The 576,716-nt window shown below is 39.7% G+C and overlaps 1 protein-coding gene, 1 long non-coding RNA gene and 2 other non-coding genes across 15 annotated transcripts; 2 read left to right on the plus strand and 2 right to left on the minus strand.

The window, feature by feature from the left end:
- The first annotated feature begins 9,356 nt into the window (after nucleotides 1–9,356).
- Nucleotides 9,357–9,445, plus strand: LOC139187019 (small nucleolar SNORD12/SNORD106). The gene has a single exon (XR_011570725.1). It is a non-coding gene; the product is annotated as a small nucleolar SNORD12/SNORD106 (small nucleolar RNA).
- Nucleotides 9,446–86,153: 76,708 nt separating this feature from the next.
- EYA1 (EYA transcriptional coactivator and phosphatase 1) lies at nucleotides 86,154–458,890 on the minus strand. Of its 12 annotated transcripts, none has more exons than XM_070802666.1 (19): nucleotides 458,640–458,890; nucleotides 445,529–445,636; nucleotides 274,545–274,594; nucleotides 272,847–272,965; nucleotides 246,139–246,216; nucleotides 234,776–234,845; nucleotides 234,305–234,450; nucleotides 230,453–230,590; nucleotides 208,542–208,624; nucleotides 207,954–208,140; nucleotides 172,944–173,083; nucleotides 171,417–171,500; nucleotides 133,879–133,968; nucleotides 104,612–104,670; nucleotides 104,355–104,515; nucleotides 103,127–103,241; nucleotides 102,895–103,016; nucleotides 98,973–99,073; nucleotides 86,154–88,196 (listed from the first exon to the last, which is right to left on the minus strand). In XM_070802666.1, the coding sequence occupies exons 2-19, from the start codon at nucleotides 445,559–445,561 to the stop codon at nucleotides 88,116–88,118; spliced, it is 1,857 nt and encodes a 618-aa protein (XP_070658767.1). In that variant the 5' UTR covers nucleotides 445,562–445,636; nucleotides 458,640–458,890; the 3' UTR covers nucleotides 86,154–88,115. The 12 variants fall into 12 exon arrangements, with proteins under 12 accessions (XP_070658767.1, XP_070658770.1, XP_070658768.1 ...); XM_070802669.1 differs by lacking the exon at nucleotides 458,640–458,890 and adding an exon at nucleotides 458,094–458,195 and having other exon boundaries at nucleotides 230,453–230,575; nucleotides 234,305–234,447; XM_070802667.1 differs by lacking the exon at nucleotides 458,640–458,890 and adding an exon at nucleotides 458,094–458,194 and having other exon boundaries at nucleotides 234,305–234,447.
- A 5,553-nt stretch (nucleotides 458,891–464,443) lies between these two features.
- On the minus strand, nucleotides 464,444–466,584 carry LOC139186912 (uncharacterized). Its single transcript, XR_011570596.1, has 2 exons — nucleotides 466,446–466,584; nucleotides 464,444–465,941 (listed from the first exon to the last, which is right to left on the minus strand). It is a non-coding gene; the product is annotated as an uncharacterized lncRNA (long non-coding RNA).
- A 71,113-nt stretch (nucleotides 466,585–537,697) lies between these two features.
- TRNAC-ACA (transfer RNA cysteine (anticodon ACA)) lies at nucleotides 537,698–537,769 on the plus strand. The gene has a single exon. It is a non-coding gene; the product is annotated as a tRNA-Cys (tRNA).
- The last annotated feature ends 38,947 nt before the right edge of the window (nucleotides 537,770–576,716 follow it).

Below are 576,716 nucleotides of genomic sequence, written 5' to 3' on the forward strand. Positions count from 1 at the left end.
AAGGTCCTTTCTTATAGCTGGCAAGTCATGGAACCAGTATTTTAATCCAAATCTGCTAGACTCCATAGTCCATTAGACTACTGGATTAGAATGACCAGGAGCTCTCATAACCAGGGGAATCCTAGACTCTACTGTAGACCTGTGTGAGCATGTCTGGGGATGGGGCCCAGGATCGTGCATTTGAACTCACCTCTTAAGTGAGTTCTTAAGCTCCCCATGAAAGTACCTGCAACTCAGGGTGTGGTCTGTGTTCCAGCACCAGCAGAATTAGCATCACCTGGGAGCTTGCTTGGCTGCTGTTTAGTCACTAAGTCCTGTCCAACTCTCTGTGACCCCTTGGACTGCTGCACACCTGGAGCCTCTGTCCTCTGGTATCTTCTAGAGTTTGCTCAAATTCATGTCCGTTGAGTCAGTGATGTTTTCTAACCATCTCATCCTCTACCACCCTTCTCTTTTGCCTTCAATATTTCTCAGCGTCAGGGTCTTCAATGAGTTGGCTCTTCACATCAGGTGGCCAAAATATTGGAGCATCAGCAATAGACCTTCCAATGAATATTCAGGATTGGTTTCCTTCAGGGTAGACTGGTTTGTTCTCTCTGCAGTCCAAGGGACTCTCAAGAGTCTTTTACAGTATGACAATTCAAAAGCATCAGTTCTTTGGCACTCAGACTTCTTTATGGTCCAACTCTCACATACATATATGACTACTAGAAAAACCATAGTTTTGACTATGTGGACATTTGTGTGTATAGTGTAAATTTTCAGCCCCTATCCCAGCCCTGCTGGGTAGAATATGCTTTAGATCTAATAAGATCCCCAGGTGATTCATAAGGTTCACGGGAACCTGTTCTACAGAGTTGTTGTGAGGATTAGAATACTAGTGGTTGGGTGGTAGTTTAGTTGCTAAGTCATGTCTGACTCTTGCAACATTATGGACTGTAGCCTGCCAGGCTCTTCTGTCCATGGGATTTCCCAGGCAGAATACTGGAGTCGGTTGCCATTTCCTTCTCCAAACTATAAAGTGTCTACCATATTAAAAGTACCCTTCATCACCATTCCCTTTTTGATCAAATGGAAGGTGTTCTGGGAGGACCTACAGTATAGGGTTGAGGAAACATCTGCTTTGCTCTCTCCTTCCTTTGGGATCTATGCACAGTGCTGTTATGTTCTTTCTTACATCTTCTACCCATCCTTCCTTTCTTTTTTTTAAATATAAATTTATTTATTTTAATTGGCAGCTAATTACTTTACAATATTGTACTGGTTTTGCCATACATCAACAGGAACCTGCCACGGGTGTACACATGTTCCCCATCCTGAACCCCCCTCCCACCTCCCCATCCTTCCTTTTCCCAAAGCATATCATACTGTTATTCCTCTATCAATATGGGGTTTCACTCTTGGCTTGGCTAAATACTGTCTGCAACCTTGGAAAAAATTAAGTTTTGACCCTCAGTTTATCAATTGAAAAAAGAGGAAGATGATGAAAATAATACATTTGATGACACTAAAGAGTCAGTCCTATTTGACCCTATTGTTAGGGTATCATTTGGCGGAGAAAGCAAGAAACATAGGAAGAGAATAAAAGTATTAGAGTCTGTATTTTCTTCTAAACAAACCAGTCAGTCTGGTCACTGGATGTTTTATTTTAATTGGTATAATTGTTTTGCAAAATTCTGTTTAATGTTATGATTCTAAGGAAAAATATCTCTCCAGTGAGGTGGAATAACTCCCTATGGTATAATTTATATATTAATTCTTTAGTTCCAACATTTAACTGGGTCACAGTTAACAACTCTCCACTAAATTCAGTCAGTTACTAGTGCAGTTTGGGATTGTTTTCTCTTAGAAGGGGCTTCCCTGATAGCTCAAGTGGTAAAAAATTGCCTACAGTGTAAGAGATACTAGAGATGTGGGTTCGATCCCTGGGTCAGGAAGATTCCTTGGAGGAGGAAATGGCAACCCATTCCAGTATCCTTGCCTAGGAAATCCCCTGGACAGAGGAGTCTGGCAGTACATGGAGACACGTACATCAGACACAACTGAACATGTGGATGCACGGTCTCTTAGGAAGGACAACAGAGGTTCCATTACTCTCAAGGGTGTGATTGGCTGATTTTTGTTTGTTTGTTTAAATGGTCTTTTCGGTGCCTTTTACATGCTACTCTTGGCATTGGCTGGAGTATGTGTAGAGTTGTTTCTAATGGTATTTTGAGGAAGAGCTTGGCTTTGTCCATATACATACCCCAGTTCACTTCTCTGGAGTAACCTTGTTTAGACACCTGTCTTTTGGAGCTTTTAAACTTAACCTTCTCAAGGAGGCCTTCATTGGATATGGGACTGGGTTAGTTCCTCTTCTTTACATCCTCTCAGCACCCCTGCTTCCTCTCTCTGAACTGATTCATTATTGTTTCTCAGGGTCAGTGCTCTCTAGACCAGCAGTTCTGCAGGGGATGTTTGGCAACATCTGGAGATAGTTTTGCCTGCCACAACTGGGGGCATGGCTCCTGGGATATAGGAGGTGGAAGCCAGGGATGTAGCCAAACCTCCTACCCTGCCCAGGACAGGTCCCCTCCCCCAACAAATAGCTATCCAACCCCAAACATCATGGCGCTGATGTAACTCTAGACTGATTTGTTATTTCTGTGAGGACCCCACCATGGCCAAGCCTGCTTTAGTCACCTCTGTCATCCTACCATGCAAACATACCTCTAGGAAGTAAGTATTCAAGAAGTGTTTGTTGAATTACACTTAATTAATTGAATTAATGAATGAAAAAGGATACAACTTTGCATTTAGTACACTAACTGTTAAAACACACAGATCTGCTTTTAACTGTAAGTAGGAGTATGAGGGAAGGATATATCAAGTTCACTGCAGCACTCTGCATTTCAAAGTTGGGTTGACAGAATTAACAATGGAGCACTGAAAAAGCTACGTCATACCTGCATTTGTGGAAATGAAAGCACATATCCTAAGATGAAGCATCACTGAGCCAGGAACCTGGACCGTTGTGTTAACTTTTCCATCCTCTGAGTTGCTGATATAAACTGAATTGTGTGGCACTGTCTGACTATTCTGTGGACCCTTGTGAGAAACATCTCCATAAGGCAGGCATGTACTGTAGGGGGTGGTGTTGAGAATTTAGCATTATTACATCCCATAGTGCTGCTTACTGGGCTTCCCTGGTGGCTCAGTGGTAAAGAATCTGCCTGCCAATGCAGGAAGCCTGGGTTCGATCTCTGGGTGGGGAAGATAACTGTGGGAAAGAAAATGGCAACCCACTCCAGTATTCTTGCCTGGAAAATCTCATGGACAGAGGAGCCTGAAGGGTTACAGTCCATGGTGTTGCAAAAGAGTCAGACACTACTTAGCCACTAAACAGCAACAACAAAAGTGTTTCTTATTAAGGGATCATGGGAGAAATCCCCTCTTGTTTCTGCTTTTATCTTAAACATACTATGAATTACAAAATTGTTTCATCTGTGGCATTGGCTACTATGAAGCTTAGATATGAATTTGTGGCTCATTTTCTCCAAGTGTATGGGATGTTATGGTATGCTAATTTCATCTCTAGTTATCTTATTTTTTAAAATTTTATTTCCTTTTTACCTTTCTTTTCTTTAAGGTCTTTATTCCTCCCCCATCCCTTCTCCCTTCTTTCCCTTTTTTCTGTCATGCTAAATGTGCCTTGTAAAAGTTTTTTTCTCCAAAAGGAACATTTTAAGATGTAATTTATTCCATATTTGTGTGCTTATTTTATTACAATTGTAGCTGTTTGACAAAGAAATTTATAATATGCCTTGGACACACAAAACTTATCAAAATGATCATCACAAATAAAGACAAACAGTATTTCTGTTAGGTTAAGAACATGATACATTCACGGCACTCTTCACTCGCTGTTTCTGGACCCAAGTCCCAGGGAGTGATTCAAGGGGATGCCTTGGGGATCTAAGAGAAGAGCGAGAGAAGCGCTGGGCCTGCAGTAATCATGTTGCCTCACAAGTAACGCAGCCAGTTTCCTTTCAACTTAGTGCATATCATGGCTTGGCACACATTTTAACTCATTTCTAAGCTTTTGAGGTTAGCTTTTGGGTTCAGCTGCTTTGGCTGTCCTGTACTTATGATCTACGTGAGTGGGCCTTTTGCTAGTGGGGCCTCTCTAGCTCTCTCAGTCTTGGTTATAAAAGTAATTACTATTGAAAAATAACTTTTTTAAAAAATTCATGCCGTTCTCTGTAAAATTTGGGTGTGGGGATGAGGTCTGGGACTGACTAAGACAAACGCTTCTACTCTAACCATTGAGAAGCAGTGACTCTGACTTTGATCCTATGCAAGTGTAAGGATCTATGTATTTTTTTAATGGAAATGGGATATTGTATATATTCCTTTGCAATTGTTAGTGTTCTCTCATTTGTGGTGCTGGTGATCCTTTCATGTCTTTTAACATTGTTCTACATTTTTAAAATTTAATACAAGATTTTTATGTTTAGAATTTATTTATTGGCCACATAGAATGTAGGATCTTAGTTCCCCTATGAGGGATCGAACCTGTGCTCCCTGCAGTGGAAGCATGGAGTCCTAACCACTGGATCACCAGGGATGTCCCCTGTTCTACATTTTTATGTTTGGTGGCTCGATGGTATTCTGTTGTGTGGACATACCATAGTTTATTAACCAATCTGAAATAGACATTTAAGTTGTTTCCATTGTAAATACTACTATGGTATGTTGTGTGTGTGTATATGTATATATGTGCTTTTTAAACAGCTTGATTCTGTGATCCAAAGTCTAAACATTTCATAACTTCAACCTAAAGTTTACTTGAGACACAAATACATTGGTCCCAATGCAAACTGATAGAGCAGGGTGATTTTATAATCCATATTTGCATTAACACCAGTTGAATGTCATTTTTATATTTAGTCAGAGAAATAATTACAAGTTGTTTAAGAAAATTAAATAATGTAGGTAGTCAGCTGTGTATATAGCATACACCTGTCTAGGCTAGGTTCAAAAAGTTAGTGCTAAATCCTAATTTAAAACAACATCAGTGTTGATTCTCATAGACCAGGAATTTCAGGTGGCATTTTTTCTTTTCAAGCAAGAGGTAGGGTAAATATCTCCGAGATTGAGTTTCAGGGAGCAAATTGTTGATCAAAATTGATGTGCCTCTTTCAGGGCAGAACAACCAAAACTTCTTTCACATAAAAGAATTATGAAGACTATATTATCTTCACAAATTACCAAAAAAAAGGGGGGTAGAGATAAAAGAGATGGAGAGGGAAAAGACAGACAAATCCCCATAGACATCTGTGATTTACAGGTGGGATTCAAAAGTCCTGCTGTGTGAAAAAGGCACCTTTATGAGGAAACTCTCCTCAGGTTACTTGGTCAGAAACAACCCAAAAGGCCCCTGACCGAGCACACCCTCTCAGTATTGTTGCACTGCCACAGCGAATTCAATTCACGCAGGCTGACTTCACGCTATGCGTCACTTACAAAGTGTTTGCCTGTCTATGCCTCCCCTGCCCACTCTGCTTCTGGGTGAACCAACCAAATGAACTGGTTGTGCTGGAAACAAGGGAAGAAAAAGCGTGCAGTGTTAGTAAACAGCGTATCTAAAATATAATAGAGGGACATTCTAGGAGACTGCAGCTATCTTGGTTGGGGGTCGGTTTTCCGCTCAGTAGCATAAATATAAATATCTTGCTTCTTATATTCCGGCTGTTATATAACACAGGGGGCTCAGCTGAGTGCTCTGTGATGACCTAGAGGGGTGGGATGGAGGGGATGGTGGGAGGGAGGCTCAAGAGAGAGGGGATATATGTATAGATACAGTTGATTTGTGTTGTTTTATATCAGAAACTAACAACATGGTGAAGCAATTATCCTCTAAAGAATTTTACCATACAGAATTACAAATCATAAAATAAAGGAACAATAAAATAAAGCAATATGGTGACCTCCCTCTTTAATGATAAAAATGTTGGAATCAAGATGCATTTTTTTGATGCTAAATAAAGATTGGATTTTTTTTAATCTTAAGTTTAGTTCATTTAAAATGTGTTAGTTTCTGCTCTACAGTAAAGTGAATCAGTTCTACATATGCACATATCTATACTTTTTTAGATTATTTTCCCATATTGGTCATTACTGGAGTAGGAAATGGCAACCCACTCCAGTATTCTTGCCTGGAAAATTCCATGGACAGAGGAGCCTGGCAGGCTACAGTCGGACACGACTGAGCGACAGAGCACACACAGTCATTACAGAGTATTGAGAAGAGACCAGATAGAAAGATTGGATTTTGACTGACACATGGATTAGTTTGAATGGGTTTTAAGACCAGGTGTTAAAAAAATTTCCTTGAAGCATCCAGGAGATCAGGAAAGACCATTTCCCCCCATGCTGAGGTTTGTAAGCAGAGGCTCTGGGAGGCCTCTCTTGGTGGGGACTTCACCACTGTTGATTTGCAGCGGGAGAGCGAGGTCAACACATGTGCCTCCTTGATGAAGCACTGAGTCATTCTGTGTGCCCTCTGCCGCACCTTTTCCACGTTAGTAGCATTTTTCCTGCAGGAGTATGCTTAGAACTGTGTATCTTTACCCAAGAGAGGGTGCAGTGGCGGCTGTCTGGCACCCAGACAGCTCTCTGTCCTACCGTCTCTGACCCTGTCCTCACTGCTGGAGAAATATGTGGGCCTTGTGTAGCATATACTACTAATCAGAGCATCAAGCAGACGTCAGCTTTCTGAGATGACACTAAGGTGCAGTGTGTAAACTTGGAAAGCCGTGAAGCGACTTTGCTGTCACTCATTAAAAATACTTTTTAAACTGAAGTATAGTTGATTTACATCGTTGTGTTATTTTCAGGCAGACAGCAAAGTGCTTCGGTGATTTACAAATGTATTTTTTCAGATTCTTTTCCATTCTAGGTTATTACAAGATATTGAATATAGTTCCTTATCTGCACAGTAGGTCCTTGTTTATCTAGTCTGTATATAGTAGTGTGTATCTGTTAATCCCAAACTCCTAATTTATCCCTACCTCCCCCTCCTTTGGTAACCATAAGTTTGTTTTCTTTATCTGTGAGTCTCTTATGTTTTGTAAATAAGTTTGCTTTTATCATATTTTAGATTTCACATATAAGTGATATCATAAGATATCAGTCTTTGACTCCATTTATAATAATCTCTAGGCCCGTTGTCAGACTGTTTGTAAATTGCCTTTCTATACACTCTTTTCTTTAGTATGAGGGTGGCTTTTGGCAATGCCATCAAGCCATTCCGACTTGACTGAACAGGCACATCTATGTTCAGTACAAAACCAAATAAAAAAGTCTCTCTGTCACATCCTCTGACCTGAGGTTGACTCAGGCTTTTCTTCAGTGAGTCTAAAGTAGAGGGAAACAGCCTGAAGGAAAGTGCGTGAAGACCTTGCTGTGTGTCTTTGTCTGTCTCAGGCCCAAGGGCAGGTCCGGCCTTCCCCTGCTGGGAGCTCAGGCTTCTGTTGGAAAGCAGGTACGCAAAACCTTCTTTAACTTTGCCTGCCATGAGTGGTAAGGTAAAAAACACCCGCTGATCATTAACAGATCTATCTCCTAAGACACCGCTCCTCAGAACATGGCATTTGTTGACTCTGGGCAAACTTTAGTATTTTCCATGTGTAAGAAGGTTTGGCCAGTTGCGCTTCTGGAGATGGTCATATTCCCAAGCCAGAAATGTCAGTTACCAGTTTTCTTTCTTCATCTGTTCATTAAACCTTTTAAATATTGTCTCTTTGCTTCCCAGGAACTAGCGATGACATGTGTCATTTTCCTATCCATAAACTTCTTTAAAAGAAAAAGCCTATGATCGTTAGCAATTCTGCGCTGTGTAGGGTTTCAAATATTTGAGGATTTTATTATTTCTTGTTCACTGAGAGCAAGCAAAATAGCTAAATGTGTAGTATTGTTGAGCTCACTTAACTCCTATTTAGTATCGAAGTAAGAATCAGGGTGGTTATTTATATGCGAAGTCGGGTCACAAGCTTATTTCCAAGAAATTTATTCAAGGCAATAATTTTATCCTTAACAACTTGTCAGAACAAATGAAAATTTGCTATGTGGGTTTTCTGATCCATTTGAGATATGATGGCTCTGTGGGGAAGCTGCTGCTTTCTGTGAAGATAATGAGAAAAAAAAAGTTGTCAGGAGGCAGAAAGCAAAGAGTTCAGAAGTCGGCTGGGTGGTCAGCAGAGCAATCACACTATATATACTTATTTGTGATAAATAAGTCACAGTGTGGAAGACGCACTGGAACCCTGGTTCTGCTAGCTGATGCTTGTCTGATTGTTTCCCCAGATGCTCCCACCAGCTGTAAATCTCAGCCACTAGTCCCCAGAGGATCTTTCCATACCTGGTCCGTTTTTGTGCCCCAGTTGAATTACCTGTTCTGTGGCTCCCCAGAGGCTCATATTCCCCATAGAGTATAATCTTCACACAGAGCTCTCAACAGCTCTATTCTCTCTAGATGGTAGCTCGGAGTTTCATGAGCATCTTCCTGTGTGGTTTGGAGCCATAGAGTGACTTGCAGTGGGCTTGTTTGGGAACCTGACATGGTGTGTTTTAGAGAAGTTGCAGATTTGTGACTCATCTTCAAAAAGAGATCTACACATATCAAAATTGAATAAGGATCTGATTGATGAAAATTGGCCACTTTCACTGTCATTGGCTGAGTTCTCTGTGCGAGGATCTTTAGTTCACACACTATATACATTTTCTTGTTCAGTCTTATAACCTATTTTCACTTTATGGATGAGGGAGTTGAAGCTTAGAAAGGTTGTCACTTGCCTAGGTTTCCTTAGCTGGGATGGGAAGTCCGTCCTGCCCACCTGTGCAACTCTGTGCATTCTTTCTGCTGGCTATACTGTCTGTATTCCCCAAGAGACCATCCAAACCACTTTCCCATCTATGATTTCCTGCAGTTCTGTCCTTCTACAGTGTTCATCTCTCAAGACTGCAACCCTGGATTTGTCATCCTGCTTCCAAACAGGCACAACTGATCATCTGAGGGTGAGGGGAACCAAACTATAAACTATACAATTCCTTGTAAATACCTCAGCTGAGTCCTCTGCATTACCATCAGTCCTCTCAGAGATCCCTGGTTAGTTTTCACTGCCAATCCTCACGGAAGGATTCTAGACCATCACCACTCTCTTCCAACCCACCTTTTCACCTCCAAACTCAGCAAACCTTAAACTTTTGGGAAAAGCTGAATCCATCAGAAAATTTCACATACTTTACTTACAAAGTAGCAAATCTTTACCTTGGTATTGCTGGTTTCAGGATATCAATTTCAGGTTAGGGTCAAACCCATTAGCTGATGATATAACTTTATACCCCTGTTGATGGATCCTGTTGATCTAACTGGACTATTACCAGTTTTATCTGATGCATTGGGGGAAAAACCCTGTTAACTGGATCAAATCTGTTACCTGGATCCTACAAAACCCCTTACCTCCTCCTGTTTCCTCTGGGACCTTATTCCATTAATCCAACTGGTTCCCTGGTGGCTCAATGGCAAAGATTCTGCCTGCAATGCAGGAGCCACACAGGAGGCACAGGTTTGATCCCTGAGTTGGGAAGATCCCCTGGAGAAATGGCAACCACTCCAGTTTTGTTGCCTAGAGAATTCCATGGACAGAGGAGCCTGGTGGGCTATAGTCCATAGGGTCGCAAAGAGTCGGACACAACTGAAGTGACTCAACACACACACAGCTCAATTCCTCTACCTTTTATTCTCTCACTCTCTTCAGACACCTTCCCCTCAGCCTTAAAACAAGCACATATCTTGCCAAACAAGTTTAAAAGACCCATCCCTCCAGCTACCATCAAGTCTCTCTTTCCTTTTCATGAAGCTACTTAAAGAATGTTCTATACAATTGGTTGTCAACATCTTTTCCCATTCTTTTGCCTATCAGATTTGGCTTTTGTGTTCTTACCTCTTCTTATTAATCAGGATCTGACCAGACCAAAAAATGAACAACTTCAGTGATTTGTTACCAAATATATATATAATGTGGGGAAATTGATTAGATGGGTAGTGGAGTAACTGAGAAACCAGACAGGATGGTGAGATATCTTAGATGCCCACAGCTGGAAGCTACTTCCACACATGGAATGGAGGGATGAAGTAAAAATGGTACTATCAGACCTTGGCCTGGAGATGACACTAGAGGCAAGACTCTTGGGTTGACTGGCTTGTCCAGAGGGAGCTGAAGCCACGGAGGGGATTCAGCCCATGTACTGTCAGACATCCATCCGCAGCAGAGAAGAGAAGCAGAAACACCCAACCTCTCTGTTCCCTTTGTCTTTTAATCTCTCACCCGTATCAACCATTGGCTAAACTCAGCCCAGCTGGAGACCAGCTGACACTGGAGCCTGGCAAGTGCAGCTTGCAGGTTCAGATGTCTGGAACACAGATGAGGGGAAGGTTGAGGAGGGGATCTCCCAGCCCATAGATCCAGGACCAGCACATTACATGAGAACAACAGTTACTTTCTAGGTGCTAAGTCTAGTGGGATTTTGGTTTTTCTGGTTTTGGATCTTTCCTCATTCCACTGGTGATTACTCCCTGCTTGGAATTCTCTGCTTTTGGCATCTGAGAGATGCAGTATCCTCATTCCATTCTGTCTATTCCTATAGACCACACCCCCATAACTACCACTTAAATAATGGTATTCTCCAGGATATGGTTCTTCATTCTCAAGATGTTGACTCACATGTGGATTTGAATAATTCAAAAATATGTTTCTTGGGAGGAATTGGGAGATTGGGATTGACACATAAGCATTACTGATATTTTGTCAGTTCAGTTCCATTCAGTCACTCAGTCATGTCTGACTCTTTGTGACCCCATGGACTGCAGTACGCCAGGCTTACCTGTCCATCACCAACTCCTAGAGCTTCCTCAAACTCACGTTCATCGAGTCAGTGATGCCATCCAATCATCTCATTCTCTGTCATTCCCTTCTCCTCCTGCCTTCAATCTTTCCCAGCATAACGGTCTTTTCGGATGAGTCACTTCTTTGCATCAGGTGGTCAAATTATTGGAGCTTCAGATTCAGTGACAGTCCTTCCAATGAATATTCAGGACTGATTTCCTTTAGGATGGACTGGTTGGATCTCCTTACAGTCCAAGGGACTCTCAAGAGTCTTCTCCAACACCACAGTTCAAAAGCATCAATTCTTCAGTGCTCAGCTTTCTTTATGGTCCAACACTCACATCCATACATGACTACTGACAAAAGCCATAGCTTTGACTAAACGGACCTTTGTTGGCAAAGTAATGTCTCTGCTTTTTAATATGCTGTCTAGGTTGGTCATAGCTTTTTTTCCAAGGAGCAAGCATCTTTTAATTTCATGGCTGCAGTCACCATCTGCAGTGATTTTGGAGCCCCCCAAAATAATCTGTCACTGTTTTTATTATTTCCCCATCTATTTGCCATGAAATGATGGAACTGGATGCCATGATCTTAGTTTTTTGAATGTTGAGTTTTCATCCAGCTTTTTCACTCTCCTTTTTCACTTTTATCAAGAGGCTCTACAGTTCCTCTTTGCTTTCTGCCGTTAAGGGTGGTGTCATCGGCATATCTGAGGTTATTGATATTTCTCCCGGCAATCTTGATTCCAGCTTGTGCTTCTTCTAGCCCAGCGTTTCTCATGATGTACTCTGCATGTAAGTTAAATAAGCAGGGTGACAATATACAGCCTTGACGTACTCCTTTTCCTATTTGGAACCAGTCTGTTGTTGCATGTCCAGTTCTAACTGTTGCTTCCTGACCTGCATACAGGTTTCTCAAGAGGCAGGTCAGGTGGTCTGGTACTCCCATCTCTTTCAGAATTTTCCACAGTTTCTTGTGATCCACACAGTCAAAGGCTTTGGCATAGTCAATAAAGCAGAAATAGATGTTTTTCTGGAACTCTCTTGCTTTTTCCATGATCCAGTGGATGTTGGCAATTTGATCTCTGGTTCCTCTGCCTTTTCTAAAACCAGCTTGAACATCTGGAAGTTCACGGTTCATGTATTGCTGAAGCCTGGCTTGGAGAATTTTGAGCATTACTTTACTAGCATGTGAGATGAGTGCAATTGTGTGGTAGTTTGAGCATTCTTTGGCATTGCCTTTCTTTGGGATTGGAATGAAAACTGACCTTTTCCAGTCCTGTGGCCACGGATGAGTTTTCCAAATTTGCTGGCATATTGAGTGTAGCACTTTCACAACATCATCTTTCAGGATTTGAAATAGCTCAATTGGAATTCCATCACCTCCACTAGCTTTGTTTGTAGTGATGCTTTCTAAGGCCCACTTGATTTCACATTCCAGGATGTCTGGCTTGAGTGATCATACCATGGTGATTGTCTGGGTCGTGAAGATCTTTTTTGTACAGTTCTTCTGTGTATTCTTGCCACCTCTTCTTCATATCTTCTGCTTCTGTTAGGTCCATACCATTTCTGTCCTTTATCGAGCCCATCTTTGCATGAAATGTTCCCTTGGTATCTCTAATTTTCTTGAAGAGATCTCTAGTCTTTCCCATTCTGTTTTCCTCTATTTCTTTGCAGTAATCACTGAGGAAGGCTTTCTTATCTCTCCTTGATATTCTTTGGAACTCTGCATTCAGATGTTTATATCTTTCTTTTTCTCCTTTGCTTTTCACTTCTCTTCTTTTCTCAGCTATTTGTAAGGCTTCCCAGACAGCCATTTTGCTTTTTTCCATTTCTTTTCCATGGGGATGGTCTTGATCCCTGTCTCCTGTACAATGTCATGAACCTCCATCCATAGTTCATCAGGCATTCTATCTATCAGATCTAGTCCCTTAAATCTATTTCTCACTTCCACTGTATAATCATAAGGGGTTTGGTTTAGGTCATACCTGAATGGTCTAGTGTTTTTCCCTACTTTCTTCAATTTAAGTCTGAATTTGGCAATAAGGAGTTCATGATCTGAGCCACAGTCAACTCCTGGTCTTGTTTTTGCTGACTGTATAGAGCTTCTCCATCTTTGGCTGCAAAGAATATAATCAATCTGATTTCGGTGTTGACCATCTGGTGATGTCCATGTGTAGAGTTCTCTTGTGTTCTTGGAAAAGGGTGTTTGCTATGACCAGTGCATTCTCATGGCAAAACTCTAACAGCCTTTGCCCTGCCTCATTCCGTATTCTCAGAGAAGGCAATGGCACCCCACTCCAGTACTTTTGCCTGGAAAATCCCATGGACCGAGGAGCCTGGTTGGCTGTAGTCCATGGGGTCGCTAAGAGTCAGACACGACTGAACTTCACTTTCACTTTTCACTTTCATGCACTGGAGAAGGAAATGGCAACCCACTCCAGTGTTCTCGCCTGGAGAATCCCAGGGATGGCAGAGCCTGATGGGTTGCCGTCTATGGGGTCGCACAGAGTCGGACACGACTGAAGCGACTTAGCAGCAGCAACAGTAGCAGCAGCAGCAGCATTCGGTATTCTAAGGCCAAATTTGCTGTTATCCCAGGTGTTTCTTGACTTCCTACTTTTGCATTCCAGTCCCCTATAATGAAAAGGACATCTTTTTTTGGTCTTAGTTCTAAAAGGTCTTGTAGGTCTTCATAGAACCATTCAACTTCAGCTTCTTCAGTGTTACTGGTTGGGGCATAGACTTGGATTATTGTGATATTGAATGGTTTGCCTTGGAAAGGAACAGAGATCATTCTGTTGTTTTTGAGATTGCATCCAAGTACTGCATTTCAGACTCTTTTATTGACCATGATGGCTACTCCATTTCTTCTAAGGGATTCCTGCCCACAGTAGTAGATATAATGGTCATCTGAGTTAAATTCACCCATTCCAGTCCATTTTAGTTTGCTGATTCCTAGAATGTTGACGTTCACTCTTGCCATCTCCTGTTTGACTACTTCCAATTTGCCTTGATTCATGGACTAACATTCCAGGTTCCTATGCAATATTGCTCTTTACAGCATCAGACCTTGCTTCTATCAGCAGTCATATCCAAAGTTTTTGCTTTGGCTCCATCCCTTAATTCTTTCTGGAGTTATTTCTCCACTGATGTCCAGTAGCATATTGGGTACCTACTAACCCAGGGAGTTCCCCTTTCAGTATCCTATCCTATTTTGCCTTTTCATACTGTTCATGGGGTTCTCAAGGCAAGAATACTGAAGTGGTTTGCCATTCCCTTCTCCAGTGGACCACATTCTGTCAGACCTCTCCACCATGACCCGCCCGTCTTGGGTGGCCCCACGGGCATGGCTTAGTTTCATTGAGTTAGACAAAGGCTGTGGTCCTAGTGTGATTAGATTGACTAGTTTTCTGTGATTATGCTTTCAGTGTGTCTGCCCTCTAATGCCCTCTTGCAACACCTACTGTCTTACTTGGGTTTCTCTTACCATCTAGGTCATCATAGAACTGTTCAATTTCATCTTCTTCAGTGTTACTGGTTGGAGCATAAACTTGGAGTACTGTGATATTGAATGGTTTGTCTTGGAAATGAACAGAGATCATTCTGTCATCTTTGAGATCACACTCAACTACTGCATTTCGGACTCTTGTTGACTCTGATGGCTACTCCATTTCTTCTAAGGGCTTCTTGCCCACTGTAGTAGATATAATGGTCATATTAGTTAAATTCACCCATTCCAGTCCATTACAGTTCACTGATTCCTAAAATGTCGACTGCTCACTCTACACTCCATGGGGTTGCAAAGACTCAGACACGACTTAGCAACTAGACAACAAAATAAAACAGACAACTAATGAGAACATATTGTACAGTACAGGAAACTGTACTTAATGCACTGTGGTGACCTGAATGAGAGGAAAATCCTAAAGGGAGGATATAATATATATATATGTCTGTGTGTGTGTGTGTGTGTGTGTGTGTGTGTGTGTGTGTCTGTGTCTGTGTCTATGTGGCTGACTCATTTTGCTCTGCAGTAGAAGCTAGCACAACATTTTAAAGCAACTATACTCCAATAAAAATTAATTTAAAAATATGTATCTCTAGCCCAGACCTCTCATAAAATACAAATCTGTGTTGGCAGCTCCCGGACTCCACAACCATTTCAAGTTGAACAGCAACAAAACCAAATTCATCTTTCTCTTCAGTTTCTTCTTTCATTCTCCTCTGCTTGCTCTCTCATCAATGGATTGATTCACTACCTGTCTATTAGAGACTGTGTGTGGTTGGAGATTTTACCTTCCTTATAAGTGATCAACTCGTCTGCCAGAGTTTCGTGGATGCTGGCAGAAGACACAAGTCTCCTAGATCAGAGACAAAGGGATTGCTTACCCAGGGCATGGCATGCAGCATGAGCTTCACGGGAGTGTAAGTTTCCTTTGCCCTGCAAGACGCACAGGGATGACATGGAGTGATTCAGGTGAATGCTGTGCATGGGCTAGGTCTGCGTCACTGCCATGGAACAGGATGCTTAGGGACCCCTGGCCTTTCACCACGGGCTGCAAGCAAACCCGCACAACCTGCACTCCAGAAGGAAACGTTTGCACTGTTCAGGAGACTGAACAGTGCACATCTGCTCTTGGCTCTGGAGGGAGGCTGAAAGGCCAAGGAGGGGCTCTCTCTTCTGTGAGGAGACTGACACTTCTCTTTCTGTGCCTTGCTTCCGTGGTGACCTGTGTTTCCCCTGTCCTCTGGTTTCCAGCTCGTCTGATCCTTCAAGGCTCTGTCACCCGACCTGCCACCCTTCTACCTGTGTGACAGCTTTTCCTTTCTCAGTGACCCTAAGAAATCCCATATATTTATTTTTGTGTTTCCCCTGTGACCCGTTGGCCCTCTTACCCAGCTGCGAGTGCCTGGAGGGCTCATGCACTGTCTGATACCTCTGTAGCCCTATGCTGTAGTAGGGTGTCTGGTGGAGCTCAGTGCCGTCTAAGGATCTTCTAGACCAGGGATCCCCAACCCCTGGGCCACAGACCAGTGCCATTAGGAACTGGGCTGCACAGCAGGATTCAGTGGGGAGCAGCAGGTGAAGCTTCATCTGCTGTTCCCCTGTCACTCCCCATCGCTCGCATTACCACTTGAACCATCCCCCCACCCCCTATTGGTGGAAAAATTGTCTTCCATGAAACAGGTTCCTGGTGCTAAAAGGTTGGGGTCCACTGGTCTAGACAGTTCACTGTGCTTCTTCCACAACAATTCCTCTTTTGAACTATCAAAACATTAGTGCTTGTTCCTTCTGAGATGATCTAGGACACTGAGATGACCACATCTGTATTTCTGAGATGACGCTAACATTACAGAAGTACTAAATTGTGAGACAGGTAAGAAAATATGGTAAAGTAGCCATTATTTTGTTTTTTGGGAGTACATATTATGTGCCCCTGTGATAACACTAGGCAGAACATCTACTATACTTCTTTAAGGAGAGAAATTACCCAGCTGTTCACCTGGTTTTGGTTATTTTACTTTCCTGTCAATAATGTTGAAAAATATACCCATTTTTATTATAAGGATGAGAAAGAATGAGTTTGGAGTAACCTGTCTTTAATCAAATTTGGATGACATTTCGGGAGATTTTGCAGCTGGCAAGAAGAGAACCTGGCAAGCACATATGCACCCACATTTCAAAATGGTGTCCAATCCCATTTCTTATTCCTTGAACAGAGTTCAAAGTTGGTCAGGCTTCTTTCCATTTCTGCAAATTCTGGAAATTCCAAAATCATTTTGTTCTAACCTCATTGGAAAAACCATGTAACTGTTTTCCTAATGGATTGATAACCAGTCAAATATTTTGTCATGCAGTTCACATAAAAAGATAAACCCCATGCACTGGTGGATTAATGGAGGAAAAGCATAAAACCACGCTAAGTCCCAACAATGTTGACTGTTACAAAATTGCTTTCAGTTTTATAAGAATCTGATATCTGTTATTCATAAGGCACATTACCTGTTTTTTTTTTTTTTTTTTTTACCGATACAATCATTTGGATGATATACATTGGGCAGGGTGTTTGAGTCAGGTTCGTGGAAAACTGTTTGATTACTATTAAAGCTGATTAAATCTAAAGTTTTCTTTTTCACCAAGAAAGTAAAATAAGAAATATTTTTTTATGCTTTGTAGTCCAGAGACATGAGCTATTAAAACTATACTTTTTTAAAAGATGGTGAAGAAACCTACTTGCAGTAGAATCGTATTTGTTAAGAATATGGATATTGTTAAGCCTTTAATGAAAGGTCATGCAAAGTTTTAGAGAAGGCAATGGCACCCCACTCCAGTACTCTTGCCTGGAAACTCCCATGGATGGAGGAGCCTGGTGGGCTGCAGTCCATGGGGTCGCTAAGAGTTGGACACAACTGAGCGACTTCACTTTCACTTTTCACTTTCATGCATTGTAGGAGGAAATGGCAACCCACTCCAGTGTTCTTGCCTGGAGAATCCCAGGGACGGTGGGGCCTGGTGGGCTGCTGTCTATGTGGTCACACAGAGTTGGACATGACTGAAGCGACTTAGCAGCAGCAGCAGCAGCATGCAAAGTTTAAGCCAAATTGTGAACTCTGTCTCAAGCTGGGTCTGTATTTTATAGGTGCCAATTAATGTTGGCAACTATAGGATAGGTTGCTTAGGTGTTTTGGGGTATCCAGTGCAACACAATTTATGTCCATCTCTTTTTCCTGACACTAGTGAATAGATTGTATTGAGGTTTTTGCTTCATTTCCTTGTGCACAGATCAATAAGCTGTAGACGGTTTACAACATTCTATATATATAAGCTATTTGCTTTAACTATTTGCTGCAACCAGTGTTTCTCACCCTAAGTCATCCTGTGAACTGAGTTTTAAGTTCTTTAAGGCAGTTCTGTGAATGAATGAGAGGAAGAGGACCCAAGAGAGAGCAGAATGAAGGAGAGGGTGGTACATGCCATAGCCAACTGAGGGAGAGGGGTCAGACAGGACTGTTTTGCTTTACTGAGTAGTGTTTGGAGATAATGGATGCATATTGTTTTTGAACTTTCATTTGGGCATGAAAAATAATTCTTACGGTTTTTATCTTTACTTTAAAAAGCTGGATGTCCTTTTTATAGAAAATTTCGTTTGTATAAGACAAAACTGAAAAAAAAAATTGTAAATCTTTGTTTCCTTTAAAATAGTCCTTTTTGGGGGGCTCTGCTGTGTGTTAGTTAGGGCAGGCAGGATCTAGTTCTCTGAGCAGGGGTTGAACCAGGCCCCCTGAATTGGGAGCACAGATTCTTAGCCAGTGGACCACCAGGAAAGTCCCCCCTCATTCAAAATAATCTTTTAAGGAAAAGTATTTTTTGTAACCTCAAGATATGTTCCAAGGCCCTGGTTATCTCAGTTGATCACGTCCTTAGAAATAGGTGCTCATAGCTTCACTTTCCTTTTTGGGATGGTTTGTTTTCAGGCCATGCTAAGAAGCTATTTTGAAAATGCATGGTATTATTCATGAGGGAGACTTAACTTAGAGAATCTGTAATGCTTAAAACCTAATCATTACCATTTCTTAAAGAAACAATTCAAAGATCCCTTTGATAGTGGATAAATAGTTTAATCCCAAGCTATAAAAAATGATAGTATATTATCTTCTGAGATTTACATAGTGGACTAAGACTTTATTCCTTCTTTTATATGTCTGTCTGCAAAATTTGCTGTCACATAAAGCCGGCTCAGTGGAAGACTCTTAAATACCCCTAGACATTTCCCCTGCAATTAAGGTAGTTACCTCTATACGTAGAGTGCCCTGGGTTAGACCACATAGGCAAAAGTGCTAGGATTTCCCAGGTGTGGCCAGATGAGGGACTGATATGAAATATTTTACAATTTATTATAATTAGAAACTCAGATACTATATAGATACAGACCAAGAATTAAAGAACCACAAATATCAAGGTACAAAACTTTTTTTGTACCTTTTTTTCTTTCTTTTTTTTCTTTTATAGCTGTGTAATTAGAGTCAGCCGTGGGTTATAGTCAGTGTCTTGCAAGGTATTTGAAGTGCTCGTGCTAATTACTATTTTGTAGTTTTGCTGATGGTTGGGCTTTTTTTTTTAATTCTTCTTGTTGACATCAGCTCACCAGTCTCTATGGATCTAAGAGGACAGTTATCTATAGTAAGTGGCTTCTCCTTCTGCTTTTTTCCCCTCCGTAAAGCTAAAAATACAGATTCTGTGTATTTCATCCAATAATTATGTTTATTAAGGGTATGAAGAAAGTGAAAGTGATAGTCGATTAGTTGTATCCGACTCTTTTTGACTCTATGGACTATAGCCCACCAGGTTCCTCTGTCCATAGGATTTCCAAGGCAAGAATACTAGAGTGGGTTGCCATTTCCTCTCCAGGGGATCTTCCTGACCAAGGGATTGAACCCGGGTCTCTTGCATTGCAGGCAGATTCTTTACTGCCTCAGCCACCAGGGGAGCCCATATTTAGAATATACTTATAACTTACTCTTTCTTCTTCATCAATATTCAATTAATGTTGAATAACTGATTCACTTAGCTCCTGAGGTTTTTTGTTTTTGAATATCCTTTCTGTTTACTAAATCTGCTTTATTTTTTAAAGTATCTATCATCCATCCACCCACCTACATACATCCCACTTTATTTCAAAAAAAATTTAAGGTGGACTCTTAAAAGGAGTACAATATTTTTAACCTTAAAATTATGAAATACATGCTGAATTTAAGTCAAATAGTAGCTTACTTCTGACAAATTAACTCCTGCCTCCAAAGTATGACATGAAATGTTTAATGATGCAAAACAAGAAAGTAGCATTCTTATAAATGATCTTCTAATAACAAATATGATGCTTTTTGATTCAGTAAGAAATCCAAAAGGATCCAAAGGTAAAATTAGCACTTTTGTTACATAAATGACAGATTCAAACATTGTTCTTTGGTTTGAAGGAAGTAGAAATTAGGGATTTTTTAAAAAGGGTTTGAGATCAGTATGTTAAGAATGATTTAGTAGGAAAAATGGCAGCAAAATGGTAATTATTGCAAAGACAAGTGACATGTACAAAAGGAAAATTCTAGTTGTTGGAAGAAAATGAATTCAGCCTAGAGTTCTAGGAAAATCAAAAACAAGGATGCGTCAGACAATTATACCTGGCATAGAGCAAGATCATAATGTTTGATCACTTGCCATGAAAGCAAGCAAATATATCTCTCCTTGAAAAGAATATTGATTGAGTGAAGGTACATAGAACTACACGTTGAGCTGAATTGCTGTTTTCTTCTCTAATCATAAGCATTGCTTAAAAGTACTCCAAGAAAGGGATGAATGTAGATTTGACAGGTTAGAATCTGTTGCTGTGCTGGGAATTATTAGAGCTATGCCTAATCAGTATGAACCAGTACATACTCATTACAACACAGTATACATAATTGTTTATCACAACCCATAATTATCTCTAGAAAAATGCGTAATTTATTAATATGCATACTGTATACAATATAAATATAAAGTACACATGCATTCACATGCATGATATAAAAATATATATGGACTAGAGTACTTAGGATCTGTCAGTATTTTTATCTTCCAAAGGTAAAAATCCTTCAGGAAACTGCATTTCAGTTGTACAGTTGTTCAGTCATGTCTGACTCTTTGTGATCCCATGGACTGCAGCATGCCTGGCTTCCCTGTCCTTACTATTTCTTGGAATTTGCTCAAAATCATGTCCATTGATTTGGTGATGCCATCCAACCATCTCATCCTCTGTCATCCCCTTCTCCTGCCTTCAATCTTTTCCAATGAGTCGGTTCTTCACATCAGGTGGCCAAAGTATTGGAACTTCAGCTTCAGCATCAGTCCTTCCAATGAATATTCAGGGTTGATTTCCTTTAGGATTGACTGGTTTGATCTCCTTGCTGTCCAAGGGACTCTCAAGAGTCTCCTCCAGAACCACAGTTTGAAGGCATCAATTCTTTTTTATCATCCAGCTCTCACATTTCACATACATGACAGTAATTATGTTTAAAACAAAAAAATGTTTGCTTTTAGATATTACATTTTTATGGTTATGATCTGACACAAAGCCTTTGTCCCATCTGACCTGGCTCCATAGAGTGATTTAATCTACAGTCACAGCTTCTTTTCTTCTCACATCCAGAGGTGTGCCTTGGCTCTGTGTTTGGGAGAGGAACCCGGAGGGGAAACTGAGGTAGCCCCAGACAATGGCTTTTCCTGTTGCCAGCTGATCCCAGATTATTTGTAGATCCAAAAGACAGCGATTGGAAGAATGGAATCCTTCCAGCTACTGAGGCTGGTGTCATTCATCATTTCCTAAAACAATTTAATACTTAGCACCCAGAAAATTGTCCATTAGATTATGACAAAAAAGTAATCCCATGCCTTCTCTTCCCAGCCCTGGATTTAGTCATTGGTACAGTTGATCAAATTGCCAACATCCGCTGGATCATCGAAAAAGAAGAGAGTTCCAGAAAAACATCTATTTCTGCTTTATTGACTATGCCAAAGCCTTTGACTGTGTGGATCACAATAAACTGTGGACAATTCTGAAAGAGATGGGAATACCAGACCACCTGACCTGCCTCTTGAGAAACCTATATGCAGGTCAGGAAGCAACAGTTAGAACTGGACATGCAACAACAGACTGGTTCCAAATAGGAAAAGGAGTACGTCAAGGCTGTATATTGTCACCCTGCTTATTTAACTTACACGCAGAGTACATCATGAGAAACGCTGGGCTAGAAGAAGCACAAGCTGGAATCAAGATTGCCGGGAGAAATATCAATAACCTCAGATATGCAGATGACACCACCCTTATGGCAGAAAGTGAAGAGGAACTAAAGAGCCTCTTGATGAAAGTGAAAGAGGAGAGTGAAAAAGTTGGCTTAAAGCTCAACGTTCAGAAAACGAAGATCATGGCATCTGATCCCATTACTTCATGGGAAATAGATGGGGAAACTGGAAACAGTGTTAGACTTTATTTTTGGGGGCTCCAAAATCACTGCAGATAGTGATTGCAGCCATGAAATTAAAAGATGCTTACTCCTTGGAAGGAAAGTTATGACCAACCTAGATAGCATATTCAAAAGCAGAGATATTACTTTGCCAACAAAGGTCCGTCTAGTCAAGGCTATGGTTTTTCCTGTTTGTCATGTATGGATGTGAGAGTTGGACTGTGAAGAAAGCTGAGCACCGAAGAATTGATGCTTTTGAACTGTGAGTCCCTTGAGAGTCCCTTGGACTGCAAGGAGGTCCAACCAGTCCATTCTAAAGTAGCTTAGTCCTGGGTGTTCATTGGAAGGACTGATGCTGAAGCTGAAACTCCAATACTTTGGCCACCTCATGCAAAGAGTTGACTCATTGGAAAAGACTCTAATGCTGGGAGGGATTGGGGGCAGGAGGAGAAGGGGATGACAGAGGATGAGATGGTTGGATGGCATCACCAACTCGATGGACGTGAGTCTGAGTGAACTCCGGGAGTTGGTGATGGACAGGGAGGCCTGGCATGCTGCGATTCATGGGGTTGCAAAGAGTCGGACACAACTGAGCAACTGAACTGACTGACAGTTGAACATAAAATCAGATAGTCTGGGGCACAAGAAAAACAACAATACATCTGTGAAGATGACGCTCCTCGTCACTTCTCGAAATGGTTGTTTCTAAAGATGATAAGGAAACCTGGATGGCAGGCCGCTCAAGGAAATGTTAAGTGACAACAATATCAGTTCCCTTTTTTCCACCTTCATTTAATGCTGGTCCAACATTATGTGAGAATTAGTGGATTTAACATCAAAATATCTATAGATACAAGCTCTTCTTTGAAAGCCAGTGACTCCTGACTCTCCCTCAGATTCCATTTTCATTTCTGAGTCTTGGAGAAAGGAGGGATTCCTAACCCTTCCAAAGTTCTAGACTCATTTTATTAGTGTGTTAATGCCAGATCATCTTCCTGTTGGCTGTTATGTCCATCATTCTTAATGTGCTTCTGTTTACTTTTGTGCATGGATTGAAGGAAAATTTAGGATAAATTTCTGAAAGTTATCTGATCCGAACATGTCTCCTGAGAACATGCTTGTATCAGTGAAGAAGAGAACTCCTGGCTTTAGTTTTTCATGCTGCTGCTGCTGCTAAATCACTTCAGTCGTGTCTGACTCTGTGCGACCCTGAAGACGGCAGCCCACCAGGCTCCGCCATCCCTGGGATTCTCCAGGCAAGGACACTGGAGTGGGTTGCCATTTCCTTCTCCAATGCAGGAAAGTGAAAAGTGAGAGTGAAGTCGCTCAGTCATGTCTGACTCTTCGTGATCCCATGGACTGCAGCCTACCAGGCTCCTCTGTCCATAGGATTTTCCAGGCAAGAGTACTGGAGTGGGGTGACATTTTCATGCTAAAGGAAAGCTAATAGGCCTGAAAAGATCATTTCCTTCACCCACTACCTGTAAGAGGAAACCGGTTGATTTGATTTAATAATTGGTAAGTGGGCTTTCCTGGTGGCTCAGATGGTAAAGAATCTGCCAGCAATGCAGGAGACTCGGGTTCCATCCCCGAGTTGGGAAGATCAGCTGGAGGAATGGCAACCCACTCCAGTACTCTTGCCTGGAGAATTCCATGGACAGAGGAGTCAGGTAGGCCACAGTCTATGGGGTCATAAAGAGTCAGACTGAGCAACTAATACAATAGCAATAGGTAAATGCATCACACATGAGTAAAACCTACAGAGATATCTAGAGCAGCATTAAAAACAATAGGTTTGTGTTTCTCTCTAAGTTTCTCCTATTCACATTATAAGGAAGTGTGAAGCACATGTGTGGGATGGGGAATAAGAAAAAATTATCCTTGATTATACATTGAAGATTTTTCAAAAAACAATGAATAGGAAAAAAACAGGAGTTGAGATTTACTTGGATTTCACAATGGTGAGCTTCAGATATTTGCTGGATATTCTACCCTCCTGGCTACAGCATTTTATTAAAGTACAAATAGCTGGGTCAGCTGGGACTGCTGCTTGTACAGTAGAACCAGGGGAGTTGCCCAAGATGCTACGCCAGTTCACGGATGTTAAAACAAGTTTGCATTTAAAATAAGAAACCATAACTAATTAACACCAGGCAGGTGGTCTTGATGGAAATTTAAAATCCAACTCGGGTCAGCAGGCAACAGGGAATACAGACTTGGCAGATGAAACTGTAACTGAAATGATCCCCCCACCACAAGACCCGCCAAGTGAGGCTTGAGCCAATAGCCTTTCAAAAAAGCTTCCTGTGCCAGTCATTTCTGGGAAGATGGAGCCAAGGACAAATGACTGTAGATCTTAAAATGAGCATGATTACATTAAGATCTCAGGGCTTCCACCCCCGCATCCGTCCCCAGCCTCCCTGTACTCACTCACACAGAGTTTTCTTAAATGCCAGCATCATTTTGTGAGAGCAGAAATGGAGGCTGCTCCCCATGCATTTATATTAATAGCTGGGAGAATGATGCAGGGAGGGCTAGAGAAGCTTTCAACAGAGGAGAGGGTGTGAAGTTTTGCTGAAATAAGCTGGAATGGAGAGGAGGAAATATTTAGACCCCCGTTGAGCACCAGAGCAAAATCAGATACCAATGAGGACCGAACTCTCAGAGTAACAGCCAGAAGAGCTGAAGTGTTGGGAGTGAAATCTAAGTTTTACTGCCACATGATTGGCAAGAGAAAGAAGGCTGAGAAGGTGAAGATGAAATGGAGAAATAGAGAGAAGGGGGCTGTCTGAGGTGTGATTTCTATCACAGTGCCACGAAAAGATGACTCAGTGATGGATTCCTGCTTTGCTTGCTTTTCCTCCCCGAGGGGCACATAAAGTGGTGGGATGTCAGTGTCGGATGGGCCCTTAGAGATGATCCGGTTCACGGCCTGCGGTTTATAGCTGAAGAAGCTGTGGCCTGGAGGGGAAGTCTCGCGCAAGGCAATGGTGAATTCTTTAGCAGAGCTGTCTTGGAAACCTGAGTCTTGAGTCTTTCCGTTCTTGCTCTTTTATTCAAGAAGAGCGGATGCTTTCACTGTTGTTGGTTCATTTGCTTTATTGATTAATTTCAAAGGCAAGAACAGATTCTGAAGAAAACTGGAACTTGGGTAGCAATAAAAACAAGATGGATCATTCTTTTTTTTTAATTTTTAAAAATTTTAATATGTCATTTTTTAAAATTTAAATTTATTTATTTTGATTGGAGGCTAAGTACTTTACAGTATTGTATTGGTTTTGCCATACATCAACATGAATCTGCCTTTGAAGCGATAATAATTTGAAATTGATAAGTTTTAAGTGGTCAGCATTGTTCTGAAATGAGCACAGACTCAGTGGAAAATGGTTCTCTTTCAGGAAGATTTTACTTTTTCTAATTCTGAAAAAAATTGGTACACTTATTTGAGGAACTGAAAATATAACACTGCTTCATATCAGCATCACTGAGAAATAACCACTGCTAATATTTTGCTATTTCCTTTCATTTTATAACATTATAAAATGTTACATTTTATAAAAATTAAGATCATAGAATTTTTTAAAAATCAACTTCATTGGATTATTTATCTTATTACTCTGTTGTGTCTAACTCTGTGCAACTCCATTCCAGGCTTCCCTGCCCTTCACTTATCTCCCGGAGCTTGCTCAAGCTCATGTCCATTGAGTTCGTGATGCAATCCAACCATCTCATCCTCTGTTGCCCGCTTCTCCTCATGCCCTCAATCTTTCCCAACATCAGGGTCTTTTCCAATGAGTTGGCTCTTCACATCAGGTGGCCAAAGTATTGGAGCTTCAGCTTCAGCTTCAGCATCAGTCCTTCCAAAGGAAATTCAGGGTTGATTTCCTTTAGGATTGACTGGTTTGATCTCCTTGCTGTCCAAGAGACTCTCAAGAGTCTTCTCCAGCACCACAGTTCAAAGGCATCAATTCTTTGGTCCTCAGCCTTCTTTATGGTCCAACTCTCACATCTGTACTTGACTACTGGAAAAACCACATCTTTGACCATACAGACCTTTGTTGGTAAAGTGATATTTCTGTTTTTTAATATGCTGTCTAGCTTTGTCATAACTTTGCAATGAACAAGCGTCCTTTAATTTCATGGCTGCAGTCACTGTCCCCAGTGATTTTGGAGCCCAAGAAATTAAAGTCTGTCACTATTCCAGTTTCTCCCCATCTATTTGAAGTGATGGGACCAGATGCCATGATCTTCATTTTTTTACTGTTGAGGTTTAAGCCAGCTTGTTCACTCTCCTCTTTCACCTTCATCAAGAGGCTCTTTAGTTCCTCTTTGCTTTCTGCCATTGAAGTGCTATCATCTGCATATCTGAGGTTATTGATATTTCACCTCACAATCTTGACTTCAGCTTGAGATTCATCTAGCCTGGTATTTCATATGATGTACTCTGCATATAAGTTAAATAAGCAGGGTGACAATATACAGCCTTGACGTACTCCTTTCTCGATTTGGAACCAGTCCATTGTTCCATGTCTGATTCTAACTGTTGCTTATTGACCTGCATACAGGTTTCTCAGGAGGCAGGTCAGGTGGTCTGGTATTCCTATCTCTTTCAGAATTTTCCACAGTTTGTTGTGATCCACACAGTCAAAGACTTTAGTGTAGCATGAAGTGAAGTGAAGTCGCTCAGTTGTGTCCGACTCTTTGCAACCCCTTGGATTGTAGCCCACCAGGCTCCTCCATCCATGGGATTTTCCAAGCAAGAATACTGGAGTGGGTTGCCATTTCCTTCTCCAGGAGATCTTCCCGACCAAGGGATTAAACCCGGGTCTCCTGCATTGTAGGAAGATGCTTTACTGTCTGAGACACCAGGGAAGTCATAGTGTAGCATACTGAATTATACTTTCCATAAAATAAACTAATTTTTAGAGAAAGTTTTGAGGATCTTATAAGTACAGTGAAAGCCCCATAACACCTCTTGGCCTGTCTTCTTATGCACAGCTGTACCAACCCCAGGAGCCTGCATTTCTTTCCTGGCTTCTGTCTCCCTCCATCAGAGGCTCTGTATCTCTGTCTCTGTCTGTCTCTTTCTCTATCTTTGGTCCTCCAGATTCTTGAAGTCTTCATAGGGGAATCATAGGCATTCCCTTCTCTCCTTGATTGTAATCCAGAGGTCCCTCTGTGTGGGCTAGTTCAGGGGAATGATGGGAGAGGAAGAAAAAGCTGCACTGTTTCCAGCTAAAGATGTTATTTAGGTATTTTGCTTATCAAAAGACAGTTTTGCTCCCTAAGAGAAAGTTTGTTTCTCTGCCTGCACTATGAAAATAATTTAGATATTTTCAGTGTTTAGTTTTTTCATCCAACAAATTGGTATGTTTCACTATGATTTTATTTCTGTTGGTTTTTTGGCTTTTTTTTTTTTTTGCCCCAGAAACAGCCATTTCTTAATTTCCTTTCAGTCCTACATTAGACTTACTGTTGTGTTCTTCTGAGTCACAGTTTTCACCCTAAAACCATTATAGGTGCCTGTCTAGTGGTAATACGGATGATGATGATATTTAGAATACAGTGCTTATAACATATCACATCACTGAATTCCTTGAGCAGCTTTGTGAAATAGGCCTGGCATCCTCATTTTGAAGTTGAGAATATTATTAGCTGTATTTGTCTTTTGTTGCTCAGATATTTATATACATATTAAATATTTTTGTTTTTTTCTCTTATCCCCTTACCATTTAATGTAAAAGTTATTAATAATGATGAACTTTATAGTATTTCAGTAACAGGACATCAAAGGTGAAATAGAAACATTCCCCAAGAACCTGGCCTTCTCTTGTGGGGAAGAGGTTGGTATGTTTTCAGTTGTATGAAGGATAGCTGCATTGTGGTATGTAGAGTTATGACTTTGTTATTCCTTTTATTTGGAAACTGTGATTTTTAAGAGATGGGTGTTGGGTGCAAAGTTGACAAGGGGTGGACTTTTGTGGGCTTTTGAAGGACTCAACTTAGTTAGGCTGTCACACCATTAGTCAGTCAAATACTGATCTGGGTGTTACTGTGAAAGTGTTTTGTTCAGTTCAGTTCAGTCGCTCAGTCGTGTCCGACTCTTTGTGACCCCATGAATTGCAGCACGCCAGGCCTCTCTGTCCATCACCAACTCCCGGAGTTCACTCAGACTCACGTCCATCGAGTCAGTGATGCCATCCAGCCATCTCATCCTCTATCGTCCCCTTCTCCTCCTGCCCCCAATCCCTCCCAGCATCAGAGTCTTTTCCAAAGGTGTTTTGTAGATGTGACTAAAGTCTGTAATCAGTTGACTTTCTTGAGGGAGATTGTCCTAGACAGTCCAGGTGGGCCTGATTCAGTCAGTTGAATCTTATGAGCACAGATGAGGCCTCTGTGAAGAAGAATTTTGCCTATGGACAGTGGCATAGCCCGTGCCCAGCACTTTCAGGTAGCCTTCCTGATGTTTTTCCCTATGGATTTCAGATTTTCCTAGCCAGGTCCCATAATCATGTAAACTAATGTCTTGCAATAAATCTCTTGATACATACTTCCTACTGGTTCTGCTTCTCTGGTTGAACTGTGACTGGAACAGAGGAAAAGAAACTCATCCACAGCCAGACAAGCCAGTTAAGTGGCATTGGTGGGCCTAGCAGTCCACACCCTTGGTTCTCTGTATGGGATGGCTTAGATGCCTTCCCTATCAGCTTCTGCTCTCCTCCCTAATCTGGCTGTCCTGGATCCTGTTTCATGTCCTCCATGACATTTACTCTCTGTAGAGTCATGACATCAAGGAGAAGATTGTTGTTTATCATGTGTTTGTATTAGATACATGTATCTTCCCAAACAGCTTAGGAGTTAGCTTGTGCCCTTTAACCAATGACTAGTCAGTGATGACTATATATATTTTTGTGAATAATTCATTGAATTAAGGAATGTGAGATTTTCAGAATCTTAACATTAAAGTTACTAGTTGTATGGAATTAATTTTTTTCCCATTAATTTCACTATAAATAACCACATGGGCTTTTCTGCCCTATGTGTCAAGATTTTCACTGGATCTAGTTCCTTGAAAAGGTATTCCTCAAATTCATTAGACTGAAGGGGACTCTCGAGTTTTGAAAAAGGGGAATACGAGCGAGTTCTTGCTCTCAAAAGGCTTTCTAGAAAATTGTTGAGGAAGAGGCTCTTCACTGGAAACTGTGGGGCTGAATACTTCAATGGTTAAGGAACTGATTTTCAACTTATTAGATGCAGTGCCCCCCCTCTGTAAAAGGCACAGATTTTTACATCACATTTGACATCTTGAAATGAGATTCATTGATAATATAACCAACAACACACATATTAAAAAACAATAATATATTAATAATACCCCAACTATAATGTAACTGAAACTAAAGGAAAGCAATATACAATAAAATAACACCTATTTCTGAATGTTTGGGTATAAAGTACAGTGAAAAAGTAAAAGTGTTGGTCACTCGTTCATATCTGACTCTTTGTGACCCTATGGTCTATAGCCCTCCATGGTTCTCTGTCCATGGAATTCTCCAGGCAGGAATACTGGAGTGGGTTGCCATTTCCTTCTCCGGGGGATCTTTCTGACCCAGGGATTGAACCTGGGTCTCTTGCATTGCAGGCGGATTCTTCACCATCTGAGCCACCAGGGAAGTATGTGCTACTTCCCTGGTATGGGTATGGTTTTATGCTAAATGTTCCTTAAGGAGTCAGCTGTTTGCCTAGTCAGGGACCCTGTCATTGATATAGCTGTAAGTGTGAACTAGAAAGACAAATTATACCGGTGGTTTGGTTGTCCTGAAGAGTGATGCAGTTGGTGATGTGGTTTTCTGATACAGTGAACAATTCTTGGTAGACTTCAGAACAAAATTAATTACAATTTTCCCTCGATTTGCATGGCGGTTGCATTTCAGGAAACATAATGAGATCTTAAGACAGTGCAAAAGTATTTTCTGTTTTATGTAACATTGGGTTAAGTTCCAGGCTCAGAAAATTAAAACAGGTTTTTACAAGCTCCAGAGAGCCGAGAATTTCATCCACCCAGATCCACTGAATGAGGGGCAAGCACATGGCATGCATTTAGCTAATATTTGCATGAATGTCTGAAAGTTTTTCATCTCCATGAAGTTGAGGGTGGGGGCATTTGAAAATCACACCGGATGAGGGATGGTTTTTCTCTGTGCAGGACCACCCCATACCCACTGGATGGCCAGCATCCATTACCCTTGCTCACTAAAGATGGTGCTTCTAATTATTGTGAGAACTCAAAAAGTTGCCAATTGCCCCTTTGGGTGGTGCTGCTGAGAACCACAGAATTAAGTAATGATGTGGGTACAGCATCTGTCCATCAGAAGCCGAGGTAAATCCACTCACAGAGGTGATGCCTGAGCCAGAGGTGATGGGGCAGCCCCGCTACAGGGACCTTCTGCTTAAAGTATGTGAGCAACAGTGTGAATGTGACCCTGAGAGAAAAGTCAGGCTTTGGAAAGGGGTGTATGACTCAGGACACGGCCACCTCCAGCTCACAAGGACCTTTGTGCAAATTATAGAAAAATCCCTGCTCTGGGCCGACCAGCTTGGATAAGGGCTCAGTCTGGCCACTGATGTGAGTACATGCAATTCACATGGCCTGACAAGTGGAACCCTTATCAGAAATCGGGTGTCTCTTCCAACCACTTGGCCTGCACAGCCTTTTTATAGGACGCAACTTGCACATACCTTGCTGAGTTTCCACATGAGACAGAAATTAAGTGTCAAGAGCAAAAGATAAATTCATCATGATGTTGAGAAGAGAACTAAAGGGATTGAGCAATGAGCTAAAATGCATAAGTGAAAAGAAGATAGGTTTAATGGAATCTACCAACAAGTTGAGGGCATCATCCTCTCATACTTTGGGTCATAAAGCTGGGTTATACCAATGACTCAGTCTACATGGAGTTCATGGAAGTTTGGAGCATGGATCATTGGTACCCATTGGTGCAATAAAGTCTTGAGGTGTTTGTCAGAATTCTGCTAGCTTAATACACTTAATTGAAATGTACTGGGGAATCTATTTACAGTGTTGCTTGCTTGCTTAGTCAGTTGTGTCCGACTCTTTGCGACTGGACTGTAGCCTGCCAGGCTCCTCTGTCCATGGGATTTCCAAGGCAAAAATTTTGGAGTGGGTTGCCATTTCCTTGTTCTTATTTCGTCCCTGGTGGCTCAGATGGTAAAGCGCCATTTCCTTCTCTGGATTTACAGTGTTAGATGATGCTGTATATTTTTGTGGGAACGATTATTCTTGTTGACCAGGAAATCAAACTTCAAGAATCAAAGCGCCTTCCTGGTGAGAAGGAAACCAGAGAAAGTGTTTATTTTTAAACTAATTTTTATTGGAGTAGTTTAGTTTACTGAACTAGTTTATGTTGTACAGCAAAGTGAATCAGTCATACATCTATCACCTCTCTTTTGTATTTCCTTCCCATTTAGGTCACCACAGAGCACTGAGTAGGGTTTCTTCTGCTATAGAGTGGGTTCTCATTGAGCTCTCATCCCCTGGAGAAGGAAATGGCAACCCACTCCAGTGTTCTTGCCTGGAGAATGCTGTGGACAGAGGAGCCTGGTGGGCTACAGTCCATGGGGTCTCAAAGAGTTGGACATGACAGACCGACTAACACTCATTATCTGTTTTACACATGGCATCGATAGTGGATATATGTCAATCCCAAGCTCCTAGTTCATCCCACCTCCCTCTTCCCCCCATTGGTGTCCATATGTTTGTTCTCTGTGTCTGTGTCTCTCTTTCTGTTTGTTAATAAGATCATCTATACCATTGCTTTAGATTCCACATATATGTGTTAATATACTTTGAAGGACATTTCCTTAAGGCCACTATAGAACCCATAAGCCTGCTCTGACTTATGCCAAAATAGCCCACACACACCCCTTTTTTTGGCCCTTGACTGCTCACGCCCTCAGAATTCTCACCCAACTTGACTAGACAAGTGTAGAGAAACTTTGACAGATTCTTAACCTTTGTCTCTGATGTGTTGAGGCTCCACATGGATCACCCCCTTTGTTTGAACTCTTCATTGTCAGTTTCTTTCCTCATGACTTTGTTAGAGGGAAGACATCTCGTTTCACAGGTGGCCCATGAGGAGACACCCCAGTACCACCAGGAAACATTCTCCCAAACATATGTAGGGTGGGTATATCAGTAAAAATAGGCTGAATCATGCTGTGTGAAAAATAACATTAAAAATTTCAGTGGCATAACAGAACAAACTTATTTCTCTTTCACACAAAGTCCTCTGCAGATCCAGTTCTCCAGGGAAGTAGTGGTTTGGGATTCTGGGCTACTTCCTTTTCCTGGTACCTCCATCTCCTTATGTTCTTTGATCGCTGTGGCATGGAAGAGAGTTAATAGAACATCCTGACCCAGCAATGTAATGCTTTGGCCCAGAAATGTGATGTCACTTCTGCTTCCAAGTAATTGGTTAGACTTGGGGAAATTGTTCTCCTGTGCCCAGGAGAATCTGGTGTGAGTGAGCCTTAGTGGTGAAGTAATACCAGCCATGTGTATCATAGTAACGAAAGACCATGGACCAGACTCATTGGAAAAGACTCTAATTGCTGGGCAAGATTGAGGGCATGAGGTGAAGGGGGTGACAGAGGATGAGATTGTTGGATGGCATCACTAACTCGATGAATATGAGTTTGAGCAAACTCCAGGAGATAGTAAAGGACAGGGAATCCTGGTGTGCTGCAGTTCATGGGGTCACAAAAAGTCAGACATGACTTAGCGACTGAAGAACAACAGTGTGGCTTAAACAACAGAAATCAACTTTTCCCACAGTTCTTGAAGACAGAAGCCCAAGATCAAGGTGTCATCAGGTTTGTTTTCTCCTGAGGTCTTCTTATGTTTTCCTAAACTGCAGAGCACAGCTGACCTTTAGGTTTGACCTCATTCCTACAAGTGGGATCCCTTCATTATGTTATTTGTTGATGGCTGGTTGGACCAAGCTATACCAAAGAAGAACCTGGATGTAGGCTCTAGCTACATCCTTAGAGACTGTGGGTGGATTTTGGCAAAGACTGAAGATAGGGGAATATTGTTTCTTCTGTCTTCCTATTTCTCCCATCAGCAACCTTTTCCAATTTTCTTGTGCCTCTCTTAGTGTTTAAAAACTGGATTCATTCTTGTTCCTCTCCCACAAAGAGGTGTATTTTTTTTCCCTCATTGCTCCCCCCTCCATCATGGAATTTTATCAGGATGGATATATTACATATCTGTTTATTTATTTTATGTATATCTGTGCTTTATTTAAAAAGATAGTAAGGTTTTATTTCACCCTCCAAGAACCAGTTTTGCCCCCTTTATTGTCCCTGTTGAAAATCCATGTTGTTAGGCCAACTGGATGAAAGAATGCTTGTCCAGGAGTTGGTCTAAGTTAGTGAAATGGTCAGTCCAATGCTGTCTTTTGTGGACTTGAGATGCCTGCCAGGCACTACTGGCCCTACACTGACACACAGGTTACCCTGTAGAAGAAGGTCCACTTTTCACATATATAATGAAACAGAGCAGGGGTTCATCATGGTCCAGGCTCTGGCGACCGTAAGAAGGGTTTGCAAAGTTCCTTCTTCTGAGATTGATTAGCTTCATGCCCCAGAGTATGGTTGCCTCCCTTCCTTCAGGAATGGTGATTTATGTGAGAGTGATACTGATGAATGGTCACAGCCATGCTGGGCTGTGTTTATGTGGGCCCATTTTTCTCATGGTTTTCATTAGGAAGGGCCCTCATTATGTTTAACTAGCTTAAGCAGCAATTTCAACATTAACTCCTCAGCATCAAGGGGCTCCAGAGCCCCAACTGTGGCTAGGTGAGCCTAAAGCAATATGGGATTCTAAGACATGGTCATCAATGTGTTTATATTTGTTTTCCTGAAGGAACTCATCCAGGAGCAAGGCTGCTTCCCTTGATCCTTTGGCCTCAGCTTGTATCTGCCTCCTCACACACTGTGAGCTTGCTCTCTGAGGTCCTCACAAGGCCCTTGACCTGTACTCTGAGGTTCCATCCACCTGGGTCATTTCACTCAGTCATCTTGTCTGCTTAGTGTCCTCTCATGTCAGTATTCTCATTCCACCCCTTCTAATGGCATCTGGATCTCCTAAAGGAGGCAGCCCCTTTAGTGTGATGACTGGGGGTCAGGGACAGGAACCTTTTCTGAGGCCTGGCTGGACTGGCGTCCTTACCGGTGTGGGGACAGCACAGCATTGAGACTGTCACTGTCTGTCACAACGTATAGAATACTTCGGCTCTGGTTCGAATCCCTGTTCCATCACTTCCTGTGAGACCTTAGAAATTAACTTTTCTCAGACTCAGTTTTCTCATCTAAAAATGGGGAAAGAATAGAAGCCACCTCACATGGGTTGTTATGAGGATTCAATGGGTTAACCCACAGGAAGCATTTGAACTATTGTCTGGTACCTCCTGAAGTACTTGGTAAATGCTGGCTGCTATTCCTACCACCTACTATGATGATGCTTCTGCTACCCCTGTTGTTCTCCCCAAGCCTTGTGAGTGCTCCTTCATCTGTGCACAAGGGATGGGAGGTGTGTTTTAAGTGTTTTTTCTCTCCTTTAACTCTGACTGTAGCATTATAGACCCTGGACCTCACTCATCTAAGTTCTTCAAAACAATAACTCGGAAGTATATAGGTATTTGCCCATTAAATTCTTGCTGCAATTTCATTGTGTAGAGCTTTGGGACCAGTTATAACCTAATGGGTTTTGAAATTAGATTGGAAACTCCATCAGATTTGTCATTCATTGTCAAATATTATCATGTGCCACTAATCACAGTGGGGATAGAAGACTGAGTACGGTAGTTCCCCCTCCTCAAGAAACTTATGCTCAGAAGACAGAATAATGTGTGGATACAAATCACTGTAATAATAATTATAGACATTTGCTCCTTGTCAGACTGTGCTGAGCACTTTTCCATTTGTTTTATAACTAACTCCTGAAAACAATCCTATGGCACAGGGAGGCAGAGGTCCTAGAGTTTAAGTGGTAAGTGAAAAAGTGAAGAATTAAACCTTGGGCCTTCTGACTTCTGAGCTTGTGGTATGACCATTCACAACACAAGTCATGAGAGAGTCTCACAAGTCTGCTGGTGGGATCCGAGGAAGGAGAAGTCTCTTCTAGCTGGTGTGTTTGTGCTGCAGGTATGCTTACAAGGAAAGGTGTGGTGGCAGAGACAGCTTTTTAACAGTTCATTCCTGGGACTGGTGGGTAGAATTTAAATGGGAAGGAACCATCCTGAGAAGCAGGACCAGAATAGAAGTCCCAGGCAGTATTGTGAAGCTGGGCATTTCTAGGGCCCTGGGTGTAATTTGTTTGGACCAAAATAAAGAATATGGGCAGAGAAAGTTCAACTGGAGCCATCTTAGGTTCAGACTCTGTAAGGCCTTGAATGCCAGGTAGAGAGTTTGCATTTTTCCCCACTAGGGTAGTCTAGGAGAGTAGAGAGAACCCCAGCCTTCCTACTGGATACACCTGCATGTGAATTGTAAGGTAAGTTCTTACAAGGCACTTGGGGAGGATGCCTCAAGCTCTCTGATCTTCAGTTTCCTCACTGATGACTTGAGTGAGGATTTTGTTCCTGCTTCCTTGTGGAACAGATGGAGGGATTACCTCCTGCCTAATATTATCACTGTGAGAATGACAATAACCGAGGCAATGCACAAGCCCAGCAGTCCATAAATAGCAGCTACCATTATTATATAATTAGAGATGCATTGTTGAGGCTGTTGGGCAAGAGGATGGTGTGAGTGTGGTTTTGAGGAGCTTTCTCTAGCGCATATGTCTGTGAAGAAGAGGAAATCCTGCAAGTGGGGAGATCAGCAGGAAGCCACTGAGATGCAGCAGACAGAGACTGAGTGCCTGAAGGGAGGGGCCTGGTGTGGAGCCCTGGATGTGTCAGGGGTGGGGCCAGTGCTGTGGGCTGCCTGTGGGTGACCAAGAATCTGCCCAGGAAGCTTCTGTGTCATCATGTATCAAGGTACACTCAGATATTTTCTCAGTCCTTTTAAACCCATGAGATGTTTACAGTAAAGCAGGGTAAAGCTTCAAGGCAGAGCCTGGTTCGAGATGATTCTGACTTCCATGCATCCTGTGCTTCCACCTTAGCACCCTGCCTTGCTTTCTGCTAATGAAGCTTCAGCTGTGCGCTTCTCTGGCTATGTGTTCTCTAAGTCAACGGAAGCTGTATCACTGTCCTGATTCGGTGTTTAGAGCCAGAGAAAGATCCTGTGAATATGTCAGATCCACTAATAACCAGTAACCATGACCAAATTGATCCTCTCAAAAAGTTTACCTTAGTACTTTGTTGACTTCTATACGCAGCCTGCCCCCTCCCCCTTTCTGAGTACTGCTCATTGGGGTTGCATATTTTTGGTGACTAATTGTTTAGATTACTGTATAAAGGCACCTTTATTGTTCATGTGCCTTGACCACTGCATTTCTCTTTGAGTCTGGAACTGGCTTCTAACACTTGAACTGTGTTTTGTGGGTTTTTTTTTCATTTCTCAGTCACACGAACCTCTTTTGACAAAAACAAGAAGGGGGTTTGTGGGACAGGCTTTGTGAGCCCACCAGACAACAGGGACCCCTTTGCCAGTGAGAGGTCAGCCCTGTTTCATGATGAGGCATGAAATATCAACAGCTGGAATTTTTGTTCTTAAGCCAAGTAGGAAGGAGGTGAGGCATGTTAAGACAGAGTGTGCGTTTTTTTTTTCTTCTTTTTTTTTTTTTAAGACTGAGGATACAGAAAAGCAGCAGCTTGGACAAATAAGAAGGAAGAATCATAAACATGTCCCACTAAGTCGGGGTCCTGACTTGTCCGCTGCAGCTCTGCTCTAACAGCACTGGCATTCCTGTAGCGGAAACCACTCACATGTTATCCCAGAATTTGCAAACAGCAAAGGGAGCTAAAAGATCTCCTGAGTCCACAACTGTATATTCAGTATCCCAAGCCTTTTGTTAGGTCCGTTTCTAACCATTATTTCTATTTGTGGTTTTACCATTGTATTGTCAATACTGACGTCTGCCTTCAATATCCAACACACAGTAGGTGTTGCGTCAATTTTTATTTTAAAGTTTTTATTGGACCGTGGTTGATTTGGAATGTTGTGTTAGTTTCAGGTGTACAGCAAAGTGAGTCAGTTATATATATATATCAACTCTTTTAGATTCTTTTCCCATATGGATCATTACCGAGTATCGAGTTCTCCATGCTATACGGTGTGTGGGTGTGTGTTCAGTCACTTCAGTCATGTCTGATTCTTTGTGACTCCGTGGACTGTAGCCCACCAGGCTCCTCTGTCCATGGGAGTCTCCAGGCAGAGATACTGGAGTGGATTGCCATACCCTCCTCCAGGGGATCTTCCTGACCCAGGGATTGAACCTGTGTCTCTTACATCTCGTTCATTGACGGGCGAGTTCTTTACCACTAGTGCCACCTGGGAAACCACCGTTTTTAAAGTAAAAGTCCTGATGCTTGGACTCCTCTCATATCTTATGACCAAACCTTGACCTTATATTCTGGTTAGTCCAACACTGAGTTCTCTGGCTTCTTGCTCTGGTTTTGCTTTGGATTACTTGTTGCTTCCTTATATTTACCTCTTCCTCTGGGACTCCAATCCTGCTCTCCTGATGATCTCCCTAGAGCTTGAAGTTCCTCTGCCTCTGAAACACCTCTCCTCTGACTTACGGATTGTTTTGACACCAACTCTGCCTGCTCCCCAGAACCCTCCACACACACCCACCTGCCATGTGTAGGCCCTCCCCACCTCTTCTCCACCCCTGGGATCCGCTTCTTAGCCGCCCTAAGGTGTAAGGCTGCCTAACCTCTGACTCTGGTTTTTCCCATGCAGTGCATTCCTTCCACTATGACTTGATTCATGTCAGTGTATGGTGAAAACCACCACAATATTGTAAAATAATTACCTCCCATTAAAATAACTTAATTAATTTAAAAAAATCTGTGGAAGGCAGCTGGACCTGGGGACGTGGGTGTCCAACAAATGTCAGATTTTTTAATGAAAAAGGTTTATCTGTGACTTCCAAATGAAAGAAAATTCTAAATCCTTCCTACATGACCTTTTCAGAGCATGTGCTCTGGGTCTCTGTTCTGTGCCGTGCTTTGTCGCTCAGTCATATCTGACTCTTTGCGACCCCATGGATTGTAGCCCAGCAGGCTCCTCTGTCCCTGGGGATTCTCCAGGCAAGAGTACTGGGGTGGGTTGCCATACCCTTCTCTAGGGAATCTTCCTGACCTAGGAATCAAACCGGGGTCTCCTGCATTGCAGGTAGACTCTTTACCATCTGAGCTACCTGGGAAGCCCACTCTGAGTCCCTAGTAGTGAATATATTTTGATGATCCCTAATCTCTCTTCAATAAGCTGAACAGGGGCCTAACCACGATTAGTACTGAGGGATGGAGAGAGGGAATTAAAGGAGGTCCCTATCTCTCTTTCCTCATTACTCACCCTATGCAACAGGGCAATATCTGAGGATAACTTTCCATCTCTTAGTTGAGGAAATAAATCAAAGCCTTTGGTGGAAGCATCAGAGTTTGACTTTTTCTCCCTGGTACCATCTCTAAAACTGACAAAGGATAAAGCACCATCCAGTACTTCTCACTGAGCCCTGGGATGCCAAAGGAGCTGAGGAACATGGCCCTAAAGGTCTGGAGAGCTAACCCAGAGTGGCAGGGAATAGACTGTGTTTCATGCTTTGGCCCAGCAGTTGCACCCCTAATTGGGCACGCAGTTGCACTTGCATGCCATTTAAACACTTTAAAGAGCCCGTACTCAAGACAGAAGGCTGCTGTGTGGTTTCCTGAGGGTGCAGTGAGGGAGTAAAGAATGCAGGGGCTCTCTGAGCATAATTAGGCATTTAATTGCACATCTAGACTTCACCAATGGTTTTGCACGCACATTTGATTATGATTCACTTGAAAGCACCCCGCTGATGCTAGTCTGTCTTCCATTTCTCTACAAAGAAAATTAGGGAGGAAAATATTCAAAGCATTTAATTCTTAAGTCTTATTTCTTTTATTTCTTTTTAGTTCTAACTTCCCTTCAAGTTTCTAGAGAGTTAAAACAACCACTACCAACAGGGAATTCCACATCTGACTCTTATAAAGCACATAAAACAGAATGTACATAACTGTGGGTAGTTTGCAATTAGAGCATAAGTATAGTACAAATGTGGTGTCTCTCATCTACTAGGAGCCCCCTTCTTGCTCTCTATCCATATTTTCAGATTGAGAAATCAAGGCATTAGGGTCAAATCTTTGACCTAAGGCACTGAGTAGCATATATATGTCAGGAATATAAATTGCCCTTGGCATCATGTTCTTTTCTGTCATCAAGCCAAAAGACCAGTGTTACGTGTTTAACTCTGTTCTCCTATTGCAGATGTAAACAATGGCTAACCTCAGAGACTTGGGTTATACAGAAATATAGACTTGGATATTTTGATCCAATTTCTTTTTCATACCCATCTCCTTGGTTGCAGCACCAAAAAATTTCAAATGAGTACTTTGGAAATGAACCGATCTCTTTTCTTCATCCTTTCTGCCTTCCTAATTTGAGTACTTTGCAGAGATCAGTGTTTGGGAATTTTTGTTTTCAGTCCAAGTGTACGTTCCATACTTTTTAAATTGGCGTATTCCATTGACCAAAAGTCACTCCAGTTGTGTTGGCTCTGCTACACGTATACCATTGGCTGCTGTGTCTCCTAGTTTTTCATAACTTGGCCATCCTCAGAGCAGTCTGTAAGGAGCCATCTTTAACCTAGTTTTGGCTTAATCTGACTTTGGCTTACTGCAGTAGTTAAGAATATCACCCACAGGAGTGTCACAGCTGAGGCTAGTGGTAAAGAATGGCATCCAGAGTAGACATTAATTGAATGTGAGATACTGAGGGGCAGTTAGACTATGTTTGAACCATCATGAATCTAGGGCTTCCCAGGTGGCTCAGTGGTAAAGAATCCGCCTGCCGATGCAGGAGACACAGATTAGATCCCCAGGTCAGGAAGATCCCCTTGAGAAGGAAATGGCAACTCACTCCAGTATTGGGAAATCCTATGGACCAGAGGAGCCTGGCAGGCTACAGTCCTCAGGGCATCAAAGAGCTGAACGCGACTTAGTGACTAAACACAACACATAAGCCATTACTTAACTACATGTTTATCAGAGGTAGATTTGTACTGCACAGATAATAAATGTTTAATAGTAACATTAAATATTGATTTCTAATCCCTTCTTGTTAAGAAATTAGCAAAAATTTAGCCAGATACAGCTGGCTTGTCAAGAAGTCCCTAACAGGAGGTATGTATGAGAATCACCAGTTTGGGGTGGTATGCCTCAAAATATGGAGACACAGGCTCTCTGAATCAGAAATTTCAGGGCAGGACCCAAGCCTATATTTTCAAAATGTTCCTTAGTGATTCTGATGCTTTTGCTATGGAGAACCAGAAGGTGGGGAGACCAGTTTCTGTTCTGGTCCTTCCTGAAATATATTTGCTCTTGCTATGGTGTTAGGTTGGGAGTCATGGAATTTGAAGACCTGAATTCAGTTGAAGACTGCACAGTTTATTAGGAGTTGTGTGAGGGACTTCCCTGGTCATCCAGTGGTTGAGTTCCTCTTAAAATGCAGGGGGTGGGGGTTTGATCCCTGCTTGGGGAGCTAAGGTTCCCCATGCCTTGAAGCCAAAACACCAAAACATAAAATAGAAACAATATTGTAACAAATTCAATGAAGACCTTAAACATGGTCCACATTAAAAAAAAAAAATCTTAAAGTTGTATGAACCTGTGCCCCAATGTCCTTCCCTGTAAAAGGTGAGATAACAGGATCTGTTAGGATTAAGAGAGGTTGTATGCTTAGCCATGTGTCTGGCATCACATGGCAGCTTCAAGTCAAGCTCATCAAGTGGACTATTCCTATCATGAACTTGATACATTCATGTCCTCCACATCCTATCCATTTTCCTCTACTGGAGCAATGTCTTATGTTGGGGTCCTTATATTTTGCAGAGCAGTGCCATACCTTATTCCTAACAAGCCATGTGAAAGTAATAAAGAAGTGTGTCTGTGTGTCTGTGTGTGTGTTAGTGACTCAGTCATGTCCAACTTTTTGTGACTCCATGGATGGTAGCCTGCCAGGCTCCTCTGTCCATGGAATTTCCCAAGCAAGAATACTGGAGAGGGTTGCCACTTCCTCCTCCAGGGCATCTTCTGGACCCAGGAATTGAACCTGCCTCTCTTGAGTGTCCTACATTGGCAGGCGGATTCTTTACTACTGTGCCACCTGGGAAGCCCAATAAAGAGGCGGAACTTCCTTCAAATATGCCCTTTGCCCTAACTCTCTGCTTACTCTAATCCCAACATTGTTTTGCCAGTCTAGTACAGGGAGTAATTTCCTAATAGGTCTGGGCAGAAAGTAGATTCTCCCACTGGGAAGAGGCATGGTTATCCAAAAACTGCCAGTGTGAGATCATTCTGCCATCATCTGTAGGATGAAGGGTCAGTGAGGATGACCATGTGATGTGAATGAACATGCTGTGCGGTGTGGGTGTGTTTGGGTCTCAGCATTTTTTTCCCCAGCTTTATTGTCAGTTCCCCAGGGACAACCCCCCCTCCGCTCCATCCAGGGCTTCACGGAGCTCTGGGAACAGGGAATGTGTGTGCCAGGCAGCCCTTTGGCAGAGGCATGGCTTGTTTATCATTCTGGTTTAAATTGCCTCTCTTATGTACTAGTATTTATATGTATAACAAATGGGGACTGGCTAATTATGTGGTTCTTAGTAGGAATTGAGTCTCTGCTGGAACCAGCCCAATCTCTGCCCACTATTTATAGCCTTCATATGTCCCAAATTTTCCAGTTCTGATTTCAAATATTCTATCCCACTGTCTCCAGAAGTACACTTTATGCTTGTCAGACCACATGTCAATTTATGGTTTGAGAAATATAGTCACAGTATTATAACTGCCACCCCAAACACCACATTTTCTGACTGTGAGATTGGAATCCTGCCTTTTCAAAACAAATTGGACATACTTCGGAAGTGTAAAAAAAGATCTTTTCTTCTCCAGATTTTCTTGGTAAGCAGTTGACTCAAGACTTCACCTAAAAACCATGCAGATCTGGGATTAAATGGCTATAATAATAAAGAGCTTGATGACAATTGTTCCTGAGACGGTACCTTTCACAGAGAATGTGACCAATCGATAGAGTAAACAAATAGTTTGAATGGGTATATGGAGATTTTCTTTCTGTAAGCTACAGAACTCTGATCTGAATAGGTTGTGTTTCTTCCCCATCATATATGAAGGCAGAACTTTTGCTGCATGAAGTGATAAAGGGGCAGATTTCTAATACTGTTTGGCCCCTTTTTTGTATTGGACAAGATGCTGGACCATTTATCTTAATCCTCTGAAGAGCACCAGGGCACGGGCAGTATAATCTTCATGCCCCAGATGGAGGAATAAAGTCTGGGAGATTAAGAAGCATTCTTGGCTCACTCAGGTGGCAAGCAGTATAGTTAGAACCAGAACTCGGGGCATTCTGACTACCAAAAAAGACCCAACTGTTAAGTCGCTCAGTCTTGTCTGACTCTTTGCGGCCACGTGGACTGTAGTGCACCAGGCTCCTCTGTCTATGGAATTCTCCAGGCAATGGGAAAAATCCCTTCTCTAGGGGATCTTCCCTACCCAGGGATCAAACTCAGGCCTCCCGCCTTCTAGGCAGATTCTTTGCCATCTGAGCCAATCGGGAAGCCCATGTCTCTATGAATCAGGGCTTCTCACATTACTCTTCATTTTCCCCAGGATGATAATAGATGAAATTTAACTGAAATCACATCCCATCAGCCCCAAGTTCCCCATTATTTGTTGAGATATTTGCAAATGTAACCAGCATATAAATGCACTATTGCCTTTGTCACCGCTTCCTGCCAGGTGTCACAATGCTGGTGTAGATGTCTGCATTTTGGGGGGCAGGTTGTGAGTAGGAGTGTTTGAAGGCCATATAGAGAGAGTGTCTTATCCAAACTAATGCCTTATCCATGGTGAAGCCCTCCAGTGGCTCTGCACGGCTGGACCAAATCTGGTATTTGCAACAAACAGTACATGAGTGTACTTCCACGTGTCTCAGAAACCAAGGGACAGCTTCCTTCCGCATGTCTCCCTTCGTCACAAATCCCAACAGATATCACTACTAGAATTAGTACAAGATGGTGACTGCTGGCTCTAGAAAACCCAAAGTCTTTTCACATATGGCAACCTTTATTCAGTCTATGGAAGATGATCTCAATAAAATGCATAGAAATTTAAAGATGTGGGGTATAACTTCTGTAAGAGGAATGGTTCTAGGATCTAGAACAGTGCCTCATCCAAAAGTGAGTGCATTGTTGAGTAAATGAATGAGTTAAGAACTCAATGACTCTTTCCAGTTACATTCCAGAGAAGTCCACAGACTATTGTAGTATCTCATAAACTGGCAGTCATGATGCCCCAGGCAGAGAAGAGTCTTGATTAATCCTTTGTTGAGTGTGGTTAGAGGTGGTTCTATTTTCAGAGGGGCTTCCCTGGTGGCTCAAGCTGTAAAGAATCCACCTGTAATATGGAGACCCAGGTTCAATCCCTGGGTCAGATAGATCCCCTGGAGAAGGGATTGGCAACCCACTCCAGTATTCTTGCCTGGAGAATCCCATAGACAGAGGAGCCTGGTGGGCTACAATCCTTGGGATCACAGAGGTCCCTAGATGCCACAGGAAGCATGCCATCTGTGGAACTGAGATATCCCAGCACCTTGTGGGGTCCTGGCATTTAATAGTCAGGTCATAGCACAATATCTGAGCCATAGCTTAGCAATGACTAAGAGAATCACAACTCTGTTCTTGATTATGGAATATCCATAAATAGAAAAACTACCTATTAAAAAATATTGCTTTAGACTTAGTTGTTGAGAGAGCCAAGACAAATAACATGTGATCTTCCTGGTTACAATGATCACTTTATTGATGTTGCTGGAAGCTTTGCTCTATGAATAATTTTCTCCCACCTCCCCGTGAGGGTGCACTGAAGTGGCTTCTTGGGAAAACACTGGTAGAATTGAATGCTTATGACTTTTAAGCTGCTGGAACACTCTAAACAAAGTAAGTTACCGTTAGATAATCCAAAAGATTCTTAGAGAAACTGGGGCTGTATCCTGACTAAGCTGTTATATCTTTTCATTTTAAAACTAAAATTATGCCTGCCTCTGGGAAAGAAAAAGAAGAATTTGAGCATAAAATCAATAAAATGACTTCCAATTAGTCAGATACACTTGAAGTACTGTGCTGTTTATTTTAGAAGGGGGAAGAAAGCAAACAAATAGAGGGTTGTGGCCAGTTTTCTTTGCTGAACTGTAAGAGAGATTATTCAAAGAAAAAAAAAAAAAGGATCATAAGTTCTTGCCTTTTGAATATGGCTGGAAATCCATCATCATTTTGAAACCCTTTCCACCACATGGCATCATGCTGGTAAACTTTGGAGTGAATTCCTGTCCAGAAGAGTAAGACTCCAGCCTCCACCAGTTATGGCAAAGACTGGAATTACCAAAAAAAAAAAAAAAAATGGAGGCAGCATTCTGTTTTTATTTGCTCTGTATTTAGTAAGACAGGATATATTTTAAAAAGTGAGGATTTGTGGATTAAATCCCTTTTTTTAATTGTGGTAAAAGTCACATAATATAAAACATACTATTTTAATCATATTTAACTGCACAGTGAAATGGCGCTAAGGACATTCACATTGTTGTGCAATTCTCCCTGACATCCATCTCAACGAATTTTTTACCTCCCTAAACTGGAATTCTGCCCCAGTTAAACACTTTAGGCCTCAGTCCCCTTTCCAACCCCCCACTCCCCATCCTCCAGCTCCTGGCATCTACCAGTGTACTTTCTGACTCTATGAATTCGACTATTCTAGGTACCTCATATAAGTGGAATCAAACAGTATTTGTCTGCACCTAATGTATATTGGCGGAGAAGGCGATGGCACCCCACTCCAGTACTCTTGCCTAGAAAATCCCATGGACGGAGGAGCCTGGTAGGCTGCAGTCCATGGGTTCTCGAAGAGCTGGACATGACTGAGCGACTTCACTTTCACTTTTCACGTTCATGCATTGGAGAAGGAAATGGCAACCCACTCCAGTGTTCTTGCCTGGAGAATCCCAGGGACGGGGAAGCCTGGTGGGCTGTCATCTATGGGGTCGCACAGAGTTGGACACGACTGAAGCGACTTAGCAGCAGCAGCAATGTATACTGGAATGCATTTTTAAAAAATTTGGAATATTATTGCTTTACAATGTTGTGCTAGTTTCTGCTGTACAGTAAAGATGGATTAACTCTTAATAGAAGTGAATTAAGCTTTTCCCTTTACCTCCCAGAGGGTGGCCCCCACCACAAGATGAAGAAGTGATCAGTTACCCAGGGATGGGCTTGACAACTGCTATACAGGTAGAGACTGGTTCTACACCCAGGGGTCTTTTATAGAGGTGGTCTCGGGAGGGATTCTCTCCTGCTGGTAAACTACTATTCCATCTGGCAAGGAAGTTAGAAAGAAAGGGAAGTAGAAGATGGGCACCAAGGAAGTGGGGTGATATGTGCCAGGCCACACTGCACACTAGTCAACATCCCTTCTAAATGGGACTGTCAGGCTCCCTGGTTTGCACCCATCATTTCCATCATCTCCAATCCACCACAAACCCAGATTTCGAGAGTAAGAAAGACAGATGATCAAGGAATGAAAAAAGTGAATGTTTAAAGGGAAATTTGTAGCAAAATTGGTCTGGTTCTGTAAAAGAGACTGAAAAAATGATTGAATGATTTGACTGAATTTCCTGGAAACTGATGGAGAAGGAAATGGCAGCCCACTCTGGTATTCTTGCCTGGGAAATCCCATGGACAGAAGAGCCTGGTGGGCTCCATCAGGTCACAAAGAGTTGGACATGACTTAGAAACTGAGTATACACACCTGAAAATTGAATTTCCTATCGTCTAATTTTTTCCCTCACCTTGTAAAATAGTTTAAAGCTGTTGTATAGATTCACAACTTGCCTAATATTGTAGTTCTTTTTCTAAGTTTCATTCAACGATGCAACTATTAAATGTTGTTGTTCAGTCACTTGGTCGTGTCTGACACTTTGCAACCCCACAGACTGCAGCACGCCAGGCTTTGCTATCCTCCACTATCTCTGGAGGTTGCTCAAGTTCATGTCCATTGAGTCAGTGATGCTATCTAACCCTCTCATCCTCTGCCACCCTCCTCCTGCCCTCAATCTTTCCCAGCATCAGGGTCTTTTCCAATGAGTCGGCTCTTTGCATCAGGTGGCTAAAGTATTAGAGCTTCAGCATTAGTCCTTCCAATGAATATTCAGTCAGGTTGACTGAATATTCATTGGAAGGATTATTCCTTTATAATTGACTGGTTTGATCTCCTAAGTGTAGTTATAAGACATGGACCTTGCTTGATGCTGCTGAACTTGAAATGTGGGCTTTTTGAGGAGGAAGGATGTTGATGATCGGATGGATTCCATTTTAAACTTTTAAACAGTTTTGTTTTCACATGTGGAAACATCAGCTGCAGATTTAGTACTCCATATGATGTTTGTAAAATCCAAAAGGAATTTGTTGGAAGATCATGAAGTTAGGTGACAACTCAGCAGAGTGCCTAGGATGCAGATGGCGCTCAGTCAGTGTTCGTGGGATGAGTGAGTGAGTGGCCAGGAAAAGCATTCATTGAGGGGATGAACACAACAGTGCTCTTGACACAGCTATGGAACTCAGTCAACGGGTGGCCTGAGGGAACATTTTACCGTTACAATTTGTTATTGATACAACTCACGGGACAGCTGCTCATTAGAAGACAGGGAATTAATGAGGCCAAGGATCTCCATTGAATGCCTCTAGGGGCCAGTTATCTTTGTTCTGTCCCAAGGCTGCATCCACCACCCATAACCTTTGCCAGATGTCACACACCAGGGCATGCTCTTTGTCACACAGAGGCCCAGGAAGGAGACAGTGAGCAGATTAGCTCAGGCCCACTACCACTCAGGAGGAATAAAGCTACGGGCAAGCACTCTTTAGAGAGGACCATTGCAACAACGGAGTAAATGGAGAACAGTCTGTTTGGGGCCAACTGTGGCTGTCACCACATGCTGCGGTTGTGTGTGTGCAGTGCCCAGCACAGTTGACTGGAGACACCCTAGCCATGTTTGCTGAATGTGGAGTCATTCCAAAGCCCTGACTCTAGCAAAACGCTCTGTACACAGAATTCAAAATGGACTTGGGCATATTACAACCACTTACCCCTTCCAGAAACCTCCTTTTGCTAAACCCATATATTTCAGAGGACTCCAGCATTACCTACTAACATTCCTGGAATAATGGACTAGTATATTTTCTTCCTGGCAAGCCTCACCTTGATCTGCATTATCATTTAGCCCCCATCTGAAAACACCATTCATTTAAATAAGCAATAGAGACTGAAATAAAATTCCATTCATGCTTAACTCTCCAATGTGGTTTGGAAATGCTTTCTTCTTCAGCCAGTCTTATGTTACATGCTGGATGGTCTTTTCTTTGACCACCTCATAAAAAAGGGCTCATAAATACTTTTCATGTGTTATTTAAACTAGCAGTACTCCCCGAGGCACTGCACTCCTATTTTTTTTTTTAATCCTTTGTGTATTTCTAAAGCATTTCTAAACCAGTAGCAGAGGTAAAAGCATATTCTAACTTTGAGAGGGCCATGTTCTATCACTATCAGGCCACAAATTTCCTTTACTGATAAAAGAATTTACTTCTCAGCGAAATGTTGCCTGACTTATACGTTTTCTTTCTAAAAATAATCTGGTGTGAGCAGTAAGTGCCAGAGATAGAATGTAAGTGTCTTTTCTTAATGCTCAGAAATTGTGACTTTTCAGTACAAGGATGTTCTAGGATATTTTGCTGAACAAGAGCTTATTCTCTCACAACAGTCTTATTAACTTCTGAATAATAAGGTAGAGAAGATAGAGGGGTTGATGTTGCTCTGTATACAGCCTCATCAGGCTGTGTGTAGCATGGACTTGACTCAAACATGAAACGGTCCATCTCCCCTTTCTAACATGGCTGGCACTTCACCATGCCCTGACTCACACGTTTCTTTTTCCCTCCAGTATCTTAGCTCTTGTACTTTCATTATGCTTGTCCTTCCCACTCTGAGATAAATTTTCATTGGCTGTACCACTGCATCCAGCTACTACGTTCTTCATCTCAAGTTGACACGAATCCATCATTGCTCCCTACTCAGGTCATAGAATCATAATATCTATTAGAGTTAGAAGGGGGTTGACAGACAATCTAGTCTTTCCCTCTAAGTATGGAAATTCTTCCTTTGATAGTCCTCGTGGATACCCCTTTAGTATTTGTTTCCATTATTTTAGGAACAAGTAGTTTTCAGCTTTGCAGGTTGTACTCCTATGGCTCAAACTGAAAGAGAGCCTAAACATGGATTGCATCTTCAACCTTCTGTTGGCACTTACCTTCAAAGTTTATGAACTCAGTGGAACTTTGTACCTAATTTTGCAAGACTAAGGATTTGAAAAATGTCAACTCTGGTGGTCTAACTGCCTTATTTGCAATCATCTTTCAATCTATATGGGCTTCCCTGGTGGCTCAACAGTGAAGAATCTGCCTGCAATGGAGGAGACCTGGATATGATCCCTGGCTCAGGAAGATCCCTTCGAGAAAGGAATGGCCATCTATATATTCCAATCCATATGAACAGATGTGACTTCTGGACAAAATTCATGGACCCATATTTCAAGTTGCTTTCTGGTCTTTACCTGGATTGGTTTTTCTTTAATTCATTTAGCAAATCTTTCTTGTTCTCCTCCAGACATTATGCTAGGCACTGGTGGTACAGGCATGAACCAGACAACACTCCTGGTCTCTTAGAGCTTACCTCTGATGGGGTATTTAGACAACAAACATATAACATGTCCCATAGGTTCCTCAAACAAACTGAGCTTGGAAATTAACCTGACAGCTGCCTTCCTCTTTAACTCTTCACGCCCTGAAATCCTACATCCATGCTTCTCAAATTGTGTTCCCCAGAGTAGTGGCAGATCTGAGACCTTGTTACTGGGTTGAAACATTGAGAACTGGAGTCTAGAAATCTATGTTTTCATAAGCCCTCTAGGTGATTCTGATGCATGCTCAAGTTTGACAGCCTCTATCTATGTGTAATCACTATATGGCAGTCCCTTGATATCTGCAGGGTATTGGTTCCAGGACCCTTGTGGACACCAAAATCTGTGGATGCTCAAGTCCCATATATAAAGTGATTCAGTGCAGTGGGTTCTCTGCATCCACAGGTTCCACAGTTGGTTGAATCCATGGATGCAGAGCCTATGGATGTGGAGAGCAAAGTCTACTGCTGCTGCTAAGTAGTTTCAGTCGTGTCCGACTCTGTGCGACCCCACAGACGGCAGCCCGTCAGGTTCCCCTGTCCCTGGGATTCTCCAGGCAAGAACACTGGAGTGGGTTGCCATTTCCTTCTCCAACGCATGAAAGTGAAAAGTGAAAGGGAAGTCGCTCAGTCATGTCTGACTCTTCTCGACCACATGGACTGCAGCCTACCAGGTTCCTCCGTCCATGGGATTTTCCAGGCAAGAGTACTGGAGTGGGGTGCCATTGCCTTCTCCGAGCAAAGTCTAGAGCCTCTCATATTAGAGCTGTCACAGCCTCTTGATTTCTCTTTCTCTTCTCTAGTCACAAAGTCTTGTTAATCCTCCTTAGAATCCTCTTCCAGGCTTTAAATTCAGCCATTGGAATCTGCTAGGTTTTAAGTTCAGACCCTTATATTTTGCCTGGTGTAACTTCCTAATTGGCTTCTTCCCCATCATTTACTTTCTTTTCTAGTGCATCCTGCATACAGTCAACAGAGTTATCTTCCTAGGTTAAAAAAACTTTTCTTGTCCTGAAAAGCAATAGTGATCAAACAAAAATTCCTGTTGTTTTCTGGTTACCTTCTGGATAAAATCTAAAATTAGTGAGACACACGGAGGTCCTGAATTTCGAACGGAGCTGATGTCGCAGCCTTGCCTGTGCACCCCTGTGCTTATTCCCTGCTTTTCCCTGACCCCTGAATACACCAGCTCTCTATTCCCTTTTGTGATTTTCTCTGCAAATAGCTCTTGGTTGTGACTACGCAATCACCACATCTCCTCCTATCCCAGAGTCCTGTCCCTGTCTTTTTCAGCTGGCAAAACTTTCCTCCTTCCAAAACTAGATTGAATGTCATCTCATCTCTGAAGCCCTCTTTGACTTCTCCTGGGGGATTTACTTGCTCCCCTGACTCCCCATAGTGCTTTGTTCATACATAAGGGAAGCACAGCTGTGTTCAGTGTCCATTTTAATCAATGAAAATGTGAGACACAGAGACTGTATGCTTTGTCCAAGGTCACACAGCCGGACAACAGCAGGGTCAAGAATGAACCAAGGTTTTCTGGCTACTAATCCAGGATAGTATCTTCTGTGTTTACAAATCCTGTTTGTTGTGTTGAGTGGTGGGAGTAGTGAGAAATTTTTCTTTTCTTTAGACACTATCAGTGAAATCCAGGAGATTGTTTCTAATCCCACTTAAAGTGGGAGCCTTTGTTTTTGCTAAATTGAGAGCTGGAGAAACTTGAGGATCATTTTATGCTGCTGGAGTCTCCTGCTGAATTCCCATACTATCAAGGTTCTCTTACAACATCTGGCCACTTTACAGGGCATTTCATGGAGCAAATCAATTAACATTAAAAAAAAAAAAAAGTCAGGGCTGAGAGAAAGAAAATATTTGAATGGTAGCATAGCACTCTCCAAATTCCTGAATTGGGATGGCTGAATTGCGCAAAACCTTATAACTAATCACTTCTACATGACACAACTTATTCTTAAACAAAATATAAACATTTTATTTTCTAATTTAGAATGGGATCATCAGATTCTTTGAACCATAAACAAAATATAGATATTATTTAGTACCAGTATCCTTAGCAATATTACTAGTTTATCCTTTCTCCGACAATGGGGTCTGAGACCAAGACTGTGGGTTGAGAAATTATGTTTAGCAGTTAAGAACCCAGGGGGGGCTCTTTTGAGGTGTAGTCACTGGATTCTGTCTAAATAGTGTGGAAGAATCTTGGCAATGGCTACTGAGTCACTTAAACAATGCTTGCTGAAAACACAGAAGCTATTTCCTGTTGTGACGTTGCTGCTGCTGCTGCTAAGTTACTTCAGTTGTGTCTGACTCTTTGCGACCCCATAGACAGCAGCCCACCAGCCTCCCCTGTCCCTGGGATTCTCCAGGCAAAAACACTGGAGTGGGTTGCCATTTCCTTCTCCAGTGCATGAAAGTGAGAAGTGAAAGTGAAGTCGCTCAGTCGTGTCCGACTCCTAGTGACCCCATGGACTGCAGCCCACCAGGCTCCTCCATCCATGGGATTTTCCAGGCAAGAGTGCTGGAGTGGGGTGCCATCGCCTTCTCCGAGTTGTGATGTTAAGTCCTGGTAAATTCACTTCAAATCAGTTGTTCCCACAGAGACTCAGTAAGTGTGTGCACATGCACAGAATTGTAAAGTCACTCATTTATCTCTGTTTTGAGCATGTAAACATCACAATGCTGATATATCTGAAGTACCCAGAATACTGTTTGATGCATAGTAGGTGGTCTTATACATAGGTTGTCAAATTAATAAAGGAGTATGATTAAAGAGGGGCTTCCCTGGTGGCTCAGACAGTAAGGAATCTGCCTGCAGTGTGAGAGACCTGGGTTCGATCCCTGGGTCAGGAAGATTGCGCTGGAGAAGGGAATGGCAACCCACTCCAGTATTCTTGCCTGGAGAATTCCATGGACAGAAGGAGCCTGGTGGGCTACAGTCCATGGGGTCACAAAGAGTCAGACATGACTGACCAAGTGACCCTTCACTGTGATTAAATAATAGTGTTGGTGCTCTAATGGCTGATTAATCTAGTGTCACTATTTGATAAATTCTGTGATATTTTGGAAAGAACCTAATTACTTCTATTTGAAGAAATCCTCACCCGTAATGAAAGAGAAGAGCCCTTCTCTTATGGGGCTGGTGTAAGAATGAAATGACATTTATGAAGGGGCTCAATCACTAATTAGCAGTTTTATAGAAATAAATATATTTAACTTGAGTCCATTTCTTTATCTGTTAAACTGGGCTTCAAACGTCTGGCTTCTGACTCTCCTAGGGTCCAAAACGTCATAAATGTGACCATACTGTGAAATAGATGACCAGTCCAAGTTCGATGCATGAAACAGGGCACTCAAAGCTGGTGCACTGGGACAACCCAGAGGGATGGGATGGGGAGGGAGGTGGGAGGGGCGTTTGGGACCGGGGGACACATGTACACCTGTGGCTGATTCATATCAATGTATGGCAAAAACTACCACAATATTGTAAATTAATTAGCCTCCAATTAAAGCGGATAAATTAATTTTTTTCTAAATGTGACCATACTTCCTAAGCTGCCAGTGCCATAGAATGTAAGATGCTGTTGTCACACACCTCTGTTAAGAGTTGACAAGCCAGTGCCCTTCCCAGGCACCTATCTTGACCAAAGTGAGGAGCATTAATGAACATGACTTTGAGATCACAAGGTTTGTTTTGTTTTTATTCACCTCTAAAACTCAACTGAAATTACTATTAAGTACCTTTTAAAAAATTAAAGGGTCTTCACTATCACTTAATTGATATTAACAGTGCTGAGAATAGAGGAGAATTTTCCCAGTTTTCCAGTTAATGGGAAAGGGTTTCCCTTCTTTTATCCAGTCATGGAACCTCTTGGAAGGAGACTTTTTATCTTTGCTCCAGACACACACACACAGATATTGAAGTGATGCAGGCTTCATACTTTGTTTCTCTCTCTCCATTCCCTAAGTCTTTTTTCATGCTGTGGATGGTAACGGACTATATATACTCTGTTGGAAATGAGAACATAGCAGTAATTCCAACAGAGAACTTCACTAGTTTGAAAAATTGAGCCAAGCTGCTTGACTTTCTAAACATTCCATCACATTAATACCTTGTAGGTCCATGGGGACCTTCCTCTAAATCTCTCCGAACACTTGCTCAAGTTTGGTTAATCCTCAGTGTAGCCATAGTGAGACATTCCCACATGTTGAAGGGGCTGTGAATGAAGCCCCCATCCAGGCCAGGAAGCTGCTCAGGAACCTGGGTGGGAAAAGGAAGCTTCTACCCCGAGCTCTGTTGTCCCTCAGCCCATGTGGGCACAGCCAGTGAAGCCGTGCAGCCAGACATGGGGAGAAGACAAGGAAGTTTGTTTCAAATCAAAATAAACTTTCAGATGAAACAAGAAACGTATTGCTTTATTTTCCATAGCTGAAAGATTCTGTATTTGCCAAATGATAGAATCAAAAGGCTCTGTCTGTAGTCAGCTGCTCTCTGTGGCCCCTGCCTGGAATTTCCCCTATGACCAAATTCATTATTAATAATGTTATTCAACAAACATTTACTGAGCACATTCCAGGCATTTGTCCTAGGTATTAGAAAAAATAAATGTGGACCAAACAGTATCTCTTGCCCTCAAGGAACTTGCTGTGTAAGAACTGAGAGAGACAAACAAATGATTAAAATAACATGGGAGAAATTTACATGCACCACACACATGCTTGTGAATTCGTTGTTCAGTCTTAAAAAAAAAAACAAAAACCTTCTTTCAGGAAGCCTTTCCTGAGTGTTCTCCACCTAAAATTAGTCCTCTGACTTTCCCTAGGTATCTATCTGTGCTTCCCTTGTGGTTCTTTCGTCTTCTTAATTATGATACCTTGCATTATCATTATGTACATACATTATTTTCCTTAGTAATCTAAGTCTCTTGAGTATTCTGAGCACCTAGCACAGTAACTTGTACACAATAGCCACTTAATTAATGTGAGTTGAATGAATAAAGAATAAGTCAAAACTTGGCCAATAATGTAAGAGATGTTATACTTTAAAACATAACAATATAAATCTTTGCTCACCACTTTCTCTCTTGGTAGGAATGTAAATTGATGCAGTCACTATGGAAAACAGTATGGAGGTTCCTTAAAAAAACTAAAGATAGAACTGCCATATGATCCAGTTATCCCACTCCTGGGCGTATATCCAGAAAAGATGAAAACTCTAATTTGAAAAGATACATACACCCCTATGTTCATAGCAATACTATTCACAATAAACAAGATATGGAAACAAAATGTTCATTAACAAAAAATGGATAAAGAAGATGTGGTACATACATACAATGGAATACTACTTAGCCATAAAGAGAATGAAATAATGGCATTTGTAGCAACATGGATGGATCTGGAGGTTATCATACTAAGTGAAGTAAGTCAGAAAGAGAAAGACAAATACCATATGATATCATTTATATGTAGAATCTAAAATATGATACAATGAACTTATTTGCGAAACAGAAACAGACCCACAGACATAGAAAACAAAATTAAGGTTACCAAAAAGGAAGGGGGGTGGGGAAGGGGTAAATTATAAGTTTAGGACTAGCAGATACACACTACTATATATGAAATAGATAAACAAGGATCTGCTGTACAGCACAAGGAAATATAATCAATGTCCTATAATAAACTATAATGCAAAAAAATAAAAAGTCTCTATGTGTATACACACACACATATATATACATGCACACATACATATATATAATGTGTGTATAGCTGAATCACTCTGCTGTATACCTGAAACTAATACAACATTGTAAATCAACTATACTTTAATTAAAAAAAACTTTGTTCAATAAATATTTCTAGTAGCTGGTCAGGTGTAGAAAGGGAAGGAAGGAGGAAGAACAGAAGGAAGGAAGTCTACATGTGTATGAGCTGAACATCTATAGGGAGTTTTCAGCTATATGAGTGATAATTTTAAGGCAGTACCACTGATTTAAATGGATTTTTGTTCTTATAATTCACCTCCGTAGATAAACTGAACAACACATGATGGGATTCCCAAATCATTCAAAGCTCAAATATCAACCCATATCCTGTGTGTGTAATTCATGTTATTCTTTTTTTTTGATATGACAAACTTAGGAAAGCTTATGCCCTATACTCTTTCCTGTTCAAAATTGGTATCTGGTGAATAAATTAGGACTATCTTTAATTTTCTAAGGGTAAATCTTTGGTGCTATACCAGTCAATCTGGTCTATGTAAATGTGAGAAGAACTTGTAAATAACAAATGAAAATGTATGAGGGACAGTAGAAATCACAAAACTCTATAATATGAAGCAGAAAAGCCAAGGTGTGCATTAAAAAAAAATAGGCATAAGGAAAGATGTTAATTCTGGGAAATAACCAGCAGGATCCAGGTGTACAAATAAATGCCAGAGCCTAAGTGTATGGGTGATGACATAATATTAGCCATAATAGAATAAGCATGTGAGAAAAAGTGTCAATTCATTTTTTGGAGCGCCTTAACCATCTGGAAGCATGCTTACATAGAGCTTAGTAACCAAATGTTTAATTTTCCTTAGACGGTTGCAGGACACATTTGGAACTTAGAACTGTGGCCGCCTACTCTGCTGGGTCCTTCTCGTCTTACCAGGCTGGGGAGGTGGCTTTGCAGTGGGGTTTTGGCATGGTGGATGCATGGACCAGACTGAGGAGAAGAGGGGCTACGTTTTCCACCATGAGGAAGGTTGGAGGTACTTCGAATCCTACTGGGATTCCCTTTCAAGGAATACCTTGGACTCAACTGTCTTTTTCCTGATGGATCATGTTTTGGATCATCCCTTTCCAAGGATATAATCATGGCCTGTTAACATTTTTTTGGACTTTGATTTGGCTGGCAAAGACGCTGTTTTTGGAAACCTGTTTTCGCTTAATTTCATTTCCTCTTCCCTGTTAAGCACATCATTGGACCAGAAGAGCAGAACCTCTGATTTTTGAAAGTCTGTGTTCATTGCTGCTGCTCCATTCATTTTGGGGAGAAAACTGAAACACACTTCTGACTTGTGTGGTTCTCTCCACGGGTAAGCCAGAACCCACACCCTGACCTGCCTGAGGTAGTTAACATAAGCATGGAAACAATAGTCATTTAATACTATCATAACATTACATAAGTCATTTCCTTCCCTTCTAGAATGTGAAGGGATATATGAGAAGCAAAGAAAAACTCATATTTTCCACAGGCCTCCAATTACCCTTTCATCTGTCCCAGAATATGGAGGGTGATGTTAAAACCTTGTGTGAGAATCTGGCAGGGTTTTGTATGTGTGTGTTGTCTCTGGTCTGGTTTCTAAAACCAGTCTAGTGATCTGGAAGATTTGCCAGTAAGGGCCGATTGTTCCACAGGACTTGTCAGTTTAATTCTTAGACAGTGGCTTTCCGTGCTTTTAAAGAATACAGAACATGGCATGGCAGGATTCCTGCTTACTCCCTTTTGGCAAGTGTGTTTGGCATCCATGCGACAAACAAATTAGTGGCACCTTTGGAAAATGCAGGAATTTTATGATCCGAGAGAAACATGATGAAAAGGAATGAAGAAAAGTCTGAGGGACTGAACTTTATTCTCAGACGTGCAACTTCGTGAACCTAATGGGAGACAGCTTTTCCATTGCTATCAAAGAGGTAAAATGGATTGATTTCACGTATCCATTCACCTAACAGACATCTTTTGAGCTCCCACTGTGTGACAGCACTTCTTCAGTTGTCAAGTCCAGTCTGACTCTGCGACCCCATGGATTACAGCACACCAGGCTCCTCTGTCCTCCACTATTTCCCCAAGTTTGCTCAAATTTGTGTCCATTGAGTCAGTGATGCTATCTTACCATCTCATCCTCTGCAGGCCTCTTCTCCTGTTGCCTTTGATCTTTCCTAGCATCAGGGGCTTTTCCATTGGGTTGGCTTTTCACATTAGGCGGCTAAAGTATTGGACTTTTCAGCATCAGTACTTCCAATGAATATTCAGGGTTTATTTGCTTTAGGATTGACTGGTTTGATCTCTTTGCAGGCCAAGGGACTCTCAAAAGTCTTCTCCAGCACTATAATTCGAAAACATCAATTCTTCGGTGTTCAGCCGTCTATAGTCCAACTCTCACGTCCATACATGACTACTGGAAAAACCGTAGTTTTGCTACATAGACTTTTATTGGTACTATGTGACAGTGCTGTTCTTACACTAATGATACACAGACAGACCTGGAGATCATGCGGGTTTGGCTCCAGACCATTGCATTAAAGCAAATATCACAGTGAAGCAAATCACACGAATTTATCAGTTTCCCAATGCATGTGAAACTGTTGTATACACTTTAGTGCAGTCTGTTAAGTATGAAATAGCACTATGTCTAAAAAGTGCATAGGTTTTCATTAAAAATGCTCTACTGCTAAAAAGGCTAACCATTATCTGAGCCTTCAGCCAGCCATAATCTTTTTGCAATAGTAACATCAAAGGTCACTGGTCACAGATCACCCTCATAAATATTATAACCATAATGAAAAGGTTTGAAATGTTACAGGAATTACCAAAATGTGACACGGAGACACAAAGTGAGCAGATGACATTGGAAAAATAGTGCCAACAGAGCTGCTTGATGCAGGGTTGCACAAACCCTCAATTTGTAAACAACACAAACAAAAATGCAGTCCTTGTGAAGTTGAAGTAAAGCAAAGCACAGTATAGCGAGGTGTTCTTGTAAGAGTTAATAGAACTGTGTGTGAGTGCTCAGTTGCATCTGACTCTTTGCAACCCCATAGACTGTAGCCCACGAGGCTCCTCTGTCCATGGGATTCTCTAGGCCAGAATACTGGAGTGGGTTGCCATTTTCTTCTCCAGGGTATTTTCCTGACCCAGGGATCAAACCCGTTTCTCTTGTGTCTCCTTCATTGTCAGGTGGGTTCTTTACCAGCTGAGCCACCAGGGAAACTAGGGCTCTCTTGAAACTTTAAGTCATGAGATCATACAGTAGTGAAGCAGTGTTTGATTTGAATAGAAAAAATGTTACTAGCACTCAACTTCCCTTTCAAAGTGAAAGTGTTAGTTGCTCAGTCGTGTCTGACTCTTTGCCAACTCCACGGACTGTAGCCGGCCAGGCTTCTCTGTCCATGGGATTTCCCAGACAAGAATACTGGAATGGGTTGCCATTGCCTTCTCCAAAAGTCACCATGAAAGGAATTAGAGATTGACATGGTTCTTTGAAAAAAAATGACAGTGATGTGATGACTGATATGCTTTTCGACTTTATAGCTGTTATCTTCCAGTGTAGCTTCTGGAAGAGGTGTAATGGATTATGATGGCACACAGAGTAAAAGAGATAAGACATAAGCACAGGCTGTGCATGTGGCAGCATTACTTCTGGGGAAGGATTTACTGGTCCAGCAAGGTGTTGGCTTCTATCCCTCAATGTGCCAACTGGAACCCTGGTACCACATCTCAGTCCCAAGCCTCTGATTCCCATCAGTGAGCTTTGCTGTTCTGACACATGTAAAAGCTTATCATTGGCCAAAAGTGGCAGGAAATGGCCAAGCTCACCACCTCCCCCCACCTGCCTTCACCCAGTGTTCTCGCTCACCATCATGCCCCCCATAAACCCAGCATCAAGCAAATAAGAATATGCATAATCCTCAGACTCCGGGTATCTGTAAAACAGTAACAAAATACTAAAAACATCTGGTGCTCACTGACAACAGGAGTGGCAGGTCTTGCCTAGAGCAGTCAAGGATCAGATCAGAGAGTAACTGGGCTTTGTAAATCGCTTCTCTCAGCATCCCCAATTCCCCACCCAATATAAGAAAAATAAAATTAATAAACGCACACATGCGCACAGAGATTTTTCCCTCTTTTTTCACCATCTGTTAGATATTGGGATAGATTTTGTATCCCAGGTACTTGCCAACCAGCGGTTTTAGTGCTGATGTATTTGAGAAAGATGGCTATTATAGAATGGATTTCACTTAAATACCAATAAACAATAAGCCTCCTTCCATAACATTATTCAGCAGACATGAAAGTTAATGCCATCTTCTCCCAGCCCGATGCCCAAGTCAAATATGATTACTAATTGGAATTTTTCACTGGATCGAAACAGTCAACATCAAGCAGTAGTCCTACCATTTCTCCGCCCCCTCCCGCCCCCCGCAAAAAGTGTTCTCATAAAAGGAAAGGGGAGAAATAATTAAAAGGATAAAAAACAGCCCTTAAAATAGCATGTGCTCCCTTCTTTCCTATTGAGAAGAAATCGGATTCTCAGCTTGTTAATTAGCTTATAAATACAGGAGTTTCCTGGTTATTCTCTCTTTGGTGGCAGAGTGTGACTTTGAAGTCAGCTTCACTGTTGAGTGGTTGGACGTTGAGCTAATGAGATTTTACTGTTTTGAACAGCTGGTCAGATTTGGAGGTCCCTCGAGCCTAAAGGCAACTGCTGATTTACAAGGATCCTGTAATATACGCAGTCGTGGCTGATGCTTTTGTTGTTGATTTAGGCTGGAGCAAAGGTGTAGATTTTGTGATGCCATAAAAACGTCAAGTGATTGATTTGAGAATATGTAATACCTATAGGTAGCCCCCACTAGGAGCCAAGCATCTTGTGTGGCTCATATTCAAGACTGTTTTAGGAAGGTTTGGGTGTTCAATGTGCCTGTGTTTTAGAGGAGGCCACTTTGGATGAATTGGCTGTTTACAGCTGGGTGGAGCTGCAAAGAAGCCTTTGAAAATTCAGACTCCCTCCTTCTCTCCCTTCCTTGTTGTTAAGGATGTTAAAAGCAGATTCCAGAACTCATATCTTGTTACCTCTACATCTGTGTTCTCTGAAAAAACCGACATGTTCTTCAAAAGATAAACATCATAATTCTTTGCTATCATCTAATACCTAGTCCATTTTCTTCTTGTTTTTTTGAATTGTCTTGGAAGTATCTTTTAAAACTGTTTTGTTCATCCCAGGATCCACACAAAGTTACTCATTATCATTTGGTTGTTAAATCTCTTCATCCAGAATAGTGTCGTCTGAGGTAGATACTTTTATTCCCATTTACAGGTAGGAAAACTGAGGCCCAAAAGAACCCACGGGGAATGAGAGGAGACAATGGTCTCTCAGAACCCAAATCCCTTCCTATACTGCCTCCTTCTTTTTCCTGGCACATTCATTCTTCCTGTTGAGGTTGGGTTGATTTACTCTCTTCCTTTCCACCTTACTTTTTATTATTATTATTTATTTATTTTTGGCTGTGCTGGGTCTTTGTTGCTAGTGAGTTTTTCTCTAGTTGTGATGAACAGGGACTCCTCTCCAGTTGCAGTGAATGGCTTTCTCGTTGCAGTGGCTTCTCTTGTTGCGGAGCATTGGCTCTAGCCTGTGGCCTCCTGGGCTCTAGAGCACAGGCTCAGTAGTTGTGGCGCACGGGCTCAGTTACTGTGTGGCATGTGGGATCCTCACGGATTGAACCTGTGTCTCATGCTCTGGCAGGCAGATTCCTTACCACTGAGCCACTAGGGAAGCCCTCCACCTTACTCTTTGATCCTCATTGCACCTTAGTAGAATTTCAGATCAGAGTTCAGCTTGTATTGCATTCCTGTTCCATGTGATTGGAGCTTTTTCCTGAATTATTTCAGAATAAAGAGAGGCTGAATCAAAAAAAAAGTCATGCAGTTTGTCCTAGAGCTTGGAGGTACGGTGCTGCTGTTTCCCTTGGTCACTTCCAGAGTCTTGCTGGGTGCTTCAGTCAGCTCCCTGGTTCTTTATGGAAAAAGTGGAAGCTGCTGCTGAGGAGATGAATAATTCCCTTGTGGCTCAGATCGTTAAGAATCCTCCTGCAACATGGGAGACCTAGGTTCAATCCCTGTGGGTAGATTCCCCTGGAAGAGGGCATGGCAGCCTACTCCAGTAATCTTGCCTGGAGAATCCCCATGGACAGAGGAGTTTGGTGGGCTACAGTCCATGGGGTCACAAAGAGTCAGACATGACTGAGTGACTATGTACACAGCACACACAAGACAAGTTTATTTCTCTATTCTTTTACAGAATTAGAGACAGGGCCTCTGTATTAAAGCCACCAACTAGTCTAGGTGTGTATTAGAGACAGAATTTATGAATCATGTGTTCACTAATACTGGCTCAGAAAATAGAAGTTCCTTTCAGGTACCAGTGAGAGCACAGAGAGAGCCCCCCTGCTGCTCCCCTCGCCTTGGTGGGGTGGTGGGATCAAAGGAAAACACAGGAAATATTTCCCACATCCATAAAAACCTAGGCTTTACCTCTCTTCATCTGGTCCAGCATTCCATCTCTCCCAGAGGCAACCCTACCCCAGTCCCACCCTCAGCCATGCCCTCGCATCCTGTCGAGGAACTGTGGTGTGTTTGAAACCCTGGTGCTGAGGTCTGCCTTGGCTGATGTGGGTCTCCTCCACTGATGTGCTCATTTCCCCTCTCAGCCCCCAACCCCTCGCCCTTCCCGATGCTGAGCCCTGCCTGAGGTTGTCCCCGCGCTGTGGCATGGTGCACTTTGGACTTGCTGTGTGCTTTTACACCGAATGGGCCTGAGTTTAAACCACAGGTCAGCCGTATGCCCCATAGGATCTTGTGCCAGCCCCCTACTCCCATCATTCCAGTCATGCTGTGCCTGCTTTCTGATGGCAGACCCAGGATGGGAAGATCTAGCCCGCTGGGTTAGGGCAGCTAGCTCTTTTTAAAAAATATGTTTATTTGGCTGCACTGGTCTTTGTTGCAGCACATGACCTTCACTGTGGCATGGAATCTTTCAGCTGAAGCATGAGAACTCTTAGTAGCAGTATGTGGGATCTAGTTCCCTGACCTAGGATCAAACCCTGGCCCCACAGCCTTCACTGGCAGCATGAAATCTTAGTCACTGGACCACCATGGAAGTCCCAGCCCTATTTTTAGTCTCCATTATCTTACAGCAACTGGTGTAATTTTTTTTCTCGTTATCTTTCCCGAGTACTAATCCTCAGACTTTAGTTAGTGATATGTCTTTGTAATAATCATGATTTTATTTAGGTAACATAAAATACCTATTCTTCCATGTAAAACCTGGCACTTCTTCTGTTCATTCCTAAATATCCCTCTCTTGAATTTCTAGTAAGTTTTCATTTATTTGCCCAATAATAGACGGTCTAGAAATCCTCTAACAACTTATAGCTAACCTGGGGGAGCTGATGGCCAAGGGCTTGGGTGCTGCTGAACTCTGCTTGAAAGTGGCTACACAGAGAGCCAAATTGTGAGGTTAGGGCATAGTCCTTCAGACTGCCAAGTCTGCTGAAGATTCATGGAAGTCACTGAAAGCTATTATACTTGCAGCTGTGGCTTATGACAGGCAAAGGATACAGACTAGAATTAGTCAAAGGAAGAGATGCGTAGGGCAGAGTCTGAGAAGGTCCAAACACAAAGCCTCCATCATCCTCAAGAATGTGTCACTCCTGGGCGTCAACATGTGACAGTCTGCATGGAACACTGCCACCCAGCGAGGTTCGCCTGAACTTCAGTGTTCGGGGTTTCTATCAGGGCTTCATTACATAGGTATGATTGAGTGATTGCCCACACGGTTGATCTCAACCTCCTGGTCAACTGCATGATCTAAAGCCTTCACTCAAAAGCACATGTTTGGTCTCTTTTAGAAAGCTGTTCACGCCAGATGTTAGGGTGTGTCAGAAATACACAGTAATCTGAGGTGTGAGCTGGCCACCTTTCATCTGGTGTGGCCAGCTTTCTCCCTGAACAAAGACCCGCCTATCACAGATGACATCAATTCCCTACCAGGAACTGAGGGCAAAGGCCACACCTCTTATTGGGAAAGTCCACATTCTTTACCAGACAGTGACTTAGCAAGTCTCTTTTCTGTGCTCACTCTTCAATTTCTGGGGCTGTTTTCCTGGCAAGTCAATTAAAATAAACCAGCAAAGCTGTTATTCTCTAACACTTCCCTTTAATCCTTGGACCCAAACATCATCACTTGCCAGATTAATGTATATGGCATTGTATTAATTCACCTAGCACAGTAGGTAGGACAAAGTTGGCATTCAGTAGACCAGAAGTTCTAGTCTGTGAGCCCCCTGAAATCATATGTAAAACTTTGCAAGTATGTTTACATTTGGGTTTGGGTGGGGGAATCAGGGTTCATATATTTCATCAGATTTCAAAGAGGTCTATGTTCCATAAAAGGTGGAGCCCTCCTGGCCTAGATAAAAGTGAGTTCTCTCCCCACACATCACCACTGTTGGGCTGTTTCTTCATGAGCTCTAGGAATTTGGTTTGCTAAGAGAAGGAAGCACGGAGGAGACAGTGCCTGGGCTGGCAGTGTAAGGGCAGTTTTGCTGTCTTGGTTTACAAGGCCTCTTGGGTTAATTCTAGAAGCATCAAAGCACCCGTTTCTTCTGTCTTTCCTGTGCTCTGCAGGCCAAGAGTTTCTGGTGCTAAAATCAACAACTGGCAGTTTCATCAGACTCCGCAGAAGGAAGGAAGTAGTTTAGGTTCCATACTTTTACATTATATAACAGCATTACTATGCGACCTTCAATTCCTCAATCTGTTTACTTAAACTTAAAAAACAGTACTAATGCTATAAATGGAATAAACTCTGTCCAAACCTGAGCATTTGTAATAAGCATGCAGCCAGTAATATAGCCCCTGAAATAATAAACCACTTACCCTTGATGGTCAAGAGATGTATATAGAGAATAGATAAAGATCTCCATCTATATATCACCTTTAGATTTCATTAACACAGCTAGCTGGGGGAGGGGAGGAAAGAGGTTCTACTGATTTTAAACTATAGAAAAAAATTCCACACACTTGATTTTGCATCCCTCAAAGCTTTGATATAATCATGAAAATTACAATGTGTTTGTCCCAGTCAGGACTCAACTTTGTTTTATTTTATGGAGAAGAAGAAATCTGGCTAATTTTCAGTTTGCTCTGTGTAGTTATTAAAACATCTTGGCTCTTATCAGACAAGGAAATAAGTATTTGATGCTCAGTAATCCTGAGTCATTCAGAGGCATTAATTGAGTTCCACCCAGCACATGATTCAGTAATATATTCTGAGGGGATACGTATGAAATAATTACCCTTGAAATGCATACAGTTTAGTGGAAAAGATTAGTGGTTCTCAACACTCACAGCATTTTACTATAGTTATTGATTTACATGTCTTTATTGTGGACTGTTTTAAAATCCCTATGAATTATTTTTGCATAAATAGAAAAATCTATTCTAAAATTCATATGGAATCTCAAGGGGCCTCTAAGTGAAGTATTGTGAAGTGAAGTCACTCAGTCGTGTCTGACTCTTTGCGACCCCATGGACTATAGCCTACCAGGCTCCTCCATCCATGGGGTTTTCCAGGCAAGAGTACTGAAGTGGGTTGCCATTTCCTTCTCCAGGGGAACTTCCCGACCCAGGGATCGAACCCAGGTCTCCTACATTGTAGGCAGATGCTTTACTGTCTGAGCCACCAGGGAAGCCCCAAGGGGCCCCTAATAGCCCCCCAAAATCCTGAAAAAAAGTCGGTCTTATATTTCCAGATTTTAAAACTTAATACAAAGATAAACTAATCAAAACAGCATGGTACTGGCAAAAAGACACAAGTATAGACCAGTGGAATAGAATAGAGAGCCCAGAAATAAACTCTCACATATACCGTCAAGTGATTTTCAATAAGAGTGCCAAGACCATTGGAGAAAGATCAGTCTTTTTAAGAAATGGGGCTGTAGAAACTGAATATCCACATGCAAGATAGTGAAGTTAGACACTTACCTCACATGACATGCAAAAATTAACTCAAAGTAGATCAGAACATTAAAGCTCAAACTATAAAACTGTTAGAAAAAAAACAAAAGAGAAGCTTCATGACAGTGAACGTGGCAGTGAGATTGTGTTTTAAGCTCTAGTAGAGAAGAGCAGTCAAGTACAGGGCTAGAGTCAGAGACCTGGGCTCCGACCCAAGACCACCACTTTCTACCTGTGTGATCTTAAGCACAGTACCTACTCTCTCTAGGTTTCAGCTTTCTCCTCTGTAAAAAGATGACAATCATGAAGCAGTAGTGGCAATTAGATAAATTAATGCAGGTAATTAATCAGTGCTAGTATCTGGCATAGAGCATATGATCAACCATTCCTGTCCATTTGGGGTAAGTGGGAGGTGGCATAATATAGTAGTTAAGTAGGTAGGCTTTGGAGTCAGATTTTCTAAGTTCATATTCTTGTTCTACTCTTTACCAGCTCTGTGACCTTTGGCAAATACTGTACATTTCTACAACTAGGAATTTTTTTTAAATTCTGAATACTAGAATTAACAACAGTACTCATTAAATTGTAATGATCAAATGAAAGAACCCCCTTGTCTAGCTCTTAGAAAAATAGCCCTCTCCAGTATTCTTACAGCTGCTACAGTGCTCAGCACAGCATTGGACAAAGAGGACATGCTCATAAAATGAGCCATCATGCTGCCCTAAACAATGGTTTTTAGGAAGTGCTTAATGACAAGGGTAAATAGTAATCATAAGCTGTTAGGAAAAAAGCATGTGCATACCCTAATTCAAAAATAACTTTACTACTAAAAACATTAACCATCATCTGAGTCTTCAGCAAGTTGTAATCCTTTATGCTAGAGAAGGGTCTTGCCTCTATATTGGTGGTGTTGACTGATCAAGGTAGTGGTTGCTGAAGGTTGAGGTGGCTGTGGCAGTAACTTAAAATAACAGTGAAGTTTGCCACATAGATGGACTCATCCTTTGAGGAAAGATTTCTCTGTAGCATTCAGTGATGTTTCATAGCATTTTACCCACATGAGAACTTCTTTCAAAACTGGAGTCGATTCCCTCAAGCCCTGCAGCTGTCTTATCTACTAAGTTTATGTCATATTCTACATCCCTTGTTGTCATTTCAATAGTCTTCACAGCATCTTCAGCAGGAGTAGATTTCATCTTAAGAAACTACTTGCTTTGCTTAGCCATAAGAAGCCACCCCTCATTTGTTAAAGTTTGATCATGATAATGCAGCAATTCAGTCATGGCTTCAGGCTCCACTTCTAGTTCTCTTGCTATTTCTACTACTTCTGCAGTTAATTCATCCATTAAAGTCTTGAACCCCTCAAAGTCATCCATGAGAGTGGAAATAAACTCCTGTTGATATTTTGACCTCTTCTCATGAATCCCTGCTGGTTCAGATGGTAAAGAATCGGCCTGCAATGCAGGTGACCTGGGTTTGATCCCCAGGTCTGGAAGCTCCCCTGGAGGAGGAAATGGCAAACCATTCTAGTATTCTTGCCTGAAAGATCCCATGGAGAGAGGAGTCTGGTGGACTACAGCCCACTGGGTCATAAAGAGTTAGACAAAACTGAATGACTCACACACACACACATGAATCACAAATGTTCTTTATGGCATCTAGAATACAAATTCTTTCCAGGAGGTTTTCAGTTTATTTTGCACAGATCCATCATGGGAATTACTGTCTATAGAATCTGTGTAGGTGTGTTAGTTGCTCAGTCGTGTCTAATTCTTTAAGATCCCATGGACTGTAGCCCGCTTGGCTTCTCTGTCTATGGGATTCTCCAGGCAAGAATACTGGAGCAGGTTGCCATGCTCTTCTCCAGGGGAGTCTCCCTGATGGAGAGATTGAACCTGGGTCTCTTATGTCTCCTGTTGGCAGGCAGGTTCTTTACCGCTAGCGCCACCTGGGAAGCTATAACCTTACAAAATATATTTCTAGTAAGACTTGGAAGTCAAAATTACTCCTTAATCCTTGGGCTCTAAAATGGATGTTGTGTTATCAGGCATGAAAACAACACGAATCTTGTAATTTCTATTAGAGCTCTTGAGTGACCAGGTGCATTGTCAATGAGCAGTAATATTTTGAAAGGAATCTTTTCTTCTGAGCAGTAAGTCTTAATAGTGGACTTAAAATACTCAGTAACCCTGTTGTAAACAGATATGCTGTCATCCAGGCTTTGTTGTTGCATTTATAGAGCACAGGCAGAGTAGATTGAGCATAATTCTTAAGGGCCATAGGATTTTTGGAATGGTAAATGAGCATTCCCAGGTGGCTCAGTGGTAAAGAATCTGCCTGCAATGCAGGAGCCATGAGTTTCCCCCTGCAGCAGGAAGAACCCCTGGAGAAGGAAATGGTAACCCACTCCAGTAGTCTTGCCTGGGAAATCCATGGACAGAGGAGACTGGCAGGCTTCAGTCCGTGGGGTTGTACAGAGTTGGGACACACCTTAGTGACTGAGCACACACCCAGGCAAGTGAGCATTGGCTTCAGTTTCAAATCCCTGACTGCATTAGCCCCTAATAAGAGAGTCAGCCTGTCCTTGGAAGCTTTGAATTCTCCTCTGTAGCTATGAAAGTCTAGATTGCATTTTCTTCCATAATAAGGCTATTCTATGTACATCAAAAACCTGTTGCTGCCACCTTCATGAATTATCCTAGCTAGATCATCTGGTTAACTCACTGCAGCTTCTATGTCAGCACTTGCTGTTTTGCTCTGTACTTTTATGTTATGGACAATGGCTTCTTTCGTTAAACCTCATGAACCAACCTCTGTTATCTTTAAACTTTTCTTTTGCAGCTTCCTCACCTCTCTCAGCTTTTCACAGAATTGGACAGAATTAGGGCCTTGCTCTGGATTAGGCCTAGGCTTGAGGGAATGTTGTGGCTGGTTTGATCTTCTATCCAGACCACTGAAACTTTCTCCGTATCAACAATAGGGCTGTTTCACTTCCTTATCATTCCTGTGTTTATTGGAGTAGCACTTTTAATTTCCTTCAAGAATTTTTCCTTTTCATTCACAACTTGGCTGTCTGGCACAAGAGGCCTCACTTTCAGCCTATCTTGGCTTTCGATATGCCTTCCTCACTAAAATTAATCATGTCTAGCTTTTGATTTAAAGTGAGAGATATACAATTTTTCCTTTCACTTGAACACTTGGAGGCTGTTGCACTGTTATGAATTGGCCTAATTTCAATATTGTTGTGTCTCAGGGAATAGGGAGGCTTGAGAAGACGGGGAGAGACATGGGAACAGCCAGTTGGTTGAACAGTCAGAACACACAATATTTATTAGGTTCGCTGTCTTATATGGTTGTGATTTGTGGCACCCCAAAACAATTACAATAGGAACATTGGAGATCACTGATCACAGATCACCATAATAAATATAGTAATAGCCAAAAAACTTGAAATACTGTGAGAATTACCAAAGTGTTGTACAGAAACATGAGGTGAAAAAATGCTATTGGGAAAATGGTCTGATGCAAAGTGAAAGTCGATCAGTTGTGTTTGACTCTTTACAACCCCATCCAACTATACAGTCCATAGAATTCTGTAGGCCAGAATACTGGAGTGGGTAGCCTTTCCCTTCTCCAGGGGATCTTTCCAACCCAGAAATCGAACTGGGGTCTCCTGCATTGCAGGCAGATTCTTTACCAACTGAGCTATCAGAATGCAGGGTAGCCACAAAACTTCATTTGTAAAAAATGCAATTATCTGCAAGGTATAATAAAGTACAGTAAAATGAGGTATGTCTGTATATTAGTTCCAGGTGTAAAACATAATAATTTGATATTTGTATGTATTGCAAAGTGATCACAGCAGTAAGTCCAGTTAACATCCAACACTGCATATAGTTACAAATTTATTTTTCTTGAGAACTCTTAAGAAGCACTCACTCAGCAACTGTCAGAGTACAATATAAGTAAATATAGTCACCACCTTGGACATAGTATCCCCGTGACTTGTTTATAACTGGAAATTTGTACCTTTTGATTCCTTCACCTATTTCACTCACTCCCAACCCCTCCTCTGGCAGCCAGCAGTTTGTTCTGTGTATCTATGAGTTTGGTTGTATTTTCAGGGGTTTTTTCTTTTTGGTAGGAGGGATTCAACATATAGGTGAGATCATAGTGTATTTGTCTTTTTCTTTCTGACTTATTTTACACAGCACAATGCCTTCAAGGTACATTCGTACTGTTGCAAATGGCAAGATTTTATTATTTTTTTTTAATATTCCATTGTGTGTATTTATACCATATTTTCTTTACCCACTTACCCATCTATGGACATTTAGCTGTTGTTTTGGCTATTGAAAATAATGCTTAATGAACATAATTTTGAATTAGTGATTTTTATTTTTCAAATAAATACCCAGAAGTTGAATGCTGGACCATGTGGTAGTTCTGTTTTTAATTTTTGAGGAACCTCTGTACTATTTTCCATAGTGGCTGTACCACTTTACATCCCTACAAACACTGTACAACCTTTCTTTTTTCTCTACACTCTCTACAAAATTTGTTATTTTCTTTTTGGTAATAGCCATTCTGACTTAAGGCATCAGAATGTGTAAGGTGATAAGGTATAAGGTGATATGTCATGGTAGTTTTCATTGGCATATCCCTGATATTAGTGATGCTGAGAACCTTTTCATGTACTTATTGACCAACTGTGTCTTCTTTGGAAAAATGTCTATTCATATTCTCTGCTCATTTTAAAAATCAGAACTCAAACTCAGTTGAGTTGAGTTCTTTGTATACTTTGGATATTAACCTTTTATTACATGTAAGGTTTATAATTATTATCTCCCACTAGTATGTTGCCTTTTCATTTTGTTGATGGTTTCCTTTTCTGTGCAGAAGCCTTTTAGTTTGTCTTGTTTACTTTTATAATTAGTCCTACTTGTTCATTTTTTATTTTACTGTCTCTGCTCTTGATGTCAAATCCAAAAATTCATTGCCAGGACTGATGTCAAACAGTTTACCATCGATGTTTTCTTTTAGAAGTTTTATAGTTTCAGGTCCTTCATTCAAGTCTTTAATCCATTTTGATGTAATTTTGGTGTATGGTGTAAAGTAGTAGTCCAACTTCATTGTTTCCCATTGGCTGTCCAGTTTTCCCAAAACCACTTGTTGAAGAAGCTATCTTTTCCTGTTGTATATTTTTGCCTCCTTTGTCATAGATTAATTGCCCAGATAAGTGTGGATTCATTTCTGGCTTCTCTATTCTGTTTCATTTATCTATGGTGTTTTTATTGCCAGTACAATACTATTTTGATTATTATAGCTTTGTGGTACAGTTTGAAATTGGGGCACATGATGCCTTTATCTTTGTTCTTCTCTCTCAAGATTGCTCTGGCTATTCAGGGTCTTTTGTGTTTCCATACAAATGTTTTAAAATTACTTGTTCTATTTCTGTGAAAAATCTCATTGGAATTTTGATGGGGATTGCACTGAACCTGTAGATTGCTTCAGGTTGTATGGACATTTTAATAATAATAATTCTTCCAATCAATGAGCATGGAATATCTTTCCATTTCTTTGTATCATCTCCATTTTCTTTCATTAATATCTTGGTTTTTAGTGTATAGGACTTTCATCTCCTTGATTAAATTTATTCTTAAATATTTTATTCTTTTTGTTGCAGTTGTAAATAGGATTGATTTTCTAGTGTTGATCTGCTAGTGAGTGGGGCCAGTTCCTGACACAGCTGGCTGTGGGGTGTCCCAAAGCTGTGCTGTCCTGCTCGTGAGAGTTGGGTCCCAGGGTGGCTGGCTGAGGAGTCCAGGGTATCTTGGGGTTGGTGTTGGTCTGATAACGGGCTGAGGACTAGATGGTCCTGGGTCTGGTACTGGCCTGCTGTCATGTTGGTGGGGTCCTGTGTTGGCCTGAGGCATCCCCATACTGGTGCAGACAGACTGGGGGGTGGGGTGGGGTCCCCCAGCTCGCAAGACAGAAGGAGGGTTCAAAACAGCACCTGCCAGCACCGGTGTCTTTGTGGTAGTTTTCTTGGGGCTTATCTTTCTAGTGCAGGGCCACTGGGCTGGGGTGCCTAACGTGGGGCTTGGCCCCTCATTCCTTGATAAGAGCCTCTGCTATTGTAATTTTTCGCCTATTTGTGGGTCTCCCACCCAGGGGTACGGATCTTGACTCTACTATATCTCCTCCCTCCTACCTGTGTTGTTTTGGTTTCTTCACTATATATTTAGTTGTAGCAGGTCTTTTCTGGTAGATTTTGGTATGTTTCATTAATTGCTACATATATATTTGTGATTTTTGGTGTGCTCATGAGAGAAAGTGAGCTTAGGGTCTTCTTACTCTGCTTTCTTCATCAGTTTCATAACTTTTCCTCTTTAATTTCTGATTTTATTTGAGTACCCTCCCTTTGATGAGTCTACCTAAAGATTTGTAAATTTTGTTTATCTTTTCAAAGAGCAAATGTTGTTTTTATTTTTGCTCTGAGTTTTGTTACTACCTTCCTTCTACTAGCTTTGGCTGTCATTTTCCCCCTGGTGCTTTGAGTTGCAAAATTAGGTTATTTACTTGAGATTTTTCTTGCTGCTTGATGTAGGCATTTATCCCTATGACAGTTCCTCTCAGAGCAGCTTTTACTGCATCTGATATGTTTTGATATATTTTCACTTTCCTCTGTCTCTTTTTTAATTTATCTTTTGATTTCCTCTTTGACCCATTGGTTGTTCAGTAGCATGTCTCTTCTCCACATATTTATGAATTTTCCAGGTTTCTTCTTGTAATTGATTTTCTAGTCTCATACCATTGTTGTTGAAGATATTTGATATAATTTCAATTGTCTTAAATTTGTTAAGATTTGTTTTGTACCTAATATATGAACCCTCCTGGAAAACGGAATGTTCCATGTATACTCGAGGAGAATGTGCATTCTTTTGCTTTTGAATGGAATGTTCTGTGTATAATATATATGTTAACTCCATCTGGTGTAATATGTTGTTTCAGGTCAATGTTTCCTTATTGATTTTCTGTCTGGGTGACCTATCCATTGATGTAAGTGGGGTGTTAAAATCCCCTATTATTGTTTTGCCATCTTTTTCTCTCTTTAGGTCTGTAAATGTTTGCTTTATATATTTAGCTCCTCTTGTGTTGGGTGCATAAATATATACAAATGGATGTCTGTTTTCTTCCCAAGATTAGTTTTCAGCCATTATGTATTCAAATAGATGTCTGCTTCTTTCTCTCCTTCTCTCTCCTTTCTCTGGGCTCCCTATTATGTGAATGTTAGCCTGCTTGATGCCGTCCTTTAAGTCCCTTAAATGATCTTCACTTTTTTCATTCTGTTTTCTTCCTGCTGTTTTATGCTGCTCCTCTTGGGTGATTTCCACTGTCCTGTCTTTGAATCCACTGGTAGTTTCTTTTGATTTATTTGGACTGCTGTTGAACCCCTCTCGTGTGTTTTTCAGTATAATCTTCTTTGGGTCTTTGATGTCTATCACTAGTACTTTCTTATATTTTCTATCTCTTTTTTAAAGTTCTCACTGTGTTCATGCATTCTTCTTTCAATGTTTATGAACATTACTTTGAACTCTTTATCAGGTAAATTATTGTGCTTCATTAAAGTTTTTTTCCCCCTAAAGTTTTATCTTGTGGAACATATTCCTCTATTCCTTCACCTTGTTTGATTCTGTATTGGTTTCTATGCCTTAGAAGAAAGAGCCACTTCTCCCAGCCTTGAAGGGTTAGCCTTGTGTAGGAGATACATCTTATCATTCAATCCTTAGCTGTCTTAGCTGGTTCTTAGCTGTCTGTCAAACCTTTGTAACCGTCTAAGAGGCCTATTTTATTTTTAGTGGCTCCCAGCAGTTAAGGGTGTTGTAAGAACTACAAGTGATCTTAAAGGAAAGATCTTAGCACTGAGATTCAGACTGACAGGAAGCCTGAACTTCAGGCAACACCTTTTAAAGAATACAAGTATATTTAATCCTATGGGACCACAAGTGTAAGCTCCATTGGTCACCAGAGCCAAGCATTCTAGAAATGTCCCTTGGGTGACAGTTGCAAAAATTGGGGCTTCAGATGAGTGTATAAGCGCCTTTCTGGGAGATCCTGGCAAGGTATACTGAGGCAGAGGAAGAGAGAAAAGAGTGTGTCCACTGGCCTGTGTTTCCTGAGAGCATCTCCATCAGGCCCTAGATGTGTACCAAACCAGAAGTCTGCCCCTCAGATTGAAGCTCTAAGACAAGCAAATAGACTTCTTTTGCAGAAAGACTGGGTGTGTGTTTCTGTCTGCTTTCTGTGCTATGCCCTGTGGGTAGTAGCCAAGAACTGGGTTTCCAGTCCTGTGGTATCCAGGAACACAAGCCCGCCTGGCCGTCAGAGCCCGGTGATCAAGGAGTATCCTCTGGGTGGAAACTGCAAAAAGCAGGGTACCAGATGTGTATAAAAGCTCCCCTCTAGGAGATACTGGTGCCCTCAAGCATAGCAGAGGGATAGCACAAAGATAGCATCCATCCTCCAAGATCTCTGGAAGGGATTTAGTCAGCCCTTAGATATAGGTTTAATTAGAAGCTTGTCCCTCAGGCTACAGCTATAAGATAATAGGCTTCTTTCTTAGAAAGACTGAGTCCTGGGTCTGTTGCTTATTACTGTGCTCTGGAAGGTGGGAGACGGTAGCCATTTAAAAACTCTTTCTCCATTGGCTCCAGTCCTGTGGGACCCATGGCCCCACTGGTCTCCTCCAACATAGAGGTTCCTCTGATGGCAGCCACAGAAATCAGGGCACCAGACAAGGATGTAAGCTCCTTTCTGGATATACTAGTGAGCTGGACCGAGGTGAGCTGGAGAGTGCAGAAAGAATGTGTCCACTGGCCTCTGTTTACCAAGGGCACCTCCATAGGCCTCAAGATACATATGCCAAACCAGAAGGCTTCTCTTCAAGCCAAAACTTGTGAACATGCAGAAAGGTCTCTTTCACAGAGGTGTGTTTCAGTCTTCTGCCTGTACAGTACCCTGGAGATGGTAGTCTGCCAAGAGCTGTCTTGTCGATTGTTACTGTCCTATGGGATCCAGGATCCAGAGCCAGGTGATTAAGTGGCATTCTCTGGGCAGCAGATCCCAAATTTGGGCACCAGGCCTAAAACTCAGGATACCAGATGCATATTTTCTCCCTTCCAGAAGATATTTGCAGTCAGGAGCATAGCAGAGAGAGAGCACCACAATGGTGCTTACCAGCCAGCAGGCCCCTAGATGTGCATTAAATGAGATGGCTCAGGCTAAAGGCTTAAGATTCATGAATGAGCCTCTTTAACCTAGAGTCTGACTTCTAACATACAGAAGGGCTGCTATTGCACTGAGCCCTGGGGTGGATGAGTCTGTATGTGAGTCCTATAACAACTCTTTCTCAGATGGCTGTAGCCTATTAGTCTCATGGACACAGGCCCCATTGGTTTTTTAGTCTTTTTTTTTTTTTTTAATATTTATTTGGCTGTCCTGGGTCTTAGTTGTGGCACACAGGATCTTTGGTCTTTGTTGAGGCATGCAGGATCTTCAGTTGCAGCATGTGGGATCTAGTCCCCTGACCAAGGATGGGACCTGGGCCCCTTGCATCGGGAGCGTGGACTCTTAGCCACTGGACAACCAGGGAAGTCCCCTCCCCCATTGGCTTTCAAAGGTAGATTCGGGTCTTAGAAGCTGGGGTGTCCACCGTGGGGTTCAAATCCTTTACTCCTCAGGGAGATACTTTAGGTTTTGAACTCCCACAGTTGTGTGTTGCTGTGCCAGGAATGGGATTTATGGAGAGACTGTGTCCCAGCCTCTCCTGCCTGCTTTGATGGGGAACTTCTCTCATTCACCCAATGTGTAGGAGTTGCTCGGCTAGGTTTTAGCTTCTTTTTCAGAGGGAGTTATTCCATATGTACTGCAGATCCAGGGTGAGATGAGTTCAGGCTCCCCTGTGTTGCCATCTTGAACCAGAACCCAAGCATTCATTTTTATGCCCTGGTCATGATTAGTCCAGCCAGGTAATTATTTTTGGTTCCCATTGCATCTCAGCTGCATTATGCCTAATACAACTTCTGGTGAATAAATAAATCAATAAATAATATTCCTCTGAATATATTCCCAGAAATTGAGTTGTATAGAGATTATTTATTTAAAATCTAAGATACTAGTATATTTGATATGGAGAAGATATCAAAGAAAATGAAATAATGGATTAGCATTTTTGGGGTAACATTAAAACATGCTTGTTGAGCTACACTACAAATTAACAGTATTTTCCACTGATATTCCTGAATATTTACCCTGTGATGGCCTGGATACTCTATTGGGATAGGAGATGAGGAATTGTTTTCACTCTAAGAGGTTTGAAATGTTGGGTAGGGGGTTAAGAAATGTCAAGGCAACAGATAATACAGAATAAATGGCATAAAGAGTATGTTCCCAGTAATGCAGAGGAGTGCAGCTTGATCAAATTTAGCAGATATTGCCAGTTTTACAAAGAGACTATGCTAATGTATACTCCCACTTGTATTATCTCTTCTTCATTTCAGCCATTCTGGTATAATGGAAAGGTATCACATTACCATTTTGCATTTCTTTGACAAAAAATGAAGTTGAGCAACTTTTTATGTATTTATCAACCAGTTGGATATCCTCTTTTTTATTTTATTTTATTTTTTTTTATTTTGTAATAACTTTATTTTTTTTTTCTTTAATAGAAAATTATTTAATTAGTATACATGTGTTCCCCATCCTGAACCCTCCTCCCTCCTCCCTCCCCACACCATCCCTCTGGGTCGTCCCAGTGCACCAGCCCCAAGCATCCAGCATCGTGCATTGAACCTGGACTGGCATCTCGTTTCATACATGACGTTTCACATGTTTCAATGCCATTCTCCCAAATCTTCCCACCCTCTTCCTCTCCCACAGAGTCCATAAGACTGTTCTATACATCAGTGTCTCTTTTGCTGTCTCGTATACAGGGTTATCGTTACCATCTTTCTAAATTCCATATATATGCGTTAGTATACTGTATTGGTGTTTTTCCTTCTGGCTTACTTCACTCTGTATAATAGGCTCTTTTTTAAAATTTATTTTTAATTGGCGAGTAATGGCTTTACAATATTGTGCTGGTCTCTGCTTTACATCAGCATGAGTCAGCCTTAGGTGTATATATGTCCTCCTCTTCCTGAGCCTCCCTCCCACCTCCCACACCATCCCGCCCTTCCCAGGTTGTCACAGGGCACCTGATTTGAGCTCCCTGCGTCACACAGCAAATTCCCAATGCCAGTCAGTTGGATCTCCTCTTATAAGGAATGTTCATTCAAATCTTTTACCCTTTTTTTATCTTGAGATTTATTATTTGTTTATATTGATTTATAAGAGCTCTTTATATATTCACTTTATGAGTACTTTATCAGACATATGTATTGTAAGAATCTTTTCTCACTATAGCTTGCCCTTTCATTCTTTCAATACTGTGCTTTGAGCAGAATATCTTAAATTTAATTTAGTCCAATTTATAATTTTTGAACCAGTTAATGATTTTTTGTATCTTATTAATAAATCTGTCTGGAATTCATAAATATATTTTATATGTATTTTTCTAATATCTGTATAAATTTAAACTTGGACATACATCTCAAGATTTTATTTTTGTGTATGGTGAGAGTTAGGGTTGTTTCATTTTTTCCCCTAAGGGAGATAAAATTTTTTGATCAACACCATTTATTTAATCATCTTTACTGTACTTTAGTCTCCTAGTCATCAGTGACAGAATATATAGAGTTTTATTTTTTTATTCTTTTCCATTTTTCCTTGTCTATTCTAGTGCCAATACCACACTAATTGATATAGCTTTATGACTGCTTTTGACAACTGCTAGTATAGGTCTTCTTGCTCTTATTTATTTTAGCAGTCAGCCTGTGTTCTCTCTCTCTCTCTCTCTAATATTCAGTATTCTAATTTATGAACATTGTACATCCTTCCATTTATTTAGGGCTTCAACTTTTGTCAACAATATCCTTAGTTTTTAGATTTTTGTTGCAATTAGATAATACACAATTTGATGTCTACTTGTACTTTTTGAGTACAAAAGCTGGTAAATGTTAGAAATACCTGCAGAATTTTTAAATAATGTGGATTTTAGATACTACCTCAGAACTATGGCAGCAGTATCTCTGGGAGCAGGGCTCTGAGAGTCTACAGGACCTTTCAGATTTCACAATACTTTGGGTGAAAATGTAAAAAGTAGTGCAATTTTTTTGCATAATAATTTGGCAAATTTTATTGCATTAAATAGTCATACCTGTTAACCTTGCACTTATATATCTAGGAAGTTACTTTCTATGAATTATTTGTGCACATTTATAAATACCCATGGGGTTTCCCCAGTGACTCACAGGTAAAGAATCCACCTGCAATGCAAGAGCCGCAGGAGACATGGCTTCAATCCCTGGGTCAGGAAGATCCCCTGGAGGAGGGCATGGCAACCCACTCCAGTATTCTTGCCTGGAGAATCCCATGGACAGAGGAGCCTGGCGGGCTACAGTCCATAGGGTTTCGAAGAGTTGGATATGACTGAGTGACTTGGCATGCACAAGGTCCTCCCGTGTTTGCGTGCACATCTTTAGCCAAGATGGATTCTAGAGAAGAGATCTATGGGTAGTTGTATCACTTACTATGAGGTGGCGCCCCCCGCCTCTCCAACTCTCTTTTGACCTCCAAGGAGCACATGTATAGTCAGGGTGGTTTCCTTAACTTTGAGAATGAGGAATATATGGTCTTTTATCTGTCAATTCCAGCCTTCTCTATCATCCTGCTATTATGGAGGTTTTGTTCAGCCTGAGGCCCTTCTATCTCCTGCCTCAATCCAATTCCTTACTGTTCAAGTCAAAATCACCCAACAGCACCTTTATCTCAGCAGCCCCCCAACCCCACCCTGGGAATTATGACCTTCTCAGAGCCAAGACTCTGTCAGCACCTTGCTCCAGGCTGGGCACACAGTGGGTCTTCAGTACATGTGGAAAGATTACATGCCAAAGGGAACTATTTTTTCAGCATCTCATTTTCTTTAAAGTCTGTTGATGTTAGGCTGTTTGGAGCAGTCTGTTGTTTTTCCTGGTTCCTGCATTTCCCTTTGTTTTTCATGGAACGCATAGCACTGATTTCCTGTAAGGCTTTGCAAATAAATATCAAGGTCGGGCTGGGAGCGTTGCTGGAGTGATCCTGTCACCTTTTGATTGCACCGGGCCAAGAAATGCTTTCAACCCCAGAGGGCAGAAGTTTTTCAAAACAAGACTGTTCCAATAAGGGCGTGGGCTTCCTCCATCAGCGCAGGCACCCGCCTGCTTGCATTTTAACTACTTGGAGAAGAATGGAAATTCTGCAAAATCCTTGGTATTTTTGAACCACTGAGTTGGTTAGGTGATGGGGCCTGTGGTGATTTCTCAGTGAGAGGTTGGTACAGACAGGAGCATGGTGGGAAGTGGTGAAAGAGGCCTCTTCTACTCAAACCTCCTCTCCCCTTCTTCCTTCACCCCAGGGGCTGTCCAGGGCTCACAGAGCCTTTGATCCCTGTGACTTGTGGGGGGTGGGGTGGGAGAGCTGTCCAGACCTGCACAGCAAAGCGAGGGCAAGTGCAGGGGGGTACTGTTCAATGGTTTAGTTCTTTTGAATGTCCTAGTTGACACAACAAACCCTCCCCTTCTCCTCCTTCACACTCTGTCTTGGTTTTTCTTCTCTTGTCTTTTCCTCTTCTTTAGTACTTTGCCATCTGTCTGAGGTGAGCTCTATGCTTGTAAACAGGGAAATGCAAGGGACACTGTCAGAGGGGTTTTGCATTTAAGGACCTTGGAGCACCCTCTGGGTACCTGGTTCATCCCTGAGGATGCAGTGTTCCTTAAGGAGAGGTGCAAGGAGTGAGAATTTGTGGGGACCCTTGTCCTCCTGGAGATGTTACCTGAAAACTGGGTTTGCCTCTTCTTGGGTGTTGAGCCAATAGACACAATCAAACCAAAGAAGGGAAAAAGGAGGGATTTATTATTACTTGCAGCCAATAAGAAGAAGCCTGGGGATATTTCCCAAAGCAGGGCCTCCCTGAACAGCAAAACAGGGGAGTATTTTACGCTAAGGGTCCATGCATGTTCATGAATGGGTTTGGGCAGTATATGCATATTCATGAAGGGAGTTGAGCAGAGCAGAATTCAGCATAAAACTGGAGCAGACATCTACAGAGTTCAGACTTTAGTTGCCTCAGGTCAGGAGGGTCAACATCATCATTCTGTCCTTTCCCCATGGATGAGGGCATTAGTACCTTCAAGAATTCAGATATATTCTTCTGTATATCCCTTGAGGAGACGTAGGACTCTGCTTTGTCACTGCACTTTGTTTGGCTGCCTTTTCTCTGTTCCTTCATTCCCTTAAGATCATTGATCATTGAGACCTGTTCAGGGTCAAGCATGTGGCCGGGCTTACGTCACAAAATGCTGAGACCAACATGGCCCTCTTTTGTCAAGAAAGCCATTCCTAGTTCTCTGTCTCTGGGGACCCAGTGATCCATCTGCTTACAGTATTACAAAGGTCCTGTCCCCTGTCTCCCACCCAGGTTATGTTTTTAGAGGATGATAGTAAGGGCCTCCACAGAAGGGTTTAGCTTCCTTAAAAACTCCTTCAGCCAATACCTCACCCCCCATTTTGAAATGGAAAACTGCCATTTTCTCAATTACACGTAAAGGGCTTCAGCCTGATTGATGCATTTCTTGGAACCATCAGGGAAACCTGGTTGCAATTCTGGCTCCTTTAAACAAGTCAGTGCAAAACACACATGCACACACTCTCACAAACAGCAAGTCTTCCAGGTTTGGATTAGAAAATTTAGAAAGAACCAACACCTTCCACACACACACACACACACACACACACACACACAGAACCAACACCTTAAACACACACACACACACACACACACACACACACACACACGAGAGAAAATTTAGAAAGAACCAACACTTTCCCCTTAGCTATAATCCTGACTAGATTTTACACAACTTTATACCTGGCTGGATCCAACAATATCCTTTCCAGTGTTGACTGGAGGTGGGGGAGGGCGTCAGCAAGAGAACCTTGGAAGCTGGCCCTACATACCCAGACTTGCCCCGCCTCTGGGACACCTGCTGTGTGGGTTCTGAGTTTCTATCCCCAGGGGTGTCCTAGGACAGACCCTCCTTCCATCTTGCTTGGGTGATTGCAACCACCTCTTGCATGTGTCCCAGCAACAGTTATTATACATCTCTCTCTCGTTAATCTGGGGAGGACTGGAGTCTAGGTTTAGCAGCCTGAATGCTATGTGCTAAGTAGCTTCAGTTACGTCTGACTCTTTCTGACCCTGTGGACTATAGCCTGCCAGGCTCCCCTGTCCATGGGGATTCTCCAGGCAAGAATACTGGAATGGGTTGCCATTTCCTCCTCCAGGGGATCTTCCAGACCCAAGGATTGAACCCACAGTTCTTCCGTCTCTGCATTGGTAGGTGGGTTCTTTACCACTAATGCCACCTGGGAAGCCCTATCAGCTTCTTATTCTCTTATTTCATTCAGGCCAGTGAAAATGTCATCCCTTTAATGACACCTGTTTCCCCAGCCAACACTCACCACTCTCGCCTCTGGGCTTCCATCATAAATTAAAATTCTTTGCCACAGTTGCCCCCCTAGATTTCCAGTATTCTTGCAGTCCAGTGAGGCCCTCATCATAGTCTGCATTTTCTCACATTATCTGTTTTCTCACTAGATGGCCAGCCCCCCAGGGACACCCCTGACACCAGGCAGAACTCTTCATTCGCAGAAGGAATTCCCTAGATTCTGGGATGGAAATGAGTTGGGGGTCATAAGGATTTCGGGGGCACAGGCATGGCCAACCAGGAATCAGAATGGCTTGGAGAGGAGGAGCCAGGAGCTGGGAACACACACTCCACACACAGCCCAGCCTTGCGGGGAGCTGCCCTAGGTGGGGGTCTTTCCCTCACACCTGGTCCACAGCAGTGGCTCTCTGCCTTGGCTGCCGCTCAAGCCCCAACCTAGACAAGTTCAATGAGACTCTCTAGGGAGGAAAGGGTGGGGCGGGGGCGGGGGATGAACTGGGAGATTGGGATTGACACACATATACTATGATACTATACTCAGCCCTCTGAGAACCACTGCGGCTGCTGTTGCTGCTGCTAAGTCACTTCAGTCGTGTCTGACTCTGTGCGACCCCATACACGGCAGCCCACCAGGCTCCCCCGTCCCTGGGATTCTCCAGGCAAGAACACTGGAGTGGGTTGCCGTTTCCTTCTCCAATGCATGAAAGTGTTGAGAACCACTAGCAGAAGGAAATTAGAGCTTGTGGTTGGGTGGGGTGAGGGTGAGGCTCCAATTTTAGGGAGTTCCCAGAGGTCCCTGCAGAGTCCTGCTGAAGGGGTAGCAGACAGAGGAACAAGGTAGGTGTGAGTTGGTGGACAGCACCAGGAAAACACCCAGACAGCTGATCTCCTTTCACACCTGGTGGGCATGCTGTCATCTGTGGATCCTGGGGCTTTGTATCAAGCCATGAAAGAAGGTGGGATAGGCCATGGAGTGCTGGGAGCAGAAGAGGGAAGTGGGGGGATCCATCATCAGGATGGTCAGTCTAGCTATGGTCCCAGGCAGCAAACTCACCCAGACAAGCCCACAAACCCAGAACGAAACCACGGTGTAGTGTGTAGCCGCTAATGCACTAGCTCTGGGCACACTCCATCCCTCTACCAGAAAGTTCAGTCCTAAGGGCTTTCCTCTGGAAGAGGATCCAGTTTTCTTCTGTTGCCAATAAAAATCCCCAGCGCTGTTCTTTCTCCTTCGCTTCCTTCTATTGCTTCTGACAGAGTTTGCCAGTTAGCTGAGGTCAGGATTTCCTTTTTACAAACAACCTGCTTTCAGTCAGTGGGGCCAAAAGGTTTCCTAAATTACAAACTCTTTCATTTCTTCTGCCACAAGTTCGCCTGTCAGTTTGGATAATTGCACAGAGCGGAGAGAAATGGAAACCTTTCTGAGAGACACTGAAAGAAGGAAGTGCTGTTGTTCTCTCCTTTCGGATTGTCAAAAATCCATCCTGAGCAGGATGGACAGGGTGACGTGAGTCAGCTGAAGGTTTTGCGCCTGTGGGGACTGTTGCCGCGGGGGGGGGGGGGGGGGGGGGGGGTCCCAGGATCTGGGAGGGAATTTCTTAGAGGTCTTAAATGAACACCCAGTGTTCATGGGCCCATCTCCACATTCTGTTAAGCAAATGCGTGTGTGCTAATTTGCTTCAGTCGTGTCCGACTCTTTGCGACCCTGTGGACTGTAGCCCGCCAGGCTCCTTTGTCCATGGGATTCTCCAGGCAAGAATACTGGAGTGGGTTACCATTCCCTTCTCCAGGGGATCTTTGCAACCCAACGATGGAACCCTGGTCCTCCTGCATTGCAGGCAGATTCTTTATCATCTGAGCCACCAGGGAAGCTCCTTCAGCAAATGGCCTCCTTTATATTCAGTTGAATTGGGGAACATGCAAGCCCTATTCCAGTTTTGAAAAGCAAATTTTAAAAGTTATTACAAAATGTACGTGCTTGGGACATGTGTATATGCTGATTAGGAGTCAAATCTTAAACCAATCTCTTGAAGGATAGCATAGAATTGAGGTGCTATGAGCATTCAGACCTCACTGAACAATTGTATTAACTGGACAGGATGTGAGATACCCCCTGAAAATGGAAAGGGCTGCCTAAGCCCTGGTGTGGTGTGATGGAGTCAGAGGAAAAGTCAGCTTGTACTGACCTGAGAGCCCGTGATCTTTTCATGAGTCTGTGTTGTATCCAAGAGTTGCTCAGAGCCGTGACTGCCTGATTAGGCTGTGACCTCTTAGGCAGACCATTTAACCTGAGTTTTGTAATCTGTAAAATAAAAGGGGCTCTGCTGGACACTACTTAGGGCTCTCATCTAAGTCTAGTTTAATGTTGAATCAGGGGCCCCAGTAAAGGCTGTGTGTGCTAATGCAGGAGGCTGAGAACCTCTGGTCCTGTCTTCTTGCTTTTCTGTCTTCCATAGAGGGGGAACAGCCAAGCTTGTGGGTAATAAAAGCAGTAAGTCTGAAGTTGTCCTTGGAGGTGAAGGACAGTTCCCATCCTCACCTTTCCCTCTCCTGGCTACTCAGACCCACACTCCCTGTGCTCCTGTAGTCCTGTGGCCTCTCTCCTGTGCTCTCCTTCTCCCCACTCTGCTCAGGCCAGCTTCAGCCTGCAGGGCTCAGCTTCGGGGCAGGGTTTCCTGCCTGCCCTGCTTGCCCCACCTCGCATGTCCACAGGACTGCTCACACAAGTGTCCTTTATCATTGTGATTCTTTTTTCCCAAAATGTATTCATTTATTAAGGGCTGCACTGGGTCTTCACTTCCACTCAGGGGCTCTTTGTTGTTTTGAGGGGACTTTCTCTAGTTGCGGTGCATGGGGTTTTCTGCCCTGGCTTCTCCTGTTGTGGAGCAGGGCTGTAGGGCACAAGGGCTTAGTAGTTGTGGCATGAGGGATTAGTGTCCCGCAGGATGTGGGATCTTAGTTTCCCCAGACCAGGGATTGAACTCGTGTCCCTGCATTGGCAGATGGATTCTTAAACACTGGACCACCAGAGAAGTCCTTTTTTTTTTTTTTTTTCTAATTAATTTTCATTGGAGTACAATTGCTTTACAATGTTGTTAGTCTCTACTGTACAGCAAAATGAATCAGCCACACATAGACATATATCCCCTTCCTTCTGGATTTCCTTTCCATTTAGGAAACAGGATGAAAAACTCGTTAATTCCTGACCTCAAGCACTGGGATGGTGGCTATTAAAAAAGAATTGCTACTCAATGGTTTTCTTTTTCATCCTGTTTCCTAGACTTAGGCCTACCTGGTGGCTCAGACTGTAAAGACTCTGCCTATAGTGTAGGAGACCCAGGTTTGATCCCTGGGTTGGAACGATTCCCTGGTGAAGGAAGTATCAACCCACTGCAGTATTCTTGCCCAGAGAATCCCATGAACAGAGGAGACTGCTGAGCTACAGTTTGAGCTATGACTAAGTGACTAACACTGTAACTTTCACTTTCCTTGACTAGTCCAGAAAAATGTAATCCCCTTGTAAATGGTCTGTGCCATCAAAGAGCTGATTCTTTAGTTAGAAAAAAAAATGTCTATGAATACTTAGCAAGCATATGAATGAACAGCATTGAATAATTTGCCAAGTGGTGTCCCAAGCACTTTATTCATATGAATTTACTTGGTCTTCATTGTAATGGTCTGAAGTGATAGTCACTCAGTTGTGTCCAACTCTTTGCAACCCCATGAACTATAGCTTGCCAGGCTCCTTTGTCCATGGAATTCTCCAGGCAAGAATACTGAAGTGGGTTGCCATTTCCTTCTCCAATGGTCTAAAGTAGGTATTATTATTATCCCCATTTTACAGATGAGGAAACTAAGGCACAGTGAAGTTAACTTGGCAAGATAAAATGGGGAAGCCAGGATCTGAACCCAGGCAACCTGCCTGCAGAGGCCAGTACACCACTGGGTATACTATCTGACAGTGGGTGGGGAGATGCCTTACTCTGGGGGTGTCCACTGTCCTCGTGTCCCACTGCTCACCTCTTTCAACTCCTCAGCCAGTGCTGTTGTTGCTATTGCTAAAAATAAATCCAAGTGTTCTTTTTCCCATCCTAATCTGAATCTGGCTGCTGCTGGCCTGGACCTTGCTATTGGCCTAATGACTTGTTTCCCCAGTTCTTCTCTTGCCCTTCTATAGTCCACTCTCCACCCAGCAGCCAGAGTGGTCATTTCAAAGAATGTATCAGATTGGGTCACAGCCCTGTGTAGACCTCTAGGTGGCTAGCCTTTGCAAAACCATCTCTTCTTGGACCCATGAGTGTGATTCTCACTCCGAGAACACAATAAATAGAAGTCTTCTCCTCCAAGGACGTTTGTGCCTCTCTTTTCTACCCCTCATCTTCACATGCGGCCTGCTTCTTAGTAGTTGGTCTCAGTTCATCTGTCTCAGCTCTGTCCATCCTTTACAGGGAAGCCCTGTCACTTACATATATTCCCTGTTTTAATTTTCCATAAAGAACCTTTCCAACTGAATATATCTCATTCATTCCCTCATTCACTCATATGTCTGTTCACGCCTACTCTGATGTAAACTCCATCCACATTGAGGAGGGTATTATGAACAGTCAGTAAGACTATGGACATTGGAGGTGGGAGCAGTTCAAGAGAAAGAGCTAGCACTGTGTGCCAGGATGGGAAAGAAGGTTCTGCAAGGAAGGCTCTGGAGCTGAACATGGCTTGGGTGGATGGAGGGTGGAGGAAGTCACTGATGGCAGTGGGCAAGCCCTGAGTAGAGGTGAGGCAAGGATTCTTAGGGGCTGTTGGGTCTATTAAAGAGATCAGTTAACATGGACAGAAAGTTTGTTCATAATAAGAATAACGAGAGACAATGTTGGAAAGAAAGTAGACTGTATCTGAAAAGTCTAGAATGGCAGGGAGAGAAATGTGGCCTCTCATCTATGGACCAAAGGGTATCATGTTAGAAGCAGCACTTTAGAAAATCCATCTTTTGAGGGTATGCTCTCCATTTGACTCTTTTTCATACTTTCTTCACCTGAGACCTAAAAGTCCCTCCACTCCCCACCCCTGCCTACAGACATTCTCCAAATGTCTCACTCTCGGGCAACCGAGCATGCACAGACACTTCATTATTCAAGCCACTTGGCCAAACGTGTGCATGTGAAAAATGAATGTCCTCGGCCTGATGAATGAGTCAGACCACTGCATGTTGGATGTTCATGTGTTCTGTATGTGTGAATGTTGGGTTTCTAAGATGAAATCCCAGGAGGAAGCAAGTTGTGCTGTTATATGGCTCTTTGTCAGTGATGAAGCTGGCCAAATCTTAGAGATGTATGTTGTGGGCGTTCTTTACAGATGAAATGGAATGGAAACTAGTTTCCATTGCTGTCCCTTGGGTATTAAAGTGGCTAAATCTATGCTCTGACATCCAAGATACTTGATGCTGAATTCGGTTCCATAGCAGATAAATCTGAGTGAAAGTCTTGTTTATATAGTTTCAGAGGAAGTAAAAGGCTTTTCCATTCATCTGTTCTTAATGGTGATCAAAGAGACAGCTGTTATTCTTCTAGCTTAGTTCCATGCAAGGGCTGATAAAGCCATTACTACAGTTGCTCCATACAGCTTTCTTTTGTTGGACTATGAGTGTTCTAACACCACCAAGATCCTGCTATTTTACAGAACCAAAAGATGAAGAAAACACTGACAGGGAGCTTACAGTACTTCACAAATCAGTTTTATTAATTTAAACACAAATTGAAGAAAAAGTCTGTACACAGTTGTGGACACAACACACCTTTATACAGTAAGGCCAAGATGATAAACTTTTGTCTTTTCAGTTTGCAGAGTACAAAAACATAAAATGGAAAGGCTAAAAAACTGTTGACTTCTGTTTGCTTCAAGCAAGAGAGGAAAAAACAACTGAATTCAATGATTCAACAATTTGGAGATATTCACAACTGACTAATTCTAGCAGCAACATGAAACCTTAGGAAAGGATAGGGCAGCTCTGTAGCTACTTTGGGTCAAAGCTGGTGGGTTTTTTTCCCTCCAATATACTATTAAAGAAAATTCATCCAAAAAGTAATCTCATGACAATGGAAGGCCTTTAGATGAGAGAAACTAGTGTCTAGATAAACTGATGGATTACTTCTGGCTGAACTTTTTTGAGGGTATTACAAAGGTGACAAGCTTCATTTCTCAGATTTACGCTTGTCATATAGTTAGGATGGGGTGAAAAGAGTAGCATTATTTTCTTGGTGATGATGACTGGATCATGTCCCACTGCTGGCAATGAACTTTTCTGGTGGGCGGTGATGGTGGGACGTGGAGGGAAAGAGAAAGAACATGAATGTAAGGAAGTAATACAAAGTTGTGCTGATTTGCAGATATGTGGTCATGGCCTTCCTTAAACAAGAAAATATCATCTGGACACATGATAGTGTCCCTTTGCTAGTGTCCAATTCATGAGCCATTTATAAAATCTATCCATCATCTACCTTCTTTCTATGGGAAGAAGCATTTGAATAACTCTCCTTTGCCAAATAGTTACACTGCATTAATGCTAAAAATGAAAAAGTGAGGTTGTAAGAGGACTTGTCTCCCCACCCCGACCCCAGTTGTTTAAGACACTGATGTGTTATTTACCAAGGCCCTCCTAACAGCATTAAAAAAAAAAAAAAAGTACAGATTGGGGAAAAAAATTATTAGAAAACAAAATCCTATTGACACTTGACATCCATGCTTTTGGTCTTGACAACATGATCTAAAAAAAAAAAAAAAATCCATTATCTACATATTTATACCCAGTACTTGGAGAAGGCCCTGCGTGTCTGTGCCGGTCCTCCTCATACTTCACTATCAAGGCATTGCTACCTTTCAATATCATTTTTCTAAACAATATGTAAAAGAAATCATCCATTATTACAAATTTACACCAAAAATTCTTTCTGTACATGATTGTCTCAGTGATGTACATATTATACGTTTAAATTAGACATATTTTAAACTACTTTGCAATGTGCTAAAATTCAAAGTACTTGCTGTGTCATGAGGCCAGGGCCTTCGATCGCTTCTGTCATGCTACTGTCTCTTCAGTTATCTGATGTCAAAAGTCTGTTTGCGTGAACTGTATGGTTCTTCAATTATACCTCGATAAAGCTGTTTTTTTTTTTTTAAAGTCTGTTCATAAATAAGTAGAGATGTACAGAAGACCCTGGGTATGAGACACCAGAAAAAGTAAACCTTTACAAGAAAAATCCCCCCACTGGTACTCAGGAAACCCATTTCAGTCTTTGTTGTGCAATCAAGTTTGCTGTATTGGAGAAGCTGTTTTATGTCACATTGAAGATGCTAGAAACATAAAGCGTCTGCAGGTCCTTTCTTCACAGGTTCGAACCATGGTTAGTTAATGTGGCCAAGACACACTACACTGTGCTAGAACATTCTCATGGCTTATTTGCAATGGATTCACAGTACTAGGAGTCAACAGCCGTTCTGAAGAAAGGGGTGTGGTGTCCTTCATTTCCCACAGAGGTGGAGGCGAGGACCCACAGCAGCTGGGTGTCAAAATGCTGAAATGTTAATTTGGAGTCTGGCGCCCAGTTGGGACTCAGCTTGGTGGATGTGTCCCCCGGTCACAGGGCGGCTGTGCAGCTTCAAAGTGCTAGGTGACTGTTACAGGTACTCCAGTTCCAAGGCATGATGTAGGGCCATGAGGTCCGAGTGACTGGAGACCCTCCAGAAGGGCATGGCGTGCTGCGGAGGGGCAGACAACGTGGTGAGGATGGGGAACGCGCCCAGCACCAGCCCTGCTCTGTCAGTCCACTTCACTGCCCACCCCCCCCTTTATTCCGAGCTGTGAAAACTGCCCATTAAGATCTCAACATCACATCTGTTTAAAACAAAATCCAAACTTACTCCTCCCCTAAGAATGCCAGAGTGCATTTTAAAATGCAATTCGGGAGTCTGTTTTTTTTTTTTAAGAAGGTGATGGGTATTTCTTAAGCAGACCTACACTGCCGCTTGAATGCTTATTCCAAACTTCAAATAAAACCCAGTAGCTGTGAACAAAAATGTGTCAAATATTTGCCTTTCAAAATCTGGATCCACTGGAGCTTTCATGCTGCAAGTTTAAGCGGTTTTCCTTAGTTGGTAGTATTTTACATTTGGCAAAATTTGATTTTAGTTCTAAAATCAAAATTTGATTGAAACAACTATTTTTTTCATTTATTTCCATCAGGCATTGTTCACACTGACCTTGAAACAACATTACCATATGAGAACATTTTAAATGAACATCTAACGTAGTTTTTTCAGCTTTTTTTTTTGTAGTTGTTTAAAACATCAATCTAAAAAATCTTCCTTAAATGATGGAGCTATCTTTGTAAAACATCTGAATTAACCAGAGACAAGAAAAACAGCCCCCTTCCCCGGCAAGAGCTTCATCATCCATGAAAGATAAAAACATGATTGATTATCAACTTTACGGCTCAAAAACATTATAATATGTATGAGCAAAATCTTACATAAGAGACAGATAATCATCACCTTTCAGAGAATAAAATTCTATTAAGCCCACAGAAAACTTTTTTTTTACACAAAAAGTGAAGGTCTGAGTATAATTTGCGATGATAGTTCTATGGGGTTTTTAAACAATTCAGACTATTAGGAGAATATGGCATGAAAACAAATAGAATTTGGAACTGAGGAGTTTTGGGGGGACTATCTAAGTGACAGTAGAAGCTACTGTTTTGGTATAGACCACATACCTGTTGTTATTCTGGGGATGCAAAATATTGTTACTTATTGTCAATGTCTTTGTCTCAAGTGATCTGCTAAAAACATATACCATAGTCCAATATCACATGTAGGCCTTTCTGGATTCTATACTATTTTAGGGTATCTCTATTTTTGTTATCCTTCAATAACAGTTCAGCACCAAATACTAGAGATCTCTTTTCAAATATTTATCATGTTCCACTGGGCAACTTTAGATCATAAACATATACTGTACTATTTTGCATTCATTCATTAGAGATTTTTGTGTTTGCAAGCATGGCATACAAGACATCCCTGACCCACCCTTTCATAGTCTGTGGTTGAGTAGCAGACATGAATGGCAATCACGCAAGTTCACCTCAAAGGAGTAGGAGGAGGTGACTCCCTGTGCCTGGGGAACTGAGGGAGACACTTGGTAAGAGGAGAGGTAATAACTGAGCTAGTTATGAAAGGATGATCATTCAGAAGAGCACTGTAATGGCTGTGTGTGTGAAGGGGCGGAGGATAAAGGACAAGCTCATTGTTCGAATACTAGCTGTATGAGAGAAAGACATGGCTCTGACATTTTGGCTGTAGGAGTCAAATGGTGCAAGACCTGGTTAGTCCTGTTAAAGAGGACTATCCTATTGATAGTTATTAAGAACATTTAATATTGAGTAATTATAAGACGACTGAGTCTAGGGAAGAGAACAGGGGATTCAAACATGTGTTAACAAATAATTATATTGCAAAATAACATTTTCTCTAAGTAGGCGCATACCAATGTGAAGCTTTTATGGATCAACAAGAGCTTCCCAGGCCCAGTAAGTGCAAAGTAAATAATTTTTTTCCTGAATCAGTGTTTAGCTTGGAACAAATATTTCTTATATCAAATCAGAGAGTGATGGTAGCAAGAGAGGAAAAGAAAAGCAGGTTCTAGAATGAGGAGACCTGGGTTATACTCTCAACTCTGACTTTAGTAACATGACTTTGAATCATGACATCTCCTTGGAGCCCTAGTTTGTTTATTTGTAAAGTAACGGTTTAGGGGAAATGACTCAGGGTTGCTCCTAGGTTTAATAAAGTCAATAACTTTTTCATTAAAGTATTACTTGCTCAGCACTATAGCTAGAGCAGATTTATAAAATAATATACATACATAACATATCCTCCCACTGCCAAGAACCAGCAGGCAAGACATATCTGCTGAAACTTTTTTATTACAATGTAAGGCAGTATGGGATTAAGAATCAAAAATGACCTAGCCAGCACATCAAGTAAGAAAAATAAAAGCATCAGAATTGGAAAGGAAGAAGTAAAACTATTTGCAGATGACATAATTTTATGTATAGAAAATCCTAAAGACACCAACAAAAAACTGTTAGACCTAATTAATGAATTCAACAAAGTTGCAGGATACAAAATTAGCCTACAAAAATCAGCATTTCTATACACTAAGACCAAATTATCCAATAATAAAGTGATTCCGTTTACAACATCAAAAACAGTAAAAGTGAAGGATTTCTACACGGAAAACTATAAGACACAGATGAAAGAAACTGACACAAATAATAAATGGAAAGGTATGTCACGCTCATGATTAGAAGAACAAATGTTGTGAAAATGTTCATACTGTGTGTGCGTCCTTAGTTGCTCAGTTGTGTCTGACTGTGACTCCATGACTGCAGCCCACCAGGCTCCTCTGTCCATGGGATTTTCCAGGCAAGAATACTGGAGCGGGCTGCCATGCCCTCCTCCAGGGGATATTCCCAACCCAGGGACAGAACCCAGGTCTCCTGCATTGCAGGCAGTCTCTGTACTCTTCCGAGCCACCATCTACAGATTCAGTGCAATCTCTGTCAAAGTTCCAATAGCGATTTTTACAGAAGTAGAAAAAACAATCCTAAAATGTATATGGAGCTAAAAGACCTCAAATTGCTAAACCAATCCTGAGAAAGCACAAAGTGGGAGGCATCACACTTCCTGATTTCAGGCTGTATGATAAAGCTGCGGTAATCAAAACAGTATATAATAGAATAAAACAGATACATAGAAAATGGGACATAATCAACAGCCCAGAACAAAGCCATGTATATATGCTTAATACTCAACGGAGAAAAGATGGTCTCTTCAATAAATGTTGCTGGGAATACTGGCTATTCACATATAAAAGAATGAAACAAACTATAAAAGAAGGAAACAACCTAAAAGGGACTAAAGACTTCAATAAGACCAAGAACCGTAAAACTCCTATAAGAAAACACTGGGGAAAAACTCCTTGACATCAGCCTTGGTAATGATCTTTTGGATATGACACCTAAAGCACAAGCAAACAAAATAAACAGGAAGACATATCAAACTAAAAAGTTTCTGCACAGCAAAAGAAATGATTGACAAAATGAAAAGATAACCTATGGAATGAGGAAAACAAAATTTGTAAACTATATATCTGATAAGAGGTTAATATCATAAAACTCAATAGCAAAACAATCTAAAAATTGGGCAGAATAGACATTTTTGTCAAGAAACTATACAGATGGCCAACAAGTATGTGAAGCAGTGCTCCCCATTACTAATTAGGGAAATACAAATCAAAATCACAATGAGATAATCACCTCACACCTGTTAGAACAGCCTTCATCAAAAAGATAAGGGGTAACAAATGCTGATGAGGAGGTAGGGAAAAGGGAACCCTTATGCACTGCTGGTCAGAATGTAAATTGGTATAATCAGTATGGAAACGAGTCTGGCGGTTCCTTAAAAAATTAAAAACGTAACTACCACAGGACTAAACAATCCCACTTCTGGGTATATACATGCCCAAAGGAAATGCAAATAATATGTTGAACAGATACCTGCATCTTCATAGCAGAACTATTACCATACTCTTGATATGGAAACAACCTAAGTGTCCATCAACAGATGAATGGATAAAGAGATGGTGAGATTACACCACATACATATGCAGATATTCAGATGGATGAAATGGGACTTAATGGACATGAATTTGAGCAAACTCTGGGAGACAGTGGAAGACAGAGGAGCCTGGTGTGCTACAATCAATGGGGTGGCAAAGAGTCATACAGGACTTAGCGAATGAACAACAACATGGAGATACTCCATCCCATAACTAGAGCCCTGAAACCAGAACAGTTAACAATAATAGCCTAAACTGATGTGTGTGTGACTAGTTTATTGAGATTAGGCATAAATTGAGAAAAATGGGCACCAAGACTTAAATTTTGGGAAGTAGCACATGTTTTGGGGTCATTGGAACCAAAATATTCCCTAATGGGAAGATGATAACACATCCTTTCCGTTCCTCTTGCCCACATGTGCGGTTTTCCAAATTTCCTTCTGCCACCTTTCCTGTCTGTTTATCCCTTCTGGTTATACATAAGATCAGTAATACAAAAAGCTGGGCGTGTGAACATTCACGTGTAATTTGAATTTTGCTGAATTATTAAAAAATATTTCAAAACCATAAAAGCACATAGCCTTTGCCCTAGGCATTACACTTCTAGGAATTTATCCCACAAATGTATTGATACTTGCCCACGCGAACCACATAAGAACTGTCTATAATAGTAAATTCTGGAAACCACCAAAATGTTGAGCCCCAGGGGACTTGTTAAATTATAGCACATTGATGTAATGAAATTCTGATGTGGTCATTTATAAGCATTAGAGATACAGAGCTCCATGTGCTTCCTGATATGAAATAACTACCAGGATATATATTAAGTGGGAAAAAAAAAGGTATAGAAAAAAAGTATATAATTATAATTTGTATAAAAAATAAAATCTGTGCTTTCCTATGCATGTATGTAAAAAAATCGCATATGGAGATACAAATACTTCACAAATTGTAAACAGATTATTCTGAGAATTTATGAAACTTTCGGCACAGTTTTGCTCTATGATTATTTGTATATCTGCATCCTCTCTGGACAAAGTCTACACTTTAAAGATGAAATCCAATTTAAGATCTGGCATATAGTTTGTGCTCATTAAGTTAAATAAGTGTAATGGCTTTAGAACAAAATTTTGTACTCAGTAATCCCTTTATTTCACTTAAAACTAAAAGCAAAAACTTGCATCAAAAATACTTTTTTTTTTTTTTTAAAGTCCTTATTTTTCTCCCAAATAAACTCAGAATCAAGCATTATGAAGCAGATTCTCAGGTTCATCTTGGTTTTGGGCAAGGTTTGGGATGCACAATGAAAATGGACATTTTTGATGAAGCTGTTGTTATTATGCAGAATAATGGATGCTTGTCATACCCCCTTCCCTCCATGTTATTTACAAGAGATTCATTTTAGGTGGTTCTCTGAAAAGTAAATAAAGTGAAAGTTATAAAACAAGGCCATTTTGCTCCATAAACCAAAACTGCTGTCAGTGTGCAGAAGACTATTACTTACATTTTGATTTTTAAATCATGCTTTAACTATTTTCACTGGAGGAATGTTAGGAAAACAAGAAATTTTATGGTTAAAAAAAAGCATGGCAAATTTTGACAACAAAAGACATAATATACATCAAAGGAAGATATTGACAGGGAGATAGTTTCTCTGAACAGTCTTTCTAGGAACAAAGAGGTGCTTGAAGAAAACTCTTACAAGAGATCTTTTTTAGAATTTGCTTATTTCTTCTAGGGTGAAAAACTGAAAGCATTTCTTCTAAGATCAGAAATAAGAAAAGGATGTCCATTCTTACCACTATGATTCAACATAGTTTTAGAAATCCTAGCCACATCAATCAGAGAAGAAAAAGAAAAGGGATACAAATTGGACCAGAACACTACTAGAGCTCATCAATGAATTTGGTAAAGTTACAGAATACAAAGTACACAGAAATCTCTTGCATTCCTATATATTAGCAATGAGAAATCAGAAAAAGAAAACTAATTCAAAAAGATACACGCACCCCAGTGTTCACTGCAGCAATATTTACAATAGCCAGGACATGGAAGCGATCTAAATGTCCATCAACAGAGGAATGGATAAAGAAAATGTGGTACACATATACAATGGAATATTAGTCATAAAAAGAATTAAATAATGCTATTTGCAGCAACATGAATGCACCTTAGTGAAGGAAGTCGGACACAGAAAGACAAATACCATATCACTTAAATGTGGAATTTAAAAGAACAGTACAAATGAACTTATTTATAAAACAAAGTGTTACAGATGTAGAAAGCAAACTTATGGTTACCAAGGGATAAGGCAGGGGGAGAGATAAATTGGAATTGACATAAACACACTGCTGCTGCTAAGTCGCTTCAGTCGTGTCCAACTCTGTGCAACCCCATAGATGGCAGCCCACCAGGCTCCTCCATCCATGGGATTTTCCAGGCAAGAGTACTGGAGTGGGGTGCCACTGCCTTCTCCGATAAACACACTAATTATATATATATATATATATAAAGACCTACTGTTGCAAAGAGTTGGACACGACTGAAGCAACTGAGCATGCACATACAGCCCAGGGAACTCTACTCAACACTCTTAATGACCTACATGGGGATAGAATCTAACAAAGAGTGGATATATGTATAATTGATTTACTTTGCCGTACATGTGAAACTAATACAACATTGTAAATCAACTGTACTCCAATAAAAAAATTTTTTTAAGATCTTTTTAGAATAATGTTTTTTCAAAAACAAAGGTATCTCTAACCTTTTCTCTTTGAAGGAATGTTTTTTAATGATACAATTACAGAATTAGATCAAATTACTGATGAAACTCCTGGAATTGTATGGAAAAGAGAGCAATGGTGACAGAGCAGATTTTGAGCATAACAAAACAGGTAACTGGCAGAATACTTACTAGTTTTCAGTCCTGGGCTAAAAAAAAACCACTACATCTAGCAAAAGAACATTATTTAGGGAGATGAAAGACCTCTCTACAGGTAGGAGGCAAGAGTGTTGTACTAGATTTTTAAAAGGACACAGGAAACTAAGACACAAGCTAAATGGTTAAAACTGATTTAGAAGAAAAGCAAAATGTTTTGATCTTGCAAATCATTTTAGTACCCACTCTTGCGGCACTTCACTGTTTCACTGTCAGTTTTATTTAGTGATCTGAAATGCTTGTGAACCAAATTATAAACTAGAATTAATGACTTATTTAAAAAATTTTAATCATGAGTATAAAATGGGGAGAACACTTAACACGGTTCTATATACCTCCCCAAAGGAATAAACATTGCACACTATAACAATTTTTTAAAAGCATTAAAATTATTTTTTGTAAATCAAATCATATTTAAGATATCTAAGTGAAGTTTATAATTTGAAGGAACTTTGTGCTGAATCTCGAAGATATAATTGGCTTCATATCTTAGTTTGGTAGCTTTCAAGCAGTGTGATCTTGGCCAAAGTATTCACCTTCCTGTGACATCTGAATCACAGGTGCAATTTTTAGGAATCTGAATATTTCTGAAAAATCTGTACAATTTACAAACACACATAAAGATCTTACAACTCCAGGCTACAGTTGCATTAGAGTTTCCAAGCTGGTAGGTCTCAAAGTGCAGAGTTCCTTTGTAGCAGAGTACTGCACTGATCACAAACACTTATCCCAAGAAGCTAAAACAAAGTTGAAGCTACAACTTCTTATTCACGGTCAAACAATTTAAAGAGGATGTTCTTTGTAAGCAGTTGTCTATTTTTTTTTTTTTTGGTACAGGTGTGTGTGTTTGTCCTGAATAAAAAGAATAGTTATGTCCAAGGGATAAACACTGGAAACAATTTTAACTGCTCTTCAGAGGGAACAAATACTCTCAGTACTGTTTCTACTTTCAATTCTAACATCAAACCAGTAATTCCTTTTCTTTTTCCATGTTGTGTTCACCTACAGAAATATCTAAGAAAAAAAACTTCTCATAAAGGCTTAGGAAGAAACTGGTCTACAGAATCCTTGATTGGGGACCAAAGACTTGACTTGTGTCTTTTCTTTTCTTTTTTTTTTTTCATATTAAGTCATCACTTACATAAACATTCTTCTGTCTACCACAAGCCAGAAAGCCACATTTTGGCTTCTCTTTAAAATATTTTGCTGAATACCAGATGGAGAAGGACCAGCCTGGAGGGCACATTCACACCTTGGCCCTGGGCCATCCTGGCATGCAATTCTGCTCTTCAATTCTATGATGCTCAGAGGTGCAAAACTATTCCATGTTCCCATTGCCACTAGGAGGTCCAGTCTAGAAATGGCAGGGGATTACAGAGGCTTCCTTAAGAAAAAGACTTGAGTCTGGATTTGCACCAAATATTCTCTTTAACTCTCCAGGGTTGAGTTTTGGGCACTTTATTTAGTCTGGGAAAGATTTCTTTTTATGAAGACAGCCCAAAGGGCTAACAGATGTAGCTAATGACAATGGCCATTGGTGAAGCTGGAATGCAGAGTGAGTGCTTAGATGGCAAAAACTGCTTAGAATCAAGTTTTTTAAAAGTGTGGGTGGGTTTCCACCAGTGCTGATCACACTTGGGAAACTGTAATCCTGGGAATATGGTGTATCTATGAATATAAGAGAAATAATCTATTATTTATAGAATTAGGGTCAGTTTCTATGCTTTGATGGGCTTTCCTGGTGGCTCAGATGGTAAAGAATCAGCCTGCAATGCAGGAGACGTGGGTTCAATCCTTGGGTTAGGAAGATCCCCTGGAGAAGGTCATAGCAACCCACTCCAATATTTTTGCTTGGAGAATTCCACAGAAGAGCCTGGCAGACTACAGTCCATGGGGTCACAAGGAGTCAGACATAACTAAGCGACTTACACTTTCTATGCTTTTACTGGAATTCAGGGTTACTGAAGGTGAATTTACCATTCTTGGACTCTATAAAGAGGCTGGCCATGTGCCATACTGCATCTATGGTGTGGTGCCATTTCTGGGATATACTGGAATATGCCAGAAGAGCTTTCCTCCTTTATGGAAATATACTGTGTCATTTCTATGAATGAGGGTGTGGGCAAGAGATGAAAAAATTATCCTATTGGTTAATCTCAAAATATTTAATGCTCTTCAATTTAAGAAATATTAGAGCACGACTGTGCCAAGATTTAGGGAGTTGTGAAAAAGAAATGAAGACTGAGGGCCAAACAAAAATCAATCAAAATATAAGATTCCTACCTCTCAGGAGCTCATACTTAACTGCTGAGTCAGGCACATACACAAATAGTTAATAATAATGGCTGCCACTTGTTGCATACTTCATAGTTATCAGACCCTGTCTTATATCTTAACAACTTATTTACCAGAGACATATCAATATATCTCTTGTTACTTGAATGTTATTGACCAGAGTGTTTCAAAATATTCACTGATGTAACAAACTGCCACAGCTGCTAGTTTCTGCAAAAGTCCCACAGTCCATAATGCGTTAACTAAATCTAAACCTTGAAATAGCCCAACGAGCTAGGTGCTGCTACTGTCCCTATGTATAGATAAAGAGAGAGAAGGGTAAAGTAACCTGTTCAGAGCTGGTAAATGACAGAGCTGCAATTCAAAAGCAGGGCTGTCTGGCTCAAGAATCCAAGTTATTTCCCATAGCTTCTCCAATTAAGGACTTTCCTGGTGGCTCAGATGGTATAGAGTCTTCCTGCAATGCTGGAGACTTGGATTTGATCCCTGGGTCAGGAAGATCCCCTGGAGAAGGGAATGGCTACCCACTCCAGTATTCTTGCCTGGAGAACTCCACAGACAGAGGAGCCTGGTGGGCCTACAGTCCATGGGGTTGCAAAGAGTCGGACATGACTGAGTGACTAATACTTTCACTTTTTTCGCTTTCTCCAATTATAGAATAAGTGGTGCTACTTATAACTGAGTTCTTACAAACAAGAGAAACAGAAAAGGTGGTATATAAACTGGATTTTGAAAAATGAGGAAGACAGTGACATTTGGGCCCTGGGGAAAGCAGGGAGGAGGTCCTGGGCGTGGCCAGAGAAAGGTAAGCAGACCAATATGCCTACAGCTTAAGATGCAAGAATGGAGGAGACTGAAAAGTAGGTTGTTACTAGATGGTGTAGACCCTGAATGCCTGGCTAAGGAATGTGGTCCCCTCTCCTTCCCCCTTTTTAAAATGTGATGAAGGACATTCATGAGAAAGCTTTTGCTAAAGGAAATGACAGGATTATCCTTGCAGGGATGCAGAAAAATAGAAATGTGATGGGTAAACTGGATCAAGAGAGCTAACAGGTGGGTCTGCTTCCTTCCTCCTCTCTGCATATCCCCAAAGGGGTGATTCACTGACCCTGTGATCAAAAGAAGGTGCTCTACTCTAGGGAAGAAGAGTTCTGCATCCTAGCTCTGATCAGCTGGTAGCGTCTTTCTGAACTGATGTTTAGAAGGTTCTCTGAATTGATGTTTAGAAGGTTCGTGGGCTGCATCCAGGCTTAGGTAACAAAGGTTTAATCACCAGGTGATGTCTGCCGTGGGTGCAGAGAGGGGCATGCTGGCGTTAGCAGGCATGTATGCTGTCTCTATTCCAGGTGACAGATGCAGAGCTAAGCCTCCTTTTCTGTTCCCCAAGTCCACATTCTGTGAAGATGAACCATCCATGACCCCTGAGCTTGTGAATATCCCTCTTCAAAAAGATTATTTCAATAATGATTTAATTCTACTCTGCCCTTGATCAGTGCTTACAGTTCTGAACGCATTCACAATCTGTTTCAGAGGAATGTAATGTGTTTAAATGATCCAGCTCAGGATTTTGAGGACTAAGAAAAATTAAAGGGCACAAGAAACACCAATGAGGAACACTCACCTTTTTTGCCCCTTGTTCCTCTTCCACACCATCTCCTATGACAACATACACCACTTTTCTTCCAAACCTCTGAATTATTCTCTCAAAACAGCTTTCCTTTCCTAATGAACGAAAGTAAATTACAAAAAAATGTAAACTTTGGGTAAGTCAGCACTCTAGGACTTAAACTTTTTATATAAAATGCTGTCTTTATGCTTCTGACCCAACTCTATCATACTTGTGTGAACTAGGAAAAGCATGCTTTTACATGCCATTTGGGGAGGATGCAGAACAGCACAATACAGCAAAAACCATAAATGAATAATTACCCATGTGGTATCCTGTCCCTGGGAAATTGACAGTTTTAGTACTTTTTCCTCCAAGACACATTTATTAAAAAGTAGGATCTAGTCATTTAAAGTATAAATTTGGTAGAAAAAGTATTGTTTTGTAGTAGTACTTTGCCCCCTCTGAGCTGAGACTAAAAATCATGCCATTCTGCCAATATATTTTAACTTGATTTAAAAAACATTTCATGATCTATCAAACACTGAATCTAATATCTGATTGAAAGGCTATTGAGAAGGATGAACAAAACTGAAGGATTGGTTTTGTTACGGCAAGAGAAATCAAACACCGGACTTAGTTTATCCCTTCATTTTCAGGTTGGAATACTTCTTTGAATGAAAGACACTTCCAAGGCCAAATGTGTTGACTGGAAATATTCTTGGAAAACTGTTTCTAAAATGAATGTCATGTAATTTGGGGCCTTACCAGAGCATGCTTGCCTGACCCAGGCATCTAATGTTCAGTAAAGTACTTTCCTAGAGGAAAAGCAGGATAAAGGTAACAGGATACCTTTATCTGTCTATTATCTTTCCCACGTCAAGACTTAGTTTGGGCTCCAGTGGCAGCTACGCTGTCAGCACATCCCTGTGGTTAATGCAGTCATTGTTGCTTTGCAGAACAGGAACTGGGGTTCCAAGTCCAGGGCTGCCAATAAGGTCATTTTAATGGACAATGGGACAGTTTATAGTTTTCAGATGTGAATGGCTGAGCGGGACCTGTACCTCTTTCAAATAAGGATCAGATATACACACGAACAAATTGCTTGTTTGCTTAAACAAATGTCTGCTTTATATTTGTATTTTGCACTAAAATCTCTAGTTTGCATCTGACAGAATGAAATGGAGCCAGCCTTATTCAAAGATGTCATTTCAATGCTTCTGTAGTTGCTCACTAACCTGTGAAATATTAAATCACTTTGAGAAACAAATACAAAGGCTGGTTTTCACTGCAAAAAAATATACAACCGAACACTTGGATGTCATGAAACTTTCTTTTCCCCCTTAGAGCGAAATGTTTGCATGTTTTTGTAAAGTTTCCTCTTCACGGGAAAAGGAAGGTAAACTTAATGTGACTTTAAAATAAAGCTGTGATGGACAAATTCTCACCCAAATACTATCTTCCTAATAAGGTTCATTGTGAATACACAATAAGAATTAATAAACTGAAGCTCACATTTAGAGATTAATTTGAGGTCTTACATGGAATTTTGATTTTGATGAATCCATTTTGTCTGAAAGAACATCACAGCTCTCTGCTGAATGACAGACCAGTCCCTTTCCTTTTCTGATTTTGCCATTTTGCCTACAGGAAAACATCCCTGGTTTTTCTGCACTGATCCCCATGTTACAATCTCATTTGATGGCAAGATGAGCAGTAATTAATAGGAGTTTCAATCTCTATTTTTATTACTAAAAAAAAAAAAAAAAATCACAGGAACATGATTCTACCACTGGTTTTGAGATCATTTCTACCACTGTACAGTATTTAAATTGAATTTTTATTCTATATTGAAAAAAATTCCAATATTGCAAACAATATGTCCATTAAAAATACTTTCTTGTTATTATAATTTCCTATTATCCTCACATTTTCAGATTATTTGAGATTAAACTTCAACTTGCAGAACATGTAATATACTACTATTCCTTTCCTTCCAGGAAGTTAAGTACTATCTCTTGTATATTATATGCTTATTTGGAATATGTTCTTTCTTTCATGTGCCAATAAAACCTTATCTTGGATCCCTGTTCACAAAACATGATTTCTCTTAACTGATACAGATAAAGACCTGAGTTAATGGAAATTGATTACTAATTTATCTGAGAACATGTAAAAATTCTGGATTATATCAGGCTACTAGGAATTCTTTGTTTTATAAGGGTCTTCTAGTTTTCTGTTCTTGGCCTTTCTCAGGAGGCAGCAGTCATTCTCAAACTCCAACTATTTCCAACTTTATAGGGTTATTTGAATATCCTACAGGTTCTTCAAACTCACATAAGCAGGATCAAACTCTTATTTTTGTCATCAAATCTGATTTCCCCATCAGCTAATAGTGTCATTACTTATCCAGTTGCCTAAGAGAAACCTCTATTGTCAGCCTTCTTCTGAATAAACAACCATATATTCATCCATTTCATTCAACATTGAGTACCTACTATGTGCTAGGCCCTATGGCTACAATGATGAATGACCCAGACAGACTCAGTTATCAAGGAGACTATGAACAAATAACTAAACACGTAATTTTTTAGTGATAGTTTAGTAAATTCTTTGAAGAGAAGAACAAATCAGAGATAGTCTGTTTTGCCCCTTTTTCTTCAGCCAGAAACAACCTTCTTCCCACTTACCAGGACACTCATCCTCCGTCCCTAGGACTCAATTATATAACATTCACCTCATCATAGCAACATATAAGGCCACTTAAAACCCAAATCTACCTTGCCAGCTACCCATGAATACTGCATATTAATCACCCAGGAAAACTCACAACTCCCTCAGCAGGGAATACATTTTCATTTCTCTGTTGCTTTGTTCTCACTAGCCATCTGCCTATAAAAACTGCCTATAAATAAACTCTTATATACCCTTCTATACCCAGCTCAAATGTCAGACCTTCCCTTTAACTTTCACTGACACTTGCCCTTCTGCCTCCTTCTGAGTGGGACTGAATGCTCCCCCAATGAAGTGCACACTGGGCACTTACTGGTAGGATCCCTCAGCGTGTGGAATGGTCTGCTGGACCTTAGACTCAGAGATCTACTCTAATCCTCAACTTTACTAGCTATTAACTTAAACTGACTTACTTATATCTCTGAGATTTAGCTTCCTCAGTTGTAAAATGAAAAGGTTGCAAAGATGGACTTTAATATGTAAAATGTTTAGTACGATTCTGGGCACCTAGTAAATACTTGATAAATGTTCATTTATATACCACTGAATACTTTGTCATACTATAGTTATTTTGTTGTCTGTTTCCTCTGTTAGTGAATTCCCTAAGAACAAGAGCCATGTCTTCTTTTAATTCCTACTTTTGTTTTGTCTTGCTTGATATTTTAAGTAAATTTCACAGTAATCTTTCCTAACTACATTTTCTTTTTGCAAGAATCTAATTTTTTGATCCCCATAACAAAAATGAGAACTTAATCATTTACACATGTTAAAGCAAAAAAAAAAAAAAAGTTCCAGTAATAATAATATATTGGAGTTGCCCAATTAAAGCTGCTATTAGTTATTTCTGCTTTGTATGTTTCTATATAACTACTTGTTTTAGCTTATAAAATAATTTTTGTTGATGCTACCTAAGAGAATAAAAATCAGATAATAATCTAAAAATGATGCTAAGTTGACGGTAGTAAAATGCATAAGTTTTAATGTCAGCCAGTGAAGTAAAAATTTCTGAGTTCAGCTACATGGATTATGCTTTATATTTCTCTTCACATCTAAAGGCAATTTTGACAATAAACTTGGTTTAAACATTATTCTAGTTTTCTGACATTTAGAATCCTGTAAATAAAATCCTATTTATTGCCTTTTGTTTTTACTAGCCTGAAAGCAAAAGGTTGACTGTTATATAAATGATTAAAAAGTAGCTTACCTATTTTAGTTGCACTGTAAATATTTTCTATTGGAAATACAATTCCTAAACCATATAGCAAGACTTTCGCCAACGCTGGGATAAGCTGAGTAGTTGTTACTAAAATATTCACACAGTTCGTTCTATGAGAACAGAAAGAAAAAAAAGACAGTTGAAAAATAAGTCTCCACAACGAACAAGCAAAGCCTGTCTTCAGGCAGAGGCCCTACGAAGTGACTTGGGGACAACTTACCGGGAGTGAATGAGCGTGAGGGCTTTCAGAGCCAGTGTCAACCAGGAGTCTGTCAGGGCTTCAATTTCAGCCCTTAGCTGCAACCAGGCTTCCCTCTTGGCTGGACCAAGCAGACCTGTGGATTTAAAAGCAAAGGAACTACTTCCTTACCAACGAGTTTTGCCAACTTTATAAACAATAAACATTTAAAACTACTCTAATACCTCCCTCAAGCTTTACGTGTACTAAGCAATTTTTTCACATACCATTCAACAAATATTTAGTACTGTAGGGGACATCTATTGTTTCTGCATCCCCGACATCCCTTTTTCTAGTTATAGAAGTCCTCTCTTCTATTGAGGGAGCCTACTCACCCCTATTCCTCCAACTGAATAATTTGGGCAGAGACACAACACTATCGTCTGGCTCCCAGAACAGGCATATGACCTTGTCTTGGCCGCTGAAAGTGTCTGGAACGTTTTTGTTGAATCTATTGGGAAAGATGTTTCTCCACCCCATGGAGGTGCTGGACTGGTTGAATAGAAGCCTGGGTCTACTGGTGATCACTTTTGCCACCTTTCAGGAAGGACTGACCCCAAAGGAAATCACAGGCCAAGGATTACTGATTGCATCACCAGGGCATCTGAATTTAGCCATGCTAGAAACCAACACCCACCCTTAAACTTTTCATTGTGTGTTAGTTGCTCAGTCGTGTCTGACTCTCTGCAACCCCATGGACTATAGCAGCCCACCAGGCTCCTCGGTCCATGGAACTCTCCAGGCCAGAATACTGGAGTGGGTTGCCATTCCCGTCTCCAGGGGATGTTCCCAACCCAGGGATTGAACCCAGGTCTCCTGCATTGCAGGTAGATTCTTTATCATCTGAGCCACCAGGGAGGTCAATATATTCCTTTTCGTACCAAAGTCCTTTTGAAACACAATCAAAAGATGAACTAATACAAACATCTACCTGCGAAGGATGCTTTATGATTCATCTTAAGTCCTCTAGGCAAGAAGTCAAGAAACGTACTCTAGTAAGTTTACTAACTCACACCACTGGCCAGGGCAGCTGGCTCTAAGTCTATTACTTCTCTCACTCAATCACAGCAGAATAATCACTGGTTAGATGAAACTACTCTCAGCAAAAGCTGTTCTACCCCCAAAAATGTTATGTAAATGTGTGATGCTCTGAGTATTTTATTGAGACTGTCTTAAGCAACCCAGCAAGCTACTGGTGATAGTCACTTGCCTCCAACATTATTTTTGTAGGTATTGTAGATCTCTTTTACTCGTCTGTAGCGGAAGGCCAACTTTCTCATCCAGTCTACACCGCCCCGCACACCGGTTGCCAAGCATAAATTAGCACTGGTTGCTGCAGCAGGAAAGCCATCTGTTCCAAAGTTATATGTGCTATTTAGATGCAAGAAAAGCCCAAAGTTAACCAAAGAGAAAGTTCATCTTAATGAGCTGAGCAATTAAACCATAACATCCCGATCACGGGCTCACCTTAGGTCTTGTCCATTGTCATCGGAAGAGACATCGTCTATATGAACTTGGTCACATTCCTAAAACACAATTAAAATTGATACATGTTAATTTTGAAAAAGCATCTACATTTTTTGGGGGAAAAACCATACACAGCTATTTAAAAAAAACAACCACCACCAAACACTGAAATTGGTAGTGTTTGCCAACCACGTCAATCAGTAGGTGGCAGTCTTGTTAAATTGACATTTTTACCTACTTTGGGTCCTTTTTCAATGTAAGAAAGGAGCAATGTCAATACGGACTACTGTTACTCAGGTTCAGAAAACACATTTTTGTGTTTAGAAAGGAAAGTGATCGAAAACAATTAGCATATGTGTTCCATAAACCTCAGGTACCTGAAGACATCACACTGCTCTGAGCTGATTCAGTCAATGCCGAAGTGTAACTGAAACCAGACATTTCGGTAAATCTAACATGCTAGAAAAATTAAACCTGATGCTAACTGCCAATGAAATTATGACCTTTGATTGCTGTTGAGCCACACACCAACACAGCCTGAGGCCAGCGTGGAGCCCAGACCAGAAAATCTGTTACTAGTTTGCCATTGATTTGAGAGATGTGAGTTTTATTTTGCTCGCGCACACACACGTGTGTGTGTGTGTGTGTGTGTAGGAAAAAAGCATGGGAGACTTCCCAATCTAAAAAAAATTAACCATGATGTTTTTCTTTTACTTTTTTCAAAAAACTTTTTTTTAACTGTTTTTCTGTTATTACATTTTCATTTTAAATAGTGGATTTATGAGTTGATTATAAAATGATTGGAACAGACCTGATTTTAAAATGCCACACCATGCATAAACTGTTTAGAATAGGGGGTGTAATTGTGGGTTAAAGCCCAGTCAGACGGGTTCACACTGATACACCTGTTCACATGTAAGCACTCCTACATCTCACTGCTGTGCCCCGGCCTCCAGCATCTTTGTGGGAAGAGCAACACTCAATAAACATTTGCTGAACAAATGAAGGCAAACTATAATTTGGAGACATGGTCTCTAGTTCAGAAACAAGTAATACACACTTGGCATGTTTTAATATTTTAGCCATGATTCTTCTCTTGGCAGTCAGCCTCCAAATACCACAGTGGCCTTTCTGACACTTATTTCCATTAAAAGTTTTAGTGAAAAAAATCTTATAAGAAATCGGCAGGCGTGCATCTTGTATTTTATAAGGTTCTTTGGACTAAAGCTCTAGCCATCCTTCCCATAGAGTTCACCTCATCAAATCTATCCTATCCCTCTAGTGCTTGACATTCAATGTGTAACAAAGATGCCAGAGATAAAGCACCCTAGGAACAGAAGGTGGATTTTTATGTTGCCGGTTCCTTCTGCACAAATTCTTTCTCTCCACGGATTTGTGAGGAAGGGAGCAGGAGATAGAAGTGGAAAGAAACTCAAACCAGCTGTTGCTTAACAGAATTAAAATCCTGACCCCAACCTCTTCCTTCTAAAGCATCTATTTTCCAGGCAACCCTCTCCCAGCAAGCCGCAAGTTCCAAGGAGGAAAAAGGCTTTGACCTTGTAACCCTTCCCTGCTCTCCTGAGGTCCATAACCCCAGATAGGAAAAAAAAAAAAAAAGGAATAAAAGTCTAGGAGGCCTCGCAGGCAGGACTGTGAATTTAACATTTTAAAAACAGGTCATTCCTGCAAAACATGATGGGAAATTTCTTTTGAGTTATTATACATAATTTGGAGGGTGAAAGATGAATGATAGTTGTGTTTTTCAACAACATACTTATTCTGGGTTTAAAGAATTACTGAATCGTGACTTTCTACCATCTAGCCATTCATCTAGACAGAAATACAAAAATGCTGTTGGTACACGACTCTGTTAGGGTGTGTGGTTAGTTAAAACACAAACAAATTCGAAAAAGGGTACTCCCGCAAACAAACAGAACCCCCCAAAGCCTCAGTGCTGTTAATGCAGGATTTTTCTTTCTGGGGAGAAAGAACAGAGAGAGGGAGGAAGTTGAGGAATTAGAAGAGGAAAAGATGTGTGTAAAAGAATTGAATTTAAGGAATCAAAGCTGACCCAAAGTTACCCGGTTAATTCTAGGGGTGGGAAGAATGCTTTGGAAAAACAGGGTGTTAAGAGGCTTTTCTTAAGCTAATGCAGCTGTAAATCTCCATTACTAACAGAGCAGCCTTATCTTCTAATGACTGTTGATGACTCTACCACGGCTATTGTCTGCCCGAATCCTGTATTTGTTTTCTCCTGCCAGCTTTCCTTAAGGCTTTTTGTTCCCAGGCTGGGCCCTCATTTGAAGTACTGTTCACTATCTTGGTTTACTCTAATTAAGGGTCAACTGCTCCCAGCCCAAACTCACTTCACAATGATCTGATTAAAGCAAAGTTTGGTGTGACAGCAACCACAAAACCCTGCTGTTTAGCAGGAGAATTTCTTTTTAAACTTATTCTCTATTGGAGTATAATCAATTAACAATGTTTTGATAGTCTCAGGTGGACAGCAAGAGGAATCAGCCATACATATACCTTAGCCAGAGAATTTCTGTAGAATGATTTTAATCAAATGAGATAACTAATGAGAATGTACTCAGGGAACTCTACTCAGTGCTCTGTGGTGACCTAAATAGGAAGGAAATCCAAAAGCAGAGGAGATATACATATTCCTGATTTACTTTGCTGTACAGCAGAAACTAATACAACACTGTAAAGCAACTATACTCCAACAAAAATTAATTAAAAAATAGATTAAAAAATCAAGAGCATTTTTAAAGGGCCTAGTTGGCGCTTAGAAATTAAAACATCATTAAAGTGTCTATGTAAAATATGTTTTTGGAATGAGCTCTCAGTTTACTTAACAATAGACAAGTAGTCTTGCACAAACTTGCAATTGATAACATGACTTGGCGACTGAACAACAATACGAAAGATGATAAGTCACTATTATGAGTTTACAAATAATGGCATAAATGTCTTGGAAAATAAGCTGTGTATTTAAAAAAGTTTTTTTTTTTTTAATGAGAAACTATAATATTACTATTTTGATGCTTACCCATACAAAACTAATTCCTCAAAGAATGGAGACCATTAAGATACTGAAATATCATTTCATTTCTCAGCTGAGCCCTGTAATGTGTGAACTTGTACTTAGTGTTAAATTAGAAAACTGCAGTTCCCTGCATTCTGATATCCTGAAATTGTCTCCTCCATGGTGATGAGGCTTCCCTTCTTTCACCTTTCAGAAGCCATCCAGCTTTTTGCCTGTTTTCCTAAGAGCCTAATTTGAGGTTTCCATTTTTGCTTTCTGAATTTGGTTGCTTTTCATTCGCAAATCTATTCTGAACCCAGACAATTAGGTAATGAACAGAGGGACAGGAGAAGAAATGAAACCAATGAAACAGCAGCAGCAGCCAAGTTTAAAGCCCCATTGCAAGAGTCTATAGACACAGAAGACGGTAATGGAAGCCTTCTATATTTTCAGGTGCCAAAGTCTATGCCTACAAACCCTAATTAGATGCTTAATACACAGAGTGCAGAATATACATAATTCCATGAGAAAATACATTTTTATTCCCAAAAGACTGAATGTGCTGAAAATGTAATTGAAATAAATTTCCAAAAAGTATGCAATAAGATTTTAAGGAATTCAAGCCATTACCGAATCCAAGTCTTGGGGCAGCATCCACATAGGGGCCTCCCATGGCCAGTTCAACCAATTTAGTGTTAATTAATTAATTGGTCATGCATTATTCTGGCCTGGTCAGGCTTGAGATACCTAAGGGACCCCAAACACACATGGGTGTCAGGCTTGGGGTCTCATGTAGGTGTGTGAAGTAGTCATTTCCTTGTCTCCTGATAGACTTTGCATTCAACATGGATCCAAACTGGCTAATGGGTGCTTTGGGTTAGAAAGGTGATCATTTATTTATTATTGTGTCTGATTATTTATCAAGGAATACCTGTTCTGGGTATTGCTGTAGATGCTAATGACACACCACTTAACACAAAAAATCCTTACCATCTTGGAACTAACATTCCAGTTGGGAGAGACATCCAAACAAGAAAACATGCAACATGTACAATCTGTACAAGTGCTAAGGAGAAGCAATACGGCAGGCAAGGGGAATATGCAACGCTGTGGGAGTGTCTAGGGAAACAGCTTTGCAGGGCAAGGAGAGAGCAAGTGTAAAGGCCCTGAGGCCGAAGGCGAAGAGTTGCATGGACCAGCAGGTGACAGGGACTGACAATGCTGGTCCTCTACTTCTGAATGGCTGTAGTATGAGGGTGGGGAAGGTGACCTTTTGGAGGCCAGCCATCCTTCTCTCTAGAAAACACCCCACAGATGCAAAGGGACTCTGTGCAGTTAATCAACAGGTCTCAGAGGTAGGAAGGAAAGATCTTAAACAGTTTCTTTCAACCCCCAAACTACAGATACGAGAACTGATGTGGGGCTGGAAAGGGATCAAGAGATAAGCAGAGAACTATTTGTTGTTCATGGCTTTCCAAAGGGATGTCAAAATCAATGTTTTTGTATAAAGGTTTACATCATGTCATGTCAATACTACAGGAGTATATAATTAACATTTTTATTTAACCAGTTTTAACATATACCCACATCCCTCAAAGAGCTTCTAAGAGTCAAGCCAGTGCTAGGCAAAGTTGTGGTTTATCCTTACTAGGTAAATTTCATAATTATTACTGAATTAGACATTGCTAACATATTGGGCCCACTGTTCCCACGGTGAGCTCAGTCCCTCCCTTTCCATAAGTCCTAAAGCACCAGGAATACACCGCCCACTGACACTGGATTACAAAGGTATCCTGTCTTGACAGTCTATATCCCGTGAAGAATGGATTTTTCCTTCCCTTGAAGGGATGGCTAACAACTCCAAAAGAGCTGTTTTCTATATTTGTGTGGTGGTAAAGAACTCCACGGGTTTTGGAGGAGACATGAGAGAGGCGATTTTGTTCCCTGGGTTGGGAAGATTCCCTGGAGAAGGGCATGGCAACCCACTCCAGTATTCTTGCCTGGAGGATCCCATGGACAGAAGAGCCTGGCGGGCTAGGCCATAGGGTCACAGAGAGTCAGACATGACTGAAGTGACTTAGCACACCTGCAGAGGCAGGCCCATGGTTGCTTCTACTCACACAGACTCCTATTTCTTGTTGAGCTGAATTACTGATACTTACTTATGTTGAACACAAAATAGTATTTAATGTTACAGCCTATTTTACGGCTGCAAATAAGTGAAGACTCAGAAAAACTAAGTAACCTCAGTGCTGAGACACTATACAGGCCTTTGATCCCCAAGCACTATTTCTCCCGAGGATCCCTGGATTTTGCACAATTTAGACAACGGCCCACTCCACAACCTAGGCCCCTGCTGGCTTGTCAGTTGTTTAATGTTTATGGAATTCCTGCTCTAGGATGTATCCTCACCTCTGTCTGCCCCATGCCCACCTGGGGGTCCAGCATTTGTCACCACTTCTGGCCCAGAGCTCGGAGGTTCAAGTTCCATCCTGCAGTTCAAGCCCCACCCCTTCATCTCTCCACCTGGCCTCCAAATGATTGGCACTTCAGAGAGAAATTATCCCAGGAGGAAAGCCATCATGGAAACTCGGTCTTTACAAGGGTGGAGGGGACAGAGCGCAAGGGTAGATGAGAGCATAGGTATTAGCATGACTTTGTCACGTGTCCTACTAGAAGGCTCGAAGCCTAGGAACAAGGACTCGGTCACAGTCACAGTCGAGTTGAATGAGGGCAGGTGGCAACGACCAGGGAAGCATGATGCTGAGTCCACAGGCACTGGCCTGCAGGCTCTGTTGTACCTGAAACGGCTCCTGTGAGCAAGCATCCTTCAGATAAACACCACAAACCCAACACCCAAAGTTCAGCCTTGTCTGGCTTCCCTTTATGTTCCATGGCTTGTGCTTCTCACAGAGCAGTAAAATCAATAAAATCGGCAAGCTTCAGTGACTCTGGGCCCTCAGCTTACAGACATCTCAGCACTTGTGGGGCTGGATTATAAAATGCTGACATGCATGGCTGGGGAAAACTGCCAACCCATGAAGCAGCTGAATACCAGGTCCAGGGCTGGGAGCAGGAAGAAAGCCACAGGGGGTCCTATCTCACGGCCACGCAGCAAAGGCATGGTCTCCCTCAGAACTCTGGGTGCACTGTTATTCTGCCTTTTTGGTTCTTTCTGTCATTATTCTTGGCACTGCAACTCAAGCTGACCTTTTTCCGATCCATCATCATCTCTGGCCTTCCAGGGCTGGGCCACAGACATGTTCTTTTGGACTGAGCTCCGGGAATAACTCAGATTTTGTACAGGGGCTCATATGCAAAATATTAAGTTATGGCAGAATTTTTCTGCAAATATTTATTCTGCTTTGATACCGTAGTGGTTGGACTTTTCCCTCAAGCCTCTCACTTGTGCCATAATTATGTAAAAACACACCATGCCATTCACGTTCATTTAGGAAAATTAATGAAAAGAATTAAGACAGTTACAATGGGTCTTATTCTGTGTGCCAAACACAGTGACATCACAGTCAGGATGCTGAGGCGTTTACACCCCTGAACCTGACACTAGAAACATAAACTCCAAGTAAACCTGCAGGCTTTGCATAAACAGACTTGAAGACTTGGAGGCAGTCTGCACGTTATGAAAGGGAACAATATAAAAATGTTACAAACATGTCTTGGGAGAAGTTGAGTTATATAAGCCCAGATTCTGCTGACTGAAGCGATATTTGCTCCATTTTCCAAATTTACCATGAGAAAACGAACACCATACTGCCGACTAATTGTTTCAATACCTTCCTTTATGAAGTAAAAATGGAAAGAAAAAGCATCCCCAGAGAAGGAGCAATTTTCATTGGGTCTGTGCATCAGTGAGCCTACTGAGACTTGCTGGAGTTGGCCAGGGACACGGTGGCTGGGTTCTCTGTCCCCTTCTGTCATCAAGCAGTTACATCCACTGCTCTGACCTCTCCACCAAACAATAAGATAACTAGCTTGACACCTTAGACATCTGCAAGTTACCAGAACGTTTTCCTTTTATTCCTAAATATGAAAACTATAATATATGGAGTACAGGAGTATTTCTAGTGCTTTTAGAGACAACGCACTCAAATGGGTTTCCCAGGTGGCGCTAGTGGTGAAGAACCTGCCTGCTAATGCAGGAGACATAAGAGATGTGGGTTCAATCCCTGGGTCGGGAAGATCCCCCAGAGGAGGAAATGGCAACCCACTCCAGCATTCTTGCCTGGAGAGTTCCATGGACAGAGGAGCCTGGTGGGCTCCATGGGGTCACAGTCCAGGGGGTCACACAGAGTCGGACACGACTGAAGCGACTACCACACACGGCACACACTCACATCAGCTGTCTGGAAGGCAAGTGATCAACAGTGCTTTGAAAAATTAAAAGAAAAAACAAAAGATTCTCCCTGTGGCTCTGCTCACACTACCCTCTTTCTAATCAAAAATCCAAATTGTACAGATGGCATTACAGGGTGACCAGTATTTGAGTGACAGGTTTTTAAGGGAGTGATTTCCATGCGGCTTTTGGAAATAACTCCCGACTGCCTAGATAGCTGCATAATTTTGTTGGAAAAATAAGGTAAGATGGGTCAACCCTAGAGATTTTCTGTGACTTGGAAGTTCTATGGAGGGGGGAGGGGTGGTCCAGAAGCAAACTAATTGATGGCAAAGATGTGAAGAGTCCTGCTCCTAATTCACTGACAATTAGATTCAGCTCCTTGAGCTCTGTGGTAAAGAAATTCTGTCTGTATGGCATAGCACAGGGAACTGTATTCAATATCTTGCAACAACCTATAATGGAAGAGAATCTGAAAAAAATATATGTATAACTGAATCACTTTGATGTACACCTGAAACTAACACAACACTATAAATCAATGATATACTTTGCTTAAAACAGGAAAGAAAGAAATTCTGTCCGCTAGTAAATTTGCAGAAACCTGGATTTTACTGGGATATTTTGCTCTGCATAAAAGAGGCTGTTCAATTAGCGCGCTGTGTATTTAGACTCACTAATCTAAACAGTAAGTCTAAGTCATGTGCTTGTAGCGTGCTTCCTAAAGCTGTGTCCAGACCCGCACTACACTTTCAAATGGATGCAACGAAAAGTCACAGCACTGCTGTGCCCCTGTGCCTGTCACTGTGGACTGGTGGCATGCCTGTGGCACGGGCCACCTGGAAAGGAGGATGTGGGGGCCGCAGCTCTGTTACTCTGGCTCTCAGCAGCAGGACCTGTCATGTCTGTCTGGGGTGCACCTCGTGACCTGTGGATCGCCCTTGCTTTCCCACACAATGCTTCCTTGCAGAAGAAAAGGTTGCAGATTACCCATGGCTACAGCACAGGAGATGAAGAAAAAAGGGAGTTTTTGAAATCTGCCTCATTCTGTTAGACAGTTTGGGGAACACAAGTTAAGGAATTAAAATACAGCTGGACAAATTTATCTTTACATTCCCACTTTAAAACTATCTACTCAGCACAGCATCAGTGCCAACACGTGTTAATAAGTCAATATTCTGTTCTGTTTTGATAGGAACAGGATGACACAAATATAGAAGCCGATAGGGAAAAAAAAATAAAAACAATTTCAAATCTCAAACTAGGTAAGAGGAATTTTAACATCAATTTTTGAGATCTGGTAATAAGATGCAACTTGTAGAGACCTATGCTGTTTTTAATTATTGTTTCTTACTTACAGAAACAATATTTTAATGCATTTAAAGTTACAATATCCTGTAGGGATTATCTAAACAAAAGAGATATTTTTCTAGAATATCTCTAATACCTGTATTTGAAACCCAAGACTTGAATTACAGCAGTTTCAGCAAAGGCAAGACATTAGCTATTTCAATCTCATTCTGTTTAGCTGAATATTCATAAAACATTTAGAGGATAAAATCTTTACTGAAAAGTATGTGAAGATGGCATGTTAAAGCAGAAGATAAAGTGCTTATGCTATGTTTTCATATATGTACAAGGTTATACTAAATATTTAAGATCACTAAATAAAAATTATAGGGCTATCAAGCTTATTAAAGAATTAAAGAGAAGATGAGAACATGTTTTCAAATTTGTAATATTTTCTTATAGTATTAATTCCTTTAAAAATGTGCTCATTAAAAGTGAGATGGCATGATAATACCACCACAGCACACTTCTCCAAGAATCCCAAAGGAATTGCATGAAGCTGGTTTCTTCTTAGCAAGTGGTACCGTGTTAATAAATATGTCAGTTTCACTCTGCTTGGAGTTCCTTCTTTCTAACCATGAATACCTTCTTTACCACATGGTCATATTAAATATATTTGTCTTTATTCACACCCTCCACCTTACGGTGAGGAAAAGAAGGCTTACTAATCAAAGCCAGACAGAACTGAAAATAAGTTTTTAAAATGAAAAGGGCTTATCTGAAATTGTTCAACATTGTGTCTCTAAAAGTAATGGATTCATTTAATTGATAATTATGGCATGTTATTACATTTGATCAAATGATATCAACACATAATTTTCCTTTCTTTAAAAAAATACAGTAAATTTCAAAAATACAGTGAATAAAAAGCACCAAGTGAAAAGGTATATGGTGAATGCCTAATAATTTAATGCTATAAGATCCATCTTTTACTGATTATGTTTTGTGCAATAGCACAAAATACATTTCAGTGCATTCTGTACCCTTACCGCATGATACTATACACAGAAAGCTTTGGCCCAAATGTAATAGCTTCATTTATAGTTCAGCTAACATAAGAAGATATGGCATTTTACAAATCTGCAGAGAAATCAGTGAAAATGTTCAGTTCAGTTCAGTCGCTCAGTCGTGTCCGACTCTTTGCGACCCCATGAATCGCAGCACGCCAGGCCTCCCTGTCCATCACCATTTCCGGAGTTTGCCCACATGTTATGTTATATACCTTCAAATACAAAATAGGGTAGTGCATCAGTGTTTCATAATATGTCAAATTGTATTACATAGTTTTTTGTTAAAATATCATATTTTTAATTGTATCATGTAATTTAAAGTCAAGTAGTAAGATAAAACAGTAAAGGCTGACAATGTACAAAATAATAATTCAGAGCCTTGAAAAAAAGAAAACTCAGCACATGTCTAATATAAATGTCATTCTTTTGACTGTCAGGACTACTCTTAAGAATAAGCCTTTGATTTACTGCTGAACTGATTTCTCAGTTTTCAATGGGTTTGCCCATCATTTTGCAAACATAATTTGTCATTGGCCACAGTGTTCTTTGTAATTCCTGTTGCCTTTCTTTTAGATCTATTATTCCTGCTGAGAGTATCTACCAAAGAAGAATTTTTCATAGTGACACCAACTCTAGTCTTGCTGTGAATAATCACATTCTCATAAAAATCATTCTTTTTATTGCAAACTTGCTGCCAGAAGCACGGAAACATACTCAAACCAGGAAACCTTTTATCCTTTCCTGCAATCACTTTCTTTTAACTGTCACTGCCATTTGAAGAAAATCAATCACATACTAATTCATTCACCAAGCATTTAACTAGAAGTTTCTTTACATGGACTATTTCTGTTTTGATCATACATAAACCAATGAACTAAAGCTATAATATTAAGCTGGTCATATTTTAAGAGAGCTCTTTTTTTTTTTTAATCTCTGAAACAATATTTCACTCTAAAATTCAGTGTTTGCAACAAACAGAAGTTCTGGTTTATTATCATTCCATGTCTATTGATTCATTTTCATTGACCTTCAAGCCATTTGTCTATAATCTTTAAAGGCGTATTTCAATGCAACTGGTTTTTTAAGTGACTCTTTTTTTGCAGGGGTGGGAAGTAAAATTTGAAAGTTTAAAAGAGACCAATTTGTCAACTTTAGTTAACATATACAGCGAGATGACTTTATACTGGTAAAAGAGACTCAATTTTGTATCAAAGAATGTGTAGCTCAGAATAACACCCTCAGTTCATAAGTGAATAAAAATCTTCCACGCTGATTTCCTCTGCCATATATTTATTGCTGACTCCCGAGAGACAAGTTGGCAGAACCGGACACAGGCACTTAAAAAAATAGGTTCCCCATGAGCTGAAGGAAGATTCCATCATCACCTTCCCTCACTGTCAGCCCCTCATGTGGGGAGTGAGGACCTCTCAGGAGGCACTGTCTTACTCAAAAAGCTCTCTCTTCTAAGTATCAGGGGGTCTGAAATTCCACCCCTTGAAATCTTCCCTTTTCAATCTTCCTTTATAAGACAAAGACTTCCGGTAAGGGTAAATGACAAGCTCCATTACTTTTGTGTGAACTGTCTTATCTGGTAAATTTCCTCCAGCATGGGGGTGCAGGGGGATCTAGTGTGCCCCAAACCAATGCGTGTCAATAGCAGAGGGAAAAGGAGTTGGGGGCTAAAAACTAAGGAAAAATTTTGTTCATACTCACAGTCTCACTTCCTATAAAACCACCCCCTTTTCCTATGATTAAACATTTCAAGCCACAAAGAATATCTTTTGGTTGTTTGTATATTATTCAGAAAAGTATTATATAGCATTAATATAGTCTATGTTATATATTACAGGACACACATTCTGTATTCTTTCATTTTGTTATGTACTCAACTAATAATGACTGATCACCTATACCAGGCACTAAGCACACAAAAATAAATGAAATGCAGATATAGCCAGAATGGCTTCATAAACATGGGGAGGGCTGGAGAGAGAGGGTACAAAAGTGAGTGCCACTAGAATTTTCTCTCAGGGAAGGAACTAGAATTCTAACAAAGCTATGAGAATGGAACATGGGATTCACCATGCTTCTAGCCCTTTTCCTTTCAATCCAGCCTGTGCATCAAATCACCGTCAGATACAGTTCTCTCAGAGTAGGTTTTGTCCACCCTCCCACCCTGAAATACAGTTTCCACTGTGGAGGGTTAGCTTCTTGGCGGCAGGTAATACACTTCACTTCTGTTTCTGTATCTGACTTTTAACCAGAAGGTGATCAATAGATGCTTGCATGTGTGCTGAGTGGCTGCAGTTGTGTCCGACTCTTTGTGACCCTATGGACTATAGCTCACCAGGCTCCTCTGTTCATGGTATCCTCCAGGCAACAATACTGGAGTAAGTTGCCATGTCCTCCTCCAGGAGATCTTCCCAACCCAGGGATTAAACTTGTGTCTCTGAAGTCTCCTGCATTGGCAGGTGGGTTCTTTACCACCAGCGCCGCCTGGGAAGCCCTAATAGATGCTTAGGAAAAATTAAATTAGAAACACTAAATATATGCCAATGCAAATGGGCATTCAAGGGCTTTTCTACTGAGCCTTAACCTTGCCCATCCAATGCCATGTCTGTCTCTCCTTCACAGCCCATCCGGAGGGGTCACATGCTCCTGGCAGGCCAGTCTCAGCCTGGTCTCCACGTCCCTCTTTCACTAGATAACGCTTGTGTCTATTGCTTGCTGGAATGCCTTGTCTCGCCTCTCTCACCTGTCAAGGCAAGGTTCCTTTTCTTTGTCAGCGCTGACGTATGCTCTGGAGCTCACTGAATAACAGAAGCAACAATCATTAAGAGCTACTATGTGTCTGGCCCCTATACTGCAAGCCTATCCCTTCTCCTGGGGATTGTCCCAACTCAGGAATTGAACCAGGGTCTCTTGCACTGCAGGCAGATTCTTTACCAGCTGAGCTACCAGGGAAGCCCATGTTATTTCCAACCCTCCCTTAAACTCTACATTTGATGGATAAGGAAATGAAGGCTTACAGAGATCACTTCTGTGTATCCCAGCAGGTAGTAAATTCTTGGAAGGAAGAGAGAACTTTTTATGGGTCTTTTTCTCTCTTTTTTCTAAGTTGGACCTTATTTCTGCCTATTCCTTTTCTACGTGTACCAAGCACATGGGTGATACTTAAGGAAACCTTCCAGATTATCTGAGAGAATTTAATATGAAAGAATGGGTCAACCCAACTGAAAATTAATTGCTAACATTTTTACGTTTTGTCATTGCAGTGTTAAAGAGTTAGTAGTTTTAGGAAAATATATTTATTATCTTGTTTGATTGCAAAATGATACATACTCATGTACAGCATTCATGAAAAACAGAAAAATATATAAAGGAAATAAACTTCAATTCCATCCCTCAGAAGTAAGCACTGATAAATTCTTCCATCATTCTTCCTGGTCCTACTCACTCACTCACTCACTCACTCAGCCTTCCTCATGTTTTTCATAGAGCTTAAATTTTGATAGGTGATATATAACCTCCCCCCCGCCCCCCGCCCCCGGCAAAAAAAAGTGCTTCCCAGGTGGTGCTAGGGGTAAAAAATCCACCTGCCAATGCAGATCCAACAGGCAGACGTTTGATCCCTGGGTCAGGAAGATCCCCTGGAGTACAAAATGGTAACTGCTCCACTATTCTTCTCTGGAAAATTCCATGGACAGAGGAGCCTGGCGGGCTACAGTCCATAGAGTCACAAAGAGTTGGACAAGACTAAAAGACTGGAGCACAGAGCACATACCAAAAAAGCAGGTAAAACCAGGTACCTGTTTTGTAGCTACTTTCTCTTCCACTCAGCAATATGGAATATATATCATTTTCTATCAATTAATCATCTATATTATCGGACGTGAGTCTCAGTGAACTCCAGGAGTTGGTGATGGACAGGGAGGCCTGGCGTGCTGCAATTCATGGGGTCGCAAAGAGTCAGACACGACTGAGCGACTGATCTGATCTGATTCCACAATTATACATGTCTCATATTTCTCTTAACCAAGCAATGGCTGAGAGTTCTTCAAACTGTTTTAAAATGCTGATAGCATTTTTTTAAACTGTTAATAAGTAGGGCAATGGCTGTCAATCTTCCTTACAATTCTATTTTAAGCATCTAAAAGAATAATTTATTATTAAAGATAATTAATATTTAAGCATCTTTGTGCACAAAACAGTAATCACTTGATAAATGTTTAAGTGAATGACCAGGTTGATGAACAAACTTAGATTCGTGACATTCAGTTATCTCCTTAGACTATATTATACTTTCCTTACTTGACATTTTTCTTCACTCACATCTCTGATCCTTGTTCTATATCCCTTCTGCTTAGAACATTCTTCTCTAAAGTTTACTCCATGCAGCTCTGTCGATTCCTGTTAATCCTGTGCGGCAGTTTCAATGTCACTCTCATCTTTCTGAGTCCTTACTCTGAGCTTACGTGATTTTAAACACTTTGAGAACACAGACGGATATCTGCATCTTGTTTACTATCACCCCTAAAAAGCTTTACAAAATTCAGTTGTTTCTTAACTCTAATATAAAGTTTTACATTTTCTCTTGGATTTTGGGAAAGCTTTTGTCAATTTCCTTAAGGCCTTGACCAGTTATGGGATATGACTTCTGCTTACAACAATTTGAATAGGTATGTGATTGAAAGCAGAGTGAATCTTTCATTTTTGGCATTTAGAATGCAAGTCATTTCCCCTATATTTTGAAGAAAGCAAAGATTATAATTTCTACTTTGCAAAGAGAAAGTATTATTTCACCACACTTCTACATGTTCTTATTACAAACATGCTAAATACTACCTTTCAACTATGAATGTTCCAAGCTACTTATTTTTTGTTTAGTAGAAATTTTTTATCTGCAAATCCAGGAGGACTACATGAATGTGTGTTTAAAACAACAGTTTCCACCAATTAAAAGGGATGATATCTTGGACCTAAGATGTCCCTTTAACTTCTTGACAAAACACAATACCAGAAGATACTTCTTAGTTGATTGTTTTTCCAAGAGGCAAACAAAATCACCAGATAATGTTGATCAAAAAACAGCATCCTCTCTGTCTGCCCTGGTCCTCTACCTGCCTTACAAAGGAGTAGCACACAATTAGTAGCAAGAAGAATCTGGGACTGAAAAGCCTTTCCTTAGAAATGCTGTTAGCATACTGGACTGGCTGAGCCCAGAAAGAGGCTCTATTGTAACTGCCCCGAAATGGGAGAAGACTCCAGGGACCACAACTTAAGCACATTTGGGGGAAGTTGAAGTTACAGGCTTTCTCTTGCACTCGTCAATTTAAAAAAAAAAAAGAAAAAGAAAAGAAGACTTCTTTTTTCTCTACTAAGAAAACTTCCTATGAAGGTAAGTGAGTAAAATCTCCCAGACTGAAGATTACTGGGCACCTGTCAAAATGAAGAATCTAAACAAAAAGTCTGTCATAGGTGACACCAACAGGTCAATTTCTCAGGATTTTTAAATAAACTGACAGCCCTCAGCCAATTACGTGAATTACCAGCCGAAGTGGCATGTCTGTTCGGCAAGCAGGAAAAGGCGCTTTACATGCTGAGGCCCACCAGGTGCCAGGCACTGACTGGGGCTCCAGATATTCTCTCCTAACGGTACTGCACCTCGGAACCATCTCTGATGCTCACCAGGGTGGATGGGTGAAGCTCATGCATTCATTGTTCAGGTGAGGCCTGAACTGGGGCCTGAATTTCAAAGAAGTGTTCACCGTTTCCTCAGACCACGCTGCCTAGTAGTTGCTTCATCCACAGAATGAAGCCAGTGTTTTATTTTATTCTATTTTCCAGGAAATAAAACCAGTATTTTAAATAACGATAAATGGAATATAACCTTTAAAAGTGTGAATCAGTATGTTATACACCTGAAACTTACATATTCTTATACATCAATTATACCACAATAAAAAATAATAAAAAAGAGACTTTGGTAAAACTAGGAAGATAGCTTCACAGGCAGGTCAATTACCAGTTTGTTAGAACATCCACTTTTGTTTTACATATGTTATCAATGTATGTTGAGATTCTGTGTTGCCAAATAGAAATCTCACAAAGAGACCCCTGCTCTGAGATGTTTCTTTTTCACTCAATATGTTCTTCTTGGAATCCTAACCAATTTCACGAGTGATGACTTCAAACTTGCTTCTCTCTGTTGAGCTTCAGACCTGCATTTACTACATTTGCTGGAGTCTGTCTGATGTCCAGAACACACTTCAAATTCAACAACTCAAAAAAACTGTACTTAGCATCTTCCTTTTAGAGCCAGCTCACTGTCCTGGGTTTTCCATCTCTACCTTACTGTTCAAGCCTGAACTAAGATTCTGGTCTCCCAACCCAGTACATCAAATCCACTCCCACATCCTCTCCAGACTGTTTTCTTAAGAGCTTCTCCATTTGCCCCCATACTCTGTTCCCACAAACAAGCCCTGGTGATTTCTCCTCTAGATTATTGATACCCCTGACTTCACGATGCAATTCATCTCCATAGCAAAGATAAACATTCGTTCATGATTACCCTAGGCATTCATATGATATGGCACTTCCTTAGCAGAGTTAACAAAGCCTCTCGTAATCTGGCTCCTCTCTGCCCGCTTACCTCCCAACTGCTTGGCATGCAGTGTCAGTGTCAGTGTCAGTGTCAGTGTGTGTGTGTGTGTGTGTGTGTGTGTGTGTTCGCTGCTCAGTTGTGTGAGACTGTTTGCACCCCCATGGACTGTAGCCCACCACGCACCTCTGTCCATGGAATTCTTCAGGCAAGAAGACTGGAGCAGGTTGCCATTTCCTTCTCCAGGGGATCTTCCCAACCCAGGGATTGAACCCCGGGCTCCTGAATTCCAGGCAGGATTCTTTACCACCTGAGCCAACACTTTAGATCTACTCAAACTGTTCCTAAATGCCGTGCTCTCTCACACCAAAGGTCACATACATCATGTGGAAGTCATATCTCCTGCCTTTTAGTCTCGTCACTCCTCCCACAGGCTGGGTTGCTGATCTTGGTTTTGGACTCTGCTGACATCATTACATGTTTCCATCACTGTGGAGATTTACTGTGATATAACCGTTCCCTTACTTTTCTGTCTCCACCTCCCATCCTGACTCCTGAGGGCAGTGAATATATTTCATCTCTTCTCCTCAATGCCTAGCACAGTGTCCAGGATGGAGTAAGCATGAGTAAATGTACAGCACTTTTTCTCTGTCACATGTGGATGTGTGTTAGTTGCTCAGTTGTCTCCAACTCTTTGTGATCCCAAGGACTGTAGCCCGCCAGGCTTCTCTGTCCACAGGATTCTCCAGGCAAGAATACTGGAGTGGGTTGCCATTCCCTTCTCCAGGGGCTCTTCCCAACCCAGGGGTCAAACCTGGGTCTCCTGCATTGCAGGCAGATTCCTTACCCATCTGAGTCACCAGGGAAGCTGCAATGTAGATAGAGGCAGGTAAAATAATATTTTTGTCTATTCAACAATAGGAATTTACCAATACATCCGTCTGTCTGTCATCTAACAATCAAGCAATCTATTTACCCACCTACCTCCAAACCTTTTCAAAACAGATTTTAGGTTGCTTGAGCAACTACTAATAGTAGAGTACAACATATAAACAAAGCAAACAAATAATACATTAGAGAAAACATGTTCTGTTAATGGGATCTGCTATATGACAATGGCGTGTGACAGCATCATCATGCCACTATTTCCTTTACGTTGCTGCAGAGAAATTTCCACGTTATGGGACATGGCTAGAGAGGTTTGTGCAATGATACTGAGGTAGGAAATTCCTTTTCCCATCTTAGCTTTACTATTATCTAATCAAGATGTGAAGAGCCGATTCATTGGAAAAGACTCTGATGCTGGAAAAGATTGAGGGCAGGAGGAGAAGGGGGCAACAGAGGATGAGAGGGTTGGATGGCATTATCGACTCAATGGACATGAGTTTGAGCAAGCGCCGGGAGATAGTGAAGGACAGGTAAGGCTGGTGTGCTGCAGTGCATGGGGTCGCAGAGTCAGACACGACTGAGTGAGTGAACCACCACCACCACCACCACCAAGTGGCTTTGGGCAAAAATCACTTCATTTCAATCGCCTACATGTGTACCCTGGAGATAAGACTGAGTTTCCAGTGTTGATAGAGGTCAAGGTCAATGCTCTGTACTGATGTGAGGAGAGTTTCCCTTTAGCCAGCTTCTCCCTCTACGTCACTCTGCACACGGCAAGGCTCTGCTCTATGACAAAGATACCACTGGCAAGGTCCACAAGTCAGCCTTCAAAACATGAGGCAAGAAGAGAACAAGAAAAGGCAATCAGCACAACCCAAGAAACACACTTCTTTTGGACAAGAAGCCAGCACCCTTGTTTTCTATGAAGGGCCAGCACAGGGTGAGGGGAGCCAGACACAAGAGCTCTTTAACTGCCCCAAAGAAACCTTCCCTCTTGGAACTGGGGGTGGGGGAACAACGTAAAGGAGGAAAGAAGAAAAGGAGTGCACTGTGATGCGCCTGGAACCATCTGCATTTGCAAACTGAACACCAGCAGAATTTCTGTTGTTTTTCCAGTGTGATTTCTGTTGGAATTCTACATGGGAATTTTGGCAGCAAACCACTTATTATTTCAAAATTTTCATTCCCTAACTATTCCCTCAGTCACCCCCTCTTCTTTCTCCATGGCCCTACTCTCCAATTTTTGCATCAAAGATACTCAGGAAAGAACAGCAGATTGGACTTCCTTAGTGCCTCCTGTGTGTCAGAGCTAGTTCTATGCACCTAACAGGTGTTTGAAGGGGACCTCCCTAGTGGTCGAGTGGTTAAGACTCTGCACTTCCATTCCACTGCAGGGGGCATGTGTTCGATCCGTGGATGGGGAACTGAGACACCACATGTTGCATGGTCTGGTCAAGAAAAAAAAATTTAAATAGGTATTTATGTACTGAATCTTCATACTGACCCTAGGATACTATCATTATCCAATTTTAAAGACAAGAAATTGAGGCACAAAAGGGTCCCTCAAAAATGAATGAATACTTGAGTTCAACCTCCAGTACCCTAGAATCGTAAGATGTGCTGTGCGCTACACTTAGTTGCTCAGTCATGTCCAACTCTCTGCGACCCCATGGACTGCAACCTGCCAGGCTCCTCTCCTCCAGGCAAGAATACTGGAGTGGGTTGCCATGCCCTTCTTCAGGGGATCTTCCTGACCCAAGGATCAAACCCAGATGTCCAGCACTGCAGGCGATTCTTTACCATCTGAGCCATCAGGGAAGCCCAGAGTTGTAAGATAACACACTACATAAATGTAGGAATATTTTTTTGAGTCAAGTTGGAATAGTTGATTATAATTATTCAACAATTTTCTAATTACAAGAAATAGTAACTACAGAAAAGAAAAATATGAAGAGAATTTATAGCTTAGTTTATGGTAGTGTTATGCCCACTGGTGGTGGCTTAGTTGCTAAGTTGTGCCTGACTCTTGCGAGCTCATAGACGGTAGCCTGTCAGGTTCCTCTGTACATGCAATTCTCCAGGTGAGCATACTGGAGTGGGTTGCCATTTCCTTCTCCAGGGGATCTTCCTGATCCAGGGATCAAACCCAGGTCTTCTGCATTGCAGGCAGATTCTTTACTGACTTGAGCCATCAAGGAAGCCCACTATCCAGAGATAAATCCTTTATTGTAGAAATTATTTACTTTTGGTAACATTTTTAATGTGAAAAATATTTTATCTTCTTTTGCATGTATATACATTTAAAAAAAACTTAAACTGGAACCACACTGAATATCATTTTATATCATACCTCCTGCACCTCCATTGTGTTCTGCCACATTTTGAAAATATGACTTACAAAAAGAATAATATCAAAATTTAATCTCTTGGACAATTTCAATTATTTTTAGGATTTGTGATTAGACATTTACTTTTAAAAAGTTAATGTCTGCAAATTATTAAAAGTAGTGCTCACTGTAGACTATTACTTTCAAAATTTTGGAAAAAAATTAAAAAGACGTAGGAGAGCCTTCTATCTACCAAATCTGGTGCTTAAGCTTCCAGTGGACGAGTCATAGTCCCTGCCATCAAGGGACTTATGGGGGAGGATAGAAAGGGATAGACAGAAAATCACGAGATACAAGGGAGGTATTTTCACAATGAGAACAGCCTCGTCTTCCAGTATCTGTACCTGGCGACTCTTCCTTCCTTCTTACTGAAATCCAGCTCTGTCACTGGTGTTCTGAATCCTATCCCCCTTGCTACCCAAGGACTTGACTCTTTCCGCTGCTTCCTCTCCTTTCCACATAATTTATTATTTCTATTGGATCATTCCAACTGGCACTCAAACACGTCTAAAATATCTTCTGTTTTAACTAACCTCCCCACACCATGATCCTATGATCCTCTACCTACAGCCCAACTTTTTGCATCTTGTCATTGTGGAAACTCCAATCAATCTTTCCTGTTTTCACTTCCTCAACTCTTTTATTTTCAACCCACTTCCATTAGGCTTACGTGTTCTGCTTAATGAAATGGTGCTTATCACAATCATTACCAACCAACATTCTGGGCAGATCCAACAGTCACTTGACACAGTAGTGAATACCCCTCATTCCTGAAATTCTACTCTCCAGGTCTCTGTGATGCCTCGTACTTTTCCACCTACCTCACTGAACACTCCTTACCACTTTCTCTTGCAAGTTCTTCTTTCTTGGTCCTATTTCTAATTGTCTGAGTGTCTAATGCCCAATCCTACACTCTCTTACTCTTTCCCCTTTGAGATGATATATCATCTTATGCCTTTATGACTCCCATAACTACACCTTCACATTTGGTTTTCTCCTCTGAGATCCAAACCTAAATGTTTATAACCTCTTGATCTGGATGTTGAATAGGTATTTCAAACTTAATCTGCTCATTTCAGAAGAGCTGAGGACAGCTCTTTCCCCTGTCTTACTACTCCAAACCCACTCTTCCTCATCTCAGGTAAGGTGACCATCCATCTAGATACTCAGGTCAACAGCTAGTGCCCATCCTTAACTCTACTTGCTCTCTCCTCCCACATCTTGTCTATTAGCAGATCCTGCCAGGGCTTTCCCCAAATTATATGTCAGTCTTACAACTTTTCATCATGTCTGGAGTGGCTACAGTCTCAGCCCAAAGCAACTGTCTCTTAACTGGTCTCAATGATTCTAGTTCCTTATATGATAAGCAGACCAGTCATTTAAAAGTGTAAACACTAGTCTATCATATTCATGCTAAAAACTCTCCAATGGCTTCCCAATGCAATTAGAAATAAATCCAACTTTCTTTACTACAATCTACAAAGCCCTTTATGATCTGGATCCTGTAACTTTCCCCCATTCACTCTGCTCCAACCACATGGATGACCTTGTTTATTTCTTGAAGAAGCAAAATGCATTCCCACCTCAGGGCCTTTGTACAGGTCATTCCCCTTCCAGAATGCCTTCCTGCTGCTCCAGGTGCTTCTTCCCACCTTCCTGGTTTCTTTACAAATGTCCTCTCTTTAAAGACACCTCTTCCCAAACATCTCAGCTAAAGATATCCCAATCTGCAACATCCCTTATCCAATTACTCTTCTGATTTTCTTCCTATACATATCTCTACCTGAATCTATTTTATTTACAATAAATGTGTTATTTTCTACTTGCCCTCCGGAGTGCACAATCCATGAGGACAGTAACCTTGATTTAATCATTGCTGCATCCTCAGCGTCTACAACTGTGTTTGATACCTAACAATTAATAAATATATATTAGCTAGTAAATGAAGTGTCTCAGTTTTGGAGCATCACAGAGAAACAGCATTTATAACCTCCCAAAAAACATCCACACTGGCAACATTTTAATGTATTTAACTCTGGTTATTATAATAATAAGTCATAAGTGCTAAAATCATAATCATACAGTATAGTCTGATTTATTTTGCTGTTTATTTTTAAACTTAAAGTCACATGCTGCTGCTCACTTTGTGACCCCATAGACTACAGCTCACCAGGCTCCTCTGTCCACAGGATTTCCCAGGCAAGAATACTGGCATGGCTTGCCACTCCCTTCTCCGGCGGATCTTCCCAACCCAGGGATCAAGCCTGTGTCTCTTGTGTTTCATAACAGTAGTTTTAAAAATTTCCCTCCAATTTCTTCAACATTCCATACTTCAAGAAAAATTAATAAACTTAGTTTTTAAAAACATATTAGGTTTACAGCAAAACTGACCAGAAAATGACAGTGTCCATATACTGCTTGCTCCCACACATGCATAAGGTCTCCTACTGTTGACATCTCACACCAGAGTGGTACATTTGTTACAATCAATGAACCTATACTGACACATCGTCACCACCTGAAGTCCACAGTCTACACTAGTGTTCACTTTTGGTGTAGCAGTCTATGGGTTTATACCCACCACTGCAGAATCATACTGAATACTTTCACTGCCCTGAATATCTTCTGTGCTCCGCCTAATTCATCTCTCTTTACTCCCACTCCCTGGCAACTAGCTGATCCACAGTTTTGCCTTTTCCAGAATGTCAAATAGTTGGACTCATTCAGTATGCAGCCTTTCCAGATAATTTGCCATATATTTTAAAATCAAGGCTACACTGTACTGTACAGTCTATTTTTAAAACTTGGAATTGACCATGAATATTTTCCCTATATTTAATAAGCAGTTTTAAAACAATTTCCAATGAGGATGTATCATTAATCACTATTCATCTATTTTAGAATTTTAAAATATATTTCTATATTTTATTGGTTAAAAAAAAAAACTAATATGTGAGAGATACAGCGTGGGGTTGAGTGGATTTCTAGACAGCACTGAACCTGAGTTAGAATCTGTCACTCAGTAGCTGTGTGGCCTTAGACAAGTTTTGTTTTAGCTACTCTAAGCTTCTCTTGGATACTCTACAAAAAGGAGATAATACCAGTGCTCCTATCCTAGAAATATAAGGGTATTAAGTGGAATAATGTATGTAAATCATATAGGACAAGTGTTCAGTAAGTGTTTATTATTCTATCAATTCTCTGCCTATAACTGTTTTCTTAGAAGTTAAAAGCAAAACTACTGAGTAAAAGGATCAGTACATTAAGGTTCTGACGTGTTATCATCAAGCCGCCTTTCTGAAAACTGTACTAATTTATATCCTTATCAGTAACATAAGTGTTCATCTCACTGCACTCTAGACCATATTACTGATTTTAAATCTTTGCTAATTTGGTGGGCAATAGGCTGAACACTCACTCTTGATTACTTAAAGGTGAAATACAACATTTTTCTTTTCTTTATGCGTACTGAAAATTCAAATGCTTTTCTCTTTTATCTGCTTACATCCTTTGCTAATTTCTTTAGGTTTTCCTTAGTGCACTGCAATAATACTTTTTATTAGTTAAAAATAATTTTGTCTTTTAATATTATCTATGGTTTTCAAAAATAGTGTGTTTTCTTCCCTAACGACAAAAGAAATAAATATGCATTATAGAGAATTTGAAATACACATAAAAGTATAAGAAAATAATCAAACATCAAACTGCAGATAAAAATAATGTTAAAATTCTATAGAATATCTTTTAATCTATTTTTGTTCCTCCATTAATTCTAGGTGAATTATACTTTTCTATTAAAAAAAATCAACTTCTAAGATAGCTTACAGCTCTTCCACTTTTAGAAGCACAAACATTAGGACAGAACACTTCACTTGAGATCAAAAGTAATTAGCAGTGGCATTCCTTCCTTTGAAAGAGGATTCTTTTCCTAGCTAAAAATCAATTTCTTAACAAGGTATCAAAATAATTAACACACAATAACCTAAATTTTAAAGTTATCCAAGTTTATACTAGTTACTCTAATTTATCCTAAGGTTAAATTATAATGAAGCCAAGGGGCAAATTAATTTCTTTCCTTTATAAGAAAATGTATTGCAGCTTACTTCAAGTGTGGCATTACTTAGAGGCTGTCCATGGTACCCTTCCTTGGTCTTTGAGTTATCAAACCCAGGTCTATTCAGATCAGAACCTTAGTCCCAGGCCTTTTCTTAATAAAAATTATGAAAACGAGGAGCTATAAGAGTAAGTGCTTTAAACATCAGACCTGGGACAGGAGTCCACACGTCAAAGGCCCAAGAAAGGACTGTGGCATTCACATCGCAGAGCTCAACACCAAAGAGTCCTCTGGCCCATCTCAACTACAACATACTAGGAGTGTGAGGGAGAAAGCTGCAGCCCAGCTCCACCCTTGACTAGGAGAACCTGGTGTGCACAGCCCCGAAGACAAGAAGTGGAGTCCTTCTGAAATGGAACAAGACCCTACGGTCCTCGCCCCCAATGTCCTCTGCCTGCCTTTTTGCCTGGGGAAAAACTAGCTAAAGAATAAACTTAATCAGAGAAGTGAGAAGGCACAAAAATGAAGGCAAATAGTCAAAGGAGACTAAATAATAATAACGTACTCATTCAGCATAGTCAAGGACCTTTAGTTCCTTCTCAAAGGCTATAGATATCCTATAAGTTGTCTTATGTGAGAGTTGGACTGTGAAGAAAGCTGAGCGCCGAAGAACTGATGCTTTTGAACTGTGGTGTTGGAGAAGACTCTTGAGAGTCCCTTGGACTGTAAGGACAGCCAACCAGTCCATTCTAAAGATCAGTCCTGGGTGTTCTTTGGAAGGAATGATGCCTAAGCTGAAACTCTAGTACTTTGGCCACCTCATGCAAAGAGTTGACTCATCGGAAAAGACTCTGATGCTGGGAGGGATTGGGGGCAGGAGGAGAAGGGGACGACAGAGGATGAGATGGCTGGATGGCATCACTGACTAGATGGACGTGAGTTTGGGTGAACTCCGGGAGTTGGTGATGGACAGGGAGGCCTGGCGTGCTGCGATTCATGGGGTCGCAAAGAGTCGGACATGACTGAGCGACTGAACTGAACTGAACTGAAGCTGTCTTAGAGATACTGACACTCCCACCAGGTGGAAGAAGTTAACCACTTGATGAGCAGACTGTAGCCATGACATAAGCTGCCACAATTCTGAGAACCGGTCTCAAAGAAATGGAAACAAACTGACCCTGGAACTGAAGATTAACTGTATCTAAAACAATCAAGATGAAGCGCATCAGTCAACCGATGACCAGTTTCAAGAAGACTGTCAAAAGTGACTGTTTCTACATGTAGCCGCCTCCCTCAGCCTATAAAAGTTCTTGCCCCCGATTGTCAGTGGAGAGAAGTCGGCCTATGGACACGTGTCCACCCTTCCCTTGGCTATCAGCACTGAAATTAAAGCAAACTTTCCTTTTGACCAACCTGGCCTCTTTATTGGCTTCTGAGCAGCAAGCGGCCAGACCCCACTTTCTGTTACACTTCTGCTTCCCCACCTTGATCTCTGTAGTCTGAGAGAAAGAGTCTCAGAGGCTACCATGTTTTTACAAAATCAGTTAGGATGGCAACCGTAATGTCAGTGAGATGATACTACTTAACACCAGACAGAAAGAGAAGATTTTACATAAACTTGTGCCTTATTTTTCTTTAGACTTATATCCATCTTGATCAAATACCTTCCTGTAACTGTGGAGAAATCCAGTAGGAGAACCAATAAAACACAGGTTAAACTGAAATGTTATCATATTCGGAAGGCCCATCACCTTTCAACAAATAACCAACAGAAAGAGCTCTTTCTCCATTCAGTCAGAAAGAGACAGGCTTTACTCAAGAAGCTGGAAAAAAAAAAATCCTCCATTTTTATACTGTCATTCATAAAAAATGACTTTCCATAATAAGCATCATAGGATTGCACATGGAGACCTTTGGTAAAATGCTACAGAGGGCATTAGACATGGACATAGGAAAGCCAGGAGTGCACGCAAGTCTAAACCCTTCTCTGGCAGGGTGGGGGGCTGGAAGAGTATTTTCTTTGATAATTGTGTCTCTCTGTCACTCAAGTTCTTTCACATGTCAAGTATTTTTAATGGCTCAAAAACCCAAGATTTCTCTTTTTTTTTTTTTCCTTAAGTGTCAACAGAATAAATTTAAATTGTGATTGCTTTTATTAAAAATTGTCAGTAAGCGAGATGACAAGATTTTTAAAACTAAAAACAGGTAACTTTTTAATGCCTTAAAGTACAATGAAGATATTTGTAAATTACTTTAAAATCATATCTAAAATTTCCCAATATTCTAATAAACATTTTAAGCAACTATTTTGATAACATTAAGAATTGTCACTGGAAGCTCCTCACAGTGTATTTCTTTATTCAGCATCTTTTATAAGTCACAGCTGCAAACTAGCCAAATTATACAGACAGGCTGGCACAAAGTTAAAATTTTAACAGAAAATGAAGCCACAGTTAACAATCAGAGTTCAGAAATCACACGTCAAGCTAACCAACAGACTATTAATTTCCTTAACATTACTTGTACTCTAGATCTTCAAAAGCTAAAAACATGTAATTAAAATATATTAAAATATTAATGCCCCTTACCACAGTGCACTGCTAACTGGAGTGTGAAATCAGGCATTACCACATCATTTTTGCCTGATGAGATAATTTTGGTTTTCTAAAGAGTATTAAACTAATACATTTATTTTTGCCAGGAAATAATTTCACTCTTTAGTTTGAAAGAAACTAATATTTGCAGTGACCATTCTCAGCTTTGTTGAATTACAAAAATATAAAATGCAAGATTGAAATAAGTTTAAGAACCAATTTATTTTTTAAACATTGTACAAATCTAGAGCAATGGCTAAGTGAATCCTTCATTTATACTTTTGCTGACACCTTTATATTATTCTCAGGTAAAATAATGTAAAGTCAACTTTGGTAAAGTTAACAAGCTTAAATAATTTTTCACTATTGATTTTTACATGTGGTTGAATTAGTCCTTTATCCTGTTTCCTACTTATAAGAAAGAGTCCTCAAGAGTAAAATCTGGTATTTCAGTATCTTTATGGATCTTTAGTTCTCCTTTTTTAAAATTTAGGCTTATGAAAAAACTACACCCATCACAAACCTAAACTAGGACTTTTAATATTTACTTTTATTTCAGACCTTCTCTGTATAGTTCAGTGTGAATAATGTTAGTAAACAAATAAAAATCTGACTATTACAGCCAAACTGAGTTTGGAAGCTTCTCTGTCTTATATTACACCAAGTTATTACTTTGCCTAACTTCTCACTTTTCACCACATAGTTCTGGCATTGCACAGACTAGCTTTGGCATTTTTAAGAAGGTAGAGTTTAAGAACAATAGAAAATTACTGCTAATTTCTTCTTTTTTTTTAACTTTTATTTTATTTTTAAACTTTACAATATTGTATTAGTTTTGCCAAATATTGAAATGAATCCGCCACAGGTATACCCGCATTCCTGTGTTCCCCATCCTGAACCCTCCTCCCTCCCCTACCCTCCCTCTGGGTCGTCCCAGTGCACCAGCCCCAAGCATCCAGTACCGTGCATCGAACCTGGACTGGCGACTCTTTTCACACATGATATTATACATGTTTCAATGCTATTCTCCCAAATCTCCCCACCCTCTCCCTCTCCAACAGAGTCCATAGGACTGATCTATACATCGGTGTTTCTTTTGCTGTCTTGTACACAGGGTTATTGTTACCATCTTTCTAAATTCCATATATATGTGTTAGTATACTGTATTGGTGTTTTTCTTTCTGGCTTACTTCACTCTGTATAATAGGTTCCAGTTTTATCCATCTCATTAGAACTGATTCAAATGTATTCTTTTTAATGGCTGAGTAATACTCCATTGTGTATATGTACCACAAATTTCTTATCCATTCATTTGCTGATGGGCATCTAGGTTGCTTCCATGTCCTGGCTATTATAAACAGTGCTGCGATGAACACTGGGGTACACGTGTCTCTTTCCCTTCTGGTTTCCTCAGTGTGTATGCCCAACAGTGGGATTGCTGGATCATAAGGCAGTTCTATTTCCAGTTTTTTAAGGAATCTCCACACTGTTCTCCATAGTGGCTGTACTAGTTTGCATTCCCACCAACAGTGTAAGAGAGTTCCCTTTTCTCGATGGATGCTATTAATACCTATTAACATCAGTAAGAGTAACAAGGCTGAATCCAAGACAAAATATCAATCTAGTCTGTATCATTGGAAACAAAAGGAAACTCAAGAAAGGAATTTTAATGTATTAATAAAATACAGAAATTTTTGGTGTTCTCTTATGAAGGGAATCACAACCAAAAATCAGAAACAGCTTTTGAAAATAAGTATGATTGTTAAGCTTTTCTAAAGCAATTAGGAAATTGTCACTCCCCTTGGAATATTTCTACTTTAAAAATAGTAAGGCCTTACATATAATTTCCTTAAGGAAAGCAAGCACATTAAATGCCAAAAAAAAAAAAAAAAAATCTGCATTTTACTCTATGTGTAAAAATAAATATTTCACTAAAGGAATGGGGGGAAAAATGAAGCACATTTAAATAATTTCATTGCACTGGAAGTTGCCAATTCGTCTGTGAGTAGTTTCATTGCAGATGAAAAGAAATCAAAATACAGGGCAGATGTTGAACAAACCGCATTTAAATTCTGTCACACACTAGCATTTTAAAAATGATTTGGCTCATCTATGAAATAAGGTGCATTTTCCTTGATTTTGAAAAAGGGAAACATCAGGAAATATTTAAAGGCCAATTGCTGCCAATTAACTTTGATCAGTAAAAGTTCTATTTGAATCTTTCAGATTCTTCTCCTGTCTGAAATAACATACATTTATAAAATCTAGCAAAACAACAACCTAATGATTAATGCCTCTTGGCAGCCCTACCACAAGCTTGGTTAATAGCAGGATTTAAATAAACAACTATCTCTATCAAGGAGAGAGTGAAAATAGGCATATTTTCTCATAGTGTAGACATGAAAACCAATATTCTTTATTCTGAAAAATGCTTCCAACCAAGATCGGCATGTTTGTCACTGCCCACAACACATTTTACTAGCCACTGTACAAAAATCTCCTCCCGAACTATAAAGGACAAATAAAACCATCAGCAGTTTGACATAAGGAATCTTGGCAACCCCAAGAGTAGAGGCTTGACTAAACTGTTATACAACCAGCTGGACTAGCCGGACAGAAAAGCACCTGACTCAATACGATAGGAGTCTGACATGGATAACATATAACACAGGCAGGGATCACTAAAGGCAACTCATCTCAACAGTGATTGTTAACTGAGACATCTGTATTTCTGATAATCAACACAGTTTAACATTAAAGATTCTTGCCATCAACTGTTAATCCATATCAATGGTTCCACAGAATCAAACTGAAACACAGCAACCAAAGTAAAGCAAAACAAATTCCACGAAGGCAAAACACATTACCATATACTCAATAATTACGGTACCTCATCACTCCAATTATATGTTCAAAAAATAATATTCCACTGTTATTTCAGGACCAATCACCCATTGCCAAACATGCAACATGAGTATATAAAAGAATCATAACTTACTTCTAAATCATTAAAAAATAGATGTGTGTCGGCCAAGTTGAAAATCATTTCTTCCATTCGCAGTCCAAGGGAAACTGAAGTAGGTGGATCCTGAAAGAAGAATTTTACAGGTCAAGACCATATCTACATTAGGGTACAGGAAATAAAGTGTCTCATCAAGAGGGACTTTACATCAGAATAGGCCACAGACCTGCGCTCCAGTCTTTGTCAGATTATGTGGCTTATTCTGTATTTGGACTTCAGTGACTCATTTCATTTGAAAAGTGCCTCTAATGTTGTTGGTACTTTGCCTAACAAAGAAAATAACTTGCTGTTTATATTAATACAAAAAATATAAACTCCAGGGTTACTCAGACATATAGAGTGGAGGAAATTCACCTTCACACATCTGTTTCAGAAGCAAGGAAATCAGTGACTCAGGAAGACATGATTTTTATGTTCCACTATAACTCATATTTACTACTGTGGGCAAGAATCCCTTAGAAGAAATGGAGTAGCGCTCACAATCAACAAAAGAGTCTGAAATGCAGTACTTGGATGCAGTCTCAAAAATGACAGAATGATCTCTGTTCTCTTCCAAGGCAAACCATTCAATACCACAGTAATCCAAGTCTATGCCTCAACCAGTACTGCTGAAGAAGCTGAAGTTGAACGGTTCTATGAAGACCTACAAGACCTTCTAGAACTAACATTCAAAAAAGATGTCCTCTTCATTATAGGGGACTGGAATGCAAAAGTGGGACATCAAGAGATACCTGGAGTAACAGGAAAATTTGTCCTTGGAGTACAAAATGAAGCAGGGCAAAGGCTGACAGAGTTTTGCCAAGAGAACACACTGGTCATAGCAAACAGCCTCTTCCAACAACAGAGGAGAAGACTCTACACATGGACATCACCAGATGATCAATACCAAAATCAGACTGATTATATTCTTTGCAGCCTAAGATGGAGAAGCTCTATACAGTCAGCAAAAACAAGACCAGGAGCTGATGGTGGCTCAGATCATGAACTCCTTATTGCCAAATTCACGCTTAAATTGAAGAAAGTAGGGAAAACCACTCCACCATTCAGGTATGACCTAAATCAAATCCCTTACAATTTTACAGTAGAAGTGACAAATAGATTCAAGGGATTAGATCTGAAGACAGAGTGCCTGGAGAACTATGGACAGAGGTTCATGACACTGTACAGGAGGCAGGGATCAAGACCATCCCCAAGAAAAAGAAATGCAAAAAGGCAAAATGGTTGTCTGCAGAGGCCTTACAAATACCTGAGAAAAGAAGAGAAGTGAAAGGCAAAGGAGAAAGGGAAAGATATACCTATATGAATGCAGAGTTTCAAAGAATAGCAAGGAGAGATAAGAAAGCCTTCTTCAGTGATCAATGCAAAGAAATAGAGGGAAACAATAGAATAGGAAAGACTAGAAATCTCTTCAATAAAATTAGAGATACCAAGGGAACATTTCATGCAAAGATGGGCTCAATAAAGGACAGAAATGGTATGGACCTCACAGAAGCAGAAGATATTAAGAAGAGGTGGCAAGAATACACAGAAGAACTATACAAAAAAGATCTTCATGACCCAGATGACCATGATGGTATGATCGCTCACCTAGAGCCAGACATCCTGGAATGTGAAGTCAAGTGGGCCTTAGGAAGCATCACTATGAACAAAGCTAGTGGAGGTGCTGGAATTCTGGTTGAGCTATTTCAGATCCTAAAAGATGATACTGTAAAAGTGCTGTGCTCAATATGCCAGCAAATTTGGAAAACTCAGCTGTGGCCAGAGGACTGGGAAAGGGCAGTGTTCATTCCAATCCCAAAGAAACGCAGTGTCAAAGAATGTTCAAACTACCGCACAATTGCACTCATCTCACACACAACCAAAGTAATGCTCAAAATTCTCCAAGCCAGGCTTCAACAGTACATGAACCATGAACTTCCAGATGTACAAGCTAAATTTAGAAAAGGTAGAGGAACCAGAGATCAAATTGCCAACATAGGTTGGATCATCAAGAAAGCAAGAGAGTTCTGGAAAAACATCTACTTCTGCTTTATTGACTATGCCAAAGCCTTTGAATGTGTGGCTCATAATAAACTGTGGAAAATTCTTCAAGAGATGGGAATATCAGACCACCTGACCTGCCTCCTGAGAAATCTGTATGCAGGTCAGGAAGCAACAGTTAGAACTGGACATGGAACAACAGACTGGTTCCAAAAGGGGAAATGAGTACATCAAGGCTATATATTGTCACCCTGCTTATTTAACTTATATGCAGAGTACATCATGAGAAATGACAGGCTGGATGAAGCACAAGCTGGAATCAAGATTGCTGGGAGAAGTATCAATAACCTCAGATACGCAGATGACACCTTATGGCAGAAAGTGAAGAACTAAAGAGCCTCTTGATGAAAGTGAAAGAGGAGAGTGAAAAAGTTGGTTTAAAGCTCAGCATTCAGAAAGCTAAGATCATGGCATCTGGTCCCATCACTTCATGGCAAATAGGTGGGGAAACAGTGGAAACAGTAAGAGACTTTATTTTGGGAGGGTTCCAAAATCACTGAAGATGGTGACTAAAATTAAAAGATGCTTGCTCCTTGGAAGAAAAGCTATGACCAACCTAGACAGCATATTAAAAAGCAGACATTACTTTGCCAACAAAGGTCCATCTAGTCAAAGCTTTGGTTTTTCCAGTAGTCGTGTATGGATGTGAGAGTTGGACTATAAAGAAAGCTGAGCACTTAAGAATTGATGATTTTGAACTGTGGTGTTGGAGAAGATTCTTGAGAGTCCCTTGGACTACAAGGAGATCCAGCCAGTGCATCCTAAAGGAAATCAGTCCTGAATATTTATTGGAAGGACCAATGCTGAAGCTGAAACTGCAATACTTTGGCCTCCTGATAAGAAGAAATGACTCCCTGAGAAAGACCCTGATGCTGTGAAAGATTGAAGGCAGAAGGAGAAGGGGACGACAGAGGATGAGATGGTTGGATGGCATCACCGACTCAACGGACATGAGTTTGAGCAAGTTCCGGGAATTGGTGATGGACAGGGAAGCCTGCTGTGCTGCAGTCCATGAGGTCGCAAAGGGTCGGACACAACTGAGGGACTGGACTGAACTGCTAACCCATAATCCTGGGCTTCTCAGGTGGCGCAGTTGGTAAAGAATCCACCTGTCAATGCAGGAGATGCAAGGGACACGGGTTTGATCCCTGGGTCAGGAAGATCCCGTGCAATAGGAAATGGCAACCCACTCCAGTATTCTTGCCTGGAGAATTCCATGCACAGAGGAAGCTGGTGGGCTACAGTCCATGGGGATGCAAACAGTCGGACATGACTAAGCACCCACAATCAACAACATAATCCATAAAGTGTCTAAAACCACTGTCACAACTACCAGAAAACAGATACACTATAGATAAGTTTCAGAAGGACAGTAAATAACAGTTTTACTCCAGATGATAACTACCGTTATTTTTTATTTATTCAGCCTGCCTCCCAATTTTGAGTACACTCAAAATAGGAAGTGATGGCCACTCTGACCAGCTGGCACCATACCAACTCAGAAGGCTGATCTTGACATTCTTGTAACACTAGTCATCAAACAGCCAGTACCACCCACAGAGGGGAGCACCAGCATTCTCAACGGTGGCTTCTACTCAACACTTCAAGCCTTTGACACTAGTGACAGACGGTTTGTGCCACACAACCTATATCCAGATGACATCTGCCGGCATTGAGATGGGGAGTGTGGAGGTATTTAATGGTGTTACTATGTTCAAAATGCATTTCACCCACAAAGCAACAATGTTCACGGTGAATATCCTGACTGTCTGTGTGTAAGTCACTTAGTCATGTCAGACTCTTTGCAACCGCATGGGGTGTAGCCCGCCAGGCTCCTCTGTCCATGTGATTTTCCAGGCAAGAATACTGGAGTGGGTTACCATTTCCTTCTCTAGGGGATCTTCCTGACCCAGGGATCAAACATGGGTCTCTTGCACTACAGGCAGACTCTTTACCATTTGAACTACCAGGGAAGCCTGCATAGTTAGTGATAAACAAACAAAAAATTCTGTCGAGAAAGTATTCAAGGATATAATGTGAGTTTTTCAAGTTTTTATTGGCATTCTAACAGCAATACCAACTTTCACCTTTATAGCATTTAAAATTTTTCCAAAGAACAATAATTTCTGATCTACTACTTTATAATCGCAGCAAACCTTTGGATGTACAGGTATCATTTAGTGATAGAAACTATGACTAGAGAAATTACACCTTCATGTCACCCATCCATCTGGCTGGGGTGTAATATGTGTTATCAACCAACTCTGAGTCTTAGAGTAGAGAACAAAAAACCCAGGCAAAGTAATAATCTTGCTTCCTAATACTGTCCAACATAAACCTTGCCCATTTTCTCTATTTGTGTCTTCTAAACACACTGTCTTCATTTTAAAGCTCAAGACTTGCCTGTGTTTTACCCCCTACCCTGCAAGTATCTGAAGTGTATCAACAACCTAAAGCCCCATCTTCTCATGGGCTTTGATACATAGCAATAAGTGGTGGAAGAAGAACCTAGACCCAGGGGCCAAGCCCTACCCTTGTTTTTCTACTTTAGTGTCTTTAGCTCACTAAGCCTCAGTTTTCTCATCTAATAAATCAGATGGCTAGATAGCAAATACGGGATAGAATATTTTATCCCATAGAATTAAAAAAACCTCCATCTTTTAATTTGTCACAATCATAGGGGCTTCCCAAGCAGCTCAGTGGTAAGAGAGTCCACCTGCAATTCAGGAGCTACAGGAGATGTAGGTTGATCCCTGAGTCGGGAAGATCTGCTGGAGGAGGGCATAGCAACTGACTCCAGTATTCTTGCCTGGAGAATCCCATGGACAGAGGAGTCTGGTGGGTTACAGTCCACAGGGTTGCAAAAAGTTGGACACGACTGAAACAACTTAGGATGCATATGTGTTTATACACATGGGAGAAAGGAGGGGCCTGGGCCTCACTGGGTACAGCCATGGGCCAGTCAACTGTGGCCAGGGAGGCAGAGTTAACCCCATCCCTGCAGGACCCCTCCCACTAGCTCCCGTCTACCCCACCTGCATGAGTACCTGCATGCTCTACCTTTGCAAGAGTTCCAGAGAAGGACAAGATGAGGTCTGAGGAAATACAGCAGGATGGTACTGCTAGCCTCAATTCCCCTCCCCTCTAGGCCTTCTCTGCCAGCTGACTGGCACTGGAAAGGAGGCAGAAAACACATCATTGCCAAAAATCTGAGGTGAGATTGGCAAAAGGGCAAAGCAAATACCCCAGGGTTTTTGTAAGAGGGCATACAGGAAAAGAAAAATACATAGGCCAGCAGAGTGTCCAAGAGCTGTGTGTGGAGGGACAAATAAAAACACTTCCCTCAAATTTCCTGTGCAATCAGATGAACCTATTTGTGAGGCAGGAATAGGGACACAGATATAGAGAATAGATATGTGTACATGGGGGAAGGGAGGGTGGGATGAATTAAGAGAGTAAGATTAACATATATACACCATCATGTGTAAAACAGATAGCCAGTGGGAAGCTGCTATATGGTGCAGGGAGCTCAGCTCAGGGCTCTGTGATGATCTAGAGGGGTGGCATGGGCGTGGGAAGGAGGCTCAAGAGGGAGGGGATATATGGATACAGTTAGCTGATTCACTTTATTGCATAGTAGAAACTAACACAGCATTGTAAAGCACTTATCCTCCAGTTAAAAAAAAAAAAGGAAACACATTTCCTGTGCAATGATTTAGCCTTGATCAATCTTCCCCTTGAGCTACCACCTAAAATCGATGAAATTTCATAGGTTGTAGAAGAATTAAAAACAGTTTACAAGTGAGTAAAGAAAAACTCTTATTGAATCTTGGTTTTATAGGAAAATTGCTCACTCACAAGAATTCCAAGTAGCAATAAGCGTGCTAGAAAAACCAAATGCTCAAATACAGCCCAGAGCAGAATGGACCAGCAGGGAAAGTTCAAACAGTTGTTTCTGAAACAAAATGACTCAGGTGTGTCCTCCTTCTCATTGAGGCCAATAAAAATACACTGACTTATCTCATAATCACGTCAATGAATCTTTTTATGGGGCCAGGCGGAAGAGACACATGGCAATTATTTAATTGGCAATTCTAGAATTTATGTGCCACGGTAGCATTACTTCTAAAAAACGATTATTTCTCCTTGATATGGTTGCTTATTTATACCACCATCAAAAGAATTACTCTATTGTTTGTGAATATATAGCATACTCTAACTTTTCTTCATAAATTACAGTAATGACCGGCGAGTCAGAATACTAATAAATTTTAAAGGCTCATTCAGTCTTGTGGTCAAATACAACACAGATGTTGGCCTTATTTACCTCTTAATGCGTTTCTCTTCTGTTATTAGCTGTCATTCCTTAACAGTTTTCATACTGCCACTCCACCATACTACCAGGAAACATTACTACACCTAAAGAACAGTCTGATGATGAACTGGAATGGAGGAATTTTAGAATAGGAAGGGGATCGAGTCAAAAGCAGTATTCCTCAAATATTTTAAAATAATCCACAGCAAAAAAAAAAAAAAAATCATAATATACTATGATCTAGTACCATCTCTCTCTTCTCACACACACACACACACACACAGAGCTGAAATGTGTGCTTGGCAAAATGAGACTTTCCATACTGTGTGGAGCGTATTCTGCTATTTTCCATTTCATCGCCCGTTAACAGGTTAAAGTCTATAGTTTGAAAAGCAGAGTTCTAGAGAACATGTACTTTTGATTTCAGAGACAGGAAAACTAATTTGCAACTGTGTTACGATTTGCTTGTGATGCTGGGAAAGACTGAGGGCAGGAGGAGAAGAGGGTGACAGAGGATGAGATGGTTGGATGGCATCAGCGACTCAATGGACGTGAGTTTGAGCAGACTCCACAAGACAGTGAAGGACAGGGGAGCCTGGAGCACTGGAGTTCATGGGGTCACAGGGTTGAACATGACTGAACAACAACAATAGAGCTGTGAGGGTGCAAAGTTGTCTCCCCCTAAGTGTTCCACCTGAAAGGCAACGAGCTGGAAGAACAGATAGGTAATCATGGTCGCAGATTTATCCCACATTCTAGCAACTGGAGTTCTCATATCAAGGTTAGATTCGATCTTCCTATTATAATAATCTTTTACTATTTTCACATTTTCCAAACATGCCTGATACAAGTCAAATGTCACAAAAGCTAACATTGAACAGTTAATAAATGAGTCGCAGCTTGATGGCTTATTTTGGCATATTTAGAGGAAGAAAGGGGAAAAAACACATTTTTTAAGACCCAAACTGAGACATTAAAATCACCATGTCTTTGGCTAAATCTTACTTTTCTTGTGCTTTGCAGTAACAAATTCCAGAGCTGCAGTTATGAAAGAGTGGTTTTTAAAACACCATTTTTGCTCTATCACTTTTGAAAAATTATTTAAAACCTTGATTCCACTTCAAAGAAATATTTCATTTTAAGTAAAACTTGTTGCCAAATGTTTCCATTCTTCTCTGAATTTGACTCCTCAGTGGTATTTGCCACTCCTGTCAAATTTCTCTTAACATTTCTCCTTCTCTGATGTCTGTAATATCATGAATTGTTTTTCTGAGCATCTTCCTACAATCAGATTATCCATTCCCTATCCCTTAAGTCATGTCAGTTCCTAGGACTGTTTTCATCTGTTCCTCACTCTATTTACACTGCCTACAGAACCACACGCTCACACCTTCAACCACCACCCCCATTCCCCTATAGTAAATCTTAGATCTCATTTGTAGGCCCATGTATCAATCACCTATTGGTCACTGATACTCTATGTACCATGCTGTTGTTGTTGTTCAATCACTAAATTGTTTCCAACTCTTGGCGACCCCATGAACAGCAACACACCAGGCTTCTCTGTCCATCACTATCTCCCTGAGTTTGCTGCCCACTGAGTCAGTGATACCATCCAACCGTCTAGTCCTGTTGTCCCCGTTGTTCTCTTGCCCTCAATTTTTCCCAGCAAAAGGGTCTTTTCCAATGAATCGGCTCTTCACATCAGGGGGCCAAAGTATTAGAGCTTCAGCATCTGTCCTTCCAATGTACCACACAGTACTTGAAACTCAATGGGCTGCAATCTGGACCCATCATATTCCCCACATTAAATGAATCACAACCTTCTGCTGCTTGGACCTAGAATTCATACCTTCCTTATATTCACCACCATTTTCTTTTTCCCCAGGCCCATGTCTCTTTATAACTATCTGCAGTAGCCTCTCTCACTGGACTGGTCTACTCGGGTTATCAGTATGAAGACATCAAGGTCTCTGTTCAACCCCCATGCCCACATCCTGCATCCTTGCACAGGGCTTCTCCCCCTGACCCTTCCTCAGTCCACGGTTTTCCTCCCTGACTTCTCTCAGACAGGCTTGTCAGCTTCTGGGAACCACAGCTGTGTGTGCTCTTGTATGTGGCAGAGTCATACCTCTGTATCTTTCTCCTCCATCCTTGGGACCATGCATAGTGCCTGGCCTAGGGCTTCCCCAAAGTTCGGTGCAGAAGTAAATGAATGACAACAATAAACAGCAAGTATTTCAAATACTTCTAATTAAGAAAAAAAAATTAAATTCTATCTTTAGTTAGTATCCAGTATCAGTTAAAAACAAACAAACAAACTAAAAAACCCTAGGTACTTGGCTTAGGAGGAAAAATGGGTGTTTGACTCCCAAAATCATTCTATCTATCTAAATACTATTAAACACATTCATTCATAATTTGTACCTGATTAAAGAGCAGCTCATTTTTAGAAACAGCTGCTTACAAAGCCTATCTTATCTACGTGATGCACTAAATAAGACTAGCCTAAGAACAGCATACAATTATTTATTTTTTAAACTCATCAGGGGTTATGTGTTAATACATCTTGTGAAATATATTCTCATGTGCTCTGCAACTTAGTTCCCTAGTAAAAACTGAACAGTCCAGTGAAGAAGCTCAAATAGAGAAAATATCATCAAATGTTTTATTATTTTCCTGGTTTAACAAAGAAACATCGTAAACTTACTGCCGTTCTTATGCCCAGGAAATTCTACTAGCTGTTCCTTGCCAAAACGTACAGACAGTATTCAGAAATAAAGCTATTTGCAGCATCATGGATGAACCCAGAGACTGTCATACTAAGTGAAGTAAGACAGAGAAAGAAAAATACCATGTGATATCACTTACATGTGGATTCTAAAAAGTGATACAAATTAATTTATTTACAAAACAGAAATACAGACTCAGAGACATAGGAAATGTATGGTTACCAAAGGGGAAAGGAGGGTGGGAGGGAGGGATAAATCAGGACTTTGGGATTAAGAATACACACCAGTACATATAAAACAGATGAATAGCAAGGACCTACTGTATAGCACAGGGAGCTATAGTCTATATCTTGTAATAACCTATAATGGAAAATAATCTGAAAAAGAATATATATGAATATTTATATATACATATATATATGAATCACTTTGCTGTACACCAGAAACTAATATAACATTGCAAATGAACTATACTTCAATTTTTTTTAAATGGCAAATGTCTGCTTAAAGTCATGAAAATAAGGTGAAGGAACTCGTTGCAATGCTAGGCTACTCAAGGTTGCTCTGTGTAAGTCAAAGATGGTTATGTCTACTGAAGAGAAAGCAATGTTATACAGAAAAGTTAGGTCCAAGTCTAAAGCAATTCTTTTGCTCTCATCCTCTATCCAGCGAACCCCACAGCCTCAAGATCTTTTTCTCCTGTTTCTAGAACACAGAACTGCCCACACAGACAAAAGTTATTATCATTCTGTATTCAAATCATCAGCATCATCCCTGGCCACTGTCATTCTTTTATTGTCTGTTCCTTGATTTTTTTCAGCCTGATCACTGCCATTTACACTAGGTCTTCATGTGATGAAAATGCTTTGAAGAGAAGAAACTCTAGACAAAATCAGGGCATAGAAATGCTGAAATACCACTAAATTCATCTTTTAGGGAGATTCATGTGTCAGTCTTGAATTAACATGTTGACAGTATATACACTATTGATACTATGCATAAAATAGATAGCTAATAAGAACTAATGTATATGTCTCAGAGAACTCAGTGCTCTGTGGTGGCCTAAATGGGAAGGAAATCCAAAAAAGGGGGTATATGTATAGATGATCTACTTTTCTGCACAGCAGAAACACAACATTATAAAGCAACTATCCTCCAATAGAAATTGATTTTTAAAAGATTATATATAATGTGAATTAAATGAAAGAAAAGGATGTTTAGAAGTATATGTGAATATTAGAACATTGGAAGCCTAGGATATGGGCTCAACTTGTTTTGTCTTACAGATGAGCTAGGGCATTTGATAAGAGCTTCCCTGGCGGCTCAGGGATAAAGGATCCACGGGTCAATGCAGGATACTTAAAAGATGCGGGTTTGATTCCTGGGTGGAGAAGATCCCCTGGAGAAGGTAATGACAACCCACTCCAGTATTCTTGCCTGGAGAGAAGCCTGGAAGGCTATAGTCCATGGGGTTGCAAAGAGTCAGACACAACTTAGCCACCAGACAACAATGTATGACTTAAGAGACTGAACAGCAACGAAGGGCATTTGATAAGCTTCAAGCATCATTAAAAATGCACTTTTCAGGAAGCACAACCCACAGTAACTCAGAAATTTGATTTTGCCAAGACTCAACCACCAGACAGAGACACTGTTGTAGCTGCAGGGCTGTGTCATTGTTTCTAAATTTCCATCTAGGAGTTCTCTTAGGATGACAAGGATTCAAACTCCTTTCATCAGAGCTTATGAGGATGCCATCCAGTTCATCTCTTGACTGAACTAGGTCTAACACTAGCCCACACGAGGCACTGGCAGGACTACATTTTTGCTACATGTCAAATAAATGGAAGGAGTTTTCTAAGATAACCGAGCTCCCAACCTGCAGGCATAAAGGACACCAGAAGTGTACATTCTCATGGTGGTCATACGGTGCGCTTTGCAGTCATAGCATCTAGACTGAAATTCTCACTTTACCATTTACTAGCTCTGTGGTAGGCAGTTCAGTTACTTAACCCCTGGATTTCAGGTCCCACATCAGCAAAATAGGAATACAACAGGTTTGCTTGAGGTTTTTAATTGATGATATATTTAAAGTTCTGAACACAGTGCCTAGCAAGTATTAAGCTGCTGCTGCTACTACTCTGGGTGGTGGTGGTGGTATTTCTATCTCTATACTATAATAATAACTGCAGATCAGTCCAAACATGGGACACCATGTCCCTACTACAGAAAGGTACATGAACATTCTGTGTTCAGATTGGATGCGAAGTTCATGCTTTTTAAAAATAAGGTCACCCCTAAATTCCTCATGCCAATATTTTTGAGGTGATTGTGTTTTTAAGAGCCCCATATCAGTAGAGCTGATTTGTGTGGATGTTAAACTGGGAACATGCAGTGTGACCACTCCCAGAAGCAATGCCACTGGTTCTCCCAAAAGATGCTAACCAAGCTTCTTATCACTAAGAGCAATGACCCAATTCTAGAAAACCAGCAGAGGTGTTGTCCCATACTCTGAAGATCTAGGAATGGAGCGGAGGGCACTGTCATTCAGATAGTATCCGAGCACTACACCAACTCCATAGAAATCCAAAAATGCTCTTTAAGGAAAAAGCAATTACCCGCACAGCCAAGCAGTGTGATCTCTGTGGGTGGGTCACTTATACCTATTAGCTTATACCCTTTAATCATTAAAGGGTTAGGTTTTTGGACAGGAACTTAAGCAAAGCCCAAATCCATTGTTTATGGTCCAAATGACTTGGCAGAACAGGTCATGGCAAAATCTTGACAGGCCCAAGCTTATCAACAAATAGCTGGTAGTGACAAAGGGCAATAAACCATAATTACTGAGGTACATTCCAAATGTAGTACCTTCAATGTATAGTCCCTGAAAATGTTCAGGGTTCACAAAATGACTTTAGCATTTGAGGAATACATAATTCAGAGAGGCTTGTTTGTGGTAGAGTCAAAGAATAAATCTGTGGGAGTACTTTAAGAATATCAACATCATATAAAATTATCCACTACTGTAACAGGAAAGAAAAGTAGGGTCTTCTAGTATTAGTTGTTCAAAAAATAGCAACTCTGATTGGAGTCATGTGACTGATGACCAGGGAAAGGTATTCCATCCCTCAGCTCCCATGTGAGCATAGCATCCTTTCCCTAATGTAAATAGTTGATTACTCCCAAGTTAAGATTACCATGTATATGCATTATACATGAAAGTGAAAGTCCCTCAGTCCTGTCCGACTCTTTGTGACCTCACGGACTATTCAGTCCATGGAATTCTCCAGGCCAGAATACTGGAGTGGGTAGCCATTCCCTTCTCCAGGGCATCTTTTGAACCCAGAGATTGAACCCCGCTCTCTTGTACTGCAGGCAGATTCTTTACCATCTGAGCCACAAGGGAAGCCCATGGTGGCCACCATATATATTGTACATAAACGTCTGCTAGATATTACACAGAAAATGCCTAAGGCTAGATTTAAGCTTCAAGGAGCAGAATTGGATTTACCTTTAAAGCTGGCCACCAAGCATCAAGCACACCTACAGATTAATCATATTAGTTCACTGACTCATGAGCTGTGGCTGGTAAACTGAAATTCACTATGCTGTTGAAAAGATAATAAAGGAATGGGGCACCTACATGAGCCACTAAGGATACCTATCTGTCTCCAAGAGGTGACCAGGAAGCCTTAGCAAGGATCTGCACTAATACTGGAGAGATATTCAAGGAGAGAAGATATTTGAGAAAATCTCCAGATTTAGAAAGCAGTTTAGGCTCATCTCAAAACTGCCTCAAATCAACCCTGAATATTCATTGGAAGGACTGAAGCTGAAGCTTCAATACTTTGGCCACTTGAGCCGAAGAGCCATCCCTGGAAAAGGCCATGATGCTAGGAAAAGTTGAGGGCAAAAGGAGAAGGGGGCAGCAGAGGATAAGATGGTTAAATAGCATCAATAACACAGTAGACATGAATTTGAGCAAACTCTGGAAGATAGTGAAGGACAGGGAAGCCTGGCAGGCTGCAGGCTTCATGGAGTCACAGACAGTTGGACAATGCTTAGCGACTGAACAACAACAACACTGCCTCACCAAAAGTAGCTATGGGCTAGTCATTTATAAAAAACACTGTCATTCCCTTTATTTCTTACATGGGTCCACATATACTTGGTTCTGCTGAGTTAATGAATTTGTGGTTTAAAACCCCTCAAACTGGAGTTTTCTCCTTCTTAATCAACTCTGAGTCAAGGGTTTACAGGATAATTGAGAACACTCTACAATGGCTTGTTAAATGAGAATTCAATCAGAATGTTGACATTAAAAAAAAAAAAAAAAAAAAGATAGCAACCAGACATTGTGAAGTCACTCAGTTGTGTCTGACTCTTTGTGACCCCATGGACTGTAGCCCACCAGGCTCCTCCATCCATGGAATTTTCTATGCAAGAGTACTGGAGTGGGTTTCCATTTCCTTCTCCAGGGGATCTTCCCAAGCCAAGGATCAAACCTGGGTCTCCCACATTGCGGGCAGACGCTTTACCTTCTGAGCCACCAAAGAATCGCAACCAGACATTCAGTTCAGTTCAGTCCAGTCACTCAGTCGTGTCTGACTCTTTGCGACCCCATGCATCACAGCACACCAGGCCTCCCTGTCCATCACCAACTCCCGGAGTTCACTGAGACTCACGTCCATCGAGTCAGTGATGCCTTCCAGCCATCTCGTCCTCTGTCGTCCCCTTCTCCTCTTGGCCCCAATCCCTCCCAGCATCAGAGTCTTTTCCAATGAGTCAACTCTTTGCATGAGGTGGCCAAAGTACTAGAGTTTCAGCTTTAGCATCAGTCCTTCCAAAGAAATCCCAGGGCTGATCTCCTGCAGAATGGACTGGTTGGATCTCCTTGCAGTCCAAGGCACTCTCAAGAGTCTTCTCCAACACCACAGTTCAAAAGCATCAATTCTTCGGTGCTCAGCCTTCTTCACAGTCCAACTCTCACATCCATACACGACCACAGGAAAAACCATAGCCTTCACTAGACGGACCTTTGTTGGCAAAATAATCTCTCTGCTTTTGAATATGCTATCTAGGTTGGTCATAACTTTCCTTCCAAGGAGTAAGCGTCTTTTAATTTCATGGCTGCAATCACCATTTGCAGTGATTTTGGAGCCCCCAAAAATAAAGTCTGACACTGTTTCCACTGTTTCCCCATCTATTTCCCATGAAGTGATGGGACCAGATGCCATGATCTTAGTTTTCTAAACGTTGAGCTTTAAGCCAACTTTTTCACTCTCCTCTTTCACTTTCATCAAGAGGCTTTTTAGTTCCTCTTCACTTTCTGCCATAAGGGTGGTGTCATCTGCATATCTGAGGTTATTGATATTTCTCCCGGCAATCTTGATTCCAGCTTGAGCTTCTTCTAGCCCAGCGTTTCTCATGATTTACTCTGCATATAAGTTAAATAAGCAGGTGACAACATACAGCCTTGACATACTGCTTTTCCTATTTGGAACCAGTCTGTTGTTCCATGTCCAGTTCTAACTGTTGCTTCCTGACCTGCATATGGGTTTCTCAAGAGGCAGGTCAGGTGGTCTGGTACTCCCATCTCTTCCAGAATTTTCCACAGCTTATTGTGATCCACACAGTCAAAGGCTTTGGCATAGTCAATATAGAAGAAATAGATGTTTTTCTGGAACTCTCTTGCTTTTTTGATGATCCAGCGGATGTTGGTAATTTGATCTCTGGTTCCTCTGCCTTTTCTAAAACCAGCTAGAACATCTGGAAGTTCACGGTTCACGTAGTGCTGAAGCCTGGCTTGGAGAATTTTGAGCATTACTTTACTAGCATGTGAGATGAGTGCAATTGTGTGGTAGTTTGAGCATTCTTTGGCATTGCCTGTCTTTGTGATTGGAATGAAAACTGACCTTTTCCAGTCCTGTGGCCACTGCTGAGTTTTCCAAATTTGCTGGCATATTAAGTGCAGCACTTTCACAGCATCATCTTCCAGGATTTGAAATATCTCCACTGGAATTCCATCACCTCCACTAGCTTTGTTCGTAGTGATGCTTTCTAAGGCCCACCTGACTTCACGTTTCAGGATGTCTGGTTCTAGGTGAGTGATCACACCATGGTGATTATCTGGTCATGAAGATCTTTTTTTGTACAGTTCTTCTGTGTATTCCTGCCACCTCTTAATATCTTCTGCTTCTGTTAGGTCCATACCGTTTCTGTCCTTTATCAAGCCCATCTTTGCATGAAATGTTCCCTTGGTATCTCTAATTTTCTTGAAGAGATCCCTAGTCTTTCCCATTCTGTTTTCCTCATTTCTTTGCATTGATTGCTGAGGAAGGCTTTCTTATCTCTCCTTGCTATTCTTTGGAACTCTGCATTCAGATGTTTGTATCTTTCTTTTCCTCCTTTGCTTTTTGCTTCTCTTCTTTTCACAGCTATTTGTAAGGCTTCCCCAGACAGCCATTTTGCTTTTTTCCATTTCTTTTCCATGGGGATGGTCTTGATTCCTATCTCCTGAAAATGTCACAAACCTCCATCCATAGTTCATCAGGCACTCTATCTATCAGATCTAGTCCCTTAGGTCATACCTGAATGGTCGAGTGGTTTTCCCTACTTTCTTCAATTTAAGTCTGAATTTGGCAATAAGGAGTTCATGATCTGAGACACAGTCAGCTCCTGGTCTTGTTTCTGCTGACTGTATAGAGCTTCTCCATCTTTGGCTGCAAAGAATATAATCAATCAGATTTCAGTATTGACCATCTAGTGATGTCCATGTGTAGAGTGTTCTCTTGTGTTGTTGGAAGAGGGTGTTTGCTATGACCAGTGCGTTCTCTTGGCAAAACTCTATTAGCCTTTGCCCTGCTTCATTCTGTATTCTAAGCCCAAATTTGCCTGTTACTCCAGGTGTTTCTTGACTTCCTACTTTGCATTCCAGTCCCTTATAATGAAAAGGACATCTTTTTTGGGTGTTAGGTCTAAAAGGTCTTGTAGGTCTTCATAGAACCGTTCAATGTCAGCTTCTTCAGCGTTATTGGTTGGGGCATAGACTTGGATTACTTGATATTGAATGGTTTGCCTTGGAAACGAACAGAGATCATTCTGTCGTTTTTGAGATTGCATCCAAGTACTGCATTTTGGACTCTTTTGTTGACCATGATGGCCACTCCATTTCTTCTGAGGGATTCCTGCCCACAGTAGTAGATATAATGGTCATGTGAGTTAAATTCACCCATTCCAGTCCATTTTAGTTCACTGACTCCTAGAATGTTGACGTTCACTCTTGCCATCTCTTGTTTGACCACTTCCAATTTGCCTTGATTCATGGACCTAATATTCCAGGTTCCTATGCAATATTGCTCTTTAAAGCATTGGAACTTGCTTCTATCACCAGTCACATCCACAACCGGGTATTGTTTTTCCTTTGGCTCCATCCCTTCATTCTTTCTGGAGTTATTTCTCCACTGATCTCCAGTAGCATGTTGGGCACCTACTGATCTGGGGAGTTCCTCTTTCAGTATCCTATCATTTTGCCTTTTCATACTGTTCATGGAGTTCTCAAGGCAAGAATACTGAAGTGGTTTGCCATTCCCTTCTCCAGTGGACCACATTCTGTCAGACCTCTCCACCATGACCCACCCGTCTTGAGTGGCCCCACATGGCATGGCTTAGTTTCATTGAGTTAGACATGGCTGTGGTCCGTGTGATTAGACTGGCTAGTTTAACATTACATTGATGTCTAGTGTAACGATACACTGAAGTGAAGTGAAGTGAAGTGAAGTCGCTCAGTCATGTCTGAATCTTTGCAACCCCGTGGATTGTACCCTACCAGGCTCCTCTGTCCATGGGATTTTCCAGGCAATAGTCCTGGAGTGGATTGCCATTTCCTTCTCCAGGGGATCTTCCCAACCCAGGGATCGAAACTGGGTCTCCCACATTGTAGACAGAGGCTTTACATTCTGAGTCACCAGGGAAGTCCCAACTGGAGACATTATACACCTCTTATTGAAAGATTTACCCCACCCATGAAATCTTGTCCAAAACAAACAAATCAACCATCAAATCTAAATCTAACTCAGCTTCTGGATCTAGCTACTGATGTGTAGGAAATACAGAGAACAAAAGACTATGTGATAAAGGAATACAATGGAGATGCAATCAAGAAAACCCACTCTCAGGAATGCTACAAGAGAAATGGTCTGATTATTTCAAAAGATATACTAGAGGTTAAATAAAAAAGATTAGGTAAGAATGTACTATTAAAATACATATCAAGAGACATACAATAAACAATCAATACATACAATAAAAAAATCAAAAAAATAAAACCATTGGGAAAACCCCTTTATAAACTAGGAACAGAAGATAGAAGGAAACTATCTCAATACTAAAAAGGCCATATATGAAAAGCCCACAACAACCTCATACTCAATGTTTAAAGTCAAAATGCTTTTCCTCTATGAGCAGGAACAAGTCAAGGATGTCATTTCTATTTCACATTTTACTGGAAGTCCTAGCCAGTAAAACTAGGTAAGAAATAAAAAACATCCAAATAGGAAAAGAAGAAGTAAAATTATCTTTATTCACAGATGACATGATCTTATATGCAGAAAATGCCGAAGAGTTTCTAAAAACTGTTAGAACTAATAAATGAATTCAGAACAGTTACAGGATAAAAAAAATCAGCACACAAAAATCAGCTGCATTTTTATATACTAACAATGAACAATCCATAAAGGAAATTAAGAACATTTCACTTAAAATACCATTAAAAGGAATAAAATACTTAGAAATAAATGTAACAAAAAGTAGTCAAAACACTTGTATACTGAAAACTATTAAATGTTGCTGAAAGAAATCAAAGATACAATTAAAAGGAAAAACATTCTATCCTCACAGATGGAAGGTTTAATATTAAGATATCAATACTACTCAATGTGACTTATAGATTTAATGCAATTTCTATCAAATTTTTGTGTGTGTTAGTCATTCAGCCATGTCCAACTCTTCGTGACCCCATGGACTATAGCCCACCAGGCTCCTCTGACCATGGAATTCTCCAGGCAAGAATACTGGAGTGAGTTGCCAATCCATCCTCCAGGGGATCGTCGCAACCCAGGGATGGAACCCGGGTCTCCCACATTTCAGGCAGATTCTTTACCATCTGAGAGAAGAATATTTTTGGTAGATCAAATTTTTAAGGGGATTTTTAATGGTATTTTTTTGTAAAACCAGAAAAATCCATTCTAAAATTCATATGCAATCTCGGAGGATCCAAATAGCCAAAACAATCTTGAAAAATAAAAACAAAGTTGGATTTCATACTTCTTAATTTTAAAACTTAATCATAAAGCTTCAGCAGTCAAAACAGTATGGTATATAGAGACATGGATGGACTGAGAGACTGTCATATAGCGTGAAATGAGTCAGAAAAAGAAAAATGTCATATATTAATACATATATGTGCAATCTAGAAAAATGGCATAGGTGATCTTATTTGCAAAACAGAAAGAGAGACACAGATGTAGAGAACAAACATGGATACCAAGGGAGAAAGGAGAAGGATGGGAACAATTGGGAGATTGGGATTAGCATACATATATAAATATATACCGGAGAAGGCAATGGCATCACGCTCTAGTACTCTTGCCTGGAAAATCCCATGGATGGAGGAGCCCGGTAGGCTGCAGTCCATGGGGTCGCTGAGAGTCGGACACGACTGAGCGACTTCACTTTCATGCATTGGAGAAGGAAATGGCAACCCACTCCAGTGTTCTTGCCTGGAGAATCCCAGGGACGGGGGAGCCTGGTGGGCTGCTGTCTATGGGGTCACACAGAGTCGGATACGACTGAAGTGACTTAGCATAGCATAGCATAAATATATACACACACATAATCACATATACAGATATATATACACTACTGACACTGTGTATGAAATAGACGACTAATGAGAACATACTATATATAGCACAGGGAACTCTACTCAACACTCTGTGGTAACCTAAATGGGAAGGAATTCAAAAGAGAGGGGATACATGTATATGTGTAGCGAATTCACTTTGCTCAACAGCAGAAACTAACAAACACTGCCAAGCAACTATCCTCCATTGTAAATTAATTAAAAAATAGTCATTTATAAAGACTGGAATAATGACAAGACATATGGACTACTGGAATGCAACAGAGCTCAGAAGCAAATTCCCACACATATGGTCAAATGACTTTTAAACAGAGTGCCAAGATTATTCAATGAGGAAAACATAGCCTTTTCAACAAACAGTGTTGTGAAAACTGGATATCCACAAGCAAAAGAATAAAGTTGGATCCTTACCTTATACCATACACAAAAATGAACTCAACATGGATCAAATACCTAAACGTAAGAGTGAAACTGTAAAACTCTGGGTAAAACACTTCAGACAATGAATCTGGCAAGTGACTTCTTGGCTATGACACAAATGCACAGGCAACAGAAGGAAAAATAGATAAATTTGACTATATCTAAGAACTTCTATGCATCAAAGGATTCAATTAACAGAATGAAAAGGTAAACTATGGAATAGTAGAAAATATCTAAACCCGTATCTGATAGGAGGTACAAAGAACACCTACAACACAGCCATTAAAAAAAAAAAAAAAAACACAGTTAAAAAATGGGCAGAGAACTTAATAGCGATCCCAGTGGTTCAGCTGGTAAAGAATCAACCTGCAATGAGGGAGGCCTGGGTTCATTCCCTGGGTTGGGAAGATTGCCTGGAGAAGGGAACACCTACCCGCTCCAGTATTCTTGCCTGGACAATTCCATGGACAGAGGAGCCTGGCAGGCCCCAGTCCACGGGATCGCAGAGAGTCGGACATGACTGAGTGACTTTCACTTTCAAAGATACACAAGTGATCAGCAAGCACATGAAAAGATGCTCAACATCACTAATCATTAGGGAAATGCAAATCAAAATCACAGTGAGATACCACCTCACACTCACTAGGATGGCTACTATAAAAGAATTGGACAATAACAAGTGTTGATAAAAATGTAGAGAAATTGGAACCCTTGTGTCCTGTTGGCACAGCTGCTATGGAAAACAATATGGCAATTCCTCAAAAAACTAAGCATGGGATCACTATATGATCCAGCAATTCTACTTCTGAAAGTCAAAGTGAAAGTTGCTCAGTTGTGTCTGACTCTTTGCGACCCCCTGGACTGTAAAGTCCATGGAATTCCCCAGGCCAGAATCCTGGAGTGGGTAGCCTTTCCCTTCTCCAGGGGATCTTCCCAACCCTAGGACTAAACCCAGGTCTCCTGCATTGCAGGTGGATTCTTTACCAGCTGAGCCACAAGGGAAGTCTAATTGTACTTCTGGCACCCAAAATAACTGACAGCAGGGTCTCCAAGAGATATCTATACAGCCACTTTCATAGCAGCCTTATTCACAACTGCTAAAAGGTAGAAACAATTCAAGTGTCCATTGACAAATGAATAGATGAAATGAGGCATTCCCATTCAATGGAGTATTATTCAGTTCAGTTGCTCAGTAGTGTCCAACTCTGCAATCGCATGGACTACAGAATGCCAGGCTTCCCCGTCCTTCACTATCTCTCAGAGCTTGCTCAAACTCATGTCCATTGAGTTGGTGATGCCATCCAACCATCTCGTCCTCTGTTGTCCCATTCTCCTCCTGCCTTCTATCTTTCCCAGCATCAGGGTCTTTTCCAATGAGTCGGCTCTTCATGTCAGGTAGCCAAAGTATTGGAGCTTCAGCTTCAGCAGCAGTCCTTCCAGTGAATATTCAGGATTGATTTCCTTTAGGATTGACTGGCTGTATCTCCCTGCAGTCCAAGGGACTCTCAAGAGTCTTCTCTAGCACCACAGTTCGAAAGCATCAATTTTTAGGCGTTCAGCATTCTTTATGGTCCAACTCTCACATCCCTACATGACTACTGGAAAAACCATAGCTTTGATTATACAGACCTTTGTCAGCAAAGTAATGTCTCTGCTTTTTAATACGCTGTCTAGGTCATAGCTTTTCTTCCAACGAGCAAGTGTCTTTTAATTTCACGGCTGTAGTCACCATCTGCAGTGAATTTGAAGCCTACGAAAATAAAATCTGTCCCTGTTTCCATTGTTTCCCCATCTATATGCCATGAAGTGATGAGACCGGATGCCATGATCTTCGTTTTTTGAATGCTGAGTTTTAAGCCAGCTTTTTCACTCTATTTCAACCTTCATCAAGAGGCTCTTTAGTTCCTCTTCAGTTTCAAAAAGGAAAGGAATTCTGACACATGCATAAGGCATGAATAAACCTCGAAGACATTACGCTAAGTGAAGTAAGCCACTTACAAAAAGACTAATACTGTGTGATTTTACTCATATGAGGTATTCAGGAGTCAAAATCAGATAACCATACTAAGTGCAGTAAGGGAGACAAAGACAAATGTATGATATTGCTTACATGTAGAACCTAAAAAAATGAAACAAATCAACTTATTTACAACACAGAAATAAACAGACTCACACACATAGGAAACAAACTTACAGTTACCAAAGGGGAAGGGGAGGATAAAATTAGGAGTATGGGATTAACAGATACATACCATTACATATAAAATAAATACTAAGGATTTACTGTTTAGCACAGGGAATTACATTCAGTATCTTATAATAATCTACAATAGAAAAGAATCTGAAAAAAATCTATGTACACACACATATATAACTACATCTGAAGCTAACACAATATTGTAAATCAACTATAGTTCAATAAAAATAAAGAGTAATAAAAATTATAGAGACATAAAGCAAAATGGTGGTTGCCAGGTGCTGGAGAGAGGGGAAAATGGGGAGTTATTTAACCATATAGACTTTCAGTTTTACAAGATCCAAAGAATTCTGGAGATCGGTTGTATAATAATGTGGATGTATTTAATACTACTGAACTGTATGCTTATGAACTGTTAAGAAGGTAGTTTATCTTAGGTGTTTATTTTACTACAATTTAAAATCAAAATAGAATTGGAGAACTGTAACTGTTGATTAGACATTTAATATTAAGAAATTACTAATTTTGCTAGACAGCTAAAGTCCTGAGTACTAGCTACCATTTCTATTCTAAAGATTCTTTTAATGGAGTCTTAAATACACATTGAAATACATACAAACTAAATAATACAATTATTTGAAAAATAATTCTCCAACAGAGCCAGGCAGGGAGGGATGTGGTAAGGACACAGATGCAACAAGATTAACTAGGATTTGGTAATTGTTAAAGTTGGCAGAGGTTACAGTGGGTTTCATTATATCAATACCATTTCCTCTACTTTTGTAGATATTTAGAATTGTCTATACTAAATTTTTTTTTAAAATAGGCAAAAATATTCACTGAGACAAGATTGGTTGTCTTCTGGTGGTAAAACTATAGATTAAAAAAATTTTTGAAAATGTAAAGCACATTCAAACCATACTTTTAAAATGACAAGTTTTTGTTTTTTTTAAGTCAAAGTTCCAAAAGCCTTGCAAAGTTCCTCAGCATATCCTCTTTTATTGAAAAGAAGATGCTTGGACATGCTTGTTCATCTGTACTCAGACTTAGAGAGATTTGGAATATACACAGGATGTGTGTCTGACACCGCTTTGTATTAAGGCTACTAATTTTTATCAAAGGGAATGGCCTTTTCCAGGAAGCCAGAGAAACTTCTATTTAATACATCTATAATTGAAGCCATAGGAGCAGCATGGTCACACTGCAACACTGATAAGCTGCAGAGGAGAATTCCCAGTGTAATTTAAGACTCGCAGTAACCCTAGAAGCATCTCCTTTAGGACCTATGGCATTTAGTTTTTGGTTGTGTAGCTCCTGATCCTTTTTTTCCGGCTCATGATACTAGTGTTATCATTTAACATCCTATTATTGGCCTTTTCTTACTAGTTAAGTGATTGTAGTTACCAGAGAACACTGTCATGAGTAATACAGAATACTTGTTTCCTTCCTAAGATTGTTACTCCTTTGGATATATCCTATTGTTATATCCTTTGGATAGTCTGTGGTTTCCCTCTTTGCAGGTTTAGTGATGTTGGTTTAGATCAGCCCATGAAGGACTGCTACTGAAGGTTCATTCATTTCCTACTGACTATCTGCTTTATTCAGAGAAGGCGATGGCACCCCACTCCAGTACTCTTGCCTGGTAAATCCCATGGATGGAGGAGCCTGGTAGGCTGCAGTCCATGGGGTCGCGAAGAGTCGGACACCACTGTCGGACACGACTGAGCTACTTCACTTTTACTTTTCACTTTCATGCGTTGGAGAAGGAAATGGCAACCCACTCCACTGTTCTTGCCTGGAGAATCCCAGGGACTGGGGAGGCTGGTGGGCTGCTGTCTATGGAGTCACATAGAGTCGGACACGACTGAAGTGACTCAGCAGCATCTGCTTTATTAATCTAAAAGCTCCCTGAAGCCAGGAATTCTGGCTAGGCACCTCCTACACTACTATGTTGTATTCAAGAAATTATTAAGGACAGACTGTACTTTTTGAACTTTTTATTTTATACTGGGGTATAGCCGATTAACAATGCTGTGATAGTTTCAGCTGAACAGTGAAGGGACTCAGCCATACATGTACATGTGTACATTCTCCCCCAAACCCCCATCTCGTCCAGGCCGCCACATAACACTGAGCAGAGTTCCCTGTGCTATACAGTAGATCCTTGTTGGTTATCCATTTTAAATACAGCAGTGTGTACCTGTCCACCCTAAACTCCCTAACTATCCGCTCCCCCTGGCAATCATAAGTTTGTTTTCTAAGAAGGAGGGATATTTTAAATGACTCATTGGTATCAAGCCAGGAGACAAATGGTGACTCAGACAGAAGAGGGGTGCATGGCCAAGTGCATATCTTGGGTACTACAGCTCATATAATATGAATGGTTTTGAATGTGCAACTAGGGAATGGTGACATTTGGTGGTACAATTTTCTGAAATACTTAATGGACGTTTTCAGTGATCATTACCCACAACAAAACTACTATAGGCCAGAAGGTTAAGGTACTGGGTATCATCTACTACTTCTGTTTTGATAACTTCTTCGGATGGGCTCTTAAATTTTGGTTAGTCCTAACATGGAGACCACATGGCATTAGCATGGAATCCAGACCTGGGGGGGAAGAGCAGGAGAGGGTACTTTATGACATGACTTTTGTTTTATTTTGGTGATCAAGCTGAAGTTCAATGCTGCTCAGATTATTTTGTTGGCCATTTATGTTGAGAAATACCATAGCTATATCTGCATTGCTAATTCCAGTATTTGAACATATTTGATCTTACCTATCTGTGAAACTGCTTTGAAGGGTGGTATGCATTCATATGCACTCATAATTCTCATTTCATGGCTTTAATGGCAATTTAATCTATTTTTAATGGCAAAGATGACTGCCCCCTGTACCTACCCACCCTCCCTGCCACCCCTCTCCCCGAACTGAGACTGATTCAAAAATGCTTTTTTTAATTCATTTTCACTTACTTTCTTAAAATTCTGTTTTAGGCTCAGAGTATTCATGGTCCTTTGAGCCTCAAAATAGTTTAAGGAACACTTATTTATCTTTTCTTCGGTTTTTAGTATAGGATTCAGAATGTTTTTGAGTGTAAAGATAAAATACTTTGTCCTTCCTCTAGAAAACTTAAAGCTAATCATTCATCTAGCCATAAAAATATAGCTTCCTTTTATGTAACTATTTTGAAAGATATATCCCAAGGTTTTTAGTTTTGGTTTAATGCTCTAATTTCTCACTTCAACTGTATAATCATAAGGGATTTGATTTAGGTCATACCTGAATGGTATAGTGGTTTTCCCTACTTTCTTCAATTTAAGTCTGAATTTGGCACTAAGGAGTTCATGATCTGAGCCACAGTCAGCTCCCGGTCTTGTTTTTGCTGACTGTATAGAACTTCTCTATTTTTGGCTGCAAATAATAGAATCAATCTGGTTTTGGTGTTGACCATCTGGTGATGTCCATGTGTAGAGTGTTCTCTTATGTTGTTGGAAGAGGCTGTTTGCTATGACCAGTGAGTGCATTTTCTTGGCAAAACTCTATTAGCCTTTGCCCTACTTCATTTTGTACTCCAAGGCCAAATTTGCCTGTTACTCCAGGTATTTCTTGACTACCTACTTTTGTATTCCAGTCCCCTATAATGAAAAGGACATCTTTTTTGGGTGTTAATTCTAGAAGGTCTTGTCTGAAGAATCAATGCTTTTGAACTGTGGTGTTGGAGGAGACTCTTGAGAGTCCCTTGGACTGCAAGGAGATCCAACCAGTCCATCCTAAAGGAAATCAGTCCTGAATATTCGTTGGAAGGACTGATGCTAAAGCTGAAACTCCAATACTTTGGTCACCTGATGTGAAGAACTGACAGAAAAACCCTGATGCTGGGAAAGAATGAAGGCAGGAGGAGTAGGGGACGACGGAGGATGAGACAGTTGATGGCATCACCAACTCAATGGACATCAGTTTGGGTAAGCTCCGGGAGTTGGTGATGGACAGGAAGGCCTAGTGTGCTGCAGTCCATGGGGTCATAGAGTCAGACAGGACTGAGTGACTGAACTGAAGTCACCTAAGTTTTACCGCAAAAACAATTAAAAATGGCACCAAATGTTAATAAGAGTTTCTCTTTACTGCTTATATAGACCATATATAATTATGTCATTCTGAATATATATTATTGTGTGCTCAGTCACTTAGTTGTTCTGATTCTTTGCGACCCCATGGACTGTAGCCCACCAGGCTCCTCTGTCCATGGGATTTTCAGGCAAAAACACCAGAGTGGGTTGCCATTTCCTCCACCAGGGATCTTCCTGACTCAGGGATCGAACCTGTGTCTCCGAACTGGCTGGCAGATTCTTTACCGCTTGAGCTACCATTAGGGGAAGCACAGTGAAACTGCCGACCCTGGCCAGGCACCATAGTAACCATTTGTATGAGTTGTTTTAGGACAGGAGGTCCTGTTAAGGAACACGGAACTAATAAGCCTCCACCAAACTGAAGAATTTGGGAAAGGTCAAAATGAGACACCACACATCTGACCATCTCCCAGAATCCTTCTCTCTGGCATTCATCTTAGCTGAACAAGGAGCCACCAGGAAGGACTCTTGAGTCAGAATGATTGGCTAAAGACAACTGGGAAACTAATCCCATCACCATAAAACCTGAGACTGTGAGCCAGAGCAGTTCTCCTGGGTTCCCTTACCCTACAGCTCTCCACCCGGGTGCCCTTTCCCAATAAAATCTCTTGCTTTGTCAGCACATGTGTCTCCTCGGACAATTCATTTCCAAGTGTTAGACAAGAGCCCAGTTTCAGGCCCTGGAAGGGGTCCCCCTTCCTGCAACACTACCACCACTAGACTAGATATCTGGGCAACGTATTAAAAGAAATAACTGTTTGTATTGTTAATATAACTCCAGTTCTTATATCCACACCTTGGCACATTTTGCCCTTTCATTCTTTTTCTTTAACCATATTTTTCTAAACTTAAAAGCAAAAAAAAAAAAAGAAAAGAAAAAACCACAGTGAAATAAATCAGGCAAAAGTATAGGCAATATACACTTATCCAATTTAAATTCTTTAAGTTGAGACTTTTAAGAAATATTTTAATACCTAAGTTGTTGTTCTACTTTTAAGCATTCCAAGCTAGGAATTGGGTTCTACAAAGCACCAATGATGCCAGGGGTTTATTTCACTGAAAGCCAAAAAATTAGTTTTGCTTTCTAATTTTTACCTATTACTATTTCCTATTTCCAAGTACATTTTAAATACATGATAAATTTCTTTTGCATCTCTCCTGTTGAATAGGTACCCCATGACATCTATGTGATCAGATCTATACAGACTCCTGGCAATTGCTATTCTATTTTGGATCAAAAAGTAGAATCTGTCATGTTTTTACAATGCTATTTAAAGAATTTATCTTAGGCTAAAAGACGGTTCAACTATTTCAGAAAGTCTGACTAGTACCTTGGGATATGGTACTTATATTTTAAATCTGTAGACTAAAAGGTAAGGTTCCTAAAAATTCTATTTGCCCTGACCCTGTGTGGGCAGTTAAGCCTCCGGCGGTGAATAATTACCGGGACTGATGTGGCCCAGTGAGGTGTGATGGGAAGGTTGTGAGCAGGTTTATGAGGATTTGCTGGTCAGTGTGAAAATCTTGTCAAGTCTACCTGAAGCAACAACAATATTGGCCAGTCTCGATCCAAGGAAAGGAAAAGAAAGCCATTCTGGACCCGTTAAGCAACTCCTTATTTTGAATGCTAGTATTACAGCCAGGGAACAGGGCCTGCATGCCATTGAAAATACATTCTCTTCATTCAGGATCCTTTGTTTTGGAGAAAAAGAAGCTGAAAAACAGGAATAGGCAGGCACTTTGAGTCCAGGGGTGGCTTATTTTCAAGGCCCCATGCTGGTTGCTCACAAGGGAAGGATTAAAGATAAGATGAGAAAATTAACTCCCTTACTGGAGAGAAGAAAAAAAAATGCTAAAATGTTATTTCTTTAAAAAATACTTCTAAAAGTGTTATGTAAATAATCTGTACAGACTATGAGACCCAAAGATTCCATTTTTTTCTCTAATCTGTCTCAAGTTATCAATACCATCAAAGGAATATTTACTTTTGCAATTTTATACAGCCCTCTCATGTCAAGTTTTAGGAGCTGGGTGTAGTTCTGATGCCAATTAAGAAATAATCTGGATTACCAGGAGAGAAAGTACACACATGAGAAATAAATCATAGCTGTATTATTGGATGAATGACTTAAAAAAGTGAAAAAAACAAAACAAAACCACAACTTATGGTGGGGCTAATCAGGTTATTTTTATTGATTAGATATGTGACACTGAACTGCTCTAATTTTCTCCTTATTTAAGAACAACACCATGAAAATAATACCCAAGTAGAGAATAAGAGTAAGAACTTCACCATTCCAAAGATTAATTGTGATTGTGGAAAAAACCCAATGAATCCCAAACATGAGAGAGTTGCCAAGATGTGGTACAAAGAGGGAAGAATGAGAACAAAGCCAGGACAGATCTGGCCAAGTCAGGCCCACGCAGTGCTGGCAAAAAGCCTACACAGCTAAATCCAATCAAAAGACCTATCTAGCTTTCATTTGTAACCTCTCCTATCTCTCTCTCCTTCCTAGTGTTACAGCCATTCTCTCAGACCTTGATTATTTCCTACCAGGAGGACTGCAATAATCTTCTCTGCTATCAGATCAATCTTCTAAATAGTACATGTCCATCATGGCTCAGATGGTAAAGCGTCTGTCTGCAATGCAGGAGACCCGGGTTCAATCCCTGGGTTGGGAAGATCCCCTGGAGAAGGAAATGGCAGCCCACTCCAGTATTCTTGCCTGGAAAATCCCCTGGACCCAGAGCCTTGTAGGCTACTGTCCATGGGGTCGCAAAGAGTCGGACGCGGCTGAGCAACTTCACTTCACTTCTTCACTTCATGACGTCACTCTACTGTTTCAATACTCTTCATGGCATCCCCTTGCCTACAGCACAAAACCTAAATGTTTAAAGGTTTCTGTTTCCAAGTTTTTTCTAAGTATGTAGGCATGAGGGATTTTATCAGCCAAATGCGCTGTTGGCCACAAGATCATGGACACATTCTTAAGCATCAGTTTTAATGTCTTAACCTTGAAGGGGCAGATGCAGAGAAGTGAGATTACTTTTCCAAACTTTTTACTGGGTGCATCCCCTTTTTGCAGGCAATGAGACCATCAGAAGATAGATGAAATTCCTGTTGTTGTCAGTTAACAGATGAGCTTCGTTGGGGCAATCATTTAATTTTCTGAGACACAGGTTCTTCATTAGAAAAAAAGAAGGAACTAACTGGATGTTTAATGACTGTGAGATGGCAGTGTAGGTTGTAAAAGCTGAACAAAGGGGCAGTGCTTTTATTACCATTTCAGAACATTTTCTGCTACTCATCTTCTGCAAATACGATCCTCTATATATCCTTAATAGATATCCAGCCACTTTGTCGCTCATTTCCCTAAACGGTTATGCTCAGCTACCACCGCTTCCTGTATGCTACCTGGAACAATAAAGTATTCACTATTTCCCACTCCCTCTTCTGAACTCCTCAAGGTAAGCAATAATAGCTCGTATTTAGAAAGTGCCTATGAGTGTTTTTCTAGGTGCTTTATACTGTTTTCCCAAAAGCCCTGTGATTGTTCCCATTTTACAGATGGGAAGATTAAGACAGAACAAGTGAGACTGAATTATCTTCAATGGGCTATTCCAAAGGCCTTAAAGCAAGGGAGGTCCAAAGCTGGTGATGGCAGACCAGTGTGGTGGTTGGAAAACTGTGATGATTCATGTTTGTCCGCTGCATTTCCTTTTACATGTATGGGCATGAAAAATAGAGCTTTATTCAAAAGGTAGCAGGAACATACATTTCAGTATGTTACTGCCAATAAGGAGGAAGAGGCTGACAGTTAAAGGGAAAGAGAACCACTGTCAGAATAAGGGCAAAGGAAAGGGATAAAGGAGGCTCTTTTTGCTGGAAATCCCCTTAAGAGCCAAAAATACTGTGCTAGTTCATTTTGAGAGTTTAGATTCCAGGTCATTTCACAGAATTCCGAAATTATATTGACAACCCTAATTTATTTCATTATTTTGATCTAACATGGCACTGATACACAAAGTAGAGAATAAATTCAGGGAATGATCCTTTGGAACTAAGTGGCCACGTGGCACATCTGGCACACAGCCCTAGGGCACTGCTCTGCTGGGATGGCCAGAGCCACCACAAGGGTTTGAAAGTGTGCTCTGGGTTTTACTCATTTGTCAAATATTTCTCAGCTGAGAACTGTGGCTGTCACTGCCACCCATCCACCGAAACCCACTTTCTGTGTTTTCCTGGCCACACAACTAGGTGACATCTCCTGGTCTCCCTTGCACTAGGCCAAGGAAGCAGCGGTGTGTGCCCTTCCTTCCAAGGCTGGTACTTAGAGTATGCCATTCACGCTCCCCCTGCTTTTTCCCCCTGTGGGCTAGAAAGCTGATGACGAGGCCCCAGAAGCCTCAGAAGCTATCCAGTGAGATGGCACAATCATTCCTGCACTGCCAAAGGCTGCCTAGACCATACAACCTAGATAATCCACTCAAGCCCAATCAATAGGACAGAGATGTTTCTGCTGTGTTTGAGCATGAGATTTGGGGCCTATTTGTCACTGCCAATTTGCTACCCTGACAAATTCATGTGCTGGCTTGTGCTTCATTGGGGCCCCAGATGCAGGCACACGATGCCTGCACTGACTTTACTGTCTAGTCAGTCACACTGTGACCGTCATTGACTTTGCCCTGGTGTCCTGAAGGCAGGAGTAAAATTAATCAACACAAAATTCAGAACATGATCTAGAACAAGGGCAGTCAAACATTTTCTCTAAAAGGACAGACAAAAAATACTTTAGACTTTGCTGGCCATATCTAGTCTCTGAGAAGATTCTTTTATTTTAAAATAAACAAATATATATAAACCCTTTATAGGGCTTCCCTGGTGGCTCATACAGTAAAGAATCTGCCTGCAATGCAAGAGACTCAGGTTTGATCCCTGGGTCAGGAAGATCCCTCAGAGACGGGAATGGCAACCCACTCCACTATACTTGCCTGGAGAATTCCATGGACAGAGGAGCCTGGCGGGCTACAGTCTATGAGGTTGCAAAGAGTCGGACATGACTGAGCAACTAACACTAACTAACTAATAAGCCTTCAAAAATTCAAGCAGCATTCTCAGCTTGGAAGCGCTACAGAAACAGGTAATGAATCAGATTTGGCTTTGAGATACGATTTGTCAATCCCTGGTCTAAATTTTTAAAATCCAAAGGAAGGCACATATTTCATGATATGGAAAAACTGCATGAAATTCAAACTTGAGAACTATTAATATAACATTTGGTGACATGTATTCATTTACATATGTCTGTGGCTCACTACCAGGGCAGAGCTGAGTAGTCATGACAGCATATGGCCCAAGACATTTTTATTATCTTACCCTTTACCAGAAAAGTTTGTGAACCCCTGGTCCGGAGGTTCCAAAAGAGAGATCATTCTGTTTAAGTATAACTAAATCCTCTATAGTCCGAGGAGGACGCTAGATGTCTAGCTGCTTTGATACTATGCTGAGAATCCAGCATCTACAGCCATCATGGAAGGTGGTCATCTCTCATTAGAGTCTGGAGTTTACTGTCATGCCCTGAAACAGACACAGTACTCTTAAAAAGCAGCAGTCTTTATTGGCTACCTGGAATGTTCTGATGAAATGGGGTAAACTGCCGTCAAGTTTTTCTTCCCTCAATGTGCTGAACGATCACAGTAATACACTCCCTAGGGAGGTTTAGTTGATCTAAACTTATTGTGACAACTGGGACCATCCTATAAGCCTGGCACAGTACAAAACAAAAGCTTAGAGAGCAGGTACAAGATCAATCAGTGATACATGCTGTATTTATTATTAGGTTATTGCTATTAGTAAGACATAGCGCTGGACCCTTCAAATTCATGACACAACTTAAATCTTTTTTTTTTTAATATACCTTCTAGCTTTACTGAGATATCATTGATGCAAGTGAATTTTTAAAGTGATTACAAGCAGTCAGATTTATGAATACAGAAACCAGGCTCAGCATGGATAAACAGTTTGGCCAAGGTCAGTGAACTGAAAATCAGAGCTTGAATCTGAGTATAGCTCTATTTGAATTCAAATCTGATGCTCCTTCTATTACATCATAAGGCCGATCACATATTGGTACTTCAAAAATTTAAAGACAGTATCATATATTACCTACTGGCCACTATGTCAGATTCAAGGGTTTTTTGTTGCTGTTTTTTTTTTTTTTTTTGACAGTCAAGGTTCAGCTACACTAAAATGCAGTTAATATGTATCTTATGCCACACATGGTACTGTTTTTCACATTTGATCTCTAACCTCTTAAATTTCTGTTTCCTCATCTGTAAATGGGTTTGGCAACAGCAGTTTCAGAGCACTAGAGTTGAGTTAAATGAGTCCTGGGCACAGGGGAGATTCTTAATAAGTAGGGCCTACAATTGATGCTTTCAAGCTGTGGTGATGGAGAAGACTCTTGAGAGTCCCTTGGACAGCAAGGAGAGCAAACCAGTCAATCCTAAAGGAAATCAGTCTTGAATATTCATTGGAAGGACTGGTGCTGAAGCTGAGCCACCTGATGCGAAGAGCTGACTCACTGGAAAAGACCCTGATGCTGGGAAAGACTGACGGCAGGAGGAGAAGGGGACGACAGAGGATGAGATGGTTGGATGGCATCACTGACTCAATGGACATTAGTTTGAGCAAATTCTGGGAGGTGGTGAAGGACATGGAAGCCTGACATGCTACAGTCCATGGAGTCACAGAGAATCAAAAATGACATAACAGCAGAACAACAACAATTAAAATGCTAAGCTTCATGCTGTGTTAAGTATTCACATTTAGGTTTTTGTGTAAAATGAGGAGCGAGGCTCAAGATTCTGAAGACCTATTCTAGCCCAAAACTGTATAAGACACAGGTGTTAAAGTAACAATAAAAAGAAAGTATTAAAATAATCAAGATACTGGGTATCACGAGAAGTCCTCCCCCAAGAAGGACATGCTTGGACATCAGCACAAAGCTTATTTTAAATATAAATCTGGGGTCTGTGTTTTGATGTCAACAACTATATTATTACCTTGTCTACGTTAAAGAGACCATTCAACGAAAAAAAGCAAGACTCTTTTACTTCAGTAAAATTGGGGAATTTGGATTTGGTTTGAAAGCAACTTTAAAAGATGCAAGGACATATTAGGAACAACCTAATTTACATTAACATCCATAGACTTCATTTTCCTTTTAATATGCTGTTTCTTTTCTCTTCCTTAAAACTTGAACTGTATGTAGTACTTTCTTTTTGTTCCCATCACCTTTGTTATAAAATAGCACTTCCTTATAACACCCAGCAGGCCTGCTTCCCACAGCTAGGATTACATGGAAGGTGAGACATTCTCAAACTTTTTTTGGTACATATTGCTGTAACATGCCCTAATTTTGCATTATATCAACCAGATCCTGTATCCCTTTACTGAATGGCCTACTCATCGAGTAGCCTAAGCTACTGTGACTAAGCTACTTCTCAAGTATCTGGTTCCCATAGAGACGGAACAGCAATCACATTGTCAGGCATTCACTGCTTTATATGCTTGCAGGGTAAGGCCCAACCACATACCCCCTTGACAAAGCCCAGTAATATCCCTGAACCTGTGCTCTAAGAGAGGTGGCTCACCCCTGAACTGTCCTGAGACTTCTCTCCTGCATCCCGGGTAGAAAAGAGGGATCCAAGTAATGATCAAAAGCATCAATTCTTTGGCGCTCAGCTTTCTTTTATAGTCCAACTCTCACATCTATACATGACTACTGGAAAAACCATAGCTTTGACTAGATGGACCTTTGTTGGCAAAGTAATGTCTCTGCTTTTTAATATGCTATCCAGGTTGGTCATAGCTTTTCTTGCAAGGAGCAAGAATCTTAATTTCAAGGCTACAGTCACCATATGCAGTGATTTTTGGAGCCCCCAAAAATGTGGTGTTCAAGAAGACTCTTGAGAGTCCCTTGGACTGCACGGAGATCCAACCAGTCAATCCGAAAGGAAATCAATCCTGAATATTCACTGGAAGGACTGATGCCGAAGCTGGAACTCCAATACTTGAGCACTTGATGCGAAGAACTGACTCATTGGAAAAGACCCTGGTGCTGGGAAAGATTGAAGACAAGAGGAGAATGGGACGACAGAGGATGAGATGGTTGGATGGCATCACTGACTCAATGGATATGAGTCTGAGTAAGCTCCCGGAGTTGGTGATGGACAGGGAAGCCTGGCATGCTGCAGCCCACGGGGTCGCAAAGAGTTGGTTATTATTACTGTTTGGAAGCGTCCTTGCTGAACCACATGTTCTTATAAGACACAAGTATCAGATCTTAGAGCAATTCTGCCAGATTCTAAAGTTCTCCAATAAAGAGATGATACAGCAAGCTTTCTTGCATGATTTAGGCTACAAGTCAACATCCTCAGCAAGGAGTCTTCAAAAGTCAGGAAAGGGCCATGTCCCACCAATGAGAGGACAGGGTGACTGACAGTGCCAAGCTCAAAGAAAGTGTTTGGGAAGAAATTGAGCTAAATGTGTCTGAGGACCTTCTCATCCTGAGCTGTGCACTGTTAATTCTAAATCTGACATCCTTCCCGACCACTCTCCACCATCTCCTATGGTCCCCTTCCAGGTGTCACCTTGCCTGGTCTGAGCAGATGTCTCATGGGCATTTCAAACTTGAGCAACGCTGAATTTTCCATTTTCCCTCCAAATTAGTTCTTCCCCATCTCAACAGATTTATGAAAATTCTTCCAGTTGCTCAGGACAAAACCCTGTGAATGATCTGATCTCCTATTGCCTATTGCCCACTATCAGAGTCCATTAAATCCTAATTCTTTATCTGCAATAGAACCCATAATCCAATCATTTCTCCATCTTCACTGCCAGTGCATCTGATCACCCTGAAACCTCCTCTCTGTTCCTCATCCTCTCTCTCCCTACCACTAATTCTCCACATACAGCCAAAGGAATTTAAAACACTATATCAGATCTCATATCTCCCCTTGAAGACTTTCAGTGATTTGTTACAGCGCATGAAATGAGATCAATTCTGTTGACTATGGCTGGGAGGTGCTTCATACCTGCCCTCATCCTGGCACCTATCTCTCTTGACTCTGTGTCTCTTTCATTAAGCTCAGCAACACTGTCCCCTTTGCCTCTCAAACATTAAACCCTTTCCTGTCTCTGTGCTTGCTATTTCCTCTGCTTATAACACTCTTTCTCCTGATGGGCACATTATCCACTGGACTCTCTAGGTCATTCTGATCTCAGGCTCAAGGGATCATGCTCAGGTAGATGTTCCCCAACCCAACTTTCTGAAGTTACTCTCTCTTCAACACCCATCAACTCATAAAGGATAACCTTACAATTAAATATCTCAAATCATCTATATTTGAAAGAATACATACATTTGGCTTTGGGAAACTATAGAAGATAAAAATTTTTATCACATACCCTAGTATGAAAAAACTAAATACTATGGGTTGAAGTCTTAAAATAGCAATAGTTGACACTGGTAAAAATAAAATTCATAATATTTATAACATTTGGCTTAGATATCATCAAGAATCCAAGTGAAAAATTCTAAGTTGCCATTGGTTTCCATGTTAGGTATGAATTCCATGCGAAAATCTGTAATTTATGGTCAGAGAATGACACAAGGCCAGGAAGTCAGGGGATATTCACCACCTCTAAGCAGGCCCCTTTCAATGGCTTAGAGCACACAGATCAAGACAACTCTCCTTAATCAATCTGGCCTCTAGTGACAGAGCTTTTAAAGACTTGAGACCTTCTGGATGGTTTTCAAATGTTGATTTCCTAAGTGTTTCCTTTTCAACACTTTTCTGTGAGTTCCAGGGGCCAGCTCTCTTCCTCCAGGAGTTAGTTGTAGGGCCGTTAAAATGGTTCAGTAAAGATGATCTTCAAGACTCTTCCTACTTACTATACTTTGACATTTTAGGCTTTTAAAGGAGCAGTTTTTGTAGAAATAGGGATAGTAATAATATCGATCAAAGAAATAATAAAAATAATGCAACTAGTATTTACAGAATCCTTAATATGTGCTAGCCACAAGTAAAGACTTATTTTGAATGATTGACTCTACGACTTCCGCACAGCAAAGTAAACCATAAACAAAATAAAAAGACAGCCCTCAAAATGGGAGAAAATACTTGCAAATGAAGTAACTGAAAAAGAATTAATCTCCAAAATATACAAACATTTCATGCAACTAAATATCAAAACAACAAACAATCCAGTCAAAAAATGAGGAGATCTAAATGAGAAAATCTAAATCTAAAAAATGAGAAGATCTTCTTCTCCAAAGAAGGCAAACAGATAGCCAAGAGGCACCTGAAAAGATGGTCAACATCACTAATTATTAAATAAATACACATATAAATGCTGGAGAGGGTGTGGAGAGAAGGGAAAATCTCTTCCACTGCTGGAAATGTAGATTGATACAACCTCTATGGAGAACACTATGGAGGTTCCTTAGAAAACAAAAAATAGCCTTATTTTTAAAATAATCTGTGTTTTTATTCATTATCTTCTCATAGAAAATCTGTTTAACAATAAATTGGGGGATATTGTGTTTTACAGATATTTCTGACAGACATTCAAATGGTGGAATATTCTAGCTCTTACCAATGTGCATTTCTCTAGCCCTCCCCTTTTTTTGTATTAGGTATATATTTAGGGTTAAGGAGAGGAAGGCTGCACTGTGACAATGAGCATCTCTCCACTTTCACCTCCAGATGCCTACATATCAAGCACTAAATATGTATTTATTGAAATATGATTTATTGAAAGGATGAATTCCTGCAAAGTCTGTAATGAGAGCATGACTATTTTATGAATTATCAATTTTAACAGTTAATGCTGAGAAACGTCTGGAGTCACCAACACATAAGAATTAGTTCCTAAGACTTCCAACCAATACCTCCAAGGATCTAAGACTTGTAATGTGATTTCTTTAGTGATTAAAAAAATGAAAAATATCATATTCACAGGATAATTTCACTTAAGACACTTTTAAATAACATGACTTTTGCATGAGAAAAAGCTATGGAACCAGCAAGGAAACAAAAAGAATTTCCAAGGTTTTGGGGAACCCAAACACAGAACACTGAATTTAAAATTATATTCATGGAAGGTGATCTGTAAAATTATTCTGTACCTACACCACCAAGATAAGTTGTTGTAACAACTAAGAATTGGATATATTTGTCCTTTGTCATTCAGAGGCCAAATTTTTACAAACTATTCACATAAATTTAGCTGCACAGCAAAGGGACTAATAAAGACATTCATAATAAGTGTTTTGAAAATAAAATACTAACACTGCTAATCACGGAAGACAATATAAAGTGAACTATCTGCTCCCCTGAATATGCTGGGAATAAAGAGAATAAAAACATGTGGCAAATAAAAAAACACAATACAAAAGATCTTTCTATATCATCTATATATTCTACTATTTCACCCTAGAATAGCATCTGATCACCTTTATTCATTGGGGTCTGAAGTAAGAATGTATTTAATTGCATAAAGTTTATCTTTATGAGATATTTATCTTCTTAAGAGCCTAAAAAGAACTCCTTCTGTTAATTTATGGCTTTGTCTTATATATATATTTATTTCAATAAATTAAGTACTTTAAGCCACATTCCCATTTGGATAAAAAATGCAATTCTAGGCAGATTTAAAGAAATGAGCAAATGATGCCTCTTGGTACTCACCCTCCCATATCTGTTGGCATAGGACCCAGTGAGCAAGGAATGGAAAACAATGATTGTCTCGTCCAAGTCCCAGATGAACACCCTCTACAAAGGAAGCACCAAATCAGTGTGTCTTGCCCTTGGCTGAGAAACCTGCTACTCATAACTTCAACAAGGAAACGTAGTCTTGAAATGGGAGACAAATGAAAAATCTGAATTTACTATTTTTTAAACACAAATGTTCCAAAGTATATGTCCCAGATTTTCTCAGATAAAACCTCAGATAAGATATGAGAATAAACATATCAGCAACACTGTCAAAAATACAGGAAAGAAATAAGACTATATGTTCTTTCTACTTCTGTAGTCACTTCTCAGTCTTAGTTCTAAAGACATGGAAAATAAGCTAAAACAAGTTTGTTTATAATTTCTAAGATAGAGGGGCAATCAATGAAAAATCATTCAGTTGATCTTTTCTTTGCCTTTGATCACTGTTCATTAAGAAGCGTTAAAATAACTAATCTTATGGCTTATTCTTAATAAACCGAGTATCTAAAAATTGTATATAAAAACTAAAACTTTACATCATCTATTCACCTTGTATTACCTACTGGGATGTTATCAAATGGATGGTATATTGTTCCTGCCTGATTTTATTGAGATTTCAGAGTTAATAACTTAAGTAGACATAACCTGCATGCTCTTGGCATACTCTTGGGGTTTTTAGAATTGAATTATTGAAGGAACTCATTTCAAAAAGATCTTTGAGATATCACCAAAGGCTTCCATATTCTGCTTTTTTCTTCCCAACCCCACTCACACCAGCACATATTCATACACGCAAGTTCTGCTGGAAATCTGTCATCTTTTCAGCCAAAACAATCATGTTTTCTACCATCAGTTTCACTTGGGCAATGAAAAGAAAGTTAATATCAGTGGATTCAACATTTTGAAATCTATCATCCTGTAAAGTTTTAATTAATCTCTCCTGCTTTGAACTCCACCAAAGCATGTTTCAAAAGGTGATGACTACTTCTGTTTAGAACATTCTGGGTTTTCTTCCCCCCAATACACACAGGGTGCCTTTAATTTCCAAGTGAGTTTTATGAAGCAGATTTAGTACAACACTTAATTTAACAGCAATGACACAGAGCAGTACAAGAGAATTTTGTCAAAGCAGAATGATATAATTTACGATGTTTCACTAAAGAAGAAAAATAAATGCTTTACCACATGAAGTAGAAGAGAAAACAGAAATAAACAGCTGCTTTACCTTTAATATGAAAAAAAGAAAAAAACTGGCTTATTTATGTTGATATGGAACGTAAAGCAGTAACAAAGGCATTCGGACACCTTACTCGTAGCAGGTATACAGAATCCGCATTTTTTTTTTTTTAATTTTATTTTTTAACTTTACAGTATTGTATTGGTTTTGCCAGTGGGATGATTTGGGAGAAAGGCATTGAAACATGTATAAATATCATATATAGAATCTGCATTTAGCTTCTAAATCACTTGATATTTACTTAGGCTTTGGCAACAACATACCTCAAGATCAGAATCCGGAGGAGGAGAAGGGTTATTGTTTCTTCGGCCCCGTCCACGTGACTTCCCATCTGAACCTCGACGCAATCGATCAGAATCTGAATCTTTAATAGGCGTTGAGGGGCTGTGGATTGTACCGTACTCTGTGGAAATACAGGAAGGATTCTCATCTCTTGTTGTATCACCATGGTGTCAAGATTAACCTTGTTCTAATTCACAGGGAAGTCGGAAGAGTAAAGCACGTTTCATTCTGCTCAAATTCTCCATTATCTTTTACTGGCATTGGTAAATAATTTAAGAGGAAGTTGATGCCAGCCTTGCTTAGAAAAAATGTGTGATTAGAAATACTTAAAATTTAATGGAAGATGGGAGACAACAGGTTGTATGAAGTTGGAGAGACTTCCTTTGTGGCTCTCTGCGATGAAACAATGCTCCCCCATCTCCAGGTCCACCTGCTCTCTCATCCCACAAATGGCCCCTGGCCACATTGAGAGGTCCACACAACTGCCTTACAGGGGCTCTTCCAATGACAGAAAGCCTTCTGGTTCACGGAAAGAAATGAAAGAAAAAGCCCTGGGCCAGGGAAAACAGAATCAGATGGATTTATCTTTGAAAATTTAAATTCTCCATTTTCTCCCTCATTTTATGTGAGAACAAGGGGGTGGGCAAGATGAGGAGAGCTGACGTACGAGCAACGCCACACTCTGCATGCTATTTGTCACAGGCTCTTTCTGTGTCTTAGTCTCTTTGAACCAAATATCCCAAACCAGGCAGCACATTAAAGTCACTCATCCAGGAAACTCAGATAAACCATGGAAACAATTGCACAGAAGCCACAAAACAACCCCCAGCATGCTCAGAGGAAGAGCTGGACAGTGGTTGTGGAGCTGGGAGGAGACTCTTACCCTGTTTCCAGAAAACAGACATCTACTCTTACCCCAGGTACGTTCTTTTCATAGTCCATCCAGTTCACCCATCAGACATCTCTACCCACACTAACTCCAGGTGTGCTGACTCCCCACAAACCTCTTTGCCAGATCACTCTACTAGATATGGGTTGAAATCTCTCAATCTAATATGAGAAATATTATTTTCATAGAGACAATGACACTACATCTCACCAAACAGAAAACTGTAGAGAACAGCTAGAGACCTGGTAGCCATTGTTAACTGGTACTAAGTTACTGTACCAGTTACTCTATCAACTGAACAACAGTACAGCTGTACCACACTGACTCTACCAGGACCTTCCATGAGTCAAACTGCACGGTCTCAGTATAACCTCCAAGTTGAAGTGCTTCTGCAAAGCCTTAAGAGTCAGGGTAGATAGGAATGGACTTTGACAGATTAAATTTCATTTCTAAATCACAAGAGACAGCTCGATGTCTCTTGTTTCACCTTAAAACCTAAGTGGTCTCTATCGCTTTTAGATGTAGTTTCTCCATGTCCTCTGGCACAGCAAACCAGAATGCAAACTTCCTCATATAAACTAGTCATGTGATTCTTGCACCCAGAAATCACCATGAGGACTTAACAAAGCTACTAGTTAATTACAGCCAGAAAATCTAAAACAATGCCAGTCAACGCTCAATTTATGTTAATCAAGATGCATTTCTGAGCTAACTCGTCTGGTAGAACTGTTAGAATACAGTGCTGCCTGATAAGCATTCTCTAAAATCTGTATTAGATTCTTTTCCTGCAGAGGTCGATGTTTGTGGTAAATTCTCAAGATGTTCCAAACCAAGCTTCTCTCTTCCATGTGGCACCCCACTCCAGTACTCTTGTCTGGAAAATCCCATGGACGGAGGAGCCTGGTAGGCTGCAGTCCATGAGGTCGCTAAGAGTCGGACACGAAATGAGCGACTTCACTTTGACTTTTCACTTCATGCACTGGAGAAGGAAATGGCAACCTACTCCAGTATTCTTGCCTGGAGAATCCCAGGGACGGGGGAGCCTGGTGGGCTGCCATCTATGGGGTCGCACAGAGTCGGACACGACTGAAGCAACTTAGCAGCAGCAGCAGCAGGTACTATGCACAAATTTATTTTTTATGGAGCTCATTAGATACAAAGTTGTGTTTTAAGGAAAACATCTTGATCTCTTTTTTCTTTAAATATTGTTCAACCTACATCTCCATACAGAATCTGAATAGTCACTACCCTATACAGAACACACACCAATCTCTTAATAGTTTCAAAATGGCATATTTACTTTGTCTCTGGCATAGCTGACATCTAATTTGCCCGGGATGTCAAGCAATTGTTGTAAAGTCTATCTTGAATGGTGATGAGCTCTCTAGCTATGGAAGTTCATCTCTGTGAAGAAGCTGAAGACACCAAGTAATGTGTCTTAGTTAGTTAGTTCAGCCGCTCAGTCATGTCCGACTCTTTGTGACCCCATGAATTGCAGCACGCCAGGCCTCCCTGTCCATCATAAAATCCTGGAGTTCACTCAAACTCACGTCCATCGAGTCGGTGATGCCATCCAGCCATCTCATCCTCTGTCGTCCCCTTCTCCTCCTGCCCCCAATCCCTCCCAGCATCAGAGTCTTTTCCAATGAGTCAACTCTTCGCATGAGGTGGCCAAAGTACCGGAGTTTCAGCTTTAGCATCATTCCTTCCAAAGAAATCCCAGGGCTGATCTCCTTCAGAATGGACTGGTTGGATCTCCTTACCACGTGTTTTACACATCGACTTCCAGAAAGAGATCATTTTGTCCAAAAAGTAATTTATCTTACCTAGGTTTTCTGAACCCAGATTTCCTCCAACTGACTGCCTGTTCCTTTACTTCTTGGTGTTTACTTCTTTATCCTTTTTTAAAAACTCAGTTAAATCTTTAAAAATACATGTTGTCTCAATTTGAGAATAGAAAAGCTAGAATGAAATCAATTACTTACTTCTGTAAACCTCCCTCCAAAGAAAACAAACTGAAAGATCAAAGTTTACAAAAACATTTTTACATCATGTTATGTAGTTTTTCCAGGTGAAGAAAATAAACCCTAAGAGATGGACAATCTGACAGTTTAAAATATTAAAACACACACACATACCCCTCCTTATAGGTCTCAACTTATTAGAAGGAATATGAAATCTGAATAATGCAAGCTTTTTTTTTTTTTTTTTAATTCTTCCTCTTTGTTTTACAGGGTAGTATGAAATGCTTCTACTCTCCTAACCAGCTTTCCTGTCTCTTAGTTCTCCTTCCTCCTACTGGGGCAAAACAACTCAACAAATAATTTAATCTTCTAATCCATCATCTTATGTTTCACTAAAATCCTCTCTGAATTGTTCCACTTTACCCCCACTGAGATAACGGATGTGAAAACATTCAGAAGAGCATTCATTCCATTTAACCAACATTGACTGAATGTTCACACTCTTCAAGCACTATACTAGGAGCCTGAGGTATAATGATGTACCAACCAGGTATGGTTCCTGCTTTCTTGGAGCTTAACATTCAGAGGAGGGCATTGATTCATGAATAAAAATGAGAGATTACCAAACAATATGGAAAAGGTAATGAAATGGGAAAAGTAGACTGCTGGGTGACCACAGAGGAACTCCATGTAATTCAGATATGCAGGGTTAAAGAAGTTTTCTGCTGATGGAAGTCAAATTTGCCAATGAAGAGGGCATATAACAGCTCCGAACAGTCACAGACCATGTGTGAAGCTGCAGAAAGAGAGAGCATGTTGGGACTTCCCTAGTGGTCCAGTGGTTGAGAATCTGCTTGCCAATGCAGGAGACATGGGTTCCATCCCTGGGAAGATCCCACATGCTGTGGGGCAACTAAGTTCACGCACCACAACTGCTGAATCTGTGCTCTAGAGCCCAGGAGTCACGACTGCTAAGTTCATGTGCTAAAACTACTGAGCCCATGCACTCTAGAGCCCATGCTCTGCAAGAAGAGAAGCCCCCATAATGAGAGGCACACACGCTGCAACTAGAGAGCAGCCCCCACTCTCCACAACTAGAGAAAAACCTGCACAGCAACGAAGATCCAGCAGAATCAAAAATAAAATTATTTAAAACAGAGAGAAAGAGAACATATTGAAGAACTGAAAACAATCCATGTGACCTGACTCTATAGAACACAGAGATAAGACTGGAGTGGCAGGCAAAGAATTCAACAAGGAGGTGATGTCATCAAACTTTGATTTTTTTAGATGGATGACTCTAGCTCTAGTGTAGTGAGTGTCCTGGAGACAAAAGAAGACTGAGAAAGGGAGAGATATCCTCACAAGAGGATAACTCAGTCATCAAGATGATGGATGCTGGTGGCCCAGATGCAGGTAGCAGGGATAAAGGAGAGTTAGAGATTCAAAGAGGTATTTGGTAGTGAGATCAATTACTAGAGGGATAAAAAGGGGGGGAGGATGATGCTGACACTAGTGGTTGGCAGCTTGGCAGATTCCAGTATGAGTATGGGGCTTAGGAAGAAGGGATGGAGAGAAAAATGGGTCCAGCTTTGGACATACTGAAGAGTCTGTGGCATTTGAGTAAGATGTCTGACAGGCTGATAGCTCCAAAGCTCAGAAAAGAAAGGTGGGTTGAGTTTAGATTTGGAAATTGATACCACATGTAGTGGTGCAGAGGTAAAGAATCCTCCTGCCAATGCGGAAGATGTAAGATACATAAGAGATGCTAGTTCAATCCCCAGGTCACGAAGATCCCCTCGAGGAGGGCATGGCAATCCACTCCAGTATTGTTGCCTGGAAAATCCCATGAACAGAGGAGCCTGGAGGGCTATGGTCAATATGGTCTCAAAGAGGTGGATATGACTGAAGAAACTTAGCATGCACACACGGAGTGGAACAAATAGATGTCATTAAAAACATGCAGTGTGTAGAAGAAATAGGCACAGAATGGTGGGTGGGGTGTGAAAAGGAATACCAAGGTCAGTGCATTATAGATGAAAGAATATGATAGCAAGGAAAGAGGGATCAGTAACTTCAGATCACCCAAGAGATAAGGAAAAAGGAAGACTGAATTCAAAAGTACTTTAGAGCCAAAGAGGTCTTTGGTATACATGGTGAACGTATAGGTTTGACAAGCATTTAGAAGGTAGATTGGTGGATAAAGATGAGAGAGTAGAAAGTAAAAGAGCAAGCAGGGGGCAAAGCTCCTAAAACATTACCGATGACCCTAAAATGGCCAAATCCAATAACTTTTAGTCTTCAATCCTATCTGACCTCTCTGTGGCTGTGCTGGCCACCTGCTCATTTAAACCATGAACCCATTAGAATAACTGGACTTCCCATTCTTTTGTTCATTCTACCACTCACACTGTACCTTCTGTCTCTTTGGCTACTATTTCCCTCTGCTTAAAGTTTAAATGTTCTTGATGTCAATGATACTAAATGTGATCTGCAACAAAAAAAAAGAAAAAGGAGTTTGCAAAATCAGGATGTTAAGCAATGCAAGGCAATGGAATGTCTTGCTAAGATTTTTTAAAGTCAGTTCAAGTAAATAGCAAGCTTATTTACATGCACCAATTACATGCTGAAGCAAATCCCATCTCTCACCATGGACCAGTGATAAAAACTGGTGCACAGCCAGCCCCTGGGTAGACTATATTCTGAGAAGCAGTGCACTAGAGTTTCCCTCCCTAGTCCTCTTATCTCACTATAGGCTCTAAGTGGTTTGTAGCATCTGTAAGAAGGATTTCAATGATAACCCAGGCTGATGATGCTAAAGCTTTACCTCATCTCTTGATCTGACTATCCCACTGTTTGCCAGAGCTCTTGATCTGAATATTCCATGAATACCACAGCTAAAGTTGTTCTAAACTGAATCCTCCATCTCTGTTCTTCAGTCTGATGAGTGGTACATCTATCCAGTTTTCCAAGCCAGAAATTCTTTAGTAGCTCCATCAAATCAAGACTAAGTTCTGTGACTTTTCTGTCCTAAATACTTTTGCTCCAAGATTAGGCCTTCATTATCCTTTGTCTTAATTCTTGCAAATGGCTGTTTCCAAGCTTGCTACCTGCAACCTTTTACCTATCTTCTGCACCACCATGACAGCAAGCTTGAAAACCATTCAATGCTCCAAACCCTCTGGGAGGAAGGGGACAGGAAGATCAGTCTAGATTCTAAGACTCTGACCTGTGGACTCAACTGCCACATTTCAAATCAAGACCTCACTACTTATTAGACTTTGTTCAAGTTATTTTCCTTTTCTTGGACTCAGTTTCACCATCTGTAAAATGGAAATCAATGGCATAAAGTAAAACTACTGTGTCAACGTATTTAGAACCATTCAAGACACTAGCAGAAGGAAGTCCCACTGAGTCACTTTCTGACACCTTATCTCTAACCGATCTGACTTCTGACACATCTAATTATCTCAGCTCTCCACAAGCGCCATGCTGTTTCCTGATTCTGCACACAATTTCCTTTTCTTAGAATGCCTTTTCTCCATACTTACTCCCCTCATCAGTCTGAAAAATTCCTAGTAACCTCTAAAGATCAAGCTCAAGAATCTTTTTTGTGATTTTCCATCTAAATCTTGGTTCTTACTTTGAATTTACATTTATCTCTATTATAGGGTTATATAATTTTTGTAATCACTTATGTTCATTATGTGCTTATGAACTGTGGTGCTGGAGAAGATTCTAGAGAGTCCCTTGGACTGTAAGGAGATCAAACAAGTCAATCCTAAAGGAAATCAACCCTGAATATTCATTAGAAGGACTGGGGCTGAAGCTGAAGCTCCAATACTTTGGCCACCTGACGTGAAGAGTTGACTCACTGGAAAAAAACCCAGATACTAGGAAATACTGAGGGCAGGAGGAGAAAGAGGTGACAGAGGATGAGATCACTGGATGGCATCACTGACTCAAAGAACATGAATTGGAGCAAATTCCAGGAGCTGGTGAAGGACAGGGAAGCCTGGTGTGCTACAGTCAATGGGGTTGCAAAGAGTCAGACATGACTTAGCAACAGAACAATAAATGTTCGTTATAGAAAAACTTGTTTGATTTACTTTAAGCAAATGTCCATCACTCCTGCTCCTAAAGAGCAGCCCTGGAGGTATTTGTTTTATATTCTGAAAGCACAGTAAGAATGAAGAGTACAAAGTAGACAGTTAAAAAAAAAAATCAATGATCAAAAGAATGAGTGTTTCTCTAGTTTTTACTCTATTAAATCTATGAAGATTATCTAATTATTTCTATTGGCAAGTCAAAATATTTACAAGTGGGAAAGAGCTGGAATTCTTTTTAAAGCTTACTTAAAAGTTAATGTTTACATATTCAATCATAAAATATTAAAATCTACACAAGATTATTAAAATTCTACATTTGTAAATACTACCAAAGAGTTCCATAAACCGTTTAAGAGTAAAAAGAAAAACAGAAAACTGGAACTCAGAAGAGTCCATCTAGTTCATCTGAGCTCATAACTCCTACCTGAACCTTGGGGAAGGGATTTCCATATTTTTTAGTCTTCAGTCTCCTGGTTTGTCAAGTTGAGGACGCAACCTAGATTGCGTAAAGTCTGATTATCTACAAATGTACAATATTTACCAAACTGGCTCAGATGGTAAAGAATCTGCCTGCAATGCAAGACATCTGTGTTTGATCCCTGGGTCAGTAAGATACCCTTGGAGAAGGGCATGGCTACCCACTCCAGTATTCTTGCCTGGAGAATCCCATGGAGAGAGGAGCCTGGCAGGCTACAGTCCATGGGGTCACAAAGAGTTGGACATGACTAAGCAATTAACACACATACACACACATACCCCAGCTGTTAGTCTTATTTCTCCCTCCACACACACACACGCACACAGGCTACAGTCCATGGGTTCACAAAGAGCTGGACATGACTGAGCAACTAACACATGGACACCCCAGCTGATTTTGTTTCTCCCTGCACACACACCCACCCAACTTAGTTTTTGTTTCTCCCTCTCACTCTCTCTCAGAATAATGGGTCTAAAACACTTCAAGCAACTCCAGCTCTCAGAACCAGCAGGGTTTACTGCATACAGAATCGAGTCCAAACTCCTTACCCAGTTTTATTTCTCATGCCTCCCTTGACATGTTACCTACTTTCTCACATATAGTGCCAAACAGTTTTTAAAAGGATTTTGTCTGTTTAAACTGTGCCAGTTTTGACTACAGCCTTATAAGCACTGGCTGTTGCTGTTTTAAAGATGTCCTTACTGACAGCTCTGCCTGAGAAAGGAAGCCCTCTCGGCTTTCTGAACTTAGAACCAGTTCTGCTCTTCTCCCATCTTAAATATTACAGAAAGGAGAAGTTCTCTTACAGAACAGAGAAGGAGAAGAAGTGAGCAAATAAAGTAAAAAGGCCATAAATCTTCCAAAATGTCTCCTGGCTTGGCCAACATCGGGGAGGAGATGTGTCGATTTCTGCTTTTCTGCAGACTTTAACAGAGAGAAGAAATACAGCTCCACTCATCAGAACACCGACACAAGCTTCCCTAACCAAGAAACCTTGACAAGCCACCTGTACAAACCCACACAGAGCGAGGAAACGCCACAATAAATAGAACTCCACAAACTGCCAGAATACAGAAAGGACACCCCAAACTCAGCAATTTAAACAAGATGAAGAGACAGAGGAATACCCAGCAGATAAAGGAACAGGACAAATGCCCACCAAACCAAACCAAAGAGGAAGAGATAGGGAATCTACCTGATAAAGAATTCCGAATAATGATAGTGAAATTGATCCAAAATCTTGAAATCAAAATGGAAACACAGATAAATAGCTTGGAGACAAAGATTGAGAAGATGCAAGAAAGGTTTAACAAGGACCTAGAAGAAATAAAAGAGAGTCAATATAAAATGAATAATGCAATAAATGAAATTAAACACACTCTGGAGGCAACAAATAGTAGAATAACAGAGGCAGAAGATAGGATTAGTGAATTAGAAGATAGAATGGTAGAAATAAATGAATCAGAGAGGATAAAAGAAAAACGAATTAAAAGAAATGAGGACAATCTCAGAGACCTCCAGGACAACATTAAATGCTACAACATTCGAATCATAGGGGTCCCAGAAGAAGAAGACAAAAAGAAAGACCATGAGAAAATACTTGAGGAGAAAACAGTTGAAAACTTCCCTAAAATGGGGAAGGAAATAATCACCCAAGTCCAAGAAACCCAGAGAGTCCCAAACAGGATAAACCCAAGGCGAAACACCCCAAGACACATATTAATCAAATTAACAAAGATCAAACACAAAGAACAAATATTAAAAGCAGCAAGGGAAAAACAACAAATAACACACAAGGGAATTCCCATAAGGATAACAGCTGATCTTTCAATAGAAACTCTTCAAGCCAGGAGGGAATGGCAAGACATACTTAAAATGATGAAAGAAAATAACCTACAGCCCAGATTATTGTGCCCAGCAAGGATCTCATTCAAATATGAAGGAGAAATCAAAAGCTTCTCAGACAAGCAAAAGCTGAGAGAATTCAGCACCACCAAACCAGCTCTCCAACAAATACTAAAGGATTTTCTCTAGATAGAAAACACAAAAACAGTGTATAAACTCGAACCCAAAACAATAAATGGCAACGGGATCATACTTACCAGTAATTACCTTAAATGTAAATGGGTTGAATGCCCCAACCAAAAGACAAAGACTGGCTGAATGGATACAAAAACAAGACCCCTACATATGTTGTCTACAAGAGACCCACCTCAAAACAGGGGACACATACAGACTGAAAGTGAAGGGCTGGAAAAAGATTTTTCATGCAAATAGGGACCAAAAGAAAGCAGGAGTAGCAATACTCATATCAGATAAAATAGACTTTATAACAAAGGCTGTGAAAAGAGACAAAGATGGTCACTACATAATGATCAAAGGATCAATCCAAGAAGAAGATATAACAATTATAAATATATATGCACCCAACACGGGAGCGCCACAATATGTAAGACAAATGCTAACAAGTATGAAAGGAGAAATTAACAATAACACAATAATAGTGGGAGACTTTAATACCCCACTCTCATCTATGGATAGATCAACTAAACAGAAAATTAACAAGGAAACACAAACATTAAACGATACAATAGACCAGTTAGACCTAAGTGATATCTATAGGACATTTCATCCCAAAACAGTGAATTTCACCTTTTTCTCAAGCGCACATGGAACCTTCTCCAGGATAGATCACATCCTGGGCCATAAATCTAGCCTTGGTAAATTCAAAAAAATAGAAATGATTCCAAGCATCTTTTCTGACCACAATGCAGTAAGATTAGACCTCAATTACAGGAGAAAAACTATTAAAAATTCCAACATATGGAGGATGAACAACACCCTGCTGAATAACCAACAAATCACAGAAGAAATCAAAAAAGAAATCAAAATTTACATAGAAACTAATGAAAATGAAAACACAACAACTCAAAACCTGTGGGACACTTTAAAAGCAGTCCTAAGGGGAAAGTTCATAGCAATACAGGCATACCTAAAGAAACAAGAAAAAACTCAAATAAATAACCCAACCCTACACCTAAAGCAACTAGAAAAGGAAGAAATGAAGAACCCCAGGGTTAGTAGAAGGAAAGAAATCTTAAAAATTAGGGCAGAAATAAATGCAAAAGAAACAAAAGAGACCATAGCAAAAATCAACAAAGCCAAAAGCTGGTTCTTTGAAAGGATAAATAAAATTGACAAACCATTAGCCAGACTCATCAAGAAACAAAGGGAGAAAAATCAAATCAATAAAATTAGAAATGAAAATGGAGAGATCACAACAGACAACACAGAAATACAAAGGATCATAAGAGACTACTATCAACAATTATATGCCAATAAAATGGACAACGTGGAAGAAATGGACAAATTCTTAGAAAAGTACAACTTTCCAAAACTGGATCAGGAAGAAATAGAAAATCTTAACAGACCCATCACAAGCAAGGAAATTGAAACGGTAATCAAAAATCTTCCAGCAAACAAAAGCCCAGGTCCAGACGGCTTCACAGCTGAATTCTACCAAAAATTTAGAGAAGAGCTAACACCTATCCTGCTCAAACTCTTCCAGAAAATTGCAGAGGAAGGTAAACTTCCAAACTCATTCTATGAGGCCACCATCACCCTAATACCAAAACCTGACAAAGATCCCACAAAAAAAGAAAACTACAGGCTAATATCACTGATGAACACAGATGCAAAAATTCTTAACAAAATTCTAGCAATCAGAATCCAACAACACATTAAAAAGATCATACACCATGACCAAGTGGGCTTTATCCCAGGGATGCAAGGATTCTTCAATATCCGCAAATCAATCAATGTTATACACCACATTAACAAATTGAAAAACAAAAACCATATGATTATCTCAATAGATGCAGAGAAAGCCTTTGACAAAATTCAACATCCATTTATGATAAGAACTCTCCAGAAAGCAGGAATAGAAGGAACATACCTCAACATAATAAAAGCTATATATGACAAACCCACAGCAAACATTATCCTCAATGGTGAAATAAAAAAAAAAAAAAAAAAAAAGATGTCCTTACTGTTTTATTAGGTGCAGAAAATAGTGCTTTAATTGGGAAATATTGGAGATGCTTATATGGATGTGCTTGAAAAGTAATTTCCCTCCATGAACTGTCCAAATTCTCCGTCAATTTTAAAATATTCATTTACTGATTTATATAAAGTTTTAACACCTTTTTTCATATTTGCAGACATTCTTCCAAGCATGAGAACTCCTCCAATTATGTTGATATTTCAAATTATGTTTTTCTTCAGAGAAGCTTTTGATTTTTATGGAGTCCTGCTCCACAGCCTAAAAGCTTGATTGGCTCCTTGAAGATTTAGGGATAAGAGTTAATACTTAACCTAAGGTTGCTGGGAAGTTCTGATCTAACATTATACTCCTAGAATATACATGCCAGTGGAATTGTAAGGAAAGTAGGGTACAGGGCTCCTCCAGTTCCCTTCTCTGTGCTTTGGGACGATGGAGGCCCTCCTTTCTCAGTCCTAAGTCTAATCAATGGGAAAGACTACTCCCCCGAAAAAGAAGTAACCAAGCTCCTTGCCAAGAGGAAGCTCTTGCCACATGCATATGACACTGCATTCAGGCCAGGAGAGTCACCATCTCTGGACCCTGAATCTACGTTAAAATGACACAGAAGTGCAGAGCTTTGGGGGAAATGCTTTTTAAGGTTATTTGAATTTAGTAAACATGAGACCTAGTGATCAATTTTTATATAGTTGACCCTTGAACAACTTGAGATTAATCTGCCTATAATGGATAGTCAGCCCTCTGTATCCATGCTTCCTCCATTCACAGCATCAATCAATCTCAGATCACAGTCCTGTATGTGGTATTTACTAGTGAAAAGTATCCCTGCATCAGTGCACCTGCACAGTTCAAACTAATGTTGTTCAAGGGTCAACTGTATTCTATTTGCTGCTAGGGAGGACTCAGATAAAAGGAAAAGAGGATATTACTTCCTTAAAAGCAGACATCGCCACACTCAAGACTCAAGTATTCAAGGCTATGGGGTGAGTAGGAAGAAGATGCCAGTCAACACTAAGGCACCCTAAACTTTGAGGGTCTCAAGGTCAACCTATATACACATACAAATTATCTTAAAAGGTGGTCTATCAAGACAAAAATTCATGAAGACCGAAAGGAAGAATGAATGAAGAATGAGAGAGGTTGATTCTGATTCAGTGAGGACAGGTTATCATGGCTCTCTGGAGGCAGATGCATCAAGTTTGATGCTACTGGCCACAGGAACCATATACCTCCACTGGGTATGTTTCTGGTAATAATTTTTATAATTGGTTTTCCTAGGTAGGGGAAAGCTGCTGGGTAAGGTTGAGTCCCATTACAGTAACCAAGGGGGATTGTATCTAACTCTAGATACAGGTTCTGCAATCAACACAAGGTGAAAACCACCTATAATCAAAATTACCCCCAAATTCTCTCAACCAGATACACTGAGTAGCAAAGGGTGGGACAGTGGAGTACAGATCACACAGACCCTGGTGAGGCATGGAATCGACCTGCCCACACTATTTTACTTCAATTCTCCATTTTTAGAGTGGCAGGTGTCAGTACATTCTAATACAGAGGTCAGTAAGTTTTTTTTTTCTTTTTTTTTTTTGGTAAAGAGTCAGCAAATAGTTTCATGGACCATATGGTCTCTGTGGCAATGACTCAATTCTGCTGACACAGGCCAAAGGTAACCCCAGACAGGATGTTGGTGAAGGAGTACAGGGGTGTTTCAATAAAACTTTATTTACAAAACAGATAACCCTGCGTGATTATGAGATTCAGGCAAGTGACTGTCACCTGACTTTTCTGGGTATCATCACTTCTTCAAAAGTGTTAACCAATGGTGAATGGTAAAACTGTGTGGTAAAGACAGTAAGTGAAACATGTTGTTGAAATCATTGGAAAACAAGGTCCAAAACAAGGTGCTAATTTGGGGGGAGTTGATAACAAACAGAAAAGGAATTTAATATATACTTTTTAAAAGGCACTATCCCAGGTGTTCAGAGAGCTTAGCCATCATGTCAAGCCATCACCCCTACCTTGAATATGCAAACAAGGTAGAGGAGGACAGGATTTTGTTTTTCTCATGAACACAGTAACTTCACATGCAAAACAGATTACAGATTCTCCTTGGGTTGATATGGGTACCAGACACCTCCATCCTGGGAGGGATTCTGGGTTCTCATCTCCAACAGAACAGGTCTCCATGCAGGTACCATGCCTGATGAAGCTGCTTTAAGGTGGGCACAGCTCCAGCTGTGCAACCTTGGGGACACTTGTTTCCTGGGCTCTCTGTAGCTGACTAAATTCTGTCACAAATGACTGGAGCAGGCAAGCTCCAGTGACACTGGATGATAAGCTAAGCTTGTTTTTTAGGAAAGAAAAATTCAAAGGCCCTGCCTGCCATGGTCAAGTCATACTGTTCACAACACAGTCAGCCCTCTGTATCCTCAAGTTTAGCATCCATAGATGAAAAATATTTTTTAAAAAATCCAGAAAGCTCCAAAAAACAAAATTTGGATTTGATGCTTTTGAACTGTGGTGCTGGAGAAGAATCTTGAGAGTCCCTTGGACTGCAAGGAGATCAAACCAGTCAATCCTAAAGGAAATCAGTCCTGAATATTTAGTGGAAGGACTGATGCTGAAGCTGAAGCTCCAACACTTTGGCCACCTTATGCAAAGGACCAACTCTTTGGAAAAGACCCTGATGCTGGGAAAGATTGAGGGCAGGAGGAAAAGGGGACGACAAAAGTTGAGACAGTTGGATGGCATCACCAATTCAATGGACATAAGTTTGAGCAAACTCTGGGAGATGATGAAGGACAGGGAAGCCTGGTGTGCTGCAGTCCATGAGGTCACAAAGAGTTGGACACGACTTAGTGACTGAACAACAAGGAACAATTCACATAGCATTTCCATCATATTAGGTATTCTAAGTAATCTAGAGATGATTTAAAGTATACAGGAGGATGTGCATAGGTTATATGCAAACATTATGACATTTTATAAGGGACTTGACTATCTGTGAATTTTGTATGGGGTGGAGGGCCCACAGAAACCAAACCCCCAGGATACTGAGGGATGATGGGACAGGAAAATTAGGAAGTTTAGGTGAAAGGGCAAATGGAAAGGGGGCATGGATATGTCCATGTTGTTTTCAAATGTTCTTTTCACAATGAACATTCAGATTTTCTTTGACTTTCAGTGACCTCTGACAACTGTATCTGACAACCATTCCTTCCCAGGCCTACCCCCTCAACCCCAGTCCCCCGACAACACTGTAGAATGGATTCTCCTCTCCTATAAGTCATCCTGGAACCAACCTCTCTACTCAGATATCCTCAGACTTAAAAAGTGCAATTTCTAATATTCTCAGAACTCTACAGAAGTTCCCTTGGTGGCCTAACCTTCATGCTTGCATTATCTGGTGACGGAGTCATTACCATGGAAGACAACTGCTCACAGCAAAGCACAGGTGTATATATACATCTCATTCAGTTAATTTGATTTTTTCCCCCCAGGAAAAGGGGAACAATGCTGGAAAATGTCTTCAAAAAGGTATTTTAGATACTGTTTTTGGAAAGCAACCTTTGAAACAAGTCAATTTTAAAGCAGCTACAAAATCAGTCACCTTATGGGTGTGTGATATTAGTCACTCAGCTGAGTCAGACTTTTTGTGACCCCATGGACTGTAGCCCACCAGGCTCCTCTGTCCATGGGATTTCCCAGGCAAGAATACTGGAATGGGTTGCCATTTCCTTCGCCAGGAGATCTTCCTGACCCAGGGATTGAACCCGGGTCTCCTGCATTGCAAGCAGATTCTTTACCATCTGAGCCACCAGGGAAGCCCCCACCTTACTCATGCCTTGGATCTAAACTTCCATTCACACTGTCCTTTTCTGCTGGAGTTTGAGAAATGAATGGGGAGGATTTTCTTATGTCTTTTCTTTTTTAATCAGTCATCAATGCCACATCTATAATGACAATGAACTGTAACCTCTGATATTAACTAGTTTCACTTTTCCCACCTTCCCTTTCCCACTATTGTGATTTGGGGAATTCTGATTAGGGAGACACCCCTAGGGCATGTTTTCAGTGATGAAAGTTTCTAAATAGCACTGATGCATCTGCTCACTTTCTTAGAACACTGCTATATCCTCATCTCTGTCCATCTGTGATGATGGCAGCTTCACTTTCAGATTTGACCTTTCTTTCTTAAACTTTTAAAAGAAATGTAAGCATGTAATGCTATCTTCTCCTGAAGTCCTAGCTCCGGCCAGTGCCCCTGGGTCTATAGCCCACAGGTGTGTTTGATCAGATTCAGCCGGTAGCCGTGTACCAGGCCACCTCCACAGCCATGTGGCTTGTGTACTCACATGGTATCCCAGGCTCAGAAAGGCCCTGCACGTGGTTGAATGCCCTGCTATGCTGTTTCTTTCTTTTTTAGAGTCTAGTGTTTATTTTACGTTATGGCAGGTACACTTGAATTTCAAAAATTTAAGACATATAAAAAGTGGTTAGGGACTAACATTTGTATCAATGATCAATAAAGGTCTATGCTATGCTATGCTAAGTCACTTCAGTCGTGTCCAACTCTGTGTGACCCCATAGACAGCAGCCATCAGGCTCCCCGGTCCCTGGGATTCTCCAGGTAAGAACATTGGAGTGGGCTGCCATTTCCTTCTCCAATGCATGAAAGTGAAAAGTGAAAGCGAAGTCCCTCAGTCGTGTCTGACTCTTAGCGACCCCATAGACTGCAGCCTACCAGGCTCCTCCATCCATGGGATTCTCCAGGCAAGAGTACTGGAGTGGGGTGCCACTGCCTTCTCTGTGATAAAGGTCTAAGATTGTTTATTATACAGCAGTGTATAATGGTAGTGTTAATGCTAACAGGGCACCATGGAAATGAGTCTAAAAATTATCATTAAGGTTTTATACAAACAAAGCATTTGCTGCTGTTTTAGAATTTGGGGACATAGTCTGCTGTGCTGTTTTGAAAGTCCTAATCTATGAACAAAGGGCATGTATCTTGTGCCCTTTAGTCCACAAACCCTTTAGCCTTCCTGCCTGTGGCTGTCACAAACAAATCCCTGAGCCAGTGGAGCAGCTCCACCTTGGGATTATGTGCTTAGAGCACCTGCTTTGTGCCAGGCAAGATGCTAAGTGCAACAAGACAATGGTTCCCGCCCTGACAGAACCTCAGAGCTGCTGTGTTCACTGCATATCAAGGCATCACATGGGACAGCTTGCCACTTAGGACCAAGTCTCCTTCTAGCCTCAAGCAAGAAACCTGTCTCCCCGACCACTGAAAAAATAATAGCATCCACTCTCCATACTTCCCACGCCTGGGTAAACCCCCTGCCAGTACTTTTCAGGCACTGTCTCCTCCCCTCTTGTTAGGATGGACAAATTTCTGTGCTCCTAAAACCAACCTCTCATTTGGGCATGAGATCCCAGCCCCTGTTAACTACTTCAGCCAGTGTTCCTCTGGATCACTTACATATGCATACAGACTGGATCTATTTCCTGTTTCTGCACCGTTTTTCTATTACCTTGTAATGGACAGCAGAAGTAAGTGAAAGAATTGGGTTTGCTGCATAAATTTCTTATCCTCCCATTCTCTTTTACATCCATTCCAATCATGCTGCTTTCTCCAGCGTGTCGCCAACACTCCCCTGTCAGTATCCCCAGTGATGGCTTTCCCTGGTGGTCCAGAGATTAAGAATCCACCTGCGAATGCAGGGGACATGGGTTCAATTCCTGGTCCGGGAAGATGCCACATGACTCGGGCAACTAAGCCCGTGTGCCACAACTGCTGAGGCCTGCACACCCTAGAGTCCATGCTTCACAACAAGAGAAGCCACCACAGTGAGAAGCCTGTGCGCTGCAACTGGGGAGTAGCCCCCTCGCTCACTGCAGCTAGAGAAAGCCTGTGAGCAGCAACAAAGACCCGGCACAGCCAGAAAGAAAGAAAGAGAAAGAAATAGAAGCAATGCTTAGAGAAAGAAGAAAAGATCCCCAGGGATTCCTACTCTGTCAACTCCAATGGTAAGGTCTCAGGTTCCATGTTTTCAAGCCTCCACTGGCATTACACCTGGCGGATCACACCTCACTCCCGTGAAAACTTACTTCCCACAGCCTCGTGCTTCCTCTGGCTCTCTCCCCTGCTGTATTCACACTCAGTGTCCTGCTCAACTCATCCAGATACATCAGCTCTAAATGGCCTCTCTGTTGACAAGTTTAGACTCTAAATGTTCCTGTGAACATCAGACTTACTTATCCAACAACTTCCTTGCCATCCCCTCTCTGGATTTCTCAGAGGCATCTCAAACTCACATGAGCCAAACTGGAAACCCTGATGTCCCCAATGCCACCTTCTCTCCCTGCCATTTTCCCATATTAGTCAATGGCAAATGTGCTTTTCTAGCTGTTTGTACCCCAACCCACGATGTCACCCATGATTCCTCTCTTACTCTTCACATTCAATTCACAGACAAATCCCGGTAGCTACACTCTTTAACTTCTCTCCGGTCTGACAGCCATCAGTGCCTCCAGCCCAAGCCTGCCCCCACTACATCTCACCTGGACCACTGGAAGCATCTCCTACATGATAGCCCCCAATCCCCATCTTGCCTTGCCCCAGCTCACTCTCTGCTCAACAACCAGACAGATTCCTTTTAAATGTCAAGACATCTCGCTACTTCTCTGCTTAAACACTTCTCATCGTGCTCAAAACAAAACCCAAAGTCCACCCCATGCCCACACACGTGCTGTGATGTGGGCTCTGTACCTCCCACCCTCACCCCCACATTCTCCTCTGCCAATGCACTCCAATCACACTGGCCTTCCTACCGCTCCCCAAATCCACCAAGCACAGCCCAAGCCTTGGTAATTCTGTTTCCTCTCCCAGAACAGTCTTCCCCTAAATACACAAGGTCTCTCCTCATCCCCTTTTGGGTGTCTGCTAAAATGTCCCCTTGCCGGACCACAGTTCAGAAATAGTTCACCTGCTCTAACTCTTCTTTTTATGCACCACGTCATCCTTCCAGGTACTTCTGACTACTAAATGCATTTCAATATTTACTTATTGTCTGTGTTTCCTGGTAAAATGTAAACTCCCAGAGTGCAGAGACTTTATTCTGTTCACTGCTAAGTCCCCCGTGTCTAGAACAGAGCCTGGAACATTCCAGGGGCTCAATAAAGTTTGTTGTTGGATGAACTAACAATCTGGTACATGGAGCATCCCTGGTTCACAAAATGCATATGATCACATGATTGATATTCCCTGACGTAAAATTTAAAAATTCTCTTATAGGATCTCCCTGGCAGTCCAGTGTTGGAGAACACCATCAAATCTTCATTCACAAGTGGCAGAAAAAACCATGCTTCCTGCCTTTCTTTCACCTAGAGAACAGTGTAACAAAATTTAATGGCAAGATGGAGCAATACCTCTCAAGAGAACTGTACTTCCTCTATAACCTTTATCAACATCACAGCTGAGTCAAGGGAGGTAATTAGATGAACAAATGTACTGAAACAGACACATTAGGGAAAAAACTAAATGGGAAACTGGAAAGGAAAGAGATCCCTCAGAAAGTGCTTAGAATGCTCAGAACATTTAAAATGTCCTCAGGGATGGAAAAGAAAAGAAACTGCAGAAGTCAAAAATGATGTCAGTGGTAGAGAAAATGAATTCTTACATTTGGGAAGCATATTACAATTGGCAACATGCTTTTTATATAAATTACCTGAATTGAATACAAGCCTATGAACTAGACAAGAAGGAATGAGGCTCTGAACAGAGAAAAGAAAAGATGGAGACATGCTGTTGGGAGGCTATTATTAGGAGAATCTTGAAGGGGTTTTAGCCAAAATGGTGGCACTTAAAAGATGGTTGTAATGTAATTTGCAATACAGGCGTTTTCTCAGCATGAGTAGTTGTGGTAAATCTTTTCTCTGGCCTTTATTCTTATCAAATAAAACATTTAAATTCTTCACCTTATTTTCTGAGTAATTCATATCCTACATTCACCAAAAAGGGTTTAAGATACCCAACAAATAACTATGCAGCAATCTTTTGAAACAATGAATGAGTATATTAGAAGAAACACTGAGTTGGGGAATGTAAATAAAATGAAGCTGGGGGAGAGTGGTCAGTGTAGGTCTGCAGTCAACAAAAATATCAGGTTGGCCATAAAGTTCATTCAGCTGTTTCCATAAGATGGTATGGAAAACTCAAAAGAACTTTTTCGGTAACCTAATGACTCATGGCTGGAGAAGGCAATGGCAACCCACTCCAGTACTCTTGCCTGGAAAATCCCATGGACGGAGGAGCCTGGTAGGCTGCAGTCCATGGGGTTGCGAAGAGCCAGACACAACTGAGCGACTTCCCTTTCACTTTTCACTTTCATGCATTGGAGAAGGAAATGGCAACCCACTCCAGTGTTCTTGCCTGGAGAATCCCAGGGATGGCAGAGCCTGGTGGGCTGCTGTCTATGGGGTCCCACAGAGTCAGACACGACTGAAGTGACTTAGCAGCAATGACTCATGGGGATATAAAGTGAGACAAAACAATTTCTCTACAGTTTTTGTAAAGAAACGAGACAGAAATACCTCACAGGATTGCTCATTGAGAGGGTGTATGTGATACCAGGAACACGCCTTCCTAGTAAATAAAACAGCACGTTTCATGAGACTCTTAACTCCTAAGGCTGACTGCACTGGATTCTATATGGCTGACTTGGTGGTACAGAACACTGACTTTGGGCATTTTCCTTATTTTAAGGATGAAACTGAAGATATCTAGAAGAACAGGGCCATTATTTACCTTTCTGACAGCTGCCAGAAGCAAGTTTCCACTTGAGTTTTAGATGGCAACAAGGGAGGAGGTTACACTGATGGGTAAGTTGGAGGAGAGCAACACTTGGCTGCTGAGTTGAGAGAAGACTCACAAGCTTCGTTACTAAGTTAGCTACACTGAGAAAAGAAATAACATTCTCTTATGAAAATTAGGAGGCCTTACCAGGAGAGATTCCCAGGTGGAAGGCCACAGACCTGAGGGAAGGCCAATGATATTCCTCAAAAAGCTACTGAGGACTCATAGAGAGACCTACGAAATAACAGGCCAACAAGCCTCCAAAGTGACCTGCCAATTTTATACTGGAAGATTTTTTAAGTGGGAGTTATCTCTCTTGGCAACAAATAAACAAACAACCTCATAAAATCCTTGAATAAATTACATTACACTATATAAGACTCTCAGTGACTATTACCTCACCAAAGGAAGTGCTCAGTCGTGTCAGACTTTTTGACCCCATGGACTGTAGCCTGCCAGGCTCCTCTGTCCATGGGATTTCCCAGGCAAGAATACTAGAGTGGGTTGCCATTTCCTACTCCAGAAGACTTCACAACCCAGGGGGATCAAACCCACATCTCCTGCATTGCAGGCAGGTTTTTTTTGTTTTTTTTGTTTTGTTTTTTTAACCGCTGGGCCCCTGGGGAAGCCCCTATCAAACGATAAGACAAGACTTAAAGAAACTGATAACCTTAAGTTACCAGTCACAGAAAAACATGTGTAAAACAAGCCAAGGTAAGTACGCTTGATGACTAGTCTTATAGAAGTAATCAGAAGTCAGAGACCAACAGGTATTAACGAACTTTCAGTTCAGTTCAGTTGCTCAGTCATGTCCAACTCTTTGCGACCCTATGGTCTGCAATAAGCCAGGCATCCCTGTCCATCACCAACTCCTAGAGCTTGCTCCAACTCAAGTCCATCAAGTTTGTAATGCCATCCAACAACTTCACCCTCTGCCCGCCCCCTTTTCCTCCCGCCTTCAATCTTTCCCAACATCAGGGTCTTTTCTAAGGAGTCAGTTCTTTGCATCAGGTGGCCAAAGTATTAGGGCTTCAGCTTCAGCATCAGTCATTCCAATGAATATTCAGGACTGAGTTCCTTTAGGATTGACTGGTCTGATCTCCTTGCAGTCTTATAGAAGTAATATATAAGAAGTCTTATAGAAGTAATCACAAGTCTGAGACCAATAGGTATTATTTAACTTTAGGGGAACTGTTTTGATTTCTGTCTTGCATGACCATTGGTTCTCTTTCACGAATCACTAATTGAGGTCTCCCAGGTAAATCAGATCCTCAGTCAAGGTCTATTAACTAAGTTAAGAGAATTTTATCATCCCTGGAGTCAGGTCACCATCCACTCTCCAGTGCTTTATGGATGACCTCAGAGAAACGTCTGTCATCCTTTTCACTTGCTTCAACCTCTGACTTAAACCCTCATTCTATGGGAAAGACATAGACGCTCACACTTTGGAGGCTTTACCTCTGAAACAACCACAACACACAACTCACCCCAGTTATCCTCTTCAAGAGGGGAGAACTCATTGGCTCCTGAGGCCAGGGACCTTGCCCTTCTTGCCACCTCTATGTCCCCAGCACACAGTAGGGTGGTTACACCTATCTGTTGAATGCATAACTGAAAAAACAAATATCTGAAGGCCTAGATCTGCAGTCACTTTGTTAACCACCACATAATTTTATTCTCTCATTCATCTCACACACAAGAGTGGTAGTATCCTCATTTCATAGAAAACTGATACACTACAGAACTAAGTGACGTGCCCAGAGTAAACAACAGAACCAGTATTCCGAGCCAGGTTAACCGCATTCGGAATCCCAAGTCACCACTCCAGTTTCTCTCAATTATATTCCAAGAAGTGTGATGCCCAAGAGAAGTTCACAGATATGCCTTGTGGGGGGTGAGGGTTGGGGGAGAGTGGTACCCAGGCAGGTGTAATTAGGGACCACTGTGCATGATATTCAATTCTCAGTGAATATCACTGTATCAAAGGATCACAAAAGACTTAAAGGAACCCCGATAGCTTTAAACCTGAAGACTCATGACCCTGACTGATCCCACCTTGGGAACTCATTAAAGGACATCCTTCCCAACCTTCTGGAGACAGCAGTGCTTCCCGGGGCACTGTGGGAAGTCTGTACCATGTCACGACATCTATCAAGGCTGCCACTGCAACTTGCATTCAAGAGATGCCGCTGATAGCAGGCCACGCCACTCTGGAAAAACTTAAACTTTCTGGACTCCTTATTCATAATCAGTAGAGTGAATGTCTTAGGCAAAAGAATCTATAAGGTCACTCCTAACTTTAAAATTCAAAATTGTCCCTAGGGTTTAACTGCTCCAGGCTAAAGTTCCTTAAGTGGATTTGTACTTTGAAGAGAGTGTCAGTTTTCAAATCAGCTATGTTCTAAATATTTTTGCATCAGTTGTTTGAAACTCAGAATCTATTTTCTCACAGACACATAGTAGCCATGAGTGCCAAACCAAACCATGACCATCAAGTCTAATTAACAGTCCCGGTGAAAACCGCGCACACACAACATAAAACATCAGAAAACTGTACTCAGATATCGGCAGTTACGTTAAAGTGAAAAGTACAAAAATTTGTTTTAAATAATGGCTCTAAAGAAAATGCAATTTTAATTTTATAGAGTTTCTGAAGGGGCAAAAGAAATATTTTCAAATGTGCTGGAAGGTGATTGTACTGGATTAAGATTGCCTGCTCTTCTTTTTTCCATTCACTTTAAAATGCAGAGCTTCCCTTGAGACAAGAGTATTACCATCCCTATACTTAGTGCTCATCAACCATGACCTGTGAGTGGACCAAAAAAAACAAAAAGAGTTGGTAAGGTAGAGAGTGAAGTCATTTACAGGGAAAGGGTTAAGGGATGTTGTGAAAACTGTTTCCTAAGCAGGTCCATGGCGGTAATTATTAAACAGGATAAACAGGGAGTAGGAGAGAGAGCAGATTTAGGGAAGTGGAAGGTAAGAGAGAAAGTGTACATCTGGTTGTGGATCATTTAAGAGCCTACAAACTGATATTATAATTCAGGAAACATAGTACAACATCACCTTTGATATATTGTATACCACTGTCCCTATAATTTCAGACAGACCTGTGTTATTTTACCAGCAAATAGAGTTCATTCAAATGGTGAACATATACTTAAACTGAATACCTTCTAATAGATGCTTTTGTTGAGTGATTATGCTCATACAGGCTATGACTGATTAAAGAAAATGAACGCCATATAGCTACTACCTTTTATGATTCTGTTTACATTTGCATTTTTCTGCTTGCTTGAAATCTCAGACTCAGTGGTTTCAAGAAGCAGCATGCTTTCCTGATTAAGGACACAAGTTTGAAGCCAAACTTCTAGAAGTTAAATTCAGTGCTTCAGTTGACCTCTCCTTAGCTTCCCTGTCAGTAAAATGTGGGTGATGATGACACTGCCTATTCCCCTGGGCCTGATGGAAATGAACTAAATTCATACACGAACAGTGCCTGGAATGACGCTTGGTACATGCTAAGTGCTCAAAATGCACGTGCCATCATTATGGGTGTGTTTTAAGTCACTTCAGTCATGTCCGACTCCCTTCGACCCTATGGACTGTAGTGCACCAGACTCCTCTGTCCATGGGATTCTCCAGGCAAGAATACTGGAGTGGGTTGCCATGCCCTCCTCCAGGGGATCTTCCTGACCCAGGGATCGAACCTGTGTCTCTTGTGTCTCCGGCATTGGCAGGTGGGTTCTTTACCACTAGCGCCACCTGGGGCCATCATTATACTGGCATATGAAATATAAAAATCAACAAAGCTATATATTAAATGTTTCTCTGCATATTACTAAGAGAAAAATGTAAGGTACAGAATATCTTTAAGGAAAAAGAAAACTAATGAAAAGTATACATACTTGAATATGAAAAAACAAGTGCTCAGGGTACGTGCTATGTCTACGTTTATAGAAACAAGAAGCTCTGCTGGAAGAAACTAAGGCTAGGGAAGATGAAGGCGGTTTTATTCTTTTCTGTAAACCCTTGTGGACCTTTGTAACTTTGTCCATGCTCATTTATTATTATTCAATACATTTTAAACATATTCATTAAACTTAAATTTATTTTGACTATGAAGCTAGAAATAAAATTGATAGCCATTAATCATCAATATCACCTCTGCTGCTACTGCTAAGTCGCTTCAGTCATGTCTGACTTTGTGCGACCCCAGAGACAGCAGCCCACCAGGCTCCCCCGTCCCTGGGATTCTCCAGGCAAGAACACTGGAGTGGGTTGCCATTTCCTTCTCCCATGCATGAAAGTGAAAAGTGAAAGTGAAGTCGCTCAGTCGTGTCCGACTCCTAGCGACCCCATGGACTGGAGCCTACCAGGCTCCTCCGTCCATGGGATTTTCCAGGCAAGAGTACTGGAGTGGGGTGCCATTGCCTTCTCTAATATCACCTCTATTCAAAAGTTAATCCCAAACTCATCCATTAAGCCATACAATCCCAATTAAATGAAGTGGAGAGAAGGGAAACACATACAACTTTCTATGTCCTTTCCTCAACCATCTCCAATTTAAAAATTTAATCTATATGAAAGGATAAAGAAGTTGTGTACATATATACAGTGGAATATTAGCCATAAAAAAGAATGAATTTGAGTCAGTTCTAAGTGAGGTGGATGAACCTAGAGCTTGTTATACAGAGTGAAGTAAGTAAAAAAGAGAAACACTAATATAGCATATTAACACATATATGGAATCTAGAAAAATGGTACTGATGAACCTGTTGGCAGGGTAGTAATAGAGAAAAGCAGAGATAGAGAACAGAGTTGTACACACAGCAGGGGGAATGAGAAGGTGAAAAGGATTCAGAGTAGCATTGAAACAGGTATGTTACCGTATGTAAAATAGCTAGCTAGTGGGAATTTGGTGTATGATGCAGGGAGCTCAACCCAGTGCTCTGTGACAACCTGGAGGGGTGGGATGGGCTGGGAGGTGGGAGGGAGGTTCAAGAAGGAGGGGACATATGTATACCTATGGCTGATTCATGGTGATGTATGGCAGAAACCAACACAACATTGCAAGGCAATTATCCTCCAATTAAAAAGAAAACTAGAAATAAAATTAAAATTTTTAATCTGTAAATGCTGATGTCCTTCAACTTAAACAAAGGAACTTATTATATTGATCTGTGTTAGTCACAAAGGATACTTAAGACTTTACAGAAATAATGACTCACTTAGCTACAAAAGAAGATGACATGATAAATGCCTGGGAGATATGTAAACTAATTAGCTCAATAATATATGCTTTCTGATCTTTATTATTTTTATACCAATTATCCATTATGTATATATATAAGAAAGAATGACATATTGGAATCCAAGTGTACTAAAACTGACTCTAAGGCATCCTGATTTCATGCCAGCTAACTGAAAAAATTAGTCAAACTAGTCATGAGGCACATGGGTGAATGTGAAAACAATGGATTTTTCACTTCCTAGAAACAAGTCTAAAATTCAAAGGTATGGCCACTGACAACATTCCTGGCAAGATTTTTTTTTTTAAGTGAATTTTATAATCTCAATAAGGTTAACACCACACATTCCTGGGGTCGGGGGCAGGGGGGTAGTGGATGACAAATAAATGCCATCAAGACAACCAAGCACAGGAACCCCAAACATCTGTTTTGTTTTCTCACATCTTAATAGCCTGGCTATTTTAGATACAAATATTTGTTTTGCTGACAATGTTTCCAAAATGCTAGTTCAAATTTTGTTGAAATAGTTGCTTTTTGAGCTGAACAAACTGCAAACACTTATGAAGTCCAGGAGGCATCTGTGGAAAGGAGCAAATATGGCCTCAAGTTTTGCAAAACAGTTCATGCAGCAAAATATAGGTAATATAGATGTGGCATTCATAGTGTTCCCTGCATTCACTGGGAAGATGGCCGGCAGTTTAGTTTTTCATCCCATCTCACCAAACTCCTGTTAGAGTTCAGAGCTTTCCTGCCACTTAGCACAAGAATGTCCCCCTGTTTTTCATGAGCTTTGCTCTACTTTCTAGGTCTTGGCAAGGATCAAAGCAGCAGAGGGAACAAATCGTTTCCCATGCATATTGAATTCCCTCTTATACTGATTTTTCCTCTGTCACTTGAAATTCAATATTGGCAAGATTCCTGTACATCACCTTAACCAGTAAATTGTCTGCATGCAGTCAAAGCATGAAAAGGTAGATTTCAACATTAAGGTTTTTGTAAGAAATTCAAATGAACAAATCCTTTGAAAAAGGAACTTTTCTATGTGATCCATGCTAAAATTCATAAATACATAATTAGCTTTTATTTCCATTTGATCTAAAATGATTATCATTTGGTTTTATCTCTCTCTGATTGCTTTGTACTACCCTAAAAATACAATGTTACAGGTGAATAGCCCTTTCATAAGAACGTGGCTTCAAAATTCCTGATCAACTTCAGTATTCAAGAGTTACATGCCCATTTTCCTCACCTGTAAAATGGAAACAGATAGTACTGACTTCATGGGTATGTTTATAAGATTACAAGTAATACGTTGTAAAGCTCTAAACACAGTAATTATACTTTTACTATGTATTATTATTATACTCACTGTCATAATAATTGTGAGATGTTCTAAGACTTTATGGACAAGAATAACGTTTTCAAGCCAATTTAATTAACTAATAGCACAGTAATTAGATTACAAATGAGTACTCATATTTTATTTATACATATATGAGTCATATAATAAAAACATTTTTTAAAGAATGGCTTTTCTTTTTAGAAAAGTCAATTTCAAAAGTCTCTTCGTGAATGACTCTCAAAGTGGTTAAATTATCTTTATCTCATTTTTTAAAAAAATGTATTCAGTTATGTTGGTAACAATATGACTTAAGATTTCAGGGTTCAGTTCAAGGAAAGAAAATATTCTTTTCATTTCAGTGGCTAAGAGATGATAGTATGAGAGCTTAGATGTTAGTATGAAAGGAAAACATCCTAAAATGTCCTTTTCTTTTTTCTTACTCTATATGTTTTTAAACACAGAAGAAAAATCATTAACTCTGCAAAGAAAAATTGTTTTAAAAATAAAAACATGTTCTTTTAACATTTTAAAAGTTATTTAAAATGAAAGCCATGATTTAAAAAATAAAGTAATATTGGATTTAATTTTGATGTTATTTTACAGTATTATATTTGAGCAGAGTTCACTCTGACCAAAATTTTCTTATAGTAGATAATAGAATGTCAATGTATTATGTAATACCCTTCTCTCAGAAACAAAACACATTCTCTATCTAATTGGGAAAATGTGAATAACTGGATGGCTGTAATAAATGATATATACTGTGCACTATCAAATTTCTAAGATTTTTCTCCAGTAAAGTGTATATAAAATATATGTCTCTTCAGAAGGTAAGGTTTCAATGATAGTGAAAATAAAAATATTCTGAATGAAATGAAAATAGAAAAAACCTATCGAATATTGTGGGATGCAACAAAAGCAGTATTTAAAGGGAACTTCACAGTATTAAATGTGTATGTTAGGAAAGAAGAAAGATTTAGAATCAATTATCTAAACTTCAAGCCTTAGAAAAGTAGAAAAAGAGGGGCAAATTAAATCAAAAGCTGAAGAAATCCTAAAAATCCTAGAAGTCAGTAAAACTGAAAATAGGAAAACAATAGAGAAAAATCAATAAAACTAAAAGCTGGTGAGAGGAGGAGAAGGGGATGACAGAGGATGAGATGGTTGGACGGCATCACCAATTTGATGGACATGAGTTGAGCAAGCTCCAGGAATTGGTGATGGACAGGGAAGCCTGGCATGCTGCAGTCCATGGGGTTGCAAAGAATCTGACACACCTGAGCAACTGAACTGAACTGAAAAGTTGGCTCTTTGAAAAAAACAAAAAATTAATAAATTTCTAGTTGGGTCAACCAAGACAAAAAAGAGAGAAGACACAAATTTCTAATACCAGAAATAAAAGAGGGGTCCATCACTAGCAATTCTATGGACATTAAAATGATAATAAAAGAATATTCTGAACAACTCCATGCCCACAAACTTTATAGATCATAACATAAGAGAAAACCTAGAGTTTGGCAATGAGTCTTCAGGTACTAAACCAAATGATGTTCCATGAAAGGAAAAAAACAAAAGTTCATTCAAATTAAAAACCTCTGCTCTGCAAAAGATAATGCTAAGAATAAAAAGACAATATATAGACCAGGAGAAAGTATTTGCAAAAGTACATGTGATAAAGGACATATCTGAAATATACAAATAACTTTTAAAACTCAACAACAAAACGACCTGATTAAAAAGTGGGCAAAAGATCTGAACAGATACCTCATCAAAGAAGATACACAGAAGGCAAATGATTATACGAAAAGATATACTCAACATCATATTTCACTAGGAAAGTGCAAATTAAAACAATTAGACAGCAGAACACACCTATCAGAATGGCCCAAAGCTGAAGGCTGACAAACCAAATGTTAGTAAAGATGTGGAGCGAAAAGAACTCTCATTCGTGCTGGTAGAAATGCAAAATGGTACAGCCACTTTGAAAGACCTTTTGGCAGCTTCTTATAAAACTAAACATACTCTTACCATACAATCTAGCCATCAGACTCAGGAATTTTCCGAGACGAGTTGAAAACTTATGTCCATATAAAAACCTACATGAATGCTTACAGTAGTTTTATTTATAATTGCCAAAACTGAAAGCAACCAAGATATCCTTCAGTTGGGAGTGGGGAGGCTGGCATTGCTAGTTGAAGAGTAGGCACAATTTTTATGAATTCAGTAAGTTAATTAAAATTGTGTTGAATGATCAATTTCACTATACTTCTCAAGGTATATGGATTCTTACCTATCTCCAAATGATATACAATTTTTTAAGAGTGTCAACGCATGACTAACAAATTCCTCTTTTTAAAATGAATGCAAAGGCACTGGTTTTAGTTTTTAAAACTTGAAATTATGCTTTCACATTCAAATTATGTTATTTTTAATGTATGACACATGTCTACTTAAAGGAGGATACAGCTTTCAATATTTAACTACAAACATATTAAAATAACATGAGCTTAAGATTCATAAGGAAGTACATATTTGTAACAAATACTGCATAATATCATAGACTTGAAAGATGACTATCGTGCATATAAATTTTAAAATGTAGAATTAAAAATAAATGAGTCCTGCGAATTCCCTGGCTGTCCAGCGGTTAGGACTCCATGCTTCCATTTACAGTTTCAATCCACGATCAGGGAACTAAGATCCCAAAAGTCGTGAGGCATAGCCAAAAAAACAATAAAAATATAAACTCCTCAATTGAAAAAATGAGTCCTTACCTATTCATATTGAAAAAAGCCCTTACAAGGTCATCTTATTTGTCCATTATGATACAACAATTCTATGAACAATAAAGAACGGATATCATGGAAGAACTCATGGATTGTGGATTCATCTGTTCTGTGTAATTCCATGAAACTGAAAGGCAGAAACTTAGTTACACATGAGATAATGACTAAAATTTAACTTTCCAGTATTGCAAAATACTGACTTTAAACCAAATAGACTATTAATAGGAAAAAAAACACCTGAAATAATTTCAACAAAAATAAACATGTTATTTTAACTACTGTTTCAATCTCAAAACAAAAATGTTACGGTATATGTAATAAATCATTCTTATAATTCTTTAGCTTAATGATTTTTACAGACTTTATCATCAATACTCTCTTGTCATCCATAATGTTCTATATGACTAGTAAGAAAGTAAAGTGAATGCCAAACAACTTAGGCTGAATCCACAGTCTTACTACAAATGTTTAAAAAAAAGATGAAAATTTCCTTGAATTTTTAAAGTAATCCACATTTCTTTTTCAATGTGTGAACTCACTGAACTCATTATGCAACACAAAAGGTTGATCCACTACACACACATTTTTAGTGGGAACTGCTGAATATTAAAAAAATCTGAAAAATATTATTTTTTCTCCACTTCAATTCATTCCTATTCTATAGCAATAAAGATATTGAAATTGAAATAAGTACCTAGAACACTAAGCATACATTCAAATAAAACCTAAAATAAATCATTTAATCTTAAAATAAAATTATATATACTTTTCAAAAATTATAATTTCACACTTTTTCCCATCTGGTGTGGCTTGGTGCCCACTAATCCCCTCTCTTTCACATGGCATCCCTTTTATAAACAAAATTCACTTAGAACAATGTCAAGTTTCAGACATAAAGTTTTATGATATGTCCAAATGGCCTTTTTATAAAGCTCTAATCAAACTTAAGAAACATGATTAAGTCTTCAGTTTGTTTTATACTGTGCTCTTCACAACCAAAATGTCATTAATTAAGTAAAATTATTCAGCTGTCTCCTTTTCTCAGTATCGTATTCCACAGACCCTAAAGAGTTTTTCTGTTTCACATTCACATATCTGTCCTCATTTCAAAGTTCCTTTTGGTCCTCAAGAACCTTTCATGACCCAGAAGATACATGTAAAAACACAAGTTATCTCTAAATTTCAACAAACCATTCTCTCTCCTCTTGATACCTACATGAAGTCAATGTGACAAGGAGAGACAGCGAAGTTCTACAGTAACTTCTACCAGACATTCAATTCCTTTTATAACAAAGTTTACTCAAGTGTGGTTATATAGATGTGAAGTCTAATTAAAATGCAGAAAAATACATATATGAGGTTCTATGAATACTGTTTTTATATATGTGAACTGAGTGAATATTATATCAAGCTACTTTTTAAAACTGAAGTATAGTCCATTGACAATATAATGTTAGTTGCAGGTGTACAGCACAGTGATTCAGTAGTAATATATATACACACACACATATATCTATATATTTAGCACAGTGATTCCATCTTATTTATATATGTCTTTTATATATTCTTCTTCAGATTTTCTTCCCTTATAAGTTATTACAAAATATTGAGTATAGTTTTCTGTGCTTTGCAATAAATAGGTCCTTATTGCTTATCTACTATATATACAGTAGTGTTAATCCCAGCCTCCTAATTTCTTACTTCTCCAACCTCCACTTCACCCTCTGGTAACCATAAGTTTCTTTTCTATGTCTGTGAGTCTCTTTCTGATCTGGAAATAAGTTCATCTGGATTTTTTTCTTAAGTTTCCACATATAAGCCATGTCATAAGATAAAAGCTCATTTTTTTCTTAAATAAAGGTAACTGGAATATGATAATCAAGATAAACATGTCTAGAGTTGAGATATGCAGCAGAAACTGTATTTATAGTTAGCTGGAATACAAGATTAAGAATGATTTAACTTCCAGAATGATTTAACTGATTTCTTGAACAAAACAGTGTCTACACCCATTTAAGAGAAAAAGTAGAATGATTAAACACTTAAAGGAGTTTTAAGGAGGATCATTTGCTAAGATTTACAAGGTAAACCTACAGTCAAAATTTAAATCAGCATCTATCACATAAAAGTTTTTTCGCCCCATGATTTGGGATAACCACTGAGAATTAACACTCTGATCACGTCATAGAAGTGAGTTACAATGAAAGACCATTTTAATATGACTGACTGGGCTCTGGCTTTAGGAGTAAAAGGCAAAGGGAAAAAACTCACGGCTTCTTTAAGGATAATAGTTCACTTCTAATCTATGAAGGGAAAGATTATATTTGTAAAAAGTTAAGGATGCAGGACTTCAGTGGTGGTAGAGTGGTTAAGACGCTGCACTCCCAATGCAGGGAGCCTGGGTTCGATTCCTGGTCAGGGAACTGGATCTCACGTGCACAACTAAAAGATCCGGTGTGCTGCAACTAAGATCTGGCACAGACAGACAGACATTTTAAAAAGTTAAGAATGCAAGAAGTACAAGAGGATATGTAAGAAACCCAGGTGGAGGCCAATTCAGAAAATTAAGCATACACTATTAAGAGTTCCAGAAAAAATTAATGGAGGGGAAGAAGTATTAAAGACACAGTAGGCAGACTTCTGGAGATAGAGTTTCATTTAAAAGGGCCCATCAAATGAACACTTGCTCCTTAAGAAAAGCTATGACAAGCTTAGATAGCATAATAAAAAACAGAAACATCACTTTGCTTTCAAAGGTCCCTCAAGTCAAAGTTATGGTTTTTATAGTAGTCATGTACAGATGTGAGAGGTGGACCATAAAGAAGGTAGAGTGCCAAAGAAATTGATGCTTTTAAACTGTGGTGCTAAAATAGAGAGCCCAGAGACATATCCACGCACCTATGGACACCTTATCTTTGACAAAGGAGGCAAGAATATACAATGCAAAAAAGACAATCTCTTTAACAAGTGGTGCTGGGGAAACTGGTCAACCACTTGTAAAAGAATGAAACTAGAACACTTTCTAACACCATACAGAAACATAAACTCAAAATGGATTAAAGATCTAAACGTTAAGACCAGAAACTATAAAACTCCTAGAGGAAAACAGGCAAAACCCTCTGATATAAATCACAACAGGATCCTCTATGACTCACCTCCCAGAGTAATGGAAGTAAAAGCAAAAATAAACAAATAGGATCTAATTAAACTTAGAAGCTTTTGCACAACGAAGGAAACTATAAGCAAGGTGAAAAGACAGCCTTCAGAATGGGAGAAAATAATAGCAAACGAAACAACTGATACAGAATTAATCTCAAAAATATACAAGCAGCTCCTATAGCTCAATTCCAGAAAAATAAATGACCTAATCAAAAAATGGGCCAAAGAACTAAACAGACATTTCTCCAAAGAAGACATACAGATGGCTAACAAACACATGAAATGATGCTCAACATCACTCATTATCAGAGAAATGCAAAGCAAAACCACAATGAGGTACCATCTCACACCAGTCAGAATGGCTGTGATCCAAAAGTCTACAAACAATAAATGCTGGAGAGGGTGTGGAGAAAAGGGAACCCTCTTACACTGTTGGTGGGAATGCAAACTAGTATAGCCACTATGGAGAACGGTGTGGGTATTCCTTAAAAAACTGGAAATACAACTGCCATATGACCCAGCAATCTCACTGCTGGGCATACACACCGAGGAAACCAGAATTGAAAGAGACCCGTGTACCCTAGTGTTCATCGCAGCACTGTTTATAATAGCCAGGACATGGAAGCAACCTAGATGTCCACTGGCAGACAAATGGATAAGAAATCTGTGGTACATATACACAGTGGAATATTACTTAGCCATTAAAAAGAATACATCTGAATCATTTCTAATGAGGTGGATGAAACTGGAGCCTATTATACAGAGTGAAGTAATGAAAAATACCAATACAGTATACTAAAGCATATATATGGAATTTAGAAAGATGGTAATGATGACCCTATATGCGAGACAACAAAAGAGACACAGATGTATAGAACCGTCTTTTGGACTCTGTGGGAGAAGGCAAGGGTGGGATGATTTGAGAGAATAGCATTGAAACATGTATATTATCATATGTGAAACAGATCACCAGTCCAGGTTTGATGTATGAGACAAGGTGCTCAGGGCTGGTGCACTGGGATGACCCTAAGGGATGGGATGGGCAGGGACGTGGGAGGGGGTTCAGGATGGGGAACACATGTACACCCATGGCTGATTCATGTCAATGTATGGCAAAACCCACTACAATACTGTAAAGTTATTAGCCTCCAATTAAAATAAATTAAAAAAAATAAACTGTGGTACTGGAGAAGACTCTTGAGACTCCCTTGGACTGCAAGGAGATCAAACCAGTCAATCCTAAAGGAAATCAAGCCTGAATGTTGATTGGAAGGACTGATGCTGAAGTTCCAGTATTTTGGGCACCTGAAGCAAAGAGCCAACTCATTGGAAAAAGACTTTGATGCTGGGAAAGATTGGGGGCAGGAGAAGGGGATAACACAGGATGAGATGGTTGAATGGCATCACTGACTCAATGGACATGAGTTTGAGCAAACTCTGGGAGATAGTGAAGGACAGGGAAGCCTGGCATGCGGCAGTCCATGGGGTTGCAAAGAGTGGGACATGACTTAGTGGTTGAACAACAACAACCAAATATTGTGAAGTACAAAAAATGCCCACTCTCAGAAACATTGTTATAAAATCCACAGTAGGTCATGAGTGGGAAAGGGTAGGCCAAAAGAATCACTATCTTCCATGATTGATCCTTAGAGGCTATTTGATTTTTTGAAAAACATTAACTAGTTCATGATGATGAACATTAAATTCAAGATGATGTCATTTATATTCATGTGTCAACACTTTAGTTAAAGTTACAGTTAAGCATCCTAGCTAAATGTTTATAATTATACATCCAAAAAGCTACATATATACCCTGAAAATGGAGTACATGTACAACTAAATAAAATCTCATGTATTTTTACATGAGATCATATCTCATCTTATTTCATGTAAGTTTCAAGTTTATAACTTCATATGAAAGCTTTTAAGTAAATAAGTAAAAATAAAATTAATGTCACAATCATGCTGCTTGACTAAAGGCCTTGCTAAAACTTGCCAAAAGTGTGCAACCATTGTCATGAATATATGATTGTAGAAAAATGCATTTAAACCATCAGAAATACAGCCTGCAGGACTAATCAAGGCAAATCATTACCTGCTGCGGGATCTGTAACTGCTTGGCTGGTAATGCCGGATGGTGGCTCCTGAAGCTGGTAAGTGGCATTTGTGGACGGCGTTGTTGGGCTGCTGTTGCTACTCGTCATGTAATGTGCTGGATACGGTGAGCTGTTATAATACTGTGCATACTGACCCTGGCCGAAACTGGGATAAGATGGATAGTCCTACCAAATTAAACCACACAAGAACAACCAGTCAGAACACAGCTGCTGCCTTCTTACATTTCAGAGTATAACCGTAAATACGTTTGCATCTCTGTCTTCTCTGAATTCACAAAGGAACACACAAGCACACACTGACTGAAATGCGCAGACATGCAAACCAATTTTAGGTAAGATTGGATTCCCTCTTCATATTTCTTCTATTTCAGGTTGCATTATTAGGTAAAGTTTAACCAATCTGAAAACCAAATGACTCACCATATAGGACTGCTAAAGACATTTTTTCAAGAGCAAAAAAATCTATCAGAAAGCTTAAGAAAGCTCTTGATTTTCTTCGTATAAGAAAATCAGCTACTGCACTTTTTTTTTTTAATTTCAGAAGTCAACCTGGCTTTTAAAATTACCTGCTGTGAGCTGTTAAATCCAGAGGAATTTGTGAGTGAATTATTTCCTGTATATAATCCTGATGATGTTGTAAAACTGCTACCTAAAACAAAATGAAAAGAAACATGGGTGACTAAGCCATGTTGAGTAATGTGTCTACAGGAAATTATTATTTAGATAAAGCAGAGCTGGGGTTCATAGAAATGCATTTGGTTTATCTTGAAACCAGAATAAATTGCCATAGCTAAAATTCTGGTTTCATAAAACGGCTGACACTTTTAGTATCACTATACAACTGAGAGTTCATAAGTAAAGAGGTTTAAATTTCTAAGGACATGAGGAACTCAAACTATGGATGAAATTATGTATTTGTGTAAAAATATTAGATACTTAGCTTTCCATTTCAATTTGTAAAATGCACAGAATTTTCACATCTTTACATTAAATATGATTATTGTAAAGTAGTGGGATCAGATTAGATGATCTTTAAAATTCCTGCTAGCTCAAAAACTATGATGCTACTTCCAAAAGTTCAAGATGCTTTCCAACTGGTACTTGTTATCTGAATGGCCCATGGAAAAAGCTGATTATTTTATTTCACAGAAGAGTAAATGGAAACACTTAAGAGTATCTGATAAAACAAAGATCAGAGAGGAACATGTGCTGTGTAGGTAATACTCTATTTGTCGAATGTCTCTGTGCTAAAAAACAAACAGCAGAGTTGTGCAGGATTCAAACCAAAAAGCAAATCTTAGTTTTCTCCTTCAACAGATTTACCATCTTTTTGTTTAATCATGTAAAGCAACAATATACTGTTTTTTTTCTTTTATTGAAGTATAATTGATTTACAATGTTGGGTTAATTTTTGCTGCACAGCAAAGTGACTCAGTTTTATATATATACATACCTTCTTCTTTATATTCTTTTCTATTATGGTTTATCTCAGGATATTGAATATAGTTCCCTGTGCTATACAGTCGGACCTTATTCACTCATTCTATATAAACAGTTTCCATGTGCTAATCCCAAACTCTCAATTGATAGCTCGCTCACCCTACATTCCCCTTGGCAACCGCAAGTCTGCTCCACGTCTGTGAGTCTGTTCCTGTTTCGCAAGTAGGTTCATTTGCATCATATTTTAGATTCCACATATAAATCATATGATTGTCTTTCTCTTTCTTACATCCCTTAGTATAATCTCTAGGTCTGTCCATGTTGCTGCAAATGGCATTATTTCACTCTATTTTATGGTTAAGTAGTATTCCATTATGTATGTGTGTATATGTGTGTGTGTGTATATTCAGTTCAGTTGCTCAGTTGTATCCAACTCTTTGTGACTGCATGGACTGTAGCATGCCAGGTTTCCCTGTCCATCACCATCTCTCTATATATACATATATATGTATGTATGTATGTATACACACACACACACACAGCCCATCTTCTTTATCCATTCATGTCAATGGACACTTAGGTTGTTTCCATGTCTTGAATATTGTGAATACTGCTGCTATGAACATAGGGGTGGCATGTATCTTTAATAATATACTATTTTTGACTATCATTTTAGTGAAGATTTTTAAAAGGCCAGGGATTAGCAAATGTATAAAAAAATGGCATTTGAACACAAAACAAATTAAATAAGACAAGCTACTGGGCTACTTGGTCATAGTCAAGAATTTTATATACCGTTTTAACCCAGTAATTATATTGCTAGGCTTTTACTCTAAAAAAAAAAAAAATATCATCTATACTACGAGGTAGTTAGCAAAGATGTTCTTCAGTGTTGTTTCTAATAACCAAACACAGAAAGTAACCCCGAGTCCTTAATAGACATTATTCAGAAAATGGAATATCATGAAGCTGTTGAAATAGTATCATAATGACATTTAACAACATGGGAAATAGTTGCATACTAATTTTTTAAAACAAAAACTTAAGCAATGAAGATGTTCTTTGTGATCTCATTTGCAACATTTGAACAGCATAGAGTATTTCTGAAAAGCACAAAAGTCTATGGAGGGGTGCAATCTATGGTCACAGAATATTTGTGGAGCCAATGATCATTTTAAAATTTTCTACTCAGAACCTGTGTTACTTTTGTAAATAAAAAAACCATTTTTAAAAATAAAACTTGCAGCAAATGAGCAGTCTAGGCAGTAAATGTGTTGGTGGTTTAAGGAGGATGTCTTCAGTGTGAACCACCTATTCACAGATGCCTTCAGGTATGACGTGCTAGTTAATATACATTAATTATGTACTTGCTTACTGAACATTTAAGTATTGGCCAAAGAGTCAGAAAACCGTAGAGTTTCCAGCTCATTACTTATGAGCTGTTTGGACTCTGGACAAATCACCTAACTGCTCTAAGATATAATTTCCCTAGCTGCAAAAACTCTATTTCATAGGCTTCTTAAACAGATCAAATGAAGTTTTGGAAAATATAACGAACAAGCCATAGTAACACACAAATGTTCAGAACCATTACTGTTTATTCCAGTAAAACTTTCTAAAATTCTCTACTGTATTTATGTATCTTCTCCCTCTTTTGACTTTCCCAAACTAGAGAAGTATGGCAATATCTTGCATATCTAAAATTATTTTATCAAGTATCTACACACTTTGAAAAACCAGTCAAGGACTCGCTATTTTTATTAAGAAAAGAAAATATTTCCTAAGGTACTTTTAAATGTTATCACAGAATCATGTTTGAGGTTTCGTTTGTAAATTTTAGGAAGACCAGTTGTTCAAAGTTCCCAGAACACCCATTATAGAAAAGCAGAAAGTTCTCACACAACTAATACGTATTCCACCATTCAAAAGTAGGAGTATCACTAGGTAGGTTTTTCATATTGTTCATCTGCATGTGGCAACCACACAGTCATTAAAAAAGTATTGAATACTGGGCTCATGGTGATAAATACATGAGGAAAGAAGAATGATTAAGATACAGGCATGGACCTCTAGGGCTTATCAGGTTAACATTAGCTTTTTTTTTTCTTTTTAAACAATGGACTTCCTGGGCATATGTATTCCTTCTATATATCTATATATCAGGGAAAATTAATATTAAATCTATATATCTATATAAATATATGACAAACTTATAACGAACATTTAAAAAATTCCTTGTAAAAAACTCAAATTTATTGTGGATAAGAGTGTGACTATCAATACTTTTCAAACTTTATTACACACATTTGATAGAAAAAATTACTCTGGGTTATGACTTGTGACTTTCATTTCGACTACACATTTTTGGGTTTGACTTGCTACTTTTATTTATACTACAAATTTTTGAACAGTAAATACTGACCTCAATAATCCCCATCCACTGAGAAAATGAATAGGATATAGAAAATATATTTTTAAAATGGATGTTTTTGTTCCATAACTTATTCCCTGGAACAAAGTAGAAAAGACCATGGAAGCTCTACTGGCACATATAGGCCACTGGGGTCTGACCATGTAAATCACAGCTCAGTACTCTTAATGGTACCCAAGTGACTTCCCAGACTTCATGCTACTTCAGTGACTGTACATTAGCTGGAATTCACCATAAGTTACACTCATTTACTGGCTGACTGCAGGCTGAGATTCCATTCCGTTTCATATGCAGGAGCAGGAGTTTAACGGCACTCCAGTGGCCTACGAGACTTAATGCAACTTCCACAAGGATCTATGTCAGGCAAAGGCAGACAAGCTGGGGAGAATCAGGCTCAGGCAATATTAATTTTTAACCCCCAGAATCAGACCAGTAGGGCCTCCCCACCCACCTCCATGTGTGACAGAGAGCTGCTCAACTTTTAGTCCAGGCCACCAGCACTGGATGTCTTCAAGAACCTCCTTTCCTAGCTTCCTGCCCAGCTTCTGGCTCCCTCGAGCTCATTCTCCACACCAGCAGTAGAATACTTTCTCTAAGGTACACATTTCATCTTCTTACTCCCCTGTTCAAAAAGTAACGCCCCCCAATACCCTCAGGATCAAATTCAAACTTATCAGGGCTTATTTATTAGGCCCTACCTGAGCTTCCCTGGTGGCTCAGATGGTAAAGAATCTGCTTGCAATGCGGGAGACCTGGGTTCAATCTCTGGGTTGGAAGATCTGAAGGCGGGCATGGCAACCCACTCTAGTATTTTTGCCTGGAGAATCCCCACGGACAGAGGAGCCTGGTGACTACAGTCTATGGGGTCGCAAAGAGTCGGACATGACCGACGACTTAAGCACAGAACAGCACGTGGTGTGAATTCAGTCTCTTAGATTTCTCCTGTCTCTTCCTAGGAATGCTGACCACTCACCCACACAGATACACACTGCAGCCTCACACATAATTTCTTATACTAAGAAAGGAATCACACTCATCAGGCATTTACAGAATGGAAGTTTCTCAGAGACTGTTGTGGGTATTGTGGCCCTTGAGCTGGGCTAAACAAAGCACACAGGGAACAAACAAAGTGAAATAAAAGTCCCTCAGTCATGTCTAACTCTTTAGGATCCCATGGACCATAGTTCACCAGGCTCCTCTGTCCATGGAATTCTCCAGGCAAGAATACTGGAGTGGGTTGCCATTCCCTTCTCCAGGGGATCTTCCTGACCCAGGGATCAAACCTGGGTCTCCAGCATTGCAGGCTGTTTCTTTACCATCTGAGCCACCAGAGAAGCCCCAGGGAACAAAGTGTCCCACTCTAATAGCTGATCTGATTCAGACTGGGTACCAGTACGACCAGATGAATTTCACCAAAGCTTAGAACACCAAAAAGCAAAGGCAAAGCAGCAAGGACAATACTCCCAAAAAAGCTTCTGTGTGTATAGCTACTAAACCCACTTCCTACTCTACACAGGCCTGGGAGACAAGACACAATTGTGCAGAAGGCTGCCATGTACCAGACTTAGGTATGGATGGTGCAGGGGAGAAAGGGCGAGACACGACCAGGAAAAACAGACTCCCTTCTTCCATTAGGATCCATCCTCTAAGACAGCAGACCCGAACCATTTTGGCACCAGGGACTGGTTCCATGGAAGATAATTTTTCCACAGACCTGGGGTGGGGGGTGGATTATTTCAGGATGATTCAAGTGCATTACATGTATCTTGCACTTTATTTCTATTATTATTATATCAGCCCCACTTCAGATCATCAGATGTTAGATCCCGGAGGTTGGGGACCCCTGCTTTAAGATAGTTTCTGTCCGATTCATAAGTCTTCATTTACAATGTTAGATCACAGAATTAGGCTTAGAATTGAGAATTCATTTATCAAAATAAAATACAGAAGTATTTTCCTTTCTAGACACAAATGATTTTACATGAAAAGTCATCTCCAGATAAAAAGAGAACAGAAATATTCTATGATAAATTGTTTGACATTTTATGTAACATTATATCATTAAAATTCCCCAAAGTAGAAAGAGCTCCCATTTAGAACCCATTATTTCTCACTCAAGGAGTTTGACAGAGTTTGGTTCAAATGGAGCTCCAATAATGCTCAATATTATTCTTGGTAGAGTTGGGAATTAAGTTACCTTCCGAGCAGGGTGGCAGTGGGACACTTTCTTTCCCATTAGTGAAAAGGAAAATCTTACCTGTTTAAATAGTTTATTATTGTTAAAAAAAAAAAAAATCATAGCCATTATTCTTTTCTGGCAGGGAGAGGAGAAATTCCTTTCCTGACTAGAACACTGGAAAAATCTTTCCTTTCAGAACATCTCTAAGACAAAATTAATATTCATTCCATTGTTGTTGTTTTTTTTTCCCTATTTTTTGGCTGAACTGCACAGCATGTGGGATCTTAGTTCCCAAACCAGGGATTGAACCCATGCCTCCATTCATTGAGAGTGTACAGTCTTAACCACTGGAGCACCAGGGAAGTCCCTCCATTGCCTTCTTTTTAGAGTTAAGAACTTTTATATTCTGAATGGAAAGATTATATATGTTATGGAAATAAAAACTTTTCAAATTAGTTCAGTCCACAGCATGTATGGGCACATCTAATTACAGGCACAGTTACTATCCTAGAGGGTACTGTGGACCCAAAGAAGCCAATGTCATGAGTCTATCCCTTGAGGAAAGTTTAAAAACACACAATCTCATGAAAACACCACCATGAAATATCAGCTTGTGTTACCTATGTAGGCACTGTTAAGTTCTGACAGGGAGCTGCTCAGTCAATGAAATGAAAACATCTAGTTTGACTCGGAAGGACAATACACAGAAAATACACAAAGAATGTCAAGAAGGGTACTCTTGGCTGGGGGTGAGGATAAACTATCCAGAGGAGAAGATCCAAGAGTGAGAGGTTTATAGCCCAGGAGAAAGAGAGACTCAAGAAGGGTGACAGAAGTTTCCTGATCATTTAAGAAAAGAATAACAGTTTAGGAAAAGAAATGACATTCTTTATCAGAAAAACCCAGGGATCTGAATGTTGATCATACTATATTAGGACATAGGAAATGTTATGATTTCTGATTCTCCTTTTAAGGATTGCAGGAGGTGGGGGAAGCTGTTATAAATGCAAAGATACAACTGGAGCTGGAAAAGGGGAGTTGGGGTTGGAGGTGCCCAGGGGAGGAATATGCTGATCAAGCTACTTCCTAAGGCTTGCCCGTCCACAGCTCACTACATGAATTCAGGATGTTATCCTGAAAACTCATTCACTGTTGCTCCTCTTACTTAATGCTTCCCTCTATCAGTCCCCATTTCCCATCTTTACGATCTGGCTAAAGTCCTGTCTTCCCAATCAGCTTTCCCAGACAGTTCTTCTCTGCATTGACTTGACCTCTGGGAACGTAAGCTCAAAAATAATCGATACCATTGTTCTTGTACTAAACAAGCCTTCATTGGTCTTGTTTTCATAATGACAAGTTCCTTAAGAACATGTGTTATATTTATTCACCTGGCTCACATGAAGAGGGCTTCCCAGGTGGTATAGAATTTGTCTACCAGGCAGGAGACGTGGGTTCGATCCCTGGGTCAGGAAGATTCCCTAGAGAAGGAAATGGCAACCCACTGCAGTATTTTTGCCTGGAAAATTTCAGCGGACAGAGGAGCCGGCAGGCTACAGTCCAGGGTATTGCAAAAGAGTTGGCACAACTTAGTGACTAAACAACAATAACATGTGGAGAAGAAGAAACTGTGTTCATTTCAGGCCTTTGAAGAGCTTCATGGAGGCTCCAGCAGGAGACAGAACTAGTTATTTGAGAGTTCCAATTCAAGATGGTAATGACAACAGCATCCAGAGACGACACAACTCTCATAATTAGGTATAGGAAGAATGGAAACCTTGCCACAATTTTTTTTTTTAATATGGTGAAGGTAGAAGGCCATTTAGAAGGGGGATCTGAAGGCCCAACAGACAAGAGGAAAGAAAACACCTCTCAAGTTCCTTATTTATTCAGCAACAGAAACAACAGTGGGGAAAGGAAAAAATAACCATATAGCAATTGTTTATTTCTCAGGCTTTTATCAAGAGGACACACACTTTGCTTATTTCTTTTAAACTAGATGGTGGTGTGTAAAGGCTTATCTTTAAAAAGTAGATTATAATTACTACTTCAGATACAAATTATATGAAGAATATTAAATGCAGGGCCTATAAGCACCTTCTGGAAGGATTTAAAATGTCTGAGTTTCCAGAAAGAAAATCCCACAGAGTTTAAAATCCAATAAAATCTTAAACTGACTAAAGCATCATGAATTTTGAACAGCTCATAAAATCTCACTGATCTAGCTCAGTCAGATATCGATGTATCACCAGTGCATACGTGCTAAGTCACTTGAATCGTGTCCGACTCTTTGAGACCCTATGGACTGGTATCATGGGTATATGAATGAAAAGAAGGGACTCGGTTGCAAATGAAAAATTTCAAATTCAGAATGCAGTAACATTCTGTGTGTTTACCACCCATTTATACTTCAGGATTTCCATATCCATTGTCTCAGGTTATTTCCCACATCAGTATGTGAGATAATAATTATTATTATGGGCCACCTGTCGCTTTCTAAAAAGCAGAGATAATGGTGATTTCCTGGCCCAAGAACCCTGAGTTAGGGAGTGGCCAGTAACTCCACTTTCAGGCCAGTGTTCACCATTCTACCACACCAAATCCATCCTTTACGTGCTCTGACTCAGTAATGCTGAAGTGAGTTATAATATTGTGAAAAGTGGTATTTTTATTTTAGTTTTTAGTACTGAAGTAGAGTTGACTTACCATGTTGTATTAGTTTCTGATGTACAGCAAAGTGAGTCACCTATATGTATATTAATACATATTCTTATTCATATTTTTTCCATTATGTTATTGTAAGATATTAGTTTCCTGTGCTATCCAGTAGGTCCTTGTTTATCTGTTTTGTATATAGTAGCTTGTATCTGCTAATCACTTATATGTGGAAGCTAAAATATGATACAAATGAACTTGCTTACAAAACAGAAACAGACTCACAGAGGTAAGAAAACAAAATTAGGGTTACCAAAAGGAAAAGGAATAAGGGGGGGGTTGAAAAGTGGTATTAATTTTTGGCTACACAAACATCACTGACACACAAAGCGAGAGACAAGGGCATCTGAGAAATTTTTCATAAATGAATCTGGAAACAAACGATCTCATTTCTAAAAGACTTCTTCATTATAACTCTTTTGAAGCTGGTAAATAATTTTAAAAGTAAATTATACAGTCACCCAAAAGATAGTGTATCAGAAAGACTGGCTTTCTTCTTGTCACCATGAGGGGTTCCTACAGGGAAAGGGTGGTGGTCTTGTCAACCGTAACAAACAAGAAACAGTCCTGCTAGGAGACCCTGTGTGGCCACCCGGTTCTATAGGTGCTAAGCAATTATAGTTTAAAACTAAACTGATCCTTCCAAATCTTTATTAATAAATCCTAAGTACTTTTCATAGTTAAGAACCCAGTCTATGTTGATTTATAACATGATTTAAAATGATAAATCAACATTTTGTGTGTGATTTAACCTAGAGAACACTGCCCAGCTATAACTTCAAAAAAGTTCCAAAAAAAAAAAAAGGTAACATATAGGTCAAAGGTCTACTTCACAGAGAACAAGGACTCGCATTAAAAACCAGAATCCCAGCCAACATAAGAATGCTGGAACCTGCAGGGGCCTGTCTGTACTTACCATGTTTTAGAGCATTTTCTAGCACTTACTCAGCAAGCAGGATGCTATTTGTCCCCCGTGTATTTTCACAAAAGTCCATTTGCTTTTCTTCCCTGGCCTCTTTGCCATGGGCTATGTCCATCATCAGGCGCGATCTATGTGGCAGAAGTCAGCGCAGCTCCCTGGGGAAAGGCCTCTGAAGGCCAGATGGGCTACTTCTTAAAACCAAAGTTTTCTTCTTTTCTTATAAGAAGGATTTTAAAGGACCAAGCCAAGGACTATTCTTTTATATCTCAGTAATAATTTTTCTACGTCAAAGATAATTTTTAACTAATGTCATAAAGATGGCAAAGCCTTAATATTTACTTTTATTGATCTATTTCTCTATATTTTAATAAAAACCAGTTCACACAGACAAGAATGTGGATACTGATAACTAATTACTGCTATTACTGACTTCAAAAGATTTCCCTACAATTTCCAACATTTGTCACTTGAAATAACATAAGATGCCAAAATACGTAAAACCAAATATTACTGCTAAAAAATCAACTTAAGCAAGAAAAAAAAATCTGCAATGCAAAAATTTCCACAAACTCAAATATAAATGTGAGCAGACTGGCAAAGCAATTAAGAGAAATTGTGAACAATCAGGGCGAGCTGAAATGGCAATTCTCCAATTATAACTTTCTTCTGTCACTTTATGCCAGAAAGTGCAAACTTCAAATGCTTTATCAGAGCAGATTATTAAAAAGGTTTAGTAAATACTTCCTTAAAACTGTATATTTGCAAGCTAGGAAAAATATCATTTCTATAGGTAATGGAAAAACTTTAATAGTATATTTTGCTAAGCCATTTTGAAGTTCTAAAAGCCTAATAAACTGAAAGACTTCAGCTATATATTCGAAAAACTACAGACAGGCAGACCAAAGAAAATCAGGGGGGTTGCCCTTATTAGATTATTATTGGATGGTTCCCACTTGATAACAAGCCCTAGAGCAAGTAAGCTTCAGAGAACTATGGAACTGTCACCCTTCCACGTCCCATTAACAAACCTCTGTCCTTATTTATGGCCCTTCCTCACTGGGTGGGCCTCCAATCTCTTTAACAGAACAAACAACATTATACACTGAATACAAAGAGGGAGTTAGAATTTGCCGTTATTTTCTCCTCTAAGAGAGAGCAATAAAGCCTAAAAGAAAATAAACAAAGTAGGGTTTCGTGCATGTACATCTGTGTAGTCCCTCTCATCTACCTAGGCAAATCCTGACACCTTCTTGCTACAGAATGACAGAATGTCCCCCACCTCATTGCTATTCTGGGGCAATAAAGCACTCAGAAAGGCGTTCTACACAACCACCGCAATTCTCCAACACCTCCATCCACTCCACCTACGACCGTGAACACAAGGCAGGATTGCTTTGAACACACCACGATAATAAACTAATCAAGGATTTTACGATGGGTAAATTCCAAATTCATTTCCCCAAACGAACAGAATTAGAGTCGTTATGAATCTTAACTTCTAACTGCCATTGTGATAGAGGCCTTTCCATGCCCAGCAAAACATTCATGTATTTCAGACATCAGTTCAGTTCAGTTTAGTCGCTCAGTCATGTCTGACTCTTTGCGACCCCATGAATTGCAGCACACCAGGCCTCCCTGTCCATCACCAACTCCCGGAGTTTACTCAGACTCACGTCCATCAAGTCAGTGATGCCATCCAGCCATCTCATCCTCTGCCGTCCCCTTCTCCTCCTGCACCCAATCCCTCCCAGCATCAGAGTCTTTTCCAATGAGTCAACTCTTCGCATGAGGTGGCCAAAGTACTGGAGTTTCAGCTTCAGTATCATTCCCTCCAAACAAATCCCAGGGCTGATCTCCTTCAGAATGGACTGTTTGGATCTCCTTGCATTCCAAGAGACTCTCAAGAGTCTTATCCAACAACAGTTTCAGACATACTACCAGATAAAACAAAACCACAAGCTGGTCAACCTGCAAATGGCGATCAATAGAACTAAGTTATCATGGCAAGCTGGGTTTGCCTCAAAGCTGAAGCTTAACCAGTTAAGAGGCCAGACTTAGTTTGAATTGCTTTTAGTGTGAAAATTGTTTGCATTTTCCTTATTTCAAACAGATTTCTAAACAAAATGTCATTTTCTTCCTATGACTCAGCCTCAAAATTATTATTTTTGGCTGTGTCATGTGGTATGTGGGATCTTAGATCCCTGACCAGGGATTGAACCCATGCCCCTTGCAGTGGAAGCACAGAATCAACCACTGGACCACCAGGGAAGTCCCTTGGCCTCAAAATTATGAACACTCTCTTGTCTTCGGTGGCTGATGGTACTCTTTAAGTCTATAGTGTATAGGATGTGGGGGGAAAATGAACAGGAATGACAGCAATAGGTCCAGAACTTGTGGTTTTTAAAATACTATAACTAAAAGATTGATTTCAAATCAGATGCCTCTTTTATACAAAAGGAGAATAAAGTTTGCTTTTGACAAACTGGGCAGATATTCTGTGAAACAGGTCGGTGAATCAAAGGCTAAAGTTGTTTCTCCTAAATGGTTTCTCTGCTCTTAGTACATGTGAGCATGTGTGCGTGTACACACCGCCCCCCAGACATAAACACAAACTTGCACCCTCTTCATTCTTGCTGTCAGTGTCCTCTGATTGGCAGCATTGAAAACACTGTGTACAGGATCTGCGCAGTTGACCCAGGGGTCTCCAGGCACCCTGTGTCAGTCTACACTCCCTCATTCAGTTCGCTCATTTGCATGTTTGTCAATGGCATGTGAAGAAAAATCTCATACCATCCAAATCTTCTCCCAGAAACAGAGACTGACCCTGGGGAGCAGGAAGATATCAAAAAGTAACAGTAAGGATTTCACCTCCTGGAGCTAACTCTGCAGTCCTTGATGAACAAAAACACTTTGTCCTTCTCTGTTAAACTGAAATTTCTAATCTTTAACTGGATGCGCAAAAGAGATCCAATGAAAGCAGAGATAGAATTTTCCAGAATCTTGCAGCAAAGGTAAAAGCAATCAGATTTTCCAGTCCCTGAGGTTTTACTCCATGGGCTTTTACTGTTAGTGCATATAAAGCAAAAATCCAAGCCATTTTGGCTTAAAACAGCATGTACTGGATTCATAAGAGCCTGCCACAGACAGAAGTGTTGAGTATTGGAGCTGGAAGGATTCAGAAAGTTTACCTGGACTAAATGAGGGCACCAAGGCTAGCCTAGTTCACAGGGCCAGGCAGTGCCAAAATGCCCACAAATTCCCAAATAAATCTTTTCCTTAAGTTCCATTAAAAAAAAAAAAAGAGTGCTCAGAAATGAACTGTCTAAAAATTTTTTTTCTAGAGCTTCGTGAGCTGGTATTTTTGACTAATTACATACTGGGCTATGTGACGCAGTGTGTCTCAGCTATAAAAAGAGCAAATCTACTCTTCAGAAAATAAATACTACCAGCAACTACATTTCTTTTTCTTTTTTTGGTAGTTTTCTATCAGTGCCTCCCCTATAGGTGCTGTCATGCAATTGAATAGAAACATGGCAGGGTCTGACAATTCTAAGCCATTCTCCATTTTGATGTATTCATCAGCATTTTCAGGTTCTTATGCTTTACCACTGGAGAAGGGAATGGCAAACCACTTCAGTATTCTTGCCTTGAGAACCCCATGAACAGTATGAAAAGGCAAAATGATTGGATACTGAAGAGGAACTCCCCAGGTCAGTAGGTGCCCAATATGCTACCGGAGATCAGTGGAGAAATAACTCCAGAAAGAATGAATGGATGGAGCCAAAGCAAAAAAAATACCCAGCTGTGGATGTGACTGGTGATAGAAGCAAGGTCTGATGCTTTAAAGAGCAATATTGCATACGAACCTGGAATGTCAGGTCCATGCATCAAGGCAAACTGGAAGTGGTCAAACAAGAGATAGCAAGAGTGAATGTCGACATTCTAGGAATCAGTGAACTAAAATGGACTGGAATGGGTGAATTTAACTCAGATGACCATTATATCTACTATTGTGGGCAGGAATCCTTCAGAAGAAATGGAGTAGCCATCACGGTCAACAAAAGAGTTCAAAATGCAGTATTTGGATGCAATCTCGAAAACGAAAGAATGATCTCTGTTCATTTCCAAGGCAAACCATTCACTATCAAATAATCTAAGTCTATGCCCCAACCAGTAACGCTGAAGAAGCTGACGTTGAACGGTTCTATGAAGACCTACAAGACCTTTTAGAACTAACACCCAAAAAAGATGTCCTTTTCATTATAAGGGACTGGAATGCAAAAGTAGGAAGTCAAGAAACACCTGGAGTAACAGGCAAATTTGGCCTTGGAATATGGAATGAAGCAGGGCAAAGGCTAATAGAGTTTTGCCAAGAAAATGCACTGGTCATAGCAAACACCCTCTTCCAACAACAACAAGAGAAGACTCTACACATGGACATCACCAGATGGTCAACACTGAAATCAGACTGATTATATTCTTTACAGCCAAAGATGGAGAAGCTCTATACAACAAACAAAAATAAGACCAGGAGCTGACTGTGGCTCAGATCATGAACTCCTTATTACCAAATTCAGACTTAAATTGAAGAAAGTAGGGAAAACCACTAGACCATTCAGGTATGACCTAAATCAAATCCCTTATGATTATATAGTGGAAGTGAGAAACAGATTTAAGGGACTAGACCTGATAGATTGAGTGCCTGATGAACTATGGACTGAGGTTCGTGACATTGTATAGGAGACAGGGATCAAGACCATCCCCATGGAAAAGAAATGCAAAAAAGCAAAATGGCTGTCTGGGGAGGCCTTACAAATAGCTGTGAAAAGAAGAGAAATGAAAAGCAAAGAAGAAAAGGAAAGATATAAGCATCTGAATGCAGAGTTCCAAAGAATAGCAAGAAGAGATAAAAAGCCTTCTTAAGCAATCAATGCAAAGAAACAGAAGAAAACAACAGAATGGGAAAGAGTAGAGATCTCTTTAAGAAAATTAGAGATACCAAGGGAACATTTCATGCAAAGATGGGCTCGATAAAGGACAGAAATCGTATGGTCCTCACAGAATCAGAGGATATTAAGAAGAGGTGGCAAGAATACATAGAACTGTACAAAAAAGATCTTCATGACCCAGATAATCACCATGCTGTGATCACTCATCTAGAGCCAGACATCCTGGAATGTGAAGTCAAGTGGGCCTTAGAAAGTATCACTACAAACAAAGCTAGTGGAGGTGATGGAATTCCCGTTGAGATATTTCAAATCCTGGAAGATGATGGTGTGAAAGTGCTACACTCAATATGCCAGCAAATTTGGAAAACTCAGCAGTGGCCACAGGCCTGGAAAAGGTCAGTTTTCATTCCAATTGCAAAGAAAGGCAATGCCAAAGAATGCTCAAACTACCGCACAATTGCACTCATCTCACACGCTAGTAAAGTAATGCTCAAAATTCTCCAAGCCAGGCTTCAGCAATATGTGAACCATGAAATTCCAGATGTTCACACTGGTTTTAGAAAAGGCAGAGGAACCAGAGATCAAATTGCCAACATCCGCTGATCATGGAAAAAGCAAGAGAGTTCCAGAAAAACATCTATTTCTGCTTTATTGACTATGCCAAAGCCTTTGACTGTGTGGATCACAATAAGCTGTGGAAAATTCTGGAAGAGATGAGAGTACCAGACCACCTGACCTGCCTCTTGAGAAACCTATATGCAGGTCAGGAAGCAACAGTTAGAACTGGACATGGAACAACACACTGGTTCCCAATAGGAAAAGGAGTACGTCAAGGCTGTATATTGTCACCCTGTTTATTTAACTTATATGCAGAGTACATCATGAGAAACGCTGGACTGGAAGAAACACAAGCTGGAATCAAGATTGCCGGGAGAAATATCAATAACCTCAGATATGCAGATGACACTACCCTTATGGCAGAAAGTGAAGAGGAACTAAAGAGCCTCTTGATGAAAGTTAAAGAGGAGAGTGAAAAAGTTGGCTTAAAGCTCAACATTTAGAAAACTAAGATCATGGCATCTGGTCCCATCACTTCATGGGAAATAGATGGGGAAACAGTGGAAACAGTGTCAGACTTTATTTTTCTGGTCTCCAAAATCACTGCAGATGGTGACTGCAGCCATGAAATTAAAAGACGCTTACTCCTTGGAAGGAAAGTTATGACCAACCTAGATAGCATATTGAAAAGCAGAGACATTACTTTGCCAACATAGGTCCGTCTAGTCAAGGCTATGGTTTTTCCTGTGGTCATGTATGGATGTGAGAGTTGGACTGTGAAGAAGGCTGAGCGCCGAAGAATTGATGCTTTTGAACTGTGGTGTTGGAGAACACTCTTGAGAGTCCCTTGGACTGCAAGGAGATCCAACCAGTCCATTCTGAAGGAGATCAGCCCTAGGATTTCTTTGGAGGGAATGATGCTGAAGCTGAAACTCCAGTACTTTGGCCACCTCATGCGAAGAGCTGACCATTGGAGAAGACTCTGATGCTGGGAGGGATTGGGGGCAGGAGGAGAAGGGGACGACAGAGGATGAGATGGCTGGATGGCATCACTGACTCGATGGACGTGAGTCTGAGTGAACTCCGGGAGTCTGTGATGGACAGGGAGGCCTGGCATGCTGCAGTTCATGGGGTCGCAAAGAGTCGGACACGACTAAGGGACTGAACTGAACTGAACTGTTGCTTTAAAGCCACTGTTCAAGGTTATTGTAAGGATTAAATGAGACAATATATGTAAAATAATTAGAAAAGTCTTGGGCCTATGATAGGTGCACAATCAATGGTAGCTGTTATTTTGTGTTACGGACAAGAGTTTTCTACCTTGATAGAGCATAGCTTGTCACGTTCCCATTGTCCTCTCTAATTGTGGCTTCCGAACTAAATTTTGTGTTTAAAATGGCTTTCACCTCCATTTTCCCCATCAGATCCTCTCAAAGTTGCACTGTGACTGCAGGGATTTCTGGGGCATAAGGACTCAGTTTCTACTTCTTTCCTTCCCATCCCTGTGTGCTAAGTCACTCATCGTATCCGACTCTGCAATCCTATGGACTGTAGCCGTCCAGGCTCCTCTGTCATGGGATTTCCCAAGCAAAAACACTGGAGTGGGTTGTTATTTCTTTCTCCAGGGGATCCTCCCGACCCAGGGATCAAACCTGGGTCTCTTACATCCCCTGCATTGGCAGGCAAGTTCTTTACTACTGGCACCACCTAGGAAGCTCAGTTCATTTCTTTGTCCAGGACCCTTCTGTGTTACCCATGGCTCCTGCTTTCCAGCACCCACCACCACTGTGGCCAACAGAGCCTTTCCTCTCTCCTGATTTTCTTGATGTTCTTGGCTGCTTTCTCTTGTTTCTTCTACATTTTTGTATGATGTACACAAAGCCTGACCTTTGCTGGCAGTGATTTTCCTTCCTTGCCAGCATATTAGTTAGATCTGGCTCTTTTCTAGCCATGATTATTTGATTACTGGGTTCTTGGAACAATCTATGCTGGTTATATATATAATGTATATATCAAATTTTTATATTTATTTCATATATATATATATATTTTTTTCTTCCTCCTGGGAAATGCAAGAGAAGGAGAATTTGGCAGTGCTTCCTAATCTGGAACTATTACATGATGATGATGATAATGATAATAATAATAATCACCACCACCACATCACTATCAAAATGAACACAGTTAAATGAAACTAAGCATTTAAATGCTTACCAGTGCTAGATGTCGGTCAGAGTGATAAGTCATGTCTGACTCTCGCAATCCCATAGCCCATTAGGCTCCTCTGTCCTTGGTATTTCCCAGGCAAGAATACTGGAGTGGGTTGCCATTTCCTTCTTCAGGGAATCTCCCCAATCCAAGGATCAAACCAGCATCCCCTGGATTGCAGGTGGGTCCTTTACCACTGAGCCACCGTAGAAGCCCATACACAGATAATCTCAATGAATTCTAATCACACTACAGTGGGTATGTGTATGCACTCAGTTGCTCAGTCGTGTCCAACTCTGCAACCCTGCCAGGTTCCTCCATGGGATTCTCCAGGCAAGAATACTGCAGTGAGTTTCCATTTCCTCTTCCAGGGTATTTTCCTGACCCAAGGACTGAACCTGCATCTCCTGAATCGGCAGGCAGATTCTTTACCACTGAACCACCTGGGAAGCCCACTGCTGTGGGAACAGACAATATTCAAGACAAAGAAATGGAGTCATGAAGGTGAACCCATGCTGAAGTCCCACAATAGCAAGGGCAGGGTGTTCAACAGGCAGCTTGACTGCAGTACCTACACTGTTTGCCAGAAAGCAAGATTATATCTTTAGTCCAACCTTCTAAATCTGACAAACCAAAGAGGTGATCATCATAAATCCTCCTGAAGTTAATCAGCACAACACCTAAAGCATATATGCCACCACTGAGTTAGTTCGAGTCATCCTGGTTACTAAAGTACTTCTTCTAATATTGTGAAATCCTAATGTGAAATCTTAGCAACTAAATCTCTGAATAACTCATCATATTTTATATTTTAAAGGTCAAAAGATCTTGGAGAAAAAGCTAAGTAAAATATCAATACTCCCAAATCACTAAAATATGTATACTGTCATCCAGGATTCTAAGAATTTTTAACAGCTCTAAGAGTGATATGAACAAAAATCACTGTTATCCATTAAGGATAATAGAATTTGGAGAATTTTAAAAATAATTTTATACATTATAGAAAGTTTTATATTGAAAAACAGTATTGAACGACAAAGGTCAACAGATTCCCACAACTGGACATATAATATCATTTCATCCATTTCATTTTTTTTAATTTTATTTTATTTTATTGTTAAACTTTACATAATTGTATTAGTTTTGCCAATTTTTTTTTTACAATGCACTTGATGTTTAAGAAATTCATATTAATCAGTTTAGTTATTTATCCATATGTGACTGTAAGTAGTCTACAGAATATCATGTATCATTATCCATCATCATTTTGGCAAGTTTCAAGTTAACAGCATGGTATTCTCTGGCTTGATGTGTGAAAATCATATTTTCAGATTACTCTAAAAATGAGCAAAGTGCCATTATACAAACATTCATATGAAACAAAATTTTAGTGAAAATGGGTTCTAAAATCCCACTGGAAAGACCATTCAACCAGAGTATGCCTAAAAACACAAAAAGTTTTAATGCAATATCCCAGATGCAATGAAATCTATGACTAGACAGCAATGCTACATTTAGTTCTACAAATGTCCTTATTTCTGCTTTAAAATGAAGACTCTTTTCCTCCTCCAAGTTAACTTTTTCTTCTTCATTTCCATTCTTCTTTATACTCTTAAGCTATACTTACATCTGATAGCTAGCTAGTTCTCTTAGGAATTTTCTGCCACATAAGCTTTTGATCTGAGAGGAAAGGAGGGAGGGGACATATATATATATATATACACATACCTATGCTAATTCATGTTGATGTATGGCAGAAATCATCACAATATTGTAAAATAACTATCCTCTAATTTTAAAAGATCTTTAATTTCTTCAATATGGCCAGTTGATAATACAGTTATTAAAGTAAACTTGAATAAATGAAAAATTATGAACTGAATCTCCAATATTAGGACATATGCCAAAACTAGAAAGCAAAAGATTACAACTGCCTTAAAAAAGAACTCTCAAGTGCCGCCCTTCTTGAATTCCCCAAGATACAACCCTGTTTTTACTTCTAATCCTTCTCAGACTGACAGCAAAATATAATACTTACATATGACTAAAAGAATGAGGTGAAAAAAGAAAAGACACAGAGTCCATGTCTGATTTCTTAATATTAGTGTTTCATTTCACCAACATAATAAGTTTACTATGACATACCATAAACATTTCTAAACACTTACTTGCAATTTCTATACTCAACGCATTGTGGATGGTAGCCAAGGGGCTGGCTGCACGTGGGCTCAAGCCCAGGAATCACACATGTAGGTAATCCCTCTTCTCTGGAGGGCACTTCATCTATTTCATTTGGACTCTTAGGATCCACTTCTCCTTTAAGAGACCTGTATGCCCAGGGTAGAATGGAACCCACCACAGCACCCAACTTTTCCCCCTAACTTTCCCAAGACTCCGCAATTGCATAGTTCATTTATCTGTTTGTCTACTTTCTCTCTACTTCACACAAATGAACTTTACAGACTTTACTCACCTTATGAACCATTTCACTATTAAAGCCTAAGATGGTTCAATTCTTCAATGAAGTCTCATCACTTTCTGTTCTTTTTATCCCTTTACTCAACTGACATCTAGCATGTACATAACCATAGTTCTTTTCCCAAGGCAGCTTTCAAATTTTGGAATCGGGCACAAAAGTAATATCCTTCTAACAATAAACATCATCCATTGTAAGACAGTTTTAACTTTGTAGCCATCAAGTATTTCAAAACTTTATAATTCAGCCCTTTTTATACCAAAGGCAAAACAAATATGAAAGGATTAATGGATCTGGTCCCATAAAATTTTACCTTCCCCATGCAGGGAAAAAAGCTCTTTAAAATGATAAACTGGAAATGTATCTATAAAACATTATACATAATGTTTTATAGAAAACATTATAGAATATAGAAATTTATAATGTTTTATAGAAAACACTATAAAATATAAAAAATATTTTATAGAAAAATATCTATAAAACATTACCAAAGTTTAAGAAGTGTAGTATAAGAAATAATAAGAAAAGATGAACATCACCATGTTAGAAAAGAAAAAATGGTTTATCAGCTCAATTTTTGAAAAATGCACATGAAAATAACAATAAAATCTCAGACCTTCCAAAATGACAAATTTTTAAAAGTTAAATATTTAATGTGTTCACTCTAATTCACAGCCCTTCTTTGTGTAAAAACATTACAAATCCTTAAATGAGTTTAAAACAGTTTACCTAGCCACACTTAAATTTACTCAAAGGGAATTATTAAGGATGCACATAAGACATTCGTAAAATTGCTCTAGATGTCTGAGAATGGATTAAATAAGATATATCTATGAAACCATGCAGCCATTAAAATGATGCTACAGAATTTATTGATATGAAAAGATGTTTATATGTTACAAAAAATAGCAGGTTACTAACTGTCTTCAAACAGATGAATGGATAAAGATGTGGTGTGTATGTACATGTACACACACACACAGTGGAATACTACTCAGCCATAAAAAACATTGAGATTTTGCCACTTGTAGCAACATGAATGGACTTGAAGGGCATTATGACAAGTGAAATAAGTCAGACAGAGGAGGACAAATACTGTATGATATCAATTATGTGCTAAGTCACCTCAATATCAATTGTATGTGGACTCTAATAAATACAACTAGTGAATATAACAAAAAAGAAACAGACTCACAGACATAGAGAACAAACTAGTGTTTTCCAGTGGGGAGAGGACAGCGGGCCTACCCTATCTTGTCCGTTCCCCTTTTTCTCTCCCCACTGGTAACCACGAGTTTGTTCTCTTTATCTGTGACAGAGGAGCCTGGCAGGCTACAGTCCATAGGGTCACACAGAGTCAGACTCAACTGAAGCAACTTAGCGCACACACACGCACACGTATGTACACAGAGTACATGTACAACATGGGGAACACAGCCAGCATTTTGTAGCAACTATAAATGAAATATAACCTTTAAAAAGGTTAATCACTATGTTGCACACCTATAATGTATGTAATATTATATATCAACTACACTTCAATAAAGAAAAGCAAATAAAATTTTAAAACAGATATTTAATTCTACTATAGTGTGAATTATAGTAGAATTCGCTCAATCGCTCAGTCATGTCTGGCTCTTTGCAACCCCATGGACTGTAGCCCACTAGTCTCCTCTGTTCAAGGGACTTCCCAGGCAAGAATCCTGGAGTAAGTTGCTATTTTCTCCTCCAGGGAATCTTCCTGATCCAGGGATTGAACTTGTATCTCCAGCACTGGCAGACAGATTCTTCACCACTGTGCCACCTGGGAAGCAATTTGACTATAGTTTGGCACTATTGAAAGGATATGATTTATTGAACTAATTAGTAGTAAATATATATATATATTAGAAGAATGCTTAAATTATGCAAGAACAGATTTCAAGTACTTTACAGACACATTTGCATGACAATAATCTGCCAATTACAGTAATGCCTACTCTTGAAAGAGTTTGACAATACAAACTTTCAGCTGTCATCCTTATGATATGACATGTACTTAACATTATGTTTTGTCTACAGTTTCAAAATCAGAACCCAGGAATGGGTCCTTGGAAGCAATATCTTGAAGATGCATTGAGTGGCTGTCAATTTGATCTCCTGGTCTTTGACAGATTATTTAGCCAACACTTATCACGGTTCCATTTCCAGAAATGTGATAATGAAGAAAACACAGCCCCTTGAAAAAAGCTGAATGGCCACAAGTGTCAGTTTTTAGGACAGTCCACATTAGGATATTACATCATTGACTCCTACTTTTTTCCATTCCTTTTTTCACTGATAGAAGCAAAGGCAGAAAACTTCAACATCACAAAAAATTTTAGAGCTTTTTGAAAAAGAATGTTAGTGATCATCCTGTCTAAGCCCTGGATGTTAATAACAAATAAGGAAATTTAGGCTCGGCGAATAGGTGTGTAAAGAGCCCAATGAGAACCAGGCATCTTGCCTCCAAGCCCAGTCCACTTACCATCATCCACAACTTATACAGAATAGCAGGGTCCACTTTAGAATCTAATTATCCTGTAGGGTTAATGAAAGGAGCGATGTCAGAATGTATACAGACCTTGCATCTGGTAGCTGTATGGTGCCTGTCCAGGTTGAGGGGTCCCAAAGCTTGTGCCATAGCTGAGAAATCCTGTCTGCCCAGGTGACTGAGATTGTGACAATCCACCTTCAGTCTTGATGCCTGCCCACAATGCACCTAAATCAGTTAGTGATAGCTTATCTATCTGTTCATTTTCAACAGCTGGTGAGTATACAAAAACACCCCCACAGCTATCCAGTCACAAACTTTTCCCAGTATTATCTCAATAGCCAAGGCCAAACATGCTTAGAGTGAAATACCCTTAACTCTACCTTCAATTAAAAAAAACTAAAAACAGGATTATGAAAGATTTGAATGCCTGTCTCCACTGTTCCTTTTTTTGTTTTCCTGAATTCTATTTTTTATAAAATTTAACTCCAGTGATTAGTTGTTACAAAATTTAGCTTCTGTAATTAATTGTGCTGTTTTACAAGAGTTTAAGATCACCTTTATAGTCCAGAAATAGTCATAATTAAAATGAACTATATTGTTCTAAACAGTTACATTAATGTCAAAATCAAAATATTTTTTCCTAAAAAGTGATTAAAAGTCTCTAACCTCATAGCATTTAAAAAGTTTTTTCTTTACCACAATGCTGATTTTAGTACATAATTTATTTTGAGGTCAGAGGTCGCAATCCTGGACATAGAATTAAGCAACACAGGAGGAAATCTTTTCCCAGGTATCCACAAAGTAAACACAAGGAAGGCAGAAGAGTAAAAAATTCAGTCCTACAGAACAGCATGAAGGAAACCAATGGTTCCCTTTTTGCCCCTTGTAGTTTCAAGTATGTATTCAAATATAATTTTTTAAGTGTAACCTAAAGTACACCTTTTTATGTATTTTTAAAAGTATGCTTTTTTAAAATCACATAATATAAAAATAAAGTATTTGTGCCCCCAAATACATCCCAAAGTACCAGGCTGACATCCTAATTTCAGGACTTGGGTTTGGCAGTATCGTTGCACAAGGCTCAGCCTTGGATCATAATTAAAGACAGTCATGAAAGTTAACAACTGTCTTTAATTCCCACAGAGGGAGGAGAGGAAAATGTCTGCCAAGGGAATTCACATTTTGGAATAATTTTACTTTGCACTTAAGATAAATAATATCTTTGGGATCTAGAATACACAGTAGTCTCACTGTTTATTTCCATTTTAGGGGAATTTCATCAGTAGAATGAATTTAGGTAACTTTCCTAAGGCAGTGGAAGAATCTGACTCTTGGCTGAGAGAGCTTACTCTAATTTCTGAAGTATCTCTAAACAACCTCATAATGGCCTTGCATCACAGTCTTAACACAACCTTGGCATTTAAAAAAATGTCACTTTCCCTGCAAAGGCAATCCCAAACCAATGAATAAGCCACACTTATAAATGGTCCCTGGAAAAACAGCTGCCCGATACAGGTGGTTTGATGGCTCCAGAAACTCACTGCCTTCTCATAGGGTCACAATAGGGATTTTCTCCTTCTCTCTCTCTCTCTCTGATGCTATACTGTTGTACATTCAGTCTTCACCTGTGCCAGCTCTGTTTTCAGCCTGGAGGCTCAGAATGGGAATCTTTGTGGTAAGAACAGGTAAAGAAAAGCAGGAAGAGGTAGAAAATGCCCATAGCGATGCCCATCTCCATGGCTTCTAGCTAGGAGCTGGCAAACTCATCCCACTGGTTGACTCCATGCAGATCCAGTGAAGAATGGCATGACCCCTTCTTCCCACGGACCCACTGCCCTTACTGGGAAAACATTTGCCTATCTTTTCTCACTGGGTCTAATTAAAAAGTCAGGGGACACACGTCCTCAGAGACAGTCAGAATTCTAAGACCATCAGAATCTTAACTATCAGTTTAGGGTTAAAACCCATAAATTTAAATTATGTGCTTTTCTTCCAGGAGCAAACAATGAAAAGAAAGCTGCCATATTTTTCCATGCACTGGCCCAAGAAAAACAGAATGGCAGGCCAGAAGCTCTAGGGCATCTCCTTGCCTTCAAGGCACAAAAAGAGAAGAAGGAGGGTGGATCAGGAAAGTGCTCAGGACTGAGAATTATTTATTCCCAGATTTATAAGCACAGAAGGCTCTGGGATCAAGTCCTTCACACAAAGCCTTACTCTCACCACTTCCCCAATCCCCACCTACCATATGAAAATCCCCATTCTCACTTTACTAGTTGGGAGTATAACCTTAGAATGTCTGCTCATCTCACCCTACTGGACCAACTATTTCAAACAACAGAGACATCTGTTGATGGTTTAAAACTAGAGGGGTCCTTACCCAGAAATTGGCAAAGGGCCCAACCATGACTGAATGGGGAGGAGCAAAACAAAAAACCAAGCGAGTTATGTGAGTAGCAGCCAAAGCAGTACCAGGAAAGGTACCTCCTGGCAGCATTGATACATCTATAGTACTTGAATATTGTTTGCCCTAGAATATACATTTATATTTCAAATCATCAGCTTGTAAATAAATTTTGAGAATATAAATTGGGGGACTGCCTTAATTCACATTACAGAATTTGAAGTCACACAATTCAAATCATGGAACCTTTTTCCTCTTTCAGCACAAGAACAGTTTAAAAGTAAATTACAGATAATTTGATCTGTATTTAACATCATTTTAAGAAACTCAGCAAAGTCATGGAAATGAAAGATAATTCTAGGAAGTCCATTTGATGCCTGTTTTTAAGTCTAGTTGAAAAACACTTCACTGGATCACATTCAGTTGTGATCTTTTTAAAATAAAACTATAAAAGCTGAAGTAATACATAATTTAGATTTTCATTTCTGTAAAATGTATATATGGGAAATTTGCCTGGAGTAAAGACAGGACAAAAAAAACAAAGATAATTTACCTTCTAACGATCAATGAAATACCTGAAGAAGAACATTATTTGTTTCAACATACTGAGAAGATTATGAAACAACAATAGCAGAAGGAAAATTAGAATATTGATCACAAAATAATCCACTAGTTTTTTCTTTCAGTCATTGCTTCCAAAATTTCATGTATTTTTTTTCTGGATCACCAGGTTTTATTTATTTTGTAATAAAATGCCAATAATTCATATTTTTATATTCCAACAAGTTGCAATTTGTTTAAGATTATAGCTACCATTCCATGGAAAAGAAGGTATTTTTGGAATCCTAAGATTTTTAATAATTAAACTCTGAAGTTTGGCTGGCTTTATTTTTAATTTATAGGTATTGACCCTGTTAACAATTGAGTTAAATTACACCAAGATAAAAATAATCTCCAGGTGAGAGGGAACAAATAAGGATGTGAGCTTTCAGTGTTTCCTGATTGGGCTCTTTCAAGTGCAGCCCAAGCCATGATATAGATCACTTTTCCTAGTGGTTGATAACACTGACATATGAAACGACTGCTCCCATCAAGTTTAGAGCCAGGGTTTGTTGAATGTGGCTTGTACTTCTCTGATCATAGCTCAGCACCTGATAAATAGGAAATGAATATTCACCCCCAAAAGACTTCATTCACAGAAGTTTTATCAGAAATATGCACCAGAATACTTTGGATTCCCAAACCAAGTGTTCAAATGGCAAATTAAGAACCGAGATATAAATGGGGGAAAAAAAGCAAAGAGCAAGAAAGCATATGAACCATGTTATCCATCTGCCACTTCTGACCTCAAGATAAGCAGCCACCCCTTCTTACAATGTTCATCAGAAACAATCATATTAAGAATTCAGACACAAAAGGTGACAGCCCTTTCTCAAGTGACCAAGAGCCCCATCTCTATATACCACTCCTGTGACACTTTCACACGCACAGGTGTGCCCACTAGGCAACACCACTGCTAAAGCAATCGGATTACTCACCATAGGAGGAGATTCCATAGGGCTGTCCCGGCTGTGGGTACGTGGCGTAGGCTGTAGCTTGTTGCATTCCTGTAGTAAACTGTGTTTGCCCATATGCAGCCATAGTTTGTGAGGAAGGGGTAGGAAGAATATGTGGGTATGGTCTGCTATTTGTCAGAAATGACAGAAAATAGAAAGCCCATGCATTAGATGGAAACATGCAAGGTAACTGATAAACAACCAAATCATAAATTCTAGTTAAAGATTGTTTCTTCATGTATAACCTTCAACTATCATAGACAAAGTACTGAAATATTTCAGTGTCCCTCCTAGGTGATGCTCCAAATAAGTTTACATAAGTACACTTAAGTCTCTATGAAACACACTTTAGTTTAACTTAAGATGTAACATGTGGGCACCAGACCTGACTTGAAATAAGGTAAAAGACTACTCGGAAAAGTTATTTATTGATTAAGAGAAAATACATCTTACTTGGAAGGATAAATCTGTGGTGGGGAGAACTGATGAGTTGGTCTTGGGCTGAAGCTGCTGCTCCCAATGGCTGGAAAAGAAAAATAATGCACAATCATGAAAGAAAAACACAAAATATGTGTTTGATAACACTGATATAGTTTCAGCTCTGGGTAGACCACATGACATCATAGACCTTTCTGATCTGCAGAAATAGCAATTTCCTAAGTCAACATAATAGAAAGTTAGACTATACTAAGGAACCTACAGACACTGATTAAGTGATTCTGATTTGACATCAACTCTTAGAAAATACACTCACAATCTTCTTAAATACCAGTCAGTGATGACTTTTACAGTGGCAATACTTTAAGAGCACAGGGAGTCCTGGCTACTGTTTGGAACAATGCACTCAAAGGTGGGGGATGAACAGGGCTAGGCAGGACCGGAAAGTCCTCTGGTCTATTGTTTGGACTCAAGGGGAAACACACCCCTGAGACCATAGTACCAAGAAACACAGTCTAGTCTCTCAAGGGAGTAGAAATAGGACAGATTCTCATTTTCCTGCACTGATTCAGCAATTTTTAAAAATAAAAATGTATTCCTATATGAAATTTCTCAAGTTGCAAACTCAGCCTGTTATTTTCTTGCTTGGAGGTGGATGTTCCTGTGCCTTTCAGAGATATGTGCTCCACTTGAGTGTCCAAGTCACAAAGTTGTGTTTTTGTTTTTAAAGAGTATTTAAGCATTCAAGCAGAATTTCATTTCTTTTTAATCACACAGATTTGACTCAGTAAGTCTCAGAAATGCACTAAACTCTCTTAGCAAATATTCTACACTCATTCTGAACTAAAGAAGCAAAAAGACATACTTTTTGCTAACACCTTAAAATGTTAATTCTTGGTTTCTATTTATGTACATAACTATCCTCATGCATTTACCTATACACTCATTTACATACACATATTTACATATATGTACACATTTATATACATATTGCCCCCTTTACCCTCAAATTCTTCCTGTTCTTTTCCTGGCTAAGGTGCATATATGCTTTGGGTACAATTATTATACGATGTAATATGTTTGTTTTCTTTTTCTACTAATAATCACTGCAGAGGCTCTTATTTATTATATTCTACATTAAGACTCTTTGTAAACTTTCACACACCCCAAGTTTTATATGTTTTCACAACATCACATCAATACAGTTATGTTTTTCAAAAATGTAATTTTCTAGCTTGTGTCCGGGAGAATAGTGGTAGATTTGCATTTGAATCTCAAAATCTATGAGTAATCCTTTCCTGGTAAAAGACTGGCCTAATTCAGAGACAAGAGAATAGCCGGAGGTCAGTCTTACTCTTCCGAGTTGCTAGATTTCAACCCTCTGGCTGTTGGCAAGAGACGGAGGCCATATGAACAAGAGAGGGCCGGCTAGCCCGGCTGGCGTCCCCTCCCTTGTCTCTTGGCACATGTTGGGTTACCACTCTGTTCCAGGCATTGAGCTCCATGCTGCAGACACAAACATGCAAAGACAAGTCCTGGGTGTCACACGTGGGGAGGCCAACACAAATAGCCGTGGGAGGACAAGTTAAATACTGCAATTTATAGAAGGGAGAGGTTAGTGGAAGAACGCTTGGACCACAAGTGCTGCCACTGCCTGGGTCACCTGCGACTACAGTCTTTCTACTCCCCTCTTCTAGGCCTGGAAACAGACCAAGGGCAAAGGAGATTTACCCAGGGAGTTGCTGGATAATTAGATGGAAAGGGAGTTTTTAAAAAATGAAACCACAGCACAAGTATCTACTATAACACACAATGAACCCCAAAGCCATCTGATGATAGAAGCCACAGAAATCCCTTTTATTCTTTTCAAGCTCTATCCCTGTATTTTTCAAATTGTGGGTCATGACCCATGAAAAGACCCATGAATTCAACTTAACAGGCTCTTAAATTCATCTTAATAGGCTCCACCCAGTAATTTTGTTTTTACATACAAATAGAATAATAGAAGCTATCAGCATTATTATACAGGGTAAGGTAGGTTTGGAGAGGCTTTGATTTAGATTATATGCATCCTCTGTGTGTGTACAAATGAGGAGAGATTTAGGAGGCTATGGAGTGTGGTAACACAAGCACAGGTTCTGGAATCAGAATTTAATTTCAGCTCAGATTCAAGATCCAACTCTTCTGTGTGGTCTTAGTCAAGTTGTTTTTTCCCTCTAAGTCTCTACAGGACTTCACAGGTGACTCAGTGGTAAGGAATCTGTCTCCCAAAGCAGGAGACTTGGGTTCGATTCCTGGGTTGGGAAGATCCCCTAGAAGAGGGCATGGCAACCCACTCCAGTATTCTTGCCTGGAGAATCCCATGCATGAGGAGCCTGGCGGGCCACAGTCCATGGGGTCGAGAAAGAGTCAGATACAACTTAGCAACTAAACAACAACAAAGCCTTGACATGTTCTCATGTAAAATGATGGCAATACTACCCACACCAATAGGCTGGCTATGAGGACTAAATGAAATAATGACAAAAAGTGAATAATACAAAGCTTGTGTAAGAAATGCTTACCATCTCAGATTCCTAAATTCCCACTCTCTTTGCCCTATATCTGCCCCTCCTTTTGTATTTTTAAGTCCACTCAAAGGACAGCATCACTATCTATAATATTCAGTAAAATGCTTAAAAATATGACTCTTTGTCCCCATTTTATATATGGGGCTAGAAATTAAATAACACATCCAAACAAATAAGAAGGTTGGTATTTGAACTCATATATGCCCATTCTTTCCACCCAAACATGCAATCTCCTCAACCCCTTCTTAGAAATCAGAAACCTCAGAATCATCCTAGCTCCCTCCCCACATTATATAACTCTCAAGTCAACCACCCCAATCTAGAAGAGACTGCTGAGCTGTTCTGCATTCTCCATTCCTACCCTCCAGTCCTGGGGTGGGTTCTCAGTAAGTCTCCCCTTGGCCTGGATCAATAGCCATTGAGCTGCACTCCCTGTATTCTACCCCCGCCCTTTGACTCTCACTACTGCCACCATACTGATCTTCCCTACATGGCAACTTCATGTCCATTCTCCAGCTTACAATGTCTCAACTCCACTTACATTATCCATAGAAAAGAAAAAAAAGATCCTTGGCGGAATGTATCAAGATACTGACGCATCCACCCACCCGTGGGTTTAGGGTGACACAGCATCCCTGGACTTGAGAACTGCCCACGCATGCCATGTATTTTCCCATCTGCCTCGGTTGTTCTTCGTGTCAGACCCTACTGCCTCTTCTTTCCTCTGCCTGTCACTCACTCACTCCTCCACTGGGACTAAAACATCATTTTCTCTTTAGGATAATGTCTTCCTCCCCTGTACTTTTTAGAATGTTGTCAACACTGGCAATGTGACCCTTACCACACTAACAAACACTGGCATGCTGGTTAGTGTATGTAATGTATAGGTGTTAGTTCCCTCTGCTAACCACGAGCTTCTGGGGTCCAGGACCTCCTATTCTCCTTTGTTTCCTGGCACCTGATAGGGCCCAGCACGTGGTAGTAGTAGTAGTAGGGGTGTGTGCAGCATGTGGTAATAGTGTGTGTGTGTGTGTGTCTGTGTGTGTATGTGTGTTAGTCGCTCAGTCGTTCAGACTCTTTGTGACCCCATGGGACTGTACCCCACCAGGCTCCTCTGTCCTGGTTTCTCCAGGCAAGATTACTGGAGTGGGTAACCATTCCCTTCTCCAGGAGTTCTTCCCAACCCAGGGATCAAACCTGGGTCTATTGCATGCAGGTAGATTCTTTACCATCTGAGCCACCAGGGAAACCCTCAGCATGTGGTAAGTTATCAATAAACAATGTGTGTTTAATGAGACTGTGAAGTTTAGGTCAAAGGCAAAGTAGAATTTTTAAAGTCATAATGACATGAAAGTTGTTATTTTAAGTTACTTATAGACATAACATATAAATGAGAATCAGTTTTTCTTATTAAATAGATGCAAATAAGAACCTATAATGCTGCCCAAGTGTCCTGCTATTTCTCTGTGTACACTTAAAACTATTGACCATGTAATGCCATATAAACAGCCACATCCTTGGGGCTTTCTCATTCAAACCCCTATGATCTCTATGTAGCCTAAGGTCAAGAATCTTCTGCCTTCTACCTACAGTACTTTTTCTTTTAGTTGCCTAAAACACTTTTAACTTTTTTAAAAATAATAGTCAAAGAATTCAGGTTAATTGCAATTTCATGAGACCAGAATAGCCTAAGGCAAAAAGAATGCTCCCAGGCCATTTATCAAGATAAGTAAAATGGCCCTCACACCATAGGTAAACTCCACAGGATGCGGGCCAGAGCCCTGGGACAGAGGGACAATGGCTCCTTCTCTGTTTTAGCACACTAGTTTCCTATCACTTCACACTTTCTCCTACCTCTCATGTGTAAATTAAAGAAGCTCTCCAAATACTACTGCAGGAAGGGAGAGGAGAAAGACCTGAGGCAAGCAAAATCCACAAACTGGAGAATCCTTTGACAAGGTTGATAGAAATCTCAAAATTAGCAAGTCCTCAGTTCACCTCCCCTGGGCTCCCTCTGGTTCATTCAAAATCATTCAGCTGGACAATCAGCTCAAAAGCCTAAAAGCAAGTTCTGATTCTCCTCTTTCCCTCATATCCTTTTATCTTAAGTCCAGCCAGCTCTCCCTCCCAAATATAAGCTAAAAGTGACAACTTATTTTCTCTCATCTGCCACTTTATTCTAATCACCAATCTTGGCTGTGACCAGCAGAGAGGACAGCCAGGAACCTCCCCTTCCTTCATTTTCCCTCCACTCCTCTCCCCTAATAGGACCATGGCACAATATATTCTGCCTTGGTGACTCCTCCAGGAGGCGTGTGAGCTAACATGGTCTTCCAACATCATCTCCTGAACTAGGAAACACCAGTCTCCCTGTTTCTCCTTACCTTCTCCTCACTCTTCTCCTAAAGAGAATGTTCTATATGACACACAGTGACCTCTTAAAAACATTAATTAGCTTATCATGTCACAACCCCACTTGCCCTCAACTCCAAGCCCTGTTATCCTCCTATTTCACTTTGATTAACTCAAACTTATTCCCTCACTTCCCTAAGAGCTCTGCTCTGACACCCTCTCCTCAGAGGAAGCCTCCCTCTAGAAGAGACCCCTACGTCCACTCTTCACTATAGACTTTGATCTGCTTTTGTTTTCTTCAGAGTACTTTTTGCTGCCTATTTATTTACACTGCTACTTATCTACTGATCATCTTTCTCTCCCACAAGAATGAAAGCTCCATGAAAACAGAGACCAGCTTGCTTTTTCACCACTATGTTGGCCCACAGCCTAGCACACTGCCTGGCACATAGTAGGTGCTCAATACATAATTGTTGAATGAATGAATCAAATCCCCAAAGGTAGACCTTTCTGTGAACAATTACAAAGAAATCATACTTTGTCACACAAGATGTGTTTTCTCCTCCAGAAATTTCCAATTTTCAAATACGTCAGACATCAACTTTATATGATCAATATCAACTGGCATGATAAAAACAAATGAATAACAAATTTGGGCTTTGTGGAAGTGGAAGCAGCAGCAGGTAAAGATATTTTGCAATCCCTTCAAGCACATTATTTTCAACCGCAATTGTTCTCAACATTTAAATCATTAAAGTATTGCTTTTCATTGGTCATTTTCATGACTATATTTTAAAAACTTAATAAACATTTAAATCATCGAAGTATTGCTTTTCATTGGTTATTCTCATCACTGTATTTTAAAAACATAATAAACAACCTTGCATTTTTCAATTCAGCCACACGCATTGGAAAATCAACCTCTCTCCTCTCAGTCTCCCCACACCAGGATACCTGGCGATTTCCCTGGAAAAGAATGACCCTCGCTGCCTCCTTAGAGATTTAAGATGCTAGAGCTCACTGAAGGACACAGGTGGAAATAGCTATTACCAATGTCAGGGTGACTCTATTTCTTCATTATTTTTGACATCCATTTCCTTAGGATACCCTGAATATTTGAGAAGTGAATTTTTAAGCTATCATGGAGAAGGAAGGAGGCATAGTGACCACAGAGATAAAGACCATCTTGGAGTTAATGCCTGGAGATTCCTTTCTCCAGCCTCCTCTTCCCTTAGAAACCCTAAGTCCTATTAATAGTTACTCTAGCATGCCATGGTTTTTGCATGTTTACTCATGAAAGAGAGGGAGGGAGAGAGTAGGGGAAGGATAGGAGGAGGAGGAAGAGGAAGAGAGAAGGGAAGAGAAAAACTAAAAGACAATAGAAAATGAAGGTCCATCCCCATGTTGTTCTGTATCTGCTATGCTTTGACCCAATTCCCCAGCTCACGTGATCCTTTCCTCTGTGTCCAACAATCAATCTATGGCAAACAAGATCCTCCATAGCTTCAGTCTCTTCACCAATCTCTCCACCTTCCACTAAGCCCACCTTCAAGGCTCTAACTTTTTTTGCATATCTTTTCCCAGTAGAGAAAAAATATCCTTTTTTGCATATCCTTCTCCCAGATTCCAGAATCATAAAGACCTGAAAATAATCCTCCTTGTTTCTCGCAAACCACTGTTTTTCTGCTGTCCCAGGCAATCCTCCCTTCTCTGAAGTTCATGACAACTCTTTAACACTTCCATGAATGACCCATCACCTAAGAACTGCCTCAAGTTGATCAAAAACTAGCATTTGACTGCATCCTGACATATCCCAACATTATCTTGGGTCATGCATCCAGTGCTTTCTCATTCAGTCTTGGCCTCAACTCTGGTCAACCATCAGGCTCAAGACCACATCATGGACTTCCTTCTCCATTCCAGTCTTAAACCACACCAGCACCAACTGATTCGTTTGTTTATTTACAAACATGTACTGACCACTGCCCATGGACTCCAATCCATGATGGCCACTGGGACGGTAAGTGTGAACAAGACAAAAGAATCTCTACTCTCACAGGGCCATGGTTTAGTGGAGGAAGTGAAGTGAGTGAGAGTTGATCAGTCATGTCCAACTCTTTGTGACCCCATGGGCTGTATAATTCATGGAATTCTCCAGCCCAGAACACTGGAGTGGGTAGCCATTCCCTTCTCCAGGGGATCTTCCCAACCAACCCAGGGACTGAACCCAGCTCTCCCACATTGCAGGCAGCTTCTTTGCCATCTGAGCCACCAGGGAAGCCTGGTGGAGGAAAGATAATGCAAAATAATTTTTAAAGGGCTGATAAAGGCTGAGGAAGGGAAGTACAAAGAACCAACTCCAGAAGCATGAGGTGGGGACCTGAGTTTTGAGATTAAAGAAGAAACATCCTCTTTTCACAGAATTTTCATTCCTTATTCCCATCTTATCTGTTCTCCAAGCCATCAAGAGAGGCAGGACCCCTGAACATGTTATATTCTCTCAATTTATTATCCCCTTCCTTCACTCTTTTCTACCTATTCTAGGTAGGCAAACAGTTATTTGAAACTAGTCTTTCACTGATGCCCTCAGTTCTCTTCTCATATTGAGTCACTTCAGAAAAAAAAGTAGAAGCCATCATTCATTCATGTATTCAAAATTTATCTAGTAATATCTGAGTGCCTGTGTTGTTAAAGTGTTAATCTCTCAGTCATGTTGACACTTTTGTGACCCTATGATCTGTAGACCACTAGGGAAATCCATGGGATTTCCCAGGCAAGAATACTGGAGTCGATTGCCATTCCCTTCCGCAGGGCATCTTCCTGACCCAGGGATCGAATTCAGGTCTCCTTCACTGCAAGCAGATTCTTTACTGTCTGACTACCTAACAAATGCCAGGTACTTTTCAGGTGTCAGGGATACAAATGAATAAAAGAAGACCGAATCCCTGCCATCTCAAGCTTACATTCTGACGGGATTGAGAGACCAACAATAAACCTAATACACAACTGAATGCCATCGTTTGTCAACGGTTCTGTGTGTCATTTGGTGGACAGGAGATTCAGCATTTAGCGAGATCAAAAGTCTAGAGTGAGAGTTCTGTAACACTGAGTAGGGGGGTCAGAGTGGATATCATCAAAAAGGTGGGATGTGAAGGTCAGGCAGGGATGGAGTCAGGCAGGTACCTAAGGAGGTACTTGGCAGCGGACTGCCCTTGCAGAGACCCTGATTAGAGCAAGAGCAGGAGGCAAGGGAGGCAGGCAATAGGATCTGCTGGGCTTGCAAGCTCATTGTAAGGATTCATCTTTCATTCAAAGATGAATGGGAGCTGCTGGAGGGTTTGAACAGAGGAATCAGGCAGGAATTCCCTCACTATCTTGCCGCCTCCTCTTCCTCTTCAAACTCATCTGCATTATTTCCCATTCATCTTTCCTGAGGTTTCTGTGGAAAAGCTATTCTTTTTCTAGGCTGACTCACTCCTGTTTTGAATGTAAGCCATTGCTATCTCATCAGGATTGCCTCTACCTTTCACCCCTGCCTCTATAAAGTTCATAGTGGCATCCCAGACCACCCCGACCTTCTAAATGTCATCATCAACCCTTCAACCCTCTTTCTAATGGACCATCATCTCTTCTTCTTTTGCTACCTATGGACGTGAAAGACATTTTTCTCTTCCCTGTCTCCACTTTCTCATTCATTAAGTCATTCATTCATTCAGTAAACTTCATGAGAACAAACTACCTGCAAGGAACTATGCTGAAGACACAGAGGCAGGGCACATGGGCCAGTGGGCACAAGGGGAAATGGAGCTCGCATGTCCACTTTGTCCACTAAAACTGCTAAATCCATCCATTCTTCTCATTCTTTAACTTTCCTATTTTGAAATAATTTGACAATTGCAGAAAAGTTGCAAGAATAGTAGAAAAACTTCCCAGATATCTTTCACCCAAACTTCCCAAATGGTAACATTTTCTGAGATTACCTTTTATTCTCTCTCTCTCTCTCTATGTGTGTGTGTGTGCATGTATGCACTTGTATAGCTCACATTTTTTGGAGCTGTGGATATGATACCTCTTTACACATAAATATTTAGTGCATATTTCTTAAAAACAAATTTCTTCACCATACGACTGTGATAAAAATCAGGAAAAACACTGATGCAATGCAATACCATTATTCATAGATACTTTGGGATTCATAAATACTTTGGGATTATTCATATATAAACTTTGAGAAAATGTGGTAATCATGTATTTGAGTATGTGATTAACTTGTACTTTAAAATGATGCCTTTTTAAAAGTTTGACTTTTATACATATGCTGTGCAAAAAAAATCATGAAAAAGGCAGAATGAATAAAATTTCTTGTTCATCACCAACTCCCAGAACTTGCTCAAACTTGTGTCCATCGAGTCGGTGATGCTATCTAACCATCTCATCCTCTGTCGTCTCTTCCTCCTCCTGCCTTCAATCTTTCCCAGCATCAGGGTCTTTTCTAATGAGTCAGTTCTTTGCATCAGATGGCCAAAGTATTGGAGCTTCAGCATCAGTCCTTCCAATGAATACTGCCAGCACCCTATTTCATGTCTTCACTATTTCTTGTCCAGATGAAAGAAAACAAAACCCTAACTGTTCTCTACCCTTCTGTTCCCCAGCCTTCCTTTCATCCTGCCTAAGTCATTCCATAAGGGAATATGATCATGCAATGCTCTTCCTCTGGGGCCACCCATGGCACTCAGGATAAAACACACACACCATATGGAACACACCTGCCTGTTTCGATTCTGGCCCCCGTCTCCCCATGCAGCACCCCCTCCCACCACCACTCACACCAGACACACCAAGCATGTTGATCCATCAGTGGCTCCTCCAAGTTCCACGCCTCTTTGCCTTGGTCTCCTCCCATGGAATGTGCCATCCATCCAGCTTCCTCATCCTCAATTCTATGTGTGCTTTATTACTACTCATTCTTAAAGGCTGAGCATAGGCATCTCCTCCAGAAAACCTTCCCTGACCAGCCCACTCCAACTCAGTTTCTTCCTGGGTGTTCTCAGGGGTTCCCAGGCTTCTCTCTGGCATTATCGAGCTGAACTGTGATGGCCCGGTGATTAGGTTGCCCTATTAAGCCACAAGCCAGGACCGTTCTCATACATCTTTGAATCCATAATAGCACTAAGCACACTGCTTGACATAAGTCAAATTCCAGGAAATGCTTTATTAAAGAACTATAGGTATAACATTTTATTTCCTATTGCCTCTAGCTGGTACCATTAGCATAAAAGTTGTGCATCTGCATTTTGTTTTATATCTACATATAACTCTTTAGTTGTGTTATATGTGAAATGATCCTGAGAGCTGGATGAACTCAATCACAAATTTACAAAAGTAGAGCATTTCCAATGGAGAGCTTTTATAAACACAGCAGACAACCTGAAGAGGGTTAAAAATTGAAGAATTATGCCTGATAAAAATGATTTTTTAATGGAAAGAGTCCAAGCTGGGTAATTTGACAAAGATAAACTCAAATCTTCACAGTGAATTTATTATCAGTCACTTTTTTTATCAGGAATTTCAATATAATGGAGGTGAAACACAGATATTTTGTTTGTTGGAGGCAGACTTTATCGATGTGAAAGAGATGAAAAACCAACTTAAAAATCTAAAGCTACTTTACAAAGTCTAATCTCTAGTAGATATGACAGTTACTTAGGAGGATGACTTGGCAAGTCAGTTTAGTGGGTATCAGAAGCCAGTATTTTGCTTGATTAGAAAAATCACACAGGGACTTCCCTGGTGATCTAATGGCAAATATCCACGCTCCCAGCGCGGGCAGCCCAGGTTTGACCCCTGGCCAGGTTCCCTTGTGGCTCAGCTGGTAAAGAATCCACCTGCAATGCGGGAGACCTGGGTTCAATCCCTGTGTTGGGAAGAGCCCCTGGAGAAGGGAAAGGCTACCCACTCCAGTATTCTGACCTAGAGAATTCCACGGACTGTATAGTCTATGGGGTCACAAAGAGTCAGACACGACTGAGCGACTTTCACCTTCAGGGAACTAGAGTCCACGTGCTGCAACGAAGAGTTTGCATGCTTCAACTAAAGATCCCACACGCCACGCAACAAAGACCAGAGAGCCTGCATGCCGCAGCCAAGACCCAGCACAGACAAATAAATTAATAGTTTTTAAAAGAAAAGTCACACAGATGAGAAACAAAAGGAGTCATTAACATAATAAAGATAATTCAGAGATGAGAACAGCAACTTTTGATGTTTTTTCTCCAAAACTTTCAGCATCACAATAAAAACATCACAACTGCAAACATGTGACTCTGAGAAAAACTATACAGTATTACACAGACAATCTACACATACATATGAGTCTATATACATATATTTGTACATATATAAACGACAAAAAATAATGTTTCATATTAATGTGAAAATCTAATATTTATTCCTTACCTGAACCTGAGAAATTGTCTAAAGACCCGTCTGCTGTTGTTGAAACTATTTCACTGCTGCTCATTGGCTCTGTTTTAACTACAAAAATAAACAACATATGTCATGTATCCAATTAATAGTTATTTGTAAAGGCACAGTAGAGAAGATATAACATTCAAAAAGTTTTAAGAAAATAATCTAAAAATCAACTCTTCCATATTAGTATATAAATCAGATTGATATTCCTAATAGAGTCTTTTTTAAAGAAATTCACCTTAAGTTTTTCTAAGGAACCTACTGCGACAAGTAACATTTAAAAGAAACACTTTAAACTAAAATTTGCTTTCTCAGTTATCCAGCATGGCTGAAACAGAGTGCTCACTTTAATGATTACTATTACCATCCTGCCACACCAAGCCACCAATTCATCAATGTCTAATGTACACTTAGTACCAAAAGCACACTAAATATAAATGCAGCATAAATAAAATTTTCCATTTAAAAATAATGATGATAGCAGACAGTTTGTGGAAAGCATAACCTTTGGTAAAGTCCCTTGGGTCTATAAACTAAAGACATTTAGATTTATGCTATTGGTTTTCCAAAGCAAATCCACTCTACTGTTATAGTGATGGGATTATTACAGATAAGCCAGACCACCTCTGGACCCTTTTTCTCTTAGTTTTATATTTTTTAAAATAAAAAGGTAGAACCATTATTTTCCCTAGAAATTACTCGCAAAGTGCTATCATTGGAATTTGCCCAGCCTACTTTGTGGAAGTTATACATCCCTATTAACAGGTTTTCAAAAAGAGTATAATAATATTTTAAAGGTTACCTAAAAATCAGTAACATGTATCCCCAAATGAAGGCCACAACAAGAGAATATTTGGGGAGGCTTCTCTCACCATGTAAATACATTCTGGAATGGGGAAAGATAATGGAGAAAATGCAGCTTTTCCTTCTTTTAACATTGCCAATGTCATATACACATAAGGCAAAGGACAAATTTACCCTCTTGGGCCTTCACATCTTTCACTCGTGCATAATGAGTAGTTTAAAATACACATTATGAATAGTTGCAGCAGATAGTTACTTTCAAAACATTAATTATGTCGACTGTCTCTAAACCAAGTTGAGTCCAAAGGAAATCACTTCAACTGACTGTTCTAATGTAGAACAAACAGTGTGATTGAAGTTTGCACTTTCCCACTTCTTTTAGATTAGAAGTCTTAGTTGATGCTAATAAATTCTGACATAAGCCTGTATTTCCCTCTTCTCTTCACGCCTCCGCGAAACTTAACAGTATTGCTCTTCATACTCATTACAGTGCCACAGATTCAAGAAGCCAGGGAAACCTGTGCTGGTGCACTTTCCTGCTCACTTACCCACATCCTTATCTTACTGCTTTAAAAAGAACTCATGCAATGTCCTGTACACACAAAGCAATAGTTCTAGATCAACTCTGTACTTGACAGATTACCACTGGGATCTGAACTTAGTATCAAATATCACATGACCAGAAAAAGTCCAGAGCTATGCCCAAGAGGAATAGGTCCTACAAAGCACCTACGACGTGTGAGAGTCTTTACAGACATTCTAATTAATCCCTTTAAATAATTCTACAGGTAGATCTCAGAAGACAATGCGCAAACTCTCTAGTTTCACATGCAAAAACTGAAAGCAGAGATATAAGGAAATTGCCCAAGTGGCTGAAATGGGATTTCATGTTAGCTATTTTTTATTCCAAGGCTGAAAACACTGGCAGTTAAGTGGCACATCCGAATAATAAGAGCTACCTGACAACACAGTACAGCAATGGAGGCACTGCCACACTCTGTAGACTAACGGGAAGCAAAACCCCTACAGTCCTTGGATTCCTAGAGTGTTGATGTTTCCAGGCTAGAGAGCTCACTGGCAGATCTCAAGTGGAAGGTCCACACTCCCCTGGCTGCCCAGCAAGGATGGTGAGGAAGAAATTTACAGTGTGAGATGTTAGCCCAGGCGACTCCTAAGTCTTTGCCAAATCTGAGATCCTTGATTCTGTAGATTGGGCTGCAAAATTCATGAAAGCTTGACTCTGCCTAACTACTGCTACCTTTGTACACCTACGACCCACCCCAGCTACTCTCCATATTTGGCTTAATCAAATAGTTTTCACTCCCAAGAGGCATATTCAATTGTCCTTGAGATGCCATTAAAAATATGCAAAAAGAATAGGAAGGAAAAGAAGGGGATACTTAACCTTTTAGGCCTCAAGCCCATTGCTTTTTGCCATTGTTCAAATACACTCATCCATAGACTAAAGACTCCCTTTTCCTGGTGAATCCATTTTTTTTTTTTTTAAGGTTCACTCACTGTTAAAGAGAAGAGCCAGTACATAAAGTAACTACCAGAATATTCGTGATCTTATCAGGTACTGTAGGTCAACCTGCCATCACCAGCCACCTGATGCTACAGAGACTCGTGACTTACTGTGATAGAAAATAGTTTCTGAATGAGAGCTAAATAAACAGAGACCACTGCTGGCTTTGGGCACGCCAAGCATACACCCACCAGAAGATTAAAAAAGACAAGATAATAATCCTGTGGCCACCAAAGCTTTACATATCCTTACTAGTGCCATGACATTTATAAATATGTCATAAGCGACATAATAATGCACCTTACCAAAGCTCTGAATTTAAAAACACAACATACTGGGTTTTTTAAAGTTTGATCATTTAAGGTGCAGTTATGTCCAACAATAAGGATCCCCTCTACACTACCTATCTGAAAAGAAAAAAAATCTATGAATAACCTGTTTTCCTTTAAATAATAGTAGGATTCTTCTCTCTCCACCACACTTTTTCCTTTGCTATATGATTTCATTCTGTCAGAAAGCAGAAACTTTTATTCTCTTTTGCCCCCACTCAAGAATCTGTCTTTTCTCTACCACTCTGAATTTTCAATCTCCTATCTGATATTTAAGGACTCATCCTTTAAAACATACTCAGAAAAAAAAAAAAAAAAAAAACACTCAGAAATTCTTTTTCCCCACTTTAATCTCCCTGATCCTTTCAACAGCTTCTCCTAACCACGCACTTTAGGCTTGAGCTATACTGGGCAACCTGCTATATCCTCCAGAGGTGCCACACACTTCCATCTGTCAGTGCCTCTGAGCTTTTGTTTTGAAGGCAAATAATTCAAATACCCACCATAAGACTTTGTGAAGTTATTCCATCTCTTCAACACTGGTTATCTCATCTACAAAATTTAAGAAGTGATATCTACAGTGGCATTTATATACAGAATACACTTAACCATAAAAAAAAAGAATAAAATCTTTCCATCTGTGATAGCATGAGTGGATCTTGAGAGTATTAGTGAAACGCGTCAAAAGAGAAAGAAACACTGTATGATTTCACTTCTTTGTGGAATCTACAAAGCAAAACTCACAAAGAGAACAGATGCTCACAGATACAAAGTGGTTGCCAAAGGGGGTTTAGGGGGTGGGTGAAATGGACGCAGGGGGTCAAGAGATACAAACTTCCAGCTGTAAGATAAATAAGCCATGGAGAGGGTGACTATAGTCAATAATATTATACTGCATATTTGAAAGTTGCTAGGTTCCTGTCACAAGAAAAAAAAATGTTATCTACATCCTAGGAATGTAGTACAGATCCATAAAATGTATGTAAAGTACCTAACATACAGAAGGAACTAAAACTATGTTTATCATCATCATTAGTAGCAGTATTATATAACTACTAGACTGAATGCCTTCCTCCTAGGGAACAGTACAGGGAGCAACAGGGAATAGAGTTAAAACATGTAATAAATAAGTGAATGAATGAATAAAGGAAAGAATAGAGTTAAAAGCACCAGCTTTGAAATTATCAATTGAAGTTCAATCTAGATTTGCTATTAACAGTATGAACCTGGAAAAGCGACTCAATTTCTGTGTGCTTCTGCTTCCTCATCAGTAACTGGAGACAATACACTCATGAGAATATTTTAAAAAGATAAATGCTTATAAATCATTGAACACTGAGCTAGGTCCAGATGCCATGCTTTTATAGTTACTCTGTCATTAGAGTGTCTTATTAAAATGATGATGAGAAATCAAAGTGGTTTCTTCTGGGACAGAATCTGTTACAAACTTCACATTAAAGTGAAGCTTACCCTTTGAAAAGTAAATGAGAAGAATCTGAAGCTAAATGGCTTGTCTATGATCAACCATGAAGCCACTGCCTCAGGACAGCCAAAATCAAATCAAGGTAATTTGGATATAACAAGAAGGCAGGACTAAATCGTGATTATATTAATAAAACATACACCTCTGTCATTACAATCAGTGTATACTCTTTCTGAAGAAACAGACTAGAGGAAGAATGCTGACCACGGCAATCATGATAGAAGATTCCAGGAGAAAATGTGGGCATCTGTCTCCAGCACTATTCAGGGTGAATATACTATTATGTTAGAGCTTCCCAGGTGATGTTAGTGGTAAAGAACCCGGCTACCATGCAGGAAACATAAGAGACCACAGGTTCAATCTCTGAGTCGGGAAGATCCCCTGGAAGTGGAAATGGCAACCCATTCCAGTATTCTTGCTGGGGAAATTCCAAGGACAGAGGAGCCTGGTGGGCTACAGTCCATGAGGTCACAAAGAGTCAGACACGACTGAAACGACGGAGCACGCACAATACTGTATATGGCCCATGAAAAAGAGAACCCTCTTTTGATTCACCATAAATTTAAGCGGAGATAGATCTATCAGATCACTCTCAAGATCAACCAACTAACCCATCATACCATGATTCCATGCTCATCAAGCACCTTTATTACTGATGCAACATCCATATCTTCTTTGCAACAATACCCCACTATTTGGTTATTTGGTCTCAACAAATTCAATCACTTCATCCCAAGGGACTATTTCCCTTCTGCCTCACCTAATTTTACAGACAGACAGCAGAACTATTTACAATAGCCAGGACATGGAAGCAACCTAAATATCCATTGATACAGGAATGGATAAAGAAGATGTGGTATGTATATACAATGGAATATTCAGTTTAGTTCAGTCATTCAGTCGTGTCCGACTCTTTGAGACTCCCTGAACCGCAGCATGCCAGGCCTCCCTGTCCATCACCAACTCCTGGAGTTTACCCAAACTCATGTCCATTGAGTTGGTGATGCCATCCAACCATCTCATCCTCTGTCGTCCCCTTCTCCTCCCGCCTTCAAACTTCCCAGAATCAAGGTCCTTTCAAATGAGTCAGTTCTTCACATCAGGTGGCCAAAGTATTGGAGTTTCAGCTTCAGCATCAGTCCTTCCAATGAATATTCCAATAGAATATTACTCAGCCATATAAAAGGATGAACTAATGCCACTTGAAGCAACATTGTTACATTGAGTGAAGTCAGTCAAGATAAAGACAAATATTGTATGATACTAATTATATGTACAATCTTAAAAAATGGTACAAATGAACTTATTTATAAAACAGATATAGAGTCACAGATGTACAAAAACTTATGGTTACAGGAGGTAAAGTGGAAGAAGAGATAAATTGAGAGACTGAGATAGATAAACACACACTATAGATAAAGTAAATAATAAGGTTAATTAAACCAATATAGGGACTTCCCAGGTGCTGCCAGTGGTAAAGAATCCACCTGCCAATGCAGGAGATGCAAGAGATGTGGGTTCAATCCCTGGGCCAGGAAGACCCCCTGGAGAAGGAAGTGGCAAACCACCACAGTATTCTAGCTTGGAAAATTCCATAGATAGAGGAGCCTGGTGGGTTACAGTTCATGGGGTTGCAAAGAGTCAGACGTGACTGAGCACATATAAACACATCATCACATATGCATATGACTGTTAGGGTTATTGATGAGAAATTCTAGTTTGCTCCCCAGGTGGCACTAGTGGGTAAGAACCCACATGCCAATGCAGGAGGCATAAGAGACAACGGGTTCAATCCCTGGGTTGGGAAGATCCCCTGGAAAAGGGCATGGCAATCCACTCCAGTATTCTTGCCTGGAGAATCCCATGGACAGAGGAGCCTGGCGGGCTACAGTCCATAGGGTCTCAGAGAGTTGCACACTACAGAAGCAACTTAGCAAGCACTCACAAACCAATATAAAATAGATAACTAATACTGTACAGAACAGGGAACTCTACTTAATACTCTTAAGGGCCTATATTGAAAAACAATCTACAAACAAGTGGATGAAAGTATCTATATAACTGATTCACCTTGCTATACACCTGAAACTAACAAAATTTGTAAATTAACTATACTCTAATAAAATGTTTTAATAAAAGAAAAACCAAAATCTAAATAAATAAGCAAATAGGCAGGTCTCGCCTAACTAAAAAAAAATCTTTTCTCAACCATTATCTATTTCTCTCCCTTCTTTCATCACTAAGTTTTCTAAAAATCTGCCTTCGAACTTAGGATCTACTCTCTCTTTGCTGCTACTGCTGCTGCTAAGTCACTTCAGTCATGTCCGACTCTGTGCGACCCCATAGACGGCAGCCCACCAGGCCTCCCCATCCCTGGGATTCTCCAGGCGAGAACACTGGAATGGGTTGCCATTTCCTTCTCCATCTTTAGTCCTCTGAAATATCCCTTTATAGCTACTATTTTACTAAAAGGATTTTAATTGCCTAATTCAAACTCTTCTCCATCCTGATTTTCCTTAATTTTTCTGTAGAATGGGCCTTCCCCTGACATTTTTCTCATCATTGATCAATACAACACAACGTTTCCCTGTTCTCCTTGTATTTTTTCTTCTGGACTGTTCTCCTCTGCTTACTCTACGGTTCGATAATTGTACTTCCTCCTTATCCAACTAAATTTTCCTTCACAATCATGTCTTTCCTTGCAACTGTTTAAAAAAATCTTCTCCATGTAGTCAACTCTCAAATCTTTATCCACACGCACAACTTTCTCATGGGGACCAATCCTCATATTCCAATTGTGCAATGCCCTTGTCTGGATCAAGGGTAAATCAAACGCTCAAATGTAATCTCCTCATCCTATCCTTTTCTAGTGGTCACACCATCTAGATTGAGCATTTCACGCTGATTCCTCCCAGCAACTCTCTCCTCACACTCCACTGTCAATCTATCATCTCTGTTGGTCTAATCTTTCGCAACCACTTTTCCCCTAATTTCACAGTCACAAGCCTAATTACTGTATACCTCTTCTCTCTGAAAAGCCAATCAATTGGCCTTTCAGTCTCTCTTTATTTTGAACAGAGATATTTATCTTTCTATAGACTAGACTGGAGCAAGTCACTCTGCTGCTGAGGTCTTCAACAGGCTTTTCATTTTCTTCTGAATTAAGTTATTATAACTTTATCACTGGAAAAGACTCTGATGCTGGGAAAGACTGAAGGCAAAAGGAGAAGGGGGAAGCAGAGGATAAGACGGTTAGATAGCATCACCAACTCAAAAGTCAGGAATTTGAGCAAACTCTGGGAGATAGTAAAGGACAGGGGAGCCTGAAGTGCTGCAAGCCATGGGGTCACAAAGAGTCAGACATGAATTAGCAAGTGAATACCACCACCAACAACTTTATCATATTCTTAAGGCCCTGTATGAGACCAAGCTTTTTTCTTTTTTTGCTTTCCATGCCACTTCCTTTATATACACTTTGTATTTGTATAACAACTAGTAACTTACAAGAATACAAGAGCACTACAAAATAGTCACATTTAATTGTCCTAACTTTGCTATCTGACACTTATCTCCATTTTATAGACAAAGAATCACACGCCCAAACAAACCAACCAACACTGGCCTACCAAACTGGCCCATCAAATGTTAAATACTTCCTCAATTCCACAGTATGGCTAGTGCTTTTCCTTCTGACGTTAAATGTTCTACAGTTTCCACTGATCTGAATCCTTCATGGTTCAATCGAAGTCCCATTTGCTTTGTGAAGATTTGCCTGATCTACTACTCAGGGGTTATGCTTCTTTTCCTTGAACCACTAAATCTGAGTTTGTACCTCATTTAGAACACATATCTTATTCAACCTTGCTTTACATTTCATAGTCTTATCCAAATATGTTATAGATTTCTTCATAGTTGGAACTCCAACTTTTTATGTCCCTACAGAACATAGCCCAGTGCTTCACACATAATTGGAACTCAATATTCACTGAAGAAATGGATGAAGGTAAAAATGTACAACTGACTTTGAAAAGCAGATTATAACTGACTTCATACCACTGGGCACATTGTATAGGGCAATTAAACACACTGTATATGATTAAACTGAAAATTACATTTTATTCCTCCGAAATTATCACTCTGTCAACTTCTATGCAGGTTCTTATAAAACCTCTCACTCACAAGACACATTTCCCTCATATTATTTTGAGCAAAGTACTCTTTGGAGAAGATATACTCACATAAAGGAATATCAATCATTGGATTTTTTGGTATATTTAGAGAGAATCCTTCCTGATCTTTAAAAAGAGAGATAAGTCACATATATTTAATAATAATTTGTGGGCATGATCAGTCCAAGGCAAAATATTAGATATTACTGTAAGCAAACCTTTACACAGAACTTTAAAGAGCTACACCACACATGATTATGCTGTACAGATAATAAATAACCTATAAGACAAAAGCATAACCATTGTAATGTTAAGTTATAGTTTGGATTCAATGATATTATCACTCACAGATTTAATGAGTGCCCTATCTAAAGTCATGAGGCAGAAGTAGAAACGTACATTTTAAAAAAATGTGTCAAATGACTCAGAAAGTGGCATCAAGGGATACCAAAGGCATATAGAAAAATGGATAAAAAGTAGAAGATAGCAATATTCCTACATTTGTATATTTTATTTTAGACATAAGTAAATAAGTAAAAGATTATAAGCAGCCATTCAACTATTTCTCCTTTATTGAAAAGAATATATATCCATGAATCAAATGATTTTTCTTTGGTTAATACCCATTTGGAAAACAAGGTATCCCTTTATGTTCAGATTGGTTTTACAGTCTGGAATATGATTATGAGTACTGTAAAATTTAAATTCATCTTCTTTTTCTTTTTTTTTAATTTTATTTTTAAACTTTACAAAATTGTATTAGTTTTGCCAAATATCGAAATGAATCCACCACAGGTATACATGTGTTCCGCATCCTGAACCCTCCTCCCTCCTCCCTCCCCATACCATCCCTCTGGGTCGTCCCAGTGCACCAGCCCCAAGCGTCCAGTATCGTGCATCGAACCTGGACTGGCAACTCGTTTCATACATGATATTATACATGTAATTTATAATTACATGTATAATGTTTCAATGCCATTCTCCCAAATCTTCCCACCCTCTCCCTCTCCAACAGAGTCCATAGGACTGTTCTATATCAGTGTCTCTTTTGCTGTCTCGTACACCGGGTTATTGTTACCATCTTTCTAAATTCCATATATATGTGTTAGTATACTGTATTGGTGTCTTTCCTTCTGGCTTACTTCACTCTGTATAATAGGCTCCAGTTTCATCCACCTCATTAGAACTGATTCAAATGTATTCTTTTTAATGGCTGAGTAATACTCCATTGTGTATATGTACCACCGCTTTCTTATCCATTCATCTGCTGATGGACATCTAGGTTGCTTCCATGTCCTGGCTATTATAAACAGTGCTGCGATGAACACTGGGGTACACGTGTCTCTTTCCCTTCTGGTTTCCTCAGTGTGTATGCCCAGCAGTGGGATTGCTGGATCATAAGGCAGTTCTATTTCCAGTTTTTTAAGGAATCTCCACACTGTTCTCCATAGTGGCTGTACTAGTTTGCATTCCCACCAACAGTGTAAGAGGATTCCCTTTTCTCCACACCCTCTCCAGCATTTATTGCTTGTAGACTTTTGGATTGCAGCCATTCTGACTGGTGTGAAATGGTACCTCATAGTGGTTTTGATTTGCATTTCTCTGATAATGAGTGATGTTGAGCATCTCTTCATGTGTTTGTTAGCCATCTGTATGTCTTCTTTGGAGAAATGTCTATTTAGTTCTTTGGCCCATTTTTTGATTGGGTCATTTATTTTTCTGGAGTTGAGCTGTAGGAGTTGCTTGTATATTTTTGAGATAGTTGTTTGTCAGTTGCTTCATTTGCTATTATTTTCTCTCATTCTTAAGGCTTTGACAAAATTCAACATCCATTTATGATAAAAACTCTCCAGAAAGCAGGAATAGAAGGAACATACCTCAACATAATAAAAGCTATATATGACAAACCCACAGCAAACATGATCCTCAATGGTGAAAAATTGAAAGCATTTCCTCTAAAGTCAGGAACAAGACAAGGGTGCCCACTTTCACCATTACTATTCAACATAGTTTTGGAAGTTTTGGCCACAGCAATCAGAGCAGAAAAAGAAATAAAAGGAATCCAAATTGGAAAAGAAGAAGTAGAACTCTCACTATTTGCAGATGACATGATCCTCTACATAGAAAACCCTAAAGACTCCACCAGAAAATTACTAGAAATAATCAATGACTATAGTAAAGTTGTAGGATATAAAATCAACACACAGAAATCCCTTGCATTCCTATACACTAATAATGAGAAAACTAGAAAGGGAAATTAAGCAAACAATTCCATTCACCATTGCAACGGAAAGAATAAAATACTTAGGAATATATCTACCTAAAGAAGCTAAAGACCTATATATAGAAAACTATAAAACACTGGTGAAAGAAATCAAAGAGGACAATAATAGATGGAGAAATATACCATGTTCATGGATTGAAAGAATCAATATAGTGAAAATGAGTATACTACCCAAAGCAATTTATAGATTCAATGCAATCCCTATCAAGCTACCAACGGTATTCTTCACAGAGCTAGAACAAATAATTTCACAACTTGTATGGAAATACAAAAAACCTCGAATAGCCAAAGCGATCTTGAGAAAGAAGAATGGAACTGGAGGAATCAACCTACCTGACTTCAGGCTCTACTACAAAGCCACAGTTATCAACACAGTATGGTACTGGCACAAAGACAGAAATATAGATCAATGGAACAAAACAGAAAGCCCAGAGATAAATCCACACACATATGGACACCTTATCTTTGACAAAGGAGGCAAGAATATACAATGGATTAAAGACAATCTCTTTAACAAGGGGTGCTGGGAAATCTGGTTAACCACTTGTAAAAGAATGAAACTAGAACATTTTCTAACACCATACACAAAAATAAACTCAAAATGGATTAAAGATCTAAACGTAAGACCAGAAACTATAAAACTCCTAGAGGAGAACATAGGCAAAACATTCTCCGACATACATCACAGCAGGATCCTCTATGACCCACCTCCCAGAATATTGGAAATAAAAGCAAAAATAAATAAATGGGACCTAATTAAACTTAAAAGCATCTTCTTTTTCTTAAAAGGGGCTTCCCTGGTGACTCACATGGTAAAGAATAATCTGCCTGCAATGAGGGAGACCTGGGTTCAATTCCTGGGTCTGGAAGATCCCCTGGAGAAGGGAAAGGCTACCCACTCCAGTATTCTTGCCTGGAGAATTCCAGGGAGAGAGGAGCCTGGTGGGCTACAGTCCATGGGGTTGCAAAGAGTAAGAGTAACTCTTCAAAATAGCAATACTATCTTTTGAAAACCAAATCAACACACTTAGACTAAACTTGAACTTAAGGGTGTACACAGCCAACAAGGAATGTTGGTCAATCGAAACTCGTTATTCACAGGAAGTATAGCATATTGGAAGGGCACTGCACAATGACTTATGTAGAGGTCTAGACTAATTGACTTGTTGGTGAAAGAAATGATACTTGGTAAATGATGACTGTTCCTTTGAGATATCCCTTTGAATGTTTGACTCAGTGGCTTCTAACCTTCTTGAGAATGAAGCCCTGTTTCTAACATCAAAATATTTCAGAATCCAGATGATAGCCTATTTTTAATCTGTTGATTGAGAAAGTGCCCGATGACAAAAACCCACTGTGAATTTTCAAACATGAAAATCTGTTGTGTTTTCATGAACATACAAGAATTAAACATGGATGCGGCCTGGACAGGATTCCAGTTTTGTTGTTGTTCAGCTTCCTAACACACAGAATTCAGGCAGATCTCATGAGCCTCCATTTTGCTGTACCTGTCTCCCTCAATCCAATCTACCCTTGAAATTGCTGCCAGATTCATACCTAAAACACTTGCACCATATCAACCCTCATTCAAAATATTCAATGGCTTCTCTACTGGCTCCAGGATAAAGTCCAAATTCCTTAGCCTAGTATTCAGGGTCCTCCAGTTTGGCTTCAGATGATCCTTCTAACCTTATCAACTATCGACTCCTTTTTCAGCTCCACCAGTCTCCTCCCTGTCTCCCACACCATCCTACCCTTGTTCATATTGGTCCCTCATTTAGAATGCATTCCATCTCTTCTCTATCTATTCAGGTTCTACCCATTTCCCAAACACTCAGCTCAGATTCCATCTCCTCCTTGAAGCCTGGCCAGACCTCAGCAAGCTGAAGAGCTCTTTTCTCTAAACTCTGAGAGCACTTCTGTTTGACTCAGTGGCTTCTAACCTTCTGGAGAATGAAGCCCTCTTTCTAACATCAAAATATTTCAGAACCCAGATGATAGCCTATTTTTAATCTGTTGATTGAGAAAGTGCCTGATGTCAAAAACCCACTGTGAATTTTCAGACAAGAAAATCTGTTGTGATTGCATAAACATAACAGAACATCCATATATGAAAAAGAATTAAGCATGTATGTGGCCTGTTAATCTTAAATGTGCCATTTGATGACTTTTAACAAATACCTACATTTAGATGCTAGTGTGTTACAAGAACGCAAGCACAGCAAACGGCCTGAAAAGACTGCTCCAATTTTAAGAATTAAGGTAGCAATAGAACAGTCCCAATTTATTGCACAGGCAATATTTATGTATAATTTTCACCTGGAAGAGTAATCATTTTAAAAATAGCTTGTTTCTTGAGCATTTACTACATGTCAGGCATTGTGCTAAGCACCTTACAAGTAATAGCTTATTTGCTTCTTGTGGCAATTTCATGAGATATTTACTATAATTGTCACATTTCAAAGATGAGAAAACCACAGCCTAAAGATGTTTAAAAACTAGCCTAAGGTCACACAATTAGGTTTCAAATATCTTCGATTACCATACCTTTTATGAAACCACTGAAAAGTCAAATGTTGTTCAGTGAGGGTTTTATCATCCTTAATCATGTCTCTGATGGAGAGCCTAACAATCATTGAAGGGCACAGCAACAGAAACATCCCAGAAGAGCAGGGCATTAAACAAAAGTGTATCAGTGCATGCTGCAATTCGGTGAATGGTAAAACAAACGAGTGTATGAAGACCGGAAGCAGATGGGCTGGCTCAGGTTCACAACCTCAATCATATCAATCTGGAAAAATGGTGTAGTTGCCTAAATGTAATCAACCTACCAAATTTACATCTCAGATCATACCCCTTTCCCATGCTTCACCAAACCACAGGAGCACCCAGACCTAAATTCTACCCACATTGGGTATTAACTGAGCAAGCACTTATGGAGTACTCCAGGTACTGAGAGGACCTGCAAAGGCTATCAGGAGAAGTGAGGATCTCCAGGGGAAGTAAATCTCTCTTTCCATGGAAACACTGCAGTAGCCATTCCCAGTAGATATGTTTGCTTTAAAAAAAAAAAGTCACCTGTATTATTCTTTACTAATAGTTGCTCTTCTTTGAGTAGGTTTGAACCTTTGAGTAGATGACAGGGACTGGAGTTAGTATTTTAAGTCTATAGCCGAAGAGAAGGTATAATCTGTTGTAGGACATGTATTAAGTGAACCTTAAACATGCATTCCTATATATATTAGGTGGAGACAAATACTATTTTATTCTACTTACACAAGTCGCCCAGAATAGTCAAACACCTACAGTCAGAAAGTACACTGGTAGATGCCAGGGGCCAGGGGATGGAGGCGTGCAGTGGGGGGATGGGGACTTAGTGTTTAATGGGGACAAAGTTTCAGTTTAGGAAGGTGAAAAACTTGGTAGATGGATGATGGTGAGAGTGCCCAACAATGTGAATGTACTTAGTGCCAATGAACTGTACAGTTGAATATGGTTAAAATAGTATATTTTATGTGACTTTTACCACAATAAAAAAAATTTTAAAAAAGAACCTCGAGCCTCCACTAGGTGAAATAGACCCAGTGATAAAGATGCAACCCCCATTTTACAGTGGGGAGGGCAGAGGCTCAGAGATCTTAGTCGCTCAGTCATGTCCAACTTACGACCCCATGGACTGTAGCCCATCAGGCTCCTCTGTCTATGGAGTTCTCCAGGCAAGAATACTGGAGTGGGCTGCCATTTCCTTCTCTAGGGGATCTTCCCAACCCAGGGATTGAACCCACATCTCTTATGTCTCCTGCATTGCCAGGTGAGTTCTTTACCACTAGCGCCACCTGGGAAGCCCAAAACTAGGAGATAACTCGGGGTTGTCTGGGATCAGAGATCTTACATGATAACAACACAAAACAGCCAATGGATATTAAATATTTCTTAGAAGTCAGTGTGTTCTAAGTGCTTTAGCAACTCATTTAACTATCCTCACACCCCGAGAGGTAGACACTTTCATTTTACGACAAGGAAGCAGAGATAGAAACAGTTCAGTAATTATTCAGCATCACACTCAGTCTCCAGCAAGTGGCAGGGCTGGTATCCTCGTTTCAGAGCCTTCCCCCAGTCCTCTGCTCTCTTTCAAAACCTGTATGTCAGTTACAGAATTATGACACTGAGATTTTAAGCCCAGGTTAGTCTGATTGCAAAATCCATCCTTACTATCATGCAATACTGCTTTGCTACATATATACATATATATTTTATATTATCCATTCTCTGCTTTCCTTAGGGCAAGTATCAGCAATTTGTGCTGAAATGGTAATATATAAATAAGTACACGATTTCAGATAAAAATGCCCCTCATAACTCCTTACCTGCAGTCTTTTCTCCCTACCTATCACCCACTGGAAAAGACCCTGATGCAGAGAAAGGCTGAAGATAGGAGAAGGGGATGACAGAGGATGAGATGATTGGATGGCATCACTGACTCAATGGAAATGAATCTGAGCAAACTCCAAGAGATGGTGAATGACAGGGAGGCCTGGTGTGCAGCAGCCCATGGGGTTTCAGAGTCACATATGACTGAGAAACTGAATAACAACAAAGCATCTGTTGAATCAAAGTTTCAAAATACTACCTAAGTGTATTTCTCAGACACAGACTCAATCACAGTACTCTCCTGTTTGCAAGCCTTCGGGTCATCCAACTCTTTCAGGATTGAATTCAAACTCCTGAACTTGGTACATAAGGTTGTAGGTTGTTCATCATCTGCTTGGGTGACTGTCTTAGTCCCATCTCTGTGCACTCTACCCATATGTCTCACCTCCCCTGCCACACACAGTCCCCGGGATTAGGAATGGCTTTGCTCCTTCCTGGCACAGCATCCAGTGTTTCTCTACCTCTCCTTCAAGATTCAGTTTAAGCATTACTAGTGTGCAGACACTATCCTCAATCACCACAGTCATGGCTGGGTATCCCTTATCCTCTGGAGAATACAGTCCTGATCATCAAGTATGGTGGTCATCTGACTGCTGCTGCTGCTGCTGCTGCTAAGTCGCTTCAGTCGTGTCTGACTCTGTGTGACCCCATAGACGGCAGCCCAACAGGCTCCCCCATCCCTGGGATTCTCCAGGCAAGAACACTGGAGTGGGTTGCCATTTCCTTCTCCAGTGCATGAAAGTGAAAAGTGAAAGTGAAGTTCTTCAGTCGTGTCCGACTCTTAGCGACCACATGGACTGCAGCCTACCAGGCTCCTCCGTCCATGGGATTTCCCAGGCAAGAGTACTGGAGTGGGTTGCTATTGCCTTCTCTGACTACAGGACTGCAAATCACAGGAGATTATGAACTGCTCCTTGCTAGAGTGCTATGTGGTAAATTTCTAGACATAATCAGTTAATAACTATTTCTTGAATTAACAAGGAAATGGTGGATATACAGTAGGAGATATATTCTTATATAATATGCATATTCTTTTCACTGCAGTATGTATATATCTTTGCCCCTCTAATTTTTTCACCTTAAAAATGACCTCTAATCATAACTCCTTACCATGTATGTAAAGATATTAAACCTAAGTGTACAAACTGCTTGATCTTTTTATCATTCAGCTGTTTCTTAGACTATGTGAAAGTTGATTCATCATTGATAAATACTACTAAGTCCAGGTTGAAGTTTCCATTTATGAAACAATTAGTACATATCAAATGCAAGTCAGTTGAGTTCAGCCACTCAGTCATGTATGACTCTTTGAGACCCCATGGACTGCGGCACACCAGGCTTCCCTACCCATCACCAACTCCTGGAGCTTGCTCAAACTCATGTCCATCGAGTCGGTGAGGCCATCCAACCATCTCATCCTCTGTCATCCTCTTCCTCCTCCTGTCTTCAATCTTTCCCAGCATCAGGGTCTTTTCCAAGGAGTCAATTCTTCGCATCAGGTGGCAGCGAAGTATTGGAGTTTCAGCTTCAGCATCAGTCCTTCCTATGAATATTCAGGACTGATTTCCTTTAGCATTGACTGGTTTGATCTCCTTGTAGTCCAAGGGGCTCAAGTCAGTTATGATGGCACAAATTCAAACTCAGCAACAATGTTGACTGAGGATGTTCTCTGTATAAACAGCCTATGGCTACTGTAGGAATTGGTCTGTGAAATGATCACTTTCAAAAATCTGAAAATTGGGCTTGAGCTAATTATGGAACCTGTTAATGCTTTGTAAATAAAATTAGTAGGTCTACTAAAGAGCCTCTTGATGAGAGTAAAAGAGGAGAGTGAAAAAGCTGGCTTAAAATTCAACATTCAAAAAACTATGATCAAGGCATCCAGGCCCATCACTTCATGGCAAATAGATAGGGAAATAATGGAAACAGTGACAGATTTTATTTTCTTGGGCTCCAAAAACACTGCAGACGGTGACTACAGCCATGAAATTAAAAAAGACGCTTGCTCCTTGGAAGAAAAGCTATGACAAACCTAGATGGAGTAAAAAGCAGAGACACTGCCGACAAAGGTCCACACAGTCAAAGCTATGGTTTCTCCAGTAGTCATGTATGGATGTGAGAGTTGGACCATGATGATTGGATGGCATCAGCGACTCAATGGAAATTAATTTGGGCAAACTCTGGGAGATGGTGAAGGACAGGGAAGCCTGGTGTGCTACAGTTCCATGGGGTCACAACAAGTCAGACACGATTTAGCAACTGAACAACAAATGATTATAATCATTCACTTGCATTAGTATGCAATTACAAATATATGTTGACTGTTCATTCACTACTAAGCTTTCTGCCAGCTGCAGAGAACACAATAGTAAACAGGCCTATCCCTACCTTTGAGGACCCATGAGCCTCTAATAGGTGAACTACATATAATAAATGGAAGCTGTAGTTTCTTTATTGGGTAATAATCTTAGATAAGGTAACAAAAAATCTTAAGGCAAATTTAAGTATTTCAGTAAGCACTAAGCTTTTAGGCTACTGGGGAGTCTGTGTTTTTTGAGTATAAAGGATGTAGGCTTTAAAATCAGCCTGACATGCTGTTCAATCTCTTTTCCAACACAGATACTATGCTGTATAGACTAATCCACAAACTCTTTAAGATGAGGTGCAAAGAAGTTCTCCTAATCTTTTTGAGGGTAAAACAAAAAAGGTAGGCAGAAGGAATGAAAGATGTGCTCAGTTTGTGCTCAAATAGCTAGTAAGAACTTAGTCTCTTCAGCCCATCAGTCCAGTTCAGTCACTCAGTTGTGTCCAACTCTTTGCGACCCCATGAATCGCAGCATGCCAGGCCTCCCTGTCCATCACCAACTCCCGGAGTTCACTCAGACTCACGTCCATTGAGTCAGTGATGCCATCCAGCCATCTCATCCTCTGTCGTCCCCTTCTCCTCCTGCCCCCAATCCCTCCCAGCATCAGAGTCTTTTCCAATGAGTCAGCTCTTCGCATGAGGTGGCCAAAGTACTGGAGTTTCAGCTTCAGCATCATTCCTTCCAAAGAAATCCCAGGGCTGATCTTCAGAATGGACTGGTTGGATCTCCTTGCAGTCCAAGGGACTCTCAAGAGTCTTCTCCAACACCACAGTTCAAAAGCATCAATTCTTTGGCACTCAGCCTTCTTCACAGTCCAACTCTCACATCTATACATGACCACAGGAAAAACCATAGCCTTGACTAGAAGGACCTTTGTTGGCAAAGTAATGTCCTTATTTTGCTAAAATAGTATTCTTCCCACACAAAAGTCCCCTTAGAGTAACAGACACAGTGATAATATAGGGAAGTATTTTAGATTTTGATTTAGATTAATTTTATGGGAAAAAAATCTCTGATTTGTATTATAGGGAATACTTTAAATACCTCCTTGAAATGTGTATGATAGAGTTTGCCCACCTTTTTTCAGAGTAACAGGATACCAGAAGCATGAAATAGGACTGAAAAATCTGCAAGACCAGCAAACTACTTTGTATTAGGTTGGCCAACATGTTTCAAACACACTTTTTGGCCATCCAAATACATAATCATAGTAAGAGTTTAGTTATAAACTACTTGGGGTTCTCAAACTTAACATAAACCCTTGATTAGCTTCTCAAAATTTATGCCCTCTTTTAATAAAGGCAATATTTAGCAGTCTTTGAGGATAGCTATGTAACAGATGACTTTTTCCTACCCAAAGTGAAAAAGGGAAAATAGAAAATCTGCAATTATCTGCATAATTTTCTATTATATTACATGTTCAGAGGCAAAAGGAGGAAAATAAATTACTCTTAGACCTTACCCTAAGTAAGCAAGATGAGAATAACCATGTGTGTGTATGTGTGTTCTAAGTCACTTCAGTCACGTCCAACTCTGCAATCTTATGGACGTTAGCCCATCAGATTTCCCTGTCCATGGGATTCTCTAGGCAAGAATACAGGAGTGGGCTGCCATGCCCTCCTCCAGGAGATCTTCCTGACCCAGGGATCGAACCTGTGTCTCTTATGTCTCCTACCATTAGATCCACCTGGGAAGCCCAAGAATAAGCACACACATACACAAAACCACACCACTTTTATCTATATACTGCTCATCCCACAACGTCTTCAGGCACCCTCAGAAATTAGTAATTACTTAAAGTAGAGAATCCATGATCAAAGGGATAAGAATTAGGCTAAATAACTAGCATTCACTAAAGATTTTCGTATCTCTCTGGGGGAAACCATAAGTTTCTCCCAGAGACAGGATGGCCTTAGGGAGATACATCTTTCTGGTCCTACGAGTTTCAGCCCAGCTAGTGAAGAGGTGAGCCAGAACTATTAGGTATTGGGAATAGATGAAAACTGTATATATTCAGGTCATTAGTTTGTCAAGAAGCCTGGCCTCCTAGAAACTCTGAGCCTTTTCCAGGCAGTATTGGAGTCCCCATATATTAAAGATACAATTAGTGATATACAATCAACCAGGGTACGTTTGCTAACCTGTAAGCCCCACACACAACACCCCCCCTTTATTCCTCCCACTTGATCTCCTCTACTCCCTGTCATTCTCTCTCCTGTTCTTAGAACGTGGCATGCACGTCCCATCTCCTGGCGTTGGTCACTGCCCTTCCTATGGAGCCCCCAACAAATGCCCTTTAAGCTGCTTCTTTGAGTTTTGCTTGGTTACCATAAGCTGGTTCTCAAAATCAAGAGACATATGACCAGTGTATTATCCACTTCCAAATATCTGCTGCTGCTAAGTCACTTCAGTCGTGTCCGACTTTTTATGATCCCATGGACAGCAGCCCGCTAGGCTCTTCTGTCCATGTGATTCTCCAGGCAAGAATACTGGAGTGGGCTGCCATTTCCTTCTCCAGGTCCAAATATCTTCTGAGGCACAAAAGACTTCTGAGCAGTAGTAAAACTGCAACCACTTTTTAAATTTCACAGTAATACTGTTTCAATCCAAATGTGCATATAATGACTATGATAATGAAAAGCAGAGATGACTTCCCATCTCTGTTTGATCCCAGGGAGGCTTAACAGAGACAGACGGCTGGTGGAATTATAATTAAGTCTAAAGCTTTGAAAACTAGTAAGAGACAATCCCTAGAAGTGAACCTATTGATGCAATATGCTATATGCACCCAACAGAAGGAAGGAGTCTCACACACTCTTGCACAAAAGAACTTAAAAACCAGAGTAGGACTCCCTGGGGAGTTGTCCTTAAAATGAAGTCCTTTCGTCATCACAGCCTTTGCCATTGGCCCTTTTATAGGTCTGTTGTTTGCTAGAGAATGTCTCCAGTCATGAAGACAGTGGGGGTACCGATGTTTGGTATGAAGGTATTAGAATAGGTACTGGCAGATGGTGGGAACTGTGGTGCTGGAGAAGACTCTTGAGAGTCCCTTGGACTGCAAGACCAAAGCAGGCAATCCTAAAGAAAATCAATCCTGAATATTCATTGGAAGGACTGATGTTGAAGCTAAAGCTCCAATACTCTGGTTACCTGAGGCAAAGAGCTGACACATTGAAAAATACCCTGATGCTGGGAAAGATTGAAGGCAGGAGGAAAAGAGGGCAACAGATGATGAGATGACTGGATACCATCACCAACTCGACAGACATGAGCTTGAGCAAATGCCAGGAGATAGCGAAGGACAGGGAAGCGACGTGCTGCGGTCCATGGGGTTGCAAAGAGTCAGACACAACATAGCAACTGAACAACAATTGGCAGATGGTGGGAATAACATACTCTCTCCCATAAGTGATATACTGATTTGAAAACCTAGAGTCTGGACTCAAACAGAACTTGATTCAAATACCAGTTGTACCAATTAAAAACCATGTGTCTTTCAACTTGGCATCTAACTTTTAAGACTCAGTTTTCTTACATTGGGTTGGCCAAAAAGTTCATTTGACTTTAAGTAAAAAATGAAAGACATCTTGTCATTTTCACCAATTACTTTATTGAACAACATATTCACTAACCAAGCAAACGTTCTGGTGAACTGTATCCAACTCTTTTGCAACCCCATGGACTGTAGCCCTCCAGGCTTCTCTGTCCGTGGGATTTCCCAGGCAAGAATACTGAAGTACGTTGCCATTTCCTTCTCCAGGGGATCTTCCTGACCCAGGGATCAAACTCATGTCTTCTAGAAGGGGTTATTATTTACATGTGGTCTAGAAATTCGAAGAGCATTAGTAAGTCACTGCTGCTGCTAAGTCACTTCAGTCATGTCTGACTCTGTGCAACCCCATAGACCACAGCCCACCAGGCTCCCCCATCCCTGGGATTCTCCAGGCAAGAACACTGGAGTGGGTTGCCATTTCCTTCTCCAATGCATGAAAGTGAAAAGTGAAAGTGAAGTCGCTCAGTCATGTCTGACTCTTAGCGACCCCATGGACTGCAGCCTACTAGGTTCCTCCGTCCAGGGGATTTTCCATGCAAGAGTACTGGAGTGGGTTGTTATTGCCTTCTCTGAGTAAGTCACTAGTGTGTTACAAGTTTTACTTATCATCCTCACAGCAAGTAAGACCTGCTATTATCCCCATTATACAGATGAGGAGACTGAAACACACAGAAGCAAACACACCTGAGCTCACACAGCCAGCAAATGGAGCTGGGATTCAAACCCAGTGTCCTACCCACCATGTTGGTGATCAAAGGATCCTCTGAAGATAAATGAAATGAATCACAGAATGGTCAGCTTAGTGACTAATAATGTTATTTATAAAAATTACCCATTATTTTTATTAAGTATCAATCAGTATGTGAGAATTATTCCCATAACTATATATGCAAATATTAAATCTTAAATTATTTTTTTCATCCTTTCATGGCTTTTGCTAAAGAACAATTTAAAAGAGGCCAATTTTGTGACTACAAACTCTAAAAATGTCACTTAGAAGCTCCTTTACTCACAGCGTCCCTTCATCTTCCAGAAACTAAATCATGTGCAGAATGTAAACAATAATAAAATTAGATTACCATTTTTCTATTGACAACAGAATATTTGACCACAAATATACAAATATAGTTTTTTTAATGTAGCCTCAAACCATAATTTTATACACATTCATTCTAGTTTCCTTATTTTTCATAAATAAGATTTCTTAAAAATACTCTGGTAGGATATAACTGTACTTTACGAAACTAAAATTACAGTGAGGAAAACAAATTCAAGATAATTTGCATTCTAAGCTTTGTAGGAATGATAAATCAACTTTAAACTCCTGATAATACAAATTTGTAAAACTGAATTAACCTATCATCCTAAAATATGCAATACACAATTAAATCAATCTTAAAATGCAGAAAATTTAGCCACCTAATTTGAGATCGTATCTCTTATCATCTTGGAAATCTGATATACCAATTCAAAATTACTATTCAAATTACCATCAGAATTCCTGAAACCCTATTTGCAGTAAAGATTCCAACTGCATCTGATTTTATGTCACTTCAAGGCAAATTCCTCTGCTTTAAGACAAGTTTAGCCTCTTCTTGAGTTTGTATCTAAATTTACAATTGAGAAAACTCAGATTGAGAGCTTTTAGTTCCGCCTGCTCACACCTCCTTTTTGCCCTTCCCCACTCCTCACCCCCAGACAACCAAAAATAAACACTCACACTAGCAATACATGAACTGACCAATCTTAGGCTCCCATGGTCTTAAGACAGCCAGAAAAAACAAAGATGGAAGAATCACTGCTTTGCAAACAAGGCCTTAATTAGGTATGTAAATAAAAATCCCTTTACTTCTAGATCCCCAAGTCCTTCTGAAGAACCATTTCCCAACTACTTCTCACATTTACACAACACAAACATCAACATGCAGCTTCTACCAAAGAGAGACCTGAACATATACCTGTACGTTAGAAATCCTCTCAGATCAGATGTTCGTATTTAACTGACGGAAGCATCATCGCCCAAGAGCCCAGGTCTTAAAAATTATTCTTTAATAATCTAATAACAAATATCTTTCCCATTCTGTCCCGGAAGACCAAAAGACTAGGAAAAAATCAGTTAAAAGAAAAGCCACCATAACCATTCCATCAGTCTAAGTCAAGATTTAATTGTACAACAGTAATCTAAAATATTGACTAATTCCTTTGGAAACAAATTATCCCAACAGTGCTTTTCTGAATGCAAGTCAAGCATCCATTTATGCTATGTTATATTTTTGCCTCTTTATGCTTTCTATTTCAAAGACTTATAAACTGGGTGAAACCCACAGTTCACTGCACAAAAACGATTCACAGAGAGGTTGGAATTTACAAACATGCAGGCTTGAAACTTTTGAAACCTGAAATACTCAAGCAAGAAATCTCACTAAAGAACATTTCAAGTAGGAAGTAAAAAAGCACAATGTTTGAGGCTGTAGCTCAGTGTCTTTATCCCTTAGATGAACCATGAAAATAGGCACTAGCCTGCGAGGACAGAACCTACAAACACTGAGTCTTATGATAATTTGGCAGCAGACTTAAGAAGAAACTTAATATTCTCTGCCTTGCCACTCCATTCCCTTCTTATTTGTTCTTCAGATGAAGTTATGGTTTTTGAGACAGGAGATTTTCATGTTTTCTTAGCCTCATAATAGGAACAAGTGGTTGCAGGAAATTAAAAAAAAAAAAGGCTCTGGAGAAAGGAGACAACCTATCCAAGTGGAGCTAGGGTCAACAACTATGTAAAGTCAATGGAAGTTTTGTCAGCCTAACTAAGGAGATGCATTGCAACTGGACTACCATAAAATCACTTTAGAGAGCCTGAAATACCTATTCTGGACTTACGGGAGGTGACTGATATTTTAAACACTCTTTGAAAAGCTAAGGAATTTCTTGTGGGTTTTTTTTTTTTTCCATTCCACTAATTCATTGGTGAATATTGCTAGTTTCGAAATAAATAAGATTTCAACAAACGGATAGGAAAATCTATAAAGATTCTATTCCAGGAAAGCTTGCAGACACTGAATTCACTGATTTTAAGCTTAACTCCTCTAGTGGTGACTGAAGGGAAAGACACACATGCCTTATGGAATATGTAAGTGGCATGATAAATTGATTCACAAACTTAATAATAACCCAGAACTTTCTGATGCTGTTTGTATCCAAACAGGCCTGTCACACAGATGGTGGGGAAAGTTTGGGTCCATGTTTTCAAACTGTGCACTAAAAGCGAATACCCCAGCCAATGGACTAAAACTTCATGTATTCTCTGGATAATTTATACCGATACCTCTCACCTCACTTTCTAACTACCATAACCCTTGCAAAGTACCCCAGTGAAGAATGCCTGAAAATGAGAGGTAAATATACAGGTATGATAAAAACAGCAACAAGAAAAGAATGCCAGAAAAAGAATGCCCAGTCAGATGAGTAACTGGGTACTTGTTTGAAATATGACTTAGAAATGGTTTTTTTTTAGGCCTAAGATAAATTAAGAGTTTCTTTCTGGATAAGAAATAATTTCTAAGTATCTCTCAGGCTGATGGTTTGGCAGGTTACATGGCTATCTAAGATATTTTCTCATTTTTGATTTATTATAGCTATGTAAAACTTTGATGAACTACATATTGCTGAATATGAACATGATATCAAGCTATTAAATGTAAATATTCAGAAATATGATCATTTCACATGCCCTTAAAAAACCAACCACACATCATTCACACAAAGCCATCCAAGAGGCAGTTTCCAACACATACTCTGTTTTAATATTGTCTGATTCTTCTTCTGTAGATGATTTGCCAGTAAAATGATGACAAAATGAAAACATTTTACCCCTAATTCTTCATATATGAGAAAATTAACTCTCATCATTTCACAATTATTCCTACCAATATGTATTGGTCTATTCCCTTAAGCAAAACAACTTAACATACTTAAAGCTTTGTTCTTTAAGTTACTTTAGACGATTGTCTTAATGGCAACCCACTCCAGTGTTCTTGCCTGGAGAATCCCAGGGACGGGGGAGCCTCGTGGGCTGCCGTCTGTGGGGTTGCAGAGAGTCAGACATGACTGAAGCGACTTAGCAGCAGCAGCAGCAGCAGTGATGAGAATGACTGGTAAAGCTTTCCATCCCTGGTCCCCGATACTGCGCTTAGTGGTCGCCCTGCCCGCCGACACTGGTCTGGGATAGGCCAGTCCAGGGCCCTGCAGTGGTCTGGACTGCAGTCCATACTGCAACAGCTGCCATGCTCACACGTGAAGCCAAATTCCAGGAGAGAAAGGAAGGACTGCTGGCTTTTTATCTTATTTGCTCTATAACATCTACTTAAACACTAGAATGACTTTCCTATACATAACTGAGATTTCTTTTTGATTGCCTATTGATATGGACAGAGAAGAGTTTCACATACAAATGAATCTTTTTCAGAGATTTTTTTCTTTTTGGCTAGGTCAGCAAAGTTTCTTCTTTTAACAGAGACCATTTTCCATAATGTGAAGGTATTTACTCAAAAAGGAAAATACAGACTACTTGCATGTAAAAACAATCACTGTCGCTATGAAAGTTACCAGTTAACTCCTATCAGAAACAACTGATTTTGGTATTGTATCTCTTACCAGAAATTTCATATTATTATCAGTTTTAAAAGGCTTTCCTCACACATACTGGAATACAGAATCAAACAAACAATTTTATGACATGGGGTTTTTTGTTTGTTTTTTAAGAACTATGGTTAAAGATCATCATGGTGATTGAGAAATGATGATTAGGGTTTGGTTCATGCATGGAATTCTACGATCGATAATCTATCGAACTTCTAATGAAACTTATGCTCTAAGGTCCTAAAGCTTGATAAGGAATAAATACGCAAAAATATCACCTTCAAAGAAGAAAATTTTCAATAGAATAAAATAAAAATAAATACAAAACATGCCCTTCTATGAAGCTTTAAAAATATAGTACTTAAATAAACATGCACACCAGCTAATGATACACACGAATAGCTTTACCTATATGTTTAGACTTAGGTATACATGCATTTAAGTAGGTATTTCTACTTACATAAAATTTACATACATATTCATATGTATTATACAGAAATCATTGAACAGTACTATGTTTGAAATATATACTTAATCTTTACAAAGTAAATGAATTTCATATTATCTTCCAAATAAGGTTGTATATTTGTAAACAGTAAGTATCTTTTACTTCTTTATATTTTAATAGTGAAAGTCACACGAATATTAGGCACACAAATTATTTTATTGATATTTAGCGACACTCCAGGCCAATGCTGCATTGAAGCAAATTTGGTTATATTTAGTAACAAAGGGAAAGTAAAATAAAGGAAATAATTTCAAATGTTCATGGCTCATAGAGCAAAATAATTACAATTGCTCCTGTGCTGTGAAGAAAAATCAAAAAGGAAAAATACACTCAAAGCATAAATGTCCTGCACACATACACGTCTACTGTGCATATGCATATGCATCTCCCTGAAATAACACCAGTCTATGAATGGTATAATAACCCAGCAACATCAGCCCCTCAGTGGGGGTGAATGCTGATTCGTAAGTCACATGAACCTAAACAAGAACTAGAAGAGTAGTTTCACGGATTTGACAACCGAAATCATAACCACCTAGAAACACTGGGTACAGTGATGAAGAAACAAGGTGCAAAGTAAACAGTGAGAAGGCAGCCACTCACCTTCGGTGCCATTGGGAGTCATGGAATTACTATTTATATGAGAGTTATCGAGTTTGGGGGATTCACTACTACCACTCAGACAGCTATGCGGGCTGGTTAGATCCTGCATTTCCATAGACCTAAAGACAAGAAGCCTTCCGTTTGACAGATGTACCAAATTCATAACCCCACTATTTAATGCGCTAACGACTTGACACCTCCTTTGAAACACATTCGCACAAAAGTCCTATTGTATCTATTTTCTTCAACTCCAAATAGGTCCCTCTTATATTTTCACTTCAGCCATCCTTTCAAAATGTGGACTATTAAAAGCTGTCACTGACCATACCTATCCAGCCAAATATTGTATGGAGTTTTTTGGTTTTTTTAAAAAAATTTCTTTTTCTCTCCTTCAATAGTTCATCAAGTGCCAAGATCTAATGAGATGTTTCCATCTGTTTTTATTATCAAAGAAAACAGACTGTCCTACGTTTCTTTTTAGACGGGGGGAAAAAACACCCTAAGGTGTTATTTTTCTAAAACACGAAAGTGTAAAATCGAAAAAAAAAAACTTCACTTTTGTATGGAATCTCTTTCATCTAATAAATTAGCACTAGGAACTCCCTTATAATTTACCGCCCAATTGTAATTTAATGGGTCTCCAAACCAAATAAAACACTTGAAGCCTATAGTCCAATGACAGGGAGTGAGATAGCCCTGATCCATGTGTTTACTCTGGCAAACTGCTTAATTGTTCCTCTGTTTCCCTTGAAACAAATGCAGCATTAAAACATTCTGATGTCGGCTCACTTGTTTGCTTTGTGGATTACATACAGCCAGCCCAAGTGAGGAGGGATCAGGCCGGCACACAGTGAGTGCCCAGGAACACGAGCACTCAGGATACCTCAGCTGTCACCTACTTGGGGAAATCAGAACAATGCCACTGCCCTGCTCAAATTGGGCATTTTTACAACACAAAACAGCGAAATCCTCCCGGAAAGTTCTTTGGCTCAGCAGTTACTCTATAGGGGATAGAAGCCCCTATTCATGTTCACAATTGCAGAACCATCCATTTCTATTTCACCTTTTCTTAATGGAGAGAGGAGACCATTTCTTTAAAGTGACTAAAAACACATCTAGATACCATTCTGTTCTCTGCCAGCCAAGTGTTTGGAAGTCTAAGGCCTATTCACTTTATGTTAAACTTTATGTTTTTCTTTAAAAAAAAAAAAAAAAGAGGGGGATTAATATTACATGTATGAAGCTAAGACTGTTTGCTCCTCACCCCCACCGGGTCAACAAAAGCTAGTCAATTTGGAAGTTGCACTTAAGACTGCAAATGTCAGCTTTTATAACGAAGAACATGAACTGTTTTACTTCTAAAGTGAGTTTTGACTTCCCCAAGTCTTTGGGATTCAAATGAGAAATGGCTTAAAATCCAACTTTTCTCCCCTAATTCTCAATACACATTCAGAGTTTTCCTAACCCCAGAAAGTACAGCCCCTAATCATTTTCAAATCCAGGCTCCTCTTCCCTTTCTACATATTTAACTTTTTTTTCCCCTTTTACAAACAAACACACACACACACACACACACACAGTTAAGTAATTTCCAACCAAGGCTATTAATAGAAATAATTAAGAAATACTAGACAAAAATAGATAGGGGGTCACAGAGAGGTAATCTCCCCAAATGTCAAATATCAACAGTATCCTTACCTGCAACTTGAGGAAACAGCAACATCTGAACTGGTTTGAGATGTTTGCACCTGTGATCAGGGGTAAAAAATTAGAAGCTGTTGTTACTCTGCTTCAGTGTCAGCTCTTAATTATACAGAGCACATGGCTCAGGACGACAATGCTCTCTTTTAACCAAAAGAGAAAAAGGAGGATTCTGCAGCGGTGAAAGGCATATTGTCTTTAAGTTGAGGTCTCCACTGTTGTTTCCTCCTCCAGGTCTACCCTCCTCCTCCCCTTGTAAGGGGGGGTGGGAGGGGGGAGGCAGCCAAATGACGGGATAGTGATTCATCACTGGCCTATGACAGCTGCAAACGGGATTACCCCTCCCCCAATCAACATGCAAAGCAGCCTTACCCAGGCAGCTTGGAAAGGTACTTGAAAAAAGATAGCTATTAGCAAAATGAGCATGTTTCACAGCAGCAGTTCAAGCATTAACCCTCCAGCATCCTCAGATCTTTCATCTTCTGCTATCACCAGCTGAAATAGAGTTCCCGCCCATGAGTTTGACTCCAGACAGTGTTTCTCCTCATGGTGATGGTTTTGTCCTGTATTTACTATTTGTCATTGAACAGTTTACTCCAAACGGCTTCTGGGCAACTTGCAGGCAATGCCAGACTCAAATGGCCCAAGGCAAGTTCTTAATCATCATGGAGCCCTGCACTCATTCACCCAAGCAAACCGAAAATTCAGCGAATGTTTAAGTTCAAGGGAAATCCATGCCTGCCTGGTGAAATAGCCAGAGCAGTTCGCTTTCTGTTTAATTTTCCATCTTTTAAATCAGGAGAGAGAACGGAGGAATAATCAGTTCAGTATCTCAGTTGGCCAGAGTTCTGGTCTCTTTTGCCTCCAGAGGAATCTGTATTTGGGTTTTCACTGAGCAACTAACTTAGCCTGCAGGCTTTGCTAGTCACTGTTCTTCCTCCAGAGGCAGCAAGGTGATAAACTCAGGTGAGGGTGGGCTGCTGGCTCACCAGCTCAGGCAAATGCCTGACTCTGAGGTAAAAAACATTCTGCATAACGTCTTTTAAACTCAGAAATCTAGATCTTTGATGTGCATTTTCATTCAACCGGAACAGACATCAATTAGGGTTACAGAGCAAAGATGAAAAAACTGAAGCATCTCAAATGGCATAAAAGTTATCCAACCAAGTATCTTCTATTGAGTCCTGTTATTTTTTAATTATGATTTATGACATTAAGTAGTACTACCTTTTGTCAGGAATAAAAGCATCATTAAAGTCTAAATATCTTGGTCTAATATTACATGAAATTCCTAGGTCTACTTTTCGAGAATATGTGCAGGATGCAAAATAATTTGAAAGAGATGCCTGCGTATTCAATGAAAAGTATTTGAATGCCTGTAAGGTAGGTCATTTGATGCTAACAGCCTTCTGCAATTTTTTGTTAAATTTTCTCACACAAGAGTAAATGTTTCCATTTAGAAACTACAGTGATATACCTCAAGGATAAATTTCCTTTCCCCCCATTTCCATTTTTATACACCTGGAATAAATTATAGGTGAGAACTAACTTAGTTTTAAGAACTCTCTTGGCTTAATTATGTGAAAGAGTATGTAAAACATCCTTTCTGTTACACGTTAAAATACATTCCTATTTTAACACTGGCTAGATACTATAATTTTAGAAACATAATGTTAGTTTCCTTGTATACTTTCAAAGTTTGATATTTTTATTTGAGGTTTAACCTATTCTATTTAAATTTCAAAGTCAAACCTGTTAATAAAAAATGAGCTTCAAAATAGGAATTACTCTAACACGTTTTCTCACTGAAAACAAATGCATTTTCACAACATACTTTTTTTGTGTGCTGGCTAGACTTTACTGTACTTTGTACAACTTCTGATTCCACATCCATGATCTTCATTTCATTAAGTATACTTCAGATATTCTTTTGTGTCTCAAGGATTATTTAAACCATGTGTTGTATGTTACTGTTTTTAAAAATGACTCTTTAATCAAAATAACTTTAAAACAACTAATCCTCACTTAGGTTGGTCAGCTGAATCCACATCGTGGTCCAGGAAAAATAAATCTACTCTCAAGAATGCGAATGCAGACAACAATTAGACACAGATGTGAGCAAAATTAGTTACAGTTTACAAAATGCTACACTTCACATGCTTTTAGTTTTTTATGTGTAGTACAAGATTACAGCACAGTAAGGAAACATGGTCTTGTAATGACTTATCTAAAAAGAACACCTATTTCTGATTGGCGCTGATTTTCTCTTATGTTTGCCAAAATCTCTGGAAGGTTCTGGGTTTTCAAGGTCTCAAAACATAATGTGCTGCAAAAATAATTAATTAGGCACCTTTCCATTCAAAAGAGAAAAAAAATATTTCATGGTTTTTAGAAAAATGCTGTTAGGCATTGAGTAAGCTCATGTTCTCTGCTTTATATCCATAAACCTAATATGTTCCTTGTCTCCTCCTAATCTGGTATTTTTTAATTCAAATGCTCCTAGGAGTGTAAAAATATTTCCCATAACATTATAAATGGTCATCTTAGATTACAATGAAGTCATTTCACTTTAATGCTTTTTAAAACTCTTTGTAGAGAATACCCAAGTAGCGTACTGACAGAGTTGTGAAAATACAGAGAGGAAAAAAAAAGAGAACTTTTTAGAATTTCAATTCAAGAATCCTCAACTAGTAACTTTGACTTCTGATTAGTTAATGAGGTCTTTTAAGTTTGCCTTTTTTCTAATTAAATTTCTAATTCTTCACAGATGTAACTTTTGTTGATGTTCAATTTGTCTCTCTCATTTTGTTAAACCTCACATAGTACTTCGCCAATCCATTGAATAGCCACATTAAATCTGTTAATACCATGCTCTTCAACCCCAGAAATTATTTCCAGAAGGCAAACTTGCTTTGAGAGATCATCAAACAAGACTTAAGGTACACATTTTATCACATTTTTCCCTACCACAGAGCTCAGGATGCAGAGCAAAATTCATGACTTTTGCACTGTTTATTATACTTTGCTAAATTACAAATCAAAAGCATCTGACAGAAGATCATGTATGAAGCCAAAAAGTTAATAATGTTCTGTGAAAAGTAAACTGTAAATGGAAAGGGATTCTAAATCTCAACAGCAGAGAGCAAATAAAATGTAGGTACTTGTCTAAATTATGGGTTTTCCATTGGCTCTTTTGCTTGCTAGAAGCAATTTTTATAAGATGACTATAATTTTAAACTTTTTTAACTCAAAAGAAATTTTCAAAGTGAAAGTACTGAACTTATCTAAATAAATAGAGTTGGCAGGCAAACTAGTTTTGCCCAACCACAGATCAATGTGAGTACTCCCAAATTTGAAAGACAATGGCAATTTTCTAATCAGAATGTATTTTATAGAGGGGAAAAAAAGGTGCCTTAGGCAGAAACCTGCTTTTAAATCAGAATATATTCTTGGTACAATGTTCCTCAATCAATATTTCCTACCATGGTGTCAATGATGTAATAAAAGTCTAAACCTAAAATTGAAATGAACTTTCAGAAAAGGCAGATAGATGTCTTTTCAGTGTTAATACTTATCTCCTTCTTTATCAAAGACTCCATAAAATGAATGCTTTAAAACTCCTGATTTCTAGTGATACATACTGTATCACTTTTTAAAGTATCTTGTTTAAAGAAAAGGACAAAACAGAGTTCCTAGGAAAACAAAACAAGTACATATTTAAAAGACTGATTCTACCTATAGTCTTCAAGGACTGTTTTTAAAATTAGCATTTAAGATGTTGAATGTATCTATAATACTTTGATGACTGATTAAATGGAAGAAGGGGTTTATTCCCATGGCAAGTGAGTTTTTTTTGGAAGATATTCTTTACAAAATAAATTTCCAAATACAAGAGGAAACTTTGAAAATCATTTATTATATCAAACACCCAGAGCAGTTGACTTCCCTTTACCATTCTAAAACTGAACAGTTGTTCTAAAACTGAACACTGGCTCAATCAGGCTGCTCTGTCACCGCAAAGAATTTTCAGGATTGAAAATCCATGGCTGTTTGCTCACTTACTGAACACTTTGGGCCTTAGGAGAACTCAAGCTGCGAGAAAGTCAAATATCAAATATTTGATAATGCAGAAAAACATGACTTTTCTTGTGTGCGTATCTTCAAATCCCAAACAGTGGGCAAAAAAACTCACACACGCCTAAAATAAAACCTACTCTGAAAAGACACATTAAAAAAACAATCCCCAGACTATAAAACTACACTGTGTCCTTAACTAGAGACTTTTTGTACCCTTGTCATTTTAAGAAATGAAACTTAAAAACGCTTGCCTACATTCAGTGACAGCTCTGAATTTATGGAATTCCTGCAAAAGCTGTGCTTAAATGTTTCAAAAACTCCTCCCAAGAAATATAAGCCCATGAGTCATTAGCAATTCATACACTCATTTTGAATGACAAATATTTTAAGTGGTAATTCAAAAGTTGAAGAACCTTGTTTTTAATTTCCAGGTCCATTCAAGTCCTATTAAGTGTCAATAAGTGAGAAATATCTTAATTTGGCAAATGTTTATTATTTCACCTTTTGAAGATGAGCCCGTTTAATATAATGTTTGGGAAATTTGTGTATTGAAACAAAAGGATTTCCTTCCTTAAAAGGGGGTGTCAATTTATTTTTGTTATTTGTTGTCCTTTGAAAACGTTAATTCCTTCCTTCTTTTCTCCAATCCAACCAAAATGTGTAGGAAAAGCTATCTCTGTGTTAAAATGGATATAGACAGATACCGCTTTCATCTCTACCACATAGTAATAGTTGAGGTTTGTGCAGAAGAGCGATATGAAGTGATCCCTTTACAAGAGTAAAGTCCTGCAAGAAACTTTTTTTTACATATAAGGCAACAAGTCATTGTTAACAATTAATTTCTAATTACCTCTTAATGATTCTAATCGCTCAGTTAAATTGGGGGTTAAGAACTTATACTTTTATGATGGAGCCCAGTGGCCCATAAAGCACTGGGCACAAAGTGTCATAATCTTCCCCACGCCCTAATGTTTTTCTTTTAAAACAAATCAAAACAATAACTCAAAGCGCTCTTGTTATCTTGGGCTTTGCCCACAGGACAGCTGGTGTCACGCAGTACAATTTTTCAAACAGTCAGCTTGTACTTACAGCGCTTTACATCTGCTGCATCCACCAGTTTCCTGGGCTCCTTCGAATTTTCTGGTTTAGCAAACCTCCATTCCAGACATAGTTTTTGCTCCTGGAGGAGGACGCGAGAGGGTCTTAAGGGCTCCCGGCGGAGCCCGGCGCTGTTGGAAGCGGAGCGCGTCCGCTGGGGGAAGCCGGGCCGCGGGGACCGCCGCCTGGGCGCTGCTGCAGGCTCGGGCTGCCGAGCGACTGAGCGCACACGCTGGCCCCGGCGAGAAAACCGCCACACCGGACGGCAACAGGAAGGCTCCGAGTCGGAAGTGGCACTGGAGAGTTTCTACCTCGCCCCAAACTCGGAGCCATCAGCTCCCACCGGTCTGTTTAGCCAGCGCCTTGAGCCCCGCGTTCTTTCGTTCTCTAAACGGCAGCAGCTGATAGCATCTGAGAAGCCCAGACAAAGAAACAGCACCATCTCATCTCTCGGTTTGTTTGCGCAGCCTTGTAGGTCTGCCCGTGGAGCCTCGGGGCTTTTTTTTTGTTTTTGCAACGCAAACCACAGCTATTCTCTTGTCCTAACCTTATTGGTTTAAATGCAACAATTGAGAGGAGCCCTGCTCTCTCTGACTCAACCTTGCTGCTCCCAAAAAATTTATTATGTAAATGAACGCGCCCCCATGCTATCTGAATAAACAGCTGTGTGAGAATCAGGGGACACTGTCAACACACGTCTCTTGCTACAGCAGCTACCAATTACGAGCTTTGGGGAGTCGTTTCGCGTTATCTTTCATAGTTTCCCAAAACTTGTTTTCAAGCCCTGAAACTTAGGGAATCGATACTTTAAAAAAACTTTTTTTTCCCTGAATGTAACAACCAACAGGTCTGGGGGGAAATGAAAACTAGCATGGCTATTTCCATTTTAAATAAGTAAAGGGAGAGAAAAAGCAAACGTGTAAGCCATCAATACCAGCTTAACAATGAAAGCCTGGATGTTAGCTCTCCAGTGATTTCTATAATGGCAAGTTTTACGGGAGCAATTTTTTTTTTTTTTTTGGATATGAACCAGATACTATTTCAGTGTTGATATTTTAAAATGATTTGGGGGAAAAAGATTTATTTTATCTAGAACTCTTACAGTCTGTTCTTTTTAAGAAGAATTCTAACTAAATTCAATCTATGCATGCTAGTCTATAATGCTCACCTGGGTAGCTGAGCTATTCAGATTACAACTAAATTAAAGATTAAAATATTTACTTACTATCATGTTTTAGGCAAATAAATGACTTCAGTTATTAGATCAATGACTTAACCATTACATTGATTTCAAATATTTAAAGAAGGCATCACTTACATGGCTAATTATTATATTTGCCAGCCCTGTATCATAATTAAAATATAAATGTTTATTTTTGATACTAGTCACTCACCATAACCAATTTGGTACTTTAAAATGGAATCTTTATACCCTTTGGATTTTCCTTCAAAGTATCTGACAGTAATACTATTCTATGGGGCTAGTCTTTTTATTATTAATAATAAGCATCTTCTTCATTAAGGCTCCTGCCTTGGTATGAAAATCACAGTAACTTCTTAAATGATAATACGTTTCAGATCATCAACCCGTAAAACAAATAGACACAATTTTACCTTACCTTTACTTTGCTAATTTGTAAATGAAAGCACCATTCAGATGCAAACAAAACAAAAAGCTTCTAATGACCAAAATTCAATATAGACTTTCCCCCCATCTCCCCCGCAAAAGGGTGCCAATGTAAATTCCTCAGAAGAGAACATTCTGTTAAACCTAACAGACAGCTTAAACTGCAAATTCACCTAGGATTTCCTTGCTGGTATGGTACCAGCAAGGAAACCTGGGCTAACCATCTTCCATATTTGGGAAACCAGGTCAAAAATCAGTTGATTGCTATTGGATCTGTTCATGCAGCTAAATAGAATTATGTTACCACCTACAGAACTTTCTTAGAACAGAAGTATTGGTTATTCAATATACTAAAGTATGTGTGCAGAAAAGAAAATACAGCCTGTAATGGAGGTCTCTAGTGCCGTGAGATAAAATACAATGATACGTCAATTCAATCTATGGGAGCGAACACCCGCACAGTAACTGCTTTTGCTATCATATTTATTTCTAAGCTCCATAAAATACAAAATTTGAGGTGCTGGTTGGAGAATTTAACTGTGTTTGAAACTTTACATTAAGCTATTGTGCCCATGCTTCCCATGGTTTAAAAATTATTTTAGCTATAAAAAGATAAAATATTATTTTTCCGATCATGAAAGATTATACTGGCAAATCCAGAAGACCAACTATGAAGTCATCAGGAATATCATGTAAAGTATCTGACTTTTATACACAATTGCCTACATAGTAATCAAATTTATCATATCACATTAGTTTTTATATTGAAATTCAATTATTTTTATTTGTATAACCAAATGAATCATTTTAAAATGATACATGTCATTATGAAGGAGACGATGAAAAGCATGATGACTGTAATGTGAGCACTAATTGATATGATATTGGTCATGCTGCATAGTTATATAACAAAGAACTTAGTAATTGGCTACAAAAAATATGGATGTATACGATTTATTTTTTTTTTACTTTCAAAAGTGTATGCCACTTTTAAATGCTTTCCTTTTCCTAAAGCAAAATCAGATGGCCTAAAAACAATTACATGCTTATCCATAAATTTTGTCTGGTTACTACTTCTGAATATCAAATATATAATAAATACCATATAACTCACACCAAAATAAGTTATCCTCTGATAAATAGCCAAAATGTTAGTCATTACTAAGAAGATCTAGTTGGTAATATACTGTTAACTTCCTATTTCTAAATTTTCACAACTATAATTTCACGACTTAACCATATACTTTAAGGACCAATGTGTTCCCTAAACAAAGTCATACCCCTTACAACAGAACTTAGGAAAATTTGCTGAAAACCCACTATTAGTAGAGACAGATAGATAACAGTAGAAAACCTACTATCTGACATTTCCTAGAAAAATGTCAACACATAAACATTATGAATAGGAGTAAAAAAATTTCTAATATGACTTTACCCCACTAAAAAATAAATTTCATCTGGAAAAGGAAAACATTTGGAAAAGCCAGTTGTAACAAAATGTTTGAATATCCTCATAAGGATGATACCTTTCATAAATCTCCAAACAAGCTTTATCATATTCATATAAAGCAAACTGTTTTCTGGTTATATAGATATTTGCTTGGTTATATAGAAGTCTGAAATGTTGACAGAAGTTGTTAGCTCTGTTCAATGAACAGAGAATATTAAATAAAAGCATGATTACAAGAATAAGCAAATATGCCTAATTTAAAAAGAAAAAATACAAGGGTCCATTAGAACAATTGAAAAGGTAAGTTGGAACTTTTCTAAAACTACATGAATATAACAGTTGATTAATCCAATTAAATATAACAAACAGTGAGAAAGCAAAAAAGCTAAAAACATCTTCCCTTTCCTTTTTCCATTCCAGTCATGGCAATAAAGTTCTTCAGTAGTTCTGCAGTTTTCAGCACAAGATAAACTCAGAAATTTTTTCTTCTATTTGTGTTTACTTTTAAATCAGTTTAGAATTAACCATGCATGTGATTACCAAGTTTGATGCCAAGCATCTTTTACCTCTCTGTTTCTACCATTCTTTTACTTTATGAAGATTCTTATTCAACAATAATGGTACAGAAAGTTACATAATAGAATTAGCACTTAAAGATCAACGCTTTTTCTTCAAGAGTGTTGTCCTAGTTATTATTTCTTCCACATTCTTAAAATCAATAATACCTGGAAACAGTCAACATTTTGTGATTGAAACTGTTCAAAGTAGAACAGCAAATATTCCAAAATATTTGGTACTTCCAGAGCTTCTGCTTCCAGATAACTCTTTTTCTCATGGTCCATGCCATGGCTCCACATTTCTGGCTTTTAACAGAACCTTTGGAACACTGTCTGGATGGCTGACATTACCATCCTTGCTGGCATGCGGAGTGGTCACTTCCATGACCTACTCTTTCCCTGCTGGCACGAGACCTGCAATGAGGGCCCTGCTCCCAGTAGCCTTCTGCTGAAACACAACCAAGTAAAACATCCTCTATTTATTTTAAGAATGATATTAAATCTGCCAAACTGAATGTCTACCAGTATTTTGCTAAATGTTTCCCATTCAAACTCCAATATGAATAGCTTTTAACAGTGAATTTAAGGAGGCAATTACTAACTAATCACTGCACCATGGAAAATTATCGTAATAAAAATGAGAGTCTTTATACCAACACAATATGGAAATATAACCTATTTCCTGGCCCCCTAATAAGTACATTGGTTATTACATAAGAATAATAACCATTTATTTATGTAGGGTGAGAAACTTGCTATCTTATGTAGTAATGACTGCCTAGAGGATGTTTTTTTAAAAAATTATTATTCTTAATTCGAAAGTTTGAGCAGTACTTCTTGAAACTAATAATGATAACAGGGCAGCATTAGGTTTTTAAGATGAGAGAACAGGATGCTAGAGGTACTTCATCTAAAAGGAAAAAAAGACATACTGGGTTTTCTATTTTAAAATCAACTGATTTCCCAAAATGGCAGAGTCACTTTTTCTTCCTTCTGCCAAAAATATGTAAATAATTGGTCTTGGAAGCATATGCTTAATCTGAGCAATAACTCTTTTGCTTTCTCACATTATAAAATGGATTTCTGTTGACATGAAGCAACCTGGAAAACCCAGGTTGTCTCTTCCACTTTTTTTTTTCTCTAAGCCATGGGCAAAACCAATCTTGTCAGCACCTCCCAATACCTTTAAGAGGATCTGGAAATTTGCTCTGTGTTTTCCAGGTTTCATGACAGCTGAGTTCACAGTTTTTAAATTCTTTGGAAATGATGACTGTCTCACAGAGGAAGGAAGGGAATTGGTGCTTATTGAGTGCTTACTACATGCCAGGCAGCAAGCTAGGCATTTTATGTACATTCTTCATTCATTTTAACACATAGCATAACAGCTGATATGTATGAATCCTGTTTTGTTTTTTTTTTAATATGTTCCCCACCCCCCACCCTGGCCTGGTCTCCCACTATTTGTTTTGGAATCTGCCTCCTTTCTCCAGCACCATCAAAGTTACCACTAAACAGCAGATGGAGCACTGGAACATCATTGTGTCCTAGCTGTATCATCAATTTTGGAGCAAGGTGACATCTAGTAAAGGTAATAAATCTAGAAAGGTGTGTGATATATTGGAATGGTATATTCAGTATAGAATAGACATCATCACTATACAATATCTGATAATTTACAAACACATACTGCAAGTTAGTGTGCTGGTTCAAAAATAAAGTATATACATTAAATGGGCTTCCCAGGTGGGGCTAGGGATAAAGAACCAACCTGCCAATGCAGGAGATATAAAAGATGCAGGTTCAATCCCTGGGTGAGGAAGATCCCTAGAGAAGGGCATGGCAACCCACTCCAGTATTCTTGTCTGGAGAATCCCATGGACAGAGGAGCCTGGTGGGCTACAGTTCTTGGGGTTGCAGAGACGGACAGGATGGAAACAACTCAGCACACACGCACACACATACATTAAATAGTCAATAGAGGCAAAAATGTGATGAATCCTTAAACGTGAAATTGCCAAATCCGGAGAGAGATTTTTTTCTCATTATTTATCAAAAAATGTGAATTATCTTCCTAAAGCAGGATTATAAATATTCCCAACTTTTTCTTTATAATAAAAAGAGCAGCTAAGGGTCTGATCTTCGTATGGGCCATTCTATCAATTTCTTCCTTTTTGTATTCCTTAATTTCATTTATCCAATGTTACAGTGCTTTGATCTTAATAACTATCATAAACATTTGATTTATTCATCAGGGAAATAATTACATTCAAAATGCACTCCAATTCTCCTTATGTATTTTGAGGTGTGGTTTAAGCACTCAGAATCAAGAGACTCTCTTATTGTTACAAAGGATTTGCCAGAAAGGGACAAATAAAAAACCCCAAATCTAATAACTTATAGAAAAATTTTTCTTCCTTCAAACAGCATTAACTTTCCCCCCTCTCTAGTCTCCCAAATCGGAAAAGAAAAAAAAAAGAATAACCTCTAAAGCTGTTTTAGACAGAAGGTCAGAATTCAAAGGATCGGTAACTCAATCCACAGGGTGCTGCAATCACATTGCTATTGGAAACACAACCAGAAGCAGCGTTCTTCTACATGTTTTTATTAAGCCATGTCAATAGGTATACAATCTGGAGCTTTCTCTCTACTGTAAAGATTCATGCTTGCAGCCGATCAAGTTGCCCTGGCTTTTTTAATCTTACTTGAGAATGCTATAGATTAAGGAAAAACTAGTCTCTGCCTTACATGCTAAGGAAAACAATGGCTTTGGTTTGTTTGAATAGTGACAGTACCTTGCTGTGGCCAAAAGGTATAATAAAGCTTCAAGTATTTTAGTCTTTAGATGCTCATAATGAATAAGAATTCTTATTTCAGATGGCCTAATGTTGGGACTATTAGAGTGATTCTTTACATGTGTAGTTCATATTCTTTTAAAAAACAGAAGTCTGGAAACCTCGGCCGCTCCTCTCAGGGCTTCGTTTTAATATCACCAATGATTTGGTTTACCTGAATTACAAAGTAAAACCAAATCCAGAGTCAGGGTTTTTTCCTAAAATCATATATTTTAAATGTGTATGATTCGTAAAAAACAATGCCCCAATTGATAGGGAGTTACAGGCTAGTGTCTTGTTTTTTTAATCAATACAAGGAAAAACAAATAGTTAACCAAGAGGTCAGAGAGCCAGTAGAGGAGCTCTCAACCGCGTGGTTAGCATCGACAGCCCCTGCTGAAAGATCCGCAAAACCCCCATTAGCTCTGGCCTCCTGGGAGAACTGTTCACTTTTCTTCCTGTCCTTGCCTGAGAGGACTGCTCATCCCCACCAACGCCACATGGCTGGAGAGGGCTACGGAGGAGGTGCAGGAGGACCAGGACACAAAGCGGAAAACAAGAAAGAAGTTATTCGAGACAATAATTAGAAAGTCAGCTCTACCTTAGGCCTTTTGAAAAGAATGAGGGTCCATGACTTTGATATTCTAAAGAAGAAAAAAGGATACCATTTTTAGATGTGCAAATTTCATATGTTTTAAATTTACAGTACAGTTACTTGTATGCTCATCTCTTTTGGGAGGCATGGCATTTGATCAACTTAAAAATTAAAAAAAAGAATGACTTATCTCTCCACAAATACATTCGGTTTGGTTCAGTGCAGTCACTCAGTCGTGTCCCACTCTTTGTGACCCCATGAACCACAGCATGCCAGGCCCCCCTGTCCATCACCAACTCCCGGAGTCCATCCAAACCCATGTCCATCGAGTTGGTGATGCTATCCAACCATCTCATCCTCTGTCATCCCCTTCTCCTCCTGCTTTCAATCTTTCCCAGCATCAGGATCTTTTCAAATGAGTCAGCTCTTCGCATTAGGTGGCCAAAGTATTGGAGTTTCAGCTTCAACATCAGTCCTTCCAATGAACACCCAGGGCTGATCTCCTTTAGGATGGACTGGTTGGATCTCCTTGCAGTCCAAGGGACTCTCAAGGGTCTTCTCCAGCACCACAGTTCAAAATCATCAATTCTTTGGCGCTCAGCTTTCTTCATAGTCCAACTCTCACATCCATACATAACCATTGGAAAAACTATAGCCTTGACTAGACGGACCTTTGTTGACAAAGTAATGTCTCTGCTTTTTAATATGCTGTCTAGGTTGGTCATAACTTTCCTTCCAAGGAGTAAGCGTCTTTTAATTTCATAGCTGCAATCACCATCTGCAGTGATTTTGGAGCCCAGAAAAATACAGAAAAACAAATACATTAATTCATGATTAATTGTACTCCAATGCCGAATTTGCCTGTTATTCCAGGTATCTCTTGACTTCCTACTTTTGTATTCCAGTCCACTATAATGAAAAGGATATCTTTTTTGGGTGTTAGTTCTAGAAGGCTTTGTAGGTCTTCATAGAACCCTTCAACCTCAGCTTCTTCAGCATTACTGGTTGGGGCATAGACTTGGATTACATTCAGAAAACTAAGATCATGACATCTGGTCCCATCACTTCATGGCAAATAGATGGGGAAATAATGGAAACAGTGAGAGACTTTACTTTGGCGGGCTGCAAAATCACTGTAGATGGTGACTGCAGCCATGAAATTAAAAGATGCTCCTTGGAAGAAAAGCTATAGCCAACCTAGATAGCATATTAAAAAGCAGAGACATTACTTGGCCAACAAAGGTCTGTCTAGTCAAAGCTATGGTTTTTCTAGTAGTCACGTATGGATGTGAGAGTTGGACTATAAAGGAAGCTGAGCACTGAAGAATTGATGTTTTTGAACTGTGGTGTTGGAGAAGACTCTTGAGAGTCCCTTGGACTGAAAGGAGATCCAACCAGTCAATCCTAAAGGAAATCAGTCCTGAATGTTCATTGGAAGGACTAATGCTGAAGCTGAAACTCCAATTCTTTGGTCACCTAATGTGAAGAACTGACTCATTGGAAAAGACCCTGATGCTGGGAAAGACTGAAGGCAGGAGAAGAAGGGGACGACAGAGGATGAAATGGATGGCATCATGGACTCAATGAACATGAGTTTGAGTAAGCTCTGGGAGTTGGTTATGGACAGGGAGGCCTGGTGTGCTGTAATCCATGGGGTCGAAAAGAGTCGGACATGACTAAACCGACTGATGATTAATTGCTGAAGACTCTGTAAAAGAAGGAATCTACATCTCTAAGCTTTCTATTTACAGTTTGCCAAAATCATACCTATTACTAACCAATGAATGATCTGGATTTGAAAATAGATGTTTTAAATGAGATATTTCACTTGAAGACCTTTGGGAAGGAACATATGATAACCTTGATTTCCTTCCCCTATCTTTCTTTTTGGATTTTATGTCTATTACTGCTCAAGGTTTAAATGCTTTTTTCCTTAAATGTGTAGAATTATTAAAATCTGTCTACAGTCAAGAGGGTACCACTCATTGCTGCTGCTGCTAAATCGCTTCAGTCGTGTCCGACTCTGTGCGACCCCACAGACGGCAGCCCACCAGGCTCCCCCATCCCTGGGATTCTCCAGGCAAGAACACTGGAGTGGGTTGCCATTTCCTAGACTGAAACAAATACACAACAGATTCAAGTTTTAATTCTAGCTGTAGCACAGGTTTTTTTTTTTTTTTTTTTTTCCTGTGCCCTTTGTATTATGCATACTCTCCATTTATAATCTGTAAATAGGCTAAACAAAAAAAATGATGCAGAAAGGTTTCACACCTTTCCAAAATGGCATGGGGATAAAAGTGTTTATAGCTATGGAAAAACTCTCATGGATAGTAAAATAGCAATAGAAGACTAAATTTTAGGGACTTCCCTTGTTGTCCAGTGGTTAAGACTTCTTGCTTCCAATGCAGAGGACATGGGTTTGATCCCTGGTCAAGGAACTAAAAACTTTCCAGGTTACTCACTGGTAAAGAATCTGCCTGCCAAGGCAGGAAACACAGGAGATGTGGGTTTGATCCCTGAGTTGAGAAGATCCCCTGGAGAAGGAAATGGCAACCCCCTCCGGTATTCTTGCCTGAAAATTCCATGGACAGAGGAAGCTGGCAGCTACAGTCCACAAGGTCTCAAAGAGTCAGACACAACTGAGCCCACACACACACACACACACACACACACACACACTCCCCACAGCCAAAAAATAAATAAAATTTCAAAATAATTAAATTACTTTTAAAAACTGAATTTCAAATCAGTTTAATTAAACAAGTATAGAAGGACAGGGCATGGTTGTTTCCAGTTTTAGCACAGCTTGGTACACATAATCTGTACTCAGAAACTGTTACTCTAATTAATACAGGCATACTTGACTACTTGAGAGATTATGGCTGGGGGTTTGTGAGAGAAAAATAATTTCCCTAGCTTCTATGTTTTCCTCTATTTTCCTTGTTATTGTTCTTTAGTCACTAAGTTGTGTCCAACTCTTTGCGAGCCCATGGACTGTAGCCCACCAGGCTTCTCTATCCATGCATGGATTTCCCAGGCAAGAATATTGGAGTGGGTTATCATTTCCTTCTCCAGGGGATCTTCCTAATCCAAGGATTGGACCCACGTCTCCTGCATTGGCAACCAGATTCTTTGCCACCCAGTCACCAGTTGCTGCTAAGTCGTGTCTGACTTGGTGCGACCCCATAGACGGCAGCCCACCAGATTCCCCCGTCCCTGGTATTCTCCAGACAAGAACACTGGAGTGGGTTGCCATTCCCTTCTCCAATGTATGAAAGTGAAAGTGAAGTTGCTCAGTCGTGTCTGACTCTTAGCAACCCCATGGACTGCAGCCTACCAGGCTCCTCCATCCATGGGATTTTCCAGGCAAGAGTACCAGAGTGGGGTGCCATTGCCTTCTCCGGAGAGCCCCTTTATTTTCCTTACATGTTGTTATATTTGCCCTCACTGGCAACTTTAAAGTTGGACTGGGTGGGGATTATCATCTTAAGGGAGTTAATTTCATTCTCCTGTTTAAAACATACTTAAAATATTTTGTGGAACAAAATTCAGTCATGGAAAATGTGCTAGAAATTTGCCATCCTAATATTGTGGAATAACCAAACTGTATGAGTCTGAGTGAACTCCGGGAGTTGGTGATAGACAGGGAGACCTGGTGTGCTGAGATTCATGGGGTCGCAAAGAGTCAGACATGACTGAGCGACTGAACTGAACTGAAAGAAACTAGAAAATTAGAAGAGACCTGAAATCACTGTATTCACCTGGTGTATATGTTTATGTGGGACAGGAAAATGGCATAAAAAGTTCAGGTTCAGTTTTTCAAAAGCTATCATACATTGATTTAAGTTACACCCATTATATTCCTCCTGAAATGCTCTGTTACTCTAACATCAGTTTATATTTCCCTTTTAATTTCTTTACCAGACTTCCCTACAGCCCAGTGGTTACAACTCTGAGCTTCCACTGCAAGGGGGCACGAGTTTGGTGCCTGGTTGGGGGAACTAATATCCCAAATACCTCAAGACATGGCCAGAAAATGAAGAAAAACATTTTTTTTCCCAAAAGATATCTTAACCAAGAAAGACATAAAAATAATTTTTAAAAAGTTTAAAGATACACATCTTTAAGCCTGTATCTTCTGCTTTTCAGAGATACCTCATTGTAGATGTATCCATAATGCTGTCATTTAAAAGATTTTCAGCTTTTAGGTTATTTAGAAGTCTAATTAATGAAGCTAGTTAGTAAGCCAGTCAGCCATTCAGCAAATATTTTTCATGCATTTAGTATATGCCAGGAACTGTGGGCACTGGGAAATGAAGCAAGTAAACAAGACAGACAGAATTCCCACTTATCATGGATGCCTAAAAGAGACTAAATAAATTAAAAGGTGACCAAATGAACATAAGCATTTATTTTTTTGCCTTTCTCTATGAACCCCACTAGAGCAACAGCAAATAGATTTTTTTTTAAAGCATAAATCCCAAAGAACAAAGAGAGCAGGTAGTAAGAAGACAGTAACAAATGTCATGAGCGAAAAAACAGGCAGAACACTATTGACTGCTAACTGACGTAGCAGATCTGAGAAAGCTGAATCCGTGCTGGCCGTGCCTAAACACTTAAGTGGAAGTGCAAGTCTCTCGGTTGTGTCCAAGTCTTTGCGACCCCACGGACTACACAGTCCATGGAATTCTCCAGGCCAGAATACTGGAGTGGGTAGCCTTTTCCTTCTTCAGGGGATCTTCCCAACCCAGGGATCGAACCCAGGTCTCCCGCACAGCGGGCAGATTCCTTACCAGCTGAGCCACAAGGGAAGCCCAAGAACACTGGAGTGGGTAGCCTATCCCTTCTCAGCTATCAGGGAAGCCCAGTGAAGAGCAACCCAACTTACACTATCACTTTGGATTATCTGTGTCTGATGAAAGCCTCTACCAAGAAATGTAGAAACCAAATGAACAGGAAAGCACGAGAGTGATGAGGCAAAAGCAAGCAAAACAAAAACAAACTCTCACTAAACTGAAATTCCTCTGAGAAATAAGATACTGCTACCATAAAACAAAATATGAAAATAATAATAATGATTTTTTTTTAAAAAAGGAACATCCAACAATGAAAAGAGCCTTTAGAAATAAAACGTAGGATAACAGAAGTGTGTAATTCAATGATGTTTGAAAATAAAATTAAGAAAGTTTCCCAGAGAATACAGTACAAGACAGAAAATAGGAGAGAACAGAAAACATAATAAAATGTGGAGCTGTAAGAAGACCTAGTGGTCCAACATCCAAGGGTAAAATTTAAATAAATAATTCTAAAATATTCCCAGGGACATCAATTTTCAGAGTTCAATGTATACCAAACAAAACAACTGGGAAAAACACACACCAACAGAAATTATTGAAAACTTTCAAAACACTAGGAAAGAGCGTATCCCCTAAAATCTTCTAGAGAGAAAAAACAGATCAAATGCAAAGCATGGGTCATGAATTCACATTTCTTAATTGGAACATGTATTTCTAGAAGGTAATAGAGAAATATTTCAAATCCCTTAAGGAAAAGTAACTCTGAACCTAGACTTTTATATCCTAACAAATTTTATATCATAGGAAAATTGAAAACATTTAAGTTAAGAATATTTGCTGATATGTCAAGTCTCAAAACTTTCTTTTCCAAATATTCTTTCTCAGGAAGCTAATAGAGGATATGTTGCACTGAAATTTGGGAGCAAAGTTCTTTATGAAATAAGTAAGTGAAATAGGAGCGAGAAGTCTCTGGTCCCTGGTATTGATGATAAAGAGAATTTCTAGGAGGATAGCTAGGAAACGTGAGTTTGATCCTCATGGATTGGTAAGATCCGCTAGAGAAGGCAATGGCAATGCACTCCAGTATTCTTGCCTGGGAAATCCCATGGACAGAGGAGCCTGGTGGGCTACAGTCCATGGGATTGCGAAGAGTTGGATATGACTTAGCAACTGAACATGCACACACATATAATTTTGATTAAAATAAAAAATGTTGCAAAACATAGATATTTTCCTGCCCCTGTGTGTGTGTGTGTGTGTGTGTGTGTGTGTGTGTGCGTGCATGCATGTGTGCATGAGTGCATATTGGTTATTGACAAGCAGAAAAAAGTTCAGGTAAAATTTAGTAAAGAAGGACATGGGGGAAGTGGTGGGTGCTATGTTAGCCAGTCAAGAAAAGCCTCTTTGAGAAGGAGTCACTTGAGTTAAGACACAAATGATGAAAATGTGATAGATATGTACAGTCTGGGGGTAGGTGGGGAGGGGAGAGAAATATGGCCCACACAGAAGAAACAGCAAGTTCAAAGCAAACAGCTTGGCATACAAAAAGAGAAAAATAACTGGAGGGCAGAGAAAATGAAGGAAAGAACAGGAGGAGAGCTGCTATGGAACACGGGGCATTGTAAGGTAGGTAAGGAGTTGGGATTTTATTCTAGGTATGATAGAAAGCTACTAGAGGAGTTTTTTGTTTTTGTTTTTTTTTGGTTTGCTTGCATCTATTTTGTTTTTGAGCAGAAAAGTGGCATGATCTGATTTTTATGTAAGAAAGGCCACGCTGGACAAGAGAGAGAGACAGAGGCAGGGAGGCATATGAGGGTGCTGTTGCCATAGTCCAGGTGAGAAGTGGTGGTAATCTAGACCAGGGTTTTATCAGAAGGTGAGATATAGGCAGATTCAGGGCATATTTTGGAACTAGAGCCAACAGAACTTGTAGAATGGATGTGGGTTTGAGAAATTAAGGATGACTCCAGTCTCCCCGCACAAACAGTAAACACCACTGATTTGACTTTCATCTCCATTCATTTCTTCTTTCTGCTTTCTTGCTCACACAATAACATGATCTAAACACAAAGAGCATGAATAATTAGAATCTAAATAGTTGAAAGTTAACTGAAAGTTTTTTCATGACTATCTAGTTGAGCTAGCCTACAAATCTTCTCCCCCTCCCCACTCCTCAGCAGCCTCTTTTCCGGCATCCATACCCTAGGCTCACTCCTGTGTGTGTGTGTATTTATGTGTCCCCATACTCACCAGCCTGATACTAGTGTCTTTATCCCTCTTTTCTACTTAGTCTATCTCTTATCCACTGCTGGCTTCTGTCATCATGGTAGCCTATTAATTTTATACCCCTATTCAATGTGCATGCTAAGTCGCTTCAGTCATGACCAACTCTTTGGAAACTTATGGACTGCAGCCCGCCAGGGTCTTCTGTCCATGGGATTCTCTAGGCAAGAGTACTGGAGTGGGTTGCCATGCCTTCCTCCAGGGGGTCTTCCCAACCCAGGGATCGAACCCGCATCTCCTGCATCTCCTGCATTGGCAGGCGGGTTCTTTACCACCAATGCCAGCTGAGAAGCACCCCCTAATTCAACACATATCTCCAAAAAAAACTAATTCTGGGCTTGGCAAATGGGGCACTAACAAGGACAATGCAAGCAGAGTCTTGAATTCAGCTTGCACCTTGGAGCTTATCCTCTGAGAATGGTTACTCTTTGAATCTAGTCATCATGTAAAAATCCCAAGCCAGCCATGTGGTAGAAGAGGAATCTTGGTCTACCAACCATCTCACCAAGGTTCTGGACATGAGGTTTGAATCCCTTTAGAACGTGGAACGAGGTCGTTCCCTTAACCAAAATCATTAAATGGTCTTAGTCATAAAAAGAATGAAATAATGCCATTTGCAATAACATAGATGGACCTAGAGGTGATCACACTAAGTGCAATAGGTTACACAGAGAAAGACAATTATATGCTGTCTCTTATATGTGAAATCTAAAAAAATGACACAAATTAACCTGTTAGAAAACAAAAACAGACATAGAAAACAAACGTGGTTCCCAAAGGGGAAGATGGAAGGAAGGGATAAATCAGGAGTTCAGGATTAACAGACACAAATTATATATAAAATGGACAAACAATAAGGATCTACTGAATAGTGCTCAGTCCCTCAGTCGTGTCCAACTCTTTGTGGCCCTATGGACTGTAGCCCGCCAGGCTCCTCTGTCCATGGAATTTTCCAGGCAAAAATACTGGAGGGGGGTTGTATAGTACAGGGAACTGTGTTTAATCTCTTATAATAATTTATAATGGAAAAGAATATGAAAAAATATATATGTAAAAAAGAATATATATATATATATATATGTATGTATATATAAATCGTTGAATGGTCAATAATCAAGAACTAGTAACCTTACCTGGTATTCTCTTGGGATTTGGTAAGATCATATAACTCCAGGAATATACAGAAATATATTTAGTAAGGAAATATATATGGGTTTTATTTTATAATAAAAATGTAAAATGTGAAGATGTGAATGAAGAAATCAGAGACTTTTACTGTTAACATTTAAAGTTTGAGGACCAATGAAGTAATGTATTTTATAATCATTGGGTTGTTCTGCATATGCTTCATCAATTTTTTAGAGATATTGAAAACCTTTACTATATCTTGAAATCACAGACTTATAATTTAAAATGACTAAAGGAATTTCATTAACTGAATGGAGTTAATGTTTAAATAAGATTCAATTGATTAAACAAATAAGTGAAAGTAATTTTTTTTATTTGGGAAAAATAACCAGATTTAAAGGTAAAAGAAGTTCTATAAATTGATTTTTTAAGCTTTGGCCTAAACAACTACTTAAGAAAACAGAAGTGAATATGTGAATTCCTTTCTATATATAAAAGTCTTCTTCAAGCATGAAAACTCATCCCAGTATGGAAGAGAGAAGGCAGCCAAGAATTCCTGGGTCTTCAGTGGGGACACAAAAGTGTCAAGAAACTTGATCAACTAGGTAAGGGCCTTTTGTGAAAATGAAGAAGACACAAGTGGGTCGCTTGAGCCTGGAGAGCACTGTAGAGACCAAGGACTTGAAGAATAAGGACAAGCATGGTACTGGACTGGATCAGACAGGACCAGCCAAACATGTGCCAGCTACCAGGCCGGGTGCACAGCAACCCAAGAAGGTGAGGACACATCCATGTGAGCCATAGACAACGCCCGGCACAGCATGTATACCAGAGGTGAAACAGCTACACCTACCCCCAGGCCATCCCCAAGGTCAGGATGGTACATGAATGAGTCCCTCAGGGCACTTAGATCACCCAGGAAGAAGGGTGAGCAAAGGAGTTCCAGGGCATCCAGAAATATCAGGGATTACATCCTGAAAGGACCACCTGTTTACCTAAGAGATTATTACTTTGAAATACAAATAGAGATGTTTAAAGACTTCCGTCGTTGTTATCATTATTGCCATTAGTTTTCGTTTTGTTACTGTGTCCTGGAAGGAGGATACCATCAGCAGTGGAAAATATAATTAATTTTCACTTCGCGTCCTGCATAAACTGTCACAGTGCAGCCCTAACAAATGACATCTTTTAAGAGCCAAATACCTTCCAAGCGCCAAACACCATTCTACCCACAACATAGGACCTGCATTGCCACACTCTATAAAATATAAATCTCATCCCCTCTCTGATCGAAATTATCCTTCATAGATTTGAAGGTGAAGTTCAAATTCATCAGTCTATCACAGGGGCCCTGGGCAATCTGGAAGGAAGCCTCCTTTCTCAAGCTGAAGTCCTATCCTGCTGCTTATCCTTGTTTCTTTGTGGTCATTCTGAGACACGAATAGTTCCCAAACCTGACCCACGGGTTCCTGCCTTTCTGTTGTTGCCTGTACCTGAAATATTCAGTCCCTATCGTCTTATCAGGGCTTCCCAGGTGGTGCTACTGGTAAAGAACCCACCCACCAATGCAGGTAGACAGGGGTTATATCACTGGGTCGGGAAGGTCTCCTGGAGGAGGGCATGGCAACCCACTCCAGTCTTCTTGCCTGGAGAATCCCACGGACAGAGGAGCCTGGTGGGCTACCGACCCATGAGGATCTGTGCGTCACAGAGTCAGACATGACTGAAGCAATTTATCACACACACACCACCTATCAGAGTTCAGTGCGGCATCTCCCTGGCCATACTTCCCTCATAATCTTACCTCCCGCCCCACACTGTCACTAGCTAGCTTTCCCATAAACATTCGGATTACAATCTGTACCAAAGGAAACTAACATTCTTAGCCCCAAACCTGCTTCTCTATTTCTCTCTTCCACTTGGGCACACAACCAGTAACCCAAGCTGGACATGTTAAGGTTTTCTTAGACTCTTCCTTCTCCATATCCAAATCCAATGCCAAGACCAGCCGATGCCACCTCTCCGTATCCTGTCCTCAGTCTCCTTGACTCCCATCCTGTTTCTACTGCCCGGATTAGGCAGCGTCCCAGCTAGTCCCAGTGCTCCAGCATTCTCTTCCATCCACACTGCATCTGGCATCAACTTCAGACACTGGGATTCTGATGATTTCACTGAAGCACTTAAGATCCTTTAACAGCTGACATTACTCCATTATCAGAGATTAAAACTGAACCCATAGAACAGCTTGCAAGGCTCTGCATAATCTAGACACTGCCCACCTTTCCAATGTGGTGCCAGGATGACTCGCTTGCCTTTTCTGCTCTAGCCCTAGCCTGTCATACACACTTCTCCTCAAGGTGCACGCCTTTACTGATATTGTTCCCATCATTTGAAATGTCCATGGAATCTCGTTAGATACTAATTAAAAACAAGCAAATTAGGTCCATAATAGCCACAAAGAGTCGGACATGACTGAGTGACTGAACAACAGACTTCCAAGTAAGTTTCAATGAGATCAAAAACAGGAGAGAGCCTTTAGCACTTCCTGTCTCTGCATTTCTTAGCACTTTCCTAATTTCACTTTGTACCTAGTCTAACAGGCAAGCAAGCTCAAGTCTTCTCCATGCCAACAATGACGTAAAACTGCCCTTAACTTCTTTCCACTCATCTGGAAACTGGGTCCATGAGAAGGTTGGGAAACTGGAAGAAAGAGCAAAGAATGGACTATAATCAGGGGCTAGGTTGAAACCTGGGACAAGGCACACACAAGCACTTTGTATACAACAATACGGGCAATGACTTAGAAACAAGTGGTTTGGTAAAGTTTTGGGGTTTTTTAAGACAGTGAAAAGTTAGAATTTACTTTTACCGAGGCTAAGGTAACCATCTTTTTAAAAATATATCCTATGGTATTATCTTTAAAGCCAGAGTTCTATAGATGCGAGTGCCAATCCTGTAAACATGCCTTAGTGCTTTGCTTCTAAAATTGCTTTGAAGATTTCCTCCCTTCCGTTTCTCTTAGAGGAGTCTAACGATACTTCAACATACTCTCCGCCTCAAACACTTCCTCCCATGTACAAGCTCACGCATACCTAAACACACACATGTACTGCCCCCTTTCCCCCCACTCCCCCCTGCCATCACATGCACTCTGGTGAGCAGACACCGTTTATAATTGTCCTCCCTCTGTGTGTCATTTGGGATTTACTGGTATTTTCGTTAACAGGTTGATTCTAGGCTCTTGTAATATAAAAAGCACTTTGTATACACAACATGGGCACAGATCCAGAGTAATGTCTTTAAAGCCTGGGGCACTTTAAAATTTGTTTTACATCAAGCTAATCATGTTATGAATCTGCATTTTCATTATACATCATAACCATCCTTATTTTTCCTAATGACATACAAGATGAGAAGAAACAGAACGCATATGTTAAGGCTACCGTCTGATCTCCCATTTGTTAGAGTAAAACTAGACATTTTAGTAGAACCGCAGATGAATTACATAATATTTATGAAGGGATCTTATAATAAAAGTGAAGAAATCAAAACCAGATGAAAGCAGATAAAAGCTTTATTTTCGTAATTAAAATTATATTATACTGAATTGAACAAGTACTTACACAGTGGTAACGAATTACTGTGTAGAATATCATGTTACTTTGCATGACAAGTTGCTAAAATATACACAAATTTGTGACATAAAAAATATCTCAAGGTTTCCTACCTTCACAGACAGAAATTAAATTAAAATGATCAAGTATCCCAACTGTTGGCCAAATGGTTAAAGTTATATTAGAGGTAAAGTATCCACCTTAAATAGTTAAGTATATTAAATTTAATTTTATATTCACTGCACATGTATTTCAGCACACAATATTATTTTATACTACAAAGATTTCCTTCTAATTTTTTTAAAGTTGCAATTTGTCTCCTTAAAAGGTATGCTTTAATAGGAAACAGATAAGCCATGTTTACGTTTTAAAGGGCCTGGCATTTTCTCATTGACTAATAAAGGATATATACGCTTGTTTCTTAAATTACTACCCAAAATAAAGCAGAGATGGTGATAAACTAAGGAATCTACATAGCACAGACAGTCAAACTAGATATAGACAAGACAATGTAGCCACAAGTTCACCTCAGAGGATTCTATGACTGAGTGGCTCACACTATCTAATTCAGCAATTCTGTGCTTCAATCTCTGTGCTAGGTCACAGTGTAGAATAAACCAACAGCTCATAGAAAGCATGTACATTTCTAGGCTCTTAAGAAAATTCTATAATGAAGGAATAACTTAAGTTTTAGGATCATAGCAGTATAAAATTTGCATCAGTCCACATTTTACAAGAATGGCAGAACAAAATGGATGTGGCATGTCAGACCAATATGAATAAGAAATCATAATTTTAAAAAATTTGAGGGGCTTTCCTGGCAGTCCAGTGGTTAAAAACCTGCCTGCCAATGCAGGGGACATGGTATTGATCCTGGTTTGGGAGGATCCCACGTGCTGTGGAGCAACAAAGCCTGCGCACCACAGCCACTGAAGCCCATGCTTAGAGCCTGTGCTTCACGAGAAGCCCCCTCAGCAAGAAGCCCACACGCCACAACCAGAGAAAGCCCAAGCACAGCAACAAAGACTCAGCGCAGTCAAAAAAATAAATGAAAAAAAGAATTTCTAATGTCCTAATTTTGCGGGGAGGTGCACCTTGGCTTAAGGAACTTTTTTCCCCATTGGTCAGTTAAATGAATATATGATATCCGTGTGCGTGTTAGTCACTTAGTCGTGTCCAACTCTTTGTGACCCCATGGACTGTAGCCTGCCAGGCTCCTCTCTCCATCGGATTCTCCAGGCAAGAATACTGGAGTGGAAGATCCAGGGGATCTTCCTGACCCAGGGATTGAACCCGGGACTCCTGCATTATAGGAAGATTCTTTACCATCTGAGCTATAGGGAAGTCCATATGATATTCATGCTGCTGCTGCTAAGTCGCTTCAGTCGTGTCCGACTCTGTGCAACCCCACAGACAGCAGCCTACCAGGTTCCCCTGTCCCTGGGATTCTCCAGGCAAGAACACTGGAGTGGGTTGCCATTTCCTTCTCCAGTGCATGAAAGTGAAAAGTGAAAGTGAAGTCGCTCATTCGTGTCCGACTCTTAGCGACCCCATGGACTGCAGCCCACCAGGCTCCTCCGTCCATGGGATTTTCCAGGCAAGAGTACTGGAGTGGGGTGCCATTGCGTTCTCCGTATGATATTCATAGTTACACTGTTTTCTAAGATTACCATTAAAAAATATATATATAATTGGAGAATAATTGCTTTATAATGTGTTGGTTTCTGCCATACAACAATGTGAAGCAGCCATAAGTACTCTTACATCCGCTCCCTCTTGAACCTCCCACCCACCCGCCACCTCATCCCATCCCCCCCCCCATTCCATCCTTCTAGGTTGTTACAGAGCACCAAGCTGAGCTCCCACTGTTTAAGATTACCTTTTTTAATACCAATTTTAAAATATTATATCATTTAAGAAAATGCAAATTAAAATGACATAACATTTTATTCTCAGCTCAACTATAATTAAAAATTTTGACAACTCTAAATGTTGGTGACGTTGAAGCAATAGGAATTCTTATCCACTACTTTTAGGAGTTCAGTTCAGTTCGGTCACTCAGTTGTGTCCGACTCTTTGCAACCCCATGGACTGCAGCATGCCAGGCTTCCCTGTCCATCACCAACTCCCAAACCTTGCTCAAATTCATGTTCATAGAGTCAGTGATGCCATCCAACCATCACATCCTCTGTCATCCCCTTTTCCTCCCACCTTCAATCTTTCCCACCATCAGGGTCTTTTCCAATGAGTCAGTTCTTCGCATCAGGCAGCCAAAGTATTGGAGCTTCAGCTTCAACATCAGTCCTTTCAATGAACCTTCATTCAGGACTGATCTCCTTTAGGATGGACTGGTTACATCTCCTTGCAGTCCAAGGGACTCTCAACAGTCTTCTCCAATACCACAGTTCAAAAGCATCAATTCTTCGGTGCTCAGCTTTCTTTATGGTCCAGCTCTCACATCCATACATGATTACTGAAAAAACCATAGCTTTGACTAGACAGACCTTTGTTGGTAAAGTAATGTCTCTGCTTCTTAATATGCTGTCTAGGTTGGTCACAGCTTTTCTTCCAAGGAGCAGCGTCTTTTAATTTCATGGCTGCAGTCACCATCTGCAGTGATTTTGAAGCCCCCCAAAATAAAGTCTGTCACTGTTCCCCATTGTTTCCCCCTCTATTTGCCATGAAGTGATGGGACTTGATGCCATGATCTTAGTTTTCTGAATGCTGAGTTTTAAGCCAACTTTTTTTCATCAAGAGGTTCTTTAGTTCTTCTTCGCTTTCTGCCATAAGGGTGGGGTCATCTACATATCTGAGGTTATTGATATTTCTCTTGGCAATCTTGATTCCAGCTTGTGCTTTATCCAGCCTGGCATTTCTCATGATACTCGGCATATAAGTTAAATACTCAGGCATATAAGTTAAATAAGCATATAAGTTAAATACTCGGCATATCAGTTAAATAAGCAGGGTGACTATACAGCTTTGATGTACTCCTTTCCCTATTTGGAACCAGTCTGTTGTTCCACGTCCAGATCTAACTGTTGCTTCTTGACCTGCATACAGATTTCTCAGGAGGCAGGTCAGGTGGTCTGGTATTCCCATCTCTTGAAGAATTTTCCACAGTTTGTTGTGATCCACACAGTCAAAGGCTTTGGCATAGTCAATAAAGCAGTAGAAGATGTTTTTCTGGAACTCTTGCTTTTTTGATGATCCAATGGATGTTGGCAATTTGATCTCTGGAAAAGTATATCAATTTTGCAAAAGAAAAAAAATATCCTCACAACTAGCAATTTCATTTCTAGGTATATTTCCTAGAGAAACTCCTATACATGAATGAGCACTAAGAAAAATACACCAAAATATCTATTACAACATTGTTTCATATAGTGAAATTCTTAAAAAATATGTGTTCCTGCTTACCTGGTGGCTCAGATGATACAGACTCTGCCTGCAGTGTGGGAGACCTGGGTTTGATCCATGGGTTGGGAAGATCCCTTGGAGTATGGAATGGCTACCCATTCTAGTATACTTGCCCAGAGAATCCCTTGGACAGAGAAGCCTAGTGGGGCTACAGTCTATGGGGTCACAAAGAATCAGACACAACTGAATGACTAACACACACATACACTTAAAACAGTAAATCAAGTTTAAGGATGATAATAGACTACTTTTTTTTTTAAGTTTTAAAACTGGCAATAACAAAAATTGCCTATAGATACACATTTGCAGTAAAACTGTAAGGACATGAGTGGGAATGATGAACACCAAATTCAGAATAGTAATCACCTCTGGGAAGAAAGGAAGGAGATAGAAAATGAAGAAAATGAACCACAGCATTCATTGCCTTCTTTAATGTGTCGTATCTTAAAAAAGAGTAATGACATTTGAACAAGACAAGACAAAAATATTTCATTTTAGCCATCTGGGTAGATGTACACAGGTATTAATTATATTATTATTTCTAATTTTCTGTATTTATAAATATTTCCAAGTTAAGAACAAAACCATGACCTCTCCATCCTAAAAACATTACTAGACCATTTGTTGGGCTTTCCAGGTGCTCAGATGGTAAAGAATTTGCCTGTAATGCAGAAGACTGGGGTTTGATCTCTGGGTCAGGCAGATCCCCTGGAGAAGGAAGTGGCGACCCAGTCCAGCATTCTTGCCTGGAGCATCCCATGGACAGAGGAGACTGACAGGCTACAGCCACAGGGTCACAAAGAATCAGACACGACTGAAGTGACTTAGTGCACAGACCATTTGTTACCATGCGTATTCACTTTATAAAAGTCCCTGTATCTCAGAGATAGTAACTACAATTTAAGTATTTTCCACTTCATAATCTCCTCTAGATCTTTAGGAGGGCATCGAACTTCCCAACCTCACTAAGAGACAAGTTTAGACCTCTGATGATACACTATCTAGTAAGGTAATTGGTTGTTTTCAAGTTTGCATTATCAGCCTGCATATATTTTAAGTTGGTGTGTCTGTTCCATATTGAACATTTTTAGGAAAGTGTATTTGAAGAGCTTAACTTTTCCATACAGATTTCTTCTTTTCTATGCACTGTAAGATTCAGTGGGGCTAACTTATCCCTTAGCAGGTCCCACTGTTCATTCACAGTGGGATTTTTCATCCTTAGGACCTGCCTCAGGCGGGGTCTACCCTGGGTTGCCTTCTCTGACTAACTGAGGCCAGGTAGGGCTTCCTTCCTGGAATTTCCTTTGTTCCCACAATTATCTGGATTGGGAGATTTTTCACCCTGCTGTCTGGTAGATAATTCTACCTCCTCTCCTGAAAAACAGGCTTCCACAAAAGCAGCAAAATAAATTCTGCTTTTACCTTTTCAAGATCTTCTTGCAGTCCTATATTTACATGATAAGTATCTCCTGAAAGAATAAATGAACAAAAGAAGCTGTGAAAACTCCAGTATCTATCTGTCTCTACTAGTATTATTCTTTAGCCAGTACTTTTGTGTCTTAAAAAGGTGAAAGGCAAAATCAACTTTGAATCCATCTCTTAGGAAATGTCAGTGCTCCCTGGAGGGAAAAATAACAACTTATTCTTGAATCCAAGTTTTGAGTCTGAGGGCATATAGTTTGCAGTGTTTTGACCTGATAATGAATAGTTCTCAGAACAGCACCATTTTTAAGTGACATAGCAAGTTTTAAGTAAATCTTAACTACTCCTGTACCAAACTGGGATGAGTAGATTCTCACAGATATAGAATATTAAAATACGATCTGAAAGATGTTTCTAACTTACTGTTAATAATTGAAGAATGAAGCTAATGGCTTTCTGGGCATAATGTTAGCCTGTATTTTCTAATAAAGACATATATTTTGAATTACTATTTAATTAAAATGAATAACTAGAAACATATTCTGGAGGAGTCAGACCAGTCATCAAGCAGATGAGCCCAGGATTCAATATAACAGAACACCCTCTAACCCTAAGAGAATGAAGGTCAATCTCAAAAGGTTAGGCATCATAGAAGACAGGAATTGGTAGAAATGTAGGTACAGAGGGAGAAAAGTTAAGAAAAGATCCTCAAAAATATCTTATGGGGGGTTGGGGAGAGAAGGGATAAATTGGGAGATTGGGATTTACATATACACACTGCTATACATAAAACAGATAACTAATAAGGACCTACTGTATAGCACAGGGAACTCTTCTCAATATTCTTTAATGATCTATATGAAAAAAGACTCTAAAAAGAGTATATATATACATACATGCGTGCATGCTCAGTCACTTCAGTAATGTCAAACTCTTTGTAACCCCATGGACTATATCCCGCCAGGCTCCTCTGTGACGGGATTTCCAGGCAAGAAAACTGGAGCGGGTTGCCATTTCTTTCTCCTTGCCAACTGAGGGATCAAACTGCATTGCAGGCAGATTCTTTACCACTAAGCCACCAGGGAGGCCCATATTCATATATGCATATACATTGATATAAAACTCATTCACTTTGCTGTACAGCAGAAACTAACATAATATTATAAATCAACTATACTTCAGTACAAATTTTTAAAAAGTTACCTGTTACAGTAGCTACTAATTATACAGCAAGACCTTAACTTTATATATGCTTTATTTAATTCAAAGAGTAATCTTATAAGAGGCCACAGCAATCCTGAGATTAGAAGGATGAAATAACATGCCTGTTCTACAGATGAGGAAACGGAGGCTCAGGGAGGCTAAAGATAAAGAAGGAGAGTCAGAACTGACCCTTAAACCCAATATTTTTTACATTTAATCCAGTCTCTTTTCAAAATGTGGTAGACATTCTTCCTCAGCTAATTTTCTTCCACTTACAAAATAGTGCTTCTAAGCATTCTAATAAATAGTTGAGGTAGAATTTAGAAAAATTTGAAACTCTTCTATAACTGGATAATATCAGTTAGGGTTACACTTAGTTGTACAGTTTATTTCTGATTGCATAAATATTTATAGGGAAACACCTAAGAGGCATATTAAAAGCACTGAGCAATGCAGTTCTTATTACATTAACAAAGATCAGATGGATAAATTCCCATTTGATGCTTTGAAGATCTGTCTCGGACGTTTTACCGCTTAGATAGCTGTAAAGCATACTCCTGATTGTTTTGGGTTTGTAGTAAAAAATATGCTTAACTGTACTAATCACTCTGATACCACTTAGAAAGATGTTTCTGTCTTCCAGTAATGCTAATTCTCTCCATTAAGTCAAATTATTCCATCACACTTCTTCAGTTTCTTTAATTTCACCATTTCCTGAATCTGAGTCTCAAAAATCTTAAACTCCCATTCATCTAAGATCAACAGTGTCTCCAAGACCAGGGTCAACAGTAATGATGTAGGTGACAAGCTGCAATGCCTTCAGGAATCAGTATGCGTGAAAGAAAAATGGGGAGGGGGCAGGGCTCAGTGCAGTGCAAGCTCTCATGAATGGATCATTTGTCATTCAAACCAAATGGATTGGTGTCATGCAGGAGTATGGATTTACGGTTACTGGATTTTCTGAGTGTTTGAGAGAAGCCAGAGAGCCATATCTTTTTCATAAGAAAGTTTCTAGTCTTTAAATGTTACTATTAAAAATCACTTTTTAAACAGTGTATGGACCAACTTAATCTAAAGCAATCAGCATTTGTAAGCCTTGAGTTTACAATTGCTGGACTCAGAACATGCAGAATGGTGGACCCAAAATCAGATTACAGTAGGAAAGACTGTCTTCTTTCAGCGGTTACAGTCCAATTCCTAGGCAAATTTAGGGAAAAAAAGTAGGGTGATGTAAAGATAACTAGAATGTTAGAGAGCTACAGAATGAACATGGAGAAAGAAATTGTTTGCTCATGTCAACATAAGTGAATATTGATGAGAAGCCAAGAATAAGGAACTTTATAAAGGAAGAGCTATAACCTTCTATTTTATGACAATCTGATATAAAGACTCAAAAAATAACTGGAAACAATTTTTCATTCTGAATCAAACTACTTATATCATCCTATTGAGTAAAGGCTTTGGGAAATGGTTCTAGACATAGATTTTATTATGTAGATAGGGATTAGTTCAATTCACATCAATAAACATCTTACGGTCCCTCATGTGGGCTAAACTGTACCCAGTGGTGAGAATACAGATGAATGAGATACTTTCCTGCCCTCACAAAGCTCATCATCCAATAGGCAACCATAGCACATGATGTGACAGATTTATGTGAAGGCTTCTAGCGGGGTATAGGAAAAGATTAGGGAGCACTGAATAGGTAGATTGTGAAAATCAGTAGTGACTTACTTCAAGTGATCATGGAACCACATACTGAAGAACAAATGGAAGTCATTCAGGTAAATTGGCAACGGCAAACAAAACAGCATTTGCAAAGGGATGGACACAGAAGTATATGGTGTCCTCGTCAGTGTGCAAGCAGAAAGCCATTGACAACATTAAAGAAGTGAACTTTACCATCTATTTTAGATAGAGAATATGGTGGACTTTGTAAAGGACAGAACGAAGAGAGACAAATACAGGGTAGAAACACTACTAAAGAGATCAAAGTTGTAGTCCAGTTGAGGGATAAGGACCTAGACTAGAGAAAAGAAGATATAAAGGCTTTTGAGAGAAAAGGGAGAGATCTGAAAAATACTGGGAGGATATGTTATTGGAACGGAATAATTTATATGAGGGAAGTAATGCCAGTGATTCATGAACTTCTGCTTTCAGATCATAATGTAGATAGTGGTCGTGGAATCAAGAGGAACAGTTGTCAGGGAAGATAACAGTAATACTTTCAGTTTGGATGCTCTTAAGTTAGAGGCGCCTATGGGATATTCAGGTGGAGATTTTCAGTTCTAAATCTTGGGGCTAGGACATGAGCTGGAAATATACTTTTGAGAATTCTTAAAGACAAGTTGTGGTTAAAGCACGAGAATATTAGAGAATGTTTAGGTAGGGTAAGTGTGCAATGAGAAGAACATAGAAGCCTAGGACAGCAGTGTAACTTAACAGACAAAGAATTATCAGAAAAGCACAGATAGAATATGTGAAAAGGCTTCAAGAAGTGAAGAAATAGTATTGTACAACTAGTACATGCCAGGAACAGTGCTAAACCTCTACAAAGTGTCCATATTCCCAGAAGTTATGATTAAACTGTACTTATCAAGAAAACTGAACTATCCCAAAAGGTAAAATATCTTGCTCAAGTTCACTCTGGAATTAAGACACCTGTGATTCAAACCTAGTCCTGCCCCATTTCAAAGACTGAACAATTTCTACTTCATCAAGTTGCCAGGGATCTTCAAGATCAAACAACAAAATGGTCAAGGATGAAAAGTGCCCAGAATTGGCAATATGAAGGCTGGTGGTAATCATAGCTGGAATCCCTTAGCATTTGGAAGGACTGGCAAGTCAAAAAATGGATTTAGGAAATATATACAACTCTTATAAAAAAGCTTGGCTGTATTGATAGGAAAAAGAAAACAGAGGGGGACATGAGTTAGTGAGGGTAACTATAGTTATTCAGTTGTCTGTTAAGACAATTGTTTACAAGATATTCACTATTATAATGGCTAATGTATCATTTAATACAGAGAGAGATGGTGAAAGGACCTTTCTGGAAGGGTGACTGTACCGATCATCTCTACCTAGCTTCAATTCCAGCTGCATAGGGATAAGAACCAGAGATATTGATGATACTGTCCAATCTTCTAATTAATGCCACATGAAACAAACAAAAATACAGAGCTCCTATGACACTCTGATGCTGAAGCCCTATCAGACATGTTTGAGAAGAGAAAAATGAGCAGGTCTTTCTTGGCACTGTAGTTTAGATCAGAGGAAGTACATTTTAATAAGTCCGAGAATTGTAGTCAGAATCATCTTGGAAATGAACTGAATTATGTAAATCCAGTCTTATGTAGACTGGCCCTGGTTATCAAACATCATGCTGGCAACTTCACAGCATCCAGCTAGTTCCTGGGGATCTGGGAAGGCAGCCAGTTCCTATACACAAGCCCCTCTGTAGACGAAAAGATGTTGAGTATTCCTTTTCTGGGTTCCCCTCACCCTCAGTACCAGGATGCCTGCCAATCTGGTTCACCTCAAGACTTTACCAAAACAATTAAGAAACAAAAACAGCAACCAAAAAACAATTTTTTTTAAAGGAAGAGAGGAAAAACAACAAAGTTTCTCCTACCTCCCCTCCCCAGAAATACATTTCTGCCAGGAAACTCTCATGATCTTTTCATTCTAATGGCTTCCCCAATGGCTCGGGGGTAAAGAATCCGCCTGCAATGCAGGAAACACAGGAGACTTCCGTCTGATGCTGGGAAAGATTGAAGGCAAAAGGAGAAGAGGGTGGCAGAGGATGAGATGGTTAGATAGCATCATTGACTCAATGGACATGAATCTGAGCAAACTCCAGGATACAGTGAAGGACAGGGAAGCCTGGCATGCTGCAGTCCATGATGTCGCAAAGAGTCAGACATGACTTCGCAACCGAACAACAACAACAAGGTGGGAATAGGGTGGGGGGGAGTAATTTCCAGTTGAAATAAACAATTTCATCCAAAATAGCAACAAAAATAACATAACAGAGAGCAAATTTAACACAAAAGATATGGAGCTTTATAATGAAAACAATATATTATTATTAAATGTTATAGACCAAACACAAGAGTTAAACATAACATGCTCAAAGATGGGAAGACCTAATTTTCTAAATTAAAAACAAAATTTAATGCTAACATATACAATAATATATCTTTCCATAAGATGTTATGAGAAACCTGAACAAAATTTTTGAGCAAACCAATAATTCAAAGCAAGGCATCTTGAATGGGAATAATGGCCCAGGTAAAATTACTTTAGAATTCACATGAAATTTTAAAATGTTCAAGAATATCCCTCAAAATTTTGAATTGAAGACTAAAACAGGACTTGACTTCACAGATAATAAATGTTACTATCAGATTACTTTAATTAAAACAGTGAGCATTTGGCTTAGGAATAAACACAGAAATTAGGGAAACAGAAAGGGAAGACTATAAAAATAAATCCAAGTATAAATGGATATTAATTTATGACAGAAGTGACATTTCAATTCAGTGGAGAAATAGAGTTTACTTAATAAACAGTGCAAGTGCCACTGGCTAAGGGAAAAAGTACAATTTTGCTTGCATACTACACAAAAATTAACTCCAAATGGATTAACAATTCAATCATAAATTATTAAAAATATTAAAAAAGAAAACTAGGATACCAACTGTACATCTTTTGACTCAGTACGATTTTCCTATGCAAAACAGGAAACTCAAAAACTATAAAGGAAAAGATGAGCATAATTAGTACATAAAGGTTTTAACTTATTGCATGGCAAAAGACAATATAACGAAAGTCAGAAGATAACAGACTGGGAAAATGTTGAACAGAAATTGGGTTAATAATTCTAAACAACCAAAATACCACATTTGATTAGAAAACGACAAGCAATCCAATGAAAAATCATTCAAAGAGTCAGATCAGATCAGTCGCTCAGTTGTGTCTGACTCTTTGCGACCCCATGAATCGCAGCATGCCAAGCCTCCCTGTCCATCACCAACTCCCGGAGTTCACTCAGACTCATATCCATCGAGTCAGTGATGCCATCCAGCCATCTCATCCTCTGTCATCCCCTTCTCCTCCTGCCCCCAATCCCTCCCAGCATCAAGTCTTTTCCAATGAGTCAACTCTTCGCATGAGGTGGCCAAAGTACTGGAGTTTCAGCTTTAGCATCATTCCTTCCAAAGAAATCCCAGGGCTGATCTCCTTCAGAATGGACTGGTTGGCTCTTCTTGCAGTCCAAGGGACTCTCAAGAGTCTTCTCCAACACCACAGTTCAAAAGCATCAATTCTTTGGCACTCAGCCTTCTTCACAGTCCAACTCTCACATCTATACATGACCACAGGAAAAACCATAGCCTTGACTAGACGAACCTTTTTTGGCAAAGTAATGTCTCTGCTTTTGAATATGCTATCTAGGTTGGTCATAACTTTCCTTCCAAGGAGTAAGCGTCTTTTAATTTCATGGCTGCAGTCACCATCTGCAGTGATTTTGGAGCCCAGAAAAATAAAGTCTGACAGTGTTTCCACTGTTTCCCCATCTATTTCCCATGAAGTGATGGGACCAGATGCCATGATCTTTGTTTTCTGAATGTTGAGCTTTAAGCCAACTTTTTCACACTCCACTTTCACTTTCATCAAGAGGCTTTTGAGTTCCATAAGGGTGGTGTCATCTGCATATCTGAGGTTATTGATATTTCTCCCAGCGATCTTGATTCCAGCTTGTGTTTCTTCCAGTCCAGCATTTCTCATGATGTACTCTGCATATAAGTTAAATAAACAGGGTGACAATATACAGCCTTGACATACTCCTTTTCCTATTTGGAACCAGTCCGTTGTTCCATGTCCAGTTCTAACTGTTGCTTCCTGACCTGCATACAAATTTATCAAGAGGCAGATCAGGTGGTCTGGTATTCCCATCTCTTTCAGAATTTTCCACAGTTTATTGTGATCCACACAGTCAAAAGCTTTGGAATAGTCATTAAAACAGAAATAGATGCTTTTCTGGAACTCTCTTGCCTTTTCCATGATCCAGCGGATGTTGGCAATTTGATCTCTGGTTCCTCTGCCTTTTCTAAAACCAGCTTGAACATCAGGAAGTTCATGGTTCATGTATTGCTGAAGCCTGGCCTGGAGAATTGTGAGCATTACTTTACTAGCGTGTGAGATGAGTGCAATTGTGCGGTAGTTTGAGAAGGGAATCCAAATGGCCAATAAACTTATGAAAAGAAATGTATCATCACTGGCAAACCAAAGAAATTGGGGGGAAATGGGTGTGCAAGGTGTAACAAACAGTGCTAGCAGAGTTGTGAAGAAATGGAAATTCACATATGATGAAGTTGGGATTTAAAAAAAAATGCCACAACATCTTGGAAACATAAACTGGTACTATTTATTAAAACTAGCTCTGAAGCTTGCAGATGCTATGGCCAGCAATTCCACATCTGAAAATATATCCTATTGAAAAAAGAGAACTTCTGTTGCATCATTTTGGTAAAGGCAAAAATGGAATCTACTTGATCATCTATTTGATCATTAGAGGAATAAATGAATATATCATAGACATTAAGGAAATCACATGCTACTTCCAAAAAGAATAAGATGGAGCTATACCTATAAACCTGAAGGGATATGCGTTTTCAAGTCAGAGTAACGTGCATATTATACCATTTTTTAAAATAAAAAACAGAAACTAATACACAATATATATATTTAGAAGGGGATGGAGAAAGTTAAGAAAGTATGCAACCCAAGGTGTCAGCGACAGGTCATATCAAGAAAGCGTAAATGGAAGGGAGTTGAGGGAAGGTTATTCGCTTTTTTTTTAAACATATTTGGATTGTTTCACTTCTTAAATTGCATAACTTAGCCTTTTTAATTTTAAAAACAAACATTAAAGAACTTTTAAAAATAATTGTTCTTGTTAGGGTAAAATTATAAGTTGATTTGGTGACAGCACAGTGATTAAGAAAGAAAGCATTGTGAAGTTAGGCTGAAAATGGCGGTGGGATTCAGTTTATGAAAGTGAAAAAGTGTTAGTTGCTCAGTCGTGTCTGACTCTTTGTGACTCCATGGGCTGTATGTAGCCTACCAGGCTCCTCTGTCCATGGAATTCTCCAGGCAAGAATACTGGAGTGAGCTGTATTCCCTTCTCCAGGGGATCTTCCCAACCAAGGGATCAAACCCAGGTCTCCCACATTGCAGGCAGATTCTTTACCATCTGAGCTACCAGGGAAGTCCAGATTCAGATTCAAAAGATTATAAAGGACTAACATAATTAGCTCTATTCAGGAATCTTTTGTGTTTAAGAAAGTGACCTAATAGGAAATGTACATTTAGAAAGCAATAACATTTTGGAATAAGAGCAGGAGATTTTTGGAGGAGTCCAGATCATAGAGCTAATAAAAAGTACCAGTAAGGAGAGGAAGGAGGAATATGGGAATAGTGTTTTTGAAACCACTGTCAGAATCTATTAACGGGTGTTGAACTGATAAAAATGGTTTGTTATTAACATTTTTGAAAAGTGATATATAAAATAGAATATCTGGGGGCATCACCCCTAATAAGGGTCATATTACTCCATAAAGTATTTTTCAAACACATAAATGTTCACACATACAAAGGAGATTGTACTGCATTGTATGGGAAATATTTCCAACTGTGGTTTGCAGTTTAAATAGTTTCAAAGCAATGCTTTTAGAGGTAAAAATGAAAGAACACATCAATTGATAGGGTGTGAAGTAAAGGAAGAGAGAATCAAATGATGTTTAAGGTTCAGAAGTTTAGAAAATGAAAGGAAAATACACTCTTATTTCATTTGGCCATAGCCACCTCCAGGAATCCATCTCTTTAATTAACATCTATTCCGAGATGCCAGAACAAAATTAAGATTCAGGCCAATTCTTAAAAATAAGAGTAGTACAGAGGTGCCAACCTGGTATCATATCAGGCATTCCAAGGTAATGTTTCGAAATAGTCCCCCTCTTCTAGGACTTACTATTCTATCATTATTGTGTTCCCTTTTCTTGTTACAAATTTTATTTATTTATTAATATTTATTCTGGGCTGCCCTGGATCTTTGTTGCACCGTGGGCTTTTCTCAAGCTGCGGTGATTGGGAGTTACCTTTGTTGCAGTACAAGGGCTTCCCATTGAGGTGGCTTCTCTTGCTGTGGAGCACAGGCTCTATCGTTATGGTGCACAGGCTTAGTTTCTCTGAGGCATGTGAGATCTTCCCAGACCAGGGATTGAACCCATGTCTCCTGCACTGGCAGGTGGATTCTTCACCACTGAGCCACTTCATTCCCTTTTCTGAATCATTGTTAATTTGAGGTCAGCTCTCTCTCTCTCTGTGTGTCTCTCTCCCTCTTTTTAAAAAAGAAATTCATTTAGAATAACGGTTCCTTAAGTCATGACCTGTCTCATCTTCACTTTCCTCCCTATATTTACCTTTCCTCTCTAACCTTTATCTGGGTTGCCATCTCTGTATTATACAGAATGTCAACCAGTTAGAATTAAAGACTGGGCCCCTTTATCCTTTGAGCCACCTGCTGTTCCAAGCAAAACCAACTACAAAATTGTTATCAACACTTAATTCCCTTACTAGTTCACATGGTGATCTGTCTCTTTTAGCACATAAAACCCTTGAATGCATGGTTAAGTCTTTTTTGGTTTATAGTGTACACAGCCTGAAACAGGTGAATAAATGAATACACAATAAGCTGCTCATATATTCTAACTATATAACTTATAAGCTTTCTCTTCATAAATGTCTATCTTTCCTGTATCTTAAACTTCTATAATCTGAGTGTTTCCCCATCTTATTCAATAAGCATATATAAACTTTCCATATTAAATTATTTCATGTCACTGCCAAACATTCTGAAAACTAGTCAGATTTTTCTGCTTTCACTGTCTCAACTTGCATTCACTCTTTAACTCTTAAAATATGGCTTTCCTGATCAAAACTTTAGATCCAACTGCAATTTACAAGAAATACAGTTGACAGAGGAACATACTGCAATCCAGCAAAGAGGAGGTGGCCAAGATGGTGGAGTAAGAAGATGCTGAACTCATCTCCTCCTATGGACACACCAAATTTACAAATGTCTACAGAGCAACTATCTATGAAAACAATCTAAAGACAAGCAGAAAAGATGTTGCACAATTAAAGACATAAAGAAAGAACCACAATGAGAGCAACTCTTAGTTTCATTGATCTTTTAAAATTGTTTTTTAGTCTCTATTTCACTTATTTCCACTTTGATCTTTATTATTTCCTTCTACTAACTCTGGGTTCTGTTTGTTCTTTTTCTAGTTTTCTTAGGCGTACGTTTCATTTATTTACTTGAAATTGGCTTCCCTCATGGCTCAGTGTATAAATATTTCACCTGCAAGGCAGGAGACAGGAGACATAGGTTTGATTCCTGGGTCAGGAAAATCCCCAGAAGGGCATGGTAACCCACTCCAGTATTCTTGCCTGGAGAGTCCCATGGACAGAGGAGCCTGGCAGCTATAGTTCAAAGAGTTGCAAAAAGCTGGACACGACTGAATGAAAAAGCACAAACACACACAGTGAGTATGTGGAAAAAAGTGAACCCTCATGCACAGTTGATGGGAATGTAAATTGGTACAACCACTATGGAAGACAGTCTGAAGATTTCTCAAAAAATTAAAAATAGAACTACCATATAATCAAGGAATTCCACTTCTGGGAATTTTTCCAAAGAAAACACAAACATCAATTTAAAAATATATGCACCTCTATGTTCATTGCAGCATTATTTACAACAGTCAAAATACGGAAGCAACCTAAGTGTCCACTGACAGAAGGATAGATAAAGTAAATGTGGTATATGTACATGCAATAGAATATTTTTCAGCCATAAGAAATGAAATCTTGGCATTTACAACAACATGGTTGGATCTAGAGGGTATTATGCTAAGTGAAATAACTCAGAGAAAGATAAATACTCTGTGATTTCACTTATACATGAAATCTGAAAAAAAAAGGAAAAAACAAAACAAAATCAGACACATATACAGAGAACAAATGGGTAATTGCCAGGATGTGGGGGTGAGGGATGGAGAAATAGGTGAAGGGAACTCAATGGTATGAACTTCCAGGTATAAAATGAATAAATCATGGGGGTGTAATATACAGCATAAGAAATGTGGTCAGTAATATTGTGATAACTGTGTGGTTACTAGACTTATTGTGGTGATCACTTCATAATGTATACAAATGTCAATTCATTATGCTATAGACCTGAAACTAACATAAAATTGTACATCAACTACATTCCAATTTTAAAACTTCAATTAAAAATAGATAATTAAAATAAAATACATAGGAACACTACCAGCACCATCCAGACTATGACAAACTCTACAGAACAAATGACTCAATTTCTTTATCAAGAATTAAATGGAGGGAGGGGAAGTCAACACAGATCTTAACAATAGCAAACAAACTCAGTTCACGGGCCTTTTTTGATTCAAACAAACTCAGAAAGTAATTGACGACATTCATGCAAAGTCGTGGAAAATGACAATAATATGTAAGCATTAACTGAATTTTGATGATACAAAGAAATTATTATTCATTGATTTTAGGTGCATTGACGATAAGATACTTGTGTATTTTAACTGATCGTATTTTTTAATGATACATGCTAAAATATTCAGGGATGAAATAATATTTCATCATCAAATACAACTGAAATTTGTTTCAAAATAATACAGTGTGTGGTGGATGGAAGCATGTATGAAAGAAGGCCATGAGCTGATCATTATTAAACCTGAGTAAAGGATAACTGGGGCTTATCATATTATACTTGAAATATTCTGTAATAAAAACGTTAAAAAGAATCATGGCTTCCATTCCAACATTCTCCTTAGACTGCTTTGGGTATAGTCACTAGTGACCAAACTAGCCAACTTCCTGGGTATCTTTTCAAGTCATTAACATGATCCGTGTTGTCCTGACTCTGTTACCTACCCCGTCTCTTGATTTCAAGGTCATATCTATCTGCATTCTTCTCTGTTTCCTGTGCCCTGATTACAAAGTCTGGTAGGAATACCTCTTGGGGACCATGCTAGGGAAGGGGATTTCAGACTGAATTAGAGGGGATGAGATGGACTTGTGTGAAGCAACAGAAGGTCAAAGGTTGAGAAAACATAATCATCATGCAAAGCCAGCAACCAACATCATAGGTAAAAGCACCAAGGTTTAATTCTACAAAATGAGGGGAGGAAGAAAATGGAAAGACTTGCAAAGGTAGTAGTTTGGAGGTTCAGAAGCAGAGCAGAATCAAAGATGAGCAAAAAGGCCGAAGACTATCTTTAAAACGTCAGTACAAGTGCGTACTGGAACACCCTTCTTAAGAGTCTCCAGCATCTCTATGGTGGTGGTGATGACAGCCACAGGCGCTACACTGGGCCAAGAGCCCGTCTCTCCAACAAGAACCATTCAGACTCCTGCATGAGCAACTCCCATTACCGCTAGATATTCAGCAAGTAGTTGAGTGCCTTCCATATGTTCAGTACATTATCCTTGTTCTGATTCTCATTTTACTTATACCAATTGTTCTTAACCTTTTTTGGGGCATGAACTCCTTTGGGAATCCAATGAAAGGTATGAGCCATTTCCCCAGGATAAAATGCCCATAAACACCTATGCACAAAATTTAGCATGACATTTATTTTATTGCATTGGAAATTTACTTTGAATATGTAGCCTATAAAACAATCTACATGTCACAAATCAACAACAAGTCATTTCTGATGATGAGAAAGAGGAAATGCAGATGGTATATGCAAAATAAAAAGTAGCCTAATTGTATTTAAAAGTACATCTCAATGCTATTATTTAACTCAATAGCAATGCTGTAATTGTCACACGGTTCATGATCCAGTACATTTGTACCACCTTTAGATATTCAATCAATTTGGAATTTCCATTGAGTTAATAACTACTGCTGAAAGTCTTACTCCTAAAGGTATGCAGCAAGAAAGGAATTATTTTGCTTTGTTCACTCTGTTAGTTGAAGGCAAGTATTACGAGTTGGATTTCCTAGAAAGTTGTTCAGTGGCTAAGTTGTGTCAGATTCTTTGCAACCCCATGGACTGCGGCATGCCAGGCTTCCCTGTCCTTCACTATGTCCTGGAGTTTGCTCAAACCTATGTCCACTGAGCTGGTGATGCCATCTAACCATCTCATCACTTGTCGTCCCCCTTCTTCTCCTGCTCTCAATCTTTCCCAGGGGTCTTTTCAGGGTCTTTTCCAGTGAGTCGGCTCTTCACATTAGGTGGTAGAATCTAAGGTGATTAGCACTTGGTCAGTTTATGAGGGTGTGCTGTTGGGAGCAACACTGTGGAGAGGGAGAGAAAAGCAGGATATGCAGACAGATAGACTGCACGGCAGCCCCTGGGAAGACCTTGGCTACACAGAGGGAAGGTGCTTCAGAGGTAACCTGAGTTGGGGTTAGAACCAGGACCATTATACTCCCATATTAAATAGTCCTTGGATGCCCGCAACCACTGGAAGGGTGTGCCCTCAAGCAAGGCTGTGCTTTTCAGCCAAAGCAATTCTGAAAGAACACTGACAGCTGATGAATACCTTCCAGCAGTGCTGCCAGCGGCAATCTCAGCAGCTAGGGAATAAGTCTTAATTCCTGAAGGGTAGGTCTAAGCAGCACATGACGGTGTCCATTACAGTAGGCTTCTCTCAAGAAACATCAGAGTTTTCTAAGACTCCTTGACCTGAATTCTTACCCTGTCATTTCTGTGTCCAATTTACACTCCATCTTTGACAAGGTTTGCAGTCTTTCTAATTTGGGCCACAGAGAAATGGCTAAACTGTTATCAAATGAAATGTCCATTTGATTCAAACCTTGGCCTCCAGAATACCTGTGAACTTCAGGAATTCTGGTACTCTGAAGAAGCAGAGAAAACCCTTACGTTGTTTTCCCATTTCAGAACCAAACTTCTGGAAAAGATACAGCTTTAAATCTATAGCTCCAATTGAGTTCATGGCTCTCATGTAAGATGATTATTTGGAAAATTCTTCAATAGAACAACAAAACATGCCTTGCTCTGGAGCATTGCATATACTCCATTGATTCACAGAAGATCAATATTTTTTTTTGACCAAAGACTTATAAAATAGAATTTCTTTTTTTATGGCATTAGTATGCACATAACAGAAGAAAACTAGAGACACTGGGTGCTCTGAGAGGCATCCAATATTTTATCCAGTTGCAATCTGAACTGGAATCAGAGAAATATTTGTGATTCTTTAGTAGGTGATATTCTTTGATGAAGGAACCACTTCAGGTTCTTCCTCTGCTTCTTTCACCATTTCCAGAGCACTTAAAGGTCTCTCTAATTTTGACTACTTTTATTTGGAAAGATGGCAATCAACCTTATAACAACAATAAAGATAATAATTATTGAAGTGAAGTCGCTCAGTCGTGTCCGACTCTTTGTGACCCCATGGACTGTAGCCTACCAGGCTTCTCAGTCCATGGGATTCTCCAGGCAAGAGTACTGGAGTGGGTTGCCATTTCCTTCTCCAGGGGATCTTCCTGACCCAGGGATCGAACCCGGGTCTCTGACATTGTAGGCAGATGCTATACCCTCTGAGCCACCAGGGAAGCTTGCTATGTATATAGTTCTAAGTGTTTGGCTTGTATTGTCTCAATTAGCTCTCACAATAACCCACTGACACAAGTACTACTATTACTCCCATGTTATAGATTCTCACTGATAGACAAGCAGGTCAACACCAAATGATGCTAATGGCCAGTCTACATTCACTTAACTAACAAGGGGGAAGCTTGGATTCAAACACATGTGGTTGCCTGACTTCCAAGTCCACCCTCTTAACTATACTGCATGGTGTTTTAAGCATCTGTCTGGGAGACAAATCATAGCCTGGGAGTCATGTTAATATTTTTTAATGGAGACTACCTCTCACCAAAGAATTCTGCCTTGCCTGGTATACTTTCACACGCACACACACACACACACACACACACACTGCCTCTTCAGTATCACTGGCTCCATGCCTCCATCAATAGGACAAAGAAGCACTGGGGATACTCGCTGCATGCTTAGGAACAAAAGCACAACCAAGGATAATTGAGCTCTGTTCTATTTTTGGTAACATTTTCTAATTAAAGTCAGAACCAATACAAACAAGACAAATTTCTATGATCATAATAGCAGGATCTATTAGTTAACCATATACTGGAAACTAAGTTGTTCTTGTTTAGTCAATAAATCATGTTGGACTCTTTTGCAACCCCATGGACTGTAGCCTGCCAGGCTCCTCTGTCCATGGGATTTCCCAGGCAAGAAAGCTAGAGTGGGTTGCCATTTCTCTTTCCAGGGAATCTGCCTGACCCAGAGATTGAATCCTCATCTCCTGCATTGGCAGGCTGATTTTTTACCACTGAGCCACCAGCGAAGCCCACTGGAGACTATACTCGATACCAAAATATGGGGATAATGACAATACACATAGCTTGAATATGTATATTTTATACTTATATGGAGTGTGTATTATTTACTCTTTCTGTGTCTCCCCTCCTTCCAGACCCATTCTCTGCTCTTCACCCTCTTTTGCCTCAGCAGGCTGACCTCTACAGACTATATCACCCAGGCTCCCATCCAATGGGCTTCAACTGGACTTGGCCAATGGCAAGCACCAGGTGGACAGTCAGAGGGCTAGAGGAGGGACAGAGGGCAGGGGTTTCTACCCTGCTCCTCTGGCTTTGTGCCATGGTCCTCCCAGGGGCTGCATCCCTCGAGGACCACAGCTCTTCCCAGCTGTCGTTCCTCCATGGTGCCAGCACTCGTTGGCCAGCCCAGTGCTGCCAGTCTTCTTGTTGCCTCACCATGACTTATTGCTTTCTTCAACCTTTCCTACATCTGTGCAAATAGCTACTTTATTAAATGTACTTCATTTGCATTATCTGAGTGGAATTCTGTCTTCTGCTGGAACTCTGCTGTTGTTCAGTCACTAAGTGTGCCTGACTCTTTGTGACCTCAAGGACTACAGCACACCAGGCTTCTCTGTCCTCCACTATCTCCCAGAATTTGTTCAAATTCATGTACATGGAGTCAGTGATGCTATCTAACCATCTCATCCTCTGCTGCCCACCCTCTTATCTGTTTGCCTTCATCCTAAATATTCATTGGAAGGGCTGATGCTGAAGCTGAAGCTCCAATACTCTAGCCACCTGATGAAAGGAGCTGACAGTGCAGTCTTCTTCTCATGCAGAAGACTCTTGAGAGTCCTTTGGACTTCAAGGAGATCAAACCAGTCAATCCTAAAGAAAATCAGTCCTGAATATTCATTGGAAGGACTGATGCTAGAGCTGAAGCTCTAATACTTTGGTCACCTGATTCAAAGAGCCCACCCATTGGAAAAGGCCCTGATGCTGGGAAAGATTCAAGGCAGGAGGAGAAGGGGATGACAGAGGATGAGATGGTTGGATGGCATCACCAACTCATGAGTTTGAGCAAGCTCTGGGAGATGGTGAAGGACAGGGAGGCCTGGCATGCTATAGTCATTGTGGTGGCAAAGAGTCGGACATGACTGTGTGACTGAACAACATTAACATTTTAATACAGTATTGGTATACAACTTTATGATTTAAATGCATATTTTATTAGCTCTATAATTATTACTATATGTAAAATGTCCTCTATACTGGATATGTTTGGTAAGTGCATAATAATAGAAAAATCCTCTAAGATGGGCTACAAACTAGGAGCATTTACAAAAACTGGAAGTCTAGAACACTAGAATATCTGACAGCAAGTCTCTTGTCTATTTTTCAGACACAGTAATTTTAATCCTTATTATAGTTGTTTTTAAGAGGGCTAAAAACTTATTCCCATTAAGGCCTGCTAGGTATAGTATCCCAAATGTACTTAATAAATTGCACCTCCTTGGAAAAGAAAAGGTGATAGATTGAAAAATGTTTAGCTCGACCATGCATAATTGATAGGTTTCCTAGTGCAAATAAGTGTCTAATAAATAATTAAATTTAATCTCATTATAAGAGTTTTCATAATGGGATAATTTAATTAAATGAAAGTCAAAAAGGTTTCTAAGGGGTTGAAAGATGTTAATGCTGCTATATTTGGCTAATGGTCTGGGGACGCTATAGTGAAGAGAGGAATTCACATGGGTGCATGCATTATTTAATGAATCCCTCTGAGATGGAAGAAAGGACAGATCAATGATAACTTGTCGCTTCATCATTGCTTACAAGGCACATTTAAACAACCTAGGATATGTTAAAGGTAGAAAACAGTCAAAACGGAACAATTCTTTTAAAGGACAATGTAACTACATTCATAATATTATGCTGGAAGCTTTGATTACAATACACATTTTCTATGCACTGTTATTTCTCTCTTTGATCTATTACTAAAATGAAAAATAATAAAATCTCATAAGCTGCTGTACAGTTAGGTCAGATTTGGCTCTAAGTGAAAGTAATAATGGAACAGCATGTATATCTGATACTAAAAAATTGATAGCTGAGTCAGGAGGGACCCATTAACAAGCTTTTTGAGTGAGCAGAGTTTTGTGCTTCAAGTCTCCAGAAGCACTTAGCCAGACTAGAATAGTAAAATTGTAGTCTAAGTAGTTATCTCAGTTACAGGTGATCAGTTATGAGTTAATATGAACGGTGAAAGGCATCATTCTTCTATCAGATATTACTTTTGAAACCATCATTTTGTGAGAGGCAAAGGTGCAAGTACCACAAAATTTGAGACAGGTGATCCAGTCAGGATTTTTTTTTCCTACTAATAACAATGTAAAGACTAGGCACAGTCTTGATTTTAAATTAAACATCAGTTCATATGGTGACCATGTCCAAATTTGGAGTTAAAAGAAGCACAGAATAAATTGGGAATTTGGGAGTAACATATACATGCTACTATACATAAAACGCGCTTCCCAGGTGGCACTGATTTAAAGAATCGGCCTACCAATTCGGGACATGTAAGAACCACGGGTCCTATCCCCGGGTCGGAAAGACCCCCTGGAGGAGGGCAGGGCCACCCACTCCAGTATTCTTGCCTGGAGAATCCCATGGACAGAGAAGCCTGGCGGGCTACAGTTCATAGAGTTACAAAGAGTCAGACACGACTGAAGTGACTTAGCACACACACACATATTTAAAACAGATAAAAGAAGAGGATTTATGGTATAGCACAGGAAACTACATTCAATATCCTGTAATAACCTATATAGGAAAAGAATCTGAAAAAGAATATATATATATACAGAATATATATATATATACACAGAATATATATATATATACACACACACACATATATATATACATATATTGCTGTATATCTGAAACAAACACAACACTGTAAATCAACTATACTTCAATAACAAATACATTTTAAAAAAGTTTCAGCTGGGGGAAAAAAAACAGCACAAAACTAACACATTGGCCTTAGAATATAGGGTCTATATCTGAGGCAAATGGCCCATCTCCTGAAACCTGAGTCGTGGGGCTTTCTAAGTCTTGGAAAAGAGGTACTTTATTTACAGGGAAACTCCTTGTTTTCATCGAGGATAAGGAGATGGATGAGCAGTGGTAGCTATTTCAATCCCCAAGAGTGATCCATCAATTGCTGTAATGTTGTTGCTGTTGCCATGAATCCCATTGAAACTTTGATGCATCTTTTTCCCGGATAGAAATTTATAATAGAATTATAGTTGAAAGGACTTGTGACATCTCTTAGTTTCAGTATGTCTAGGCGAAGAAAGGTGACTTGCTCAAGGCCATCCAACTGTTTAATAGAATGAAATCTGAGTGTCAGTCTAGGGGTTATTTTTATTTTTAAATTTTTGCTACGCCAATTGGCCCAAAGGATTTTTTTAATGATGGTGACATAATAAGTCAGTGTATCTCAAACTGTACACCCATCCCTACAAGCTTAAGAGTACGTGTGGTAGGGAAGGGCAATTTGTGGATGGGGAAGTCCGAGAAGGCTGAGGAGATAAACGATGTACATTTTGAACAACTGTTTGATGGTGGCAGCGGTCAACTGTGGGTTACACAAATACAGTGAATTGGCTTTATCCAGCTCTTCACTTGGCCTCCTCCAAACTTCCTCCCTGCTCGCTAACCTTCAATTAAGACATATGGGATGTCAAAAAGGTAGCTGAAACACTGAACTAATGTGCTCTCAACAGCCGCTGCCACTGCACCTGCAAAATGAACAAAGGTTTGCGTTGTCCACATGAATATGGGTGTGCAAAGTGTGAAGGCGGACAGGGCTGACCCTCAGATGTCAAAAGCAGGGACATCAATATTCTAGGTACGTTGGGTAGTGTTGAGAGACGTGATTATCCATAATGATTGATTTTTAAAGGTGATTTTTCTATTATGGTCAGATACTTCCCTTCAGTATTTTTAATCTGAATGTCTGTTTTCACTTAATGTAAAGGTGAGAATTCCTTATCTGGGAATTTCTTATGTAGTAAATATCCTTTGCTTTGAATGACTCTGGAAAACAAATGGTTACTTTGCTTTTGATAAGGAAATCTCCCGGTTTTATTTTGTGCTATTTTACAAAAAAATCAGTGATAATCTGGTGAGTTCTTCTGGGGAAAGACAGAAGATAGGGGACAACTTTTCTCATCCATTCTTCCTCTGGGGACACTAAGGGTTTTACTCTCTAGGTCTGCTGTCTCTCCAAAAACTCTTCTATCGATTACTGATCAATAGAAGTAATCTATAATGGAAATGGGTATATGCAGAGTCTGCTTCTGGTGTTTCTCAGGCATAAAAAGTACATGCCCTTGGCAGACACACTCCTAATCTGTTCATAATTAGAGTTCTCTGACTGCGGTTGTCAGTGTATTCTCAGGGGAAGGAACTTGTATACAGACAACTACCCTTAATAGAAATAAAACTATAAGTCTGATTAATCTCATTTTACACTCGAAGACTAAAACTCAGAGACCTGAAGACACTTATCCAAATTATAAAAATAAAAGGCAAAATAAGGATCTCAATTCTTTCTTTTTTTTTAAAGAATATACTTTCCCCTTTATTAAAAGATGCTAAAAATACTATTGTTCAAGGACTTCCACTAGTGATCTAGTGGCTAAGACTCTGCACTTCCAATGCAGGGGGTCCAGGGGTCAATCCATAGTCGGGAAACTAGATCCCGTATGCCTCAGCTAAAATCTGGTGCAGCCAAATTAAATGAATGAATTAATTAAAAAAACACTATTGCTCAGAAAGGCATTACATTTTCATATTGATGCGGTTAGAGAAAGGCATGTATCTTTGCTATCAATCCAAAGTTTCCATCTCTTACAGTATATAACCAGGTTGGCAAAAATATTCTTAAAGACTGTATTTAAATAGTGACAATAGCAGACTGTTTGAACATCTGAACTAATTTCCCCTGACAACCACAGTACAAACAGGATTGACACTCATTTCAACATTGCTGATTAGGATGTGACTTTCATGACTGTTCTTGAATGTTTTTTATCTTTATATTCTCCAATCCATTCCATTCTAGTGGGATAGTATTTGGTTTTGGTCTTAAAATTTGCCAGAGAAATTCACAATTAAATTGCTTTTATTTCTTTAGAATATCCAAATGATAGTAGTAGTTTTCAACAAATGAGTACTATTTTCTTGGCTTTCCGGTTTAGTTACCCTCATTTCCTTCACATTGTAGATTGTATCTCTGCATGAAGGATTAGTGATCCATGACAGACAGCTAAGGAATGGAACAAATATCACCTCTGCTGATTTTATTTAATGTAATTCATGTATTCAATACTTCTATTTGAAAATGCCTAAGAAAATAATTTTGATATTTCCCCCTGTATATCCAGTTTTTTTTTTTTAAATAAAATATAGGTAACAGCAAACTATGAAGGATTTTTTATTCAAAGGCACAAATCCCCAGATAACTTTATCATGTACATGTATCACGTTTCCAGAAAATGTATAAGCAAAATCTGAAAAGAATTGAGTAGATGCAAGTTGTGGATAGCAGGTTAGGGTCACTTTCTAGAGAGGTTAACTGCTTTAATTTTGCTTCTTTATATTTTTTTGTTATAATTCTTTTGTTACCTTAGTCTGACATTAAGAAACAGATTTACTTTTAGAAAAAAGACCTCCTGTTTATAGAAGTTACAATTTTTCTGCTACTTTGAAATATAAGATAAAAAGTGTGAGGGAAGGAGTTAAAAGATACCTACTACTTCCTAAGCAAGACCTAGTCCAGGCCCAAGGATTTTTCAATAATGAATGTTGCCAAAGAAATATACATCTTGAGAGCTAAAGCAATTTGATCCCCTATAATGGTTATGATCAGATCCATGATCTCTAGTTAGCAGATTCAGTTCTATGACATACTTGGGTCCTCAAAATCCAGTGATTCACAGAGTATAGATAACTTAAAAGACAGGGAACAAGATGGTGGAGGAGTAGGTGGATGCGGAGTATATCTCTCTCTACAGATACATCAGGAACACACCTTCAGACACAGAAGTGCATGCAGAACACCAGCTGAGAGCAGACAGGAGTACCTGACCAGTGGAAAAGAATTTATAGAACCATGCAAAACTCATTAGGACGAAGGAACTAGGGGGAAAAACAGGCGTGTTAGGAGGACTGGACGTGCCCTCAGAGGGTGGGGGAACTGAAGGAGGGGTCTGATCCCTACATCAGGGCAACTGTCTAAGTCAGAGGAGAAACATTTAAGGCTGAGAGTTAAACAGTTATCTGTGGCAGCCTAAATGGAACGAGAATCAGACAGTCCTTGCCCCAGCCATACATACCCTGGAAAGGGGACACAGGTCCCCTATAAGGCACAGTGGCTGGGAGCTTGAGTTTAGGGATTGTGGAGCAATTCCAGGGTGAGGGCTGCTGTTGACTGTGGAGAGATGGACCAAGGGGACATGAGGGAGGGGATTGTGGTGGGAAATGCCTGTGGAGGAAAGCCAGGCAGCCATGGAAGCAAGGCGATCCTGCTGAGTCATGCGTAGGGGGTGGAGCCATCACCATAGCCTCTCTCCCACCCAGGCCAGCATCGACAGCTGAGCAATAGAGAGGCTGGCCCATCAAACACCTGATGCACTGAACTACAGAGTAGGACCCCACCCAGGATGCCCCTTTGAGTGCCTGATGCACCAATCTACAGAGAGGACCCCAGCCGGGGCGGGGGTGGGGGGGGGCGTCCCTCTATGTGCCTAACTTGTGGAACATAAGACAAGGACCTCAGGCAAGGGAGCCCTCTAAGTGCCTGAATGAGTGGAGCTATGGAGAAAGACTGGCCAAAGATGCCTTCTGATCACTAGCTACAAGAGGCTTGAAAAAAGACTCTTGATAGGGCCATAACTCCTGTGGTGGAGGCAGTCCATGTCCCTGCACACTTGGCACCACCAGCGTCCCTGCAAGCCAAGCAGCTACGCCACCTTCATACTCAACCCTCACTGGGGCAGAGCTGCCACAGGCAGAACAAGTCTTGGGTCTATGCATGCAGGGTTGCTTCGGTCTTGTCCGGCTCTTTGCGACCCTGTGGCCTGTGGCCTGTCAGGCTTCTCTGTCAGAGAGGGGGGTTCTTCAGGCAAGAATACTGGAGTGTACTGGCCAATACTGGTTCCCATACCTTTCTAGATCACTATATTTCCTGTTGCCCTAGCTGCCAACCCCTCTGAGATCCTGGTGCTGCCAGAACCCCTGTGACCCAAGCAACTGCACCTCATCCACACCTGGCCTTCACTGTGACAGACCCAAGACCTCCAGGGCAGCCTCAGGAGCCAACCCCAGTAGACAGCCCACATACAGAGGTGGAAATACAACCACAGCTGAAACCCAGGGGCAGTATATCTGAGGAAGAAGACCCAAAACATTCCCACCAGCTGCATAAGCTGCAGATTAAATCCACACAATCAACTAAACACTCTGTGTCTATGGAATATATAAAAGGACATTGAGAGCTCCCACAAAAGAAAACACATTAGTTCTGATAGCTGTGGACATTGGAGGCAAGAATACACAGGAGTAGGACCAGATTTGAATTTGAACTGCCCCCACAGCAGGTCCTGAGACCAGCACAGTGTTGGAGGGCATCCTACGGAGGTTAGGTGGACTGTAACTCCCAGCAAGGGAAAGGACTCTGGGCAGCAGTGACTCAAGAAAAACATTTATTATTCTTATGTTTTGACTTGCTCTATAGATTCTTTTTGACTTTTTCTCTTTTTTTTTTTTTCCCCTCCTCTGTTGGTTTTATTGGCATTATGAAATCTAATTGAGCTTTTGAGTTTTTTTAATGCATAAATATCTATGCACCCAACATAGGGGCACCTCAATACATAAGACAAACACTAACAGACATAAAAGGTGAAACTGACAGTGACACAGTAATAGTAGGAGACTTTAACACCCCACTCACACCAATGGACAGATCACCAAAACAGAAAATTAACAAGGAAACACAAGCCTTAAATGATACATTAGATGAGATGAATCTCATCGATATCTTCAGGATGATCCATCCAAATGCAGAAGAATACACCTTCTTCTCAAGTGTACACAGAACATTCTCCAGGATAGACCACATCTTGGGTCACAAATCAAACCTCAGTAAATTTAAGAGAATTGAAATCATATCAAGCATCTTTTCCAACCACAATGCTATGAGACTAGATATCAGTTACAAGAAAAAAACTCTAAAAAACACACCAAAAAATGGAGATTAAACAATACATTTCTAAATAACCAACAGGTTACTGAAGAAATCAAAAGGGAAATCAAAAAATTTCTATAAACAAATGACAATGAAAACACAACTCAAAACCTATGGGATGCAGCAAAAGCAATTCTAAGAAGGAAGTTTATAGCAATACAATCCTACCTCCAGAAACAAGAACAACATCGAATAGACAACCTAACTTTACACCTAAAACAACTGGAAAAAGAAGAACAAAAAAACCCTCAAAATTAGATGAAAGAAATCATAAAAGATCCGAGCAGAAATAAATGAAAAAGAAATGAAAAAAAAATAGTAAAGATTAATATTAAAAACTAAAAGCTGGTTCTTTGAGAAGATCAACAAAATTGACAAATCTTTAGCCAGACTCATCAAGGAAAAAAGAGAGAAGAATCAAATCAACAAAATTAGAAATGAAAAAGGAGAGGTTACAACAGACAATGCAGAAATACAAAGGATTATAAGAGACTGTTATGAACAACTATATGACAATAAAATGGATAACCTGGAAGAAATGGACAGATTCTTAGAAAAGTTCAATTTTCCAAGACTGAACCAGGAAGAAATAGAAATTATGAATTACAAGCACTGAAATTGAAGCTGTGATCAAACATCTCCCAAAAAACAAAGGCCCAGGACCAGATGGCTTCACAGGAGAATTCTATCAAACATTTAGAGAAGAGCTAATGCCTATCCTTTTAAAACTCTTTCAAAAAATTGCAGAGGAAGGAACACTTCCAAACTCATTCTATGAGGCCATCATTACCCAGACAAAGACAACACACAAAAAGAAAACTACAGGTGAATATCACTGATGAACATAGATGCAAAAATCCTAAAATTTTTGCAAATGGAATTCAGCAACAGATCAAAAAGCTCATACACCATGATCAAGCTGGGTTTGATCCTGGTTTCCAGGGATGCAGGATTCTTCAATATATGCAAATCAATCAATGTGATATACCATATTAACAAATTGAAAGATAAAAACCGTTTGATAATCTCAATAGATGCAGAAAAAGCCTTTGACAAAATTCAGCACCCATTTATGATTAAAACTCTTCAAAAAATGGGCATAGAAGGAACCTTCCTCAACATAGTAAAGGCCATGTATGATAAGCCTACAGCAAACGTTATTCTCAATGGTGAGAAACTGAAAGCATTCCTTCCAAGATCAGGAACAAGACAAGGGTGCCCACTTTTACCACTATTACTCAACATAGTTCTGGAAGTTCTAGCTACAACAACCAGAGAAGAAAAAGAAATAAAAGGAATCCAGATTGGAAAAGAAGAAGTAAAGCTCTCACTATTTGCAGATAACATGATTCTGTGCATAGAAAATCCTAAAGACAGTATCAGAAAATTACTAGAGCTGGTCAGTGAATTTAGTAAAGTCGAAAGATACAAAATCAATACACAGAAATCACTTGCATTTCTATATACTAACAATGAGAAATCAGAAAGAGAAATTAAAGAATCAATCCCATTCACCATTGCAACAAAAAGAATTAAATATCTAGGGATAAACTTACCCAAGGAGACAAAGGAACTGCACACAGAAAATTATAAGACACTAATGAAACAAATCAAAGATGACATAAACAAATGGAGAGATATTCTGTGTTCCTGGGTAGGAAGAATCAATACTGTGAAAATAACTATACAATCAAACAGAATCTACAGATTCAATGCAATCCCTTTCAAATTCCCAATGGCATTTTTCACAAAGAACTAGAACAAAAAATTTCAAAATTCATATGGAAACAAAAAAGACCCCAAATAGCCAAAGCAGTCTTTAGAAAGAAGAATGGAGCTGGAAAAATCAACCTCCCTGACTTCAGATTATACTACAAAGCCACAGTCATCAAGACAGTATGGTACTGGCACAAAAACAGAAATATAGACCAATGGAACAAGATAGAAAGCCCAGAAATAAACCCATGCACCTATGGGTAACTTATTTTTGACAAAGGAGGCAAGAATATACAATGGGGCAAAGACAGCCTCTTCAATAAATGGTGCTGGGAAAACTGGACAGCTACATGTAAAAGAATGAAATTAGAATACTTCCTAACACCATACACAAAGATAAACTCAAAATGGATTAAAGACCTAAATGTAAGACCAGAAACTATAAAACTCTTAGAGGAAAGCACAGGCAGAACACTCGATGACATAAATCAAAGCAACATCCTCTATGACCCACCTCCTAGAATAACAGAAATAAAAACAAAAGTAAACAAGTGGGACCTGATTATAAGGAAACTATAAGCAAGGTGAATAGACAACTCTCAGAATGAGAGAGAATAATAGCAAATGAAACAACTGACAAAGGATTAATTTCCAAAATATACAAGCAGCTCATACAACTCAATACCAGAAAAACAAACAACCTAATCAAAAAGTGGGAAAAAGACCTAAACAGATATTTCTCCAAAGAAGACATGCAGATGGCTAACAAACACATGAAAAGATGCTCAACATCACTCATTATTAGAGTGATGTTTAGCATTATTAGAGCAAATCAAAACTACGATGAGATATCACATCACACCAGTCAGAATGGCCATCATCAAAAAGTCTACATACAATAAATGCTGGAGAGGGTGTGGAGAATAGGGAATGCTCTTGCACTGTTGGTGGGAATGTAAATTGATACAGCCACTATGGAAAACAGTGTGCTGCTGCTGCTAAGTTGCGTCAGTCGTGTCCAACTCTGTGCGACCCCATAGACGGCAGCCCACCAGACTCCCCCGTCCCTAGGATTCTCCAGGCAAGAACACTGGAGTGGGTTGCCATTTCCTTTTCCAATGCATGAAAGTGAAAAGTGAAAGTGAAGTCGCTCAGTCGTGCCTGACTCTTAGTGACCCCATGGACTGCAGCCTACCAGGCTCCTCCGTCCATGGGATTTTCCAGGCAAGAGTACTGGAGTCGGGTGCCATTGCCTTCTCCGGGAAGACAGTATAGAGATTCCTTAAAAAAACTAGGAATAAAACCACCATATGACTCAGCAATCTACTCCTAGGCATATACCCTGAGGAAACCAAAATTGAAAGAGACACGTGTGTCCCATTGTTCACTGCAGCACTATTTACAATAGCTAGAACATGGAAGCAACCTAGATGTCCATCGACAGATGAAAAGAAATTGCTGTACATATACACAATTGGTATATTACTCAGCCATAAAAAGGAACACATTTGAGTCAGTTCTAACAAGATGGATGAACCTAGAACCTATTATACAGAGTGAACTAAGTCAGATAGAGAAAGATAATGTATTCTAATGCACATATACGGAATCTAGATAAATGGTACTGAAGAATTTATTTACAGGGCAGCAATGGAGAAACAGACATAGAGAACAGACTTACGGACATGGAGACAGGTGGGGAGAGGGGAGGAGAGGGTGAGATGTATGGAAAGAGTAACAAGGAAACTTACATTACCATATGTAAAACACATAGCCAATAGGAATTTACTGGCTCAGGAAACTCAAACAGGGGCTCTATATCAACCTAGAGGGGTGGGGATAGGGAGGGAGATGGGAGGGGGTTTCAAAAGGGAGGGGATATATGTATACCTATGGCTGATTAATGTTGAGGTTTGACAGAAAACAACAAAATTATGTAAAGCAATTATCCTACAATTAAAAAACAAATTAATTTAAAAAATAATATAAGAAACTTAGCATACTTTTTGGTTCTAAAATTAAAATTCAATGAACTTGAACTTTGCACTTAAAAGGTCCTAAAATACTTTGCCTCAGAAGGACCTTGAACAGACATCGTATATTTACATGAAGATAAAAGTTTCCCCCAATCCAAGGCTCATGTTAATAAAATAGGAAGCTCATTCAAATAAAAATTAATCAGAGAACAGAACTATTCTGACTGGGAATGTTGATCGCAGTTAAGACAGTACAACAGGTGAGTGTCACCTTACCTGCACAGCTGGAGAAGTGTTTATGTTTGCAGTCTGTACATTTTCTTTCTTGCTTTATGTGATTGATTCTAGTTCTCCCTGAACTTTCTACCTGCTCAGGGTTTTCACTTTAATTGTATAAGGTGAGAAATTTTTTGTGGCATTCCAGGTATCTGCCCTCCCCCTGGCCTGATGGATGTTTCCCTATGGCCTGCCAGATTACACTTGCCTTCCCAGACCCTGGACTGGGAGCTCTGATGAGGCCTCTAAGCAGCACCCATCATCAAAACTCTTAGAGAAAATTTCCCATAGAACTGCAGACAGGAAAAAGAACTTCCTGATTAATTTTCTTCGTTTCGAAGAAAATTCATACTTAAAAATTTTTTCTTGAATTGGGAGAGGTTGAGAAAGCAAGCAATTAACTTATGAAACAGTAAAATATCATGTGCAGAAATAAGATATGCTAATGAAGTTACTGCGGCTTCCCTGGTGGCTCAGTGGTAAAGAATCTGCCTGCCAATACGGCAGACTTGGGTTTGATCCCTGGGTCAGGAAGATCCCCTGGAGGAGGAAATGGCAACCCACTCCAGTATGCTTGCCTGGGAAATCCCATGGACAGAGAAGCCTGGCAGGCTATTGTCCATGGGGTTGAAAAGAGTCAGACACAACTCAGCGACTAAACAACAACAACAAAATTACTAATCTAAAAAAAAGTTATCCTTATTTTTCAACAAGCCTATGAAATTTTAACATTATGTTTAATTCTTACATGTTCTGAAATATCCCTCCCAAAACACACATGCAATGGGAAAAGTCTTCTGTGTACAATGTTCCTCATCAAAGAACCTTGCTGTTCATAGTTACCTAACTCCTTTCCAGATTTGGATATTCCTGGATCATATAAAGGTATCTTTTTTAAAAAAGTAAATTCTCCATTAAATCTTGAATGTATTTGTGTGTGTTTGTAATATACTTTTTGCTTTGGGATCATCGGGACCATGCATCAGTATTCTAACATAAACAAGCATGCTTTCTGGAATAGAAAGAAGGATAACATTCCTGGCAACTGACGGACAGGCCGGCACCGCTTTGAGGCATGGCCAACGATGGGCAAAGAATCCAAAAAAGGAAGTTCTGAGACAAACTCAGCTCCAGGCTTGATGTCCAAAGGTCTGGGAGGTGGGAGGAAGAAAAAGTGAAAAGGTGAAAAGGTCCTGATTAAAGCCATAGAGACCTCCAGGCTGAATTTGATATGACACAACTTTATATTTTTTTGCTGGGATGCTTGAATTAGGGGAGTGAGACTAAGGAAGTAAATATGACATCACCCATTCTGATGGATATCTTATTATGCTAATAATAATGAGTATGGAAGTATAAATTAACCAACTTTAGCATAGCTTAAATTGACTGCTATAGGTAATTTCCCCAGTATAGGAAGTCATAAACAAGCAAGTCAAAATTTGCTTTTTAAAAGCAAGTAATAGCTTTTAATATGTGATTTTGTAACTTCTAAGGGAACTTTAAATGGCAATCTGTTCATTCACACATGGAGATATTAACAAGAAGAGTAAAATTATCACTCACATGTGAAGAATCCTCAAATTGTTAAAGCTAAGCAAGGATGGGAACCACATCTGAATGGCAGGATAGTAGATATTCAAGATATATCTGATGTATCTGATATACAAGATCTAGCATTTGCCAAAAAATATGGCTAAGGAAACATCCCTGGAGTTGAGATGAAAGAAAGAGTCAGCGAACTGGGGAGATGAGTTACTGCAGGTAACTACCAAGTCCGGACAGGTGAGATATACTCTCCCTTGCCTTCTGGCTTCCCCACCATCCCCTAACTAAGTCTGCAAAATAGAGATGTAGTTTACTGAAAACCAAGTAAAAACATTCATCATGTAAAAAATCAGTCACTTATTTTGCTTCAAATCTAACCTCTTTTAATATGGCAGTGCTTAGACTCTTACTAAATTTTTTTTTATGAAATAGTTGTTTTTAAGAAAGTGACTTTTTGTGTACAACTGAACTTTTTATCCTACTTAAAACACAGAAGATATCCTGCAACCCTGAAGATTCCTAAAGGAGAAAAGAAACAGAAAGGAAGAATGAGAAATTTGACACCCTGACCTGAAATGTGCGTGAAATGGACTGTATAACAGTGTAAAATCACAATTACAGCTAGCGACTTATATGTGATTTCTAACAAAATATTAGGCTAGCTGACTTTGAAGTAGTATCTTTCCTTTTCCTTCTTCAGAAAGGCTGATCTAGTCTTAGAAGCGATTTTGGAGCTAGGAGTTTTGTTCTTTCGAAACATTGCCATTTTGTCTTCTTTCCCATCTCCTGTTGCGTATTCAAGTTGGCCTTGATGTTGCTCTGATGGGAATTTCCACGAGGCAAGCCTGTCTTAACTATGATAGTTTGGGGATGCTTTCTTTCCTCCACTGTTTACTTAGCTTATTATATTGTCTCCCTGCTGTTTAGTGACCTGGTTGTAGCTTTGGTTTATGGACTTTCTTTTTAAATGATAAAGATTAAAAACAAAACAGAATAAATTTCCTGGGCATCAAACCAAAATACACAGAGAAATAAAAAGACATGAAACGCTTAACATAGTTCCATCCAGAGCCACCTAGTACAGTCTGAATTGCCTGTATTTTCATCAGTGCCTCACTGGAGGTCACTGAATAAATCACACACTTCTCTCACCTTGTTGTGAACTAAGATTGTGTCTCCTTTGACACCTCATGTAATGCCTAGTGAAGTCATTGAAAAATTAATAATATGTTATACACTAATGTTAATACACTAAGTGTTTTATCCACCCTCTCCTCCACCCCACCCCCAATTTTTTTTTGTCTTTATTTTTTCTTGATTTCTACCATGTGCGTGAGTGCTCAGTAGCATCCAACTCTTTGTGACCCCATGGACTGTAGCCCGCCAGGCTTCTCTGCCAATGGGATTTCCCAGGCAAGAATACTGGAGTGGGTTACCATTTTTCTCTTCCAGCGGGTTTTCCTGACCCAGGGATGGAACCTGCACCTCCTGAGTCTCTTGCATTGGCAGGAGGATTCTTTACCAATGAACCACCTGTGGAAGACTAGTTTCTGGCACACATATGGTTAAATAGAATACCAGATGCAGTTCAATATATATGCTAAAACATTTTTTAAACTCCAAACCAGGAAACCTAGTGCATCTCAAAACGGGCTAGAGCTGGAGTAGTAATATAATTTATACTCTCAGCAAAGGGTCATGTGGGTGAGTCTGCATTGGCTTGTGACCATGTCTCCACTGAATGAATCAGATGAGATAGGTTAGCAAAAGTTTGGCACATGGGAAAAAATACCACTGGCTGATGGACTGAAATGGACTGCCCAGAAAAACTTTGTATAGTAGAGTTTTTTTTTTTTTGGAGGACGAGGTTGACAGGGAAGGTGTGGATCAACATTTTTTAGGGGTGAAGAGTATCAATGAAATGTATTTAATATAACATCAGTTGCTGCTCTAAACCATTAATAGTAACCTAGGTTGTTATGTGACAATGATGCAATTTTTAAAAAGTCACGAAATGCCAGAATAAGATTTATGCAATAGTTACAAAACTAAAACTATACCATGAATTTAAAAAGTAATGAACTTGCTTGTATAGAAAAAAATTAGTAATGCAAAATACATGAATAAAATAAAATTTCAAGGCTTAAATTTTCAAATGCTTGGTTTTATTTAAATGCAGAAAAAACTGGGAAATTTTCTGAACAGAACAACAAAAAATATATAAACTTTCCTAGAATAAGATCTGGTTGTAGCCAAATCTACCCCACTGGCTAGGCTAGCTACCTCAATCTGAATAAGAAACGCTGTTAAATTTAACAAAGAACATCTGTTTTTCATTTGAGGTGCATTCAAGTGTTCATTAAAGTGTCCTAACTGCTCTTTTCTTTTTCTATTTCACAATGGCTTTCCCTTCTAATACTATTGCAAGTTCAGCATGTGACTTAAAAAACCTCAGAGTCATTGTGGCATTTCCTTTGAAATATGCCAGGAGAAACAAGGGAGAAAGCTGAAATCTCTAAGTTTAATAACATTTTATTACCATTCACCTTTTCCATACTTCCTAGGGGTGTTTATTTTCTACAATTATTCAACTAGGCTTCACTGAACCTGAATACCCCAGAGGCCTTCTCTCCTGTCTGCAGGGAGGCCCAGGAAAACTGAGCTTGAAAGTGAGTTATCGGCATTAGCTTCTTTGATGGAAGTATTTGGTCACCTTCTATAGGAGTAGAAATCAGTTCAAAATATAGTTTAAATGCAAGGCCTCAGATTGCTTCATTCTGCCAAATTCTTTTGAATATACAATTTATCCTGAATGTCAAAGTCATTATTTCTCAAACCTTTCTTTTGTTTTCTAGAAGGCATCAGCCCACTGAAATTCACAAATGAACTTGGATACTTATTTCCTTGAAGAAATAGAAAGTGTTTCTAGACTTTTAGGGCAGACTCATCAGATTTTAACCAATAAATTGTATGTGAATAAACCAAAATTTTTAGTAAATTATTTAAGATGTTTAATCACTCAAGTATACCTCTAGGTTGATTAAAAAAAAAAAAAGTATATTTTTAAGCACACTTTAAAGTATATTTTTAAGCACACACTTAATGCTGCTAAATACATCTTTATAATAAAAAATCTTTGTATTTTAAATAACTAAGGTCAAATTTAAAATATACTACATTGGTGAGCACCTGGTAATAGAAGAAATGTAGAATTATCTTGTGGTTGAAAAAGCAGCACAGAAATCATTGATCCAAGTATGAAACATATCTTCGTTAAAGATCACTTAGCTAATATGATGGATTGTCCAAAATGTTATAGATGGAAAAACAAAGCCTGACTCATGGCAAGCTCTCAATAAACACTGGGCCCTCACAAATGTTTAAGAATAGAGAGGTAGAGAGGATGAGCCAAGAATCTATCATTCCCTTTCATGGAAAAAGGGATTCGTGCTATTTCCTGATACCACTTCTGATTCCCTGCCCAATTTGCTCTTTGGGGATAGTCTTTCCCCAGGTTTATTGAGAGGTAATTGATGTAAAACACTGTGTTAAGTTTAGGTGTACAAAGTGATGATTTGATACAAAGATATGTTGTAAATAGGACAGTTTGCATAGAATGGTTCTCATATGTTTACCACAGCTATTATATCATTCCTATTGATTACAAAGGTGAACTATAAATTAGTAATTATTAACATTTTTCAAATTGAGTGTTTTTGATCATTTGGGCAAAAATTACCCTGCTGTTTAATTTTGGCATTATCAATATAATCAGATACTCTATGGAAATTAGTTATAAAAACTGGATTATATGTGGATATATACATATATATATATATGGTGGTGGTGGTTTAGTCACTCAGTAGTGTCCGACTCTTTGCAACCCCATGGACTGTAGCCCACCAGACCTCTCTGTCCATGGGATTTCCTAGGCAAGCATACTATAGTGGGTTGCCATTTCCTTCTCAGGGAATCTTCCTGACCCAGGGATCAAATCTGGATCTCTTGCATTTCAGATGGATTCTTAATGGACTGAGCTATCAAAGAAGCCCTAAATGCAAGTAAGTTAGTGCTAGTAAAAAATAACTTACAAATATTCATGAAACAATGTTTTGTTGATATGGTCTGAGTCACTGTATAAATTTGAAAGAAATGAATATTTTACTTAAAATGCATTAATCCTATAATAAAACCTTAATTCATAGGTCTTATTTTCTCTGAGAGGCTCAATAATAACTAGTCTTTATCGAACAACTTCTATGCCAGCAGCCCTGCTACATCCTTTATGGGTATTATCTCTTTTGATCCGTCCTATAACCATCAGGGAGATATCATTAAGATAACATAATTTTTATCCTCATTTTACAGCTTCAGGAGAGTGATGTTCAGAGAGGTTAATATAATGCCCAGAGTCACATACAACTGGTTAGTAGCAGGACTGGAAGTCTTAGTTTGCAACCTGCTAACTATACCTGATCACAAAAATGACCATGAGAAATCAGTAAGGCAATGAAATAAATTAGGTAAACGAATACTGGGAAACCTATATTAAAATCTTGAACTAGGGGAGATACGAATAAGTTGGAAGTCATGAATCAATACTGTTTGGAATTGTGCCCTGCGTCATCAACCCTGAGTTGGGCTAAGAACATCCAGTTGAGTCATGCCTAGAAATAACCCGGGGTAAATAATTAATTCCCTTAGGAGAGGTTGGAGCCAGCCCATCTGGGATGCTGGCCAAGGGGCTGTTATCCCTGAAACCAACTGGGGCTGGAGCTGTAAAGGTTGTTGAAGCAGCCAGAAATAGAGGAGCCAAAGGATAAGAACAGAGTCCTTGTAGAGCACAGAGTTAAAAGCTACCTAAGGCATGTTCAGATCCAGCCCAAAACTTAAAGTGGGAGAAGATAAGGAAAAACCCAAAGGCCGGAGGAGAACAGGAAACAGAGCCTAAGAACCTGCAGAGCCTAAGAACATAGGACAAAAGACCTTGGCTTTCACTAAGTGGATAAAGCCTTTGCAGAGTCAAGGTAAACATCTCCAACTTTCAGGACATGAGAAGATTTTAGTCTACCTTTGATAGTTATCTCCTGATATGCAGGCTTCTTTGGTGGCTCAGACAGTGAAGAATCTGCAAGAGACCCAGGATGCATCCCTGGGTTGGGAAGATCCCCTGGAGGAGGAAATGGCAACCCACTCCAGTATTCTTGTCTGGGAAATCACATGGACAGAGGAGCCTGGCGAGCTACAGTCTATGGGGTTGCAAAGAATTGGACATGACTGAGCAACTAACACTTTCACTTTCACTTTGATAGTTTTGGATAGCTTAGCATATAATATCTAAATAGTCCTCTCGCTAATATTAACTCAGATACTAGACAAGAAATCTGTAACTGCCTATTTGTTGTGTATAGATCATGTTCTCAGTCCTCTGTGAAGTGCAAAGAGAAAGAGAAAGGAAATAAGATACAGTCCTTGTCCCTTGGCCTTATATTCTCTCTTCCTCCAAACTTTATAATCACTCAGGGAGCATCTCTCACACTTGATGTATGGAGCGATCATGTCAACTCACTCGGCCTTTGAAATGTGAATTGAACCCAATAATTTCTTTTACTTTCCTTTTCCACCACTCCAGTCTTGGCCCACAAGCCTAGACTAGCAATTCCTAATGTTGCTTTTCTGTGGGTGACTAATTTCATGGAATATGTAGAAAAGCGTTACACTGCCAACAAAAACAACAGCATTCCAGGGATAGAAAAGTATAGGATACACAGGTTAAACATAATTAAACAGGTGTATTTACTGACGAATAGCTTTGGACCTTTAAAATATGCCAATCAGCTTTGTACTTCCCCAAGAACACATTACAGATAGTCCCAACTTAACAATTTCTCAACTTCAACTTCATGACGGCATAAAAGTGATACTCATTCAGTAGAAACTGTACTTTGAATTTTGATCTTTTCTTGGGCTAGTGACATCTGTAAATACTTTCTCATGATGCTGGGCAATACGGTGTGCTAGTCAGCTACAAGATCACAAGGTTAAACAACTGATAACACTTTTAACCATTCTGGATCCAGACAGCCCTCTTACTTCTCACTTTCAGTACAGTATTCCATAAATTACACCATAATCAACACTTTATAATCAAATAGGCTTTGTGTTAGATGATTTCTGCCCAACTGCAGGCTACTGTTAGTGGGCTCTGGGCACTTCTAAGGTAGGCTAGGTTCAGCTATGGTGTTCGGAACATTCGGTGTATTAAATGCATTTTCAACTTGTGATATTTTTTATTTACTATGGGTTTATTGGGATGTAACACCACTGGAAGTTGAGAAAGATCTTGTATATGACTTAATTACTTGCAAGTCCCTCTTTTGAGGAAAATTTCTTTCACACAAACTCAGGGAAGCATTAGGGCTTTCCTGGTGGCTCAGACAGTAAAGAATCTGCCTGTAATGCAGGAGATCCAGGTTCGATGCCTGGTTGGAAAGATCCCCGGGAGAAAGGAATGGCAACCCACTACAGTATTCTTGCCTGGGAAATCCCATGGACAGAGAAGTCCATGGGGTCGCAGAGTTGGACACAACTTAGCAACTAACACTTTCACACTTAACACAGGGAAGCATTAGTCTGTAATGACTCCTCTTTCCAAAACAATTGCACACATTTCATACCATGTTGTTTTTCCACAGGTATTATTTTGGATATAATCAGCCTCCTGATCACAACTTTCTGAGGCTCCTCTATGTCTACTCTATGAAGTCTAAATTTGGCAATCTGTCAAGATAGGTCCTCTCCATTCTATTAATCTAATCTACTCATATTTCCTAGGTTATCCCAGCCTCCACATACTTGTGTGTTATTTCTATTTCATAGAGCTGAATTACGACTACTCCACTAGTCTTGGTATTGGAAAGTTTATAAGATTTTGCTTAAGTATAATTGGAGTTTTTCCTAGTTGCTTCCTTCTTTGAGTTTTTGCCATACTTACTTTAGTGACTATATATATTGTGCTTTCCTTAAATAGACGTTAAGCCTCTCATGGTTAAGAAACGTGCTTTTTGTTTCATTTTGTGTTATTTATATCACAAGGACCTAGAACAATGCTTTCTATAGGTAGATGTAAAAGATGACTATATAAGAAAAATGATAAACAATTATATTTTAGAATTCAGCAAAGCTCTGTTTACTAAACCATCCACCAAACAAGAAGGCCGAATACAGTGTGCTTTCAGAGTGGCTCACTTGGAAGGGCTTGTGGGCATCATACATCCTCAGCTGGCATTTATCAAGGATGCCATATTAGTTTTCTGCTGCTGCTGCTAAGTCGCTTCAGTCGTGTCCGACTCTGTGTGACCCCATAGACAGCAGCCCACCAGGCTCCCCTGTCCCTGGGATTCTCCAGGCAAGAACACTGGAGTAGGTTGCCATTTCCTTCTCCAATGCAGGAAAGTGAAAAGTGAAAGTGAAGTCACTCAGTTGTGTCCGACTTTTAGCGACCCCATGGACTGCAGCCTACCAGGCTCCGCCATCCATGGGATTTTCCAGGCAAGAGTACTGGAGTGGGGTGCCATTGGGGCCACCATAATAAAATGCCACCGACTCTATAGCTTTAAAAACAGAAACTTCTTTTCTTACAGCTCTGGAACTAGAAGTTCAAGATCAAGGTAACTTTGTTTCTTCTGAGGCTTCTTCTTGGGGTTGTAGAGAGCTGCCTTCTTGCTCTGTCCTTGCATGATCTTTCTTCTGGATATGCATGTCTGTGTCTTGATCTTCTCTTTTTATCAGGACACCAGTTAAACTGGATTAGGATCTACCCACATGACCTCATTTTACCTTCTCTACGTCTTTAAAAGTCTATCTTCAAATACAGTACAGTCAGAATATGAGATGCAAGGGGTTAGGACTTAAATATATAAGTTCTGTGGGGACACAAATCAACTCATAATAGATGCGTTTGAAAAATGGATTCAGATGACTGGAACCAACCAGACTGAGACATTGAACCAAGACACATTGTTGCTGTTGTTTAGTTGCTATGTCATATCCAACTCTTTGTGATCCCATGGACTGTAGCCTGCAAGGTTCCTCTGTCCATGAGATCTCCCCGGCAAGAATACCGGAGTGGGTTGTTATTTCCTTCTCCAGGGGATCTTCCTGACTCAGGGATCAAACTCATGTCTCCTGCATTGGCAGGCGGGTTCTTTACCACTGAGTCACCAAGGATGCCTGAAGCAAGACTAAAAGAAAGAAATCACCATAGAATCGCTCCAAATTTTCATTGTTGAATTGCTTTAGTTTTTTAAGTTTATATTATTTACTCCAGAATAATATCTGGTGACTTTTGAAACTAAGTGACTACCTCCTCCATTCCAGGAAACATAAGTTAACAGCATAGTTACAAAGATACAAACTGTTGCTGGGATTGATCAGTCAGATCAGTCATGTGGTCAAATACCAAACTGCCAGGAACTTTGCACAGAGAAAGGCCACCTTCAGTCCCAATAACTGTGGCTTCTGAAAGCATACAAAGTATATATTTGGCAATTTTTCCTTAGAGCTTCACAGTTTTGCAGAGTTCTGATTTCTAGAAGATAATTGTCTATTGTATGTATGAAAAGGTAGGGAGAAAGATTTGAGGAGAAAAAGTATGAGAATTTCATAACTTTTTAGTTCTTCTAAGACTTCTTAGACTATTTCAATATTGTTGTTGTTCGGTTACTAAATAACGTCCTACCTACTCTCTGTGACCCCATGGACTGCAGCACGCCAGGCTTCCCTGTCCTTCACTATCTCCTGGAGCTTGCTCAAACTCATGTCCATTGCGTCAGTGATGTCATCCAACCATCTCATACTTTGTCACCATCTCATCCTCTGTTGCCCCTTTCTCCTCCTGCCCTCATCCTTTCCCAGCTCAGGGTCTTTTCCAACGAGTCAATTCTTCGCATCAGGTGGCCAAAGGACTGGAGCTTCAGCTTCAGCATAAGTCCTTCCAATGAATATTGAGGGTTGATTTCCTTTAGGATTGATCTTCTTGGTGTCTAAGGACTCTCAACAGTCTTCTCTAGCACTACAATTCAAAAGCTCAGAGTATTTCAATATAAGGAATTAAATAAGTGTACGAATATATTCAGTGACATCCCTAGAGTCTGGCATACTGCTAAGTCTGCTAAGTCGCTTCAGTCGTGTCCGACTCTGTGTGACCCCATAGACGGCAGCCCACCAGGCTCCCCCGTCCCTGGGATTCTCCAGGCAAGAACACTGGAGTGGGTTGCCATTTCCTTCTCCAATGCATGAAAGTGAAAAATGAAATTGAAGTCGCTCAGTCGTGTCCAACTCTTAGCGACCCCATGGACTTCGGCCCACCAGGATCCTTCGTCCTTGGGATTTTTCAGGCAAGAGTACTGGAGTGGGGTGCCATTGCCTTCTCCAAGAGTCTGGCATACAGAGTAAAGTAAATCAGAAAGAAAAAAAAATCAAATATTAATGCATGGATACGGAATCTAGAAAATGATACAGATAAACCTATGTTCAGGCCGAAATAGAGATGCAGACCTAGGGTACAGACATGTGGACATAGGTGGGGGGAAGATGGGATGACCTGGGAGATTAGAGTTGATGTCTGTGCACTGCCATGTGTAAAACAGATAGCTAGTGGGGACCTGCTGCAGAGTTCAGGGAGCTCGGCTCAGTGCTCTGTGATGACCTGGATAGATGGGATGGGCTGGGAGGGAGGTCCAAGAGGGAGGGATATACATATATACATAACTGATTCACACTGTTGTACAGCAGAAACTAACACAGCATTGTAAAGCAACTATACTTCAAGGGAAAAAAAAAAAAGAAAGAAAAAGAATATACTCCAGTGTCACTTGAATGGTTTAAAATAAAACAGAAAACTTCCTCTCTCATAGAGCTTACCTTCAACTAGAGATCGAGGCACAGAAGAAACAAAGAAAGACCTCGTATGTTATTCTAGTACAATAAAAACAATAGTTTCCCACTGGAACTGAGAGAGCTGCAGTTTAAACAGAGACAGGGGAAAGTAAAATTTCATCAAAAAATTCCCTGTATGCATAGGCCAGAAACTGGAGTGAGAACAAGCCATGGGGATGTTAGGGGAAAGAACATTCTAGAATATGAATGGGAACAGCACATGCCAAGGCCCTGAGTGGGAGTGTGCTTGGTGGGTCTGGGGAACAAGAGAGAGGCCACCACAGCTGAAGCAGAGTTAGTAAGGGGTATGAGAAATAGGCAGTGATGTGGGGGATATACCCATGGACCAAGTCATTCAGTGTCTTGAAGGCCATTGGCTGTTCCTTGCAGGGATCTGAGAAACCATGGAGGATTCTGAGCAGAGGAGTCATAAGAGGACACGTGAATTTCAGGTGGGACACTTCTAGCCATGGAGAGTAGACTACAGTAGAAGGAGCAGGGAGTTGAGAGGCTATTTTAACAGCCCAGCTGGGAAATGGTGGTGGCTTGTTCCAGAGTCGCAGCAGTGAAGTTGCTGAGAAGTGATCAGTTGTGAATGTTCATACACACACAACTGATTTTGCTAATGGAATGGATATGGAGTGTGAAGGGGAAAGCTGAATCAACCAAAAGGCCAAGATTCAGGGGTCCGACTAACTGAAGGATGGAGCTGCCATTAAATGTATATTTAAACATTTACATGCCTATGACTGACTCCCAGTTATAGTAATAATTTTTCAGATATTAAATTTCAAGTCAAAACTTGGAGAAATGACATGCTTTAGTCCCTAGCACACAGATTCACACACAGAGGCACTCCAAAGTCTCCTTGGTAAATACAATAATAAAATATGTATAAGTAATAGAATAAAGCATTTCAGCTTTCTGTAAATCTGTCCCTCAAAGGACATTCTTTGCACATTACCTCAGCAATAAGAGGATTTTTGCAGAAGGAAAAGTTTAATACAATTGGATAAGTTATGGCATTAATTCAACTTGAAAGGCTATTCACATTGGTTCTTTTGGTGAAAGATGAATGGAGTAACATGGATTTCTTACAAAAAGAGAAATTAGAGGTTGCTTAGAAAGTTGAAGAAGGTTGCCATGGAAACGAGGTCTTTCAGAAATCTGGGGACAATGCCTCACCATGAATGCCATACATTCTGACTGTGAAACTGTTCAGCTTCTAACTGAATACAGGTAGATGTGAGTTATTAGAGACGGGGGAAATTAACTCAGCAGCGACATATACAGAGGAAAAAAAATGGTGATCAAAAAGTTATACTAAATCTGAATGATAAAACAGGAGAGTTGAGTATAATTTCTAGAAAAAGCATGTGTGCAATCAGAAGCCTATATATATTTAAAGAAGCAATTCAAGTTTTCTTAAAGCAATTTTACCAAAGCAAGCACTATTTAAGTAAGAAAATGTGTATGTGAGAGAGAGAGTGTGTGGGTGCTCAGTCGTGTCCAACTATTTGTGACCCCATGGACTATAGCCCACCAAGCTCCTCTGTCCATAGGATTTCCCAGGCAAGAATAATGGAGTGGGTAGCCATTTCCTTCTCCAGGGGATCTTCCTGACCCAGGGATCAAACCCACCATCTCCTGCATTGCCAGTGGATCCTTTACTACAGTGCCACCTGGGGAGCCAAAAAAACGTGTGTATCTATCTATATATACACATATACTCACTTCACTCTATAGTATGTGTGTGTGTGTGTGTGTGTGTACACAAACACACATACACAATACTTGTAGCTTCCCTTTTATAGAATCATAAAAGACTTCACAGTTTTGAAAATTTGGCAAATTCACCTTTCAAGTAAGCAAAGTCAGTTTCTCCAGATTTATACTCTCTATCTAATTCTTATCCATCCTTCAATACTCTGGGAAGCCACCTTGGATTTTTCCAACCCACAGTGGTTCTTCTTTGAACTCACTCTATATGATTCTACTAGAATGATCCATAATCACATGCCCATGACATCTCTTGTATTGTATTTTAATGTGCTTTTATTATTTGTCATTTCAGTGTTTAACCTGTGCTAGCCAAATGAATCAGAGAAGGCAATGGCACCCACTCCAGTACTCTTGCCTGGAAAATCCCAAGGATTCAGGAGCCTGGTAGGCTGCAGTCCATGGGGTCGCTAAGAGCCAGACACGACTGAGCCACTTCACTTTCACTCTTCACTTTCATGAATTGGAGAAGGAAATGGCAACCCACTCCAGTGTTCTTGCCTTGAGAATCCCAGGGACAGGGGAGCCTGGTGGGCTGCTGTCTATGGGGTCGCACAGAGTCGGACACGACTAAAGCGACTTAGCAGCAGCAGCAGCAGCAAAATGAATTGTGAGCTTCTTGAGGGTAGATGCCATATGGCTTACTCCTTCGCAGCTAATTAGGTAGTGTATAGGAGCATTAGGATGTTTTATTTAAATCTATAAATTGATTCACATATAGTTGGTAATAAAGATTCATTTTCTTTCTTTTAATTATTAAAATTATCTATTGGAACATAAGTTTAGTAAAAGTCAGCCTTAAAATAAAGATTTGTCTTAGGGATAAAAATGTGTATAAAAATAATCACTTAAGAATTCTGAAAGAAAAAAAAGAAGCTAATATTATATTAACTAGAAGACTGTTTAGACTCTTTTCTATGATTTTCTAACCATGTTTACAATATTTTCTATGCTGCTTAAAGAGCTTCCCCAGTGGCTCAGCAATAAAGAATCTGCCTGTGATGCAGGAGCCGTGGGTTCAATCCCTGGGTCAGGAAGATTCCCCTGGGGGAGGAAATGGCAACCCATTTACAGTATTCTTGCCAGGGAAAATCCCATGGACAGAGGGGTCACAAAGAGTCGGATGCGACTCAAGCTACTTAAATTTTAAACCTATATATTAATAATTAGATATCACTTCATGGCAAATATATGGGGAAACAGTGAAAACAGTGGCTGACTTTATTTTTCTGGGCTCCAAAATCACTGCAGATGGTGAATGCAGCCAGGAAATTAAAAGACGCTTACTCCTTGGAAAGAAAGTTATGACCAACCTAGATAGCATATTCAAAAGCAGAGACATTACTTTGCCAACAAAGGACTGTCTAGTCGAGGCTATGGTTTTTCCCGTGGTCATGTATGGATGTGAGAGTTCGACTATAAAGAAAGCTGAGCGCCGAAGAATTGATGCTTTTGAACTGTAATGTTGGAGAAGACTCTTGCGAGTCCCTTGGATTGCAAGGAGATCCAACCAGTCCATCCTAAAGGAGATCAGTCCTGGGTGTTCATTGGAAGGACTGATGTTGAAGCTGAAACTCCAATACTTTGGCCACCTCATGCGAAGAGTTGACTCATTGGAAAAGACCCTGATGCTGGTAAAGATTGAGGACAGGAGGAGAAGGGGACGACAGAGGATGAGATGGTGGATGGCATCACCAACTTGATGGACGTGAGTTTGAGTGAACTCTGGGAGATGGTGATGGACAGGGAGGCCTGGCATGCTGCGATTCATGGGGTCTCAAGAGTGGGACACGACTGAGTGGCTGAACTGAACTGAAAAATGATATTTATAAATAATGTACTTAATGTTATCCTATAAAGGGGATTTATTGAATTCTATGGAGAGGATCCCTAGTCATTGCCTTTAGTATCAGCCCCTAAGAAAATCTTCTGACCCAAAGCCCTCTCTCAGCAACATTCAACTCACTTCAGTAGGGCATGGATTCAAATACAGCAAGAGTCCAAAGGCTCTTGCTGTCTGTAATGCCAGTTTTGGAACTGTCTCTCCACTCCATAGTTAACAGTTTCCACTAAACTTAGGCATGATGGATTTTCAAGTATCTAAATATAGAACCATATTTCTCCCATATCACCAAGATCATTTTAACATTAGTCCTCTAAATCTGCTTCATACTGTCAAGAGTATTGAGGTATTTTTTAACTTGTAGTGCCATGCAACTTCAGAGCTGTACGAATCTTCTAGCAAAACAATGGGAACACCTGACAATTCCAACATCTTGATGATAGAACCTAAGCATCTTAAATGACGTGAGATAATGTACAAGCGAATAGCCTATAAACCATAAATCTCGATGGAAACGCAAGATCAGATGACAGAGCCCATAGACTACCCAATGCAAGATTTACATTTCATTCATGCATATTTACAGTAAGTAAAACCAAAAAAAAAAAAAAAAAGTTTTAAATAACCCATTGTAAGGAACATACCCAAAGAGGGAATCATTATTTGTATATGGTACACTTACACCACACCATCGCTCTTCCCCAACAGCACCATTTAGTACAAACAGAGAAATAATTTGTTTAGCTATATAATGAGGAGAGGCTGCACACAATAAAAGAAAGCATTCTGGTTTTTAAATGAATAAAAATTGATTGTGTCCCTATAAAAACTAAATTGGCAGAGTGTTAACTGCATTTCACATAAACATCTGTAGCGGGCTGCGCCTCTCTGCTGTGCTGTAATGCAATATGGGACCCAGGAATAAATGCATCCTCCAGATGAGTTCAGAGAGATTTTCTAAAAGTGCCTGATGAGATTGTAAAAATTGGATTAACCGGGACTGCTAATGACACTTAAAACAAAGGGGAATCTTTCAACCAAATTATTTTGCACTTTTCTCTTGATAAATTACATGCAAATGAGTGTTGATTGAAAAATGTTTGCCTTGAAGGTAAATTCATACTAATAAAGGAAAGGTCATCCTGCCTCCAACACAGTACCTCTCATCAGGGGGACTTTAAGATTAATAATGTGATTTCCTTCCTGTAAACTTTTTCGAGAAACCGTGTAATGATGTTGGAGACATTTATATCTTATCTTTAGTGCATTCTTGGGTATTATTCGCATAATATGCATGATTTTTATTATGTTAAATTCCAGGTGTGTGCATATGTGCATGTGTGTATATTCATTTTTTGTGTGTATCCTCTTTATATATAATATAAACATATATCCATCTATACATGTATATATATACTATATATATTATATATAAGAATATATACATATACGCTTTTAAGCTAACAGAGTTTTCCATTTTTTTCAGTCCATTAGTTGAAGAAAAAGCTGCTGTTTCAGGATTTCTTAGATTTCTGAATAGTTTCATCCTTGGCACAATTTTTTAGAAATTCAGTCCTGATGGATCAAGTAAATGTTTTTGTGTCGTTTATGCCCTCTACTAAAATATCAGTGGACTGTGTTAGAAAGAGCAGAGTCCAACTTCTAGCTCCCCTTGTGCCAGCTTCAAAACCAGAAACATGTTTATGAAGGAGCAGCTTTATAACCAGGATCCTGAAACTTATCCTTCAAGCCTCAATTTCCCCACCTTGAAAATACATAAAATAATATACAGGTCTTTAAAATGGGTATGATTATACATTTATCACTAACAATTCACTTGCTCATAACCAAATGGTCTTTAGTGAATTAAATATGTTAATTTACATAATATATGTATATATAATAAATCTAAATCAATAAATGACTTAAGTAAATTCAGACATTTACTTCTATATGCATAGTGGTGTGCTGGGCACTGAAGAATGCCAGACACAAGTCACAACTCTTGTCCCCAAGGATCATCAAATCTCATGGAAGAATTATGGACACTTAAAATAGTTAATAACATTAAAATGAGTGATACAGGCAGGCAGTGCTGTTAGGGTTGATCAATGCAGAGTGATGAGGGGTGATGACTTCCTGAAGGATGGTAAGGGTTGTTAGAATGATGCCTGGAATGTGGAGGGTGTACACAGGTGGTGAGAAAGGAGGGGGCATCCATATGGAGGGCCCACAGGAGCTGCAGGAAGCATAGCATATGCAAAGATGTGACCAAGACTAGCTTGGCCACAGTGAGAGCTCCTGGCTGAAGGAGAGGAGATAGATCTCCAGCTGCAGCTTATGAGACAATGTAAGAGAACTTGCAAAGAAGGGCCAGATCTGTGTATTAAGACATGGAGAGTGTCTTCATTCACTTTACAGGTCTATGTAGCTTATAAACTTGGAGTCTGTAAGAACAACTGTGGGGAAGAAAGGATTGGCCAGAACAGGCAAGGTCAAACTCAAACACCCAGGCTATACTGGATGAGTCAGGTTTCAAGGAACTGACCATCGATTCTCCATGGTTCTTAGTTCTCCATCAGGGAATCAAGATCAGAGATTTTGATAGAAGGATATTCAGTCACTAAAACAGTGAGGCCACTAAAGGCCTAGATAATTCTGTAAAGCTGAACCTCAGACAAGATAACATGTTCTCCATGTTTCCAAAAGGAGGTGGCACCAAGGCTGGGACTAGGACACAGGAGGCTTAATTACTTCTTTATCGCTCTTTCCTAGGGACCACCTCTCAAGTCCCCTGCTCCCCTGCAATTAGCTGCTTTACATTTTGAGCTTGTTCAACCTCCAATAAATGTTAAGGATTGTGACCAGGTAGTTACTCCAGCTGCACTAAGCTGGAGAAGGGATAAAGTGATACACTTATGAGTAGTTTGCTGCTCTAAGCTGTTATTTGACATTTATGAATTAACTGGGATGCTAGTCATCCAGCTTGTCTCCCAGGAAATATCCTGATGCTGTTAAATGTCTTTCCATTAGATTGTGATTATGAAACCTGTACTTGAGGGTAGATGCATCATTTCCAATTAACTCATTCAATAAAGACTCACTGGGCTCCTCCATCATTTCTTGCCTTCATGGAATTACTTGGCTGACCATTCTGGTGTCAGTGGCATGAAAGTCGCATTGTAAACTGATGGCTGTGTCAATCCTTCCCATAACAGTACTCAGTTGCAAGAATATTTCCTAATTTATTCATTCCACAAATACTCACTAAGCACCTATGAGTGCTATGGGAGGTATAGAATAGAGAGTAGTGTTATGTTTAACAAGCAGGCAAATTCTCAGTTCCTCCACTAAATTAGCTGTGCACCTTAGCTCCAGTGAGAAACACATTCATCTCACCAAGTAATTATGAGGACTAAATGGATTCAGACATGTAACATGTCTAGAACACGGTGCATATTACTTCACAATAAATGTTAGTTATCAGCATTATGATTGCTATCTTTAGAAACTGGGTAAGCCACATCAAAGATGTCTTTGAGAGGAGGAGACCTTTGTGTAGAATTCTGAAGTGTTAGTATGTGCTCAGTCATGTCCAACTCTTTGTGACCCAATGGACTGTAATCCACCAGGCTCCTCTGTCCATGAGATTTTCCAGGCAAGAATACTGGAGTGGGTAGCCATTTCCTACTCCAGAGGATCTTCCCAACCCAAGAATCAAACCCATGTTTCCTGCATTGCAGGCAGATTCTTTACCACTGTGCCACGTGGAAAGCCTTGGAGTGTTAGTAAGCATTGTCTGTTTAGAAGAAATAAGAGAAGTCATTTGAAACACATTTAAAATAGCCTGTGAAAATAATGGAGGTTTGAGGTCAAAAGAGAGAGACTGCTCATTCTGGCTGGATTCTGAACATTTGGAAGTAGAAGCTAATTGCAAAGGCAGGCCCTGGATGCTAAGCTAAGGGGGTTGAGTTTTCTATTTAAAGCTACAAGGAACCATTGGAAGATTTTATGATGGGGATGCAAAATGATCCATTTTGTGCTTTAGAAAGATCACTCTGGCAACGGTGATAAAAAACAATCATTCTGGAAGGTCTTGAGCAACAGGAGCAGGAAGTGCTGAGAGACTGAGCTAAGACAGGGCTAATGCAAATGAAGACAAAGGACACAATCAAGAGGAGTTTTGGAGGAAGTCCTCATATGACGTGATAACTAATTAGACCTGGGAAATGGATAAAAGAGAAGAACAAGATGACAGAAGCTCCAAACCTCAGACAAGAAAGTCAGAGATGGGCCATTTTCTGATATGGGGAAAGACTAAGCATGCAACAGGTTTAGGGGTGTAACGATGACTCATGTCCAGACCTGTGCAGTCTAAAATGTGGGGCAGGCAGGTGAGGCTGTGCACTAGGCACCTGGACATAAACTTGGAGTTTATACACGAAGTTCCCATCAGTCATCTCTACCTGAACATCACTAGAGATACATTAGTGAGCTCTGAGCTTCTAAATTGTAGTTCACAACATGAATATGGATAAAGTTGCCCAGGAAGAGTATACAGAAAATAAAGGAATATATAAATGAGAGAGAAAGAAGAAGAACCAGTTTCATGAGATGCAAGCTCCTACTAAGATCCCTAAAAATCAAAAGAACAAATCAAGATTGCCCTCCTATGGACACACGTAGACTTAGGAAGAAGCCCACTTAAATTCACATATGGACCATTTTACAGAGTAGGTTACATTAACTATGACAGTCAACCTTTTTTTTTTAGCATTCATCAAAATCACTGACAACTCCAAAAACAGACCCAATATATATGCATGAAGGAGAGAAAAGAAAAACAAGGAACTTCAAAGATTTGGGGCCTAAGTGACAGGCCCCATACCACAGCTAAAACAGGAGTTTTCATAAGAGTTAATATTGCATATAAGTAGCAGAGTGTGGTCAAGGTAGAGATACAGCTATAATTTGCTTTTGGATTTACTTACATATTGAAGTTAAAACTACCCATTCAGATCGAAAGGTTAATCTCTATGTGTTTCACATAGAAACAATACTGGAACAGCAATGGGGCAAATCTAGTGTTCAGACAGCCCCCACTACAACTTCTGCTTCATTGACTACGCTAAAGCCTTTGACGATCTGGATCACAACAAACTGGAAAATTCAAAAAAAGATGGAAGTACCAAGACCACCTTACCTGGTCTCCTGAGAAACTTGAATGCAGGCAAAGAAGCAACGTTGGAATTGGACATGGAACAACAGACTGGTTCAAAATTGGGAAAGGAGTACGTCAAGGCTGTATATTGTCACCCTACTTATTTAACTTCTATGCAGAGTACATCATGTGAAATGCTGGGCTGGAAGACTCAAAAGCCGGAATCAACATAGCCAGAAGAAATATCATCTACCTCAGATATGCATATGATACCACTCTAATGGCAGAATGCAAAGAAAACTAAAGAGCCTCTTGATGAGGGTGAAAGAGGAGAGTAAAAAAGCTGGCTTAAAACTCAACATTCAAAAAACGATTATGGCATCTGGTCCCATCACCTCGTGGCAAATAGATGAGGAAACAATGGAAATAGTGTCATATTTTATTTTCTTGGGCCCCAAAATCACTGATGACAGTAATGGCAGCCACAAAATTAAAAGACACTCGCTTCTTGGAAGAAAAGCTATTACAAACCTAGACAGGATATTAAAAAGCAGAGACATTACATTGCCAACAAAGGTCTGTATAGTCAAAGCTATGGCTTTTCCAGTAGTCATGTATGGATGTGAGAGTCCCTTGAACTGCAGGGAGATCAAACCAGTCAATCCTAAAGGAAATCAATCCTAAATATTCATTGGAAGGACTAACACTGAAGCTCCAATACTTTGGCCACCTGATGTGAAGAGTCAACTCATTGGAAAAGACTCTGATGCCAGGAAAGATTGAGAGCAGGAGGAGGAGAGGATGAGATGGTTGGACAGCATCACTAACTCAATGGACATGAGTTTGAGCAAACTCTGGGAGATGGTAAAGGACAGGGAAGCCTGGAGTCCTCCAGTCCCTGGGGTCGCAGAGTCGGACACAACTGAGCAACTGAACAACAGCAACCTTCTATTGATGAACTTGAAGTGACATATTATGGTATCTACACAGAGAATGATAAAAAAATATTAGCTTATAAATTGGGTATTTCTGGCTTTAAAATTCAAGTCCTCTTCTTATAAACAATATGATTAAGGACAAGTTAATGAATTTGTCCAAGTATCAACCTTCTAATATTTAATTCAATCTAATAATATAGTTCACTTATAGCTGTGCATAAGGATGTTTTAGGTAAATTATAACAGTTAATAAATATATAAATATATTTTATATAAATACATTATATTTATATAAAATATATTTCTATTTTATATAATATATATAAAAATAAATACAACAGTTAATATTTATTTAGCTCTCAGTATAAGGCAATGTGCTAACCTCTTTACATGTACCACCTTTTAAAAAATCATTTTATTGAAATAATGGTTGAGTTACCATGTTGTATTCATTTCTGGAATACAGGAAAGTGATTCAGTTATACACATATATCATAGTTACCATTGTACCATCTTTTAAATCTCACAACAGCTCTCTAAGGATTGAACCATGAATCAACGGGTGTCATGGGAACAAGAACTGTGGTGCTTTTTGTGAGGACATTTTCATCCTGGAGACAACTTAATTGCTTTCTAGATAACAAGAGACCCAGATAATGGAATCTTATTTTTGTGTTTGTATAAGCTATCATAACATATATGCGCATGACGTTCTCCAACTTTAAATAGAAAATGATTAAGATAGAAGCTTGTATCTCGGAAATTCTGTAAGGGGTATGCAACTTCTGGTTCTGCCTCTTGACCGGAGTGTGTCTGTAACACAATGTGGACCATTTTATGGAGCAGGGTGTATTAACTGTGGAAAAATCACAGGGCTAATACCCAGAGGAGGGTCATGTGTACCCTATTTAACATGTTCTGGCCAATTCTGATGTCATAGTCCTTTATCTCTGAAATACTTGTTTTCACATGTATTACAGTTTCCTTTTTATTCTCCTGTGCTTTACACTCATAGCCACACGACAGCCAGTACAGTGCACTTGACTGTATACTCTCAACTAATGAGAATCTATCACACATGTGGCGCAGTGGTAAAGAATTTGCCTGCCAATGCAGGAGAAGCAAGAGAGAGGTGTTTGATCCCTGGGTAGGGAAGATGCCCTGGCAGAGGGCATGGCAAGTCACTCCAATATTCTTGCCTGGGAAATCCCATGGACAGAGGAGCCTGGTGGGCTACAGTCCAGGGGGTCACAAAAGAGTCAGACACGACTGAGTGAATAATCAACAACAACAATTATTGAGTGATGTGACTCTAACTGCCATTGGGTTCACCTCAAAACATGTAAGTTTTGAGACCCCTTAGTAAAAGATATCTTAACATCCTTAACATCGAATTTAAGTTTTGCCTTTATGTAAAGCAAAAAAATTTTAAAAACATTAGAAATGCTATAGTTTTAGAGGTTGAGTAGACAGTTTTCTTGGAGAAGGCAATGGCACCCCACTCCAGTACTCTTGCCATGGACGGAGGAGCCTGGTAGGCTGCAGTCCATGGGGTCGCAAAGAGTCGGACACAACTGAGCGACTTCACTTTCACCTTTCACTTTCATGCATTGGAGGAGGAAATGGCAACCCACTCCAGAATTCTTGCCTGGAGAATCCCAGGGACGGGGGAGCCTGGTGGGCTGCCGTCTATGGGGTTGCACAGAGTCGGACACGACTGAAGCGACTTAGCAGTAGCAGCAGCAGACAGCTTTCTAGAGCACTTTTTATAAATACTAATGAGATTAACTCTTTGCTTTCTCTGGGAAAATGAGATACACAATCTCAAACTTTTATTCCTAAAGTGACTATAACCTGGATTTCTACATGAGGGACAAAACTATGTTTTCTATAAATATCTACTGAGTAAATGAATAGTTGGATTGCTACAGGTATTAATTTTCAAGGGGAAGAATAAGTTGTCATTGTGTTAATCCCACCTATTGTATGTCCAGATGACCTCTATCACATAAATTTACTGCAACATAGGTGACCAGTATACATATGTGTTCTCCTCAAAGCAGAAAAGGAAAGCCTAATCTTCCTTTCTAACAAAAGAGAAGTGGCTCATGAGCAGGGTAAGTCAGAATAGGAGGAGGAGAAGACTTCCAGGATTGGATCTAAACATGAGCCCACAGTCAGGCATTCACTGTTCTAAAGAAAAGATTTGTGAGAACAAAGATTCAGAAAAGAGAGCAAAAACAAGAGAGGTTAGTTCAAAAGCAGAAAGTACAATCAGAAATTAAGTACCATTTGCCAAGAATAGAATACATGATCATAGACCAAAAGGTAGCGGAGACAGTGACCAAGAAAGACTTGGTACTAAATCTTTGGTACTAAAGATAGAGATCATGGTATTGAGACTTTAGTCAATTGAGATGAAGACATAAAGACAGGAGGTCAGGCTTCTGGTGTTAGAAGAGAATCAATTGGTACCTTTTTTTTGCATAGTTCTTCTGTGTATTCTTGCCTCCTCTTCTTAATATCTTCTGCTTCTGTTAGGTCCATACCATTCCTGTCCTTTATTGTGCCCATCTTTGCATGAAAGGTTCCTTTTGTATCTCTAATTTTCTTGAAGAGATCTCTAGTTTTTCTTATTCTATTGTTTTCCTCTACCTCTTTGCACTGATCACTGAGGAAGGCTTTCTTATGTCTCCCTGCTATTCATTGGAACTCTGCATTCAAATGGGTATATCTTTCCTTTTCTCCTTTGCCTTTTGCTTCTCTTCTTTTCTAAGCTACTTGTAAGGCCTTCTCAGACAACTATTTTGCCTTTTTGCATTTCTTTTTCTTGGGGATGGCCTTGATCACTGCCTCCTGTACAATGTCACGAATCTCCAACCATAATTCTTCAGGCACTCTTTCTATCAGATCCAATGCCTTGAATCTATTTGTCACTTCTACTATATAATCATAAGGGATTTGACTCAGGTCATACCTGAATGATCTAGTGGTTTTCCCTACTTTCTTCAATTTCAGTCTGAATTTGGCAATGAGTTCATGATCTGAGCTACAGTCAGCTCCCAGTCTTGTTTTTGCTGACTGTATAGAGCTTCTCCATCTCTGGCTGCCAATAATATAATCAATCTGATTTCGGTGTTGACCATCTGGTGATGTCCATGTGTAGAGTCTTCACTTTTGTATTTGGAAGAGGGTGTTTGCTATGACCAATGCATTCCCTTCACAAAATTCTGTTAGCCTTTACCTGTGTGTAGAGTCTTCTCTTGTGTTGTTGAAAGAGGGTACTTTCTATGACCAATGCATTCTCTTGACAAAGTTCTGTTAGCCTTTACCTGTGTGTAGAGTCTTCTCTTGTGTTGTTGGAAGAGGGTGTTCACTGTGACCAGTGTGTTTTCTTAACAAAAATCTATTAGCCTTAGATTCAAGGCATGAGATCTACAAAAAAGATCTTCATGACCCAGATAAACCACGATGGTGTGATCACTTACCTAAAGCCAGACATTCTGGAATGCGAAGTCAAGTGCTCCTTAGGAAGCATCACTACAAACAAAGCTAGTGGAGGTGATGGAATTCCAGTTGAGCTATTTCAAATCCTAAAAGATGATGCTGTGAAAGTGCTGCACTTAATATGCCAGCAAATTTGGAAAACTCAGCAGTGGACACAGGACTGGAAAAGGTCAGTTTTCATTCCAATTCCAAAGAAAGGCAATGCCAAAGAATGCTGAAACTACTTCACAATTGCACTCATCTAATCCCAGGGATGGGGGAGCCTGGTGAGCTGCATCTCTGGGGTCGCACAGAATCGGACACTACTGAAGCGACTTAGCAGCAGCAGAAGCAGCACACTACTAAAGTAATGCTCAAAATTCTCCAAGCCAGGCTTCAACAATATGTGAACCGTGAACTTCCAGATGTTCAAGCTAGATTTAGAAAAGGCAGAGGAACCAGAGATCAAATTGCCAACATCCACTGGATCATGGAAAAAGCAAGAAAGTTCCAGAAAAACATCTATTTCTGCTTTATTGACTATGCCAAAGCCTTTGACCGTGTGGATCACCACAAACTGTGGGAAATTCTTCAAGAGATGGGAATGCCAGACCACCTGACCTGTGTCCTGAGAACTCTGTAGGCAGGTCAGGAAGCAACAGTTAGAACTGGGCATGGAACAACAGACTGGTTCCAAATAGGAAAAGGAGTACGTCAAGGCTGTATATTGTCACCCTGCTCATTTAACTTATATGCAGAGTATATCATGCAAAATGCCAAGATGGATGAATCACAAGCTGGAATCAAGATTGCTGGGAGAAATATCAATAACCTCAGATATGCAAATAACACCACCCTTATGGCAGCAAGCAAAGAAGAACTAAAGAGCCTCTTGATGAAAGAGGAGTGTGAAAAAGTTGGCTTAAAACTCAACATTCAGAAAACTAGGATCATGGCATCTGGTCCCATCACTTCACGGCAAATAGATAGGGAAACAATGGAAACAGTGGCAGACTTTATTTTTTTGGCTCCAAAATCACTGCAGATGGTGACTGCAGCCATGAAATTAACAAATGCTTGCTCCTTGGAAGAAAAGCTATGACCAACCTAGATAGCATATTAAAAAGCAGAGATATTACTTTGCTGACAAAGGACTGTCTAGTCAAAGCTATGGTTTTTCCAGTAGTCATGGATGTGAGAGTTGGATTATAAAGAAAGCTGAGCGCCAAAGAATTGATGCTTTTAAACTGTGGTGTTGGGGAAGACTCTTGAGAGTCCCTTGGACTGCAAGGAGATTAAACAAGTCAGTCCTAAAGGAAATTAGTCCTGAATATTCATTGAAAGGACCAATGCTGAAGCTGAAACTCCAATACTTTGGCCACCTGATGTGAAGAACTGACTAACTGGAAAAGACGCTGACGCTGGGAAAGATTGAAGGCAGGATGAGAGGGGGATGACAGAGGATGAGATAGTTGGATGGCATCACCAACTCAATGGACATGAATTTGAGTAAGCTCTGGGAGCTGGTGATGGACAGGGAAACCTGGCGTGCTGCAGTCCAAGAGTTGGACACGACTGAGTGATTGAACTAAACTGAACTGAATTGGTACCTAGGTGAACAGAGAGCTAACCTTGTACCAAGGACACGAGCATCCTTATGTTTCTTGCTCACAGCACTAAATTTACACAGAGAATCTGGAAATAGAATTATGCATCTGAACTTATACCCTTAGAGGAGAGTATGCCCTTAACCACTGAAGATGGATTTGAACCGTCTGCCCCATTAACTAGATTTCGCATCGTGTGAGGTAGTGATAGTAAAACTATCTTTAGAAAAATATTCCTCAAGTTGGCCATTACCAATCTATTTGTGGAAAATATGTAGTTTAAGGGCAATTTTAAAATGTAATATTTTTTCCAAGAACTAGAGATGTTAATTCAAACCATGTGTGAAATTGGAGAGAAATGAAACTCCAATCTGACCCAGTCAAAAAAAGTCTCTGAGTTTTCACAAGATAATTAACCCACTGTTTTAACATTGCCACTAGTAGAATACCTTTTGTTTGGTTTTACTTTAGTTTAGTTTTTAGTGCATGTGTGAGTTGTGAAAGATTTTGAATGTGCTTCTAGAATCTGGCTGAGTTCAGCAGTTCAAAATCCACCTTCATCATCCATTCCTTTTCTTTTTAAAACTCCCTTTCCACATTACTTCTTTCACTGTTTCTTACTATACTGCATTTGTTCTAGGAAAAGAGGTTGGATTTTAAACTTTATCTAGTGATTTAACAGGAAAAAAGTTGAAATTGGTAGCTGAAATCGATATAGATTTTTATATTAACAGAAAATCAAAGAGTGACTAATAAAATACTTTTTAAAAACATACTAGTTAAAAATGCAAAATTGGACTTATTCTTAGAATATACTAGAGACAAAATGATCCTTTTGTCTCTTGATATCTAATGACAGTAAAAATGTAAACATTAGGAACTTCTTTTTTTAGGTAATGACATTAATTAATATTAATTTAGGTTCTATTTTCTAGATGTGTATTTTGCTTTAAGATTTTTCTTGTTATCACAGATCATTCTAAACATTTCAGAACTTAAGAAGCATGTGAGTCGTATAGGTCTTCATTTTGCAATCATAACCTCCATTGTGTGCTATGCTAGGTCATTTCAGTCATGTCTGACTCTTTGCAACCCTATGGACTGTAGCCTGCCAGGCTCCTCTGTCCATGGGATTCTCCAGACAAGAATACTGGAGTGGGTTGCCGTACCCTCCTCCAGGGGATCTTCCTGACCCAGGGATCGAACCCGCATCTCCTGCAGCTCCTGCACTGCAGGCAGATTCTTTACCACTTGAGCCATCAGGGAAGCCCAACCTCAATTCTACTCCCATTAAAATCACTTGCTCTCTGACACACTATGAGAATACAGTTGAATGAAATAGGTAACCAGTCTCAGACAGAAGGCCTGAATTTTGTACTTCTTCCACTATAAAATGCAGTAGCTCTGTTTATCTTTTGTCACTCGCTGACTACTAGGTTCTCCATTTCTTTGGGGTCCTCAACTTCCTCAGCTTTCAACCATCTAAATATATCTGGCCTTAAATTATTGCTAAATGACTAGTGGTCATATGCCCAATCCATTCTTTAAAAAGTCTGTAATATAAGCAACTGCAAAGTCTGCAAAAAAAAAAATCCAGAAGAACCTCTTGAAAAGTCTCCTCTGTATGTGCTCCATGAATTACATGGCATTTCATCTTTTCACAAGAGCTATTTCACATGAATGACATTATCACATAGTAGAACTATTCCCAGTTGCCCACGCTTCTAGACTATTCAGATTAATCTGACTTTTGCAGCTTGCATTTATGGGAAAAGTTCTATCTAACCGCATTGAATTAAATTGTAGTAATTCATAGCTCTTGAATGTTGATGTATACAAAAGGATCTACAAAGATTCCCACAGAGGACCTCACCAGGGTAGAGATTGCAGTTTGTAGCTATTGGATACACTATAAAGTTATAACCATAAGTGCATAAATTAAATTAGAATTACATTTCTCAAATGCTTTTTTAACTTCCTTAAAAATGATTTTTGAAGAAAAGATCATGAACTAAAAATATGCAAAAGAAGAAATGACAACAGGCAATTAAATAGGAAAAATGTTCATTTGCATTAATCATCAGAGAAATGTACACTATAATACTATTATTACCCATTTGGGAAGAATCTACACCATATTTTTAATGTGATGAGGGTACAGTAAAATTACAGATATTTTTATTTACTGATTATGGGGATAAAAACTGATACTCTGGAAAATGATTTGGCACTGTGTTATAGGTACATGTTGTAGGTACAACTTTCAAAGGGTACCTGATTTTAGATCTAATAATCACACACCTGTGTTAATTCCTAACATCCATGTGTTCATTATATCAATTAGCATAATGACAACCAAAATATCCAAAACTAGAGAAATATTTAAAAATTTGGTATGAATGGATTAAATATCATGCTGTCATTTAAAATTATATCTTCTGAGATTATTTAATTATGTGAAATAATGTTTCAGTATAAAGAAAACAAGAGCAGAATATAAAACCTTGATCTGAGACAAATCTATAAATTATTTATGCACACAGACATATACACAACACCAGAAAGGAACAGATGAAACATCAGTCTGGTTATGGGTTTATGAGAAAGATTTTTGTTTATTTTTCAAATTTTCTTTTTATTTTTTTCCTCTTATAATCAGGGTTCTTTTTAAAAACTTTGTAAATATTTTTACCATTTACCAGAGATGATAGTAATTGTAAGCTTCCTCCTCCAGAAAACTATCAATTGATAGAATGGAAACATCTTTACAAATTACCTTCTCTGATTTATGAAGTTTTTAGTCTTCCAAAATCAAGACATAATAGATGATTCACCAACAATTAGCAGATGCACTAAGAGTATTTTATTTTAAGTCATGTATGTGAGTTTGACTCATTTTATCTCAATTATAGGCTCCCATTCAATTGAAGCTAAAATCAATATTTGGAAATGGTAAACTCCGAAAGTCAAAGTGTGCACACACTGCACTTTTCAGAGTAGGGAGTAATGCCTTGTTGCAGCTGTATTTATTGATACTTTAGTTTTAAAAGTACAAGAGAGACTAGAGGATATAAATTAAAAAGCGAATTTAAGAATGAAAATAGCAGAAAGTTTTAAAAGCCTGTATCAGTTCAGTTCAGCTTAGTCGCTCAGTCGTGTCCAGTGCTTTGTGACCCCATGAATTGCAGCATGCCAGGCCTCCCTGTCCATCACCATCTCCCGGAGTTCACTCAGACTCACATCCATCAAGTCGGTGATGCCATCCAGCCATCTCATCCTCTGTCGTCCCCTTCTCCTCCTGCCCCCAATCCCTCCCAGCATCAGAGTCTTTTCCAATGAGTCAGCTCTTCGCATGAGGTGGCCAAAGTACTGGAGTTTCAGCTTTAGCATCATTCCTTCCAAAGAACACCCAGGACTGATCTCCTTTAGAATGGACTGGTTGGATGTCCTTGCAGTCCAAGGGACTCTCAAGAGTCTTCTCTGACACCACAGTTCAAAAGCATCAATTCTTCGGTGGTCAGCTTGTATCAGTGGTATTCAAATGTGGTTACACATTCAAATCACCTGAGAACTTTCAAAACTACTGATATTCAGAAAAAGAAATAAAAGGAATCCAGATTGGAAAAAAAGAAGTAAAACTCTCACTGTTTGTAGATGACATGATACTATACATAGAAAACCCAAAAGAAACTATCATAAAATTACTAGAGCTAATCAGTGAATTCAGCAAAGTTGTGGGATACAAGGTCAATACACAGAAATCACTTGCATTCCTATATGCTAACAACAAAAAAATCAGAAAGAGAAATTAAAGAATCAATCCCATTCACCACTGAAACAAAAGGAACAAAACATCTGGGAATAAATCTACCTAAGAAGACAAAAGAACTGTATGCAGAAAATTATAAGACACAGATGAAAGAAATCAGGTGATTTAAACAGATGGAGAGATATTCCATGCTCCTGGGTATGAAGAATCAATATTCTGAAAATGACTATACTACCAAGTGAAACCTACAGATTCAACATGATCCCTATCAAATTACCAATGGTATTTTTCACTGAACTAGAACAAAAAATTTCACAATTCATATGGAAACATAAAAGACCCCAAATAGCCAAAGCAGTCTTGAGAAAGAAGAATGGAGCTGGAGGAATCAACCTTCCTGACTTAAGGCTGTACTACAAAGCTACAGTCATCAAGACAGTATGGCACAAAAATAGAAATACAGACCAATGGAACAAGATAGAGAGTCCAGAGATAAACCTATGCACCTATGGGTACCTTATTTTTGACAAAGGAGGCAAAAATATACAATGGGGCAAAGATGGCCTCTTCAATAAGTGATGTTAGGAAAACTAGATAGCTACATGCAAAGTAATGAAATTAGAACACCTCCTAATGCCATACACAAAGATAAACTCAAAATGGATTAAAGACCTAAATGTAAGACCAGAAACTATAAAACTCTTAGAGAAAAACATAGGCAGAACACTCAATGACATAATCAAAGCAAGATCTTCTATGACACACCTCCTTAGAGAAATGGAAATAAAAACAAAAACAAGTGGGACCTGATTAAACTTAAAAGCTTTTGCACAGCAAAGAAACTACAAACAAGGTGAAAAGACAACCCTCAGAATGGGAGAAAATAATAGTAAAAGAAACAACCAACAAAGAATTAATTTCCAAAATACACAAGCAGCTCATACAACTCAATACCAGTAAAACAAACAACCCAGTCAAAAAGTGGGGAAAAGACCTAAACAGACATTTCTCCAAAGAAGACACACAGATGGGTAAAAAACACAAGAAAAGATGCTCAACATCACTCATTATTAGAGAAATGCAAATCAAAATAACGAGAAACCACCTCACATCAGTCAGAATGGCCATCATCAAAAAATCTACACACAATAAATGCTGGAGAGGGTATGGAGAAAAGGGAGCCCTCTTGCATTGCTGGTGGGGATGTAAATTGATACAGCCACTATGGAAGATGGTATGGAGATTCCTTTAAAAACTAGGAATAAAACCACCATATGACCCAGCAATCCCACTCCTAGGCATATACCCTGAGGAAACCACAATTGAAAAAGACACATGTATCCCAATGTTCACTGTAGCTCTATTTATAATAGCTAGAACATGGAAGCAACCTAGATGTCCACCAACAGATGAATGGATAAAGAAGCTGTGGTACATATATACAATGGAATACTACTGAGCCATAAAAGGAACACATTTGAGTCAGTTCTAATGAGGTGGACAAACTTAGAGCCTATTATACAGAGTGAAGTAAGTCAGAAAAAGAAAGACAAATATCATATACTGATGCATATCTATGGAATCTAGACAGATGGTACTGATGAATTTATTTGCAGAGCAGCAATGGAGAGACAGACATAGAGAACAGACCTATGGACATGGGGGTAGGGCAGGAGGGAGAGGGTGAGATGTATGAAGAGAGTAACATTGAAATTTACAATACCATATGTAAAATAGATAGCCAGTGGGAATTAGCTGTATGACTCAGGGAACTCAAACAGCGGCTCTGTGACCATCTAGAAGGGTGGGATGGTGAGGGAGATGGGAGGAGGGTTCAGGAGGGAGGGGACATGGATGTACCTATGGCCTATTCTTGTTGATGTATGACGGAAAATCAGAAAATTCTGTAAAGCAATTATCCTTCGATTTAAAAAGTAAACAAAGTGGGAGAAAAAAAAACTACTAATACACAGGTCAAATTCTGACATTTGGTCTAAGATGGCCCATGGACTTTGAAATTTTTTTTTAAGTTTCTAAGGAGACCAGCGTTAAGAATCAAATTCATACTTCCTGACACTTTCAATATTCATTATCTGAACAGAAATTCACTAATTATTTGTCTTTTCATTTAAACGTTTAGTATTGATCCTAAGGACTTCTTACAGCCCTTCACATGACAAGAGTTTGCTTTCTTTTGTCATTAGTCATATTCCATTAACCACCAAGAACTGTTGAATCTATTACTAAAGAAAGCTGTTAGGTATTGCATTGCTTCAAATATAACTACCTGTAAGCTCCTTTAGTCAACTCGAAATGTGTTCAGTTCTTGGTGATAGACTAGATATGGATGATGAAGAAGAAAGGAGGACTCTAAAGTTGAGAACCTGAGAACTAGGTAATGAGTGGAGTCACACTTAAAGAGAACTGGAGGAGACATAGGCTTGGAGGAAAATCTTCTGTGTCCAACTCTGTACACAGCTGAGTTTGAAGAGCTATTGTGACATCAAAATAAAGATGTTTAATGAACCAACTGGATGATGTATACAAAGCACAGAGGCAAGAAGAAAATGGATAAAGGGATATTGAAGAATAGAACACTGCTTGATAAGTAAAGAAAACACCACTCCACTCATACACACATAAACATACACACACACGAGGAGCAAGAAGATTTTACAATATTAACACGAGTGTTATTAAAATGACGACTATGGGCTCTAAACCTAGATAGGGAAGGATGAGAAGATGAGAAGAGACTAGTGTGTAGAAAGACACTGGAATCAACAGATTGGTTTATAAACTTCAAAAAAGTGTTGAGGCAAATTACTAAATGCAATCAGGTAAAACAAAAATAAAGCAGAGAGAGAAAGACTCATGATTAGCACTGCAAAATCATTTTATGTTTTCTCACCTCAGATGTGGCATTATTTTCTTCTTGACACCATTACATTGGTTTTTCTCATGCCTATCATGGTTGTGGGGATCACAGATACTGCCATGGAGTATATTTTTATATGCTTTCCAGATGTGTTCACTTAGCATCTAAATAATGTTATGTCAGTCAAATGTTCACTTACCATTGCTTATTTGAAAACTAGGCTGTTATTAGCAAGACTGGTTTCTAATCCTGATTCTGTCATCAACAGTTAATGGTGATCCTATCATTTATAAAATTGCTAAATTGATATCTCAATGGTATCCTCCAGCTTTAAGATTCCAAAACAATGACTTTATGTGATAAGCTTGTCTAATACTCTTATATTCACAGAGATATTCTGGGGAGGAGGGGCAGAGCCGGGGACAAGCTTTAAAAACTTTTCCTACTCCAGGCAAGGTAAGAGACCTTCCACATTTCTCTGACATAGCCTGGGACTTCTCCCAATGTTTTCCCATGCTCATTATGGCATGCCTTCACTTTATACTTCAATTCTTATTAACTGAAATTTGCTGGAGAAATCTCAAAAATCTTAGACTACGTGACCACTTACACGTACTTCTCAGGTCCTTAACTGTAACTTTTGCTTTCAGTTTTTGGCAAGTCTCTTCCTAACTCAATTTCCTCTCTTTCATATCTATACTAGCTTTCAAAACATTTTCAACTATTTTGTCTTTAAGTTTTGTCATACTGCATTTTTTTTAACTCCCCAAATTGGCCACATTGATCTTCCTTCTCTTCAACAACACAGAATTCTAAAACATCTATGAATGCGCCTTGATTCTCATGTCTTCATATTAACCTCGGTCTATACAGGCTTGTTATTTATACTTTTATTTTTGCTTCAAAAATTTTATTTTTCTTTAACATTGTTGACTTTTCAAATATAAATATTCTTTTTTAAAGCTTTTTCTTTCCCCTTTCCTATTGTTTTCTTCGTATTCATATTAAAGACTGCACTATTCATGGTACCCTGAGACTAGAGATTAGTTACAGGCTATTTGTCCCTCCAACACTGTTCTTAATTTATTTTTATATTCCTGGTCAAAATTCTTCTCGTTTGTCCAATTAACTTCAGTTACATTTTTTTCTGATTATGTAAAAGTAACTTTCAATTTATATATCCAATACCTGGCTTTTGGTAAATAAATTAATCCCACAATTAAGCCTGTTTTCCAATTTTGCAAGTGTGTTCCATATTATCAGCATTTGAAATTAGAGAAGTCGCTCTCCTAAGGTTTTCAAAATAGAGTCAGTTTCCTAAAATGGCTTTTTGTCACCTCCTTCATCTATTCATTAAACTCTTCATCCACAACAAACAAAATGTTTGAGCATTTTTTTTGCTTTCTTCTCTGCAATCACCCTCTGTGTTTTTTCAGTATAACTTTATTGAGGCTTTTGAAAGCTAAGTTGAAGATCTCTCTTGGTGAATGTCACACTGCCCTTGAAAATACGTGGATTATTTTCAAATATCTTTTGATATTGATTTCTAAAATAGTTCCACAGTCATAACAGACTATAGGATTTCAATACCTTTAGACCATGAAATTTCTGCACTTTGTTTTATGTCCCTGGATATGTTCTGGTGTCTCCTAGTTTACAGTCTATAGGAACCTGAATAGAATTTGTATCCTACTGTTGTGTGAAAATTCAACAAATTTGTTGAATCGGTTCACTGTGCTTTTCAGGTCTACTATATCTTTCTACTTCTCTGTATATTCATTATATTAATTTTTGAGAGTTTGATAGTAAAACTCCAACTAAAAATCTTTATCTACATAAAAAAATTGTTATATGTAGTACAACTATATGTAACCTTGCTTTGTATTTTCCAAGTCTCCTGTAAATCATACTTTCATAATTTTAAAAATCTTTAAAGTTATTTGAGCATTTTTAATACCCAGAATCTGTGATACAAAGAAAATAAAATGTTTTCCACATTCTCCAGGCATTCAGTCTAGAATGAGGAGACATGTGAACAAATAATTACAACGTGTGGTAAAGCCAAACCACCAAATGTGATTCTTGACAGTGGCATCCTAAGGAACTTTAGAAGAAAAAGTACCATCTCCATGACTTTTCTTAGATCAAGTACATCAAAATATTAGGTATTTGCCCTGAGTATCAGGAGTTTTTTGAAGTTCCCAGGTGACTCAAACATGAGGCTTGAGTTTTGTGCCCTTGTCATAAAAAAATGAAGCAGAAAGCACTTATCTCTGCCTGGAATGAGGAGAAGAGAAAGTATAGCATTTTACACAGGCCAGCAGTGAATGGTGACGACAGTACCTTGGGCTGGGCACAGATGAGAGGAAGCATTTCAGGTAAGTAGAAGAACAAACACAAACCCAAGGCAGGAAAGAGTATAACACACAGGTCAGTGTAGCTGGAAGATGGTGTGAATGAGGTAGTGAGGAGACAATCATCCAAAGAGAGCACCTAAGTGGATTGTGAAAGGCTTCCAGAAGTTTACACTTTGTCCTACAGAAAGGAAGAAGCATTGTGGAATCTTCTTCCCTAATGCAGGGTTAGCCACCATGGCCAACACAGGACTGCCCCTAGGAGAAACTGATTCCGTGAACTTAGAAGAGGCTCAGACAGCACTACTTCAGCAAACACTGCAGCTCATCTGATGGTCCTGTGAGTCTGGGAATGTATGCTCAGTAATTAAGCTGTGTCTGACTCTGTGACCCCATGGACAATAGTCTACCAGGCTCCTCTGTCCATGGGAATTCCCAGGCAAGAATACTGGAGTGAGTTGCAATTTCCTTCTCTAGGGGATCTTCCCAACCCAGGGATCAAACCATGTCTCCTACATCAGCAGGCGGATTCTTAACCACTGAGCCACCAGGGAAGCCCATGAGTTTGGGAAATACCAACTTAAAACAATCTCTAGTGGATGGGAGAGTACCTCTAGGGCCACTGAAGTCTTAGGCCAGAAATTAACTTGGAAGTTTGGATTTTGTGTTAATCATATCATCTGAAGAGATCTAGTGCATAGGAAGGAGAATGAGAATATGCAAATAAAAGAACTGGCAGTAAATATGATATAGACTAGCAATGTCCAATAGAAACACAATGTGAGCAAATGATTTTAAGTTTTTTGTGTAATTTTATGTAATTTGAGTTTTCTAATTGCCTCATTTTTTTAAATACAGTTTTAGTAATGTATTTTATTGAACCTAATATACCCAAAATACTATTATTTCAACATATAATCAATATCAATCTTAACTGAAATCAACCCTGAATATTCACTGAGCACTCATTCCTTGAAGTATCAGGGTCTCTTCCAATGAGCTGGCTCTTTGCATCAGGTGGTCAAAGTATTAGAACTTCAGCTTCAGCATCAGTCCTTCCAATGAATATTCAGGACTGATTTTCTTTAGGATTGACTAGTGTGATCTCCTTGCTGTCCAAGGGACTCTCAAGAGTCTTCTCCAGCATCACAGTTTGAAAGTACCAGTTTTTTGGCGCTCAGCCTTCTTTAAGGTCCAAGTCTCACAACCGTACATGACTACTAGAAAAATCATAGCTTTGACTATATGAACCTTTGTTAGCAAAATGACGTCTCTGCTTTTTAAAATACTGTCTAGGTTTTATCACAGCTTTCTTTCCAAGTGAGGATTTACCACATAGCAAATACTGCTAACCAACCCCGATATCTACTAGACTATTTCAGATGGGCTACTGAAGGGAGAATCTGTTACAAATAAACAGAAGAATAGCATGTTAGGTATTAAAACATGGGTTATGTCATGGAGTCAGTCTTAAGGGAAATCAACCCTGAATACTCATTGGAAGGACTGATGCTGAAGCTGAAACTCTAATATTTTGGTCATCTGATGCAAACAGCTGACTCATTGGAAAAGTCCGTGATGCTGGGAAAGATTGAGGGCACAAGGAAAAGGCATCAGAGGATGAGATGGCTAGATGGCATCACCGATGCAATGGACATGAACTTGGGCAAACTTTGGGAGATGGTGAGGGACAGAGTGGCCTGGGTTGATGCAGACCATGGGGTCACAAAGAATCGGACATGACTAGGCTACTGAACAACAACAGTATGTCATGGAGGGGGACGATTAATCCATGGTACCAGTAGGGTTCTCCTTCACTTTGGGTATTTTGCTGTTGTTCACCTTGGGTGCTGCACACCAAAATTGTTTTTATTATACTTTAAACAGTATAGACATATTTTATACATGCTTTTGCATATATGATCCTTTTCATAATAAAAATAACTTTAAAAACGAGATGCATGGATAATAGCACATAATTCTTCTGTTTGCTTTGCTAATATGCATTACAAAGATGGTGGTTAATTATGAGAAACCATAGAGAATGATGGCTCTCACAGTGTGATGCGTAGGTGAGCATCAGGCAGCCCTTCTGCACACAAGAGGTCTCATCAGCACATCCCTTCACCTTTGCCTTCACCAGATCTCCTGAGGCTAGAGGCACTAGCTTATTGCCTGTTCGCAGCAGCAAAATCTCAGGAACTTTCCTTTCCTTTCTATGTGTCAGCAATTCATTCTTCACCCAGTAAAAGTTATATAGTTCCCTCACTCATTAGAAGTGAAAGAAAAACAATTTTACATCAGGAAGAGATTTAAATTAGAAAAAAGAACAAAAAGTGTGGAGGCAAATGCAGAGAAAGTAGGTTCAGCGCTGTGGCTTCCCACAGCTAAGTCTTCTCTGCCAGTCCTCAAATTATTACAATAACCACCAGACAATACCAAAGTCCCCAGGCTGATGTGTGGGAGGCCAGACTGTCCTTTGTAAATGTTTCATTTGAACTCACTCCTATAAATCAGATCACTTATTTTGAAGAACATGCCAACTACATGCCCACTTTCTGGTTAAAATTTTGATCGTGGAAGTCCCTTCACAGTGACTGCACCACTGGCATTCCTATATTATGATTAGTTTCATTGACGCCATTTGCCACATTGTGTTAAGATGTTCAAAAGTTCTTAAGTGGCAAGGAAAAAAAAACTATTAATTCAGTCTCCTTAGAGAAAGGAGGAATTCTACATTTCAGGTACACAAACTCACATCAGTATTAGAAAAGTAGTGTTCATTTACCTCAGATATCACCCCAAATCTCCTGGAGATTCTAAATACTAGTTACAAAGCTGGAAAATGTTTATGAAATGTATTTTGAACTCAGAAAAGATGAGTAAGCTACAGTCTTGTTCTGAAAAGATATGCCTTTTTGGCAGGGAAATAATTTTATTTCATTAAAAAGTTCATCAGAAGATTTTAGGCTGGGCTTCCCTGGTGGCTCAGTGGTAAAGAATCAACCTGCCAATGCAGGAGACATGGGTTCGATCCCTGGTCTGGGAATATCCCACATGCCATGGAGCAACTAAGCTGGTGTGCCAGAAGTACTGAGCCTGTGCTGCAGAGCTGGGGAATCTAACTACTGAAGCCCGCACGCCCTAGAGCCCATCCTCTGCAACAAGAGAAGCCACTGCAATAAGAGGCCTGCCCACTGCAACTAGAGAGTAGCATTCACAGCAACAAAGACCCAGGACAGACAGAAATAAAATAAATAAGTAAAATTCTTTTATTTTTAAAGATTTTAGGCTAGGGCTAGCAATATTTCCAAAATCATGCGGAGATTCACCCTGAAAAGCTGTGGCAGCCTCAGGATGACCATGAAAATATCCAGGCAACAATTTCTTACCAACATGATATTTATGTCAGAGCACATATGAAAGGATCGAGCTTTTGTGTATATACAGGTGAGAACAAAACATACCCAGAGCCATACTTGTTCTGTAGAACTCTGCTGAAACACTGGCATTTGGCAAAGAGCATAGTACTTCACTGGGTTTACATTTTGCCCTGAGTGATGTAATTGGCAGTACTGTGAATACACAAAGTAACTTGACTCAGTTACATTCAAACCCAAAGCCTTCAAAAAGAGAAGGATGCTATCATGCAGTGCTTGCAAAACGTCCACAAGGATATATATCATTTATGTAAACAGGTGTGGAGACACAATTTTTAATCAACATAAGGAGAGCCACACACACTATAAACTTAGGACCACAGACATATTTTTTGACAAAATGTTCCCCAATAGAGCACCTTGAAAGAAGTTTTCTGAATTCAACAAGTTCCTGCTTTCTCATTAAAAGAGGATAAAAGTAGTTGAGCAAGGAGAATACATTTATGTATATTTACAAGTAGAATTTCTGAAGAAAAAGAGAAACCCTGGAAGTTAAGTCACAGGAAACAGACTTAACATTGCTGGTGTTCAGAAGTCTTCCATTTACCCTTACCACTGGGATTTGGATAAAAGCCATTCAGACCCATGGGTTTAAGAATGGCTTTTTGCTTAAACTTTGATGTTTACTAACACTGTGATTCCTATATGTTCCTTAGAACATTTATTTACATTATCAGATAAAATAGGAGCTGGGAATAAATAGGTACACAGCCATATACTAAACCATTTCAGGATTTTCAGGTTAATGAAGTTGTAAATTTATTTCATTCTGGTAAATTGCAGCCTGGTTCTCCTCTCAAAAGCAATTATCAGCTAAATATAAGACGCAGAATTTATCTGCATTAAAAATATATCATTATTTTAAAAATAAATGTAATTTAAGATATACATTTTAAACAGTCATTTTTTAAATATATACCAAATTAATATGTTTTTCAGAATCTAATGTTTTTAAACATACCCTGTGTTTAAGACAATGTCTAATGAATTAGGCATTAGAGTCATCTTTGCTGTTTGCCAACTAGGGTATTACTGCCAAGTATTAAATGTTTTATAAGTCAACATCCTTCCTTTGCGGCATATTTCCTTCTGAGGAGGAACAACAATAAAAAAAGTACTAGTACCTAAGAAAAGGAAGTGAATTTACTTCTGTTCTTGTATGTTTTTATTGTTTGTAAGCTTTGTTTACCAGGTTAATCAAGTTATAAGCTATTTCCTCCTCCCAAGGGAATTTGGCACCTTTGGAACCACAAATGATCTTTAGTGTCTCTAGGGTATCATTTAAAACTCACTGCTTTGTAATTAATTTGGGGAGTTTCTAAATGGTTCTAAGTGCCTAAGGGCCTCTTCCCATTAGAGCCATTGACTAGGGAAAAAAAGCATATCAAAATACAAAACATCTGAAGTGGTCATCAGTTGGTATGGATACTAGCAGAAATGATACATTATTATGCATGAGTATACATGCACAGTTGCCTGAAATATTAAGAGCCTGATAATAATAAATTTGGGGACATTCAAATATGTAGGGTATGAATTTCAGTAATTTTTCTGTAATATTTCATGGGATTCAGTTAAGTCTTGAAAAATTTGAATTGGTAGATGATTTACTAAGTCTCAATAGACTGGCGCCACGTTGAATTGAACTTTAGGAGGAAAGGTGTCTGTAGCCCTGAGTTTGAAGTTCTAGTTGCTCAAAGGTAAAATTTTGGTAGCACAACTAATCCAAGAGCTACACACAGTAAGACTGCTACTATGGCCTCTGTATCTCGTTGTTGTTCTTTAGTCACAAAGTCATATCTGACTCTTTGTGATCCCATGGACTGTAGCCTGGCAGGCTCCTCTGTCCACGGGATTCTCCAGGCAAGAATACCAGAGTGGGTTGTCATTCCCTTCTTCAGGGGATCTTCCCAACCCAGGGATCAAACCCACATCTTTGGCATTGGCAGGCAAATTCTTTACCGTCTGAGCTACCAGGGAAGTCCTCTGTGTCTAGTACTAAGACCAGACTACACCCATATTCAAAGAAACACAGAGCATTCTCTCATACACCATTTTAATATACTTGAATTTAATACTTGGAAGGAACTTAGATACATAAATACTTGACTGAAATTTATCTCAATAGGCAATGCTGCTGCTGCTGCTAAGTCGCTTCAGTCGTGTCCGACTCTGTGCGACCCAATAGAACATGCCTATTCATAGCAACGGATGTGGGTATGAAGTCGCTTCATTCACGTCTGACTCTTTGTGACCCTATGGACTGTAGCCCACAAGGCTCCTCTAACCATGAGATTCTCCAAGAAAAAATACTGGAGTGGGTTGCTGTGCCCCTCTCCAGGGGGTCCCGACCCAGGGATCAAACCTGTATCTCTTTACATCTCCTGCATTGGCAGGGGGGTTCTTTACCACTAGCACCAACTGGAATCCCATAGCAGAACTACTGTTAAAACTCTGATCTCCAGTCTCTTAGCCAGTAGGATTTTTACTACTCTTTCATCTGGTATGGTTTATCTCATAGCTTTTGACTTTATGTTTCTACATATAGCAGCTTCCAGCTTTGCAATTCCAGGTTTGTGGAAATTATGATATAATTTTTCATAAATAAGTTGGTGTGAGGGTAATGGGAAAAATGTTAGACTACAGTAAAAATTTACACCAGTCTAAAGAGAATTTCAATCAAGTTCACTGATTAGAACTTGTCAGATCACTGTTTTCCAAACAATCACAAACATACATCATGAAAGTGCATAATGTCACTGAATTATACGCTTCCAAGTGCTTAAAATGAGAAATTTTACGTTATGTGCATTTGACTGCAAGAAAAAAATTCTTAATGCTTTGCTATTGTCAGTGCTCTTTTCTGCCTAAAATATCTTTCCTCCAGCTAGCAATGCCCACATTGAGTTCTATGTCCCCATGATGCTTTTCCCAAATGCTCCAGCCTCTGGTATAACATGCTTCTCTGAGCTCTGATGACATCTTTGTCCACAAATTTAATACTTAACTAATAGTTCCATTTATTTTTATGAATATCTATACATCCTCATATTGTCTGTCCTAAAGTTAGTAGGGGCTACATAAATGATTCTTGAAGTCAGCATTTTTTTTTAAATTTTATTTTATTTTTAAACTTTACATAATTGTATTAGTTTTGCCAAATATCAAAATGAATCCACCACAGGCATACATGTGTTCCCCATCCTGAACCCTCCTCCCTCCTCCCTCCCCATACCATCCCTCTGGGTCATCCCAGTGCACTAGCCCCAAGCATCCAGTATCGTGCATCGAACCTGGATTGGCAACTCGTTTCTTACATGATATTTTACATGTTTCAATGCCATTCTCCCAAATCTTTCTACCCTCTCCCTCTCCCACAGAGTCCATAAGACTGTTCTATACATCAGTGTCTCTTTTGCTGTCTCGTACACCGGGTTATTGTTACCATCTTTCTAAATTCCATATATATGCGTTAGTATACTGTATTGGTGTTTTTCTTTCTGGCTGACTTCACTCTGTATAACAGGCTCCAGTTTCATCCACCTCATTAGAACTGATTCAAATGTATTCTTTTTAATGGCTGAGTAATACTCCATTGTGTATATGTACCATAGCTTTCTTATCCATTCATCTGCTGATGGACATCTAGGTTGCTTCCATGTCCTGGCTATTATAAACAGTGCTGCGATGAACATTGGGGTACACGTGTCTCTTTCCCTTCTGGTAGAAGTCAGCATGTTGCAATGAGGTTTAGCTAACTCTACTGTGGGAATTATCTTTGAAACTTGGTATCATCTTGGGTCAAATACTCATTCATTTATTCTTTTATTCATTCAAACTAATTACAATACCTGGTATATATCAGGTACTCTCTGTGCTCAGTCACTCAGTCATGTCCAACTCTTTGCAACCCCACGGACTCAGGCACTGTGCTAGGTGTTTAATACAGACAGAAGTAAGATAATCCAAACTCAGCTCACTCAAATCTCAGGAAAAGAGAAAAGCTGTAAACAAATAGCTATATTTCAATGGGGGTAAGTAGCAGGTGTGGGGTTTTTTTTCAGTTGAACAAATAGTAATAACACCTTAAAACTGTGGGTTCTAGAATCAAAGATGGATATACTCCTACCACTTAAGAGAACTTTGATGGGAAGATAAATAACTTCTCTAATGCTTCAGCTTCCTTCCCTGTAAAATGGACATAAAGATATCAATACCCATCTCACAGTGTTGTCATGAGGAGCAAATGAAAAGATCCATGTGTCATGCTTAGCACATTGTAGACACCCAATAAACATTAGTACTTTTTTTTTTTTTTTTTGCCTTAGAATATGACCCTGAACCAAAAGGATTCTTTTCTGTTTTGAAATCTGGCATAAGGTGTGTGTGTGTGTACACATGGATATGCAAATATGTATAACACAGTCAATTTTTTTTACATTATCTATCAGCCCACTGGGGGCTTAGTAGTTGCCAGTTAGGTGCATTTCCAGTTCACACGGGTTCCTCTTTCCCTAGGAACAGCCAGATACACAAATATGAACTTCGAGTATATCTTATCACTGCCCTTAACTTTTCTCATGGCCACAACTGACTACTGTGAGAGCAGATGCATAACCTAGGCTGGATCAATCAGATTCTTTATCTGGAGCATTTGATCATTGAAACAAAGACATAGGGAAATGGAAGGTCACTACTGGATGTAAGAAACCCTAATGGCAAAACTTTGGAGTGACAGTCCCTGAATTGCACGAGGTATCACCCTTCTAGAGGTTTAGTAAGTCCTTTGACTCTGTGATCTGATGTGGTCTTTCCAATAAAAACCCTCTCTTCTTCAGTTACCAGAGTCAGTAACTGCAAACAAGCATTCAACACAAAACTTAATTAATACTGGAAAAGGGTTCTCCTTTTGCTAGGATTGGCCAGATGGTCTCTCTTTCCAACTAAACTTATGAGATTCTCACTGAACACGGTCTAATCAGTCTGTGCAACTGCTCTCAAATAAGATTTTAAAGAATAAAGGGGGAAATTGAGTGGTTGCTTTCAAATGATTTGCTTTCTACCATGGCTTTTACTTTAACATTTGATACTTAGGATAAGTCATTTCTCTTTCTCTTTACTCCACCAGCCAATAGAAATGATGAAATTCCTCTGATTTAACTCATAATCCACATGTGATTTCACAATAAACAAGAAATCAACTCTGAATTTACTAGAAGAACTTAAGGCCTTTTCTCTAGAAGGTGAGATGCTTAAAGTATATAGTCTCTAGGGGCCTTCAGTGACTAACATACTAATTGATTCTGAACATAGATAAAATTAATATCAAAAGGATACAGAAAAGATTAATTATGCAAGAAATGCAAAGACATTTCAATTTTTTTTAATGTCTTACATATTTAAGGATGAAGGAGAAAAACATCCACGTAACGATACAAACTAATACTGCCTGGCTAAAAAAGTATGTAGAATATTTTAAAAGTTGTATCTACTTAATACTTAATACGGTGGAAAAAAGTGCTTGATTTACCTTTAATTTCTGACTAGAGCTGTCTCTGGGCTGGCTCAAAATGTTGTGACATATTAAATAGCAGTGCCAATGGACTTTTTAAAAAGGAAAAAAGGGAGAAAAACCTAACTCTTAAGACATTCATTCATTTTCCCACATCTTCTAAAAGTTTACTACTCTTACTTAACTCATCTTGGGACATCAGTGGTCCTCAAACAATGTGTGGTTCAGAATTTTATATTTGGTGGTCCTGGTTATGCCCCAGAGACCAGCAATCCCTACAATAAAACCGATATTTCATAAGACTCACAAGACTCAATTAGCTTAGAATCTGAATTGCTTCCTACTCTGGGGAAAGGGTTAGAATTCAGATCATTTAGATAATCTGAGCACAAATAGAAAACAATTGTTGCAAAATTGCCTTTGAAAATTCATTTCAGAAATGACAGAGGCATGTAAGCTTTATTTGCTGAATGTATGCTGCTGCTGCTGCTAAGTCGCTTCAGTCGTGTCCGACTCTGTGCGACCCCATAGATGGCAGCCCACTAGCCTCCTCTGTCCCTGGGATTCTCCAGGCAAGAATACTGGAGTGGGTTGCCATTTCTTTCTCCAATGCATGAAAGTGAAAAGTGAAAGTGAAGTCACTCAGTCGTGCCCGACTCTTAGCAACCCCATGGACTGCAGCCTACCAGGCTTCTCTGTCCATGGGATTTTCCAGGCAAGAGTACTGGAGTGCGGTGCCATTGCCTTCTCTGTCTGAATGTATGGAGAGTTTAGTATTAAAAATTCTACACAAAGCAAACTATAATAAAGTTGATCGATAACTACTGACATACACACACATAATTTTCACATAATGATTGTATATGTGCATACAGGGCTTCCCTGGCGGCTCAGTGATAAAGAATCTGCCTGCCAATGCAGGAGACACTGAATCGATCCCTGGGTTGGGAAGATCCCCTGGAAAAGGAAATGGCAACCCACTCCAGTATTCTTACCTGGAAATCCCATGGACAGAAGAACCTGGCGGGCTAACAGTCCATGGGGTTGCAAAAGAGTCAGACACAACTTAGCGACTAAACAACAACAATGTGTGTGTAAGGACTACGTTATGTAGAAGATTGTGTGGTTATGTATATGTGTGTATGCAAGTGTGTATAAATTAAACCTGGGAAAATAGTTGCTTTCTCATAAGTAAAATACTAAAATTACTATCGCATATTCAGTTTCTAATTTTTGTGTTACTTTGTCCTAATTATAGTTTCATCCCAGAGTAATGCATTAATAAATTTTTGAAACTGTTTCAAGTTATTTGATTATGGGCACAGCCTCCCATAGCAGGGAGCTTCCAACTTCCCAGAGTATAAAAGGAATTTTGTTTTGTTTTGTTTCTTGCCATGTTATGGTTGGTTGGATACTGGGACAGGATGGGAGAAGAGGATGTTATCATACAATTAAAATGAAGTCTCTGGAGTTGTGGCATATTTGTGGTTATCAAACATCTAAATTTTACTTCTGATTTCAAATCATGCAAAGCCCTTTTATGACCCTCTATTTCTCCATTATAAACTGGTCATTGAAACTGGCCAATGCAAAATCACCCTTTGTGTGCTTACGATAAGACTTGCAAGCCTCTTCCAACCACACAAGCAATTCTGCAGAAGGATCTACTACTATTAATATTCCCTAGGAACCAAGTCGCCTGCTTGCATTGGGAAGATTAATAGAAGCAAAGATCACTCAAAGCTTAATATACATCTTATATTCAGCCATAAAGACATTGATCCTATTTTGCAGCTGCCTTTCTCTCTTTTAAGAAATCATTCTGTAAGCTTGTACTAGTCTAATGTTTACAGCTTGGTTTCTTTTTTCACTTTTTTTAAAAATTTTTATTTTATTTAACTTTACAATATTGTATTGGTTTTGCCATATATCCAAATGAATCTGCCACAGGTATACATATGTTCCCCATCCTGAACCCTCCTCCCTCCTCCCTCCCTATACCATCCCTCTGGGTCGTCCCAGTGCACCAGCCCCGAGCATCCAGTATCATGCATCAAACCTGGACTGGCGACTCGTTTCATATATGATATTATACATATTTCAATGCCATTCTCCCAAATCATCCTACCCTCTCCCTCTCCCACAGAGTCCAAAAGACTGTTCTATACATCAGTGTCTCTTTTGCATAAGGCATTTGGCCAACTTTAAACAATGCCTACTTCTAGCCAATTGCCCTTTTCTTGCTGTCAGCGTTTTTATAAAAGGAAAAGCACACAACCAATGCGTTGTTTCGAATACTTTAAAAATAAAACTGCAAGGCTCACTTAAGTCAAGTAGCAGAGAAATTCTACTGAGATAGTGGTGATATCTAATAGGTCATCACTTCAGGTCCTTTCTCAGAATTGTATTCCCAAAATTCTTAATATCCTCCCTGTAGTTTTGGTTGTTCACTTAACCTTGTATGCAGTCTTGAATTAAAAACAGGTCAAGTCCATGATCATTTAATTATTAATTATTACAGATAAGAGTTACTAAGCACTCAAAAAATTCACTATCATTACACCTGCATCTAAATCCTCTACAATTCATAATCCCACTTAACAGTCACAACATTCCAATTAAGGTAATACTATTATTTTTTTCTTACAGTGAAGATATTGAGGCTCAGAGAAACTAAGTGTCTTATACAAGGTAATTGCCAGCCATTAAGTGACCTTATGGCCAAATTACAACTCAGCCTGTGCAAGCCACATACTTTAATCCTACACCACACAAGTATTGAATACACATGTACTGAGCATATGGGTTTTGGATGTGGCTTTGGAAATATATATGTATATATAGATGTGTACATGCACAAGTGTATATATCTACGTACATATGCATGCATGCATGCATCTGTGTATCTATACATACATTTGGACATTTATTTGTATTGTCAGCTTACTATCTAGAGAGAAAAAGTAAAACACAGTATAACAGGGTGGGGGGGGTGGACAGAGAGAGTACACAATTATTAAATAAATAGTATAAAGAAGTAACTGTCAAAGATTTTTCCAGCAAGACATAAATATGTAAGACATACATGTAAAACATTCTCAACTAAAATGCTATGGCTTAGATTAAAATGAACCCAAATAATGTCCAATTCCAGCTTGATGGCTTTAAATAAAGAAATGTGCTCAGTCGTGGCCAATTCTTTGCAACTCCATGGACTATATATAGCCAGCCTAGCTCCTCCGTCCATGGAATATTCCAGGCAAGAATACTGGAGTGGGTTGCCATTTCCTTCTTCTTAAATAAAGAAAGGCAAATACAAAATAACAATATTATAATATGAATCGATTGATTTATTTATTCAACAAATATTTATTAAGCAAAAATATGTTGAGGCCCCTGCCTTCACAGAGTTAACAGCTGAGTGGGGTGGGGGAAGGTATTAATCAAATAATCCCATAAGTAAAATTTCAGCCAAAGCCAGTGCCATAAAGAGAGCTGTAGGAGACAAAACTAGAGGCAGTTGTCAGGAATGTTGGTGAAGTGTCCCTTGAAGTAGCAATACTTGCTCATAGATCTGAAAGATGAGGAAGCAAAAAGGAGCCAGGACAGTGCTTCAATCAGAGAAGACAGGCTGCTCAAAGACTCTGGCAGAAGGAAGAAAAGCAAATGAGAGGCACAGAAGCAAAGCAAATGGCTGTGAGGGGGTTCATGTGGGATATTGGGGGATAGAGTGATAGAAACCGAAGTATTAAAGTAAGAGAGAGACTAGAGTAGCTTCTAATCTGTTAATCCATAAAAATATCACCACAAGTCACTGGAAAGGGCAACAAATCAGATGCAAATATCATAGAACTGATGCTATCACAATGTACAAGTTGAGAACAATATTAGTATATATTAATACAATGGTTTCACCAGAATCAGAGAAAGGCCATGCACCAAGGATCTTAGTGGGAATTGTGTATTTTCATGAATAGAATGGAACTTCTCTGGCCTTTAAAGAATGAGTACCCCCAGTGGTTCAGATGGTGAAGAATCTGCCTGCAATGCAAGAGATCTGGGTTTGATCCCTGGGTTGGGAAGATCCCCGGAGAAGGGAATGGCAACCCACTCCAGTATTCTTGCTGGGAAATCCCATGGACAGAGGAACCTGGCAGTCCTCTGAGATCCATGGGGTTGCAAAGAGTCAGACACAACTGAGGGACTGACACTTTAATTTTCATCCATTAGACAGATGGAGAAGAGGAGAAAAGTGGGAAGTCAAAACTGGAGCAAGACCTAGGAGTGTTCATTTACTGAATGGAACCAATGCCTCTACTCAGCATGGACTGGTGCTTTCTCATCCTGGCAAATGCCTGTATGAAGGCTGTTGAAACTCCAGTCTGCATCTCCTTTGTTTATAACTTGGTCTTTTGGACAATGTGCTCCAGCCCATTATATTTAGTTCTAGACAAAATCCTAGCTGCCGGCTCCATCTGCCAAACTGGTTCAACAGACTTTGTGTATGAGTGTGTTGGGAGCAAATGGTTTAGGAAAAGAGGAGTTCAGATTTAAATGGAACTTATCTAGTGCCTTTCACTTGGGAACCACTTTTCAGATGAATATACAACATTGACGGGTTCCATGGATGAGACTGAATGGAATACAGAAACAAGAGCAATATATTCCATGGAAACAATGGAATACAGAAATTAGGACTACCTATTTTAAGCCACTCTGCCCAGCAACTTTGCCCATGAAGATATCCAGCCATCCCACAGCACCATGTTGCTTTACAATCTGGCAGAATAAAGCATCTTCCTAGAGAAATACACCATCATGATCACAGCTATAATACACACTTACTGTCAATTTTACAGATTGCTTTCAATAACATCTACAATCATTATATGTCATTTATAATGACATAAATTTCTGAAAATGATAATGTATGTAAAAGCTATAGTTTTTCCAGTAGTCATGTATGGATGTGAGAGTTGGGCCATAAAGAAAGCTGAGCACCAAACAATTGATGCTTTTGAACTGTGGTGTTGGAGAAGACTCTTGAGAGTCCCTTGGACTGCCAGGAGATCCAACCAGTCAATCCTAAAGGAAATTAGTCCTGAACATTCATTGGAAGGATTGATGCTGAAGCTAAAGCTTCAATACTCTGGCCACCTGAATGCAAAGAGCTGACTCATTAGAAAAGATCCTGATGCTGGGAAAGATTGAAGGCAGGCGGAGAAGGGGATGACAGAGGATGAGATGGTTGGATGGCATCACTGACTCAATGAACATGAGTTTGAGCAAGCTTCAGGAGTTGGTGATGGACAGGGAAGACTGGGATGCTGCAGTCCATGGGATCACAAAGAGTCAGACATGACTGAACAACTGAACTGAAAAAACTTCACTCCAGAATGCAGAGAATAATTTTTATAGTCAATGAAAAGACATACAATATTTCTTATTTATCTCTTCTACATCAAAGATACTTAAAAATCATTTATAATTGAAAAGAAAAAGAAAACACACATGCTTAGCAATAGGGGACTGGCTAAATAATTTACAGTCCATCCGTACAATGGAATACTCTATAATGGCTATTCAAAAAATGAAATAGAAATTTAAAGTTTTTTTTTTAAATTTCATTTTATTTTTAAACTTTATAATATTGTATTGGTTTTGCCAAACATCGAAATGAATCCGCCACAGGTATACACGTGTTCCCCATCCTGAACCCTCCTCCCTCCTCCCTCCCCATACCCTCCCTCTGGGTCTTCCCAGTGCACCAGCCCCAAGCATCCAGTATCGTGCATCGAACCTGGACTGGCGACTCGTTCCATATATGATATTATACGTATTTCAGTGCCATTCTCCCAAAGGGAGAGGGAGAGAAATTTAAAGTTTTTAAGTGGAACTAACAACAGACTATTTAAAAAATCAAGGTACATATAATATGTATAGTTTGGGTCAAACAAGGCTAGGTATACGTATTTGTATGAAAGAGTTCTGAAAAAGTAAGAAAGAAATTTGAAGGGTTGTCTGGGGAATGGGATTGGGGATTTAGAGCAAAAGGAAGATTTGATTTTGTCCTGTTTGAATGTTTTTAAAGCACATGCATATGCTTTTTTAAAATAATAATAAAAAAAGCTAAGCTTGTCTTCAAATGTTAACTATTTGCTTTAAAGACATAGGCAAAAATAATAATAATAATAATGTAGAGTCAAAAAGAAGTAGGCAGTAAATCACAGTGGACTTTCTTTTACTATATTATTGCTTCCTGCTCTCATTTGTCTCAAAGTCTAACTCTATAGGCTCAAAATAAGCATGACAGTATAATGGTTGGCAGGCAAAGACAAAAGATTTGGTTCCTCCTCCAATTTCCTTTTATGGCCATTAAACTCCTTTTTTCCAGTTTGCATAGCTGGGCAAATGGTTAGAGACTGGAGATTTTTTTATAAGCAAAAATCTTTGCTCACTATAATTTTCATCTTTTTTTTTTACTACTCAGTTGATCCTGAAATAGAAACTTAAATTATTATCCATTTTGTTGTTGACATAACTAAATTTCAAACTAATAAACAAATTCCTCAAGACATTTCAGTCTTCACTAGGTATACTCTTAAGAGTCATAGAATATTTTGAAATTTAAATTAGCTATTCAATAGAAATGACTGCATCAAATTATGCTATTTCTAAGGCATGATTCACCTGAAATTCTCAACCAAACTTCATGGTTAGTGAATTGATACAGGCTCAGCTATCTCACAAACAACTATGAATGAAGAAAATATGAGGTTCTGGTCCCCTCTCCCTACCCTAACCTTTCAATCCCTCATATCCACTTTAACCATGTGATGTTCTCCAAGGATCATAAGTCACATTTTTGCATTATCTGTTGGTCTCAGCGTACAGGGCTTACATAGAAAATTTACAACACTCAATTCTTCTGGGACAAACATGACAAAAATCCAAAAGTACATTTATCTTTAAATCAACATGACCTTCCTATAGCCTCAATAAATTGTAATTAAGGGATGTTGCTGCTGCTGCTGCTAAGTCGTTTCAGTCATGTCCGACTCTATATGACCCCATAGATGGCACCCCACCAGGCTCCCCTGTCCCTGGGATTCTCCAGGCATGAATTCTGGAGTGGGTTGCCATTTCCTTTTCCAATGCATGAAAGTGAAAAGGAAAAGTGAAGTCGCTCAGTCGTGTTTGACTCTTAGCGACCCCATGGACCACAGCCTACCAGGCTCCTCTGTCCAGGGGATTTTCCAGGCAAGAGTACTGGGGTGGGGTGCCAGTGCCTTCTCCGAATTAAGGGATAATTATACCCAAATCTCTTGCTACATTAATTTAGCAAAGATCAGTAACACAGGTATATTCATGTCTCAAATATGTTTGAACTGTGCACTTAGATTTGCACATTATCTGAAAGTGAAATTAAGAAAAGAATTCTATTTACAATAGCATCAAGAAAGAATAAAATATCTAGATATAAATTTAACTAAGAAGGGGAAAAACTTGTGTAGTGAAAACTATATAACACTGTTCATAAGAAATTAAAAAGAGATAAAAAATATATAAAGACATTTCATGTTCATGAATTGGAAGACTAGTAAATTCTAACTGCCTTCTTTATAGAAATGGACAAGCTGATCCTAAAATCATATAGAAATGCAAGGGCTACAAAATAGGCAAAATAATCTTAAAAGAAGAACAATTTTGGAGGACACACCTCCTAATTTTAAAACTTTCTACAAAGCTATCACAATCTGTAGTCAACTGAGTTTCAGCAAGAGTGCCAAAACTACTCAATGAAGAAAGAACCGTCTTTTCAGTAAACAGTGCTGAGACAACTGGATATCTACATGCAAAAAAAGAAGAAAATTTAGAACCCTACCACTTATCATAACCAAAACTTAAAATCAAAGATCTAAATGGAAGAGTTAAAATTATAAAAATCTTAGGAAAAAACAAACATAGGTAAATCTTTGTGACGTTGGGTTTGCCACAACAGCATTACTTATATTAGCCAAAAAGTAGAAACAACCCAAATATCTATCAACTGGTGAATAAACAAGTAAAATGTGGTATATCCATATAATGGAGTATTATTAGGCCACAAAAAGGAGGCAAGTACTAATACATGCTACAACATGGATAAACCCTGACAATATTATGCAAAATGAAAGAAGTCATACACAAAAGGTCACATAGTGTACGATTCCATTTATATGAAATGTCTCGAATAGGCAAACCCATAGATACAGAAGGTAGACTAGTGGTTGCCAGGGGCTAGGAGGACGGAGGAACTGGGTGTGACTCCTAATTGTTATGCAGTTCCCTTTTTGGAGTGATGGAAATATTTTAGTATCAGATAGTGGTGATGGATTCACACACTGTGAATATACATAAAATACTAAACTGTATACTTTAATACAGTCAAAATTGTGGGAAAAAAAGATTTGTACATTTCATTCTGTAAATTATAACTCAATCAAGTTAATATCAGGGAATAAAGATCAGCAACAATTATATTTAAGAATGTGTGAAAACCTACTGAGGTGAAGAAGGAGAAGAAAAAGAACCACCTCCAACTTTATATAGGTATCCAAAGACATTATTTGGTATAAATACATCACTGATACTATATAGGAATAGCACAGTTAGTGACTGTCCAGCAGAGTCATCTATATAAAGAAAGAGGTGAGAAACAGCAAGTGTACTAGGGAAAAAGAAATCTGACTCCATATTGGATCTGTTTCTTTTAGTTTAACCATTTCATATTCTGTTGCTTTTGCTACAAGTTAAGAATGTTGCCTATAGCTTGAAATATACAGGATGTCCATTCTCAAGACTCTGATCCTTAAAGGTATAACACTTGTCCGTCATATAGAGACAAAAAGTTGCAGAATAGAGAGTAACATTTGTCTTGTTGGAGGTTTACAAGACTATTGTGGCCTGACCTATGTAGACAGTTGTAAGGACAAAAGATTCCAGCACCAAGAAGTTTGCAACAAATGAGCACACTCCCTCCCCTTTTAGTATTCAGTTCAGTTCAGTTCAGTCACTCAGTCGTGTCCAACTCTTGGCGACCCCATGAATCTCAACATGCCAGGCCTCCCTGTCCATCACCAACTCCCGGAGTTCACTCAAACTCATGTCCATCGAGTCAGTGATGCCATCCAGCCATCTCATCCTCTGTCGTCCCCTTCTCCTCCTGCCCCCAATCCCTCCCAGCATCAGGGTCTTTTCTAATGAGTCAACTCTTCGCATGAGGTGGCCAAAGTATAGTATTAATGAAGCCTAAATTCTAACTTAGGTAAGATGGTTCTTTGGGACACTACTCTACCATCTTCTTCATCTTCTGACTTTCAGAATAAACCCACTATTCCTTGTCCCAATAACTCATCTGTCTATTTACTGGCCTGTTGTGCAGCAAACTTGAATTTAGTAATACAGGGGCGTGGTACATTCATACTTTCTACAACAGTCACTTTAAGAAAATTCTGCCCTTGGAAAACCCATGGCTACCCTGAAAATGATGGAGTGAATGAACAAGGCTTCATAAAAATTAAGGTCTTATTTTAAAGACCTCTTCCTCTGAACAGCCACTCAAGTCAAAGAAGGAGCTAGCAAGAGAAGTACTGCCTGCATGCCACAGACACCAGCCGTATACAGGCAGGCGTGCTCTAAAAATCCTTCTCCAGTTATTGTGCTCTGACCTCCAGGAAACAGCTGCCAAACCCTAAGCAGGTTCCCGGGGCTGGTGAGAGGAGGCATGCAAGGCCTTCCATGGAAAGTCTAATTCGTTATAGCATCCTGGGTAGAGAAAACACAACCATCCCACAATAAGGCACTTTATCATCAGATTGATCAAAAACCTGTGAATGGGTGGGTCGCTATTTTCATTCATCCATTTGACAAATATTTACCGAGCACTGCCATGCACCAGGTACTGTGGCGATACAAGAGAATGGTTATTTTTGCATAACGTTCTTCTGTGGGTATCAAGCAAAATGCAAAATGACGGGATCCTCAGCTTACAACCTTGCAATGACTCCTTGTTTTTCTGAGAAAAGCCAAAGTCCTTACAATGACCTATGAGGCTCCCAACGGTAAGGGGCCACTACCCACACCAGCCATTCCTTTCACCCTTTTGGCATCTGGTCTCACCAGTTTCTCTAACTCTCTTTCTGCCATGGCAGTCAGTCGTGTCTTTCTAATGCTCCAACTCACCAAGCACGCATCCTCATTCCTTCACTATCCCTAGCTGTTTTACCCACCTTGGAAGATTTCCCCTGATTTTCTCATAATCTTTAATTCCTTCAAGATTTTGCTCCATTTCTACCTTCCTGATGAGACCCACCTACTACATCTCATTTAAAATAACAACACACTTGCCCCATCATTTCCTATTCCCTTTACCCTGCTCAAATTTCTTTTTCTATGTTCCATTTCACACATGATCAAATTCCCTTATTTATTATATTTTTGGTACAGCCCCACCTCCTACTGTAATCTCCACGAGGGTAGGGATTAATCTGGATCTGGATTGCTCACTGCTGTCTCTTCAGCACCTACAACAGCACGTGCTTCATGAATATTTGTGAAATAAACAGAAGTAATCAATTCCAATACCTTTAGAACACTTTCTTTACAAGAAAGTCCCCTTGGACTGGCTCTTTGGGGACGCTATGTTCCCACACCTGAAATCATAGCTGCCATCCCATGGCACCAGCAAATACACCCAGCCTCTGAGATATGAAAATGAAGACACTCTATCACTCAACAGTGGATAGCATTTCCCCAGATACCTGAACACCACTCAACTGTGCTTCCCATTTCTGCACCTCCCATTAATACCTGTCAGTGAGCTATGTGGGCAGACAAAAATGATTTCTATGTAAAATGTTTATTATGTAATGGTCTGTGTCTTCCACAAACAGTCCTAAAGAGACTGGAAACAATGAATTAGAAGAGAGTTGTTTTTACTCTCCCCACCCCCCCAAATCATCTCTGATTCTTTATAATCCCTGGTATTTCAAGCAAGACATGCAGTCACTTAAAATTTTCATTTCCTCCTCTTGCTCTTATTTCTTTCACTTCCAAAAAAATAAAGAAAAAAGAAAAAAGAAAAAAATCCCTAGTGCTTTACTCTTAAGTAAAGTTTATCCATAAGGTATTGTTAAAGTTTCCTTGACTTTGTTTGTAATTCTTGTCTAATCTCATACATTCACAGACTAAAAAAACCTAAGGCCATTTAATCACCACAGTTCTAATCAATAGGTAAGACTTCATTATTAAAATGTTCATTTAAAATGTGTGAAAAATGTAAATGGATATTATCTGTATATGACATGAGATTATTAGACACAAAATGGGGCAGAATAAGGCACCTTTGTTTTCCTTTATAAAACAGAACAAAAGCAGTAACTTGGCTCAAAGTAGATGCTATTCTCTATTCTTGTCACCAGCTAAATCAATTGTATATGTGCATTGTCTTGAACCATTTCAACTAAATCCCACTGATTTGTCTGTAAAACTGAGAGATTAAGATTAGCCTCTGAGCAATTTATTTACCTTCCAAAGTGAAAAAAAAGAAAGCAGGCAACTTCAACCAAAAAGTAAAAATCCCATGAATGCCTTTCTTGTTTTCAAACCAGAGCTTAATTTCCCAGTCCTGTGGGGTACAAAATAATGTATGTCAATGGATTTAGCACTAAGGAATTGAAACATTATACTTGGTTCACCAAAAAAATCAGTAGAAGGGTAGTTTAAGCTTCAGTTTTAAGCAGATCTTTAAGCAAAATATCAGCCTGTTTAGAATATTCTAGAGCAAGTATTCGTCATGTATAGCTACTCAATACAAACTCAAAGACTTTGCCTCCATGTGTATATTAACTATAAAAAGGTCTGATGAAGTTTCTTTGAGTAAAAATGGCTTTTCTTAATGGGCCAGAATATTAGATTTCTTTTTCTGATGAATGAACTTTCAAGAGCAAATGAGACAGCAAATATACACCATATATATTTGCATTTGAACGAATAGTATTTTTTGTTAAGAAAAAGAGGAAGCAAATGCTAGCCAAGACTGTCATCAGTTTTAAGATGAAAGTCACTGAATGACCAGAAAAGCATTTACACCATCTCCCATACTGTGCTGGAAATGATGATAGCTTCTAAGCTGTTATATTGAATGTGTGTGTGCTCAGTTGTGTCCAGCTGTTTGCAGCCCCATGGATTGTAGCCTGCCAGGTTCCCCTGTCCATGGAATTATTCCAGCAAAAATACTGGAGTGGGTTTTGCCATTTCCTCCTCTAGGGGATCTTCCTGGCCCAGGGGTCAACCCGCGTCTCCTGCATCTCCTGCGCTGTAGGCAGATTCTTTACCACTAGTAACACCTAGGAAACCCTTGTTATATTGAATACAAGAACCTATTTCTTGATTTTTTTTTCCAGAATCAATTCACTAATTCTACCAAAAAAATTTTCTGAGTGCCTACTATGTACTGGAAATATGCAAGATGCTGGATGATGTAAGGAATAAAATGATACTGTCTTTGCCTTATGGTGTCTACGTTCAGTCTATGAATAGTTGAACTCATTTCCTTTACATGATGAGCTTGTATAAGCAAGGGGATACAATTGTACAGCAAGTGGATCAATCTGTTGCCCATTTTTCCTGTAATTCAGCTGGACAGGCCTCTGCATAGCTTGGAAATGATCAGCAGGTTCAGCAGATGCAATATGGAAAACTGAAGCTAGGAATTTATCATCTGATGGAGAAAAAAGGAGAAGGAGAAGGAAGAAATAAGGAAGAGGAGAAGGTGAAGAAGGAGGACAATTAATTAGGCAAAGAGGGGAGGGAAGAAGGGAAGGAGGGAGGTGGAGAGGAGGAGGGAGGACAACAAAATGGGGAGGAAGTAGAGAGGGAAGAGAGAAGAGAGAAGATATTTTAGTGAGTGGTTTAGCTTCAGGCCTGAAAAATGATTAAACCAAAAAAGTTGTTTTCATTTCTATAATTTTCCTGCTTAGAAAATTAAGACAAGACCATACTTCTTTATCAGGGCATAGAAAGCATCAATAAAAGAAAATATTAGTAAAACAGACTTCATTAAAAATTCAGAGCCTCTAATTATCAAAATATCATTAAAAAAGCAAACAGGGAAGTGACAGTAGGAAAAGGTATTCACAAGACATATATCTAACAAAGGACTTCTAGCCAGAATTCATAAAGAATTCCTACAAATCAGTAACAAAAAAGATTGACAATCCAGTATAAAAAGTGGGCAAAGGAAGAGATACTCATAAAAAGGCAATCCAAATGACCAACATGTACATCAAACGGTGCCCAACATCATTATTAATCAGGAAAATGCAAATTAAACCATAATAATTTACTCAAGAAAGTTAAAGTTATCTACCAGGAAAGTTAAAGCTGAAGGACGAATAATCTCAAGTGTTGCTGAGGATGTGGGGTTATGGAGTACTCATATTAATACTATTAATACCCATATTAATATTATTTTATTATTAATTATTAAATAATCAATAACATTTGCCTATGACAAACCTAGTCAGCATATTAAAAAGCAGAGACATCACTTTGCCAACAAAGGTCCCTACAGTCAAAGCTATGGTTTTTCCAGTGGTCATGTATGGATGTGAGAGTTGTACTATAAAGAAGGGTAAGCATCAAAGAATTGATGCTTTCAAACTGGTGCTGGAGAAGACTCTTGAGAGTCCCTTGGACTACAAGGAGATCAAACCAGTTAATCCTAAAGGAAATCAACCCTGAATACTCATTGGAAGGACTGATGCTGAAGCTGAAGCTCCAATACTTTGGCCACCTGATGTGAAGAGCTGACTCATTGGAAAAGACCCTGATGCTGGGAAAGACTGAGGGCAGGAGAAGGGGGCAACAGAGAATGAGATGGTTCAATGGCATCACTGAATCAATGGACATGAGTTTGAGCAAACTCCAGGAGATGGTGAAAGACAGGGAAGCCTGGCATGTTACAGTCCATGGGGTCAGATACAACTTAATGACTGAACAACAATAACCACATATTAATACCTCACTGGTAGGAATTTAAATTGGTTCAGCTGCACTGGGAAACTGTACCTTATACCTGTACATATACCTAACCTATCACTCAGTAATTCCACTTCTAGGTACATACTCAAGAAAAATGAATGCAGTTGACCACCAAATGATATCCACAAGCATAGCAACTTCACTCATCAAAGCCAAAAGTTGGAAACAATGAAATATCCATCAATAAGAGAATGAATACACTGTAGCATGTTTATATGATGGACTACTAGACAACAATGAAAAAGAATGAAATCCTAACATATCCAATAACTGGAAAAAACTATGGAACAACAGACACCAGACACAAAAGAGACTACACTATTGATTTATATCTATGTAGTATAAGGTGATGGCACCCCACTCCAGTACTCTTGCCTAGAAAATCCCATGGATGGAAGAGCCTGGTAGGCTGCAGTCCATGGGTCGCAGAGTCAGACACAACTGAGCAACTTCACTTTCACTTTTCACTTTCATGCATTGGAGAAGAAAATGGCAACCCACTCCAGTGTTCTTGCCTGGAGAATCCCAGGGACGGGGGAGCCTGGTGGGCTACCGCCTATGGGGTTGCACAGAGTCGGACACGACTGAAGCGACTTAGCAGCAGCAGCAGCAGTATCAGAAAGAGGAAAACAAATCTGTTTGTCAAAGTAGTTGTCACCTTTGTGGATGGAAATCACCTGGAAAAGGGGGTACAGAAGAGGTGCTGAAAGTATTTTATCCCTTCTTAGAGATGGCTATTAAGCTATATATAAAAATAAAAATCCATACTCCCATTGTGATTACATCCCCTAACAAGTCACCTGCTTCTTTGAAGCTGTAAACCACATCAGGACGTTCCTCTGTTCAAAACTCACCAGTGGTTCCCATTTTACTCAGGGTAAAAGTCAAATTCTTTGTAATGTGTTTATTCCCACAGTACTTGGCCCCCACTACTCTTATCATTTATTCTTAATAAAAAAGTCCTATCTCAGGGCTTTTTCCCAAGCTATTCCTTAAACCTGGAATGTTCCTCCCTCAAATATAGACTAGCTACAAAGCTCACTCTCTCACTTCTTCAAGACTTTATTCAAATATCATTTTCTCACTCAAGCCTTACTTCATCTCACTCAAGCCCTATCTCTTCCTGCTTAAAACTTCAGTATTCATTTCAGTTTTTGTGGTTTGTCTGGGGGGGAAGGGGTTGGTGAAATTGGGGTTGGGGCCGGTGGTGAAGGAGGAGAAGGGTTACTGGACCCAATCACAATCAGATTGACAACAGTGGAGAAGGAATAAAAAAGAAGCTGAGCTTTTTTGAATTTTCAAGAAACATAAATATACTTCGGCTTTTCAAAAAAGAAGCGCAGTTTTGTCAATATGCAAAATTCACTCACATTCTTTCCCCTTTAGTCTTCAGAAAATATTTAGAATATACAGGAAGACTTTTTATGCGGCCTCTGGGGAAGCTAGGGAAAACCAGCAGGATGTGGGAAGAATATGACCATATCCCCAGTAGTGCCAGTGGTGTCTGTATGTGTTTGTGTGTTTTCCTGGGTATGCAAACATATAGGATAGAAGACAAGCATTGAAAGCAGTGATGTAATGCATAAAAATGGGCCCGAGTGCTAAGTTAACAAGAGCTTTTCCTTCACTGTGTTCTTACACTGACCTCCAGACACACCAGAAAGATTGCTTCTCATTTCTCCTTCAAGCTGAGAAAACGAGTTTGGCTCAGAAAGTCTGAGATACTAGATCGGGAGTGGGGAACAAAGGGTGAAAAAGAAGCAAAATGAGACGGTGGATTGTTTTCTTCTGTCATGGGATAAACTTTAGCAAAAGAGAGAAGGGCGTCTGCTCTACAATTCCCGTATTTCTGGGACTTCATGAAATCTATCACAGACGTGCACAGGCAATTTCTGTATGAAATGTGGGGTGGACACACACACACACACACACACACACACACACACACACACACACACTTTGGTCAACTGGTTCACCCCTACTGGTCTAGGAAGGTAATTCAGCAAGTTACCCAGTTCTACATGATCTGATTAGCCAAAGCCACCCATTCCCATTGGGCAAAGGGAGAGGACTGATTTCTGTCTCAAGAGAGTTTTAAGAGATGAAGATGTGAAAAGAGCTTTCTATTTCAGAATAGCCACATCCTGAGGAAAAAGACAAACAACAGAGACAGCATGCTGCATTCAGAAAATTACAAGAATAAATTTTGCCCAGCTGTGCACTGCAAAAGAACAAAAGACAGGAAAATAAGCACCAAATCAGTCAGTGAAAGGGAAGATGCATATTAACTGTAAAGTGCCTAAGTGTATACTAACTGTAAAGTTCCAGGCCAAGTGTCCCGTAACTTTTATTTTCTATGACAAAGGGTGGTCATGAGGACCTCACGTGTCAATGCACTGGTTGTAATGGCTTGGTTTTGTTAAAGTGATAAGTGACTTCCAGCTTGATACTTAGAATGAGGGGGGTCCTGATCTAGGTACTAACCATGCACAGGCATAGAGGTTGAAATCTCGTGGGGGATGATTCATCTGCTGTGGGTTAGGATGATGGGCACATGGGTACCAAACTTCCCTGTCCCTGTCCCTGGGTCTACACTTTCATTTTGCAAATGATGTAGCCAGCCGATAACACAGGGAAATCCTCTTCAAGAGATGGGACAAATCACATTCTTCCTACCACCAAGAAGGAAGTACAAACCCTCTCAGCCCTCAGCAGATTTGGGGGGCAACATATTCTATACAAACAGATCCTGCTTCCACTCTCTTCTCAAGTGGCTTGAAACATTACCAGGGTGCTTTGCAAACAGAGGGTAATGCCAGGGGCCCTGCCAAATGGGCTGAATGACCTGGCAGGTCAAGTACTAGTGATATCTGTAATGGGAAAAGATGCTACGTGGAGTGTACGGCTAGCATCAGCAGAGGAACCATGGCACAGACTCCTAGGATTCTGAAGCAAGGCCGTGGATGTGTCGCAGGCAACTGTGATGTATCATTCAAAGGCAGCCCTCAGCATGCCACTGGGCTGCACGTGTGTGCGTGCTAAGTCGCTTATGTTGTGCCTCTTTGCAACCCCATGGACCATAGCTCACCAGGCTCCTCTGTCCATGGGGTTCTCCAGGCAAGAACACTGGAGTGAATTGCCATTCCCTTCTCCAGGGGATCATCCCAGCCCAGGGATTGAACCTGTGTCTTACATCTGCCTGCACTGGCAGGCAGGTTCTTTACTGCTAGCGCCACCTAGCAGAGGGAAAGCCCCTGACTGTGGTGCCTTGTCTTCTGGAGCACCAGAGCTTCTCTCAAGTAACCATATGACAGTCTAGTTTGCTTGTCTACAAAGAAGACCCTTTCAAGGGCCACGATTCTCAGAGGTCAGTAGCAAAAACTTATTCTCCATTGTCACCTGATTGCAGACTTCTTGGAAAGCCTGCCATTGGGGGTCACTCTGCTGCCCACACTGCCAACCCTGAGGACTGCCATTTCACCACATCCCTCCTTTCCATTTATGGCTGAGAACACAGGCCTTGGCTCCACGCTGACCTGTGCCAGGGAACTGGAGAGTAGGGAACAGGGGCTGGGTTGGGAAGCATGCCTGTAAATTCTTCATAGGCCACATGTAAGCAATATGCAGAGCTTCCCAGGTGGCTCAGGGGTAAAGAATTCACCTGCCAAGCAGGAGACTCGGGTTCAATCCCTGGGTCGGGAAGATCCCCTGGAGAAGGAAATAGAAGCCCACTCCAGTATTCTTGCCTGGTGAATCCCATGGATAGAAGAGCCTAGCAGGCTACAGTCCATGGGGTCACAAAAGAGGCAGACATGACTTAGTGACTAAAACAAACAACAACAAGCAATATGCAAAGCTCTGCACACCTTTCAGCATCCTTCAACTGTGTGTGCCAGCCCCTCTAAACAGCCTCATGGTCATTCATCAATGGTGAATTTTCACCACTGGGGATGGTGAAAATCTGGGGATGATCTGACTGTCACCCATTTCAATCCAAACTGCTCATTAGTTTATAGTTCAGTCACTAAGTCGTGTCCAACTCTTTCTGAGCCCATGGACTGTAGCCCATCACATTCCTCTGTCCACGGGATTTCCCAGGCAAGAATACTGAAGTGGGTTGCCATTTCCTACTCCAGGGCATCTTCCAGACACAGAGATTGAATGGGAGTCTCCTGTGTCTCCTGCATTGGCAGGAGAATTCTTTACCACTGAGCCACCTGGGAAGCCCAGCTTGTTGGTATATATTAAAGTTTATATATTCATTGCTGTGAATAAAACATAGCTTTTCAAAGTCAAACTTAGCAATGTTACATAAAGTGTCAAGATGATTTACTTCAATAAAAGATTCATGTAAATATTTAAATGATCACATATTTCATACTGAGAAAAACTTGTTACTTTTCATCTATCTGTAACTAATAAAAACTTTATTTTCATATTTCAAAAATTTCCATTTAGATTGGCAAAAATAAATCTACTAAATACAAATAATGAATTCATCCTACAAGTTGTGGGTGACATGACACTGACAGAAAAAGCTTGGGAATGGAGAAAAATTGCAGGCTGAGAATTTCACCACTGTTTTTTCTCATGGTTCTAAGGTCATGTAAGAAATTTTAAACAAGATAAGAATAAAAGTACAAATGAACAGAAGAGGAAAGTAATTTAAAAACAAAGAACTGACTAGTTTGAAAGCTACCACCCCAAGTTCTTAATTAGCTTTGGATAAATGGATTATGGTTTTTATTTTCCTTTTTATTGTATTTTAAAAGTATGCTACTGCTAAGTCACTTCAGTGTCTGACTCTGTGCGACCCCATAGACGGCAGCCCACCAGGCTCCCCCGTCCCTGGGATTCTCCAGGCAAGAACACTGGAGTAGGTTGCCATTTCCTTCTCCAATGCATAAAAGTGAAAAGTGAAAGTGAAGTCGCTCAGTCATGTCCGACCCTCAGCGACCCCATGGACTGCAGCCTACCAGGCTCCTCCGTCCATGGGATTTTCCAGGCAGGAGTACTGGAGTGGGGTGCCATTGAGTTTTAAATTAAAATCTGCAGAGTTACTCTCTTAATCCAATTACAGGGGGTTTTCACCGAGGTCCCAGGCATCCTAAGGGCTCCAATGTTTGAGGTTAGGGCTTTTATGGGTCTCCTGGAACAATGCAGAGAATTCTATTGGATGTACTTTTAATTGACAGAAGAGACCATAGCTCTTGCCAACTTTTTAAGAGACCTGTTAAATTCCCGCCTTCCCCTCCAAAGATTAAGATCTCAGAAAGCATGTTTTATAGGCGTTTTGGTTTGTGGGTAATCACTGCAGTATCAGGTTTTGTGGTTTGAGGGTGGAGTAGAACCATCACAGCGAGACTGAACGCCTGCTGTGGTTAAGACTTCAAACTATTAGACCTGGTAATGAGACACGATGCTAATTTGGAGAAATCCCCTTCATAATGGTGAAGACAGTCAGAATTCTAACAGTGGAAAAAGCATTATGCACACATAGTGTGTTTTCCTCCTGATAGTGCAACCTTAGACTGAGAGGCATTGTCACTTGGGTTGGTGCCTCCAATCCACTCAACAATGCTGGGGTGTACACAGAAGAAGCCAAGGTGGTAGGAGGAATCATTCTCTTTCCCTCATGTTCCTACTATGGTCTTTAGTTCATGAAGCTTCCGCTTTTCTCCCCTGAGGAAAACATCTGAGAAGAATCTACGGGGTACTTTCTCTGCTTGCCGTGTCAAGACTCCTCTCGAGAGAGGTAGCCCCAGACCCGACAGGATTGGGCAAGATATTGGCCATGCGCAGAGAATCTCTCACAGCATCTTCCCTGATATCCCCTCTATGGCAGTCCACCTGGGTCGCATCCTGGAGCCCCCAGCCCAGGCCAGACTCTCAGTGTCAGATCTGAAGGCCTAATGCTCTTTCTCTCTCAGTCTCCAAAGAATGCAAGGGTGGGATTCTGGGTAAGCACATCCACTCTGCAGACCCAAACTCTCCCTCAAAGGGGTTGTCTCGAGGCCATGCTGGGGAAAGGGTGAAAGATTGGGTATTAGAGATACCAACTGTGTCAACTGACTTGCCATTTTCTAAATTCAGTGTGAAAGGTAAAAGTGAAAGTGTTAGTCCTTCAGCTGCGTCCGACTCTGCGACCCCATGGACTGCAGCACACTAGGCTCCTCTGTCCTTTACTATCTCCTGGAATTTGCTCAAATTCATGTCCATTGAGTTGGTGATGCTATTTAACCATCTCATCTTCTGCTGCCTCCTTCTATTTTTGCATTTAATCTTTCCCAGCATCAGGGTCTTTTCTAATGAGTCGGCTCTTCGCATCAGGTGGCCAAAGTATTGGAGCTTCAGCTTCAGTCCTTCCAGTGAATATTCAGGACTGATCTCCTTTAGGATTAACTGGTTTGATCCCCTCGAAGTCCAAGGGACTCTCAAGAGTCTTCTCCAGTACTTCAGTTCAAAAGCATCAATTCTTCAGCTCTCAGCTTTCCTTATGGTCCAACTATGACTACTGGAAAAACCAGAGCTTTGACTAGATGGACCTTTGTCAGCAAAGTAATGTCTCTGCTTTTTAATATGCTGTCTAATTTGGTCATAGTTTTTCTTCCAAGGAGCAAGCGTCTTTTAATTTCATGGCTGAAGTCACCATCTGCAATGATTCTGGAGACCAACAAAAAAAAGTCTGTCACTGTTTCCACCGTTTCCCCGTCTATTTGCCATGAAGTGATGGGACTAGATGCCATGATCTTTGTTTTTTGAATGCTGAGTTTTAAGCCAGCTTTTTCACTCTCTTCTTTCACTTTCATCAAGAGGGTCTTTAGTTCGTCTTTGCTTTCTGCCATAAATTGGTGTCATCTGCATATCTGAGGTTATTGATATTTCTCCCAGCAATCTTGATTCCAGCTTGTGCTTCATCCAGTCTGGCATTTCGCATGATGTACTCTGCATATAAGTTGAGTAAGTAGGATGACAATATACAGCCTTGACATACTCCTTTCTCAATTTGGAACCAGGTGACCATTTACACATTGGTTTAAAACTGTCTCCCAGATCAAGATTTAGAATAGTTGCAACAGCTCAGAAAGTCTTTCATACTCCTGCCCCGTCACTGTTCTGACCTCTATAAACATTGATAAGTGGTGCCTTTCAGTGAGCTTCATGTGGAATCTACTCTTTTGATTCTTGCTCAATATACTGTCTGAGATTCTTCCCTTTTCTTAATATATAGAAAAGTTGTGCAATATATTGTTGTTCTATATATGTTCTCAATATATAGAAAAGTTTAGTTTTTTTCTTATCTATGAGGTATTCTTTTGTATGAATACATCACAATTCATTTATCCTTAATGCCATTGATGCACATTTGGATTGTTTCTTTTTTAAAATAATGAATAAAGCTGCTCTGGAAATTCCTATGCATGTCTTTTGCTGAACATATGCACTCATTTCTTTCAGGACTGAAACTGCTGGCCAAAGGGAAGATTCGTGATTAGATTTAGCTGATACTAATAAACAGTACTAAGCTGATACTACTAAACTATATGTACACTTCCACCAGCAGTGTTGGAGCTTTCCAATTTTTCTACATCTTCACTAAGCCTTAGTGTTGTTAATCATTTAAAAAGTTTAGCAGTTGTGATGATTGTGTACTATTATCTCATTGTGGTTTTAGTTTGTATTTACTTGGTAAGTTGAATACCTTTTCATATGCCTGTTGGTTATTTGGTTAGTGTCTTTTGCCTAATTTTTTAAAATTGGATATTTTGTCTTTTTCTTAATCATTTGTAGTCATCTATATATTCTTAATACGAGTCCTTTCTTGGTTATATGAATTGCAGATACCTTCTTCCAGTCTGTGTCTAGCCTCTGTACTGTCTTACTATTTTTAGATGAACAAAAGACCCTTGAGCTTTTGGAGGACTTGGGCAGAAACGAGAGGGTTTCAAATAATATTCTCTGGTAAGAACCTATGGTACAGTATAATGTTATGGTAAAATGCTTAAATTATAGGTACAGGTAGAAAATAGAACAGTGAAGAATAAGGTAGTAATTGTATGGTAGATAAGTATAGGAAAAGCAAAGAGGAACTAAAGAGTCTCTTGATGAAAGTGAAAGAGGAGAGTGAAAAAGCTGGCTTGAAACTCAGCATTCAAAAAACGAAGATCATGGCATCCAGTCCCATCACTTCATGGCAAATAGACGGGAAAACAGTGGAAACAGTGACAGACTTTCTTTTGCTGGGCTCCAAAATCATTGCAGATGGTGACTTCAGCCATGAAATTAAAAGATGCTTGCTCCTTGGAAGAAAAACTATGACCAAATTAGACAGCATATTAAAAAGCAGAGACATTACTTTGCTGACAAAGGTCCATGTAGTCAAAGCTCTGGTTTTTCCAGTAGTCATAGTTGGACCATAAGGAAAGCTGAGAGCTGAAGAATTGATGCTTTTGAACTGTGGTGTTGGAGAAGACTCTTGAGATTCCCTTGGACTGCAAGGAGATCAAACCAGTTAATCCTAAAGGAAATCAGTCCTGAATATTCATTGGAAGGACTGAAGCTGAAGCTGAAGCTCCAATACTTTGGCCACCTGATGCTAAGAACTGACTCACTGCAAAAGACCCTGATTCTGGGAAAGATTGAAGGAGGGAGGACAAGGGGATGTCAGAGGATGAGATGATTAGATGGCATCACCGACTCAGTGGACATGAGTTTGAGCAAGCTCCAGGAGTTGGTGATGGACAGAGAAGCCTGGTGTGCTACAGCCCATGGGGTTGCAAAGAGTTGGACATGACTGAGCGACTGAACTGAACTGAATTAGTCACCAAACCCTACACTTGCGATTTGATCTTTACATACTTCACTACCTGTATGTTAGCTCTCCATTTTAAAAAGCCAACAAAATAGCAATAAAAACCCAGATTCATAAAATGACATTCATGAGAATTAAGTGAAGAATATCCAACCCTTGATTTCTTGAGACGGTCTCAATTTTACCCTTGACTGAAAGCAGATCTCCACACCTCCTCAAATTCATTGGGTACCTTTAGCTTCCAATTAGGAATCTACTGAACTAAACATTAGAGCTATCTTCTCCCCATTGGAGAAGGCAATGGCACCCCACTCCAGTACTCTTGCCTGGAAAATCCTATGGACGGAGGAGCCTGGTGGGCTGCAGTCCATGGGGTCGCTAAGAGTCAGACATGACTGAGTGACTTCACTTTCACTTTTCACTTTCATGCATTGGAGAAGGAAATGGCAACCCACTCCAGTGTTCTTGCCTAGAGAATCCCAGGGATGGGGGAGCCTGGTGGGCTTCCGTCTATGGGGTCGCACAGACTGAAGCGACTTAGCAGCAGCAGAAGTAGCAGCTACCCATGTCAAGGGCTTTGTAAGATACAAAGAGAAATCTGATGCTATTTTACTACAATGATGTTGTTTGAGGACATTTTCTACCATTCCCCCTTTATGGAGAAGCCAAAGAGAAAACTGTCAGTACTCATTTCAAGCAAGCTGTTTCTCTTGAGCAACTGGTATGCTTTTATCTGATGGATGCTGTTAATTCCAAAGCTGAATTTCCTAGTAGCCAGAACAAAAAGGGAAAACTTGCATCAAGTTACTAGTCACTCTTCCTTGACTTTTCCTCTACTTTTCAAGACACTGTCTTTTGGAACTTTCTGGAATGTTCATCGTTGTTAACTTCTTTTATCCCTGGCTTCAGTTGACCTCTATCTTTGTTTTCACTATACCTTAGTTTCTTTATATTTTCTTACTGGACTATCTGTTACTGTACTATGTAACAACCACTATAAATGCTTTAAGACAAGCAAAAACAAATATATAGATGCAAGGGACACAAACAAGAGGGAGGACAGTACTGTTAAATACTGTTCTCTGCCTCACTAACCTTTTCACATAAAGCCTGTCTTACCCCCTTAGATATGCTCTAAGCTCTATGTGTGAGTTTCTGAACAGTTTCAGGTAGAAAGTAGGAGCGTAACAAGCACCATTTGACTGCTTCTGTGCAATTAGAGCTAATGGCAATGGTTTCAGATCCTGTGGTGTGGAGTATGAACACATTTTTCAACCACGAAAGAGCTCTTGCTCTAGGCCTGCAAAAACTTGCACACCATTTGGAAATTGGGTTATTTTAATTATAGTGTCATAGAGAACGACATGTATTTTAATCAACTTCAGTTGACAATGCTGCAACCACATCATAGCCAATGCTGATTCCAAACCATCTCAAGAATTACTTCCAGGTTTGAAGAACTGGCGGCTTAACGAGGCCAGTTAGGAGCACAGCCTGCCCAGCTGTTTCCCCAGTCCAACCTTGCAGGATCCAGGCCTTGTCATTAAGGAAGATTTCTGAGGATGAAGGTGTGGGGCCCAATGTGATCTCTAGGACTGGATCCCAGGCCCTGGGGTGGAGGCACCTCCCAGAGCCTACCCTTATCCTGACAGTTTTCTAAACTATGGGCAAGAATTTAGCTTCTCTGCCCTTCAGCACAGTCAGCAAACAGCACCAGAGTTTTGCTTGGCACTTCCTTTCGACAACATCTTGCAGTTTACACAGCTGGTCCTCTATTATAAAAGTTGTGGGTGACCTTTAGTACATAATAATGCCTTCAACTTTTGAGAAGCTGGTTGCCATTTTTGCCCACTGACCACAAGACTTCCTGAAGGGAGATTCTTCAGCACCATCCAAACTGACTGACAAGATTTCTTGATTTGCTTAATGAAGTAACCATGGGGTAGCTAATGCTGGAATAGTCATTTCAGAATTAAACCTTACTGGTTCTTTGTGTGAATGGTATTCCACACAGTAAACAAAACCATAAAAGCTTCTACAATTTATGTTTTTAATGAAGTAATTATAAAATCGGTTGTTTATAAACAGATACTTTAGATATATTATAAATGTTGGGAATATTGGCTACACCAGTACCGATGTATTTAGGAAACATGGAAATACTTTAAATATTTGATGGACTGGTATATATACATATGACATATATATGCATATGATATATGTATATATATATAAGTATACTGTATGGCATGTATATGAGAGAAGGGTATGATTTAGAAAGTTTACAAAGTAAATCTTCTTTGAGAAACTATTATGTAATTATGTTTTAATGTAGTTTAAAGCTCACAGTGAGAAGTTTTAACAGCTTGAGGAAATAACTTTTTTTATTTTTAGGAAATAACTTTTAGAAGCAAAAATCAAGTAGAAAATAGTCCATAACATGAAAGGTTGTAACCTACTTTTAAAACTTAAAGACTTTTTGTGGAGGATGTGATTTGCATGCTGTAAAGAAGCGCTGCCTAGAAAAGAGAGTACAAATGCCCTACAGAATCCCAGGAGTTCTGGTTCCAGGACCACCTCTCACCCCTCAAGATACCCAAATCCACAGATGCTCAAGCCCCTTACATAAAATAGTATGAAAAAAAAGTGAAAGTGTTAATCACTCAGTCATGTTTAACTCTTCGCGACCCCATGGACTGTAGCCCACCAGGATCCTCTGTCCATAGGATTCTTCAGGCAAGAATACTGGAGTGGGTTGCCACTTCCTCCTTCAGGGGATCTTCCTGACCCAAGTATTGAACCCAGGTCTCCTGCATTGCAGGCAGATTCTTTACTGTCTGAACCACCAGGGAAGCCCATAAAATGGTATATTTGCATATAACCTACACATATCCTCCCATATACTCTGTCATCTCTATATTACTTGTCTAAGTGAAAGTGGAAGTCGCTCAGTCATGTTTAGCTCTTTGTGACCCCAAGGACTGTATAGTCTTTGGAATTGTCCAGGCCAGAATACTGGAGTGGGCAGCCTTTCCCTTCTCCAGGGGATCTTCCCAACCCAGAGATCAAACCCAGGTCTCTCACATTGCAGGCAGATTCTTTACCAGCTGAGCCACAAGGGAAGCCCTGTCTAAGAAATACAATGTAAATACTACATAAATAGTAGCCAGTGCACAGCAAATTCAAGTTTTGTTTTTTGGAACTTAATGGATTTTTTTCCCTGAATATTTTCAACCCCTGCTTGGTTGATTCCATAGATGGGGAACCCACAGATACAAAGGCCAGTAAGAGAAAGGGGAAGAATAGCTAAAATACATGCAGATCTCTGGCTACCAAGGTTGGATATCATTGATCCTTGGAAAGAAAGTCACACAAAATGAGTCATGCTTCTGAAACTCAGATAATTGGAGAGTTAAAAAATTAGTGACTGACTGAAAATAACAATCCTAGGTAGAGTGTCAAAATATTAGCTCTAAAAGAGACGTAAACAGTCATTTGGCCCCATTTCTTCTGGGTTCGATCCCTGGATTGGGAAGATCCCCTGGAGAAAGAAATGGCAACCCACTCTAGTATTCTTGCCTGGAGAATTCTATGGACAAAGGAGCCTGGCGGGCTACAGTCCATGGGGTCACAAAGAGCTGGACAAGACCGAGTGAGTGACACACACACTTACATTTAGCTCTTCTGCTACCCACAATGTTGCTTTTTCTAACACTCAACAGCCTCCCCACCCTACATCCATGGCTGAATATGCTCCCTTCACAGTTAAAAGGCCCAGAATTATACCATTGTAGATTATCAAGTTGGACTTCCCTGGTGGCTCAGATGGTAAAGAATCTGCCTGCAATGCAGGAGACCTCGGTTCAACCCCTGGGTTAGGAGGATCTCTTGGAGGAGGGCATGGCAACCCACTCCAGTATTCTTGCCTTGAGAATCGCCATGGACAGAGGAGCCTGGCAGGCTACAGTCCATGGGGTTGCAAAGAGTTGAACAAGACTGAGTGACCAAGCACAGCACAGCACAGATTATCAAGTAAATAGTAATCTAATTGGTATACAAATGACGAAACTGTCCATAAGGAATCTGCACCTTTCTTACCACATAAAAAGACTGGAGGGAATTAGCTACTACTAGAGAACTGTGTCATATGAGCTTTCTGAAATCCTTCTTATTCAATACCACATATAAAGATCACTTTATTCCCACTAGGGGAGAAATGTACTTTCATTCTTTTGCACATTTTAAATATTATGAGTTTAATTATACACTGTACATTATATTTTTTCTAAGTGAAACTTTCTATAGTGAATTTCAAGAGACCTTTTTTGTTTATATAGGATAATACTGAATAAATTACGAAAAATTTCAAAATAAAATTCAGTCTAATTTTTAAAAGTTTCATTATATATTATAATTACAGTATTCAAGTAGAATAGCTTTGCACATAATTCCAAAGCTTGGCTTTGTAGATCTGAAATTAGATAGTGCTTCATTTCACAAATTCCAAACAAACCTCAGAAACAACAAAATTTTAAGGCAATCATAAAATTATAAAAACTGTTGGTTCCTTGCAAACAGAAATGCTTTACACTGTAATGTTAATTCTCTTAAGAGTTCTAGTTTGCTGATTTCTTTAGATTATATACATCTTTCCCTCCATTTAATCAATGCATTATTTTAACCAATTTCAGCAGTTATCCAAATGTTATATTATCCAAATGAAGACGTAATGAATAATAGGTTATTAAGAAAAATTCTTTTTACTTGTGCATTCAAATTACTCTTGTGGCCTCAACAATATATAACCTAGCCAAAATCAGTATTCTTGTGAGTAAAGAACAGAGGCAAAATAATTTTAAGAAAAGTAGACCATTAACTTCAGTCACCATATAACATTTGTGAATAATTTGCTCAGTTTCAAAAAGTGCAAGAAAAATGCTGCACATTTGAAATCTGGTGAAAGGTAAATGAAGACAAGGCCTAGAGCAAGCCTTACCCGCCAAGGGTTACAAGGGAAGCGAATACACAGCTGCTTTAAGTCAAGCATTTATAATCTAAAGTATGTAGAAGGAAAACACCCTGTAAATAACAGAATTAAGCATGAGTAGCACATATGTGAATATGTTTAAGCCAAATTCAATAAAATATTCATTAAACAAGTTCACAGACAAAAACTGAACCATGAGTTTTGAAACTTGTAATAAGGTTCATTCCATTTCTTAAGGCCAAAGCAATACTGTATTTACAAACACAGCAATAAAAAATTCCCAAGTAGCTCATGAATATTTTCTGTGCTTCTGGAAGATACCACGATACAGAACATACTCAGGCAAACCACCAACTCGAACCTGATGACCTTGCAAAGTTTATACTATTAAAAAAAAAAAGGAAATTGAGAAAAGCAAAATCCACACATTAGATAAACATTAACGGTTCTCTAAAATTTAACTGCCCTGAAAGATAATTCTTTTCTTCAATAAAATGCTTGAAATATTCAAAATTACTACCACAGTGTGGCTACAATAATGTTATTTTTTATTCCACAAGAAAAATAACAGCAAACAAGCTGTGGCAATGCTCTGATTTGCTGTGAAATTTATTTTGAGAGTCCAGCAAAATTTTAATTCTAAGAATTATCAGAACTACTAACATTTATATTTAGTTTTAAGTCAACATTCTTATTTTTTGGTTATTTTTTCCTTCCCTACTATAATTTACCCCTCAGAAGTCCTCTATTAAAAAAAAAATCCATTCAAGTAACACACATAATTCAATAACTAGTGCATCTGAGTGGCCTTCCCTGGTGATGGGGCAATATCCTACAGCTCCCTCTCAACTCCCACTGTTAATGGAGATGCCGTGCTAGGAGATCTCTTCCCACCCCCTCCCAATTCCCATCAGCAATGCCTGCAAGCACGGTGTGCACACTGCTGACTGAAAAGTAAAGTTTCGTGATGGGTAAGAAGTGAATTATTATTTCTAAACACTGGTTTTATGCTGACATTACTGAAACTCAAACCAAGATTTTTATATTTTTAAGTCAAATTAACTTGTTTTTAGAGCTCGTGAATTAAGACACTCAGTCGAAATTTTTTTTTAATGTTCCAATGAATGATTTTTAAGAAAAGGCCATATAACTAAAGTGAAATAATGTAGAGGCAAGTCTGATAATCCCCAATTCCCATAAAACTCAACACCTGCAGCCCATGTAATAAATCAGTTTGTGAATCTAATTGCTCTTGTTCTGCATGCTTCCATGAGCCTGTATGGCTAAGCTAACACCATTGTCATAGCCTTAATCACAGCCAGGTTTATTTTTGTTGGCAGCCTTATGCAAATCATTGTATTATGGGTCTTTGCACTTAATTCACTCAGATTATACCCTGATACCGAGAACAGATTGTAACACAGGAAGGGATCTTCAAATTGTTTAATTAACTATGAGTTGTTATTTCTATTTATATCTAACTGAAATATTATAGCTCAAACTGTGTTAAATATTCATAGGAAAACAATATTCTGTTTCTAATTTGAAATACTTAAGCTTGCTGTAATTTAGAAGTTACAGTTACCCACAGAGAGAATATATCAGCATTTCTTCAGCATTTTAAGCCAATTTCTCTTATTCTGTGAACTAACCTCTGGAACTAAAATTCATCAACAAAACACTAATTTACTAAATGGTACCTTAGTGGCCTAAAAGTTGTAGAAACTTCAAAATGGCCGTAAATTTTATCCTCTGTCTTTAAATCTTTTACCACACAGTCTTTGCAGGGAACCACAGGGAAACCAATTGTATCAGTCAATTACCACCAATTATTGTTGGTCTATTAAACTTTCAAGAGCCAGAAAAAAAAAAAATCTGGTATCTATACCACATTGTTTATCTCTTCCACCTTTTCTAATGTGGGAAACTTTCTAGAAAAGACACCAAAAAAAAAAAAAAAGGTAGAAAGGCCAACAATTAAAATTCAATCACAGCACATTCTCTTACCCATGAAGGAGCCATTGCATATTGGTACCAAAATATTCTGGCATTAACAGCAGAATTGCTTTCAAACTTTTTCTTTTCCCACTGTGGTTAACCTGGTCTAGGAACTCTTACAGATGTTCTCACACCAGCTGAGAAGCAGTAGGTAAAAAACAAAGAAGCAGATAGGAAGACACCAGGACATTCATTCCAGGAATGCTGATTGTTCAGTGGACATAATGCTTATGAGAAGTAGCTACTGAAGCAGTCTACCAGAGTACGTGGCTAGAGAGGCTCAGTGCAGGGGTGCTCTCGGGATCTCTCCACACATGAGGAAGAAAGAGAGCCCCAAAGACCAGATGAGAAATCAAGGAAGACCTCTTTTATCGCTAGGCAATCAATCTTTATGTCTGTTACACGTGTGCATGCTCAGTCGTGTCCAACTGTGTGACCCCATGGACTCTGTAGCCCAACAGGCTCCTCTGTCTATGAAATTTTTCAGGCAAGAATACTGAAGTGGGTTGCCATTACCTCCTCCAGGGGATCTGTTGCATATGTCTGTTACAGTGTATACAACTTATATGTTTGGTAAAAAGGTAGCAATGAGTGAATTATCAGAGACTACATTGTAGTCATGAGAAGAGCTAAAAAATACATATCAAAAAAGAATGATCATTCATTGGACTCTAAATGTCCATCACCTTCAAACCATTATTGGGCCATGATCTTGGAAGCCTCCTGCTGATCAAAGTATCCATTATTCTCCCAAACAGGAACCAGGTTGTTGTGCAAGTTTAATTTAGATAAACACAAGATGTCTTCCTCCAGCTCTAGCATGCACGCTAGGTCACTTCAGTCATGTCCAACTCTTTCCGACCCCATGGATTATAGCCCACCAGGCTCCTCTGTCCATGGGATTTTCCAGGAAAGAATACTGGAGTGGATTACCATTTCCTTCTCCAGGGGATCTTCCTGATCCAGGGATTCAATTCGAATCTCTTACGTCTCCTGCATTGGCAGGCAAGTTTTTTACTACTAGGGCCACCTGGGAAGCCCTCCAGTCCTAGAAGGAGAAGCAGATTCTACACAGAATGGAAGGACTGGAAGACTAAACTCAACCAGTGGTTTGGTAAGAGGCCAGGGATCCTCTGTTTAGAGATTTTCCTCACATTCTAAATTAAATGAATAGCAACCAGCACATATGGCCCAACTCTACTTCCAAATGAAAAGCAGAGGGTAGGTCAGCTGTCATAACCAGAGGCAAATCCTAACTGATCTTTCTCCTGCAATGACTTCTCTTTATACATCTTCAGTTTTATAAACTATTGAGCATGTTCTGTATAATACTTTCTAACAGTGGATTGCCTACTGTATGCCAAATATTGGCTGTCCTGAATGTATGGCATTTATGTCACACAGTAAGCCTATGAAGCAGGTATTACTGTTCCTAATTTACAAATGTAGAAACTGAGGCACAGAGCTGCTAACTGCTTCCTAGCTCATTCCTAAATGATAGTGTTACTCACTTGGTCATGTTTAACTCTTTGCCAGGCCATGGACTATAGTCCGCCAGGCTCCTCTGTCTATGGAATTCTCCAGATAAGAATACTGGAGTGGATTACCATTCCCTCCTCCAGGGGATCTTCTGACCCAGGGATGGAAGCCGGGTCTCCTGCATTGCAGGCAAACTCTACCATCTGAGCCACCAGGGACGCTATCCCTAACTGATAGAGAGACACTGAAGGCAGTCTGATTCCAGGGCCTGGTGAGACCCATGATGTGATGCTGAGGTTATGAAAATAAATGAGATTCTGTCCCTGTCCACTGGGAGACCAAAGATTTTGTTTTTGATTGTTTATTTTCTGGTTTTCAGGAAAAGGAGTGAGTTCAAGGCTGTAAAAGCTCAACAAATTATTTAAATGCAGATAGATACGACTCTAACAGATTTATGAATGGGTAATTTAACTCAATCAATTATTTTAAACTTATAAAATATAGGGTGAGAGGTGAGATGAGGTGTTGCAGAGAGGTTGAGATGGTCAGGCCATGAACACCCTATGCCAAGGACGTTGGGATTTTTACTACAGTTTTAGTAAAATTGTCTCTTTTTTTAATATAAATTTATTTATTTTAATTGGAGGTTAATTACTTAAAATTATCTTTTAAATCAATCATTCTGGCTGAACACACCACATATAAAAGGGGCAAGAATGAAGACAGATAGATTAATGGCAATTACTGATACAATCAAGTCAAGGAACTTTAAGGAGTGAATCTTTTGAAACTGGATGGTGGTAATTATGATGGATTTGACAGTAAGGATTGAGAATTACTCTGAAAGTAATAAAATTAGCAGGATTGGATTGATTGGATTTAAAAATGAGGAATTGGCAGGGGAGCAATAAAAGAAAACTCTCAAGGTGAATGGGAATGGAACAGAGATACACAAAGAGGTATGTTCATTTCAGGCAAGTTGAGTATCTCTCCATATGCAAAGAATGCCCAGGAAGCATCTGAATGAATGAATATATACTCAGGGGACAGGTGTGAATGTAAGATAAAAGTGAAAATATTAACAAATTTGTTCTTATCCACTGTAACCATCTTGAAAGAAAAAAAAGATCACATATGTTGCCAGCAAACAAACATGCATAGAAACAACCTAATTCGAAAGACTGACCTCCATATATGAGGAAAATAGAAACCAGACTTGGTTTACAACTTCTACTGTTGTCAGAAGCTACCACAACATCTAATAGCTAGGAGACAACTTCTTGTGATCTTTCCAGAATGAGTCTTCTGGATTTTTCATCCCCTCTCAAAGATCCCTCTCCCCAGGATTTCCCTGGCGGTCCAGTGGGTTAAGAAACCACCTTTCAGGGCAAGGTTCAATTGCTGGTAGGTGCCACAGCTAAGATCTGATGCAGCTAAATAAATAAATATAAAAATAAGATCCCTCTCCCCCTTTCCACCATGTTTCAGACTCTGCTTTGTCCTTTTGCTCCTAATTTTCCAGTGGTGTCCCAGTGTACCTACTTTTGGAATCTTTCTATTTGCTGGAGGAGTCCAGTATATGTATTTAGTAAAAACGAAGAGGAAATTGCCTGCCTGGAGTTGGTTTTTATTCTGGGTAAGCTGTCAAGTGACTGTGCTGTGCGTGCAAAGTCACTACTTTATTTGCGTCTGACTCTTTGCAACCCTGTGAACTATAGCCCACCAGGCTTCTCTGTCCATGGGATTCTCCAGGCAAGAACACTGGAGTGGGTTGCCATGCCTTCCTCCAAGGGATCTTCCTGACCCAGGGATCGAACCGGCATCTCTTATGTCTCCTGCATTGACAGGTGGGTTCTGTACCACTAGCTGCCACCTCGGAAGTCCTGTCAAGTATCTACTTAACAATAAATAAAGGTCTCTTCTTCAATCTTGATATTTTTGTATTTTTGCTTCAATCAAGTCTGTGATCCAAATGAAGGGGAATTATCTATATTCTGCATTTTATTACCACTTCACTACAGCATAAGGGTTTTTATACACACACAGCAAGTTTTATTATGACTTTATTTTCTATTGTAAAGAGGAAAGATGTCTACAAGCAACATGGATTCCTCATCTTAGCTGAACACTCAGAATCTTTACATTTTAAGTCAGACCCAAATGTAATCCAAATAGAGGTCTAAGTGATGTGATTTGATAAGGGCTGAAATATTTTGAGCCAAAAAACTCCTCCTTAATCTCTAACCATTCTAATTCATGCTTACCTTCCCACCTTGGCCTCAACTTGGTGTTAATCCATAAAAGGTCACCACTAAAATGTAAATATGTCATATGGAGTAATAACTCAGCCAGCCATTAAGTTTTATTAGCATACTAGAATAAACGTATCATATTAACCTACACATCACTTGAAATGACTTTAAGAAGACAGTATATTAAACGTGGGTGGTGGGATAGAAGGAAAGAATAATCTAGAATATAAAGCAAAGTTGAGCATAAAAGGAGAGTGTCAGGGGGCGGGGGCAGGGGAAGGATGTCAAAAGAAGGAATAAACACATTTGCCTAGAGCAACCTTGCCCAGATGATGAAAAAGCACTTTCACTTTTGAGTCTCTGTTTTTGTTTCTTTTTTGAGATGACTTAAAACATGGTCATTATTTGCCTGAAATCCTCCAGGAAACTTTGAATTAAATATGTACATATTGTACTAGTTATCCTAGTATGTGATTGGGCTGCAATTATGTCAGTAAAGCTCTAACTACCAAAAGAAAATTGTACGGCATCCTCTATCATGCCTGGACAAATTTAGATGATTGAAAGCATAAACTGGGCCATATTTTATACTCCTTCAATGTAAAGAAAGGGAAGAAAAACCTGAATTTGTACATGCTGGATGTCAAAACAATTCTGGGCTTTGTAGTGGAAGCAGCATGCTCCTTGGGGGAAATGAACACTCAGAAATACAGTAGCAATCCTGCCACAGCTATACACAGTCAAGAGAATGGTCCACTAACAGAGCATTGTAGAGCTGTACAGAGTTTGAAAAACCGAGCTTGTAAGTTAGTTTTTCTGGAAACTGAAAATAATGTGCACGCAACTGTTTTAGCTACAGAAGTCTTTCTCATAATTCTCAGGCTCAAATGATGGTGAACTGTGGATTTACAGGGGAAGTGTTAGGTACGTGTAGGCAGAGCAACAGCCACCACTGCATCTTGTCTGTTTTCATACAAGAATTTTCAGACTCAGAGAAGCTCTGTTAATTCTAGGACCTACTAACACTGTCCTTCATTTTATGAGAAAGCTGTGAGTTGCTCAGCTGTATCTGACTCTTTGCGACCCCATGAACTGTACCCCTCCAGGCTCCTCTGTCCATGGAATTTCCCAAGCAAGAATACTGGAGTGGGTTGCCATGCCCTCCTCCAGGGGATCTTCCAGACCCAGGGATTGAACCCAGGTCTCCTGCATTGCAGGCAGATTCTTTACCATCTGAGCCATCTGGGAAGCCCACATTTTATGAGACAAGCACGTCAAAGTACCTCGGATGGTACCTGATATATATTAGATGCTTGATAAGTTTCTGTAAAATTGAACCCAGAAAAACCAAAAGATTCCTATGACACAGCTCACAAAAAAACTTTCATCATTGGGATATTCAAAATATGCAACACCAAAGTATTTCTTTCCCCTTATGATATTCCATCCAGACTAGATGATACAAAAAGTACTTGCTGAATGCTGGAAGGACAGATGCATGAGCCACGATGCTTCCTAGTCTATACACATCTTTTCTTCTGCCTGCTTTTCAGGTCCTTTTTCTTCTCATTATTTTTCTCATGCTCCACATATTACTTTTACAGGACAAGAAACTATAAGGCTTCTCAGTTCTCAGCACCTACACTGGCAGGTCTCAGTTTAGTTCAGTTGCTCAGTCATATCTGACTCTTTACTACCCCATGAATTGCAGCACGCCAGGCCTCCCTGTCCATCACCAACTCCCGGAGTCCATCCAAACTCACGTCCATCGAGTCAGTGATGCCATCCAGCCATCTCATCCTCTGTCGTTCCCTTACTCCTCCTGCCTCCAGTCCCTCCCAGCATCAGAGCCTTTTCCAATGAATCAACTCTTCGCATGAGGTGGCCAAAGTATTGGAATTTCAGCTTCAGCATCAGTCCTTCCAATGAACACCCAGGACTGATCTCCTTTAAGATAGACTGGTTGGATCTCCTTGCAGTCCAAGGGACTTGCAAGAGTCTTCTCCAATAACATAGTTCAAAAGCATCAATTCTTTGGCACTCAGCTTTCTTCACAGTCCAACTCTCACATCCATACATGACCACTGGAAAAACCATAGCCTTGACTAGACGGACCTTTGTTGGCAAAGTAATATCTCTGCTTTTTAATATGCTATCTAGGTTGGTCATAACTTTCCTTCCAAGGAGTAAGCATCTTTTAATTTCATGGCTGCAATCACCATCTGCAGTGATTTTGGAGCCTAGAAAAATAAAGTCTGACACTGTTTCCACTGTTTCCCTATCTATTTCCCATGAAGTGATGGGACCAGATGCCATGCAGGTCTAGACTTTAGTAATTCTAATTCACTCAAGATTTCTTATAGGATTGCCAGATTTAGCAAATAAAAATATAGGATGCCTGATTAAATTTTAATGTCAGATAAACAATGAATAAATTTTCAGTATAAGTATGTCCCATGAAACATTTGGAATGTACTTATACCAAAAAAAAATCTGCTGTTTAATCTGACATTAAAATTTAGCTGAACACACTATATTTTTATCTGGCAATACTTGTTATTTGATAAAATCATAGATTGTAACTTAGAATTTAAAACTTTACAGTTAAGGATCCTCCAGCATAAAGAAATTTGTGTAACTCAGACAGTAGCAAGCAGCCTTGACAACCACCAAGACTTTTAAACCCCTAGTTAAGAGTTCTTCCACAATCTTGACTCTTTTCAAAAGCATCTGGTTAAACTTATCCACTTGCCTTTATTTATTAATAGCCTAGTACATGTCATTACTATCTTCCAAGGGTAGAGAGCATTTTTATGATACTGAATAGTTGTCTACTCAATAGTTGTCTGAATAGTCACCCTCACCATTATAACAAGGCCTTTTTTGTGTAATAAACCTGGTATTCAGTTAACTATTACCTTCATCATAGCACTTCAGACATTGAATTACAATTGCTTCTATACATGTATTTCTTTCCAACAAGAATATATACTGCTTGAGGTCAGGATCCATCCCTATATGCTCAGTGACTAGCACAGAGCCCTGGTCTTACTAAATCTCTAAAGACAGTTAAACAGTTTAAATAAACAAATAGTGTTCAAAGGGAAAAAAAGACAGCCTTCAGTACTCCCAAGTAAAGATGGGAGGCCAGCATACAGATCTACCCTTGAGGTCTACATACTTGGAATATTGAAATGCACTCTTTCACAAGGTTATCCTTGATGCTCTGATGGTTATTTTCTGTGTCAACTGGCCACAGTGCCCAGATTAAACATTATTTCTGGAGGTGTCTATGGGGGTGTTTCCAGATGAGATTAGCATTTGAATCAGTGGCCTTAGGAATGTCCCCAAAATGGGTGAACGTCATTTAATCCACTGGGGACCTGATTAGAACACAAGTGAAGGAAGGAGAAATCTGCCCCTTTCTCCTGCCTCACTGTTAGGCTGAGATATCTATTATCTTTTCATCCCTCGGACTAGGATTAACACCATCGGTTCCCCTGGTTTCTCAGGCCTTCAGACTCAGGACTTGAGACTGAAACTCACCCCTGTGACTTCTCAGGCTCCATAAGCAAGGAAGCCAAGTCCTTATAATAAACCTCCTACTGGTTCTGTTTCTCGGGAAAACCTAACAGTGCCATTGTTGAAATACACACACACACTACATGAGCCTTGATGCTAAACTGATATTAGGAATACAGCTTCTATAACAAATGACAGTCAATGTTTGCTGAAGGTAACTGATGACCCCAATCTTCCTATAAAGCAGCGGTCCCCAACCTTTTTGGCACCAGAGACCAGTTTCGTGGAAGACAATTTTTCCATGAATCGGGGTGCGAAGGGATGGTTTCAGGATGATTCAAGTGCGTTACATTTATTGTGTGCTTTGTGAAAGTGAAAGTCACTCAGTCCTTTGTGACTTTTTGCAACCCCATGGACTGTAGCCTGCCAGGCTCCTCTGTCCATGGAATTCTCCAGGCCAGAATACTGAAGTGGGTAGCCATTCCCTTCTCCAGGGGATCTTCCCAACCCAGGAATCGAACCCAGATCTCCCACATCGCAGGCAGATTCTTTACCATCCTAGCAACCAGGAAAGTCTGATTGTGCACTTTATTTCTATTTTTATTACATCAGCTCCACTTCAGATCATCAGGCATTAGATCCCTGAGGACCCCTGCCATAAAGCACAGCAAAAAAAAATCTAGAGTTGAATCCAAATGACTCCAATTCTAGGCCCATGTGCTTATTAATTAACTACCACTCCGTAGAGGTCCTACTGATGGCTTCACATCTAAATGGTGCTTCCAGTTGTTGGACATTTCAATACCAGGTACTCCTTGGAGTAAAAGGCACCTAAATTATATCAATAGTTTCCATCAATAACATGATTATTTCCTGGTTTAAAAAACTTTTTATTTATTCTTTATGAAATTATCTTTTAGGAGGTGAATGTGTTCATGTATTTGCTTTACCCCATATTTCTTTCTGGATAGGAAACAAATACAGATCACATTTTCATTTACTCTAACTTTTAAGAATTTCAACTTAAAAAATATAACACTGTAGAAATAAAATCACTAACTGCATGACTGATTATGGGTGGATTTTTGCTGGTGTTCAGCTTGCATTTAATAGTAAGTGAGCTTTGCTCAAGTCATTAAAAAAAAAACTTTCAAATTTGTAAATCAAGTGAATTTTAAAACATGTAAAATACAGGTATGCTATTTAGATTTTTTTCAAGCCCCATTCTAAGATAGCTATCAAATATCTTTATAAACCACCCAATGAGATTTCTATTATTCTCCCCTTGATGTACATTTTTGCTACTAAAATTCATATTTACATTTATTTTCAAATCTCTTATAAAGTAGATCTTCTAAAACTTGTCCAGAGAAAGAGAGATACAAAATTTCTTTCCTGTCTCTACAATAATAAAATTCATTGGATTTTTTTAGTTTCAAATATTCCAGGTCTTACTTTCACATCAGTTCTCAAACTCTGTTGTTGTTCAGTCGCTAAGCTGTGTCTAACTCTGTGACCCCATGGACTATAGCCCACCAGGATCCTCTGTCCATGGGGATTTCCAGGGAAGAACACTGATATGGGTTGCCATTTCCTTCTCCAAGAGATCTTCCCAGACCAGAGACTGAACCCGTGTCTTCTACACTGACAGGCAGATTCTTTACCACTGAGCCACCAGGAAAGCATAGTTCTGAAACTTTAGTGAAAGTCGCTCAGTTGTGTCCGACTCTTTGCGATTCCATGGACTATCGGCTACCAGGCTTCTCAGCAGACAGTCCATGGAGTTTTTCAGGCAAGAGTACTGGAGTGGTTTGCCATTTCCTTCTCCAACTTTAGTGAACATCAAAATCACCTGGGATACTTATGAATGCAGACTTCTGGCCTCTACATCCAGAGATTCTGCCTTGGGAAACCCTGGGTGAAGTCTCTAAGTACCTTGGAGGTGCTTCTGATCTAGGTGGACCAAAGACTTCATTTTAAGAAACTCTGATTTCTGTCCTCCACTATGGGACTTCACACAAAAATAAAATAAAATGAAGATTAATGGGCTGGTTCTCAACCCTGGCAGCACATAAGAATCTTAGGTCTGGAACCAGGCCAAGTGCCTTAGGTTTGGTCTAGAGTCAAGGTTGAGAACTACTGGCTCAATAAATATGAGGACTGACTAGAAGGTACTGTGACACAGCTCTTTAGGTTGCTTATAGAATACATCTTAATTAATAAGCAAAACTTGTAGTTAGAAGTAACAAAGCAACAAATATACTTTTGTTAAATTTGTTCATTTTTTCATTCCCTAACAACTTGTAAGAGGAACCGATGACCCTCAGGGTGACCACACACATAGGAGAAGCCACGTTCTCCCCTCGTGTCCAAAAAGACTGTGAAGTTTAGGAATGCTTTTATAGCAGCAGAGTTTGCCACCCTTCGCATTCCATAATTTTCTGATCTAACAGATTTTTGTGGGTGCTACAATAGCCATGGCCAGCTTGGAGAACATAGCCAGCTCCTTCCTCAAAATCAGTACTTCAAATGCCCTGGAAACCAGAAAAGCAGAGTTCACTAGCACAGTTAGCTTTATTACCCCTTCCAAACTTCTTTTTGGATTACGTTGTAATTAAATAGAGAAAGTGAAAAGATGGACTCTTCATTGACCTCCACAAAGAGGATTAAAATTCCACCACTGTGATTAGGTGTGCCAAGGAAGATCCAAAGGAAAAGCACTTAGAAAAGGAACGAAGCTGATTGGCAAAGGTCTGCGAAGGAGGCCAGCCTTTAGAAGTACCAGTTCAAGGTTCCGTTTAATTCATGAATTCAGTGAGACAGAGTGGCCCTGGTTTAATCTGTTTGTTTGTTTATCTCAGTATTCTTTTTTTTATGTGAAACATTTTTAAAGTCTTTATTGAATGTGTTACAATATTATTTCTGTTTAATGTTTTGGTTTTTTAGGCACAGGGCATAAGAAATCTTAATTCCCTGAGCAGAGACTGAACCCGCATCTCCTGTATTGAAAGGTGAAGTCTTAAGCAATGGACCACCAGGGAAGTTCCCTATTTCAGTATTCTTTACCTCAAAGTATTCTCCCTGACTGTGAGATATGATGCATACCCTCATCCATCACTGCAACATGGAGGCAGATATTGTGGGGGGTGGTTCTTCTCAAATCTATAATACCTATTACACTGGTTATTGTGATTTTTCAGTTTCAATTACATTACATAAAATGCACTCTGTGTGTGAAAAGTGTTGTTGTTGCTTAAAAACCAATGCTTGGGAAAATATCTTTGATAAAATCAAATTAAAATATTTTCTGTAACCATATACCAGTATAAATTCCAAATGGATTAAAGATTTAAATGTAAAAAAAAAAAAAGAAATCATAAAAGTGCTAGAGAAAAACCCTGTGGAGAACTGCTTTATAACCTGAAAGTGGGAAAAGCTTCTCTAACTATGAGACAAAATCCTAAAACCACAGAAGAAAAGATTGATAAATTCAACTACATAAATGTCAAAAGCAAGTCTGACAGATGAGGGGGTCACATGTATACCTGTGACTGATTCACGATGATTTATGGCAAAAACCATCATAATAATGCAAAATAATTATTCTCAAAATAAAATAAGTAAATTTTTAAAAAGTGAGCCTGACAAAATATCATAGATGAAAATAAAAGATAAGCAACAGAATATGCAAAAATATTTGCAGATTGTATATAAAGGGCTAAATTTAACATGTTAAAGGCTCGTAAAAATCTATAAGAGAAAGACTAGCAAATAACAATAAGAGGAAAGGATTAAAATTCATAGAAAAGGAAGAAAATTTGCTCAAACATATAGAGATATTCAACTCCACTAACAATAATAGCAACAATAATAATAGCCCAAACATACCTTGTTCCAGATACCAGTCTAGCTATCTACACATGTTAACACATTTAATTATTAAAGCAACCTTATAAGGTAGTTAATATGCTTTTCAATAGAAGCATAGGAAATGAGAGCAGTGAGAAGGTAAAAAATTTGCCCAAGTTCTCAGAGCTGGTAAGGAGTGGAACCCAAATTTAACCTTGAGCAGCTGGGCTGCAGAGGAGGTGCTCTTAACGCTTACACATACTTCCTTTCCTAATAAGAGAAATGCTCATTAAAACCACATTGAGATTTCAACAAGTTTTCCCACTCTCAGCCTGACAAAACTTTCAGTTTGATAATATACTGTCTAAGCAAAGTGGAGAACACAGGCACAATACCTTCAAGAGCAAGCCTGCAGAGGCCGTAAAAATCACTAACGCATGTGCTCTCTGATGCAGCAAGCCCACTCCTGGGAATTTATCCTACATATATAATTGTGCATATGCAATATGACATGTTTCTAAGATCACATAACATTGCTTGTAATAATAAAAAATTAGAAAACCTCCCAATGTGCATCATAATGGCAAAGCCATTCAATGGAACATTATACTTCTTCCCTCATAGCTTAGTTGGTAAAGAATCCACCTGCAAAGCAGGAGATCTGGGTTCTATCCCTGGGTTGGGAAGATCCCCTGGAGAAGGGAAGGATCCCACCCCAGTATTCTGGCTTGGAGAACTCCATGGACTATATAGTCCATGGGGTTGCAAAGAGTTGGACATGACTTACCCTTCATACATTTATAAAATGGATAAAGCAACCCTCTTTATACTGATATGGAAAGATCTCCAAGAAGTAGTAAATGCAAAAAGCAAGGTGCAGACCAGCTATCTCTTTTACAGGGAGAAGAAATAAGATTATATATTCATCCTGTGGGAAGGAAGTGAGGAAAGAGGATTCTGAGTTCCAATCCTGGGTCTATCCTTAAAGGAAAAGGCTTGATCTACTATCAAAACATTGATATTAAATATACCTTATGTCTTTTAAGTTAAAGCAGAATAATAAATTATGAATTCACTATATTCATCTCTTAGCCAACTTTGTCAATGAATCTGATCATGGTTTGTTAGGTTTAAAGGTGATGCTCTGCCTAAGGGACCCTTCATGTTGTGGAATCCAAGTTGGGTAACCTGTGTCTCTGTGCTTCTACTCTGCACCTTCCCCTTTGTTTGGATTCATCTCTCTCTCCATCAGACAGGAAAACTTATCCAAATTCTTCTTGAGTCTTCAGTCAAACAATAAATGTACAGAAATCACCAGAACAAACTGTTTTTTCAAGAGGGCACTGTTTCCAGTTATCCAGAGAAAATACATTTTGTTACCCTCATTCTACTGCACAATCAAGGTGGCCAGAATATATTACTATGCCATATTTCTCATAACAGATCATTTTGTTTGGCTTCTTAAAATAAGCAAAAACATCATTTTTCTGGAAGTAGTCTAAATCATACAACTTTGTAAATATTAAAAAAAAAAAGAAAAACAGGGCTTCCCTGGTGGCTCAGTGGTAAAGAGTCTATCTGTCAATTCAGGAGAGACGGGTTCAATCCCTGATCTGGGAAGATCCCACATGCCACAGAGCAACAGAGCAAGTGCGCCACCACTGTTGAGCTTATGATCTAGAGCCTGGTAGCCCATGGTCTGCAACTATTCAAGTCTGCACACCCTACACCCAATGGCACTCAACAAGAGAAGCCAACGCAATGAGAATCCTGCCCCCGCAACTAGAGAGTAGCCCCCACTTGCCACAGCTAGAAAAAAAAACCTCCACAGCAACAAAGACCCAGCAAAGCCATAGATAATTTTTTAAAAAAACTTTCAATGAAATCATTCCTCCACATAAAGTCAACTTTTTTACAATTCATGCAATAAATTATTTATTTTAGAAACTGCTTTCATACAAAAAAAAAAAAAACCTAGACAGACTGCTGCTTAATAAAGCTACTTTAAAAGTAGGCTAATATAGGAAGAAAGCTATCCCTAAAATACCTTATTCATCTGTCTAGAAAAGAGCTTTAGAACTTCTTAAACAGAGGAAACTAATGATATATGTTCCTTTCTGAGTGAACTTCAATGCATCTCGACTTCCATGGACTTCCATTCTTAGCCAATGTGGTTGAACAGAATGTAAAAAGAAACACAAAAAAGAAAATATCTCTACAAGTTTCACTAAGGATTTACCTACAAATACGCTATAATTGTACAGAAATGGAATGCCATTTTTATTTCAAAAATATACTTAGAGAAGATTTAAATTCATAGCATTTTTACTATACACTTTAATCTGTTACACTGGAGAATACAATGTCATTGTCGTTAAAGATAATGAACCATTTTCTGGTTTAAAGAATTAATCTTTTAACAGTACAAAGAAGAAAGTGCTATTCACAAACAAAATGCCATGAGAATTCAGAACCAAACCACAGTGTTTCTAGTGGAGAGAATCATAGATAAGGGGTATGATATTTTAGATTGTTATTCTGCAACTATATATCATCTTACCATCCAACAATAATTATTTTAACCTATAATAAAATATGGTATTGTTTTATAAAGTTGGGCTTGCCCATGTGAGTTTCTTCAACCCACAGGATGTGAGTAGATGTGACACTAGTAAAACCTTTAAGTGTGTTTGCTTTTACATTTGTGCTGTTTCAAGTAGTCATTAGACCTGGTATGACAAGAGAGAGAGAAAATCTAAACCAAAGCAAACGTTAAAGCAGACACAGCCCAGTTCAGTTCAGTTCAGTCACTCAATTGTGTCCGACTCTTTGCGACCCCATGGACTGCAGCACGCCAGGCCTCCCTGTCCATCACTAACTCCTAGAGTTTACTCAAATTCATGTCCATTGAGTCAATGATCTCCAACCATCTCATCTTCTGTTGTCCCCTTCTCCTCCTGCCTTCAATCTTTCCCAGCATCAGGGTCTTTACGAATGAGTCAGCCCTTTGCATCAGGTGGCCAAAGTATTGGAGTTTCATCTTCAACATCAGTCCTTCCAATGAACATTAAGGACTGATTTCCTTTAGGATGGACTGGCTGGATCTCCTTGCTGTCCAAAGGACTCCCAAGAGTCTTCTCCAACACCACAGTTCAAAAGTATCAATTCTTCAGTGCTCGCTTTCTTTATAGTCCAACTCTCACATCCATACATGGCTATTGGAAAAACCATAGCCTTGACTAGATGGACCTTTGTTGGCAAAGTAATGTCTCTGCTTTTTAATATGCTGTCTAGGTTGGTCATAATTTTTTTCCCAAGGAGTAATCATCTTTTAATTTCACATCTGCAGTGATTTTGGAGCCCCCCAAAATAAAGTCTGCCACTGTTTCTACTGTCCCCCATTTATTTGCTATGAAGTGATGGGACCAGATGCCATGAACCTCATTTTCTGAATGTTGGGTTTTAAGCCAACGTTTTCACTCTCTTCTTTCACGTTCATCAAGAGGCTCTTTATTTCTTCTTCACTTTCTGCCACATGGGTGGTGTCATCTGCATATCTGAGGTTATTGATATTTCTCCTGGCAATCTTAATTCCAGTTTGTGCTTCTTCCAGCACAGCATTTCTCATGATGTACTCTGCATATAAGTTAACAATATACAGCCTTAATATTGATACAGAGTAACAATACACAGCCTTGATGTATTCCTTTTCCTATTTGGAACCAGTCTGTTGTTCCACGTCTGGTTCTAACTGTTGCTTCCTGACCTGCAAACAGATTTCTCAAGAGGCAGGTCAGGTGGTCTGGTATTCCCATCTCTTTCAGAATTTTCCACAGTTGTGGTGATCCACACAGTCAAAGGCTTTGGCATAGCCAATAAAGCAGAAATAGATGTTTTTCTGGAACTCTCTTGCTTTTTCCATGATCCAGTGGATGTTGGCAATTTGATCTCTGGTTCCTCTGTCTTTTCTAAATCCAGCTTGAACATCTGCAAGTTCACAGTTCACGTATTGTTGAAGCCTGGCTTGGAGAATTTTGAGCATTACTTTACTAGCATGTGAGATGGGTGCAATTGCGTGCAGTAGTTTGAGCATTCTTTGGCATTGTCTTTCTTTGCGATTGGAAAACTGACCTTTTCCAGTCCTGTGGCCACTGCTGAGTTTTCCAAATTTGCTGCCATATTGAATGGAGCACTTTCACAACATCATCTTTTAGGGTTTGAAATAGCTCAACTGGAATTCCATCACCTCCACTTGCTTTGTTCGTAGTAATGCTTCCTAAGGCCCATTTGACTTCTCATTCCAGGATATCTGGCTCTAGGTGAGTGATCACACCATCATGATTATCTGGGTCATGAAGATCTTTTTTGTATTGTTCTTCTGCGTATCCTTGCCACCTCTTCTTAATATCTTCTGCTTCTGTTAGGTTCATACCATTTCTGTCCTTTATTGAGCCCACCTTTGCATGAAAATGTTTCCTTGGTATCTCTTATTTTCTTGAAGAGATCTCTAGTCTTTCCCACTCTATTGTTTTCCTCTATTTCTTTGCACTGATCACTGAGGAAGGCTTTCTTATCTCTCCTTGCTCTTCTTTGGAACTCTGCATTTAAATGGGTACCCCACCTAAAACGTAGGTGCCCAGCTGAGCCCAGCCAAGATCAGCCAAACACAGACAACCTGCAGACTCTTGTTATGAGAATACACGTCTGCTTTTGTAAGCCATGGAGGTGTTGAGTTTGTTATGTGGCATTATTGTGGCATAAGCCAACTGATGATGAGTTCTTAACTGAACATAAATATTTAAATTTTAAATATGTCAATAGGAGAAAAGGGGTTTCCCAAGCTGAAGAACCATGTGACTAAAGATATCCCATCAACTATTCATCAAGATCTCTCATTCTTTCTTTGTAATAAGTCTTACATCTCTTCCTTTCTTTTCATTCTAACTGTTTTGACATCTTTGAAGAATATGTTGAATTCATCTTCATATCTCACCCACTACTGTAACAGTCTCCTAATGAGTCTTCTTCACTTAGTCTCTTTAAACTACCCTGTCCATAAAAGCCAGATTAATGGTGCTAAAAAACTGAGAGTTTAATTTCCTACTGAGAAACCTTCAACACATCCTCATGCAGACTGAACTAATTTGTTGAGCTATTCTTCATTTCACTAAACATCGTTTGAGTACCTACTATATTCCAGCATCACTACCAGATGTAAGCAATAAAAAGCCAAAGTCAGACATGATCCCAGATGAGTAAGGAAACCAACTATTTCACAGCTATGAGAGAAGACCATGATTGCAATGTGTAGAGAGCACAAAATAAGGGAACATAGCACCCCATGAGTGGTTCTTGAAAATTCACTCTACTGAAAATTTCAAAACAAACAAAAAAGAGTAATAAACACTAGACTCACTGAGATAGTATAGAATATTCAGTACTTGAGATTAAACAACTATTAGGATTTTCATAAGATATTGTTATAAATCTTGGCAATGTCAAAAGAATAGCTAGCAAAAACTGACGAGAGAGAAAGGGAGAAGCGGGCTAATTTTTATCCTCTTCTCTTTGTATGAAGGTAGTTTCTAATTTTTTATATGAATTATAAAAAGTTCCCTTTATGTGGAGGAATAATAGCATTGAAGAAATGTGTGTTCTGCACATACGCATCAAGAAAAGCCTGGAATGGTATATATCTTTTATTATCAATGGTTATTTCTCAGTAGTAGGTAACCCAGGTGATTTGCTTTATTTTTAAATAGCTTTTCTCTGTATCAAGAAGTTTCATTTTCAATGTACTATTCGTACAGAAATACAGCAGCCTTTGAAAACTTAAAGACATATAAATGAATAAAATAGACAAAAAACAGAGAACTGTACAAAGACCTAGAATAAGACAAATCTCCATTATCAGCACTAAACTTGCCTCCGATCATCCTACCTGGCAGCAAGGTAAAAAAGGAACAATGAGGTACTTATATTTAGTGTTGAATAAAAGAAAGCAGAAAAAAATTGTTTTAGAAGAAAGAGACTGACCAATGTTAGTTGAGTAGCTGCTGCTGCTGCTGCTGCTAAGTCGCTTCAGTCGTGTCCGACTCTGTGCGACCCCAGAGATGGCAGCCCACCAGGCTCCCCCGTCCCTAGGATTCTCCAGGCAAGAACACTGGAGTGGGTTGCCATTTGAGGCCAAATACTCTATCATATATTTCTCGAAACTCCATGACATTTTACTAGTTTATTTTTCAAACAAGGAAGGCCAGATGAGTCACTTGATGTGAGTCACAAAGCCAGTCAATGACAATGGCCAAATAAGAACTCAAGTCACATGACCTGAAAGCCATGCTCTCCCTCAACAATCCTCCCCTTCCCAACACCTGGATACTAAGTCTAAGAGAAATTAATCTCATTTATCCTTTTAGAACAAATGAAGTGTTCAGTTGCTGGCTTTGTAAAAGTATGCACTTAACCACAAGTTCACAATCAAGTTGAATCCAAACAACATCAAAATAATGAGCTAATTAATTATGCACCAGCACATTTTTACTACTGATACAGTTTATACCATGACAGAAAAGTGCCAAGTTTAGAAGAAATGAAAGAAAACAGAAAATTATGTAAAACATTTCTTAACCCAAGCCTTTTTTTACACTAATCTGCACCTCACTCTCTTTGATGATTCTTATGCTGTGGGAGTAAACACTATAAAGAATTAAAAGCAAACAAAACTTTCCAACTATAGTCCACTGAGTGTTATAGCCTCTATTAAAACTATAATTGTATAGTATTTAGAGTACAGAACAGTTTGCAATTCAAAGTTCCCTTTGAAATTTTAATTTTGTTTCTCATTCTTGACAACTAATGATGACTGTAATAAGCTAAGTATATCTCTATTTGACATATTATATACACAAACATATTCTTCTCAAAAGACTGAGATTAATAAATAAAGTATATTTCTACTTTGAATAAACAGGGATCATGATGTAAAAACATGATCCCAATTAACTGTAATAATCAGCCACTCTTTATTGGTCATGATGGTCATTAGCTATTTACACACAGGTAAGTATTAGGAGTATAAAAAACCTACAGCCACAAAGACAGTATTTTGGTGCTTCTCCCAATACTCGTGGTTTGTTTTTTCTCACATCCTTCCTTATCCATTCATTCATTCATTCAAGCAACATGGACTGAGTAACCACTAACTGCCAGGCAACATGATAGGCTAGTGATTAAGACACAGGACAGGTGCTCCTCTGTGAGCTCATTGGAAGAGAGAGGTGTGAACAGCTAGTTGTAAATCAACTTACTAAGAACCACAGTAGAGCTCTTAAAGGATCACAGAAGAGAGAATCCAATGAGTTGATGTTACCAAAGCAGAGTTCACAGAGGGGTTGGCCTTTGACTTCAGAATAGGAGGAGGAGGAGGCTTATCTCAGGCTGAGAAGTGGGCACCAAACACATGAACTCAAGGGAAAAAAGTATAACTTTTAGAACCATGACAGTTAGTCCAAGTTGATCCTCAGCCAGTAATATGCAAATGATTATTTGCCAGTAGCAAATATAAATATCCTGTGACAAAAATATAGCTTTTAAAAATACTTCTCCCATTTCCTATACTGTGCTCTCTGAAAAGGAGGGGCATACGAGGAACCTCCATACGAGGGGCATGGAGGAACCCTGGAGGGGGTTTAGGATCAGAAGAGGAAGGATGGGCCCCTGGATTTCCCCTACATAGACACCTTCACCTCCAAAAATCCTCCTCCATCCATCTCCTTCTACTTAAATCTCTAACTCTCCCAACTCAGCCAAGATGCTGGTAAGGGAGGTTGAATCACAGTATCTCAGTTTCCATTTACTTATCAACAAAAGTAATCTGGATTCTACCCTTCACTATGCCATAAAGCCACTAGGACTAAAGGGGTATTGTCCATTACATACCTTTCAGTACTTATACATCTTAATCCCTCAAAGGAACTTGGCACCAATGACTATCCCTCTTCTGCAAGTTCTCTATCTCTGGTTCATCTACCTTTCCAACTGCATCTCAGACCTCATACTTGGCTCCTCCTCCTCTCCCTGAATCTTATATCCCTCTAAATTGTCTCTTGTTTGGTCCTTTTCTTTCTCAACACACTTGTCCTGTGTTACCTCCCATAATGTCTTCAGTATCCTCTACTTGCTGGTGACCCCAAATCTGTACTCTTAGGCCAGTCCATTCTATTAATAGAAACCCACGTCCAAATTTTCAAGCTGTGCACAGAAATTGCCCACAGATCTGCAAAACTTCTTAAACTGTCCAAAACTGAACTTTTGATCCTCTGTTATTTGTAGTTAAACCTACTAACATGAACTCCTCTTTTACATGAAAATCTTTTACATATTTAGGAAAAAAAAAAAAAAAGCAGTCCATCCTAAGTCTTTTATTGCCAAGTAGGGGTTCCCTGGTGACTCAGACAGTAAAGAATCTACCTGAAATGCCGGAGAACAAGATTCGATCCCTTGGTCAGGAAGATCCCCTGGAGAAGGGAATGGCAACCCACTCCAGTATTCCTGCCTGAAGAATTCCATGGACACAAGAGCCTGGCAGGCTACATGGAGTTGCAGAGTTGGACACGACTGAGCGACTAACACTTTCAATTCCAGTTCAACTACAGTGTTAATTATCCAGAAGTCAAAGTTACAGTAATTTGGAAAGAAGAGACAAATCTATGTATAGTGTTGAGAAAAAGCTTTCATGAAGTCCATTAGTTTAATTTTAAAGAAATGATTAATTACCTTTAACCCAGTATTCCTCATTATTATATGTAAACATGATACACATTCACATTACAATGATATTAATTAAAAAATAGTATCACTTTTTAAAGATAAAATATGACTAAGCCCATTGAGATATGTTGTTCAGAACACAGAGAAAAATACAAAATATTTATCTCCAAATTGAAAATACCTATATTCATTTATTAATCATGAGCATAAAGTAGTGTCATATTTCAATTACTTAAACTTCCAATCAACATGCACAATCATTGATTCCTAATGGAAAAAAATGTGGGATGAAGCATATAAAGCTATTATCAAAATTAACCATTTCCAAACAGCTTTTAAACATTAATTCTTTATCAGTTTTTAAAAAAAAGAGCAACACATATCTATACACATTATATTCAAACAGTGCTTTACTAATACATTACATATAAAATCCGTACAAGATATATGTTTTTTAAAAGGGCAAAATTAGAAATTCTATTTTCTTCCCATGTCTCAAAGGATAATACACATTCTTCAATGTAGTCCTCTAGTATAAGCAACTTGCTATTGTTTAGTTGCTAAGTCGGGTCTGACTCTTTTGTGACCCCATGGACTGACTGTAGCCCACGAGGCTCCTCTGTCCATGGCATTTCCCAGGCAAGAATACTGGAGTGGGTTGCCATTTCCTCCTTCAGGGGATCCTTCCAACCCAGAGATCAAACCTGTGTCTCCTGCATTGGCAGGCAGGTCCTTTACCACTGAGCACCAGGGAAGCCCATAAACAACTATTATCTCCTAATTATCTTCCTGAGTTTTCTTTTACAATTAATTATTATTGCTTTACAATGTTATGTTATAGAAAAGTGAATCACCTACATGTACACACATCTCTCCTCTTCTTTGAATTCAGGTCACCCAGAGCACTGAGTAGAGTTCTCTGAGCTATGCAGGAGGTTCTCATTAGTTCTCTATTTTATACATAGTCTCGGTGGTATATATATGTCAGTCCCAATCTCCCAGTTCATCCCAATCCCTCCTTCCCCTATCTTCCTACATTTCATCTGCACACATTTCTCAAATCTCTACCATGTTCTTAGGTAGAGTCTTAGTTCTTATTACCAAAGATAGCTTAACTCCCCTTTCCGCCTAAATTCATCAACATTGCTGGCCTCCAGTCAACTATTACTTAAACTTCTCAAATACCTTCTTTTCCACAATCTATTTCCCACAACTTACTAAAGAGCTGACCATTTTTAACTCAGAATTTTAGTAGCCGAAAGAAAAACTTGAAGATGGCATAAAGGTGAATGACAATACTATTTTCTCTCTGTAACACCCAAAAATAATGTGAATGTCACCTTCCATTAGACCACTCTGCCTTCAGAGATTTTTCTTATATTTATCATGTACTTTGCTTTGCAAGGGCTGCAATGGAAAACTGGTACAAAAAGATGAAACTTAGAGGAAAAGTTTTGACAAATTCAGTAATGAGAATGTAGAGTTTCAATCACCCCAATTCAAAACTAGCAAACAAGCCTGAAAACAAATCAAAATCAATAAAATTACAATTTGTTTTTCATTTAAATTAATTCAAGACATACTTTACCAGTTTAAGAATGACCAAGTGCCAGCAACAGGATTGGCATCCTTGTGACCGCATCAGTACCTAAATTACTTTGTAAATCTCCAAAACTGTAAAATAAAGCTTAAATCCTTAAAACCAGTTGGCATCTCCTAGTATCCAGAACCATTAGATTACAAGTACTATTTAATCCTTTTTCCTAACTAATGCTATTATATTATGTGCATGATTTCATATACTACATGCTTAACATATGTCACATGCATAATACATGTACATAGAATGTATTGTGTGAAAAGAAGAATTTCCTATTTCTCTCTTACAGTGCAGTTATTTAGTTACCAAATCCTACTTTTAATTTATTTTTTTCACCAAAACCAGAAAAGGTATTTTTTCTTAGGCAACAATAAATAAATATCTAGAGTATAAGGAAGAAATCTCTTCAAAATGACTTTGATCTACTCCTCTGACCCGGTTATCAAAAATCATTTGTTACACCTGGATTCTCCTATGCTTCAGCTAATGTGACAGTTTGCCTTAAAGGATTAATGGCCTTAAATTCTGTTAATGTTTTGAAAATTTGACAAATATGAAATATCTACTCAGTGCTTCTTGTAAACCAATTTAGTAGAGTAGGCTAATTTAAATTACAACCTCCTGTTTAATAAAATTAAGATTATAATGGCACTATTTTTAACTGGTGATAAATCAAAGCAATTAACTTTCTCTTCTTTTTTAATACTAAGAAAATAATGCAGGTATAGGTGATGAAAATGCAGAGATACTTACTAAAATACATCCCTGGGAGGTTTTTTTTTAAGGGTATAATAATTTCGATTTTTGCCAGCAATTTAAGCTTAGTAAATAAGCTTCTGCTATATATATATACCTTGGGACTTTATTCTCAGTCTGGTCGCCTTCCTGATTACTAAGTCTTTCTAAATTAGAGCAGGCAATTTCTCTTTGTTTTACCTAATATTTGAAAATGGCAAAAAAAATCCCCTGGGTCATTGAAAATTATCCTTTCATTCCAGCCGCCTGTTTCAAGTCAGTCAAAACATTCCAGACTTCAAAAGGAGGCTCTGCCTGCTTAGGCCATTCTGGTGTCCCTCTATGGTTGGCCTAGGAGGGATCGGTTATTTGGATAAATTAATTTCTGGAGCCTGCTGGCCTTCTAGAAGACCTCAGTGTCTGACTGCAAATTAGTTCTACTGAACATGAAGAAATCCCTGGACAGGCTAGAAGAAATAAATGGTGATAAAATCTAATACTACAATGTTTGTAATGTGATTTTATTCTGCTATGTAGCTTGTAAGCACAGCTAATGTTGAATTAAATATTTTAGATTTTTTTCAAAAAAGGCCGTGAAAGCAGAAAATCAGATCAGGATCCATGTAAGTCACAGCAAAAAAAAAGCTAAAAGCTAACTTTAAAATAAAACTTCCAGCAGGAATCTTTTATGAGAACAAACAAAAATGTCCCAGTTTTCCACAAAATCCATTATATTTTTATATTACTGATACAAAGCCCCTTGTCGGCCACCCCCTCCTCTGAGACAGGAAGTCATGCAGTTGAATTATGCTTTAGCCGGGGCTGTGAATAAACTGTGAGCAGCCCCTGAGTACCGACTTGTACAAGTGCCTAAGGAGAGCTTACCCTGAAGGAAGAGAAGTCCCCGAGCCAAAACTAACAAACAGGGCCCCTCAAGCGGAACAATGGTCCAGAAAACTCAGCAAAAAAGAAAATAAACTTCATTGGCAGTTTGTTTTTGACTGTTAAGAGCTTAGCTACAACTCTATCAAGATTTTTAAGAAGGTAAGAAATTTCACACAGAAGGCCTTCTCACAGCTGCTTGAGAGTTTATAGTGCAAATGTATCATCTTGTCTTGCCATGTCTAATCCACTTCAGGAGATACTTGTATCTTTTCTTTCCAAAGTAAACAGAACCACACCTCAGAGAAAGAGATGAAGAAAAGCTCCTTTTCGCCACCTCCACACCCCCAGGCCAGAGTTCAGCTTGAGTGAGCTAAGCCCAGCTCCTAGTCAATTGGTGCTAATTCTGTCAAAGAGGTAATGAAGATTAGAAATAAAGACTGAAGTTGGGAACATCATTTATACATTTTTTTCTTATATACACGTGAGATAAATGAACCTCAAATGTGGTATTTTCAAGAATTTTTTAAGAAATTCATTTTAAAAATACATGTCGTTCTAAAATTTACATAAGGAGTTACAGTTAGTTGTCTCTGTAGTTAGTTGCAAATATGTTCTGGTTCCCTAAAGCTCCGTGAATCTCAACATATAACCACACTGGCAAAAGTTCCTAAAAAATATTTATCATGAGACTGGACATATTTAAATACTCCTCCAATCCTATATGAGTCCCCTCTATTTAAAAAATCTCTCTCTTTTTTTTTAAACTCAAGCCGGCATTTAGAAAAGGGAATGGCAACCCACTCCAGTATTCTCGCCTGGAGAATTCCATGGACAGAGGAGCCCATGGGGTTGCAAAGAGTCAGACACGGCTGAGTGACTAACACACACACAAGCCAGCATTACTTGGAGTTAAAGAAGAAGAAAAAAAAAAAAAAAAAAATATATATATATATATATAGTATGATTAATAATAGATGGAAACAGCATCAACAAATAATGAGATTAAAAAACTACAAAAATGGCTAAATATGAGGTCTTCAGTCATATCCCTAATCGGTGCTCAATATCACATTTCAGGAACATGGAATTAAGGCTGATAAGATGATCATATTTGTGCACTGTATTCTAATTAACTGAAAATACTCACAGACTAGGCTTTTTTAGATTTGGAACTATACTTGGAAAGCAACTCATGTATTTCTAAAGAAATAAGAAAAGTTAAAAGACTGTTCAAAGCAAGACGAAGATTCATCTGTAGATTCCCTGCAGAAATTTATAAAAGTAGAACGCATGGAAAAGCAGGCTTTTATTAACTGGAGAAATCATTGTAGAATTCCTTTACCTCTGTAAAACTTAGAAGGGGGAAATGCAATCTCAACACACTTTTTTAAACCGTAAAACTCTAAATACACTTATTTTTACCCTAAATGCAAAGAAAAGTGAGGAAAATTGCTTGTGTTTTCTAAACATTTCATAACATAGCCCTGTTAACACTTTTCTCTCAAGGCTGCATATATTTTCAAAGGTTTTTATTACTTATTCACAAGTTATTAGTTAGATTTCACGTTTTGAGGTCAAATTTGTAACCACTAACCTGAACTTCTGTTAAAAATGAAAGAAAAAAGGAAAGGAACAAGTTTATTACTCTGAGTTAATTTATAACCAGCTAAAGCTTATACTGCTTAATCGTAGTACATAGTATATAGTACAATCATAGTACATAATACATAATTTTGTTAGATATTATAAAAAAAAATAAAGGAATTTATTACTATATTTTGGGACTCACGGAGGGCTTGAAAACTAGCACGAAATAGTACAAGTATTTCTAATCTGTATGTGCTTTGTGTGAACCTTTCTGGAAAAATATAGCACATTTTCTTCAAAATTATACACTAACCCCAAAGGAACACAGACAGCATTATGCATTTTGCCTTCTTGAATATGGAAAAATCACCTTGATCCTTATAGCTCTACTTCCTATTTCATTAAGCACTAGGTAATAAATCATGGATTCACTAAATCTCAGTGGTGAAAGGGATTTTAGAGGTAATTCAGTTCCACCTTGTTCCCATGCAAGAGTCTTCAACAGATTATCACCAAGTAGTAATGAGCTAAGGCTATATGTCAAAAGCGCTTAGAACAGCCAGGCTACATAGTAAGTGCCTAATAAATGTTACACATTCTTTTTAGTAATAATCAGGCACTGCACATTTCCAAGGATCTAGAGCTGACACCTCATAAGAAAATCAGTTCATTTCGTCTTTCCCTGTAACTTGTAGTGAACGGTAAAGAATCTGCCTGCAATGCAGGAGACACAACAGGCATGGGTTCAATCCCTGGGTCAGGAAGATCTCTTAGAGGAGAGGACATGGCAACCTACTCCAGTGCTTTTGCCTGGAGAATCCTATGAACAGAAGAATCTGGCAGACTACAGTCCATGGGGTCGCAGAGAGTTGGACATGACGGAAGCCACTGAGTACACACGCACATACATAGTGTTTAAGCACTATGATTGGTTCAATGACTCAAAAATTACAATGAATAGAGAACTTAGCTACTGATGCAAACAACTTTTTGGGCAAAAACTTAAAAGGACTTGGAACAGTATCTCAATTTAATATGCAATATTTGGGGTGTTTTTTTCAGCAGAATACATTTATCATCTTAAAACTTTTCACCGAATTATAGGATCATAAATTTCATTTTTTCCAAATACCCTTCATATTATACTATCTTGTCATTTTTTAAGGTTGGTGAGAACATTGTAAGATTTTTGAGGCTGGTCTTCCAAAGTAATAGCAAAATCTATTGAACACTTACTGGCAGGACAGGTAAAAGCCACTAACTTCAGTTAAAATTGCAGCCTATTGCTTTTGTTCCAAGAAGCGAAGACAGTCTTCAGAGGACTCTAATGCTCCAGGTAATGACACAGGCTCATGGCACATGTGAATTAGCCCAGTACTCTCCTGGCTGCCATTGCTGATGGTCCTGTAAATTAGGATCCCCATTCAATAAGACCCTACAGGAGACTGGGTTTGATCCCTGGGTTGGGAAGATCCCCTCAAGCAGGAAATGGCAATCCATTCTAGTATTCTTGCCTGGAGAATCCAAGGACAGAGGAGACTGGTAGGCTACAAGGCCATGGGTTTGCAAAGAGTAGAACATGACTGAGCACACACACATGTCAATATCACAAATAGATCACACTTTGAAAAATTTGAAAATCTTTGTTGGCTCTATTGTTTTAAGGGGGCAGCCGGACTCACAGTTTGAATTTAAAATATATAAATGAGAATGATTGGGGTGGTCCTAAGATGGTGAAGGAATAGGATGGGGAGAAAGGTGTATCCATTTTGACTGAAATCAATCACCATATTTTAAAAAGGCTATTATAGGGTAAACAGAAGAATCACCATTTTTTAAGAGACAAAATTGATTAAGTTAAAATATAGATATGATTTTGCTAGTCCATAGTAAATGATGATCTATTTTTTTTCCAAACAATATGGAATCTGAGCAAACCACTAATTCTAATGTCTCATGTGAACTTTTTAAACAACTGAACTTTAGTGAAAGTCAGCTTTTTGCCACCAACAGTTTCCTATTTCAAAAACACAAGTGGTTAAATGCAGGCACGCGTGGGTGCTAAGTCGCTTCATTCACGTCCGACTCTTTGCAACCCTATAGACTGTAGCCTGCCAGGCTCCTCTGTCCATGGGATTCTCTAGACAGGAATACTGAAGTGGGTTGCCATTTCCTCCTCCAGGAGATCTTTCCAACCCAGGGATCAAACCTGAGTCTCTTATGTCTCCTGCATTGGCAGGCAGGTTCTTTACTACTGGTGCCACCTGGGAAGCCCTCAATGCAGGCATAACTAACCAATTATGAACATTTTTAAGGGCATATAATTTTATACACCTGAACACAACATATTTTTGAATCCAGTTTTTAAAGTTAACCCTCCTAGCCTACCAGATGAGGTCAGGTAAATGTATGTTTTTAAAATATTTCAGAGAAACATGGGTGGACAAATCACTAATGCAAACACTAAGATTAAAAAAAGTAAAAGGTGTATTTGGACACTGTTTCTTATGCCAAGAAAATCTATTTCTGTTTTTTAATAGAAATTAGAAATGAAATTTTAAGTAACATGTCATTTTAGTCATAAATAATCTAGCATTAATTTTTTTTCCTTGTAAAACATGACTGATATTAAGGTTATTATGTGGTTACCCAAAGCGTAAAATTTTATTCTTGAAAAACATCTGAGATGGCTATGCTTTGAAAGAAATACAACAGCGTCATTAAAGAAATAAATGAGCATATACTATATACCTTGCCAAATGATGTTTGATACAATAGAGCATTTGAGAATTTCTAGACATCAAAGTAAATTTCCATACACTTTAGGATTCCTAAAAGGAATTTTAGTTTATACAGGATGTAAGTAAAAATAAGAAATAGTGAACAAACAACCATCCATTTCAATATTTGCACAGCCCAGAAGCAATGATCTCTTCCAGGTAGTATTTAAAAAAAAAAAAAAAAAAAAATTTTTTTTGGCTCCTTTTCAACAATCTTTCCTTCTTTTGTAAGGAAAAGGAAAAACAAAAAGGGTTTTTTTTTTTTCATTACTGATTTTAATTCTCTCTCTCTCTTTTTTTTTTTTTTTTCATTTTGAAATACAAGGTACCTACTACCTGGAAGAAAACAGATATATTTGTTGTCTTTTGATAAAAATATAACAAATGTATGTATACTGCTTAATAAAGGCATGCCTGTTCTTCTTTTGATCCTCTCAGCAATTCTGAAATACATAAGACTGAAATATTACCCTGTTCTAGAGATGAAGACCCTGGTTAGAAATGGTCAGAGAGATCTGCACCCACTCCAGCCAGAACTCCAACTCCAGCCTCCAGTTGCCTGCCAAGCTCATGCTCTCTCCTGTACTTTCATGGGTATCCACTGACTCAAACCAATAAGAACACAAGCTCAGTTATCGCCTTACTGATGTGAAATGGGGGTATATGTTCACAGTGTGGAATCAAAGTGTTTAAAAATAAGAGATGTAGTCCAATTTATGTTATGTTTGAATTTGGGAGAATTCTCAAAGAAATTCCAGGAATTCATTTGAAATATAGACATCAATTGATCTAGTTTAACAGAGTAGAGCCATTTTGGAAAAGATTTCTTCAATGGATAATATTTGGAAAAAGCACGTGAAATTTTTCGTATCTGATTGTCAGGTTATTTTGCCCACTTATTTTCCTACATGGGCTTCCCAGGTGGCGCCAGTGCAGGAGACATAAGAGACATAAGTTTGATCCCTGGGTTGGGAGGAATCCCTGGAGGAGGAAATGGCAACAACACTCCAGTATTCTTACCTGGAGAATCCCATGGACGGAGGAGCCTGGCGGGCTACAGTCCATATGGTCGCAAAGAGTCAGACATGACTAAAGTGACTTAGCGCACACTTTCCTATATTCACATAGTTAAAATGAATCTATGTTGCTATTTTCTTCTATAATCCTATTTTCATAAAAGGACATATGTAGGAATTAACTTCATCCTCTGCCTAAAGTGTCAGGAATTTTCCATTAATGGAGGTTCAGTTAACAAGTTTTTATAGCAGTGATGTTCGCTCTTGGTGGACCTCTACTCTCATGAAACCTAAAAGAGCAAGAAAAGCTCTGAGCCTGATTCTGGTCTGGTCCCTAAGGTGGTCGGTTTCCTGCGCCCACATGAAGCAAAAACAGCTAGACTACCACATGTGACGATTTCTTTCCATTTACAAAACCTCTTCTCCAGGCAATGGTAGTCATTCATTCATTCAACCAAAACATTGTTTTTGCATCTACAATGTGCAAAATAGAGAGGGCTCAATGTCAGAGGGAGGGTGATTACGCCTCTCTCATATTCTCTGACCTCAAACAAATCACAGTCTAGAAGGTAAGCAGATTTGTAAGTAAGGGGAGACAATTTAAGACAGAATAAAACATGCTAATGAGCAATTCAAAGCATTTATTATGTGTAGAAGAAAAACTTGTATTTGGGGGAGCAGATAAATAAATCAACATCTGAATGTACCAAGGTTGCAAATAAAATGCAATAGGAAAAATAAGAGTTTTATTAATTATATTTATATAAATAAAGTGTGAAAGTGTTAAGTGCATCTGACTCTGCAACCCCATGGACTGTTGCCCACCAGGTTCCTCTGTCCATGGAATTCTCCAGGCAAGAATAGTGGAGTGGGTAGCCATTCCCTTCTCCAGGGGATCTTTCCAACCCAGGGATTGAACCCAGGTCTCCTGCATTGCAGGCAGATTCTTTACCATCTGAGCCACCAGGGAATTTATATAATGTTTATATAAATACTGGAGTAGAGAGAATTTTAATGCAAAAATAGGTTGATGAGATCACTGTATTAGTTATTTATAACTGTGTAACAAAATTACCCCAAAACTTAGCATCTTAATATGCATTTATCATCTCACACAATTTTAGAGAGTCAGAAATCTGGGAGCAGTTTATCTAAGTGTTACTGGATTATCAGGGCTCTCATGAGGACGTTTTAATACCTTAAGCTTTCTGCTGGGGCTGCTTCATCTGAAGGTTGAACTGAGCCGGAAGCATTCATTCCAAGAAGGCTCCCTCACGTGGAGAGAGAAAGAAGGCTTCAGGGCCCTGCACATAGGCCTCTACACAAGGCTGTTTGAGTGTCCTCACATCATGGCAGATGGCTTCCCTCAGAGTGAATGATCCAAGAGAGAGCAAGGAGGAAGCCACAACAGCTTTCATGACCTGGTATCTACAGTGGCACACCATTTCTTCTCTTGCTTCTGCTTATTAGAAGTTAGTCATTAAGTGCAGACCATATCCAAGGAGATCGATTCATCGCAAGGAGTTCATCATTAAAAGACTCCATGTCTTAAAGCGAAGAGTACTATAAACATATTTTCAAACTGCTACAAACACATTCAGGAATGGAACACAAAGTATACAAGTGTTTCTTTATGTATTCCAAGCATCTTTTAAAGTTATCATAGAACTATTTGGATATGATATTACATATAAACAAAATACACATGTACAGAAATGTGGACATCAAAGAACCCTTATCACAATATCAGTGCCTCTATATAGATACCCTGTGGGCTCCACAAGTAAAAATATTCATTGACTGAAGGATGAAAAAGATTTCAAAAGAAATGATTAGGAGACCTAAAAAATGTGAAGATGCGTCATATGAGGGTTCTGATACAATCCTGGAACTATGAAACTGGATCATCAAACTGAGCATTTAGTGGGTTGGCAAAGATGCTCTGTTTCCTGGAAGGTCATCCTACCCACCCCTTGGCAACAAGCACACATTTACTTTGTGATGCATAAACTTTATTAACTTTGATTATCCAATGTCATCTGGTTATAAATGAAATCACACTTCATTAGAACCAGAAGAGATCTTCTCAATTCTTTATAAATGAAGAAATATTTTATAAATGAAGAAAATGAGGCTCAGAGGCAGGAAATAAGTCAAATCCAGGATAATGGAATGAGCCTGAGAGAAATAAAATGAGAAACCTTGATGGGGATGGGAGTGCAATGGTAGAATCACCTCAAGTGCCAACAAGAACAAAGGTGGGAACCCTCCATTTATCTACAGGCACTAAATGTCACCCCGGGGCCCTGTTCTGTATTGTCAGTACTCTCACAGCACAGCTACAGAGCTGAGTACATGCCGCAGAGGTCTTCTAGTCATAAAGCCCAAACTATCTACTGTCTGCTTCATTACAGAAAAAGGTTATTGTATTTTTGCTACATTAAAATGGCTTTCTCAGAGAAAGACAAATATTATATGGTATCACTTAAACGCGGAATCTAAAAAATAGTACAAATGAACTTATTTACAAAACAGAAGCAGACTCACAGACACAGAAAACAAACTATGGTTACCAAAGAGTAAGTGGGGGAGGGATAAATTGGGAGTAGGGGAATAACTGGGCTTCCCTTATAGCTCAGTTGGGAAAGAATCTGCCTGCAATGCAGGAGACTGGAGTTCGATTCCTGGGTCGGGAAGATCCCCTGGAGAAGAAAATAGCAACCCACTCCAGTCTTCTTGCCTGGAAAATCTCATGGACAGAGGAGCCTGGCTGGCTACAGTCCATGGAATCACAAGAGTCGGACACGACTTATTGACTAAACCACCACCACCAGGGGAGCAACAGGTGCACATTACTATGTATAAACAGCAAGGACCTAATGTATAGCACAAGGAACTATATTCAGTATCTTGTTATAAACTTAATGGAATAGACTCAAAAGAAAAATATATAGATATATACATACTTGTATAAAGGAATCACATTTGTTGTACACCTGAATGAACTACAATTGAAAAAAATAAATTAATTTCTTATTCTAGCTCACACTTGTGGTGACTTTTCATCATCAGACCTCTAAACCAGAAAGTGGTTTTATTTTTCTTTTAAGTATTTACACTGCCCTTCCTACCTCCAAAAAAAAAAAAAGTCCCAAAGTCTGTGCCTTTTCCTTGGAAAGAGAAACGCAAATGCCATCATCGCTATTAATAACTGCTCATACACATCCGGTTCTGAGCACTATGGTCACTGAGCTCTCAGCCTCCTGCATGTTAAGAGGGCAGGTCAGAGGCAGGTCAAGAGGCAGTGAGTCTTAATGGTTAGAACCCCTCTTTCCTTTCTTTCCAGCATCAGCCACAACCAATTTTCATCTTCGTCACACTCTATTTGTTTGATGCAAAGGGACCAAGTGAGCTATTCCAGGACACAAGATGCCGATCAGCTCAGATAAACAAACGTTTACAGAGTGCATGTAAAGGGCTTGGCATTAAGTTTGGCCCTGGAAATATATAAACAAGTCACTGTCCAGGACAGGGAAGCCTGGCGTGCTGCAGTCCATGGTGTCGCAAAGAGTTGGACACAACTGAGCGACTGAACTGAACTGTCCTGGCTCTGGGGCAGTTTTCCTGTCTAGGTTTTATTCTTCACCTCAAATACCCAACTGGTAATACAGCTTGGTACCCAATTTGAATTTTGACAGCCTATCTCTTCCAAACTCTCAGGTCACATTCCAATCTGGGCTCTTCTCATGGGGCCCAACAAGCCTTGCCCAGGCAAAGGAAAACATTGCCTTATTCCCCCCAACATTGTCTGACACCCAAGCTCATCTTAATCCTGTGAATGCATGACCATTACAATTCAATTAAGAGAGAGTATCTCAGCCCCCTGGTCAAATCCATTTTAATTAAATAACAATGAGCCTCTTTAAAGCACTTACTACTTGTGTGCCTGGCACGGTGGAGATAATACTAGTAACATCAACAAATGCTAAGACAGCATTTCCGGTATGTCAGGCAGGATTCTAAGGATTCTCACACATATGCATGCGTGCTTGTTCAGTCGCTTCAGTTGTGTCCTACTCCTTTGCAACCCCATGGACTGTAGCCCGGCAGGCTCCTTTACCCATGGGATTCTCCAGCCAAGAATATACATATAACCTCATTCAGTCTTCACAGCCACCCTGTGATATCAGTTATTACCATCATTCCCGTCTACTGATGAGGAAAATGACTGCAGGGCACACAGATGCACTCTGCATCATGCAGCCAGTGAATATCATTGTAGCACAAATCTGAACCCAGAGACTCAGGCTCCAAAAACTGTGTTCTTGCTCACTAGCTGGCTTTCATATGTTATTTCTAATCATATAAGAATGTATTATTATCCCTTCTTTACAAATGAGGATGAACTGAGGCTGCGAGAGGTGTAAAAACTTGCTCAAGTGCAAGGCAAAGGCTGAAGCAGATATGTCTGACTCAACGTGTCCTGCCCTTTCCCAAAAGATGGCCCATGGGGCTTGGTACTAGTGGCTATATATACACTTTGCAGTTGACAAAGTGGTTTGGCATATAGTATCTTATTTCTTCATCACAGAGACCCGGCAATATAGATCTTATTTATCTCTGTTTGTAAAAACAAAATTGAGGCTTAGAAGTTGAAATAACTTTTCCAAGGTGTCATAATTAGTTAGCTGTGACTCAAAGCCAGGTATTCTGATTCTAAGTCAAGGTTTCCCTCACTCTGACCAACTGCCTTCCATTTTCAAGTTAGTTTCTATTTGCCGTGCATACATTACAGCCAGTTTAGCCCCAGTTCTAGGCTATACTCTCTGGGGCTGAAAATGCAAAGCATTGCTTCTGTCAGATCAAGGGAGAGAAGAGAAACTGGCTTATTAGGGATCCAGCTGAGAGTTATAACAACTTAAGTTATCAGGAAAGAAGAATATATATAAATATATATATATATATATATATACACACAGCATCCCTTTTGGCTCAGCTGGTAAAGAATCCACCTGCAATGCAGGAGACCCAGGTTTGATCCCTGGGTTGGGAAGATCCCCTGGAGAAGGGAAAGACTACCCACTCCAGTATTCTGGCCTGAAGAGTTCCATGAATTGTATAGTCATTGGGGTAGCAAAGAGTCAGACACAACTGAGCGATTTTCACTTTCACTTTCATATATATATTTATATAGGCTTCCCAGCTGGTGCTAGTGGTAAAGAACCTGCCTGCCAATGCAGGAGACATAAGCTACATGAGGAGGAGGAAATGGCAATCCACTCCCTACTTCTCTCCAGAAGAATCTCATGGACACAGAAGCCTATATATTTGTATGTGTGTGTGTGTGTGTGTGTGTGTGTGTGTATATGTATATATATATATATATATATATATATATATTCACCAGCAGATATTTCCATCAAAATGATTAGCTTGTAGCAGATGCTACATCACAGGTTAAATCTGTAAGATGATGAAAGTGAAAGTGAAGTCGCTCAGTAGTGTCCGACCCTTTGTGACCCCATGGACTGTAGCCTACCAGACTCCTCAGTCCATGGAATTTTCTAGGCAAGAGTACTGGAGTGGGTTGCCATTTCCTTCTCCAGGGGATCTTCCTGATCCAGGGATCAAACCTGTGTCTCCCGCATTGCAGGCAGACGCTTTACTGTCTGAGCCACCAGGGAAGTAAGATGATGAAATGGGACTAAAACTGTGGTTTCAAACCAGTGCCTCCATGGGTACAACCTGGGGGTTTCTTGAAGGCTCAAGGCTATTGGGTGGTCTGCCCAGTCCCTTCCCTGGGCACGAGCTGCAGAGTTATGATTCATGCAGGACCAAGTGGAGCTCCTTCCACATGGTGGACAATTCAAGTAACATGTAAACCATGGTCGGCAGGCAGCCAACGCTAAACAAGGGGAGTACAAGAGCCAGGTTATAAAGAAAAAGAGGACTGAAAATAAGAAAATACGCAGAGAAAAACAGAAAGAAAACTGCTTGAATTTCCTTTCTTAAATTTCCTTTCTTAAGGTTTTCCTTTTGTTCTACGTCGTTCTTAAGACTTTTTTTCTTTCCTTAAACTAGTTCATGGCAAGTTCCACTACTTGCAATCAAATAAACTAGAAATATTCAAAGTGTGAAGATGGAGGAAGGTGAGATAGATAGGCAAATAGACAAGGTTTGAAGCCTCACATTCTTATTAGGCTTTGTTATGGGTTGAACTGTCTCCCCTTCAAAAAGACAGGCTGAAGTCCTAATCCTTGGTATCTGTGAATGTGACTTTATTTGGAAGAAGGATCCCTACAGTTGCTATTGGGCTTGCCAGGTGGCACTGGTGGTAAAGAACCCACCTGCCAATGCAGGAGACATAAGAAATGTGGGTTCAATCGCTGGGTAGGGAAGATTCCTTGGAGGAGGGCATCGCCACCCACTTCAGGATTCTTGCTCGGGGAATCCCCATGAACAGAAAAGCCTAGCAGGCTACAGTCCATGGGGTCACAAAAGAGTCGGACATGACTGAAAAGACTTAGCATAGCATTATCCAATATAACTAATGTCCTTATAAGAAGAGGAGAAGAGACAGAGGTGAGGTGGGGAGAATGCCCTGTGACAATATGGTAGAGATCAAAGTGCGGTAGCTCAAACGCCAAGGATTGTCACAGATGTCCAAAAACTAAGAAGAAGCAAGGAAATATTCCTCCAAAGCTTTCAAAGAAAACCCTGCCAATACCCTGACTTGGGACTGGAGCCTCTGGAGCTATGAGATAGTAAATTTCTGTTGTTTTAAGCCACCCGGTTTATTGTACCTGTTATAGCAGCCTGGTGGGAATACAGGCTTCCAATAAGATGTTTCTGATTTTAAAAAAGAAACTGAAAACTACTAAATTCCATATTTTTCAATGTATCTAAAAATTTCACTTTAAAAATCCTACTCATGATAAAGCTGGATAAATAAAACCCTGACTAATTTATAATTTCCCAGCTAATTAGACTCATATGGATGTCATATACTTGTATAACTACTTTCAGTATCTCTCCTAAAGAGTGTCTTCTCACTGTTAATGAAATAAATATTTAAGTTTTCCATTTTGGTTAAAAGTTACTTTTCCTTTTTAGAATGTACAAATGTAGGAATAAGGTACATACATATTTTAGTTCATGTTTTTCTTGCAAAACCCAGCATCTCAGCAAAAACTGCTGTTAGCATTTCAAATTTACCATAATTTAAAGAAACGCAGGAAGTATAGTTATGAGAATGGAGCCCTAAAATATAATTATTCCAAAGAACTCTTAAATATTATCATCAGAAATTTTTGTAATAAAAGTAAATTAACTCTACCATTTATAATAAGATGTTCCTTTGAGAGTCTCAGGAGACCCGATTCCCTCTACAGCTAACAATATAACCAAACATATGTAGTGTTGGTGTTTATAATACCTGGCACTGGTATAATGGTTGCATTTACAGTGTTTTATTATGGACTTGAAGACAGCCAGATAACTTTTTAACCACATCTTTTTAGCAGTATTTACAATAAAAGTGCATTAGAGGTATATTGTACTTTTCCATTATCAAAGACCTTTTAAGTATGTGATCCCACCTGACCTACAAAATTACAATTTTAAATAAGAGAAAGTAAATATTATCATCTCTGTTTTCTAGTTGAAGAGACTGATGCTTAGTGATCCACCCCAGGTCATACAATTAGTAAAAGTTAAAACCAAGTCTTTAATCCCTGGGTGGGGAAGATCCCTTAGAGAAGGAAATGGTAACCCACTCCAGTATTCTTGGCTAGGAAACCACACGGACAGAGGAGTCTGGTGGGCTACAGTCTATGGGGTCAAAAGAGCTGGACATGACTTAGCAACTAAACAACAACTTCTGACTCTGAATCTAAAATGTAGGTTTTATGATGCCAGGATTCTATCTAGATCAGACAGAAGGTTTAGGTATCTACAGAGCTCACAGCTTCTAAGGAAAAGATAGTGATTCATATCTCAATTCACTTTTAAAAAAAGAGCTAGTACATGCTTTTCTTATCTTGACGTGATATCCCTGTAGAAATTCTCATAATCTAAAGAAATTGAAAGATGCAGCCTTAGCTTGGCCCTTTAATGTCTGTTCAGAGGTGCCTACCTAGAAGAGGCCAACCTTGGACCTATGGAGAGAGAGGGGGCTGTGCTCATCCCAGCGGGGCCCCTCAAGAGAGGATACTGGAGTGGCCAGAATTAGGACTAATATGATGTAAAGCCCTGCAAACGCCTTCTTCTTCTTTCTGTTCTCATGAGGCAAGTTGAACAGTTGATAAAAACTACAAAACTACATGAGCTACTTCTTTCTAGATGCAGAAAAAACACAGGCAGTAAATTCCAGAAAAAGAAAGGTGGGATTTCTGATTTAAATGTTTTTTCCAGGACTGTTATCTCCTTAGGATTAAAATAAGAAGCTACTTTACTCTTGCCCATGGCCTCTGGTCACATGAAAGATGTATTCCACAGTGCCACTATGATCAAGAGGCTACATTCTAGAAATACTGGGGGTGCAGTTTACTCTTGTGTTTACTCTGAATACATTGATTTTTCAGTAAGAAAACATTTTGAAAGATGAACATGACAAGCAAGGGACATTTCACATTTGGAAGTACAGGAATTCCTGGTACCAGGTCTTCTTTTAATCCTTTAGTTTCCTTCAACAACAACTAAACATAAAACCCAGTTGAAAAATAGGCAGAAAACCTAAACAGACACTTCTCCAAAGACATACAGATAACCACTAGACACATGAAAAGATGCTCAACATTGCTAATTATTAGAGAAATGCAAATCAAAACTATAGTGTAGTATCTCCTCACACTGATCATCATTAAAACGTCTACAAATAACAAATGCTGGGGAGGGTGTGGAGAAAGGGGAACCCTGCTTGGCTGCTGGTGGGAATGTAAGTTGGTAGAGCCACTATGGAAAACAGTATAGAAGTTCCCCAGAAAATTAAAAATAGAATTACCATATGACTGGGCAACCTCACTCCTGGGCATATGTTCAGACAAAACTATAATTCAAAATGATACATGCACACCTATGTCCACAGCAGCACTACTCACAATAACAAAGACAAGAAAACAACCTAAGCGTCCATCAACAGACGAGTGCACAAAGAAGATGTGGTGCATTTATACACTGGAATACTACTTGCTCATAAAAACGAATGAAATAATGCCATTGACAGCAACATGGATGGACCTAGAGATTATCACACTAAGTGAACTAAGGCAGAAAGACAGATACCACACGATATCATTTATATGCAAAATCTAAAATATGACACAAACGAACCTATTTACAAAACAGAAGCAGACTCACGGACATAGAAAATAGACTTCTGGTTGCCAAGGGAGGTGGGGAGGGATGGACTGGGAATTTGGGGGGTTTGCAGATGCAAACTATTACATATAGAATGGATAAACAATAAGGTCCTACTGTATAGCACAAGGAACTATATTCAATATCCTGGGATAAACCCTAATGGAAAAGAATATAAAGAAGGAATGTATATATGTGTGTAACTGAGTCACTTTGCTGTACAGTGGAAATTAACATAACATTGTAAATCAAGTATACTTCAATAAAAAATAAATCTAAAAAATCCTTTAGCTTCCTGAGTTACCTTATTACTTTCAGCTAAGTTCTAGGCCCTTTTCCTATCTTGAGCCTGTTTCCTCGCTTTCTGAAGGAAAGGGGAAACCTGAGAGCCAAAGAAAGTGAGCCTGGAGGAGCCCACCTGAGGCCCCCCACACAGGGACCTTTGGAAAGACTGCTCGCCCTTCGTGGTTGAGTAGGCAGGGGCCAAATGGCCCGGAAACTGCTTCTCCAATGCCACACACCGTTTGCCCTGGAGAAACATCACTCCCTAGTTTTCTACCTCCGAGGCTGCCAAGTATCTTTCAAGAATAAAACTGCTTCACTCTTCACGGGACAAAACACCTCTGAATGGTATGGAATGAGATGGCCCAATAAACACCATTTTGTTAGGATAGGCAAACAAAATTGAATCATTATATTCTTTACCTATTTGTTTTTCATTTGTCTCAAGTCAGTTAATTTCTTTCAGTCGCAAATGAGAATTGGCAGAATATAAAATCTCCAAAGAAATGTTACCTGCAGCATTTATTTGTTGAAACTGTTAGTGATTCACCAACACTTTGACTTGCCTCGATGTAAGGAGCAAAGTTACATAAAAGGAGTAGAAAGTAGTAAGTTATTCCTGCATTTATTTTTCACTTACTTGATATGCACTACAGAACTATTTTTCATACAATAAGAAAACCGAGTATCACAGGCCCATAACAAGTTTAAAAGGACAAACAAACGTGTTAAGGGTACTTTTCCATTTAGGGTGAAAGCTACACCGAACAGAATGATCTCGAAGTGCTTTATGTGAATTATCTCACAAGATGATTTAGGAGATCCATAAAACACACTCTGTAATTGCATACAGTATGACTGCAGAAGCACCTTGATAGCACTTGACCCTCTGTTATTAAAATCCTAATCCATTAGCTGTTACTGCTTATTACATAACAACCAGTAGGTCTTGTAAAACACACATTTACAGGAACCACAACAGCATTACTAAAGATCATACTTCAGGTTTGTAATAATTCTACGGTGAACAAAGCTGAGGTATGAAACCACAGGACTAAAAAGCGTCATAACTGATCTGAGACTTTCAAAGGCAAAGTCACGGAATGCCACCTCAAATATTGCTACGGAAAGTTTCCAAGAAAATAACCTTTTACTTACTGAAATAAGGTTTTTTAAAATTAAAATCGATTGACGTTTTCAAGTTCAAAATCACTCACAGGTTATTTTTAAAATAATCCCTAACTGGGAATATTTGCTTATGAGCCAAAAGAAGCTTGCTTTCTTCCCAGTATGAACCTGAGGAAAATTTACGAACCCTTTCTCTTGTGCTCACAAGATAAACAAACAAAATAAAACCAAAGGTTCTCCTCAATTTAAAGCCCACTCAAGAGTTTATCAAACTGTGAAACTACCATTTTATTTTTTTACCACACATAATGCGTGCACGCGCACACGTACACACACACACAGGCACATGTGTTCAGCAAAACAAATATGTACAAAACAATCCAAACGTAGACATTAATTTCAAGTTTCATGAGACAAATACATGCTTTCCCTGAGGCAAAGGAAAATAGAAGTCTAAAAATTACATTAAGCATATTGGTAAAATTAAATAATACTAAAGGTTAGCTTTTTACTCTAGAACTCTACTTTTGATAACTGATACCTTTAAGGAAGATATAAATTAGGTTTGGTTGATGAAATAGCACACTACTTAATTCATAACTTTAAAAATCATTAAAAATTGGGACAGAGCTTTTGAGGAATTTCCAGACACTCAAGTTACAACAAAAATAGTAATTATGATTTTAAGAGCAATAACTCTTGCCTTAGGACTGACATTCTGTTTACTTACAGACTGTCCATTTATCCCCCGGGGGTCTTCCATTGAAGATTTCTTCTTCCGAATTATATATGGGCTATTAGCTCCACACTTCTTCAAAGACTTCCAACACCCCAGCACCTGTGATGAACAGAGCATCAAGCAGCCGTATTAATTGTGTGGCATGAAATTAAGGACTGATCTTTACATCTGCAGCTTTCCATTCACTAGCATGTATACACAAGTCAGGAATGCTTACCTTCACTGAATGAATCTTTAAAATAAATATTATGGGCTCACTGTTTATCACAATTTACATGAGCCAAATGCGGCCAAATTATAGCTCAGTGTGTCTGCTGTCAGCAGCTGCAGCCCAAGTCAAAAAAAAAAGAATGAAGAGGGCAGTGAGGGAGCTTTCCACACACGTTATTTCTGAGCCCAACTATCCAAGAGCCTTTTTTTTTCTTTTCTTTTTTCTTTTTGAAATTGGTTTCTCCACACTATCTATCAACGTCAGCTATACCACAATGCCAAGAGGAAATACTAACAAAGAAATATGATTGTAGTCTGAGGGAGAATAAAAGACAAAAATCTAGAGTTGAGTGTTTTACCCTCAGGGCAAGGATATTATTATACTATTTCTTAGCAAGTTTACTTAGGTCACAGTTTCACGGTTGATCAATCCTGAAACTTCAAGAGACTCAACACCTTCGAGAAGAGTGGGATTTGGGGATGCTGCAAGATGTAGACGACGAATGTAGTATTTTGAAATATATTCTATGGTTAGTTATCTTCAAATAGTAGTGAAGGCTGCCTAATTTCATTTATAACTCTCAGAATTAATTTTCATACTCAAGTTCAAATGAGGAACCAAAAGAAATTCTCAGTTTTTCTTGCTTGGTCTTAGCAACTAAGAAATTAATCTACACTCCTCACATCAACTTCAACACAGATATTTAAATAGACATGAAAATTTAAGCAAAAAAAAAAGAAAAGACAATCTTAGTATCACCTAAGGTAATATTACAGAACAAAGAGCATACAGTCATGTAAACTTCAGAATCACTTCTTATAAAGGTTCTTGAACTTCTGCATGCAGGCATGGTAAGAAAACCACTGCAGCAGAAGTTAAGAGATCTGAATTCAGGTTCTGACTCTACCACTAACAAGTGGAATGACCTCGGGCAAATGATTTTGGTTCCCTGAGCCTCAGTTTTATTATGTGCAAAATGGGAGACTTTAACTGGATGATAGCTTAGATTTTAGATTTATAATTTAATGAAAGTATGCATTTACACACATGATTTTCAGGTAAAATATTTCAAGCTTGGTTCATTTGGGATGTAATTTTGAAATGCTGGAGTAATTCTCATTTATGATATGACTTTTTGCTCACAATTATCAAGATTGGAAAACATATGCCTTATCCACTGTAAACACAAAAGTGATGCTTTTTGGACAATATAAGACATAAATAACTAGCTCCTAAAATGTGGACAGTCTTTAGTAGAGCAGAATATGCCTGTAGTTTTAACAGAAAACAATATCAGTAAATAAAAATCATATGGATATATTTAAGTCCTGCTAACCCAAGAAAACACAATATACAACTCTATTTTGAATTGCACAAAATTTCAAAACCAAATCTTAAAATCTACCGCCATTGCTTTCAGAGGATTTCTTGCCTAATTAGGGAAGAGATATTATAGAAACCAGAGTTTTGTGTTTGTTTGTTTGTTTGTTTTTCCCATGGCTTTCTTTACTCTCTGGAGGCAAGTTAACATTTGCAGGAGATAAAGTAGTGTTTTAAAATAATTATAATAATTCAGCCTTACATTGGTAAAATGCTTTACAGTTTACAAAGTGTTTTCACATAAATCGCCCACAGTGCATTTATATGTGGTGAGACAAAGTCCAGTCTCATTCCTCACAGAAGGGGGCAGGCCCAGGACAAAGCCCCCTCTGATTTCCCCTAAATTCCCATCCTTTCCATACCTGTCCTGAGAACATGTTTCAATCAAAGCCTGTATATTTGATATTCCAGGATTATTTCCCATGTGTTTCTTTTCCATATTTCCATATTGAACTTACTGAACAGTTTAAGGTATTAAGAATGGTCAAGTTACATGAGCATGAAAGGTATTTCATCCATCATTTTATTTCTTCTGAAGACGAAACTATTCTGTACGAAATACTATGTTTGTTATTGTTTCCTGGGCTAAAAAAGAGAAGATTGAGATTATTGAGAAGCCAAAAGAGTCAGCATTCATCTAGTTCAGGTAGATGTCTCCACTAAGAAAGACTATGACTCACAAATCACAAAATCACAGAGACCCATGGACTTTATTTACAAATCCTCCTGCTTGCTAAATCAGCATAGTTGTTTCCAGATTTCTACATGTCAGTCCAAACCATGAAATATATGCCATGACTGGGTCTACTGATATTTAGGAGCCTGGCTCTGGTAAGCCCTTAATTCCCTTGTTGGACTTGGTCTTTCATGGTTTATAAATAAGCCTGCCCCCATTACAGCACTTATCTAATGAGACTGTCATTATTTCTCTACCTGTCTCCACCACTAGATTGTAGCTCCATGAGGCCTAGGACCATGCTTCCCTCTCTTGTTCTGATCACATATGGCACTCATTAAATATTTTGAATGAATGAATGAATATTATCGATACATAACAATTTCTGAATACATGTAAACTATGAGCTAGAAGTAGATGGCTAGTTAAATGGTGGTGCTATCATTCAATCAACTTAAAAATGACTCATCATATTTTAGGTCTTCAACATTTGTTCAAATACCCTAAGAAACAGGCTCAAGCAAAAACAGGTTAGTTGATTCCTATCTATCTACTTGCTTACCTATATATTACACACATAAAGAACAGCTATTCATAAAACTATATAGACCTAAAGAGTACTTAGAGTTGAACTTCAAAGAGATTTTGTCTAACCTAAACTAGACTAAACTAGAAAAAAAGGAATAGAAGAATGTCCAAGGAGGTTGATCTAAGTGTAGGAGGGAGAGGGAAGATGCATGCTGACGGAAGGATTGGTGACACGAGATTTGTGGAGATTTGTAAAGCAGTATGGACAGGTGTCGTGGTACCAAAAGTGTCCCTACAGGGCCAGGTACCATAAGCCAATCCATATACATTGCATTCACAGTCCCAGGCCATGTGCCCACCTTGGCATCTGGTGCTGAGCAGAAGCAGGCAGATGGCAAGAGGGACAGTGGGAGGATCCGGGCAAGAAGAAACAGAAGTACTGACTCTGTTTGAACTGACCTTTCCAGCACCTGAGGGAGCTATGCCTTCTTCAGTCCCAATCCTCTGGACTGTTGATGAAACACCATGAAAAGTAAACTTACATAGACTCCTCTGACACAAGATTAATGGAAGCCTTAAGAATTTCCTTTATATTTGCCACTCTTGGGGGAATGGGGTCGGAAGGAGCTGAAATCATTTGTAGACACACCAGCAAAAAAACAATGGCAAATAAATGCTAGATGTATATGCTGATAAAAGATGCTACGGAAAACACCAAATCAAGACTATAATTTGACAAATCTTGCAATCACATAAAACCCCCTTTGGGGGCCCAAAGGCATTATGAAATTGCACCCCTGGTGATTACATTACAATGATACCGATAGACCCATATTTGGAAATGTATTTCATACCCCACTGCAACTAACAAGCTTATTGTTAAAATACAGAATAGTTCTAGATACAGAAACTTTTTGAGGCTTCCCTGGTGGCTCAGTTGGTAAAGAGTCCACCTGCAGTGCAGGTAGACCCAGGTTCTATCACTAGGTCGGAAAGATCCCCTGGAGAAGGAAATGGCAACCCACTCCAGTGTTCTTGCCTGGAGAATTCCATGGACACAGGAGCCTGGTGGGCTACAGACAATGGGGTCACAAATACAGGAGAAAAATACATCTATTCCATGCATTCCTGCTGTAATTTAAACTCTTCCCAATTCTATAAACACCTTTGCTACTTAAAAAAAAGGGGTTCTGTAAGTACATATTCACCACCCCACATTGACACTTCCTATTCTTTTCCCACCCATTTTCCAACTGCCAGGCAGTTGATAAAATAAGCAACAGCACCTCATTTTACCTGTAAAGACCATCTTACTTTTACTTTAGTTCTAGCTCATCACAAGTATAAGCAGTGTGCAGTGTAGTAGCATATGTGCTCAGTTGTGTCTGACTCTCTGCGACTCCATGGACTGTAGCCACCAGGTTCCTCTGCCCATGGGATTTCCCAGGCAAGAATATTGGAGTGCATTGCCATTTCCTTCTCCAGGGGATCTTCCTGACCTAGGGCTCAAACCTGCATCTCTTGAGTCTCCTGCATTGGCCGGCAGATTCTTTACCATCATCAAAAACATTCTGACTATTGTCAGATCAAAAGACTGGAAAATGAGAAGCTGAAATAAGTGTGCAAGTTACAGAGCCATGAGACAGAGAAAGGGTCTAGTTAGGCAGGTGGATGGAATAGACTTTCCAGATTGAAGAAAAACAAGGTGAGGGTGGAGGTGGGGATTAGTATGATTGGGAAGAAAATAATCCTTTCAAAAATTTTATACAACACATATATTTAAATTTTTCCTGCTGGTTATAAAAAAAAGGGGGTTTTAGTTTAGATGACATATAAATCATCTCTAATGAACCAGAGACCCATCAGACACTGTTAGTAACTTGCAGCTCCTTGGATGAAAGAGTATTTTCATTACAACACACCATCACTTTCATCTTTGCCTTCTCACCAAGTGTTGAGTTTTCTAACATTCCTGAGAAGCAGAAGGAAACTAGCGGCTGAACACTGCTTTGTAGAAAAGAAAAGGGCTATTCTGAAATATGTCCCCAGAAGACCACAACTGCAGATTGAATAAACATATCAGATCAAGGGGTCTTTAAGAAAATTTACAAACAGAAGCCTGCAGTGAAATGAACCATTGGATAAATGACCTCCAGAGACTTCAACTCACTGTTCCATGAGCGGCTGCGTCTCAAGGTGGCTTCTTCTTTGCTTTCCTCACCTTCTTCAGAAATACGGTTATATCAAGGGAAACAGAGATGTGGCATGCTCAGGTGAGTCAGATTCAAAAACCAGATTCTCATTGACCTTTCCAACTGTTGGAAGGACCACACTCCCCAGCCATAGAAGCCATTAAGGAAAATCAAGTTCAGCTCTATATTGGTGAAATTCTATGGCTGGAGATGCAGTTTCTATAGAAATAAATGTTGACACACTTATTTGCTTTTATAGCTTTTCCACTGATTTACTGGTGCTACTATTCTAAAGTTTGAAGTATGAAGCCTCTGTTCTTTAGAGAATGTCTGAATAAATATGATCAGATTTCTGTTTCCACCATATACAACTTCCTTCAGAGGAAGAATATAAGACAAGGGGATGACCCAATGAGCTGACACTAATTAAGAAAATGTTACTTTTATTCAGTAACTGAAGTTGAATTCAAGCTTTGTTTCCAAGAGTATTAGACCTACACACTATTTCAATGTAGCACTTTCTACATTATAAAGAAAACTCTAAAGAAACACACCTGTAATTTCATCAACCCAAAGTGTCTGTATGCATACACAATTTTATATAGCTGTAATCAGAGCAAATATTCATGCTTGTGTTTCTCTGGTTTCTCTTAACATCATTTCCTAAGTATTTTACAGTCTGTACACTTATCATTTTAATGCCTGTGTAATATTCCATCAGGGAGATGTTTCCATAAGGTGGGATATTTGGGAATTTTTCCCACTCTTTCACTATAGCATATAACACTTCAATATCTTTATTCTACAAGTTTTTTCCTTCTTTTAATTATTTTTCTTTAAGCATAAATCCAAAATAGAATAATTAAAGGATCAAGAGGTATGATAGCTAAAAATGCTAATTCTTTTCAAGTCAAATTCACTTATTTGGACTTTTCTCTCATAACAACACTGACCCTAGTGGAAGGATGAAACACAGCATTCATAGTTGTAAAATATTACAATAAAGTTGCTACCAAAGAATCTGTAATCTTGATAACATTCATGAACCTCCCTATATCAGAGATTACCAAATTTTTGTGTTCATGACAAACTTTTGCATATTAAAACTATTGCAGGGTATTTGAAAGCTTAACTAATTCATTGATGTAGGCATCACTATGCTGACAAACGTAGGCAGGTCACACTCGTCACCTGCTTTCTTTCACTCAACATTGCTTTTGGAATAGAATCTGTTCTCACAGATTAAAGACAAAAAGTCAAAGTGGGGGACTATACTCAGCATTTTGTAATAACGTATAAGGAAAAACATGTTATTACAAACGTTATTCGGAGAAGGCAATGGCACCCCACTCCAGTACTCTTGCCTGGAAAATCCCACGGACGGAGGAGCCTGGTAGGCTGCAGTCCATGGGGTCGCTACGAGTCTGACACGACTGAGTGACTTCACTTTCACTTTTCACTTTCATGCATTGGAGAAGGAAATGGCAACCCACTCCAGTATTCTTGCCTGGAGAATCGCAGGGACGGGGGAGCCTGGTGGGCTGCCATCTATGGTTGCAAAGAGCCGGACACGACTGAAGCAACTTAGCAGCAGCAGCAGCAGAAGCAGCACAAACGTTATTACTCCTAGGCTTCCCAGGTGGCGCTAGTGGTAAAGATCCCGCCTGCCAATACAGGAGACCTGGGTTTAATCCCTGGGTCAGGAAGATCTCCTGGAGAAAGGAATAGCAACCACTCCAGTGTTCTTGCCTGGAGAATCCCATAGACAGAGAAGCCTGGTCTGCTACAGTTCATGGGGTCACAATGAATCAGACACTACTGAAGCAACTTAGCATAAGGAAAAAGGATCTGAAAAATATATATATGTATGTATAACTGAATCATTTAGCTAGCTGTATACCTGAAACTATCACATTATAAATCAACTATACTTCAATTTTTTTTAATCTAAAAAAAAAAAAAACATCTTTAAATTAAAAAAAGTCAAAACACATTTCAGTAAACATGGGATCTTTTACCATTTTTCTAATCATTTTCCCTCTTACCTTCAGCAAGGTTAACTCACCATGTCACATGACTTAGTTGGTTGAGTCTCACAGCCATTGTCATAAAATAATTTCTACTGAAGCACAAGAGAAGTCAATGTTTCCCACAATGACAACTGGTTGCAAGCCCATGAGGGACTGGAGGAGAGGTGTGCTATAATAGCACAATGCTTGAGAACTACAGGCCCATAAATCTTTTATGTCATAAAGAAATTCAGGCATCTAAGAAAAAATCTAAACCATAATTCCACATGAGAAACTCATCTAAAATTTCACCAGGCTGTTGTATCAGTTCTGCTGCAGTTACTGAATCTGGGGCATTGCTAGTCCTCCACAGACATTGTTTGTCCACAATGGATCACAGAAATAGTTGCTCAGCCTCCCAAGACTCTAGTTTTACTTTTAAAATAACTTCTGCTCTTGAACAACTGGTAGCAAACTAAACTGGTTCCATTCAATGGCTGTTCGATGCTATCCAAATAACTATAACTGATGAATTTTCTTACTTTATTCAGGGAAAAGGGGATCTGAAATAGCTACTCCTTTGCTTTTACACAGAAAGCTCTACCATCAAATACCTCTGAAGATGTTAAACATACATCACAAAAACTCATCCATAGGGGTGGAAAGCAGGGCAGTGGAGCCAGGGATAAAGATTCGGGTGGGGTGGGGTTGGAGCGCAGAGGGCATGAGGAACTTCCCAGGTGGCTCAGTTGGTGAAGGATCCACCTGCCATGCAGGAAACCTGGGTTCCATCAGATCCTCTGGAGAAGGAAATGGCTACTCACTCCAGTACGCTTGCCTGGGAAATCGCATGGACAGAGGAGCCTGGTGGGCTACAGTTCAAGGGGTCACAAAAGAGTCAGACATGGCTTGGAGACTAAACCACCACCAGAAACACTCTATATCTTAATGGCCATGATCATGTGAGTATACATAATTGTCCAAATTCATTGACCTACACACTTTATAAAGTTGATTTTTCTAATGTGCCAAAATTTATATTTCCTATCAATTGTCAACTTCTTTTCTTCCCCATACCATTAATGAAGCCACAAACGGTATTGACAGCCATTGCCTTCTTCATCGGGGATGGTAAGTTCTTGCCCCTCCAAATCAAACATGACATCAGTGCTGGTCTTTATCCAAATGTTCACCCACCAACACTCCCCGCTAAGGCATGCAACATCTATTTCTGCTTGACTGCTTAATCCACAATAAGTTCAGCTGTCCAGAACAAAAAAGCAGTTTTAGTCACAAAAATAAGGTACAGGCTCTGATGTCACTTCTTTTTCTTTAATTTCTTGCTAAAATTCAAAGGCAATTTTAACCATGGATGGAGGCAGAGACGAACAGTCAGCTCACTATGTAATGTATTTACTATAGGGGACCCAGGTTCCTCATTAGACCTTAGGATGCATGCAGATTACATATGCAGTTCAGGAGGAACTGGGGAATAAATGCCTCGCTGCTCTTTTACCCTTGACAATCACAAGCAAAGTTAAGCAAAGCAATTTCCTCATTTCCTGGCTGCTGACTCTTACTTTTAGTTGCACCTTGACAAGAGTAAGGATTGCTTGCTGCAGAATAAGACTGCAGGATTGCAGTCTCAAAGGCCAGAACACCAAAAACAAAGATGGTGATAGAGAAAGCATTAAGTGGTCAGAAAAAAGGCACTGACTCAAGGTTTCTTTGGATTTCGCTCTTCTTAAAATCAAAGGACAACTTACATCAGAGCAAACCTTGAAACGGTTAACAAAGCCCTCTCTCCTGAATTCACTAAGAGAAGAGCTACCAGGTGACATAATGTGATGGGAGTATACATGGTATGGGATGTTATCATGGAGCCACAGAAGAAAGCTGTAGAATGCAAATTCCATTTAGGGCAGGAATCACCCGAAACCTCCCTGACTGACAGCCAACTTGCTTCTGCATCTTTGCTTCTGGGGACAGAAATTCACCAACTTGGCATGCCACTTGGTCTACAGCTGGAAGGTTTAACATTTATGAACCTTTTCCTTGTACTGAGCTGAAACAGACCTATCAACACCCTCTCTTCTAGGGTCCATTTTTCTTCTGCACCAACACGGATGTATTTTAATGTGCCCCTGATACAAAGTAATCCCTGAAACATCAGAAGATTACAATGATATTTCCTAAGATTACAATCCGATCTCCTCTCAAGCCCCCAAATTTAATTACTCATCTTTTTAGAAATTAGTTAATGCTCTGATTCCCCTCCCCCCGCCAACCCCCGCCACAACATGTCTGTGGTCAGTGGCCTCTGGAGCCAAACACTACCAGCGCTTATGAGCTTAGGGACACACAAACTCTTCTGAAAACGATCTGAGATATCCATTCAGTTTTGTGTAATATGCCAATCTCAAAACCATTCCATTAGTTTCCTTTTTTCAAGTCACTGGTAGAAATGATGAAGAACAGAAAGCCCCAGACAGCTAGTCCTGATGCAGCCAAGGGGAGAGAAAAAGACCACTGACGATGTAGGGAAGGTAGGGAGGGATCTGAGTCAGTTACACTGTCACTCATCAACTCTGTAGTCTCGGAAAGATTAATGAACCTCTTGGAACTTGTTTCTTTTTTTTTTCCCCACTGTCTTGCATTTATTCACACAGACAATAAGCATTGGTACAAATAATAAACACTGCTTTAAATACAAATAAATGGCTCTGGTTTCTAAGTGAAAACTCTAGATAATTCAAAGTTAAGTATATTCTAAGTTCCTATTAAAAATAGAAGACTATTTTGCATTAAGCCCTATTTCACCATAACTTATAGAGGAACTTAAGGATAAAATGGTGAATTCTATACTTTTAGAAGTCACCAGCAAAATGGGAGATAATTCTCTCACCTCCCTGAACTTTCTTCCAAACAGAAAGAGAGTTACTTGCATCTTAGACTGAGTTCATAAATGAATGAAGAATAACATTTAAAGATACCGGGAAGTGTTACCTAGGGAAAGGGTATAAGAATTTCTCTGAACACCTTCTGTGAATTATGAAACCTCACTATGCTGAAGTTTTGCTTCAAGTGTCTTAAATTCATTTATGCTCATGAAAGAAAGAAATGTTAGTCACTCAGTCGTGTCTGACTGTTTGGGATCCTACGGATTGTAGCCTGCCAGGCTCCTCTATCCATGGAATTCTCTAGGCAAGAACACTGGAGTCGGTTGCCATTCCCTTCTCCAGATGATCTTTCCAAATCAGGGATGGAACTTGGGTCTCCTGCGTTGCAGGCAGGTTCCTCTGTCCGAGCCACCAGGGCAGCTCATTTACACTCATAGGAAAATTTAATGAGCTTGTTTCTTTATCTATACAATGACACCAATAACTTAATCTAATAGGATGGAGAAGGTTGATAATACATCCTACACATAGTACATGCTCAGTAAATGTGAGTGGATGATAATAATCATTTAGTAAAGGACATAAAACTATAACATACTACGCTTCATCATTTCTAGTTTTTTACATACCAAAATTATCATAAGTCAATTGTGTAAGGATAGCTGGACACTTCAGTATTTCAGGTTACTAAGACAATTAGTGCAACAATCTTGTTCTTGTTATGCTCCCTCTCTTTAATTACCTTTTATGAACATTTTGATGTTTTTATAAGCTAAATAACCCACTAATTGATGTTTTCATACTTATTTTGTAACATCTTATATTAACACTTTCCTCTACCTTTTCCCCAAGGCCTTAATATGTTCCAAATTGTGAAACGTGTTAGCTTCTGCTCTCTTCCAAATAGGGAACACATCTGACTTAGTCCATTTGGCCTGACATCAAAGCCCTTTCCAATCTGTCCCCAGCTAAGGTCCCTCCGCATCTCTCCTGCATCCGGGTCTCCTGCTCACCTGCAGTTTCCCCAGACTATTTCCCGATGCCCTTAGTGATAACAGCTCTCTGCTCAGAGGACATACCTTCTACCCAGATTTCTACACAGTCTTCAAGGCCCATCCAGTCCTGCCTCAGGGAAGCCTGTCCATCTATTTCCCCATCCAAGTACTAGTTCTATGAGTCACAATCGTCCACCAAACCGCTCCTTCAGGGCAGAAACCATCTGAATCCATGTAACAAGATGTTCGGTACATGGCACATTTCCCAGGGCTAGGCTGAATGAACAGTTCTGAGCTAGAGACAGAGGATGTTCAGGGTTCTAGGGCCTCTGAACAGGATGGAGGAAGGCTTTCCTTGGCCGCCATGGACATCCTGCTCCTCCATCAGTCCTGCTCTTCCCATTTCTACCCGGCATCCTCGGTGCTGACACCACTGATTCTTTGGAATATATAATCAACTTACATTTCTTAACAGGTTTGAGATCTTCTCTCATCCAATTTTTCACCCAAAATCTGGACATATTTTATCTTATAATTGGAAGAAGTTTGCTTTACCATGTTGTGTTGGGTTTTCACACTACAACTCAAATCAGCCATGCTGTGTTTGGTGGCTCAGTCGTGTGTGACTCTTTGCAAGCCCATGGACTGTAGCCGGCCAGCCTCCTCTGTCCATGGAGATTCTCCAGGCAAGAATACTGGAGTGGGTTGCCCTGCCCTCCTCCAGGGGATCTTCCCAACCTAGGGATCCAGCCCAGGTCTCCTGCATTGCAGGCAAATCACTCATAATTATAGATAAATCACCTCCCTCTTGAACTTCCATCCCGTCCTCCTCATTCCAGCCCTCTAGGCTGTCTTAGAGAGCCAGGTTGGGCTCCCTGTGCTATACAGCAACTTTGCACCAGCTTCTAGAAGCCTTAAGTTTTAGGAGATGACTTACCTAGCTAGTGTTAGTCAGTCTGGCTCCCAGAACAACAAAAAAAATTGGATGTAATTGGCATTGGAGGGCATGACAACCCACTCCAGTATTCTTGCCTGGAGAATCCCTATGGACAGAGGAGCCTGGCTGGCTACAGTCTATGGGCTTGCAAAGAGTCAGACAGGACTGAGCCACCAAGCACAGCATGGCTGATTTGAGTTGTAGTGTGGAAACCCAACACAACATTGTAAAGCAAATTTCTTCCAATTATAAAATAAAATATGTCCAGATTTAGGGGGAAAAATTTGGATGAGAGAAGATCTCAGTTGAAGTAAACAATGATAGTTGTTTATAACATTTGCATCATTCTCACCTTCCCCCGTCCATCTTCACCAAATCTAAAGCAGAGATCCTGTTTATTTTTCCTCGCTTCCCTAATTATTCATAGAATAATAATGCCTCTCCCTCACTGACCTCCTCCAAGTCATCTGCTACTTCTTTTAACTGGTCGCTTTGAATTGGACCAAACAATCCACTTTGGGCCAAAAGACGTAACTCCAGGGGCTACAAGGCACTAACTATTCGTTTGTCCAGACTGCTCCCCAAATATTTCCTATCACTGTAGCTTCAAGCACAAGCACCCGTCCAAGAGCAATCGCAACAGCAAATAAGGCCAAGATGACCACCCCCTACCCTTTCCGTCCCCCGACATCCCCATCAGTCATCACCTCCCCCCAAAGAAAACCCACCGGCCCCAGACACAGCCCTCACATGAAGCGCCCTGATGCCGCCGAGGGCCGGGGGCGACGCCCGCGTCCCCCAGCGGCTCGCCCGACGCGCGCCCCCATTATTGCGCGCGCGCCGCCGCACCCTTCCAGGTGGCTCCGCGTACCTGGCGGCTGTGCCCACGCCGAGAAGGAGGCCGAGGAGGCGGCGGCGCCGGGGGCGCGTGGCAGGCGGCGCGCGCGCGCGATCACAGGCAGGGGTCGGGGCGCCGCGCCTGGCTGCACCCACTTCTCGCCCCCCCACCCCCGCCCCCCAGACGCGATCGCCACCCTCCTGGCCCGGGTGGGGCCGCGGGCGTCGCGGCCCCGGGCTCTCTCGGCTGCGGCCTCGGAGCCCAAGGGTCAGATTTCTTTTCACAACAAAGTCTCCTGGTCACCGCAACCCCACTGGAGGCCAAAGCCGGCCGGGCGGCCCGGGCAGGGGCGGGAGCGCGGCCGCCGGGGGCCAAGGTGGGAAGGGAGCGCGCGAGGGGAGGGTGGCCGGCGACCGGGCCCGGCGGCTGGACTTACTCGGGTCACAACTTCGGCGACGCGGGGCCGAGGAACCGGTTCTTCCAAAACCAAACCGAAAATGGGTAACGGAGAGGCCGAGGCAGCGCTAAGAGGGGTTCTGTGCTGGTGTTTAGGGCCAAAACTGCTCTGGCTTCCAGAAATTCGAGCCAGTCGAAGCTTTTTTCTTTCTTTCCTTCTGAAATGCGCCTGTGCCTCCTGGTCGCGGGCCGCCCTTGGCGCGGCTCTAAGTGCTCAGCGACACGGGGGCCGGTACTGGCGAGGGGAACCCTCCTTCCAGCACCCCGGGTCTTCGCAGTACCCCCTTCTCCTCCAACCGCCCTCCCCCCAACCCCCTCACCGGGCCCCAACTACCCTCGGCCCGCAACCTGGAGTCTGGGCCTGGTGCCCACTCCCCCAGGGGTGACTCGGACGCCTGGGCCCTCGCGGTGTTTCCACTGAGCCAGAGGATGGTGGGGTGTTCTCTGTTAACAAGGAGGAACTAGGTGGAGGTGGGTGGAGTGACACGGGGATTTTTTTTTTTTTTTCATGGTGGGGTGGGGAAGGTATAAAGGAATAAGCAGTCCGACTGAAACTTATCAAAACGTCCAGAATTCAAATAATTTTGCAATTGGTCTTAAAATTATGTACTCTTCTTAGAGCTAGGGAAACTGAGGCGAAGAGTGGTAAGTGGATTCCCCAGAATCGTGCTTGGGGGCCTGGACTAAACGTCCACGTCTAACCCTGTATCCTTGCAATTAAATGTTTTGCCTTTCTGGGCATCAAGGTACCCTTTGGGAGGCTAGGGGAGAGATTCTGTCACCTCAGAGTCCCTTTGCATCTGTAATAGAGGCTAAAGAGACTCTTGATTCAACCTGTAAAGAATTTCAGCATTGGATGAAGTGTGTGTGTGTGTGTGTGTGTGTGTGTGTGAGAGAGAGAGAGAGAGAGAGAGAGAGAGAGAGAGAGAGAGAGAGAGAGAGAGAGAGAGAGAGAGAGACTCAATAGTGTCTGACTCATTTGTGACCCCATAGACAGTAGCCTGCCAGGCTCCTCTATCCATGCAATTTTCCCAGCAAGAATACTGCAGCAGGTTGCCATATCCTCCGCCAGGGGATCTTCCAGAACCAGGGATGGAACACTTGTCTCTTGCATCTCCTGCAGTGGCAAGTGGATTCTTTACCACTTGTGCCATCTGGAAAGCCACCAAAGCATCCATTACAGGTAGGTAATGTGAGATATTCCTTCTTTGGGAACTTCCTCTTACTTGATTAGGATCCAATCACAAACAGTGAAAGATATGCAAATACCTTCATGATTTGCTCTTATAAGGACTCAGTGAGCCTTCAAATGTTTGCATTCCTCTCTCGCTCTAGAATGAAATCCCTTCCCCACCCCCCACTCAATTATTCACATCAAATGAGATAATGTAAGCAAAGAGGACTTGGAAAGTGTAAAGCAGGGCATGAATACAGGTATTATGGTACACAGTCTTTCAAAACCTGCTAGATTCACGATCTTTGCTGTTTCTCTCAGTCATTGAGTATCTGTTGACTTGTAGTAGGTACCACGAAGTGCCAGGCAGAACAATGAGACCTAATCCTTCACCTTCAAAGACCACAGATTAAAGATTAGGAGATAAAACCAACACCCTGGAGGTAATTGGAAATCTACACAAAGACTGATTTTTTATCCTATCTGTTGAATGTTTATGTGTAGACAGACAGAGTTTTCAAAATACACTGTGTATTGGGTGAAGGGGCTTCCCTGGTGGCTCAGTGGTAAAGAATCCTCCTGCCAAGCAGGAGACATGGGTTCGATCCCTGGGTTGGGAAGATCCCCTGGAGGATGGCATGGCAATCCACTCCAGTATTCTTGCCTGGGAAATCCCATGGACAGAGGAACCTGCCAGGCTACAGACGCAAAAGAGTTGGACAAGACTTACCAACTAAACAATGACAAACAACAATTGGGTGAAGAGGACTTCAGGTAGAAGTCAATGCACTGATGAATTATGTTAACCCAATTAGACCCCAATACCTTGTCCAAATAGAAACATTATACAGATCAGCCAGTTGATGAGGATGGCTTTACCTTTTTTAATTCATCACTTATTATTTCTACCCATTCACAAATATAAGGAATTTCTATAACATAAAGTGAATCCAGAATCTCTTAAAGCATAGGTGATCGAAAGTATTATTTCAACAGCGAGCAAACAGTAACCCCAAACTACCAAATATGTGTCTGCTAAGACCTCATCAAAGCCAATGAAAGTTTCTCTTATTAGACTACAGGCTTGTTATTTTTTTGAAAAATCAGTATAACTCAAGTAAAATATAATCTAAAATGTTTATATTTTAATACAAGGAGTCGTTTGATCCTTAGCCTTGGTCTTTTCTTAAAAAAAAAAAAAAAATATAGAGAGAGAGAGAGAGAGAGAGAGAGAGAAAGAGAGAGAGAGAGAACAACTTTGAACCCAATTTTATTTTTTCAACTTCTGGACACCTCGATTCATATGGCCCCTGGATAAAAACAGATCTAAATTTTGAACCAGTTTCTGAGTTTGACGGTGTGGAGAATTAGTTCATTATTACTCTTTCAGAAATGCCAAGTGTTTAAAATATTGGAAATCCTAGATTCAGACGATAGAGTCATATTTAGAATTTTCTTTTAAGGAAAATTGTTATTTGGGCAAAGTACATTTATTTCAGCACAGTATACAAATTCTTCATATTCTCCAAAACGGGAGTAGCAGGAGCCAATTTATCGAGTATAATGTATTCCAGACACTTGCTGGAATAAACAATGTTCTTGAGCCCCTCAGATGCATAGCCAGTAGGGAGCTGTTGACTACTTGAGGTTTTTGCACATCTCTCAGCCAAATCAGAAATCCAAATCCCAAATCAGTCACAGGCACATAGCGTGGATTTACAGTCCTGCCTGGGCGTAGGGTCACAATCTGCAAATGAATTATACCACCCAAGATAGGTTTATTTTTGACATAAAATATGCTTTTTTTTTTTTCACTTGACATGAATGCAACTATGAATAAAATTTTCAATAAGAACATAAATGTCTTTTGCAACGCAAGCCAAAATCCAGTAAAACATATATTCACAATTCTCCATTTGAGGCTACATGAGAGTTTATATTCATCTATTGATGTATATATAGAGAGATATTTATCTTCTGGATTGCCATGTGAGTAACTAGTAAATGCCATAAGGACTCAATTATGTATCTGTTGGTTTATATTGAACTTAGAACATTCAGCTGTTTACATGTCATAAAATGCTAATCCTAACTGCTGGCCTAACCTACATGTGTGCAATAAAAAAAAAAAATGAGAAAGATTTTTGCACAAAAATTCCTTAAATGTAGAGTTATACTGTGGCTTATGGCATAAATATAGAACACATGTGACAGAAATGTGCATCGATATCCGAGTCCTCAAACTTTCAAATACAGATCCACAGAAGGCAGAGGGCAAAAATCAACAGGAGTTTTGTAGTTCTTTGAGCATTTGTATTCTGCCTATACTGACAGGTATGTTATGACTAGTCCTGATTCAAGGACCTCTCTCACACACACACAGCCCACAGGTTTTTAAACATTCCTTTGTTATTTAGTTTGGCAGTGTAATTTTATCTAGAAAATATCATCAAATGCACCGAATGGGAGTTTTCATAAGGAAAATGAAGATCCAGCCCACAAGTTTAGATTGAGATTTACCTCAGAGCATCAGGAGAGAGGACTGGACGGTATGGGAACAGCCAAGAGTGAAGCCAACTCTCCAGGTATGAGTTGGAAATGCTCTTATGTACTGCTACTGCTAAGTCTCTTCAGTCGTGTCCGACTCTGTGCGACCCCATAGACGGCAACCCACCAGACTCCCCCATCCCTGGGATTCTCCAGGCAAGAACACTGGAGTGGATTGCCATTTCCTTCTTGAGCTCTTATGTACAGGAACCATTAAAAAAAAAAAAAAAAAAAAAAACTTCTAAAAGACCAGTCATTTTCCCCTTGCCCTGGCCTCTCTTCTCTCACTCAGTTAAATCACTGAGTACCATGAGGAAGCATGTTAATTCCTTGAGTGTAGAGTATATCTCGATGGAAAGCATTATTCGAAAGCACTAGAATGATTATTCCAAGAAAAGTTATGCATGAGACTCAAGACATGGTCCCTATACCCTAGGACCTTTATATTATAGAAAGTGCACGTCTTTTTTAGTCTACTGGAATATCTTATAATCTGAAAGTTAAATGTCAATGCCTATTGCTCCCTTCAAAAAAAAGTGTGTGAGATAAACCAGGGAAAAGTCTACTCACTACCCGGGAACTTATTACATGAGCCATGAATTTTTGACCTTTCCATCCAATTTCTTGTTACATTAGGATTGGTTTTCTAAACCATGCTGACTCATGTTAGGAAATACATTTCCTCCTATCGAGACTTCTTAACGTCATCAAATTCTTTAATCACACCAGGGATTTTGGAAGTATGCAGTAAGAGGACCTGGGGTAAAGGGAACAAGTTTAACTTTACTTTTATCTTTATGCACTTCTAGCTTAGGCCAGCAAGTGAGGGGTGCAAGGCTAGGATTCTTGGCCAGGTTGCTACTAAAGACCTACAGATAATTTTCAGGTGATGTTTTACTGCTATCTTTTGTATCATAAATGTTTACTATGGCAAACTTTATAGTACATTTGACTAATTAAAAAAAAAACACATATGTTTTGTTGATCTTTTCTTTTTAGGTGAGTCTTCCAAAGTGATTGAAATGCAATCCTTCTGCATATTTCATTTGCCTGCTTTTCTTCTCTTTTTATCATCTTTCTCTCTTGGCATGTACATTCTTTTCACTGTCAACCACTGCTGTAGGTGGAGCTTTCCTGAGCTTCCAGTGTGCTTTTATCCAGATCATTCTCCTTGTTAACATATCCACTTGGAAGCTGCCTTTACCTTTACAAAGAGAGGATATCTAACAAGTGCTCTGGGGGAATATGATTCTTCAATGTGGAAGTCACTGGCTTCTCCCCCCAGCCCAAAGGCAATGGCCTGACTGTTCCTTTTACGTTCCTATAATATCAGATGACAAACAAGCATCAGATTTATTCTTCTTTCTCACAACTAAGAAATGTAAAAAATAGCACCTCTTGCTCTAAGAATAAAATTGCCGGTGCATTTTTAAAACATCCAACACAATTGTTCCTTCAGTATAGTCTGGAACAGAACTGCATGCTTCATAAGTAAACGCTAATGGCCAGTGGAATGGAAATATTTGGTAGCTTGACTCATGAAGAGTATGGAGTAGGACCTCAAGTTTATGACTTCTAGATTATATTTCCCCAGACCTATTGCTTGTACTTATCTAGGTTAAATCTCATTTGCTATTTCCTGACCAAGTATTTGGCAGATAGCTGATAGTACTTTTATTGACTTTAGATTTACAGTTATAAATTACCGTTGAACTTTTAAAAAATCTATCCTATGTTGTGAGTTCTATCGTCATGCAAAAATAAAACTCAACAGTTTACTTTGACTTCAGAAAGCCTAGGATAAGAAACCTTGAATTCATTGAAAAGAGGTAACACAAAGGGTTATTCTATAAATGTATAGATTGTGGACTGAGGCCCATTTAGATGAAGCAATCATCTCTCTCTTAGCACCAGAGGTAGCTATAATTTTCTAACTGCCTTGCCTTGCATGCAAAGCCAGCACCATCTAAGTGCCAATTTTAGTGCCAAAGGAGTAGTGAAAGGAAGAAAGCAAACTATCCATTGTTTATTTGATAAGCATAAAATATTTAGAGTGAGGAAAATGATGTTTCCAACACTGTAATTGTCTTTATTTCTTAACATGTAACAAGAGGCATTGAGGAGATGTTCTAGATAATGAAAACCTAGTGTGTCCTTGAACATTACTCAGAGAGTTGAACTGCTGATTGAAGTTGACTTCTTTTGTTCCTATTTTTGTTTATGCCTGTTTGTTTCCTTTGTTTTGCTTTATTCTTTGCCTCCATGTGGTTTCTCTCCTAACAGCAGACATTTTGTTTGCTTGCTTTGTTTTGCTAGGGTATTCTATTTTATCAAACAAATGTTTGATAGCTTAAGCTATCCTTCAAGGAATAACATTTTACATTGCTTTGTGCATTGTTTAAACCAGTGCTTTTATGTAATATTAAATCTATAAATTAACTGAATCAGAGCCAAAACCCATGATGTTTATAGTAAGTATGAAAGGAAGGAGTCTGAAAGATAAATTTCATCATTCATTTTTCAGAACACACAGCATACTGACAACTCATGGCAACTTTCCTCTAAAAGCGTTGTCCCAAGATTTCATGTTTTAATTTGCTGTAGATTCTGAAGCAAATGGTGAACCAAATAATTTTCCTAAATCTAACACGATATAGATATTTTCCTTCAAATCATAAAACTGATTTATATAGGCAAGAGGAAAACTCAAACCACTTCACAATCAGCTAAGGAAACCACTGATGATCAGCTGGGACAAAACGTTTGTTGGAGTGAAAAAGGAGTTATTCTCCCTTATGTAAGAAAACAAGATCGCTATGGTCCCTGCAGTGTGACTGCTTATAGCAGTTTTATCTTTGTTGTTAAATAAAATTTCTCAGCAGTCTCAAGTCATTTATTCAATAGGTTTGGGTGTCTTTCCAGTACCGTGGGGAATTCTGAAGTGCAATCAGATCCAATGATATCGTAGGAGGCAAAATGCACCAAAGAGCGTTTACCTGTACCCTGTGCGGTTGAAAGTGGACTTGCTGCGAGGCCAGGCACAGGAGGATATGAATGTATGTTGAAATTTAAACGTGAGTTAGAAATGCTGATCAAACCGTTTGCCTCGGAAAAAGGGGTTCCCTGGGCAAGAATTCCTGCGAATGTAGCTGCAACGATCAAACGTGGATGACTCATTTGACATGAAAATGGAGCTAGGAAGCTTGAAAACAGTGACAGTCCCGCGCGTGGGTCTGTGGCGACTTAGGAGGAATCGCAGGACCAAAGACCCTGAAACGACTTGAGCTCAGTTCAGAGAGTTAAGCGAAATTCACCTCAGGTAGGAGGATTTTCTTTGCCGATTTCACCTTCACGTTACAGAAGTCTAGCTTCTTTCGTAAGACGCGTCTTTTTCTTCCAGCCCAGGACGCTGCGTATTTGGACTGGATGCGGTCTCGAAAAAGCCCGGAGAGACTCCGGGTTCCTGGGGCTGTGTGCAGGCGCATCTGGTCGCTCTGCCTGCTGCCTCTGCAATTCGATTTTCAGGCCCCCTTTCCCCCCTCGGCATTATTTTTCTGACGACTTGAGAGGGGGAAAAAAAAAAACACAAAAACTATGTAAGAAACTCGAGAAGAGACTCTGGGATGTAGAATCACACACGTGGCCCTGCAAATTGGATGGGAGGGTGGGGGAGGTGGGGAGGAGAGAAGTGAAACTAGAAATGATGGTACTGCTTTAGAATTCGAGAATCTCCCTTCTTCTCTCCCAATACATATCCGTTTTTGGATCTTTACAGCTGCCCTTTATCCAATAGGTGTGGAAGAGCAACCGCTACGCGTCTACGGACGTAAATGTGGAGCAGCCCGCGCTGGGGGAATTTTTCCGGGGAATCTCAGAAACGGATGCTGTTCCCGAGGCTGTTTCCAAGTAGGAGTAGATTATTTCCCCTAAAGACGATGAACAGCTTCTTTGTCCAAATCCAAGACACAGAAATGCATAGCCTCCCTCAAAGAGGACATTAGAACCTCATTTATTTAGAGAGTCCTGAAGCCCTCGAGTATCAGAGAAGTAAAGATGAAAAGATACCTTTAGGATATGTTCTGGGTGGCTAAACAGGTAGGCAGATGATAGAGTGGTTTTCTTCTAGAAGCTGTTTTGCTTCAGAATTTACCGTCTTCTTGCTAAAAGTATACATAATTGTTAACAGAATTAAAAGACAAACTTTTGTCCATATAGATGCGCCATTTGATCAATAAAACCGAACACTAACTTCCTTTGGGAAGGAAAGATAAATCAAAGTGCTATCACTGATATCTTAATCAAGATTTAAGAAAAATTTCTCCCTCCCTAAGAACGTTCAGTGTTGTTTTTCTTTTCTAACATGAGTTCAGTTCAACAAAAGATGTTAATTGTAACGAAAACGCTGCATGATGTAAGTGTTCAAAGAAAGAAATTCTAGATTGATTATATTCTGGGACCGCAATTATTACTAGATATCACTAAAACAGAGGAACCAGAGGCCCTGAAAGTAGGACTCTCAGGGAGGAGGGGTGGGGGCGGGGGAGACTTTGGAGAACTTGCTTGCCCTCAATTAAAGAAAGGGAAAAAAAAACTGTATAAAATGTAAATACAATAAATTGAGCTGAATTTTATTTTTTCAGGATTAAAATATGTATTTAGTAGGTTTTGAAGGCCAATTACCAATTCATAAATGTATCGGAATAAAAATTCGAGAGCAAATGCCAAATGCCTGTGGTTTATGTAAACGACATAAAATCACGGGTGTTTTTATATCTAGATGGATCATGAACGGATATAAAATGAAAGACAAAAATGAGTTGTTATGGCTTGTCGTGGATTTCGTGTGCTTATTAATTTTCTTAAGTTTCCAACTGTTTGCATTTACAAACATTTGACAAATATTCTAAGCTGCTGAAACTACAACAGACACTGTTTCCCTATCTCCCTTCTCAGAAGTACATGGGAAAAGATCACCCAAGAGATACTTCTAAGTGAGGCGCGTCCTCGCCGCCGGGTCTCAAACAATGGGTCGTTTGGCCACCTCTGCAAGGACGCTGAGTGTGGGGGGAGGACGCGAGGGGGCTTCAGCAGCCGGTTGCCGTCCCTCCTCCTTCGGAGGCTTTGAATAACACCCACCCAGCACCATTCTTGAGGTGCTAGGAGGGGAAAGGACAGCGCTTGTTCGGGAGGGAGAAGTGGGAAATCGGATGTGATTTTTACCCCGTCTTGGTGAGGAGGGTGGCTCAGGAAAGCCCTCTGGGACTGACGGATCCCCCGGAAGGTTAAGAGGGTCTGCACCGAGGCCTGCCTGCAGGTCGCTCCGGCTGGCGGTGGCTCTGGCCTCCCGCGCGCCCGTCGCAGCCGCGAGCGACCGGGGCTGGGAAACCCGCTGCCTCCCCAGCGGCGCCTATTACCAGCAGCTGCTTCTGCTTAGCCCTCCAAGGATCAGTTTGCCCCAACCCACGGCCTCTCTCGGGGCTCCATCTCCTCCCATCCCTCCCTTTCCTTCCCCGCCTCCACCCCCTCCCCCCGCCGTCAGCACCAACTCCGCAGCCACCCGGCCCGCCGACGCCGCAGCGGAGACGCGCTCTCAGGTTCCAAGCTCTGGGATGCGGGAGCTGGGGGAGGGCGCGCGAGGAGCGAGCCAGGAGGACCCCGAGACTTTAAGCCCACCGAGGGAGGTTAGAAGAGGGCGCAGCGGTGGTGATATTAGGAGACCTCCGGCGGGAAGAGAGCCGGCCGAGGCTCGCGCCTCTCACTGGCCGGGGCGCTCCAAAGGCGCCGGATGCCTGTGCGGGAAAGGCGGGTTCGAACCCTACTCATCACCTGTAGCGTCCGGGAGATCGAACGCGCGGAGAGGATGTGGGGCCGCCGCTGCCTCCGCGCGGGGTTCCGGGGAGCTTGGAAACAGCTTGCTCCGCCAGCGCCGGCAGCGCGCGCGATGACCCCTCAAAGGCACGGCTCACCGGGGCGGCTCCCTCCCTCGTCCTCTTAACTCCACTTCCAGCTTGGGCTAGAAACAGACATTCGCGAGACGAGAGCAGGCGCTCACCAAGGTTCGGTGGAAACTGGGACAGGAAAGCCCGTGCTGCTCGGGAGGGCGCCGCAATGCGCGCGGGACGCAGGGCTCTGCAGCGCCGGGCGGCGCGGGCCTGCACCGGGCACCGCAGTGGTCCTGGCTCCGCGGACTGGAGTCGGTTCTCCTTCCAGCGCCAGGCGGGCAAGAGAGCCTTTTGGTGAGGACAGGCCGGGCCTCTGGCCCCAGGCTGTAAAAGGGGCTAATGCCGGCTGACTGGCTGGCTGCACAGGCCTATTCTGACACTGAGAATGGTCAGACAAGGAAGGATGCGCCTCTGAAGAGAGTTTTCACCTAGGTGTGCCGTGGGACTTTGGAAAGCAAGCCTGCGGTGGCGGCGATGCGTTCGATTCCCGCACCTTCGCACTGTTCTGTTTTTCCGGCTTACCACCAGGAAGAGCAGTATCCTGCCTGCCTAGAAGTGACCGAACTAAGGGCCTTCTCCCTGCCCACCGCCGAGAGTAGGGGGCTCATCGGTCAGCTGAGGGCACATACATTGGCTCCAGTGTCCTATTTGACAGCTGGAAGGGGTCTCAGCGACCTTGTAGTTATCCAACCCTGCAGCTGTGCGGATGAAGAAATGACATTCCGAGGAGTCCAGTGATCTCCCAAGGTTGACTCGGCTGTATGCCCAGCCTCTGGAATAACGCCTAGCGTGGGGCGAGCCATCAGTCAATGTGTGATCAATGAATGATACCCAGCCAGGTGGTCGAAGACTCAGGACTCGAACCGAGGTCCGACTCCCAATGCACCCCCTTTAACAGAAGAGTAACCATGTGCCGGGTCGTTTCCCGCCCAATCCCACGCGTGTTCCAAGACCAGGCCACAGCATCCCCAAACCCGTATGCACCCCTGTCCACAGATTCCAAAGAACCGAACGCTTCGCTCTTCCTTACTGATCTCTAAGAGTCCATGATCTCCAGCCCCCATCCGCACCCCCACCTCGGTTTTCATTCCGCAGTTCTGCGGACTGTGGGGCTTCCCTGGTGGCTCAGATGGTAAAGAATCTGCCTGCAAGGCAGGAGACCCGGTTCGATCCCTGGGTCAGGCAGATTCCCTATGCTGTGGGCAGCATCGGGAAAAAAAAAAAAAAAAAAAAAAAACCTGCCGCAGCAGAAAATTGCAAGGCGTAAAACCTCTCTCTCCTTGGTCTCCTTTCTCCTTTAAGAATACCACCCCATCCCCGTTTTTTGACGACCTTAACCTTAGCCAAGGTCCGTTTCAGGGCAGGATTGGAGCTTTTAAAGGCCGTTTGGGGAAAGCTCTGGCATCTACTCCCTCCCCCACAGTGAACAGGCAATCTAAGTGGAAAAAAAGTCTCCGCGCAGTGCACCACAACTTGAAGACCCTCTGCCTCCCATCTCCCAGACACACTCCAATTGTTGCCCTAAGCTAAAGCCTCCTAGAATTTCTGGGGTCACCATTTCTCTGGGGGAGCTGTGGGACACAGTCCCGAGGTGGGGGAAACGACAACAGGCGCGGGAAAGTGCGCAGTAGCCGAGTCGACCAGATCTCTGCTCTCTGGGGCTCCTTCTGCAAAGGCAGTGAGCAGACGGAGCTGGATGGAGTCAAACGAAGCCCAGTTACCACTCACTGGAGAAACACCTTGGCTAAAGCGTTTGAGAGACTGTGATTCTTCTTGGCCAGCCAAGTGCCACCCGAAGACCAATAGGGTTTTCCCCCTAGAGGGCGGATTTGCCAGTTTTACGGAGATGGATAGAAATGTGGGGGCGTTTGCGAAATTTAGATCTGTAGTATACAAACCACTTTCTAACAGAAAAATGTGTGCAAAACTCAACACATTGGAGCAGCCCTTGCAGGAAAGGCCTACAGGACTTGACACATAAAAGTGCAATGATCATTGAATGAATAAGCGTGATCATTTGCAATAATAGCAGTCACCTTTTCCTCTAGCGAGCCTCAGCAGCTACCATCTTCCTTGTTTTTACCGCAAATAATTTCAATTTCATGATTACCAACCTATCAAATGAGATACGGATAGAGTCTGACATTGTGGTTCATTCAAACACTGTTACCGGTATTTTCTGAGATTAACTCTGCTCATTGTGATCACACAAACAGGAATCCATATTTATATTCACAATTAAAGGATGTAAAGTAAAATACAGTTATTCTTGACAGTGGAAAGAAACTGGCTTTTTTGGAATTAAAAAAAATGTCTGGAAGAGATACTTTCAGATCTCTTTACCAATAATAAATTTGGGCAATACGTAATGTCTAGGGAATAGGTCATTGTAGCAGAGAAATCAGAGCAGTAAAGCTATTTACATGATGCAGCTATTAAAAAAAAAAAAAACCCAAATCTATTGCTGTACCTCTGCGTCCTCACAGGAACCCCTTATCTCTCTATTTTCGAATTTTAGTAAAAGTTCCAGAAAATATTACAAATCATTAAGGAAAAAAATGAATAATGGAATTTTCAAAGACTAGCTGTAGACACGTGCAAATCTCACATTTTCCTGAGGTTAAGCCTTTGCTATCCCTTTCTGTTACACTTTAAACTTGAAAGAATATTTATAGGTAATCTGAAATTTTTGGTCCCACATCTCTCAACAAAGAGATTTTGTTTCACCTCTACCATATAAAACTAGAGACAGGACATTTTTGCAAGATGAGGTTTTTCTTCACTTCCACCTTTTAAAGCCACACACTTTGTCTTTCTGGTCTATTTCCAAGTACACTTCAAGCAAGCATTGTCAATATGTGAGTTGAAGCAATATAAAGACAAATCTCCTCTTAACCATCCATTCCATGGAGTCTGCGGGGATGCACAGCACTATTAATTCCTCTGAGCTCCATCTGTGGGAATGATGAAACCCAGCCATTATGGAAGATTATGAGGTTAAATTAATTTGGTTCTTCCATTATACTGCAGTCTTTTGGAGATGCTTGCCATTTTCCCTTTAAATATCATTATTTCTAGATCTAGTTAGCAGCTGATGCAATTAAAGAGGATATAATGCTAATTTAGCAATACAAATAACACTTTCTATCATGTATGTTGAAAAGATGCACTGAAGAGAGGACTAGCCACATTGTACCTGCCTGCCATAAACAACCAATGTAACTTGTACTTTAAAAGAATAAGATAAAACCCGGCAGTGTGCATTGGATTTTTCAGTGAATTCTTGAATCAATACTTTTGTTTCATGTTTTCATGTTCTCAGTAATGTTAACGTATCCAGTTACAAACTCTTGCCAGTAAGAAAGAAAATATGCCCTGCTGTGTACCCTTCTAAACACTTTTAAAGAATCACGCTTTCTTTTCATTTGGAATTATGATTCTGATTGTCTGCTGTATCTTTGCAATCTTCAATTGATAGTAAGTAGACACACTTAATTCCCTAAGCTAATCACCTGAGTTGAAAACCTGGGTCACATTAGCAGACTCAATATCTCTGATCTTGTGCAAAAGGGGCACATATAAGCACAAAAATAGCATTAATTATGATATTTATTCTGCCACTGCAGAAAGAGATCAGAAAGACCAGTAGGCTAATGATCTATACAGCAAGTATTAAAAACAGATGTAGTCCTGTTGCATTACAGAGTAAGAATGATTCTTAATAGGTGTTAAACTGCACATTCCTAATAAAAGGAAATGCAATAGAATAATTTTTTTGTTCTTTTCAGTCTTTCAAGAATTATTTTGTTAGTTGTATACTTAATAAAAACTTCAGTAATTCAATAGCCAACATTTCTAGCAAACAGACCACAGATCATAAATAAAAGCCCTTCTGTCCACACACACAAAAAACCCACCACTTTTGTTTTGTTTGCTCGGGGTATTTCCAGCCTTTTCCTTTGTTTCCTACGAAATGGCTAAACGCTTTTAATTGTTTGTAAGGGGCACTTCGAGATAAGAGATACGATTCGGCTCGTTGAAGTCACAGCCCATCTAGGCGCAGGAGATTCGCCTTTGGTCTTATGCAATTCATGGATTTTTCTTGATGGATGGAAGGGCGTTGCAGTCGATTACCAGTCGCAGCGTCCTCAGTTCAGAGATTTATGGCCAAGACGTGACGTTGCCACCCCTCCCTCCACCACCCCGAGTGCCTGAGTTTGGGCCGACTTGACACCGGTGCATTTACTGAGGGGTGTGCGGCCTCGAACGAATCCCAGGTGAAGGCAGCTGGCCGTCAGGGATGCTGAAGTCCGCAGAGAACGCGTGCCCGGTAACTGTTGGATCAGGCAGGCACCCGCAGACGGCGAGAGCAAGTAAAGCTGCCTCTGATTCAAGATCTTAAATCCTTGCCCCAAATGGGCGTGAAAACCTATAAGTGGTATCAGTAGCCCAGGAATCTAAAAGTGCAAGTGTAGTTCGAACTGGGAACGTCTTTAGTTCATGGATATTTACAATTTAGGAAATGGTAATTGGGTGGAGATTAGGGGACAGAACAATTAAGTCTAAAAGATTCCAGCTAACTAAAATATCTCGTAAACATAGCACTGCTGCTGCTGCTGCTGCTGCTGCTGCTGCTGCTGCTGCTAAGTCACTTCAGTCACGAAGTCGCCACCAGCGACCAGAAAGCCACGCCGTCAGCACTATCCTTTTTTCCAGCTTTTCTCTTCTCTCAGTGGTCCCAAGTCAGTATTGTTTGTTAATTTCAGAAAAGAGGATCTAGATTTGGGACCTTGGAAAGCTTTATTCTTCTTCCACTACTAGAGACTGAATTACTAAGACTGAGGTTGTCAGATAGGAGTGGGGTGGGGTGGGAGGGAGAGAGAGAGAGAGAGAGAGAGAGAGGAGGGACAAATTCTTTTAAAATGTAAGCCTGTTCCTCCTCCCTCCCTCTCTCAGAGGAAGGGGGAGCTATAAAATTCTCCTCAGCACACGCTATAAATTGCATTTTGCTGAAAGTTTTAATACTTAATTTAAAGTCAAAGGATATTTTTTTGACCATTTTAGCTCTTGCAGTTCATCTGGGAGAAAGTCCAGGTGGCAAGTTTAATGTAATTCAGTAAAATTTTCCAGCATAGCCTTATTGAAGGCAAACATCTAGAGTGGAACAGGTACTATTAGATGCAAATCAAAATCCGTTTTTGTTGACAGAGAGACAATTAGCATTCATTAACATATTCAAAACTTTGAAAGTGGGTTCAGTGGTTATTCTGAGGAAGGAAAGTCTTCAATAATAAATGCTGGAAAGGATGTGGACAAGAGGAGGGAGTGCAACGGATGAATAATTAAGAGCAAAATCACTCTTCAGAAAGTCCTTCAGGACACCTTTGGACAATCTTATCACTCAAGTAATGTTCAAAGTTAGCTGGGAGAGCAACTGTTGATGCTTTTGTATTGTGAAACAGAGCTAAAGAACTAATCCAACACTTCTTGAAAGACAAGGAAAGAATGTGGATTCTGACACTTAAAGCAATTAGTCACTTTGAATTAGCCTAAAAAAAATCTGAAGACTAATTCAAGGAAAGTTCTTCATCTTTTCTTATTTGTAACATGATAGGAAATACCTTTAATAACCGCATTAACTGCCTTGTGATTCAGATGTATTTTTCATGCATTATCAAAATAATCTTCCATTATTTGAACACATTTTTAAAGAAATTCTGCAGAATGCAAAAGGAATTCACCTTGTTTTTAAAAACAGAAGCAAGAATGATCCTAGTGTAGGTAATACTTTTTTTTTTCCACATGAGATGTGATGAAACCAAGCCTCAGAACATTTTTTAATGTTGATAGAGCAGGCTTGAAAAAACTTGTCCTATAAATTAAGCTGTTCTGGGGGCAAACTCATGTTGTTTTTAAACCACAGAGTGGGTCAGTGGGTGTGGTAATACACATGGTTGAATGGTGAATGTATAGATTAAAATACATTTTGCCACACTAGTTTCCAGAGGATTGTTTTGGCCTGGTGTTCCAAACCATGAGCCAAAACTTTGGTCAGTATTTTGACAACAGAGCCAGGAAAAACAAAAAAGGCTTAGCCTGTGAAAAAGAAATGAAGATGTAGTGAAGGAAAACAGTAGTCTCTCTGCCACTGCCTTACTCAATCCATATGTGGGCTTAGACACAGGAAATACCCACCATTCACCGCAATCAAGCCAGAGGCTTGTGCATCAGAAAGTGCCTTGTGGAACTAATTGGACTCTATTAAGATTGTCATTGACATGGGAAAACATTTTGAAATTTTAAATCAGAACATGCGATGTACACAGAAAAAGATAACAGTCACATTGTTGGTTCAGAACTACAAATACAGGCATAGCACACATATGGACATAAAAGCTTAGTATGTTGTATTCGGTGAGGTACTGTATTCATTATCATTCGGGAGCGTGTTTGTCTTACTTCATTTTATATGTTTGCTTTTCATCTACGATCTTTCCAGGATGGGCTGATTTCACTGAGTATGTTCTGGCAACAGCTCAGAGCAGAGAAAATCTAAGCATTGCCAGTTGAAAATCATCATCAACAAAATTCATGGTACTTGCCACAACAGCAGAGTTTACAGGAAAAAAATATATAGTTTGAAACAATGAAACTCCTAGGGAAGTTTTTCACTCATGAGGTTGGATGAAACCACATGTACTGTAAGTATTCATGTATACACACACATACAAATCTAACTTGGCCAACAAATCTTTGGGAAAGAGTATACGTCAGCATTTCCATTACAGATGTCTTTAAAAATTACCCAAACATGGTGTATGTTGGAAGCTTATCTTCCTTTTGTTCTTGTTACAGTCCATCATATTATTGCCTTGAGGACGACCTACATGGGAGTGTATTCGTTCTGACGAATACAGTGCTTCGTTCTGACGACTATCTCAGTGTTGTGGTTGTCATTCACATTTGTTTTATAGATAAGGTGAACTTGTTAATATTTGGGGGCCTAAAATCTGTATTTGGTTTACCTTTTTAAAAATATAATTTCCCACCCTTATGAGGAACATGCTATAATTCATTCCCTCAAAATTTCTGGAAGGCATGACTGTGTAGTCATTTGGGTCAAGATTTCTTTTATGTGAAGGGTGTCAGTAACCATAGTCACATCCATTTTAAAAGATAATTGATGGTTAATATAGACAAGATGATCTCTTACCTAATTTTTCAGTCTAGTGTTTAACTGCCATTTTTTAGTAGGAAGCGTCTTTATTTTGTTAGTTTCAAAATGTCTTCTTTGTCGTGGGTCACGTCTAACATAGTTCAGCATTTCTCCAATTTCAAAAACAAAATGATTGCAACTAGGGAGGGTATGTAATTTGTGTTGGTAAAGCTTAGATTTACCATGAAGATATTGCCAAAGGAAAGGGAAAGTTGGACAAGCAACAAATCATTGGAAGGCTTTGATGTGTATGTATGTGTGTGTTTAAATACCTTCATAATCTTAGTATCATGAAAATTGAAATCTGATCATCTGATTGCCAGGTTCTTTATGTGAATTCTGAGATCTAACTCCAGATCTTTATATGAATTAACTCAATCAGTCCTTACAACAATCTTTTGGAGGAGGTACATTTATTATTCACATTTTGTGAGGAAATTGAGTCATAGAAAAGTAACTTGTAGGAATAAGAACATAAATGATTTCTTTGCAAATGATAAAACACTGGTTCCAGTGGACTCCTATCCCAGCTAGAAAATGCACAGAAAATATTAAAAACACAACTTTTAAGGTGATTTAAGTGTCTCCAAAGCCCCATCCTCATTTTAAAAAATTTCCAAGCATTGGAAGTACCATGTGAAAATATCAGGGGCAAAGTAGGCAGAGATTTTTTTTTTAAATAGCTACTGCAGAACTATATTACTCTATTAGTTTGAGATGATGTCATTCCTTTCATCACCACCTTGTCTTTCATACGTATACATCATGTATACACAGCTCATGCCAGGTGGCCATCATAGAAGAGTTTCACTGAGACAGGGAAAGAGAGGCCACCTGTAACTGCATGAGTATGAACTCTTGTGCTTTTAGCCATGTGGAGAAATTATCTTCAGCAGGAGAGTCAAGTACTAGCCTATACAAAGGGAGAATGGAAGAACACTGGATTTTACATTTTTTTAAGTAAAATAATTTAAAGGGGGGAGATGGGATTAAGGATGCTGCCTGGTAGAGCATCCTTTAAAAAAGAGCTTTGTTTTGAAGCCGAGCAAGTCTGTACCCTTGCACAGGGCTGGGTCCTCAATGTCTCCATTCGCAAAATGGAGGTATGCCAATCTCATTGTTGTTTTTAATTAATTTTTATTGGAGCATAGTTGCTTTATAAAGTTGTGTTTGCTTCACATGTACACATTTGTCCAGCAAAGTGACATATATTCCCTCCTTTTGGATTTCCTTCCATTTAGGTCACCATAGAGCACTGAGTAGGGTTCCTTGAGCTATACAGTATATTCTCATCAGTTATCTATTTTATACATAGTATCAATAGTGTACATATGTCAATCCCAACCTCCCAATTCATCACATCCCCTCTTTTCTGCCTGTGGTGTCCATGTATTTGTTCTCTGTGTCTCTATCTCTGTTTTGCAAAGAAGATCATTTATTACCATTTTTCTAGATTCTACATATATGCATTAATTTTCATTGGTTTTTGAACATCCTAGGTGACAATGTCCCTTAACTTGTTTAGCAGCCTGGTTTAAGGCACGTGCTCTGGAATTAGACAGCTGGATCTGAATCCTGACTCTGTGAGACCAAGATCAGTAAATGAATCTTTTCAGCTTGCATTTCCTCTTCTGCAAAGTAGTTGTGAAGACAACCATGTTACCACATTGTATTGAGAATTAAATCAGGTAATATAGATTAAGTACCTAATAGAATTCTTGGCAAAGAGTAGTTGCTCGGTGAGTGCCAGTGTAATTACTGACATTACTTGAGAAAGAGTAAAACAAGATCAATAGCATTTGAGTCCCATGCCCTTTCTAATAATCCCTTTTAAAAATCCAAATAATAAACCTCTGTTTTCCATGTAGTGGAAGCCTAGGTTCTGTATTTCCTTTTTGGTTTTTGCATTTGAACTTCATCTATGAAATGGGTATTAGAATCCTCTAACTCCATCATGCTAAGTTTTTAAGATGTCATTAGGCCATCTTTGTTCCGAATTGAATTTCTTAAAATGGCATCTCTATGGTACTGCACATAAAAGTTATTAATGAACTGACATTTAGTGAGACATGAGCTATCATTTTGTTAGGCCAAATTCCTAACCTCAGAAACCCAGGGGGTAATTTTGCTTCATTGGTTTGAATGGGATGATAAGTTATCCAAACAGCTTTAATTCTAAGGAATAATTTTAGGAAAAATCTTTCTTTTATTTTAAAACCCATTGTGTATATACATAAATTTCAAGCCACAACTTACAAATGCCCGTGGAAAAGATAAGTGAGAGAAAGGAAAAAATAATATTTCCAGACTTAAAGGAAAGCCTGTCAACTGAGAATGTCATGGGTGACAGTTAGACTGTAAGCCACCAATAAAAGATCAAGGCGCTCTGGACAGTACTTCTGTGTTCTTTATATCCTGACCTTTGTTATGGCAGGCTTAGAGTGATTTTGACTAAAAATCACCCCTGAGGGTACAATGAAATTTGCTCGTTAAACTATTTTAGTGTTTTTTCTGGATATCATGCATAACATGCCGCTGTCTTTCTGTGGCGGAACCCAAAGCTAATAGCTTTTACTGATTCTGCAGATAAATATCATATGTCACCACTCATTAAAAATCTGTTCTAAAACCCAAGTTCCCATTAATAAACATTGTCTTTGTTTTCAAATAATTAATGCAAAAAACAACACTAAAAACTTTTTAGAGTGTCTATACATAGTTCTGGATAGAAAATTTTAACTTCAAATATTATAATGGAATTTTATAAGTTCATATTTGGCCCCTATCTATTTTCTTTATTTCTTTTAAAATATGACCTTAAGTGTGGTCCTATAGTTCATTTGTCTGTGAGTAACCTGACCATATATTTTATTTTCTCAACCGGGCTATTTTGAGAGTATTACCCCAAACAACCAGGACTGTCCTGTGGAAAAAGGGAGGGAAAGTTGGCCTGTCCACAGCATAGTTTTAATCAACCTCATGATTTAATTCTATAGATTGTGGATTAAGTTGGTGGTTTCACACACACAAAAAAAAAAGCCACAGTTTTTACCAATTAATACTCCTATTGATACCAGAGCATATTGAAAACAAATATACCAGGATCTTTAAAGTCTAATAATTTTTCAAATTAGCAAGTGAGTTGTCAGAAGTTCATATTATTCTAGACTATTTGCTGTTCTTTGAATTAGATTATATAGCCATTTTTGGAAAATACTAAATATTGGATACTAAGCCTAGCCTTTTCTCTTTGCATTATATTTCTGGCTTTTAAAATAGTATGTGGCCCTTACGAGGTATTCTGTAAATATCTGTTGAATGAATGAAAAAGTGGACCAAATTATTTTTGGTTAATCTGGGAATCTCTGGATAATTCAGAGCTAATCAACAAATGAAAAAAAAATTATTTTTCCAGATTTCTTTGTAAAAAGAAACCACATTCTACCTCTTTTTGGAAGTACCTATATATGAATACGACCACATTATTTACTAAAATATCAAGCCATTATGTACACATTACTGAAAAAAACCACACAAATCACTTCATAGACACAGAAATGCTACTTCAACAAAATGATCAGGTTTTCTATTTTGTCTTAAGGGAGCTATTTTTATAACCAACATGTTTTTTCAAATTCTTGAGAAATGAGTATGTATCATCTAATAATATCCTTTTTTCCTTCACCATGAGATAGTTATTTATCAGTAGCTCTTTTTTCATATTTAGATACTAAAAACTAATTTCATCCTCCAGAAAATAAGAATTTTTTGGCATGTCTCACTTGAGAAGCATCATGTACAGATATACAGACAATACAAAAACTTTATGACACATTATTATCCTAGGGTCTCAAGGTTGGACAGCAACTGGAAGTTATGTGTTATAAATACTTGATAATTGTTCTACCACTTTTCAGTTCTTCCTGAAATATGCTTTATTTTCTTGTCCATGACCCAGCTCTGAGACTTGGGAGACAAAGAAACCACTTTCATGAAGCACTGGCAAGTAGTTCTCTATTTCCTTACACTTCACACTACTCCGGATCTAGGAGTGGTCCTTCTTCTCACTGCTGCTCTCAGGTTGTTAGTCATCTCCTGTCTGAAGCCCATCCCATTTGGCTAGGCCGTTGGAAACCTGGGCTTCCCAAGTGGCTCTAGTGGTAAAGAACCTGTCTGCCAACGCAGGAGACATAGGAGACTCAAGTTCAGTCCCTGGGTTGGGAAGATCCCCTGGAGGAGGGCAGGGCCTAGCCACTCCAGTATTCATGTCTGGGGAATCCCATGGACCAAGGAGAACTGGCGGGCTACAGTCCACGTGGTCACAAAGAGTCAGATACAACTGAAGCAATTTAACATGCATGCATGCATTGGGAAGTTAGAAACTTCTCAGCCACGGGAAGACACTGGCCTTTGTATATGGTCCTTTTCCTCAAGCCCTGCCATCATCTTGAGTTACTTCAGGACCCACAGATTCAACTGCCATCACCAATGCCTCTTGATTCCTCACTTCTTTCTGACCTCAGTCTGCACTCCACTTCAGTCCCTTAGGTTATAACCTCACCTCAGACACTGTCATGATCTACAATTTCTCTGCCTCCAGTATCACTAATTTTCAAATCCTTCTCTGACCATGAGCCTCCTGCTTTCAGCTGATCTGTTCAACTATCCCCAGCTGCCCCCTCCCCAAAACACTGCAATGCTTCTTTCTCCTCATTTGGAACCTCTAGGTCACTGAACATTTCACTTTATACAAAAATATTAGCCTTTGCTTTTTTGCACCTTAATTTCATTCCTATCCAGATTACAGCTTTCAAGCCATCATTTTAGTAATGAAAACCATCTTTTCAATAACCTAAACTACCTCCACCTCTTATCTTTTGACTGTATTTACCTCCAAATCATTAGGTTTGGTGAATCTATTTCCTCTGTGTCACATAACATGGCAGCTTGGTTCTACTGCAGTCATGGCCAACCTCAAATGCCACCTTGACAATGCTGCATTATTTTGATCAAGTCACTTTCTCACTTTCCTTAAACCTCCTCACCTTTGCCCTTTTCCCAGCGGATGACCTCACCTCCTACGTGACGAAGAAAATAGAATCAAAGAGGAACCCGCTCATGTGTTTTTTAGTTAACACCAAATACACAAAAGTACCTTTATCTATATCTATTTTATATTCTTTATTTTAAAATAGCCCCTAAGTTTTCATCTAAAGCTAACTCCTCTGCCATTTAGGAGGTTACAGTAGTTGTCTAAGGGAATATGATGTCAGCTTAGAGAAAAAGGTGATAATTGGTTACTTTCACAACATATTTGGAAGGTAGAATCCACAGCACCTTCTCGTGGCTCAAAGATGGGTATAATATGGGAGAAAGGAAAAAAATATAACAGGATTGATTCCTATGGGTTCTGCTTTGGCTATAGTGGAGCAGAATTTATCAGACCATGTACTAAGAACTGGAGAAACTGAATAAAACATTAACACATGGGTATAAAGATAACACAGAACCACCAAGACAGCCAAAATATGAAGCCCCAAGAACTACTTTCCTCCCTAAAAAAGAGTAAGTACAGAGAATTAACCCACCATCCAGGGCTGCTTTTCCACTTGAGACATTTACAGATCATGTCAGCACAGAGGCTGAAAAAGTGAGCAGGACTCTCAGCCCTCTCACAGGGCTAGGGAGACAAAAATTAATATTTAGGACTCATCCGGAGGGGCCCTGGAAAACACCTCAGATATTGTGTTGCGATCCCTAAAGGGCTTTATCCTATGAGTAAAACTGAAAAAAAAAGAACTGCAAATGGGTCAGACTTCCTAAGACTGAAAATCAAATCAGAATCAGCTCCAACACTGATGCCTTTCAGATTTTCTGCTACTTCCTGTAAATGCAAAAGCAAATTCGCTAGAGGAAAATATCATCTAGAGCCTCAACTGTCTGATATTTAACCAAAAATAAACAAGCATATCAGGAAATATAACTAAATAACTAAAATCCAAGAGAGTACTAGAAGATAAACAGACCATTTGGAGATTCAGTTATTTGAATATCTGACATGAACTTAAAAAAAAAAAGAAAGCACTGGCACATGTTTTAAAAATAGGCTGCAAGGTAGTGAAGTCCAGAAGATAATCAGATATTACAAAGAAAGTTGAAGGCTGAAAAATTTTAAAAATTCAGTACTTAACGAGTGTGTGCTAAGTTGCTTCTGTTGTGTCCGACTCTTTGAGACCCTATGGACTGTTGCTCCTCTGACCATGGGATTCTCCAGGCAAGAATACTGGAGTGGGTTGCCATCCCCTCCTCCAGGGGATCTTCCAGGGGTAATGAAATCTGTCCATCCACAGACTTTAATCATCTAACAAATATAAAGTCACAGAAAATAAAAAGAAGCTCATGCCTTGATGCATCATAGAGAAATGGCCAGAAACCAAAGACAAAGAGAAAATCTTAAAAGTAGCTATGGTGGTAGTGGTAGAGGACAGATTATTTGAAGAGTAATGTTAATCTACTTCTTAACAGCAACAAAGCTAGAAGATAGAGGAATGAAATTAATAATGTAATGTAGGAAAAAAATCTCCTGCCAACCTAGAATTCTTTATCCAGTGAAAAATCCTTCAGGAATAAAGATAAAGTATTTTCAAATAAAAACTGAGAGCAATTACCACAGCATTACAGTCAGTATTAAAAAATAATGATTTACTGTGAGGATAAAATTTCATGGAGAGTTAAAACAAGAGTAATCTAAATGAGAATAGGGTAAATTAAATGCTTACTTTGTCCAGGATAAGGATAAGAGCACCAATTTACATGACACACACACATATATATTTTTTTAATGTAAGCTTTTCTTCATTCTTTCCTGTGCATGTAGTATTTTTATGGACTCCTTTTTATACACAGTTTTATTGAACTATAATTGACATACAGTAAGCTCACACATTTTGTAAGATTTAACATGTATAAACACCCATGAAACAATCACCACAATCGAGATAATGAACATATATCTGAACCCCAAGAGTTTCCTGTGCCTCATTGTAACCTCCTCCCCTCCTCCAACACACCATTCCCAGGCAACCCTCGATTGGCCTTCTAGCACTATAAATGAGTCTGCCTTTTCTGGACATTTAGGTAAATGAAACCATACAATAGATTCCTCTTTTCTCTAGCTTCTTTCCCTCAGCATCATAAGATTTATCCATGTTATTGCATGTAACAGTGGTTCTTTCTTTTTATTGATGACTTGTATTCCTTTGTACGGATATTGTACAAATTTGTTTATATTCTCATCCATTAATTATGGTTGCTTTCCAGTTTTTGGCCATTTCATATAGAGTCATAACATTTGTGTACTAGTCTTAGTGTTGGTATATACTTTAATTTAAATTTTTGGTAAATACCTAAAGGTAGAATGGCTGAGTCTGTGGGTAGGAATGTGCTTAACTGAAAAAGAAAAAAAAACACTTAACGAACTCATTTTTAAAGTTTTGTGCCATTTTACATTCCCACAAGTAGGGAGTTAGGGTTCCAGTTTTCCACATACTAGCACATAGTATAGTAGTCTTCAATTGTCGTCATTCTAATAGGTGTGTAATGACATCCCATTGGTGTTTTAATTTGCATCCCCCTACTGACTAAACATGTGGATCATCTTTTCACGTGCTTATTTACTATCTGTATATCTTCTTGGGTGAAGGATCTGTTCCAATCTGTTGTCTATATTTTGAATTTAATTGTTTTCTTATTGAGAGTTCTCTGTATTTTCTGAAGCAAGGTTTCTTACAACTTAGATATGTGATTTGTAAATATTTTCTTCCACTCTGTAGCTTCTTGTCAATCTCTTAATCTCTTTCAAATAACATAGTTCTATATTTTGATGAAAGCCAATTTACCAATATATTCTTTTATGGATAATGCATCAGCATCATATTATACACAGAGTTTGTATCTTGTAGGAAGTATACATTTGAGTATTGTTTTTTTTCAAACCAATCTGACAGTCTGCAACTTTTAATTGGAGTGTTTAGACCAGTTATCACATTTAATGGGATAATTGACTTGCTTGGGTGTATGTATTTAATTTAGGCTGTGTTGGTCCTCATTGCTGCGCGGCCTTTTCTGTAGTTGCATCTAGAGCGGGGAGGTACTGTTTAGTCATGATGTGCGAGCTTCTGATTGCAGTGGCTTCTCTTGTTGCAGAGCACAGGCTCTAGGAGGCTCAGGCTTCAGTAGTTGCAGCTCCTGGGCTCTAAAGCACAGGCTCAATAGTTGTGGCATAGGCACTTAACTGCTCCAGGGCATGTGAGATCTTCCTGGATCAGGGATGGAAACCATGTCCCCTGGTTGGGTTCAAGTCTATCATCTTCTTATTTGTTTTCTATAATATTTGTTTCATGCAGGACTGACTACATAATTTCAGGGGCCCAGTGCAACATGAAAATGTGGGGTTCTTGTTCATAAATTATTGAAGTCTAGTTGCTAAGTTGTGTACGACTTTTGTGACCCCATGGACTGTAGCCCACTAGGCTCCTCTGTCCATGGGATTTTCCAGGCCAGAATACTGGAGTGGATTGCCATTTCCTTCTCTGGAGAATCTTCCCGACCTAGGAATCAAACCCTGGACTCCTGCATTGCAGGCAGATTCTTCACAAACTGAGCCACCAGGGAAGCTCCTCATAAATTATTACTCCTTTCAAAATGGCAGCAGCAGAGCACTAATCCAGACGTGGGACACGGGTTTAAGTGCAAGGCCTCATATGACTGCCCAGGTCAGATGACTATGAATCTGGCTCTGGTCCCATCTCTTTTCTCTTTGCTTTCTTTTTCTACCCTTTTTGGATTGAATGACTTTTTAAAATGATTCTATTTCAGCTCTTTTATTGATCTATGAACTATACCTCTTTGTTCTGTTATTCTAGTGATTGCTCTAATACATATATATAAAATTTATTCAAGTGACATACTGCATCACATATATTGTAAAAACCTTACAACAGTGTACTTTTATTTCTCCTGTTCCAGCCCCTCTGCTATTATTGCCATGTATTTTACTTTTTGTATATATTATATACCATAATACATTGTTATTGTTTTGTTTTAAACAGTTGATTTTCTTTTGTGCGTTTAACTATTAAGAAAATGTGCTTATGTTTACCTGTGTTGTTACTATTTCTGATTCTTTTCATTGCTTTGGGTAGATGCATTCCTTTGTGCAGATACAGGTTTTCTTCCTGCTTTAAGGACTTTCTTTAATATTTCTGTAGTGGAGGTCTGCTGTCATTTAACTTTGTTTAACTTTGTTCTTCTCTTTTTTTCCTTTACTTGTTTTTAAGAGTTTCTCTTTATCACTTAAATCACATTTTGATTATGATTAGCTCTGATGTACTGTTCTTTGTATTTCTTGTGTTTGGTGTTATTGAGTTTCAAGAACCTGTAGGTTAACAATTTTCATTAAATTTGAAAACTTTTTGGTCAGTATTTTTCAAGTATTTTTTTTCTCTCTTATTTTCTTTCCTTCAGAGAGTGCAATATTATGTATATTTGGCTGCACAAAGGTGTCCTAAAGTTTAATGATCACCGATCTTCAGTATTTTTTTTTTTTGCAGCCCTTTTTCTCTGTTTCATTTTGGATAGTATCTGCTGTTATGTCTTCAGGTTTAAACACATTTTCTTCTTCAGTGTCCAATCTTCCATTTATCTGATTCAGTGTATTTTTCATCTCAATCATTTTGATTTTCGTTTCAAGAAGTTTCATTTGTGTCTGCTTTAGACCCTTCCAATCTTAAAATGTTCAATTGTTTCTTTAATATAATAACTGTTTTAAAGCACTTTTCTATTTATCATTTATGTCATATCAGAATCATGTTCATATGGGTTATATTTTTCTGTTTCTTTGTATGCCCAGTGACTTTTATTGATGCTGATCACAAAAGCGTATATTATTTGAGTCTTAGACATTTTATATTGCCATAAATTTTCTGGAACTTTATTCTGGGGCAAAAATAATGTGGTTACATTATTTGGAATCAGTTGTGTCTTTTAGGCTCTTGTTTTACCCTTTGTTACATGAGATAAGAGCAACATCTAACCTATAGTTAAATTCCCCCCACTATTGAGGTGAGTTTTTTCTGTTTTTGTTGTTATCAGTGCTTCATGAATTATAAGGTTTTCTACTTTGGCTGTTAGGACTTGTTTTAACCAGTTATATTAAGACACACAGACATGGAAATGAGTGTCATGAAGGAAGAAGTTTTAATTCATAGTTCCCTAGAAACAAGAGGTGTGGCATGTCATGCACAGCTATGTGGGGGAAGCAACAGCGTCAGTCAGGAGGCAGAAAGTGGGGAAAGCATGGGTAATAGTGTGGTTTTCATGGAAATGAATACGTGAGGCAAGGTAAGCAGTGGACCAGACTTAGGATAACTTGAGCAATTCGAGTTGGCTCAAGTGATCCTTACTTGTCTGGTACCTAGCCCCAGGGAGCCTGGGGCAGAGGCATATTATCTCCTAGAGTATGAATGTTCAATAAAGAAGACAGTTGGAGTACGGGCTTTGGGTTGGTTGGTTTACGTATAAAAAGTACACTTGCAGCTGAGTCATTTGCTTCTCTAGGAATTAGCTGGCGAGGAAGGAGTGGCCTCTCCTCTGTCAGGGAAGCCCCAGATTGCAGCAAGTCAAGAATACAGAAAATAGGAAAACAGAGTTAATATAGGCGCAGACACTATTCCTGTCCCTGGTGGTCTGGGTACACTGTTCCCTTTAATATTTTGGGTGACTCTTTGCCTGGCTTTGGGTAGTCTTCCTCCTATGTATGTGTTGATCAGTGCATGCCTGCTCAGTGTATGCCTAGTTGCTCAGTTGTGTCCAACTCTTGGCAACCTCTTGGACTGTTGCCGGCCAGGCTCCTCTGTCCATGGGATTTCCCAGGCAAGAATACTGGAGTGGGTTGCCATTTCCTTCTCCAGGGAATCTTCACAATCCAGGGACTGAACCTCTGTCTCCGGCAGGTGGATTCTTTACCACTGAGCCACCCATCAGTACCCAACCAAATACTTGAGACAAAACTTTTACAGATCTGCAGAGTTCCTACTCCTTGGAGTTTTCTTCTCTTCAGTACTCTGCCCTACACACTCTAGCAACTTTGCTTTCCTTGGCTCCCAGATCCATCTCCACAGCGCAGAGCTACCACCAGTTGGTCTCGGGGGTTTCCTTGTATCCCACAGTCTACAAAGGCTTACTGACCTGCTCTAGGCAGTAAGCAGAGATCACCACAAGGCTTGACTCCTTGATTGCCTCTCAGGGATCACGGTCCTTAGTTTCCGTCTGTCCAGTACCTTTTGAGATTTTTTTCATATATTCCATCTAGTTTTTCAATTGTTTCAGGTGGGAGGATAAATCTAGTCCATGTTGCTCAGTTTTGTTTGGAAGGAGAAATCAAACATCAGATTCTGAGTCAAGGTACACATTATAATTTGTAAGCTAAGAACTAATAAAATATCTTTCTCCCAAATATAATTCCAAACCAATAAAGAAATAAATGGAAAAGATAATTAATCTGAAATAAGAATGGAATGAAAAAGTAATAAAGAACAGCAAGATGAATAGAAAGTCACAGGAAAATGAAAGGTTTAAGTCAAAAGGTATTAGTAATTACATTAAAAGTTAAATATACTAAATTATGCCATTAAGGGCAAAAATAATACTGGATTAAATAAAACCTAACCATGTGCAGTTTTCATATATACAATAAGAACAAAGGTTGACAAGAAATGAGAAGCATTTATCTCAAGTAGATAGAAAAAGAACTGCAGCTTAATCTAAAAAGAGGAAGGAAATAAATAAGACCAGATATTAATGAAATAGCTACTATGGAAAAAAATCCAAAAGATCCACAGCTATTTAAGACATTAATTCTGTAATTTTAAAACTTTAAGAATAACCAAAACAAACAAGACAAATTAGAACTAGATGGATCATTGGCAAACTCTACCAAACATTTATGGGAGAATTAGCACACAAACTTTTCCAGGGAACTGAAAAAGAGGGAACACTTCCTACTTCATTTTTATGAGACCAGTCTAACCTTACTGTTCAAACCTGGCAAATCTGTAAGAAAGGGATAATTTAGGCTGATATTACTCACAAAGATAGATTCAAACATTCTAAACAAAATATGTGCAAGTAGAATGCAGCAATACATATTATAGACAATATATTATGACCAAATTGGATTGATTCCAGCAATAGCATGCTGGTTCCATTTATGCATTTATAAAATGCATCAGTGAGGTTTGTCTCATTCTTTTAATAGAATAAAGGAAAAAATTATATGGTTATTTCAATTAATGCAGAAACATAAAATTTATATCCATTTATGATAAGTATTCTTTGCAAATTGAGCATAGAATGAACCTGCTTATCTACAAAACACCTGTAGCTAACATTGCATTGTGAATCACATGACCAATAGGAGTTGGCAGTGTGATGTAGCTGCCAAAGAGCTTGACCCAATCTTAAATGGAAGCACAGTGCTCCACTCCAGAAAGGCAGTCCTGCTTCACTTACTTTGCTTCAGTGAGACAACTCCTGGGGTATTGTACCAGTTTCTTGGGTCCCTAGTCTACCAGGGACATAGACAAACTGGAGAGACCCAGAAAAGATGGTGAAGACTGTAAGTCATGGTAAGTAAGTAATGATGAAAACAGCTAAGGAGAAGAGAGGACTTAACAAGTGGCCAGGGTTTTCTGGGGAGGAGGTCTCAGCTTACTTTTAGTGTCTTGGGAAAATATAACTAGTACTAGAGAAGGGTAGCTAAAGACAGATGCACTTAGGAACTCTACAAAAAAGGACATTTTAACAAATAAAACTCTCTGAAAATAAAAACCATCTGCTAAATTCTCTGATGCTGTTTGTGTTTATGAAGAAACTGGATGAGCCTTCAGCTGGGGTATTGCAGAAAGGGTTGGGATAAATTAGCAACATCTAAAAAGATGATTTCTAACTCTAGGGTTCTCTAATTCAATAACCATAGATCAGAATTTCAGTGCTTTTTGCAAACAGGTCATTGCAAGTTTATTCCGTAATGTTTATTGGTTACATACACAACAGCCCTCAGAGTGCTCTAAGTATTAATTGTTTTGTAGCTCTTTTCTAAATTTTGTTGGAAACCACTGTTAAAAATTATTCTCCAAGAGGCTATTTTGCTTACATCATCACTGATAAACTCTAAAGTTATTTTAATAAGACTCTAGGTCAGTCAAAACCATGTTGCCTACAGTACTTCGAAGTTCATCACTAAGCTTTACTTTTGGAATCAAGATACTTAATGAATAAAAACTCAAGGAAGTTGAACTGGTTTCTCAACATCCCTGAATTTGCTTGTGACTTCTTGAACTTTTCTCCTCCATTATACTCAGTTTACATATCATGTTTCGTCTCTTGAGACTGGCTTTATTTCTAAACTGCCTTTCATATTTTCCCCCACCTTAACAGTTTTCAAATTAAATGACAGCAAAAAGTAGCATTTAAACAAAACTTCTCATCTAAATTTCTTGAGAATCTATTACCTCCTTAATGTACACATCTAAGTTATTTGCCTAAATACCCACTATCTTGTACTTGAACTGTGTTCTTTTAAAGTCGTCTCTCATTTCTACAGTTTCATGAAGATATGAATGCATTATATCGCTATCAAATTTTTCTATACATAAGCTCTCTAAGAATATCTAGGTGGTTTTAACATCTTGGTGGAGAATTAGGGAATTTCTATTTTCCCCTACTCATCATTGGTTCTTTCCTTAGCTCAGTAGGGAGAGAGGGTAAGTCACAAAGTAAAGACTGTAAACCAACTCTGCTCAAAGACCTTCATGGCTTTGTGTCCAATATCTGAAAACCACCCCTGGTCTTATGTTTTATCTCTCCAGAAACATCTAAGCATGGAGGTAATGGTTAATGTCAAGGTTAGCTCTCTAATAGCTAGATCCTAGTAATGTATCAAAAAGATTTATCCACGTGGGTATCATTTCCCCCATCTTTTGTGATTTATTTTGTTCAGATTATCATGTTTAATATCATCTATGTTTCCCTAGTTAGAATTCTTACTGTATTTCAGCTATGATCGAAGGAAGATTAAGAAAAAAAAATATTTGCCCTCTCCTTTTAAATACATCATTTTATTTTAGCAAATAAATATTCATTACTTTCTTCTTTATTATTTTACTTATTACTTTATCAAACTTGCGTTTTTAATATTATATGTTGTTGATACTGAGATTTTTTTTCCAAGTGTAATTAAATAAACTTTTAAAATAATTTTTAAAACATGTATTTGACTGTGCAAGGTCTTAGTTGCAACATTTGGGATCTTCAGTTTCTGTTGTGGCACATGGAGTTTTTAGTTGGGGCACGCAGGATCTAGTTCCCTAACCAGGGATGGAACCCAGGCCCCTTGCACTGGTAGTGTGGATTCATAGTCACTGGACTACTAAGGAAGTCTCTAAAGATACTTTTAAAGACTACTCTTTCTCAGCATTTGTTTTTACCTACACACAAATTTTAATATTACCATAGGTATGGGTGTAGTCTTAAGGAGTCCTTCCTGATTTATTTTTTAAGTTTATCTAAAATTGTATCTATTAGAAAGTATGTTATTACAGTAGTTAACATATATCTTAAATGGTGCTCAATATTTTAAACAAAGCACTAATAACCCATCAAGTGATATTTGTAGGGAATACTAACCCTTAACATATCAAATTGTAGGTTTTTACATGATTGAGCTCACTACAACTTTCACAAACTGAAATATCTGAATGACTAAAATCAGGTATTTCAGTAATATACCTATCTATTTTCTTCAAATTCATTTATTTTGAATGTCATCAATTAGGTCATAAATACCTTTATTATAATTTTGCTAAAATTGTATTCTATATCATAAATTATAAAGCATTCAGAAAAAACATGGGTGGTTTTATTGTAACCCAAGGTTGGGTAGACTTTGGTGCAATGCTAATATGTTTTGGGTACATTCCAAGAGCAGTTACTAAAATTCTAGAAATGCTGGAAGGAATTTATTATGACTTGTTCCTACAGCATGGACCCTGAAGGCACTGTTAGAGCAGTAAGGAACAATTAAAAATCAAAAAGTGGTTAGCTAACAAATACAAATCAAATTTGACCTTATAGTAATTTTACATTGAAAAGACCAAAACCATACTTAGGAGCCAGGTTTCCCAGACAATAGATCATGCTTGGCTTTTTCCTATCTTCATTTAATAAACTGTCTTCCAAATAAATAAAAGGTGAATGAACTTTCATCAATAGGGTAAGTTTTTAGAGAGGCTGATATAGAACATTTTCTCCCTGGGATATATAAAAAGAAGGTAATTCCAAATGTTTGTGTTTTATCTTTGGCAATCAGATTTGAAAATAATATGAGGAAGTGCAAATATCTATTACCCTAATGGGAACAATAAAAATGAACTCAACATTACAAAACCCAAGATTCAAGAATGGTACTATCCAAAGTAGTGTGAGGTAGGGCGACTTGAATTTTAATTTTAATTAATCAGATAGCATTAAAACTTCATTTCCTCTGGGACTTCCCTGGTGGTCCAGTGGTTAAGAATCCACCTGCCAGTATAGGGGACATGGGTTTGATCCTGGTCCAGGAACTAGGACCCCACATGCTGCAGGACAACTAAGCCCATGAGTCACAACTACTAAAGCCTGGGCATCCTAGCCCATGCTCTGCAATGAGAGAAGCCTCTGCAACGAAAGCCTGAGCACCACAGCTAGAGAGTAGCCCCTGGTTATCGCCACTAGAGAAAGCCAGCGCACAGCAAAGAGGAGCCGATGTCCCCCTACAGAGATCCAGTGCAGCCAAAAAAACCTCCCCAAAACAAATTCATTTCCTCAATTATATTTTGCCACATTTTGAATGTTCAGCAACCAAATTTGGCTACTGGCAATTGTATTAGTGCAGACAAAATATTTCACCATAGAAAGTTCTATTGGAGAGCACTATTCTAGAGTACAAGAGAGAAAAGGTATCTGTGTCTTAAAGGAAAAGAGCCTAAATCCTATGCATTAATTGTATCCATAGCCTATTTGTCTTTCTTTTCTCTTTTTTCCCTTTTTCAATTTTTATTTAACCAGAAAGCCATACTTGCCAAAAAGTCATTCTCTGGTCCTTTTGAAGAAATAGTATATTTTCGTGGAAAGCAAGTATTGCTGACAAAAGTTGATCAGTTCCTTAAAAACACCACACCCCCCAAAAAAAGAAAAAAACAGCCCAAATTTTACTAACTGGCAAGGTATACCTGCCAGTTTATAACTGTTGATCAGTTGATCAACAGTTGATCAAAAGTTGATCAGTTCCTTAAAAACACCACACCCCCCAAAAAAAGAAAAAAACAGCCCAAATTTTACTAACTGAGAAGGTATACCTGCATTAAAGTCATAGAATTGGTTAACATCAAATCTTTATAGTGGTAAGGGGAAAAAAAAAATCATTAGTACACAATGTACATGGGCATGGAGATGAATATCTTACTGAGACTAGGTTGAATCTCCATAGCCTGGCTTGCCATCCCTCTCATTGCTGTCTCCAGGAAGAGTTCTGTCTGGTGAACCAGGAAGAGATGAAGCCACATAATGCTGCAGGTTGTTCATGGAGGCATGTCTTCAGGCTTGTGACGCGGGAGAGCAAGTGGAATCAGAGAAAGAGTTGGATATGGGAAGGGGGGTGTCTAAAAAGCTCTTTAAGACAGAAAAAAAATGCTACCCCATGTGAGTTCCAACCCTCAGAAACCCATTCCAGGAAAACCACAGTGACTCAGCAAGAAGAGTGAGTATTTGGAGAAGTATCTCTAAATTGGAGACTCCCAAACTCTGCATTTGATTAAACTCACTTAAGAAGAAAACACCCTCATTTTGTGTTGGTCTATTAGCTTGAAATGATTAAAATGATATCATTACCACTTATAAATTTTATATCTCCCTTAAAGACTACATTAAAAAAAAAATTTAAATGATACCATGCTGCCCTGAAAGGCAGTTTCTCCTCTCACTGAAAGAATACTCCCTTAGGGTCAGATTTACATCTCATGCAACGCCATGGGAGAATTAGACTCTAAGAAAGCAAAAGAGAATCCTCATAGAGTTACATAGGATGAAAATTTGGCTCAGACATTATTTTTTAGATAGAAACTGATAAACAGAATAAAAGTTAAAATATACAGAAACGGGGAAGCGAGGTAACAGGGCCAAAAGAAAAGGGCTTTTGTTGTTGTTGCTTCCAGGATTTTTTTTTTCCTCTTCTCTGTGCTATTTTGAGCAAATTCTCTCCTGGTTTCTTCTTTGCTTGTGCTATTAAGGCTTGCTAATATGAAAACCTGAGAGTTCGGACAAAAATAAAAAGGCTCCTTGTCTTATTTACCCTTTATAATGATGAGCTCTGAGCTGCACAGCACTGTGTGTCGCAAACTGATCTAACAGTTGAGACCCCACACTGCCATTATTCCATGGGACACGCTACCCACATGGCTGCAAGCACACACGGAATGTGTCCTCTAATTTCTTCAAGAGCCATCACCCTGGGGCTTCCCTGGTGGCTCAGAGGGAAAGAATCTGCCTGCCAATGCAGGAGACACCAGTTTCAATTCTTCATCCAGGAAGATCCCAAATGCCGTGGGACAACTAGTGCCAGGCCTGGCAACTACTGAGCCCATGTGCCACAAATACTGAAGCTTAAATGTGCTAGAGCCCATGCTCCACAGCAAGGAAAGCCACCACAATGAGAAGCCCGTGCACAACAGCTAGAGAGTAGCTCCCGCTTGCCGCAAATAGAGAAAAACCTGCACAGTAAGGAAGACCCGGCACAGCCAAATTACTAATTAATTTGAAAAAGCCGACTCATTAGAAAAGGCCCTGATGCTAGGAAAAATTGAAGGCAGGAGGACAAGGGGATGACAGAGGACGAGATGGTTGGATGGCATCTCTGACTCAATGGATATGAGTTTGAGCAAGCTCCAGGAGACAGTGAAGGACAGGGAAGCCCGGCATGCCGCAGTCCATGGGGTCACAAAGAGTCAGACACAACCAAGAAATTGAACAACAACAATTCAAAAAAGAGGGACATCACACTGTGAAATGAAAATATCTCCTGCCATATAAATAAACAAAAAATATCAGAGCCATCAGCGATCTCTGGCCTTCAAATGTGAATGAGGGCTCCCAAAACTGGGATCCAGTGGATGCTGCCACCCCTCATGGTGATTGCTGAGGAGCTGGGGGAATGCAAGTAGCAAATCTGCCACTCCTTAAGGGGATCAAGGAAACAGGATTGGCCTAAGATAGCTGAGGTGCATATGGAAGGAATGAATTCAGTGAGCCCAGAGGCATGTACCTTCCCATACAGAGAATGCTAAATTCCTTAACTTCATACCTGATTTTTGATGTTCAGACTGCTTTTTCCATTTGTTGCAAACTTGTATATGTCCTGACTTCCCCTCCTGCCTCCTTGGAGTAGTTTTCTCAGAGCTACTGAGATGCTGTCTCCCAAGCTCTGAGTCCTAAACATTCCCACCAAATTAAATAACTCTCTATTTTCAGGTTGTGACTATATTTTTCATCGACACCCTGTGCTGGGACATCTTCAAGCTTGGAAAACCAATGTGATCTCATGCTTATTTGAAATGCAAATGTGAACCTCAAGATGTATATGTTGCAAGTGTAGAAGTTACGCATTTCATTTTTTGCTTATAAATCACTTTCTTGATTGTATTTTCTTTGTTTTATCTTTGCTTCACTGCTAATCATAAAATAATCTAGCATATTTTTGTGGTAATTCCAAGAACAGATGACGTGTACTCTGATTTGCTTGTGTGTTTTAGTCACTCAGTCATGTCCAACTCTTTGGGACCCCATGGACTGTAGCCTGCCAGGCTCCTCTGTCCGTGGAATTCTCTAGGCAAGAATAATGGAGTGGGTTTCCATTTCCTTCTCTAAGGGATCTTCAAAACCCAGGTATCAAACCCAGGTCTGCCACACTGGGGGAGACTCTTTACCATCTGAGCCACAAGGAAAGCCCCTGCTTTGCTTATTATTATTCATATAACCCCTAACAGTTCTTTCTAATTTAAAAAAAAAATCCAGATTCTGGAGTTCCCCTTCACTCTTGTAAAACAACTTAATTTACTTTTGAGTTGCATGTAATATTTCCATGTTACATATTTTGGGCTGGTCCTAAATTACTTTGGGATTGATAACATTTGGCTGATATTCAATTCCACAATCATAAACCATCATAAAGAAGGTAGGAAAGGCTGTTTTATACTTGCATTAGGCAATTTTTACATATTCCTAAAATGCTAATTGTTGATTTTAGAGACCTGAAGCTAATGAATCCCATGAAGTTTATAAAAGAATTATACGAAGCTCAAATCGTTGCCTTATTTATGTTGTGGCATTACCTATGTGTGGTTTCTAGTCTATAAGCTGTGGCTGATACATTCCAAATGTTCAGTTGTTTTTCTGGTAAAGAATTCAATTCTTCTCCAGTTTAGAGCTGGAAAGACCAGACTTCTGTATTAGAGAGTATTCACTACATGCAGAACACTTCTGTAAGCCCTTAAATGTCTTCAGTCAGTTCAGTTGCTCAGTCATGTCCTACCCTCTGTGACCCCATGGACTGCAGCATGCCAGGCTTCCCTATCCATCACCAACTCCCAGAGCTTGCCCAAACTCATATCCATTGAATGTCTTACTATTTTCTTTATGATAAAAGAAAAAGATAACATCTTTATCTCTTACTGTCTCTACTTCACAGACAAAGAAACTGAGCTCTAGAGGCATTAAGTGACTTGACAGAAGAGGGGAGGAGTCTCACAGCTGAAAAATGGCAGAACCATAATTTGGTCCCCAGAAAATTTGACTGCAGGGAATCCATAACAATGGGAGGGAAAGCACATCTAGATATTTAAATCATCATAAGGAATGGTAAGGAAGCTTTAATATTTAGTTCCTAACTACTAATTAATTCTCATCGACATCTACAACACAATCATGGCTTGCTTACTTAAGGGTTGAAAGGAATGATCCTGAACTTAATGGACACCATGCCAGGCAGTTTATTTGTCATTTCATATGATTAGCAAGAGAGTCCTAAAATGCTGTTTGATTTCCTATTATGCCAAAATAAAGCCAAGTTTCTTAAACTAAATATATTTGAAAGAAGAGATTATTGTAAAAGCATCACTAAGATTAGGAACAATGGAACAATTGAAAGGTTAATTGCTCATTTTCAATATTTGTCACAATATGGAGACAGCTGAGCTATATAAGCATATCATATTATGATAATATACAATAGATTTAAAAGGTGACAAAATATTTTTTTAAAATGAAGAAGATATAAATCTATTATCTATCTATCCATCTGTCAGTCTATTCATATATCTGCTCATCCTTTCATCCATCCATTCTATTTTCATACAAGAGTCCTTGTAGAGAATTATGGCTTTTGTCACCTTGTGCCATGGACAGCTAATAGCTCCAGATGTCTTTTAGTGGATAACTTCAATCCACAATGGTTGTGTGTCTTCATTAAACTTTTATTTCTCTGCTTGGTAGTTGCCCCAAGGAAGATGACAGAGAAAGAAGTTCTCTGTTGTAACCATATGGTTCAGCTTTTCTCTCTTCAGCTTCTCAAAGTCTCTCTTAGTATTGGCATATTCCCCCATCAGGCTTTCCATCTATTCAACACAGTTCAGCCTCTGGTCAATTGTAAAACCACCATCCTGCTCCAGTTAGAGTTCCATATGAGCAGCCTGGTTGACCAGCTGGAGCAGGTGTGAATACCTGTGCCTGTGTAGGGGGACAATGTGGTGCAGGCTAAGGGTGGGGCTTCAACTACAATTTGTTGTAGTGAAAGAAGAGACTGAAGGAAATCCAAGAGATGGTGGTGGAAGCATGTGCATGTATCAGGAGGAGTGGAGGAAACTGTTCTTTTGCCCAAAGAACTCCTACCCTCTTTCTGTAGGGAACTGTAAGAGGTATTTTCCATCTTTGCTAGGAAATTAGCCAGGACAAGAGTTGGTTATCTCCTCTAAAATATTGTCATAATAGCAGTGATGCTGAACTATTCATATTTATATCTACAAGGTTACCATCCTGTCCAGCACATTGTTGCTGTTTGATATGTGATTGGACAATGGTTGGCAGAGTGAATAGATGAATTGGTATGTTGCAGGGGATGCTGGATCCCAGGTAAAATGTATTAGGAGATCACAGTAAATGTGTTCCAGGAGGTGCTGGTGTATATGCACACCTTGAGGAAAAGCTCGAGACAGCAGTGAGTGTTGATGCAGTGTGTAAACATCCTGGGGAACCTGCTTGTCTTCACCTTCAGTCCCACTCTCTCGCCCTCTCTCAATTTTAAAGGACTGCATATGATAATCCAGTGGTCACTTAAGTGTGGGTGGAACTATCACAGAAAGGGAGTAGAGATTTAGAGGCATCCTAATACAGCCACCCACTCAGTACTTCTCTTATTCATTGATCCATTCATCAACCCATGAAACATTGTTGAAGACTTACTACCTGTTCTAGTAACTGTCCTAGGAATGAGGGATGCGAAGATGAATGACACTGTCATTGTCCTAAGAAATTTGCAGTAATTATAACAGTGTGTGGTAAGTGTCAGGACTAAGAAATGGAACACACAAAGGATATCTCTGGGTATCAGAGAAGACTTCCTGGAGGAAATGATACCTGAGTTAAGTGTTGAAAGTTGATTCTGCCTTAGTCAATTATATATGCATACAAGAGGAGAGAGGGCTTCCCTGGTAGCTCAGCTGGTAAAGAATCCACCTGCAATGCAGGAGACTCGGGCTCTATCCTTGGGTTGGGAAGGTCCCCTGGAGGAAGGCATGGCAACCCTCTCCAGAATTCTTGCCTGGAGGATCCCCATGGACTGAGGAGCCTGGCAGGCTAGTCCATGGCGTCTCAGAGTCAGACACAACTGGGTGACTAAGCACAGCACAGCACAAGAGGAGTGGAAAAGTAGGATAGTAGAGAAGAGTCCCCCACCTAGGGATGAGACACATGCCAAAATACAAGCAGGAAATATTTAGAAAACTGCATGAACTTCAGTCTTATGAGAACACTGTGCTTAAGGTACGAAATGACAGGAGATGAGGCTGAAAAAATGGGCTGGGCTCAGAAGACCTCCATGCTGGTGATGCTAGTTGTAAAGAACCCCCTTGCCAATGCAAGAGACCCAAGAGATGCAGATTTGATCCCTGGTTTGAGAAGATCCCATGGAGAAGTAAATGGCAACCCACTCCAGTATTCTTGCCTGAAAAATCCCATGGACAGAAGAGCCTGGTGGGCTACAGTCCAAAGGGTTGCAAAGACTCAGACATGACTGAGTGATTGGACACCAACAGCAGCAAGCATTCAATGTTAGACATTCAGCACAAGCACACCAATATACACACACACACACATACACACATACTCCTCTCTTACTTGAGATTATTTTGGTTGTAAATTATAAAATCAACATGAACCTGATAGGAACTGCCTGTAAGCAGCCAATAAAGACTTGAACACTGAAATCCTATGAATGATAGGAAAGGACCTAGGCTTCAGGAACAACAGGAATCAGGAAACTGAAAATCCTCAAGACTCCTTAATCTTTCATTTCTTGTTGCATTTTCTCTCCAGAAGGCTTAGGAAAAAATTGGGAACATAACTACAGGTCTATCTATGTGTGCATGCTCAATAACTACCAATAGCACCTACATTCAGCATTTTATACCTTCAAGGACTGGACAGAAATTAATCTAACACTTGTTGTAAGTTCAAAAGCTAGATTACTAGGAAGTTTAGAGCATGGTGAATAATTCAGAATTTTTCTTGGTATTATGGGCCATTTGGAGATTTAATGGAGGTTAGTGAAAAGTGATGTGATCTGACTTAAGCTTTGAGAAGATCACTCTAACTGCTAATTGGAGAATGAAGGGTAGGCAGCATGGAAACCAAAGATGATACCAAAGATGATGATGGCTCAGACTAGAGTTTTGGAGGGGCCAAGAAGTGATCAGATTGGACTCCCCTGGTGGTCCAGTGGTTAAGAATCCACCGCCAATGCTGGGGACACAGGTTCAATCCCTGATCCGGGAAGATCCCACATGCCTCAGGGCAAATATGCCAGCAACTACTGAGCCTGTGCTCTACAGTTCAGGAGCCATAACTATTGGAGCTGGCGCGCCCTCGAGCCCAGGCTCTGCAACAAGAAAAGCCACAGCAATGAGAAACCCATTTGCCACAACTAGAGAAAAAGTTCTCTTGAGACTCAGAGCAGTCAAAAATTAATTAATTAATTAAAATAAAGATGGGGTCAGATTAGGAACATATATTGGATGTAATACTGACAAGATTTGCTAATTCACTGAATGTGGGTATTAAAGACAGAGAGAAATTAAGGATGATTTTCAGTTTCTACATAAATAACTAGGGGAAATGTTAGGATGAGGAATGGAGTGAGAGCATGTGGGTAGAAAAACAAGGAATTCTGTCTTAGGTATGATAAATATGAGCAAATACGTAGCAGTTATCAGCTATTTACCTTCCAAGGATGTTGCAGGGGAAAATGAATGTGCCTTGCAAATGATATCCTAATTTGGATTTAAATTTTGAATTGAACTTAACATGCAATTGGATTAGAACTTAACATTTTGCATTTTTAGCTGATTGAATCAATGTTCTTAAAAAAAAAGGCAAGAAATTGTTCTTATAAGATTTTATATACATCAGATTTAATTTCTTAAGAGTTCAGAGGAACTGAGCCATTAGGCAGCAAGTTGATCCACAAATCCTACTAAAGCCCTTAGACTGTAGCCCCATCATCTCAATCTGAATTCACTGCTGCCAGATAGCTGGGACCTCGGGGAAAGCCTACTTTGAAAGCAGGGGCTCAACTTACCATGTCTATCATATTGAGGGGGCTGTCAATCCTTCCACCCTTTGTATTCAGTCTTTGGGACAAAGATTTTATTTTTCCAGAGAGTGAGTGGATTCAGGGCTGGATTCAGATCAATATCTTTCTGTACTTTCCTAGAGGTGGGAAGGACTGTCAATTACTGCTTCTTTGCACATTTAGCCTAATTTCATGACAAGGGAAATTGGCCAGCTTGCTTTTGTAGGTGGTCCACTCCCCATTTTCATGTCTCCCTTTGTGGCTTCCATCTCCCAATAGCATCTTCATGACCATGGCATGACCGTCTCCATATCAGCGACACCAGGGCAGGCTTGACGGCTCTACAGCACCACCTGAGAATCTAGCCCTGATCTTTCTTTCAAGCGTCTAGGAATGACCACGGTGTGCCTTCTGTCCAGGTACTCAATTTAAGAGTGACTTGGATCCCTGGTTTTCTGTGGAATCCCAAGGGAGAGGGGAAGCCAGGCATGAGGAACCCCAGGCCTCCCACCTTCATGTCCGCCAACAGCTCCCAGTTCTCTGTTTTAGATTTTGGAGTTTTGAATGATGTTACATGTGGAACCACTAGAGGAGAAAAATGTTTGTAAATCACTGTTCAGACGAATATGTCTAAGACTTTCAAAACCAGGCCAACAGATTAGATTTGTGCCTTTCCTTTAACTTTAATTTACCTCAGAAACATTTTGCAGAGAAGTAAAAACAGATCCAGGAGCTGAGGTGCAGAAAATACTATCTGGACCCCTTATCTGTGTACCATTTATCTCCACAAGTTGGGAGGGAAGAATAACATATTTTTCTCTGTTTGGCTCTGAGGGTTGGCCTGGGTTTTTAAAATTTCTTTTGGCTCTGGTTTAGCCTAGAATCCTTATCAAACTCTTACACTGTAGCAGAAGAAAGATTTAGTGTTTGCTACTCTGTCACTGGGGCTTCCCAGGTGGCGCTAGTGGTAAAGAACGTGCTACCAATGCAGAAGACATAGGAGACTCAAGTTTGAGTCCTGGGTCAGGAAGATGCCCTGGAGGAGGACATGGCCACCCACTCCACTATTCTTGCCTGGAAAATCCCATGGACAGAAGAGCCTGGTGGGCTACAGTCCAAAGGATCGCAAAGAGTTGGACACAACTGAAGCGATTTAGCATGCACACGTGCTCCATCATGTACAAGCTTTCTAACCACTGGTGTTGACCTCTGTGCATGTAGTAAGCATAGGTGGAAGAACTAAGGTATTTGCTTTCTTTCTTCCTTCCAATTACTGCTGAGTTTTCACGATCAAGGCTCAGAAGTCATCAAAATAAAAAATTGTCCACCCATGATCTTTGTTCAGTTCAGTTCAGTTCAGTTGCTCAGTCATGTCCAACTCTTTGCAACCCCATGAATCGCAGCACGCCAGGCCTCCCTGTCCATCACCAACTCCCGGAGTTCACTCAAACTCACGCCCATCGAGTCGGTGATGCCATCCAGCCATCTCGTCCTCTGTTGTCCCCTTTTCCTCCTGCCCCCAATACCTCCCAGCATCAGAGTCTTTTCCAATGAGTCAACTCTTCGCATGAGGTGGCCAAAGTACTGGAGTTTCAGCTTCAGCATCATTCCTTCCAAAGAACACTCAGGACTGATCTCCTTTAGAATGGACTGGTTGATCTCCTTGCAGTCCAAGGGGCTCTCAAGAGTCTTCTCCAACACCACAGTTCAAAAGCATCAATTCTTCGGCGCTCAGCCTTCTTCACAGTCCAACTCTCACATCCATACATGACCACAGGAAAAACCATAGACTTGACTAGATGGACCTTTGTTGGCAAAGTAATGTCTCTGCTTTTGAATATGCTATCTAGGTTGGTCATAACATTCCTTCCAAGGAGTAAGCGCCTTTTAATTTCATGGCTGCAGTCACCATCTGTAGTGATTTTGGAGCCCCCCAAAATAAAGTCTGACACTGTTTCCACTGTTTCCCCATCTCTTTCCCATGAAGTGATGGGACCAGATGCCATGATCTTCGTTTTCTGAATGTTGAGCTTTAAGCCAACTTTTTCACTCTCCACTTTCACTTTCATCAAGAGGCTTTTTAGTTCCTCTTCACTGTCTGCCATAAGGGTGGTATCATCTGCATATCTGAGATTATTGATATTTCCCCTGGCAATCTTAATTCCAGCTTGTGCTTCTTCCAGCCCAGCATTTCTCATGATGTACTCTGCATATAAATTAAATAAGCAGGATGACAATATACAGCCTTGACGTACTCCTTTTCCTGTTTGGAACCAGTCTGTTGTTCCATGTCCAGTTCTAACTGTTGCTTCCTGACCTGCATACAGATTTCTCAAGAGGCAGGTCAGGTGGTCTGGTATTCCCATCTCTTGAAGAATTTTCCACAGTTTATTGTGATCCACACAGTCAAAGGCTTTGACATAGCGAATGTTCTTTATTAGGTGATGTGAATCAGCTTGGAGGTTTGAAAGTAAAAGTGTTAGTCATTCAGTCATTTCCAACTCTTTGTGACCCCATGGACTGTAGCCCACCAGGCTCTGCTGTCAGTGGAATTCTCCAGGTAAAAATACTGGAGTGGGTGGCCATACTCTTCTCTAAAGGATCTTCCCTTCCCAGAGATCGACTCCAGGTCTCCTGAATCGCAGGAAGATTCTTTACCATCTGAGCCACCAGGGAAGCCCAAACTAATCTGGGTGTGACTCAGATGGGACACGAACCCACAATCCTGGGATGTTTTATTGTTGTCCGAGGAAAACTAGAGAGTTCCATGGAAGCCAGCAGCTTCCTTCTGCCTCTTTCCAGCCCCAGCCATTGTGTAACTGGGTTTACAAAAAGAAAAAGAAAAAAAAAAATAAGATGGAAAAGTTTCTCAACTACACTAACACAGGGGAGACTTGTAGTGCATCCAGAAATCCAGCGAGTCCTTGGGGAACCTGGCAGACAGATTCTGGCGTCAACAGAGCACCAGGCTCTAGCCCCAGCTAAAGGTCTACAAACAATGAAGCTGTCCAGAGAGCCAGGAGGCTCTGATACCTGCACCTGCTCACAGATACCGCTTTCAATGCCTGGTCTGGGTCCCATCAGTTATACCTATAAAATGTGTTTCACAGGGCCACCATTAATGAGGTTGTGCTGTGTGCTTGAGGAAGCCTTGTTTTTTTCTTTCTTTCTTTTTTCAATTTAGTTTCACTGGACTGTGCATCTCAAGATCATTATGCTCTCTCCAAGTTGCTAATGAACTGAACTCAAGTAACCTTGAAGAAACAATATAAGTATAGTCAGACCTAATATTAATTGCTTGGACTTCAAGGAAAAAGTTTCAAATACATTTCCTGGAAATGATCTCTCTCCAAAACCACTGCTTGACATTCCTTCCCAGGACACCACTTCCCCACCCCAGTCCACATGGTGACTACAGGGATTTGCCATGTCCTTATATGTCCAACTTGTAGCAACCTCATGAACTGTAGCCTGCCAGGCTCTCTGTTCATGGAATTCTCCAGGCAAGAATACTGGAGTGGGTAGCCAGTCACTTCTCCAGGGGATCCTCCCAACCCAGGGATCGAACCTGGGTCTCCTATATTATAGGCAGATTCTTTACCATCTGAGCCACCAGGAAAGCCCACTGTGTCCTTATATGACCCCACACCACCACTTAGAGATAACATGAGCCCTTCGAGGTAGTCCATCCACTAGCCACAGTTGACTGATTAACCCAAGAAAGATACCATATCCAAGTCAGTTCACTGGGCCAAGGGTCTAAATTTGAGATAGACAAGCAGAGGTCCTGCCTCTGTAGCTGGAAGATAAAATAAAATCATGGGCAGCTATATCTTGTGTCATTTTAAAAGGCTATTTCATGAAATCCACATGCAGGGAGCAGCAGAGATTGGGGGAAAGTGAGGAGAATGGCTTCATGTATCCTGGGACCAGCTCCATCTCTAGCCTTCCCAACCTCTGGTGCTCTATTTCTTGTTTTGCTTTTTTGTTTTTTTTTCCTTGTGTGTGTGTGTGTAATTAAATACATTGCTTTCAGCTAATTGGAGGTTTGTTTCTGTAACTTGCATCTGAAAAAGTCCTACTGAATATGCTCTTTGGTACATCTTTAGGGCAATTTCTCCTTTTAGAGGCTATATAACATTTATCAATCAGGCAGTTATGACTTACTTGCCTATGAAGACAAATTTGATATGAAGCATTCCAGGCGAGAAAAAGATGGCATTATGAATTTGATGAAGTTTAACATCAGATTCTATACTCCTTACTTTTAAGAAGCTCAGTTTCCTAAGAGTTTGACCTAGGCTCCCATTACCTGAATTGATTAAAATTGATTTCTCAGCCTCTTTTTCCCTCAGGCTTTACGTTATCCAAAATGCTTAACAAAAACAAATGACCTAAAACAAATAGGCTTAAGCAAAGGAAGAAATTAATTGTTGCCTATCACTAAAAAGCCTATGGTATATCTAGTCAGAAAAGGTTCAAAAGTGCTCAACTCATGTCATCAGGAGTTGCCCCTCTCTATTCTCTGTATTAGTTTAATTTTCAAAAAGTCTCTCTCCTCTTGGTGACTTATTAGACACAGTATCTCTAGACCAGAATTTCTTAATAGTAGGTGAGTTTGGCCTCCCAGGAATATTTGACAAAGTGTGTTGACATTTTTGATTGTCACACGTGGGGACAGGGATGGGCAGTGCTGTTGGCATCCAAAAGGTAAAACATTCCAAAGGAGTGTGCCTCAAATGTCAATAGAGGCAGCTCAAATGTCAATAGAGTTGAGTTAAGAAACTCTGCTTGAAGCATTCTATCACCAATGAAAGAGAGCTTCATTTTCTACAGATTTAGTGAAAGTTCAGGACTTATTGGCATTGGTTGGCTCAGCCTGGGTTATAGGCACAGCCCTGAGAAAATCAATGTGCCTACAGAGTGGTTGTACTCTTACAGGCAGGTCTGGGTCCAAATATTATTATTACAAGGGAGAGGATTGTTGTTGTTTAGTTGCTAAGTTGTGTCTGACTCTTTTGTAACCCCATGGACTGTAGCCCGCCAGGCTCCTCTGTCCATGGAATTTCCCAGGCAAGCATACTACAGTGGGTTGCCATTTCATTCTCCAGGGGATCTTCCTGATCAAGGGATTGAACCCATGGCTCCTGCGTCTCCTACATTGGCAAGTGGATTCTTTACCACTAGGAAGTCCAAAATGACCCATCTAGGAAACCCAAAGTGGATCAAGGCAGGGGATTATTTCCACCCAAATTCCGTGGACTTAGAGTTGAGGAGAGATGGTTCCCTAAAGGAAAATAATGATGTTCTTGCCAGAAAAAGAGTAATGGATGAATGGCAGTCAGGAACAATAGCATCTACTAGAGCATCCTCATTGGTAATAGTGACTCTATTAGATCAATGCATGTAACTATGCCCTTAAGAGAGATGCCAAAGAAAGGGATGCCCAAGCTATTATCGTGTGAGCTCTAGAGACAGTATTCCCTTGTTTGTGGGTTAACCTAGAAGAGTAAAACCAGTGGGAGAGCTTCAGGGTTAGGAATGATAGGCCAGTGGGATAAAGTTTAAGGGGCGAGTGGTAATATAGAGGAGCTTTTAAATGTTCATTGCCTTCTTTGTCTGCACTAAGCTGAGTCACAGCCATTATAGTGGCTCATTGTGGTAGGCAGAATGCTAAATAAAAATTCCCAAGATGTCCCAGCCTGCAGTATACACACTGCATACTTTCTATGAATAGGATGAATTTTGATCCCATATTTAGGTTCTGTGATATGCACAACAGATCTTAAAATGGGGGACTACCTGGATGGGCCTAATATAATCACATGAGCCCTCTAAAAGTAGGCAGTGTTTTCAGTTGGTGGAGGAGAAATCAGAGATTCAAAGCATGAGAAGGATTTGAAGTTCTGTTGCTGGCTTGAAGATACAGAAGGTCAGGCAATGGCTATGTGTGTGTGTGTCCACTAGAAACTGAGTGTCCCCTGCCTAAGAGTCAGCAAAGAAGTGGGAATGCCAGTCCTGCTGATTGAAGAAGATAAGTTCTGCCAATAGTCATGAACTTGGAAGAGAACTCTGAGGCTCAAATGAGAACAGCAGCACTGGCCGTATGTTCCATCCCAGTGAGACCCTGAGCAGAGAATCCAGTCATGCCATGTCTTGACTTCTGACCTAGAAAAATGGCAAGACAACTTTTTTGTTGTTTTAAATAGCTAAGTTTTGGGTAATTTGTCAGGCAAAAACACAGAACTGATATAGTTAGGTTTTAGCTCAAGATTGCCCATTTTCATAGACACATACTGCTCAAATATTCTGTGGCAGAAATAGCAGAAGTTATAACCCCACAGGCAACAATAAAGTTTGCAGGAGGGCATATTTGATTTTATGCTTACATAGACTTGGTATAGGAAGGACCACAGCTATTTTTGCCATCCACTAATCCACTAATGGAGAGGGCAATGGCAACCCACTCCAGTACTCTTTCCTGGAGAATCCCATGGACGGAGGAGCCTGGTGGGCTGCAGTCCATGGGGTCGCTGAGGGTCGTACACGACTGAGTGACTTCACTTTCATGCATTGGAGAAGGAAATGGCAACCCACTCCAGTGTTCTTGCCTGGAGAATCCCAGGGACGGGGGAGCCTGGTGGGCTGCCGTCTCTGGGGTCGCATGGAGTCGGACACGACTGAAGCGACTTAGCAGCAGCAATCCACTAATGGATAATTAGCAGCATTGTTCTGCCTCTTTTCTTTGCCCTTTCCTCTCACTGAATTCCCGCTATGATAAATTTGCCTTGCCTCTGGATTTACCTTGTAGTCTCACACCTTCCCACTCTGGGTCAAAAACCTTTTCCTCTGCCTGAGATGTTCTTCATCCCTGACTTTCCCTGATAAATTTGACTTTTCCTTCAAGGTCTGGCTCAAGTATAATTTCCTCTGTGAAGAATTCCTTCCTTTCCCCAGCACATGGTGCAACAAATGTCTTTAATCTCCCTGTGACTCAGATCTTCTTGGTTGACAATAAGGATTTTGACAGCAGGAAGTCTGATCTGATTGATTTGGGCAATTCTCATGGCCTCTACGGAGAAGGCAATGGCACCCCACTCCAGTACTCTTGCTTGGAAAATCCCATGGACGGAGGAGCCTGTTAGGCTGCAGTCCATGGGGTTGCTAAGAATCGGACATGACTGAGTGACTTCACTTTCACTCATTGGAGAAGGAAATGGCAGCCCACTCCAGTGTTCTTGCCTGGAGAATCCCAGGGACGGGGGAGCCTGGTGGGCTGCCATCTATGGGGTCGCACAGAGTTGGACACGACTGAAGTGACTTAGCATAGCATAGCATGGCCTCTAAGCACAGGGCCTGGAATATCACAGGGCTGTTGAATAGAAGTCTGCCCTGAGTCTTGTTGGGTTGTCACTACAGTAGGTCATTACTTATAACAACTGGGTATAAGACTTCTCAATTGGGCTTTGCTTTATATGTCTCAGCAGCTTTGGGTGAAGAATCTCATGTCTCCTGGTAGTATCAATGCCTCACTATCCCAGCTGGTGATCCTGCCCAGATGAGTTGTTTTAGCAAGGACTTTTTCTCTTGCCTTCACTGAAATTGTCATTAAAAATTAATTTTTTTCAGCAGAAGTTCACAATTCCTGGGCATCAACTTCACTATAAGGCACACAGTGTGCATATAACCAATTTATTGAATAAATAAAAGACAGTAGAGCATAATTTCATAAAGAATATTTCTTACTCACCCATTGCTTATTCATGCTTACTCATTGCTTACTCACCTGTTAACACAATTTGGGTGTTTATATATTTGGAAAGTGTAATGTACATGCCCTCAGGGGTCTGTGAACTGGGAGAAATAGGACTCATGCCTGAGAAGGACTGAGAAATTTGCCTGACTTAAATAGTATTAGTGGGCTCCCAAGCTCTAGACTGACATACAAGAGGGATATTTACTCTATTGTACTTAACCATCTGCTTACTATGCCTCAGATATCACTATCTTTGAGAGAAGACTGATCTCTTACTCTTGGTACTGAAAAGAAATGTCAGCTCAGGTTGTCTAGGGCACTTGGGGCTTACTTCAAATACATTAGGAAAATCTAACATTCTATTATTTTCACTGAAGTGTAGGTGATTTACAATATTATATTAGTTTTAGGTGTATAGCATAGTGATTCAATATTTTTTTTAGATTATACTCCATTTACATTTATTTCAAAATCCTGGTTATATTTCCCTGTGCTGTATATCTTTGTTGCTTATCTATTTTATACAAAGTGATTATAGCTCTTAATCCCGTACCCCAATCTTGCCCTTCCCCTCCTCCCTCTCCCCACTGTTATCCATTAGTTCGTTCTCTTTATCTGTGAGTCCATTTCTTCTTTTGTTGTTGTTATATTCACTAGTTTGTTGTATTTTTTAGGTTTCACATATAAGTGATAATATACAGGATTTGTCTTTCTCTGATTTATTTCACTAAGCATAGTACTCTCTAGGTCCATCCACATTGGTGCAAATGGCAGAATTTTATTCTTTTTATGGCTGAGTAATATTCCATTGTGTATATATATTCATGTATATATCTTCTCTATTCATTCACCTGTTGATGGATACTTGTGTTCTTCCACATCTTAGCTATTGTAAATAATACTACTGTGAACATTGGGGTGTGCATATCTTTTCAAATTAGTGTTTTCTATTTTTTCAGAATATACTTAGGAGTGGGATAGCTGGATCATATGGTGGTTCTATTCCCAGTTTCTTGAGGAAACTCCACACTGTTCCATAGTGGCTGGACCAATTTACATTCCCACCAATAGTGTACAAAGTTTCTGTTTTCTTCACATCCTTGCCAACATTTGTTATTTATATTATTTACTTGTGATGGCCATTCTGACAGGTTATGAGATGATATCTTCCTGTGATTTTGATTTATTTGCCTTTCCCTGATGATCAGCAATGTTAAGTATCTTTCCATGTGAATATTCCCCTTAAAATTTTTCTCTTCAGGTATTCTGTCCACTTTTTTGATTGATATGTTTGGTTTTTTGATTTTAAGTTGTATGAGCTATTATATATTTGGCATATTAACCTGTTGTCAGCCATTATTTGCAAATATTTCCTCCAGTTTATTAGTCTTTTTTGTTGTTGTTGATGGCTTCCTTTTTGGTGTAAAAGATGTTAAGCTTACTTAGGTCCCATTTGTTTATTTTTGCCTCTATTTCTTTTGCCTTAGGAGACAGATCCCCCCAAAATTTTTGCTATGATTTATGCCTAAGAATGTTCTGTCTATGTTCTCTTCTAAGAGTTTTATGGTTTCAGTTCTTACATTTAATGTATTTTGAATTTGTTTTTGTTACTATAGAGTTAATATGTATATATTAACACAGAGCAGGAAAAGACATTTAGGAAATATGGCAAATAAAAAAACAATTTAAATAATAAACAATAGTAAAAATAAGCCATCTAAGACATTGCACTAGGCAGAACTACTGAATCCTCACAGTACCAAAACAATCCTATCTCATGTAGTTTGTGCTGAATACTTAAACTGAATAGAGAAGACTTTTAAAATGGAGACGCTCATGTGCTTCAAAGCTTTCTATAAATGTGCAGCCAGAATGTAATGTGAAGGTTTGTGTGTGTGTGTGTGTGTTTTTATGGGACTCCTCATAGCTAAGATATTTTGGAGGGTACATGACCATTTCTAGTCCTGAAAATAAAATCAGTCTAGTCGAAGTAAATAATTATGGTCAAGGAAAATAAGTTATTTGAAGTAGTCAGCTTCTAGTGAAAACATTCCAAGCCCAACAAGCAATTTTGTTCCTGTGTTTATCCTAGGACTCCATTACTACACCACAGAGACATGGGTCTTCTGTGTGTCTCTGTGCGGAGATTTAATTAACCATGAAGGTGCTTGATGGTGAGGAATCCTGCTTATGCATGGTGTTTTAACATCTATGAAAAGGAAATACCACGGGTTTCAGGTCTGGTCACGCAGCCATACATTTCCATTCAGAAACAACTGGGAGGGGTGTATTCCTTAAATAAATAAACTGACTGAAAATATGTGTGGCTGCCCATGAGATAAAATGACTGACAATTACCATTTTCGATTGATCAAAATGACTCAATAGTAGAAGGACTTTTAAAACATATATATATATATATATATATATATATATATATATGTATATGGCAAATGCTGAAGAAATGAGAATATATCAGGATCTTACCCTTAAGTAAAGATTTTAATCAAGAAAGATCTTAGAAAGCAGTTGAACAATCTGAAGTCATAGACTCATGCTGACCACTTGAATGTAACTTCAAAATATGCAATATAGATTTATACCCCCATGAAAAGTTATTTTTTGACAAGAATAGCCCCAATTTGGATTAACTAGAGGACTGGAAAAGAAGAGAAAAGCCACATGTGCCTCCACCAACAGTAAAATATGAAACAAAAACTATAAATGTAAAGACTAGGTTTCCAGTGCTTTCAACTTCTGCAACCTATTTGAAGAAGGCAGATACCATTTTCATATGTTACCTGGCCATGTGTTATCTGGTGGTCATTTTTCCCAGCGCCAGATACATTTTCAGCTGCACAAACCAGTCACTTTTGTTTGCAGCCGTCACTTGGTCTAGACAGACAATTCTTTAGAGATTCACTCTCTTTTGATAAGTTTATCAGATTTCCAGCCTCGTTTTTCCTTTATAATTTTCTACGTACTCCTATCTCTCCTGTTTGCACATGTGATGTAATGACATTTATTGGTTGGTGAAGGTCATTCAGTGGCCTAAAGCCTTTGACATCAGCAGAAAGATCAGAAGAAAAGAACAGTCTATAGTGGATTCTGCACACCCGCCAAACTTTCCTGTTGGGAATTATTCCTTTCTCACCAACCATAAGAATAACCATCCCCTACCTGAATCCCAGTTTCCTGAAATAGTGAGTCCCAAGGGAAATCAGGTGACCTAAGAAGTAAACCAATGGAGGAGTTAGGAACACACTGGGAATGATCCAGCACCTAGGTTCAAGCCCTAATTTTGTCACTGCTAGACTTGCAATCCTAGGCAATTACCAACCTTCTCATATTCCTTTTCCCTGCTGTAAAAGGGAGAGTAATTGTGAGGATTACATGGAAAAAAAATGCCTAAAAATTTCCCTGCACGATGCCCACAATATTATAATCAGCCAATAAATATTAGCTAGTCTTACTAAAAGTCAGATGCAATCATTTGAACCTCAGCAGGGAGATACTGGGAGCATGGCATACAAAAATTCTGTGTTTCTACTGATATTTATTTGCTCTGGCAAGCTTTATTTTGTATGAGCACACACACAAAAAGAGTTCTATCAATAGAGGGGCTTACTTTTAAAAAGACAAAAGAGTAAGGAGAGCTTTAATCAAGTTGTGCTCAGGCATGGGGATATTTTTTGTTTATTTTCAGAGCAGGAGCACTGGGCTTTGGGAGTCCTATCCTGCCGGATGTGTGAGATATTTAAAAATCAATTCCAGAGACCAAAGTGGTACTGTTCAAGACGCATCAAGGGCCAGATTTGAACTACATGGTCAATGTAAATAATGTAAAGGCACAAGTCACACTTCACGGTAAGCCGAACCAAATAAAAGGAGTCAGACAAGCTAATGAAATAATTAAAATTAGTGGAAAAGGACCGGTTGACAGCAAGAAGTCCATTTCTGTAGACAAACCACTTAGCTCTCAAAACATATACACATTCATATATGATGGCTACAAATGAGCTTGCAATTTTCCTCTGAAAGTATTTGAGCAGGAAATAAAATCTTTTCCCAGTGGATGAAATAACAGTCGTTTCTGCCAATCTAAGCAAGGCAGATTTAAATTTTATATGTGTCCAAGTGCTCGTTCCCCCTTAGTTAATAACCTGCATGGTGGAAACATTTCAAATGAAAGGGAGTTCACAGCCCTACAGCCCAGCTCTGAATATATCTTACCATACATGTAAACAAGCAAACCATTATGTTTCTTATTGAGATAAAGAATACAATGATAAGTGGGGACTTTTCACAAAACAAAGAGCTTCCTGTTGGGAGTGTGGATAATCTTCCAGAAAACCCTGTGTTTTGGCAAATCTCACCAGATTAATCTATTAGGCATCTCCTTTCATTATCAAATTTCTGCTGCCTATCACCGTGACTGCCTTATCAAGCACCCCTTTTTCAAAAGCAGGCCCATTCCTAAGATTTCAGATGCTGGCCTTCCTCGCTCAGAAAACAGGTGCCCCTACTGTTTGCAGGCAGCAAAGGGCTCTGCACAGAAGCCTGGGAAAGGGCAGGACTATCAGACTCTGTTCTACCTGAAGGAACAGGTAACAGAAAACTGTTGACTCAATGAATAGAACTTAATTGGCACACATTAGCCAGAAGTGAGTGTTTTTCCGAATTAAAATTCTTTCAAAATTTCCCACTGACAAGAAAAGCTTAGAAAAGAAAAAAACACAGAAGATTATTTTGTGATTATCCAATGGACAGCTTCAAACAAGGGAACTATTCTTTCTGGAATTCTTTTGTAAACATTTTGTTCACCCAAATTCATCCTTTAAATTAAGTATTGAGGTTTATGACAACTTCACAGAGTTACCTATAGGGCTTAATGTTATGCTGGGAACATTGTCGATATTCAGGAGGAAACAAATTCCATGGCTCTACAAAAGACTAATATTCCAAGTCAATTAGCATGATGTATCAGGTTTTCTGGTTTTCAGTGTGTCTCCATTCGCCAGTCTGTCTTCTTTTCTTACTTAATAAAATCGGGCATGTAGTTTCTGACCAGACCTTTTGTGTGCTAGGCCAGGGTCACCCACTAACACTGGACAATGAAACCCACCACTAACAAAAAAGCTCAGTTTCTCTGGGGATGTGCCCAAATATGCATATATGAGCACCAGATTGTTTATATTACACGTAATATTTGTAGTCTAGATATATGTTCTACTGATATTGAAAGTTATTTGCAGATGGTCATTCAGAGGAACACAATCATTTTGTTTTGCTTAGTCAATGCCAGGATTTCTTCAGCTTCTTCTTGTCATATCTGTCCCCAGCAAGTTCTGGTCTTTCTAGTCTTATCCAGGCCCATCTGCATTCTCCAGCAAGTAGAAAGACTTCATTCTCTACTGTGAACTGAGCTCTTAAAAACTTGGCCGGTGTGTGCTTTACTGTAATAAAATCAAGGCATTCAGGAAGGCCACCGTACTGACAACCGGAAGATCCAGTCTGCCTGCAGCTCCCCTGCCTGCCGGCAGGATGCTCAGCACTTGGGTGCTGGCTCTCCAGGGTGGTAGGAAGCAATTGATAAGCGCATGCCTTTGCTTCCGGCCCTCTACAGCACTCGCTTTGTTTCATCTACAGATGATTAAATGGTCTACAGGGCAATTATGAACTGGAGGAAGGAACAGCCAACTCTCTCCAGGTTTCCTCAATCAGCGTGATTGAATTTCTCAAAGGCAGAGAGGCAGTAGCAGGAGGCTTTTCGAGGACTTTTCCTGGAAAATGTTCCTGCCGCTCAGAATTGAGCCTTTTTCATTTAACTGCTTGCTGTTTCATTTTATTATGTGCAAATTGTGGCTTAATAGATTTACAGTCGCTATAAACTTGCAACCTTCAGGTTAGCCCAAGTGGCTAGTACTTATTAAAATGACTGATATGAACCCCAGAAAAGAGATGGCTACAAATTCTAACCAGAGGTGAGATAAACTCCATTTTAATAAATGGCATGCCTGCATCCAGTCAATGGGATAGTGTTTTTATTGCCCCTTATAAATGATAGAAAAATATAATACATTCATTTAGAGGGAGGAGAAATAATGGGAAAATGCTTGGGAAAAGCTGAAATAGTTATCATGTCACAGTTGATAGGTAAAATGTTCTTCCTTAAAGATATTGGTTTGGAAATGTATATGGTAGGGAAATATGTATATAAATACAGGGTTTAAAAAGTTTCTTTTTTTTGAAAAAGCAGATAGATATTGGAATGAATTTCTTTCCTTCCTGCATATAAAACAGCAACAAAACAGCATCCTGTAGTCCAATACACTGCTTATTCTTTCTGTGGCAGCATCTCCATCATGGATTACCATCAACAACAGTCACAGGCAGACTCCCAGTGGTTGAGTCACTTATGTAATGTGAGTGATGTTTATAGATATGTTGAAATACTCTGCTACTCAAATGGGGCTTTGGAAAATAGCTTCAAAGAATAGGTGTATAGGTGTCATGACACCCCTACGTGGTTCCTGAAGCACAGTAACTTGCCGCTTGACCTTGGACTCAGTGATGGAGGCTTCATTTTGGACCTTTACAACTCGGGTTTTTCATGTGTTAAATGGACCTTTATCTTCCCTGATTGGCTCATGCCATTTCAAAAATCCAAAGTTAAAAAAAAAAAACCCAAAATCCCAGAAAAGAGAAATAGCTTTGAAAGGACCAAATGGTATACCAAGGGCAAATTAATGTAACTATAACTCTTTGTCAAAAAGATTTCATTGGCTGCGTTGGATTAGTGGTCTAACCTGATTAGTTGTTTGTCAGTTGTTAAAAGCATCTATGAGGATTTGGATTGGGACATAGAAAATGTGGCCTATCAGAGGAAGGACAAAAATAATGTAGTGAGAGAAAATCTTTTACATTATGACCTAAGTTTCCAAGAAAATCACATCAGCAAAGACACATATTCAGGATTCTGTGAAAGGATGTAGCCTTTTTAAGTGTGAGCAATCAGTGACTTAGAGACTACTGTTTGAATGCTCAAATCCAGGGCTGGGTAAGTCTGGACTATTTCATGATTAAGCAGAACAAAGGGAGTCCTAATTTTACATGACATGTTGGAAACATACAAATCAGTAAACATTGAATAATAAGACTGCTATATGAAAGCTTCATTGGGATAATATAATTTCTCTTGGTATCATTTAGACTAAAGGAATCTTTTTGCTCTAAATTGTATAATAAAATCTATGATCAAATACTAATCTTAGGAATCTGAGTTCAAGCCACTAATTTAAGTGAATTAATTTTAAATATTTAAATAATATATTTTACTACAGTGTAATTTCATTGACTAATTTATTTTTCCTGAGTGTTTTCCAAAGGAAATCAACTTAATCTATTAGAGATTGGATTAAGTAATTAGCAAATTACTCAGGCTGCCAATTATCTATTTCAACTCTTAGCAAAATCTTTACAAGGGGGAAAAGGATGTGAAATTCAAGTCGGATTGCTTCCTTTTTGAAATTAGTAAAAGACTTGAAGCAGTTGGGGGTGAAAAAAGTTAACAAATATTTTATGTCAGGCAGAGGATGTGATATGGATTTTAATAAATTTAAATTCATTACTATCTTATCTGAAGATTGGCATTTTGTAATTCATTTGGAAATAATAATATGGGTACATGACATAACCCACATAAGGCAATGAAGTAATTTAAAATGTTTGGGTAAAAATATGTTAAAGAAGAAACCAACCATATAGAGTGAGAAATACAAAAATGTTTGCTAAGGAGTTTACTTTATCCACAGTTTCTTTGAACTGTACTCAAAATCCCCAAGATGTTTTTAAAAATGTGTACAAAAAGCATTTAAATATTTAAGTTAATGGCTGCATATATATTTTTCTTTTGTTTACAAATTTCCCATCTTAAAAATCAAAGGAATATATAATTATTCACTGAGTAACATTACTTGGGGGGAAAAAAAATCTCTGTATGAAATGCCCTTGAAATAACATCTGTTTAGTAGAAGGTAGGTAGAAGAACAATCTTTAATTCATCCATCCACACAGCCACTTAAAGTCTAAGAATATGTAAAGTATAATGTGATTTGCTGCATTTTTGTTGTGAAACATAATATTAAAATGGTTCAGAAGCTCCCAAATGTAATTTTAAAATTGCATAGACTTCTACACTTCATTAACAAACGACAGATGTATAGATAATAAGGCTCTAGATCGGAGACTATGCTACTGAGCAGCTGTTAGCACAATGCGGAGGCCAGTTGCAAATCTCATCAATAGTTTCACTGGTTTCCACCACTTGAATGAAAAGTGATAATGTATAGATCTCGCAGTCATTAAGAACTTTCCGTTATTCCTTTAGGATTAATTTGCACTGACCCAGAATTTTGTATTTGCTTAACACAAGCCATGGGTTACTTTGATGTTATCTGCTTCTATAAACAGTAATATACAGTCCTCTCCTGGGCTAAAACAGCTCTTATTCCAGTGAGAATTGACGGTATTAATCATTCTGAAGTCCAAGTGTACTGATCATAAATTGTATGCGGGGCCCTCACTAAGTACCTCCCAGGACTCTCATTTATCAGTAATTCCTCTTTTCCACCTGGATATAAATATATGAAGAGTAATTTATCTCAGAACTTGGGCTCTGTGATCTTCTTGATGTCTGAGTGACAAGAGAACCATTTTGTCAACAAATAAATATTTATTCTCCTAGCTTTTGAAATAAAGAGCTAAATTATCTGCCATTTCTAAAGCCTGATTCCCTCAAGTGGCCACAAGAGAAAATGCACATGTTTCCCTTAAGTTTCACATATATGAAACAAACCCGGATGACGGCAGATAAAAGGAATCATTTTCAACAACGTTAAAAATAAAAGATAGTAGCTTTAAATCATGTCCAAGATATCAACATAGACTTATTTTTTACCATACAATAAGGCTAAAAATGCTAGCTACAATTTATGAACCACTGGGTCTGGAAAAATGTCTGGAAAGCATTGTATTTTTTTAAATGCAAACTTGCAAAGATCTGCAGAAATATTTAATTTAAACTAAAGCTAACAAATAACTCAGCTTAAGATTAATACAAATCAAAAGAAAACACAGAAGTAAACTTTGTTACACAGGTATTATTAGCAAAGTTTTCCTCCCACACCCCCTACAAATTAGCTGCCAAATCTGAGAAGGGGTTGAGCCTGGTGTATATTTTTAAAGGGAAAATATCCTCATAAAATACGGAAGAAGATAGGCAAGGGGGACAGTAACCAGAAAGGATATTCAGATGGAAGCCTTTAATTTCAGGAAGTGTTCATTTCTTCATATGACCTCATTTGGTAGCTTTCGGAATTTTTCATCACATAAGTGAAAGAAGGCAAACTAATACACACAGACTCCAACTCCTGAACACAGAGATATTTCTGCAACATTTCTGGTTTCATCCCAAGCATGGCTTGGATTTGTGAATTTTGAAGCTCTCCCTGTTTCACTGTGAACATTTGGCTTTGAAATTTTGCTGGGCTCCATACTTATCAGTGTTTGAGTTTATTTTATGTTAATCACCTTAAAAATCCAATCCTTAAAATGTCAATAGAAACAACAAAAATATAAATAAACCATTGCAATGAGCCAAAAAGACCCAATTTAAGAAGGTAAACCTAAAAAAAGTTTTGCCAGAGTGTAAACGGGAAGGATTAAACACTTTGCAAACACAATCTTTTCTTTTTTCTAAAACTATAAACACAACTTCTTTTTCCAAATACGATCAAAAAAACAAACACACACACACACACAAACAGAAACAGACTGTGGAAATACGTGATTCCCCAAATTATTCTACAAACCGCCATTTGACAGTCTCTTTTGGAAGCTTAGTTTAGTGCATGCAGAGTCCTGCTTTCAAAGCCCAACTTCCTTGGTATTGTAGCTCCTCATTAGATGAGATCTTCTTCTCATGTTAAAATCTGAGTTTGCCATTTGTAAATTGCATTGTTTGCAGAGTTCAACACTGAACTGGTTGAGTCAAGGATACCTGAGTATTCTTGTTCCAGGTTCCCTAACAGGCTGTAATCTGAATACAAGAGCCTTACTAACAAAAATGTCTCCCCTAAACAAGGGCGATGGTGTTTGACATTCTATGACAAGACTCCTTTTGGATTTTTCTCTTTGACACTGCTTTTACAAAGCATAATTCTTGGGAGGTACAATACATGCTGTTAGCATACCCAAGATGCTGGGGCGAGGTAGGGAATGCGGAAGGATATTGCATGACCTCTTCAAGGATCTCTCCATGTATAGAGGCTCCTCCCACTCCAGCCCCTTCTCTCCACTTCCCAGACTATTGCCAGTCATTCTGCCACAGGCATGGAAACATTTCATACCACCCCTGATCTTTCACCATGCCCTGCATAGCTGCTTAAACTTTCACTTTCTCTCTCTTACACACACACACACACACACACACACACACATGTATTACAGTTTTAATGAACTTTTCATTATGCCAAGTTCTTTCATCATTCTGTGTGTGTGTGTGTGTGTGTGTGTGTGTGTGTGTGTGTGTTTGTTCATCATTCAGTCGTGTCCGACTCTTTGCGATCCATGGACTGCACCCTAGTAGGCTCCTCTGTCCATCAAATTCTCCAAGCAAGAATACTGGAGTGGGTAGCTATTCCCTTCTCTAGGGGATCTTCCCAACCCAGGGATAGTACCTGGGTCTCCTGCATTGCAAGTGGATCTTTTACCATCTGAGCCAGGGAATCACTTCCTAACTCCTTCGTATAGGCTTGTTTTCTTCTCCCTGCAGTTCCTTGTTGTTTTTTTTTTTTGCTTGTTAAACTCCTACTTTGTCCTTTAAGATCCAGTTCAAATGACATTTTCCCAGTGAAGTCTTTCTAAGACATTCATTTATTATTTATTCAAGAATTATTTATTGGGTACCTCCCATTTGCCAAGAAGAGCGTTTGGTGTGAGGATTTTAGTGGTAAGCAAAAATACACCAAATTTTTGATAAGTTTAAGGTATAGTGGAGACACAAAGTGAAAGTGAAAGTCACTCAGTCTGTGCCTGACTCTTTGCAAACCCCATTGGCTATACAGTCCATGCAATTCTTCAGGCCAGAATACTGGAGTAGGTAGCCTTCCCTTCTCCAGAGGATCTTCCTGACCCAGGAATCAAACTGGGGTCTCCTGCATTGCAGGCAGATTCTTAACCAACTGAACTATGAGGGAAGCCCAGTGGAGAGACCAATATTCAGTGAATACATACAAACAAATGAGATTCTGTACCTGTGTTAGTGCTATGGAATAGTTTTTCATTGCCATGATCATCTGAAGAGGTAATGTTTGTGTGGAGAGTTGAAGGATGGATACAATTTAGCAAGTAAGGAGGAGGGGATTAGAGTGTTCTAGGCTGAGGGAATAGCCTGTACAAAGGTTGGGATGGGAGGGATTACAGCAAAAAGAAGAGAGTAGAAATAAGCCAGAATTGAATTATGCAATGATTCCTTAGTTGAATCATTAAAAGTGTATAAAATAAAATAAAAAGATAGATATACTAAACTCACAAAAATTAAAAAATCTTTTGCATTTCAACAGACACCATCAAAAAAGTGAAAAGATAACCCATAGAATGGAAGAAAATAGTTGCAAGTCATATATCTGATGAATGGTTTATATCCAGAATATATAAAAAGCTCTTATAACTCAACAACAAAAATACAATCCAATAAAAGTAGGCAAACAATTTGATCAAACATTTCTCCAAAGAAGTTATACAAATATTCAGTAAATATATGAAAAGATATTAAATTTCATTAGTTGTTGTTGTTCAGTCACTCAGCCGTGTATAACTCTTTGCGACCCCATGAACCACAGCACACCAGCCTTGCCTGTCCTTCAGCATCTCCAGGAGCTCGCTCAAACTCATGTCCATCAAGTCAGTGATGCCATCCAACCATCTGATCCTCTATCATCCCCTTCTCCTCCTGTCTTCAATCTTTCCCAGCATCAGGGTCTTTTCCAATGAGTCAGCTCTTTCCATCAGGTGGCCAAAGTACTGGAGTTTTAGCTTTGGCACCAGTCCTTCTGATGAACACCCAGGACTGATCTCCTTTAGGATGGACTGGTTGTATCTCCTTGCAGTCCAAGGGACTCTCAAGAGTCTTATCCAACACCTCAGTTCAAAAGCATCAATTCTTTGGCACTTGGCTTTCTCTATAGTCCAGCTCTCACATCCATACATGAACACTGGAAAAACCATAGCCTTGACTAGATGGACCTTTTTTGGCAAAGTAATGTCTCTGCTTTTTTTTTTTTTTATTTTTTGTGTGTGTCTCTGCTTTTTAATATGCTGTCATATTAAAAAGGTTGATCATAGCTTTTCTTCCAAGGAGCAAGCATCTTTTAATTTCATGGCTGCCGTCACCATCTGCAGTGATTTTGGAGTCCATGAAAATAAAGTCTGTCACTATTTCCATTGTTTCCCCATCTATTTGCAATGAAGTGTTGGGACTGGATGCCATGATCTTTGTTTTCTGAATGTTATTAGGAAAATACAAACCAAAATTATGATAAGATACCACTTCATACCCACAAAGATGGCTATAATAGGTAGATAGAAATAAAGGTTGACAAGAATGTAGAAAACTGTAACCTACATGGCTGGAGGGAATATATGAAACTGTGGAAACTGTGGAGGTATTGGAAAATAGTTTTTCATTAAAAAAAATAGACATCATATGATCTAGCAGTTCCTTTTCTAGATATCTATCCAAGAGCAGCAAAAGATATATGTCCACCCAAAGATTGTGCATGAATGTCCATGGCAGCATTATTCATGACACCTCTAAAATAGTGACAACCTGAATGTCCATCAGCTGAGGAATGGATAAATAAAATGTGGTCTACCCATACAACAGAATACTATTGTACAATAAAAAGAAACGAAGTACTGAAACATGCTTGCAACATGGATGACCTTCAAAAACATAATACTCAGAGAAAAAAGCCAGTCACAGAAGGATGCTTATTATGTGATTATACTTACATAAAACATCCAGAAAACGCAAGTATGGAGTTGGGATTTTCGGACCAAAGAGTAACTGTATATGGATGCAAGGTTTCCCTGTAGGGTGATGGAAATGTTCTCTATTTAGATTGAGACGATGTTTGTAAAACTCTAAATATATCACAATTTTTTCAATTGTACACTTAAAACAGGTGAAGACTGACTTCTATGGTATGTAGATTGTATTTCAATAAAGTCATCCAGAAAAATCAAAAGCCTGCACAGCTGGAACCCATATTGTGAAGGAGACGTGAGGGGACACCAGAGCAGGGTGATATGGGGTCTTGGAGGCTGCCATATTAAGAAGCTTTGTTCTTATTCTCAAAGGGGTAGAAGACTATAAAAGGATTTTAATCAGGGATGAGTGATGATGATGTAATTAAATTCACCTTTTGAAGAACTCTATGGTTAAAGCACACAAAAAACTTGGAGTTAAAGACACAACAGGTAGATTGTGTATGTGTTTACGTGTGTGGGTGTGTACATACTCACCAAGTCGATATTTCTAATTTCAGAGCTATCATATTTAGTAGTGACTTACTCATTTGTCTGCCTTTATCTATCCATTTCAGTCCTGAATATTCATTGGAAGGACTGATGCTGAAGCTGAAAATCTAATACTTTGGCTACCTGATGCGAAGTACTGACCCATTGGAAAAGACCCTAATGCTGGGAAAGATTGAAGGCAGGGGGAGAAGCAGACGAGAGGATGAGATGGCTGAATGGCATCACTGACTCAATGGACACAAGTTTGAGCAAGCTGCAGGATTTGCTGTTGGACAAGAAAGCCTAGCATCCTGCAGTCCATGGGGTCTCAAAGAGTCAGACATGACTGAGCAACTGAACTGACTGATCTGTTCTTTTATCCTTTCTTCCTGCAGCTCTGGAAGATGGGAATGATGTCTTATTTAATCTTGTGTTCCAGTACCCAGCCCTTGTCTGGCATCCAATAGGCTCTCAATCATTATATGATGAATGATGTTCAAAGACCACTGGAACACAGAGCAACCTCAGCTTGACTACTTTGCTGATATGATAGACTGCTTGTCTTCTGTCCAGTTTGGTAGTTTTATAACTGGAACAACATCTCTAGTCAGAAGACTCTGCATCAGTGCCATGCTTCCCACTCTGCCCTAAACTCTTTTGGAATCATTATTTTAGGCACATATAAGTAAGCAAATTGTAATAACATGTTCTCTGCGAGCCTATTGCAGTTGTTCAAATATTGGCAACAAAATTCTAACTTAGGTATTTTCCAAATTTTGTGTACTCTCAGCCTGTAGTCTTGAAAGCCTGTTTCCACAGGCTGAATGTGATTTGTTAGACTGAATAAAATATTGGTAAAATTGATTATGCTACCTGAAACTGATGTATAAAGATATATATGTGTGTGTGTGTATGTGTGTGTGTGTGTGTGTGTGTGTGTGTGTGTGTGTGTGCTAAGTCACTTCAGTTCTGTCCGACTCTTTGTGATCTCATGGACTGTAAACTGCCAGGCTCCTCTGTCCATGGGATTCTCCAGGTAAGAATACTGATATGAGTTGCCATGCCCTCCTCCAGAGGATCTTCCAGACCCCCCAGGGACTGAACCCATGTCTCTTATGTCTCCTGCATTGACAGACGGGTTTTGTACCACTGAGCCACCAGAGGAGCCCATATGAATTATAGTGCACAATCAATTATATGAAGTGAAGTGAAAGTCGCTCAATCGTGTCTGATTCTTTGCGACCCCATGGAGTATACAGTCCATGGAATTCTCCAGGCCAGAATGCTGGAGTGGGTAGCTATTCTCTTCTCCAGGGGATCTTCCCAACCCAGGGATGGAACCCAGGTCTCCTGCATTGCAGGCAGATTTTTTACCAGCTGAGCCACAAGGGAAGCCCGAGAATACTGGAGTGGGTAGCCTATCCCTTCTCCAGTGGATCTCCCCGACCCTATGAGCCTCTCAAAAAAGAGGCTTTCCTGTCATATTATTCATATGCACACACACACACACATGAATATGTGTGTGTGTGTGTGTATATATATATATACACACACAAATAATAGGACAGGAAAGCCTATTTTTTGAGAGGCTTATATAATTGATTGTACACTACAATTCATTTTAAAGGAAAGAAGGGAATGAGATGGAAAGAAACTCATACCGTAGAATAAGGAAACCCAAAGCGATTCCCACCCCAAATCCTAGAGATAGTTCACGTTCAGCCCCATCATCTCCATTTCACATATACATGTGGTGTTTTGAAAGAGAACTCAAGTCCAGAATTAGGAGCATGAGATCCTGAATGAAATAAAGACCCTATTCTGTTGTATAGAGTCATAAACAAAGGGAAAAACAAAAACAGCAAAATCTTTTTGAAAATGAATCGGCTAGAATTATCTCCTACCATTTTACTTATTTAAAAGTCAATTTCATATGATTTGACAAAATTTAAGGAAATTATGCAAAAGAAAACAGTGAGCATTAAGTGAGTCTCATAGCACATTTCTATATATTCTTTTCACTATTTTGACAGAACCTCTATTGAATCTGTACTCCTGGAACTGCAGACTTGGGGTTCAGTGTAACATGTATTACCTAGGTAAGTTACTGGTTGCCGTACAGCTTTTCTTCCACACACAGTTCATGACCTTTGGGGCACAGCCAGAGAGGCACTGAAAAAGAATTTGTCCAGCAACTATTTCAATCAAATGTTCTGTTTAATTTTTTAACAGTTCAAATTGACTGGTTATCTAAATCGGCTGTTGCTGCATTCATATCTAGGGAGGAACCATTGGTGAATGTTTTGATTTGCTGTAATTGACTGGGCTAAAATCTTTACTGCTTTAACCACTTTTTTAATCACTTTATTACATTTTGGAGAACTTTCTCCAATTTGCTTTTCTCATCGAGCTCAACCTTTAAAGATTGCCTAGTGTTCTAAGGTTTAGATGTTTTTGAGTAATTCAAAAGAAAAAGAGGCAAAAGAGGTAAAACTATGTTTCTTTCATTTTGCTATCAGTCAAAAATAAAAGCAGATTTCTCTCAGACGAGACCCCACCCACAAATCAACTTTGAGAAGCATCAAACTGTAATGTAATTTCAAAAGAAAATTTCTTAGAAAATAACATAAGCCGTTATGATTGTACTGCTCAACAATTTGGAATCTATCTGTAGCATAGAGCTTTTATAAAGTCCAGGTGCTGTTTTAAACATTTTAACTTTAATAATTTAGACTACAGGAATGATATAAACCATCTGTATCTTCCTGGTTGTAAGCAGTGAATTTCCTTCTCACAGTTGGACTGCACTTACATTCTATAAGCCAAGGGGGCAGCTAACCTCTCCTTGCATGGTAGCCATCTTTTGTAATAGAATCTGAAATAAGAGTATGTTGTGCATAGTTGTGTTATATGGTCTGAAACTTAAATAAATATGTTTTGAGCAATACTTAAACATTATTGTGCAGTTTAAACTTAAGTTGTTGCAGTTTAAAAGTCAGGAAGATTTTATGAAGACCTCATATTTTGGACTACAAAGACTTAGAACTTTTCATTAGTTATAAAAGTTCACATTTTAGCCATCCAGAGTAAAAATAAAATCCATTAACAGGTGTTAACGGAGAAGGCAATGGCACCCCACTCCAGTACTCTCGCCTGGAAAATCCCATGGCGGGAGGAGCCTGGTAGGCTGTAGTCCATGGGGTCGTAAGAGTTGGACACGACTGAGCGACTTCATTTTCACTTTTCACTTTCATGCATTGGAGAAGGAAATGGCAACCCACTCCAGTGTTCTTGCCTGGAGAATCCCAGGGACAGAGGAGCCTGTTGGGCTGCCGTCTATGGGGTCGCACATAGTCGGAAACGACTGACGCGACTTAGCAGCAACAGGTGTTAAGAATGGTCTACCAAAAGTTGTCGCTATCTCAGGCCATTTGGTGAGGCACACTTAAGTACATTTCTTAATGAATGCTCAAAGGTGCCATCAGAGGTGACACGACGGGTCATGATATCTTCCCTGAGCTGGCAATTAACAGAGCTAGCACTTCAGACATCTCATAAATAATCAGGAAGAGAGTTAAAGGCAAGGCAGAAGGGTACTCACGTCTGTAAGCCTGAGACCACCTTCAGCAAGTGGGAGATGAATTGGGTAGAACAGGATAATGCTTATCAGGATGCATTCAAGTATTGTGGAGAGTAGTTTAAAAAAGGAATGATGAGTATCAGCAAACGGAGCAAGGGTGCTGAATCAGTGTGCAGAATCGGTAGTAAGGCAAGAGTCATCAAGAATGGGAAGACATCACAGGAGAGAGGGGTAGTACTTGATGTCATGCTCAGAGGTCTCAAGGCAACATCAGGGTCTCACCTCCCAACACACCAGATGTCTTGGTGTGCTTGGCTAGGTTCTCTTCCTAGGAGGTACTTGGGGACTTGTCCTTGGGGTCAGGTGACACCCTGCGACAAGCAGCCACTCTGCAATGCTGAGATATGTGAGCTTCTGTCGTCCTTGTACTCATGCAGCTTGCACTTTTCCATGCCAGACACTGCAATTTCAGGCAGGTAAAAACAAGACTGTTAAGTAAAAGGAAATGTCTATTGGAAAGAACAATTCAGCAACTTTACACAATGCTGAGTTCTGGGTTAATTTCAACATGTCAGGAAAAAAAACGATCTAGCCACGCATGATAAAACAACTTTGACAGTTTGATGGAGGTCTAGTATGTAGCGGCTGGCAGCAACCCGACCATGGTCAGCTGTGTGAAGCGGGAGCCAGGTGCTCCTTTGCTTCAGGAGAGGCGTGGCTGCCCACACGATAGTCACTACTGCCCAAATACTCCAGCAGAATACAAGACCATGACCATGACCTGTATGGTGAAGGCACATTAGTCAGGATAGAGGAATCAAGGCATTTAAGAGCCATGTGATATCATCACTATACATGTATATTCACACATATGTATATATACATATATATATGGTACGGGTATATGCACACACTTAATGATTCTGTAATTAGAAAATACATGATAAACACAAGGAACTGTATTAAATACTTTGTAATAATCTATAATGAAAAAGAATCTAAAAAAGAATATCTGTTTATACATATATATCTGAATCACTTTGCTGTACACCTGAAACTAACACAATATTGTAAATCAACCGTACTTCAATAAAAAATAAAATGAAGATATATGATAGAAATAAGATTAAAACCACTAATACCCTTTCAGCTCTGAAATTGTTGCAGAGTGGAGATATGTTTATCCTTTGAAAAAGAAATCCTGAAACTTTAAGAAAAAAACCACAGCTGAGGTCACTAAACATTTATTGAGCACCTACTATGTATAGGCTAGGTGTTACAAAACCATTCACAAAACATAGGTCTGGCCAGAAGCTAGTGGGCTTCACCAGAATCTAGTGAGAAATACTGTATAAATAACTAACTAAAACATACGAAAGAGGGTGAGACGCTTCTAGTAGAGGTGCGTGCAGTAGTAAGGTACGATGGCAGATGGGGACATTATTTTTGTAGAACATCCATGATGTGCCGTCTCACGTGTGTCACAGTTGTACCTAATGCTTAACGCCGTAGTGGAAATAATGGAAGTTGTCCAGTTCAGGTCAATTCAGTCACTGTGGGTTGGAGTATAGACACTTTAGGGTGAATAATTGACTCAGGGTTCAGGGTCAGTTCTTGGAAAGGTCAAACTTCACATAGAACTTTCTCCTCTCTCAAGGAAACTCAGAAGGTTGTTTGAGTGTAGAGGGGTGGTGTCTGGTTGTCTGAGTGCTGCCTCTTTTCTCTCTGGTCTCTGCTGAGATGTCCTCTCCCCTGTGATCTATGGCCCTGGTTCCTGTCCTGCAGTGTCTGCAGCTGCTGTACCCAGCTTTGTCTGCCTGTGGGGAGTGCCAGAATCTCCTGCTGTCTGAGCCCTAGGTTCCGGAGGTGTGAGTCCTCTGTACCTTCTTTACCTCACCCAGCACTTAGAATACCCCACCTGTGGAATCTCCCCCAAAATAGGACATCTAGGAAATCGGGGATGGAGGTTGTTATGGAGGTTGGGCTGTTTCTCACCCTGCATATTTCATGCTGCCATATTTTTATTTCTATCACAATTATCCCATACAAAAGTTGGAAATAGTGTGAGGCAGCCTCCTCCCAGAATCCCAAGTGGGAAACCTGGTCAGGCTCCTCTGTTCTCAGCATCCTTATCTGGATCTCCATCTTGGAGCATCTCTTGCCCTTTGTAGGAAACCACCCAGAGGTGTCAGGGAACATGTTAGGTCACTGTCTGGGTTCCCTTTCCCTCCAGCCTCCTCCATTCATACTTGGAAAGGATGAGAAAATGACATTGCTCCCCCTGTGCTCTCCAGCACAGTGGTTTAAAGACCATTTTTTGAAGTTTAAAGAAAGTGTTTGGAACTCAGGAAGAACTTTTACTCTAAAAAGCCAAGCTCTTGCAAATCAGAAGATCTTTGATTTCAAACTCAGGTACCTGGTTATTGTCTAGAATAGACTTTGTATTTTCAATTGCATTCATTCTCCCTAGAAGCAGTTAATGGATGCCTTAGGTAGGCAACCGCAGAGTCTAGTACCTTCCTTCTAGTACCTTCTTCAGTGTGAATGGATTACTATCGTCTTTCATTGTCTTAATTATTTTACAACTCAGGAAGTTGTAGAAAACTGATGCAATGTAAATGATTCTTGTTAAATGAAATGCAAGTAAGATTTGTCTGGTGAAGACACAACCAATTAATGCCTACTGACCACTTTGCATCCGTTAGCAAATTCACTTCAGCATCTGTAATAGCATAGTATGAGGGTGAATATTAATTCTCCTTTGTGCCAGTTATAACAGCTAAACATTTTCCTTATTAATTACTGAGTTTAAGAATTTTTGTTATGCATTCATTTTATATTTGTATGAGAATTATTTTACTTTTTAAACATTCATTCTTTAACTGCTAAGGGGTTTAATATTTAAAGAAACTCATCAAATTGCCCAAGTTAGACTGGTGTCTCAGATGTTAAAGAATCTGCTTGCAATGCAGGAGACCTAGATTCAGTCAATGGGTTGAGAAGATCCCCTGGAGAAGAGAATGGCAGCCCACTCCAGTATTCTTGCCTGGAGAATTCCATGGACAGAGGAGCCTGGTGGGCTACAGTCCATGGGGTTGCAGAAAGTTGGACACAACTGAGCGGCTTTCACTACTACGTTACTAGACAAGTAATAACTGATAGAAGCAAAATTTGAACTTACATGTTTGATTCTAAATCCAAGCTCCTAAATGCTGTATTGCTCAATGACTAAAACATAAAGAAATCTGAAAAATATCTTAAAGGTTCCCATTCAGGTGTTCGAAAAATAAGAATTCCAGAAGTTTCACATGATTAATTTTCTTTACTACATTTGTTAACGCCCATGAGAGATAATCTACTTTGTGCCTCTGATGAGAGATAATCTACTTTTTCTACACTGCAATTTTAAGGGAAAAAAAATTGTGAAACTCAACTTTCAATTTTATAAAAAGCAACCCACCTACCAGGTCAAATGGTTGTCAGGGGAAAAAAAAAAAAACTATGGCATTTCTGGACATATATAGACTTCTCCAAGTCTCATATATTTTTAATGTACAAAGTACTATGCCCTGTGGGAAAAGCTATGAGTCATACCTAAGAAGAACTATCTCTAATTTTTATGCCACATAATTAGATACTCCATAAGGAGATGAGGGAAAATAAAAGTAACATAAAGATAACTTAACTCTCTTTCTCTGGAGAGAGTTTGGTTAATATCATCTCAAATTTATACCTAAATATCTTAAAAAGCATTCCTCGAAACACCACCTACATCCAGATATAGAACAAAGAATCCTTTGAGAAGATCAGAGCAACATTTTAGCTGTGTCATTTGTCACCATTTCATAGTGTAACAAATATCACATTTATTCAACCACATTTGAAATAGACCCTCTTTTCTTAAAAAAATTCACAGTTGTATGTTTCAAAAGTGTTGAATTTTGCTAAATAAGCCTAACCACCTGTGTCAACTCATATTTTTAAATAAATTTTGAAAAATTCAAAGGGACAATAAATACATATCTCCAAAAAAAAAAAAAAAAAAAAGATTAGTTAGTGCTAGAAAAGTTTTTTTCTGAAAAGAATTGTATGATCTTCATCTTAGGAATTATTTGAAAAAAAGAAATGAATCCAGTTCTCTTGATTTTGGGTATATGATTGAATAACTTTAGAACAATCTAAAGGAATAACTTGAGAGGAATATACTATTCCACTGTTTTTTCTTTTTTAAGTCTAATAGGAGAGGGAGGACATATTGTAATACTCATTCTTCATATCTAAGAGAACTCTAGGTTTTATTCAGGTAGTAAGTGGAGCCCCTTGATCTCAGTGAAAGTATACCCTCCTCAGTCCTAGGGGGAAAAAGGTATGACTGCTTTAATCAACACTGGTATAATGAGTTGGAGCCACCTATGCCCCTTAGCCAGTTTAGGTGTGAATGGGACATTCAGTTTCATCAAAGAGATATAATAAAGATTCTGTTGGGGCTAAAAATTAGACCTCGGTGAAACAGCTTTTTGTTCTTATCCCTTTTTTCCTTGATTGGGATACTAGAATAAGGTCACAGTGACTGGAGCTGCAGCAGCCATTTTATGACCATAAAGCAAAAAGCCAACACCAAACCTGATGATATTACTGAGCTCTCAGTATGTGAGAATACATACTCACAATTGCCCATCTACCTCCCAACATTTAACGTGAGTTAATTCAACGTTTTTATCACTTAAGTTGCTCTTTGTTGGGTTTTCTATTGATTTTGCTGAAAGCATTCCTAATAAGCTCTACTTTTAATTTCCTAACACATGTTTGCTTTTAATTTTCATGGCCAATTTCTCAATAAAGTTTGTTGTGTTGGGTCTTTGGTATCATTGTTCATATCCTGCTGAGAAAAACCATTCTGTACTGTGAATAGAAACAGAAACACTAAGGGGATGGTACAAATTGTTGCCATTTGCTTGCTCTTCAAGGCCAGGCCCAAGGTGAACTTTACATCTAATGATCTCTTCCGGCTGCTCAGAGGGAATCTTAGCAACAAGGACCACGATCACTTCCACAGCTAGGGAGTTTGGCTTCACTGGGGAGAGAGTTCTGTGTTGCTTCCAGTTCCAACAAGGCCGCAGTGCTTAGCAGAGGTGAACACTTAATGCCAGAAACACCAACAAAGGAAGAAAATCTTTCCTACAGCCATCCACTTGGAATACATTTTTAATTTCTCCCTTTCTGTTTTGGACAAAGTAGCCAACCTAGTGACTGCTAGAATCAACCAAAATTCTCAACTGCTGGTTCAACTGCTGGTTCATCCCTTAATTCAAATACCTCAGCACAATGGATTAATGTGTTTGGCAGAATTTGAAGACTCTTCCCTGGTATAATTACAACACACTTTTGAATGTGCTCTGAGTTGGAGCTTGAGGAGAATATGGAAAATATTCCACTAGAGGAGAACATGGATAAAAAGAATCCATTGTGTATCTGTCTTGACTTTACTATTTCATATTGAGGAATTCAATGGGATTTGAGTAGGTATATGATATATTGTTCTTTCCACCCTCCTGCTTAGAGACTTTCCTTTTCTATTGTGAAACAACACTGCAATTTTATGAAGATCCTCAGGAGAAAAAAAAAACTCATTTTAAGAAATAGAGAGAAAAAAAAAAAAAAAAGAAATAGAGAAAAACAATCTCTAGGGAAAAAAAGCAGTGGAAGACCATGAGGAACTGTGATAATTCCAGGAATTTGGAAAAGTTAACTTTTGTATTTGATGTATCACTGAGATTAGAGGCCCATCTTCAGTTTCAAACCTGTTGAGTAACTCTTTCTATCATTAGCCAATAAACATCTCCTTCATCACATTTTTGTGATGCATTCCCAGGGTTATAGAGTTTCTCTTTGAGTATTTTCCCCAAGGCTCTACTGCCTAAGGAAGGAAGGAGTTAATGCCCTTGGCCATCAGCAAAAAAGTTACAGGCAGAAGGAAAATACATGATTGAAGAACTGAACACTTAATTACATATAGAGGTATTAAAAGACAGATACCTTGGGCTACCAGGCCACGGGACAATGGATCAGCAGTTTTAGAATCTATTTCTGACTCTGTCATTGACTCAGGAGACTGGTTAAGTCCAATATATCTGTTTTTCAAAACTGTATTGCATCATGGCAATCCTCATCAGATCAGATCAGATCAGTTGCTCAGTTGTGTTCGACTCTTTGTGACCCCATGAATCGCAGCACGCCAGGCCTCCCTGTCCATCACCAACTCCTGGAGTTCACTTAAACTCACGTCCATCAAGTCAGCGATACCATCCAGCCATCTCATCCTCTGTCATCCCCTTCTCCTCCTGCCCCCAATCCCTCCCATCATCAGAGTCTTTTCCAATGAGTCAACTCTTCACATGAGGTGGCCAAAGTACTGGAGTTTCAGCTTTAGCATCATTCCTTCCAAAGAAATCCCAGGGCTCATCTCCTTCAGAATGGACTGGTTGGATCTCCTTGCAGTCCAAGGGACTCTCAAGAGTCTTCTCCAACACCACAGTTCAAAAGCATCAATTCTTCGGCGCTCAGCCTTCTTCACAGTCCAACTCTCACATCCATACATGACCACAGGAAAAACCATAGCCTTGACTAGATGAACCTTTGTTGGCAAAGTAATGTCTCTGCTTTTGAATATGCTATCTAGGTTGGTCATAACTTTCCTTCCAAGGAGTAAGCGTCTTTTAATTTCATGGCTGCAGTCCTCATAGACTTGGTATAAATGATGCTTACTGAGCACCCAGACTCAGAGCAGGAAGTATATAGATGTTTGCCTTCAGATAAGTGGGAAGAACATAATATGAAATCAAACAATTATCCAAAAGCGTTAACAAAGGCATATACAGGAAAGAAGGAATAGGCTCTGAAGCTGGAAATCTTCATTTTAAGGCTCTTGCAATGGTTTTATTTTCCCTGAGAGTTTGTGCATATAGAAAGGGGCTAAGGTTTATGGAATATCATTTCCATGTGCCCAGAACTTAATACACTCTGTTTGCTCTGAAGTCTATGGTAGACAGTGTCTCTGTTCTACAAATGGGAAAGCTGTGCGTGGCTTTGCCTAGAAACTTTGCTAAAGCTCCTAGTGTGGGTGACTCTCAAGCCTGTACTTAATGCCTTTTACTTCATGGACCTAAAAGTATTTCCCAAAGGTGAATGTTATTGCCAACCAGTTAACACTGCTTTCCTATTTCCCCTTCCCCAGTTCAACTTTATCTCTTAAATTCCCAAGTTAGAGCTGGAAATATGGGGATTCCCAGACTCCTTGAGATTCAACTGTGCACAGTTTAGGTGATCAGATAGTCTCACAAATACGAAAATCCTCTCATAAGGTGAGGGAGGTCCTCTGGCAGAGGTAATTCAGACAGGGGACAGCTCAAGGACCTTGGTTTCTGGCTCTGTTCAGCTGTCTCTGAAAGAACTTGTCTCCTTAGCACATGGTCTGTGAATGACAGGCCTTCCCTCTTCTGTTTCTGCTCCTTTTCCCTATATAGTTTAGTAGCAGAGTTTACTATCACCTGTGCCTAAATTAAACTTGGGATGAGCTGGAGCAAAGCATTGCAAAATCTTCTGCTTCTACAGCTTCTCTGAATGGTTGCTCTACTGTTTCTTGATGATGAGTCTGCCCTTTCACACACAAACCCTAGCTCTCCTGCAGCAGATTCTTTACCAGCTGAGCCACCAGGGAAACCATGGGACCAAATACAATCTGGAGCAAACTTTGGAACACTGTGCCAGTCAGCATCCAACCAGAGAAGCAGATCCAGGAGGAGATAATATATAAGACACAAACCACAAGGAGGGCTTCCCAGGTGGCACCAGTGGTAAAGAACCCCACCTACCAAAGCAGGAGACGTAAGAGATGGGGGTTCAATTCCTGGGTCAGGAAGATCCCCTGGAGGAAAGCATGGCAACCCACTTTAGTATTCTTGCCAAGAAAATTCCATGGACAGAGGAGCCTGGTGAGCTACAGTCCATAAGGTCGCAAACAGCTGGACGTGACTGAGGTGATTTAGCACGAACGCACGAACATACCACAAGGCATTGGCTTAGGTTCTGGTGAAGGCTGGCTCAGGACTGTCAGAAAGGGAAGGAACTCACTGCATAGGCTGACATTGCTGTCCAAAGGTGGAATTTCTTCCTCATCAGCTCTTCTCTTAAGGCCTTTTAGCTGCTCAATCTGGCCCACGTGGATTATTTCAGATAATCTCCCTTGAAGTCAACTAATTATGGGCTTTAGTCACATCCCTGGGTTGGGAAGATCTCCTGAGAAGGAATTGGCAACCCACTCCAGTATTCTTGCCTGGTAAATCCCATGAACAGAGGAGCCTGACGGGCTTCAGTCTATGGGCTGCAAAGAGCTGGACACGACTTAGCAACTAGGGATACACACACACAAGATACCTCACTGCAATACCTAGTGTAGTGTTGATTGTATAACCGGAGACTGTAGCCCAGCTAAGTTGTCCTATCAAAAGGCCACTGCAGACATGGAGTATTGAGTTGTATCAAGTTTTCAGAAGCCAAAGGATGCATGAAAGCAGGTGGGAGAGCTGCAGCAGTACAGGGGAGGAAGTGGGTGGTGGAGGGGGTGGGTGGCCAAGGTAAGAGAAATAGCACCATGTCAGAACTGTCCAAAGCAGGCCTGTGTTCTGCCTGCCTCCCCCCACCTGCACTGGGTGGTGGGGCTCTCATTCCACTCCCATCAGAGCTCTGTATTTACAACACTGTATTTACATATCACAGTGATACATGATATTCGTAAGAGATTTATGGAGGCTCAGACAGTAAAGAATCTGCCTGCAGTGCAGGAGACCCAGGTTCGATCCCTGGGTTGGGAAGATCCCCTGGAGGACATGGCAACCCACTCCAGTATTCTTGCCTGGAAAATTCCATGGAGAGAGGAACCTAGTGGGCTACAGTCCACAGGATCACAAGGAGTCGGACCCAACTAAGCAACTAACAGTATAATTATAAACTAATTCTGGCTCTTTGATAACACAATAGGAAACTAGAAGAGTCTGCTTCAAGTTAAATATGAGGCCAAACAGCAGCAAAAGACACATTCGTTCTACAAAGTAGACACTGAATCTAAAATTAAAACATGCAAAAATACTAGATCTCATTGACCCCCAAATATTTTTTTCTTTACTGAGCTTCTTTTCTATTGCATTTCAAAATGCTTAGCCTGGCAGTCAAATCCTTCTATTAGTTAACATTACCTTTCCTCTTCTGTCTGGTTTTACTGAGATGTTGCATCTGTCATCCACATCTTACTGCTTTTGAGCTTTAAGAACGTTGTATCCACTTTTGGGTAAGGAGTGTCTCAGGAGAATTATGGACTTAACTACGGACTCAGGTTATGAGGATGATAGTCGTGGTGGAGCCATGAATTATGCCATGATCTCAAGGAAACTAATACAAATAGTACATTCATTTTCAAATAGTCCACTCAGACTGCTAAAAATAAATACACTTTTAAACTTTTTGCTAGAATTATACTACTTCTCAGGAAAAAGACTGGTTGGAGAAGTCAAAGGTTATAACATTTGACAGTTTTAAGTAATGGGGAAAAATAACCAAATGAAAGAGTGAAGAATGAGTGAAGATATATTTGACACAAGTGTTGGAGAGAATGTGGAGAAAAGGGAACACTTATGCACTATTGGTAGGAATGTAAACTGGTTCAGCCACTATGGATAAAGTATGGAGAGGCCTCAAAAAATTAAAAATAACACTGCCATATGACCCAGCAATTCCACTCCTGGGTATTTAACTGAAGAAAACAAAAACACTAATTAGAAATGATATATGCATCTCTATGTTCATTGTAGGATTATATACAATAGCTATGATATGGATACCTTCCCTGGTGGCTCAGAGGGTAAAGCATCTGCCTACAATGAGGGAGACATGGCTTCAATCCCTGGGTCGGGAAGATCTCCTGGAGAAGGGAATGGCAACCCACTCCAGTATTTTGCCACCACCTGACTTCCCTGCTGGCTCAGACGGTAAAGCGTCTGTCTACAATGCGGGAGACCCGGATTCGAGGCCTGGGTTGGGAAGATCCCCTGGAGAAGGAAATGGCAATCCACTCCAGTACTATTGCCTGGAAAATCCCATGGACAGAGGAGCCTGGTAGGCTACAGTCTATGGGGTTGCAAAGAATTGGACATGACTGAGCAAGTTCACTGAATAACTGAATGATATGGATACAACCTAGATGCCTAGCAATAGATAAATGCATAAAGAATATGTGCTATATGTATATAAAGGAATATTACTTGGTCATCAAAGAGAACGAAATCTTGCCATTTAGGACAACATGGATGGACCTATAGGGTATTATGTTTAGTGGAATAAGGTTAGAGAAAGATAAATACTGTGTGATTTATATGTGGAATCTAAAAAACAAATGAACAAATATAACAAAACTAAAACGGTTATAGATACAGAGGGTAAAGTGGTTGGCAGGACAGAGGGGGTTGGGGGAGGAAAGAAATAGGTAAAAGAGATTAAGAAGTACAAACTTCCAGTTACAATACAGACGACTCACTGGTATAAAATATACAGTGTGGGGAATATAGTCAATAACTGTGTCTTTGTATTTAACCAACTTATCTTGGTTGATCATTTTGGGGGAGGAAAGAAATAGGTAAAAGAGAGTAAGAAGTACAAACTTCCAGTTACAATACAAACGACTCACTGGTACAAAATATACAGTGTGGGGAATATAGTCAATAACTATGTCTTTGTATTTAACTAACTTGTGTTGGTTGATCATTTTGAAATGCATAGAAATATCAAACTGGTATGTTGTATAACAGGAACTTATATAGCATATAGGTCAACTGTACTTTCAGATCAAATAAGCAAACAAACTCATAGAAAAAGAGATCAGATTTATGGTTACCAGAATTGGGCCAGGGTTAGGGGAGAGATCGGATAAAGGCAGTCAAAAGGTACAAACTTCTAGTTATAAAATAAGTACTAGGGATTTAATGTAAAACATGATAAATATAACAAATACTGCTATATTATATCGAATGTTATTAAAACAGTAAATTATAAGAGTTCTTATCACAAGGAAAACATTTTTTTCTATTTCCTTAATTTCGTATCCATATGAGATGAGGGATGTCCATTAAATCTATTATGATAATCATTTTATGGTGTATGTGAGTCATGTCATTATGCTGTACACCTTAAACTTATACAGTGCAGTATATCAATTATTTATCTTAATTCAACTGGAAGAAAATAAATAAAATAGGGATGGAAATAAGTAAAGAGGGAGGAAAAGGAATAAAAAGGTTAATCTTCCCTGATCAAAACCACTGATTATTTCTCGAAGATTATGACATGAATGCTGAGGATGCCATGATCTCAGATGTGAGTACACAGGGACAGTCAGATCTATAGCATGGTTAGCATGTTATTGTTTCTTAATTTTTTATGAAGCTAAGATACATGATTTCTTAATATTGTGACTATTTCATAAGTGTGGATTGTTAAAAATCTGGAATACAACAAAAGTAGAAAGAATGTGGGAACATAGATGGAATGAAATTTTTATTGGATAGTAATAACTATCTTATAAAACATGAATCCTGGGGTGAGGAGAAGGAATAATAAATGTTGTGCCTGATGGTGAAAAGTTTAGGAACTATTACAATATATAATGTTCTTGCAGTTTATTGGATTTGTTCTGATGTCATTTATTAAAACATTTTATTGCCCAAACCTTATCTTTATAACTTCCACACCTGATCCTTAGTAAAAACATATCCTAAAGATATTTCAGTGCATATGATTAAAAACAAAACAGAAAGCCACTGGAAATATAAAGATTGCAAATGTTAAAAATGGGCAAACAGCTTTAAAAATACTTGCTCTAAATATTTACATCATGTGATATATTCTCAGAAATACTAGTAGAGTTGTCTTTATGTAGAAGCATCTGTGAATTCTTCTCAGATATCTCTACCTTTTCCTGGTTGCCCAGTCATACCAACTGTTCTGAGCCCAAATACATGATTTTCTTCCCTCTTGAGCTATTTGGGTATTCTGTTTATGCTTAAAAACCTTTGCATGCTTAACTTCAATGTGCTAATGCTAAGGACTTGGCCCTACCTTCATTCTGTTTATTTTCTAATAATCAAATCAAACTGAAATTGAATTCCTCAGTCTAAGAGATGGGACTTTCTGTCACCTTCTGGTTCCCATGAGTTTTCTTTCTTGATGACAGAGAAATTGAGGCAGGATTACATAAGCATTATTTCTGGGGGAGTTTTCCCTCTCTCTCCACATCCCTTTTTTTCTTTTGCATCCAAAGATGAAGACTTCATTAATTCATGTGAAATTGAATCACAAATGGTGGAATGCTAGGCTACCCCAAGCCAGGGGAGGAAGAAGAACAGCAGTCTCTGGAGGATGGAGACTCCTTTTTGTATCCATATTGGAAGTTGCCAACTTTTTTTGGATAAAATCTGCTATAAGTAGATAGAGTACATGTCCTCCTACTTTCTCAGATTCTTCAGAGCTAAGCTGTAGATATTACCTCTTTAGCCTCTTGCCTGACCACCTAGAGTGATCTTTCTCTTTTTGGAATTATTGTAATATGTGTGGTCTGAAAACAATCCAGGTCTTGATTTTATATAGGCTTGTACGGCTCACTAGGAATTTGTATATTCTTTTCTTGAAGTACAGTGAGATCATGTCTCTGCTTTCTTTTGCATCTCTGAACACAACTGGCATTGAAGACAGTGTAGCATAGACCAAGTTCATATACTCTTCATCCTTTCCCTTTTAGATAGTCTAGCCCCCTCAGCTACCCTGGCAACCTCCCATCTTATGCCTTTTGTTTCTAACTCTTCTCTTTTCTGTCAATATGTAGCTTCTCAGTGCCTCTTTCCTTTAGAGTCTTATTATCTGTTCTATAAGAGGGTAGTTAATATCTAATTAGTTAATTCTGTGAAATTAACTACACATATGTGAAATTAACAATCATATGAAATTGCCTTTTTTTTTTTTGACCTACCAAATAGCACTTTTAAATGATTTAACCTGATAGGTGAAATTTTATTACCTCTCACACATGACAGCTGGGGACACAAAATTATATTCCAGAGGAATGAATTCATAACAAAGTAATCTAGCTTTAGCAGTCTAGCAGGGGAAATATTTTGGGCATTAAAATGCTTTGACACCTCTCAATGACTTCCCTGGTGGCTCAGACGGTAAAGCGTCTGTCTACAATGCAGGAGACCCAGGTTCGATCCCTGGGTTGGGAAGATCCCTTGAAGAAGGAAATGGCAATCCACTCCAGTACTATTGCCTGGAAAATCCCATGGACAGAGGAGCCTGGTAGGCTACAGTCCATGGGGTCGCAAAGAGTCGGACACGACTGAGCGACTTCACGTTTTAGCTAGTCTGCAATGCAGAAGGTCAGGCCCTTGCCTGGAAACATACCACCAGGACACTTAATATCTGATGACTTTTTTCCTCCTCTGATGTGTTTCACATTAACAATATAGGCTAGAAATTGCCTGTTTGACACCAAGACAAATGGAAAGAGCCACAAATAGATGAAAGCTTACTTTTGCTACCAAATCTCTCTCACAATCCTAAAGTTCAAATGAGTAGACTGAACAAGATTGTAGGAAATGTGGAGAACATTGGAGAACAAGGCCCTTTCAAGAAATTCTAAATCCATCAAATAACTGTTTACAAACACGTGCAGGGTCATTTAAAATGACTTCTCTCTTTGGGGCCTTGAATAACCAACTTGTATGAGTTTTCCCACCTGTACACTGAGAAGGTTGGACTAGACAAATATGGGGCTTTCAGAGTTTATATTCTACAAAAGTCACTTTGTAAAGATTTCTAGGCAATGTTTCTTTATACCCTTGAAAGTAAAATTAGAAGTCATTAAAATCACATAATGCCCATATCCCATGCATTAAGTCTCAATTCTTACCTTCCTTGGTCTGAATTACTGAGGGTTCATTCATTCTGTTTTAATGGAGCGAATTCCTTTTGTGTTTGTAACAAAGCAGATTCCTATTTATATTGGCTTGTTACAGTTTGGAGTTTTTGAAAAGAATTTGGTCATATTTTAGAAAGCCAGATGGCCAAAAAATTGAGAATAGCTTTAGAACTCTTATTGAGGCTCTTCTAGCTCTTTTTAACTTGGAGGGCATCATGTTTAGTCTGCTCTAGTGGCACTTCTGTGAGCTTCCCAGTGGCTCAGTGGTAAAGAATACGCCTACCAATGCAAGAGACAGATGCGGGTTTGACGCCTGGGTCAGAAGATCCCCTGGAGGAAGAAATGGCAACCTATTCCAGTATTCTTGCCTGGAAAATCCCATGGACAGAGGGCCTGGTGGTCTATAGTCCATGGGGTGGCAAAAGAGTCAGACACCAACTCAGAGACTAAATAACAAGAGTAGCACTTTTATTTTGCTTTAATTATCTCTGTATCTGTACCTCTTATCAGACTATCAGCCGACTGAGGAGAGAAACAGCATATTACTCACTTTGTACCCACTGGAGAACCTGGCATAATACCTTGCGCAGAGTAGGTGCTCCCCTAATAGTCATTGAATTTCCTTAAACTATAACTGTAGAATTTCAGAGCCAGAGGAGAACCTCTGGAATCATCACAAACATTTTCCAAGTAGGATAGCTGAGGCCCAGAGGAGGTAAGTCATTGGCTCATCGTGATGCAGACGTTACATCACAAAGACCCATACCGGTTTCAGAGTCTCTGGGATCTAGCCCTGTTGGCTTGGTTTCAGAAATATTTAAGGGAGACCCACCTGAATCGTCCCTGTTCTGAATGGCTCCAACCATGATGTGGTTACACTTGCAAGTACAAGAAAACACCCTTTTATTTCTTCCCTGTTTGGTGGCTTGATTCATGATGTAGCAGTAACCCGCTTTCCTGTTGTTATAGTCACTTTCTCCTTCCCCCCAAGTAAAGCCTCTGTATTGTGTTGCATACACGTGTGCCTCAGAGGAAATAGTGATTCGGTAACAGATGGATGGTCCCTGAAAATAAAGTTTGTTGATAAGTAGAGGCTGTTGCAATAGACCAAATCCAACAGACCTTTGAGTGTTGGTATAACCTCTCCAGACCCCAGCACCACATTTCATGCCGCATCCACACATCACCAAGCTCCACCAGCCTAGTAGGTTGAAGCGGAAGAGGCTCTTTAAAACTAGCCCCCTATGGTTTTGAAATTATATTGCTTGCTGTTTCCTGCTATAAAACATTAAGAGAACTAAAATATTTTCAGATGTGAGTTTTCATAGTAACTTCCTTTCATCTTATTGCAAGAGTAATATAAGTTTATTACAGAAAAAAAGAAAATACAGATAAGAGAGAAAAAAAAAAAACAAAATAAAATTCAACTGGAATCCTATCACATTGAGACACGGAGATAACCAGAGCCAACATTTTGGTATATATGCACACAGACTTACGTGTATTACATCGTTTTCGCAAAATGTTCTTCCTTGATAACACAAGTATAAATTTTTGTTAATGTATATATTATAGTCCAGTGAATTGTTGTACCCTAGTTTATCAATTTTTTTTCCTGTTGCATGTGTGGACTATTTCCAAGATTTCCATATTTAATGATAATGTAAGCACATTTAGTAAGCATTATATTCGTTACTTTTTCCTGCCTTTAGCTGCTCTTGTTTTAGCATTTTAAAACCCTGACCAGATCATTTAAAAAGTCTGTTATGCAGCATCATTTTTATAAGCTAGTATATAGCTAGAGATTCTGCTAAAATGATCTTCTTAGGAAACAGCACGTATGAATAGGTAGTCTGTTTCACTATCATGTGTCTCTGAGTAATCCAAGCTAGCTCATGGTAACTGGGAAATGAATACTCTGGATATACTGAGAATTTTCATGTAAAACTTTCCAGCGGACTTTACCCCAGCATGATCATGTTTTACAGCATCAAATAATAATAAAGCACAAACTACACAAGTACCACTAGCCTCAAGTTGCAGAAGCATCTAATACCACGTGGGTGCCTTGACCATAAAACCTTCCTTCAGGATTTAGCCATGTGCTCTGTCCTTGCAGTCCGTGCTGTGATGTCCTCCCAACATGTGGGCATTTTGTCCAGGCCACCATAACTCAGTAGCCTCAACCTTTCCTCAGTTTTTTTCCCACCAAGCTACCTTTATCATTAAAAAAAAAATTCAATGTCTTTTAGCTGTGCTAGTATTTTTATTAGACTTATTTTTTATTGATACTCTGATTACAAAGTTGCATAGATTTTGAGTGATTTATACCTAATTTTCTTTTTTTCTATTAGACCTGTTGTTTTTAGTACAATTTTCCAGGGTTTGAAGTTAGTTACTTGGAAACACACATGTTGTGTAGAAGCCAAAAGCTTTATCTCATGCTGAGGCTTTTGAGTAGACATAGCAGAATAAAATCAGGTCACTCATAATTCCTCCCCTGATACCTCACAAAATGAGCCTCCTTTACTCCCAACCAAAAGGAGAAAAAGTAAAAATACCACTAGTAAGCTGATAAGGAAACCAATAAAATTACATGACATAAAATTTAGCAAAAGAATATTTCAATGTAGTTTCTTTTTTTTTTTTTTTTGACCAACTTGTTCCTCGGCAAGAGCGAACAGCAGTGAGTCAGGAGCAGGAGCGGGCGGCACACAAGTCCGCTGCAGCCGCGACCCCGTCTTCCTCAAAGAGTCAATGTAGTTTCTAATTACCACCCTTGTGCTTAAAACACAGTACCAGGGAAAGAAGCTAAAGATTCACCCTTATATGTCCTTGTGTGAAAGGAAGTCTTCTAAAAAATGAGTATATAATTTTAGAAAATTAGAGGAAAAAATTTTAAGACTAAGAGTTCCTAGCTACTACCATCAGCAGCTTACTAAAGATGTGGAAAAAAATTTTCTCTTCAGCAATTTTTAGGAGTCCATGCTTTAAAGATCCAAAGGGAGTATGCCCCCAGGGAATAAGATACACTTCAGCTAGAGCTGGGGTGGGGTGGTTTTGAATCTGGGACAGGTCAGTTAGAAAAATTAGGAGGGAGAACAGAGCTTAGGTTATCTAACAGAAGTTTTTCAGTTTACAAAAGACAGGTAATAACATAAGTTCCCAGTTTACAAATGGTCTCTTAGAGTGAGAGATAAAGTGGGATCAGGTAAAAGAGAGTAGCATGCAGAAAACTTTTCCACCTGTATTAAACTTTTTGGAAGTTTTGAATTGAGCTGTCAACTTGGAATATGAAAATAATTAGAAACAATATGGTAATCATGCAAATAGTTTGTCTCTTTCCTTCCAAAAAGAGGAAAAACATACATGTGACAAGATCTTTAATTTACTTATGGACAACTGAGATGTGTAAGGAAACTTTAGATTGTTTATTTTTTCTATAACTGCTCTGGGTTTCTTCAAGCACCCAACCCAATGGGCAGCAGTAGGGGAAAAGTCAGAAGAGTGCCCTGATACTGTAATTAACGTGGTGTTAGCCACTGTCATATGACTTTTTGCGACCCCCTGGACTGTAACCTACCAGTCTCCTCTGTCCATGGGATTCTCCAGGCATGCATACTAGAGTGGGTTGCCATTTCCTTCTCCAGGAGATCTTCCCGACCCAGGGATCAAACTCAGGTCTCCTGCACTGCAGGCAGATTCTTTACCGACTGAGCCACCATGCCCCTAGGTCAATACTCAGTCTCTTTGGGTTGTAGTTGTCACTTGTCTTGCACACAGAACTCCAAGCTGGCAATATAATTTTTTATTTCTGTAGTCATAAATATTTTAAAGACCTTTTGGGGGAAAAAATACTCCTTTTTTACCCAGATATTTATCATTTGTGTTATTTTTTTCTTCATTCCTGATGATCTATGTTTCCCTTTCACCTGAAAAAAATTTCCTTTTAGTGTTTATTTTAGGTCATATCTGTTGGTAATATTTTAAGTCATCTGAGAATGTCTACTTTGTCTTCATTCCGGAAAGACAATTTTTTGCTGAACATAGAATGACAGTTCTTTTCTTTCAGCACTTCAAAGATACGGTTCCACTGTCTTCTAGGTTTCATGGCCTCTGATGAGAAATCCACAGTCATTCAAATAACTGTTCCCCACTATGTAATGTATCATTCTCTGGCTGTTTTCAGGATTTGTCTTTATCATTGTTTTTTAGCAGTTTTATTATTACGTGACTGGGTATGGTATTCTTTGGGGTATTCCTTTTGGGGGGGGTGAGCATCTTTAATCTATAAGTTGATTTCTTTCACAAATTTTGGAAACTTTTTGGCCAAAGTTTCTTCAGGTATTTTTTCAGCCCCACTTTTTATCTTGAGAGTCCAATGACACAAGTGTTAGACTTTTTGTTATTGTTCCGTAAGTCCCCAAGATCTGTTCATATTTTTCAGTATTTTCTGTCCCTTTTCTTTTCCAGGTTAGATGACTTCTCTTTCTTGTTATCTCTATTTTGTTATTGAGCCCATTAAGTATATTTTATCTTAAATATTGTATTTTTCAAATCTAAAATTTTCATTTGATTCTTTTTCATAGTTTCTATCTGTTGAGAATTTTATCTGTCTACTTCTTTCAATCATGTTCACCTTTATCTCACTTTTGAAAGACTCTGTCTAATAGTTTCAGTATTTGGGTCTTCTTGGTACTGGCAACTGTTCATTGTCTTTTTCTTTGGGAATTTGTCATATATTCCTGGGATTTTGTTTATTGGTTTGCTTTTGGTATATAAGCTTGGGTTATATGCTGGGCATTTTGGATACAACCTTGTGAGACTTTGGCATCTGCTAAAATCCTCTGGAGAATGTTGGTTTGTTTGTGTTTTATGAGACAATAAGCTTAGCTGGGTTTTGTCTTGTGTTCTCTCAGCAGTGGTTGTAGTTAGGCTTTCCATGCCTTTGCTATGCTGTTTATATCTGCTCTGCATATCTATCATTTAGTGGTTAGCCTAAGATTTAGGTGATAGCTTTTATCATAGCTCAGACCCTAAAGTCTTTGCTATATTCCTTACTAATGCAGCTGAAAGGTGAGCTTGAAACTTGGGTTGGTTGATACCTAGGTAGGGGATCCCTTTCTCTAGCTTTCTCCTGTCTGAAATGAAATTTCTTTCACTCTCTCTGGCTTTTGGAAGTCCCTTTTCCTAGCTCTCTGGCTAGAAATCTGGGAATTCTCTCATCTATTTAGCTCCTAGCACTGGTTTCACCCTTAGTGCTAAGCAATGAGATAAAGGAGAGACAAAAATAGCAAAGATGAGATGACCCAATGTTCTTCAGACTGCAGGAACCCCCTTATCCCCATTCTGACCAAAGAGATCCATTTTCTTTTAGATATGATAGATGCCTTTTGGTCCCTGATGCTGGGAAAGATTGAGGGCAAAAGGAGAAGAGGGCATCAGAGGATGAGATGGCTGGATGGCATCACCAAAGCAATGAAAGCTTGGACAAACTTCAGGAGATGGTGAGGAACAGAGAGGCCTGGCATGCTGCAGTCCATAGGGTCACAAAAAGTCGGGCACGATGGAATGACTAAACAAGGTACCTTTTACTGCCACCATCACTTGGCAGTGCAAATCCATGACTGGCATTGCTCTCAAAGAGGAACTAAAGGAGAGAGAGAGAGGGGAAGAAGGAAAGAAGGAGATAGTGTGAGAGGGAGGAGATCCCCCCGTCTACACACACTGTCTAGCTCACAGGATCCCCTTTTCCCTCTCCTCTTGGACACAGAGAGGTGTCCTTGGAGGTCTTACTGTTCACCCTGCTACTCTGTTTCAGGACATCTGTTGCCCTTCAGGTCAAAGTCAAAAGATAAAGGAGGGAAAAGAACCCAGTAAACTCATTGCTATCCCGGTCATTCTTCAAAGTTTTACTTCCTTCCCTAATTGGCATGCTATTGTTTACCTTTCAGAGTGCTCATGTAATTGCTTTTTTTTTTTTTTTTTAATTTTATTTTATTTTTAAACTTTACATAATTGTATTAGTTTTGACAAATATCAAAATGAATCCACCATAAAGAAGATGAGGAACTTCTTGTGCCAGCTGAGATGGAGTAAGCCCACCACCACCTATCCCTTCTACTCATTTCAACTAACAATTCCAGATGGAATTTTATTGCTTTTTTAAAATTCCATCTGGAATTGTTAGTTGAAATGAGTAGAAGGGATAGGTGGTGGTGGGCTTACTCCATCTCAGCTGGCACAAGAAGTTCCTCATCTTCTTTATGAAAAATGCCTAGTCTCTTGGATTTTTATTTATCTCCTGTCCCCAGTTCTATGATAATCTGGGTGATTGGAGAGATGTATGTGTTTTTGTGTATGTACACAAGTGCATGTATGTGCATATGTATGTGTATTCTGCATAATCTAATGTTAGCAGTAGGGTATGGGTTCTCATATTCCCTTCCGAGTCCTCTGTGTATCTACATAAAGGTCGATACAACACTGTGAGCCAGTGCCTTTGGGTGCTACTGGGCCCATCTGGCATTCTGGAGGCAATGTTTTGGCTCACAGCCTGGAATGCAGCACATACCTGGTTAATAGGGGCATGCTCAACCTGATTTTAACACTGTGAGGAAAACCAAAACTAGCCCATCCCAAAATGTACAGTGTCTATAACTGGAAGGGTTCTGATGTTCTCTCTGTGCTGATTGATGTCACCAAATAGTTACCTGTTATCTTGGTGTGCATTTCTTCCTTGAAGAACTAATCTAAACAACCATTCAAAGGTACCCTAAAAACACTAAGTCTCAAGGAATAAATGAAAAGATGTCTCTTTAAGAAATTGTGGAGAAATGACAATGGTGACAGATTTCTGATTCCTGCTGAGATGAGTAAAGCATGGTATTCCTTTATTTTTTAAAATGAAACCAACAGTGACTATGTGCAAAAAGTAGCATCTAGAAGCACCCTCTCAGACACACTTATTTTCTGTTGCAAAATAATATATAAAAATATCTTCATTGTAAGTCACATGTTGTAAAATTTATATGTAAAATATGAGATTTCAACTAACTACCCCAAATTAAGATAATGAAATTTAGTATTTACTCAAGTTAAAAGAATAAAATATGGATTTTTTTATCACTGATTTTCTCCACTGTCCCATCTCTGCTGTTATTCACTCTGAGTACTGTTGATTGAATGCAGTCAAGGGGTGGAAAGTAAATAAACCGAGGAGATGCAGGTGTGTGATGTGATGAAATCTGATAGAGCCCACAGTCCTGAAGGAAAATAAACAGGAGCCATTGATTTAAATGAACTTAAATGTTGTCTGTAACCCAAAGGTCATTATCCTTCCTCTACTCCTTCCTTTATCTCCTACATACATGCTTTTAAGTGACACATAAACATTTTGGATTTATAGGTAAATCTGGAGTAATTTCTCAGAAACTTAATAGATCTTGCTGATCACAGAAAATTCAAAATTAATAAAGCCAAGGGTGCTAGTCAATTTAAAAATATCAACAAGCAAACTTTGTCAAAACCTGTTACCTAGGATAGAATGCTGATCCAATTGAAACTATTTTGCATTACTACAAATTTTTAAAAAGTGCCATTGAGAAAGCATTGTCATATATGAAATGAAACAAGCCTGATCATTGCAGATATGATTAAGAGAATCACAGATAATTTACTATGCTTCTTTCTATTGAAACCAAACTTAGCTCTATTATAATAATTCTCTACTATTTCCTAGTCTCCAACGCAATATGTTTTGAAATTTCTGAAAGTCATTTTTATTTGATTTACTGTGACAACTTTGAGTCAACAATTTTTGGCCCCCATGTTTTGAAAAAATCTATTACCCCTACGTTTAAAAAAATTGTCTTTCAATTTTAGATGGTGTCAGGTAGCACTCCCTGGTGGAGTAACTTTTATTTTGTATTCAGTATCCATTACATTCCCTGAATCAGTATCCCATGGAACTCTGCAGGATGGTAATAAGCATTACAGAGTTTTCTCTAGGATATCTGTACAACTTTATTGTGGTAAAAGGAAACAGAGGAATCTATGGTACAAGATTTCTATACTTATTTAACTACAGCTTTTCCTTGCTGTCAGCTTCAGAAGAAATGGAGTGGCCATGATGGTCAACAAAAGAGTCCAAAATGCAGTACTTGGATGCAATCTCAAAAATGACAGAATGATCTCTGTTCATTTCCAAGGCAAACCATTCAATATCACAGTAATCCAAGTCTATGCCCCAACCAGTAATGCTGAAGTTGAACGGTTCTATGAAGACCTACAAGACCTTTTGAACTAACACCCAAAAAAGATGTCCTTTTCATTATAGGGGACTGGAATGCAAAAGTAGGAAGTCAAGAAACACCTGGAGTAACAGGCAAATTTGGCCTTGGAATATGGAATGAAGCAGGGCAAAGACTAATAGAGTTTTGCCAAGAAAATGCACTGCTCATAACATCCTCTTCCAACAACACAAGAGAAGACTCTATACATGGACATCACCAGATGGTCAACACCGAAATCAGATTGATTATATTCTTTGCAGCCAAAGATGGAGAAGCGCTATACAGTCATCAAAAACAAGGCCAAGAGCTGACTGTGGCTCAGATCATGAACTCCTTATTGCCAAATTCAGACTTAAATTGAAGAAAGTAGGGAAAACCACTAGACCATTCAGGTATGACCTAAATCAAATCCCTTATGATTATACAGTGGAAGTGAGAAATAGATTTAAGGGCCTAGATCTGATAGATAGAGTGCCTGATGAACTATGGAATGAGGTTCGTGACACTGTACAGGAGACAGGGATCAAGACCATCCCCATGGAAAAGAAATGCAAAAAAGCAAAATGGCTGTCTGGGGAGGCCTTACAAATAGCTGTGAAAAGAAGAGAAGCGAAAAGCAAAGGAGAAAAGGAAAGATATAAACATCTGAATGCAGAGTTCCAAAGAATAGCAAGAAGAGATAAGAAAGCCTTCTTCAGCGATCATTGCAAAGAAACAGAGGAAAACAACAGAATGGGAAAGACTAGGGATCTCTTCAAGAAAATCAGAGATACCAAAGGAACATTTCATGCAAAGATGGGCTCGATAAAGGACAGAAATGGTATGGACCTAACAGAAGCAGAAGATATTAAGAAGAAATGGCAAGAATACACAGAAGAACTGTACAAAAAAGATCTTCACGACCCAGATAACCATGAGGGTGTGATCACTGACCTAGAGCCAGACATCCTGGAATGTGAAGTCAAGTGGGCCTTAGAAAGCATCACTACGAACAAAGCTAGTGGAGGTGATGGAATTCCAGTTGAGCTATTCCAAATCCTGAAAGATGATGCTGTGAAAGTGCTGCACTCAAGATGCCAGCAAATTTGGAAAACTCAGCAGTGGCCACAGGACTGGAAAACGTCAGTTTTCATTCCAATTCCAAAGAAAGGTAATGCCAAAGAATGCTCAAACTACCGCACAATTGCACTCATCTCACATGCTAGTAAAGTAATGCTCAAAATTCTCCAAGCCAGGCTTCAGCAATATGTGAACTGTGAACTTCCAGATGTTCAAGCTGGTTTTAGAAAAGGCAGAGGAACCAGAGATCAAATTGCCAACATCTGCTGGATCATGGAAAAAGCAAGAGAGTTCCAGAAAAGCATCTATTTCTGCTTTATTGACTATGCCAAAGCCTTTGACTGTCTGGATCACAATAAACTGTGGAAAATTCTGACAGAGATGGGAATACCAGACCACTTGACCTGCCTCCTGAAAAATCTGTATGCAGGTCAGGAAGCAACAGTTAGAACTGGACATGGAACAACGGACTGGTTCCAAATAGGAAAAGGAGTTCGTCAAGGCTGTAGATTGTCACCCTGCTTATTTAACTTCTATGCAGAGTACATCATGAGAGACGCTGGACTGGAAGAAACACAAGCTGGAATCAAGATTGCCAGGAGAAATATCAATCACCTCAGATATGCAGATGACACCACCCTTATGGCAGAAAGTGAAGAGGAACACAAAAGTCTCTTGATGAAAGTGAAAGTGGAGAGTGAAAAAGTTGGCTTAAGGCTCAACATTCAGAAAACGAAGATCATGGCATCTGGTCCCATCACTTCATGGCAAATAGATGGGGAAACAGTGGAAACAGTGTCAGACTTTATTTTTGGGGGCTCCAACATCACTGCAGATGGTGACTGCAGCCATGAAATTAAAAGACACTTACTCCTTGGAAGGAAAGTTATGACCAACCTAGATAGGATATTCAAAAGCAGAGACATTACTTTGCCAACAAAGGTTCGTCTAGTCAAGGCTATGGTTTTTCCTGTGGTGATGTATGGCTGTGAGAGTTGGACTGTGAAGAAAGCTGAGCACCAAAGAATTGATGGTTTTGAACTGTGGTGTTGGAAAAGACTCTTGAGAGTCCCTTGGACTGCAAGGAGATCCAACTAGTCCATTCTGAAGGAGATCAGCCCTGGGTGTTCTTTGGAAGGAATGATGCTAAAGCTGAATCTCTAGTACTTTGGCCACCTCATGCAAAGAGTTGACTCATTGGAAGAGACTCTGATGCTGGGAGGGATTGGGGGCAGGAGGAGAAGGTGACGACAGAGGATGAGATGGCTGGATGGCATCACTGACTCAATGGAAGTGAGTCTGAGTGAACTCCGGGAGTTGGTGATGGACAGGGAGGCCTGGCGTGCTGTGATTCATGGGGTCACAAAGAGTTGGACATGACTGAGCGACTGATCTGATCTGATATGAGCAGAGTTTCTAGAAACAAGTGTTTTTAAATAACAATATTTAGTAAAGACATATTTTCCACCCTTTCCTCAATTTCTGTGCCTCATTACATCATCAGAAATCTCTCTCTAACCTGTTCCCTGTACCCAGTCCCCATTGTCCCTCTCATATATTTTCCTTTTCTAAGTATTTGCAAGCCCATTAATGCTGAGAGATCTACCTCTTTTGCACCCTCATGTAGTTCACCCTTCAGCCAGTCAATGAGAAATTTCTTTGGACTCATCCTATTTTAAAGACCAGAGAGAAGGGGAATTGCAAATATTAACCTAATAAAAAGATTCCTTAGGGGATAAAGGGTTGACTGGGTCCTTTTATTTTTTCTCATTTTATGCTAACTTAAGAAAATAAAGAAATGAAAGTATATGTTTCTTTTACCAGTTATTCCAACCCCTTTCTTCCTGGGAAGAACTAGCCAAATTTTCACCAAAGGGATAGTTGTATTTCAGGACCAGGTGGAAGTAGAGTTTCTTGGAAGATAATATCTTCTCTTTGAGGACTAGGTTAGTTTGAAGCTACATAATTAGTGTGTTTAGTCTAAATAGGGTGGGTGGAAGTGGATCAGGGCTGTGGGTGTTTTGAGGAAGCTCAGAGGAAGCCTGAATACTGCCAACATCAGTTAGGGCCATCAGTAGCCCCCATAATGCCCTCTTTAAAAAATGAGGAAGGTGCATTCTTTCCTCAGGGTAGTATCTTCATCTGTCAGAAAATTTGGATAGTACACATAGTGGAAGAACAAGAGACTTTGCTGCCATCTGACAAAAACTTTGCTGTAATCAATATGTGTCTCCACAATGTCAACAGTGCATACGGTGCCCCTTGGGTCACGCAGTAGCAACCTGCACAACTCTACACGGCAGCCCCCATTCTGGCCTTGGAAGCCATGCTGAGGGTCTTTATGCTATGTCTTTATCACCGGATAGTCCCTTGATGTCAGAATTGGGAGCCTAACTTGCGTTTGAGAGGACCCTGTGTAGCAGAAGAAGCTATGTGGAAAATGGAGGCTACTAAGAACCAAAGAAGGGGCCCCTGCTCCAATTTTCAAGAGAAAGTCCAAGGACCCAATCCAGAAAAAAGTGTGGAGGAGGCCTAGGAAGAATTTCCTCAGATAGTAAGACAGAGAGGTTTCCACTAAGAAGAGTAACCAAAGTGGCGTGCCCGTGCTTTGCTTCTCTTGAAAGAATAGGGGTGGGGCACCTGCCTCCTGATCTTGTAGAGTCTACAGCCTCTAGCCCAGGGCTGTCACTGTTGCACTTCCCTGCAGGTAGGTAGGCTAGGATACAGTTAAGACGGTGGCCTTCAGAACCACACTTTCCAGGTCTACATACTGGCTCCACTACTCACCAACTGCCCCAAAGAGCTTGACTTTCGATGGCCGTTTCCTCATCTATCAATCAAGGATGATAAGAGAATCTGCCTTATAGGGTCGGTCTGATAATTAATGAGATTTTCAGGAAGTATATAAAATATATAGAACATGGCAAGTACTCAGTATCATTGCTTCTAACTATTGTTATCCTTGGCCAACTTAACTTCAAGCATTTCCATATTCATTGGAAAATGAAACTCCCAGATAATGTAAGGAAAAAAATTAAAGGTACGGGTGGGTAAGGTGGGAGAAAGGGAGACTGAGGGGGTCACTTGGCTCTCAAGAGGTACAGTCCCCCCATTACAGTAGAGAAGGAAAAGGCAGGCAGAGAACCATGGTAATGTACATGTACATGCTATGGAAGGAAATATTTTAAGCATTTGGTTCAGTGCTTTAAAAACTAGGAGCAGGGGAGCCAATGATCACACCCAGAAAAACATGACTATTCTTGGTAAATGCTCAGGAGCCAGTAAGCACTGGTCTGGAAGCCAGACATTTATCCTGCCCTCTGCTATAAAACTAGAAAGGTATTTGCCCAGGACCTAAATGAACAATGGGAAAAATCAAGGGAAAGTCAGTACCTAGCCTTTTAACAAAGATAGTCTCATTGTAGAATCAGCAGAGAGTTGCAATAGCAGTGGCTTATGGAAGAACTTATTCAATGGCAGACACTATTCCAAGCCCTTCAGAGGGTTATCTCACTAAATTCTCACAAGGGCCTTTGAGGTTTATATTCTTATTGTCTGATATCACGGTTATGTGTTAGTCAAGAAGCTGATTCAAGATTTATCAACAGAAAGTGAAAAAGGCATATTCTTTTCTATTTCCGTATCAGTCAAATTCTTATATTTCTTTACCTGTTTCTTATGAATGAGGCTTAAAATTTTCATTTCTAGTACAGTTCTTACAAAATGCTCTTTTCCTTAATTTTTAAAATATCTATCCAAGCTATATCTACTGAAAATTTCTCAATCCCTGTCTTATTTTTGCTTTTGCCAGATTTTCCCTACTTTGATTTCTTATGAAGCTTGAAGTACAATTTTTGGGCTATGAGCCAAAGAAAATATGTGCAACCTCATTCTTTTCCTTCTTTAAACATCTCTGGAAACTGGTGAAGTTTAGTTTAAAAATTTCCTTTTCTAATTATGTTCAAATTTTTGTATTTTTGGTATTTTTTTCTGTATAACCTCATTAGTAAAGAGGAATTGAAAATGGATACAGTCTAAATCAAAGTTTTTTTCTTGCATAATTGAGTTGTCCTTACATAATTAGGGATAAAAATGAAATTTATTGTGCAGATACCTTACAGTATGTTATTTTATTAACAACTCTTTCCATTCAATAGGACTGGCTTTAAATTCCAAAGGATTAATTTCCTCTAAACATTTAAAAATGAATTTTCCATCTTCTACCCAATGGCTTCCATACAGAATCTCCTATTTAAATATCAGTTTTATCACATTGAGCCAGCATTGAGTCCCTAAACTTGGGATCCTATTTTATTCCTTCTCTTGCTGCATTTATTCATTACAAAGGCTTGCTATTTCTTCATGCAAGTCTCTCAGTTTTATATTTCACACCCATTGCCATAGCCATTACTGCTGCACAAGCTTCCCTTACTGCCAGACTCCCACCTTTGTTACACTGACACTCTCTTAGCTGGTCCCCCTTCTACTCTCTGAATCTGTCTTAACGTATTGTTCATGCAGCTACAACCTTGGCAGTCCTTAAACATCAAGAGTTGGCCTTCTGTAAGTGAACTGAAATTCAACTGCAGGAGGGAAGCGTTCTTTTAAAAATTAAAGTGGACAATTTAGGTATATGTGAATATAATAGATATCAATGGAGCTTATGTTTAGTGACTTTTATACATGTACGAAGTATATATATATATATATATATATATATATATATACATACATATATACTAATTATTATATATACATATCCCTTTCACTTTTCACTTTCATGCATTGGAGAAGGAAATGGCAACCCACTCCAGTGTTCTTGCTTAGAGAATCCCAGGGACGAGGGAGCCTGGTGGGCTGCCGTCTATGGGGTCACACAGAGTTGGACATGACTGAAGTGACTTAGCAGCAGCAGCATATATACATATATTATTTCATGTATGAAACTTGAATTGCTGAAGAGTGGTAGGAGGGTCCTGGGTGAGTGGCTGGAATCACTAGAGAGGACTAAGGTATGGGCCAGGATGGTGCTCCTCCATTGGCCTTTCCAGCTCTCCCTTTCTTTTTCTTCCTTTTTCTCTAGCTTTCCCCACTCCTCTTTCTACTTACTACTTTCCTGATCTCTTCTTTCCCACTTCTATTCCTTTCACCATTTTACATTTTTCTCTTTCCCCCTTTTCTATTTCTCTCTTTCCTCCCCTTTGCAGGGACATGAATTCACTCCTCCTGGGGGCTCTGTGTCTGACTGTGCAGGATGTGAGACCATCCAGATCCAGGGGGTGAGCTTCTGTGAATGTGAGCCACTGGAGTTGAGCAGTGCACAGCCTCAACAGCCTTATACAGAAGTCTGTGAAGACAGTCCATTTTTAACTGGTTTGATGGCACACAGCTCTTTGATAAGTCACACATAAGGTAAACATGGATGGAACTGAAGACTGGGAAAATGAACAAATTCCTCACACCTGCAACATACCACTATCTGTATTTGCTGAATACCAACAGGGTACAAGGGATCATTTTGTGGGGCTGGGATACCATAGTGAATAAGACAAACAAAATTCCTGAAATGTGATAGAGAATGAATGAATGAATAAATACAGACATATACGCATATATCATATCAGACAGTTACAGTGTCATGAAAAAAATAGGGTATAGAAGGGTGGGAGGGAGCACGTGTGTTTTTGTGCGGGTGTTGAGGGATTGTAATTTCAATGGGATGGTCAGAGAAGTGATCTTCTTCTTGAAAAAACGACACCTGAGCATTATCTGAGGGAAGTGAAGAACTGCCAGGTATCTGGGAGAAGAGCATTCCAGGTCAACTGAACAAGTTAAAAGCCACAGGCAGGAGCAGCCTGGCAGCCTGACACCATGTTTGGTAATGAGATGAATCCTACTGTGTCTACGAAAGTGACTGCAAGAGATTTGAGCCGCTCATTTTTAAAACGTTGATCCATGTGGTGGTGGTATCATCAGTAACTCTCATATATTCTAGCTTTACCACTGCTTCCCTTGGGTCCTCCCTGCTGTTTTGTTAAATGCCTTATTGGTAAACAAAACTTTTTAAAGAGGATCATATTAAATCAAGTGCCTCAAAATGCTTTGCCATGCTTAGAAGACCTAAATAGACATTTCACCAACAATGACATACAGATGGCCAATAGGCACATGAGAAAATGCTCAACACTATTAGAAAAATGCAAATCAAAACTACAATGAGTAACATCTTACACTGATCAGAATGGTCATCATTAAAAAGTCTACAAAGAATAAATGCTAGAGAGGGTGTGCAGGAAAGGGAACCTTCCTACACTTTTGGAGGGAACACAAATTTGTGCAGCCACTATGAAAAACAGTATGCAAGTTCCTCAAAAAACTAAAAATAGAACTACCGTATGACCCAGCAATCCCATCTGGGCATAACCCAAACAAAACTATAATTCTTAAAGACACATGCATCCTATTGGAGAAGATGGCAGCCCACTCCAGTATTCTTGCCTAGAGAATCCCAGGGACAGAGAAGCCTGGTGGGGGGCCATCTACGGGGTCACACAGAGTCAGACACAACTGAAGCGACTTAGCAGCAGCAGCATACATCCTGTATTCATAAGAGTACTATTTGCAACACCCAAGATAATGGAAACAACCTAAACGTCCATTGGCTAGTGGATAAAGAAGATGTGGTGCTTATATACAATGGAATATTGCTCAGCCATAAAAAGGAATGAAATAATGCCATTTGCAGCAACACAGATGGATCTAGAGATTATCCTACTAAGCAAAGTAAGTCAGAAAGGGAATGACAAATACCATATGATGTCACATTTGTGGTATAATATATCTAAAATATGAGACACATGAACGTATGCATGCAACAGAAACAAACTCAGACACAGAGAACAGACTTGTGGTTACCAAGGGGGAGGTGGTATGGGAGGGAAGGACTGGGAGCTGGGAATCCGCAGATGCCAACTAGTATATATAGGATGGATAAACAACAAGGTCCTACTGTATAGCACAGGGTACTATATTCAATATTCTATGACGTCATAATAGAAAAGAATAAGAATATATACACATATAACTGAATCACTTTGCTGCACAGCAGAAATAAACACATTGTAAATCAACTATACTTCAACAAAATTGTTTAAAAATTTGAATAGATAGATCAATAGCAGCCTTACTCTTTTATTCAGTTATTCAAATAGCAAATATTTATCAGGTTGCTACTACATGCCAGGAAAAACAGTAGGTTTCTGGGATAGAGTGAACAAAAGGACACTATTTTGCTTTGGAGTCAGACAATAAGATGATTATGATAATAGTAATAATAACATATTGTTAACAGCACCAGGAAGAAAAAAAGCAAGGTTTATTGATAACATAAAATGAAGGGAGTAAAGACAAGTTGGTCTAAGAATGCTTCCCTGTAAGCCTTCTTCCTTAAGCCAGAGATGTCATTAGGACATTTGTGTCAAGGCGTCTAAGGTGAGGGTGAGAAGCCTCCAGGCCTGTGGAGTGGAGAGGGAAGAACATCTCAGGCATTGAGTGCTTGGGCAGGACCCAGCAGTTCACATGGTGGGAACGGAAAGGAGGTCCCAGAGCTTTCTTATCAAGAGGGAGACTGACGAGGTGAGGTTAGAAAAGTGACCAGGGACTAGAGCTGAAGCACACCAAACTTGCAGGACATGAAAGGGGCTTGGGTTTTATTCTCCATGCAGTTAGACGCAAGTGGAGTCTTGGATGCAAGGGAAGAGCATGATCTGATCTCCATGTTTCAAGATTTCTGAATGGAGACAGGCTTGGAGGGGAAGTTGAAGTAGGAGGACTAGCGAGACAGCCATTGTGGTTCTCTGGGAGGGATGCTGGAGTCAGGAAGAGGAGGAAAGTGGGTGTGTTTAAGATACATTTTGAATGCTGGGCAGAAAGGACTTTCTGATGGATTGAACAGTAGCAGAAGCGAGGCTAAAGCAAGAGGCAAAGATGACCCCCCAGGTTTTTGAATGGTGTTGTCAGTCCCTAAAATGTGGAAAACTCCAAGGGAAGGGCACAGGTTTGGGGGTTCCCTATGCATTTCTCCCAGTAGATATTAGCTCCAAAGGGTAAGCTTCATTTACAAATATGTGGAAAGGATCCATTGTAGAAAGAGGGAGCCGGGCCTCTATCTCTCTCAGCCAGCTAGTGGCACTTCTGCTGATGAGCTGGGTCCTAGAAGCAGCCCTGTCATTTGTCCTTAGGCACCTGCCTTCAAGGCCCTGGCCTGCAGGCTGAATGGGCAGCTCCAAAGTGCATGGGAAGAGATGGGTCCTGGCCAAGGTGTGCAAAAGTGTGAGGGCAGGGATCGGGATCTGCTTTCTGTTTTTGAAGCACAATAACCTACTTAGATTGACAAGAATCTCACAGTCAAGTTTCACTCCAATATTGCCCTTTCCTGGGGAATGTAGTGAAAACCTCATCTTATGTGGAAAACTGAGAATAATTTTTTTGGTGGGGAGGAGGCTCCTGCCCACAGAACTCATTTCTAAGTCTAAAGACTCAAGGAACTGTTCCTAGATTGCCAGCAGGATGTGGTGGGTCACAGTATGAAGCACACACTCTACTAAATAGCCTTGCCTTGTGAAGAGTTAGGAAGTATGGGCAGTGAATACCAGCCTAAATCTCTGTGGGCTGATGATTCCATTTCAAGATGCAAACAGTCCCCTGATCATCATTATCATTGCTGGAGAGAGTGGTTTTTAGTGTTTACGATTGATGTTGTCAGTAGATAAAGAAAAGTGTGCTCACTAGGAACTTTTAAAAATAAATCCACTCAGTTTTAATGGCTGCAACTCCGATGGCAAAAGAGTTTGCTTTCATTTATGAAATTATTTATAAAGTACTAAACAAGTCTGTTTAATAAATTAAATATTACAATAAATGAGGTTAAACGAACTTACATTGAATGCACACTGCATATATTAATAAACACTCCTTATTGCCAAATTCAGACTTAAATTTAAGAAAGTGGGGAAAACCACTAGACCATTCAGGTATGACCTAAATCAAATCCCTTATGATCATACAGAGGAAGTGAGAAAAAGATTTAAGGGCCTAGATCTGATAGATAGAGTGCCTGATGAACTATGGACTGAGGTTTGTGACACTGTACAGGAGACAGGGATCAAGACCATCCCCATGGAAAAGAAATGCGGAAAAGAAATGCAAAAAAGCAAAATGGCTGTCTGGGGAGGCCTTACAAATAGCTGTGAAAAGAAGAGAAGCAAAAAGCAAAGGAGAAAAGGAAAGATATAAGCATCTGAATACAGGGTTCCAAAGAATAGCAAGAAGAGATAAGAAAGCCTTCTTCAGTGATCAATGCAAAGAAATAGAGGAAAACAACAGAATGGGAAAGGCTAGGGATCTCTTCAAGAAAATCAGAGATACCAAAGGAACATTTCATGCAAAGACGGGCTCGATAAAGGACAGAAATGGTATGGACCTAACAGAAGCAGAAGATATTCAGAAGAGGTGGCAAGAATACACAGAAGAACTGTACAAAAAAGATCTTTATGACCCAGATAATCACGAGGATGTGGTCACTGACCTAGAGCCAGGCATCCTGGAATGTGAAGTCAAGTGGACCTTAGAAAGCATCACTACGAACAAAGCTAGTGGAGGTGATGGAATTCCAATTGAGCTATTTCAAATCCTGAAAGATGATGCTGTGAAAGTGCTACACTCAATATGCCAGCAAATTTGGAAAACTCAGCAGTGGCCACAGGACTGGAAAAGGTCAGTTTTCATCCCAATCCCAAAGAAAGGCAATGCCAAAGAATGCTCAAACTACTGCACAATTGCACTCATCTCACACGCTAGTAAAGTAATGCTCAAAATTCTCCAAGCCAGGCTTCAGCAATACGTGAACCGTGAACTTCCAGATGTTCTATCTGGTTTTAGAAAAGGCAGAGGAACCAGAGATCAAATTGCCAACATCCACTGGATCATGGAAAAAGCAAGAGAGTTCGAGAAAAACATCAATTTCTGCTTTATTGACTATGCCAAAGCCTTTGACTGTCTGGATCACAATAAACTGTGGAAAATTCTGAAAGAGATGGGAATACCAGACCACTTGACCTGCCTCCTGAGAAATCTGTATGCAGGTCAGGAAGCTTGGAACAACAGACTGGTTCCAAATAGGAAAAGGAGTTCATCAAGGCTGTATATTGTCACCCTGTTTATTTAACTTCTATGCAGAGTACATCATGAGAAACACTGGACTGGAAGAAACACAAGCTGGAATCAAGACTGCCAGGAGAAATATCAATAATCTCAGATAGGCAGATGACACCACCCTTATGGCAGAAAGTGAAGAGGAACTAAAAAGCCTCTTGGTGAAAGTGAAAGTGGAGAGTGAAAAAGTTGGCTTAAAGCTCAACATTCAGAAAACGAAGATCATGGCATCTGGTCCCATCACTTCATGGGAAATAGATGGGGAAACAGTGGAAACAGTGTCAGACTTTATTTATTTGGGCTCCAAAATCACTGCAGATGGTGACTGCAGCCATGAAATTAAAAGATGCTTACTCCTTGGAAGGAAAGTTATGACCAACCTAGATAGCATATTCAAAAGCAGAGACATTACTTTGCCAACAAAGGTTCATCTAGTTAAGGCTATGGTTTTTCCTGTGGTCATGTATGGATGTGAGAGTTGGACTGTGAAGAAGGCTGAGCGCTGAAGAATTGTGAAGTGTGGTGTTGGAGAAGACTCTTGAGAGTCCCTTGGACTGCAAGGAGATCCAACCAGTCCATTCTGACGAGATCAGTCCTGGGATTTCTTTGGAAGGAATGATGCTAAAGCTGAAACTCCAGTACTTTGGCCACCTCATGTGAAGAGTTGACTCATTGGAAAAGACTCTGATGGTGGGAGGGGTTGGGGGCAGGAGGAGAAGGGGACGACAGAGGATGAGATGGCTGGATGGCATCACTGACTCAATGGATGTGAGTTTGAGTGAACTCCGGGAGTTGGTGATGGACAGGGAGGCCTGGCGTGCTGCGATTCATGGGGTTGCAAAGAGTCGGACATGACTGAGTGACTGAACTGAACTGAAAATAATACAAATTATTCTTCTCTAGGATTGGGATGCCAAGGTCAAACTAACTACATTTTCTCTTATGTACTCCTCACCCAAGCACGTTAAATAGAACTTGAAATTAAAACTCTTGGTTTCCTATTGTAGGAATACATGAAGGTGCTTTAAGCCCGGTAATGAAGAAGGTATATGGCAAGACATTTCTTTCATCAATAACATTAAAATATTATTTATAGGTAATACTCTAAGAGCAATGATTCTGAATTTGTTTGGTGGATTGAAATTCAATTCTGCAAATAACCTTTGGGAGATGCTGTGAAGATATCACTTCATGGAAAACTTGCAAGCATCTGATGGGTACTTCCTGAATCCTGGACCATGGAGGTGGCCACTGGGGGGAGGCGCTAGCTTTAAGAGGGATTAAGAGACTGGAGGAGCCCTGGGTCCACCTGGCCAGGATCTGAGGAAGGGGATCAGCTAAAGTGTGGTATCAGAGATTAGCCCCCAAAGAAGGCTGGTCTGATCTATATATATCCTTTTAGAAAGTGAAAGTGTTAGTTTCTTAGTCGTGTCTGATTCTTTGCCACCCCACATAGCCCACAAGGCTCCTCTGTCCATGGCATTCTCCAGGCAAGAGTACTGGAGTGGGTAGCCATTCCCTTCTCCAGGGGATCTTTCTGACCCAGGGATCAAACCCAGGTCTCCTGCATTGCAGGCAGATTCTTTACTGTCTGAGCCACCAGGGAAGATAGGTAACATGTTAGTCCCTCAATCATGTCTGATTCTTTGAGACCCCATGGACTGTAGCCAGCCAGGGCCCTCTGTCCATGGCATTCTCCAGGCAAGAATACTGGAGTGGGTAGCCATTCCCTTCTCCAGGGGATCTTCCCAACCCAGGGATTGAACCCAGTTCTCCTGCATTGCAGGCAGATTCTTTACCATCTAATCCAAAGTTGGGTTTCTAACATTTAGGCTTTTTAAATTTCACATTCCAAATGTGATTTCTTAGTTTTCAAATAGGTAATATATTCTGTGATTCAAAGGGACAAAAGGACCGATTGTTGCTTTTTAGTCACTAAGTTGTGACCTACTCTTTGTGACCCCATGGACTGTAGCCCACCAGGCTCCTCTGTCCATGGGATTTCCCAGACAAGAATACAGGAGTGTGTTGCCATTTACTTCTCCAGGGGATCTTCCTGAGCCAGGGATCAAACTCATGTCTCCTGCATTAGCAGGTGGATTCTTTACCATTGAGCCACCTGGGAAGCCTTAAGGACCTATTGCAGCCTCCCAATGTACATTCTTGCTTTCTTCCTTACTTCAGCCCTAAACTGTGTTTTCCAGAGGTCCTTTGAAAAGAGGTGTTGCCACATCCCTAAAGTCTAATCAATGACCTGTGGTGGGAGTGCTGGGAAGGAATTCTGGGAGGCCTCCTGGACAGCAGGGGACTTCTCTTCCCCTCTTCCATCCTGCTTCCTGGAAAGGGGTCTGATGGTGGTGCTCTGAGGACACAAGTCACAACATGGGGGAGTGGGGAGCCTGAAGGAGGCTGGCTGGTTCTAACTTTATGGGACTGTAGCTTCAGTGCTGGCATGCCTACCTCTGGACTTCTTTTACATGAGAAATACATTTCTCTTTCTTGCTTAAGCCTTTGCTATTTTTCTTTTTCTCTTAAATGTAGCCAAGCCTAATTTGAATAATGAAGTCTTTTACCAAGTCTCCAAAAAATGTAATTCTCCTCTTCCAATGATATTTGAGGGAGTAGCATATATGAGTGTGAGCTTCCCTGGTGGTTCAGACAGTAAAGCATCCACCGCAGTGTTGGAGACCTGGCTTCAATCCCTGGGTTGGGAAGATCACCTGGAGAAGGGCATGGCAACCCACTCCAGTGTTCTTGCCTGGAGAATGCCGTGGACAGAGGAGCCTGGTGGGCTACAGTCCATGGGGTCACAAAGAGTTTGGACACGAATGAGTGACTAAGCACACATATATGAGTGTGTGTGTAAATGTGTATATGTCTTGGGAAGTGATTCATATCAATACACAAAGGGCCTCCTCATTCTTTTTTTGGACTGGAGATGTCATATGGATTGAAGTACTGTAAAGTATTGATGAACACTGAAATTACTTCTAATCTTTGGCTGTTACAAATAATACTGCAACACATAACTTTGTACCTCTTTGGTTTAGATCCCAAGACCTTATCTGTAGGATAAATTCCAGAAAGTCAAACCACTAGGTCAAAGAAGATGTGCATTTGTAATCTCAACAGCTGCCCTTTGTAGATATTACACTAGTTCATCTTTTAGTAGCAATATATGATGATGCCCTCTCCCCTACCTCCTTCTTCACATGGTATTACCAAGGAAGGCTGAATTTACATCCATTTTGGAACTACTTGGGGAAAAAGGACAGAAAGAATGACGGGAGGAGGAAAGAAGGAAGAAAGGAAGGGTTATGTTGAGATGCAGTGTAAATTTTACCGTTAACATGTAACTGTCCATGTTGCATGGAGGGGAGTGCTGTTTAGAAGCAAATTGGAAGAGACAGGCCTTTAGTTAATTGAATTCAGTTTTGTTATGGAGAAATTGTAAGGATGAGCATGTTGGACTTAATTAGATGGCTTAAAAGCCAAGGAGTGAATTGTGGTTTATGTGAAGCATCTAACAGAGATATGTCTGTGCTGTGATTGACATATGATTTTGTTATCAAATCTTAAGAGGGGTGGTACTTGCATTGAAATTGTGGTTTGGAACAGAAGAGCTCATCGCAGGAGTCTGGTAGGTTGGAGGTCACCAGGCAGGAGGCTGGAAAAGCCAAGGTGGTCTTGAACAAGGTCTTGCCCTCTGTTGGAAGACTGGTTAGCTCTGGGCCAAGTTATGTACTGAGGCAGCACCCAGAAGCTGTTGGCCTGTCTCTTTCTGCTTTTACTGCAAGTCCCTCCTCAGGGGCTCCACATTCTTGGGCTATAAAGGGCCTCACAGCAGGGGTGAGGGGAGAAGGCTCAATGATAATGACCGCCGTATAAGCATTAGGAATGGATCTAGACACTTATGTTAACACACTGACCTTCATCACAACCCTAGGAGTAGCACTGATCATCATCATCTCCATTTTACAGGGAATTGAGGCCCAAAAAGGTTAAGTCAAACTCATACAGTTACTAAAGGCTAGGGCTACAGTTTTCATCTGAACCATCAGGATCTAGTGTCTGTGTGTTTAACCCCAGACTTTCATCTCACAACATTTTCCTGCCTCTGTGGCAGCACTATGCCCAGATTTGCTGCTGATATCTTAAAAGGCTCTGTATATCTGGTATCATTTGTAGTGTCTGATAGCCAGTGTTTTTCTCCCAAAGGCACAGTGGCCTGAGGGGATGATTAAGTAGTTTCTTCCATCAGGCTCAGAAGAGGAAGACCCAAGAGGATAAACATAAGGGAGGAAAGAGAAAAAAGCAAATGGGCCCAAGAATAGGTGGAGGGAAGAATCAGTACCAGAAAGAGAAGGGAAAATGGAGCAGCAAAGTGGACTTGAATGAAGTGATAATTGCACTTTTCAATCCTGGAAATAATAGTGAGAGATGAGAGTGTGAAACTGCAAAATGCATCCAGGCACAAGGGAGCCATTGTCCACCACGGTGGTCGGCCCCTCAGAGTGACTATGACAGTGATTTGGAGGTCTACATTGCCTGGAACAGGCCTTGGCATCTAGTGAGTGCTGTCGCTTCCATCATGGCTGTCTCTTTGCGACCCTATGGACAGTAGCCCACCAGACTCCTCTGTCCCTGGGATTTTCCAAGCAAGAACACTGCAGTGGGTTGCCACTTCCTCCTCCAGGGGGTCTTCCTGACCCAGGGATCGAACCATCTAGTATCTGCTCAATAAATGCATGTGGAAGGCAGAAGGGACGTTTATAATAAGGATGCCAGAAATCAAGAGGAAAGAAGAATAAGACTAAAAGTATGAATCTAACATCCAGGCTTAGGAAACTGTAACAAATAAACCAGAGGCAGAGACCGGAGGTTGTACTTAAATTCAGAGGCCCAGTCAGGATGCTTTGGGCTGCCGGTTTCAGATATTCCAACTCAAAAAGGCTTGAAGTTCAACACAAGGAAATTTTTTATCTCACATCTCATAAAGAAGTCCTGAATATGGGACTCTTGGGGGTTAATCAATTCAGGGCCTTAGTCCTGAGGACCCATCCTTTTCTCTCAAAGGTCTGTCCTCCTCAGGCTGAGGGGGAGCCCACTGTGATTTCACATCCAAGGGATCACAGTCCAAAAACAACATTCGGAGAAATAAGAAAGAGGAAATACTCCTGCTCAGGGCCTTCTTTACTAGTGTAGAAATTTTCTCTAGAAACTACCACTAAGCCAACTTTCTTTTCATCTCCTTGTCCACACCTGGGTCATGCATCACGTGAGATGCAAGAACCCTTAGCCTCACAGGCCACCTGGGATGGGTGGGTCTGAGAAATACCAACTCTTACCAGAGGATTAGGCACCAAAATGGAATCCCACCTTTTAGGAAGGAAGGACCAGGAAATGGGGGTCACATAGAGATGCAAAGACTCTATTATAGAGGTGTAACATTCCCCTGCGGGGATGTTTATAAACAGAAATAGACACAGAAGTTAAGTGTGCGTTAAATCATCAAAAAATTAAACAACCAACTTAATAGTTATCAGAGAGGAATTCTTATCTTACTTGGCTTGTATCTAAAGTTTCCCAAGTTTGGTACTTTCCCAACTTTGATACTTTCCCAGTTGTAAATGGGTTTATGAAATTTCAAAGAAATGATTTTCATGAAAAATATATATTGGTCCAAAATGGACTGATATACTGATATAGAGAGGAAAGCATGAGGGAGATGACAGAAGGCAGCTTTCACTCTGCTCTGAGCAGAGCTGGCAGACACTGGATGATAGACTCAGGTCTCCCTATGAATAACTTTGAAGGATAGATGAATGATGAGAAAAAAACAGCTGCATCTATACAAAGAGACTGGTAAAACAACAACAACAAAAAAGAGTGTGGTCATAAAGAGACTGGTAAAGAAAATCAAACCAACACATGCCATGCAATGTGAATCTCTAAGATTTCTGGACTAGATGTGATTTGTAATATTCAAAATAGAAAATCTTAGATACTCCTTCGATTTAGTATTCCTACAAAGGAGGATAGCAAATGTTATTAATTCAATTGGTAAACATATTTCCTGACTTCCTACTAATTGCAACGCAGCATGGCAAAAGAAATATATATCACACATAGATGCAAGCCTTAAGAATTCAACACATGAATGCTAAGTCACTTCAGTCATGTCCAACTCCTTTCAGCCCTATGGACTATAGCCCACCAGGCTCCTCTGTCCATGGGATTCTCCAGGCAAGAATACTGGAGTGGGTTGCCATTTCCTTCTCCAGGGCATCTTCCTGGGTTTTTTACCACTAGCACCACCTGGGAAGCCCGTCTTCTTTGTTTATAAGGAGCTTTTTACAAAGTTGTGGGCAGCACTTTTAGCCATGGTGCTTCTGGACTAATTTGTCTTTCTCCCTATCTGATGTGAACTCTTCATCTCTGCTATCATCCTGATCTCTGATATCATCCTCATACGCAAAACATCTAGTTTTCAGTTCAGTTGCTCAGTTGTGATCAACTCTTTGTGACCTCATAGATTGCAGTACGCCAGGCTTCTCTGTCCATCACCAACTCCCAGAGCTTACTCAAACTCATGTCCATCGAGTTGGTGATGCCATCCAACCATCTCATTCTCTGTCATCCCCTTCTCCTCCCGCCTTCAATCTTTCCCAGTGTCAGGGTCTTTTCCAATGAGTCAGTTCTTCGCATCAGGTGGCCAAAGTATTGGGGTTTCAGCTTCAGTATCAGTCCCTCCAATGAACATTCAGGACTGATCTCCTTTAGGATGGACTGGTTGGATCTCCTTGCAGTCCAAGGGACTCTCAAGAGTCTTCTCCAACACCACAGTTCAAAAGCATCAATTCTTCAGTGCTCAGCTTTCTTTATAGTCCAACTCTCATATTCATACATGATATCTCTGATACTGGAAAAACCAAAGCTTTGACTAGATGGACCTTTGTTGGCAAAGTAATGTCTCTGCTTTTAATATGCTGTCTAGGTTCATCATAACTTTTCTTCCAAGGAACAAGCGTCTTTTAATTTCATGGCTGAAGTCACCATCTGCAGTGATTTTGGAGCCCCCCAAAATAAAGTCTGTCACTGTTTCCATTGTTTCCCCATCTATTTGCCATGAAGTGATGGGGCCGGATGCCATGATCTTAGTTTTCTGAATGTTGAGTTTTAAGCCAGCTTTTTCACTCTCCTCTTTTGCTTTATCAAGAGGCTCTTTAGTTCTTCAACTCCTGCCATAAGGGTGGTGTCATCTGCATATCTGAGGTTGTTGATATTTCTCCTGGCAATCTTGATTCCAGCTTGTCTTTACCCAGTCCAGCATTTCTCATGATGTACTCTGCATATAAGTTAAATAAGCAGGGTAACAATATACAGCCTTGACATACTCCTTTCCTGATTTGGAACTAGTTTTCAAACACTGCCAATTGATCAAAGTCTGTATTTTATATTGATGATATAATTATTCAATAAATGGAATTGATAATATTGTGTATCTGCTAATCTCATATTCCTAATTAATCCCTTCCCCACTTTGGTACATAATAACATGCCGAAGAATTGATGCTTTTGAACTGTGGTGTTGGAGAAGACTCTTGAGAGTCCCTTGGACTGCAAGGAGATCCAACCAGTCCGTCCTAAAGGAAATCAGTCCTGAATATTCATTGGAATGACTGACACTGAAGCTGAAGCTCCAATGCTTGGCCACCTGATGCGAAGAACTGACTCACTGGAAAAGACCCTGATGCTGGGAAAGATTGAAGGCCGGAGGGGAAGGGGATGACAGAGGATGAAATTGTTGGATGGCATCACCAACTTGATGGAGATGAGTTTGAGTAAGCTCTGGGAGTTGGTGATGGACAGAGAAGCCTGGCGTACTGAGTCTATGGGGTTGCAAAGAGTTGGACACTACTGAGCAACTGAACTGAACTGAGAGGAGAATATTACTCACGACAGAATACACTGGTATTTCTAAGGAAAATCTGAGATTTATTTTAAGAAAATATGCTATGCTATGCTAAGTCACTTCAGTTGTGTCCAACTCTGTGTGACCCCATAGACGGCAGCCCACCAGGCTCCCCCATCCCTGGGATTCTCCAGGTAAGAACACTGGAGTGGGTTGCCATTTCCTTCTCCAATGCATGAAAGTGAAAAGTGAAAGTGAAGTCGCTCAGTCGTGTCTGACTCTTAGCAACCCCATGGACTGCAGCCTACCAGGCTCCTCCGTCCATGGAATTTTCCAGGCAAGAGTACTGGAGTGAGGTGCCATTGCCTTCTCCGTAAGAAAATATAATTGTATATAATTTATTTTGTCTTTACTTCCTGCATCATTGCCTCATGGACTTCACTGAGATTGAAATGCTTAATCTCAGGAGACTTTTCTGATAAAATGATTAATAAATAGACTAAATGATTCAGGCCTCGAAATATAAATGTATATATATATATATATATCAATTATATGTGTAAAATATATATAAATATCAATGACGCATTAAGCAAACCCTTAAAAAAAAAAAAAACTGAGGGGAAAACGGATTAAGTTGGGATCTCACAGATATTAAACCTAAATACAAAACGGAGACCAGACTTGCAAATCCTTTGTGCAGGCAAAAACTAAGCCATGTAAGCAAAGCTAAATCTAGGTTACTCATGAACATAAGCAAAACTTAATGCCTCTGATAATCATTAAAGAAACTTGTTGGCTTTCTAACATTGGTAGGAGATAATCCTTTTAATCAATCCCCTGCTTTCTGAAAAACCCCATTCTAATAACCAATCATTATAAAGATTAAACAGCTTTCTGATTTTCACTTTATATGCCACTCTATGATGTCATACCCCTGAGCTTCATATTGGTTTTAAATTCGAAAGCTCACAATTGGAGAACTGTTCTATGCACAATAAACTCTTATTAAACACGAATTACTGATACAGGGTTTTAATTTTGCTATTCCTGGATTTTTGAAAAGAGGCTACAGATTGCTGGAAGCATGCATGAGAACGGAACGAACTGTCTCATAAACTGCTCGATTAAGCACTTAATTTAAAGACAAGAGACTTGTGACTGAAGGAAAAAAGGGAAATAGAGCCAAACATAGATTCCAGTTAAGGAAAATGAACTGTAGATGTAGGATTCCCAAGAAGAAGGGTACAACTTTGTGATAATATTAATGGCTTTTGACTGTTTAAGTACCTTCAAATGATTGCTTGGAGCCGGCGGTCCATTTGTTTTGAGGTAGCGATGTTTTCCTTTATCTTTAAGAGTGCATTGGACGCTTTGAAGTAACAAGGTCAAATCCAACCACTTCTGCCCAGACTCTGTGCAAAAATACTGGCTTTGAGTTTCCAGAGAACATGAAGAAGTCATTTCAGCCAAGGCTTTACCACCCAGAAGTCTTTTAAAAGACTTTCAGAAGCATCCCGAATTTGCACATTACCTCCTTGACCTTTGGAGCACGGGGTCAGAGCTGGAGCAAGTGGTTTCAATTGTCTGATAAGATACATCGCTTCAGTCTTAGCCTGGCGGAAGGTGAAACCAGCTGGTTTCTATCTCTTCTTCTCTAATCATTAGGCATTAGGCAAGCCATGAAAAAGTTATCACGGCATTTTGTTAAAGTCACTACCAAATCGAGTAATGGATGGGAAAAACAAAATAGAAACAAAGCGAACAAAATAAGACTTTTCTAACAAAAGTCCAGATCCCAAAACAACTTGTTTTTTTTTTTTAAAAACATGACTCGAAGTTTTCTGAGAAAACTTAACTTTTTGTCTCTTCCGAGTAACTGACAAGCTTCCTTTTAACGGAGGATAGAGATTATGAAATCCCTTTTAATCTTCTTCTGGCCTTGGTCACTAGAAAGCATACGCTTAAATGGTATCTTTTAATGACAGTACCAGAACTCTGTATTTCATTTCCTATACAGCTATCTCGCCTTTCTCTGTGTGATTTCCTAATGTTTAAATTTTTAAATTCACTCTAATCTTGTCATTTTAATTTAAGTATTATCCTAGAAAGTTCATTAGGCTGAGCTGAGTATAACTTAATTATACCAACAAAAACCAAACACAAAAACAAACAAGAGAGCGTACATTGTACTGTAACTCCAAAACACTAAATTATTAATGACATTGAAATATAAGTCACCCTGGTAGACCCACGAAATATATCACTTTTTAACTGGCCTTTTGGGGTGTGTGGAAAATAAGTACTCGGAAAATATACTTGCTATTGTCCAAGACTTAAGAACATAATGCAATCTGATGCTTATATAAGGTAGGAGCCACAGGACTCTTTCAATTATATGTGGAGGAGAATCCAACTCAAACTGACTTAAGGTAAAAGGAAAATACATTGGTTCATGTAATTGAAAAATACCAGGGTGAACTTGAAGTACACCTGAATCCAAGGGCTACACAATGTCGTCAAGTCTGCCTCCCTCCTTTCTTTCCTGCCTTCCTACCTACCTTTCTTTCTCTCCCTTTTGCTTCATGCTCCCCTCCCATGTTGCCCCATTTACCCTGGAAGTCAGCTGCTTTATGATGGCATGATGATTGCCAGCGATAGCTATGTTATAGTCTATCTACTCATTAACCCCACGAGAAAGAGAGATTTTGTATTTTTAACAGCCCCTCCCCCCAAAAAGCCCTGTTATTGAGTCCAGCTGGTTCCAACTGGTTCACAATTTTTATTTGAACCTTCTTTAAGTCACATGCTCACCCGTGGATCAGTTCTACTCAGACTGTATAAACTAAGAATAGGGGATGGGTATTTTTAAGGAGAAAATCATGGTGCTATTATCATAAGACATAAGTAGAAATCACAGATGTTTGCTACGATATTTTGCTCAGCCAGATCATTTTTTGGGACTTTGTTTTCCCAGGAAATTTGATTGCTACCAAACTGTTGAGATTGATCAGTGAACTAGCCAGGGGAGAAAATCCTTGTCTTGATTATTCACATGAGACTCCCATTAACCCCTGATGAATTTATTAATAAAATTGTTGATGAGTGACATAGACCAAATTTTGCTTTTACCACCAAAGTTGTGCTAGTATTTTAGCTTATTCAAATACTTACCTTCACACTGTGCTACAACCCTGCTAAACTGTTTCATATTTCCTGCACTGTTTATAAAATCAGTTTGTTCTTAGCATGCCCAGTGTTTTCACCTATTTTTTAGCCATGATATTTTTGGGGGGGTTAGATGAAAATTAGTACCTACTTGATGAACCCCTTCAATCTCTTATTCATCTTAGTTATTACAAATAAACAAGTTATATATATGTGTATATTTTATATACACAAAGTATATATAAAATAAATAATTTTATTCTAATAACACCTGTTGAATAAAGACAAAAAATGAATTGAAACACATAGTTGTGGCAAAAAAGCACATCAATTTAGTTATTTGTATGCTTGAAGTTCATCAGGGAGGCAGAGAACAATGTTCCAGAAATGTTTGTACCTTATTTAAGTTTACAGAGCAGTTTTGTTTGTCTGGGTTATGATATCAGTGTAGATTAAACAATTAAAAAACAATTAAAAAAAAGAAAAAAAATCATATCAAGAGTAGAACAATTCAGTAGTCTCTATAAGTAAAGTGAAGTGAAAGTCACTCTTTGTGACCCCATGGACTGTTGCCTGCCAGGCTCCTCTGTCCATGGAATTCTCCAGGCAAGAATACTGGAGTGGGTAGCCATTCCCTTCTCCAGGGGATCTTCCCAATCCAGGGATTGAACCCAGGTTTCCTTCATTGCAGGTGGATTCTTTACCATCTGAGCCATCAGGGAAGCCCTCTATATGTAAAAGAAGTCACCAAATATTTATTGAGTGCCTATTCCCTGCTGTAAATTATGCTGAGTCTTAGTCATAAAAAGAGCTCAAAATACAGTCTACATAAATAATTTAGGGGCAACAAACAAATAATAATGACAACCATAAAGAAGGTAAGCATACAGGTAACTTTTGGGCTCAAAGAGACCCAGGTTAGGATTCTGATCCTACTTAGTCCCATCTGGGTGACCTTAGGGAAGTTACTTGACCTTTTAATTAATTCCCTGGCAGCCCAATGGTTAAGACTCCACGCTTTCACTGCCCAGGGCGTGGCTTCAATCCCTGGTCAGGAAACTAACGTCTTGCAAGCTGAGGGATGTGACCAAATTAAAAAATAAAAGATCTGTTTTCTGATTTTCAAAATGAAGATAAGAATACCTATTTTGTAGGGACAGTGGAAATATTAAATGAGGCAATGAGAACAATCATAGCAAATATTTGTAGAATCCTTAACACTTGCCCAGTCGGGTTCTACTTAATCTTCACATAACCCCACAAAGTAGGAACACTTGTTACCAACTCCATCATACACTTGGGGAAAGAAAGAACAGAGAAGTTAAGACCTTACCTGAAATGGCAGAATCAGGTCTTAAACCTGAGTCATCTAATTCTGAAGCTCATGCTCTTTGTGGTTGATCTGGAGGTTTGCTTCAAGATTCCTCTTTAAGCAATGTCTTGTTGATCAGCAGCAGCCGAAGGCCTCCAGCTCGACCTGACGAAGGACTCTCTCTCCTGCAGAGAGACCCCTTACCCAGGATCATATACTTCCGAGGCATGGGGGAGGTGGGTGGATCTAATGAGTGAGCAATGTGAGGTTATAAAGATCACTCAGAACATTCTTTTTTTTTTAAAGTCTTTATTGGATTTGTTGCAATATTGCTTCTGCTTTACATTTTGGCTTTTTGGCCAAGAGGCACGTGGGATCTTAGCTTCCCAATAAGGGATTGAACCTGAACCCGCTTCATTGGATGGTGAAGTCTTAACCACTGACCACCAGGGAAGTCCCCACTCAGAACATTCGATGGGCACATTCAACCCAGTGCTTCCTGCCATGTTGGCCAAGTTTTTCTCAGCTCTGCACCACCATTAGATCTCTAACCGCTCAGTCTTGCTTCTGTTGTCTTCCTTTCACAAATGAGGATCCCTAATCCGATTACATGGCTGCCTGAAGTTGTCCCACACCTCATAGATGCTCCATTCATGTTAGAAATTCTTCTCACTGTATTTCATTTTGGTCAGTTTCAATTGTGATGTCTTAAAGTTTACTAACCTTTTCTACTGTAGCATATAATCATTCCTTAATCCTAATCAATGCATTTCTCATCTCACACATTATTGTTTTCAGCTCTAGAATTTAGATTTGGGTCTTTATAAGTATCTCCCATGTCCTTATTTAATTTTTAATATACTGAATACAGTTAATTATAACACTCTTAACGTCCTTGTTTACTAGTTCTAACATGTATGTTTATTCTGGTTTGGTTTAGAGTGATTGATTTTTCCCATTATGGGTCTTATTTTCCTGCCTGGCAGTTTGCATGCCTGGTAATTTTTGATTATATAACATACATTGTGAGTCCTACCTTGTTGAGTGCTGGGTATTTTGTCTGCCTGTAAACATCCTTGGATTTCTTCAGAGATACAATTAAATTATTTAGAAACAGTGTGATCCTTTCAGTTTTTGCATTTAAGATTCATTAGTCAGGACTAGAAGAACGTTTGTTCTACAGCTGATTTTCCCCCACTATTGTTGTTGTCTAGTTGCTAAGAGTTTCCAACTCTTTACGACCCCATGGACTGCAGCATGCCAGGCTTCGCTGTCCTTCACCATATCCCAGAGTTTGCTCAAACTCATGTCCATTGAGTCGGTGATGCCATCCAACCATCTCATCCTCTGTCGTCCCCTTCTCCTCCTGCCTTCAATCTTTCCCAGCATCAAGGTCTTTTCCAGTGAGTCAGCTCTTCCCATTAGGTGACCAAAGTATTGAAGCTTCAGCTTCAGCATCAGTTCTTCCAATGAATATTCCCCATTATTGAGGGAAACCCTTCTGAGTGCTTTATGGCCCATGTGTTATGAGGTTTTCCAGTCTGACTGTTGCCAGCACTATCCCAACCTTCTGTGAATGCTGGGCACTGTTGCCTCCAATCCTTCCTGGTGGTTCTTTCCACAGCCCCTGTTCCCTTCCTCACACAAATGTGCTGATCCATATTTGAGGGGGGCCCTCTGCAGATCATTTGTTTCCTGGAGTCCAGGGTCTTGAAAACAATTGTTTTATATATGTTGTCAGATTTGTGTGTTGGTTGGTTTAGGCAGGAAGGTAATTCTGGTTCTTGTCTCTCCATCTTGGTCAGAGGTGGAAATATTTCTCATTATATACCTTTTAAACATCTACAAAGTGTTATGACAATAGGAAGTAACTTAAGATTTTTGGAATTCATGAAAAGTCCTGGAAATTCTGACTTCTTTTTCCAGTAGATACTGTGGTATTAGATCCCTGCCTCAGGGCCAGTTAATGCATCTCCTAACTCTTGAGAGTTGAAAGCAGAAAGCTCACAGATGTGCCCCTCGCTGAGAATTGCCTTCAGACACAGGGAACAGAGAAGATGTCTGGTATTCAGCAAAATACCAAGTATATCTCTTGGCACTCCTGGGCCTAGTTTTAATGTTAAATGGATGAGTACAGTCATCACAGCCTGTTAGGCACTTGGGAACCGGGGGCTCAGACCCCTCAAAGATCAAAGTCTGGATTACCACCCCCCCAGCTAACTGCTTAGTCTACTAGAGGTGCTTGCCAAGGGGGAGAGGAATCCAGAGGTGGTGGTAAGGGGAGGAAGGATGAGTTTCAGTTACAGCTTTAATTAGAATGGCTGAGGGGTCTACAGTTCATCCTCTTAACCCCAAATTTCCCAGGAAATAGGCCCAATCAGAGTTTTAGAAACCCTGTTCCCAGGTATAATAAACTTATTATAAGAGGACAGTAGGTCCAGGCAGTACAAGAGGTGACTGTAGTTGATACCACGTGTGTGTGTTGTGTTTAGTCGTGTTGGATTCTTTGTGACCCCACCCCCACCCCCGACCATGGACTGTAGCCCACCAGGCTCCTCTGTCTGTGGAATTTTTCAGGCAAGAATACTGGAGTGGGTTGCCATTTCCTCCTCCAGGAGGTCTTACCAACCCAGGGATCAAACCCACACCTCTTGTGTCTCCTGCACTGGCAGGCGGATTCTTTACTTCTGTACCACCTGGGAAAGCCCAATTGATACCATGGTGTTCCAAAAAGGTTCTTCCTCGGGGCCAGAAAACCATCCCAAGCTGCTGTGAATACGGGCTGCTGATGCCTCACAGCTTTGCCCTTCACTGGGCATAGCCCCCCCCCCAAACCCCTCTGACCCCCCACCACAGGGACCTGCCTTCCCAGAAGGTGGCCCATAGCCAATAACCAACTGATGTGAGGGTACAGCCTAACCCCCTTTCCCTCCATGAGAAACAATTCTGGAAAGTCATTCTGTTAAAAACACAACTGAGCTGGAGTGAGTGAGGGAAGCTGTCAGGTGTCAGAGTAGCCAATTAAAGTTACAAGCCAAAAATGAAAAAGTAAAGCCTTCCGCTACTTCCTGTGATGGTCTAAGCAAGAGGCTAAAACCAGAGAAAGCACCAACTCCCTCTTACCCATGGAAGGGCATACTAACTGAGGGTCAGTGGATCCATACTGATGTGGGCATCAGCTCACTCTTGAGGGAGCCCTGAGCAAATGGCTCTGCCAGTTTTATGATATCTGGGGTCAAAGGGGAGGAATCCTAGGGGTAGAAAAGTACTGGGATCTGAGTAACAGTGGGGAAAAGTATATTCAAAGTTTCCTCCATTATAAAGGAGAAGTGATATATATATATATATATGAGATATATGATATGTATTATATATAATATTATATTTGACATTATATATCTCATATTTAATATACAAGATAAAAATAATGGAATATTACCCAGCCATGAAAAGAATGAAATCTTTCCATTTGTGGCAACGTGAATGGACATAGAAGGTATTATGCTAAGTGAAAAAAGTCAGACAGAGAAAGACAAATATTGTATGATTTTACTTATTTGGGGAATCTAAAAAACAAAACAAAAGAGAAACCGCCTCATAGACACAGAGAACAAACTGGTGGTTGCCAGAGAGGAGAGGAGTGGGGACAGGGGTAAAATAGGTGAAGGGGATTAGTACATACAAACTTCCAGCTACAAAGTAAATAAACCGCAGGGATGGAATGTACAGCATAAGGAATATAGTCAATAATATTGTAACATCTTTATATGGTAAAAGATGGCAGCTAGGCATTGTGGTGATCATTTTGTAATGTATAAAAATATTGAATCACTATATGGTGCATATAAAACTAATATAATATGTTATATCAATTCCAATTCAATTAAAAAAGCAAAAAGTAGCTTCAAGGAGTTCAAGCAGAGGATCTCTCTGCATTTCTGAGAGGAAATGCATATCTATCAGTTTTATGAATGTGAGATAGGAAACCTGAATTTAAAATAATGATCTAAATAGACACTTCACCAAATAAGACTACAAATGCTAATAAGCACACAAAATCATTATTTATGAGGGGAATTAAAATTAAGACCATATGAGAGAATATTACCTACCCACTAGAATGGCTGAGATTTTAAAACACTGACAGTACCAAGTATTGACAAGAAAAAGGAACAATCAGAACTCTCAAACCTTGCTGGTGGAAGTTAAAAAAAATGATATAACCACTTTGGAAAACAGTTTGACAGTTTCTAATAAAGATAATCATACAACTATTGTGTGATTCAACAATTCCACCCATAGGCCCAAGAGCAATGAAAACAGATGTCCACAAAAGGCCTTACCCATGATGTATATAATTTATAATAGTGAAAAATTGGAAGCAACCCATGTATCTGTCAATTAGTTCAGTTCAGTCACTCCGTTGTGTCCGACTCTTTGTGACCCCATGAATTGCAGCACGCCAGGCCTCCCTGTCCATCACCAACTCCCGGAGTTCACTCAAACTCACATCCATCCAGTCGGTGATGCGGTCCAGCCATCTCATCCTCTGTCGTCCCCTTCTCCTCCTGCCCCCAACCCCTCCCACCATGAGAGTCTTTTCCAATGAGTCAACTCTTCGCATGAGGTGGCCAAAGTACTGGAGTTTCAGCTTCAGCATCCTTCCTTCCAAAGAACACCCAGGACTGATCTCCTTTAGAATGGACTGGTTGGATCTCCTTGCAGTCTAAGGGACTCTCAAGAGTCTTCTTCAACACCACAGTTCAAAAGCATCAATTCTTTGGTGCTCAGCTTTCTTCACAGTCCAACTCTCACATCCATACATGACTACTGGAAAAACCATATCCTTGACTAGACGGACCTTTGTTGGCAAAGTTATGTCTCTGCTTTTGAACATGCTATCTAGGTTGGTCATAACTTTGCTTCCAAGGAGTAAGCGTCTTTTAATTTCATGGCTGCAGTCACCATCTGCAGTGATTTTGGAGCCCCCCCAAAATAAAGTCTGACACTGTTTCCATTGAATTGATATACAAATTATGGTATATCCACACAATGGAATCCACATAGTGGAATCCACAGTGAAGAAGAACAAACTACCAATACACACAAGCATGGATGAACCTCAAAAGCATTATACTGAACATAAGAAACCCAGATGAGTACCTTCTGTATGACTCTATATAAAAATGGGAATAATAGTTGTCTGTGGGCCAGGGATATTGACTAGAAAGTGGCAAAGGGGGATCTTATATGATTGAAATGTTCTATATTTGGATTTATATGATGGTTACAAGGGTGTATAATTTATTAAAATTGATCAAAATAAAAACATGAGACCTGTACATTCTGTACTGTGCAGATTTTTTAAAACACACATCAGTTCAGTCACTCAGTAGTGTCCGACTCTTTGAGACCCCATGAATTGCAGCACGCCAGGCCTCCCTGTCCATCACCAACTCCCGGAGTTCACTCAAACTCACATCCATCCAGTTGGTGATGCCATCCAGCCATCTCATCCTCTGTTGTCCCCTTCTCCTCCTGCCCCCAACCCCTCCCACCATCAGAGTCTTTTCCAATGAGTCAACTCTTCGCATGAGGTGGCCAAAGTACTGGAGTTTCAGCTTTAGCATCATTCCTTCCAAAGAACACCCAGGCCTGATCTCCTTCAGAATGGACTGGTTGGATCTCCTTGCAGTCCAAGGGACTCTCAAGAGTCTTCTCCAACACCACACTTCACAATTCTTCAGCGCTCAGCCTTCTTCACAGTCCAACTCTCACATCCATACATGACTACTGGAAAAACCATATCCTTGACTAGATGGACCTTTGTTGGCAAAATAATGTCTCTGCATTTCAATATGCTATCTAGGTTGGTCATAACTTTCCTTCCAAGGAGTAAGCGTCTTTTAATTTCATGGCTGCAGTCACCATCTGCAGTGATTTTGGAGCCCAAAAAAATAAAGTCTGACACTGTTTCCACTGTTTCCCCATCTATTTCCCATGAAGTGATGGGACCACATATAGTTGCCATTTAAAGTTAAAAGATTAATTCATTCATAAAACATTTTTTTGTGTTTCTAACATCCTTTGCCTCTCATCATCCTTACAAATAAATCTCCACTACAGAGCAGAAATGTTAGAAGTTATATTTCAGATGAAGCAATTAAATATTTTAAAAACTTTTAATATATGCCCTATACACTTTAATGCAGCAGGTTACTAAATATGTTGAATATTAACAGATTTGTGGTACCATTTCGGACAATCCTTGATACTAAAGATGAAGTTGGTA

This window comes from Bos indicus, chromosome 14 (genome assembly GCF_029378745.1).
Source record: "Bos indicus isolate NIAB-ARS_2022 breed Sahiwal x Tharparkar chromosome 14, NIAB-ARS_B.indTharparkar_mat_pri_1.0, whole genome shotgun sequence".
In the NCBI taxonomy this organism is placed as follows: Eukaryota; Metazoa; Chordata; class Mammalia; order Artiodactyla; family Bovidae; genus Bos; species Bos indicus.

Excerpts from the sequence above, each read along its gene's own strand:
- EYA1 (XM_070802666.1), bottom strand. The coding sequence starts at position 445,561 with ATGGAAGACCCCCGGGGGATAAATGGACAGTCT. Across the intron at positions 133,969-171,416 it reads ATGCCAACAGATATGGGAGG|GATCCACCTACTTCAGTTTC; the intron begins GTGAGTACCAAG and ends TTCTTCTTTCAG. Across the intron at positions 99,074-102,894 it reads TTACAGTGCAACTAAAATAG|GAAAGGAAAGCTGTTTTGAG; the intron begins GTAAGCTACTTT and ends TTCGTTCATTAG.